This window comes from Denticeps clupeoides, chromosome 2, assembly GCF_900700375.1.
Source record: "Denticeps clupeoides chromosome 2, fDenClu1.1, whole genome shotgun sequence".
NCBI classification, from domain to species: Eukaryota; Metazoa; Chordata; class Actinopteri; order Clupeiformes; family Denticipitidae; genus Denticeps; species Denticeps clupeoides.
This window is the reverse complement of record NC_041708.1, coordinates 15138246-15649069: the sequence shown is the minus strand read 5'-3', so window position 1 is coordinate 15649069 and position 510824 is coordinate 15138246. Positions and strand designations below refer to the sequence as shown.

The window sequence follows — 510824 nt, the reverse complement described above, 5'->3', positions numbered from 1 at the left end:
AAAAATAACAGTCTGTGTTTCTTTAGGCTATGGAATATATGATTGCACGGCTGCTAGCCTACATAATGATGTAAAAGCAGGTACAGACCAAACCATTCTTCCGCCACATCCTTTTTACAGCTGATTTACAATAACCTTCAGCTGTCACTCACAATGACACTCTGAAACTCTCTGTCACAACATTAACACTCTGGAACTACAATAGCAACACATTCTTTTTTTAAATTCATGTGAAATTTTACATCAATGTTTTGTTTGACTTCTTGGTGCAGACATTTGCTCAGAAAGTGGCAACTGTCTGTTGCTTTCAGTCACACCTAAAACCCCCACCTCTCCACAACCTGTTTAATTTACAGACCTTATTCTGTTCACTTATAAAGCATCTTAACCACATAATGATTACATCTAATAGTTATTATTTCGGACAGTAGTTTGTCAAGGTTCTGCAATTAGTTTCCCTACATACTGAAGTGCTGGATCTCTTGGCAGTGATGGTCAAGGGGCTAAGAAAGCAAACCTGTGACCAGACCAATCCACCAACTGTACCACACTACATCCCAGGCACTGTACATAGAGAAATAAAGAGGACCCAATTTGACATCACCTAGTGTGATGACAGTAAAATCAAATATACTCATGTGCTGTGTTTTTTTCTTTTTTCATGTATAAAAAATGAAATATCTTTTAAAACAAATTTTCAAATAAAATGAAAATTATGTGTTGCATTACAGCAGGACTTCAAAAGAATGTTAAGAGGCATTTCTCAGTTTGTTATTGTCAGGATTGCCTGCAGCTGGGCTCCACACCGGAATCCAATCCTGACGCCCCATAAATGCCGGAAGTTTCCGCCCGTTTGGGGTCGCTGGCATTTTCGTGAACTTGATATTGTAACCGCGTAGGTTTTCGTAATTTCAGTTCTGGCAATCGCCACACGCCTACGGGTTTGTTTAAGTTCTTTATTTACGTTAAACTGTTTTCGGCCACCGCGCCCTTGTTTCTTTGAGTTTATTGTTTGTTTATAAATAAAACCCCTTCCCAGTATGTCAGACCTCTGCGCTTCCTTCCCCCGTAAGTCCGTAGTCGTGACAGAATGCCAGCGACCCACCCAAAAGCGCAGAGGTAAAAAGCAGAGGAGAAGAAACGCCGCGAAGGACGCAGCGCGGCGCGGCGAACGCGGACGCCAGGGGAGAGACGCGCCGCCCGTTTTGGTGCAGCGTTTTCTCCCCGAGAAGCCGTGGTACGCGGCGCCGCGTGATGACGTCACGCCCGGGAAACTCCGCGAAACCCGGAAGCGACAACGTCGGCGGGTGAGTGGGCGGAGCGAGGACGTTGGCGTCGGCAGCAGCGAGGAAGTGACGTGGGCAGCGAGCGCAGAAGATGCGACCCCCACGATCTTCGGCATGTCGAGCCAAGAACTCTGCGCTCTGCTGGCAAGGCTCCCCGTGGACTGGGACGACACGGACGACGACGAGAGCACGGAAGACGAGAGTTGGGCTCCGCCCCTCGCGCCAGTCTGCGATCGTCGCAAGGTCCGTGGGGACCCACGTCACTTCCAGGGGGGTGAGAAGCGGCAACAACGGCGGCGTTCCTCCAGCGAGGAGGTGGGCAGCCTCCAGCCCGAATGGCCAGAGTACTGCCCATGGGAGCTTATCGCGCCATGGGTCCAGGATGTCCGCAGGGTGGACGACCCTCGGAGTCACCGGTGGGAGGACACGGATGACGAAAGCGATGATGACGTGGATTTTCGGTGGGCGGTCGTTGCCGGGATGGCTCCGCCCAGCGTGCGCGTCCGAGATCATCGCGGCGTCCGTGATGACCCATGTGACTTCCGGGGGTACGAGGTGGACACGGACGACGACCAGGATGACGCCGTTTGGGCAGTCGGTGCCGGGATGGCTCCGCCCATCGCGCCCATCCAGGATCGTCACGAGGTCCGTGGAAACCCACGTCCCTCCCATCAGTGTGAGGAAAGCTGGTGGAAGAGGGCGACGGGAGGTCGCCAGCCAGCAACTGCGCTGCCGGGACTGCCTCGCAGGGAATCCTCCATTCCTGCTCCAGTCGCCGACCCGCCTTCCCTCTGCCCGGACGTTCCCCAGCGAAATGGCAGCGCAGCACCAGCGTCCACACCTGCTGGAGAAGACGTCCACCCCCCTCCACACCACACACCTACCACCATCTCCAGCGACGTGCCCAGCCCCATGTGGGACAGCCCAATTGTCCCGGGACCCTTCAGTGGGGCAGCAGACACTGATAAGACCACCACCATCCTCTCGTGTCTGCTTGGGTCAGCATGGGGCTGGAGCGCAGCCCTCTGGCAGCAGGGAGAGACAGACAGCAGTTTTCGGGACTTCCAGCAGAGACTGAGGGTGGAGTTTGATCGGCCAGAGCCTGTGCCAGGGATCGAACTCTGCCCCTCCACCACGTCCAGCGCCAGTCAGGATCCGGGGCAAGAAGACCAAGCACTGGCGGGCGACGAGAAGGTCGCGCCTCCCGAGATCCTGGCTGTGCCCCCTGAGGAGGTCCCGGAGAGCTCAGAGAGGGAACCAGACGACCCTCTCTTCTGTCTGTCTCTGTCTGTCTGTGTGTGTGTGCGTGGCATATGTGTCCGTATGTCGCCCCCACTTCCCCTCTTTGTGTCCACCAGATGGCGACCTGGCAGCGGAGCTGAACCCCAGGGAGGGAGTTCCCAACCTGACTGCACCGGTCCAAGGCAAGGTGGACGAGCCCCAAGGTACCCCTAAGTCCAGCCGGGGGGGGTGCTCCCCCAAAGAAATTTTTGGGGGGGTGCAGTTCGGGTTGGGGACTCCTCCTGAGGGGAGGGGAGGTGGGGAAGCGATGGAGCTGGGTCCTCCGGTAGCCACTGAGGAGGGCAGGGCCAGGCATGGGCCTGCGTCTGCCTCCAGAGGGGTGGAGCGCCATAGAGCCCCCGGGTAGGCATGAGGACCCAGCTGGGACAGACAGGAAGAGGGCCTGCTTGTCCCAACGGACGCAGAAGGGGCTAGCCGGATGGTCTGGCAATGCCCCCCCCTCGGCACCAGGGCCGTGCAGCGAGAGGGGCTGCATAGTCCCAGAAGGCACCAGCCTGGGGTGCCTGGAACAGTCGCCGGAGGCTCTGGGACAATCTCCCTGCGCGGTGCAGGGAATGACACAAGAAGTGTCAGAGGGGACGTGTGGAGACAGGGCCCACACATACCCAGATGGATCGGCCCTGATTATTGTGTGCAGGTACGGGGGTCCGGGGCCGCCATGCGGGACCACGCCGGGGAGCCAGGCCGAGGGTCCGGGGCCGCCATGCGGGACCACGCCGGGGAGCCAGGCCGAGGGTCCGGGGCCGCCAAGCGGGACCACGCCGGGGAGCCAGGCCGAGGGTCCGGGGCCGCCAATCGGGACCACGCCGGGGAGCCAGGCCGAGGGTCCGGGGCCGCCAATCGGGACCACGCCGGGGAGCCAGGCCGAGGGTCCGGGGCCGCCACGCCTGACCACGCCGGGGAGCCAGCCCGAGGGACCGGGGCCGCCACGCCTGACCACGCCGGGGAGCCAGCCCGAGGGACCGGGGCCGCCACGCCTGACCACGCCGGGGAGCCAGCCCGAGGGACCGGGGCCGCCACGCCTGACCACGCCGGGGAGCCAGCCCGAGGGACCGGGGCCGCCACGCCTGACCACGCCGGGGAGCCAGCCCGAGGGACCGGGTCCTCCAAGGGGAGGATACAGCAGGGCAGGAGCCCTGTGGTTGCCGCCGTCCGCCCCGCCGCCTCCACTGATGGTACTGTTGGGGCTCCGAGGACGTAGCCCTTGGAGGGGGGGCTCTGTCAGGATTGCCTGCAGCTGGGCTCCACACCGGAATCCAATCCTGACGCCCCATAAATGCCGGAAGTTTCCGCCCGTTCGGGGTCGCTGGCATTTTCGTGAACTTGATATTGTAACCGCGTAGGTTTTCGTAATTTCAGTTCTGGCAATCGCCACACGCCTACGGGTTTGTTTAAGTTCTTTATTTACGTTAAACTGTTTTCGGCCACCGCGCCATTGTTTCTTTGAGTTTATTGTTTGTTTATAAATAAAACCCCTTCCCAGTATGTCAGACCTCTGCGCTTCCTTCCCCCGTAAGTCCGTAGTCGTGACAGTTATCTGTAATCTGATATTGTAATAAATCTCGCTGAAGATTTTGCAAGCATGGATGGAGGGAGAGCAAGAGGAGGAGGAGGAAAAGGAAGAGGAGGACGAGGAGGAGGTGGTGGTGGTCGAAGAGGCCATACACGGACTCATATTTCTGATGATATAAGAGCAACTTTGGTGGACCATGTCATCAACTATGAGGGAAGCTGGGCAGAGTCCACCCACATTTAAGCCGCTTCACAGTGGCATCTGTAATAAGGTATGTCTTCACCTCTCTACCTTCTTTTCAACTCAGATGGTTTTATAGCACTGTTCTACAGTATATCACATTACCATATCAAGTGTACAGGGTATTGCAGGGTGCTAATGCTCCTTTTGCATCCAAAGTGGTAGTTTTTGTGAAACATACCATGATTACTTATATTGAAGTCCAGTGGATGATACAGTATATATCGTAAAGTACTGTAAGAAAAACAAGCAAACGATGACAATATGTGGTTGTATTCAACAACATAAACCATGTGAGCATCACCACCATCAGACGCATCTTGTGAAAACACAGCATCACCATGAAGCAACTTTACAGAGTCCAATTGGAGAGGAACAGTGACAGGGTCAAAGGACTTCAAGCTGAATATGTACAGATAAGTGTAACTGTCCTTTACATTTACAATACAGTATTGGTGAAATCCAGTAGCAGCTGAATATGTACCATGTCAGTTCCACATGGATCCATTCTGAGAGCTATACAGGTACCGGTGTAATGCGGTGATGGTTCTGTATGTGTAGCACTGTAGTACAGTAATGTTCTTTTTTTTTTTTTTCTTACAGAGAATCTTGGTCATGGATGGAGCTGCACAGCCTCATGAATTCATTTTGAATTCATTGTTGAAATGTTGCTGAAACCAATTCTGAACCAGAGCAGAGCGGTGGAAAGACACATTGTCCCAGACAACAATGTATTGCATATGATCGATTTGATTTGCTGCTGTTGAGCAATTGGTCCAAGAATGTAAGTATAAGTGCTGTGTTGTAAGGGCCCATATGGGCATGGCGGTGGAGGACCCCATTCTGTGTAAATGCTGCACAGAGTGTTATATTTCCCCACGTTGCCCTGGGACATTGACTATAGCCCTGTGGCCAATTACGTTTCTTTCCCTCCTTCGTGTTCTTGCCAGGTTGAACCCAGCCTCATCTATGTAAATGAACTCAGGATGGATTTCATCTCCATCCATTTGGAAAACAGTGTAGATGTAGTAAACATATTACACTACAGTAAAAGAGTAATGCAAGAAAGTATGCAAGATCACGCTGCAGGCGTTTCACCCTTTTGGAATTGCGCTCGAAAGGCACTCAATAAATTTGTTTCATTTGAATATTTTTTTTTTTTTGATATTGCGACCTGATGGATATCGTTGATATGGTTTTTGACAATGCTAGCTTGGAGCTGTTTGAGTGTTATAGCATTGTTGGCCAAAACCATGTTTACGATCTCCCTCTCTTGCTGTTCTGTGAACATAGGAGGCCTTCCCCCTTGTCGTTCCTAACCCTCAATCCTATGTAGGAAAATACAATAAAGAATAGTACAGTAATTTCACAGGACAAGGTAACAGAAGAGCTGATACTGCACAGAATACAGTACTGTATGCAGTTACTGAAACCATGCATATGTTTTTGATATGGTGATATTTTTACAATACCTATTTTCCAGCAGAAATGTTCTTATCACACTTGCCACTGTGTATCGCAGTCCAGCCTCCCTCAGCGTCAGGCCGTGGTTGACAATGTGGTCAGCCAGTGTTGCGCGGATCTCATTTGTCAGATTCGGTCCTCTTTGAGCACCTTCTTGTCTTCGTCTTCCTCTTCTTCTACTTCCAGCATAGCCTCCATCTCTTCCTCTGTTGATTCCTCCCCATCCTTGTTGTCCTCCTCAACCTCTTACTCTTTCAATGACTCTTTCCATTTGAAGACCTATGAACTCGCCTGCTGCTTTTTATAGTGCTTTAGTGTTTTGCAAACCACTGTGTGTAGAGTTTTGCAACATGTGTGAGGTTGACAATGTGCTTATAGTTGTGCAAATATGGGCTGATGATTTGCATCTTGAGTGTAAGGTTTTGCTAGTAGTGTACTACCTTTAATTTTAGTGTGTAAGCAATCCAAAAAACTGTAATGCAGTAGTGCTGTCATCAAACATTTCAGACAAAGTAATCACACATGAAGGGTGACATGCATGTGCATGTTGGAACCAGCTAAAAAGGCTTATGATTTATAAATCAGTTCTATTAAATAATTCATAAAAAGTTTGGCCACCTGCTGGCAATCTTCCTGTAAGGAGGGACATGAAGATCCCTTTGTGCAGGACAGCTGAGCAATGATGGCGGCAGCGATGAAGACACAAATTGGTTGCTTTTTGGTATTGGTTGCTTTAAATGATCTGCCTTTTAAATCATATTAAAAAAATACAATAAATACAGTCTAGAAATAGAAATAGTAGTAGTCAACATCTCTAAAATTGCTAATAAAACTCTCAATTCTCTTCTCATCTTTATTCTGAAAGTTTGGGCCAGTCTTTATGGCACAGACACAGACAAAATCACTATGCAACTTTTTTAAAGTTTAATAATAAATTGCACATTCCCATCAATTAAATAATAAATTAGAACCTTTCAAATATATACATAAATCAATCCTTTCACATCTTTACCAACAAAAACATATCTGCCTCAATGCCATTTTGGTAAATTCTTAGGAATCATTTAAACTCCCAACAGTCTTTTCCCATTAAGACTGCACACTGGATAAGGCAAGAACTACAAAACCAATAAAAATAGTTACTAATATAGGGCTAATCAGAATGTTTATTCTTGTAACAGGCCCAATCGCTGTTCTGTACATGTACATACGAAGACGCAGCATTCAAATGCAGAGGTTGAAAAAGTACAGAAAAAATGTGATTATGTATCTTTACTTTGCTTAAATTCTAGTAAAAGTAAAAGTTGAAGTATACACTATGGGGTATTGTTTGTAGAATTCTGAGGATTAAAATGCATTTATTTTGGAATAAGGCTGCAACATGGAAAAATGAATGCACTGTGAATACTTTCCAGATGCACTGTATTCTACTTCAACATGTACCACATGCTTTCAGGCTACAGGCTAGAAAAGTTTACACTCAGCATTAAAACATTTGATACAAGTTGATATTGTTTGTGTCAAACTAATTGTGGATTTGATAGATGACTTACTTGAAGTGCTTGAAGAGAGCATCATTGTTTGGTTGATTTTGTTACAAGATGCAGAATAAGGTAAATTATCGGATACCTTTTCATTGGTTGTTGTGTTATGTTTTTTCCAGATATACTACTGCTATTTTCAGATTGGCTATTGTGTAGGCCTTTTCTCTTTTGTTGATTGCCTTGTAATTGACACAGCAGATCTCATATGAGGCACGTATAGCATATAATGGGGGTTTTCCAATGTAGTGAAAACTTGGGTAAAAATGTGCTTCAGTAGAACAAATCTATAGAATTACAGATTACTCACCAAAAGTACTCAATTACAGTGAGTAAATGTAAATTCTGTCACAGCCGCTGTGCCATCAAACCTGAACTGCCGACGCAGAAGAAGATCAAACCAAGCACGCCAGCCAGTAGAAAAGGGCCACTAACATGCCTAGTGTCTCTAGGCATCTGAGACTTAATTGATTAAGGATAGTGAGTGAGTGACGTAAATATGTTAAATATCAATTATACTGAATAATGCATTAATTTTGACAGCTCTAAAACTAAGCTTGCTTATTTTTAAGTTAATTCAGCATTTTAGCAAAAGTCAAAGCACAGCCAGCCCCCATTATCTTCTCCTCCAGCTTCTTTTATGCCCCAGCTTGCAGACCTGAAAGCCTGTAAGCAAGCTAGTGAGCTCCAGTGGATGGGATGGGAATGTGAAAGTGTTCTGTCTAACTAAGGTGTATACTGTACACCCTAACAGTAATTGACAATATCTTCGTCTTCGTCTTCCTCCGCTTATCTGGGTCCTGGTCGCAGGGGCAGCATCCCAAGTAGGGAATCCCAGCCAACCCTCTCCCCAGCTACCTCCACCAGCTCCTCTGGCAGGACCCCAAGGCGTTCCCAGACCAGACTGGAGATATAATTTCTCCAGTGTGTCCTGGCTCAACCCGGGGGCCTCCTGCCAGCAGGACTTGCCTGAAACACCTCCCCAGGGAGGCATCCAGGAAGCATCCTGACCAGATGCCCATACCACCTTAACTGGCTCCTCTTGATGTGGAGGAGTAGCGTTTCTACTCTGAATCCCTCCCGAATGTCCGAGCTCCTCACCCTATCTCTAAAGCTCTCTAAAGAGGAAACTCATTTTGGCCGTTTGTATCCGCAATCTCAAATTCAAAAATTCGAATTCAAATTTTATTTGTCACATACATAGTCATACACGGTATGATATGCATTTTTACTTTTTTAAGATAAAAAAAGTAAAAAGAGCAGAGATTGTGCAAAGAGAAAAAAGCGCAAAGATTTTGTGCAAAGTGATTTTGTGCAAAGAGTCCAGAGTGATTGAAAGTGAAAGTGCTGGAGTGTTCTGGAGTTCTATGTGCTGTTGCTGATGAGAGCTCGGATAGCCTGTGGGAAGAAGCTCCTCCTCATTCTCTCTGTGTTGGGCTTCAGGGAGCAAAAGCGCTTCCCAGATCGCAGCAGAGAGAAGAGTCCATTGTTGGGGTGGCTGAGGTCCTTCACTATCTTCCTGGCCCTGGTCCGGCACTGCTTGCTGTAGATGGACTGAAGGTCAGGGAGCTTGGTACGGATGATGCGTTCGGCTGATTGAACCACCCTCTGTAGGGCTCGTCTGTCCTGCATGGTGCTGTTCCCGAACCAGGTTGCGATGTTTCCCGTCAGGATGCTCTCTATGGTGCAGGAGTAGAAGTTCCTGAGCACCTTGGAGGGCAGTCTGAAGTCTTTCAGGCATATGAGGTAGTAGAGATGCTGCCGGGCCTTTTTCACCACGGTGTTGATGTGACATGACCATGACAGGTCCTGCGTGATGTTAACACCGAGGTAACGAAAGCTGTCCACTCTCTCCACTGGGCTCCTGTTGATGACAGGGGTCTGGTAGGTCCTCTCCTGCTTAGTACTGAAGTCCACTATTAACTTCTTTGTCTTGCTGACGTTCAGGTGGAGATTGTTCCTCTGGCACCAGTTCACCAGATTTCCAACCACCAGGCCCACAACAGTGTTGTCAACAAACTTGATGATGATGGTGGAGTTTGTAGTGGCTGCACAGTCGTATGTGTACAGGGAGCACAAAAACACAACCTTGGGGGCTCCAGTGCTGAGAGTGATGGAGGCTGAGACATGTACACCCATCCTTACTGCCTGTGGTCACCCGGTTAGGAAGTTGGAGATCCACTGACAGAGAGATGAGCTGAGTCCCAGGTGCTCTGCTTGGTGGTGAGTGTGGAAGGGATTATTGTGTTAAAAGCTGAACTGTAGTCAATTAAAAGCATTTTAACATAATTTCCCTTCTGAGTGCCCAGGTGGGTGAGTGCTGTGTGGAGGAGATATGATCTTGTTCTTTTGGTCATTACCCAAAGCTCATGACCATAGGTGAGGATTGGGACGTAGATCGACCGGTAAACCGAGAGCCTTGCTTTCTGGCTCAGCTCCCTCTTCACCACGACAGAACGGTTCAGCGTCCGCATCACTGCAGACGCTGCACCAATCCGCCTGTCGATCTCCTGTTCCCTTCTTCCCTCACTCATAAACAAGACCCACAAGATACTTAAACTCCTCCACCTGAGGCAGGACCTCTCTCCCAACCCGGAGTTGGCTAGCCACCCTTTTACGGTAGAGAACCATGGTCTCAGATTGGGAGGTGCTATCATCCCAGCCGCTTCACACTCGGCAGCAAACCTACTCAGCACAAACTGAAGGTCAGAGCCAGATGAAGCTAGAATGACCACATTATCCGCAAAAAGCAGACGACCCTCTCCAGGAACCCTCACCAGGAACAGGCTATGCGGACCAAACTCTCCTCTGTTACCGGGACTGAATGGCCCTTAACAAAGGCCATCCACCCCATACTCCTGGAGCACTTGGTCATAAGCCTCCTCAAAGTATTCCTTCCACCACCGGACTATAGCCCCAGTCGACGTCAGCAGCTCCCCATCCCCACTGTAAACAGTGTGAGCGAGGTGTTGCCTTCCTCTCCTGAGGCGTCGGATGGTTTGCCAGAACCTCTTTGGATCCCATCGGTAGTCTTTCTCCATGGCCTCACCGAACTCCTCCCATGCCCTGAGATTTTGCCTCAGCGACTGCCATTGTTGTACCCGCTTGTCTGTCCGGTACCTGTCTGCTGCTTCTGGAGACCCACAGACCAGCAATGCCCTGTAGGCCTCCTTCTTCAGCCGGACGGCTCCCCTATCCTCTGGTGTCCACCAGCGTATATGGGGGTTACCGCCATGACTGGCACCGGCCACCTTGTGACTACAGCTAGCAACAGCCGCCTCAACAACTGCAGAGTGGAACAAGGTCCAGCCGGACTCAATGTCCCCCACTGCTCTCGGGACGCAGTCAAAGCTCTGCTGGAGGTGGGAATTGAAGACCATCTTCACATGTTCTTCTTCCAGGCATTCCCAGCAGACCCTCACTCTACGTGGCATCTTTCCTGGCCATCTGATCCAACTCACCACCAGGTGGTGATCAGTTGACAGCTCCACATCTCTCTTAACCCAAGTGTCCAAAACATATGGCCGCAGGTCAGATGATATGACTACAAAGTCAATCATCGACCTGCGACCTAGGCTAGGCTTTATTGTCAGTACAACAGTATACCGTGTATTGAAATAATGTTTCACACAGACCCGCATAGTGAAATCATAAAAGAAAGAAAAATATATATGTATATACTCACTAAACTAAACTATACTAACTAAAACAAGAATTTAAATACTGTACAGAGCTCTATAAAAGAAAAGTAAAACTTTTTTTTTTACAATGAACAGGACGAACAGGACAAAATCATGTAGGATGCTTGTCAGTCTTGTACTGCCCCCATACAGTTAATAATGCATGCAAGGCCATATGATACCAAAAACAGGTACCAGACAGACAGAAAAGCTTATATTTAAATGGTTTAAACACCTCCTAAACATGTAGAGACCAATATATACCTCAGACCTAAACAATTCCAACACTAAGCATACAAAAAATAAACAGAAAAAAACCTTGCTAGTCTGCATAGTAACAGACCAAAGAAATATATTGGATCAAAGATAACACTCACAACAGCATATCACAACAATGTCACAACAAACCCTCCAATTAAATCTAACTGAACCAGGAGAAGAAAAACAGCATAACTTCATAAACCATAACAAAAACAAATGGCCTACTTTTGTTTTTTTCATCTAGAAATAGTGTTTGAGCAATTATGTTACTTTACTTTATTTTACTTGGCAGATGCTTTTATCCAAAGACACCAGCAATTCCCATTCAGTTTCCATAAATTGTGTGTTACAAAGCTAGCCCTGATAAGGCCTAACTTGTCAAGAAAAAGAACATGCTAGGGAATTGTTAAATGTGAGACAAATTTTTGGTGCATGTGTGTGTGTGTTTTTTAAATGCTTTTTAAACAAGTGAGTTTTCAAATGTTTCTTAATAGTGGTGGTAGTCTTGGTGTAGGGATTGACTGCAGCTGTGCTTATCACCGGTGGCCAATCCTGACGGCGCATAAAGGCCGGACTTTTCTGCCCCTTCAGAAGGGACGACATTTTCGTGGACGTTAGTGCACGGTTGTGTATTTTGAGTTCTGGCAATCGCCACACGCCTACGGGTTTGTTTCTGTTCTTTATTTAAGTTAAACTGTTTTTGGCCACCGCGCCATTGTTTCTTTGTGTTTATTGTTTGTTTATAAATAAAACCCCATTCCCAGCATGTCAGACCTCTGCGCTTCCTTTCCCCGTAAGTCCGTAGTCGTGACAGAATGCCGTCCCTCTACCCAAAAGCGCAGAGGTAGAAAGAAGAGGAGAAGAAGCGCCGTGAAGGATGCAGCATGGCGCAACGAACGTGGACGCCAGGGGAAAGACGCGACACCCGTTCTGGTGGAGCATTTTCTCCCCGATAAACCATGGTACGTGGCGCAGCGGGATGACGTCACCCCCGGAAAACTCCGCGAAACCCGGAAGCGACAACGTCGGCGGGTGAGTGGGCGGAGCGAAGACGGTGGCATCGGCAGCAGCGAAGAAGTGACGTGGGCTATCTTCGCCATGTCGAGCCAGGAACTCTGCGCTCTGCTGGCCAGGCTCCCCGTGGACTGGGACGACACGGACGATGGCGACAACGAGAGCACGGGAGACACGGATTGGGTTCACCCATCGCGCCTGTCCATGATCGTCGCGAGGTCCGTGTGGACCCACGTCACTTCCAGGGGGGTAAGCGACGACCACAGCAGCATTCCTCCAGCGAGGAGATGGGCAGGCTCCAGCCCAAATGGCCAGAGTTCTGTCCATGGGAACTTATCGCGCCATGGGTCCAGGATGTCCGCAGAGTGGACGACCCTTGGAGTCACTGGTGGGAGGACACGGATGACGAAAGCGGCGATGACGTGGATTTTCTTTGGGCGGTCGGTGCTGGGCTAGCTCCGCCCATTGCGTGCGTCCGAGATCGTTGCAACATCTGTGATGACCCACGTGACTTCCAGCAGTGTGGGGACAGCTGGTGGAAGAGGGCAACGGGAGGTCGCCAGCCAGCAACTGCGCTGCCGGGACTGCCTTGAGGGGAGAACGCCTTCCCAGCTCTGGTCGCCGACCCGCCTTCCCTCTGCCCGGATGTTCCCCAGCAGAATGGCAGCGCAGCACCAGCTCCCCCGCCTGCTGGAGAAGACGTCCACCCGCCTCCACGCCACACACCCACCACCATCTCCAGCGACGTGCCTAGCCCTGTGTGGGACAGCCCAATGGCCCTGGGATCCTTCAGTAGGGCAGCAGACACGGATGAGATCACCACCATCCTCGCGTGTCTGTCTGGGTCAGCATGGGGCTGGGGCGCAGCCCTCTGGCAGCAGGGAGAGACAGACGGAAGGAGTTTTCGGGACTTCCTGCCGAGACTGAGGGCGGAGTTGGATCGGCCAGAGCCTGAGCCAGGGATAGAACTCTGCCCCTCCACCACATCCAGCGCCAGTCAGGGTCCGGGGCAAGAAGACCCAGCACTGGCGCCGCCTCCCAAGATCCTGGCTGTGCCCCCTGAGGAGGTCCCGGAGAGCCCAGAGAGGGAGCCAGATGACCCTCTCTTCTGTCTGTCTCTGTCTGTGTGTGTGTGCGTGGCAATGGTGTCCGTCGCCCCCACTTCCCCTCTTTGTGTCCACCAGATGGCGACCCAGCAGCGGAGCCGAACCCCAGGGAGGGAGTTCCTAACCTGACTGCACTGGTCCAAGACGAGGTGGACAAGCCCCAAGGTACCCCTAAGTCCAGCCGGGGGGGGTTCTCCCCCAAATAATTTTTTGGGGGGGGTGCAGTTCAGGTTGGGGGCTCCTCCTGAGGGGAGGGTAGGTGGGGAAGCGATGGAGCTGGGTCCTCCGGTAGCCGGTGAGGAGGGCGGGCCAGGCATGGGCCTGTGTCCGCCTCCAGAGGGGTGGAGCGCCATAGAGCCCCCTGGTAGGCATGAGGACCCAGCTGGGACAGGTAGGAAGAGGGCCTGCTTGTCCCAACGGACGCAGAAGGGGCTAGCCGGATGGTCTGGCAATGCCCCCCCCTTGGCACCAGGGGCGTGCAGTGAGAGGGGCAGCACGTGCTGAGAAGGCATCAGCCTGGGGTGCCTGGAACAGTCGCCGGGGGCTCCGGGACAATCTCCCTGCGCGGTGCAGGGGGTGACACAAGACGTGTCAGAGGGGACGTGTGGAGACAGGGCCCATACGTACCCAGATGGCCCTGATTATTATAGTACGAGGGTCGGAGAGCCAGCCCGAGGGACCGGGGCCGCCTCGCCGGGGAGCCAGCCCGAGGGACCGGGGCCGCCACGCCTGTCCTTGCCGGGGAGCCAGCCCGAGGGACCAGGGCCGCCACGCCTGTCCTTGCCGGGGAGCCAGCCCGAGGGACCGGGGCCGCCATGCCTGACACGCCGGGGAGCCAGCCAGAGGGACCGGGTCCTCCAAAGGGAGGATACAGCAGGGCAGGAGCCCTGTGGTTGCCGCCCTCCACCCCTCCGCCTCCACTGATGGTACTGCTGGGGCTCTGAGGACGTAGCCCTTGGAGGGGGGGCTCTGTCAGGATTGACTGCAGATGTGCTTATCACCGGTGGCCAATCCTGATGGCGCATAAAGGCCGGACTGTTCTTTATTTAAGTTAAACTGTTTTTGGCCACCGCGCCATTGATTCTTTGTGTTTATTGTTTGTTTATAAATAAAACCCCGTTCCCAGCATGTCAGACCTCTGCGCTTCCTTTCCCCGTAAGTCCGTAGTTGTGACACTTGGCTAGTCGAATGGAGCAGGGTAAGTCGTTCCACCAGCCAGGGACAGCAATGGAGAATAGATTCAATTGGGATTGGAAACCCAGTGAAGAGGGAATTTTTAGTCTCATTTCGTTTGCAGATCTGAGAGGGTGTGTGGGAGTGTAGCTTACTAATAGCGTGTTGATATAAGAGGTTGCACTTCCATTTACAGCCCTGTAGGTAAGCATCAAGGAATTAAACTCAATGCAAGCAGCTACTGGGAGCCAGTGAAGAGAGATGAGAAGAGGCGTGACATGGGTGTATTTTGGCTGGTTGAAAATGAGGTGGGCTGCCAAATTGTGGAACATCTGGAGGGGTTTTATGTTGACTGCAGAAGCTCCAGCCAGGACAGACTTAAAATAGTCAAGAGATGACCATTGCCAGGACGAGGAGCCACGTAGCCTGTTGTGAAAGAAAAGGCCTAATCTTGTGAATGTTATAGAGAGTGAACCTGCAGGATCTGGAGATCGCAGATACATGGTGGTTCAGTCACAGATTGTCGTCAATGCACAATTTTTAAAAATACTAACCTTACACCAGTTTGACGATTTACCAACCCTGCACTGCACAAAAGTGGGTGGGATGTCAACTGTAGGGCATGCGAAAGCCCATTGAGATACTGTATGTGTTTTTAGACTATAAAAGAAATAAATGTTGTTGTTGTAGACGACTCACTTGGAGTCCCACAAAAGGTTTCATGCACAACTGGCCATTGTTCAAAATGGGGAGAGGTCAAGAAAGGAGACATGCTTTACTGTGTTTGGCTCCTTGGGATTGTTGAATGATCCACAGCAATACAGACATCACACCACTGAAGAATGCACATGAGAAGCAAAGTGCTCTGCAGAGGGCTCTCTTTATATTGCTAAGGATTAAGGTTGCTGGTTCCAATCCCGATCAGTGGTGCCACTGAGCAAAGCACTGGCCCCACACACTGCTCCCCAGGCACCTTTCATGGCTGCCCACTGCTTACCATGGGTGATGGGTTAAAAGCAGGGGACACATTTCGTTGTGTGCACCGCATGCTGCCACTCCATTTCACAATGACAATCACTTCACTTTTTTCACTTTCACTATATCTGACAACAACATTCAAAAAACTATTTCTTTTACAATGAAAATAACCTTATTTTGACAGAATACAAATTATTATTATGTTCAATAGCCACTTGCTTGCGATTGAGATTTATGGCAACATGCAACTCCCAATGGAGAAATCCAACGCAAGGCAGACAGTTGTAATGCCACCTCAAAACAGATCCTGGAACATATTTGAAGGATAAAGATTCAGAACAAGCATTATTGGAAGAGGCTGCTGTCATCTGCAGGTCCTGTTCAAGCTACCAAGGGTTCGGGTCTACAGACAGTTCAAGCTTAAAATCAGGCAACACAAGCTACTTTGAAGGTTTTAAAAGAAATAGAATGTGAGAAACAAGAACTTGAAAGACTTGAATCTGAGAACAGACAGCAGAAGCAGAAAATGCTGAAAGACAATATATGCTATCAAAAAGCATCAGAGGACACTGTTAAAACTATGAATGCTGCTAAAACACATCTATGAAGACTATGAAAACAATGAAGAAGTGAATGTGTGTGAGGACATAGAAGAAGGTTTCATGTGCACAAGATCTTGCAGCAGAGGTTTGTGATCACTCCACTCCTGACAGTCATCACCATACCATGATGCAAGGGTACTACTAGTCAAAAGAAATGAATCTGCTGTCAGTGCTCATCAGAGGGACACTGTTACAACACTTGCTAAAGTAACAGCAGAATCAATTAATTCAAGTCATCTCCCTATTCCAGAACCTTCTGTTTTTATCGCCTACTCAGATATAAGGACTGGAAGACATCCTTTGAAACATTAATAGACAGAAAGAACATCCCAGTAAATGAGAAAATTTACTACTTGCACAAGTATGTGCATGGACCTGCATTGACGGAGTCTATAATTCAGCATGGAACATCCTTGAAGAGAGATATGGAAGCCCATTTGTGATAGCTAAAGCCTTCCAAGATAAGCTTAATTTGTGGCCAAGGATAGGACCCAAGGAAAGGACTGAACTAAGAGAGTTCTCTGATTTTCTCTAAGGTTGTGAAGCAGCAATGTCTCAAATTAAAAGTCTTGAAATCTTTAATGACTAAAGGGTGTTTCCTAATGGGGTTTCCTAGCTCTAGCCAGTTTGTTGAGTTTGTCACAATTGAGGCCAAAGTAGCCTGTAGTCCCATGAATCCACTACATGCTCTAAAGTCTGGTGATGGACTCAAAGCGTTGGAGTAAAGGTACTGGTAAGCAGCTCTGAAGAGTACAACGATGCTAAAAGTTGTGCATTCTGTGAAAAGTTAACCCATGGCATACGCACATGTTGACACAATTCAAGTTTGAGCAGACAAGGAAAATGTGTTTGGATGTTTGAAAACAGAATATAATTCTAAGAACTGTGAAAAGTGGCATGTCTGTGACATATGCAAATGAAACACCCAACGTCTTTGGTTGTCCACAACAAGTAACCCAGAGAGTGAAGTTATCCTATATGCACTTCTAGACAACTAAAGTGACACCATACTTGTACTGCAAGAAAAGGCTGATATGCTGGAAGCACAGAAAAAAACCTGTGCAATAAAAAATGTATACCCTGTCATCTTGAAGTACAATCATTCCAAGCATTCCAAAGTGAGTGGCCTGCAGATTTGAAGCTTTAATTAATCAAGAAAAATCTCTGTTAAAATCCCTGGACGTATGCTCCTACATGTTCTGTGTGGCTGGCTCTGTTTTTTGTGTCCTGTCTCTTTTAGGTTGACTTCGTGGGATGAGTTGAAGCCTACCAGGTCCACCTACCATCTGCCTATTGGTCCCCTCTACCTATATAAAGGATTGTGTTCTGGAGGTCCCCAAGGTCTACTAGACCCTTACTCTTTTAGGAGGTCCCCAGGGTCCACAGAGGTCTTCAAAGACCTTCATTTGTGTGTCTTGTTGCTTTGTGTGATAGACCCTTTGTTTTAAATAAAAGCACTTTTGGTATGCTTTGGTCCTGTATGTAACAGTGGATGTCCTCCTCTCCATACCCTTGTTGTGTTTCTAAAACCCCTAGACCCCTAGGAATATTACAAATGGGGGTTTCTCGTCCGGGATTTTTTCCCCTGGTTTGGTGTTTGTGATCAGAATTGTATATCCAGTAAGTTTGGGTGTCTCTTGGGGGCTTTGCTTTAACCAAAGCTTTGTAACCAAGACTGTGCAACCAAGTGTAATGTATAACTAAATATAATGTGTAACAAATGTCCTCATAACTTGAAAACCGTGGCTTTTGAAAATGGCTCTAAAATCTCCTCTAAAGATTTGCTCTGATTGGATTTCCCCACAAAATGGTAGTTCTTATTGGATCTCTTCTCCATTCGTCCCGCCCCAACATTTTCTTCTCATTTTTATTCATTGACTAAAGTGTCAGTTAAATTTCGTCATCATATCTGACTTTTTATTTCGTTTTTATTTAGTTTTCGTCCTCGTCAACGAAATTAACACTGTAGGCTAACAAACATGTATTCAAATCAAAGCTGTCTATTGACAATATAAGTAGCTTTAAACAGTCTGAATAACAGTCTGTAACTAATTGCTTATATGTTTAAACAGGCGATAAAATTTTAAGGTGTCAGGATTGGCTGCAGCTGTAGACATCACCTGTGGCCAATCAGGACAGCAGTCAAAAGGCGCCATGCAGCCGTCCATCAGCGGCTGCGACATTCTTTGTGGACCTGGCAACTGTTTGATAGTGTTTTGAGTTCTGGCAATCGGCACATGTCTGTGGGCTAGTTTTCGTTCTCCCCTTTATTTCCCCTGTTTTCGGCCATTGTGCCTGGTTTTGTTTCTATTTAATAAATCCTTGTTCCCATTATGTCCTGCCTCTGTGCTTACTTAAAGCCCTTAATTAAAAGGGCAGAGAGAAAAGGCAAAGAAAGAAGACCACGTAGAAGAACTCCACCAGTCAGAGTTAGTACGGGCGCCAGCGGAAAGTGCTGGATGATTGCCCATGGGGTCGGGCAGTTCCGCGGCGAGACATGCCGGGACCGGGATAGGACCCCTGCATATTGGTAGCAATTTCTGGAAGCAATTTCTTCCCGGCGATACGGGGGTTCAGCAGTGGCGAGCAGCAGCACGATATTACAGCGATCCCTGGAATGTCCACCCGGAAGCATCAACGTCGCCGGGTGAGTGGGCGGAGAGAGGAAGAAGTCGGCGGCAGCGAGGAATTGAAGTGGGCAGCGAGTGCAGAAGATGCGACCCCCATGATCTTCGCCATGTTGGGCCATGTCGCGTTCTGCTGGCAAGGCTCCCCATGGACTGGCAAGACACGGAGGGCGACGAGAGCAATGATGACGTGAGTTGGGTGGTTGGTGCCAGGATGGCTCCGGCCATCGCGCACATCCGCAGCCATCGCGAGGTCCGTGGGGACCCACGTCACTTCTGGTGGTGTGAGGACAGCGAGGAGGAAGATGGCGATGTGAGGGTAAGCTGGTGGAAGAGGGCGATGGGAAGTTGCCAGCCAACAACGGCGCTGCGAAGAATTCGCCTCTCCAGCTCCGGTCATGGACACGCCTTCCCTCAACCCGGACGTTCCCCAGCTGAATGGTAGTGCAGTACCAGCGACCTCGCCTGCTGTAGTGGACGTCCATCACCCTCCACACCACACGCCCACCACAAGAGGGGCTGCATGTTCCCAGAAAGCACCAGCCTGGGGTGTGGTGAAAGGTTGTCGGAGGGTCCAGGATTGCCTTCTTGCATGGTAAAGGGAGAGAAGCTGGTCTCACCGGCAGCAGGGACGTGCAGCAAGAGGGGCTGCATGTTCCCAGAAGGCACCAACCAGAGGTGCGGTGAACAGTCGCCGGAGGGCAGTTTTTGTTCTCCCCTGTTTTCGGCCATGGTGCCTGGTTTTATTTCTATTTAATAAATCCTTGTTCCCATTATGTCCTGCCTCTGCACTTCCTTCCCCTGTCAGCTTGCCGACGTGACGGTCTTTATTTTCACAAATCTACAAAGAAATTAAGTATCGAATCCTAGATCAATCTTGCAGTGGAAATGATGTGTGTGTACGTGGTCTAAATCGGGTATGTGGTTCGTGATTGCAGCAGCCTTAGAGCAGTGTGGCAAGTGGAAACCGCATAATTTTGCACATGCGCAGTCAAAAATCGGGTAGCGACAGCGTGTGGTGAAAGGAACCACATCATATAAAAAGAACAGTGGAGAAATGGGCTGTAAAAACACGAATAACGGCATATTGGCCATTGCAGCGCAGCTTGCCGATATGCCATGTTTTAAATGCTTTGCTCATAGAATGTAATTTCATAGCATGCTCTAAAGTGAAAGTGAACTGATTGTCATTATGAAATTTTGCAGCACACGGTGACACAACAAAATGTGTCCTCTGCTTTTGTCTCCCATCACCCTTAGTAAACAGTGGGCAGCCATGAAAGGTACTTTGGGAGCAGTGTGTGGGGATGGTGCTTTGCTCAGTGGCACCTTGACGGATCGGGATTCAAACCTTCTGATTTTGGGGCTGCTTCCTTAACCACTAGGCCACCACTGTCTCATTAGGCACCTGATAGCTGGAAAGGGTCAGAAAAATAAACAGCTTTTTGAAACGCAGCACCACAGCCAACCGTGTACTGAGTGAAAAACAAAAATTGCTGAACCTGCCTCAACATAAATTTCTCTCATATTGTATCCATGTTTATTTTAGTATGTTTATACCTCGTTCTAACACTTATTAAATAACTGGAGAAGAAAGACACGAAGCAATTGAGTCTGTTTTACTTGCAAGGAGAGCAATCAGAGACGCACATTACAGCATGCCTCCAACAGCTCTGTGGTTTCTGACGTGCCTCCTCCTTTTATTCAATACTGGGTGGTACATTCAGACGTCAGCTGGGTTTGTTCCGAACATAGAAATTCGTAGAACTTCACTGTTGTTTATCTCATGATCGATGGTCTCCTCCTTTCTCCATCTGCAAGTTCTCCATTCGCTGTTTTCCCAGGTCCCGCCAGGTCTCGGTCACCTCGCCCCGGCGAACTTATTTTGCAACCCTTCTCTTGTTCCACGGTTTCTCTTCCAAGCAGCTAATGATGTTATGATGTTATCATTACAAATACAGATGTTGGCTAATATTTAATATAGCTGGTGCCAGAGGTTAACATTCCAAATACAGAAGTAATAGAAAAAGATGATTGCATGATAATTTATATACTTTTTCCAACATTTCCCTCCTGTTTATCATGTAATTAACTCTTTTTGTTACTTTCCCCAATCCTGTAGGATTTTCAACTATTAGTTCATAAACAGAGCAATACATTTTACACACAAAGGGTTAGTTGCTCTCATTCTCATGGAGAGATTCTTGGAACAGCTGGCTCAGCTGCAAATCGCTGAGGTCTATTGAATCTTCCAAAAGCGGGTATTCCTGTGCTTCATCAGTTTCCTTTGTTGATAAGGCCGCGGTAATGAGGCGGTTCACAAGACTGTGTAGACAAGGAACACAACAAAATCCACACAAGGTCAGGATTGCAACAAAAACAGCTACAGATACTAAAACAGATTGGATTAGGGCTTTGTATTTCCCGAAGACACTCATCCAGGAATCCCACATGGAAGTTTCCACTCCCAAATGCTCTTTCATATTCCGGTTGAGGTTGCGCAGCCCGTCAATGGCCAACGTCAGACTGCCTCCTGCAGCTGTGTTGTTTAGGATGAATGAGCAGCAAACTCCTCCCTTTTTAACAAGAAACATTGTCAGGCGATCCTGTTCTGAAATGCCATGAGGGAAGTGGCTGACAATTGCCCATGCACAGCCTCAAAACCGTGTTGTGTCCAATTACCGAATTTTTAAACATTGTAGTGGATGTAGTTGATTCTGTCTACGTTCTTGTTAATCATACACCACCTGCATAAGACTGATTCCAAACCCGCAGCTATTTGATTTGCTATTTTATATTTGTCAGGCACCCCCTGGGAACTCCAATTGCATCTATGTATGTTGGATCAGTTAGCTTCTCCCAGGGCAGGGTTGACCGCTTCATCCTGTGCCAGTCTGCAGGTGCCAGGCTGTTTAATTTGAACAACAGATTAGTTACATTTGTTGGATAAATGGATACTGGTAATAAAAGTGTTACTAAGGCTCACAGTCCGGTAGTATCTGAGGGTAATTGATCGAACAACATTTTTCCTCTACACCACCACCATAAGTCCCTTTGAGACAGCGGGTTAAAATAAGTCCCCACATTTTGTACCGTATAACACCAATATCTCGGTGTCCCTTCTCCTAGTAGGTTCTGTCTTCCCATTATATAGATACATGTGAAATTTCCTTGTGTTATTTTACTGGAGAAGATAGGTTTGACTTGTTCTTTTTAGTGTGGCTCTCACGGTTGTAGGCCTGGTCCCATTCTGCTTTTCTCTACCCCTTTCTTTATCTTCTTGCCACTATACTGCTATTGTTATCATTACACAAATCACTACCACGCACGCTTTTTGATACCGTGTATAATCCTTCATTTCTGCCAACCTTTTTTTCCCCTTCTGCCTCTTCTAGGATTGGTGGCTGTAAAGTGTTCTTATTCAACTGAACATGTGCAAATAATGTTTGAGTTCAGTTTATTAACACCATTCTGACACCACATGCACTTTTTTTTGTTGTTTAAATTTCAACTCAGTCCTCTATAAGCACCACACCAGATAACTGACTGGACACTTATTTTCATTATCCACTATTTCACTGTCCACTACTTCAATGTTTTAAAGTGCAAAGACAATAAAGTTAAGTTATGTTATGTTTTTTCAGTTTAGTTATGTTTTAATGTGATCTACCCATTCTACCTTACATTTCAGTTCTGTTTTTACATTTTCAGTTAACTGAATCTCAACATACAGGGAGTGCAGAATTATTAGGCAAATTAGTATTTTGTCCACATCATCCTCTTCATGCATGTTGTCTTACTCCAAGCTGTATAGGCTCGAAAGCCTACTACCAATTAAGCATATTAGGTGATGTGCATCTCTGTAATGAGAAGGTGTGTGGTCTAATGACATCAACACCCTATATCAGGTGTGCATAATTATTAGGCAACTTCCTTTCCTTTGGCAAAATGGGTCAAAAGAAGGACTTGAAAGGCTCAGAAAAGTCAAAAATAGTGAGATATCTTGCAGAGGGATGCATAACTGCCCATGAACTGAGAAAAGTCAAACGTGCAGCTGCCAAGATGCCACTTGCCACCAGTTTGGCCATATTTCAGAGCTGCAACATCACTGGAGTGCCCAAAAGCACAAGGTGTGCAATACTCAGAGACATGGCCAAGGTAAGAAAGGCTGAAAGATGACCACCACTGAACAAGACACACAAGCTGAAACGTCAAGACTGGGCCAAGAAATATCTCAAGACTGATTTTTCTAAGGTTTTATGGACTGATGAAATGAGAGTGAGTCTTGATGGGCCAGATGGATGGGCCCGTGACTGGATTGGTAAAGGGCAGAGAGCTCCAGTCCGACTCAGACGCCAGCAAGGTGGAGGTGGAGTAATGGTTTGGGCTGGTATCATCAAAGATGAGCTTGTGGGGCCTTTTTGGGTTGAGGATGGAGTCAAGCTCAACTCCCAGTCCTACTGCCAGTTTCTGGAAGACACCTTCTTCAAGCAGTGGTACAGGAAGAAGTCTGCATCCTTCAAGAAAAACACGATTTTCATGCAGGACAATGCTCCATCACACGTGTCCAAGTACTCCACAGCGTGGCTGGCAAGAAAGGGTATAAAAGAAGAAAAACTAATAACATGGCCTCCTTGTTCACCTGATCTGAACCCCATTTAGAACCTGTGGTCCATCATCAAATGTGAGATTTACAAGGAGGGAAAACAGTACACCTCTCTGAACAGTGTCTGGGAGGCTGTGGTTGCTGCTGCATGCAATGTTGATGGTGAACAGATCAAAACACTGACAGAATCCATGGATGGCAGGTTTTTGAGTGTCCTTGCAAAGAAAGGTGGCTATATTGGTCGCTGATTTGTTTGGTTGGTTTTTGAATGTCAGAAATGTATATTTGTGAATGTGAAGATGTTATATTGGTTTCACTGGTAAAAATAAATAATTGAAATGGGAATATATTTGTTTTTTGCCTAATAAAGTTGCCTAATAATTATGCACAGTAATAGTCACCTGCACACACAGATATCCCCCTAAAATAGCTAAAAATAAAAACAAACTAAAAATTACTTCCAAAAACATTCAGCTTTGATATTAATGAGTTTTTTGGGTTCATTGAGAACATGGTTGTTGTTCAATAATAAAATTATTCCTCAAAAATACAACTTGCCTAATAATTCTGCACTCCCTGTATTGCCATGTATGTATCACAGTATCGCAATATTATGATACTGCAATCATATTGTGGTCCATGTATTGGGACAGTATGTTATTGTGTGGTCCTTGCCAATTACCACACCTAAATGGGTCAGTTTCCTGTCCATGGATTAAGCCTAGCTGTCACAGACCCTGCCCAGGCGGGAGAGGGAGACACACACAATGACAATCACTTCACTTTCGCTTCACTTATATGTCTCCAGGGGAACTGTCCCTGTAACTACTGATTGTAGGTCGTCCCTGAATCAGGGTGTCTGATAAATGCTGTAAATGTAAATGATACATAAACAAATAAAACCATAATTATCCTTATTTAAATAATTCAATAACAATACTGAATAAACCAGAAATTTGCTGAATTCCTTCTAATTGCAATTTTGGGCATCATCAATTTGCGAGCTAAGAATCTGGGTGTAATTTGTAATTATGACTGGACAAATATAATATTCAGACAGTATTAATCTATCTGTATGTATTTGTCTTTGGCCATGGTGCCTACAGTTGATTCAAGGTTTAAATAGGACACTTTATCTCACTCATGTGCAGCTTTCCCTGACTTATCAACTTCCCAGAAAATACATTCCCAGAAACAAGCACCATACATAACACAATTCCTTTTAAGTGTCTTGATGCCATGACAAACACAACTTTATTTGTGATGTTGCAATTAAGTTAAGAATGTGGAGGGGTTCTGATACTGTAGGTAGTATGAATGTACTTTTGATGCAGTAGATAGTTCTGAATTAGTTATTAATCTGTCCAATTCTGATGTTGTGGGTGCTTTTACATGTTGGAGTATTTCTGTCAGTGTGTGTAGTTTGGCTGTGTTTGTAGATTGACTGTAGGAGTATATTTGATGCTATGGGTGTAGTTACATTATGGGTGTAGTAGTTTGACATTGTGAGTGTAGTTCTGACACTGTGGGTTGAACTCATTACGTAGTTGATTAATCAGTGTTCCTCTTTTTTTGCCTTGTTAAAACTCAGTTGTGCATCACATCACATGATTATAATTTACTTCAGATTATGTAATGAAGATCTGTATATGAAAAACAGATGCAAAATAATCCTTTGCAAGGATTGTATTCTAACAACTAAACATTCTAGAAACAACATTGCTACATCTCTATTATCATCTCTATTTAAAATTAATTTTAAGATACATTACAGGCTACATTACAGGGGGGTTACAACAAAAATAAATATCAATAAAATAAATCTTCACACCTGTGTGCATTCTGGGATTAGGTTAACACACTTCCTGCTTACTGAGAGAACTGATAAAACCCTGTGCCCAAGACCACAGCCATGAGTTAGAGAACCACACTGCAGCTAAGCTGAAAATATGACCTTGATGATGATGGATAAGCGTGTGAGCAACACACCTGGAGAATTTGGAATCACAGCCGGACTCTATAAAATCCATTGTGACAGTCCACCTTCCACATCACAGAGAGCAAGTGCAGACATGCTGAGATTTGTGGTGCTGACTGTCCTCGCTGCCCTGGGTAAGACTTCTCGCAGTTGTACATTTCATGAAGTCAAGGTGGATAGAGACTGGGCAGTTTGTGGTGGTCTCTGATGTTATTATTTTGTCCTGTTTTGGGTTTATATTAAGTGGTGGCTGAAAGGCCCGAGCCCAGGTATCTGGAGGAGGCTGTAGAGGAAAGGGTGGTTGGAGGTGAGATCGCCAGTCCCAACGCATGGCCATGGCAGGTACTTCACAGTGTCAGAGCAGTTCTTGAAGTTCTCTGTTCTGTTAGTTTTCAAATGTAATGTATCTCTGTTCTTCTCAGTCCTTGAGGTTCAGAGTCCTTAAAATTCTCACAACTTTTTGTTCATGGTCTTTTTGCACCTGACCCTTTGTCAGTGTCTGTCCAGCTCTCACTCTAGGGCTTGTTCCTCAGATCTCTCTGCAGTACCAGTCTGGCAGTATGTACTACCACACCTGTGGAGGCACTCTGATCAAACCAGGCTGGGTAATGACTGCTGCCCACTGTGTGGACAGGTGAGAGGTGTCAGAGTAGGTACCAACTGTACAGTGTGATACCAGAGCACGTTTTAAAAGTAAATATTACAGTAGGATCAATTGTACATACATATGTGAACTCAATGCCTCGCTAACCCACAGCTCCCGTACTTGGCGCGTTGTCTTAGGAGAGCATGACCTCAATGCCAATAGTGGTAGGGAGCAGATTAAGGGTGTGAGTCGCGTCTATATCCACCCCAACTGGAATTCCAACAATGTGGCCAGCGGGTCAGTACTCATGTTTTGCACCTACACAGTCTGACCAGTGACATGTTTTTTGTTCTGTTTGTAGCAGATCATATATATCTAAACATACATGCCCTCCTGTGAAATGATCAAATCTGACTGCCTTTCTTCTTTCAGATATGACATTGCCCTGCTGCGTCTGTCCTCTGACGTTGTACTCAACTCGTATGTGAAGCTGGGTCTGCTGCCCCCATCTGGGCAGGTCCTCCCCAACAACAACCCCTGCTACATCACTGGCTGGGGCCGCACCTCCAGTGCGTTTCTCATTCTCTCTCTCACATGCACAGTCTTTGTATTAAAAATGATGTCTGGCCTCTCCTAGAAGCACTTGTCAACTATTGTTAGGCATGTCACATCTTTTTCTGTCTGGCAGCGGGTGGTAGCCTCTCTGCCCAGCTGAAGCAGGCCTATCTGCCTGTGGTGGACTACAGCACCTGCAGCAGGTCCGACTGGTGGGGCAGCACTGTTAAGAACACCATGGTGTGCGCAGGAGGTGGCAGTTTGTCTGGATGCAATGTAAGCATGGGCTGTTGCTGCTGCTGAATGAGTGCATAGCTACAGCTACATGGAGCCTGGGAGCACTTACAATTATTCACTGAATGTGTCAGATGAAGTTGGATGCTGTTTGAGTGGATCTGTGGACATGTTGTTTAGTTGAAACTAAGCTTTATTATCATGACTGCAGGGAGATTCTGGTGGTCCTCTGAACTGCCAGGTCAACGGTCAGTATGTAGTCCATGGAGTCACCAGCTTTGTGTCCTCTCTTGGCTGCAACACTCAGAAGAAGCCCACTGTCTTCACCCGTGTGTCTGCCTACCTGGGCTGGATGGAGGGTGTAGGAGCTGGTTTATAATCTTTAAAAAACAGATTATAGTCAACAATCATTTAAAGCTTTTTAGTGGCTCGTTCTTTTGTGTGTCTATCTGTCTATTTATCTGTTAATATATCTATTTAACCTCTTCACAGATCATGGGATAGGCTGAAGTAGTGAGTGACCCAAAGAAATCTGAGGATCTGAAAAAGACACCAACTGAATATTCATGATTTTGAATCTAACAATAAAACATAGAAAATAATATTTGTTTTTTTGTACTCATTTTTGGAAATAATACCTCATCCTGTTTAATGGACTAGGCCTTCCTGGTATGCTGTACATTATAGCAAAGTTGCTCATACTGTCAATGAAAGATCAGTCCTTTGATAGTAATCAATTGTCTGTGGATGGTAAATGCCAAGGTGGAGGTTGGCTAAATACTGAGGGGCTATGGCAAGGAGGTAATTGTAGGTTAGAAGGAGGTTTTTTTTATGAGATATGAAACTTGATTAATAGCCAGTGCAGGCAGATACAGGGAGAAGTGCTGTCCTGCTGCCAGGGCTCTGTATGAATGAGCACTGTAGCAGCTGAGTTGTGCTCAAAGTGTTTGTATCTCCTTAACTTTGGTTTAGGAGATACAAGCAAGAGTTCAGTTTTGACATAAAATCTCTTGTGTGGGTGGGACTTCCCATCATTGGACAGCAGCTCTGTGCTCCATAAATTACATAACAATGTGTAAATAGCATATTGTAGCCCAACACATGTCTAGCACAGTAAAATCAACATTTGTATAAATATTTGATAAATACTTATATTAATAATAAACTGGATCGACGAGGACCATGACCTCTTCTTTGTGCCTTCATCATTCATATGATATGTAAGCATGTGATAACCTTGTGTTCTGTTGAATTGTTCCACTTCAGTTACATAACTATTTAACAAGCATCATGGATGGGTCTCCAAAAATTTGCCACTCGTTAATGTGTTAATGATTGGTGTGTGTGCCCTGTGGTGGGATTGTGCCTTGCCCTGGATGAGTCCCTGCCCAGCACCCGTTGTTTTGTGATTGGCTCTGGAACCTGCAACTCTCATAGGGACTATGGATATTGAATGAGACATAGAAGAATAATTGGGTATGGAAAGTGAGATGAAGTGGTCAAATTCTTTACATTTTTCAAGTGACTATCCAAGCATTTTTAAAACATACAGTACAGTACACTACTCACATTTAAAATTATAAGATCTTTCCTTTTGACAACACTGAAGATATGAAGCTTGACACAATGTAAAGTTTGTAAAACTGTAAAATTAGCTATTGCCTCTCTACACTCAGACGTTTAGGTCTAAATAACTGGCAACAAAAGTGATTACACCCCTAAGTCAAAATTGTGTCCAAAGTTTCAATATTTTGTGTGGCCACCATTATTTTCCAACTGCTCCTCTTTTGCACATGGAGTTAACAAGTGCTTCACATGTTTCCACTGGAATCATCGTACACTCTTCCAATAGTTATAATATTTACACAAATATGAGGGTGTGGTAATTTTGTTAGATTCTCTAAGTATACACATGATATGTTTCCTAATTAGCCATTAGGGTATTTCCATAAATGTGTTTAGCTGACAATTTTTTAAAAATTACTCCCCTTGAGTAAAAAAAAAGTTTGATGTTATTTAAAATTTTAATTGTGTTTAAATGTTTGAAACTATCTAAGTGTCCAAATATTTAATGTAGGACCTTGGCATCAAAAGTTTTTGAACCACTGGTCAACACAACTCCAATACATCTTAGGCTTTATTGGGTCAAATGAGAACTAATCCCGTTGCAATGATTTCAATCACATTCATTTACATTCACTTATATCAATATACATATCCTGGAGTCAGATTCTGTATTACTTTTGAAAATTATGTGTACTTGACAAAGTAAACTGACCCCAAACTCAGATACACACAGAACAGATCTGTTAACATAGCATGTTCCTCAGGAACAGGCAGGCTATACACGCCCTCTGTGGAGACACCTTCAAATGTGATACTCTACTTCAGAAGTCAGCTTCTAGGTCACACCTGAACCATCTTCTTTAGAGGGTCAAAGACAAATCTCTTAAAATTGAGGTGGATTGTGATTGGTTGAGAGTTGTCCTTGGTTGAGAGTTGCTCATCTTCTTTGGCTGTTTCACTTCTTGCACTTGCCTTTCCTTTTTTTTTAGTAGAGAAGAACTGCTTGGTTTCATCCTTCAGTCCCTCTGAGAAAGACAGAAGGGAGTTCAAATGTGAAACCACAGCAACATCAACCCAAATGTTTGCTACTAAACATAGTGGATGTCTGATCAGTAAGAACAGAAACATTTTAATTTCTGCTGCTTGTGGCTCATGCTGCTGAGAATCTACCTGGAATTCTGATCTTGATTTTCCCACTCTGACCAAAACCACCTTCGATGACGCCTGTCTCTCCTGAAGAGAGTGTTACCTTTAACCCAACAAAAAGCTGCAGATTGGTCTCCTTCTTGAACAGGTTCCGGCCAATCACACTGTAGTCATCAGTAACCTTACCACAGAGAAAGAAATGCCTGAGTGGATGGTCTGCATGTGTAGAAATATACCTTATTTTGCTTATAAAATATCCTTCACTGTAATACTGTAAATTGTCAAGTTGTGTAATTGAATTAAGACTTATTTATTCCTCTCACCTTATAAAAATGTAACATTCAAATGCTACATGAACTCCATTGTTTCTATGTGTGTGTGTGTGCATTAATGTATGTATGTATGCATATGTGTGTGTGTTACCCTTTCCACAATTCCCTCCTTGTGTTTGTCCTTGCTTATGTGAAGGCGGGGCAGACTATTCTCCATGTAGTTCTTGTCTTCCATGCCATGCAGGAGTTTTCCATGGAAGGCCAATCGGCACAAGTTGGCATGGATATCTGTGTCAAGTCGTGATCCAATCACCAGGGACAGAGGTGGACATGTGACTGGCTTCTCAAACTCCAGGAGAGCCCACTGCTCAGGGTCTGGGGTGCCAGCCTGGCCAACCACATACTCATCCTGATGGCAATACTCTCGATCGAAAGAGAAGGAAAAGGTGGCATCTGAGTCTATCTGACCTCTTGATTGGTCAGTTTGATTACCAGGAGACATGGCTGAACCAAAAAAGCAAACCCGTGCCATTACTGTCTCATGTCCGACACTGATGTGGAATTTGGCTCGGCTGCTCAGTGTTCCTCTGAAATAGCCGATTTTGTGTACAGAGATGACAGCAGCGTACAGTGTGTGCAGTGACCCTGGTAAACACACCACACCTCGCTCAAGCAGCTTAGGGTCAAACTGTGTCACACACACGCCCACGCGGTCACCCTGCACTGCAGTGTTAACTGGCCGCCGGAACATCTGAAGTGACTTGACCTTTCGAGTCACCTACAAGTTCACAAGGACGGAGGGTGAGGTTAATAATGATGTGTCAATGAATGTAAAAGTTTGGAATTTAATTTAAGAGTAAGCATGAAATTAATGAGAGCAGTGTCTGATATAGATCTCATTCACGTCTCATTACAAAAAATGTACAACTTTAGACATTTTACATTTTCCATCCTCAATACACAAGCCTATTATTTAATTTGTTTGAACTTTTTAATAATGTACACAAACATGTTTCTATTCAGCAGGAAACGCCTTCAGAAGTTTCAGAAATCATCTGCATACACAGTAGTCTACTGACACTTTTATGTTTATGTGTTTGTGTCATACCTTCAGGGCTGGAATCTCCACATTGTCATTGATATTAATTGCTCCCTGCAAGATGGTTCCAGTCATTACTGTTCCCTGGCCACGTATGGAAAAGCAGTGGTCTACAGCCATGAGTAAAGATCCAGAAGGGTCTCTGTTGGGGAAGAAGGCCTGGGACTTCAGAGCCTAAACAGACACACATAAGACAAAACAGCAACACACCTTTTAAATTAAATGTCCCACTGGTTCACTGCTGTTTTAGTTCTGTGGTCATACAGAAATTGTCCAAATCAACAACATTATGGTTTTAAAGGGTGGCCCCAGCGAACAGGCCCAGCTTTCCCCACTCTATGAAGAGCTCTGTCTTTATAAGGAAAACTAAAGAATGGAAAGTATTACCTGTATCAGCTCAGGAACTCCCATAGGCTCCACAGAGTCACCAGCATCAGGACCTCCAGGTTTTGCTGCCACTGCAATGACTGGACAGTCCTTAAACCTGCCCATCACGAAACACCATTAGTGTGTCAAAGGTATCTCTCTGTGTGTCTCTCTGTGTGTGTATACATACCTGGTGTTTTCCAGAGTTTTGTGAATCCTTTTTGTCATCTTTTCAATGGCACTCTGTCTCTTGTTGCTGGCCAAGAGGTCAATTTTGTTCAGGATTACAAGCATGCGAGAGCAGGTGAGCTCCCCAATCAAAAGACATTCTGCTGTCTGCGTCTGCATGCCCTTCACTATGTCAACCACTAACATCATCAGGTCAATGATTTGAGATCCTGCACAGTCACAACATTAACCAGACAGAGAACAGTTTAAATTTGAGCTTACACAAAAAGTGTTACACCAGCTCAACACAGAAATACCTTTTCCACTGCAGTGGTGCCAGTACTGTGCCTGTGCCATGTTTGGTCATGGCGGTAAAAAAAAATGCCTGCCACTGGGCTCTGGAGTCAGTGGAAATATCGGTCACTTCTTGCTGGTTCCCAATTTCAGCAGTAGCTGAGCACTGGAACCAGCACTAGTGCAGTGGAAAAGAGGTATGAAAGTTAAAGGAAAAATGAGCATGTATTCTGACATCTTTTTTGTATGCACATGGGCGCATAAATACACACTCATACACACGCATTTTGTTCATCCAACTGACTGATCTTCAATACGCTGAATGGGAAAGGATAAAAAAATGTAATAATAAATAAATACATAAATGTACAAATCTAAACCTTCAGTACTAGCTGGCTATGGTGGTTTTCATATTAACACTTTAGCAGAAACTTTATTAGGTAAACCTGTTCAATTGCTTGTTACCTCACCAGGTGCCACTCCTGTCAGGAACAGGAACCAGAGGTTCCAATTTGCACAGGTTCACCAAAATTGAACAAGAGGAGATTGGGAAAAAGCTGCATCATTCAGATGATAGGGTATTAAATTCTTAAATTCAATCTCCTACATATCTAAGGCTGGAGGTGGTACTATAATGGTGTGGCACACCTTAGAGCCAACTGAGGAATGTTTAAATGCCACAGCCTACTCAAGTATTGTTGCTGACCATGTGAGCATATGTACTCATCTTCTCATGGCTACTTCCAGCAGGATAATGCACCATATCACCAAGCTCAAATCAGCTCATGACAATGAGGTCACTGTACTTCACCAGATCTCTATCCAACAGAGCACCCTTGGGGTGTGGTGGAGCAGATAAATCTACATGGCAATATGGACCAAAATCTCAGAGTAATGTTTCCAACACCTTGTTGAATGTATGCCAAAAAGAATTATTCTGAGGGCAAAAGGTGATCCAACTCGGTACTAACGAGGTGTACATAATGAAGTGGCTGGTGAGTGTATATTTAAGTAGCAATACATAATAAGACAACTGTGTCTGAGCCGGAGGGACACCGTCTATGACATGAGATTTACAGTGAGTGCTATAGTAAAAGGTAGCAGCATATGTGACTTTTGAACTTTTGAAGTTAGCTGATGGCATCTTGAGACAAATTCTCACAGCACAAAATCTGACCTTTAAAGAGTCTCTGACATTACTTTTTACATCTGATAAAAACTCATCCTTGATCCACATTAGAACCTTATTGGTTTCAATGACTTGAAAATGCTTGGAATAGAAAAAAACTGATCTGTCAAGCCATTGCGATGCAATGGTTACAAAACACAGTTGCATTGTTGAAAATGATCACTAAACAGCTTGTGTGGAGGATGAGTAAATGTACTATAACACAAAAAACTGAGGATAAAGTTGTTATACCGAGTAATATTTCTGAGTATACATTATATAACAGCTAGGGCTGCAACAAAGAATCGATTGAATCGATAAAAATTGATTACTAAAAGAGTTGGCAACGAATTTCCTAATCGATTCGTTATGTCGCGATGCGGAGACGTTTGATTATTAAAAAAAAAAAACTTTATTTGAGCGCGGAGCGGAGTGAACACACTCGGTCTCTCTCGCGCACAGATGCTAGCAGAGTTTGGCGCCTAATAGACAGCGCGGAGCAAAAAAACAAAAAAACAAGCGGAGGTAGAGGACAGAAACATGGCGGAGGCAGAGAAATTGCGCGAAAATATGCAAAAGCGACATGGCATGGCACGGGTAGCACCATGGCAATGATCCTGCACCTGAAACGCAAACATGTTGGCGTGTTTGAGGAGGAAGAAGGGGGTTCAGCAGCAGGGTAAGTCGCTACAGAATCATACTTTTGTTCCGTTTTGAAGTGAGGAATGTAATGTCCCTGGTGATGGTTTTTAACTCGCCGCGGAGGAGAACTAGACGGGGACTTACAGCGCCGCCTACAGGTGTGGAGGGGGGGATGAAACAGTGTTCGGACTGTTCTCTGCATCTCCGCGTGGGTGGTAGTAGCATAGTGTCCCTGAGCAAGACACTTAACCCTAAGTTGCTCCAGGGGGACTTTCCCAGTAACTACTGATTGTCGCTCTGGATAAGGGCGTCTGATAAATGCTGTAAATGTAAATGTTAATGTACCCGTCATCCAGCTTGACAGGCATGACAAGTTAGCGTTAGCTCGTTAATAACAGTAGTAAAGCAGGGGTGCTATAGTTACTTTGCATTAAAAGACTAAAGACATGTTTTTATTCACTAGCCTTTTTTGGACCATTCATTTTTCAATCTGTTGTCATGTATAGCTACACTGCAAAAAAAAGCTTTTCTTACCTAGTAATTTTGTCTCGTTTCCAGTCCAAATATCTAAAAAATCTTAAATTAAGACTACTACACAAGAAAAATGGCATGGGAAAATTAAGTGATGCTTAAAACTTCTGTTTGAGATTATATCTCATTAAGATTAGTTTTCTTACCCCATTGGCAGATAATTTTGCTTGTTTTAAACAATCACTTAATTTTGAGATGTTTTATCAAAAAAAAGACAATTTCTTATGCTATTTCATGTCTAGTAAATGTATCTTGATTTAAGATTTTTTAGAGATTTGGACTGAAATCAGGACAAAACTACTAAATTAGAAAAGCATTTTTTGGAGTGTGTGTGTGTCAGTGTGAGAGTTTGTGAGTGTGTGCGTCTGCGAGTGTGTGCATCTGCAGTGTAGTGTAGAGAACACTAGTGTGTGCATCTGCAGTGTAGTGTAGTTCTGACATTCAAACAAATCCTGTTAAATTTTCTGATTTGTATTGTTCTTTATTTTTTTTATGAATTATTTAGCGTTCTGGCAGCTCAGGTGGCACTTTATTTTTTTAAAAATTTTTCTCTCTTTTTTTTGTTCGATTCTACGATTAATCGACATATTAATCGATTGTTAAAATAATCGTTAGTTGCAGCCCTAATAACAGCAATATATTAATCTGAGTGTATTTATTCTTGAAAATTTTAATGCCCTGTATTTACATTTCTCAAACTTCTGTTAACTTAGACACACAATAAAGGCCCTTAAGGAATAGTAGGAAGCTCTGATTCACAGCATGTCTACATTTAAAATGACTTTTCTGTGGGTAAAGTGAGGTAAACTTAATCTGGGAGAAAACATGCAAAACGTGTCTCGTATCAGCAGGACCAACGGAGTTGCGACTTATCCCACTCTGCCACTAACAAGCAATGAGAACTCAAGGAAATATCAAGCTCTTAATGTTCTTAACTTGCACAGAACCATGTGATGTAAAATCATCTGGCAAAGGAGATTCAAATTTGACAGGTCCATTTACACCTTTTTAAAGGATTTTTAGATTTTTGTCACATATCAAAATAGACAAGACTTCTTATCTGCAACAAAAGTCTTTATTCTAACTCAACTATTCTCATCCACCTGAAAGTGACAGAGTGAGACAGAAAAAGAGAGTGACAAAGAGAGAGAGTGTGACAGAGAGAGAGAGTGTGTGTGTGTGAGAGTGACTGAGAGAGAGAGAGTGTGTGTGTGAGAGTGACTGAGAGAGAAGAGAGCGAGGGAGAGAGGCTAACCCCCGATGATGGTGCGGATGAGCGACGCGTGGCCGGGACAGTCCACCAGCGTGAACTGCAGACTGTCGAAGCCACGCTGGTGACAGGGCGCGTACAGCTGCTCCGGCAGCTCCACGGTGAACGCGCTGAAGCCGAGGTCGAGAGTGATGCCGCGCTCCCGTGACTGTGGGTTCTTGTCGAAGGCGGCGGTAGAGGCCGTGCTGCTCAACGCGCGGGCCAGTGACGTCTTCCCGCTGTCGACGTGGCCCAGCACCCCCACGTTGAAGTTGAGAGTTCGGGGGTTCGAGTCCGACATCGCTGTCCAACTGCTACACAAGCGGAAGGGTTACAGATGACCAATTTGCCCGAAAAAACGCTTCCGGTGTTTCAGTAAAATACTTCCCCGCATGCGACGAAACAAGATCTCGTTCGTGCATTCCGGCCTTCCAGAAGTAATCTTTCTTTTACACAGTGTAGCCTGTTTGTCGTATTAATGAGACATATTTGTATTAATATTACCAATAACAAGGTTAGAACAATTTCACATTTTTCATTCCTAAAATTTAACATTTCTAAAACCTTAATTTCCCAGCATACAGATTTATGAAAAAAAAAAGTTTTATTCTGAGCCCTGCAATTTGGTCTCCCAGAGAAAGACTTAATAAAGAAAGGTTAATAAACTACAACATAGAAAAATATGATCAGTAACAAACAGAAAGGTTACGAAAAATGAACAATAAGTGTGCAATAAGATTTCTGAATAGAGCTCTGTGGTCATGAAGATTTAAAGGTCCCCTTTGTGAGATTATTTAACATTATTACGAGTTCCCCTCGCCTGTCTATGCAGGTCCTGCAGTGGCTACAAATGGTGATATGTATAATGAGAGCTTTGGCCATTCTGCTTCACTGTTCAGAGAACGGCAGCTCTGGCAGTCAGATCTGGGATTTGTCCCCTTATGTCATCCTAAGGGGAAAGGTTACCCCCCCTTTCTCATGCTTTGTCGGCCCAGAGAATTTCCTGTCCCTCCCCTAAAAATGTAGCTACATCGACTGTCATGGCTTGCAAACGTGTGAAGCACTGCAGTTGCTTGGTGAGTGGATGTAAAAATGAGCACAAATGTATTTTTTAGTTCTGTCATGTGAGTCTCTGAACATTAAGTTTTTTCTGGAAAGATGCTGACACAACTTCCTGTTTGCATTGAGTTTTGGTGCCATTTCCACGAAGGCCGCTCTCCTGATTAGTATTCAAAGTTTCACACAGCAAACTGGCGAAATCTCATTGTGGGACTGGCTAAAAGTGGCTGCAATTCTGCACTAAATTTCAAGAAGAGACCTTAGATACAATAATAGGGGACTACTAAGGGTGATATAAGAGAAAAAAGCCAATTCCAATGATTCTTCACACCAACCTTAGTGCTCAAAGTAGACAACACATCCCCCAGGTCCCACATGTCTATACAAATGGAAATGTCCCGAATATATTACTGTTAAAATAAGTTGGGGAACAAAAAAAAAACGCCAGATATGGCATATCCTTCCTTAACAAATTCATGTTTCATTTACATTGAAACAATACTATTTAAACAACAGATCATATCTTGTTTCACTGATCGTTCTCCGAAATTATAACTGTTTCCAAACTACCATAGCTGACCAATGGTGAAGCGAAATTATACTCGGAACATAAATATCGGTTTCAGATATCTCTCCTGTTTCCCGAACACCCATTTAACAGACGCAAGAACGGAACAGAGTGGGCGGGGAAGCTGAGGATTTCGCGAGATTGAGAGAAGGATGAACCAATAGCTGACCGTTAAAGATTCCACGGACGAATGTCTTGCTTAGAGAGCGCAGGAGGGGCGGGCCTTCCCTCAAGTTCCTTGGTAACCGGCCGCGTGTGTCTGTTGGAAGAGTCGTGTACCGAATCAATCAATACCGAGCGTCCGTTCCACACAATTTGGCTTCCTTTGCGAATATTGGAGGAAGATGAAGATCGAAGAGGTGAAAAGCACCACTAAGACCCAGCGCATCGCATCGCACAGTCATGTGAAAGGACTCGGGCTGGACGAGTCAGGATACGCGAAGCAGTCAGCTTCCGGCCTGGTCGGACAGGAGACCGCCAGAGAGGTAACCAGTCACGAGTTAGTTGTCCCATCTGCCCTCCTTTAACATTAAAGCTGTTCTGCAATGTATTTAATTCTTCATGTATACACATTTAAGCAGTTCTTACACCTCTCCGTTTTCAAGGCATGCGGGATCATTGTAGAACTCATCCGCTCCAAGAAGATGGCCGGGAGAGCGATTTTACTAGCAGGACCACCTGGTACAGGAAAGGTAGCTTTAAAATGAAATGATTATTGTGATTTGTGCTGTTTTTTTTTATTATTGTTGTCTATTTATTTAGATGTGTGTGTTTATCTCTAGACTGCACTGGCGCTGGCTATGGCACAGGAGCTGGGTAATAAGGTGCCCTTCTGCCCGATGGTGGGTAGTGAGGTTTACTCATCAGAGATCAAAAAGACTGAGGTGCTCATGGAGAACTTCAGGAGGGCAATTGGTGAGTGTTCACAAGAAGTAAACAAGTTTTACATTTTCAGGTATGGCGTATTTCAGACACCCTTATTCAGAGTTACTTGCAATAAGTAGTTACAGAGACAGTCTTCCCTGGAGATGCTCAGGGTCACAATGGTAATAAGTGTGGTTTGAACCTGTGACTTTGTGGTCCTCTGGTTCATAGGCGAGTGTCACCAACTAGTTGAAGTTGAGCTTTATTGTCATTTCAGCTATATGCATGTCACAAAGTATATAGTGACACGGAAACTGGTGCTACATGTAACATTTAAACAAATACTGTTATGTATGTAACATATGATAACATACGATTCCTGGTCAATTTGAGAAATTAGGTCGCCCTGACTCATCTGCAGAATCTGGTAACAATACTGTTTGTATTATCACCAGTTGGTAATGTGTGAGCTCCCTCACTTGGAAAATTGCCTACAGTGTCTGAATCTGACATTACCTGGAGAGCTCATTTTCACATTGTGTGTTTGTTTAGGTCTGCGCATCAAAGAGACTAAGGAGGTATACGAGGGGGAGGTGACTGAGTTGACCCCATGTGAGACAGAGAACCCCATGGGTGGTTATGGGAAAACAATCAGCCATGTCATCATAGGATTAAAAACAGCAAAGGGCACCAAGCAGCTCAAGGTGAGTGTGAGAGTCTTTCTTATCATAGTGGTATATTTTTGTGTGTTAAGCAATAACCATACTTTTGTGTGTGTGTGTGTGTGTTTGGCAGCTGGATCCCAGTATCTATGAGAGCCTTCAGAAGGAGAGAGTTGAGGTGGGGGATGTTATCTACATTGAGGCCAACAGTGGTGCAGTCAAGGTAGCAACACCTTCACATCATCATAGACAAATTGCCCACTCTTGCAGGGTACAGTGGCTGTGGTGTTATCAGACGGCAGGTCACGTGCAGATGCCCACTGAGTAGACAGTCGGTCCGGCAGTGAGAGATCTCCCACTTTCCCAATTTGTGGTTTGTGTGTAAACTTGTGTACTGTGACTTGTTCAGAGGCAGGGACGCTGCGACACGTTTGCAACAGAGTTTGATCTAGAGGCAGAAGAGTATGTCCCACTGCCAAAAGGAGATGTGCACAAGAAGAAGGAGATCATACAGGACGTAACCCTGCATGACCTGGATGTAGCTAATGCCCGTCCACAGGTACACATACATACACACACAGCTTTTTTAATTTGGCTGCCATTAATATCAACAGAACTTGCGCAAACTTGCAAGCACCCTCCTATCAACTGATCAATCTGTTCCAGGGCGGCCAGGATATCATGTCTATGATGGGCCAGTTGATGAAACCTAAGAAGACCGAAATTACAGGTGATACACACACTCACAAAGGCAAATTTTACTTCTGTGCTCTTTTGCCTGTTCATCCTGTTATCGTCTGATTTTGATTTGCAGATAAGCTGCGTGTGGAAATCAATAAGTTGGTGAATAAGTACATTGACAAGGGTGTGGCAGAACTGGTCCCAGGTGTGTTATTTGTGGATGAGGTTCACATGTTCGATATTGAGTGTTTCACCTACCTGCACCGTGCACTGGAGAGCTCTATTGCTCCCATTGTCGTCTTCGCCTCCAATCGTGGGCAATGCCTTGTCAGGTGAGGAACAGAGGGCATAGCTGGCCAGCTGAGTGACATATTAATGCAGGAAACTTACAGGGTTGTGCCCTCTTTCACTGGCTCTTTCAGAGGAACAGAGGATATCACCTCTCCACATGGGATTCCACGGGACCTGCTGGACCGAGTCATGATCATTAGAACTATGCTCTACACTCCACAAGAGCTGAAGCAGGTGTTGTATTTTCCTTTTTTTTTTTTTTTTACAGAAAATAAAGCAGCAGAATAATGCAATAGTTAATTTATTGCAGAACTAGTTAGTTTAGCCAAATGTGGCTCAAATCAGTGAGTAGAAGTTGTGCCAGAGCAAGTTGTAGATTCTGTCTTTTGTTAATGCTACTCCCTGAGACCATTATGAGCAGTCAAATCATTGGTCCTGTATCACTGCTGTCCTGCTACTTTTTTCTATTGCAATCTTTGATCAAAACATTTGTTTTGTGCTCTGCTGAAATGGAAATAAAAACAAATGTAATTATTTGAACAGTTTAATCTTAACAGCTGAGCACAGAAACCATTCCCATGAGTAAAGCAAGCAAATATCTTGTCTGCATCTACAGAGTGTTGTATCCATTATGTTCTATTTGTCTTGCATAAATTATCGACTAGCATTTTGTGCTAAAACTGTGTGGTGTGATTTGTGTGTAGATCATAAAAATCCGTGCACAGACTGAAGGCATCAGTATCACGGAGGAAGCTCTAACACACCTTGGAGACATCGGTACCAAGACTACACTCAGGTAAAACACACTCATGAAGACATACACAAAGCTCATTTTTACTGAATAGCTTGCACATACTAATTGTCAAATAACACACAGTCATATTCCAGTTTAGTTTGGAATGAAATAAAATATTCACATTTCATGCTAGTGGATCATAGCAGGTGGAATCATAAGAGGTACGCAATCCAAAAAGAAGAGGAGGCAATTTTTTAACCTCAAACTGGCTATTCGGTTGCTGATTTAAAGTTTAAGACCATAGCGTTCAAAAGGCATAATTTGTGCAAAAATTAGGCTTCCGTGTAATTGTGTCAAGCATTCACACTCATGAAGGCATCAATTGAAGCTTTCTTAGAAGATCATGACTCTTGTGAGATACCCCATCAAATTCTTCCTGTGCTGAGCTGGAGAATCCAAAGACTTTGACCCAGATTAAGGCCCTTAATGATGCTGTCTGCCTTCCAAAAACCATAAGACAGGTCTTATGGTTAACGTACAAAACATGTCTTCAAAAGCGACATTTCCTCCCAACCCACAAACCTGCCCATTTTGGAATTTGCAAGGGAGCACCAAAAATTCAAATGTGGATGAAACTGACAGGAAAAAAAACAAACCTTTAAAATAACAAATTGAAACCTTTGTACTTGCATGCAGGTATGCAGTGCAGCTCCTGACCCCAGCTAGCTTGCTGGCTCGTGTGCAGGGTAAGGATGGCGTGGAGCGAGAACACGTGGAGGAAATCAATGAGCTCTTCTATGATGCAAAGTCGTCGGCTAAAATCCTACAGGATCAGCACACAAAGTTCTTGAAATAATTAAAATAATTTAGATCCTATCAGCTCTTTATGGTGTTCATATTCTCTGTTTTTTACATTTTTCTGTTCTCTTGTGTGTTGCCACATGATATGAAATAAAAAAAAAAAACTATAATGACTGTTGATTTATTTTAGTGATTCTAATCCACCATCATGTTCCTGTTTAAAATGCTTTACATACACAGTACAGGCCAAAAGTTCGGACACATTCTCATTCAATGTGTTTTCTTTAATTTCATGACCATTTACATTGGTAGATTCTCACTGAAGGCTTCAAACCTATGAACACATGTGGAGTTATGTACTTAACAAAAAAGTGGAGACATGGCCTCCACAGTCACCAGACCTGAGCCCACTCGATATTGCTTGGGGTGAGCTGGACCACAGAGTGAAAGCAAAAGGCCAAGTGCCAAACACCTCTGGGAACTTCTTCAAGACTGTTGGAAAACCATTTCAGGTGATGACCTCTTGAAGCTCATTGAGAAAATGCCTTTGTGCAAAGCAGTAATCAGAGCAAATGGTGGCTATTTTGAAGAAACTAGAATATAAAACATGTTTTCAGTTATTTCACCTTTTTTTTGTTAAGTACATAACTCCACATGTTTTCATTCATAGTTTTGATGCTTTCAGTGAGATTCTACCAATGTAAATGGTTATGACAATAAAGAAAATACATTGAATGAGAAGGTGTGTGAAAACGTTTGGCCTGTACTGTATATGTGTGACAGGAGACACCTTTGAAGCATCAATGAGCATCTTACTTGCACCATCTATTATTTTGATAATCAAACATGGTCTAATGTAGTCATGAGATAAAATAAGTATAACCCATTAGTTCCCAGCAAAAATTGCTTAATAATCTATACTTACAATCTCTGGAATTCTCAAATTAAAGACTTCTGTTGATATACTAATGGTATGACTATACTAATGGTATGAAATGGAAAAGGTTACAAAAAAGGATAATGTGCCAAAACCGGGAAAAAAAATTCCAAAATGTGCTTTTTCAAGGATCAAGAAACACGTTAACAATGTAAAGATGTCTTGAAGCAATGGAGGTTGATCAAGCCTAAAAAGTTGGTGCCAATTAATACAGATGTTCCAACTTTTGTCACAACCTCCTCTGTCTGAATAAAAAGTAGTTTGAAAAGTATTGTAATACAGGAAGTAGTGTGTTGCAATAAAATTGGTGAAAAATTGAATAATACAGAGATACAGACCATAATAACACTTCATGACATCAATGGACTACTGAAGTCGGGAAGAAAGTGTTACAGAGCGTCAAAATAATGACCCAAAACAAGCTATGCCAGAACTAGCTTATGAAAAAAGAAAAATGTGTCTTTAGCCTGGACTCAAGTATCCACATGCCAAGTGTTTATTAATTCTTGGTCTTGTGAGTGTAATTCTCAGTCACGGCAGTAGTCTGTTAGGAGGCCGCACAAGTAGTTAGTGACCAATCAATTTTGAGCTTTGTATGTTAATAGAAAAAAGTAGCTGATTCTTGACATTAAAAATACATTAACCAATTTTTCTGCATCATGCATATTCAGTGTTCATCTTAGTTTTGCAGTATTTTGTTGGTGAAATATTACTTATTCAAGTGTCAACACATCCAGTCATATGAAAAAGTTTTGGAACTCTTTGTCTTTTTTGGATTTTTGTTTACCATTGTCTGAGCTTGCAAAGTAGGAACCTCCTTTTAATTTATATCATGCCTTGTGGAAACAGTAGTATTTCATTAGTGACATTAAGTTTATTTTGTAAACAGAAACTTTTCAGTAGGCATCATAAAATTAATCAGGTGCATACATTTCTATACCTCAGCAGAGAATTAACATAAAGGAATACAGTTTTAGATTTGAGAATGTCTTTATCGACATCAGGGTACAGATACAGTGTCAATTGTTAATAATGCATGCATGCAATGTGATCTATGTGATCTATTTTACTGCTCTAAGTTGTTCGCAGGCAACTGGTTAAGCCAGTCTGCTGCCTTGCCTCAGCTATAGTAGGTCAGGTATTTGTAGAACTAAGCATAAAATCAGCATAAAAATTAATTGCCAGATCCTGGATAGCCAAATAAATGAATTTCAAAATCCAGATAAATTTTATTTTAAATTGTTTGAACAACTGGGCCATGGTTTATACTGTAAGTCATTATGTTGCTAATGAGAGATAGTCACAATTATTTATGAAGCTAATAATTTAAAGGAATGTCAGGACAGAGACTCAATGGTCTAAAATGAAGTGAATTAACCAGAAAGTCATATGCTATAAAATGCTTAGTAAAGCATTTGAACATTTACATTTACATTTACAGCATTTATCAGACACCCTTATCCAGAGCGACTTGCAATCAGTAGTTACACGGACAGTCCCCCTGGAGGGGGGGGTTAAGTGTCTTGCTCAGGGACACAATGGTAGGAAGTGGGATTTGAACCTGGGTCATCTGGTTCATTGGCAAGTGTGTTACCCACTAGGTTACTACCACCCCACCCCATGTTTAATGTTTCTTAGAGGAAGAGTGTAATTCATGATATATGACATTGACATTTGACAATTACTATTAATTGGAAGAAAAAAAATCTCTTGTGTGGTTCCTGCCATTTTCTAACATTACATTACAGGGATATGAACAACAAAATTAGTAGGAATACAAAGACTGCAAAAAACGTAATGTATATATAAGCTTTTCATGTATGTTGTGTGTGTGCAGGCTTTTCATGTATATATGCAAGGAAAAGAATATGTGTAAGATTTTCATGCTACATGATTTAAGGGAGCAACCTCATACTATATATCAAATATATAGATGGAATATATGGTGTATGCGTGAGGTTTGTACATTAATGCTTGAGGAAAAGTAGTGTATTTGTGAGCTTTTCTTGTTATATGGCCTAGAGGGCGCCTCATATCATACATTAGGGCCAATAATCTTCAATAGGAAGATATTGGATGGAGGCTGCTGGCTCTGCAATCTCAGCTGTTCTGCATGTCTCAGGTTGTTCCTTTCTGAAGTAAAAATTGTAGATAGCTGATATAGCAGGCTTTGATGAAACGTTGGCTGGTTGAAGAGTCAAACTGAATTTAGTATTAGTATTTGAGTGAGAAGACAGATTGAAAAGGCCCAGACCAAAGCTGAACCGAATCCAGCAAACTAAATTCCTGCTGCCATGAAACATCCCAGAGATTACGGTGGCTGGTTCAAATCCCAATACAAAGTTAACAGCAAAAAACAGGCCGTGGTTGTGGCAAGTTGGACAGATTCAGGGTAGGTGTAGTATGGAGGGTATGAGCCAGAAGTTGAAGTTCAAGTTCAAGTGAGCTTTATAGTAATTTCAGCCATATATGTGTTAGAGAGTAAATAGTTAAATGAAACGTTTCTCTATTCAGAGCTAATAAAGAGTTTTAGTTTTCTCTGACAATATGTGATGTTTGGAGCAACCAGTCAGACAATTAGTGTTTGTTAAATCAACATGTAGATAAAAATCATGATTATTTTGATCACAGCTAAATACAACATTAATGCAAAATATTAGTGGGTTAGTGTGGAGATGCTGTGACGCTTCAGTCTAACACACATAGCCTGTGTTTTTGTGAGACGCTATTTAGTACATTTACATTTACATTTTACGGCATTTGGCAGACGCCCTTATCCAGAGCGACTTACAACGTGCTTTCAAGTTAACCATCGATGAAGAGATCAATTCCGGTTCACTAGGACCCCAACTATGAATACATCTATTTTATTCACTCTGTTGTAGATTCTGTACACAAAGTTTGACAACAAGAAAATTACAATTTAATCTAAATATTCTTTAAATATTGGGTGACACTGCACTTAGTGCCAGTTTCAAAAGTGTCCTGAGTTTTATGGATATACACTAGTGTGAAAAGGTGTTTGCCCCTCTCTGATTTCTTAATTTTTTCCATGTTAGTAACATTTAAATTTGTCTGATCAAAAAATAATAAATATTACTCAAAGACAACAAAAGTAAACAAATTAGTTTTTTTTAAATGAAGGATTTTATTATTAATGTAGAAAAAACATTTTAACCCTGTGTGAAAAAGTGAGCCAGAAAACATTTTGATGATCCCAAAGACTTTTGGGAAAATACTCTTACTAGACAAAAGTTAAACTTCTTGTAAGGTTTGTGTCCCATTACATCCGCATTTCAGAAAAAGGACATCACACCAACTGTATGGTGGTGGTAGTGTGATGGTCTGGGGCTGTTTTACTGGAAGGCTTGCTGTGATAAATGGAACCATGAATTCTGCTGTCTACCAAAAATCCTAAAGGACAATATTTTTCATTTATATTTCACTTATACAGTACAGGCCAAAAGTTTGGACACACCTTCTCATTCAACGTGTCTTTATTTTCATGAACATTTACAGTAGATTCACACTGAATGCATCAAAACTATGAATGAACACATGTGGAATTATGTACTTAACAAAAAAGGTGAAATAACTGAAAACATGTTTTATATTCTAGTTTCTTCAAAATAGCCCCCATTTGCTCTGATTATGAGTTTGCACACTCTTGGCATTCTCTCGATGAGCTTGCTCGTCCTTGCTCTGTAGGTGATATTTTTCAGATGTGCAATACTACTCACCTGGATGTCTTTCAATGTTTTTTTTACCCCCCTGCATACGCTGCCGCTGCTACCCCCTCTCACTTGTACCCATGGCATAATCATTATGTCACTTAGCATTATCTCGGGCATTTCACCGGATATAGTAATATAATTATTGTGATTGAGCCTTAAGCTATTTTTGATATTTGCTGTATTCTACTATTTTTGTAGATATAATTTATTTCTCTTGTTTCTCCTTCTGCATTGAGCATGTTGTTGACAAAAGAATTTCCCTCGGGATAAATAAAGTTCTTCTTATCTTATCTTAAGAGGTAGTCAAACCATCTCAATTGGGTTCATGTCCGGTGACTGTGGAGGCCAGGTCTCCACTTTTTGTTAAGTACATAATTCCACATGTGTTCATTAATAGCCTTCAGTGAGAATATACCAATGAAAATGGTAATGAAATAAAGAAAACACATTGAATGAGAAGGTATGTCCAAACTTTTGGCCTGTACTGTATATCACACTTATATTTAAGTGTGAGTAACATGGAAATGATTACGAAATCCGAGAGGGGGCAAACATCACTGTATATAAGCATAAAAAGTTAAAAGTTGTTGATTCAGTGTGAGGGACAATGCAAGATACCATGTGGCACATTTTATCGGAAAGAAAATAGATACACCCAGCTTTCTCCCGCCAGTCATTTCATTTCTCACTCCATTAGATAGGGCAGCTCACTCCCATGGTTAAGTACCTCCAGTCCAGATAGCAGAGAAGCTAAGGGACTGTTCTGTTTTTTCAAGAACAATTTTGTGCAACCATCACCCACAGCAATTCTAGCACACCACTGCTAGTCTCTTCTCCAAGGCACCAGCAAAGCCAGCCAGACCTCCTCCTATTTAGAACACACTGGTAGCTTATACTTTACACTTAACCTTTAAATGATTAAATTTCTGTTTTCACAGCAGCACCAGTTATACTGTATAATGTCAATGTTAACCACAGAATATACATTATACAACCATAAGTTCTGCTGTAACTGGGGCACAAGTATGTCAACAACCAAACACCATAAAAGACACGTTCTGCAAACTGCAAAAATACACCCTGTTGGCCAAAGATGGGGAAAGTTTCAGGATCAACCTTTTCTCACAGCCAGTTCTGAACAAACCAGTTCAGAAATTATGAAAAAAAAGCAACTTTTTATTCGGTTAATACAGCAAGAAAAAAATCATTACCAGTGACAATGGACAACTGCTGTAATGTGCAGAATGTTGTTCTTACTATGCACAGAACAGGCCTTAAAATCAATATATGAAAAATAAAAAATAAAATAAATGAATTGTAGGTCAAAAGGATGCAGGATCTCTGAACATTACAGTGAACCCAGAGTCTGTGATGCGTGTATCAGCATGACTCCTAAAGACAGCAGGGATATCAAGCATCTGGTTCCTGTGTTGCTGGAAGGCTGGGTCTTCACAACCCGGCTGTTGAGGGCTTGTACATGCCGGTAGTTGTTGATTATGAGCTGAGAACTGGAGTCATTAATGTGCACAGTTGTGCTGAAAAGATCAATCTGAAAACCAATGATATTAGAATTAGGAGTGCATCAGTAGATGTTTCATTAGTACAATGGGACGTCTCAACCAGTGCAGAACAATAATCAGAATGTGAACAGGTTACAGTTACACCTTCAGCAAACAGCCAGCAGTCAACACTGTGTTGATCACAGAAATATCTATCACTGAATAGTCTGAACACAGGGAAGGTAAGCTTGTACAGCAATGATAAATTCAAAATAAAAATGTGATTGAACTGAAACTTTAAGACCGATGTTGAATGGTCTGTTCGCCATGTGTCCCACCATGCACCTTATGGCCCATTACTTATACAATCAAGAGTGAGTCAGGCATGAAGCCTCTGGTCCTGTTTTTTATACTACTGCTGTCCATACAGCACAAATATTATGCTTACCAAGTTTTGGCTGACTTTGATTGGCTCCTTGAACACAGTCCAGACAACAGCTTCATTGCAGTTGGGCGTGGTCAAAGAGCCAAGGTACCTGTAGTATCTGCTGATGTTCACCGCAGAAATCAGATCATATACGGTGATATTGGGGGAAATATCAGCAAAGTTACCTGTGGTAGTAAACACCACTTCAGTTACAACATTTATTGACATTGAAAGAACAAACATTCAAAACTGTGTTAAATTGGTGTTTTGCTCACTTTTCTCTATGATCTTGGGCAGGTAAGATGTGAGGGTTTTCCAGCTGTCTGGTTTATCTGTTTCACTGGTTGCCTGAAAATGTACTTTCATCATATGCCCATCAAATGCAATGAACATGCACACTTTAATACAATCTGTTGTTTCATTTCAGTAATGTTGGTTCTTACCTCAATGAAGAATCCCAATGCAGCCAAACCCTCACTGTCATTGGCAGCGACAGATAGATTCCCATTGTAGATGCTCTTGGTATTCACTATGTGGAGCTGTTGGTGAGAGACAACAGCAAATAGGTTACCAACACGATAACAGGATCTGAAGGAGAAAATATCAATCACCAATCAATCTTTATTTATATGGCACTTTTTACAATGCACATTGTCACAAAGAACCTAACAAATAGAACAGTGTTAAAAGCCCCAGGTGAGCAAGCCAGAGGCAACTGTGGCAAGGAAGAAAGTAAATAAACTCCTTGAATCTGCCAGAGATTCAGTATTTAAGAAACCTCTCCGGCTCAGGGACTACACCTAATTTCGTTGTACTTTTTACATTGACAATAAAGATATTCTGATTCTGAACATATCCATGGTTATCTGAACTCCAGTATAGTTTTTATACATGTCAGACAATAAGAAGGTTACAAGTTAATCTAAATATTCTCTAAAGAGGAAGGTCTTCAAACAGCAGCTCAAGACCTTCCTCTTTAGAAAATATTTAGATTAACTTGTAACCTTCTTATTGTCTAGAATCTTGTAACCTTCTTATTGTCTATGTATAGAAAGTACAACAGAGTGAATAAAAAGATTTTATTGATAGTTGAACCAGAATTGATCACTTCATTGATGGTAACATGAAAGCACGTTGTAAGTCGCTTTGGATAAGGGCGTCTGATAAATGCCGTAAATGTAAATCTATTTTGGTAAAATTGGCATAGTTTTTCTAAATTCTATGAATTTTAATCACTGTACAATATTAATTGTAATTATTTTCTATTTGAAAGTGAAAAGAAAGTGAAATTGAAGTGATTGTGAAACACTGCAGCACAGCACATGATGCACACAACGAAATGTGTCCTCTGTTTTTAACCCTTGGTGAGCAGTGGGCAGTCATGACAGCCCGGGGAATAGTGTGTGGGGATGGTGCTTTGCTCAGTGGCACCTCAGTGGCAGATTTCCTAATTTAAAAATTCTTATTTAATACTCTTTGTTTGTAATGTGAGGTTACATTGCAATGTTTTTTTCACCCTGCCTTGGTTTTTTTTTGGTAGTTTAAGTTCGAGTAAATAAACTACTTTAATCTCCCTGAGATTAAAAAACTTTTTTGGAGAACATATGACTTTCAATTTACTACATTTAAAAGACAAATATTGTCTTTCAAAGGTAAATTTCTAACAAGGTTCTCATTACTCATTACTCTTAATTCTGAAATTTGATATTTTTTGTGATTGGTTTATTCAGGTTGTCACCTGAAAAATGCAGTAGCACTGCTTTTTTGCCATATTTTGCCACTGCACCTTTTGCCATATTTTGATCAAAAGTTTAAAAGGATTAAAGATTTATTTCATTTTATAGTGCATTCGGTCTCTGCCTAAAACCAACTATATGACGGCCATAAAATCTTGCCCTCCAACCTGGCAGACAGATTGAGGTATGTAAAGTTTTTAGATGGAAATCCCATTAACGTGTCCAGAATGGGCAGTAAAGTGACAAGGCTTGTCTTTGAAATTTAATTTCTAAAGTAAATGAGCTAAATTGGAGCTATGTGGACATGACTATAATGTCATGTCTATATAATATGTAAAAGTAGTTGACGAAGAGAAAATTAGCTGTCATTTTAGGCTACTTTTGGTGCACATGTATTGTAAAGTTTGCCAACTCGCAGCCCATACCTCGTAGACAGTGCTATATGACTGATGCATGTACTTGGTAAATTGTGTCAGAACAGCTATCATGCTATTTCGTGGAGGTGTATAGTGGTACAATAAAACAAAAAAAAAAGATTAATTCTTTTTAAGCCTGGTTGGGTTTTAGTTTGTAACATTTTACCATTTCCTTATTCTGGAAGTTCTACAAACTAGTCAGAGGAATTGGCTGTTGTGCCAGTAATGCAGAATGTAGAAAGAAAATGTACTTTTAATTTTTTATTATTTCAAAGGCAAGTAACAACAACATTTATTTCTTATATAGCCCAAAATCACATACAGTGTGTCTCAATGGGCTTTGACAGGCCCTACAGTTGACACCCCCCACACTTGACCCTTCTTCAGTACTTCAGCTCTTTAACTTAAGGAAAAATGTGAGTGTATGACTTTGACTTGTAGTGGAGTAACATTTCCCCAGTGGTACTCCACTACAATGTACGGTATCTGTACTATCTGTAAGTAATGACTGTGATTTCTTTGTCTGCCTCTGACTGCAGAGTAGTGAATACAGAGTAAAATTACGTCAGAAATAATCGTATGTAAAGCTCACAACACCATTGGAAATTTATGAAACGCAAATCTGTATTCAGATTCAAAAACATGTGCCTGGACCTTTTCACGAGTGCGATCATTGATTTACAAATAAAAAATTAACTTGATTTTTTACGGTTTCCAATTAAGCATTACTGACTGAGCAATTTAAAATAGCAATAATTCTTTTTAACCTAGTGATTTTCGTGTGATTGCTGCTATTATATATGTGTTCTATATTGTTTTATATATTATTGTTATATATATCTTTTGTTATTAGAATTCCTTTGTATACTCTATGCCGATGTACTGCTCCTAGAAACAAAATTTCCCTGACAATCCTTCCTGGGGGATTCATTTAAATTCTACCTACCTACCTATTATGATGAACGGTTTATGCATTTCCAATTCCAGTTCTGCATTTACGAATCATAGATTATGTGGCCGAAGCGGCGTTGCCACAAGATTTCATACGTAATGGACAAGGATCCGGGCGGGGGCGGGTTTGAAACGGAATCAACATTAATCAAAGCTACAAATTAAGAGTTGTATTCTCGTACTTGTACAATGACAATAAAAGCCTTCTGTACGTTTAGAGGGTAATAAATTATGCAGAAGATGCAATTCTGACGTCGTCTGGTTTATGACGACATTGCCAATGCGAGGAAAAAGATAAAACCACAACTTTTATTTTGATAAAACGACAGTTTGAACAGGTTACCTCCATAGGGTATCGCCTGCCGTCAACCGAATGCTCAGAGCCGGGAGAAGACGCTTTGTTGCCCCAGTGCAGGTGGACCTGAACACCGACATACTCGCCTGGAAGCCCCCCGCCGGCAAGCCTCATCCTCCCGGGAGGAGAGCGTCACCCCCCTCGACTGGGAAGGACAGCAGGAGCAGGGTGATTCACTCAGCCTGTCCGATCGAATCTCACCCGCCTTGCTCCTTACCCGTCTTGCCGGTGTTCGTGATCTTGGTCAGGGCGGAGCTGTTAAAGCCGGTCAGGTTGAAGCCTGTCAGGCTGGAGTCGGGCTGAAGGTTCGAGCTCACGATGTCAATGGGAGACTGTCGTGTTCCGTTGCAGAATTGCGTGGCGATCGTCGACCACGTGGTGTCGTCTGTTACGGTAGACGAGATTTGAGATAACTGCCTTGCTCGCTCTCTGTGCATACTTATTTCTAGGACATTCTATCAGAAACGTTTTTCTTAAATCTGAACACTTATGGATGACAGTTTACAATATAAGTAACACGTAATTTAAGGTCAGCACATTTGTATAGTTCAATAAAAAAGAGCTCACCCTTGATCAGTGCCAGTGTCACCATTGTTAAGTCATTAGAGCAAGCCTTAACAGCACTAACTTTCTATCTAATATATTACAAATACATGACTGGAAAAAACACAGGGACAGCTGTAAATTACTAATGAAATTTAACATATTCAAATTAATTCAAAGAAAAAACATAATGTTTCTTAATATAAAAAATATGATTAATATTATTATTATGGATGACATAAACAGAAGGAAGTTACTCACTGCATGAAGGTTCGTAGTAGCACCAAGCTGTGAAATATTTATTCCAGTTTTAGTGTATAAGACTAAAGAATATTGAGGCAGAATGCTATTTGCAAGCAGCCCTACCTGCTGCAGAGTCGGAGCTGCATGAGCAGTGAAACATGACAGCAGCAGAACAGAACAGAAGCAGGTACTTCATCTGTACGGAAAAACAAATGCTGAGCAATGACACGCCTTTGTAACCATACTTTATTAACATATTTGTAAATGAAAGGCATTTCGATTTGTTGTGGCAAAAGTAAAATTGTAATTTAATTTATATGTTGGTGCTCGTGCACCTGCTCACCTTGAATGTAGTCTGCGTCTTGCATCTGTGTCTGTTCTGAATCCTTTTAAATAAGCACACTTTGCACTTGGCCTTGCGTTCCTCCCTTTGGTTACACGTCATCCATGTCAAGAACATCTACAGGTCATCCACCTGTTGTCATACCATCATACCATCACCTGGTGTGTTGCACAGAAGACATTCCAGAGCAGTTGCTGAATGGGAAATCATGGAACACTTGTACAGGAGAGTGGAAAAGAAGACAATATTTTATCGATAGCTCATAGCATCATACACACACACACACACACACACACACACACAGTGGGGCAAAAACGTATATGATTATATGAACCTGACTGATCATGCAAGTTGTCCCACTTGAAAAGATTAATATTGTTTGTAGGAGCTAAATACTTATTTCTGCATCATAGACAAATGAAGTCTTTATAAATCATGGGGTTTCAAATATTTTAATTAATCATGGAATATTTTAATTAAAATAACAGACCTCTCTAATCTTTTTAAGTGGGTATGCGTGTGTGTGTGTGTGTGTGTGTGTGTGTGTGTTGTGTGTGTGTGTGTATGTATGTATGTGTGTATATATATATATATATATATATATATACACACACAGAAATTATTGGTATGGTATTTTATGTGAAGCATTCATTTTTTGATGTGGGATAATTAGACAACTTTAATCTCTAATTATTTTAAATGACAGCTGTTTGGTGAAGTTTTAATTCATTCTGAATTTTCTAAAAATCCACACAGGGTCAAAACTAGTGTAGGGTGTAACTGCCAATGGTATGTCCTATTAACTGACTGGCTGTAACTTCTGAGCTTTTTTCGTTATATCTACTTAATCCTCAGGAAAACTCCACGTGATGTGATCGCTGCGCTGATCAGGTTTAGGGAATGTATGATTTATCACCAGAATACCCACAGCACATGTGACTCTACACATTAGATCAGTATGTGACATCAAACCTCATGTGGACAGATGAGAACAGACATGACAGATAAGTGACAACCAGAAGCAGAGAAGCTTTCCAGGTATAGAGTTTCTAGGTTGAGTATGAGGAAGTAGTCTGAGCAAAAGCTACTTTTGAACATTAAGTAATTTGCAATCTTGAGTCAAATAAAAGTTACAATATGCCACAATATTTAATGATAACTACTCTACTCATACATTTTACACATGCAGTAATCAACAGGTCTGACTGGTTAGACTCACTGTCAGCACACATCTATAAGCCTAAAATAGCCTAAGAGCAGTCCTCAAGGAAATCTAGGATATAATGGAAACTATACATATTAGCCTATATAATTTGTCATTTCATGGTGAAAAAGCAGGATGGAGATGTTTGCTGTCAAAACATTGCTGTCATCTCCTGTTTCTGAGGTTTCAGATACTATACTGTTTGTTTTTATTATCTAAAAGACAAAAAAATAAAAGGAATGCAGAATGCAGCATGATGGTGTCAGACGTGTTTCATTTGTTAAGACCAGGAATAAAGAACTGATACTGAAACTGTGAAAAGTTTTAATAGACCCATAGAACTCCTTTAGCCTGTCCAACCACATCTATGTACATCAGCCCAGAGGAAACGCAGAGTGTATAATCATGAAGTCATTAAAATATATATTTTTAAATCTTATTAAAGATTGGGGCAGGAGAACCAAAGAGGCATGTGGACAGGAGCAGGAATGTCAGGCTGGACTTAAAGGAAGGAAAAAATTGGACAAATCCAGGAGCCAGTCAAAGAGACTGCACATTCAAATATATCATGTTCAGACTCACCATCTTCCACTTTTAAACCACAGGGTCTAAAGAGACAACTCCCGAGATCTTGTTTTTCCTTGTCAACTAACAAACTTAGGGGACTCCAATTAAAAAAATTTGCAGCTTATCTGTTTATCTCTATAGCCCCATAAATAGTCTTCATTGCAAAGAGTCTTCTCAAATTCAATTCAAATTCAATTTTATTTGTCACGTACACAGTCATACACGGTATGATATGCACAGAAATGCTTCGGCATCTGCTGTTGAGCTCAAATTTACAAAAGAGAAGAAATATATATTTAAAAATAAATTAAATGTAATTATATTTAATGATGGTGGTGGAGTTTGTAGTGGCTGCACTCTCGTAGGTGTACAAAGAGTACAGCAGGGGGCTCAAAACACAGCCCTGGTGGCTGAGACATGTGAGTCTAAGTTGTTTGAAAAATGCAGGAGTGTATTAGTATTCTGTCATATGTAGTTTTGTGGTTGAGAGCTTGGATAGCCTGTGGGAAGAAGCTCCTCCTCAGTCTCTGTGCTGGACTTCAGGGAGCAGAAGCGCTTCCCTGATCGCAGCAGAGAGAACAGTCCATTGTTGGGGTGGCTGAGGTCCTTCACTATCTTCCTGGCCCTGGTCCGGCAATGCTTGCTGTAGATGGATTGAAGGTCAGAGAGCTTGGTACAGAGGATGAGTTCAGCTGAACGAACCACCTTCTGTAGGGCTCGCCTGTCCTGCATAGTGCTGTTTCTGAACCAGGTTGAGATGTTTCCTGTCATGATGCTCTCTATGGTTCAGGAGTAGATGTTCCTCAGCACCTTGGAGGGCAGTCTGAAGTGTCTCAGGCGTCTGAGATGGTGGAGACACTGCCGGGCCTTTTTCACCATACAGTTGATGTGAGAGGAGCATGACAGGTCCTGCATGATGTGAACACTGAGGTATCAAAAGCTGTCCACTCTCTCCACTGGGCTCCTGTTGATGACAGGGGTCTGGTAGTTCTTCTCCTGCTTGGTACTAAAGTCCACTATAAACTCCTTTGTCTTGCTAAGGTTCAAGTGGAGATTGTTCCTCTGTTTTGAGCTCTTCTGTGCCGTTTGGAGAATCATCTCAGACTCCGAATAAAAAATAAAAAAACAGCCCCACAATGGCCATTGAAGAGCAGGCAGCATATTCTACATTTTGGATATTCCGGATAGGGTGGTAGTAGCCTATAACACACTTGTCTATAAACCAGAAAACCAAAAGTTGCTGGTTCTAACCCCACTTACTACCATTGAGTCCCTGAGCAAGACACTTAACCTTGAGTTGTTCTATAACCAATGAGGCAATCTGAATAAATGCCATAAATGAAAATGTACAGTTCTTTTCATAATCATCATTCTCTGGCTTTTCCTGGTCTACCATCTAGTTCATTTATAGGAATTGATGTTTTTTACTTTTTGAACTCTCTAACTTAACATCTACCAACATGCCAAATTCATTTTTGATAGTTGGCTGGTAGTTGAAATCTACCAGCCAATTTAGCTGCTGATGAATGAAGCAAATTTGTTCCTTCCTTATTTGTCCTGGCAGTGCTACTCCTGCATTTCCCATGAAATCTCCCTTATGTCATGACAAAAAAAGGTGAATTTTGCTACAAAGAGCCTAATTCAATTAAACAATTTAAAGAAACATATTATTATATGCACTTTTAGTCATTTTCAATGGAAAACAAAATGGCTAGTGGAAATTCTGATTGGCTGGTTACTATAAGTCACATTGGCCCAACCTGGTCCAAGAAGTCATAGATGTTGAAGGGCATGCATTTGTTGAAGGGCATGCATCTGACTTTATTTGCAGAAACTACCCACAAAAATGAGACACATGGGCTAAACAAAGCTTTGTTGGCTTGTCTGTGAACTTCAGTTAAAAATGATAGGCCCTTGTACACCAAATCATGTGCAATGGGTGTACACTTTTCCATTATTACCTTTTCAGTTATTAATATATTATCCATTTCTGTTTGTTGTCTCGACCGCTCAGTAAAAACATGACCCAAGATCAAAGATCTAACCCAGACTTAAAAGAATTTATTATGTGGGCTATTTTGGAAACAAACAAGCTTGAAAGCATACAGCAACGTTGTTCACTGCCATATGATGTGGGATGACTTGAAAGTTGATGTGTTATAGAAAATAGAGTGCGACAGACATTTTAATACACCTAAAACACGGAACATTGGCCTAGTGTCTCCAGGGGGACTGTTCCTGTATCTAATGATTGCAAGGTGCTCTGGATAAGGATGTTTGCTAAATGCAGTCCCTGGGCCAGTGGTGGCCTGGTGGGTAAGGACACGGACTCGTAATCAGAAGGTTGCTGGTTTGAATCCTGAAACGCCACTGAGGTGCCACTGAGCAAAGCACTGCTCACATACTGCTCCCCGGGTGCCTTTCATGGCTGCCCACTGCTCAGGGTGATGGGTTAAATGCAAAGAACATATTTCACAATGACAATCACTTTCAATAAAAATGTCATAACTGTATATAATTGTCGTTATATGTGATAGACATCTGAAAGGCTTTTGATAGGATCATTCTTTCTAGATAACTCATCATGTGCAAGAAAATGAGTTGACTCATGAGGCTGTCTGGCAAGATTACAAATGATAGTACATTTAGTACAAGTTTAATCAAATATTTTGATTATTGATGTTTTGGTGTAGGCTGACAGAGAGCAGTAACATCTTAATAAACTACAACTGTTTATTATTTGTGTACTTGAATCATGAAAAGCATGACTACAATAGTATAAGTATAAGTTACAGGAACCAGGGACATATTTGATAAAACCATATTAAAAAAAAAAACATATTTTATAAAACTCAGGTTTCAGGATCCCTCTTTTGACACTGAATCATCGGCTATGGACTTCACTAGGACCTCTCAAGGTATGCTGTGATAACAAGCCATCAGAAGTCATGACTCCAAAAATTGGACTTGTTTTTTTCTCACATCCCTCGGGTGCTAGATTTCATTAGATCTAGAGAACTCTGATGCAGTGTGGCAATTATTCTAATGAAAGTATCATCTATGCTACTGACCAAAATGGTCATTTATTATCAATCATTGTTTAGCTTTTTGTTCTTGAAAAATTCTGACAAACACACATATACATCCAGAAAACCGGCTTGTGTTGGAGGGCTCCAGTCTGTGAGCATTTAAGTTAAAACATATTGATTATTTTTGGACATCATCGGTCGCAAGTGTGGGTTTCATGTCATGCTTCAAGCATCATTCCTAAATTTAAAAGGCATAATTTCTCACTCGTCATTGCTCATCTACACCGAGAAAGTTGAGAAAGAAAACAATAGATTTCCCACAAATGAATATGGACAAGGTTTGCTACAGTAGCTGGGAAAAACTATTTAGATGACAGGTTTCCAATCTAGTTTGCTCCTTCCTTCCGCGCAGATTCCCACTCCGCCCCGCCTCCAGCTGCACAGCCAATCGCTGTTAGTATGCAAATGAACTGCGGACTCAACTGGGATACGCTGTGCGATGATTCCTCGAGTGCGGCCGAATCGCAGCTGGGGCGTGCGTGGTGCGGTGTACGTTCATCCCCCGTTCTAAAGTGTAGCCACTTCATTTTTTCAAAGTTTCGCATTGTACGGCATCATTACTGATGTGGGTTTTTCTTCTTCTTCTTCCAATGTGTTAACATTGCTCAAACAGTAATGTTAACATTGCTTGTACAGTAAATCTCTGTCTTCAAAATCTTAGTTACAATTAAAAAGACATCTATATTTGTACAGTCAGTGCGGCGGCGGGGGGGGGTCTCGTCCATTGTCCTTCTCACAGTTTCAGTCTCGTAGAGAAGTGCTTCTTTCTCGATCCCACAAGCACCACTGCCAGCCATTCAGCTGGATGGAGGACCCAGACACAAAGAAAGGTTTATTCACTTTCCACCCCAACAGCTCACTTTCAAGTATGCCAACCATTTTTTTTTGTTTTGTTAACATTGCCAATAGTGAGAAATATTATTGCTGGGTTTGATTAAGTATAGGCCATCCAATTAAGATAAATGTTGTGTTTTTAGTTATTGTCTGATGAGGAATATTTAGCTTTAGATTTTAACTAACAAAAACACCCCACCCCATACATGTACCCCCTCATATATGCCCAGTTAAGGTAAGGGTGAGAAACACAACATGAGAAATGAGAAAGAGCAGCGCGAGTAGAGGGTTGAGATGCGAGCTTTAGGAGTAGAACTGTGCAAACGAATGCTGGGTGAATTTGAAACCTGGGACTGTGGTTCTCCGTACACCTGCTCACATTTGAGTGAGTGCACTATGATCCATTCTCATAAATGTCCCTCAATTAAATGCCCCATAACATTTAACCATTTAACTACACTGAATGCTCTTTCAGCAAAACTGTAATTTTGCAGCTGAAATTGTTAAAAAAAATATTATTGAAAAAGCCTTATTGATAACAAAGCAATGTTTTGGTATCTAATTGGCCATGACTTGGTTTACCTCAGCCAAAACACTGCACTGCTTCAACCAGCTTAGCATACCCTGGTGCCATGTCTTCCCCAGGTAAGCGGTACATGACGAAAAATGAGACTTGGGACACCTTCTTTTGCTTCTTGGTCTAGTAGTTGGGTCTACTAGATCTTCTAGATCATGGGTCCATTATATCTGCTTTTAGTAGTCAGTGTGGGAACAATGAGCAACAAACTGAAAGACTCAACCGCAAAAACCTTTTCAACTGCAGTAGCCCATAAATTGGATTATATAACACTGGTCAGACACTATTTGCTTTTATGCATATTTGAAAGACAAGTGTGGGAAAGAGGCTCAAAAGGAAAGTGGAGATGATTTGGTAGTTATTTTTAATTAAAAAAAACATGTTGGGTAACTTCTTATTGCCTACAGGTCAATTCAGATGATGCACCAAAAATGCTGTGAATGGTGTCAAATGGTATTTGTGTATTTCAATACTTCAATCTGGTTGCCAGTGATTACCACTCTCTACGTCATGGGCATCACAAGCGTTACCACAGCCCAAATTAAAATGCTACTAAAACACACTCACACAGACTGAGACATAAGATATACATTTCAGTCAACTTGCTTGAACAATCCTACAACCAATCACAGCAAACATTTCAGTGACTTCAATGACGAGGAATGCTCCTGTGACTTAGTTCAATTTGAGTAGTTTCAGTACGGCAATTCGAGGTGTTTCAAAATGGTAAGTTGGCAACGTGCTGTCCTGTTTGATTTGGAAAGACGTGGACCAACATAAGGTAGAGATAACAGACACAATCACATTAGATTAGTAAAGTCTGTGCTGCCTTTTTTCTCCAAGGGTAATCATGTTAAAATTACATTAGAATCTAAAATGAATCTCAATTAAGATGTTAATGTAATAATAGAACTCCATAAGACAATCTTTATGTCAGTGACATGGAAACCCATCCCCGATTCCCCAAAATGTTATAACTGAAGAATTTTCAGACTTTCAGTTATAGGTGAAATGTACGCATAGTCCATTGACATGTAACCTTTAGGGATGTCTGTAACATTAAACTTCATTTCACTTTTTCCCCCACCGTCATTTATTGGTACAAATATTGATTACCCCACAGGTTGCTCCTACATCACCCAAGATCCCTTGGATCTATGTAAAAATGAAGCCTGGTGGTGGATCAGGTAGCGTGCTTATAAAATGACAAGAGCTCGTCCAGACTCTGAGAAGCAGTGTCTGGAACAGGAGGTGTGTGTTCTTGGCCTGTCTGTGAGTGTATATGTGTTTTTGCTGCCTGTTGGCCCAGAGTACTCTGTGTGTTGGACCAATTAAAGGACCGTTTTTGCTTTTCCTGTCCTTTCTGTTCAGCAGACACATGACTGTTTCTTCCCTGATATGTGAAGTAAGCAGGAGGTGGCGCAAATTCAGAATCCCTTTCCTCGCGACGGCGACTTGACCACTGGTCCCACAAAAAATCTGCAAGAAGTGACACAGGTAAGACATGATGTGCTAAAGCAACATTGTATGTGAGTGTATGCTTTAATATACAAGTGGAGATATTGTGCAAGTGTGTACCTTTTCCTCTGTCCCACTCTCTGATGTGTGTTAACCCATGTTTGGTGTCTTTTCTCTCTTGAATCTCCACCTCCACATTCTGTACCACTGAAGCCTCAGCGGTATCTTCCAGTTGGTCATCCTCTTTGACTTCTTGATGATCATCACCACCCACATGCCCAGCTACTCAAACATTATATTTTATAGTTACAGTGCAATAAACTTACTTTCATAATTAAAATACTTAAATTAAAACACACACACCTGGCTCATCCTCAGTTCCTTCTTGCTTACTGCTCATCTTCTTCTTCATCCGGACTTTGGCCAGTCGTGCCGCCAGCAGGGCCTTTCTCTTGTCCTTCAGAATCACCCTCTTAGTGCGCTGCTCTGTGGTCTACAGGGAGAAGAGAGTTCTCTCATCGGATTTATTATACAAATTAAAACAAATTATATTTTCATACTTAGAGGACACATCACTGCCGCAATGTCTGAACACACCAATTATTACAGACAATGAAGTATATGTGCACCTGGTCTCTCAGCATGTCAAGCGTTTCCCTCTGTTTTTTTCTTTGTTGCTCATCCTGAGCAAATGCAAAGTACCCAACACCCAGATCTCTGGCCTCTGCAATCCGCACACACACAAAATCACAGTTAAAATCATTTTAAACTTCAAGAAGCAAATTTGTGTCAAAGATTCTTGGAAAAAGCAGTGCACTGTTTAACTGAAAACATATCTGTAGCCCAACCTCAACAATGCTGACCGCAACAAGGTCAGAACTAGATGCTTTAATGAAATTCTTAATTCTAAGTTGTTCATTTTACTGTATAAAGCCTCTGATCCAATTGAAAACCATAATGGCCTAAGACCCCAACTTCTCAGGAGGATCAAAAAATTTACATTGACTTGATCTGAATCAGTAAATAATTCTAATTATACACTTCCATCAGCTACACACCTTGCACCTTGTTAATTCTCCTAAATGCCTTGGGTAAGATCACAATGTGTGGTACTAATTATATACATTCTCTCTACAATGTTGAATTGCTGTACTAAGCACCAGGGCCATAGAGAAAGTCATCTTTCTATGTACTGCTGCTGATCTAAACTGATTTAAGAAGGGCTAATAAACATACATCAGGTTAAATATTTAATAGTCTTTTATGAAAACTAGATATTACAGTGAGAGAACATCTTCCTCAGCTAGATGTTATTCAGCACTGATTATTATTTTTTGCACTGTGGTTAAATGTTACTTTTCCTATTCCCTGGATTGCTTTTCATTGCACCTGATATGATGTTATTGCCCATTGGTGGGGTGCACCCCTAAACTTTGGGAACCCTAATTGTATTGTGATGTATGTTCTTGTCCACATAGCAGTCTTCATTTATTGAAGGTGTTATGAGTCCCATATCTGCAGTCAATCACATCTGTAAACACTAAAATATCATATTAACTTCTTATAAGTGTGTCAAATCTCAAATCTCAGAGTAAAGCAATTAAGCATTTTTTTCCTGACACCTGCAATTCTTTGGAATTATTTCTTGATAACTCTTGTGAGTTTTTGACTTAACAGCCTTAAGGCAGTGTTGGAAACAACATTGTTAGAAGAGGAGAATGATGTTTGACAAGTAGCAGGCTAGCTTCTACTGTACTAACTCTGAATTCAGAGAAGTGCCTTCAACTCTGACTCAGTGTATCTGTACTTTTTTTGACCATTTGCTATGTTGATATATTTAGCATACATTCACACAAACGTTGGATAATATATAGTCAAAGAACTAAATGCGAACTTATGTTATGGCAGAAAAACTGACCCTGTTCTCTGATGTCCTCATAATGGATGGGTCCTAATGGTTTCTCTAGCCTCTCCTCTTCCTCTCTCTCCCATTCTTCTCTCTGCATCTCTCTTCTCATGTCTTCGGACAGCAACGTTTTCTCCACAGTGATATGTCTACACACATGAATCCGTGCGTGTACACACAGAGACACATTGAAGGCCACGCAATACAAGAAACATTCCTTATCAAAGCAAAAAAAATAAATCAAGATTATACCTTTTGTTTTGCAAGTTCTGGTCCATCCTCTGGAGTTCAGGAAGGTCATTCTTCAAGCACCTGCGAGATCTTCCAAAAGTATCTACATAATCCACCCTGACAAGAGAGAGGAAAAGAGTAGAATGTTATCCCTTCATTTCTTAAGGTTATCCTTCCAAACACACACACAAACACACACTTACCACTCCTCATCTGGGATCTGCGGGGGAGGAACGTGTGTATAAGCCTCTGTGTTGGAGTGTGAGTAAGAAGTGCTTGTGTTCATCTCTCTCTTCTGATTAATGATTTTCTGTGTGAAGTCAACCAGGAACAGACTCTCTGCCTCTTCATCTAAACACACAGCAGAACATTAATTTCTTCATTATTAACCGTTGTAACTAATAACATGCGTTAGCAATTCATGTCTGTGTTGATGAAAGAAAAGGAGGGCAAAACTTGGCACCAGGAAAATTTCCTTGGATCATTTGGTCATATAGGCGTGCCTTCTCCTCCAACTTCTTCCTGCATGTTGAATAGAGAAACGGATGAATCAGTTACCGCTTAACTTCATGATATGTACACCACTTAATGTACACCAAACACTTAATACATTACTGACTTTGATTTGTCTAAGCTGCACTCTTCCTCAGTTTTTTGCTCCACATCCTTCTGAGCCCTGGCACAAACCCCGTTGTTCTGTTTGCTCCAGATGCTGGGCTTCTACACACAGAACAAATTCAGTACAAGGTGTCAATAATCTTCAGATGCAACACATCTGCATTTAAGTGGGTTAAGAAAAAATTTACTGGTTTGAGATAAAGAGACATATGCACACAGGAGGTATGTCTTAAAAAAACAACACAAATAATTTCAACAGCAAGGCGCAACAAACAGAAATATCAGATGGAACACATTACGCTGCAATAGCCTAGGTCAGTCCTCTTTCTGTAGAGAGAAATTATTTGAATTTGTGAATGTGAATCGAGTGGCTTTGGCTGATGCTGTAAATTTTAAGCAGTACATAAAGCATGTTTATTATTACATGCTGCAGGTTACATAACCAGATTACCAGATTAGAGCTTGTGTTAGTGAAACACCCAAGTAACAATCACACAATCAGATGTAAAATATACACCTTCGCTGTGGTCTGGGCTGCAGGCTTGGAGCTTCCATCCTGGCACAGTTTTTCCTTTCGGAACTCCTGCTGTTTCCTGTAGAGCTCTGCTTTCAAGTCAACCAGCTGGGAAGCAAAACACGATTACTTTGAAGATATCAAAGGGTTGCATTACAGCAATAACATTCCACATAGATTAAATTGCTGTCCAATAAATATATCGTGTACATAGCTAGAAAGCGTACATACGACACTATCCGTGCATAACATATAATCAGTTAGCGTGCCTGCTAACCACTGAGAGACATTTTACAAAGCAGCCTTTCAGCACAAAATGCGCAAAATCAAGTTACCGATACAGAGGTCACATTAAACAGCTTTTTCTTTTTATCCATCTTCTCTGATAGCCGCTTCTGTGCCTGTAATTCGTCGAAAACAACTGAAACAAGGCCTCGCTAAAAGATTTCCATTCGTCCGTATCTACTACTTCCTCTCCAGATATTTTCGACCGCGGCGGCGCATTTGCGCCCCCTAATGTACTGGGGCGTGACGCACTACCAGGACCAGGGTATTCTGCTCCGCTGCTCGGCGATGTCGTTTTTAAAACTGCTCTACCGCTGTTCAGTTTTCATTGGTTTTTAACCAGAACTGTAGTGGACACTGTGGCTCCAATATCAGACGGATCCTCCATTATATCTATCAACACAGGCCACCCAGATACTTGTTCAGTACCAGTCATCTTACAACTGGATTACTGTAACGCCCTTCTGGCAGGTCTACCTCTGAATGCCACCTGGTCCCTACAACTATTACAGAATACAACAGCACAACTGGTTTTCAACTTTACCTCATGCTGCATTTTGCATTCTCCGACCATTCAGTACTCCTGGACTGGTCCCTCCACTGCTGAAAGACTCTTCTGTGTCTTGACCCTTAGATGGTTGAATGAACTTCCCCTCTAATGAAATACAAATCAACGGTGAATAAGTAATGTCAGTTTTTCAGTGTTTGATCAACTCAATCACAACAGAAATTAGACGCATTCTTTTGAAAAAGGTTACAGGCAACAAATAGAACAATACAAACATTCTGATGAAGGCCTCTATTGTCAAGATTAAATTAAATAACAATTTTAATTGTAAACAATTTGATACTATAACTATAGACCTGATTAATAGAACAATCATTTATGTTTAATACTTTTCTATTAACATTGTCTAATCCAGATAAAAACGGGTAAACAGTTGCATGTCAAAACCTTTATTCAAATACAAACAGTGAACAGTAATACTGAGAGTAAAAAATTCAAACACTGACATTATCATGCCATCTTAGTTCAAAACAGTATTAAAAATTCTTGAATTGACCATGATGGGACTATTTAGACTGTGGACAGTTTTCCATCTTTTCATTTGCCACGACAAACAAACTAAAACTGCTGCCAATCGCACGTTTAGCAGAGCGAGAAAGAAGGGGAAAAACTGGCCTCGTCGACGTGACAGTAAAGGAGTAAACAACTGGTGAAGCAGAAGTATAAAATGCCTTTTTTTTCTGTTGTTGGACTTAACAATGAGCGCTGTTATTTATTGTGGGTCCCATGTGCTCAACAGTGAGCTGCCCTTATTGGAGCAGTTTTAGCTTCAAACTTTGGGCTTTTCTCGAGAGTTGAGTCACATCCAACTCCATTATCGCCTTTTGAATGACCTCAAAAGGGTAGGAGAGGTGTGGTGGATAACTCATGTTCAATGAGTAAAACAGTCCAAAAAGCATGGCTGTTGCAATGGCCACATTATCCAGATCTTGAAGCACCACCTCACCCTCAATGATGATGCCAACATCAGAAAAGTCATTGCCTGGAGTCTCTCTGGCGAAATAGTGTTCAGTCTCTCTGGCGAATAGTGTACTGTTGTTTTCTCAATAGTACTCAGTGCAGTGGCCTCAGTCATGTCCTGTTAAAAAGAAATGTAAAATAAAAAAAATTAAAATAAATAAAAATAAATAAATATTGTGCAACCCCAAGCCATCATCTGGGGCCCGTTTTAGAAAGCAGGATTAACAAACTCTAAGTCAAAACCTCAACTCGAAGTTGGCCAACTCTCAGTTGTCAAACGCAGAGTTTTCGGTTTCAGAACTGGTCTTAAGAATTAGTTCAATCAACTCTGAGTCAAAGTTAACCTGAGTTACACTCGTGCATGAGGATATAAAAAGCCCTCATCAATGGAACACAGATAACGATTCACCATGACAACTAGTGGACAAAAAGTTAGTCCCCATTAGAATTGGACGCGTTAATGACTGCATATGTAGAAAATGAGCAGATTTTAAGAAGAAAAAGCAATACTGCAGCAGCAGCAAAAGAGAGAGAAAAAAAAGCTTGGTCTTGAATGTTCCACTCATTCAACAATCATATTCCATATGTTTTTTTGAGCGCACAGGTGCAACCCAACAGGCGCAAAAAGGACATGGCAGCAATTAAAGATGAAATATTAAAATACAGTTCAAACAGGTCAGGTATCACTTCCATCACTGCCAGTATTTAATATTGTCTATATGAAAGCCACATGTAACTGCCTGTTAGATATGCATCTCTCAAAATGTGAGTTTTCTGGATATGTTCAAATCTGACCCCCCATTATAGCCAACAGAAAGAAGGCTGAGGCCCGTAAAACAGGTGGTGGACCACCACCACCCCCACTCACAGAGGCTGAAGAGATGGCCCTCTGTCAAAACAAAACCTATTGCTGAGGGCATCCCAGGAGGGAGCTCATCAGATCCACTCAATTATAGGCTACAGTTCTCTGTAACTGGCTGCTGTTGCTCTCAGACATCAATCTATTCTAAGGAGACTCAGTAAAAAATGTGATGAGACATGCACTGTATTTAAACAAAATAAAAACATTAGATGGTGCACTGTTCTGGGAAATCATCAGCTGACTAATCTTCTTCTACCAGTTAGTGATGGTGTAATCTGTCTTGTGGAGCCCTCTACTATAACAGACCTCCATGCTGTTGTAAGTAGCTACACTTAATATTCCAATGTGTTAATAATGGGTGGAATATAAAGGAGAAATTCTGTTTCACTACAGGGGGATGATGAAGACACCTTATCAGCCGCCACAGAAAGGGAAGATGCAGAGAGGCCTGTTGAGATCTACACTTTTGTAAAATAACTTTGGTTTCAGTTAATAGTGGTGTTCTGCAATCCACCTTACAGCTTCTTTCTCTACAACAGTGCAATGCTGGAAATGATACGGGGTCCATTAATGAGGAAGAGGGTCCATCAACCTCCACAGCACAGCTTACCTCAGTAGGAATATTGTTCAGCATCCACAACTTACTATGACACTATGTTGACATGGCACTAAAATTCAACTTCATTTGTTGTTCCTATAGCTCCATGTGAAACAACTATATAAGGTGTACCTACAAAGCCAAATTGAGAAGTGTAATTTGAAAATGGAACACATCAAGCTGCAAATGAAAAAAACACAAAGAGAAATACAACTGCTGGATCATCAGTTAAAGGTGGTGATGTGCCCACATGTGGGTGATGTTTAATTGTATAAAAAGGATTAACTATACAACAATTGTACTTGCAGGAAATAAGATGACATCATAAAATAAGAGGCATTTGTCTTTCTCTGACTCTGGGGAGGTGACGTTTCAGTCAGAAATGATTGTGGCAGACCATGTCTCTAACAGCTCTCCCGTCTTGTACATCAGCAGGGTGGTTTGGATTAATGTCTGCATCATCAGGAAAAGGGGTAGGACATTGTTCCCCTCTGTGGCGATGTTGTGTAGAACTACACATGCCACAACGATGTCACAAGCCCTTTCTGAGGTGACCCTGAGCATGCAAAGGCACTGGAATCGGGTCTTGAGCATCCCGATGGTCATCTCCACCCGGGCTCGTGTCTTGCAGTGAGCTACGTTGTACCGTTGCTGTGGGCTGGGCTCATGGTCAGGGTAAGAGGTCAGCAGATGGTGCTGGCAGGGGTACCCTCTGTCTCCCAGTAGGTAGCCATCAAACTCTCCTATGATGATACAAGATACAATTTACAGATGTAGAATATTGATCAGGATAAAGCTGTACTATATATAAACTCACCACAGGCAACTCTTTCACTCAGGGTGGACTCACAAAATATTCGAGAGTCATGTTCAGACCCAGGCCACTTTGCTTCCACATTGCTAATCATGTATTCAGTGTCACTTAGGATCTTCAAGGGGAAGACAAATAATTAGCTGCAGCACCTGTATTGTAAAGTATATTTCATTTGGAAAGTTAAAAGCTATTATTTACGCTTACCTGTACATTAATGCTGTGGACAGATCTCCTATTCACATAAACTCCTTCATTTATTGAAGGAGCTATGATGGGAATGTGAGTTCTATCAATGCAGCCAATCACACCTGGAAAACCTAAAATGTCACATTGATGAGTGCTTCCAGTCTTCAAGCTTAAGAACCCACATTAATTATTGCTTACACTGATACCTGCAATTCTGGGGAACGCTTCCCTGAGATGTCTGGTTGTTCTGTGATCTGGGAACACTGCAAAGGTGCACAGAAGTCTTTTCAGTGCAAGGGTCACATTTCTGACAGCCCGACAGACGGTTGCCTTGGACACATGCTCCGCACCACCAATATTGTACAAAAAACTGCCATTCGCAAAAAAAAAACTAGGTGCTATACACAGAATTTCCACGATTGGCCATATTAGAGATGTGTGGACTGAGAATATTGCTTAAATAAATAATTGATGGTTGCGAAAAACGGAAATGCTCATATTACAAGTGTCTTTTCAAATATTAAAGGACTGATGGCACCATTTTCAGTCAGTCATAAAATATGCTACAAGAATGCTCCTTTCAGACATTATGTTGTCTAATTATTAGGGGTGGGAATTGGCAAGGACCACACAATATGATTACTGTCCCTATACATGGGCCACAATATGATTGCAGTATCCTAATATTGCGATACTGTGATACATGGCGATATATTGGGATATTCTTTAGTTCACTGAAAATGTTAAAACAGAGCTGAAATGCAAGATGCTGTGTATGATCTGGGTGGATAACATCACATTAATAATTTAGCCAAAACCTTTATTGAACTTTATTTTCTTTGCACTTTAAAACATTGGACAATTTTAAAATAAAATGCATGAGACTGAAAATAAGAAATTAAAGTGTCAAGTCAGTTATCTAAGGCTGGTGTGGTGCATGTAAAGGACTGAGCTGACATTTAAAAAACAAAGTGCATGTGCAAGCAGACATTGCTTATCAGTGAACACGGTGCAAATGAAAGAAAATAAAACAGACAGAATGCCGTTAATAAACTGAACTCTAACATTATTTGCACGTGTCCGCTATACTAAAATAAACATGGATCCAAAATGAGAGAACTCCCCTTGAAAAGAACTCCCCTTTTCATTGGGCAGTAAGGATTTTGAATCAGTTTAGAGAATTTCAGATCGTATTCTTTTATCCAGGGTTTGTCCAGACACCATGCAGGCGGTCTGTGTTGACATGTGACCAACGAACATTACATGACATGAGCGAGCGGGGAAACTTTCTTTTAAATTAATCAGAAACAAAGTTACTACCACAACAAAACACTGCAGGATTTGCGTTATATTTATGACTTTTTTTATCCCTCGAAACTTGAGTTTTCGGAATTCCTTCTAAGACACCACAACAATGTGCGAAAGTAGCTCAATGTTGTTAACATTAAACCAAATTCTCAAACATCAGTTGATGTAATTGGCTGTAACCTTTGGAGACATTTGATTGGCTACCTTTTGAAAAAAAAAAACAGTGCTATGATGAATGTTTCAAAAATTTACAAATAAATGTATTCACAAATATACATGCATTTTGATATAATATGCATACATTTCAAAACTAAACTAATCTCCATACTTTTCGATTCTAAAAAGAATTAAAACCTTCCTTAGGAATGCAATGTCGCAATATCACCTTGATGCAGTGGTCATGCTCTCTAACAACACTTGTCATCAGAATCGTATTTATCAGAATCAGAATACAAGAATACAATACAAATAGCGCATACAAGGAATTTGATTCCGGTAGATGGTGTCTCTCAAGTACAGAGTAGAAAAAAACAACAACAAACAACGACAATGGGCAAGGATGTGTGTAAGTGTTATTGTACAAGTTGTGGAATTTGTTTGTGCTGTTTATAAATAACTATATCTACTGAAATAAATAGGCAAAAAACTAAATCCTATATACAAAGTGTACATGAAGTGCAGTGTGCAATCTTGAAGGTGATTTGCAGTGTGAGTTTCAGCTTAGTGAGTTTAGGAGGGAGATAAATAATAGATGACTGAAGACACAGACAATGTATTTTGGTTTTAATTTAATCTTAGTGTAGTGTGATACATACGGTGCATTGCGTACCGTAGTGGTGATGTATGGATAGAGCGCTTCTGAAAACAAATTTGTAAAAGTGCACCCCACCCCCAACAGGCTGTAAAAGTTTAAGCTACAGACACTCAGCATTGAAAAACTGATGCTAATTATTTGGGTAACATTCCCTAACAGCAGGCAAGTTGTCACTGTTTGTCGCAGCACTGATATAGAAGGCCCTTTCACACATTATTTTGATTGCTGTGGTCCAAATCAGTCGGTGAGTTTTTGAACGGTGTAACATTTTTCTCTCTTGGTCAAAATAGGCAATTTTGGACTGTATTTGCGAGAAATTGGAGGGACATGATGGAAGTAAATTCATGCATGTTGGCTGTTGCCCTGACGATTGGCCTCATGGAAAATGTACATATCACTATTATTATTACTACTACTACTTAATAGGCTTTTCTAACCAGGTAAATTAATGTTGGACACATTAATACCTACTAGTTTTAAGATATTTAAAAAATCCCCTTATGTTTGTGGGGCCCCTTGGGTGGATGGCAGCCTTAACATTTGCCTATATTGCCTATGCCACAGGTCACCCCCTGCCCATTATGCATTGTAGGCTTTTTAGGACATTTTATATTTTTTTTTAGTTGAAATGGATCTCTTTTATCACATAATGTTTGTTGGCTGCCAAGCATGGACAGTCTGCTTCAAGTCATCCCAAAGATTTTAAATGCCAGGGGACAGTGATGGCCATTTCAGAACATTGTACTTCTGCCTCTGCATGAAAGTGAAATGATTGTGTGAAGTAAAATGTGTCCGCTGCTTTTAACCCATCTCCCTTGGTGAGCAATGGGCAGCCATGAAAGGCGCCTGGGGAGTAGTGTGTGGGGATGGTGCTTTGCTTAGTGGCATCCCATAAGTCCAGCACTAGTGTTGTTTTTGTTAACAAAATTTATGACAAATATCTTTGTCAACAAACATTTTTGACCTGATGAAGACAAGACAATACATAAATGCTGGTCATGTGATGGTCAACTAAAATGAATGTAAGACACGAATATGGGTCCGCTGCAAGATTTGAAAAAATTTAAAATAAAAACGTGGTGTGTCCAGTGTTAGACTGGCCATGGATGAAGATATTTAGTTGGTGGGGGGTAAATCAGGAATTTATGAAGTGATTTTTGGATGCAATTGTCATTATAGTAAAAATTCCATCCGTTTTCGTTGACTAAAACTAGACTAAAATGCTCAGAACTTTAGTTGACTGAAACTTGACTAGACAAAAATGAGTCTGGGTGTGACTAAGACCAACTAAGACTAAAATGACAGCTTGACTAGACTAAAACTAAAATTAAAACAGGCCACCAAAAACTATATCCAGCAAATATAGCCACCACTGCATGGATGCGTTTGTAGTTTTCAACCTGCTTTTTGGTTGTTGTCTTGCTGGAATATCAAAACCCTGCATAACTTCAACTTTGTGACTGATGCCTGAACATTATTGAAGAACTGAAGATTTTGTTGATATTGAATTCATCTGTCCCTTGACTTTAACAAAGATGCGGCCATCTCTAGTTTGCATATTGGGCAGACAGGGGGGTTGGCAATGTGAAAATGTTCATTATGAACAAGGTACACAAGGATCTGGAACTCTGCACGAGCTAAGCTAGACTCGTTTGCAGATTTTTCATCTGCATTCAACACTTTAAAATCACACATCCTGGCAGAGAAGCTCTCAATCAACTTCCACCTGGATGAACAGCTCTGTGGGATATCAACTTCCTAACTAACAGACCACAGAGAGTGCTAGTCAACAACACCTTCTCTGACCTCTCCATCACTTCCACTGGCTCCATCCATAGCTGTGTCCTGTCACCTCTTCTGTTCACCAAAGAGTCCTACCCAGACGGTCATCTAGTGAAGTCTCATATCACCCTAGCTCATTGCTTAGTGAGTTTGTGCAGTGGTGTGACAATTTTTCTCTGGAATTAAATGTGGATAAGAGTAAGGACATGGTGGTGACCTTCTTTTGTAAACAGAGGGTGCTGGTGACAGGATCTGTCAGCATAACCCACAGGCAGATAGTGGAGGATGTAGAAGAATACAAATATTTTTGATTGTACCCTAACACTTGTCTCCAACACAGCATACTCAGTACTTTTTAAACTCCTATTCTGTTGTTTTTCCATCGTCTATTTGAATCACTCCATCAGCCTGCAACACAGTGATATACAGTTGAAGTCTGCTCTAGTATGATCAGACTCCTGGTCAGCGCACTTTTACCCTTGTGTGAGTAGCAAAATACTATTTGTGAATTTTAGTGCCACTGGCAATGAAGACATTTGAGTAGGATTTCCCTACTCATAACTGCCTTAGCTCCATCCTAAAGGATTGGACTAACTTCCCCATTATCATTCAAATTCTATTAAAAATGAAGTTATTAGTGTCATAACTGCATCAAAAAGTGTCAGAATTTAGGATAGAAACTCTTCTATTTTTATTATTATGACAAATCATCACAGTTAGTCTTTAATCACTGTTTTTATTGCTACTCCCTATATTTTTTTTAACCAAATGGCTAATCCTGTGCCACGTTTTTTTCCAAGCTTGCTGAAGTACAACATCTTTAACGCCTAAGTCAGCAAACCTGATGATTCCTTTGGTCCATAATTTCACTCCATAATTGTTGTGTCTTGCTCTGGATGCAAGGTCTTCACATTTGGCTTATAAATGTGTTTCCCTCTATAATTATTGGCGAAGTGGTCCATCTTCTGTATCGCTCACTATCTGTCCAGTTTTTTTTTTTTTTTTTTTACACTACATCTACATGAGTGTAGATGTAGTGTAAATATTTACTGTAAGTCCAGACTGAAGACACATCTATTTACATCCAACTGAACTCCACTGTTGGCATAGACACACCCTCAAAGTATGATAATCTGCAATGATTTCTGTTCAAATTAAACACAAGGACAAATAGTCAGAACAAGGCAATATGTACTTTAACAGGAAGAACAGAAGAAATTCATCATATTTTGTCAGACAGGATGGCTTCCTTTTTGGTCATATATCTATGTGTACGTGGGTCTGTGTGTGTCAGCTGTACAGACACCCACCTTTTAATATATACACAAGCCATAATACAATCTAACTATAGTTACCCTAGTTAGACTCCTATAACAACATATTGTACTAATTTGGCAACCACAGCCCATTGGGGAAAACTTAATTAAACGCTGCACACAGAACAAATCTGGCCTCATACAGTTTTAATACTCTAAAACAAGCACGAGTTCATGAACTAATGTGTGTATGTGTGTCTACCCATGTTTCCATCCATCCCTCAGCTGCCTGTCAATGACAGAAGGAGAAGATGTGTCTAAAGATGAAATATCAAGAGTTAATGGGTTGTAGGATCATGCAGTAGTCAGAGGCAAAGCAGCCTGGAGCCCTCAGCTCCTTCCTCATCCTGGGGGATTGTGGGTAGTAGAGCAGAGCGTGTTAGTCCCCAGAAATTTTGAGGGATGAGGTCCTTCTTCACAGCAGAGAACTTCCAACCCATGTGAGATCCACAGGCACGGCACTGTGCAATGGTCCATGCATATCTACACACACAAATATACCATAGATACAAGGAGCAATATTGGGAATTGTGCATAAATAAAGAGTAACACTATTTTAAGAGTAACTAGCAATCCCCAAACATCTACATGAAAAGGGTGAGCATGCCAGTAAATTCACAAAGAAATTTCTCAAAAAGAGAGATGGAGTTGAGGGTGGTAGTAGCCTAGTGGGTAACACACTCGTCTGTGAACCAGAAGACCCAGGTTCAAATCCCGCTTACTACCATTGTGTCCCTGAGCAAGACACTTAACCCTAAATTGCCCCAGGGGGACTGTCCCCTGTAACTACTGATTGTAAGTCGCTCTGGATAAGGGCGTCTGATAAATGCCATAAATGTAAATGTAAATGTAAATGATTTAATGGACAGAACACAACATAGGACTGATAACTTATTTTTTTCAACAATCAGGTATGGAACTGGCTTACCCAGGGAACCAGCTGTGCAGAGTAGAGGGCCGACCAATAAGAGTGAGGTTGGAGGCTTTATAAACAGTCAGAGTCTCGTGCACGTAGCCATGGGGATTAACGTATGCTGCCATTGGTCCATACAGGGAAAGACTGTTGGGGAGACAGATCAGATATGACTTGCACCAGGACTTCTGGATTTGCATCTAGTTATCCCCTCACCTGAAGATCTCATTCTTGGTGGTAATTTCTGTTTCCTGGCACTGCTTACAGCACAACGATGTGCACTGTTGGTAAAAACAAACTGAATTGAAGCACAACAAGTAAACTGAAACAGTATAGTGATACCTGGTGTATAGTACAGGGGTAGGAAACCCGTGGCTCTTTCATGCTTACACTGTGGCTCCCTGTGGCTTTGGAAAATAGATAATAATTTAAGTGTATTTTATTTTTTTTATCCATCGTTTTTTTGATGTTTGAAATGTGAGTATTATTCTGATCTTGTAACATTAAAATACAATGTTTTTTGTTGCTCAAAATATGCATCGCAAATACCCTATATGTGTGTATGCCTTCCACCCCCACCTGGGCTGTTAATCAGGTTGTTCAATTAGAGTAGTGTTTCAAAATCTGAAGCCTCTATGGGGTCTGTCAACAGTTCTTTGCAATATTTAGTATTTAATGATTTGCATATGTTGGAAAAGCATTTTAGGTTAATTTTTAGACTTTTTACATTTGGTAACATTTGGTCCCCACCAACTCAAACACACCCTGTCCATGATATCCAGTTCACAGCGCAACCTCTGGATGGCACTGCCGATTTTAAGCAACTGCAGTCTCAGGGCATCATCTATGGGCAGACAGGCAGCAACCCGATAGGAGAAATCTGCAGTAAAGTGAAAACAAAAAACTAAAATGTGAAACATGAACTGACTGCACTGTGGGAAGTCAGTGCATGAAGCACACACCTATAGCATTTGTAGGAAGTGATTCGTCTTTGAGATTCTCATCCCACTCATGCAACTGTTGCTTTACTCTACTCATTAATGTGTCCTGAAACATAAAGAAAGACAGTATACATGTGCTTTTACAGAAGTAAGGATTGAAAAAAATATATATATATTTTTTTATTTGTGTGTGCTTATACTTACTGAATCATAAAGAGCATAAATCCAAGGTGGCCATGATGTCATACAAGCGAATCTGAGATTTCTCTGAAAAAGGTTAAATTAAGCGTAAACCAGTGCACTTCTGAAAATGGAGATGATCAGAGTAGATGAATGTTATGCTATTTGTAGAGTGTGTCTGAGACTGCAATTAATTCATGAACATTTAATGTGTTTTAAAAAAGTGTATGCAATTAATGCAGCCCCATCACGGAGCCTAACAAGAATTGAAAAGTGTAGGACTGTGTGTATGTTACCTGTCTATATGCAACACAGCGTTGACTCTGAGTGTGCTGCGTGGATGGAGTTTGTGTGTGCAGACGTGAAAGCAGCTGCAGACCAGACAGGGCACCAGGCAAAATCCGTTCAGGAAGAATCTGTACCTTTATCTGACGAATACTAACACACAAATAAAAGGCCAGACTTTTAATATACACTGACCTGCATACATAATATACATTGTTTCAATTAACTTGTCAAAACATATATTTTTAGCCCTGAGTTGTATTAATATTTTGTGTTGAAGATGGGAAAGTAGAACTGCTTCATTCTCAATGGAGAATTCTCAGTAGGGGCCAATCCAGGGGTCTCTTTCGTCCATAATGGATATTTACAACACATGCTGAATCAGGAAAGCATCCAGCATTAAACACACCTCTCACATGAACTCTTCACCATCCTACCATCCGGAAAAAGGTACCAAAACATTTGGGCCTTTACTGCCAGACTATACAAGAGCATTCACTATTAAACATAGCTGTGAAACCCAGCCACTGTTACAGTGTATTTTTTGTTGCTGATCCCAAGCCTGGGTAAACGGGAAGGATTGTGTCACGTCTGCGCCGGCTTGACCCACCACGTCACTTAGGGCTAAATAGACAGAGGGCTCTCAAGTTTTGAAAACAGCAGTCAAGTGGTCACTGATTGTGTCCAACAAGAATTTGTTGTAACATTAAAAGATTACTTACTCTCTGCTTGAAGTGATGCTTGAAGCTCCTATGAATGGGTCAACAAAATTTTGGGGCAGATTTAGTTACAAGTAGCAGAATAACGTGAAGACTCCAGGATGCCTCTTCATTGGTATTGCACCTAGATACAATATTTTCTGATTGGCTGTTGTATAGGCCCTTTCTTTTTTTGATTGGCTGGTAGTTGACAGGCTCTAGTGGAGATGTGCTTTTTTCATAGTGAGGTGCTGCGGTCTGAGAAATATTTGGCGCTGCAGCATATTAGCCTGTGGCGGGAGTGTTTGACAAATGACAAGAGTGACTGTAACGTTCAATGTATGACACTTGAGAGCCCTGTAGACAAAAGGGGGTGGGGGGTTGGGGGCTCTGTTGCCTACATGGATTTTACTTATTTTAAAACAATGACATCTGTATAATTTTTGACCATTTTTGCATTGTGACAGGGTGTATTTGGTCAGCAATGTTTAAGTAGGTGGTACACGTCAAAATAACTTTGCCAAGGTTTTTAGTCCAAACATTGCCCAAAGATTTACACTGCCTCCACTGGCCATGTGACACACACCTGCTATCCACATGATCTGAAAGGAAACATGATTTATCAGACCATGGCAATTACTTACATTGCTCTGTGGTCCAGTTCTGATTCCTATTATACATGCTTTTGGTGGTGGACATGGGTAAGCATGGGCACCCTGACCAGACTGCAGCTTCCACATACACAACAAAGTTTCCCAAGAGTTCATGTAACAGTTACAATAACAGACAGTTATCAGAGTGAGTATATATTTACCCATCTGCCTGCGTTCTCATCTCCTGCACTTTGAATCTCTGTCTGCCGATGGCCTTCAGCTTCACTGTCTCAATGCCGTGTTCCTGCTCCTCACGGAATGCGTAGATCTCTGCTGTGGTACCAAATTCTGCTTCCAGATCACCACTGTAACTGGGGCTAAACACACAAACATTTCACTTTCATTTCTGACTCCATTTCAGAGAATAATCAGAATGTGCTATTCACCTGTTCGCCAGAACAGCAAAGGTTCGATCATGTGTAACAAGGTTCCGGATCATGCTGACCTCATGTGGCCTAAAGAGCTGCAGAGGCAGCGTCTGACCAGGGATCAGCATGACAGTTACATGTGGCAGCACTGGGAGCCACTGAATACTGCCCTCATCATGCAGCGTACGTCCATGGAATTCCTCCATATCAGAGCCAAGGTACTGCATACACACAAAAAATTTAAGTGCTCAACACAAACATTTCCATTTAAGTAATCAACACAAACATTGACACGAATGGATTAATACTTATGGTTTTTGGAAAAAAAAGTACATAGTCATGAGACATGAAAAGGATGGGCTAAGTTGACATACAGTGGTGTGAAAAAATATTTTTTGATGAAAAATGTAAGAATTCAAAGAGGGGCAAACACTTTTTCACCCCACTGCATTTATCTAAACATTTAGTGGGGCATTAACAGGAACATTATATGATGTTGCACGGTGGATCAAACTATAACGTCATATTTTCAGTATATCAATTTATAGCAATTGTGAACACCATTGGCTGATGTGTCATTGCAACCATCCCTGTTTTTTTATTGTTGTGGTTCACTCAAGACCTCCTTCTTACATACATGACAATCAAAACCACAAATTCACTGCACAAGTCTTTTTGCCGGTAACTTTCCGTCCAGTTCTTGTTCTTTGTCATACGCTAGAATTTTCTCAGACTTTCCTCCAACCTACTTTTAAGTACATAAAATAGGTGGATGACTCATTTTTGAATGTAGTCTCACAGATGTCTGGGCAATGCTGTAGAATGATGGGTGCTTTGTATCTGTCTCTTCTGGAAAGCTAGGAATTTTGTTTAAAGTTTGTTTAGTAAAAGTGAAGTTATTGTCATTGTGAAACACTGCAGAACAGCCCACGGTGCATACAACGAAATATGTCCTCTGCTTTTAACCCATCACTGTGCAGTGTCCTCTGCTTTTAACCCATCACCGTTGGTGAGCAGGTGGCAGCCATGACAGGTGCCCGGGGAGCAGTGTGTGGGGGCGGTGCTTTGCTCAGTGAGACCTTAGCAGCTCAGGATTCAAACCGGCAACCTTCTGATTACGGGGCCGCTTCCTTAACCACTAGGCCATCCACTGCTCCTGTTTACTGTCTGTTTATGAGCTCAGTTGTAGGATTGTGCAGGACTAACAATTGTGTTGTGCATATCATGAAATCTGAGTAACTATCTCTTACAGGCTTTAGAGAACATTTTCACACTGCAGAGGCTCTATTATCAGCAACCTCATCTACCCCATATAGTCATCTATTTCTCAAACAAGAGTGGTAGGTGGGCTCTGGAACTGCCAGCCTGCTGTTAAATATTTGCCCTTACTACTCTCTACTCTCTGGACTGTTTTTGGCATTAAACAAGACTTGGATATCCCCTCAAAATACAGCTACACCTGCTGCTCTCTTTTCTGCCTATAGTTTCTCCCACACACCTAGGAAACCACAGAATTGATCCCTCACACCACTGCTTTTCATGCATCTTAAAATCTCTTCCTTTGAGTTCCATGCAATCTCAGTTTCTTCTCCAGTGAACATCATACTCATTGTAATATATCGCCCTCCGGGATCAGTTGGAGCCTTATTGATGAATAGGACACTCTTATTTCTTTATTTGAGTGCTGTGTCTACAATCAGCTATTTCTTCATCTGTCTTGAAGAAATCTCCTAGATCCTAACCAGTCTGTCTTCAGAACAGGTCATTCTACTGAGGCGGCCCTTCTGGCTGTTTCTGAGAAGCTATATGGAGCCAGATCAGCAAAACTTTCATCTGTTCTTATTCTCCTCAACCCCTCTGCAGCATTTGATTCAGTTAACCACAAGACTCGGGGCAGAGCATGGCAATGCTTCCTACCTTGATGAGCGGCCTTACCAAGTTACTTTGAAAGGATCCACTTCTGCTTCATGCAGACTCTTCACTGTTGTTCCTCAGGGCTCAGTACTCGGCCCTCTCCTTTTCTCCCTCTACACAAGATCACTTGGTGGGGCAATTTCCTCACATGGGATGACACACAACTACCAATGACACACATCTGCCCTTATCTATCAACACAGGCCACCCAGATAGTAGTCTCTAGTAATCTCATGACTGGATTACTGTAACTCCCTTCTAGCAAATCTACCTCTGAATGACATGCCACCTCTACAACCAATACAGAATGCAACATCACAAGTTTTCAACCTTCCCAAATTCTCTCACTCCACCCCACAGCTCCCTCCATTGGCTCCCAGTATATGCCTGCATCATATTGAAAATACTGATGCTGGACTACAAAGCGATGGGGTAGCACCAGCCTACCTCAGAACCCTTATTATACCTCGCACTGCACCTCGCAATCTCTGACCCTCCACTACTGCTTGCCTGGTCCCTCCACCGCTGAAGGTATGAGGAAGACAGTCATCTAGATGCTTCTCTGTCTTGGCCCCTAGGTGGTGGAATGAATTTAAAAACTTCCTCTTTAGAGAACTAACTTTCTTATAGTCTGACATATGTAAGAAAAACTTGTATTCATAGTTTGTGCTCTAGTGAACCAGAATGTATTACTTCACTGATGGTAACATGAAAGCATGCTGTATGTCGCGCCTGCCAAATGCCATAAATGTAAATGAATCCCCCAGATTGTGCTGAAGACTATGACTGTGAATTTTGGGAGTCTGTAGGCCAGTTTGAGTTTAAACCAACTGAGTTATATATGCATATTGTTATTGATGTTGTCCTCCTGTCCACCCCTTTCGGCAGCCATACCCTTCTGTTTACACACAATACCCAACAAGAGTCGGCCCTTCCTCTTATTTATGAAAAAAGAGTGTTGTCACATATAACTTATACTTTAATTGTTGCAACTATGTGAGTGAATACAGTAACTTACATTACATGCCATTTAAGCCCTTAAACCACCACTGTGGTTCTTAAGTGTGCAGAAGAAAAAAACATATTATGAAGGAATAGGGAGACACAAGCTACTCACTGCATGTGATGTTGGCAGGCTGGGGTCAAAGTTGATGATATTTGGTTTTACCGCGCTGTCACTGTTGTGATCCTCCATCTGCATATCCTCATCATCTTCCTCATTTCCTATATTGAAATGTCACAGATATACAATACACAGCATAAAAAAATTTGACGTGACAAAATAGGAATATAACAAAATAACATTTACAATATTCAAGATAACACAGCCCTAAATGTAAAGATATAAATGTAAATACAACAAAAAAACACAAAACTGGAAAATTGACTGTAGAGTATATAGCAAAAATGAGTAATAACTCATGTTTGAGTAGACGGCCATAGGCCATTTTATGTCACATCGTGAACTTTTATTTGCATTGCATGCACTGGTCACTGAAGTAATGCTGGAAGGTATCCAAGAAGCTGGAGCTGTTCTGGACTGAGTTGCAGCACCTTTCGCATCATTGGACCATCACACCCTCCTGTTGCTCCAGAGTGATAATTTCCAGTTTTTGCCCCCTCAGTAATTCCTATTTTCTGATTTATATACTGTGATTTACCTGGAGTCACAACATATGATGTTCCATTCGGTTGTGTATATGCACTGTTGTGGTAGTCCTATATTGTAGTTGTAGCAATGAAGTTGATTTACTTAAAAATAAAAAAAAATCTATTACGCCTCAAAATAATGTAGACCTGGCCTCATTCTTTTAGTACACTGTGGTGGTCATAACAATGGTATGATGTGGTTGTAAGATTGTTTCAAAATAAAAGCCCAAACCTAACCATTACCCTATTATCTACAGAATCATGAGAAAGTGCATGAGGTACATGGATTTCCACATGTAGCTTAACCCCAAGCTGAAAGGCGCTATAATAATGTAACTTAAAGCATTCCATGTCTTTCCATTGCGAGCTTTCATTTTGAAACGTCACAAATTGGACGAGTGTCTGAACTATTTCGAATTGGGACTCGAACCGATTACTAGTCCGTTTGCTGTGCTACAGTGTATCAAAATTACAATCACTTCACTTTTCGCCAACGTGTGTGCAAGTTCAGGGACACACATGAGTTTGCGAAAGTGTAGAGTTCTAGATTTTTGTTTAGACAGTATGAGAAAATCCAGCAAAGATCTGTAAGTGTCTTTCGAATACAGAACTCACTGCTAACTTTACTTTTTTTCCCACTGGACAGTATCAAACCAAGACAGCGGGTTACAAACTGTCCCTACATTTGTCACGAAAGGAACGCGAGAGCGTGTGTCGCAGCAGACGCATTCTGGGTCAGCGCTGGCTGCTCCACGTGATCCGTTCGTGCCAACGCCATCGTTGCGGTGCGGAGCGACGTGCCTTACCCGGCAGGAGCTGCAGCTGGTTGCCCATATTGTTATTGATGTTGTCCTCCTGTCCACCCCTTTCGGCAGCCATACCCTTCTGTTTACACACAATACCCAACAAGAGTCGGATAGGAGCGGCGCCGGCAGTAGGCAGCAGCATTACCAGGCGCCCCTGGCGGTGGGAGGACAAACATACACAGATGACACAAGAACTCATTGTGTTTACATTTACAGTATTTAGCAAACGCCCTTATCCTGAGTGACTTAAAATGAATATTTATAGGGACCCCTCAACCCCTGGAGCAAATCAATGGCAGTAAGTGAATCTGTGACTCTATGGCGTTCTGGTTCATAGGCCGCCTACTAGGCTACTGCCACATCACATCTAAATTTCATGTTTGAAATTGACCATTAATTAGGTGATCTACACTATCAAATATTTATTGTAAGTTTTTTTTATTGTACACTTCTAGTCAAACGTTTTATAACAAAAAATTGTATCCAATTGATAGCTTGAAATGGGAATATAAGATCTAACAGAGTTTAAAAACGTTAACATAAAGGTGAAAAATAATGTACATTTTACAAAAAGGCCTCAATAAATGTGTGCGTGCCAATAGAGGGTTGATGGTGGTATTCACTTGTAGTCCGCTAGGTGGCAGTAGGGTATATAGGTGGGAACTAAAAAGTAGGTAGATGGACCAAGTTTACTGTTTTTGACCTCCACAGTAGATGGAAGCAGAACCAGCTTTTTCTTTCATCACATTGACAACATAATGTATATCTATTTGAGAGGGATCCAAATGCTCGCAGCACCCTATGATTGCTACATGTTGCATTAGAGAACCATGGAGTAGCATCTTTCCCACACACTGCTCCCGGGTGCCTGTCATGGCTGCTCACTGCTCACCAAGGGTGATGGGTTAAAAGCAGAGGACACATTTTGTTCTGTGCACTGTGTGCTGTGTTTCACAATGACAATCACTTCACTTTCACTTTCATTAAAAGAGTGATGAGATAAGAGTGTCTGTGGCTGATTCAGGTGATAGGGAGGAGAAGGATTTGGGATTGGAAAGAAGTGAGAGGGCATGCATGGTTGTTGGTCTTTGGTGGAGATTGCAAGGTAATACACAAGAAGAGGAAGAAGTGGTCAGAGACATGAAGTGGGACAGTAATGAAGTCTAGTTTTTGTGAGACCAGTTGTTTCTAATCAGATTGGCAAGAAAAGGTAAAGTAACTGAAAATAATAACTACACAAGTTTTGAGCTGATAAAAGCACACGTCCATTTTAACAATTTCATAAGTTATATTGCGTTGAGCTGCAGTTGAGCTTGTTTCTTGCCCCAGTTTTGCTTCTTGGACAATATTAAGTCTCAACATTGGTTTCCGGTTTACTAGTTACAGTGTGCAGTGATGCCATTTTAAAATAAATTAAAATTATGTTATGATTAATCCTACTGAAAAAAAACTGTTAACCATAGCGTGGTGAAAGGAGCCTTGACTAGCTTCAAAACTAAGATATTGTCAGAGTATGTGTGACTATTAAAAAAAAGTAGAAAACATTTTTACATAGTTAGTAGGACAAATTATACCTCATAATTCATTTACAACATTAATATGAGCCAGGTTAATTCGTAATTAAACCTAGGCAAACTAAACTACTGACTTGTATTATAGTTTTAATTATTGTCCTATGTGGTTACATGCAGTTGCGAAATGGGTCAAACTCCGAATCCACCCCACCATCGACAGCCATGAGGCTGAGGTGTCAGGGGAATAGGGAGGTAGCCATCCATGGCCCCAGTGGGGACTGACAGATGATTGCCTGATATTGCCCAACAGAACAGGTCCACATCCCCTCTGGCATTGTGAAGCACATGTGACCACCCAAGGACACCAGGAAACTCAGGAGAGTTCTTGGTCCAGAAAAGTGAACCAGTGATGGCCTCAGGCCCGAAGAAGAGCAAGGATGTAGTTACATCCAGTTTGTAGTTCTGTCTGGGAAGCAAGGATGGAAGGAATGGACACAAATGCATGAATCACAAAGGGGATGCAGGAGGATTGGGAGCAGCTGGATGAAAGCAGGCAAGGAGAGAGGGTGAGTGTGGGCACTCTGAGTTGGGGAACAGTTGAGGAGGCCACACGACAGCAGCAGGAAGGGTAAGGTGACCCGGATCTGCCTGACACCTCATAGTCACTGCTGTCCAGTCCAGGGCATGATGCACGAGGGCCCAGGTCTTGTGCAGCTGGTGGAGCTGAAGGTTGACTGTGGGTATGGGTCCTTCTGCCACATTGGTGGGGAACCAGACCAGATGGTGACCAGTGACAGGCCAGTGGCAGCTGATTCCTGGCAAACTCCATGTGGAGGAGATGAGAGGACCAGGTTGAGGGGCAGGATGAACATTAACAGTGGGGTGAGCAGACACTCCCAGTGCAATTAATTACTGAACATGGTCTGAGAGGAGGTCTGTTGGGGATCCATGAGGGTGCATTATGAGATCAGCTGCCTTAGTAAATCTGTCCATCAGGATTGTGGTCTTGCCATTGGAGAGTGCCAGACCGATAACAAAGTAGAGGGAAATGTGGGACCAGAGGTGATGGGGTGGAGCGAGGGAAACAGTAGTCCCTTGCATCTCTGTGTGTCGGCCTTGTGATGCCATGTGAGTGCCACATTCTCAGCAATGTACCCAGAGAGACCAGACCACCAAAAGGTCCTTATTTTATGAGTTTCTGTGGTACCTGGGATGTCGTGCCAGTAAGTTGGTGAGTGAGCTCTTCATCAAGATGAAAGATGAAACAAAGACACAGTCCATCACACTTCCAGTGGGTCACCAACTTTCTAACTGACAGGCCAAAGTAAGATTAGATGGGAAATCGTGTTGTTTTTCTCTGAACTGGAACTCCACAGGGCTGTGGCTTATTTCTCCTGCTAAACTCACTGTACATACATGAATGCATAGCCATCTCAGACGCCACCTCCATTTTAACAACACTGTTGTGGTGAACCTGATCTCTGACAACACAGAGAAGGCTTACGTGGCGAATTTTAGGAACCTGGAGATCTGTTGCCAGGAGAACAACCTAAACATCAGCAAGTCTAAGGAACTGATCTACCAGTCCCTCTACATCGGAAGGACAACAGTGGAGAGAGTGGAGAGTTTCCGGTATCTGGGTGTTAACATCACTAACAACTTGTCATGGACCTGCTATACCAACACTCAGTTGAAGAAGGCCCGTCAGTGCTTTTTCTTTCTGAGACGTCTCAGATACTTCGACCTGCTCCAGAGGGTGCTTAAGAACCTACACCATCGAGAGCATACTGACAGGAAATATCTGCACCTGGTTTGGGAAGGACAAGAAGTAGTGCGCTCAGCTGAACGCATCATTCACTCAGAGCTCTCTGACCTACATTACAGTCCAGCTACACCAAACAGTGCCAAACTAAAGCCAGGAAGATTCTGAAGGATCACTGTCACCCTGTCAATGGACTCTTCTCTCCCATAAAGCCAAAATAGAGAGAACAGAGGAGCAGTTTCATCCCTCAGGCTATGTGTGCCCTGCAGATCTGGTCTCTGTCTCTGTGACTACACTCTGGACATTACCCTTACCATCTGCACTTGACTCTTACTGTCATTCTGTTTCAACTGTTTTGCTTATATGGACTCCTAAATACAGTATAATTAAGCATTACACCTTAATACCTGCAACTGTGACTGTATCCATATTGTACTAATATACATATAACACTCTCCCAATATAGTTCTAATATTTATAATACATTCATATATGTCGTTTTGACAATGCACCTGCACTTTATGTCATGATCCTGTCCGGATCCCAGACCAAAGTAACCCCTACCGGACCGGATCATGACATAAAGTGCAGGTGCATTGTCAAAACGACATACATGAATGTATTATGAATTTTTTCACATTAGTCCTGTGTAATGTTTCCTAATCGTGTTCACCTGTGTCTGATGTATAAAGCTGCCCTGTTCGTGTCAGTCTGGTCATTGTTACATGTTCACCTGTTACTGGATGTCTCCCCTGTCCTATTCATTACATATTAAACCCCTGTTTCTGACGTGGAGCGAATGCATCCTTCTTCATCGCCAAGTCTTATCATTATTTCAGATCACCTGCCTCGCCATGCCAAACGGCCATGACACTTTATCCTTACTTGCGTACTGTTTCTACTTTCTTTGTATATGCTGGGGCAGTGGTGGCCTAGCGGTTAAGGAAGTGGCCCCGTAATCAGAAGGTTGCCGGTTCAAATCCCGATCTGCCAAGGTGCCACTGAGTAAGCACCGTCCCCACACACTGCTCCCCATGGCTGCCCACTGTTCACTCAGGGTGATGGGTTAAATGCAGAGGACAAATTTCACTGTGTGCTGTGCTGCTGTTTATCACATGTGACAATCACTTCACTTCGACTGACTGTATATCTGAATTTCTTTGGAGGCAGGAAATACATTTTACTGACTTTTTAGAGAGTGTCATATCATTCCCCATCATCTGCTGGTTCCATTAGACCAGCATGCATCACAGAAACTGCTACAGAGCACCATTAGTGTGTGCTCTAAAAATTTGGTCTGCCTGTGAGATCCTTCAAGATGACCAGCAGACAGGCTAGTAATCAAGGTCATTAAAGTCCCCTCAGACCCACTGAATTCTGCCTTTGAGTGGGTCCCTCCAGTCTGATGCCATGGCTAAAGGATTCAAAGCTGTTGTTCAAAGTTGTTCATCATTGTTCTTAGCGCAATATACAAAAAATTGTTACTGTGTCATCTGTTGTGTCACTGTACATTTTATATCGAGCCTCAGGGACAAATAAAGTTATATCTAAACTATACCTAAATTAATATATGATTGCTAGAGATGTGTGAATACAAACTGTGAATACAAATGTGTGAATAGAATAGAATAGTACAATAGAATATATAATAAAATGCATACAACTATGATAGAGTCGTCAGGCTGTCATCAGTCTTTTACTTCAGATATGCAGATATGATTTTATGCAGAGGTCATCAGCGATTTACATGTATGATTATTAACTGATATCTGATTCTGAACATTTAATCATACTGAAACTATTACACACAAATCCAGGTACTCCAAGGTCAATGGCCAAATATTTTTTGCCAAATGGGTGTATATCTGTGTGTTTGATTCAGAGGAGTGAATGTGTGGAAATAATGGGGTTGTGTGTTTATCTAGGACAAAAGTGAGAGAGGAAAGAAAGTCAAGAAGTAAGGTGAGGAAGGGAAAACTGGCTCTGCCCCTCTAAATTCACATGAGTTTCTCTGACCCAGAATAGAGAGGGAGGGACCAAAGTGTTTTTATGGACTACCTAAAATATCATATTCAGTAGGTAGGTTATTGCTTGAAGATGTTCCCAATGTTATTAGATTCAGAAATGGGCAAACATCTAAGTTTGATTATGAATGGTTCAGCAGAATGATCAGAAATGTAAAAAATAAAAAGTTGCTAGACTGAGATGGCCTTTTTGTTTTTAAAAAGTCTTAAGAATTAATCAGGACTACTAAAAATAACTCTAACTCTACCCCTCATATTGAATAAATGATTTGTGTTTCTTATTCAGAATTTTTTTTGTTAAGAATTCCTTTTTCTTATGGAAAAATAGCTGACCTTTATTGGTATTTAATGTGTTCTTCACTTTGTGAGAATATTTTAGTCCACACTAGAATATAAATACAAAGGACACAAATTATCTCATTCACTACTAGTGCTGAAAAGAAAGGACAGTTGATGCAGAAAAAAAAAATACAAAAAAAGAAGGGAGGGGTGGAGAATGTGTGTCCCTGTGACTTTGTCCTGACATTTTTGGGTCTGTACTTGTTTTATGTTTCACTGCAATGCAGAGAGAGGGGAGAGTATGGGTGTTCTTGATACACACTCATTGTAAGGGAGTAAGCAGAAACACACTTAAATATTACAGCCTAAATTTACACAGCTGAGTTTGGTTTTCTTCCTGTGTAGGGTTTGACTCATGACAAAGATGTGAGAGTCAATCCCTACATAAAGATGGTATGGACAGATGGATAAGAGTGGGATTTGAACCTGAGTCTTCTGGTTCATAGGTGAGTGTGTTACCCACTAGGCTAATAACACCCCTTTGCACTCGAAGTGTGAAATGTCTGGAACACATGTAGTGTATTCTTGAGTCTATAGGATAAAAATAATATAATAATAAGATAACCTTGTTTATTATTTTTAAGAAAATGTTGTTTTTGATTGTTCTACTGTTCTGACTGTTCTACTGCACTACAGTGGGTAAACTTATATTGCAGCCATTTGCGAAAATCATTTTAGCAAGTTCATTTTTTCCTCATCAATGTACACACAGTACCCCATATTAACAGAAAAACACAGAATTTCTGCAGATTTATTAACAAAGAAAAACTGAAATATCACATGGTCCTAAGTAATCAGACCCTTTGTTGTGACACTCATATATTTAACTCAGGTGCTGTCCATTTCTTCTTGAGTCCAGCTGTGTTTGATAATATAGGACTTTTGATACATATTGGACTTGATTAGGAAAGCCACACAACTGTCTAAGACCTTACAGCTCGCAATGCATGTAAAAAAAATTCTGCTGCACTTAAGGTTCCTAAGAGAACAATGGCCTTCATAATCCATAATGGAAGACATCTGGGATGTCCTAGAGATGGCTGTCCAGCCAAAGTGAGCTATCAAACAGAAGAGCCTTGGTGAGAGAGGTAAAGAAAAAACTGTGAAGATCAATGTGGCTGAGATGGGAGAAAGCTGTAGTAAGTCATCCATCACTGCTGCCCTCCACCAGTCGGTGCTTTAATTGGCCAGACGGAAGCATCTCTTCAGAGCAAGACACATGAAAGCCTGCATAGAGTTTGTAAAAATGAAAAATATGATTCACTGGTCTGATGTGACCAAAATTTAACTTTTAGGCCTTAATTCTAAGCGGTATGCGTGTGTGGAGTAAACCAGGCACTGCCTGTCATCAGTCCAATACATTCCCAACAGTGAAGCATGGTGGTGGCAGCATCATGCTGTGGGGGTGTTTTGCTGCTGCAAAACACCCAGTGCAGTGACTTGTTGCAATCGAGGGAATGATAAATGTGGCCAAGTACAGGAATATCCTGGACAAAAACGTTCTCCAGAGTGCTCAGAACCTCAGACTGGGCCAATGGTTTACCTTCTAACAAGACAAATACTCTAAGCACACAGCTAAAATAACAGCTAAAGTTAAGTAACATGTGGCTTCCCAAACATTATGTTACTGTTTTTGAATGGCTTACTGACAAACCCAATTGAGCATCTCTGGAGAGACTTAAAATTGGCTGTCCACCAACGCTTACCATCCAACCTGCCAGAACTGTAGAGGATCTGCAAGGCAGAGAATCAAAAAAGACTTGCTGTATTAGTCCAAAATACTGACCAAAGGATCTGAATACTTAGGACCATGTGATATTTCATTTTTTCTTTGTTAATAAATCTGCAAAAATGTTGTGTTTTTCAGTCAATATAAGGTGTTAACTTAATCTTTTGCAAGGGCTCGGACGGTTCAGCCTTGTGGTATGGCACTCTATCCCTGGGTGATCCAGGACTGCTAACTGCGGCAGAAGGGACGTGCAGTAACAGTTTAACCATGCCTCGCTCCTGCGCTTTCTTCACCAATCAGCCCTCAGACGTGACAGCTTGACAGCAAAGGTAACATTATATATGGTATATTGTAGTAAAATGTTTGTCTTATTATACATAATGTAATGTATGATTGTTTAAATAGCCCTTTCAGAAATTGTTTATCATTACTGAATGTCATTACTGCACCTGTTTGAACCTGATTGCCTTTGACCCCCGCTCCATCCATGAAGCTGCTTCAGCATTCTCCTCTGATGATTCAAGTCCTCCTGGTACTGCCCATTTCCATTTGACTACTCTTCAGCTTAAGCCCCCCCACACCTGCTGCTTCACGGTATCTATCAGTAACTATCTTATTCTCCATCCGAACTCCCACAACTCACACCTGTGCCTTCAGTTTCCACAAATGTACCCCAGGTTCTGCCGGCTGATACTGAAATATATTTTTATATTTAGGTATAATGGCTTTGATTCTGGGGGTGTGCTGGCTCTTTGTGTCAGTACAAAGTTTTATGGTGTCTGTGTCCTTGTCCTAATTTCTGTTGTGTACATGTGATGTTTTGTGTATAAATATACCCTCATTGTGTCTAGACAGTGTTGGCTCATTGTTTCTATGTCCTTTTACCATGGCCTGTATTATGTGAATTGTTCTAAGTAAATCCCCTGTCCAGTGTAAGTCATGCGAATGCATCCATTCTTCCTGAACTATTCCTCTGCCATGACAGAATTACCCTATAAAGGAATAACTTTATAAAGTGTAATCATATTACACTAACAGTGAGAATAAACCTCAGTGTTAAATATTTTTACACATTTCATTGTTAAGTTTGACACTAAATTGAATAGAATGAACATTTTAATGTAATTGAAAAACAAATTAAAGCATGAAAAGTACACAAAAAAATTACCAGAAATAAGCCAAAGGAGAGGAATAGTTAGCAGTAGCACTATAGAATATATATAGAATCTATAGAATCTCTTTAAGATGTTTCATGTATTAAGTAAAGATGAATGCAGTACTAAATCATGTTTAATGAGTCAGGAGGGGGAGAACAACAAACAATATTTTGTCCATTATGTTTATTTATTTTACGAAGCTGAATCCTGTAAGCTTACACAGCAAACAGGGAACGTTCACCCCAGACCTTTATGTGACTTTTGCAATGCTAACTGTCCCAATTAACATACCTTTCATTCACACCAAGAGCTAAATAGCTGTAAAGTTCCTAAATGCCATATGTTCCCAGACACTGGTCTGCACTGGCACTGTTCCCAGATTACATGATCTCCAATTTAGTGTTTAGCATTAGCCCTCATATGAAAAATATAGTAATAACCAAAACAACTTTGGTTTGTATTAATATTAATATTTTGTGGCCTTCAATAGATTACCATGGCAAATCTATTGAAGGCCACAAAAATGTGAGATATACTGTGACGTGCATGTGCACAGCAGCAACACATATGGAATTAGATTTGTTCAAACGATTAAATGCACAATTAATCAAATATATGTATTGGTAAATATGTTGATTATTCTGTGATCCATATGTGAACGATAATGAATGTTGTTGCTGTGTATGTTTTTGAAACCTATGCATCTCACAATGATAGAGGTTAGGGGACTGGAGCTGTCACTCTGCTGGCAAATGAGCAGAGTCGGACAGTAACGGAGTACATTTACTTGAGTACAGTACTTAAGTACAATTTTGAGGGATCTGTACTTTACTCGAGTATCATTTTTGGGGAGTACTCATGACTTTACTCAAGTACATTTGAGAGGCAAATATTGTACTTTTACTCTGCTACATTTACATCCATAAGCGTGAGTACCCATTACTTCTTTTTTTAAAAAAAAGGAAAAAAGAAATTTGTTGTTTCCCTCTCAAACGCGATTGGATTGTGCAGGCGCCACTGATTGGGACAGCCTATCAGCAATCACCTTCAGCTCTCCGCCAAAGTCAACTCCATGGTCAGATAATGATTTAGATAAGAGACGAAACCATGGACGAAACAATGGATGAAGACGCAATTTTCTGAACAAGTTCATGATAGTTTTCGCTTCAAGTGTTTGCTGTTTTTACCAAAACAGAACTTCATCACCGCCTACAAAAATTTATCCTCCAACTTGCGGAAGCATGTCAAGGTATGTACATTGAAATAAACTTCCTTACATTTCTAAGCTAAATTCAAGCTACAGAAAAGTGCACTAAATGATTTGCTAGCTGTGATAATGCAGCTTTTTACATTCTTGGTTACGTTTGGGTAGTCAAAGCCACATACACCCGCCAATTTGCCAGCTGTAGCTAGCCATTCAGATGGCTAAGTTTGGTCTAACAATAATTAACATAAGCCAAGGCAAGCTAATCGTGTAACATGCTATGCTAGTTGCAAGCAGGGCATTTCAGCTCACTTATTTCACCAGCGCGAATAACTACATAGAGCTAGCCCTACAGGGGCTATTTACACAATAGTGTTTGTTGAACTGTAAGGCTTGAATGCCTGTTCAAGTGGGGGAACGCTATTGAGTGTACTTATACCTGTCTTGTTAAACCATAAAAAAATTGCTGTAGCCTACAATTGTATTTAAATACAGGGAGTGCAGAATTATTAGGCAAGTTGTATTTTTGAGGAATCATTTTATTATTGAACAACAACCATGTTCTCAATGAACCCAAAAAACTCATTAATATCAAAGCTGAATGTTTTTGGAAGTAGTTTTTAGTAGCTATTTTAGGGGGATATCTGTGTGTGCAGGTGACTATTACTGTGCATAATTATTAGGCAACTTAACAAAAAACAAATATATACCCATTTCAATTATTTATTTTTACCAGTGAAACCAATATAACATCTCCACATTCACAAATATACATTTCTGACATTCAAAAACAAAACAAAAAAAAATCAGCAACCAATATAGCCACCTTTCCTTGCAAGGACACTCAAAAGCCTGCCATCCATGGATTCTGTCAGTGTTTTGATCTGTTTACCATCAACATTGCGTGCAGCAGCAACCACAGCCTCCCAGACACTGTTCAGAGAGGTGTACTGTTTTCCCTCCTTGTAAATCTCACATTTGATGATGGACCACAGGTTCTAAATGGGGTTCAGATCAGGTGAACAAGGAGGCCATGTCATTAGTTTTTCTTCTTTTATACCCTTTCTTGCCAGCCACGCTGTGGAGTACTTGGACGCATGTGATGGAGCATTGTCCTGCATGAAAATCATGTTTTTCTTGAAGGATGGAGACTTCTTCCTGTACCACTGCTTGAAGAAGGTGTCTTCCAGAAACTGGCAGTAGGACTGGGAGTTGAGCTTGACTCCATCCTCAACCCAAAAAGGCCCCACAAGCTCATCTTTGATGATACCAGCCCAAACCAGTACTCCACCTCCACCTTGCTGGCGTCTGAGTCAGACTGGAGCTCTCTGCCCTTTATCAATCCAGCCACGGGCCCATCCATCTAGCCCATCAAGACTCACTCTCATTTCATCAGTCCATAAAACCTTAGAAAAATCCGTCCTGAGATATTTCTTGGCCCAGTCTTGACATTTCAGCTCGTGTGTCTTGTTCAGTGGTGGTTGTCTTTCAGACTTTCTTACCTTGGCCATGTCTCTGAGTATTGCACACCTTGTGCTTTTGGGCACTCCAGTGATGTTGCAGCTATGAAATATGGCCAAACTGGTGGCAAGTGGCATCTTGGCAGCTGCACGCTTGACTTTTCTCAGTTCATGGGCAGTTATTTTGCGCCTTGGTTTTTCCACACGCTTCTTGCGACCCTGTTGACTATTTTGAATGAAACGCTTGATTGTTCGATGATCACGCTTCAGAAGCTTTGCAATTTTAAGAGTGCTGCATCCCTCTGCAAGATATCTCACTATTTTTTACTTTTCTGAGCTTGTCAAGTCCTTCTTTTGACCCATTTTGCCAAAGGAAAGGAAGTTGCCTAATAATTATGCACACCTGATATAGGGTGTTGATGTCATTAGACCCCACCCCTTCTCATTACAGAGATGCACATCACCTAATATGCTTAATTGGTAGTAGGCTTTCAAGCCTATACAGCTTGGAGTAAGACAACATGCATGAAGAGGATGATGTGGACAAAATACTCATTTGCCTAATAATTCTGCGCTGTACATGAGAGATATGCTACCCAAAGTCTTGTATTTGTCAAGGCGAAGCAACTGTAGCTGCTGGAGGCCAAGCAGGTGTCTCAGAAGACGGTTGATCGGGCTATCCTCCGCTTCATCGTTCAAGGTCTCCAGTCCTTCTTCCTGGTTTAGACACCATCATTCCAAGACCTTATTGCAGAATTACAACCGAGTAGTGCTGTCATGTCCCGCACAACTGTGCGCCATAAGATTGATTCAGCTACATCTAAAAATGAAAGAACGTCTCAAGAACGAAATGAAAAAGGTACCATACATTGCCACCACTACTGATTGTTGGACGGCCAGGAGAAGGAGCTTTATAGGTGTAGCAACCCACTGGCTCGATCCTTGCAGATTTGAACGTCAATCAGCTGCCCTTGCTTGTCGTCAACTAAGGGGCTCCCACACATTTGATGCCTTGGCAGCTGTTTTGACCGACATTCATGCAGAGTATGAAATAAGTCTAAAGGTTGTTAGAACTACAACAGACAACGGTTGAATTTTGTCAAAGCGTTCCGTGGCTTTGGTCAGCGGGACGAAAATAATAATGAAGAGTTAGTTAGGGGAATATGTCACCACCATGAGTCCAGTTGCGAAGTCCTTGAACATACTACAAGGAGAAGTCAACATTCAAATGGGCCGGCTGCTCCCGACAATCACCACCCTCACAACCAAGCTTGAAAAGTCCAGACCGTCACTCAGATTTTGCAAGCCACTTGTTGATGCTCTTCTTGAAGGTTTGAGGAAGCGGTTTGTGAGCATGATGTCAGAGCCAGAGCTAATTGCAGCAGCGATTCTTGTTCCAAGGTTCAAAACTTCTTGGACCAGCAATGACACAGTCCTACAGCTTGGTAACGAAAATGATTGTTTTTTTGTTTTGTTTGCTTGCTTTTTCAAAAAACTTTACATCCAACAACGATTCTATGCAGCTGTTTACTTACAGAGTAATAATAACAAAAATATGTGTTTGTTGGTGTGATTCTGTGTTTCTAATCAAGGCCTTAGTTACATCAAGGAACATCTGCCAGAACACGATGAAGGTCTTCGGTCTCCTGATACCACATCAATCTCTTCTGATGAAGATGACTTCTTCTCCAATGTCAAGCAGACGCATTCCCATGAGATAAGTAAGCAACTTGATGGATACCTAGCTGCTACAGCTGAAGGAGTGAATACACTGGCCCCATATTCAGCTGTGCGTCACCTCTCACTAAAGCTCAACACAGCCCTGCCAGCTTCAGCAGCATGTGAAAGGCTTTTTAGCATAGCAGGTTTGCTTTTCACCAAATCAATTAACCAAATTCTCCTCAAGTTGAACAAGGACTTCATGACATTTGATTGAATTGAAGTACAGTACACACACACACACACACACACACACACACACACACACACACACATATACACAAGAGTTGTCAAACATAGATTGTGTAGAATGGTGTTATTCAGCTGAAAGTATTTTCTCCTGCCTTTGGCTGTATGTCAATGTCAGAGGAAGGGGCTTAATATTGTCACTCAAATGAGCTGAATTTTATTTTTCCTTATTTGTACATGGACCTAAACACAGCTGATTACCTGATTTTCTTTAATCACTTAATCACGGTCAGGTTCAGAGGTGTGTCAGAACATTGCTATATTGCCTTTGCTGGTTTAGGTTTATAGACTTGATTGATGAAAAAACAGAGAAACGCACATGTACACACAATTGTTAGCTGAATTTTCTTTTCTGATATTACACATTAATGTAAGCTGAGCATTTGCTTTTATGTTCTTGAGTATGCGGTGTGTTTAACACAGTCAGGTTCAAATGTGGGTGCAAAAAATCCATTAACACTCTAGCAGAGGTTTGTCAGAACTTTGCCATTGTTGTGCTATTGCCTTGTGGGCAAGTGAGAAATGTTAAATAAAGCAACATGGTAAAAAGATGAAAATGACTTTTTACTTTCAATTCCTTTTACATTCTCCAAGGTATTAACATTAACATTTTTCATAACTCCATGTAGGATGTTTCTGTATGCCACATTTAGAAAATTTACTCTTGTACTCTTGATACTCAAGTACTTTTAAAAACAAGTTCTTCAGTACTTTTACTTAAGTAGACATCTGACTGTAGTACTTTTACTTGTACTTGAGTAAAATTTAGCAAGGGGTATCTCTACTTTTACTCAAGTAATGAACCTGTGTACTCTGTCCACCTCTGCAAATGAGGCAGAGGTGGACAGAGTACACAGGTTGAAAATGCAACTGAATCCTCAGGCAGAGTAAATGTAAAATTCCAGCCTCTCATTTTAAAGTTCAACGTCTTGATTTTTTTTTTTATATTAGGAAACTTTTGTTTCATTTTTCACAAATCTAATTCTCTACAACCCCGCACTCCATTCACTTTGATAAACATCAACAAATTAACACCCTGTAGTTTTCCTCACTTTCTAGTGTCCATTCCCAATTTGAGGAGATGCAGGACTGAACCATGCTGTGAACACAATGCAAGACACATAGGGATCATGACCCAGACGTAAGTGTGACTTAGGGGTGCCAAAGTAACAAGGGGCAGTGGTGTCCTAGCGTTTAAGGAAGCAGTTCGAATCTCGATTCGCCAGTGAGGTGCCACTGAGCAAAGCACTGTCCACACACACTGCTCCCCGGGAACCTGTCATGGCTGCCCACTGCTCACCAAGGGTAATGGGTTAAAAGCAGAGGACACAATTTATTTTGTGCACTGTGTGCTGTGGTGCAGTGTACTACAATGAGACAAATTGGGGTCCCCGATCAGAGACAATGTCCTGGGGGAACCCATGAAAGCAGACAACGTGCTGGAGCACAAGGTCAGCAGTTGTGGCAGGGGGACCAAGTGGAACGCTTGAAGAAGCGATTCACTATTTTCAGGATGGTGGACATTCCGTTGGTTCAGGGAGACCGGTGATGAAGTCCAAGGCGAGGTGGGTCCAGGGATGGTGAGGAATTGGAAGAGGGTGCAGGGGACCAACAGTAGGAGTGTTGGGAGTCTTGGCCTGGGCTCAGATGTCACAGGCATCCACGTAGGCCTGTACATCCCTTTGTAACGACGGCCACCAGAACGCCCGGCGAATGAACAAGATGGTCCGTTGGCGTCCTGGATGGCCAGAGAGGACAGGGGAGTGACCCCAGTGAAGGACATCAGACCAGCAGGTGTTGGGGTACAGGCACCCTGTTGGGGGGTTGGCTGGGCCAGGGTCTGATGTCTGGGCAGCCCAGACCTTAGTCTCCAGGGACCACTGGAGAGGGTCTAGGACCCAGTAGGATGGAAGGATTGGTTCGGGATCAGAGGAAGAGAAGTCTGGAGTGTTCTGTCAGGACAGGGTGTCTGCTTTCTGATTCCAGGAACCAGGATGGTAGGACAGGTGGAAATTCAACTATTTGAAAAAGATGGGCCACCTCGCCTTGAGTTGTTTAGTTGACTTGATGGTGATGAGATTTTGATGGTGGGTCCAGACCAGAAAGGTGGTGTCACAGCTTTGCAGTCAGTGTCGCCACTTGACCGCTAGCAGCTCACGGTCCCCCACCCGGTATCACTACTCCCGTATGGCATCTCCCGGCTGACCATCTTGCCTCGGAGATAAATCATCTGGAGGGTAGGGGCATCTAGTGGAGTCTCGGCTGACCTCCTGTGACAAACATTCAATGAGGGTGGCCTGATCACATAATGTGGCGAATTTCGCCAGGTTAACAGAAGGCTCAGTCATTGTGTCATGGTACCAGTGTGGGACCAGAACGTGAGTATGTGAAATCCTGCTGCGATTAAATGCAAAGGTTGGAGGTAAGTTTCCTCCGATTTAATATGTGAACGAGAGCCGGCGTGAGCCACAACACCACACAGATGTTGTCATTCGCGTTCTAGGTTGAATTGGGGACAGGATGAGAGTGAAGAGTTGAGAGGTGAGTGGATGAACAGGATAAATCTTAATGAGTTGAGGTGAAGAAGGAGCCGAGTTGAGTTGACGAATGACTGAGCAGGCAGTGGCCACCTTGCCAATTTATGGGAGTCACGTTATCTCATCTCCGTACATTATGGTTGTACATAGACAACCATAATGTAATAGTTTGATAATTGCTGTGTATGTAGATGTGCTTTTCAGAACTACACGTCCTTGGAAAACTGGTCAATCGGCTAATTGCCTATAATTTACATCTGTTGTCTAATCTATTTGCACAACAGCATGTGAAGTTGATTGTCATTCAGTACTGCTAAATAAGCAGTTTGATTTCACAAAAGTTTGATTGACTTGGAGTTACATTATGTTGTTTAAGTTTCCCTTTGTTTGAGCAGTGTACTTAACTGAATGTTAGCATGACAACTCTTTCAAAAAATAAATGTACTAAATGTGTGGATTTGTTGAAGACCTTTGATACTATACATTCTGGTAATCTGTAAAATACTATTTTTATATCTTTCACTCAATTTGAATTACAATAATTTAATTTTACAAATTATTTACTGCAATTTTATGGGGTTTTTTTGCAGCCGCTGCTGCCAGTCATTTTTCCATTTTTTTTATATATATTTGTAAAAAAAAAAAAAAAAAAAAACTAAAAGAAATTTCTCTGCTTATCTCCTGGTCTGTTCATTTTATTAAAGATATTTGATCATTATAATAATATGCAAAACGGTAAATTAGCAGTGTTTTTCTACTGTATTCACTTTACTTACTGTATTCACATAATTACGGTATTTGAAGAACAATTCTTGTAAATGTAATGTTTTTGCACATAATTTGAAATAAAGTCGTTTACTGTAATTTTACGTATTCTCTCCGGTAGCCGGTAAGTTTACAGTTTTTTATCTGCACTGTTCTGCTGCTCTCAATCTTGCTCCAGCACTGCATAAATACTTGCAGTCCAACGTGTCATCATTTCCTCTTGATGAAATGTGTGTGATAAAGAAATTTGGCTGAGGATCACACTGAGAGCCAGTAATGGCAGCTCAATTGCTGCAGACACACACCAAGGCAATAAACGCTTAGTCTTTCACTCTATGACATGTTTAGTTTTGCACCCACACAAATCTAGGCCACACACCCGCACTGCGGACAGAGCAAAAAATCAGGTTACACACACCCACACACTCACCAAACACAGCATTAACGTGCAGTAGCGGGTCTATTACACTCATTTACACGTTATAAGCAGCACATGAACGTGTGCGTGTGTGAATCACTTGAATACCATGGGCTGAGCGTCGTGCACACTGCCTCTGACTGCGTGCGCGCGTGCATGTGAAACCGATGCGGACAATTTGAAGAGGGGATTAAGCGTGTGTGCGCGCGACTGCACCTGGTCGACGTCACACCTCCCATGCCCGTGCAAGAGTCCCCTAGCTTTCTGTACTTCCTCAAACGGAATCTGAGCAGCGGAACTGGTGTGAAAAAAACACCGCCAGAGGAGGAGAAACACGGAAAGTGCAGAAGAGAGCAAAAAGGGGAAGCTGAGGCGCATCTCGGAAGGAGGAGGTGAGCAACTTGGTGAAAGGGGAGAAATGTTAAGTAGTTTAATGTCAGTGTAAGGCCCGTTTGTTTGTTTGTGTGTGTGTGAGAGAGTGTATTTCATGGACAGTTAAGTTAGGTGATGTGTACATCCTTCACTTGCTCAGTCACTCGTTTTAGTTTCTGACTGTGTGTGTCTGTGTGTTGGCATGTAGTGGATTTCTATTAATGTTTGTGTGTGTGCGATGTATAGTTAGGACAAGACTGTCTAACCTTAACTCTCCCTCTCTCTACCTCCGGCTTTCTCTGTTTCTTTCTTGAAAATGTATAAATTGATACTAACTAACAATTGTGATTTGACTAATATTAGCACATATCAAGTACCGATAGCACTGAATGCATTTTCCTGGCATTCCAGGACTGGGTGCAGTGAGGTGCTCTGTGTGTGTGTGTGTGTGTGTGTGTGTTTGCAACAGGCGTTCTGTTTTGACATGTCTGGAATGAATTTTTGCTGCCTCTCTGTCTGGCACATATCTATGATTGTGCTTTTGTTTTCTGACACATATCCTGGGTTGTCTGTGTGTTTTATCTGTATTTTTAAAGTATGTGATATGTGTGTGTAGGCAAATACACTCCACTGCTTACTTGTGTGTCTAATGTCTAATGACACATGACTGTGTTTCCTTCCGCAGGCCAGAAGTTAGTCTACATGCTAGTGTGTAACATTTAGCCATGGCACCATTCCTGCGGATAGCACTGAATGCATATGAACTGGGGGCACTGCCTCAGCCTGCTGAGTCTCCATTTTGCACAGTGAAGATGAAGGAGGCCATCTCTACAGGTGACACCCCCCATGATCCTAGTGCACCCTCCCCCGTATTCACTCCACTTTACAGCATCAGAATTCTGGTTGAGGGATAAGGGACAAGCCATGCTGGTGCTCATGTTTCTGTATTTGGACTTAGAAGGGGAAAAAGTTGAAAACCACCCTAAATCTGAAGGTTTCTCAGTATGTGGTATCCTGGTTGTTTAAAAATGGCTCGTTATCCAGTCCTCAATTAAACCTCTTTAGTAAATTTGTGGTTTATCTGTTATATTCCATAATTTGCAATTTAACACAGCTACACTGGAATATTACCAATAATGTATACACTGAGATACTCTGCAGTATATTAATCTCCCTAACTGATTTATTAGTCATTAAAGTCTGATATGACAACAATTTTATACAATAAAGGCTATTTATAGTAGCAATTTTTGCATCCATGATATCTGGAAGTATAATTTGTATTTTTGGGGATTACAACTTTGTGACTGACACAAGAAAACTTATCAAACAACCTTAGAGTGAGGTGTGGCTGATACGGAATTTCTTGTTCTCTCACTGCCTGTTTCTCTCTCTTTCTCTCTCCAAGAGCGGGGCAAGACTCTAGTTCAGAAGAAACCCACGATGTTCCCTGCCTGGAGGTCCAGTTTTGATGCTCACGTGTATGAAGGACGTGTCTTGCAGGTGCTACTGATGCAAACTGCTGAGCTGCCATTGGCTGAGATGACAGTGGGAGTGTCAGTTCTTGCTGAACGCTGTAAAAAGGCAAATGGTCGTGCTGAATTTTGGGTATGAAAAAGTGTGGATGATTGGGTTAGCGATTGATTGGGTTGTTTATATAAAATCTAAAATTCTGTGTGTATGTGTGTGTGTATGTTTACATATGTGGACAGGTGGACCTACAGCCATCGGGAAAAATCATGATGTCTGTGCAGTACCTCGTGGAGGATGCAGATACAGGTACAAATAGAAAGATTTTGAGTGAATGTTTTCCCACAGCCCTTTATAGTTTCCCACAGTGCTTTATAGTTAAGTGGCCACCATAACTACTTTCCCATGGAAGATCAAAATTTCGCTCATATCTGTCATGGTCCACGGAACCAGAATGTGAGCACGTGTAGGAGGAGACGAGGAACCCCGGTGCGGTGGGACGCAAGGAAGCAGGTAAGTTCCCTCCGACTTCCTATGCAAACGTGTTACAGTACGCTTCCGGTACTCAGTCACCAAGGAAGGGTCCAGGATGAAACGACTCAGGATCCAGGACTGCTCCTCTGGTCCGTAGCCAGTCCAGTGCACAAAATACGGGACCCCCCGACCCCTGCGCCGAAAGTGAATGATGCATGGTGGCGGTGGATCCGGAGCTGGTGGATGAACAGACGATCGGATGAATGGCTTCAGCTTGTTGACACGGGAGGGAGCTGGAGACGGTAGGCGAGGGGATTGATCAGGCTGTGGATCTGAAATGGCCTGATGGACTCGATTTTGAGACGAAGATCCTGGGTGGACAGTCACACTCTGTCCCACTCGGAAGCGCAGTCGGCGTGGGTGCCAGTGGTCGTGCTGGGCTGACGTCCTTTTGACAGCCATGGTTCATCTGACGGCCAAAGGGACCCCACCTGCGGGCACCTGGTGGGCAAAGATGGCGTATTGAAAGCCATAACAGACTTCAAATGGGCTATGTCTGGTGGTGGAGGAAACCTGCAGGTTATGGGCCAGCTCCGCCCAAATGAGAAACCCGGGCCAGGTGCGTTGATGGTCTGACACAAAGCACCGCAGGTATCATCCCAGCTGTTGTTTGTTTCTCTACACCTGGCTGTTGGTCTGAGGGTGGTAACCAGAGGAGAGACTGCAGGTGGAACCAATGAGGCGGCAGAAGGCCTTCCACACAGCTGAGACAAACTGCGGAGACAATCCCATGGAGGCGGACGACGTGTTGAAGCACAAGGTCAGAAGTTGTGGCAGAGGATGGTAGGCCGGGCAGGGTGACTATGTGGACAACCTTGGAGAAGCGATCCACTATGGTCAGGATGGTGGTCATTCCGTTGGCTTCAGGGAGACCGGTGATTAAATCCAAGGCCAGGTGGGCTCAGGGACGATGAGGAAGAGGATGCAGGGGACCAACAGCAGGAGTGTTTGGAGTCTTGGCCTGGGCACAGACGTCACAGGCGTCCAGGTAGGCCTGTACATCCCGCCGTAACGAAGGCCACCAGAACCCCCGGCGAAAGAAGGAAAGGATCCTTTGACATCCTGGATGGCCCGAGAGTACAGAGGAGTGGCCCCAATGCAGCACATTGGACTGGCAGGTGTTGGGGACGTACAGGCACCCTGGTGGGATGTTGGCCGGGCCAGGGTCGGACGTCTGGGCAGCCCATACCACTGGAGAGGACCCAGGATGGGATATGGTGGGAGAATGGGCTCGAGGTCAGAGGATATGAAATCTGGAGCATGCTGTCGGGACAGTGCGTTATCTTTTTGGTTCCTGGAACTGGGATGGTAAGATAGGTGGAAGTTGAATTGTTCAAAGAAAAGGAACCACGTCGTCTAACGGGGATTGAGTTGTTTGGATGCTTTGATAATAATGAGGTTTTGATGATCGGTCCAGACCAGTGTCACCACTTCTCGAGTGCCCACTTGACTGCTAGCAGCTCATGGTCCCCCACCCTGTAATGCCGCTGAATCAGAGTGGAATTCTGTGAGAAGAAGCAACACAGGTGCAATTCCCGGTCCGGACCGCGTTGAGAGAGGACAGTGCCAGCACCCACCTCTGATGTGTACACTACCACAACAAACGGAAGTGAAGGATCTGGATATTGAAGGACACATGTTGGATGTGGGATTCCAAGGTGTGTGAGTAGATGAGGACATCATCCAGGTCAGCATACACCCACCATCCCAGTATGTCCTGGAGAGCGTCATTAATGAACTGCTGAAAGACGGCGGGTGCATTGCACAGTCCAAAGGGGATAACTAATGACTCGAAGTGACCAGTGGGGGTGATGAATGCTGTCTTCCACTCGTCACCCTCTCGATTGTGGATGAGGTTGTAGGCCGAGCGTAGATCCAGCTTTGTGAAATACTTTGCCACCGAGCGGCCGGTGAGGTCGATGGGCGGATGGTGTCGTTCTGAAGCGCCTCTGCCACAAACTGCTCCATGACCAATTGCTCTGCTTTAGAGAGAGTAGAGAGGGAGGAACATTATCTAAAACAGGACGGGTTGATTCTGAATTTGAGGTGGAAGACGGAGAGGGCTGTGGCAGAAGGCAGCGGCGATGGCAATGCGCTTCCCACTCCCAACACCATGCCTGATGACCAGGAGAGATGAAATTCGTGGAGAGACAGCCAGGGGAACCCAAGGAGGAGTGGTGAGGTGATGATGGTGGTAATAAAAAATGGATTTATCGACGTGGTAGTCGATCCGGAGCTGGAGAGCAACTGTGCAGTGAGGGCGTGGGGATGTGATGTGCTCTAACAAATGAGTTGTCTATGAAGTTTCCAGCTGCCCCGGAATTCACAAAGGCAGTGGTGGAGACGACATGCTGATTCCATTCCAGGATGGCTGGGAGAGTGAGTCGTGAAGTCGGCATGAGGAAGAGTATAGAGTATGAACGAATAGGGCAGGTTAAGCGGTTGTGTGAGGGTGAAGTGCAGTATGCACACTAGCCAAAAACGCCGCTGTTTCTCTTCATTGCTGAGGTCTGCCCGACCAAGCGGCATGGGTTCCCCCCGATTGTCTGGAGGAGTAATGGTGGTCCGTGGGGATGAAAACGGGGGTTGAAGGGTCCGATGCATGATTGGAGTGGTAGCTGCAGTTTTTTCAGGTGCACCAGCAGGTGGTGATCGATCCGAAGCACCAGTTGGATAAGTGCTTCATAAGTTGCTGGCATCTCCCGGCTGACCATCTCGCCGCGGATTTGTGGGGCCAGTCCTTCATAGTAGATCATCCGGAGGGCGTGGACGTCCAGAGTTTTTGCAGCCAGGGTCCGGAATCGTGCGGTGAGCCCTGCCGCAGATGATACAACTTCCACGCCGTCCAGATGGCAGAATGTGTTTTTTTAACTCCTCCACGAATGCGGGATAGGTCGGCGATGCAGAAGGCGGGGCCTTCCGCCGTGCAGCCGGACTGGTCAACAGGGAGAGGAGTAAAGCAATCTGCGATTGGGAACCGGGGTAACGGCTGCAACTCGAAAATCAATGACAGAGTGTTTTGGAGTGCCTCGCCACTCCCCTCTGTCCCGTTCCAGCGCTCCGGGAGTGCCAGACTGGGTTCAGGAGCCGTGGGGGGGAGAAGACCCTGCGCCGCGTTCGCCGCTTCATGCTCACGACACCTGATGAGGTTCTCCTGGTGCGCTACCCGATCATATAAAGCAGCAAAATCTGAGGGATTCACAGTGGGCCCAGTCATTCTGTCACAGTCCACGGAACCAGAACGTCAGTGCATGTAGGAGGAGACGAGGAACCCTGATGCGGTGGGACACAAGGAGGCAGGTAAGTTCCCTCCGGCGTAAACCGCAACACCACACGGATGTTGTCGTTCGCGTTACAGTACAATTTAGTATGGGACAGGACAAGAGGAAGGAGTTCAGGAGAGAGGATATGAGAAGGTCAGGAACAGTCTTACTTTTAGGTGAAGGAATGAAGCCGAGTCTCGTTGAAGTGTGTCAATCAATGACTGAGCAGCTGGCAGTGGCCATCTTCCCAATTTATAGGAGTCACGTTACCTCGTTTCCATGTTGCTCCCAGTCACATGGATGGAATCATGTGACAATATCACAGTGAGACTGAGTTTATCTATTGGTTGAATATGGTATTACTCCTATCACTTGTAACTAAACCAAATACTAGGACTACGTTCTATCTAGAAGTTGGATAGTATGTGCAGGACATGTGAAGGTAAGTTAGGTTCATATATATTTGGACTCGGATACAATACACAAAAGCTACTTAATTGAACTGAAATTAATTGACAGGTGTGGGCAATTTCTTTGTTAAGTTGATAAAAGATCTATAATTAACTCTTAAGTTAAGTCTGCATGTCAACTGCATTGAAATTGTTTCATTTTAAATTAATTGTCTTGATGTACCGAGGACAAAATTCTGAAAACTTGACAAGGTCCAGAACTAAACAAATTAATTGAATATCATATCAATTGTTTGCTCATATATACTATTCTACTAATAGTCTAATATTCTTATACTATTCTGATGGCAGGGGGGAGTACCCTAGTAGGTCACATACACATACACTACTTTTTGTAGTCACATGTTCAAAACCCATTTAATACCATTGCATCCCTGAGCAAGACACTTAACCCTGAGTGTCTCCAGAGGGATTGTAACTAAAGTCGCTCTGGATAAGGACATCTGCTAAATACCATAAATGTAAATGTTTCATGATTGCACAGCCAAATGGATGGAAAATTGGATCTGCAAGTAAAATTGCTTTTTAAAACGAAACAATCAAAAATAAGAAAAATAAATACAAAAAAATATAAACAAATTTTTTTTAGCAAAATTAAGAACATACAAACCTGGGCAGTGTTGGCCTAGTGGACAAAGAAACAAACTGTAAGGTTGCCGGCTAGAATGCCAAACCACCAAGGTGCTACTGAGGTGCCACAGAGCAAAGCACCGTCCCCACTCACTGCTCCCCAAGTGCCTTTCATGGCTGCCCACTGCTCACCAGAGTGATGGGTTAAAAGCAAAGGACACATTTTGTTGTGTGCATCATGTGCTGTGCTTTCACTTCACTTCCTGTAGACATATTTCAGTGCACTCTTTCATAACCTTTTCAATTGGCTTTGATCTCTGCAATGTGAAATCCACATCTCTATTTGCAGTTCAAGGTTTGTATTTCAGCACAAACCTATAGTCCGCTAGATCTGTTATCCTACAATGGCAACTTGTGACGCACATCAGGGGATTAATGTCGCTGTATAGCACAAAATGTGGTGTGTGAAACAAATAATCAGGAAACCATTCTTTGACTGCCCATTTCAGGGATTCTAATTTACCAGTGTGTAAGTTGTAATTCTGTTCTGACTGTGTCAATGTCTCGAATTAATATTCTATGATTCTGAAAATGCCTTTTTGGTGCTGATACAGAACTGCACCCAGGCCATCCTCAGAGGCATTCACAAGTAAGCCATCTTAATATATCATCAGAGGTGGGTGTGTCAGTTGGTAGATTATTTTCTCTCACTGGGGTTGATATTTCATGCTTCAGTGCATGGACTGCTACCATCACTTTAGGGTTCCTTTTGTATCCCTCTACAGAGATTTTTTGACCCAACTTAAAAAAAAGTCACATTTCTGTCATGGGGGAGGCCAGGTGGCACACAGGAGGTGACTCCTGGTGATGCAGGAGGACTGGGGAATGAGGGGCATGGGCGCTTAGTCTGGCGTGAGTGGGCAGGAGGCTGGGGAGTGCTTGGGTGTGGGAGCACATTAGCAGGCATTGGGCCAGTGGACCACTGTGGTAGAAGCACATGGTGGAATTAACTCTTTGTGCACTGGGCCAATTATCACTATTTCCACCTGTTTTCCTCTTGTCAATTCAAATGCAAGGTACTCACGTGAGAATTTTTTTTACATTAATGGGAACAATAGTACAAACTATAGTAGTATGTATGCAGGGTTTTAAAGTACTTTTTTTCATAGTCACAGTTTTTCTGGATTTTTTGTTTGAACCCTTTATGGTTTTTTGATGGCTAAAAAAGGATAAATTGTAAACATGTTTAAATGACATGTTTAAATTGCTGACAAGCTGTAAGAGGTGTAGAAAAGTGCATTCAGAAGACAGGATTAATTAAAAAGATTTCTCTTTGAAAAATTTTGTGCAGTTTTGTAAAGTTTGGTATTTGTGTTCTGTAAAATGGTAGTTTTTTGGTATATTTCGTGATTAGAACAATTGACTACTGTTTAGGAGCTGGCACATACACCTGGAGTATTTACCTTGGCTTGAGTGTTGGAGCAGGGAACAGACAAAAGAGAATTATTCAGGCAGGGGTATGCTAGGTCAAAAGAGCAAGGGGATTGAGCAGAGATGGTGCTGGTAGGCAGCAAGAGTTCAGCAACATTGATATCCAAAACAGCAGACAAACAAGGGCAATACCAAAAAGAGCAGTCAGGCATAAAATGTCAGCATGAGGCGCTTGTCAAAAAGCAGGAAGAAGCAGAAACAAAGGGGAAAACCACAACGATGAGCAGACAAGGATCCAAGATGACCACCAAGAGGAAGCAGACCTCTTCCTTGTCTGATTGAGGACGGTTGGCCTTTGCGGGTGTTTGCGTGCTTCTTGCTGGCAGAGAGGTGGAACAGGGGTCCGTGACAGAGTTCCCCCTCTGTGCCCAGCACAGGATGGGCCAGAACCAGAAGGATGGGTATTGTGGAACTCCTGGATGAGGGCTCAGGAGTGCACAGGTTAACTCTGGGCATTGGTCATACCATGTGGGGCAATGTCCTGTCATAAATATTTCTTCAGCTCCTGATTGAGCTGCTTTGCCTGGCTGCTTGAGAAGTGAGGCTCACCTTCACGCCTGGCTCCAGAATTACCCTATCATCTGGTAAAACCCCCCAAGAGACATCATGGATTACTCTTGAGGTCAGGCCACATACACTTCAGGACAGCACACCTACAACTCAAAGCAGGAACATGTTATGAAGCAGCAATAGTCTTTTTCATTACTTCAACCCTCCCATGAATCACTGGTGCTGGAACACCAGTGGCTGGCACTTCAGGAAACCCAAATACAATGGAGCACTGGCTGGAGGGAGGGCTGTCAGAAACACCAATCTGGCCCCCCAGCCTACCAGGTTACCTCAGCCCAAGTAACCACTTTGACCAGAATCCACCACAAGGCCTATGCCTTATTCCCAGTCATGCCCTTTGCTGAGTCTGCTCATCTGCATCACCTCGCCCAACTATCAACTATGGAGCTGAGTTGAAGAGCCCAACTGTAAATTCTAGTGTTGTGTATTGGTGAAAATGTGTTTTGAAATATTGAAAAAATTGTTGGTTGTTACCATAGAGTAGAATATCACATGTAAATGAACACATCTCTCTTTCTCTCCCTGCCAGAGTCCAGGCTGTCAATGATGATGGATCAGGAAGGTCCAACCTTGAACCGCCGCAGAGGAGCCATTAAACAGGCTAAGGTCCATTTCATCAAAAACCACGAATTTATTGCTACCTTCTTCAGACAGCCTACCTTCTGCTCGGTCTGCCGTGATTTTGTCTGGTGAGCTCTATTTGTGCATATGTGTATGTGTGCGCTTGCGCAGTGTGTACTGAATGTGTGTATTGATTGCATGTTTGTTTTATATAGGGGCCTCAACAAGCAAGGTTACAAGTGCAGACGTAAGTGTCACATTCGCACACTGTCACAAATATTCCTGAACAAAATATCCTTTACAAATATAACATTTACTTGTATGAGTCATTTTAGCTTAATCATGAGGCATCAGTCATGTGTTTTTGTTTTTAACCGATGCAATAAAAATCTTATGATATAAGTTTTCTTGTGAAATCTGCTGTGCTGCACCATCACGTTTCCTGCAATTTCAGAAATCCTGCTTAATATTCGGATAATATTGCATGTGATCAGAACTACCAAAACTACCATGATATTATTTTTCCCCTTCCTTCGGCTTCTCTTATTAGGGATTGCTACAGGGGATGGTTGCCTGCACAATTTATTTCAAAAGAGTTTTTACCCAAACTTGAGACTGGCACCACGTGTGTCCCCAGTGGCTAAAACTTCCAGGACATTCATGTTTGTAATTTTCTAATCTGAACCTTCTATCACCCACATTAATATTCCCTTAGCAAATTGAAAGTCAGACATTGTGCACAGAGCAAAATCTGTCCTCTGCATTTAACCCATCAACTTGGCCAGCAGTGGTTAGCTGTGGGCAGCCATGAAAGGCTTGTGGAGCACTATGTGGGGACAATACCTTGCTCAGTGGCATCTCAGTGGCACCTTGGCAGTTCAGGAATTGAACTGGAAACTTTAGGATTACAGGTCCACATACCTATTAGGCTACCACTGCCCCAGTTGGATCTTGTATTTTGTGACCAGACCAGTACTCATATCCAAACATTCACTGCAATTTAGAAATGGGATTTGGGCATGTCTCAAACTCATGTTGTGAATGGAATTGAGGTGAAATTGGAGCAAAACCGAGTGACCACTCCAACTCGAAAGCCTAAAATTACCATGACTTTCATGTCACTTAATAAGTGAATAGAGACATCTGACTACAACTAAAACTTGTTTGTATAGAAATTGCAGTTATAAACATTCAGACTTTGTAAATTGTGTGTTTGTTTGTAACCCAGAATGCAATGCAGCCATCCATAAGAAATGTATTGATAAAATAATCGGCCGGTGCACTGGGACTGCTGCTAACAGTCGAGACACTGTGGTACGTACAATGAAGATGATGAGTAGACATGCCAGCCACAGGAAATGAACACAATGAATTCTGTGTGTTATTCAGATTATCATTGCTCATTTCTTTAAAATAAACAATGTGTGTGTGTGTGTGTGTATGTACTTGTGCAGTTTCAGAAGGAGCGCTTTAAGATTGATATGCCTCATCGCTTTAAGACTCATAACTACATGAGCCCAACGTTTTGTGATCACTGTGGCAGTCTGCTGTGGGGCCTGGTCAAACAAGGACTCAAGTGTGAGGGTAAGTGCCAAGATAGAGATTAGGCCATAAAATACAGGTGCACGTCTGTGCATATGCCTGTGGCACGGCTCGACCCCCATATCACCGGGAAGAAACCGCTCTACCAGTACGTGGGGGTCGTATTCCAGTCCTGGCGCGTCTCGCCACGGAGCTGCCCAACCCCACGGGCAATCCTCCAGCGCTTCTTGCTGGCGCCTGTACTCACCATGACTGGGTGCCCGTACTCACCATGCGTTCTTCCTCATGTTTCTTCTCTACCTTTTCCCTCTGCGCTTTCGGTTGGGGCTGCGACATTCTATCACATCCGTGAGCTGACAGGGGAAGGAAGCGCAGAGGCTGGGAAACGTTTATTCACAATAAAGGGAAACAAATCCAGGCACAAGGGCCGAAAACAACATAAACAGACCCGCAGGTGTGTGGAGATTGCCATACGTAAATCGGTCCACAAAGAATGTTGCAGCCGCTGATGGGCGGCTCAATAGCGCCTTATAACGGCAGTCCTGATTGGGCCCAGGTGCCTCCAATTGTGACACATCCCACTAATCTGGAAATATAAAATATTCAGGAGTTAACGTTCCACCTAGGCTGGCAGACATAATTAAACTAAACCACATAAGGTAGAAGAAGATCTGGCCAGATGGAAATGTCTACCCATATCACTCAATGGAAGGGTCACCTCAATAAAAATGATTGTTTAACCAAGAATTAACTATTTATTTGCAATGATCCCAAGCAAACCATCATCTGACTGGTTTAAGCCAAAAAATGCTGCAAAAAGCAAGGACAAAATAGGATTTCTTAACAAACAGGCTACAACACGTGGCTGAACATAGAAAAGGCACTGTGCAGTAACATAGAGATTTCAGACCCACCATTCATTAGCTCAATTATCAAATGACACTTATTTTTTAAAAGCATCAGGTTTTAAAAATGTGCACCCATCTGGAATAACCCAGAGATACTGAAAAATAATAATATGATAAACTTCACATATTGGAGCTGTAAGGGCATTGAATACATGGAACACATATTAGAAGGGAAAACAATTAATTCCTCAAATCAAATAAAATCACAGTACCACCACGTGTGGTAGAATTCCTTAATCTAAAAACTCCCAAATTACTGTCTAAAATATAGAAGACTTTTTCCAAAACAGATAAATCAGTCTCCCTTCCTATTGCTAAATTGGAGCTAAGACTACAATTTCTGGTCTCAGATTTGTTTAAAAACATTTAAATTAACTAGAAATACCAATCTACAATCAATGCAATATAAAATACTTTAGGGAGTGCACTATATAGGCCAAAGGATGTGCAGAATGGGTTTTATGTCTACTAAAAACTGCTCACACTGTCAAGGTGACATACCTGACAATGACACCCACATTCTTTGGTTCTGTCCACCTGTTCAAAGGTTTTGGTGCAGGGTTTGTGAAGATTTATTAAAGTGTCTAAAATGTACCATTTCAGCCTCTCCTTCAGTCTGCTTGTTGGGCGACCTAGATGTTTCAGCATGTGTAAAGAATTTCCACCACGGAAATTAATACAATCCACATAGCTTTTACTACCGCATGTGAAAACTGTCCTCATGTACTGGAAAAATAAAAACAATTTTTTTTTAATTAGGGTTGCAACCAACAATTATTTTAATTTGTCGATTATTTTTTGATTAATCAGAGAATTGGATAAAAAAAAAACAAGAAACGTGAAAGTGAAGTGATTGTCACACGTGATACACATCAGCACAGCACACAGTGCACACAGTGAAATTTGTCCTCTGCATTTAACCCATCACCCTGAGTGAGCAGTGGGCAGCCATGACAAGCGCCTGGGGAGCAGTGTGTGGGGACGGTGCTTTGCTCAGTGGCACCTCAGTGGTACCTTGGCAGATCGGGATTCGAACCAGCAACCTTCTGACTACGGGTCCGCTTCCTTAACCACTAGGCCACCACTAGGCCACCACTGCCCCTAGTGCCCCAAAATGAATGCTGAAAAGAATTCATTTTGAACCCTTTATTCAAAAACAGAACAAAAATCTTAGTAGTACGTATTAGTAATAAACATGTACAAACACAAAAAATACACACATGTATGCTTTACATCTGCCAAATATATAGACTTAATATATATTAATAAAGTGCAACCTGAGCTGCCAGAACAATAAATAATTTATAAAAAAATACAAATCAGAAAATTTTACAGGATTTCTTTGAATGTCAGAGCTTGTTCTCTGCACTACACTGCAGATGCACACACTGCCACACAAAATTGCGCTTTATTTATTTATTTATTTATGCTCCGCCCTGTCTATGTGGTGCCGAACTCTGCTAGCATCAGTGCACGAGAGAGACCGAGTGTGTTGACTATGCTCCGCGCTCAACTAAAGTTTTTTTTTTAATAATTAAATGTCGCCGCATCGTGGGACGCAACGAATTGATTATGAAATTTGTTGCCAACTAGTTTATAAATCAGTTTTTAACAATTATATCGATTTGTTGTTGCAACCCTAATCGTAATATCAACCAGTAGAGAGTTCATTAGCTGGACTAATTTAGTCTTGATACAGCCTCTGCTGCCACACCAGGTCAATTGCTCTGGGGCAGTAGTCAGCGCTGGGGCAGTGGTCCTGGCTGGGATGGGGCTGTGGTGGCATTTGGAGGGTGAGTTGTAATGGCGGTTGCATTATGCACTGCTTGGGGTAGCCTGTTCCCGTGGATGTAGGCTACTGGCCTGGTGGCTGTGCCATTCATTCAGAATATCTCAATATTAATTGCACTTAGATATTAAGGGTTCTTGGGAGGGCCCAAGCTGACACCAACTGCGGTATGGCAGAGGGTTGTCAGCTCCATACCCCTTCCAACAGCACATTTGCAGAGGTGAGGGGAGGCAGGGGGTCTTTTCACACCCTCACTCTCCATGTGCTGGCTGGGACTGGGGGGTGAAAGGATGAGCTGGCTGCCCAGTCAGGGTCTGGGCTGGTGGGATTCCTTGCTGTTGCAGCGACCAAGTGGTCTTCTTGCCTCCAACACAGGATGAATGTAGACCATCTCCTGGGTCTAAAGCAAACCACCCCTCTGGGGGTGGTAGTCCCTGGATCTGGGAGATTAGGGTAAGTATGGAGAGTGTGAATGTGTATACAGTGTTTATTTTTGTGTCTCCATGTTGGGTGAATATGTGAATATTTGCATATGTGTGTATGAAGATGGGAACTAGTGTTTATGAATTTATGACTAAATATTTCCGCCAATGAACTTTTTGGACGTGAATTAGACAAGATGAGATGTAAATGCTGGTCATGTGACAATACTTATAATGAAAAATATGTAATATTGTTGACGAATAATAACAAGACTAAATATAGTGTCCAAAATAAAATCTAGACTAAAAGATTTCTCTTGATGAGATGAGATGCTATTTCCTCTCTATATCACAGTATCTCCCATCCTGAAAAAAGGAAAAACTTGAGAGCTCTCCATCTAATTAGCCTTTAGAGTTTATAAGACAAAGCTACTCAGTTTCTTGTGAGCATATGTTGTAATGGTTTTTCCCAGCTTCACCCTTTAAAGGTGCATTTACAATAGTGTGTAAGCGATTGCTTTATTTGTTTACAAATTCATAAAAATTCAGAAGGGCACGTTGCAAAATGCAATTTACTGGCACACTCCCCGGATGTCTGAATTCATCACATCATAAAATAAAAACACTGTCCACAATCATAAATCCCAGCACAGCAGTCAAACAATTCAAAACATATGGAAAATAAAACACCACAATTACAAACCTGCAAAACCACACGCATTATAACCAGACCCCCATGGCGCATCCGAGTTTGGTACAGCCGCACAGATCTACACCGCCACCCCTGGTACCACACACACACATATACTGAGATTTGAATAAAACATGACTTCTCCGTCTGTAGTTTGCGAGACCCCGCCGCCTTGCCGAAAAGAAACCTCCCTCCCCAGATTCAGCACCAAATACTCACACCTCGCGACAGTACCCCGCTGGTGGTCACCTTCTCTTTCCTGGCTTCAAAAATTCTGACAAGCCATAAAAAAAAGGAAGAAGAAGCTTTTTATTTTAAAATTAAAAATTAAAATTATTTTTTATTTATGCAACAGTCTAATGCAGCACCTTTTAAATGTTTAGAAATTATCATTGTCGGTTTAATGACTTATGGCTTTTGTCTCTCAAAAACAGTGTCAGACGTTTTTTTTGTAACATAATTTAGCTACTACAAACATACGTTAAACTGAAATGCTTTTTCAGTTCACGAGCCATTGACAAATACTTTAAAACTAATTGTATACTACATAGAGGTCCTTAATTCAGTGGTCTAAAGGACATTTTTAACGGCAAATTTTCTCTGTCTGCCAAGTTCCTGGTGACACATTTTCTTGTCATGCATCTACATTTGTGTCCACAGTAGCAAAATGGTCCTTGAAATGCCCATGAATGTTCCATATTAATGTTTAAAATGCTGTTTCTATTTCTCTCAGACTGCACTATGAATGTCCATCACAAGTGTCAGACAAAAGTTGCAAACCTGTGTGGAATCAACCAGAAGCTGCTGGCTGAAGCATTGACCCAAGTCAGTCAGGTGTGTGGTGTGTTTGTGTGTCTGTTTGTGTGTGATTTGTGTGAATGCTCATTAGATTTATTCTCTCTCTGCAGAAATCTACTCGGCGTTCTGAACCCAACCAACAGGATGTCCCTGTATATCAGGACTTTGGCAAAAGCTCTGGACTGGACCTCGGTGGTGAGTGTGTGTGTGTATGTGTCTAAGAGAGAGTATTCACTTAACAATAAACAGTATGGAAGTTGTTGATAATGATGAATGATGATGAGTTTGTGTTACAGACGGGATTCCATATGGGTGCTTGTGGGAGTCATCAGGCCCTCGGTCTCCATCACAACTCACTCACCAAACACACATCAGCATTGACAGCTTTATTCTACACAAAGTGCTGGGCAAAGGCAGCTTTGGAAAGGTAACACAGACACAGGCACCTTCACATTAGAATTTTGTTTTAATTTTTGCCTATTCAAATTGGATTCATACATTTAAAAATATATTTAGTAGTTTTAACAATTTTCACAGTTTACTTGTTTCCTTGAACATGTCCAAGTTTCAGTAGTGGATAGTAACAAAGTAAATGTATTTTGTTGTTGTTCTTAAGTAGTTTTTGTGCATGTGTACTTTATTAAAGTATTTACATTTCTGGAGACTTTTTACTTTAACTCCAGTACATTTCAATGACAAATATCATATTTTTCACTCCACTACTTTTTCCAAAGGCAGTCGTTCCTTATTTTACGTTTAAACCTTTGAGATGTCAGATCAAAACTAAGAGTCACGCTGTACACCAATCAAATTACAGCACACGGCTATTGACCTGTTATACTACTTGTTGTTTGAACTTGCTTATGCTGCCATTTAAGATGGAGAACACACTGGAGGACAGTTTGCCAGAACATCCATGGCTTTATTTGTGAGATTAAATTCAATTAAATTATAGATAAATAAATAATTCTTTGACTCAGCCTCATATGACAATTTTACAAGAATTCACCGTTTAATCTAAGGAAACACCTAGAGTGGCTAGTTTCTCAACAAAGTTAGCTAGGCAGGCTGGGAATATGCCGCTACCCATACCCATAAAGCTATTTTATCCATATCAAATCGATGTCTGTGTTAGGCATTTCAGTGTATTTTATAATATGGTTCATAATAAGTTTTTCAGTGATAAACATGATAAAAGTGATGACAATAGTGAAGTGATAAAAGTGATCAACGTGATTTTAACTTCTCATGCTGGAAAATCAAATCTATTTTGACGCACAGTATGATGCTAAAAAATAGCAGTTAGAGTGGAGTTTGTAACCAGATACTGATTCCCATACTTGACCATCACACCACAATATTTTGAGTCATCTTGAGTCCAAAAACAGTGGGAGAAAATCAGCAGAACTGAACTCGGGGACACAATGGTATTAAGTTTGGTTTGAACCTGTGAATTTGTGGTTGTCTGGTTCTTAGGCGAATGTGTTAACCTCTAGGCTAGGATTGCGAGGCACTTTTACCATGTCACTCTTTGGCACTTCAGGCGCTCAGTGGTCTGCACTGTTGCAGTAGTGAATGAACTCTGTGTGTGTGTATTTTGGAGAGTTACTCAAGGTCTGTTCTCATTCGCTGAAAGGACACACAATACTTTACACATGCTGAAACAGATTTTCACCATCTTTAGGTCAGCCCCCACCCCCAGACACAAAGAGTTTGGGATTTTAACCCTGCATCTGCTCTCTGCCCACGTAAGGCATTACCTCTTGACTGGGAAGCTTTTAATATTTTATTGTATCCTTTCCTCGATCTTTATCCCTGCTGCAGTGTACCTCCAGATGCATAATTGTTTCAACCCACATTGTACCAAAATGGACCAAAATCTGTATTCAAACTGTGCCAATTATTTAATCTACCATAATAAAATGAAAAATTAGTTCCACATATTCACAACAAGGATTTCTTCCTAAAATATCAAGTTCAAAACAGTCCAACCTGGCAACACTGAGTCTAGAGATAGCAGTGCAGCCTAAACATGCATTTGTGTCAGTAATGTTTATAGCTGTTTTGCATGTTTGTGTTCAAGGTGCTGCTAGCTGAACTGCGGGGCACTGGGGAGTTCTTTGCTGTGAAGGCATTGAAGAAGGACGTGGTGTTAATGGATGATGATGTGGAGTGTACTATGGTTGAGAAGCGTGTGCTAGCTCTTGCATGGGACAACCCCTTCCTTACACACCTTTTCAGTACCTTTCAAACCAAGGTAACACACAGCTTTGTGTACACACACATACACCAACAACACAACAGCAAATTCTTAAAGGTCCCCTATTATGAAAATTTCACTTTATGAGATTATTTAACATTATTATATATACTAGCTTTGACCATGTGATATGTCAGTTTTTCTGTGTTTAATAAATTTGCAAAAATGTCTGTGTTTTCTGTTAATATGCGGTGCCATGTGAGGAATGAGGAAATGACGTTAATGAGGAAAAACATTACTTAATTTTAGCAAATGGCTGGGATATAACAAAAAGTGAAAAATTTAAGAAGCTCTGAATACTTTCCATTACCACTGTATATAAAATAAAAAATAATTGTCAGGGGACCTTTGAAGTAATATAAAATAAAAGGAAAATTAATTTTAAAAAATTAATTAGAACCCCATTTTCCACTGAGACTATGAATCTCCACTATCCTTATACATAATTAATTTCAGTGATCTCCTTAATTGTTTAACTTTGTGTAAAGAAGTCTAATATTTTGACCCTTCTGACATGCAGAGACATTTTTTCCATGATCGTGGGTTGTGTCTTCCAACATGTTTTTCACTAAAATTTATTTTACAGGAGCACCTGTTTTTTGTGATGGAGTACCTTAATGGAGGCGATCTCATGTTCCACATTCAGGATAAAGGTCGTTTTGAACTGTATAGAGCTACGTAAGTAAACACATTTATAACACACGTTTATCATATCTCTAGACTTTGCTAGTCCTAAATCTAACTCAACACCTAAAGAATATCTTGAATTGTTTTTCATCTTAATGCACACCTACACAGACAAGAATATATTAAATGAATCTGTGTGTTTCGCCCTCCAGCTTTTATGCCTCAGAAATTGTGTGTGGTCTGCAGTTTCTCCACTCCAAAGGAATCATATACAGGTAAAACACCAGAGCCCAGATAGGAACTAAACAAAAATGTAGTTGTGTTAATTATGTTACCAAAAAATAAATAAATATATATTTATTCATTAATTTAATGGATTAACATGTTCAGATTGCCAACAATAGTTTTTGCTGGTAATCCTGGCATCAATTTTGGTACAGGGACCTAAAACTGGACAATGTGATGCTGGATGGAGATGGACATATAAAAATTGCTGACTTTGGGATGTGTAAGGAAAATGTTTTTGGAGAGGATCGGGCCACTACCTTCTGTGGAACTCCAGACTACATTGCCCCAGAGGTACACATGCTACAACTACATGCACAGTTACAATCAGTCATTGTAATTTTGAGCTTTCAGTGATTTTCCTTTCCTTTGGAGAACCATCTGGGACAAAATAAACAACGAGTCACAGATTTCCAAAATCAAAATGATTTTATTGAGCCAAACAATGCAAACATTAATTGTAAACATAACAGAAACAAACACATAGGCATGTATTCATGCAGATCAGTATACACAGAAGAAAATAGAAAAATGTTAAACTATTATATATGTGTGTATGTGTGTGTGTGTGTGTATAAAATACATGTTATTATATTTTCCCATAGTTAAATGTAATTATAATGGTATACTACTAATATACAGTTAAAGTCAGTTAAACCCTGATTAGGACCCTGTTGCCAGGCTGATTACTGCTGCGCCCAGCTGTGACAGTCAGAATGGAATGCGTGTGTAAAATAATTTTTCTCAAAATAATTTTAATCTGCTGGTACGATATTTCAACGTTTAGGATCTGACAACACTGATTTGATCTAACATTGGATAGTACATTCTCCAGATGGGCATACACCCATTACTTTTGTGAAAAATAAGGTTATGAAGAACATTGTAGTCAAATATACTTTGTGTGCTAAATCGAAAGAACTGTCCACTTCCTGAAATAGAACAAGTGCAGCTCATCCAGGATGTCATGTCAATGTGCAATGTGCAAAGGTTTGCTGTGTCTGTCAGGAACAGGAGGAGCACTGCCAGAGCCCTCCAAAATGTCCTCCAGCGGGTCACAAATGTGCATGTGTCTGCTCAAACTGTTAGAAACAGTCCCCATGAAGGTGGTATGAGGTATGAGGGCCCAACATCCAGAGGTTGAGGTTGAGCTTACAGCCTAACATCATGCAGCATGTTTGGCATTTGCTAAAGAACAACAAGATTGTCAAATTCCTCCCTGGCACCATGTGCTCTTCACAAATGAAAGCAGGTTCAAACTGAGCATGTGACAAGCATGACAGAGGCAGGAGATGTTGTGGAGAATTTTTTGCTGCCTGCAACATCCTCCTGCATGGCCGGTTTGGCAGTGGGTGAATTATGGTGTTGGGGGCTGCACAGCTCTCCATGTGCTCGCAAGAGGTAGCCTGACTGCCATTATGTACTGAGATGAGGTCCTCAGACACCTTCTGAGACCATAGCATTTTCCTAATGCAAGACAATGCTAGATCTCATGTGGCTGGAGTGTGTGAGCAGTTCCTGCAAGACGAAGACATTGATGCTATGAACTCTCCCGCACATTGCACCACAGACTGTCCAGGAAGTGGCTGATGCTTTATTTCAGGTCTGGGAGGAGATCCCTCAGGAGACCATCTTCCACCTCATCAGGAGCATGCCCAGGCCTTGTAAGAAGGTCATACAGGCATGTGAAGGCCACACACTCTACTGAGCCTCATTTTGACTTGTTTTAAGGACATTACATCAAAGATGGATCAGCCTGTAGTCTTTTTTTCCACTTTAATTTTGAGTGTGACTCCAAATCCAGACCTCCATGGGTTGATAAATTTGATTTCCATAGAATGTTTTTTTCTGTGATTTTGTCTGCAAATTCAACTAGGTAAAAAACATTAATTCAGATCTAGGATGTCTTAATTTTGTGTTCTCTTTATTTTTTTGAACAGTGAACGATTCAAACACTTCAGTTGACTCACAGCTGTTGATTTTGCAATACTGACTCACAGGTTACTGAGTGACTCAGACAGAGTGTATTACAGCTCTAATGCGACGTCATCTATGCAAGCAGATGGGAGATACAGAAATACTGCATAAAAATAATAACACAATCATCCTGTTTTCTTCAACAAAAATGTGTTTTTATTTTGTAAACCATATTTAGTTTTGTTTTTATTTGTCAACAATATCACATAATATATTTCATTATAGTTGACCAGCAGTGTCTCATATCACCTTTACCACGTATGGCCACTCTTCCATACAGGCCTGATTGGTGGAATGCTGCAGAGATGGTTGTCCACAGAGGATTTCTGGAGCTCTGATAGAGTGACTATTGGGTTTTTGGTCACCTCCTTGACTAAGACCCTTCTCCCCAGATTTCTCAGTTTCGGTGGTCAGCCAGCTCTAGTCCTGGTGGTTTTGCTTCCACTTATGGATGATGCAGGCCATTGTGCTCACTGAGACCTTCAAAGCAGCAGACATTTTTCTGTAACCTTCCCCTGATTTGTGCCTCAAGACAATCCTGTCTCAGAGGGCTCCAGCCAATTCATTTGACTTCATGCTTGGTTTGTGCTCTGACATGAACTGTCTACTGGGACCTTATATAGATAGGTGTGTTCCTTTCCAAATAATGTCCAATCAACTGTTTTTTTTTCCACACATGGACTCCAATTAAGGATGATCAGGGTAAACAGGATTAACCTGAGCTCAATTTTGAGCTTCATGGCAAAGGCTTTCTCAGTTTTTTAATGTTTAATAACTTCAAATAAACGTTTTCACATTGACATTATGACAAATGCACAATTCCATTTTGAATAAGGCTGAAACACAACAAAATGTGGAAAAAGTGATGCAATGTGAATACTTTCCGGATGCACTCTATGTGTGTGTGTGTGTGTGTGTGTGTGTGTGTGTTTGTATGTGTTGGTAAATAATGAGTTGACCCTGTATGGGTTTTTAGAAAATCCTAAATAAAACTTACTATATAAATCTTATTTTTTAATGCATGCAAGCATGTATTCCTCTTCCTCACTGTTAACAGTTTTGTTCAGTTTTTTTATATATATTTTCTGGCTGGTGTCAATGTCTATTCTAATCCATATGAAAAATGTGAACATTTGTCAATATGAAAAATGTGAGTTTTCTTGTTAGACTTGGTGTTAGGTGTTGTATAGGGACTATGGTGATATTTTTTGTTAAAGCTGACCACATCATGTTTATAAATGCTAGAAGAAACTAATTTAGTTTTTTTCACAAATATGTAAAACAAACAACGTATATCTTTGTAATAAGTGCAATGTAATTTTGTTTCTTGCTGCTGATTATAAGTGGTGATTCCGTCATTTGACAGCTGTTCAAAAATGTGTAGGTTATTAGTGGTTTTAGATCTGAGGAGTTGGTATCATTTGAGAAAATACTTTGTGAAATACTTATCCTACTTGGTGAGATAATTTATGACCAGGGCTCTTAATGCACAAAAGGAACACAATTTGTTGGAAATGGTGAACAAAATGGTGAATTCATGTACACTGGAGACTGTACCTTACTGCAATGCCATTTGTGCTTGTGTCTCACAGATTATTCTTGGCCTGTCATACACATTCTCTGTGGACTGGTGGTCATTTGGTGTGCTGGTGTATGAGATGCTCATTGGCCAATCACCATTCCACGGTGATGATGAGGATGAACTGTTTGAGTCGATCCGCGTAGACACACCACACTTCCCTCGCTGGGTTACAAAGGAAACCAGAGACCTCTTGGAGAGGGTAAACATGCTTTTAACAACAATGTTAATCTCTCTGTATCTCAGATTTACCTTGAATTGTCTCTTAGCTCTGCATGATTTACATTAAAATTGTTTCTGATATGGTGTGAGATTTCTCATTAGATTTTTTTCTCTCAAGTTGTTTGAACGTGATCCATGCCATCGACTGGGGGTTGTAGGTAATATTCGGGCACACCTCTTCTTCAAGACCATTAGCTGGTCTGCACTGGAGAGGAGAGAAGTGGAACCTCCGTTCAAGCCAAGAGTGGTATGTAGCATTTCCACTTTTCTACTATCACTACTAAAACCTGTAGAACTTTCAGCGAGGTGCAACTGTAAATTTTGTGAACTAACTATACCACATTCAGGAAACTGAATGAAGCTAAACTTTGATAATCTCAAGGATTTTATTAGACACTTTCAGCAAACTGATGTGCAATTGTCATCTTTGTTTCTGTCAATGCTACTTTTCTTAAGAAACGAGGATGGGTCTTGAGAACATGTTAGTTAGCACACATTAACAACATTACATGGGACATTATTATCTTAGTTACTTGTCTTATTTAGGTTCTTGTTGACTTTTTTTTGCCCTCTCCAACAAAATATGTTGCTTGTTCAGAAATGTACTGAAATGTACTGAATGTCCAGAAATACTGGAGTCAATATTCTTTAGTTCATTTTGAAGGCTTCAGGATGACAGACTTTAATGTGTACTGCTTCTTAGGCATGAGAAATAGTTTGACTGATTAATAACAATTTGCTTAAAAACAGTAAACTGTATTGGGGAAGTGGATTGGCAGCAGCAGGAAACACATCTAACAAAGTGCCCATAGGAATAGTCACAAATGGAGCAGTAGCTTTTGGGAGGTACTTCGCCACTGAAATTAAGTTATGGAAAGCTAGCACACTAGTAGCACTTCTGCAGCAATACTAGCTCATGGAAACCATTAAACTACTTCTCCAACAATACATTTAGAATCAGACTTATCAGAAAACATTTTCTCAAACAAAAACTGCAAGACTTGTACTATGCTTTGCACCATGACCTAAAATAACTTGCATGTATTTGTGTGCCTTGAAGAGATAATTTATTTTTGCTCCCAGGATTACCAGACAGAATGCTCGGTCAGAATTTACTATGCAATACTTACTACTGTAATTTGGTCTTTGTTGTATAATTCATAATTGCTTCACTGGCTGGTCTTCTCTAATCACAGAAAGCACCCAGTGACTGCAGTAATTTTGACCATGAGTTTCTCAATGAGAAGCCCCGTCTCTCGCACACTGATAAGAGCCTGATTGACTCCATGGATCAGACTGCTTTTGCTGGCTTTTCATTTGTCAACCCGAAGATGGATCGGCTACTGAAAAACTGACAAACAAGCTCTTTCTGCACTAGATAATCAAATATGCATCAATTAATAACAATGTATGAACTAGATCAAGGTGTTTCTAAGTCTGTACAGCTGTAACATGTATTTTTAGAGTTGGTGCAGTCCATTGGTTTGTAGTTCATCTTCACACGTTTCAATATTCCATTTGTTTTGATAGTGAGGTAAGAATTCTTGTTGCATTACAATTGTTTTCATTTAATACCAAAATTAGTCCACAGATTTAAAAATGTTTTTCTTATTATATCAAATGCTATGATGTAAATTTTGTATATGGTAGTATGATTATCACAAGTGTAAAGAGTATCATACAGCATTCTGCAGATAGTTAAGTATATTTACTTTCATTTACACTTTGAATAGAGTGGCTAAACCTTTAAAATCCACTACAGATAGCGAGCTGCGTGAAAATGGGAGCTATCCATATGTCCCCATGTGTACCAGAACTGGCCTCTCCCTATCCCTGCATGCACAATTCAGTGTTATTACCATATTAATAAAATGTGTATTTTTCTGAGATAATTATATTGCATGAAATTTATGTATGTTTTATTCATTTAACCCCATACAACTTAATATGTTTAGTGTGTCAGTCATTGGCAATGCATTGCAAATATAAGTTAAGGGCAGTTAGCAGTGAAATTGTGTATGATTATCCATCACAAATGTTAAATTATTTAATCACTGTTAATATATACATTTTGTGTCCTACTGTCTATGTAATATAACTGCAGATAAATCTACTCTGATCCTCAGTGTATCCACGGATACAGTCTTATTCTATTCCTACTCAGCCGAAAAGAAAAAAGCAGGGAAATGAAAATGTGAAATGATTTGTATAGAAAACATTACTAAGAATTTGCCATTGACTAAGTTAGCAATAATGTTGTAGTTGAACCTGCATTTTCTGTTGAGCCAAATACTCAACTAGTGTGAATTTGAATAGTTTTAATGCTTTTTTAATCAGTGCAGCGGCTTTCAGCTATACTAAGATCATTGCAAAAGATCAATGAGGCTTTTAAAATGATAGACTTGCATTAGTGAACACAGCATTATATTGGATATCAAGACTGTTTCTGGTTTTTAATGGACCAAACAACTACTTTTATAGTATACTAGTATTACAGTATAGAAGTATACATTTACAGCAGTACTAGTAGTACTGTGGCATGAGTGCAGCATCTTTTTGCTCTACCTTTTGGTGTTTTAGTGTGAATGTTTGCTCTTTGTCACACAAAGTATGTGTACAGCCAGCAGAAATATATATATCCAGTATTGTTGAAAAAGTGGAAAATCAGTGGACTCACGACATCCCCATTGACATCACAGACAGTGAAGTGATAGTTATTGTGAAACAACACACAGCACACAGTGCACACAATGAAATATGTCCTCTGCTTTTAACCCATCACCCTTGGTGAGCAGTAGGCAGCCATGAAAGGTGCCCGGGGAGCAGTGTGTGGGGACGGTGCTTTGTTCAGTGGGACCTCAGTGGCACCTTGGCGGTTTAGGATTCAAACCGGCAACTTTCTGATTACAAGGCTGTTCCCTTACACATTAGGACAACTACTGGAATAACATATGACTACTGCCAACAAATCAATATTTGATTTCAATGTTAATATTATATTATGCTATGCTAATATGTAGACATGGCAACAAGCAGAGCTGCCTCACAGCTACATTGCCAGGACTGCAACAATGACTCTGGTAAGCTCATAGCTGGTTTTATTTTCACAATAACTTGTGCTTACAGAGCTGTATTATACACAGTTACCCTCACAGCATCCACATCATTTCTGTTGACTAATTAGGATTGTTGGAGGACTGTACTTCCCAAATTTACACAGCATGTGAAACATCCAACATACTTATCCACTATACTTGATCATGTATATTCTAAAATCAAGCACTACCATCAATGCACAGCAGCACTTCAGCACTTCAGTCCTAAACACAGTTATAAACTACAGAAGTACTTTAACCAATTAGGTGCAATTAATGGCTCGGATTGTTTCACCAAGAAGCAGAATATTCTTGTTTGTATCTGTTTATTTCAGTAACTCCTGAACACATCAGCGAAACTCTCCCCATGTTTTTTATTTTGTGACACCTGAACATTATGTCTTCAAAGTCTACATGTTAAAAACTGCATTTATATATATTTAACATGTTGAAATAAATTACACAACAAACCCAGTTGTGTATTGTTTACTTCTTGTGTTGGGTCTGGCTTTTGACAAAATGAATCCAGAGACAATCCCTACGGAGGATAAATACGGAGATCAACAGTGAATGAGTTGATGGGCCTGCAATGCGCCTGCTTCTGGACGAGTCTTCTTGTTGGGTGAATAGAGGAAATCAGGCATGACCACCATTTTATTAAAAATATTTTTTTGATGATAATCAAATTCAAGCCCTTGAAACACTTGCATTTTTTAGCATTATGTTGCTTTTTATATTTTATTTTGTTTTGTGAAGCACTTTAAGCACAAACACATTTTCAGTAAGTTACCTTTCTTGTAGAATTGTGCCTCAAATAAAGAAAATGTGTGCCTTGTCTTCCTGTTCCTGATTGTGTGCATCTGTTGTTACATGTATAAATGTATTGTTGTTAAACATTTGTTTTTTTCATTACCAATTGATAATCAAAACATTTTAAAGTGACAGGTTTTTGTTATGTGTTTGTGGGAAAAAAAAGTCTTGTTTTTCATGTTTTTAATTTTAGTCTCAGATTATAACTATGGATAAAAATGCACTGCGGAAAAAAAAAAGAATGGAATTTGATTTTAATGCTCGGGTCTATATGACCCGGAACTTTCTTTATTCTTTCTAGTTACAGTTTCGCATTTTTACCGTCAGCAGTAGTTGTCAGCAAAATGCTAATGCTAACCCTCACCCAAAGAACATTCTCTCACCATCATGTCTGTGAATGTGCCCCTGGCCTCCCCAATGATACAGGGTCATCCAGTTAGCCTATGTATTTTCCTTAAAAAGCCTAGCCGAGAAGTTATGTCTTTGTAAATTATGAATGAATAGTTTTAACTGTTTATCATTTTGTTTACCTTATATAGCAGTAATAAACATTGACTTGTTACAAACTACATTCAATAGATTAATTATTATAATTCAATTTAACCAATTTAATAAAGATAATAATAGTCACCACAAGGTCAGACTTCAGGTCTCATTTTACTGTAAGATCATACAGTTATAAACCACTGCTAAATCAAATATTTAATATTCAAGAGCATTGAATAATGTGAGAAACTTTATGATTGGTTGGGGGTTCTCCATCCATCTCACCCCTGTCCTGTAAACCAGCACCCATTCACTGTCAAAACACACCTGGCCACCCGACAATTCGCAGTGTTGTGGTAAGATGATACGGTTGAATTACATTTCTATAATCAACTTATAATCACTGCTATAATAAACCTCTCCTCCATCTTGGTTTCAGTGCCACTTCAATGCATTTATATTTACACTTGAGGAATTTAGCCGACGCCTTTATCCAGAGCAACTTAAAATGTGCTTTCAGGTAGCCATCAATGAAGTAATTTTTCTTGATTACTTTATTAAAGTGTCTATATTTTACTTTTTATGATGGCAGAGGCTCATCTGTTATGGTAGATGTGCGGTTTGACTTGCAGTCAAGTTCATGGCACACCTTCTGAGGTTGAGATACCAGCTTTGGGATACCAGTTGCGCATTCTGCAACTCCTATAAATAGCCAAGATGTCTGTCATTCATTGCTCAGTCATTATTGTGATTCAGCTTTAAGACTCTGATTATCATCTTCTTCATCTAAGTAAGACTGTCCCAGTTATTTTCTCACCTGTTTTTGTTGTTTTTCTTGTAGTCTTATCGTCTTCTACGTACGAATGTCAATATCCATGGATATTATGGCTTTTGCCATATATCCGTTATGCAAGGACGGACATTTACCAACCCCTGCACACAGGGTTAGTGTACTCTGTAACAGTGTTGCTCTAAAGATATTACAGAAAAATAGAATTGTTAAGTACTGATCAATACATCAACATATTCAGCATTAACTGTTGATAGCATTGGGCACTTTTAGAGTTCGGACCAATTTAAAAATATCATCATGTTAACATTTCACGTTTATGTTGAGGGGAAAAAAAAATCTTATTTTGGGTTTTGGAACCTGCTTAAAGTCTACCAAGAGAGAGAATGTGTCAAAAGAGCGAAGTGAGTGCACAACAGTTTGCCTAGTAGCCTAGTTGGTAACACACTCGCCTATGAATGTCAGGATATGCTCCAGGTAATCGCTACAGCTGAAGCCAATTCTGACCGTCTTTAAATGCCGGTAACTCCGCCCCTTCTGAAGCGTCGACATTTTAGTGGACTCTGATGTGAACTTGACCTTGCAATGGTGTACTTGTGTTTTGAGTTCTGGCAATCGCCACACACCTGCGGCTTGTGTTGATCCCTTTTAATTGCCTTTTTGGCCACCGTGCTAGTGTTTATTTGTGTTTATTTATTATTATTAATAAATCCTTGTTTCCCGAATGTCCCGCCTCTGCGCTTCCTTCCCCCATCAGCCTGCTGTTGTGACAGAATGTTGCTGCTCCCCACAAAAGCGCAGAGGGAAAAGGCAGAGAAGAAGCGTTGCGAAGGACGCAGCCCGGCGCGGTGAAAGCGGCCGCCGGCTGGAGAGACGGCCGTGGAACGAGGATCTATGGCGAGACGCGCCACCCCTTCTGGTTGAGCAGTTTCTTCCCGGTGAGCCATGGTGAGGCGCCGCGTGATGACGTCACCCCCAGAAGAAACCGCAAAACCAGGAAGCGACAACGGCGACGTTCCTCCAGCGAGGAGGTGGGCAGGCTACAGCCCAAATGGCCCGACTACTGCCCGTGGGAGCTTATCGCGGCATGGGTTCGGGATGTCCGCAGGGTGGACGACCCTCGGAGTCACCGGTGGGAGGACACGGATGACGAAAGCGATGATAACGTGGATTATCGTTGGGCGGTCAGGGCCAGGATGGCTCCAGCCATCGCGTGCGTCCAAGATCATCACAACGTCCGTGATGACCCACATGATTTCCTGGGTACGAGGAAGACGAAGGAGACACAGACAATGACGAGAGTGACGCGCCTCCCGAGATCCTGGCTGTGCCCCCTGAGGAAGTGCCCAGAGAGGGAGCCAGATGACCTTCTCTTCTGTCTGTCTCTGTCTTTGTGTGTGTGGCATTTCTGTCCGTATGTCGCCAGTGGGGACATGCAGTGAGAGGGGAGCCAGGCCGAGGGTCTGGAGCCGCCATGCGGGACCACGCCGGGGAGCCAGGCCGAGGGTCCGGGGCCGCCATGCGGGACCACGCCGGGCCACACCGTCATGCCAGACCACACCGGGAAGCCAGTCCGAGGTTCTGGGGCCACCTTGCTGGACCCCGCCGGGGAGCCAGCCTATGGGACCGGGGCCGACTTGCCAGAGAACGCCGGGGAGCCAGCCCAAGGGACCGGGGCCGCCATGGGGGACCAGGGCGGGGAGCCAGTCCGAGGGTCCGGGTCCACCAGTGGGAGGACCCAGCAGGGCAGGAGCCCTGTTCTTGCCGCCGTCCGCTCCGCCGCCTCCACTGATGGTACTGCTGGGGCTCCCGAGAACGTAGCCCTTGGAGGGGGGGGCTCTGTCAGGATTGGCTCCAGGTGATCGCTACAGTTGAAGCCAATTCTGACCGTCTTTAAATGTCGTCATGCCTGCATGGTTGTGACACTTACTACCATTGTGTTCCTGAGCAAGACACTTAACCCAAAGTTGCTCCAGGGGGACTGTCCCTGTAATTACTGATTGTAAGTTTCTCTGGATAAGGGCTTCTGATAAATGCTGTAAATGTAAATGTGTATTCTTTTAATTATAAAATGGGCAGCAGCTCTTCTTTGCCACTCGTATCTCCAAAAAACATTCTAATAAACACACAAACTCATCAAAACTGGAGAGAAACACTCACATGTGTCAGTGTTTTCTGCCATTCACTCACACTGGTGCATATCTGTGCTTTGAGATAACTGCATATCCAATTATGATCTATTTTAGCAAAGAGTTCACCTGCAGACTCTTTAACAACTTCACTATCCTTTAAAAATGTCTTGTTTTTAGCACGAATGTGAATGTCGTATCGCCTCAGTACAAAAATTACTGCTGTGTGGAATGAAATGATTGCTGGGCTGAATGACTGCTGTGCTTCCCACTCTGAATGAAAAAGATTTGGGTGCTAAATGTTTACAGAATTAGTTGCATGCTGAAAAACAGTGGTGGCTTTAGTGGGGGCAGGATACATTGTGCAGACAGTCCAACATCTGAATATATAACAGCAACCTAGCAACCTAGCAACCTACTACCTAGGGTGGTAGTAGCCTAGTGGGTAACACACTCGCCTATGAACCAGAAGACCCGGGTTCAAATCCCACTTACTACCATTGTGTCCCTGAGCAAGACACTTAACCCTAAGTTGCTCCAGGGAGACTGTCTCTGTAAATACTGATTGTAAGTCGCTCTGGATAAGGGCGTCTGATAAATGCCATAAATGTAAATGTAAACCTCTTGACAGCAGGCACCAGTGGGGCAAACACTCATTCGCAGCAGTGGTAGCCATGAACCTCCCCACCCTAGGGAAGGCAAAAAGATGCGCACAACCTGATCAGGGGGACCGCTTCAGTGTTCACCCCCCTCCCCAGTGCCAAGGAGCAAACAATGTTCACCAGTTGTGTGTCTGAGCAAGACACTTAACCCTAAGTTGCTCCAGGGGACTGTCCCTGTAACTACTGATTGTAAGTCACTCTGGATAAGGGCGTCTAATAAATGCTGTAAATGTAAAAATGTAAATGGTTTGAGTCCTAATGAACCAGAACTGATTACTTCATTGATGGGAACAAGAAAGCATGTTGTAAGCCAGTCTGGATAAGGGTGTCTACTCTGGATAAGGGACCCCAACAACAGACTCTTCCAGCACCTAAAATTGGGCAAAAGTCTCCGAAGCATCATGGCCAGGAGTTTCTATCCTCAGGCCATAAGGATGCTGAACAAGAACATGCTACCACACCTCACACCCGACTGTTTTAATGTCCATGGTTGTTTACTGCAATCTGTTACTGTTTCACCGGTTCACTGCTCATTGTTGTTACTGCAATCTGTTACAGTTACACTCGTTATTACACAATCTAAGCACAATGCTTTTACTTTAATAGAATACATATCCACTATCTGTGATGTCTGTGTCTCATGTTCACATTGAACATAATATTTTGCTTGAGTTGTAGATTGTCTAATATGTTTTTAGCTACTTTTTTTTCTTGGCCTTACTCTTCTTTTATTTCAATTTATTTTTGCCACTGAGGAAAGCACAGTCCCACACATTGCTACCTGGGTGCCAAGGGTGAGCAGAGGACACATTTCACATCGTTGTGTGCACCGGTGCGCTGTGCTATATATCACTTCACTATGCATGGCACAAGTAAAAGTATGTGAGGAAAAAGTAGTGTATGTGCAAACCTTTCTTAAAATATGGCCTAGTGTTGAATTCAGCTTTACTTGTTCTGCAGCTATTTATCTTATTGCGCTCCAATACTAAAGGTGGCGCTACCGCATCTGCAACCACTGTGTTTTACCACATACCCCGAAGAAGTGTACGTGTCCATGGAAGCGACGTGGTTCTTTTGCGTGAACGATTGCTGTTGATTATGATGGGTCCACATTAGTCTCGGCTTGGCAGCAATGTGCCTGGGAAGGTAATTATAGGGTTTTGAAGTCCGTGATGGCTTCAGAGGACGTGCTCCGGAGTGCGTCAGCGTTGGCGTCTTATAATGTCCTGCTGCAGGTGCGTCCTGCTGCCTGTTGTTTATCGTTGTGAATGGTACTGCCGATTTGTTCATGTGTCTCTGATTTCATTTAGGGCCTTTTTCGCGTGCTGACGTTCTTCCTGAACGCGTTCACGCTGCGTTTCGTGTCCAAGGACCTTATTGGTGTGGTGAATGTCAGGTGAGCGCTACAGGCGTGTCTTAAACATTGTAACAGAAGTAGATTAAATAGCATTGAAACCGTGAACCCTGAAGTAACAATGCAAGAGAGTAGAGTCATGAGTAAACCTGCCATGTAAGTTGTGTTTCGGTGTGTGAAAGCACATTCCTTGTAACCTGATTGTGTAATGTATGTGTAACCTTCACGCAGGCTTATGCTGCTCTACACCACACTGGTGTTCTTATCCAGAGAGGCCTTCAGAAGGGCATGTCTTAGTGCTGGAGGGACGGAACAAGTCTGGAGACAGAACATCAACCTGCTGTGGCTCACGTGAGAGGATGCAGGACTGACTTTGATGCTCACTGAAGCCTAATCTGAGACTAAACTTTTTTTTTTATTATTCAATATTTTTTTCTGTCTTAGCTAAATGAAGGAAAAAAGACCCAAATCTTTAACTCGTTATCTTGTTCTGAAATTTAATTGAGCATACCTAAAATCAGTTTGAGGCAGCTTGTCTTTTCTATTTGTGTGTAATGTTTTCTCTTTCTCTCAGGTTTCCGTTGGGATGTGCATGGGGGTTGGTGTTGGTGTGGGTGTGGGTGAGTGTGCTCACATCTCCAGATCCCCATGTAGTCCCAGGCTACCTGCCAGCGGTTGGGCTGTTCTGCTGGGCAGCACTTCAGGAGTTACTGGCTGAGCCATTCTGGGTCCTTGCACATGCACACCTTCTCATACAATTCAAGGTGGAAATCATATGTATCTTTAGAATTGCTGTTGTTTTATTATGTTAATGTAATTAGGATTAAATGAATTATTCTGCTTTCAGGTTGTGGCAGAGAGTTTGGCAATGGTTGCAAAGTGCTTGGTTACCATGGTGTTGGTCATATCTTTCCCTGAATTTGGTCTCTACATTTTTGGCATTGCTCAGGTATGTATACATAAGAATTCTTATAATGATTATAGGGTTAATGTTGAATTAACACTATGTTAAAACTGTTGGGACATTGTCAAGTTTACCTCTTTTTAAGTACACTTAGTCATTTGGGACTAGCTTTTGCACTCCTTTCTTTTGGTTGCCATTGTCTGAGTCTCCTTTTCATGATTTGACAGATCTGGGATTTAATTTATTAAACTCTGTGTAGAACTCATACTGAAAGTGTTCGTGTGATCAAAAGACAAAAATGGCATAAGCAAAGAAAATGTCAGATTTATGAAAACATTATGTGCTTTATAAATCGCACTCTACCTGGGATTCCTCATACATGGATTTGCTGCATATTCTGCCCTCTAAATGCCCCCTTCATCCAAACATGGTAAATGCAAATCACCTCACGAATTTTTAAGCCTCTGCTGCAGACCTGAAAAAAAGGGAAAAGTAAGAAATTTTTTTTTTTATGAAACTGAAATTGATGTGCTTTTGGGTGAAGTGGAAAGCCGACAAACAAAAAGAAAGGGTGTGAGTGGCAACAAGTAACGAATGCTGTGAATGAAGTGGGTGCAGCAAACATGATGGTGCCTGAAATGGGGAAAAAAAAAAAAACAGGTCAGATTTGAGGTTGATCATACAAAAAGAATTGCAGAGCATCAAAAGAGCGTGTCTGCTACCGGAGGTGGAGAGGGCACATCAATTTTGCTTCGATACTGGGAAACCAGTGTGTGTAGGGTGGTGACTGAGAAAGAGGGAGACGGAAAAATCGCTATAATGATACTCTGAAAGTTGAGTCATGGCAACTGGACTTTCTTTCTTTAAGGTAGAGACGTTTCATTCTGCATCCACAGAACTTTGTCATTCTGAGGGAAGTTAGCTTGTGCCCACAAATGTATTTATTTATTTATCCTCCAGGTTGGTTTAATCTCAATCCCGCCTTGAATAGGCTCATTAAGTGGAACAAAGGCAGGGAGAGGGGGTGGGTAGATGTGACAGCCCCTTCCTGGCAGCTCTTCCTACCCACATTAAGCGGGTTGTTAAATGTGGCCAACCTGGTGAGTGTGTGAATTGGGCCTGATTTTTCTGGGGATGGAAGAAAGGGCAGCAAAAAGTTTGTTGATTGAGATTTTTTCATAAATTTCTTTGACAAAAACTCTACCCAGAACTTTCTGGAGATGTCAAAGACATTCAAAGGTTGTGGGTTCGAGTCCCACCAGAGTCACTTTAATGACTGCAGTGGTGGCCTAGCGGTTAAGGAAGCAGCCCCGTAATCAGAAGATTGCCGAATCCAAACCGGCAATCTTTTGCCACTGAGCAAAGCACCATCCTCACACACTGCTCCCCGGGCACCTGTCATGGCTGCCCACTGCTCACTCAGGGTGATGGGATAAACGCAGAGGACACATTTCATTGTGTGTGCTGTGCAGCGCTGCAGTGTTTCAGTTACTTCACTTTCACTTAAAATTTTACTTCAGTAAAAGCCTTCCATTTAAATTTCTACTCGAGTAAAGTACAAAAGTATTTGCCTTCAAATGTACTTTAGTATCAAAAGTAAAATAGTGTTTTTGTTGTGTCTAATGTCTAGCTTTAATTTAAATACATTCACTTTAGGTCAACGCAATTAGTCATTTCTGATATTTTTTTTTAATGGTCCTGATTCTAATTGAATGACATCAAATTATTATATATTATTATATATATATTAAACTCTTGACTATTTTTATGTGGACTGCAAAGAGGGAATTTCATCGTAATTTCTTTGAATCCTTGAATTTAATTACTCTGCCACTGATAACTATTCATATCATATATGTACATTTAGGACATTTATCACATGCCCTTTTCCCAGAAAAATTTCAATTGGTTGTGACATGGACAGTCACCATATAGACACAGTGTCTTGCTCAGGGACTGTGACCTCAGACTACCTTTATATTTTTGGCACAAAATAAGAAAATTGTAAGACTAAATACTAGTACCGAGTGTGAGTTACAGAGTTCTCGTTGATATTGAGAACTGATCCAGGTCTGCAACAATGAATCCATTAAATCGATAAAAATCAATAACTAAAAGAGTTGGCAATGAATTTCATAATCAATTTGTTGTTGCACGACGTGCAGACATTTGATCATTAAAAAAAAAAAATGTGCACTTTAGTTGAGTGCGGAGCGCAGGGAACACACACTGTCGATCTCATGCCCTGATGCTAGCAGATTTTGGCTTCACAGACATAGGCCATAATTTGCCTGCATTTTAACCCGTGGGTTTATGCTAAAAACATGCGTTTTTATGAATGTGCATGTGTATGTTTTTTTGTTTGTTTGTTTTAGTCCATTTTAACTTGATTTTATTATTCTTCTAAAAGCTCAAGGAGCAAGATGTTTGTGCACTTAGTTCTGTTTTTGAATAAAGGGTTGGAAATTAATGCTTTTCTTGTTTTCTTTGAAAAAAATAAATCGACAGATTAGTTTATTATTAAAATAATTGCCAGTAGCAGACAATGGACATATTGTGTATACAGTAGATGAAAAATAAAATATCACCTAAATCTATTTGACCTGTTAAAGCGGCACACACAAAATATGTGCTTCGTGTCGCAAAATGAAAAAGGATGCCTTTTTCCATGAGAGCGTACCAGAAAATAATTGAGAAGGACTCCTGTAACGTAAAAATGTTGAAAAAGTGAAGAGCTGTGTAAGCATGGCTTGGGCAATTTTCCTCCCTGGAAGCAAAACGCTAATATAGCTCACATAAAGAGGCACTTTTTATGCTTCCAGAAACGTAAAAATAATAATGATGATAATTGCAACTGTAAGTATTTGTGACTGCGATATTTTATTTCTTTTAAGAAAATCTTCTGTGTGCTCCAATATTCTGCTGTCTTGATTCCTTTGTCATTGTGTGTGTGTATGTTTGTAGTGTGTTTATTCAGGCTTCCTGCTGCTCGCTTATATTTTTTACTTCCTGTGGTTTCTGGGGTCAGAGGAGGCAGAAAAGAAGTCTTTTCCTCTGCAGACCTTAAGCGAACTACTACCAGGCCGAGTGCATGGAAAGGTACCAATCACAGTCCCCACTTCTTTACTACGTCACTACCAGTCACTCTCTTGCAGTGCAGTGATTTCATTACTGGTGACTAAATGTGTGGGTGTTTTTCCTGATCCATACACAGCCAATGATATACTGGAAGCAAGCAAAGTTGACCTGGAGTTTTTTTAAGCAGTCATTCCTCAAGCAAATCCTCACTGAAGGTATGACTCATTTGAACCATAAATAAAATATAAATACTTTTTACACACACATGTGTATTTGGGGTGGTGCAGCGGTGAAGGAAGTGGCCCCGTAATCAGAAGGTTGCTGTTTCGAATCCTGAACCACCAAGGTGCCACAGGTACCACTGAGCAAAGCACCGTCTCCACATACTGTCATGACTGCCCACTGCTCACACAGGGTGATGGGTTAAATGCAGAGGACAAATTTCACTGTGTGCACCGTGTGCTGGGCTGCTGTGTATCACAAGTGACAATCACTTCACTTTATCACACCATACACAGCTACACTTTGCATACATATTAACTCATGCAATATAATACTTAGACACCCAAAGACAAACTGTGTGCAAACATACACACACAAACATACAAGTTTAGACTCTGGAATTCAGGCCCTGTCCACACGTATGCTTTTCTCTAAAATGGGTTTTTGGTCTCTAAAAATCTTGTCCACAAAGGAGCATTATCTGAAATGTGGTCATCCACATGGAGACGCAGAGAAAGTCCCAAATGCTGTTTGGGCCCGGAACCTGTTTTAGAAAATGCTTCCCCTGAAACACTGTTTTTCTCTACACTAAAGTCCACAGGGAAATATTCTTGTGGATGGGGCCGCATACTGTTTTTAGTGATACTGGCCAGGAGTCTCAGATTATTGTTAATATGCAAGACTGCTGTTTGATTAATACATACAGTGTATTATTTTTAAATGTAGTTCTGAATGTTGTACATTTTAGTATCCTTACAATATTACAACTGCATGTTTGACTGCAACATTGGCAATGGATTAGTACATACATTTCTTTTTAGCAACTTTCAGTCACAAAACATAACATTAAAATGTGTAGTATAAACAGAATACAGAATGTAAAAGCAAATTTCTAAAATACAAAAGGAAAACATTGTGTTCTAAATAAACGCTGTACCTATATATACAGTACACCTACATATACAATGTTATTGCACATTTGTAAAGATGTCACTGTATGAATTTTAAAAACATACTGAATAAAAACAGGCCTGAATTTTTAAAGTGTAATTTCAGCATTTAACGTGCAATATTCAGCCATTTAAATTCACCAAAAAGACATAAATACAATTATTACATAATACAAACTTAATTATTCAGTCTATAAAATGTCGGTAATTCAAGCTGCATTTATTCGGTGTGTAAATCAACCTGACACCTGGGGACCTACAGGAAGAGAAGTCGAGTGCAGAGCTGATCCCCACTGGTGGAAATTCACACAATTTTTCTATTGTACTGACCCAATACTTTTTTTTTTTTTTTTAGGAGAACGTTATGTGATGACTTTTTTAAATGTTCTCAACTTTGCAGACCAGGGTGAGTGTGAATTCCATGGATAGGATCCATGTATGGACATACATTTTATTTTGGTTTGTTCATCTTTGTTGATCTGATATTATTGAACATTTGTTGATCTGTTGCTGCAGGTGTGTACGATATTGTTAATAATCTGGGTTCCATGGTGGCTCGTTTTCTGTTCCACCCCATTGAAGAAAGTTTCTATGTTTTCTTTGCAAAAATACTGAACAGGGAGCAGGACATCCGCAAGCAGAAACATGTGAGCATTTATTCAGTTTTGGGGACCTTAAGGGAATCAGTTGAGGCATAGCTGAAATTGTTTCATGGTTTGCCTGCAGGCAAAGGTTGCTTTGGCAGCAGAGGTATTGAAATACCTGCTGAAACTGGTTCTTGTGATTGGTCTCATCATCACAGTGTTTGGATACTCCTTCTCCCATCTTGCACTCCATATATACGGAGGAGAGTCACTGACCACTGGAACAGGTGTGTCTGAGTGTGTGTGTGTGTGTGTGTGTGTGTGTGTGTGCGCGTGTGCGCATGCTGATTCTTGAGGACTACCTAATTTATGTGTGCTTGTGCATAGGTCCCTCACTTTTGCGCTGCTACAGTGGATATGTTCTTCTCTTGGCTGTGAATGGTGTTACAGAGTGTTTTACCTTTGCTGCTATGAGCAAGGAGGAAGTGGATCAGTAAGAGACACTCAAAACTGTTCCCCACAACACATTGCAAATCTGTGTTACTTTGTGCACATTGTGTTTTATATCTGTAAAATGGATCCTTTGTTTTGGCAGGTACAACTTTGTGATGCTGGGCTTGTCTGCCTCCTTCTTGCTGCTCTCTTACTGGCTAACAGGGCTGTTTGGAGGCATTGGCTTTATTCTGGCAAACTGCTGTAACATGGCCCTGCGAATTTTGCACAGTCTCATTTACATTCGACGATACTTCCTTCCCACTGACCACTTCCCACTGGAAGGATTCCGCCTCCATCCTGCCTTTCTAATCAGCTTGGTTATAAGCTCAGCCTTGACTGTACTTTCAGAGGTAAAAACCAGATCCAGCTGAACAGATACATTTCTATGATACAGAAATAAAAAAAGGAATTTTTCCAGGAGGTAGTGATTGGTGTGTTTACGATAGCCTATCAACACACTCTTGAAAAAAAAAATTCAATTGTAATACTGTTTACATGAGCAGAATGGTATAAATTAGTATGAAATTAATATTCAGTTATCAGGGAGCAATTAGAACTCCATGTGTATAAAACAGTAATCACCCACTAATTTTAAATGGAGGGAATTTGGTTGGAAGAACTTAATTTCATTTTTTCATTACACCTCACATAAAAGTAAACTGTTGGGATTACTGCAATAGTGCTGGAGACAATGTGCTCTTATGAGACCTTGCACAAGATCACTTTTTTATATTCTTTGATGACAAAAAGAATTTTGAGCTGCTTCACAACCCATTTGTCATTTAAAGATAGTCTTTGGCACGGTGACCAAAGCACTGCATTATGGGATTTGTAGTTTGTGTGCTATCAGCGCTTCATGTCACTAGGCCATAATAATAGATCAAGTATAAAGTTATCTCATGGGATGTGGCACCGGCAAGTTTGACACCCCTACTCTAGACTCCTTGCACTATTTGATAAACGCTGCACTACAGCCTTATTTCAAAATTGATTAAATGCAAGTATTCTACACACAACACTGCATAATGACAACCTGAAAAAAGTTTACTTTTGGCAAATTTTGCTCTCGATCTTAGTTTTTTCAAACTACAGGCCCACGTGTATTTAGATTTAACAGCTGCATTTGATAGAATGGATATTGCCATTTTATTCTCTCATTTGGAGCAGTGGGTGCATTTCAGGGGCATAGCACTGGGGTCGGTCGTTCTGCCAAATAGGACCTGAACTTTTTGTTTTTGGTCCGCCTCAAGAAAACAGGCACAGTCTCTTTTCAGCTATTACTTAAATGTCTTGATCTAAAAGCCTGGCTCTTAACTTCTTAAAATTATAATGTAACCAGTATTTTTGGGGGTCAAACTAGACGCTGAACTCAAGCTTCATAGTCAAATAAAAGCAGTCGTTAAATCAAGTTTCCTCCAACTGAGGCAGCTGACTGAAATAAAACCTATTCTCTCCAGGCAGCATTTTGAGACTCTAATACACGACGTAGTACCACTCAGCTGGATTACTTAAATTCACTTTATTTTTTGGGTCAGTGCTTCTTCAAGGCCTCCATGGCTTTCCTTAGTCCTATCTCTCTGAGCTGCTCCATCCTTATACACCCTCTCGACCCCTAATATCAGCCAATCAGCTGCTCCTGAGTGTACCCAGGACTAAGCGCAAATTTAGAGGATATCATGCTTTTTCTGTAGTAGCTCCCAAACTTTGGAACAATCTGCCTCTAGAGATTTTACAGGCCTCTTCTTAGTCCCGTTTGAAAACTCATCTTTTCACCCTGGCTTTTGTCACCTTATGAGATGTTTCGATTTTAGCTTTTTACATTTATTTTAGTCACTTTAGTCACTTTATACTGTTTTATGTTTTTATTTATTTCAATTATCATGTAATTAATTTTGTTTTATGTTGTACTAGTTCTTTTTATTTATTGTCCTAACCTATTCACTGTACAGCACTTTGGTCCTGTGTTGGTTGCTTTATAAATAAAGTTTGATTGGATTGGTGGTAGCGCTGTTCAGGGTGTTAGCTGGGTGTTTTTTTTTTTTTTTTTCCTTCTTTTGTCTTCCAGAACTGTTCAATTAATAGTGATTTTTTTAAAAAATCATTCAGAGAATGATAGAGACAAAATGGAAATATGATTTACTCACACATTTCTTTCAGGATGCATGTGCTCTGTGCTGCTCATTTGTTTTTTTTCTCTTCCTGTTGCAGAGGACATTCTGTTGTGATGGAGGTTGGCAGCTAAGACTGGTTCATGCTGGTGTGGGTGGGATCTGTTTTCTTGCTGTGGTTGCTACAGTATTCACCAAAGAAACTCAACTTGTTGCATTCATCAAGTCTCAGCTGCTTCCTCAATATAGCAGAAAAAAAAATTGAGTCCCCGTCACCATGAAAGAACACAGCAATAGGCTGACATCTGCAGGGGCTTGTTGACTGAAGAAGGCCTTTTATGTTGTAAAGACTGCTGGTTACAGAATGACCAAAACAGAGCTCAGCAGATTGCATTGGATGATGTTTTATATGCTTCATGTGTCTTTATTTGCATTTAATTTAATTTGATTAAAACCCCAGTCTCTCATTTGTAAGCCATGATGGTCGGTGGATCTTATTTTTTGTGGCTAATAATGTGGCCCCTTATGATGTCCTTTCCTCCCATTTCACATGAAACACTGCAGCACAGCACACGGTGCACACAATGAAATTTGTCAGATGACACAAACAATACTATGAAAGAATATTGTATCAAACTCACGGCACATGGGCCACATCCAGTCAGATCATTTTAAATAGATTTTTAAACACAAAGTCATCAAATTGCCATGCGAACTCACGTATGTGAAGCACGAAGAGGACGATCTCCAACAGCTGTAATGTAGGTAGACCTTATACAGTACTTAGCATGTTGATTCTGCATTTCTGTAATATTTAAAAGTTTGCGGTGTGCATGTCACAAAGATTTGTGACAGATTAAATTTGTACTATGTAACGACCACATAGGACCGATAATGAGCTTATAGAAACGTAACGAGTCCCATACAATATGAAGTCTATTTACCTTAATCAGCACAGGGTTTAGCTGTTGGCTAGTTACATTTGCACAGATCTTTAAATATTATGAGCACTAAATGTCATGGCTCCTGCATTCCACTGCACTCAGAAGGGGGGAGCATGTTCGGACCCACAGCCGCCGACCCGGAAGTAGATGGAACAGCGGAGGGCGATTTCAAGATGGTGCCCAGTATTTGAGTGAAGTTTTGAGTGAAAATTTAGGTTTTCGTCTCAATTTAAAATGCAGATTTCATTATGCTACCTCTTCCTTTCATGTTGTATACTATTTTTTGAGACTTTATTCATCCCGAAGATTGAGAATATTTATTGTGCTGGTCCTGTTTCTTGGAAAATGGCTTCTTCAGCAGACTAAAAATAAGATAAGTCTGCTGGGAAATCTAAAGAGAAGAGCATAATTACTCCCAGCAACGCGAAATATCGTCAGACCCTAACAGTTACAACAGAAGTTTGATCTTCCAAATCAACATCACTTTGGATATCTGTAAATTTGGCACTATGATATTTCAAAGCAAAAGCAGGTACCGGATTAAATAGCACCTAGGAGGCTGGAGAGTTTATTTCTCAATACAACCAATGCTGCTCATTTCATTTCTAGATTTTATTCCTTTTATATGCTAATGTCTCTGGAATGTTGAGCACAGTGGTTCGGGAGGAATTGGAGGAAGATCTGGGTAATGTTTATATAGAGGATGACTGGCAGGAGGCTATGAAAAGTGTCAGGTACACTTTTGTTTGTAACCGGCTTAGAGAGACTCAATATAAGATTTTACACAGGTTATATATAACGCCAATATTAATAAATAAGATTGATCCCTCTGTCCCAGCTCTCTGTGTTAAATGTCATGCAGAGTTGGGGACATACTTTCACTGTTTCTGGAGGTGTAAGCTCATTTCAAGATTCTGGTATTTTGTTGCTTATGAAATCAGTACCATTCTTAAAATAAAATTGAAAGTGGATCCTGGTCTTTTTCTTTTGGAGCTCCCATCTAAAAGACAAGCAACGTCACTGAAACTTGGTGCAAAAAAGTTATAGATTGTTAGACAAACTGCTACTTGTGGCCCCAGATCACTTATGGCCAGATGTGAGAGAAATGGTTTTGTGTGTCAATTAGGGTTTTGAGGTGGTTATATTTGTAAAAAAAAATCATAATAAATGGTCTTGGTTTTGTTGGGTTTTTTTTGTGTATGTGTGTGTTTGTTCTAAATGACATGTCTTTATTATAGTATTATGGTATTCTTTAAATTTTTGTTTGTTTATTCTTTTATTTATGTATTTGTTTTTAATGCTTAAGTTGTTTTTGTGATTAAAGTGATTGTACATCTATCCTGCAAATACTGAATAAACATGTCTAAAGCAGATATCATCCCTGATACCTGCCACAAAGCCATCAGCGATTTTGTGCAGGTGACATTACTGAGACCTGTACCTGAAGTCAGATGTATAGAGGGGGAATAGGAAGGATACTACTCAGTGCTACTCAGAATCTTATCCAGAATCACACAAGCTGTTGTCTATTGATAGGCTAAAGCTACCAGTGGGACAACCACTTGCATTTATATGAGCTTATTCCCCAGAAGTATTGATCTAATTGTGTTGAAAAGTTGTAAAAAAAACATGACCCTCACAGTGTTACAAGTAGTGTCCAAAAGGGACCCTGGATTAGCAGATAAATTATTGCTTCCTCCATGTCAATACAGTCAACATGTAGGGAGTTGCTGCTGACCTGGAATGTGGACTGTAAACTGATGGAGAATCTCCACAGCAACTGTTTTGAGTTACTGTAAACCACTGCTGTGTGTAGGAGGAGGTGGAGCTTGATTGGAGAAATCAGAAACAGACGAGGACTGGGAAGCAGATACAACCACAGAGCATAATGTTGGAGGTGTGCAAGGATAAAAGCAGAATGGACATAAAGGTCCCTGAAATATATTGTATCTGTCTGACTCTCTTTTTGTCTGTCATCTCAACAAGCCAGAGAAAGTCCAGCGGCCAGAGGTCCAGGACAAGGACCTACTAAAGGCCAGGGATCAGCTGATCCAGGAGAAGGAGCTGAAGAGTAAGACATTTGAGGTCATGGAGGGATGTGGTGAGTTAAAACAAAAGAGTACATTTCTGAGTGGATGAAAGGTTGCGTGTGAGTGTGCATGCATGTGTGTGTTTGTGTGAGACACCATTTCCACTCCTTGTACAGTAATGCTGAGTGAGCGGTGTTGAGTGTTTATTTAGTATAGTAGAGTATGTGTCTGTTGGTTTTCTCTTGTAAAGAACTAAAGACGAAACTGAAAATAGACAATGTTCTATTATTTTCAGAATTTTGTGTGTGTGAACATGTGTGTGTTTTTAAGGATATGGTTAGGTTTAGATGAGAAAAAACTTGTTAGACTGAAATACTTGCATTTACATGTTACACATGTAAAAACTAAAAAGTGTCTTTGTCTGTTTTCTCAGAGCGTGTTGGGAAAGTTGCTCCATCTGTATTCAGCAAAGTCCGATCTGGGTCAGAGACTGTATTCAATAAACCCAAAAAACAGCAGTGACTGCAGAAGTACACACATATACAAACACTTATGCACAGAAACAACTCAGCAAGTATGTGTGTTATTGTGTTATGACAAGATCAGGAGGTAACGTCAATAAAGCCTTTTGCAATTTGTTTTACTAAACTTGAGGTATTTGAGCTCCAGTGATCTATATATGATTTTTAGACATGAAATATGTTATCTGTTAAGTATGAGTGCTCACATTCAACAGTATGTTTAAACCTGAATTGTTGAAGCAGGTGTGTGAGGTGGACCAAACATAAATTATACAGTTATGCTTTGTTACATATTTTAAATAATTTGGTCCAAACATCATTGTGGTATACAGAGTTTCTATTAAGAAATGGATGAACACTGATATGTAAGTCATTTATAGTTATATGGAGACTTAGAACAGAGACCCTCCATCAGTGTGTGCAGGATAACTTAATTCCACACATTGCACACGATAAAGGTTCCTACCTGGCCACATTGCCTTTTACTACATCTTCATTTCTGAACAAGGATCCATCATGGTAATGTACTGCAACAATTAATGAAAACAATACTGTGTGTATTATGAACACATAGCTTTACCCTTTGGCATCTTAGACATATATGCAGGTGTGTTATTTTCTAAATGAAATAAAAGGCAGTATAAGCCATAAAAACACTTATGGCTTATACTGCCTATTGTCAAAATACTAAGGGACAGTAAACAATAAAACACTTCAGAACACAAGGTAGATGTCAGCACATCAAAAATCGGAATGACAGCAAATCTTATGGAAAACTAAATTGTCTATTCATTGTCCTCTCTCTCTCTCCAGGGTTTCCACAGATCCTTAAAAAATATAAAATTGGATTTTCCAAAATTAACAACAACATTTATTTCTTATATAGCCCAAAATCACATACAGTATGTCTAAATGGGCTTTGACAAGGCCTACAGTTGACACCCCCCACACTTGTCCCTTCTGCACACAAGGAAAAACTCCACAAAAAAAAAAACTCTAGGAGAGAGAATAAAGAAAGGAAGAAACCTTGGGAAGGAGTGATACAGAGAGGGACCCCCTTCCAGGGTAGAGTGAGCCTGCAAATGTAGTGCAGGGTTTGTGATGATTTTTCCAATAAGAAAAAAAATCCTACAGTTGTAGGGTTGGAGAAGTCCAGAGTGTAGTCCAATGTCATGGTCTAGATTACATGTCCATTATGATGTTACTGGTCCATTTGAAGATCCCTGAAGCTGTAGTTGTAATGGTGGTGGTGGCTGTGGTGACCCTCTGGTTTGTTTCATGGTATGTCCTTGTTTAGCAGTTGTCAGGAACCAGAATTTATCTGCTGGTCTCTTCACTGGAGTCTGCCGGTGGTCTGTGTGCTTGATTCCGTGTCTCGGAGAAAACAAACAGAAGCAGCGTCAGACGGTGGCATTCCATCCTTCACTAGCATCTGCAAAATGATGCAGCTGATTGAATATTGCTTCGCCAAATCCTTTAGGCTTGAAACATCAAGTCACCTGAAAATCTTCTAAATGTTTAAGTTCTTTCATCCAGTTACTCCACCTTTCCGCAATGTCATCTGGAATCGAATCATCCCAACCATCTTCATCCTACAAAAATCTTGAAGGATTCTCTTCTCCAATAAAACTACAGGTGCTAACATTTCCAATGGATCATTGTGTAACAATCTTAAACCTGAAGCTGTCTGACTGTATACACCACTGTATGTCCAAAGCTCACTCCACTGGAAGCATGTCCAAATCGAAATCCAAGTCCTTGACCTCATTCACTCTTTCTTTTGTTTGGACAGCAGATAACACACTGTTGCTTACCCACTTTGTTAGCTGAAATCCTCAAACTTTGAGAATTGATATTTTAGCCTCCTGGTCCAGTAACATGTCTACAGCAGGTGCATTGTTGGCTATTGCACTACAGGATCCACCTCTGTTAACGATTCAACATTGAGAGGGGTTGCCTCAACTTGACTTTGATGCACAACTGGCTTCGCTGCGGCAAGATATGAAATCATGCAGTCTAAACAAGGGGCTTTATGTGACACTTGAAGCTTTTCAAATTCCTCCAGCACTCTGAATTTAGCGCCAGAGGATGCTAAAGCATGGTTAAAATTCTTCTCTCTTCAGCTTCAGCTTGGCTAAGGTGGCTTCGGCTACCTATTTGACTCTTGCTTCCTGTTCATCAAACATCTGTCTTTGTTTTAAACCAGATACTTTAACTAGCAGCACAGCTTTCTCCATTTCAGCTTCCAAGCGTGTAGCTGATGAGGATGAACATGCCCTTGATGGTACTGATGAAGCAGTCTTAGACTCTGTCTTATGCATTGTAGCAAACACGGCTGAAACAACATCAGAAGGTCTCACTTCTTCTTTGCTCTTTTGACTGCAATGCGTTGAGCTTGCAGAACTCACCAAAAAGCTTATTAAACTGAGGCATTAACCATTTCACAGTTCTGGCTTCCATCATGACTGATTGCATATCCTTCATGTCATATTACACATAAGCCAAAGTTTAAACTCTGCTTTGCGTGTGCAGTGACGTGCAGTACTCATGTCCTCACCCTCTGCTGCAGCGAACTTGTACCTTTGCGCTGCAGCATGTCCTCAAATCCATCCGTTTGGAGTAGTTTTCTTTCAAAATGTGGAGGATATATACCGCTTTAGACAGCGTGGTAAGAAAACTGTATAACTCCCCCGGTATCCTCCTACGTACTCTACAAACTACAGTTTTACCATCCGCATGTGGTGTGCCTCTATTAAAGCGGCTGCGCTCTAATACAACTTAATAGAATCATAGCACCACATAACAATTTTGGCTCCTACACCCACTGTGTGTTTGTGTGTGTTTGTGTGTTTGACAGTGGGTCAAAGGAAAAACAGAACATAAAACAGTCCTCAGAATATACAGAACAATGAGTGTATGACCATTTCTACACCCATTTTTGTTTAATAGTGTTTCACATAAAATTTTTATTTCTGGTGGTAAAACAGCCCTTTCTAGGTTTTGTTTTTGCAAATATCTATAAATCTATACCATATCAAAACCTAAATACAATATTTATAGACACATTTCTATGTCTGGTGTGATGACTGACAATCATCTATCATCAATGGAGTCTATCATCAATGTATTAATGCACTGCACTGCATTATTGATGTACATTTACAGAATTTATCAATACAATATAGTTAATAAGGAAAACTACATGTAAATCACAGGTGGGAGGTGGGTGGAAATGGTATTTATGAAGGAATTTATATGCTGAGCTGTTGAGGATTGAGAATGATACTACAATCTGCACTAGTGAGTGGAAAATATCTTGAGAGTTTAGTATTCTAAGCAATACCAACTATAATGGCCAATATCACTAACAAAAAGAGAGGCATTGTATTTTTGACAAAAGTACTTGTAGTTTGTACATATCAAGATTATTACACCTGAGCATGTGCTAATCATTTGTTCTATTATTTTTTCTGAGTCTTGTCTTTACATGTGTCAAAATAACTTCTGCATGTGTCTTTTCTTATTTATTGTTACGAAGCATGAGCCACCAGAGGGCATTAGCGGGCCACAAATTGTTGAGGATGGAACCTGCTACAAATTCAAGATCGATAGATAGACACTTTATTGACAAAAAATTGTTAAGACAAACAAAAACAGTGCACACACAACAGCTGAACATTTACATAAAAGTTGCCACTGTGCAAAAATTAAATACATAATGGTGTAGGTACCACAAAATGTAAATAAAAGGTAAAAACAGAAACGCCTGGTTCAATATTTTAATATATACGGATGGACATTTATGGAACATGGTCATCATTTTATTGAGTAGTGGGATTCCCTGCGATTGCACTTAAATCTACAAAGAGGCCCGAATGCATCAGACCTCATGACAGGGTTGACAGGGCAACAAGATTACAGCTTCTTCGGACGTGACAAAAACAGACAAGAAAGACAGAACAAAAGTCCAGCACGTCCAGGCATGCATGCACAGGAGCACGTGCTGAAACCAAAATGTCATTATAGCAAGCCTTCAGCGTCATAAATTGACACTTTCACAACACATTTCTAGAAATACTGCAATTAAATGCTGTTTTGAACAAAGAAACAGGGCATTACAACCGCCAGCACTGTTTATTGGTAAAATGCCTATATAATTTAGTCTGTGCGCAAGAGGAGCAAAAACTGTGCTGAACACACCCTCAATGCCACTCAAAAGACATTTTATTGAAATATAAAGGTCTTTGCACTGTTTTTCACAACCAGTAAAGTTGAACTGTCAGCATCTGTCCACACCTTCAAAGAGGCTCCAACCTCCATTTAGGGCAAGAGACCCTTCTAAGGATACCAGGGACAAGACTGTAAAACTGCACAAGACTGGGATGAGCCAATCTACAATTGGCAAGCAGCTTGGTGAAAAAAGGGGAAATAAATAGATATTCCTTACCAGAAGGCCCCAGACAGTCCAGATTGGCAATCACACTTAGCACAGGAGACCCACAGGGGCGGTCCACTCTTCTTCATGCTTACTTACTTAATAGCAAGGTTTGTAATAAAATAGTCCAAAACTGTGAATTGAAAAAGGATCTATGTTTCAGGTTGCTGCATGATGGAGAGTAGGTTTCAACTAATCATTCTATTGCAATGTGTATGAAGTACAGTTGGATGTTTACCCAGTGTATGATAGAAAGATGGATAAGCAAATAGATAGGAGTGTATAATATGCAATAGAAATCAGAAATTCACATGTTGTATTGAAAGTCCAGAGATAAAAAAAAAAATTGTCTGCTCAAAATAGAATGTATCATGTACAACGTGTGTACACAAAATATTTAATTGTGCAAAATACAATGTGGCTGCTAGTTCAGGTCCATTGTAGTTTATTGGCAGGTTCAGCTCATGCCCTCAGCACCCCTTTGTGCACTGAGCCAGTTGTTAAATTTCCACACGTGGGCCCTGTCAAATCTGAGTGAAGGCGCAAGCCACAATTGCCTGACATTATGAATTGATTGAAGAAACAAACAAAACACAAACATGAACTGGAAACTTGAATGCGAACTGAAAGCGCAGAACAGAAAAGTATGTGATCTTAAATAATGATAGTAAGATTAGTAACACATGGGTTAGTAATTACACGCCAATTGGCGAAATGGAGACACGGCAAAGGTCTGGTCACCGAATGCCTTAATGGTGTCTTCAATGTTGAAAATACAGGCATATGCTTATCAGAAATCATATACCATCAAGTCGGCATATGATTGAACTAAAATTTATTCTGCAGGAAACAGACAGCCAATGTCATTAAAAAAACATTAGTTGAACATTAGTTCTGCACAATGTTTGCGACACACACAGATAGCTGATAGACAATCACTGATAGACAATCAATTTCACATGCTGTTGTGCAGTAGACAACAGGAGGAAATTATAGGCAATTTGCAAGACATCACAAATAAAGGATTGGTTCTGCAGGTGGTGACTACAGACCACTTCTCAGTTCCTATGCATTCTGGGTGATGTTTTGGTCACATTTGAATGCTTTCACTGTAGTGGTAGCATAAAACGGAGTCTACAACCCACACAAGTGGCTCAGGTAGTGCAGCACATCCAGGATGTTACATCAATGCAAGCTGTGGCAAGAAGGTATGCTGTGTCCATCAGCATAGTGTCCAGAGCATGGAGGCACTACCAGGATACAGGCCAGTACATTGGGAGACATGGAGGAGGCCGTAAGAGGACAACAAACTGGCAACAGGAATACTACCTCTGCCTTTGTGCAAGGAGGAGCAGGAGGAAAGCACTGACCTCCACCAGACCACAAATGTGCATGTGTCTACTCAAATGATCATTGGGTTCCTCCTAATGCAGGAAAATGCTCGACCTCATGTGTCAGCAGTTCATGCAAGATGAAGGCATTGGTGCTATGGACTGGCCAGCCTGTTCCCCAGACCTGAATCCAATTGAGCACATCTGGATGCTTTAGTCCAGGTCTGGGAGGAGGTCCCTCAGGAAACGGAGCATGCACAGGTGTTTTAGGGAGGTCATACAGATACGTGGAGGCCACACACTCACTACTGAGCCTCATTTTGACTTGTTTTAAGGACATTACATCAAAGTTGGATCAGCATGTAGTGTGTTTTTCCACTTTAAATTTGAGTGTAACTCCAAATCCAGACCTCCATGGGTTGATAAATTTGATTTCCATTGACACTTTTGTATGATTTTTTAGTCAATACATTCAACTATGTAAAGAACATTTCTATCAAAGAATATTTCAATCATTCTGATCTAGGATGTCTTATATTTGTGTTAACTTTTATTTTTCTGAGCAATGTATATACGTGTCTATTCATGATATCACTAAATACACTAAACACACATTATTTTCACTGGAAGACTGTTTCTCAGCACATTATGTGTGTGTTTCTGTATTATCTCTTGCTGTTCAGTTCGGAACACCAACATCTCAGATAAGAGCTGATAACTGTTTTGTGTGTGTGTGTGCTCACTTGCAAAATGTACCATTATGAAGGGTGACTAAGGTTGCCAGTGCTGCTTCTTTAAAAGTCACATGAAAAGGTTCATCCTGTCAATGTAGAGCCGGGTTGGGAGGTTGAGCCCCAAGTCTGCTGTCCAATGAGAATCATGGAATTATGGCCTACGTCACTAGCACTGTTTCAGAATGGATTGCATCATTTGTGCAGTGGGTCAAAGTTTAGAACCTGATCAGCGGCTGTCCCAAAGGGAAGAATGATTAACAGCACAAGCTGTATATTTTTCTTAGGTTAATGATTTGCACACTATGCAACTATGCTAATGAACAGCTCAAGCCCCATGTGCAAGCCTTCGAGACGTATAAAAGAACTCCTTCAGGCTCGTGTCAATCAAGAAAAACCTAGTAGCCACCAAACAGTTAACCTAGCTGATGAGGTGCACTGATCTCTGTACAAGGTGAGTCCTCTTTTTCCATTTGTACTATTTATTTCTCTTCTAAATCCTACATCTGTCAGCTGATTCTATTTTCTCCCATTTTCTATTTCTTGCTTTCAGGACCATTCTGTGAGGACCACCTCCCGTCTTTTCCAATCTGCAATTAATATTTTTAGAGCTGCCCTATGGCGCCTCAGCTCCCCACCCAGAACAGATCAGGCCCACATGTGGTGCAGGGCGATCTGGGGGCCCTGCCTCCCGCTGTCAGGGAGTTTATTGAAAGCAGCATAATGCTATGCCAGCCAGATGCCCTGCACATCTGCAATGGTTCAGATGAGGAGAACTTGGCTATCCTCACTCAGCTGCAGGAGCAGGGCATGATTAAAAAACTGCCCAAATACGAGAACTGGTGAGTGGAAGTTACCGCTATATACATGCAATGTGATTCTATGATTAGGACCTGTTATTGTGCAGTTGTTTTATTTGTATGTCATGTTGCTGTCTCTGCTTGTTGCAGCTGGCTAGTGAGGACAGATCCCCGAGATGTAGCTCGTGTGGAGAGTAAAACTGTTATAGTAACAAAAGAGCAGCGCGACACAGTACCCTGTCCCCATGGTGATAGACCCTCGCAGCTTGGCCACTGGATGAGCCCAGATGACTTTGACAAGGCTGTTGCTGAGAGGTTCCCTGGATGCATGAAAGGTAGGACCCACCAAATAGAGAACAGCATCATTATACCTTTGCCTCAGTTTATTTTTATCCTATACATATTTCAGATTTTTGTCTGTTGTCAGTCTTAGACAGGCTAAATTATATTTGTTAGAATATAATTTTTCCCTTTTTAATAAATTATTTTTTTAACAGAAAATTGCTGGTGTTTGGATCCCTATATACTACTCCTTTACTATTTTCCATTGCAGGTCGAACCATGTTTGTGATCCCTTACAGTATGGGTCCTATGGGCTCACCCCTCTCCAAGGTGGGGGTAGAGCTGACAGACTCACCCTATGTGGTGGCCAGTATGCGGGTAATGACACGCATGGGCAAAGATGTCCTGAGTGCTATTGGCAGTGGAGAGTTTGTGCGTTGCTTGCACTCGGTGGGCTGTCCTCTTCCACTTAAGGGTGAGTGTCATCAGTGCGACAAAGCACAGCGTGTGACTGAATGAAGGTGCCCTAAATGGGTTGTGTTTTCTGCCTCAGAACCTCTGGTAAATAGCTGGCCATGTAACCCAGAGTACACTCTGATTGCCCACCTGCCTGAGTGCAGGAAGATTGTGTCATACGGAAGTGGATATGGAGGAAATTCTCTCCTTGGGAAGAAATGCTTTGCTCTACGCATCGCCTCACGCATTGCCAAGGAGGAGGGCTGGCTAGCTGAACACATGCTGGTGCGAACACACACACAGATTAACTAAGAATGCCAAATAATTCAGTTAATTAGCATTTTTCAGACTTAGAACTGCTGCACTGAATGCATCTGTTGTCTCTCCATCACCTGGCAGATCCTAGGTATCACCAGCCCCACTGGACAGAAGAAGTACATGGCAGCAGCATTTCCCAGTGCCTGTGGGAAAACCAATTTGGCCATGCTATGTCCCACACTGCCAGGGTGGAAAGTGGAGTGTGTGGGTGACGATATTGCTTGGATGAAATTTGATGCTGAAGGTGAGCGGAGGTCAAAAATCCACTGGATTAATTCTTGAATAAAGTGGGTTGTTTTTTGGAGGATGGTAATACTCTGTCTCTTCAGGAAAGCTACGAGCAATAAACCCAGAGAATGGGTTTTTTGGGGTTGCGCCAGGAACCTCAGCAAAAACCAACCCCAATGCCATGGCAACCATCTGTAAGAACACAATTTTCACTAATGTTGCCGAGACCAGTGATGGGGGTGTGTTCTGGGATGGAATGGACCAGACCCTGCCAAAGGGAGTTACTGTCACCTCCTGGAAGAACAAACCCTGGATGACAGAAGATGGTGAGTGTCTCACAAATCATATTCCCTGTTTCACATCCATCTTCCTGTCTTGCTCTCTAACTCCCATTGTTTTTCGAACCATTACCTCCTAGCTGAGCCCTGCGCGCATCCCAACTCTCGTTTCTGCACACCAGCTGCCCAATGCCCCATCATTGATCCACAGTGGGAGTCACCCGAGGGTGTGCACATTGAGGCCATCATCTTTGGTGGTAGGAGACCTGAGGGTGAGGACACAAACATTCCACACAATCCTATGCACTTTATTAGTTTTTCATTTGCAAGATATTTTTAACTTAATTCTAAAATTAATATTTAACTATAATCTAACATAAAAACATTCTCACACACTCATACTGATGTTTATGAGCCTGCAGGTGTTCCCCTGGTATACGAGGCATTTAACTGGCAGCATGGTGTCTTCATTGGAGCAGCTATGAGATCTGAGGCTACAGCGGCGGCTGAACACAAGGGTGAGTTTTCCATTCCTTTAATTTTATATTCAATTACAAGTCATCAAGATTCAGGGCTAATGAACAGACACTGTCTAGTAATATATGATATGCTATCTTCAGTGTGCTTCACTGTTTTTCAATTATTCTGTTTCCTCATTAGGAAAGGTTATAATGCATGACCCCTTCGCCATGCGCCCCTTCTTTGGTTACAACTTTGGCCACTATCTGTCCCACTGGCTGAGCATGGAGGCCCATCCTAACGTCACACTGCCTAAGATCTTCCATGTCAATTGGTTCCGCAAGAGTGCAGAGGGCAGGTTTCTGTGGCCTGGTTTTGGAGATAATGTACGGGTTTTAGATTGGATCTTCCGTCGGCTGAATGGAGAAGCAGGAGCCATGCCCTCAGCCATTGGGTACATGCCTGCGCCCGGTTCGCTTAACCTATCTGGCATGAAGGAGCCTGTCGACCTGCACCAGCTCTTCCATTTGTCCAGAGATTTCTGGGAGAAGGAAGTACAGGATATCAGGATGTACCTTCACCAAGAGGTAAATAGTGATCTGCCCAATGAGTTGAATGCGCAATTGGAGCAGCTGACTTTGAGAATTCAACACCTCTGAAACAGAAAAAAGGCCAAGGGTAATGGGGGCTAACAGACTACATTGCTGTGTGCTCCATAAGAGAATGTATGATTGGGGATGGCATTACCACATAAGTCATGCTCTCTCTTCATTATTTAACTTGATTTCTCATTTGTTTCTGTAATGTTATTTTAAAATGTAAGTTATTTGTGCTCAGTTTAGTTAACAATATGATTATTTATGTGATTATTTATCTTTTTCTGTCTGATTTTTGTGATCTTTACTTCACTGTATATTTTGTCCAATTAAAGGAAAGGTTTTGTTTAAACTTCTGAAGCATCTTTATCATCATAGGGGTTGCAACATCACTAAAACATTTTACTCGAACATCCCAAACTGCACAAGAGGATTAGGAAGATTATTTATTTATTTATACTACAGAATGCCGAATGCAGCAGCATTACTAATGTTTCTTTGTAAAACACTTTGAGTTGAATGCACTAAAATAAAAAATACCACACAATTAGCAACAATCCACACCAAAGGAGCAAAACATTACACACAACCTATGCTTCACACTTTCTGCAAAACATTACACGCAGTGTAATTTGGCCACACATTAGACACAGATTGTGAGGTGATTTCCTTCCCTGGTTTGCCAATGATAAAACTCATGAACGAATGTAATAATCACATCAACCAGGTGTAGAAACACACATGTGCTGAAAGAGTGCCATAGAAGGCAGCAGGTGACTTCACATTTACATTTACGGCATTTATCAGATGCCCTTATCCAGAGCGACTTACAATCAGTATTTACAGGGACAGTCCCCCCTGGAGCAACTTAGGGTTAAGTGTCTTGCTCAGGGACACAATGGTAGTAAGCAGGATTTGAACCTGGGTCTTTTGGTTCATAGGCGAGTGTGCTACCCACTAGGCTACTACCACCTTCACCTGTCTTCAACAAAAATTGAAAGAAGAACAAAAGTGAGAATGAGAGGATGGGGATAACACAACATCACAGCATTACTGTAAACCAATTGTCTCCAATTTGTAATTGAGTACTGTATTGTACTGTACTGTACTTTTTTTCAATCTGCAGCATCAGTCTGGGTAAGTTTACAGTATTTGTGTACTTGACAGTCTAATTGACTGTGTTTTGAATTTGTTACGGTAGAGTGTATCAGATTGAAATAGTGTGAAGAAAACCTGAAATACTGTGTTACAGATATAAGTCTGTCAAATATTCTGCCAGTAGTTCTGTGTCTTGATGCAAATCTGCTGATGACACTTTGAAACAGACCAAGTGCGAAGGCGTGCCATGGCCAGGTGATGTTGTGTTCATGGCTTGAATTATGAACTTGGAATGACTTACTGACAATACCACCTTTCTATACCCACAGAAAGTTGAAATTGATGCCACATTGAGAAAGGTTGTCTCTTGGTATTGGTCCAAATATACACAATGAGGCCATTTCATGAAAAACACCAAATGGCCTCCCTTGTTTCAAAATGTCTGAAGTGAAACAAACACTCTATGTCTGACATCCACTAAGTCTCTCACAATATCCCTAACTTATTGTGAGTAGTATATATTAGAAAAATAGTCAGATTTTTGTGTCTTCTGCAGAGAATCATGTTCAGTGCATTTATAAAGTGCCATTTGAAATGTTTGTAAAGTGACATGAGAACAATCAATATCTTAAAAGTTGTGGCTGAAACGTTTCATTTTGCCAAAAAAAAAAAGGGTTGTTCTGCAAATTGGGTGTAATGTTTATAAAAAAGGAGTGAGAGTATGGTGGTAGAAAAACAGTAAAATGCTGGTTATTGTAAACGTTTTTTTTTTATCTGTGGAAAGACATAATGTCCAAATGATAATTTTCTCCATCTGGTCCAGTAATGCTGTGATGATGTTATCACTCTGTTTTTTCTTTCCATTTTGTTGAAGACAGGTGAACTCACATACAACCATTTTTAGTGCTGTACATGCATGCTCTTCTCGCTGTACACCAATTACTGCACTTCCAGGAATTGGAGAACTCCAGAAACTCCTGAACCTTACAGATGACACCACCATAGGATGGTAACGAATCTGCATACCAACAGGAAGTTGAGCGGCTCGTACTGTGGTGCAGTCAGCACAGCCTGGAGCTGTTCTCTAGACTGTCGAAATGACAGTAGGCTTTAGGAGATGACCCTCAACACTGCTCGTCCTCACCATATCAGGCACAGTGTCTTCTGTGGAGATCTTAAAGTTCCTGGGTACCACCATCTCCACCATCCTCAAGGACATCTAGCAGAGAATGCACTTGCTTAGGAAACCAAAGAACTACAGTGTTCCAGAGGAGGTGCTGACCCAGTTCTACGCTGCAGTTATATAGTCTGTCCTGTGCTCCTCCATCACAGTCTGGTATGGAGCAGCCACTCAGAAGCACAGGAACAGACTGCAATGGACTGTACAGACGGAAGAAAAGATCATTGGTGCTTAATGTACTTGTTTATTATTTTAGTAATGTGTAATCTTTTGTATTTCTTGTATATATAAGATTTTATATTATATTGTATATTGTCATTGTACAGTGCTTCAGAGACACCATCGACCGGAATCAAAGTCCTTGTATGTATTCCCTCGCATACTTGGCCAATAAATTTGATTCTGATTCCAGAGCTGGTGGATGTAATTATCCTATTCATTCATGAGTGTTATGACTGGCAATCAAGGGCCTTTTTTTTAAACACTGAAGCAACCTCTGTTCTGCTTTCTCATAAACCGATAAAGATTTTTGGAGATAAAAGTCGGAGGAACAGCGGCTCTCTACAGAGCTTGGCGTAGGCGTGCACGATGTGAAACTACGTCAGTGGGGATTCCGCACTGCGCTCCCGTCCATTCACCTGGCGAACACTTCAAATAAAGTGGACGGGTTGCTGCTTCACAACCAGACCAACAAGGACTTTGCACGTTCTGTTGCCCTTTGCTTCACTGAAACTAGGCTCAGTGAATGCACCCTTGATGGCGCGTTCAACCTGCCGGGTTTACAGCTGTCACAAAAATAGCTTGAGACAGTACAGTGAGCACCTGTACATGCTAATGAAAACCCCAGTGTGGAGGAAGCGCAAGGAGGCTGGTGACTTATCACGACATAAATATCTGAGTGTAACCTCAGCCTGCAACATCCATGACACTCGCGTAAAAACACCAAGCTGAATATGACATGAAAACAGGCAGGGAAAAAGGGAACAATCTTACTGCTAGAGTTGAGGTGAGTTGAGTTGGGTTAAGTATTCCAAACAATCAAAACGGAATCACATGAGAGTAGCTCCATCACACAGACTGTGTGACAGGGATTTCTGGGAAATAAAAGGGCAGCGGAGTGTGCTTTTATATTAATAAAGGTTAGTGTACTAATGTCAAGTGTACAAGTGAAATGTACAAGTGATTTTTCTTCCTTCATCCTGGTTGGAGTCTACATTCCTCCTCAGGCCAACGTGAGCAAAGTGCTGTGCACACTGGCCAACCAGATCACCACCCTGGTAAGAAAATTTCCCAATTCCCTTTTTATTGTTCTTGGGGATTTTAACAGAGTAAAACTAAACATTGACTGTCCCACCAGGGACAACACCACTCTAGACTACTCACTCTGGGACATTCTGATCATTGCCTGGTCCATCTTATTCCAGTTTATAGGCAACAGCTTAAACATGCCAAGCCACTTGTAAAGAAGTGGACCAATGCAGCAAAGCAGGAACTGCCAGATTGTATTGACTGAACGGATTGGACTGTCTTCGAAGCTGCATCTGATAATTTTAATTAGCTGACAGACACTGTTACATCATACATCAGCTCTTGTGAAGATGTGTGTGTGCCAACCAACCAAGACCTTCTGCATTTACAATGACAATAAACCATGGTTAACTCCAAAACTGCAACATCTTCACCAGGTCAAGGAGGAAGCCTATAGAAGTGGTGACCGGGATCTGTAAAAGCAGACTAGGAGCACACTGGCTGTAGCTCTCCACACTGATGCAGGGTTGAAAAGCGTTCTTTCAGTTTCTCAGAGTAGCTTCTTTTAGCCACTTTGATCAAAGTGGCTAAAAGAAGCTACTCTGAGAAACTGAAAGAACGCTTTTCAACCCTGCATCAGTGTGGAGAGCTACAGACGACCCAAGTCTGGCAGATGAGCAAACAGCTTCTAGTGCAGGTTTGAGATGGACAGATTTACACCCCTCACCCACACAACCCCAGAGTCAATGAGCCCATGAGATGGTGTATACCTCTCCTCCCTCAGAACCTGTGCTGATCAGCTGCCTCTCATCTTCACCCACATCTTCAATAGATCCCTGGAGCTATGAGAAGTTACCTCCTGCTTTAAACGCTCCACCATCATCCCAGTTCCCAAGAAATCCACTATCACAGCATTGAATGACTACAGACTAGTCGCCTTGACATCTGTGGTCATGAAATCCTTTGAACGCCTGGTTTTAACCCATCATCAGTAATCAGAAGGTTGCCAGTACGAAGGTGCCAAGGTGCCACTGAGCAAAGTGCCGTTTCCACACACTGTGGATCAAGTTCAGCTGCTTTAATTTTCACCATCATTGATTTTCATCCCCAATCAAATTACGTAAAAACTTGCGTTCTTACAGATCCAGTTTGCTTATCACAAAGAGAGTAAACAGTGCTCAGATACAGACAAAAAGTCAGCTCTGACGTCAAAACATACGTATCAAAATTGAGCTGTTATCAGCAGGGTAACATGGTCATCAAGGTCAGCAGATCAGCACTTGCAGCACACATGGCAACCCAGTCTCACAGGCCTGATACACCAATTTCAGAACTGGAAATCTCATCTTTGTCCCTTCTTTCATTTATTTATTCATTGTTGAATTCTTTTGTTCATAGTTTTTGTGTTGTTATTTTTATATTGATAATTTTTTTTTAATTTGAGGCACTTCCTGGGTCTCCACTTCTGTGTTCCCCAGAGTTTTGTTCTTGTCATTCCCTAATGACCTTGATTGTAATTTCCTTGTTAATTACCTGTCAAATTAACTCTAGATTTACCTACTGGCATCCTGCTGATCTATCTCGGGACATTGTCTCTTTGATTACTGGCACCAGAAAGTTTTCTGACCAGCAATCCACTATGGCACCAACGGGACACATGATTGCTCTTACAAATAGAATTGAAATGCATGCCATCAGTTCATGAATTGCAGTCCGGCTCTGTTCTGCAGGCTTGATGGACTGTATACTCCCTGATGGTCTGCAGCACTCCCACGTCTAACAGGCAAAGGAAGCTTTGGAGCACACTTGTAATTTTATGCTGCTGGACGATAAACAAATAGAGAATGGTACATTTACATTTACATTATTTATCAGACGCCCTTATCCAGAGCGACTTACAATCAGTAGTTACAGGGACAGTCCCCCTGGAGCAACTTAAGGTTAAGTGTCTTGCTCAGGGACACAATGATAGTAAGTGGGATTTGAACCTGGGTCTCCTGGTTCACAGGCGAGTGTCTTACCCACTAGGCTACTACCACCCTTATTTACATGAACCTCACTCTAAATTTATATAAATATGTACTATGACAATGAAAATCCTTAGCAGCCTTTGTGGGTCAGAAATGTCCAGAAGCACAATTACTGTGCTATCATTGCACTACTTGATCATGATCCTGTAATCTCTGGTCTGGTTCTGAACTAAGCGCACGTTGTTTCTGTCTTCATGCAGTTGTTTGTCTTTATGCAGTTGGACAAGCTGTCCCAGCATGCGTCATAAGTCTTGTGTTATGGAGTCCATCTGCTGTTTGATCCTGAACTTGTTCCAATTGCTTCCATTCAATATTGTTCTGTTCTTGCTGTGGTGTGGGAAGTGTTTGTGGACAGAAGACCTGCCTCATTTATCTGTTAACAAGTTCATAACTATCCCCCAGTTTTCTAGACCATGTTGTGTTAGCATTTCAAGCATCAGTTTAGCATTCTCATGGTACTGACATTGGCATGTCTTATGATCTGACAGTCCTGGTGCTGTCAGATCTTTTTCAGTTATTCCTGTTTGTCAGCTGTCATTTGCGCTGCATTATGGTTGAAATTCTGAAGTAATTGTTTGAATGCATGCAGGTTTGATCATTAAGCTTCCTCTTCCATGTTGTGTTTTATGTAATGCAAAATTGCCTTGTCTGGTGAATTAGCCGCTATTTTTACAGAACCTAGCAGAGCCTAGCAAAATCACGTTCTTGTTGGCAGACATTTTTTGTTTAAATTTATCAATGAGTGCATTGTGGAACAGCAAAGTTTTCTTGATTAAGGGGTTTTTGAGTTGCCGACTCCACAGGAACTTCTCTGTTTTTTATCTTGGTTATTCCTGAAGTTTTTTTCTAGGTTGTTTTCATAACCAATGCATTTTCATTTTGTTCCTATCCTTTGTTACCTCTTGAAGTTTATTTCTCATAGCTTTCATCTGTCTAGAGTGTCTCTTTCTTGTTTTCTTTCTGTTCCTTTCTCCTGCTATGGCCTACTTTGAGCTGGCTTGTGTATGGCCTTATCACGACCTGAGGGAGTTTCTGGGTGATCTGAGCCCTTTGTCTTAAATTCTCTTGAATTGTTTCCAAGAATTTCTCTGACTTCTCTTTTCCCTTTCATTCAAGTAATTCAGATTTTTTATCTTCCAGAATGGGGAGAAAATGACTGAGCACAACACCTGCACCACCTATTTCCTTGTTCCTGTGAGGGTCAGCTTATCCGGGACCATGATATGACCCCTCCCTCCTAGGAGAGCCACAGATGGTCGCCAGCTCCCTACGATAGTCTGTGATGAGAGATGTGCAGGACAAGAGGTTAGTCTTCCCAGTGTAATAACAATTAAGTACAGGTAAAATGTAGTCATCCAAAAAAAAATTTTATTAGTAGTAACTTATTAAAGTACGAGTTAATGGATTAAATCTGATTGTACAAGCTACCTTATACAGTGGGCACAAAAAGTATTCAGATCCCCTTAAATTTTTCACTCTTTCTTATATTGCAGCCATTTAAGTAATTTTTTTCCTCATTAATGTACACACCCATACTGACAAACAACCCCACAAATTTGTTGATGTTTTTGCAGATTGTATTGAGACCTTTTGCTGTGACACTCATAAATTTAACTCAGGTTCTGTCCATTTCTTCTGATCATCCTTGAGATGGTTTCAAAACTCAATTTGAGTGGAGCTGTGTTTGATTAAAAAAAAAAAAAAAGTTAAGTGATGATACACAGCAGCACAGCACATGGTGCACACAGTGAAATTTGTCCTCTGCATTTAACCCATCACCCTGAGTGAGCAGTGGGCAGCCATGACAAGCAACCTTCTGAGTACGGGGCCACTTCCTTAACCGCTAGACCACCACTGCCCATACTGATTGGACTTGGTTAGGAAAGCCACACACCTGTCTATATATGACCTTACAGCTCACAATGCATGTCAGAGCAAATGAGAATCATGAGGTCAAAGGAACTGCCTGAAAAGCTCAGAGACAGAATTGTGGGAAGGCACAGATCTGGCCAAAAGCCTTGGTGAGAAAAGAACCCAAAGGTCACTGTGGCTGAGCTCCAGAAATGCAGTCGGGAGATGTAGAACCAGTGAGTGGCCTGACGGAAACCTCTCCTTAGTGCAAGACACATGAAAGCCCCCATGGAGTTTGTTTAAAAAACATACACCTGAAGGAATGGTGAGAAATAAGGTTTCTGGTCTGATGAGACCAAGATAAAATATTTTTGCCTGAACCAGATACTGCTCATGATCTAGACAAAAAAACTTCTCCAGAGTGCTCAGGACCTCAGACTGGGCTGAAGGTTTATCTTCTAACTGTCACATGACTCCAATAAATTGGCAAGATGGCCAGTCAGTCGCTCAGTCATTGATTGCCATTCATCAAACTCGACTCGGCTCCTTCTTCACCTCAACCAAGTCAGATTGATCCTGTTCATCTCCTCACCTCTCAACTCTTCCCCATCATCCTGTCCCTTCCTCAATTCAACCTAAAACGTGAACAACAACATCCATGTGGTGTTGAGGCTCACGCCAGCTCTCGTTTGCATGTTGAACTAGAGGAAACTTACCTGCCTCCTTGCCTCCCATCGCATCGTCAATATGAGGTGTTGTGTGTACATTAATGAGGAAAAAAATACTTAAATTATTTTATCAAATTGCTGCAATATAACAATTAGTGAAAATTTTAAGGCGGTCTAAATACTTTCCGTACCCACTGTATATGCTAATTATATGCGTTAGCATTTATATATTAAATAAAACAGCTAAACAAAAATGCTAATTCTACAGAATTTTCTACAGAAAAATTACAAACGCTCGAAGGGTATCATTACCAGCATCTTAACATTATTGTATTTTGAGAAAAATGTAGCCACCAATTAAAACTGGTTATTGGCAATGTTGTAGTCTTCCTTAACTGCACCTACGCCATGCAAATCCGCACTACTCATCACTGTATACTTTGTCCGGCACCATGTGTTACATTGATTGGCCACATGTTACATTGTAAAGGCACATGAGACGACTGCGCATCAACAAGCCAAGTATGTCTGCACTGCCAGATGAAAACAGAGATCAATACCTGGTCATGCTAATCAAATAATGTGAACTGCAGGGTCAAAGCCCAAAATCACATATAATGTATTTGAACCTATGAACCTATACAACTATGAATGTCTAATCAATGCAGATGAGATATGAAACAAACAGTATTCAATGTGCTTGCTGACAACTGTATGGTGAAAAACATGGTTTTGGTTCATCTATTTGTAAATTTGAAGCAGTTGGTGTCTCACAAGCCACGAACCTCACACCATGTCACTGGTGTATAGGGCTTAATTGGCTTAGCATTATTGGTTTTGTTTTGTGGTCAACAAGCATGTCTTCGTTTGGGTGGTGGAGAACAGAGGACCAGGGAGACAAACCACCATCACATGTCCACCACATCGCCTTGTCACCCAAAAAAACAAGTCTGGCATTAACAGAACTGTCCAAGCTGCTGTAAACAGGCAACTCATAATTTAACAGAACAATAACAGGTACTTTGAACCTTAGCACACACTTGGCCACAGGGCTATCCTCATTCAGTCAGTGCTAAATGGACAGCCCTGATTTGTTCTGGCTGCGGTGTTGTGCAATTGCTAGAATCTGCCTGTTCCAGATAAAGCTTATCACAATTACACTTTAACTGTGATGTTGAAAGACATATCCAGCTAACATTGAGTTGCAGCATTCCAACCATACATTCCAGAGAGCTTCAAGCCATGTTCCAGGAGCTTAACATTGGATGATGAGGCAAAGGAACATATATTTGCCATTTTTATGAGTTTGTCTCAAATATGTAAAGAACAATGTGTTCATTGTAAACTCATCCCAACTCATCAAACTCAAACTCATCCAATTACCAATATTTAAAAGAGTACATGTAAAAAGTAACTTATTACTCATCCTGAAAGACTTGTCAGGACACGCTTTTACTAAATGTTTTTTTTCTTTACAATTTTTAATCTTGATGAAGAATTCTAAGAGCTTGTTTCAATTCAAGGGGCAGGTCGTGCATTTACATTTTGCACATATATCAAAAGCATTTGATAATCAAATGCGCAGACAGAACTAATGTGCAGGACATATAAGATGTGAAGTCAATCATTATAAATTTTCAAATAAAAATATAATGTTAATGTTAAGACAGTGTTGACGTATGTCTGTTCCACATCAAACTTAGCAAAGTTCTTGGGCACCCTCTGCTGGATCTGACTGATGCATTATGAAGCAGGTGGAATATCTTCCTTTAGTCTTTGCTAATAAATCCACTTCTTGACTGATCCAAAATGAAATGATAGTCTTCATACACTTTCTGATTCATTAAAGCAACACTTTTTTTAAAACTTATAAATGAAACAGAGAGAACAGAATGAAATAAACATGGGATTTATTTGTTGCTTTCTGTTAATTGGCAAACTAAAATGTTTTTCAGCATAGTCTCATCTGATACTAGTATTAAACTTTTAAATTGACAGGATTTAAAATACAAAACAAAGAGCCCTGAACTCAGAATTTACTTCATCATTTGCTTCTCTTTTCATATGAATAAGTTTAACTATTGCAAAAAGGCAATAGCAACAGTGCTTTTAAAATAGAAAAGTCATTTAGACAGACTGAACATGGCAAGTGATGCTTCTGGTGGGCCTTTACAGCCACTGATTTGCCTCAGTCTCATTTGTTTCGCTACTTCCAAATCCGTAGTATTGTTTCACAAACATTCCAGGGTTTTCCTCTCCTTCCCCCCAAACAACACTGGGAAGACATGTTCTCCCTTAATCCTAATAGTAAAGGAGTATTCTCAAAACTCTACAACTTGAATTTATCCTTCAACACCCTCCCACATACTAAAGGTAAATTACCATGAAGTTGAAGGTGAAGTTGACTTTATTGTCATTTCAGCTATAAACATGTTAGACAGCACATAGTGATATGAAATGATGTCAATTCAGAACCTGGTGCTACTTTGAAATGTTACATTGTAGCATTGTAGAAATGTAACATTTGAAAGATTAGACAAAGAACAATTACTGACATAAAGTGCACGTGTGTGACAGACAAACTGGGCTTACATAAGGAGACACAGGCAGTGCAAGAATAACATTTAACAATAAAACATGTACACAACAATGAGTCAGACAGTGCTAAACAGGTGAAATGAAAAATAAATAAATGTTCAAAGTAAAATAGTGCAAATATTGCTGTGCAAAATAGATCGATGCATGAATAGATGATATTACAGATAGATAATCATACAATATAACAGAGGTAGAGTGTGTGAGTGTGCGTGTGTGTCAGTCCAGAGGGGTGAGTGGGTCGAGGCTGTTGCAGAGTCTGGCAGTGAGGGCCAGAATGCTTCGGTACCTTTTTCTGGATGGTAGAATGGTGAAGAGTGCATGTGAAGGATGTGTAGATTCCATGGGAACATGAATTAGGTCTTCAATTTATTGAGAAAATATTGGATGCAGCAGTTGATTACATTAGATTGACCACTTCATGTGCGCATCTTGGACTGATCCAAATCAAAGTTGTATATCAGTCTCACCTATCAAAATCACAACTCTCATCTATATATCCGGATGTGGATAATGAGTGTGGTAAGGGTTGCAGATCTCCCTGCAACTTGTCTCACATGCTTTTTCTCTGCCAAAATTTGTTTTCTTTTTGGCTAAGTTTATTTGACATCATGTCCAAGATTTATAGGTTGACCATACATCCCTCTCCACTGACAACCATTTTCGGAGTCCCTGATGTTTCTCTCCCACTCTCCCCTGTGCCACAAGATGTTCTAGCTTCTGCATACTGCAACACTTTTGTCCACTAATGCTCACACTACTTCATAGTGGCTTAAAGAAACTTGGCTCAACCAAAAGGTTTTATCATAAATGACAACCTTTCATTTAACATGTTATTGATCTGTTGAACTTAACTGTTTCAACTTTTGCCTATAGACGGACAGGAGCAAAATGGAACGGTGATCTGATTTGCTGAAGAGATTACGGCAAATTCTCATCCCATAAAACGATTTAACATTGGTCCAGAACCCATTCTTATTAAGTGTTGTGTTAAATGCATTGAATTTTTCCTTGAGTTGCCATTGATTTAAGTTCCCAACCTTTATAAGCACTGCCTCTGTGTGCAAGGTTAACAGTTCCCTAAATGCCCAGTCAGTATACGCATGTGTGGGAATACAAATAGCTATAATAGTCATTTATTCCGACCAATTTGTACCAAGCAGGGTCATCATCCCAGAACATTGAAGGTAGGTTGTGTGACTCCCAACAATCTTCCAGGACACACAGAATAATGAAAAATAATTGATCCTAATTATTTATCATAACTATATAAAAGTATAGCATTTTATGTGCAAATAGGTTACATTTCGCATTATTTTACTTTATCAACACTCCTAGACATATGTTAACTCATAATCTTTCAATACTTAAAATGTATGGGAATATCTTATAAAATAGGCATAGGTGAAGGTTGTCATGGGTAATTCACATAGGCGGTTGATCTGTCATTCTCAGTGTTGTCAGGCAGCATTCGGGGAGAAACAAGCAGATGAGGGTTTTTTCTTTTTTCATTTTAATTCTTCTGAATTCCATGTTTTCCATTATAAATATATTTATTCACCGGAAAACAGCATGATTATGGAGTGGATGTGAACAAGGAACAAATGCAGTAAGACAAATCACATTCAACCACTGTTCAAAAAAAGTGCTATTACACATTTCGTAAAATAAAAGTGCTTCACATTTGAAATCAACATAAAAACCTATCCTAACATTGTGACACTTGCATTATGAACTGTAATCGTGTTAATAAAATCATGGTTTTAATCAGCTGGTTTGTTTGCATGACCTAGAGTTTGCTGAACTGTGCGGAGGTTGTGGGCAAGTTGTGGGCAGCATGTTCGCCATATCTGACTGCAAGTTTACATTGCATTAGTAAACCAGAAACACGTGTAGTTGGCTGCAGTGGTAAAAAACATGAATTATACCCAATTACACCTTTTACAAAGAATTGCATTTCATTTGTCGGATTTCGTGATTCTGTCCGCTTTTTCCATGTCACTGAATAGATAGATATGCATTCATTGATAAAATAGCACAAGTGATGGTATTCGTTTTGACTCTTTATTTTAGGGGGGGTGCCATCCCTCCTCGTCTCCCCTCAACTTGAGTACTGATTAGAAAGGACTGTATTCACTCCAAACACAACTACTGCTCTGGTTTAATCTGCTCTAATGATGGTAATACACTCACTAAGTCACTATTCTAGTTGTATAAAAAGATTATCCAACCCAATCTACAATCTTATCTGTACTCATCTGCATTCTGTAACTCCTTAAACTGCTCAAAAAATCTTACTTCTTAGGAACTAAATCAACATCCAAAACTGACAGTATTTCAATTGAAAATGATAACTGTTTCATCTCCACACCCAGGCTCTGGAACTCACCCTTTAAATCCCCACTTACAAACCATCTGTACTCAGTGTACTGAGTCACTTGCATAGTCTAATTGATTTATAGTATATATGACTTTTAATCTTGCTTTATTATGCCTTTAAATCATGTCTTTTATTGTTGTTTTGCTGTATGTTCATTGTACAGTGTCCTTGTGTGTCAAGAAGGTGCCTATAAATAAAATTATAATAAAAATCAAATATAAATTAAATGTATTACTCTGCAAATTGGGCTCAGTGAGTAATCCGTTCACTGAACATATGCCACACAGTACATTGAGTGAAGGATTCACACTGAATATGCACCATTCACTTGCAAATTGTCACAACGAGTCACACATTTTCAGGTTTTATACACTACTTATTACCTGCTGTGTGCTACTGAATGTGAGTTGCTGCAGTGCCAGTTTGTTTTCTCCGAGCTACACTTGAACACAACACCAGGACATGCCACCACATCTCACACCCGACCATCTGAATGTTCACTGTTGTTGACTGCTCTTTAATCACTACTCTGCAATCTCATTGAACAGAACTATTTGCTTAGCCTTATTACTTTATTATATTTTATTTATTTTTGTAACTATTACTTTTAATATGCTTAGTCAAAACAGGGCTACAAGATACATTTCACTGCGTGTTGTACTGCTATAACTACGCACGTGACAAATATACATATACAACAATATACATCTTGAATTTATTGCCTGCTACAGCTAGTTAGCCTCACTATCGTCTCATTGCTTCAAGTCTAACGTTTTAAGTTTGTTTTATCTGGAAACTAAATCTGTTGAAAAAAAACTGAGAACGGTCGCCTTCAGAGGAAGGTGTACGTGTAGTCGGTTGGCTCCACCTGCTGGCGTTTGTACAAATAAAAGCGATCTGGTTTTGACAAAGATGTGTAAATCGTCTCTTCTATGTACGTCGCGACGACGGCTCGCCACAATATCTTTCAAGGTATTATTGACTGAAAAGTTATTTCATTTGAGCATTTTTGTGTAAAATGCGTCACACCAAACGTGAACTGAAGCAGGAGAGCCGGACACATTTTTTTTTTACATAACTCACCTTGTAGATATCTCACCTTCTAACTTTCAGTGTCTTTCAGGGTTGCAGTTCTGCTTCCTGTAAAGAGAAACCCTCACTACCCAAAGGTCTCCAAACAATTGCCCTTTAAAAAAATAATATGGCGTCACACCATATGATACCCATTTTGGGACAAAATGTTTTAGTTAAGGGTGGCTTCAAAATATTATGCATGAACTCACAAGTAGACGTCTGGGTTATCAATATATGATTAAACAGAAAATTAATTAATTTTAATGTTTTTTATTCAAACTTTTTGAAATGTACTTGAGCTTTTCCTAGGTTGACACCAAATTGTGAACCAATGGAAGATTAATCCCACCTTGATTTAATCTTGCTATACACTATTGAGATGTTTGTTCAGTAGGATGAACAGTCCTGTTACGTTTCTGCAATTTCGAACGCCCACCGCTACACGTGTATCATTGGTTGTGGAACACATAAGCACTGGAGGTTGATTCATCACCGACCAATCAGAAACAAGCATCAGTAACTTATGAATATGTAGATATGTGACGTTGGTTCCTTTTTAAAAGTCAACCTCACGTTAGCGTTCCTTCCACGTTCTTTTACTCGGCCTGACCAGTGTGGTTCACACCAACTTGACTGCACAGACGTCGACAGCCATGTCAGAGAAACTTCCATTCAAAGTCGGTCTGTACGCAGTTCTGCTGTTTTGTGATGATGTTGTGCGCAGTTTGGAGCAGTTAGATAACCTAAGTAGGCTGCAACCCCCTGGCGTGTTGCACATATAACCGCTAAATAGGATTTAGTCATTTGATTGGGTTTATTGTGCTGACTCGAAAGCTGAGCAAGACCGTGATGCATTGGTCCTGCCTCATGATGTGTTTTTTTGCGTGTGCTTCATGAGAACCTTTGTTGTAACAATATTAAAATTGAGTATTGGGATCGGAACGTTCACGTACGCGAGCGCATTTCGTAGTTTGTGTAACACTGGTCCGTTTTGGGAGCGTGGCTTCTTCGGCCACAAGGCTGGGTGGTAGTTGTAGTTTTATGTGGATGTCATGTAGCACTAAACTCTGCCCAGAAGACTACAAGAACCATTGTGCTCCGCCGAAACCAATGAGCGCCCAGCTCCAACCTTTTCCCACTAGCACGTGGTGCGGCGAATTATCGTTTGACCAACTTCATTTTAGATTATGTACTGTCTAGTGGGTAAATGATCCTCCAACATTTCGCCGCTTAGTTTCGGCCAATGTAAAGATTAACGTGGCTGCCCAGCGAATGCGGATTGGTGTGAACCTTGCGTTATCGACCGAGTCCAAAGTACATGAAACGAACAGACACGCCTACGTGCAATTCATCTGTTTATTGGTTTTAATTAGTTTTCAAAAGATGAATGGCTCTTTCAATTAAATTATCCAGTCAACAAGCAGCACTCTAGTTTGACAGACCACCACAACACCCAAATGTGGTCTCCCTTTTTATCTCAATCCCCCCAGCTTTGCAGCTGCTGGCTTCACACAGACGCTGATATGCACAAGGCCAGTGATGCTCCCGTGCAGATGTTTTCTTGCTGAATTTGATTTAAAACTTTTAAACATGTCTCTCTGCTATAGCTGACATCACTCTGGCCGAGTGGGGCAGGAAGGCCATTGACATCGCAGAGAACGAGATGCCGGGGCTGATGAATATGAGGACTATGTACAGCACATCCAAACCTCTGAAGGGGGCACGTATTGCTGGCTGCCTGCATATGACTGTGCAGACAGCTGTACTTATTGAGACCTTGACTGCTCTGGGTGCTGAGGTGAGTGGACAAATTACCGGACCCTCACCATACTCTGTAGTGTATGTGTGTTTGCACATATATTATATATGAAGACGGGGCATTGGTGGCCTAGAGATTAAGTGGCCCCATATTCAAAAGGTTACAGGTTCGAATCCTGATCTGCGAAGGTGCCACTGAGCAAAGCATCATCCCCCCACACTGCTCCCTGAGCACCTGTCATGGCTGCCCACTGCTCACTAAGGGTGATGGGTTAAAAGAAGACACATTTCGTTGTGTGCACTGTGTGCACTGTGTGCTGTGCTGCGGTGTTTCACAATGACATTCACTTCACTTTCGACAAATGTGTAGAAACAAGTGACTTTCTCCCAATCTGGGCATTAGAACATCAGACTCATACCCCCCCCCCCCCTACCCCCCCATTTATTTATTTATTTGTTTGTTGTCTTTACCTCAGGTCCAGTGGTCCAGCTGTAACATTTTCTCCACCCAGGACCATGCAGCAGCTGCCATTGCTAAAGCTGGAGTCCCAGGTGAGACATTGGCTTAGCTCTTCTGAGAGGTGATCAGTTAATTTCCCCTGATGATTAGAGCTTGACTGCCTTTGAATTGGTTTACTGTCCCAGTATACATGTATGGGAGGGAAGTTGAATTATTGACTGATGTCTGCCTGTGCTATATGGGTGGTGATTTAGCTGGTTAGTATTGCACTTTTTCAGTTGAGTTACTTTGTAACAGATCCACAACAAAAACAATTTAGCTGTCAGTGCATTGGATGGCTCTGTAAATTTTGTGCTTATTTTGCATAAGGCATCCATTTTCTCTCATTATTGTGGTTTTATCTGAATACATTCTGCTTCTTTGTGAAAATCCAATCCAATTAGGATTCAGTAGAATGATGGGGGAGTGAAATGAGCACATAGCTGATTGCTATAACATTCATGTCAGCAGTGATTGTCATATTGTAAACATTTTTGCAGTTGTAACTGCAAAAATGAGAATAAAATTAGAATAGTCTTGCCAAATCTATTGTGTGTCTTTGATCTATTAATTATTCTGATAAAGGGTGGTAGTAGCCTAGTGCATAATACCGCCTTTGAACCAGAAGACCCAGGTAAAAATCCTACTTACTACCATTGTGTCCCTGAGCAAGAGACTTAACCCTAAGTTGCTTCAGGGGGGGACTGACCCTGTCACTACTGATTGTAAGTCACTCTGGATAAGGGCATCTGATAAATGCTGTAAATGTAAATAAAGCCAAAATCTATCAAAGCTTTTATTTGGATTTTTAATGATTGGTAACCTTCTAGTCTGGAAGGTCTAATGGTTCAATTTTTAAACTGTAAAATCAGCAATTCATCCAATTATATGCAATTATATATAGGGAGGCGTTGCCACTCGACTATGGTCTGGAAAAAGATCCAAATTATTTTGCCTTGGACCTGAGAGGGTACTATCTGAGAGAGATGCCTCTGCGGCAATAAATATTCAGCCAGAATTATGTGTGTTGATTGTTGCTGAATATTCTTCTGGAGGAGAGTTTCAACAACTAAAATTGTTGTGATTTGATTATTAGATGCTGTCATTGGTTAATTGTGTTTGTGTGTCTATCAGTGTATGCTTGGAAGGGTGAAACGGATGAAGAGTATGTGTGGTGTATTGAGCAGACTATCTACTTCAGAGACAATCAGCCCCTCAACATGATCCTGGATGATGGAGGAGATCTGACTAACCTGGTGCACAAGAAGTACTCCAAACTTCTGTCTGGTGAGGCTCCCTCCATCTACCTGCTAGTTTTTGTATGTTGTCCAGGACATGTTTAATCAAATCTTGCCATGACTTTTTAAAAACCTGGAACTAAAAGGGCCTGGAAACAGGACTTAAATGAGTCCTTATCTGAGGATAATTCAACATTCCTTTTGTGCTCACAACAGTCTTCTACAATTTAAGGTTGTGCATATTTCCTCATGTCCAAACATAAATGATCCCATATTTATCAGAATTATTGACACCCGCTCTGTGATAAATGTGTGATGAGGCTTCTCTTACTCATATGTACTTGTCATGTTCCTAAAAAGATATTGGGAAGTGACTTTGGAATCGGAAGGTTGCCTGTTTGAATCCTGAACCGCCATGGTGCCACTGAGCAAAGTACTGTTCCCACTCACTGCTCCCCAGGCACCTTTCATAGCTGATCACAGCTCACCAAGGGTGATTGGTTAAAAGCAGAGAACACATTTCATTGTGCACTGTTGTGCTGCAGTGTTTCACAATGACAATCACTTCACTATCCAATACCATATCTGCAACCTCCTGCTCTTTCATAATCACATTGCGGCTCCCTGTGGCTTTGGAAAATTTATTTTAAATGCACTGTGCAACTTTTTGTTGCTCAAAATATGCATCACATGCCACTTTCATAACCTCCACAAGATTGTCGACTCACTACTTGCCTGCTGCAAATTAATGAACAACTGTTTCTATGTCAACTGGTTTGAAAATCAGTCACCAAATATGAAAACCATAGTTTGATAACTCAATATAACTTACCTTAGGTTGGGACTAAGGTACTGTTGCAACTGTATGGCAAATGTCCCACCCATCAAATGGTGACAGTTATGAGGTTAAAGGAAAACATGTTTAAGGTTTCAAAATGTAAGTAGACTTTGCATTCGATATAACTAGGGCTGCACGATTTGGGGAAAAACACATATTGCAATTATTGAGATCAATATTGCGATATGATAAAGGGCACTTTCTTGTATATCAATGAAAAGTCGCATACAAATTACTAATAGTGAAATGTTTAATTTCAAAGTGAAACATACAAACTACTTATAACAACTTGAAATGCCCAGTGCTTTCAAAATACAATATTCTACTAAATTAAATAATCACAAAAAACTCTTTACATTACTGTCGAACGACAAACCCTGGTAAGGCTAAACAACTGTTTTGATTATATTTGGCCATTATAAAATCCCGTATTATAGTTCTTACGTTTATACAAAACATTGTTTGGAGGCTGACTTGAACACAGGGATGCATAGCTTAGCTAAGGTTAATATTTGTAAACTGAGGTGAATTTCTTTAAGGAACCTTCAAAGTTTGAGAAGTTAACTAAACAGCTAAGAACAGTCTAAATAGTTAATGCCTACGTTTAGCCAAAACGTTGTTTGGAGGCTGACTTGAACACAGGAATGCATAGCTTCGCTAGCTTAGCCTAGCTTAGCTAAGGTTAAGATTATAAAACGGGATTTTATAATGGCCAAATATATGCAAAACAGCCTTACCTATGAAATGTCATCCCCCGGGATCTGGTTTGGAGCGTACAGCGGTTTGTACAGCCCCAAGCAATACAAGAGTGAGGCATTTTTATGCACGTCTCTCCATAGACATGTATATGCTTCACTGCACAGCACAGCCTGTCGCAATATGGCGGCGACGTTGACGTACGTGTACCCATATATCTGTGAGTCATGAATCTGAGGTCTCCATTGAACCGAATCGAAAGTCATGTGACCAAACAAGTCACATTTAAATCGCAGCTTTTTGCGTTCATGTAATCGCACAGACGGACATTGCGATTAGATTAATCGTGCAGCACTAGATATAACCTATATATAAATGACAAATAATCAGCAGACAGATAAATACAATTTCAATAAACACTAATTGTGTAAAATAGAAGCGAAATGAGGAGCTATCCCAAACACAGTGAGGTATGCCACTTTATTCTCCCCACATTTAAACTGCTTTGCTATGTTACTGGGAAACATGATTTGGAAAAGATCCCCTACATGCGCACATGATTTGTAAGAATAGTGGCTTGTTTCTTTTGCCCAGCATATTTCTGCTTTAAGTGTTTGATTAGAGCTAACAAATGTTTTTATGGTGCCTTGGGAGTTGCTGGTTGACTGCTGTGGATTAGATGAATCTGTGGGTGGCGGAGGCAGAATTTCCTTTGCTACTCCACTGGCAGATTCCGCTGCACTGCTGCTTAATGGTTTAGATGTAGCTGTGCTGCTTGACACATTGGGGGATCTTTTTCAGCAGACAAGCAATCCAGGACCTGGATATGAGTCTCTCATTTGATCTTGATTCTTTTTCCCTAAACTACAATAACAAAAGAAGACTTAATATGATGAAACATAATATAAATAAGTTGTATAGTAATGTATATAAGTGGGGGGGGAATGAGAATTAATTAGAGAGCAGGGCTGCAGTATTATGAGTTTTTTTTTTTTTTTTTTTTTTTTTTTTTTTTTTTATTATTGCTCTTGATATAGTAAAGAAAGTCTGGTGCGGGCTTACTTATGCACTTGTGAAACTGTTAAACACTGAATCTGGCAGTAGAAATGGAAAAATAAATATTGTTTACATTGTATTAGCACTGTTTGAAAGAATTCACGTGACTGCAGAATTCAATCAGTAAGCACGCAAACTGAAATATAAACAATGTACAGTGACGTGAAAATCAATTAGATAATTGGCCTAATCAAACATTGCTAAACTTACCTATCATATGGCTTGAAAGCGCAGCCTCTCCCATGGTGAAGAGCTGCACGTCCTTTTTGCATATTTTGCAAGTGGCTAATCAAGGTTTTAGCCATAATTAGTATTTTTCGTCCTCCAGCCAACGAGCATTGAAACAGCAACCTCTTGGCATGTTTTAACCTCCCACTCTGCTCCAACAGAGGGCGCGCATCCACTGGAAGATTACACCACTACAGCCACAAGCGTGGACTCAAGCGGAGTTATTTTCATTATGTGCAAAATGCATTTTTAGCTAAAAGGAAAACTACTCCGTAACATTAATTATTATGAAAGCAAAGCAATTCCTCAAAGATATCTTTCTCTTCAAAAATATAACAAGAAAGAAAAAGAAGAAAATACAATGCACACAATATAAAAAAAGTAAAAAATTCTGTAAGAGTTACAAAGATCAGGTAACATTGCAGTAGAGTATTATAGGAAAAATGCAATTTAGTCATTCGAAGAACAAATAATGATGTGCAATTCTAAACCCAACAACCTTTACACATAATAATAATAACCCTATCCTCATGCCAAATTGATTTAATTAAAAAGAACAAGACTACAATATTGTTTCTGGAACTTTACTGGCTAATACAAATAGTCGGATTTTGAGACTAAAGGCTTGTAAAATACTTCAGGAAGGGCCACACCTTATGAAATTCTTTGTTGGTATCACTAATTGAATGGCGTATCTTTTTGAGGCCTAGACAGGACATAAGGTCCCTCATCCATTTGAGCATAGATGGGAAGAGCAGCACCTTTCCATCTGAGTAAGACTGCACATCTGGCTAAAAGGGAAGCACAAGATAATGTCCGGTATTTTACCGGAGTCAGACATGAATCATTGATGCCAAAAAGCGCAATCAAAGGATTAGGTTGTATACGCTGTTTGAGGACAGAAGAAAGGGTTTGAAATATCGCCCTCCAATATTTTTCAAGGCTAGGACATGACCAATACATATGGATAAGCGAAGCATCCTCACTTCTACATTTATCAAAGCAGGTATCCACATTTGGGGAAATATGTGATAGTTTGACTTTGGACATATGAACTCTATGCACAACTTTTAAACTGTAAAAGACAATGACGTGACCATAAAGATGTTGAATTAACCAGTTTAAATATTGAGTCCCATGTGTCCTCACATAATGACATGTTAAAATCCAGTTCCCAAGTAGTTTTGATTCTATTAATAGAGGGGCATTTCAGTTTGTCATAAATAAAGGATATTAACCTTTACGTGTTTGGTTGCAAGGTAAGAAATATATTAGCTCTATTTATAACTGATGTCTCAGGGAAATTATGAATTTGAGAAGAAAGTGTCTAATATGCAGATATCTAAAAAAAAATGTATGTGGGAGATTAAATTGATCAGAAAGTTAAATAAAAGATGCAAAGCTATTGTTGGTCATTAAAACACACAATTCCCTTCCTATACCAGTCATAAAATACAAGGTCTGATAAAGAGGGTGGAAAGAGATGATTTCTCTTTTGAGCTCATGCACAGTATGCCAAACAACCAGATTATCAATTGACTTGTTTCGGGCTACAAGAAGTGGAGATCCAAAAGGTACCAAAACAGAAAATTCAATTCCAATGATGCCCAGGATGGACTACTATCTTTGTTTTGGGAATAGAACCAAAATGCAATACAGCGTACAGTAATAATGTAAATTAGGCAAAGCCAGGCCTCCATAATTCCTAGATTTCTGGAGATGAGCTTTATTCAAACGATGGTGTTTTTCCTCTCTATATAAGATGATGTATCTGAATTCAAAGAATCAAATAAGATTTGGGGATAAAGGTATGTATTGACTGGAACAAATACAAATATTAAGGTAGGACGTTCATTTTAACTGAATTAATTCTTCCAACTAAAGATGTAGAAAGAGGGGACCTGTTAAAGACTGTTTTGTATGATTTAATAGTGTAAGAATTTTCTTTAAAAGGCCATTTGGGCTTCCTTATAACTGTTATACCTAGGTAAGTCAATTGATCCTGTGCTATTTTAAATGGGAAATAAGAATATTCAGAAGCTGGTGCTCCATCAACAGGGAACAACTCACGTTTGTGCAAGTTTAATTTATATCCTGAAAAATGACCAAATTGAGTAAATATTGAAATCATGGAGGGAATGGGTATTTTTTGGGTTTGACCCAAAAATCAGCAGGTAGTCTGCGTACAGGGACACTTTATGATCAACTCCTCTCCTCCAGATACCTTAAACATCCTCACAACTTCAGAGTTGTGAGGATCAAAAAGTAATGGACTTAAGGGACCCTTGACGTGTTCCCCGTTGAAGATTAAAGTTGTGATTGTTGTGAATTAAATAGACACATAAGGGCACAGATATAATATTTTATCCATTAAATAAATTTGGATCCAAAATTGAATTTTTCTAAAGTTGCAAATAAATATTTCCATTCCATGCGATCAAATGCCTTTTCTGCATCTAGACAGAGGATTCATTCAGGAGTCTGACTGTAAGGGGAGTATATCAAATAATAAACGATGGATATTAAAATATGAATTTTTTTTTTTTTTTTTTTTTTTTTTTTAATAAAGCCGGTTTGATCTTCAGATATAATTGAGGGTATAATATTTTCCAGCCTATGGGATAAAACTTTTTTTGGGACAAGGGTGATTCATGCTTCATTAAAAGATAAAGGCCGTTTACCATACTTAAAGAAATCTGTCTAAACATAATTGAGGTGATTGTAATGAAAATGCTTTAAGTCAGTCAGATCCTGGGGATTTACCAGACTGCAGAGAGGAAATTGCTGCCTCTATTTCCTCCTGTGATATAGGTTCATCTAATCTCCTTTTATTGTCAGAGGAAAGCATAGGAATATTCAGAGAATTAAAAAAATTCTCCAACAGAGTACTATCTTGTGGAAATTCAGAAGTATAGAGCTGGGAGTGGAAAGTATCATTGATTTTAGAATAGTCAGTGGTGATGTTACCACTATCTAATTGAATTTTTGTGATATACAGTTTTGCCTGGACACCTCAGCTGGTTGGCTAGCATCTTATCAGATTTATCATTATGAATATAAAATGAGCTCTTACGTTCAATTAAATGTGTCGAGAGGAGGTCAAATATAGTTTATTATACAACTCTGGATTTTTGATCTTAGCATAGAGTTGATCTATTTCTTTAATTTGATTGGCCATCTCAAGCCTCTCTGTATGTACCTTTTTCTTCAGGTTAACGGTATAAGAAATATTTAAAAGCCTACCTTAGGGGACAATGTATCCCATATTATCAGGCTCAAGATCCCAGGTGAAGTGATCGTTTGATAAAAGAATGTTATTTGGTCTTTCATGAATTAAAAAAAAAAAAAAAATCTTGTCCCGCCAGGAGGGTTGAATTAAAACGCCAATGTCTCTTGTATTGGGGGACATTGGGAAAGGTCATGGATTGCACAACAGGGGCATCCACGAATTTAGCCACGGTCGAACGTAGCCACTTCTTGTCACCGCTGGGAAGAGTGATGCGGAGTCATGTAGGAAACCGCAGGGCCGGGCTGAGTCCGCATTTATACAACTTTGCCATCACTTCTGTATTCTGCGCGTTGGCCCAAAACCTCCAGGCAATAGTAGTCCACAATGCAGATCTGCTGACCATGATACTCTAGCTTCCCCCTCCCTCCTTTTCCTTACTCCTTCCACATCCCCCTATCGACCGGAAGTCCCAGCAATGCAATTTCAAATTCAAGCAGGTTCAAGCACTTTGTCCAAAATCCAAGCACTTTTCAAACCTTGAAAACACTAGGATTTCCAGCACCCGTATGAACCCTGAATGGTGTCTGCTATGAATGCATTTATTTATTTCTAGCCTTACTCCATTATACATTTTTATTTTTTTGTACTGATTTAACCAGAGCCTTGTCTTGTGTTTCTGTATGTGCTGTACTGTTTATAGGAGAGATTATGATAAAGCTTACTTTGAATGTGAGAACAAGGTACATGTGAGCCACACTAAAGTAGTACAATGTTGTGGCAAACTGTTATAACCCTCTTCCAACTGCACTCAGCCCAAACCCAGCTCTTTAAGGATGTCTGTGAATGCGCACAGCTCCTTGAAGCAACATATGCGTCTACGTGTACATGGTTTCCAAACCGCCGTGCATTTATTTTTAAGTGACACACTATCATAGGCATATTTATTTATAATAAATAAATTATACATAAAGTTATGTATAATTTTAGATGTCAAAAAGGATTTACTGCTCACTGTGCTTTCGCTTTTGTAAACCGGGTCCAAATTGCTCTTTGAGTGTTAAAGGTTGCTGACCCCTGATATCGAGCTTAATCCACTAGTTGTAGTTTCACTGTTAATTTACAAAGATTTGGGGAAGTGATTCTATGGTATTTTCTCGTTGTATAATACTTTCGCGTGTATTTTGCTTTTTCTGGTTCTAATATAAAAAATTCCCCCTACCAAACTAAATTTGGTAGTTAAAACATTTTGCTAGTTCTGAAAATATTGCTTGCTTCCATATCCCACAGCTGAGATTCTAAACATGTTTTTGAGATTCTCCATCCTGTGTTTTTTTTTTTTTTGTTGGTGGCGGTTTAGGTATCAAAGGGATCTCAGAGGAGACAACAACTGGAGTACACAACCTGTACAAAATGCTTAAGAAGGGGGAGCTGAAGGTTCCCTCTATCAATGTCAATGACTCAGTCACCAAGGTACCTGCGCGTGCGCACACACACACACACACACACATTTATAATCGACTTTAAACTCTCACGACAACTTTTCTATATGCAGTTTTTTGTTGTTGACTTGATATCTAACTTCACTGTGCTCTGAATTTGTCTTTCCAGAGTAAGTTTGATAACTTGTATGGATGCAGGGAGTCTCTCATTGATGGGATCAAGCGGGCAACTGACGTTATGATTGCTGGAAAGGTGGCAGTGGTGGCTGGGTATGGTGACGTGGGAAAAGGATGTGTTCAGGCTCTCCGAGGTTTTGGTGCCAGGGTCATTGTGACTGAAGTAGACCCCATTAATGCCTTACAAGCCTCAATGGAAGGTAATTTAAATAAAAGAAAATATAAGTGTGAAGTTATTAGTTTTGTGTTCAGGGCTCGGTGCAGAAATGTTTTGATACCAACTCAAATCATTTGATTCCAAATTTCTGTACCCAAACAAAAATGTGAAGCTCTCTGATTTAATGGGACTCAAACATATGGTGCCACGTCATACAGGCCCTAAAAAATTAATTTCCAGAAAAATGTTTTTTTCATTGTGATTTCATAATTATTGTTAATAATCTTGATCTGTGTAACGGGCAACACAGTTGCATATGCAGCAGAAGACCACAAAGTTACTGGTTGTGTCCCTGAGCAAGACACTTAACCCTGAGTTTCTTCAGGCAGACTGTCCCTATAACTGATTGTATGTTGTTAACACGGGTTTAACAAAAGTTATGCTTCTAGGAAGCCCATTATGTCTAATAGTCATTGCTGACACATTCTTCTTTTTTTTTTTTCTTTTTTTTTTTTTTTAATGTAGGTTATGAGGTGACAACCATGGAAGATGCATGTAAGGAGGGAAACATCTTTGTGACCACCACTGGTTGTGAAGACATTATCGTAGGCAGGTGGGTAAACACTCATTTAATGTAAATGAATATTTTCTGTAATTCTGTATGTTTAGTCATTAAATATGCAGTGTGTGTTCACATGGGCAACCTGCTCAGACACTTTGAGCAGATGAAGGATGATTCCATCGTCTGCAACATTGGCCATTTTGACTGCGAGATTGACGTTAGCTGGCTGAATAAGAATGCAGAAGAGAAAGTGAACATCAAACCACAGGTCTCTAATTCTTCACTACAATTACCTACCACCATATACATTAGATAATCCCTCTTTTGGCCCTCTGAGTATCCTTTACTTGAGCATGGGTGATGTCTGCCACTGCAGGTTGACCGATATCTGATGAAGAACGGACGGCACATTATCGTTCTGGCAGAGGGACGTCTTGTCAACCTTGGTTGTGCAATGGGTCACCCAAGTTTTGTCATGAGCAACTCCTTCACCAATCAAGTTTTGGCACAGATTGAGCTGTGGACCAACAACAGCAAATATCCCCTGGGGGTCTACTTTCTCCCCAAGAAGGTCAGCAGTCTTGGATTCCTTAATCTTGATATTCTGATATTTGCCAATTTATTAATTTAGTGCTTTATTAAAAAATGAATGGCCTCCTTGCTTATAACTTTACATTCTTTGATCACATAAATCACATATAGCAACTTTAAATAGTCAAGGATTGAGTTTGTCATCTTCCCTCATTGTTTCCAAATATGTTATGTTAAGAAGCACCCTGCTCATATTTGGCTCAATCTTTCTCCAGCTGGATGAGGAAGTGGCAGCATCCCATTTGGACAAGCTGGGAGTGAAGTTGACCAAGCTGACTGAGCAGCAGGCCAAATACCTGGGCCTCCCCCGCAACGGCCCCTTCAAGCCTGACCACTACCGCTATTAAGTGAACAGCAGGTGAATGTTGATAGGAGTGGGTGTCTTTGCCAATCAATATCCACTTGACCTTGGCCAAAGCTTCTTTCTTACCATTTTACATTTTTATATCCTTTACCGCATATACTTGAGTCTTCATGTAAAGAGCATTTCTTCTAATTGTGTTCATTTGGCAAATGCCTCACACCCTTAGCCCCAATGTGCATTGTTACTGGTGCTGCTCATTTAAGCTCTGAACCATCCAAAGCTTCTGCCAGTAAACCCATAATAAAAATGTCAGATGGTGACAATTTTCAGGGGAAAACCCAAACATTGGCCTGGGGTGACTTAACCCAGTGTGTCATGTTCACTTGATTTAATTGGTTAATAAAATGTACTGTTTTCATGCCTGCTGTACGACTCTTATCAGTGTGTCTGTATATCAATCATTTTCAGTTGTACAGCGCTTTTTACAATGTACGATTTATGTGCGATTGGTGGTGTGGTTTTTTTTCTGTTTATTTAATTTTTTATTATTATTTATTTATTTATTCCCCTCCCCATTTGCGACGAGTAAAGACACCCTCATTTTTCTAGGTGAACCCCATAGAGCATGTCTGGGACCAGTTGAAGCTGAGACTGAATGATCGTACCCTACCACCACGTGACCTGGCAGAACTGTAGCACTTGTTTGGGGCGGGGGGAGTGGAACACATTGCCTCAGAACATCTTGAGGCTAGTGAAGAGCATGAGACATCACTGTCATTGCGGCGAATGGTGGAAACCCCCACTACTGATGTAAATTTTTGTGATTTGGGACTATCCCTGTTTTTGTAAATTTTGGGGGTAATAAATATTAAACTAATGAAAAATGGGTTTTTCTTCTCATACATTATTAGTAATATCAAAGGGAACTTTTATTTCATTAAAATTCAGAGCAAATAGGAAAAGCATTCATGTAAATAACAATATCCCTAACTTATTGTGAAGGGACTATAAAGCACACATGTAAAAAAGACATGTATGGGTCTATATTTCAATCAGCACTAACAGTAACAATCAAATAACCTTTCAGCATCAAAGGTCAGTTCCAAATTTTTTACTGATTCACTAGGAACCTCTGAGAAACCAGCACAATCTGAGAAGTAGCATCTGAACCAAAAGAAGACAATCATGTCATAAGATGCACTAAGGTATAAGAACATAAGTACATAGATATAATCCTTGTCAGGAGATGGGAGGAAGTTGTTTAGCCCTTTGAGTTTCTGTACTGTGGTTTTGTTTAAAGCTTGACTGACCTTGCTTAAGGCACAGATGGTCTAATGGCCCTTCCGTTTCTATGAGAGAGATCTGATGTTTAAGAGACAGAGACCATATTGAGACTGATAATAAGGGGTCCCGGGGGGTTACTAGGTGACCAGCAGGCAGTATGATAAGCCGCTCGGCTTGCTGCCTGCACTGTGTGCTTGTGCATCAATTTGAACTGAAAAAATGTATAAATCAAATTATTTGAGATATACTATGCATTTCATTGCCATGTCTGCTTTGGATGGGATCAGAGCAAATCACTGATATCTATTTTGCAATTATTTCTTATACACTTTGATCCTTTCTGAACACCCACAACATCTGAGATGAAGTTTCCCTCCATACACTCCTTTGGTGGCATTCTTTCAAGATCCTTTGGCACAACATTTGATGCAAATAGACCTTGCTACTTCTGGCCTATATGAGGTTGATGACAGGCCAGAAAACGTCCAAGGTTGGTGGTCCTCATTCATCTGTGCTGTGGAATAAAGTAACCTCCCTGTTCAAGACTTAGATCACCTCACTAAATGGCTGGAAAGAGAGTCTGGTGAGCAAGCCAAATGCATAAGCTCAGTGTACATACATGATCCAGCTTCAGCCCTACAAAAAATGTGGGATAGACTGCATGACTGTTATGCAGCACCAGAAATAACATGAGCAGTCACTGTTGCAAAGGCTCGACAATTTCCCAAGAATCTTGGTTAAAGAGTACATTAATTTATGTGAACTTGGAGATTTTCTTATGGCAATTTGTGGTGCTAACATACATGTCTTCTTCTCGTGGCATTGGTTTCATTGCGCTTCAAGAGAAGTGGTGACTTCTGGGTTACGGTACAAAGGTCACAATGTTTGTCCTTTCAAGTACTTCTGAGACTTAAGTCTGCCCTAAAGCAAAACGATCCAAGCTTCATGTTCCAAAGTGAGAAATTACCACAAATATGTCCATACTGTTGCATAAAACGGATGTCTCTGCAAGTAGCAATGACAATTTGTCTACTTCACAATAAACCACATTAACTGAGAAAATGCAGGATTTTCGCAAACAAATCCTCTGATGATACAAAAAGCATTTCTTAAACACCTGTGAAATGTGTGGAGTGTCAAAGTACCACTCACAACACACCTATGCATGACCATCTGAAACAGAGGCAACAAGTCTTCTCCGTCAAACTCAGGTTTCTATTGCTGAGCTGAGTGTCTGCACAAATTTGTGTCCAACTGTGCGGCAGTTACTAAAGCCTTCTCACCCAAAGATTGTGTGCCTGCTTTTCGGGAAATAGACTTGGGTGGAGAAAAGAACCCCACTCAGAAGTTTGCTGTTGGTCTGCTGTTGGAAATTCGATCACTCACTCACTTAAAATGCATCTGCAATGCATCCTGTCCACAGTCTTTGATCCTTTGGGGATACTAACACCTGTCACCATACAAAGAAGACCCCTCCTCAGGGAGCTTGCAACTGACTCATGCGACTGGGATGATCCTCTCGCCACAGAAAAACAAAGGAAATGAGAAACCTGAAAAAAGTGTATCCAATTCTTGCGCCAGCTTCCCATACCAATCATGTATACGTCAAGTCCACTCAACAATTCAGTGTCCAAAGAACTGTGTGTTCCCAGATGCCTCAACCAAGGCTATCAGAGCAGTGGCTTACCTGAGAGCAATACAGGAAGAAGTCAAAGCTGAGGTAGGACCCCTATACAAGCTCACAATCTTGAGGCTTGAGCTCTGTGCAGCTGTCCTTGCAGTGAAGGTGGCAGACCTTATCCAGCAAGAACTGGATCTAGAGCTGGACTATTAAGTTGTAAACAAATAGTAAAGTAATCCTGTGGTACATCTGCAACGAGACAAGATGTTTCTACACTTGTACACAACAGGGTCCAACAAATTTGTCAGTCATCTAAGCCAGAACAATGGCATTATGTGCACACAGAGGCAAATCCAGCAGACCATACATTGAGGTTTTTGTTTGCAAGTTACCTAGTTCAGAACTCTTGGTTCACTGGACCATATTTTCATAATCTGTAGAGATAAGAAGTTTGATCTTGTTAAAACAGAAGACAACTCTGACATCCATCCAGAGGTACCCACTTAAGTGACTTAATTAAAGGAGCCAGAGCTCACTTCACACTGTTTTTGTACATTTACATTTACGGCATTTATCAGACGCCCTTATCCAGAGCGACTCACAATCAGTAGTTACAGGGACAGTCTCCCTGGAGCAACTTAGGGTTAAGTGTCTTGCTCAGGGACACAATGGTAGTAAGTGGGATTTGAACCTGGGTCTCCTGGTTCACAGGTGAGTGTCTTACCCACTAGGCTACTACACCCTTTTGTAATTTTTCCACCTTCATCTCTCTTGTGCGAGCTGTGGCATTTCTCATTCACATTCTGTTCTGGTTAGAACACTTCTGGTTAGAGTGTTCATGAGATCTTTCTCATGAACACTCTAACCAGAAGTGTTCTAACCAGAACAGAATTGTGTGGCACAGATGTTGTGTATCACGCACCACTGATGAAATGGCCCAAGCAAAGGATGTCATCCTGAAAGCAGTAGAAAGGTCAGCATTTTTGAAGGACCTGACATTACTTCAAGCAAACAAAGTGGTGTCTAGAGCCAGTCCTTTATGGAAGCTCAGCCCTAACCTGGACGGTCTCTGTTGGTGGTCGACTGACACATTCTCATCTTTAACCTGTCTTAAAGAATCCAGCAATTCTGACATTCACGTCTCCTTGCTGCTTGTTCGAAACCTTCATGAGCAGGTAGAACATCATGGGCGAGTTATAATAAAAGGAGCTGTGAGTGCAGTCAGATTCTGGATCTTAGGTGGAAAAGAGACTGATCAACAATGTCATCCACAAATGCATAAAGTGTTGCACAGTGAATTCACTGTATTAAATTTCTTTGTATGAAAAAATGAAATGATCTAATATCCTTTTGTGCAGAGCTAATGAATGTGTGAAATATGTTTGTCTTGAATCGATGCACATTAAATGTGAAGCCACAAGGGGCACTGTCAAGCCCCTTGACCACACCCAAATCCAATCTTTATGCTCACTGGATGTAAGTTTAACCTGCTTCTATAATTATAGATATAGATATTTGAATGTGATCATTGAAAAAACAGCGTGTCAATTACAATGGTTTGCAGTATCCGGCATTTCCCCTAATACTGTTAAATTGTAGTCCAGGAAGCCCCCCACCATTCAGATGTTCCATTCAATACATCCAACACAAACATAACAGACTTTCATACACATTTCACAGCTTTGCAGTTTATAATTGTCTTTTTAATGCCTGGCTTAGTTAGCAAAAGATGAAGCTAAAACAAAAAAAATGAATGGAAATAAACTAAATAACCAATCCAAGGGAAGGTTTGTACATATGGAGGCTCTGGAGACCAGCATTTTTTCTAGGTGATGTGAGAGGTCAGGTGATGCAAGTATTCGCCTTTGGTGGTGGTGTGACCAGGGAAGACGGCTTGACAGAACTCGCACACCTGAGACTGCAGTGTCACGCTGGACATAAAACGACCACCTGTTGCACTCATCCATTCACTGTCCAGAAATGAACTCGATGACCATGGCTTCTGATGAGAGGAAAAAAAGTGGTGTAACAGATAATGTCATACAGCACATAACCAATCACAAACAACTGGTGAGAAGACATTTTTGTAATCACCCTCTCCCGCAATGCGCTATGTGCCACGCCCTGTTGCTCCACTACTCTCAGCTCTTCCAGGATGTTAGAAGCTGTGCTTGTTCCATTATGATCTGCAGGGTTAAGGGGGGTTGGGGGCTCCGATTTTTCTGCTTGGGAGGATATTGGTTGATTCAGTTGAATTTGGTCCATTCCTCTAGTCAAGAGGTCAGAGGTCACAAAGTCACCTGTAACAGTCAGGTTACGTTAATTTGTTCCTTTTATGATTTGCATAGTAAAAGCAGAACAAATCTTTTACAACTAAGTATTTGTACTGTACAGACAGGGAATGTCAGAACAGATTCAATGGGTGGCTGTTTAGGGTGGAAATTGGCAAGTACCTCATGATTTGATACGCATCATGATACATGGGTCACAATAAGATTATATCATGATATCGTGACAATAAAAAGTCACTGAAAATGACACTGAAAACAACATAACATAATTTAATTAGAACTTGATTGTCATTTTAAAACACTGGAGTAGTGGATACCAAAAACATGAAGATAAAATGCCTCAGATTGAAAACAAGAAATTAAAGTGCCCAGTCAGTTTATCTAAGCGTGACATTGAAAAATATCCTAACCATCCCGCAATAATATCCTTTGGAAAACTAGAAAACCCCAATGTTCCCTGAATATGTCCTGAATACTTTTCTACTCAAGTTGTGTAATGTATTTAGAATTTTTTTATATAGGAAATCCATACAAAATATGCTATAAAATAGCTTAAATTGGTTTATATTCTATAGGTTTTTACAGTATGTCCTCACTGCTAATTTGGACACTAAGTTCTAGTAGGAGCAGTAGGCCCATTGCAATTATTACAGAATTACAAAAATATTACATATTTTTCTCTATTTCATTTTTTTTTTCAACGGTACAATGTTTGACCGGTACAAAATACATGACTTTATTTGCCTTCTTTATGTGATAGCCCTAACTTAAAGTAAGCAGCAAGCTGAACAGGACTCAAGCTGGACTTACCCTGCTGTATCCTGAGGGTCTCTGCAAGGTGCTGAAGCATGGTGGCCTGCTTCAGGCAGAGGGAGCGCAGCCGAAGGAACTCTTGGTACAGGGCTGTGTACGCCTCCTCCATCTCATATGCCTGCTGAAGACAAAATGCATGAAACTGGATGGAATTAAACAAAAACACTAAATTAAACCAGAACCTCAAAGGGAAAATGGACTCAAAATGTGTGGGCAGTCCAGTCGTACAGTTGAACTGAGGTCAAAGCAGAACCTAAAACTGAGGAAGGGGGGAAACTGGAACAGAAATTTAAGATGCAGTTGACTCAGTGTGAGGCATATAGTTAAGACAGAAAAGAAGACAGAATTAAATAACAAACAAATAAAAAAGCAGTTAAACATAATATATATAAATTGCAATGGATTTTTACAGTCTATTGCACATTACAGAACATAGTGAGCTGGTATTGCACATTTTTGGAGATGTAGCACATATATGAATAACAGTTTAGAGTCTGGATTGTTTTTGGATAAAAGTTGTTTTTAAGGCGATTTGTCCTGTTTTTTTGGTGATCTCCTGAATAAATAATTTTCTCATCATAGTCAAATGGATCAGTGGGGCAGTGAATGGCCCATAATTCGAAGGTTGTCAGTTCAAGTCCTGCTGAGCCAAGCACCGTCCCCACACACTGATCTCAGAGCGCCTTTCATGGCTGCCCACTGCTCACCAAGGGTGATTGGTTAAAAGACTTGGACTTCTACTTTATGACTAGGGCCTAATTCATGCTGTGATAGCACTTTTTTAGCAGCTTCCTTGTGCAAAAGCATTATTCTGATTGCCAGAGCTTTTGTCAACATCTTTGGTGTCTTCTCCTGGCTTTATAAACATATATTTCGGTATGGATTCAGCCGTACATCCTAAAAAACACCAATGTTCTGTTGACTTTATAACCAAGGTGGGTAGACTCCAGGTTGGAGCCTGACTCTGAAGCGGGACTGCTATAGTTGAGTGGTCCTATGGCACCAAATATTTCAATGTATAATAGGTGTCTTCAATGAAATAATATGCCAGTGCAATAGACCAGTGCAACTAGAATGACCAAAACCATTTTGGTTTCACTTTCCAGAGATTCACCTTATGGATAGTGGCAATCATATCGGCCTCAACTTTCAAACAAATCAGCCCATTCAACTGATGGAAAAACAAATGACACCAAATCCAACACTGGTGTAATTGTTTTCATCAAACTCTAAATCAAACATGCTTTTTTTTCCAGACACAGTAAGAAGGAGTAATTCTAAAGTGAAAGTAAAGTGATTGTCATTGTGATACACAGCACACTACACACAATAGAATGTGTCCTCTGCTTTTAACCCATCACCCTTGGTGTGCAGTGGGCAGCCATGATAGGCGCACAGGGACCTTCTGATTACGGGGCCGCTTCCTTAACCGCTAGGCCACCACTGCCATTCTATGATGGTTATGAGATGTTAAACTGCTAAAAAAAATGAACCTTCCACACAAAATGTGGTAAATTGAGTTTTTTTACAATAGAAAACTCAAAAGACATTTATAAGTTAGCTTGGTGATTCACTGAATAAAAAAATATCTATAAATTTTGTGGGCAGCATTAAACATTTTTCTTAAAACAGCATTAAACTTTTATATCACCCCAGGGGCTGCAACTCCTGTCCTAGACCATGAATAGACCTGAATCCTCCACCCCCTCCCCCCTCCACTTCTCTCTCATCTGAAGACTTCGCCACCTTCTTCACAGAAAAGGTGGCTGACATTAGCAAACAATTCTCACCACCTAACCCCAGACCCCGTCCTGCTGTTACCTCTGAAACCAGGAATCTGTCTTCCTTTACTCCCCTCTTTGAATCAGACGTGTCTACACTTCTCCAGTCTAGTCACCCCACCACCTGCTCCCTGGATCCAATCCCCTCACACCTCCTTCAGTCCATACAGCCCACCATATTATCTGCTCTGACACATGTCCTAAACTCCTCACTCACAACAGGAACATTCCCCACTGCTTTCAAACAGGCTGTCATTACTCCCCTGCTCAAAAAACCCACATTAAACCCATCTCTACTGGATAGCTACCGCCCAGTCTCCAACCTTCCTTTTCTTTCAAAAATTCTTGAAAGAGCAGTCCTGGCTCAACTTTCCTCATTTCTCCACAAGCATGATCTTCTTGACCCTTTTCAGTCTGGTTTCAGGAAAGGGCATTCTACTGAAACCTCCCTCCTGGCAATGATGGATGACCTTCGTGCTGCAAGAGCTGCCCGCAGATCATCCGTCCTTGTTCTACTTGATCTATCTGCTGCCTTCGATACAGTTAACCACGAAATTCTTCTCACCACACTCTCTGATTTAGGAGTCACAGGAACCGCACTAGATTGGTTCACCTCTTATCTCTACGACAGGTCCTTCAAGGTATCATGGGGAGGTGAGACATCTGTCCTCTCTAGGGTAACCACAGGGGTTCCACAAGGCTCTGTCCTTGGCCCCCTTCTATTCTCAATATACACTCGCTCACTTGGTCACATCATCCAATCACATGGCTTCTCCTATCACTCCTATGCTGATGACACCCAGCTCTATCTGTCATTCCCACCAGAAGATGCTACTATAGCAACAAAAATTTCGGCCTGCCTCTCAGACATATCGGCATGGATGTCTGAGCGACACCTCCAACTCAACCTATCCAAAACCGAGATTCTGATCTTTCCGGGCAACAATTCTCCTCAGCAAAACCTTTCAATTCAAATTGGATCGCTATTGTTAACACCCACGGCATCTGCAAAAAGCCTTGGGGTTTGGATAGATAACAAACTGAGTTTGAACCATCATGTTGCTGCGATCTCCAGATCCTGCAGGTTCACTCTCTACAACATTCGCAAGATTCGGCCTTTTCTCTCACAACAGGCTACGCAGCTCCTCGTCCAGGCAATGGTCATCTCCAAACTCGACTACTGTAACTCTCTCCTGGCTGGAGCCTCTGCAGTCACCATAAAACCACTCCAGATGGTCCAAAATATGGCAGCCCGCCTCATCTTCAATCAGCCAAAATACACCCATGTTACACCTCTCCTTACCTCCCTCCACTGGCTCCCGGTAGCTGCTCGCATTGAGTTCAAATCCTTGATGCTTGCCTACAGGGCTGTAAATGGAACTGCGCCCTCCTACATCAACACACTACTACCTAGATACACTCCTACACGCTCTCTCAGATCGGCAAACGAAAGGAGACTAAAAATTCCTTCTTCACGGGGTCTCCGATTCCAATCATGTCTGTTCTCCGTTGTTGTCCCTGGCTGGTGGAACAACCTACCCTCCTCCACACGACTAGCCGAGACTATCACCACTTTTAAGAAGAAGGTGAAAACCCTCTTATTCCAAAAATATTACAGACAAATTTAACACATACACATGCATACACATTTAACAAACAAATACAAAATGTATAAATACATTATAATTTTTCTTAGTCTAGCACCCAACACTCTCCGAGCATGTTCTTCAATGACAAGTCTAAGCCTTATCAGGGCTCTTAGTTTGTATACTTGATATTCTATAGAAATCGAACGAGAATTGCTGGTGTCTTCCCATTGTAAGTCGCTTTGGATAAAAGCGTCTGCCAAATAAAGTAAAGTAAAATAAAGTAAAGAATAGTTTGTATAACACAACTGTCCCAGGACCCCTTGCAGTTACAGTTTTTCTCAAATGCTAAAACACATTTCACAAACGTTTCCTCCATGTTCCCCAATGTCTAAACACAACACCCTTTTCTAAAACTACATAAACACAACCACACCTTCTCACTTCAAAACTCAAACTTTCACACCAAAAGAGCAGCTTGAAGCTTTCAAAAATGTAAACACTATACACATCATTACACACTACCGCAGAACAATTGAAAACACAATGCTCAATTTATGAGAAGGTTCTTTGTTTCATACCTGCCAATTTGCCCATTTTTAGAAACTTTACAGTTACGGATCTTCTTAGATCTCTGCAGAGGATTAGGCATTTAGATTTGTGAGTTTCATATGAAGAGTATAAATCTCTAGAAAATTCTGCATGTACACTACTGTAACACAACTCAGTGCAAAAACAGAATATATTGCACACAACAGTACCCTTGAAAACATGATCAGGGTGTGACATTTTTTTATTTACTTTATTCACAACACACACACACACACAGTCACTGTGCGGCATCATGTCACTGAGCTGCATCGGGCCACATCACCTCATCCACATCGCAGGCTATATTGTCTCTTGCCAGACACCGCGGGAAAAACGCCCTGGAATGGCAAATCCATCCTTGGAAGGCCTCCACTGGGATGTCACCACAGGCCAGCTCCATTGCCCTTAGGAGGTTCTCTCTAGTGTATGGTTGTCTGTCATAAACCTTCCATCTCCACGATGAGAGGAACTCCTATATAGGGTTCAGGAAAGGGGAGTAGGGTGGCAGACAGACGTTTAAAAAGTGGTTAATGTTGGTGGTGAACCACTCTCTGATTTGGTTTGTCCTGTGAAAGTGGACATTGTCCCAAATGATCACAAATGTGACTTTTCATAATCAAATGATCACATATGTGATGTGCGGGCCCAGGATGGTGTTGTTGGTGGTCCAGGAGGATGTCTTTTAGAAAGGTGAGGAGATGCTGGGTGTTGTAAGACCCAAGGACAAGACGCTCCAAACCTATGGCTGCAAAAGAATAATATTACCCCCCTGTTGGCCAGGAACCTCAGTGAAGGCTCTTTGGCCAATGATGTTACGGCCTCTTTTCCTTCGTTTCTGCAGGTTGAAGCTACCCACATCCAGTTAGAGGTACTCATGAGGTCTGGCCACCGCATCCAACTGTAATATCCTCTGTGAAATGTTAAAGTGCACACGTGTTCAGAACAACAGTCCATCAGGTAGCACACAGTATTGTCCAGAAGTAATATAGACCACTGAGCAACACAGTATGTTCACTAACTGTACTGTGAACATGGATGTGTAGTTACACTGAAAGGGACCCTATAAACCTGTTTCATCCGCATCTTTTGGCGCCAGAGAACTCAATCTATTTTGGCCAAGCTGACATCATCAATGCTCTCAAAGTTGACACCATTAGCAATGACTGTCTCTGATCTCCTGGAGTCTGATGAGGTTGTTCTCACGAACCATATCCACAATGAGGGTTTCCTGGGCTGCTGTAAATATGGCAACCCTCCCACCGCTATGTGGTATTCTTTCAACTCTTTGTCATGCCATAGACAATGACATGGTCAATGACTGTTGCTCGCATCTCGTCCGTAATGATGGTGCGAGGTTGTCTTGCTCTCCCTCCTGGACCTTCTCCTCACCCTTGTTGGCTCCTCTTATTCCATGGCCAGCTCTTCTCCCTCCTCTGACTCGATTCCTCTTCCCCTGACTCTGCCTTCATCCATGGTGTTTGTTTGGAATCTTCAGCTAACTGTGCACTCTGAACTTGCTTTTATACATGTGGTCACAGCATTAGCAACAAGTGTCTTCAATTTTGAGTCGCTGTGTGTAATGAATGATGACAGGTGGGTTCATTGTGTTCAAATATTGCTGACTGTGGCAAGCATTTTGCATCACATGAGCTTTCATTTGAGAATATGAGCAGAGTTCTTTTGCAACTTGTGTTTTAGCAAGGAAAAATGGGTTTAGATTTATGAGAATGGAGGATTGTGTTTTGTGAATTGTGTCTTCGTGTGAAATGTGTTTATGATATTGGAAAATTATGCCTAGATTTAGTAAATGTGTTTAGACAACTGGTCATTTGGTTTAGAGGATTGGCTTTTGTGTTTTAGCATTTGAGAAAAACTGTAAGTAAGTGATCAATAATCAAAAATAAAAAAGTTACTTTTTTTGTTATCTATTTGTGAATCAGGTACAAAAAAAAAAAAAGATAAATGTTTTTTTGTGACTCGGATCAAAACTAGGAAATGGGAAAACGGACCACAGAACAGGATTTGAATAGTCAATTGCTCAGGGTTATGTGCACCGGAAGTTTTTTTTTGCTAGTTACAGATTCAGCAACTTTACCGCTGGGCATACACCGTGCGATACCCTGCCCGGCATTGTACAGTGTACATGATGTACGATCCCAGATTCACCCCTCCCAACAAGGCCACGACCCACAATCGGCTGGTCGTAAGAATATTAAACTTGATAAATGCTGTAAATGTAAATGTTTGAAACCTGACGCCGGTCGTGAGGTTTGTCCTCACTGCGCATGTGCGAACGCAAAACAGGCGTTTCAAGTCGCAGCACTTGGAATCTCGGCTCGTGACACACAAGCAAACCTTTGTGAAGGTCTGGAATGGAACAACTGTCTTTATATCACTGGAAGGAGATATAAAGGTACACTTGATGAATCCTCCATGTTACTACTATCTCCATGCACTTCGTAATGCCCCCTTACTACGAGGTCCTAAGTGCTGAAGTGTCCTTTATTTCCGGTAAATATGCAAACATTGATGTCACCAGTAATATAAAGACTGAAGTCATGGACCGTTCATCTTTTTTTGTGCTGCACGGAGAGGGATCATGACGACGACGATTACCGCAAACCGTCAAGAAAAGAAAACGAGGAATAAAAATCGGGTCATATTAACTCGAGCAATTAAAAGTTTAAATCAAAAATTTGGCTGCGGTCCGTTTTTTCCCTTTCGCAGTTTTGTTTTTTTGTATCCAATTCACAAACAAACGACAGAAAATAGTCGTTTTTTTTATTATCAATTGAACAACGAATGAGACACGGATTCTTGTAACTCAATCTATAGAAACCGAATGTGAATTGCTGGTGTCTTCCTCTTGTAAGTCGCTTTGGATAAAAGTAAATAAAGTGCCTGCATAGAGTTTAAGATAGAAATGGTGATGCGACCTCAGATACACACACACGCTTTCACCGTTGGTCATTTGTTTTTTTACTTGTAGGTAATACACATGGCACGCTTGCCTTATTTGTCTGCCGCTAACGTAGCCACGTGTGTGCAATAATGTCATAAATAAAAAAAAAAGATGCCTCCCCTTGCTACGCCACTGACCTGAACTGGCCTGGTGTCCGTCGCCACGCTAGACAAGCAGCGGTCACTTCCTGCAGGTCAAACTTTTTTGAGTCGAAGGACAATCTGAATGCAAGGTTCAGTGAAAAGCAGGAACAGGAACTGAGGAGGATTCCGAGCGCGTCAGCAGCAAAGCATCCCGACAAAACAGTGAAAAAACAAACGGTTTTTTTCGAATCGATTGTGTACGTTTTACCAAACTGCCGATTTAATACATTTTTGGAGTTTAAACGGACCAGTCAACTGGATAGTTTAACCAGTTAAATAAAAATAATAATTTTCAAAAGGATGGATTTGTGCGAGAATCAAAAACTGTTACAAAAATCATCTCACTTTCCTTATAATATATAGTCATTTTTACCGGATCAGTCATACGTAAAAAGGTGTTTTTATTGAACAGTGCATGCAATGGCTTGTGTATGAAAGGGACAGATTTAACACAACACTTCACACATCACAGCAAAATATATTGATCCACACATCACTCGAACACACACAAGGGAAATCAGAAAACATCACTATTAATAAAAATCAAAGTGATAATTGTAGCCAAATGAATCACAGTAGTTTAAACAATATATATTTAAGACTGTAAACATAGTGATAAAGGCTGTAACTGAGAATGCACATGGACTGAGCAAAGATCCAAGTTTGTGAACTCATTTTGTTTTTTTTTGGCTGTAAATCTCAAGATATTAACAGGTGGCCTCCACACTGTGAGAGTTAGGAAGAGATCATATGATGGTGAAGTGCCCACCAGGAGTCAAACTTCAACAGTGCATATATAAGCTCAATAATTATATTGAGAAATGGAAACAGAGTGGTCCATTCAAAGTGTATGTCTGAGGAACAGGCTTCAGTAAATCCAGAAACCTGAATATCATTATGTAAATTGTTGGTGAGCTGCATGTTGTGCACCTCCTGTTTACCATTAAACTAAAGCACAGAAAGAGCTGAGAAACTGACTGTTGGCACAATGAATCTCCAGCTCACATAAGGTTTCTGACTTCTGTTCTTCACCCTTTGTATGGAACATGAGAAGATCTGCCTATAATCCTAGGTTCCTCCTCAGTACATCAGGGGTTTGGGTAGTTCACGGAGAGGAGTGCCATGCAATGCAACAGCAGAGACGTTTCAGACTCTGAACAGCACATGAAAAAAAAAAAGAAAAAGTTGTTAAGTCGTTTGTACATTGCCCATGACCTCACATACACGGAGACCAGGATGCAGGGTTAGGATCTGCACTAAACCCTGCTTAACACCATATATACAGTATCCATCTATATATAGGGTAGGAGCTATATTTAAATGTATTAAATCAACTATAAATATAATGTATTCTTACAGGTAGAAGAGCATTACAATGAAATTACCATAGGAAACCAGTTCTTAAGGAAGCGGCCCTGTAATCAGAAGGTTGCTGGTTCAAATCCCGATCTCCAAAGGTGCCACTGAGCAAAACACAGTCCCCACACACTGCTCCCCGGGCACCTTTCATGGCTGCCCACTGCTCACCAAGGGCGATGGGTTAAAAGCAGAGGACACATTTCGTTGTGTGCACCGTGTGCTGTGCTGCAGTGTATCACAATGACAAATCACTTCACTGTCTTGCAATCCTACTGACCTTTGACCTTGGAGGAGAGCTGCAGCCACTGGTGGAGCCAGTCTTTGCACTGACTGGAACTGAGACTGCTTGGATTGATCCCTCGAAAGTAGCAGGCCTGTGGGATGGAAGAGATGATTGAAATAACAGGTAAGTTCAATGCAGCCTTACCCTGTTGTGATGGTCATGTGTTCAAATCCACTGTCCTCCTTCTGACATTAATGCCTAAACACCCACAAGTTATTGTATACAGTTTACTGTTCTTTGTAATGTGTGCTTGGGTCCTTCTTATATAAATGTTAAATGCATAATAAAGATGTAATTTAGCATTTTAGTTCCTGACCTGCTGTATCTCTGCATTGCTGAGCTGAAAAAGACCCAGGTTCTGCAAAGCTCTGTCCAGATACAGCAACTCCTCTGCTTTCCATCTCAACCTCAGCCGTAATAGAACAGCAGGAAGCCATGGAGTCAGAAAGATCTGTGAGCATAGGGATCTCTAAAAGGGACAGGAGTGTAAGATACTCAATCATTTTCTTGATTTTTGACATTTTTGTTTATAACATATATTGTACAAAGCCTAATATGAGATAATAGAAATATTGCACAAAATGCTAACCCCAATCAGGTTGTGTGTTTGTGACCTCTTATTGTAGTGTTTAGTGAAACATTCCAAGCTTAAACATCTATTACGTTTTCTGTTTACATTTCCACATACATCCTGGCCCACAAACTGACCATATGTCTGGCTTCCATGGCTGAGATGGCTAGAGGTGGGCCACTGAAGTGGTCAAGCAATGCATGGAGATCCGAAACACTGGGGTGAACACCATTCTGTACCTGAGAAGAGTGGTAAAATTATTTAATAAGCAGTACTAAAAGTTTTACAATGTCTTAATATATACTTGCCAAGAGTGATTAACATTTCATTAGTTTGACAGCATTGTGATCTCCTGGAACATCTCTGTCACTACCTATATTAATGCAAGTTTTTGTGTTGAACTTCCTGAAATCCAATTCAATATTCCCAATTCTTCATGCTCTCTATGTTTACAAATGCATTATCAAATCTCAGCAGATAATCATAAAGGAATAGCAGTGCAGCTTGCTTGTCCATGACATGAAATATGGGGAACCTGATATGAAGCCAAAGTAAAAGGAGGAAAAGTTTGTACTGTTGCATTTAATAATGATACTGCTGTACCCTGTTACAAAGGGCAAGAAGACGACAGCGTGCAGTCCATTCTTGGATGTGTGGTACAGTCCTGGCAATGCCCCTGATGATCTCCTGGTGTTTCTGTGTGCGATGCTGGTGGTACAGCTTCTTGAATTCCGTCTGTTGCTGTGTAGTCCAGAAGTGGTGGAACAGTAGCTGCCGTGGGAACAGATACCTGTGAGGCAGAGTTAAACAGTAAAGGAAGTGCAATACGTTCCAGTATAACTACTTTTTGAACAAAACAGTTTACTGCTGTAACACAATGTATGAAACTAAAGAGAACAAGGCAGATGCAGCCCCACTACATGAATTGTTGTAAAAGGCCTACACATTTAAAACAAATTACTTTGTAGTCCAGGCCAGCCGTTCTGTCCACAGTGGTGAAACATAGTACATTTCTATCCTCTTTTCCCAGGAAAAACTCTACACTGTCAGTCTGAAGCCGTAGTGGTGGTATATTTGTAGAACAAGTATGTCATTTGTCTGATGATCACAAGTTAAAGGAACACAAAGCTTCCATATCAAATGGACAAGTGGTCAAGTCATTACCAAATAGTCACAAACAGAAGTGTAATACTACAGGTTGTATAATATGCCAGAATGTCAACCAACTCACATGAGGGTGAATACCAAACAGATGGCAAAGGGGGGCAGAGAGATAAGCAGGAGCAAAACAGCCTTAGCCATGTCCTTGTGAAACTGCAAACAAAAAGAATGAAACCAATTAAGCCATTACACAAAATGTATTTTGTATGTATTTTAGTAGTTATGGTATTTTGAAAATTTAGCCTAATAGCTGATATTTCTGACTTGGCGAAGTATGCAAAAATGTCAGAACATCCTGAACCTTAATGTTAATTTTTTTAAGAAATGACAATGTATTGTACCAATTATAGTCATACTGGATGTTTACAAACAGACAGAAACACAGTCGGTTAATAAAGGGTATTTGCAGGATTCACAACTACCATCAGAACTTTCTCCATCTCCCGGTATGGAAGGTCTCTGAACTGGAGGTTTTGCACAGACATCCTCCTCTTAATTCTCCTGGTTTCTCTAAAGTCCTCCAACAACTGCCTCAAGCCTAAAACAAAGACAAAAGTGTCATCTGCAAGAACACATTAATCAGCAGAATGTCTAGAAAATATCTGCCTCTCACTGTTATAAGCTCTTAGAAGCTCTCATGACTCTCACCCTTGGTGAAAGTGTTGTAATAGATGTAGAAATGGGGGAAACGGTGCTGGAGGAATCGCTCATATTTGTCTTTGACATTCTGCAGTGGACTCAGTTGGGGAGGAGATGTGGAGTAGTAGTATGGACCAAGCGGACTGGAAATAAAAACATTCCATACAATTAGACTTATTCACAAAGTGTTTAACAAAGTTCTGACTTCCACCCACGGTGGTGACAAAGAGTGACAATGGTAAGGGATACGGCAGTGGCAATGGTAAAATAAATCCACTCAATATTCACACTAGATGAAACTGCATGAATGAGTTGAGAGGTTATACACGTCACATCCATTGTGCAATTTTCAGAAAAATTTATGCTAAACAAATGTCAGCATTCTGTTCAAAACCATGTGGCTAATTGACCTGTTCTGACCTACACCAGTGAACGAGGTCAATAGAAGGAAATAGATATAAACACTAGATGTCACATTTAGCCTCTCAGCATGAGTCAATACCGCTGCCATATTTATATTTGGACAGGCTTCCATGCTCATTCAACCACACTCTGACAGTGCAAGCGAAGATGCCAGTCTTTTGCCTTGAACAAAAGATCAAGGCATAACATTTAAAAAATACGATTTTATTTTATCATCTTGTATGTTACGAAATCTTATGTTTGACAAATAACACTATTCAGAGCATCTGTCTTCCCACCCCACCCCAGGCAGTGGTGGCCTGGCAGTTATGGCAGCGGTCCCCGTAAATCAGAAGTTTGAATCCCGATCTGCCAAGGTGCCACTGAGGTGCCACCAAGCAAAGCACCGTACCCACACACTGCTCCCCAGGTGACTATCATGGCTGTACACTGCTCACTAAGGGTGATTGGTTAAAAGCGAGGACACATTTTGTTGTATCACAATGACAATCAATTCAATTTCATAGAACAGGCACAGCCTCTGTTCTGACACCTGTTTATATTGTATAGTTAGTTCATTGTCTAAGTTGAAAGTGAAGTGATTGTCACGTGTGATACACAGCAGCACAGCACACGGTGCACACAGTGAAATTTGTCCTCTGCATTTAACCCATCACCCTGAGTGAGCAGTGAGCAGCCATGACAGGCGCCCGGGGAGCAGTGTGTGGGGACGGTGCTTTGCTCAGTGGCACCTCAGTGGCACCTTGGCGGATCGGGATTCGAAACGGCAACCTTCTGATTATACCTTCTATAATAAGTCTGATCAATTTTACATTTACATTTAAGGCATTTGGCACATGGCCTTATCCAGAGCGACTTACAACATGCTTTAAAGTTACCATCGATGAAGTGGTCAGTTCTGGTTCACGATGAATACAATCTTTTTATTCACTCTGTTGTAGATTCTGTACATAAGCCGTTTGAAAATACTCAGTGACTGAGCTGTTCTGACCTCAAGGGGAAGTTCATTCCACCACTGAGGGGCCAAGATGGAGAAGAGTCTAGATGAATGTCTTCCTTTTACCTTTAGCGATGAGGGGACCAGGCGAGCAGTACTGGAGGCTCAGAGAATACGAGGTGCAGTGCGAGGTGTAATAAGGGCTGTGAGGTAGGATGGGGCTCCATGTTTGGCTTTGTTTGAATCTGATGCGTGCAGCTACTTGTGAGCCAGTGGAGGGAACATAGCAGAGGGGTGGTGTGGGAGAACTTGGGCAGGTTGCTGCTGCTGCCTTTTGTATGAGTTGTAGAGGTCGGATGGTGCATAGTGGTAGACCAGGTAGAAGGGAATTACAGTAATCCAGTCATGAGAATACTAAGGACTGAACCAGTAGCTGGGTGGCCTGTGTTGATAGATAAGGGCAGATTTGTCTGATATTGTAGAGAAGGAATCTACATGAGCGGGAAAGATTGCTGATGTGAGTCGAGAAGGAGAGTTGGTTGTCTATTGTTACTCCAAGGTTGCTGGCTGTTGTAGAAGGTGAGAGCAGTGAGTTGTCTAGGTAAATAGCAAGATCCTGATGTGGTGAAGAATCTGCTTGAATGAATATTAGTTCAGTTTTGGTGGGATTGAGTTTGAGGTGATGGGCTGCCATCCAAGATGAGTTGTCAGTTAGAAAAAAAATCAGTGATTATTCACTATACTTTGTGTATTTAAAAACTGTTGCATAACCATATATAGAGCCCTATGATATCCGCAATACAAAAAAACACGGACTGAATGGCAGAATCCAACAAATAAAACTGAATCCGCTATAATATGCGGAATTGTGTATAATTCGCATTTCTGGCTGATGCGGGACTTTCGGACACCAATGCAATGTAAACACGCGGTCAGCTGTAGCAGTGTCTGTCAGTACCACGCGCGTGCGCATATGCAACATTTAAGTTTGGCTCACTGAAACACTGATGTTTTTTAGGAACTGGAAGAACAACTCTTTTGTGAGAACATAAATGACGATCCCTTAGAGTCAATAACAATGAGAAACAGAGAAAAGAAACAAACAATCTAGCACAAGCCAGTCACACCAGCAAACTATTGGTCATGCGAACACATCAGCTAACTCAAATGTCATTTTATTATTATGGTCCCAGTTCATTATGTAAGTGGGCACAACTATTCCAGGTCTCCCAACCAGTGGGCTACAGCCATTTCAGTCCGAGCACAATATGCGCTGCGGTTTGTTCTGAAACCCATTATTTTCTATGGCTTGGATGGCGCAAGAGTGGTTGTCAGTGGTGATTGGTTTATTTTGCCCTGTTAATTTCCATGCATATAAGTGCATGCGCAACGGTTAGGGTTTCGCGTGGCGCTGCGCCGAGCACAGCGCAAATGTGTTGCATCTCTTGACGGCCGTGCGGGGTTGAAATAGGTGGGTAGTTACGTAGTAATGATGACGCGCGATTTCTAACAGAGGCCAGGAAGTAAACATGGAGAATATGTCTTTGGAGAAGAGCATAGCAGAGAGTCTGTATTGTACGGCTTTAGACCCAGTGTCTAGATAGTGATACAGGCAATTCATTAATAAGTTTTTAACTGCTGTTTGATGTGACCTGTATCTCATGAAGATGAGTGAGTTTGTTGACCTTTGACCAATGCACACCGTGACGCTTTTTCGTGAAACCAATAGAATCAAAGTGGGCAGTGTTTGGCCCACCCCTTTGAAACACACACACAAAGCAGGAAGGGGGAAGCTGATCTTATAAGTGTCTGAGTGTCCAGTGATCTACAACACCACATTATTGTCCAACCAGGAGTTTAGAACAGCACCGCAATTATTTGCATTGAGCCTTGCCAAAAGGATGGCGCGTTGAACACTACTTGCTGATTTTTGAAAGTAAGAGTAAAACGCGCTGCGAGCACAGCGAACTTTGAACTTTGCACACTCATCGTTTGCCCATGCTCTGCCCATTCAGCTGCTTCCCCAGGGGGTCACCAGCATTCCAGTCTCTCGCTCACTGACTGTCTCCAGCCAACCCTGATATTAACCATCGAAGCAGAGTCTGGCGTTGAAAAATTGTGAGGTTGAGATATACAGTACAGGCCAAAAGTTTGGAAACACCTTCTCATTCAATGTGTTTTATTTATTTTCATCACCATTTACAGCATTTATCAGACGCCCTTATCCAGACCGACTTACAATCAGTAGTTACAGCAAACAAGTGCAAAACACCTCTGGGAACTCAAACCATTTCAGGTGACTACCTCTTGAAGCTCATCGAGAGAATGCCAAGAGTGTGCAAAGCAGTAATCAGAGCAAAAGGTGGCTTTTTTGAAGAAACTAGAATATAAAACAGGTTTTATGACTATAAAGAAAACACATTGAATGAGAAGTTGTCCAAACTTCTGGCCTGTACTGTATAAAATCACGTTCAGTTCTATTTCAATATGTCATTCAGACCTGGTCTATAGATCTTTTTCCAAAGTTATAGGGGCAGTGGTGGCCTAGTGGTTAAGGAAGCGGCCCTGTAATCAGAAGGTTGCCGGTTCGAATCCCGATCCGCCAAGGTGCCACTGAGCAAAGCACCGTCCCCACACACTGCTCCCCGGGCGCCTGTCATGGCTGCCCACTGCTCACTCAGGGTGATGGGTTAAATGGAGAGGACAAATTTCACTGTGTGCACCGTGTGCTGTGCTGCTGTGTATCACACGTGACAATCACTTCACTTCACAACCAGGCTGTTGGTGAGTTACTGCTATCCTCAGACACAGGAAAGATATTGCAGTTCATAGTTCTTGACCAATCTATACGAAATGGCTCTGCCCTGGGCCTGCCTTTTCAAACAAGCATGTAAATGAACTGAAATGAAGTAATTGTCTATAGTTCTCTACAAATCCATATAAATGTATGTTGCTTTGGATAAAAGCATAAATATAAATTTATGAGTGGTAACACTAATGGGATTATCCTGGAGATTAAAAGGGTCTTTCAGCTAATGCCCCTTTAACTGCCATAAATGTAAATTATGTCAAGTTGTTTAATTGATTGTGTTTACTTATTTTCTTCATTTTTGTTTAATTGATTGTGTTTACTTATTTTCTTCATTTTATAAACATTGTTTCGTTTATGGGTAGGAACCAAGTTACATTCCGTGTTGCACACAATCACCTTTAAGTGACGCAAAAAAGGATTAAGAAGCTAGAAGATGCCGTAAATTAAAGAAGGCATAAATAAGCTGTTTAAAGGTGAAAGTAAGCTGTAAGAAGAGAAAGAAGAAGTTGGAAGTGTTTCTTGTTAAGTTTTTGTTTCTAAAGCGAATTTATTCCCTCACGGTTACGTGCAGCCAGCGAGGTACGTTTCTGTGAAAACTGTGTTTCTGTTTTATTGTGCATTTGTCAATTTTAGTTTAAATGTTTATTTGTTATATTTACATTGATCATTCTGAACATTTATGTAATGACAGTTTGACGGTGGATTTTATGGTGGATTTTATGTTGGATTTGCGGAGAAGTGTAACGAATGAATAAATCCATCTGTGACTGATGAACCGCGGTGTCGTGTATTACCTCGATGGAATAAAAGCCCCTCACCTTGTTAGCACCTTGTTGTGTTTGTTTTTGCATTGTTCTGTATGTAGGAGTGTAGATTATGTTTATTTCGATTAAAAATAATATGCAGATTACATTTAAAAAAAATGCTTCTCTAACAATTTATTAATTGCTCTGTCGTAAATAAACATATGACATTTGACTGACTATTAAAAGTTGCTTCTCAAATTTGCCGGTTTATGGTTCTTTAATTCTGTATTCCACACTGGCCCTGAAAGACATGCATTCATTATGCACGTCGCTACCCCGTCCCAAGATGGCGGCACTGTTGACACATTCTCTCCCATTCAACGCGACATCTAGAGTATATATCTATGAATTAAAGGTCACCACTCAAAAATAGACCAGATCTACTGTTTTCTGATATCAGATAAACATCCTGCTTTTATTTCTTATTGTTGTGTGTTTACACGCCTGAATGGACGAGTCTCTCTTTTCCAGTGACTGCCAACGATAAATAAAAAGTCTAGTACCTTGGTCTTGTAACTTCCACAGGAACACAGCACCTGGAGCTGCTGAGCACGCTGCTGACCCGGGCACAGTACACCAGCACTGTGGTTCGACACAGAACCGCCATTGCCTGCTACGCTGCCTACGCTGTGTGGATGCAACAGACCGGTGTTGGTGCGCTGCCAAACCAGCACTCCTATCAGAATGGCACATGCGCTTGCGTAGAAAAGAAACATACTGTATCGCGCGTGCGCTGAACATATTTTTGAGGTCACTGCACAAATCTGTTTTATTCTGACAGGATCAATGTACTTGTCATATTATACGTAGCTATGGTATTTTGATAATGTAGCCCAATAACCAGTAGTTCTGAATTTGCAAAGTATTCCAAGGTATGTCAGAACACCCTGAACATTTGCCTAGCTGAAAATAGGGAACAGACAATATATCTAGTAGCTGTTTAGTGCAATTGTTTAATTTGTAAATTCTGAGACCTATGTTTTTTCAGGCATATCCCCGGTCACCTCTCAGTAACTGACACACACGTCACCAGATAACAGCGGAGAAAGCGTCGTCTACGTCACCAGGGAACAGCGTGCAGCAAACTGGTTGCGCTTCTTCGCTGGTCAGTTATTTTAACGAACTCTAACATTTTCTGTCGATACTGTAATACTAAACGTATTTCTGTCTAGTAAAGCATGTTGGAATTGAGGAACGCTTGCCACGTTGTTCATATTTCGGCCAGTGTCGTGCTACTAGTTGACTATTCCACCTAAACTTGGTTTGTTTCTTCTCTTCTCTCTGCCAGGTTAAGATGAAGCGTTCTTTACGCGCGCGATCAGTTTGTCTTTTACTGTTTCTCCTAAACCTAGGTGAAGCTGCCAGGCAAGGACAGGATATCAAATGCGGGGGTATGATCTTTAATGTTTAAAACAGCAGTATTAGCCCACGGACTGCCAAGCAAACATTTTGAGTGCGGATGAGTTCCCCTAATGTGTCATCAAAATGTAGCAGAAGCAGAAAGGATTGTTAAATTCGCGGACCGCGGGCCCCATCCCGCGAGATCATTTTATATAGCTCTATTATTATGACCCGGCGATATGAAGCGCTGATGACACACAAACTACAGATCCCAAAATGCAATGCTTCAGTTGCCTTGCCGAACGCGATCTTTACACTGCAGCTCTATCATACAGGAGCAGTTTCCACGTCGACGGCAAATAAGTTGTGAGGCAGTTCGAAATTCTTTTTTCGTGCTTCAAAGTCACCAAAGCGCGTGATGTGTTCAGTTTGTCGGCAATTACGCATTGCATTATTGTATCCGTTGTTTGTGTGTGCTTCATATCGCTGTAGTAATAGATCAATATAAAATGATCCGGCATACCGCGACTTTGGCTCTTCCATTGTCGCTCCTGCTTTTAAAAGCTGTTCTACAACGACATGCCATTCGAAATATGGCCCATGCAATGTTTTTCAGTATTCTGAGCATGGTCTGACATTTGGAAAAACAGAAAACTTGAGTTGAGTTAAAACAAGCATTGTTATGGTGTTGTTCATTCAGCTTAATGTAATAAAATATAATAACACTCTTTTGACCAATGTCACATTCCTCTACCAGTTAATCTACTTACTTAAACATTCATATTGCTTAAAACCTAATTACAGGTTTGTTACACACAATTCTAATGGACCAATTAATGGATAATTGTGACTAAATATAATTTCAGAAAATATCATGTTGAAGCTCATTGCTCTTAGTTGATTAGTATGAGAATATTGCAATCCCTAGATGTAGCCCACGCTGCACTATCTCTGTGACCTGACATGAACAACCTCAGAGTAATTCAGTGCTATCCCGAGGAGGATTGATTCCCCTTGGTTAAGTCTTGGTTCCTTTCAAGGGTTCTTCCTTTTTTGGGAGTTTTGTGCCTGACTTTCTCACTTGGGGCCTTGAGCACTGTTCCAATGTGTGACACTTTGTGCCAATAAACATTGTAAAAAAAAAAAAAAGATTCCCCTCATGTCAAGTTAGTCCATGCTAGCTTGTTATGTTGTATTGGAACATTGTATGTAATATCAATTATATTTGTATTCATATACTAGTGAAAATATGAATCTTACATGAAATTGCTTTAAAATCCTTCAAAAGTTGCTGTTTGAGTACCTCAAGAGAATGTTTAAAAAACCTTTGTTAAATGTTACAGAAAATATCCTTAGTAGAACCTTCAAGGAACAGCTTGTCATAATGTTCCACAAAATGTTTCAATTGTGTAGCCCACAACACCTTGTTAGAGTATTTTCTAGAGGTATAGGAAATTTTTCAAAGAAAAATATTTCCTGAGGAATTTCATGTAAGTCTTCAGCTTTCACATAACCATATTTCATATGTTCATATGAAATTCAACTTGGCAAAATTCTGATTTGTTGTCAGTTTGTCAATTCATTACATTGCAGTATGCATTAAATGTTTTTGCACAGTGTTTATTTGGAAACGTTTGTGGTTGACCAAACAGTGTGAGCAGTGGTGCTAATGAAGTGGACTGAAGTAACTGAAAGGTTGCAGGTTCAAATCCCAAATTGCTCTGAAAATGAACTTTTTTTGCTTTTGTATACAGTGCTCAGCATAAATGAGTACACCCCCTTTAAAACATACAAATTTAATCAGAAGCTCAATGAACAAAAGAACAATTTACAGAAATTTCACAAGGTTGGGTTTTATTGAACACTTGTTTTGAACATATCAGTTTTGAAAACATTATTTCCAAAAACAGTGATCTTCGTCTCATCACTCCAGAGTATAGTCCCAGTAGTCTTCATCTCTTTCAGCATGGGCTCTAGGCATGCTTTTTTGTCCATGGGCTTTAGGAGAGGCTGCTTTTCTGGATGATACCCATGCATACCATTCCTCTGCAGTGTGCACCGTATGGTGTCACAGAAAACGATCAATTAACTTCTGTGGACGGCCTGGGCGTCTCTGTAAGGTGGTTGCTTTTCTATATTTCTTAAAAAAAATTTATCACTTTTGATACAGTATTTTGACTATGTAAAGATTTGCTCATCTTGTAGCCCTCACCTTTTTGTTTAAAGAAATGATTTCCTTTCTCAGATTTTGTGACTTTTCTCTTCCATGTGGAGCCATTGCTGACAGCATGAAATGGGAAGGGCTCTTCTTTGTTAAGTAATGCCCTTTTATAGTCACCTGTCTGCTGGATACCTCTTAAATGAATCATTAGAATCACCTGTGATTGAATGCCTGTTAATTCAAATGTTGTAGTCTTAAGTGTGACGTTTCTTCTAAGATTAATTGGCGTGTACTCATTTTTGCAACATGGACTTGTTAGGAAAATCACTGTGCAATTAACAAATCTTGATTGCAATCAATGGCCCACAATGTGGGAGTATTTTGTAGTATGGTATCTCATAGAAAATGCTGAAAGGAAACTAAAGGTTTTCTGATAAATGTAGTGTACTCATTTATGCTGAGCACTGTAGGTCTTAGTGGTCTCCTAATACTGTATCTGATATCTCTTTCTGAAATTCAGCCTTGGTGCAGAATTACAGCCACCTTAATCCAGTCCCACAATGAGATTTACACAGGACGCGCTGTTTCGTTGTGTGTAGCTTTAAATGCCAATGAGGAGGAGAGGGGTGCGATGTGGCCTATAGAAATGTGCAGGCATTTACAGAAATGTCATCAACCCCTCCTGTTTGCCACTGGTTATTCATAGGCATGTTCGGAAGCTATGATGGTCGGCGGAGTTACTTTTTTAGGGGTGGGTGGGAAATCCTCTTGTCGTACAAAGGGGAGGTAAACTTTCCCTTTATGATGACATTAGGTGAGACATTCAATGTCTGCTGCTCTCTGAATGGTGAAGCAGAATGCATAAAGCATGTTTTATACATACCGCCATTTCTAGCTACTGCAGGACCATAGACAGGCTAAAGGAACTCGTATTAATGTTAAATAATCTGACAAAGTTCAATTTTAATTATAGGGGACCTTTAAGCAAGGGACTGTTTCACTGCTCACCAGGCGCCTTTCATGGCTGTTTTATGGCTGGGGTTAAATATAGAGGACACATTTTGTTGTTTGCACTGTGTATCATTTTAATTTATTTATTGTTACTTTCATTCCTTCACAGCATGCCGGGCTCTGGTGGATGAGCTTGAGTGGGCTATAGCTCAAGTAGATCCTAAGAAAATGATCCAGACAGGATCCTTTAGGATCAACCCTGATGGAAGCCAGTCAGTACGAGAGGTAAGGACATGCAACAAGTGCAGATGCTGTAATTCCTCATACACTGTTTTGAGCTTGAGCCTGCTCACGTATTATAATTACTCAAAATGCACGTTCCTGTTATTCAGAATAATTTGAATTAGCTTACACTGCTTTAACACCCAAACTGTGGCACAATGAATTTTTGCATATACACATGTGGACAAAATTGTTGGTACTCTTCAGTCAATGAAAGAAAAACTCACAATGGTCACAGAAATGACTTTAATCTGACAAAAGTAATAATAAATAAAAATTCTATGAAATTTAACCAATGAAAGTCAGACATTGATTTTCAACCATGCTTCAACAGAATTATAAAAAAAATTAACTCATGAAACAGGCCTGGACAAAAATGATGGTACCCCTAACTTAATATTTTGTTGCACAACCTTTTGAGGCAATCACTGCAATCAAACGATTCCTGTAACGGTCAGTGAGACTTCTGCACTTCTCAGCAGGTATTTTGGCCCACTCCTCATGAGCAAACTGCTCCAGTTGTCTCAGGTTTGAAGGGTGCCTTTTCCAGACTGCATGTTTCAGCTCTTTCCAAAGATGCTCGATAGGATTGAGGTCAGGGCTCATAGAAGGCCACTTTAGAATAGTCCAATGTTTTCCTCTTAGCCATTCTTGGGTGTTTTTAGCTGTGTGTTTTTGGTTATTGTCCTGTTGCATGACCCATAACCTGTGACTGAGACCAAGCTTTCTAACACTGGCCAGCACATTTCTCTCTAGAATCCCTTGATAGTCTTGAGATTTCATTGTACCCTGCACAGATTCAAGACATTCTGTGCCAGATGCAGCAAAGCAGCCCCAGAACATAACAGAGCATCCTCCATGTTTCACAGAAGGGACGGTGTTCTTTTCTTGATATGCTTAATTTTTCCGTCTGTGAACATAGAGCTGATGTGCCTTGGCAAAAAGTTCAATTTTTGTTTCATCTGTCCATAGGACATTCTCCCATAATCTTTGTGGCTTGTCATATGTAGTTTGGCAAATTCCAGTCTGGCTTTTTTATGATTTGTTTTCAACAATGGTGTCCTCCTTGGTTGTCTCCCATGAAGTCCACTTTGGCTCAAACAACGACGGATGGTGCGATCTGACACTGATGTTCCTTGAGCTTGAAGTTCACCTTGGATCTCTTTAGAAGTTTTTCTGGGCTCTTTTGTTACCATTCGTATTATCCGTCTCTTTGATTTGTCAGCAATTTTCCTCCTGCGGCCACATCCAGGGAGGTTGGCTACAGTCCCATGTATCTTAAATTTCTGAATAATATGTGCAACTGTAGTCACAGGAACATCAAGCTGCCTCGAGATGGTCTTATAGCCTTTTGACATGCTTGTCTAAAATGTTCTTTCTAATCTCCTGAGACAACTCTTTCCTTCGCTTCCTCCGGTCCATGTTGAGTGAGGTACACACCATGTCACCAAACAGCACAGTGACTACCTGGAGCCCTATATATAGGTCCACTGACTGATTACAAGATTGTAGACACCTGTGATGCTAATTATTGGACACACCTTGGATTACCACGTCCCTTTGGTCACATTATTTTCAGTCTTTTCTAGGGGTACCATCATTTTTGTCCAGGCATGTTTCATGAGTTTATTTTTTTAAATAATTCTGTTGAAGCATGGTTGAAAAGCAATGTCTGACTTTTATTAGTTACATTTCATAGAATTTTTATTTATTTTTGTCAGATTCAAGTTATTTTTGTGACCATTTTGAGTTTTTCTTTCATTGACTGAAGGGTACCAACAATTTTGTCCACGTGTATACTCATCCATTGTGGTACGTACACTGATCTGTCAATTATTTTGTTGTTACAACTTAAAAGTGTACATTGTTGTTTGCCTGTATAATGTGGAGCCCATGTTGTGTATTTCCTCAGTCAGTATGCATTTTACATGTCATGTAGTGAATAAAAGGAGCATTCCAGATGAGGCTGGAGCATATTGATACAGATCATTCTGGATTTCTTTGTATTAAACTGCCTATGTGATTTCAGAGAATGTCCTATATGGACATTTAGCTGGGACTCTGTACTAAAAAGGTTTTCATGGGGGTTTTGGCTCAGGTTCCTCTGGCACGCTCCGAGAGCCACCTGCTTGAGTTGTTAGAGAGCATTTGTGAAAAGATGAGCGACTACGGGGAGCGCACAGATCCCAACAGCAGTCGTAATATCTACACACGGATCACTTCCAGAGACGGAAAGGCCATGGACTTGTCAGACAGGGTCCTGGATTCCAGAGTCACATCCAGTTTAAAGTTTGCTGTGAGTAGCATTGACCCAAAATGCTAATTGAAAAAGTGGCATTAAGTTAAATTAAATCACAGTACTACAGTAACACTCAGTATGCAGCGTTTTCTTCAATATCATGATATCTGTTTAAATGAAAGGAAAATAAATAAATGTATCATAAAAAGTTGTTGTAATAGAACGAAATATTACATGTGTTTTGCAAGTGCTGCATGGAAGTGCTGCTTTTGATTTTCTGCTAGAAACAGCCTGAATGCCAGTGTGTCAATAATACAAAATAATCAATGATGTTTACTGATTTAAGTGTATTCTGTCTCTTCTCTCCAGTGTGAAACAATTGTAGAGCAGTTTGAAGATGAGCTCATTGAATTCTTTGCCCATGAGACTGACTACGTGAAAGACAAATTATGCAGTAAGCGAACAGGTACAGACTACAATCACTGCCACACACAAAATTCTTTACTCAAAAATATGAAGAAATAAGTAATTTGGTCATTTTCAACTCAACAATTGGTCAGTGGTTGACCATAACAGGATTGAAGTTATGTGTTCGTGGTTCAGTCGTTATCAGATGCCTGAACCTTTGCAATGGTATCACCTAGAAACCCCAAATAATGGAAACACAATTCGGATATACTTTCATAATTTCAAATATTATTAATTTTAACATGCACCCAATTTAAGACTAAGATCTGAACATCTTTGCATATTCAGTTTTGTTGCAGTATTTCAAAGGTTACATATCTTACAATATAATGTATGGTCAACAAACATTTTGCCATCGTTAATCAGTACCCCTTCTAGATCTGTATTGTCTTATGCCTTTATGAGGAGCAATCATGATACCAGGGCCATGGTTTGGTATGCAAAGTCTTATGATTAATATTCAGCAAATGTGCAAATACTGTTTTGTTGCATGGAAAGCCACTGGCTAAACAGCAGGAATAGAGAAAATTTTAATGAGATTCCTACAGATATGGTACTGTAATACACTGTCATGCTGGTGTAATGATGCAATTTGATGTTAGTAGTGGCTGGTGCATAAAACACAATCCAGGACCAAATTTAGAAAAATGTTAAACAAACATTTAACAAAGATAGATAAGATAAAGATGAATTTGGTGTTGACTCGTAGAACATGTGAGCTAATATTTCTATAAGCGATCGGAGTGGGTGTGGCCATTTACTCTCAAACAGGGTCAAATTCACAGAGGAATCCCTTGAATGTTAATTTTAGCATTGGTAGCATTTTAAAAATAACTCCTACACACAGATGCTTTGACTGAAATGCACAAAAATTTGGATGTTGCCTTCAGGAGACACCCTTGAACGAGTCAAGGGTGTCCATTTCAGATTCCAAAATATTCAATTCAATTTCAGTTTTTACTGGCACAAATCTCTGCCCATAGATCTCCTCCTACAGTTATCATCGCACATCCACAAAAACTTAACATGTTTGTCCAGCCAATAGCTCAGAAGTGTGCTATCACTTTTTTTAAGCAATCCGTGCCAATTCTCGCGTTTTTTTTTTTTCTTTCAAATCTGTCCTCTGCTTTTAACCCACTGCTTTTAGTGAGCAGTGGGCAGCCATGAAAGGCGCCTGGGGAGCAGTGTGTGGGGACTGTGCTTTTCTCAGTGGCACCTTTGTGTCTCGGGATTTGAACCGGCAATGATTGAGCCGCTTCCTTACCTGCTAGGCCACCACTGGTGCGTATGACTCTGTTGAATCTTTTAGATCCAATTAGAATTGGATCATGATGTCGCATCGCTGGTGGGTGCAGACTGTTCAGTCCTGCACTTGTCACCTAAGGCTGCTGCCACATTCTAATGATCGTATTCTCAGGGGCCTTCACAATCACGCTCTTATATGGAAAAATGTATTAGGGGTCATGTCGCTGACAGTTCTGTTTATATCATATCGCCCTTATCATATCGCCCTTATCCAGAGCAACTTACAATCAGTAGTTACAGGGACAGTCCCCCTGGAGCAACTTAGTGTTAAGTGTCTTGCTCAGGGACACCAATGGTTGTAGGTGGGATTTGAACCTGGGTCTTCTGGCTCATAGGTGAGTGTGTTACCCACTAGGCTACTACCACCCTACCCTACTAGGCTAGAATAATTATCTGGAAATCAATATCATTTCTGGCCTTTTGTTTTACACTCTGTTTCTCACAACTGAGGTGTACTTATTTTCCCCACTGTATCTCTGCTGCCCTGTGCTGAGGTGTTAAACTCCCCTGTTACTGAGTGAAAGTGAAGTCATTGTCATTGTGATACACTGCAGCACAGCACACGGTGCACACAATGAAATACGTCCTCTGCTTTTAACCCATCACCCTTGGTGAGCAGTGGGCAGCCATGACAGGCGCCCGGGGAGCAGTGTGTGGGGAGGGTGCTTTGCTCAGTGGCACCTCAGTGGCACTTTGGTGGCTCGTGATTTAAACAGTCAACTTTGTGATTAAGTTCCTTAACCGCAAGGCCACCACTGCCCCAAAGTCAGAGTCAGGCTGCTATAGCAGTGACAGGATCTATGCACAATCAAGAGGCCACTATGCACACTCCTTGCACACTATGCCTGGTTTCGGTAAGTCTTATACATTTCACTAGTCACACAATGTTGAAACATTACAAAAAAATTAAATAATCTTACACAGTTTAATGTTCTTACCCACTAAACTGTACATCGGCCAAATACAACAACAACATTATATAGGCCATAATCACATACAGTATGTATCAATGGTCTTTGACAGGCCCTACAGTTGACACCCCCACACTTGACCCTTCTGCACATATGGAAAAACTCTAGGAGAGGAAAAAAAAAGAAAAGAAAGGAAGACCCCTTGGGAAGGAGTGATACAGAGAGGGAAGGTTGGTAATGATTTGTCCAAGAAAAGAAAGTCTAACAGGTATAGTAGTGGAAAAGTCCAAAGTGTAGTATAGAGCATCTGTCCATGTTTGGAGATACTCTTCACTGGAGTCTGCCAGTGGTCTGCGCGCTTGCTTCAGTGCCTCAGAGAGAACAAACAGAAGGAGCGGCAGACGGTGGCGTTGTACGACTGATAATGAAATATGTGGTTATAGTAAAGACTGAGACTCTGAGTCCCGAACACTGACCGGAAGGATCTTCTCTAGTTAGAACTCTGACTGCAGCATTCTGAACTAGCTGGAGTTTATTCATGCATCAACTAGAACATCCAGACAGTAATGCGTTGCAGTAATCTAACCATGATTTAATAAAGACATGGACCAACTTTTCTGCATCTTGCATTGAGATCATATTTCTTTGCAATATTTCTAAGGTGAAAGATTGCTATCCTAGTGATATTATTTACATGCGAATGTAGGTTGTGAGAAATACTCACAAACACACATAGCATGTTAGAAAATTCAGCTTCTTATTCACCCTTTATTCTTCACCTCTCTTTCACACTTCTCATTGCTATGAACAGTTCAAAAGCAAATTATGTTGTGTTATTATTTAAACCTGAGGTTCCCTTTGGCCAATTTTCTGTGAAAACCATAAAAAAATATTTTATAAATGTAAGGCTTCAATTTATTCAACCACATGTGCTGTATAAGTAAATTCTCAATTTTCTTCGGTCCTGAAAAACTAATGTATGAAGTTTCCGTATAGTTGCAGAGCCACCTAGTGGAAACATTTAAATACTTTTATGACATTAATCGACCTGCATCAAACTTTATACAGTTAATGAGTGTCACAGCCTTAACAAGATAATGAAAGAAGTTTCCAGAATAGTCACAGTGCCACCTAACACATGTCAGGGCTTCACTGTGTGCACCATGTGCTGTGCTGCTGTGTATCACAAGTGACAATCACTTCACTTTAAAATTAAAATGCATGTGTGGATGGAATGATGAAAAGCAGGAGTGGAGGATAGGGGAGAATGGAGGTAAAATGTGTTTCAGTTGGTTTAATTCATGATTTTGGAGCGCAGATTTTTGTATCCTATGGGAATACAATTTAACCTACATATCCCAATACAATCTGAACAAATTTCCATTCTGATTCTCACATCCCAAACTTTCATGGTCCACTCATTAACACATCCAGTTCACACCAAAATTGCTGAGCATCCAGACATTTCAACATTTCACATGTGGAAAGCCTTATTTCTATACTTGACTGTGTTGCTGTGTGATAGTGTTAAATTTACCTGTTACTAAGTCAGGCTGCTCTGCCACTGAGTAAGATGCAGGCTGCAGGGGTCTGTGTGTAAGTGAGATCCAGGCTTAAAGGGGCAGGGCTTAGCTTGCTCTGAGTGTGGTGGATAGAGGAAGAGGAGCTTTCACAGGAGCAGAGGAATCAAATGGCTGACTGTTTCAATGAACAATGCATTTGGTAAAATAATTCTGCACACATCAAATAACATTAACATTTTACAATAACATTAAAGGGTGAGGGCTTGTTAATCACTGCTTGTTATTTGCTCATTTCAAATTAATTTGTCACATACATAGTCATATACAGTATGATTTGCAGTGAAATGCTTTTAGTGACTGCTACAGACAACAGTATTGCAAATGTTGCAAGTATACAATGAAAACTAATATGCAAATATTGCAAACATAACCAAATATTACAGTTTTATGTCTTTAACATAAAATATGTGTAACAGGTAGGGTGAAGGTTTGCAAATGAGTGAAAGTCAATGTATAAAGAGTCCAGATTGATTCAAAGTGAAAGATGTGTATTGGAAAGTGTATTGGAGTTCTATGTAGTGTTGTTGAGAGCTCGGACAGCCTGTGGGAAGAAGCTCCTCCTCATTCTCTCTGTGTTGGACTTCAGGGAGCGAAAGCGCTTCCCTGATCGCAGCAGAGAGAATAGTCCGTTGTTCCATTGTCTAGGTTTAGACCAATGAATTAATTTTAGTATGTTTTTTTGACTATTAATGCATGTGACCAAAATTCTCCTTTATCCTTTATGTATTTTGTTTATTTAAAATGTTACTTCTGTTAAATGTATGCATTCTCTCCACAGATCTCTGTGACCATGCTTTGAATTTGTCACATGATGAGTTATAATGTTGGGCCAATTCCAAGAACCCAGGGACGGTGTTCTACAGTACTCCTCACTGAAAACTAACTTGTACTACCTAGAATGAGGTATAACTTATTGGAAACAGGTGTGAACAGTGACTCTTCTGGAGCTTGTGTTCTGTACAAAATTAATGTTGTACATAATACAATTGCTGTTGTACATGTAACATTTTTATACATTCATGTAATTCTTAAATAAACTATATTTTCTCTGTTCTTCATATTTATTTAACTAGGCCTGATCTATGTTTATCATGTATATCTGTACTCACAGTATGTGGAATTGTGACTAGCTGTGAATGTGGTACACCATTTGGATTACGGAAGGTGGTCATATCCTAAATATCCTATCATATATCCTATACATTGTTAATATTCATCTTTGTATGAAATCCCTTTGGGGCAAAAAAACATTACCCATGTGGCATTTCTCTCGTATCTATAGTACAAATTACTGAATTTATGTGCCACAAAAACAGATCTTTTATAATGTATAGATTTTTTTTATGTTTCCGGATAGAGGAACTGCCAGATACACTGAGGAGCATTAACCCGTCTGTCAGATTCAGATGGTGCAAAGAAATTAGGTTTTGCAACTTTTATTGTAATAATTGATGTTTCAATGATTATAAGGTGTATTTATGTGACCTTTTACAATTTAGACATTGTGTAAGTAGGACTCAAAGGATTCGGTTCAATTGAGACCTTAGAGTTGTGTTTTATTTAATGAATCCAGTTGATTAACCCGAGTGAGTCACACAGCGCTAATTTAATTACAGTCTGGAGACCATAGGGAAAAAAATACATGGCTATTTTGCATTTGACTATTTATATTCTGTAGGCCTCATCACAAATGGGTACAGAAAACTGACCAGGTACTTTATGGACTGGTGCCAGCAGAACTACCTCCAGATCAACACTGGAAAGACCAAGGAGTTTGTGGTAGACTTCCGCAGGCACAAACATCTTCCACTACAACCACTGAACATCCAGGGTATGGACATTGAGGCTGTGAAGAGGTACAGGTGCCTTGTGTTCATCTGAACAACAAAATGCACTGGACTTACAACTGATGCTCTACAGGAAAGGACAGAGCAGGCTGTATCTGCTGCAGAGGCTCATGTCTTTTGGGGTAAAGGGTCCACTCTTGAAGACATTTTATGACTGTGGTGGCCTCAGCCATCTTTTATGGTGTGGTCTGCTGGGACAGGAAGAGACTGAACAGGATGATCTAGAGGGCCAGCTCTATTCTAGGATGCCCTCTGGACCCAGTGGAGGTAGTGAGTGACAGGAGAATGGTGGCTAGGCTATCATCCCTGTTGGACAACATCTTCCACCCCATCCAGGAGACCCTGACAGCACTGAGCAGCTCCTTCAGTGGCAGGCTGAAGCACCCACGACGTGGGAAGGAGAGACTCAGAAGGTCTTTCCTGCAAACAGCTGTCAGGCTCTACAACAGCTGACCACACAAACACACATCCAGTACACAATCTACACTTCTCTTAAGTTTAGAATGTCTGTATCTACCCACTCGCTACATATGTAAACTCTCACAGACATAGATTTTTACAACTCACATTCACTATTTTATTTTGCTATTCTAGGACTGTTTATTTGTACAGTGAACTTTAATATTATACAGTCGACATAGTGTCTGTGGTATTGGTTTTTTCTGCTCTTATCTTCCCGCCGTGACAATGTAAATTTCCCACTTGTGGGACTAATCGTCTAATCTTATCATTAACTGGCGTTACATATTTTGAGAAGGCCGTCATTAATCATACGCCGTTTATTGGCATTCAAATGATTAATAAGAAATTAATAATATCAAAATGTTTTAAAATAGCGAACGCTGCCACCATGTTAAATAAACAGGAAAAGGCTGCTGACATCACAGCAAACGTCAGGCATCTCAGTGGACTTCCGGTGTTCCGAACGAAGCAGTCAAACAGACCAAACTCGGTCTGCACGGGATGTGATTTGTTCCACCAATCAAGGGAAAGTGAAATACACGGTAAACAAACGTAAAAGGGAAAACGTGTGTAACCGAGCTGAGGGCACGGGCGGTGTCATTAAAGAGTCGGAGACATTGGCCTCAACTCACTTCCACTTTACTTTTTTCCCTTCAACGTCAAAAACTCAGAACAGAACAAGGGAACATCCCACTCTGAATACACATTGCCGGCTACGGCAAGCCCCGAGGGGACAAAAGTACACTCCCACGGCTACCCCTGTCAGTCATTCCAACTATAGAAAACTCTGTTACACGCGTATGAATGAGATTAGAAATGCCTGGCGTTGAGAAAACCCTCTCCACCCACACTCGAAAGCCGCCTGTCTTCTCGGGAGAGGAAAGCTTTTTTTCGGCCAGATGGTGTGCCGCAGTCCGCCTACTGCTTTCTTTCACCCACACAGGCAGCAAAACAAGAGTCGTTAGCAGCTCGCTCGTTCGACGTGGGAAGAGGGGAGGACTTCGGCAAACGGAGCGCAAGCAACTGCAGCCACCCCCGAACTTCGTATCATCTGTGCACTCGGATTCGACTGATAGAACCGCGCTGCTTGCATTTTTTACTTTACAAATTTGTCGTTGGGAGAAACCTGGATTCTCCGCTTAGCTGCTGCTCATCCCCAACATCGCCATTTGCCTGAGGTGGAAGTGGTAAGTAGGATTTGAAACTACACAGTATATACGATTTCACCAGCACAATACGACTCACGTGTTACCTTGTTGACACGAGTCCAGTAATGAATAGGTGCATTAAGACAGGATTCAATAAGATCCAGGAATTTTGTATAAGGGCAGATAAAAAAAAGCAGATTTAGCAATTGATTCAAGTTTGCTCTTGTGTATGTGTTTACTTGACCGTGTCCGTTAATGTCAAACTTTTTAACATACATTTCATTATTATTGCATGTGCCAATGTCCAATTCTTATTGAAATTCTCCTGCAGACAGGGTGCATCATGTCGTTGCCACGGACACTGGGTGAGCTCCAGCTGTACAGTGTACTCCAACAAGCTAACCTTCTGGCATACTATGCCACATTTATCCAGCAGGGAGGTGATGATGTTCAACAGCTTTGTGAAGCTGGTGAAGAGGAGTTTCTTGAGATCATGGCGCTGGTCGGCATGGCGACCAAGCCACTGCATGTGCGTCGCCTCCAGAAGGCCCTTCGTGACTGGGCAGCAAATCCAACACACTTTAACCAGCCTCTGACAAATGGGAGTGGGATCCCACACTTCAATACTGACATTTTAGCAGCAGGAGGAACGTCTGCATTTGGAAAGAGGAAGGCACTCAGCAATGGGCAGCCAGGGTTGCTGTGTGACGGAGATGAGTTGGAGGCATGTCTCACTCCACTGCGAGACACAGGCAGCCCCTGCAGCCCTGGCTCACAGGTCTCCCATCTGTCTCCTGACTCTCTTTTCAAAGGCAAACTGTCTCCTGTGGATCCTCAATGGCTTAGTCCTGATGCAAATGAAGAGCAGTCCAGCCCCCCTCTCACTACCTTGGCTGTGCAGGCTCATCCTTCAAGGGCTTCCTCCATACCACCTATGCAGTCATCTTCCACTTCGTCCTCATCTCCATGGCTGGGGAGACAGCTAGACCTAGAAACGATGCAGGCGGTGGGAGAGAGTGTGGAGCATCTTCTCAGGACCATACCACATGCAGACCCAGGTGAGGTGAAAACGCTGCTGCAGCTCAACAAAAAGATGGCAAAGACAATGGGACACATTTTCAGCCTGAAGCCACATGACTGCAACAAGGAGGAGGAGATACGCAAGTACAGCCTCATCTACGGTCGCTTTGACTCCAAGAGAAGAGAAGAAAAACAGCTCACAAACCATGAGGTGAGCAGATTCTGGCATGTGTGTTATGACTGAGTTAGTGTGAGTTAAGAGACTGATTTTATTTGTTTGGTTCTGCTATGTGATTGGCTGTTTTGTTGTTCAAACACATCTAATGTTTGATCTAGATGATCATTAATGAAGCTGCTGCCCAGTTCTGTATCCGTGACAATGCCTTGTTATTGCGCCGGGTTGAGCTCTTTTCATTGGCCAGGCAGGTTGCACGGGAGTGTGCCTGTACCTCTTCACTCATCACCAGGTACAACACACTTCTCTTCACATTTGACCTTGCCCCTGTACTGATCTCACTGTATAGCTGGATGTCTCTCACACTGAAAACAGATCCATGTTATGGCTGTGATAGAGCTGTGCTGAAGTTGTAGTGTGGCTGTTATGAAGCTATAATAAGACTTTGATGGAATAGGCTGTGATTGGATTTGGTGTTGTGATTTTAATGTTACTATAATTTTTTCAGTTTTGTGAATACTCACACATCAAACAAAATGCTGTGGGCCTCATTTATCAATACAAGTGTATATTTGGGTGAAGAATTCAAGGTGTGGCAAGTTTTATGAGTGATTCATGAAACAGGTGTATCTGTGCCAATACATGTGTACATCCGTCTTTATCTCAGCATGCGTCAATACCGCTGCCATATTTGGATGGGGATCCAAACTCAACCACACTTCTCTGACTGTACACGCGACATGCTGGGCTTTTGCGACACATAGGGCTGTAATATCGAGCGAGCAAAGAATCGATGCGTAACATTTCATAAATAAGATTTTATTTATCATCTTGTATGTTATGAAATGACAAATAATGCTATCAATTTATTTCTGGCTCAGTCGTAAATACATGTCTGACATTTGGGGGAAAAAAACAAGACTATAAAAATCACTTCACAACATTGCCAGTTTTTTAATTCTGTATGCCACTTTAGCCATGATAGACGTTAGTTCCTTTAAAAGCAGCTCTTCCCCCATTCCAAGATGTTTTATGTACATAACAGTACATAAAACATAACATAAAAGTAATCATGGTGCTTCCACAACAATCATTCCAAAATTACCTGGATACTCAGGTGTCATAAAATGTTTCCTTCAAGTAAATAATACTTTTTGATCATAGGTTATGAACCTTCTCCTTGCATGAAATTTTAATATGATAAATGTGCAGTAGTGGACATGTTTTAAAGCTATAATTCGTTAATATAATGCAATGTGATGAGAAGCACAAATGTTTCCTATAATCATGTTAGGAAAAATAGGAAAATCCAACCTTTAATTAAAGTGCATTTATTCAGTGAGAAGAAAATCCCACATTAAGAAATAATATACATCAAATCATGTAAGTCACAATTATTAGCACCCCCTGATTTTAATATTTTTTACAACCCCCTTTTGCAAACAAAACACCATCTTCTTTCTATAATGTTTCACAAGATGGGAGAATACAGAAAGAGGGATCTTCGACCATTCCTCTCTAATTCTCTAATCTAATTCATCCAGTGACTTGGGTCCTCTCCTCTGCTCTACCCTCTTCAGCTCAGTCCACAGGTTTTCAATGGGATGGAGGTCTGGGTACTGAGATGGCCATGGGAGGAGCTTGATTCTGTGTCTGGTGAACCATTTCTGTGTAGATATAGCCACATGTTTAGGGTCATTATCCTACCCAGCAACGACTGATCTCTTTCGGGTAGAGGCCACCCGATTTTGCTTTCACCAGACCCAGTTAGAGAGTTTGTTGATGAAAATGTCCATCTTGGTCTCATCTGACCAAAGCACACGGTCCAGTACTGTTTAGCAAATTCCAGATGTTTGCATTTGTGATTGTAAGTGAGAAGAGGCTTTTGTGACCCCAAGATGTTACCATTTGTTGCAATTCTTTAACAGTGAGCTTTGGAGAACTTCTCACTGTGTGTGGGGGCAAAAAAAACTTGCTTCCTCACCCAGGCTTGTTTACCACTGTAAACTTCTCAATGATTCCTCTGACCTTAGATATGGGCAGCTGCAGTGTACATTCATTCAGCTGGTAAGATGTGTGAGAGAAGAGAATGGCTGTTCCACTAACAACAAGCCACACAAAACAATCTAGAAGTTCACCTCAGCAACTCTTTTCTCAGATTATCACACAGAGCAGATGTGTCTGTAAATGTGTCTAAATTATTGTAGCCAATTACTTAATTATCACTAATTAAGTGAAAAGTAACTTTTGTTCTTGTTGTCTTGTTAGGACAAGTTTGGATGACAGAGCTGTTCTAACACAGAAGAGAAGCAGACAGGAGGTTGGGGTCGTAGTCAAATCTGCATGATGAATACATAATACTATTGTGCTGCAGTTCGCAGATGGAAGTTTGGATTAAGCCTTTGGCTCTGCTTGTTAATAAACTTGAAAAGCAAATGTGTGTAACACAGGTGTTATTCTGTGTTCCCATAGATGGAGTTGGAAACTTCGCTAAGTGGTGTAGATGGCTTAGAAGCCATGTCCCTCATTGCCATACAATCAGCAACTTATGAGGATAGCCTGACCCAAGGTATGTGTGTGTGTGTGTGTGTGTGTGTGAGAGAGAGAGAGTATTTACAGCAATTTTGAGAGAATCATTCAGACAAGTTCGCATGAGACATTTTCTGTTGTTTTAACTGTGATAATATTCCAAATTCCTTCCATTTTATTATTGTTGTTATGGTTTATCTAAATGGATTAACAGCAATGCAACACAACTGTAAAGTCATCACCCCTGTGTTGAACTCAGACCTGTCACACCAGCTTGTGTTTTTACTGTGTCCTGAAGCTTGTCTGTATAATTCTGTGTCCCATTAGACATAGTCCCTCGGCCCCAACTGTCCTCATTCCCCTGTCACCCCACCAGCACACCTTCACCTGCCACCCCTTCACCTGCTAACTGGAGCCGCCAGCTCATGCAGCAAACGCTCATGGATGAGGGCCTGCGATTGGCTAGGATGGTGTCATATGACCTCTCTGGCCAGGGCAGTCTAGGTTCAGAGAGTCCAGGTGAATACAAAAACATGACGGACACATTACACAAAAACACACATTACAGGCTCTGTTTCGTGGTTTAGTTCTTTCATTTGAGTTCTTTAAAAAGGACTATAAACAACACAGAGGGAGTGAGGGGATGCTGCAGGGGTGGATGGGGACACAGGAAGTAGTGTGGGGGTGGTAAATTAGAACCTTTTTCCATTCTGAACTGACGTAATACAGCAGTGTGGGTGGAAAATGGAGAATAAGGGCATATGAGTAGGATTAAGCAAGAAGGGCGTTCATTCATATAACAACAGAATTGAAAAAAGTCAGAGGGTAGGTGGCACAATGTCTCCCATTGAAGAATCTGATAAAAATTATGTCATCGCTTTTTATTGAACCCACTATTTTCTATGAAAAAACATGTCACTGAAGAGGCAATGTATTTAAGAGGGCAATGTATTTAATTACATTGCCCTGCCCTGGCTCACTCTAATATTTTGTCAACTGACTTATGGCATTGTTTCAGTAAACTTATGCAATGTCACAACAGGATTTATCTGTCCAGAGTTGTATTAAATTTTTGTTGAAGATGGGTGAATCGAACCACAAGTCTTCTCTTGCATGTCTCAGTGGAGATCAAATCAGGACTCTGTGGAGGCCAAGGTATGTCACAATAGTTTCTCATGCTCCCATTCTGTTGCTATCCGGTTGCACTCATTCTCTACAACTAAAATGGTCACAGTGATGTCCAGTATGCTTGTGTTCTGGGCCAATTGAAGCAACCCCTGATCAAAAAAGTGCTTTCCCTTCTGACCCTAAAACATGTTACATATGGACCACATTTTGTGATTTCCAGCAACCCAAAGCAAAATTTATGATTAGCCTCACTAACCTGACCTTCATTAGGTGATACAGCTAGGGATGTATACCAATACCTGGAGTTTGGACATTGGCTGATCCAGAGTACCATCCAATAAGCAAAATGTTCTCTTATTGTGGGGAGGAGGCTGATACTCTTTTATGTTTAAGAAAACAGGAGAACTCCATAGTCACTTAAGACTTTTGTGTACTTGAAAGACAATACAACAATGACATAAACCTATGCATACACTTATACAATATTATACACCATATTAAAATAACGAATATTTGTAATATTAATTAAATCACAAACTAGAGCAAACAGACATAAGTCAAAATGTAATCTGATTATATAAACAAAGCATTCAAATTAATTAGCGAGGTGCCAGCAACATGTTTTCCATGTCCTTAACATGTGTCTTCTGACATGAGGGTTTTAGAAATGAGGCATTCGCTGCATAAGTTACGATGTTTCTAGCAGAGCATTAGGTTATAATGAAATAAAATAGTCTATTTCTTTTCAGTGACACATTTGGTCCTCAACTTTACCTCCTTTTTGTTTGGAATTCACTGTGCTGCCGTTTCTATTGTCTTGTCTTTTTATCTGTTTCTCACATGCACACCTTTGCCAGGGTGTGTAAAATCTGGGCAAGATTTATTATGGAGATCCGAGGGGTGAGGTTGCCGTCAGATCCTTGTTTTTTCACCTTTTTGCACACTTGGCAGCATTGAAAGGCATGTTCAGTATGCCGCTCTTTATGGTGCTTGCACATGATAACCAATCGTGGAGGTTTGAACAGCATTTTTACACAAATTTCTTGTATCAAAAATATGTTGTGAACCTTTTAAAATTGCATTGTGAACCTGGAGTTTATTGGTCCGGTAGGCTTGATGTAGAGAATGGGGGCTGGTGTGCCACAGTGTCTTCATAGGAAAGTTACATGTCAGTATTATTATTATTATTATTTTTACCACTTAATAGGCTTCGCTAAGCAGGTAAATTCACATAGGCTTGTTCTTTTCATATTAAGGCACACCAATACCAACTAGTTTTAAGAAACCTTTTTTTTTTTTTTTTTTCCTATTTGTGGCACCCCCTAGATGGATGGCACCCATAGCATTTGCCTACACCGTCTATGCCATAGCCTGGCCCTGTCCTTCGCACACAGATCCTGAGCAGATCCTACATTGGTTAGGATGTATTGCCAAGTGTTGATGGGTGATGTTTGAGTTGATCAGTGGCTAACAAAAGGGCAGATACCCACTGACCATGAGTATATATGAACAAGTTTCCTCTCTCAGTTTACAGTTGTGGCCAAGATTTTTGAATATTACACAAATACTGCTTTTCACAAAGTTTGCTGCTTCTGTTTTTATTAAGTCCATTTGCATATACTCCAGAATGTTATGAAGAGTGGTCAGATTAATTGCAAAATCACTAAGATTGCACCTAAACCTACCATTTATCGGATCATCAAAAACTTCAAGGAGAGGTTCAGGTGAAGAAGGCTTTGTGGCATCTGGAAAATTGATTTCTGCAGGTCTACATCCTGAGATCTTGTGTGGGACTTTCAACATTTTGGCTAAAACAGACATGAATAAAGAATGGTACAAAAACATCCCCTGACAGCAAATTCTCTGAAGCATCTAATAACAGTTTGGTGAAGAACAGCATGATTGAGTACCATGTCATAAGGCCAAAGCGATAACTAAGTGACTTCGGGAACAAAACATTGAAATTATTTTTTGTTGAATCCAAACTCCCTGAACCTCAATCCAATTGAGAACTTGTAGTCAATCCTCAAATGGCAGGTGGACAAACAAAAACCCACAAATTCTGATACTCCAAGAACTGATTATGAATTAATTGGTTCCAATCAGTCAGGATTTGGCCTAGAAGTTGATTGACATGCCATGGCGAATCACAGAGGTCTTGAAAAAAACGGCAACACTGTAAATATTGACTCTTTGGGCAAACGTGATATAATTGTCAATAAAATGCTTGTAATTATTCTTCAATACACCACTGAAACTGACAAAAAGATCTAAAAACTGTGAAGCAGCAAACTTTGTGAACATTCACAAAACTTTTGAGATTGGCTGTATATGTTCTATGTTGAATCTGTCCATAAGCCTCCAGTCTAATGAGGTGTTCTCTTTGTCAGAACCGGAGCGTAAAGGGTCTGACAACAGAGTCTCTGCCGTCGGCTTCAACATGAGGGACAGTCCCACCTGCAAGGAGGACTTGGAAAATTGCATCAAATGAAAGACATACAAGTTTAACAACGTTCAATACTCTCGCTACCCATTATCATATGAAAACTGTGATAATGATACTAATTTAATACAGTAAAATGTAACTAATTTTAAATTATTTAAAATGTTCAGTTTATTTTAGACTTTAATGCACAGGCATTAAATGTGTTTAACAGTATGTATTATTAATTTTCCAAACTATACACAAGAATGATTTGAGTTTATATAAACATTAATATAGTGAATATACATTTACTGCGGTGTCCTGGAGCCTTTTTCCTGCTAGAATGTTTTATTACTAGCACAAATATGCATGTATGAAGGGAACAGTCAGAACAATGTGGCTTCTCCTTGTAAGTCGCTTTGGATAAAAGCGTCTGCCAAGTAAAGTTAAAGTAAAGTAACAATGCTTTTTACGCCGTTTTGTTACTAGCAGCAATATAATGCATCCAGTGCATCACTTTTTTTTCACATTTTATGTTACAGCCTTAATCCAAAATAAATGCCCATAATGACAACATGAAAACTTGAGGCTTTGGCAAGTTTATTAAAAATAAATCAAATGAGAAAGCACATGTACATATGCTTTCACAGCCTTGGCAATAATGTTTCTCAGCTGCAGGAACTGGGAGACTAGTCAACATAGAGGGAAAGATGACTGCAGCAATGAACATAGACATCCTGAATGAAAACCTTCTCCAGAGCGCTATGCCCAGAACCTAGGGCGACGGTTCATCTTCCAGCAGGACAACAACCCTAAGCACACAGCCAAGATATCAAAGGCGTGGCTTCAGGACAATTCTGTGAGAGTCCTTGAGTGACCCAGCCAGAGCCCAGACTTGAATCTGATTGAACATCTCTGGAGAGATCTTAAAAGGGCTGTGCACCAACACATCCCATCCAATCTGGTGGAGTTTGAGAGGTGTTGCAAAGAGGAATGGTAGAAAATGGCCAAGGATAGGTGTAGCAAGCTTGTGGCATCATATTCAAAAAGGCTTGAGGCTGTAATTGCTGCTAAAGGTGCATTGACAAAGTATTGAGCAAAGTCTGTAAATGTTTGTTTTTTTATTTTTAACAAATTTATGTTAATGGCGTGTTGTGTATAGATTTCTTAGAAAAAATGCATTTATTCTGTTTTGAAAATAAGGCTGCAACATAACAAAATGTGAGAAAAAACAATGTGCTGTGATTTCTTTCTGGATGCAACTCTTTTGGAAAGAGGGTGGTCCACCAATGAAATAAAGTAATAGAACAAGAAATTGTGTCAAAAAAATTGTTGTGTCTGTAACTTTTAAAAAAATTTTTTATTCATATTATGTATGTTGTATTTCCTTTTTCCTTGTCTTTTTACTGGTCGTTTACACATTTTAATTACAATTATGAATTTACCATTCTATTAGGGAAAATAAAAGTAAAGGATCAGTTAGTCTTGGCACTCTTGACATAAAAAAAAAAAAACGTTGGAAAAGTTGCAGATAGTCTTTATTTTGGTCTTGTAATACATAGTCGTTTTTTTAATTAACGGAAAAATGCAATGATAAGCAATAGTTTCCTTAAAGTATTAATAGTTTAATAGTGCTCTCTGAATCAATTCTTGAATATGAAAATAAATTAAGCTGCCTGCTATTCACCACCACTGTTTTACTGGATCTTTTTTGGAAATGTTTTCATTTTGCGGACATTAGTTCCTGCTTAAGACATATGTCTAAAGGCTTCATGGTGAATGAACAAATCCAGTTTATGTAATTTTTTTTTCTTTTAGATATATTTGGCTGCTTGACTTTCTCTACAGCACGATTTCAGGTTAATTAACCTCATCCTTGAAATTGTGCCATGTAATACTGTGTTCTTCAACAGCTGTCAAGAAATCTTACAATTATGATGAGACCTTTCTGAGAAAAAAAGTGAAGCCTCTATTGACAGCAAATTCCAGTAGTGATAAACAAAAAATCCTAATTTAAAAAAGAAACCGTAAAACTCCACAGAAATATATATTCTGGAAGTTTGTTTTAGTCAGTATTAGCTCATGTTGTCAGATTTTCTAGACATCTTGAAATGTACAATCTGGAACGTAATAAGAGTAGGAAACAAGCCTTCCTTCTCTGTTAGGGCATATGACAGGGTCCATAATAAAAAAAAAATACCACAGTAATATTCTGCAATAATCTGTATTCTGGTAGTCTATATACAGTGGGTACAGAAAGTATTCAGACCCCCTTAAATTTTTCACTCTTTGTTTTATTACAGCTATTTGCTAAAATAATTTGTTCATTTTCCCTCATTAATGTACACACAGCAGTAGTAGCAGAAGCACCCTTTTGATGCATCAATTTCTTTTACAACTGGATCTGAAGATCCTCTGCAGTTCTGGCAGGTTGGATGGTAAACATTGATGGACAGCCATTTTTAGGTATCGCCAGAGATGCTTAATTGGGTTTAAGTCAGGGCTCTGGCTTGTGATGCCACTTCTTCATTATTTTAGCTGTCTTTTAGTCAGGGATACCCCTGTACTTGGCCACATTCATCTTTCCCTCGATTGCAGCCAGTCATCCTATCCTTGCAGCTGCAAAACACCCCTACAGCATGATGCTGCAATCACCATGTTTCACTATTGGGACTGTATTAGATAGGTGATGAGCAATGCCTGGTTTAATATATTTCTATTGATATAATAATAATAACTACCACCTTATTATAATAATAATGTTATAAAAACATTGCATGAACAATCATAATACATAATACACATACATTTGTAACAAAAATGCAGTGCATCCTCAATCCTTTTTTCTTTCAGCTCCTCCATCAGTCCTCCACAGCCTTTCACAGTGCGGCACACCTGCAATGAAAGTTTGACCAGTGTCCATCCTTTTTGGTTGTCAATACTTGCTGCAGGTGTACAATAATGGTTTCCAGCTTTCCCAGGCAACAGGTCCTGTCCTGCTCCAGCAGCAGCTTTACCTGCATTCCTCTTCCTGTATGTTGTGGTCCTGGGAGTGTGCTGTAGTGCAGGAAGAGGAGGCAGCTGGGCAGCAAGGGCCTGCAGCCTTGTAGTGCTGCTGAGGTAGTGCTTTCTATGGGTGAAGAGAACGCTGAGAATGAGGCAGAGGAAGAAGCAATTGCTCCTCCTGGGTGAACTTTGTTACAGATGATGCGTTCAGCTGATCGAACCACCCTCTGTCGAACAAATCTGTACCAAGCTCCCTGACCTTCAATAGGTTCATAGGTGTGTTACCCACTAGGATACTACCACCCATTAAAAAATACAATTAACCCACTTGTTCTTCATAGTTTCTAGGCAGAAAAAGCATGAGAAACGTGAGGTAACCTTTCCTCTTATGGTGATCAGAGGACAAATTCCTGCTCATCACTCTCGAGGAGCTGCTGCAGTTCACCCAGGAGGAGCAATTGCTTCTTCCTCTGCCTCATTCTCAGCGTTCTCTTCACCCATAGAAACCTACCACCACCTCAGCAGCACTACAAGGCTGCAGGCCCTTGCTGCTCAATTCTTCTACAGTGATGGGCCAGGAAGTTAGTGAACTCAGCCACCCCAACAATGGACTGTTCTCTCTGCTGCAATCAGGGAAGCGCTTTCGCTACCTGAAGTCCAACACAGAGAGAATGAGGAGGAGCTTCTTCCCACAGGCTATCCAAGCTCTCAACAACAACACTACATAGAACTCCAATACACTCCAGCACTTTCACTTTCAATCACTCTGGACTCTTTGCACAAAATCTCTGCTCTTTTTACTTTTTTTTTTGCTTTGTTAATCGTTATACGTTGACTTTCACTCATTTGCACACCTTCACCCTACCTGTTACACACATTTTATGTTAAAAACATAAAAGTGTAATATTTGGTTATGTTTGCAATATTTGCATATTGGTTTTCATTGTATACTTGCAATATTTGCAATACTGTGATCTGTAGCAGTCGCTAAAAGCATTTCACTGCATATCATACCGTGTATGACTATGTATGTGACAAATAAATTAGAATTTTGAATTTGAACCAGAAGACCCAGGTTCAAATCCCACTTACTACCATGGTGTCCCTGAGCAAGACACTTAACCCTAAATTGATCCAGGGGGACTGTCCCTGTAACTACTGACAATAAGGGTGTCTGTGTCTGCATTTTTCCAATTTACATCATTAATCAGTCTGCAGAGTTGTGCAAACTCTGCAGGGTCTCAAATTTGAAGTCCAAAAAGCAAACAGTCTTAACAGACTCTTTGAGAACAACTGCAGTCATAGTAGTAAACACTGATGCAGACATGGATCTGAGTATGACTATCTATACTGTAAATCACACTTACTGAATGCTGCACAGATACTGACCTCAACTGTACATTTATTTTAAGTGTTGCATTAAGCCCATAACATATCTGCATTTAATTTTAAAGAGCTTGCATATAGCCCATTAAATAAAGTCTATTTATTTAAACATACATGTCTACAGTACATGTTTGTTTGCCAACACGTTATTTATAATAATAAACATCTTATAATGCATTTATTTCTGACATTCGCACCGTAATGTATCGTTTGCACACATGCTAACATCTGTCATAGATATGAGCTTCCGACATTTTTTCCATTAATGAATGAAAAAAGTTTTACTCACGAAATCCAAGGGATAGTTGTGCTTCGCACCGTCTTCAGTCCGTGACGTTGTCGGGTGGAGAGGAGAACCTCGCAGTGCCTGCAGCCAGATGGTCTTGGGAGAGGGCTGCCCGCTGCAATGCCTGTTTGCAAAGCAAACTGGATTTAAGTATCAATACTAATGCTAATTGACATCGAAATCTATGCTAAATTCAATTTTGCAAGGTCCTCAGAAGTTTGTTATACAAATGTCAAAATAAAAGTAAACTAACAAACATTGAAAGGCTTTTATTGTGAAGTTCAAATGATCGAAGGACAACCGAAGTGACATTTCCGTTTTTATTGTTTACGTCACAGGGGCAGCAAGAAAAAGCAAGATGTTGTCTCGTTTACTGAAGGAGCACCAGGCAAAGCAGAATGAAAGGAAGGAGATGCAAGGTGAGCTGCGACTGACGTAATTTTTTGTGTGTGGTAGTGTGTACATTCCTCATCTGAACCACTTTCAGCAACCGAGGTCATAACACAGCAAACCAGACTTATACAGTTGGGACTATGAATGATGGGAGCTTGCTTAGAGTTCCACTAGAGTTCTCCAGGTTTCATAATATGCTGAACAGCTTTTAAGCGGCTTGATGGAGCCCAATAATTAGACATTTTTTCCACCAATATAGGATTTCTTTTTCTTCTGGCATGTTTAAAAAATGTATTGACCATCAGTTAATAATAAATAATATGGTGCTAGATGTGACATTAATTATTTTAACCCAGGTTTTTTTTTTTGTCATGGCAGTTTCATGCACATTTTAAAATGTACGACATTTTAAAAGTCAGTGCAGTGGCGCTTTTTTTTTTTAACTGATGTCCTTCTCTTGAACTTCAGAGAGACGAAGGCGTGAGGCGATAGCTGCAGCCACCTGTCTGACTGAGGCACTAGTTGACCATCTGAATGTTGGGTAGGTGTGAGACAAGAATCTCAGACATATTTCAATTTTTTGCCTAATTAAAATGGTCAAATTCAAAGTGAGAATGGTAAGTACTCGAGTTGAGGGGGAATGCCATCCTCCCCTGGGATAAAAACAGTCATAATCACCCCCCTCTAACATCCCTCCATTCCATCTCTTGTGCTATTTTATCAATTAATGCATAGGTCTACTGAGCAAATACTGTGAGCAACATTAAAAAATAAAAATTACCCCAGTAAGCAGCACAGCAGGTAAAGCCAGGGCCGGCCTGTGGAAAAGGCCCCCATAATCAGCAGGTTCACAAGACATTTTTAGCGCACACACTGGTATTTGATTGAAAATTTGTAACCTGACTGCTTTAGAAGTAAATCTGAATATCTGACACGTAACATCCACGCCATGCATTTTTCTTTAGGATCATAGAATATATTAATTATTTATAAATAATGAATCAACTATATTAATTATTTTCTTAAACTGCAAAAAAGATGGTACACAGTTGGTATTAGATCATGTACACTGTCATCAAAAAAATATGTCTGATAAACAATAAAATTCACCATTGCCCCTGATTTGTTTGTACAACATGACTACTGAGTATGGTGTGTTTAAACTTGGCAACATACTGACCTGATGGATTTAAGAAGAAGAAGACAGTCATAAGATTTAAAGTATATAAATATATATACTATTATATAGTTTAATAAAGTGATCTCTCTTACAGCACCATGCTGGGTCAGTAAAGTCAGTGCTGTCTGGCATTGTGCTATGTTGATGTCATATAGGAGTCGATTTTAGATACAAAACCTCAGCAGTTTAAATAGTTTTGAACATTTAATCCAAAGGGTAATTTCATTTCAAATGTCCAAATGCTCCCACTCAAACATCTCAACTGCCACTGCCCCATAGGCTTCATAAATTATAATAATCAGTTCTACTAGACTGTTAATAACTTATTGTCATGGATAATTACTACATGAAACATACATGTAGTTACTTTTTCTTCTAAATTATGATACAACAGAAACTTTTTGTACACGTTTCAGATTTCACCTATATTGGAGATCCAATATTTAAATATCTAAAGATTGAATATAAGATATAATTCAGGTATAGTTTACCATTAATCAAATGAAGCATTTAGTTGAGTTTAAGCTGTGTTAAGTGTCGTCTGCCCGCCTCTTTTTCATGTCTGTCTCCACAGTTCAGCTGGCAAGCAGGTTTTTTGGCGATACCAAGTATTCTGCGAAGGAGGGGAAGGTTATATCACCATATTATTAAACATGCAACTGTTTTGCTGGCAATAATTGACATGATTAAAGGAAACCAACAAGCTATTTATGCAAGATAATCCATAATTTTATCAAATGGATTAATTTATGGGGGGTTATATTGGATGGATCTGATTATTAGAAGCGGAGCACAGTGCAGAATCCCCACTGACATAGTATCACCAATACTCCCGTTTGCATCTCTTATCTGTGTCTTCGCCAGTCCTGGCTCTCCTAGGATCTCCAAAAACTATCTAGGTTCACGAAAAAGGGGAATAGTAGTGTGATTTGAGTGACCAAATGTGGAGGAAAATAAACAAAAAATAAAAATAAAGTGTGAGAGAGTGCAGTATTGAGACTGCCATCTGCAGGGCCATCTTGAATATACAAAGGATTTCATCAATTGAGGAAAAATGTGAAAAAGAATATAGTCTGATTTTATAGCAGAATGTCAACCAGGAAGTCCACCAGCATATGTCTTTACATGAAAGTGAGTGCTAAAAGGAGGTTAGTATTTTGGCATTTTTTTAAATTTTTATTATTATAGGCCTATTATAAGATGACCTAGCGTTTAAGGAAGCAGCCTTGTAATCAGAAGGTTGCTGGTTCGAATCCTGATCCGCCAAGGTGCCATTGAGGTGCCTGTTAGTGTTAGCATAAACATGTTAACATGCAAATATTTTAATATGTCCCAAGCATTACCAAATTTTACTCCATGCATTGTGGCCTTGCCCCTTTTTATGTTAACGTTTGTATACTAACAAGATCATTTTTAGATACACTAAATGTCACCAAATCACACTCACTAAATCATTGTTGTCTGCCCTATTAGCATTATTGGTGTTAGCACATTCATATAACTTTTTTTTTTTGCTTTTCAGCCCAAAATGAAATTTGTTCACAAAGATGAGATCACAGTATTTATTTGTGGGTGACATCTGAATGGTCAAAAGCCAGTCTACATCTTACTGCTTCGATTTATGAAAATTTCTTCCTACTCTACTGCGATTCTCATACTATCAAACTGCTGGTGAAATTAGCCTGTCACTAATGAGAAAGAGATACTTAAGTATCTGTGTAATTTGTCTCAACTTATTGGGCTCTCTCTCTCTCTCTCTCTCTCTGTGTGTGTGTGTGTGTGTGTGTTATTTCAGGGTAGCCCAGGCCTATGTGAATCAACGTAAACTGGACCATGAGGTGAAGACACTGCAGCTCCAGGCAGGGCAGTTTGCCAAACAAACAGCACAGTGGATAAACATGGTGGAGTGTTTCAACCAGGCGCTGAAGGTACACACACTCTCACAGCTTCATCACTAATACACTAATCATGTATTTCTGACATTGCTGTATCTATTTCACATACATATTGAGATACATATTCACCTGTAATAGAATAGCACTATTACTTGGAGTGTGAGGATAAAATTTGGCAATCATTCTGGCTGTGTTAGAGCTAGGCATGAATTTTTCTGGGAAAATTTATTTTTAGGCACATTTTTTTAATCCAGTGTTACTACATACCCATAATGACAATGTGAAACAAGTTTACTTGAGGTTTTGGCAAATTTATAAAAAATGTAAAGAAAGCACATGTACATAAGTATTCACAGTCTTTGCCATGAAACAGTAAATTGAGCTCAAGTGTTTCCCCTGATCATCCTTGACATGTTTCTGTAGCTTAATTGGAGTCCCACCTGTGGAGAAAAAAGTTAATTGGACATGATTTGGAAAGGCACTGTGGTGGGAATTTTCCCATCTGGGGAGCTGCAATAAAGAAAGTCAACTGAGTTGATTACCAAGTTTAATTTACCATGCTCCCACCCATTAGTAAGTTCACAAGCATATTTATACCACTCTGGGTGATGCAGGGTAGGAAAGCAGACTCACGCCAGCTTCGTCATAGTCGCCTGGACAAGGACACCAGAATCTGTCTTGTGTCCAGCATAACACACTATGTTTGGAAAACATTTTAGCCTTGTGCGTCTGCTGTCTTCTGACTGTTGCATGGCTAAAGGTAACAACACATGAAAAGTCCAGGCCCATACATTTTTCCGTCACAGCACACACCTGTCTAATATAAGGTCCCACAAACCATACATGAAGTTGATACGCATTATCTGTAGACCTCAGAGATAAGACTGTCTTGAGGCACAAATCTGGGGAAGGTTACAAAAAAAAATCTGCTGCTTTGAAGATTCCAATCACAGTGGCCTCCAACTTCTGTTAGTGGAAGAAGTTAAAAACCTCCAGGACTCTTCCTAGAACAATTGGGGGAGAAGGGCCTTAGTCAGGGAGGAACAAGAAGATCCTGGGACCTGTTGGTCACTCTGTCAGAGCTTCAGAGGTCCTCTATGGACAGAGGAGAACCTTCTAGAAGGGCAACCGTCTCTGCAATCAGGTCTGTGTAGTAGAGTGGCCAGATGGAAGCCACTCCTTAGCAAAAGGAGTTCGTTTTAGTGTGTGTCTGCTCTTGATCAGTGTTTACAGGCATTCTAAAACATATCTTTGTGTTTTTGTGCAGGAGATTGGTGATGTGGAGAATTGGGCTCGCAGCATTGAGATGGACATGAGGACAATCGCCACAGCTATGGAATATGTCCATAAGGAGCAGCTGTAGGCTGCATCCTCCCAAAGCCCCGGATGGGATGCCATAGCTATCATATCACACTGTGAGTCCAGACTGGAATTCAGCTGGGCTGAGATGAGTAGGGAATGCAACTATAACATCTTATGCATTCTCCTGAGAACTCAGCAGCAGTTTTGTTATGAGCATCATTGATGATAATGAATCTTCTGGACTTTCACGTCTGAATTGATTAGATTTTTGTATTATCTCTTATAAACACATATATAAACACATCTTATAATCTTGACCCTGTACAGTTTCTCTCTCTCTCTTGCTCTCTCTCTCTCTTTTTTTTTATTTATTTTTTTATAATATTTTCAAGTGAGGACCTTACGACTGACTTCATGGATGCGAGCTTGGGCTCCGACATTGTGGGTGGAGTTTACATGTGTTAGTGCAGGTTTCCTTCAAATACCCAAATACATGTACAGGTATATTGACAATTAGCCACAGTGGTGAGCATGTGCATGAATAATGAATAATGTGCATGAATACTCTGAGTGAGATCCAGATCTCTTTTCTGCAGATGGAAGATCCATACAGAAAGACAAACACAACTCCACCAACCACCAATCATGGTAGTGTGCCATGGCTGAAACCCTTTCACACTAGTGGTGTTGAAATTAATCCTAAAATCAATGCATCGCGATGCAGACACAGACTATATTGCATCAATGCTGTGCAGAACATAATTGATTACATCATAATGACGTTGCTTGGTGATTCTCATTAGTAGAGCGGGAATGACTGTGGCGGCCTGATGTACAGAGTACAGCGCTGCTCCGAGTAGGAGTTTCATTCTGCGTGGCGTGGCACCCATTACATATTTTTGCGTGACCAAGAGAGTCCAAGCTGGGAAGTTCTGCCACTTTGAAACACACACTCAACGCGGACTGAACACAGGCTGTTTTTCTGCTGATTGTAGCAAATCAAAGCATCCACTTAGTGTACAGTTCTCATTCTGTACATGGTCTAAATAGTCCCATCAGGGTGAAATGTTTAGTTTAATTCAGTTGACTTTAAAAATGTTGAATTCTGTAAAGAATACTGTTTTGAACTAAGATGTCACATTAATTTTTTTTTTACTCTCAGTATTGCTGGTCACTGTTTATATTTGAATAAAGGTGTTGACTGATTACTGTTTACCAATTTTTACTTGAATTAATAAAAGTAATGTTACAATAGAAAGGCAAATAAATGATTGTTCTATAAATCAGGTCAATAGTTACATACATTTTTTTACAATTACAAATATTATTTAATCTTGACAATAGAGGCTCCACTTGCTCCCTGGATCCAATCCCCTCACACCTCCTTCAGTCCATACAGCCCACCATAGTATCTGCTCTGACACACACCTTAAATTCCTCACTCACAACAGGAACATTTCCCACTGCTTTCAAACAGGCTGTCATTGCTCCCCTGCTCAAAACATTTATTGGATAGCTACCGCCCAGTCTCCAACCTTACTTTTCTTTCAAAAATTCTTGAAAGAGCAGTCCTGGCTCAACTTTCTTCATTTCTCCACGAGCATGATCTTCTCAACCCTTTTCAGTCTGGTTTCAGGAAAGGACATTCAACTGAAACCTCCCTCCTGGCAATGATGGATGACCGTTGTGCTGCAAGAGCTGCCTGCAGATCATCTGTCTTTATCCTACTTGATCTATCTGCTGCCTTCGACACAGTTAATCATGAAATTCTTCTCACCACACTCTCAGATTTAGGAGTTACAGGAACCGTACTAAACTGGTTCACCTCTTATCTTCACGACAGGTCTTTCAAGGTATCATGGGGAGGTGAGACATCTGTCCTCTCTAGGGTAACCACAGGGGTTCCACAAGGCTCTGTCCTTGGCCCCCTTCTATTCTCAATATACACTCGCTCACTTGGTCACATCATCCAATCACATGCCTTCTCACTCTTACGCTGATGACACCCAGCTATATTTGTCTTTCCCACCAGAAGATGCCACTATAGCAACAAATATTTTGGCCTGTCTCTCAGACATATCGGCATGGATGTCTGAGCAACACCTCCAACTCAACCTATCCAAAACCGAGATTCTGATCTTTCCGGGAAACAACTCCCCTCAGCAAAACCTCTCAATTCAAATTGGCTCACTACTGTTAACACCCACGGTGTTGGACTGACGACAAACTGAGTCTGAACCATCACGTTGCTGCGATCTCCAGATCCGGCAGGTTCATTCTCTACAACATTCGCAAGATTAGGCCTTTTCTCTCATTGTATGGCAGCCTGTCTCATCTTCAATCAACCAAAATACACCCATGTTACGCCTCTTCTGACCTCTCTCCACTGGCTCCCAGTAGCTGCTCGCATTGAGTTCAAATCCTTGATGTTTGCCTACAGGGCTGTAAATGGAACTGCACCCACCTATATCAATACAATACTAGCTAGCTACACTCCTGCACGCCCTCTCAGATCTGTAAATGAAATGAGACTGAAAATTCCCTCTTCACGGGGTCTCCGATTCCAATCAACTCTGTTCTCCGTTATTGTCCCTGGCTGGTGGAACAACTTGCCCTCCTCCATTCGACTAGCTGAGACTACCACCACCTTTAAGAAGCAGTTGAAAACCCACTTATTCAAAAAGTATTTCAGACAAATCTAACACTTACACACGCACATGCGTACACACTGCATATATATATATAATTATTTTTTTCTTCGTCTAGAACTTAACAATCTCTGAGCATGCTCTTTGCTGACAAGTTAGGCCTTATCAGGGCTCAAAATCTATAGAAATCGAGTGATAATTGCTGGTGTCTTCCTGTAAGTCGTTTTGGATAAAACCGTCTGCAAAATAAAGTAAAGTAAAGAGGCCTTGAATGGAATAATTGTATTGTTCTCTTTCAAAGCGATTGCCTGTAACCTTTATCAAAAGTAAACGTCTAATTTCTATGCTGTGACTAAGTTGACGCTGGGCGGAATATCATAAGCAAAATCCTTGGATGATTACATTGGGCAGCTGTAAACAGTTTACGTTTTAAACAAAGCATATGACTAAGAAAACAAAAATAGAGCCTTTCTGAACAAAGGAAAAAAAAAACTGAAAAAATTGACGAAACCTGGGAAGAATTGAATCAGATAGGAACCTTCTTCAAGGATAGGATGAGTGTGCAATAAGTATCAGAGCAAGGCTGGTATTAAAAGTCAATCATGGTACATGGAAAGAAGACACTGGACTCGGTCCATGTCTGAAGCAGTCTCAGCAGCAGTTTAGTGTCATGATCCAGAGTAGCTGGATCAGATTAAATTAGGTTTGCTGTTGTTGTTGAATAAGGTTATAAAATAACAAAATGTGAAAAAAATGATGGGATGTGAATACTTTCCAGAAGCACAGTTTTTTTGTGTTATCCAAAATTATAAAAGGGGGGATTGTAAGTGAAAAAAATATAGTTAAACTGCTCAGAGTCCCTTGCCTTTATTAGTCTAGGAAGAAATTCCACAGCACTGCATTAATCAGCCCCTTTGAGGGATTACACTGAATTGTAGATTAGATTAGTGTTGTCCCTATGGTGCAGGGTAAGTAAAACAAAGAAGTCTTACACAGGACTTTATTGGTGCTGCTGTCACATTGTCGGGTCAGCTGTCTATGTTGCAAGGCCATGGGGCTCACTGTGGTTGTGTCATCATATGTAATTCGGTTAAAGGTGGATAGATATAGAGCCTGTTACATCATGATGCACATGTTCTTTGAGCGGCTAAACAAGCTCACATTTTCTAATAATCAGTGCTCTCTTCTCATGTTGGCTGCTGCACATTGGTCATGTATTAATATTCAGTCCATAGCATCAGTGTCAGGAAACAATCTCATAGTATCTCAATTTGTATCTGAGGAAGAATATGTGCACAAATTAAGCAGATGCAGTGGGTTGTAGCTGGTTGTAAGAGACTGTGTCAAGGTTTACAGATTCCAGATTCTTGAATGGATTTCACATTCAGACAAAATCTCACACAGCTCAGGGTAAACACACCAACACACTCACACACAGAAGATTAAGAAATGCAGACCTGTCTTACAGCGTAAAGTGGAAACACAAAGACTTTTGTGCATGCACTCAGTCACTAGCTGCAGTCAACAGCGGACCAGCAGCACTTCACCATTTTCTTCGTCCTCACCCAGGACAGCAGGTATCTATGTCTGTTCATATGGATTGGTTTAGATAAAGCTTGCAGTGAAATTGACATAGCTGAGTTCCAATTATAGGGCTTTATCACACTTTGTGCTTATGATGATGTGTGTGAATCAACTAAACAGACATCTGTCATCTGGTGTTCAGAGATCTTACATGATTTTTGGATAGACAATAGGATTTAGGGAGGCAGTGGGAGAAAGTACCATGCAAAATGCAAATTTGACATTGGGTGAATTTTGCTCAGATGGTATTCCAACAGTTATGAAGGCTTATGCTTATGATTATTACTTTATCATTCACTGAATGAAGCAGCATGTGATGATAATAGAGGTACAAAAATCCGGCAATTCACATCAAACAATTTAGGTGGACAATAGATTTAGGAAAATTTGTTATTAGCATGTGGTGCACGCAATATGCTACAAGTTATGCTCATTCCGATAGAATGCAGCTGGAGCTGGATTGGGAGTGAGTCTGACCAAACAGACACAACCCTCTTCTGGTCAAAGCAGCTATTTTTTTTCTTAAGAGCATTAAGCAAGAAATATAATATATTAAGTCTAGATTGTGTAACACACTCACAGACACACACATAAAAATACATAGGATTATAAGCTCTTTATTAAGATTGTTTAGTATATATTTGATTTTAAAAAGTAATTGCTGAGTGCTATTTGGCCATTTTTATTCAAGTTAGTGTCATTCCTTCATGTCACTTCTTTACAGAAGTATGGATAAAAATATATAGGAATGACTTGAATGTGACCTAATTAATGTCAAATGAATTGAGCTTTTCTTCTTTTATTTGTACAGGGCTATACAGTTTTAACGCTGCAGTCTCAAAAACACCACTGAATAATTCAGTATGGATACAGAGTCCATCTATGGGCAAATAAGGTATGTGATATGCACAAAGCCCATCAGATCTTGAACTAACAAATGTACCCTTTTAGAGCCTTCTCCTGATCTTTGGTCTCTAGCTCTCTGCAGAAGTCAGGCTACCTCTGTAGCTATGCTGCAGGAGCTCTGCTGCTACTCTGGTTCCTCATCTGGTTGTACCGTGACAGCCTGGAGGTCGGCAGCATCCAAGAGAAGTATGTCTTTGTCACTGGCTGTGACTCAGGGTTTGGGAATCTGCTTTGTCGGCGTCTGGACCGGCGCGGGTTCCGTGTGCTCGCAGGCTGTCTCACAGAGAAAGGTACAGATGACCTGAAGAGGGTAACAGGGCCATACCTGAAGACAATCTTGCTGGATGTCACAAGCACTGAGAGTATCCAGAAGGCTGTAGAGTGGACAAAGAAAGAGGTTGGAGACAGAGGTGAGAGCTCCTGTAATGTGTGTAAATATGTCTAAACATTGTCATACCCATTTTCAGCAAAGTCACAAGTCACACTTTTAAACCAACTACAAACACCCAACAGTTAAATGAACTGATACCTTTCCCACACTGTCCATCCTCTATATCAGGGGTGGGCAAACTACATACTGTAGGGCACATCCAACACAATTTCTCAAATCACAATAATGACTGCAAGATCTTTTACATGGGCTTGCACGGTAAATTAGCAGTCAGATGTTTCGATTAGCACAATGAAGATTCTAAAATGATGAGAAGATACTATGGAGTTGAAACAGAAGACCAGTACCTGGTTTTGATTGCACTAGCACACTCTGTAGTGTGAAACATTTTTTATCATGATTTATAAAAGACCCAACAATAAGAAACGCTCAGCAATCATTCTGGCTGGAATAAGAGCTTTTTATTTGTACAAGCGGGCAGGCAGAGTCAGCAGGTCAACACACCCACTTTGCTCATCCACTTTGCTCACTGACTAACGAGAATGCGACTGCTCTTATTCTCTGGCACCATGCAATGGAGATGATGCCTAACTAAAGAGTTTGCCCACCCCTGCTCTAAATTTTGTAATTTTTTAATTCCTTAATTTTCATATTACTGTATAATAAAAGATTGCAATGGGCTGGTGTATTACTATTCACTTTTGGCCACACAAAGATTGGAGGTCTTGGAAGAACTCTGTGCACTGTGCACCTCCTTTGTGGCTTAGTTGTTGTTGTCCCTAATTTCTTCCACTTTGTTAAAATGCCACAGTTGTCTGTGGAATATTTGGTTGAAATAGACTTCCTATCACAGTACCACAATGAAATTCACACTGATCTGAGAGTCACCCATTTTTTTTTAACAAATGTTTGTAGAAACAGGGAACATGCCTAGGTGCTTGTTTTTATATTCCTGTGGTTATAAAATTATTGGAACCTGATATCGGTGATTTGGATATGTCCCAGTACTTTTGAATACATTGTACAGTCTTTGGTACACTAACTTGTCTCAATCCCCCTATCCCTCCAAGGCCTGTGGGGGCTGGTGAATAATGCAGGCCGCTCTTTACCCATGGGGCCATCTGAGTGGATGCGGATTGAGGACTTCCACAGCACACTCCGAGTCAACATGTTTGGAGTTATAGAGGTTACCATGAACTTTCTGCCCCTGGTGAAGAAGGCTCAGGGACGTGTGGTCAATGTAGCATCTGTGCTGGGCAGAGTAGCAGCTAATGGTGGTGGTTACTGCATATCCAAATTTGGGGTGGAATCATTCTCGGACTGTCTCAGGTAGGATATGGTAGAGGACACAGACATGCACACATCTTTAGAAATTGAATACAGCACATAATGCAATCATTTCATTTCAAGACTGAATGAATGATTTACAAATCATTTTTCATTGGCAGGAGGGACATCCACTACTTTGGCATTAAGGTATGTATCATAGAACCTGGGTTCTTTAAGACCCATGTGACAAGTTTGGATCCCATTGAACGTGAACTGCACCGACTGTGGAACCAGCTCTCTCCTGAGGTTCAGGCGAGCTACGGTGAGAAGTATCTGGACAAGTGTGAGTGTGGGTTACATAGATGGGCTTTTTATTTCTGGTGACTGATGCTGATATTTCTGATATCTTCTCACTCATCTAGACACCCATTGTTTTTAGTAGTTACCAATAACCCTGTATGCATTGGGCCAATAATACATTTATTTAAAAAAAATAATTATGCACATTATCTAAACGAATATCATTATTTATACAGGTAACGAAATACAACAAATGGGCCCACAATTTAAAAAGAAATATGAATTTAAAAAAAAATGTAAGAAATTCTGTTAAGAGGCGAACCTAACCAAGATCTAAACACTTTTCTCTAGATTTAATGATTTATCAAGATAAAAAAAATAAACCATGCTTACTACTCTCAGCACAAAATAATTTTCTGACACCGTTTACAATTTACTCTTCTAAATAAATAAAATACTGTTCACTGAGGCGTGGTATCACCATGTCCATTGATGTACTGTATCATTGATGCCATGCTTCATGAAAAGGCTGTCAGTGGGTCAGTTTGTGAACACAATGATCACCCCAATGATCTCATAAAACAAAGCAAAATTACATAAAGTTGTCACCCAGCACAAAGACCTGGAATTTGCCTGCACGTTGTGATTGCTCAGTAAAAACATTTGGTAGGCCCAAATATCCTTAAATTTTACAATGTTGAAAATCCTGACAAGCTGTGAGAATCGGGATGAAATACCTGATTGGAAAATGAGATTAGCATGCTGATTTATCCCCAGTCACTGCATGTATTTGTTTCTGCTGGTAGCAAGAATAGTTCTATAAATTTTGCAGTTCATGTTTTGTCAAAAGTGCTTTTTGTTAACGTATATACATATATTGGATCTCCATATTTTTTGTATATGTCAAGGAAATGACAATTGAGCAAGGGCATAATTATTTAAGTACAAAGGGTTTAATTATTTTGGTACTTTGTTCAGTGGCATCTTGGTGGCTTGGGATTTGAAACTTCCGGTAAGGGGGGCGTTTCCTTACCCGCTAGGCCACCGCTGCCCCATAATATAAAAGTCTGTGTACTAAAATGTTTACAATTCTATTGTTTAGCAGGTCTATGGGACCTAATATTTTGTTGGATTCTCTAGATTTCTGGATAAAAAGCCAGTCAGACCGAGCAAAGCACTGTCCCCACATGCTGCTCCCCGGGCACCTTTCATTGCTGCCCACTTCTCACCAAGAGTGATGGGTTAAATGCAGAGAACACATTTCGTTGTGCATTGTGTGCGGTAGCGTTTCACATTGAAATTCTCTTCACTTTCACTTTTTCATTGATAAGTTCTACTGTTGATTATATCTCTGTTGTGTGCAGATATTAAAATCCAGAGGCTGATCATGAACGCTTTATGTGACTCTGACCTGAGTAAAGTAACCAACTGCATGGAGCATGCGCTGTCTGCCACCTACCCACGCACCCGCTACAGTGCCGGCTGGGATGCCAAGCTCGCCTGGATCCCACTGTCCTATATGCCAACTTGTGTGTTGGATATTGCCCTGAAGCTGGTGCTACCACGACCTGCCAAGAGTGTGTAGCATGAAGATCATAGGAGTGCATGAAGTCTGGAAGACTGCCAGCTTTATTTTTAACTGTAGATGAAGATTTTAAACACTTAACACTGTAGAACTCTATTCTTCATCATACCAGAAGATTCTATATGGTGCCAAGTATATTAAAATATTCAGTTATGCAATGCAGAACCCTTTAGATCTTGAATCAATTTGCAGTAAAGAAATAGTCAGACTAGTCAGTCTGTTAGTTATTGTGTATTTTAATATTAAGAGCTACATTAACTTTTATGAAAATTTCCTGCCTTAAATTTATCCAGTGAAAACAGCAGACTTTTTTACTGTGAATGCCTTGAAGCTGTGAACCTCAAGAGGTTACCACAATTTAATATACATTGCGTGAAATAAAAAAGAATATCGGTTTGAATTAAAAAAATGACTTGATTTATGGATCTTATATTGTTGAGTGAAATGTGAAGATGATCGGATACCCACTCTATATTTAAGAAAATGTGAAACCGACAGAGGCTCTACCCCTAGAATTCAAACCGTTAAAGAGGCAGCGAAAACATACATCAAAGTAACAGTTCTAGCAGTGATTTTTGACTGTGAGGTACCCTGCCCATGATTTATAGAAAAGAACACCTTTAGATGTTGCAGTAGTACTTGTTAAATAAAGTTAAATAAATAAATAGGAAATAATGAAATAAGAACCGTAAGAAAATGATATTTAATAGCAACATAAAATTGTGAAATAATTGAACACATTTTATACACAGCTAATTATTGTAAAATATGTTGCATTCTGGTAAATAAATGTGAATTAAATGTCATTATTTTACCCAACAATACAGATTATTGCAGAGGACCTTTGTTTCATTTCAGCAGTTTTTATTCCAAAACGTCATTTTTTCCAGAGTTAGCCTTTTATTTTAAAAGATTTATTTCATAATGTGACTTTTGCGACTTCATTTGTCAGTGCCAGTGGGTTGGATGCCTTTATCATCTAGTAATTTTCCTGGATATCTGCTGGCCAGACAGCTTGTATAGCTAGCAAAAACATACTAGTTCAAAAGTTATAGAGGATTACAGACTGGCATTAACTTCAGTTCTGCTCATTTTAGCAGATCAAAACGAGAGGAATAATTTACAGATAGATGCTGTTTTGAGTCGTTCCCAACCATTTTAATCATTCCCAAGTGGTTCCCAACCTTTTCCCCTGAGTCCCCCTCTGTTACGTCCTGGTCTAGGTCAGGAATGTGAACAATTAGAAAGAGGGAGGGAAACGCCACAACCGTTTGAACGAGGTGATTTTTAATAAAACAAATCGAGCCTTGAAACACAGTCAGGCCACGAAAAAGCACTGGGTAGACTAATGGGAACAGGCCATTGGTCTGGTGTATTTTCCCATTCTCCCTTTCCTCCTTCTCTCCCCTCCATCTTTAATGGCCTCACTCCGACAGGAGCGCAAATCAGCGTCAGGTCTGGTAGGAGTTCCGTAATTACAGGCTCCTCCTACAAAAAGAAAAAACACAAACAAGACAGAACATACAGACCACACATCACATGATCACGGGATGTAACACCCCCACAACCAAGAATCAACATACCATGTTGATTAACACCACTTTCAAACTCAAAAAGCCTGTGACATGGTGTCCGCTAAAACATTGTCCCCTCCCCGCTTGTACTTAATCTCTTGGTTAAAACCCTGTAGTACCAAAGCGCATAATATGCTGGTTTTAGTTCTTCATACGGGCTTGTGATCAGTAAAATCAAGGACAGGAAGTGTTGAGGATCCAATATATACCTCAAAATGCTGTAGTGCCAAAATCAGAGCTAAAGCTTCTTTCTCTATAGTACTATAGCTCAATTGGTGCTTTAAGAACTTTTTAGAGAAAATGAGACTGGATGATCAACCCCATACTAATCCTCCTGTAGAAGCACTGCTCCTGCTCCAACAGCACTAGCATCCACATCTAATTTAAAGGGGCGCTGGAAATCTGTGGCAGCAAGGACTGGAGAACTGCAAAGAAGAGACTTCACAGCCTTAAAACTCACTTTGGCAGTCCGCAGACCAAACAAAGGATGAGCTTTCGGTTAACGGGCAGACCACATCAGAGAAGTTCTTACAAAACCCCCGATAAAATCCAGCCATCCCTAAAAACCGCCGTAATTCCTGTTTCGAAGTGGGACAGGAAAATTCATGACCGCTTGAACTTTGGCCTCCACAGGCCGTAATTGAGTAGGTCACAATCGCTTTCCCAAATTCACATTTGGCCAGGTTGAGGGTTAGTGACGCTTGTTGAAGGCATTTAAATACAGACTCTAGTGTCTCAAGGTACTGGGTCCAGGTGGCTGTGTAGATTATAGATAAGTTTCACAGCAAGGGACTCCAGCAAGCACCTTAGATGGTATCACAGAGTACTGCAGAAAGTTATCAGGTGTAACAAAGGCAGAGATCTCAGCAGCACAAGGAGTCAATGGTACAGGCCAAAAACCCTGACACAGGTCTAATTTTGTGACAACTCTGGCTGCACCAACCTTGTTTGTATAGTCCTAGTTTATATAGTAATGGAAACGAATCCGGTTTAGTGACCACATTAACCTTTCTGTAGTCAATACAGAATCGAAAGGTCCCATCTGGCTAAGGAACCAGTAGGCATGGACTACTCCATGCACTGCAACTCTGAAGGGTGGTAGCACCCTAGTGGGTAACACACTCGCCTATGAACCAGAAGACCCGGGTTCGAATCCCACTTACCATTGTGTCCCTGAGCAAGACACTTAACCCTAAATTGCTCCAGGGAGACTGTCCCTGTAATACTGATTGTAAGTCGCTCTGGATAAAGGCGTCTGAAAAATGCTGTAAATGAAGCTACAGGGACATCACGCAAATATAGTCCATCCTCAGCCGGAGAATAAATAACAGGTACAGAAACTTTACCTCTGGGCTGAAGACAATGAAGCTAGTGCAGCTGAACAAGCCTTATGAAGGCGTTCCCGAAACACACTGATGTAATCTAAAACATTAGTGCTGGGAGCAGGCTGCTCTGACACCCATGTCTCCTGTAATAGTCTAAGAGGACCACGCACAGTGTGACCAAACACTAAGTCCACAGGACTAAATCCCAGGGACTCTTGGACAGTGTCACGAACAGCAAATAAAAGCAAAGGGAGTCCCTCATCCCATTCTTTAGCTGCGTCCAAGCAGAAAGCAAGAAACATGGTTGCTAGAAACAGCATGCTTAATTCTAAGATGGGACAACACCTGCTTAAAAAGACGTCCGTCTGCACCACCTTTGGAAGCCCGAATAGTGAAAAGAACTGGGTCAGTGCTTTCACCACGGCCTGAGTTTTTAATGAGTGCAAGGGACCAACACAATCTAAAATTATTTTCTCAATGGTTCTGTTAAAACCAGTACGGGGTACAGGGGTGCAGGTGGTATTGTCTGGTTCGGCTTCTTAGCCAACTGACAGACATGGCATGAACGACAGTGCTTTGCAACATCTGCTTTTAAACCAGGCCAAAAGAAGTACCGCAGAATACGATTATAGGTCTTCGTTACTCCCAGGTGACCCGCAAAGACATTATCGTGCCCCAATGTTAAAATCTGCAACCTGAATTTAAGTGGAACAGAAAACAGAATTCCATCTTCCCAGAAATACACCACCTTATGAACAACCACAGAACAACACTTTACCAGAGTCGAATCTTTCTGCCGCTGGGCTTTGAGGCGGCTGCGCTGTGGACAAAAATGCTAAACCTCTCGAAGAAATAAAAGTGTCGGCCAAATCAATATCACTTCTCATACGCAAGCGGGGAAAACTGTCGCAAACTCAGCATCCACCTCGACCGGACTGGGTGACTTGGTGGGAGTGTCGATCAATTCTGGAAAAGGAAGAACCTACTCACCCGCTAAATCATTACCAAGGATAAAATCAACTCCTTTAATAGGCAGCTTAGGAGGAACCGCTACTTTACACAGGCTGGTAAACAAGTCACACCGCATTTTTACTAAGTGCAGGGGCGCCTTCACGATGCCCAACTCGATCCCCTGTACAAAAATATTAGACCCACAGAATGAATACCCAGAGAACGGTAAAAGACCATCTAAAATGAAACACTGGGCTGCTCCGGTATCACGTAAAATGTGGACCGGGACCTCATCTCCGCCCTCCGGCGAGAGAGAGAGAGAGAGACGGTACCTCGTAACACGAATGGTTCAAAAGATGCATCTTTTGAGTTCACAGCACGAATAAAACCAACCCCTTTTGGTGCAGGTCCTCTTTGTGTGTTTTTCTTTTTTAGTGTTGGACAATCTGCGATGAGATGGCCAGTCCATTGGCAGTAAAAACATGCCCGAGATCCCTGCAGCGAAGTTGGTGGAGATCTGGAGAATATTCTGCCGCCCCGCACACATTTCTCCACAGTCCTTATTCTATGATTGTGAGGACACAATTTTCTGTGTAAGAGAGTACTCGTCTGCACTCACAGCAGCCTGTGCTAACATGGAAGCCTTCTGGTCGTTTAAATGGGTTGCCACTGGTTCAGGAATGCAATTCTTAAATTCCTCCAGTAGCATGTGCTTTTCCCACCAGCACACACTGCTGCAAAAAAAAGGTCCACACCTGCTCAGGCCAGTTCAACATGGTCGCAATGCACTCAAAATGGTTAAAATATTTCTCCGCTTCCTTCTCAGAAAATGGAGGTACCATTCTAATGTGTCGACTGACATCGAAAGCAGGCAGTGAGGGATCAGACGAGGGTGAAGAATGGGCATATTTGGAAGCCAACGTGTTTTAATTCTAACTCATGTCGACGCTCGTGTTCCTGTTCTTCCCCTTCCCACATTTTAAGCTGGAGATCATGTTCCAAATTCATCTGGAGCTGATGTTCCAGCTCCCATTCACGAAGCACCCAAACTTCCCGTTCGGCACGCATCAAGCTGCATTTGTTTCTCCTGCAGCGACATTTCCTTTAACCGCATATCAGTCTCTACACTGCCAGCAGAATGTAAAGATTCCTCCACTGAAGGCGAGCTGCTAGGCTTAGAACCGGAACCAATAACACCCTGCTCTACCAGCTTTTAACACTGTATCTTTTATCCGCACCAGTTAATGGATTTTGGTAAAATTCTGCCACCCCCACTAACAGGTCTTTGGTAAAACTGTCCAATAATTCCTCTGATGAACTCTCAGAAAACCCCACGAATTCTGAAGCCATGTTAAACAATTTAACATTGTAACATCTACCTGATTACCGAAATGGCACTGATAAAATGAAACCAACTACACACTACGATAATACAAAAAAAAAAGAAAGAAACGAAATGCATTCAAAATGCACCACAACCTGCGGGCACCTCACATAACCCCAGAACTCCAGCCCCTAAACCTGCCTTCACAAGCATTGCCTTGCTAGTTTTCAAGGACGTACGAGTTTTAGGCAACTTTAAACATGGAACTCGCGGCTTCTCCGAACAGAGACGCCCGACGCATACCTCTCCCCGGGGTTTTCCCCCCAAAAAAGAAAGGCAAAATAACAAAAGAAAACAAGAAACAGTGACCGAAGGAAGGATCGGCACTCGGCACGACCCAGCAGGACGCATAATCCTAACTGGAGTTTACGCAAGAACGCAGAGCGCCATATACTTAACCCGCAGCATATATCACTGAACCACGTGAACAGTGAACAGCGAACCCGGACGAGCCCCCATTTGTTACGTCCTGGTCTAGGTCAGGAATGTGAACAATTAGAAAGAGGGAGGGAAATGCCACAACCATTAGAACGAGGTGATTTTTAATAAAACTAAACAATACAAATCAAGCCTTGAAACACAGTCAGGCCACGAAAAAGTACCAGGTAGACTAATGGGAACAGGGCATCGGTCAGGCGTATTTTCCCATTCTCCCTTTCCTCCCCTCTCTTATTCTCCTTGTTTTACGTTGCAGGATATATAGTGTCTATATTGGACAAAGTCAGGGAGACTTTCAAGTTTCCTGACTCCAACTTAAAACTTTATGGTGCCATTTCCATACAGCAATGAATACATAAGCCCTTTGAAATGGTTTGGGTCTGTGTGTAGTGGGGGAAATGGGTGAAGCACGAAGTTGATAAGAAAGAGAATCTCACACCTAAGTTTTATTTTGCCACTTACTGCATAGGAGAACACATTGCAGCAGAAGACCAAAAATGACACTTCATGTACTATTGCTTATGTCTGAGAAATGAGCAATCACACACAACTGGTGCTGCCCGGTCTCTCTTGATTGACCAAGTCATTCTGCTGAAAAGTGAAAGTGAAGTCCCGAAAATACCCATCTTGTCCATCTCTCCAATGTGTATGCAGATTTTGTGCATGCACATTTTTTCTCACAAAGTGAAAATTAAGTCATTGTGAAATACTTCAGCGCAGCACATGGTGCACACAACAACATATGTCCTCTTTAACCCATCACCTTTGGTGAGCAGTGGGCAGCCATGACAGCTGCCTGGGGAGCAGTGTGTGGGGACTGAGGTTGCAAAAAGATGAAATGTGGCACAACATAAGAAATTCTAATGCAATCAAATCCATTTTTTGTTGATCTTTGACATGACCAAACTCAAATTAAAACCATTGCATCATAACCCTACTTTTTATTGTATTGAAAATATTTATTTATCCAGTCAGCGATCAGCTCATTCATTTTAGTTTGCATGCGCATCTGACTTGCACTTCCAAATGTGTTTTGTAAGTATTTTGAAGTATTTTGTAAGAAGAACAATCCCTTGTGTTATCCAATTCACTTCGACAAGTAATCATTCATTTTACAGATAAAATTGGACATTTGCACATTTCTGCATATTTCCAATTATAAATTTTACAAAGCAACAGTTAACCATCCGAGCTGCCCCTTTGCAGATGGGTTAAGTAACTCTGTGCTCACTTCACTTTCAACCACGAAAACGTGGTGTGTGTATGTTGAGCATGCATGCTCAACTGGTCTGGGCACTTAATTCAGTACCTCAGAGAAAACAGAAACAGTGGCAGACGATGGCATTGTATAACTGGTACAGAAATATGTGGTACATGGACCAACTTTTCTAAGGTGAAAGAATGCAATCCTAGTGAAATTATCTAAATGCGAATCAAATGAGAGACCTGCATCAATGAAAACACCTTTACTTGGTGAGATAGAAAGGCTTTCCAGAGTTATGATATAGTCAGCCATCTTATGTCTGGCTGCTTGAGACCCAAGTACGAGAGCTTCTGTCTTATCAGAGTTTAACAGAAGAAAGTTGGTGAGCATCCACTGTCTAATGTCCTTCAGACAATTCTCTATTCTGTTCAGCTGCTACCTCTCATCTGGCATTGCTGATAGATACAACGTTGTGTCATCAGCATAGCAATGAAAGCTAATACCGTGTCTACAAATGACGTCACCTAAGAGTAAGATGTATAAGGAAAATAGCAACGGACCTGGGACATAACCACCAAACTCTACTATATGAAGACGAATCACCATTGATGTCCACAAATACCGATTGGTCAGATATTATCTGAACCATACAAAGGCTATTCCCTTAATCCCAACAACATTCTTTAACCTGTCAAGAAGAATAGCATGACCAATAGTGTCAAATGCAGCACTCAGGTCAAGCATGACAAGCAGCAAGATGCGTCCCTGATCAAAGGCCAACAACAGGTCTTTCACCACTTTAACCAGCGCTGTCTCAGTAATGTCACGTCGGCAAGCTAATGAGGTAAGTAAGCGCAGAGACGGGGCATAATATTAACAAGGATTTATTTATTAACAAAAACAAAACAAGGCTTGAAGGCCGAAAACAGTGAAACCAAAAAGGGGAACACCATAAACTAACCCGCAGGTGTGTGCCGATTAGTTGGCTTGATTGGCCCCAGGTGATGTCTCCATCTAACGGCAATCCTGACAGATGAGGTCAAAATCCTGATTTATATACTTTATGGATATTGTTGCTGTCTAGGTACGCGCACAGCTGCTGGGCTATGACTTTTTCCAAATATTTGGATATAAATGGAAGGTTGGATATCGGTCTATAATTCAAAAGCTGACTGCGATCAAGATCAGGCTTTTTAATCAGGGGTCCTATTATATTTAAGCGAGGTACAAAGCTGTATCCAGGAGGGCTAGACTCATTTAATGCTACAAATTCATTTTGTTTTAACCACGTTTCGGTCATGCACAGTACATCAAACTTGATCTATAATAATTACATTAACAATGAGCGTTTATGTGTGAGAGATTTACCATTTAATTATCTTATTCTTATATCGAAGGTGCTGTTGGTATGCTCAGTTGACGCTCGGTTTAGACAGTGTGTCTGCGCCTGGTCTCGGCTCTCGTGAGTTCTGAACACAAACTAGTGAGTGGCGGCCAGGTGTTAGGGGAGCTTGGCGGGTCGCCCCAGTAGTTTGCTTGTGTGATTTATGCCGAACAGTAACCCAACTGCCCTGCTGTCCGGAGGGTGCTACTGGTACTGGCGCTGGGGTAGAGACACTTACCGGCTAACTGGGCTGGTGCGTGTCCGGGATTAAAACTTCTGACTCCATAATTAGATATACATTTCAGATGCGCTCTTCTATCTTGGCTATTTTCTCTGTCATTTTGGCTGGTCTCCTACACTTTCCACAGGTTCAACAAACTGTACATTTAACAAACTGCACAGGGGATTAGTGAAGGAGCCATAAATTACATTTTGTTGAGTTTAGGTGATTCTTAATTCAGAGGTAATTCAGGAAGTCCTTGGAAGTAACACCAGCATACACCAAACACACCAAACAGTGCAGCCATTCCTTGTATTCACAGCCTTTACACAATACTTTGTCAGTTTACATTTGGCAGTATTTGGGAGGTTGACATATTTAGCTAAAAAAAATTATTTTTTCATCCCAAATGTAAATCAGTTGGTGATATTTTACCAACTCCTATATCTCAAAATATATTTTAATATTGTAGAGTTTGTGTTTATATTCATATTTATTCACTAGTTTTTTGCCACTGTGAAAAAAGTCATACGGTGTGACATGAATGTTATTGTGTATTTAATAAACAAAAAACGTCTATATAAAAATAGCATTTTTTTGGTGAAAAGATGTTACATTTTGCATTATTTTACTTCAAAAACCTTCTGGACAGTCGTGTGCCTGCTTGTGCAAGTATATATTTATATATAGTGCTTTCTCGTGAGCCAAGTTTTTCCAAGTATAATGTGCTATTTGACTTAATATAACTACATTGATTAATATAACTGCAAATATAATAAGCCAGCATCACTATAAATAACTTAAATGTTTCCATTTTAGTTATTTGTTTACAGGATCTCCATAAAATAAATAAATACGGGGAAACATTTGAATGACAGATGCAACTGTTTATAATGGAATCTTGAAAATGGGAAAGTATGGAAGTAGGAAAAGTTGATATAAAGATATTTAATGTGTGAATAGTATGCTATCAAAATGTGTAAAAAGGGCAAATATTCAGTAAACATATTATAACAATGAAATATGTATTTAAGAACATTATTTGTGTATTTAAATGCAGTTGATATCATATAGTGTGACAAGAAAACCCTGTTACCCTTTATGACGGGTTTCCTGTACTTAGCAATGAGTGTGTTTTTTATGATAACATCCTAAAACCTAAAAAATATGACAATATAGCTTTCAAGGTAATAGTGACTAAAAAATATTTCATTTGGGTATTTGTGTAAAACATGTCATATCAAAAGGCAAAAGGGAACTGAAGTAGGAGTGCTGGATAAACAAGATTTTTTTACATCATGAAAAGAGATAACTCACCTTGTAACTTTCGGTGTCAGTTCTGAGGTTCTGTTCTTCTTCCTGATAGAAAAAGAACCCCCCACAACCCAAATTGCCCTTTTAAAAAAAAGGAGTGTTGGGTCACACCATAGGATAACAACATTTTTTTTGGATAAAGTGTTTTATTTAGGAGTGGCTTCAAAATATTATTCCTGAACTTTTTGCCAAGCAGACTCACAAGTAGATATTTGGTTTATTAATATATGATTGAATAAACAGAAAATGAATTAATTGTCATGTTTTTTTTATATTAACCTTTGTAAAATGTGCTTGGGACAGTCATGCCATATGAACTTTTTTTAGTTTGGCCCTAATTTGTGAACCAATGGAGGATTAATCCATTGACTAATCTATATATTCACATAAAACAGCACTTGCTGAACAATATTACCACAGTTTTGTGATATACCACCAAGAAAAACATGTCATGTCAATTACACCAGATGGATGGGCCCGTGGCTGGATTGGTAAAGGGCAGAGAGCTCCAGTCCGTCTCAGACGCCAGCAAGGTGGAGGTAGAGTACTGGTTTGGGCTGGTATCATCAAAGATGAGCTTGTGGGGCCTTATCGGGTTGAGGATGGAGTCAAGATCAACTCCCAGTCCTACTGCCAGTTTCTGGAAGACACCTTCTTCAGGCAGTGGTACAGGAAGAAGTCTGCATCCTTCAATAAAAACATGATTTTCATGCAGGACAATGCTCCATCACACGCATCACACATGGTGAACAGATCAAAACACTGACCGAATCCATGGATGGCAGGCTTTTGAGTGTCCTTGCAAAGAAAGGTGGCTATATTGGTCGCTGATTTGTTTTTGTTTTGTTTTTGAATGTCAGAAATGTATATTTGTGAATGTGGAGATGTTATATTGGTTTCACTGGTAAAAATAAATAATTGAAATGGGTATATATTTGTTTTTTGTTAAGTTGCCTTATAATTATGCACAGTAATAGTCACCTGCACACACAGATATCCCCCTAAAATAGCTAAAAATAAAAACAAACTAAAAACTACTTCCAAAAACATTCAGCTTTGATATTGTGAAGAGTGAAGAAGAGTGAAGAGACCAGCAAATAAATCCTGGTTCCTGACAACTGCTAAACAAGGACATACCATGAAACAAACCAGAGGGTCACCACAGCCACCACCACCGTTACAACTACAGCTTCAGGGATCTTCAAATGGACCAGTAACATCATTGTGGACACATAATCTAGACCATGACACTGACTACATCCTGGACTCCTCCAACCCTACAACTGTAGGACTTATTATTATATCATCCCCAACCTTGCACTGACACCATTTGCAGGCTCACTCTACCCTGGAAGGGGGCCCCTCTCTGTATCACTCCTTCCTAAGGTTTCTTCCTTTCTTTTTTTCTCTCTCCTAGAGTTTTTTTGTGTGGAGTTTTTCCTTGTGTGCAGAAGGGTCAAGTGTGGGGGGTGTCAACTGTAGGGCCTGTCAAAGCCCATTGAGACATACTGTATGTGATTTTGGGCTATATAAGAAATAAATGTTGTTGTTGATATTAATGAGTTTTTTGGGTTCATTCAATATTGGACAGAAATTCAAATATTCGACAGAAAAGATGGGTGGTTTGAGAGAGGAGTGAGGGAAGCTTTGCATGTGCAAATACAAACAAATACAACAAATACAGCAGATACAACAATCCCTCACTCAACAGAGGTGGAGGCCTCAGACACAACTTATCTCCAACCTATTTTACTGCCTTTTCATCCATCCCCAGGAAAACCAGGCCCAATTCACACGTCCACCAGGTTGGCCACATTGAATGACCCACTTAATGGGGGCAGGAAGGGCCGGGCTGTCACCCCACCGACTTGTTTAACTTAACAAGCCTATCCAAGACAGGAGTGAGGTGAAACCAACCTGGAGGACAAAGTTGTGGGGGGCAAGCCAACTTCCCTCAGATTGACAAAGTTCTATGGATTTAGAATTAAACGTCTCTACCTCAAAAAAGAAAGGTCCAGTTGCCATGACTCACCGTTCAGACAAATTCACCTGGATGACTGAGAATCTTCACAGACATAAGGTCCAACAGTTGACAGTTCAGACCAGAGCACAAACCAAGCATGAAGGAATATCTGGGGAAGGTTACAGAAACATTTCTGCTGCTTTGAAGGTCCCAATGAGCACAGTAACCTCCATCATCCATAAATGGAAGAAGTTCAAAACCACCAGGACTCTTCCTTGAGCTGGCCGGCCACCTGAAGCAATTGTGGGAGGACCGTAGACAGGTGACCAGGAATAAATGCTGTAAATGATAGAGGGAAAGATGATTGCAACAATATACAGAGACATCCTGGAAATCTGCTCCAGAGCATTCAGACTGGGGTGAAGGTTCATCTTTCAGCAGAACAGTGACCCAAAGTATGCAGCCAAGATTTCAAAGGAGTGGCTTCAGGACAACTTTGTTAATGTCCTTGAGTGGCCCAGCCATAGCCCAGACTTGAAACCAATTGAACATCTCTGGAAAGATATTTAAATTGCTGTTGCACCGATGCTACTCATCCAACCTGATGTGGTTTGAGAGGTTCTACAAAGAGGAAAGTGGCAAAACTGGGCCAGGATTGTTGTGCCGAGCATGTGGAATCATATTTTAACAGACTGGAGCCTTTAATTGCTACCAAAGGCTGTGAATATTGTCTATTTTAATACATGTCAAAACCTCAAGTAAACATTTTTTCACATTGTCATTATGGGGCTTGTTGAATTCTGAGGAAAAATGCATTCAATACATTTTGGAATACGACTGTAACATAATTAATTGTTAGAAACATGATGTGCGGTGAATGCTTTCTGGATATACTGTATTTGCTAAAAAATTTACGTGCAGATTTTGTCTTTGTGAAATACACGTATAGTTTTTGTTCAGTGAGGTGGTGTTAGTGTACCTTTGTTTTCAATTTCTGGTGTCTTATAGTTCTTACATTTACACTCAAAGTGTGGTCAGCGGTGGCTGAATTAATTTTTTTTCTTTTAAGATTCAGTTTAGGTTTTCTAATGCTTTATTAATTTTTTATTTTTGAATTAAAAAAAATCTGAGAAAACAAAGGACTGGTGTTGATAACACAGTCCAAGCAAATCTTGGTGCTGACAGGGAAAATAAGAAATCATTTCTGTTCTGTTCTGACATTTAATATAAAAAAAACTGATAAAAAGTTCAACAATTGGCTGCTAATAAAAGAAAATTATCTGACAATTATAAACAGCCTCAGGTTGGTGAATTTAAATAAAATACTGTTTTAAACATGATTAGTTGTATACAGTTTTTACTGTTATTGTAAGCATGGCTTTTAGAAGCTTGTGGCTGAAATTCAATTTGTCAGAGAGCTTATGTGTAAAAAATTACTCAAAGCAAATGTTATTATAAACTCATCCTCTTGGAAGGGGTCAAATAAACACTGTATGGACAGGTATTGAGACACAACTGTTAGTTATTGTATTCATGAGTTTTAATCAGACCCATTATCACAATTAAGCACCTAACCATTTGCAAACATTTGTGAAACAAAATGGGTTACTTCAAGGCCCTGTCCAAACAATAAAGTTTTTCTTTAAAACGGTAGTATGTCTGTCCAATCTGGCCTTGCGTTAACAGGCAGGGGCCATTTTAGGGGCTCCAGAATGGTTATTTTCTGAAATGGGTTCCAGAGTGAATTTCTCTTGTGTCTGTGTGGACGGCAAAGTGGCTTTTTTTGGTGAAAACAGAGGGCTGCCCTGCACAGAGGGCTGACCTGGGAAGGAGGAAGCAGGTAATTCCCAAAACAGAAAACCAGTACCCAAGATTCGGTGCTCAGTCATTGAGTTCACATCAACACTGTCTCAACTTGACCCAGCTCAGCTATATAAAGTAAAGCTGCTTTCACATTTTCTACTGTGGCATGCACTTTGTTTGCCACAAAGTTTGTGATTTCTATAATGTATTGTGTTCTGAAAAAATACATTCAAAAACTTTGAAGGCATGCATCGGTCAAATTTCACAAAATTAAAACTTTGACCGGACCAAGCCACCAAGTAGCGCACTACACAAAATCACTCTGCCCAAGCCATAGAAAACAATGAGTTGGAGAGCAAATCAAAGAGCATTACACATTTGATCTGAAAGCTCCTGCATTGCACGTCGGCTCTGCAGCACGTCCGTGACATATTAACCCCAACCTGACCTACAACACTGAACTCATCATACCTACAACAATCGCAGATAACACATTCATGGTTGACCTGCAGAACCTCATAAATTTGCTCTACGGTGTACATTTCTAATGAAAAGACAAGGATGGAGAACAATGACATGTTTTCACATTTTAACAAACTGAAAAGGAGAACTAGATGCAAAATAAGATGTGAGACCAGGGAGTTACAGCAATACTTACAGGCGTGGAGGGGGGTTAAAACAGCATTTGTGCTGTTCTCCGAGTCTCTGTCTGGACAACGACATTTCAGATAATGCTCCCATTTGGACGCAAGTTTTTTAGAATCCTGTTTTAAAGAAAAGCGATCTCATATGGACGGCGCCCAAGTGTGGTACTACAATAGCAGGCCACCTTTTGCAATAAGACAGTTCATAAAATTTCCCTCCTTCTATATATTCCAGAGTGGAATATCCACAGATATTCTAAATGCTTCCACTTCATTGAGGAGTGATCATTAAAATCATTTAGAAAGAACAGCTAAAGGAAGACTATGCTCTGGTAAATTGAATGGACCTGAACTAATGATTGTTGATTCATTCCTTACTTGTGCTTGTAGTTTAGTTTAGAAACAGTGTGAGACAGTTTGGAGGCTTTCAAATGAAATCTCTTCAGGTAAAAGTGTAGAAGGCTCTTTTCTATTTCAGCATGCCTATGCAAAGCAAGGTCCATAAAGACATGTTTGGAGTTTGGTGTAAAATAACTTGACTAGCCTGAGAGCCCTGACCTCAACCCCTTCAAACATGTTTGGATTGAACTGGAACAGAGAACCAACATCAGTGTCTGACCTCATAAATGCTCTACAGAATGAATGGACACAAATTCCCACAGAAATATTACAGAGATTCACAGTCTTGTGGAAAGCTTTTAAGGAACAGTGGAAGCTGTAGATGCAAATGGTGGACCAAAAAGTAACCATTGGTGTAACAGTTAGGTGTCTTGCTTTTGTCTATATAGGGTAATTCCTGTCTCTGGAAATGTGCTCTTGCACTTACCAGTTCCTTCACCAGAGCAATGTCAGCCATTGTAAAACTATACAGGGAGTGCAGAATTATTAGGCAAATGAGTATTTTGTCCACATCATCCTCTTCATGCATGTTGTCTTACTCCAAGCTGTATAGGCTCGAAAGCCTACTACCAATTAAGCATATTAGGTGATGTGCATCTCTGTAATGAGAAGGGGTGTGGTCTAATGACATCAACACCCTATATCAGGTGTGCATAATTATTAGGCAACTTCCTTTCCTTTGGCAAAATGGGTCAAAAGAAGGACTTGACAGGCTCAGAAATGTCAAAAATAGTGAGATATCTTGCAGAGGGATGCAGAACTCTTAAAATTGCAAAGCTTCTGAAGCGTGATCATCGAACAATCAAGCGTTTCATTCAAATTGGTAAAGGGCAGAGAGCTCCAGTCCGACTCAGACGCCAGCAAGGTGGAGGTGGAATACTGGTTTGGGTTGGTATCATCAAAAATGAGCTTGTGGGGCCTTTTCGGGTTGAGGATGGAGTCAAGCTCAACTCCCAGTCCTACTGCCAGTTTCTGGTACAGGAAGAAGTCTGCATCCTTCAAGAAAAACATGATTTTCATGCAGGACAATGCTCCATCACACGCGTCCAAGTACTCCACAGCGTGGCTGGCAAGAAAGGGTATAAAAGAAGAAAAGCTAATGACATGGCCTCCTTGTTCACCTGATCTGAACCCCATTGAGAACCTGTGGTTCATCATCAAATGTGAGATTTACAAGGAGGGAAAACAGTACACCTCTCTGAACAGTGTCTGGGAGGCTGTGGTTGCTGCTGCACGCAATGTTGATGGTGAACAGATCAAAACACTGACAGAATCCATGGATGGCAGGCTTTTGAGTGTCCTTGCAAAGAAAGGTGGCTATATTGGTCGCTGATTTGTTTTTGTTTTGTTTTCGAATGTCAGAAATGTATATTTGTGAATGTGGAGATGTTATATTGGATTCACTGGTAAAAATAAATAATTGAAATGGGTATATATTTGTTTTTTGTTAAGTTACCTAATAATTATGCACAGTAATAGTCACCTGCACACACAGATATCCCCCTAAAATAGCTAAAAATAAAAACAAACTAAAAACTACTTCCAAAAACATTCAGCTTTGATATTAATGAGTTTTTTGGGTTCATTGAGAACATGGTTGTTGTTCAATAATAAAATTATTCCTCAAAAATACAACTTGCCTAATAATTCTGCACTCCCTGTATGGCTCTCTTTACAGTATTACAGTAGTACAGTACAGAAGTTACAGTTGCCATTTGAAATATCATCATTGATGTACATACAAGGCTAAATAATAGATTTTTGGAATAAGCACAATTGTGTACTTTCTAATTCACTTTTATTGAATGGGAATAATTTGTTGTACTTTGTTGAAATTCTTGTAGATGGTAGACTACTGTAAATTGCTACATACAGTAAATAAACTTTAGTATTTTTTTTTAATAAAATAAATAAAACCTTATATAAAGTTATTAAACTTTATCTATTCTGGTTATGTGCAAACCCTTCATACTAAATCTTGTTTCAAAGTATTGTGTGAATAAGCCCATAGTTCTTTTTCCTTGTAGTATTCTGACATTTTTTGATATTCTCTCTCTTTCTTCACATGAGGTGTATAGAGGAGAACCTCATTAGTGACCCTTTGGGGGTTCAGGGTAGGTACAGGCAGGGCATTAATGACAACCCAAAGAATTGACTTTGGTTGAGGGGGCATTTGGCTGAGTCGGAATAGCCTTGAGCTCCAAGGCCATGGCCAGTTCAGGGTTACGACCAAACAGAGCATTCATTTTCCTAGCCAGGAGTCCTTCAGTCTCTGGTGGTTGATCACCATTTGCTGGGCTCATCTGGCTCTTGCAGCGGCGCAGGTAGCAAGCATGGCGTACACATCGCTTAAATAAATGGGTACGGTATGCCCTCTGTAACACTACCACTGCCTTCTCTTCCTCTATTCTTCGTACTGTGGTGATGATGGGTTCAAAAGAGGCTGAAAAAGGGTTGTTCATGATAAACTTCTCTTCAATGCTGACTCGCATTGCAGCCATCTCAATGGTGTTGCCCAGGACCTGCTGAGTCACCGCCAGCAAAACATCAAAACAGTGGATCTTGTCTCCATTGACAACAGGCAGGTCCATTGAGATGAGCTTGAGGCGATTGGGCTTAGCAATTCGAAATGGGTCTTGGAGTGCATCACAAAAATCAAACAGGCGATCAATGTCAATGAACTGAGTGGCATCAGCATCAAACTTCTTCCATACTTCATCAAACATCTCAAAGTCATCCTCACATAAGGGGTCACCACTTTCCTCTTGTGCTGCATTGAAGTTTTCTAGGATTATTGCAATGTACATATTCACTACCACCAAGAAAGACATTATAATGTAGCTGCAGAAAAACATGATTCCTATGCCAGGGATTCCACAATTGCCCTTAATGTCTGATCCTGGGTTTTCAATATCAGGGTCACAGTCTGGAGGGCCACCATTTAACATTGGGAGAAGAAGGCCATCCCATCCAGCAGAAGTGGAAATCTCAAAGAGGCAGATAATGCTGCCACCAAATGTTTCAAAGTTGAATAAGTCATCAATCCCTGCCTGATGTTTCACATAAGCAAAATTGGACATAGCAAAAATAGAGAATATGAACATAAGTAGGAAGAGCAAAAGACCAATGTTAAAGAGAGCAGGAAGTGACATCATAAGTGCAAATAGGAGTGTCCTAATTCCTTTTGCTCCTCGAATGAGACGCAAGACACGGCCTATTCTAGCCAGTCGGATAACACGGAATAAGGTAGGTGAGACAAAGTATTTCTCGATGATATCTGACAACATTAATCCTGTATGGAGACAAAAACAGAAATAAGAGATTAATAAAAACTTAAGATCTACAGTCAATATAGCATGGTTTTAAGGATGCATAGCACTTACCTGAAATGGACAGTATGACAACAACAAAATCAAAAACATTCCAGCCAACAGTGAAAAAATAATGTCTAAGAGCAATCAGCTTCATCAGACATTCCCCAGTGAAGACCACAATGAAAATAAAGTTGATCTGGTATAAGATTTCTTTCTTCTCTTCACTCTGATCATCAGTCTCAACCATCATTGTCACCATGTTCAGACAAATAAGAACCATGATGAATATGTCAAAGAACTGCTGACTGATGAAGTCATATACAACTCCCAAGATCATATTCTGCAAAGCCACAAAAAATACTGAATGAAAGGAGAGAACAATGAGAGCAAATGCTTGCTGTGCAAATGTTTTAAATGTTTTAAAGCACTGATAGCTATTGACTAATTCTGATGGTTCATAGTTAGTAGTTTTAGTCCTATATGTATATAAAAGGGATTCATACTGAGGGTCTCGGAATGGGTTTAACTGGCTTCTTAGATCCCAGTTTCTTCATAGCATTGTAGTATTTCTTCTGTTCGTCGGTCATGAAGAGGTCTTTACCTCCAAAGTGAAAAGTGACAACACAATTGATTTTCTCATTTACAAACAATAGTGATATAACAGTGAAATGGGTAAAATGAAATAGCAGTGATATAGCTATACGATAATAAATGGAAAGAAATACATAGGGTTTTCTGAAATAAAGATTTTAGTCATAGTAGTACAAATAAAACACAGCGCTCTAGAGCACAACTATTTTGGTCGCTGCCTTTAAGCAACAGGTCGCAGGAAACAGATCATCAGGCCGGGATGATAAGTTTAACGTTGCCTACAATATTGCAAAATAAGACATTCACATTGTTCTGTCTTTAAAACACTAAAACACACTTCTAACTTAGATTTTCTTTTGTTTTCATTTAACTTGTAGTTTTAATTTCAGCTCTGTGGAGCACTTTAAGCATCAACACAAGTTACCTTTCTTGTAGAAATGTGCAACAAAAAAAGAACTTTGTGGTAACCAGATTGTTATTTAATATCTTATTATAAATGACAATTTTGCCAATATGTACAGCAATAAAAAAAAAAAACCTGTAACATTGCAGCGTTAAATGCAATGCAGTTAAAAATTTGGTGCACCTAAGAAAAATGAGCCACAAAGCATTACCAGTAATTAATAGTAACCATAATCTAGTAAAGACTAATAATCAGATGGTGCTTATCTTTTTCTTTTGTTGATTGAAGTTGTCAATGATGACACCAATGAAAAGGTTGAGAGTGAAGAAGGAGCCAAATATTATGAAAATTACAAAATACAAATACATGTAGATGTTGCTCTCATATGATGGTTGTTCCTCCACCTTCAAATGGAAAACAAAAACTCCATAAACAACATTGCAGCCATAAATCAGTTAAGGATGAAAAACAAACAATTCAGTACCTCTCTAGAATCTACTGCTGCATACATGATGTCCATCCAGCCTTTGAAAGTAGACTAAGAATGCAAGCACAAAAACACATCAAACAGGTTAAGTGGTAATATACATTTAAAGCCATACATTATTAGCCCCCCTTTTAAAATAAGATAACACTAGATTTCTCCACAAAAAAATGTTAACAAGTGTTATAATGTCCCCTAAGTTTAACTAGGATATTTTATTGATACACTGAGCTGAGATAAGAAAGGGCAAAAATGAGACATCCAAGATTATTAGCCCCCGTGCCATTAATAGTCAATAGTGTACCTTTCTGAGACACAACTCACACCAATCTCTTAGTAATTCTTCACTAGGTTTGCACAGGTCTCCTGGTAGATTTTGGGACATTCTTCAATTGCAAATTGTTCTAGCTGGTCCAAATTTAATTGGTTCTGAGCATGGATATTTACTTTGAGCACCCACCACAAATTCTCAATAGGAATGAGGTCTGGGCTCTGTTTGGGCCAATCCAGGATTTGGTAACCTTGAGGAACTGTTTGAGTAATTTCAGTGCTTTGTTAGAAGACTCAGCAATGCCCTGAGCCTAGATAAAATTAAATTTTTTCATGGTGTCATGCACCCAAACCATGCACCATGTTTAACTGTGGGAATTGTGTTTAATGCCTTTCCCCATAAGAAACATCCATGTGCCCAAATAGTTCCAATTTAGTCTCATCAGACCAAAGCACAGACTTCCAAAAGTCAAATTTTCACAGGCAAAACTCAGTCAGGCTCTGATGTGAGTAAAAGTGTTCTTCTTGGTCTATGGCCCTGAAGCCCTCACAACTATGTTCCTTGAAGATGTCCAGGGCTCTTTGCTCTCTAGAGTTCTTGAAACCTTGCGCTTATGGCCACTGCTCCTTATATCTCCTTGTACTTGGCAATTATGCAACATACAGCAGTTCTTGATGCTGTGAATTGCATGGATACTGCATAGAATCCCCTTAGCATAAGCTTCTATGAACTTTTTTCTGAGGTTCAGACTAATTTCCTTTGGCTTTGGCATGGTGAGTAACAGTAGTACTGCTCACGTGTCCATGATTAATTGATTAATTCATTTTATACTGATTGACTATTGTTAGGAAGCCAAATTATATCAAGTGTGGGGGGTGGTAGCAGCCTAGTGGGTAACACACTCGCCTATGAACCAGAAGACCCAGGTTCAAGTCCCGCTTACTAAGTTGCTCCAGGGGGACTGTCCCTGTCACTACTGATTGTAAGTCACTCTGGATAAGGGCATCTGATAAATGCTGTAAATGTAAAAGATGCCCATGGGCCAGTCAGGCCAATGGGCTCACACAGTATGTGATGATGTCAAGCTTCTGCACCTCCTTCCCTTGTGTTACCTTCCGTAGTCGTGTTTCATTAAACAAACATTGGGAAGAAGTTTAGGAAAATGTTCCATAATTTCTGGGGGGCTAATAGTTTTGGCATACGTGCTATGAGTGTTAATTTGCACAGTCTCAAACATACACACACACACACACACACAATCAAGAGAATAATATGGAATAAAAGGGGTGCTCAGATTAAGAATAAAACATTGATGAAATGATATTAGAATGGAACAAATTATCACAATCTTATACAATGTACATATCTTACATATCTTTTACATATTTTACAATATCTTTTCTGTTGTACCAAATCGGGCCAAATTGAATATTACAGGTTGTACTGTAATTTGAATTTTAATGTGGTAAGGCATTTATTATTTGTGATGTTCTCTGTTTGTAAAGATTAGGTACTGCAGAGCCCCCTTGTCATTTAAGACATAAGTTCGATAAGTTCGATTCTAGACTCAGGCTGGAGTTTGCATACTCTCTCCAGGTTCTGGGCTCTAAATGTCAGTTTATATTTCTTTTGCATACTTAGGCCCATCCACACAACGTTTTTCTCTAAAACGAGAGAATATCTATCCGATCTGGTCTTGCGTCTACATGGAAACAGCGTTTTAGGTGATTCAGAAATGCTGTTTTTTTAGAACTGGTTGCAACGGGTTTCAGATGATGCTCCCGTGTGGACATAGGTTTTTATAGAAACTAAAAACCTGTTTTAGAGAAAAGCGTTTTCATGTGGACAGGGCTTTATTGTATGGTCACTCACCACTTGCAGCAGGGAAAGGTAGCCCAGCCCAACATTGTCATAGTTTACTTTCATGTTGACCCAGCGCGTCTGATTTTTCGGCATGAGGGCCATGCAGTCACTCTTGTTGTTAACCACCTCAATGGGGAACCGCTGCTCAGTGGTTGTATTAATGCAGTGGTAGAACTTTCCAGCAAATAGATTGACTCCCATGATGCTAAAGATTAGCCAGAAGATGAGGCAGACGAGAAGTACATTAAAGATGGAGGGGATGGCCCCTACCAACGCATTCACCACCACCTGTCAACATAGAAATAATAATAAAATTAAAATAACTGAATATCCTGTGACTGATTTTGCTTTCTAGTATTCAGTATCCTGTTGTGTAATCTGATGTGTAGTGGAAGGTAAACCCATTGGCCCTCATTTATCAATATGAATGTAGAGTTAGGTGTAAAAATTGATAAGTTGCATGAATGATTCATGAAACAGGTGTACCTGTGCCAATCCATGCTTATGCACATTTTTTGTGTTGATAACATAAGTGTTAAAAGCAGAATATTCAGGATCCCATGAGCCTGTGACCAGGACAAATTAAGGTAAATATTTGAGAGCCAAGAATTGTACTTTTTGTAAAATGTATTTTAATGTGGTCCCTTTATGAAACATAGGCAAAGAGATCCATTTAGATTTTACAGAGCGGCAAGCACCAGTGGCCTCCAAGTGTCAGTCACACAAAGTCTAGAGCCATGCAGTCTAGAGCCATGTAGTCTAGTGCCCGCAGAGCTCCAAAAACTGTCAGCATCTATCATCAGTCTCCCATCTGGGACAACCACTACGACCATGGGTCCGGACTTAAGAAGTCCTGCAGAGACATTTGAGGATGTGTGGTCTATTCTAGTGATGAAACATTAAAAGACATAAGTAAACCATGAAAAACAAGGAAAGTGTCTACAAGCCTTCTGTCTTATTTTAATAGTGTACATGCCAAGGCTAAGTATTTATCACTGCAGAATGACATCCTGTCTTGTTCAGAAAAAACATTCAATTATTGTTAACTAGCTGGTAATAAAGTGTCTTAATAGGAAAAGAACCAGCCAACATGAATTTTCCTACTTGGCAAAGCCTATTAAGTGGAATTAGTTATAATTAGAAAACTAGAAAAGGGGAAATTTGTGAAAAAAATTTGGCATGGAAAGCAGTTAAAGGTAAAAAGAGTATGAAAGGAAAAAGAGCAAAATGGGAATAATTGTTAAATTAGTTAATTTTGTGGAATGACTGAAAAAAATAGAGATGATAGGATGAAGGGGAAGGGTGGACTCATTATTAAATTAGTTAACTTAATGGAATATGAAATTAGTGTGGTAGTAGCTTAGTAATGTAACACTAGGTTCAAATCCCGCTTACTAACATTGTGTCCCTGAGCAAGACACTTTTTGCTCCAGAGGGACTGTCTCTGTAACTACTCATTGTAAGTAAATGGAAATGGAATAGGTGACATTTTTAAAAAGTAAAAGATGAGGAGAAAAAAGTATGAAGGGGAAGAGTTCATTCATAAATTTTGAGAAAAGTTAAACATTGTAGATAAATGCAAACAGGGCATGGTCATGATGCATCACATGAAATTCAATGATTTTGGAGCATGTTCAAAAATTAGCATGCTAATTCTAATATGCTAAAAAAAAAAAATGCAAACAGGGCATGGCCACAATGCATCATGTGAAATTTGGAGATGTTTTATAAACGAGGATGTTAACATGCTAATACTAGCATGCTAACATCAAAAATGCTAACAGGGCATGGCCCTGGTGTGGCCAATTAAATTTGGTTACATTTTACATGATAAAATATTACCTAAAATATTACAATGAGGGATGCCAGTTGAGAGTCTGCATGAAGTAGATGTGGATCTTGTCCAAGTCACTTGGTAATACCATTCATCAGGGTAGGAAGGAAACCATTGCCATGCTGAAACCCGAATTCCAAGATAGAATAGTCTTGTGATAAACTGTATAAAATAACGCAGAGAGGACAAGAATGAAAATTTTGCTTATCTGGCCACATGTAGGATCGTCTCAGTAGAATGACCTGCTCTGAAGCCACACTGGTTGGGATCTTGGAGGTTGTTCTGAGACAGATGAAGTGATATTTTATTGTAGACACAGCGCTCAAGGACTTTAGAAAGAAATGAGAGAAGAGACACTGTTCATGTGTTTTTCTGTGAACAAAGTAGCAGCTTAGTTGAAAGACTACAGTGTGTGAATATAAGTGAAATTATCTGCAAATCAATAATCTGTAACTTCTGCTAAGATGCTTGATCTTGGAGATCTCCAGAAGGTGAGTAGCACTTTGTGTAAGAGGAAGTGGTTTTATGAAGCAACATAATGGTTACAACATTTACATTTATGCCATTATGTGCTGTTCTGACCTTGATGGGAAGTGCTACCATCTTGGGGCCAAGCCAGAAAAGAGTCTAGATTGGTGTCTTCCTCGTACTTTCAGTGGTGGAGGGAATGCGAGATGCAGTGCGATGTATAATAGGGGCCTCTGAGGTAGGATGCTGAAACCCCATGTCTGGCTTTGTAGGTCAGAATTAGTATTTTGAATCTGACACGGGCAGCTACAATATATTACAGAAGGAATCTATATGAGCGGGAAAAATTGATGGGTAATGACTTGGTTGAGAGTAGGTTGTTGGTTGTCTATAGTTACTCCAAGGTTGCGTGCAGATGCATAAGGAGAGATCATTGAATTGTTCAGATTACAAGAATAAAGAATAATGCTATGAAGTTCCATAAACATAAATTTAGAGCATGAACACTATGCAGCATTGTAAACAGGAGTGAAATTCTAACATTCTATTATACATGCTCTAAATGGACTGAAATTAATGAAATGCTGCATGGGTAAATTGTAAATGTAAATGTAATATGCAAATTAAAGCGATTAATTGTCACGTCACACACTGCAGCATAGCGCACAGTGCACACACAATTGTGGTTTCAGTATTTAGGTCTGAAGCACCTTCGACTGAATCGGACTATAAAAAATGTCATAACACGTGGCGTTACACAGTGTAAAATTATAAAATAAGTACATTGTGCGCTGAACCATAATATAGTGGGGAAAAAAAGTGCAAACCCAGGTCTCACACACCAAACATGCCGGCCGTAACCGCTTGGCAATTTGGGTAGATACCTGGCAGCAGAGTAGAACTCTGGTCATGGGAATTTGTAGCAGTAGAGTAGCAGCTGTTCCTGCACCAAATTGAGCATGTAAATAGAGTCTTCATACTGCTTGGAGACGGCAGCAGTATGAGGTTTGTGTGTGTGTGTTTTAAAGACATGTGCTTTAATTCACTGTGTAAAGGATGAGCAGTTTAGAGGAGTGGGAGTAGAAAATAAATCCTTATCCTCTATTCCCACCCAGCGGCCATATTTGGAAATGCAAGTCAGATGCACATTCATACTAAAATGAGCTGAACAAGATTTTGGCTTCCCAAGCCAAAATAATAACGATATGTAACTTTCCTATCAGACCACGGTGCCACGGTTCTGTCTACAGTGCTCTCAAGTGTCACGCATTGAGGGTGACAGTCATTCTTTTTAGTCATTTGTAACGCACACAGGCAGAAAAAATATTTTGTGGTCTAATATGCCCACAAAATTTCTCAGACTGTGGCACAGTAGCGGCTCACTATGAAACAAGCATGTCTCTGCGAAGGTCCTAGAGCCTGTCACTTACCAGCCAATTGAAATGAAAAGTAACATGCAACACATCCACCAATGAAAAGGCAGCATGGAATTCTTTGCATTATACTGCTACTTGTAACAAAATATTCCGAATATTTTGTTGACCCCATTCATGGAAGTGCCAAGCATTACTTTCAGAAGTAATCTTCTGTGTTAATGTTATAATACATTCACAACTTGTTTGAAACAAACAATGACATCTTGACTGCTTTAAGGGGGTCAAAGGGGGCACGGGTGGCAATGCAAGGGTGTGCCCCTGCAATGCAAAGTTGCGCCACTTAAAATCTTGCTTAGGGCTCCAAATTTGTTAGGGTCTGCCCTGTGATTACCTCTATTTGCAGACCTGCTTTCTGATTTCTGACCCCACCTGCTGCACGACAGTTAGGAAGGATACATTACCTGGTAACAGAACTCAGCCTGTACCTCTACTTCCACTCATACTTTGTATTTTTGTACATCAGCCCCTGACTGAATCCTGTTTATTCTACGGTGCCCCTACAGGTCTGGATCAGTTCACAGTACAAACAGCTACTGTAGCTATCAGAGTTGCTGCATGAGGGTTGCCGCAATTGCAGACACACTGGATTGAAGGGGCAAAGTCAATAGCTCCTGGAGGAAACTCTGTGGGGGGCAGAGAAGAGGCAGCTGTAGAACAAGCTCAGAGGGGAGAGCAAAGACACCTGGAGGTACGTGCATGCAGTCGTAAAGGAAGGAATATATGTTTAGGAAGCAATATATGAACTATGCAACCTCTATGATATACCCATTTTTCTATTGTGTGCATGTTTGATAAATGAGAGCCATGGAGATGTCATTACAGTCTTTTTAAATAACAATTAGCAGAATTTTTTAATAACTTTATCTGTGTAAGATTAAGATTACATTAGACCTACAACACCATAATAGGTATTCCCTGCCCTTCCACCTAATATGCTTTTCCTGCTTACCATCATTTCTGTACAATTCTACAAATTGCTGTGTGTATGTACAGTAAAGAAAAGTTTAGCAAATGTTCAGACAAGTGAGTACACCTCTCACATTTTTGTAAATATTTTATAATATATAAGATATAAGAGTTAAATTAAGTGACAAATTCTCACCCTCATCCCTTCAAAACGTGACAGAGCCCGTAAAGGTCTAAGGGCCCTAAGAGTTCTCAAAGATTTGATTGGACCCAGGTCAGAGTAGCCCATGAAGTTAGCCACCAGAGAGATAACAGACACCTGAAAAAAAACATAGTGCTCTTCATAGGATCATAGGTTTTGATTATGAATTCAGTAAATAAAGAATAAATATATCAGTGAACAATTCTTTTGAACCTTAATTGAAGCAAAGATAATACAAGGAACCCTACTGTTTCAATCTACTGTTTCACAATGAATTGAGATTTAGCATTTTGCCATGGGATTTTTTTCCTGCCTGCATTGTCTGGCCCCTGCTTCAATCCATTTGTTAACGTTAAAGCTTTTGGATGAACAGTACCTAATGTCACGATCCGGTCCGAAATGGGGTTACTCCGGTCCGGGATCTGGACCGGAGTTTCATTGTTGTCATGTGAAATGTTCCCTAATCATTTTCACCTGTGTTAATTGTATAAAGCTGCCCTGTTCGTTTCTGTTCGCGGTCAGGTCTTTAACGTTATGTTACGTGTTCAATTAAACGTGTCTCGGATGTCTCCCCTGTCTTGTGTTTCACCATTAAACCCCTGTTTCGTGATGTCAGGTGATAGCATCCTTCATTCCTCGTCACTCTTCGTCCTGCTCTCCGTTCACCTGCCTCGTCATGCCCGCATGGACGTGACAGAAAGACCTGAACTACATTTGGACGCCACCTGATGCAGCCCCGCTGAGATCGGAGGAGCCGCGACTCGCCGTGAGGACGCCGCCAGCTTCCTTGTCCCTGGCCTTCCATGGCTTCATGTTCAGCAGGGTCCCGACCCCTGCCTCTCAGTCCCGTGTCTGGCGGCGTTGAAGGTGAGGAGCGGCCATTCAGCGGGGCGAGCCGGAGACTGACAGGGAGCGGCGGACGAGGTGCCGGTACCAAACTGGCCCGAAGCCGTCTGCGCTGGACATCCGCCGCTCGTCCATCGTGAATACCGGACCACTCATTCAGTCATTTATCATTCCTCTCTGTTCATTTCATCTTTTCTATCCTGGTTCACTCGAATCGATTCCATTCGATTCCTCCTGTCCACTCGAACCATTCAGACTCTGTGTTTGGACTTTCCTCCCTCCTTCATGGACTGCTTCGTCTGGCTCGCCAGGGGTCGTGCCAAAGGATTCTGTCACGATCCGGTCCGAAATGGGGTTACTCCGGTCCGGGATCTGGATCGGAGTGTTAAAGCTGCCCTGTTCGTTTCTGTTCACCGTCAGGTCTTTAACGTTATGTTCCGTTTTCACTAATGTCAACGTCTCGGATGTATCCCCTGTCCTGTGATTCACAATTAAACCCCTGTTTCATGATGTCAGGTGAAAGCGTCCTTCATTCTTCATTCCTCGTCACTCTTTGTCCTGCTCTCCGTTCACCTGCCTCGTCATGCCCGCATGGACATGACACCTAAACCTGTAACCTGTACCTAAACCTAAATCTGGATCGTGCCACCTCAAAATCTTTGTTGAAGGCAAAACTAATTATGTTCAGTCTCTTCCTGTAAGTAATCAATTTGAGCCCCTTGTAGAACCCTTTTGAATTATATAACCTAAAACAATCTACACACCCAGACCCTATTGGCCTTCTTGACTGCTAAAATACCTTTTTAATACTACCTTACAGTTACAACACATTTTATCTGCTTGTTATCAGCTCAGTGTTTAATCAGGATTACAGGAATACAGTGATGGCAACTCAGTAACAGCTTTGTGTTGTCAGTAGATGTAAACACTTAGGTTGGTATCAATAACATTCATGTAAATAAAGAATAATAATGGTCTGAGAACTGAACCCTGGAGTACCACATAAATGACTGTTAACCAGTGTTTGCTCCAGTCTGCAAGGATCTATATTTTTTCTCTTAAGCATGAGTCATTTTCCTTCTGTAAATTTAAGTCAAGTCATAAGCCTGTTTTTTTTTTTTTTTTTTACCACTTTCCCTTGTGTCCTCCCCCAAGACTCAAATAAATTAGTCAAACAGTATCTACATCTCCTTAGTCCAATATCTCCCGTTTTGAATATGGATGTCAGGTTTCAATATTTCCAATCTAGTGTTACCTCTGCTAATTTCTGAGACAGACATGAAATCCCTCATCTCGATTTAAACAAACTGAAAATCTCATGGTCATGACACAATTGAAAAACAGTTGAAAAAATGGTGGCAATATACTCACACCCACGATGAAAAAGTCTAGCCAGCACCAGGCATTGGTGAAGTAAGTCTTAAATCCATATGCCACCCACTTAAGGAGCATCTCTACGATGAAGATGTACGTGAAGACTTTATCTGCATACTCCAAGATGACTTTAATAACTCTGCGACGTTCGATGTAAATATCTTCAAACGCCTTTGAAAAATTACATCAAGATTATTAAGGACTAATGCTTTATTTCTGCTTTTGTAAATTGGTTCACTAACTACTACTATCTACTCAAAGCAGGAGACACAAATACTTGTGTCTCCTTACATGTAAATGTCATTCACAAAATAAAAAACATAAAATAGAACAATGGCCTTAACTAAACTAAAAGCTCAAACAACACATTAACACAGTGAGTGTCAGTGACCATGAACACTAAAAAAGTGGTAAAGCCCATATGGTGCTTTCCACAACATAATCAAAAAGGAACTAGTGAGATGAGAACTAGTTATAATGCAGCAAATCAGAAGTCGATGGGGATTGGGAATGACTGCCATGATTATCACTGGCTGAAGTACTGGCTGCCACAATACAGGAAATCCTGGCAGTGCTTTTAAAGAGATAGCCCTGTCATAAAATGCACCATTTTAGTGCTCCCACCACCTCTGCCTTCTACATTGCATCTAGTGCCAGTGCATAGGTTTCTCACCTTGCCGCCAATGTCATCGTCAGATGATCATCAGATTTATGCCAACACACATAAGCTTCATGGTGTGCTCTTTTTTGGCTCCTGAAGCATGGCATGCACATGCAATAAGACCTCCTGCCCTATGTTTCCCTATCAGTGACTATCCTAATCTGTACATTTTTGCCTTGGTATTGGCCTATGAACTGTTATTTAAGTTGTAGTTTGTAATAGAATAATCACAGTGAAGTTGAGCAATTGTGCCGGATTTCCTGCAAATATGACAGTATGCACTTAGCCCTTGTGTGGTCTTCATAATTTTTTGGGTCCAGTTAAAGGGTGGTGTACATTGTGAAGTCAGTGGTCCCTGTTCTAGTTATGCAATGCACATGTGCAAAACGCACTAACACAAGGCAGAACATGTAATGGACATACCGATGTTAACTCTTTGTATATTTTGGGTGCATTTGCTACTTTAAGCAAAAAGGTTAATTAAATGAAATTTATATATGAATTACATAATTTAAGATAGTTTATCAGCAGTAATTAGTAACTTGTCACGGATCCCAATCACCCACCATGCCCGCAGACCCAGGCATGATCCACCACCACCACTTCATTGTTTGTGCTTCATGACTCTGCTACTTGCGGACATGGGTAAGGAAGATGACCTCCACCATAAACATCCAGTCACCATCTTACATGACCACATTGCCATTTCATCACCCTTGCCCGGTCTCAACGCAATTGTCCAACACAACGGACCTTCAGTGCACCTCCGTTCGGACCAGGGGCCCAGTTCATTGACCAATTCCTGGCTACATTCCTGAAGACTGTCTTGGATTACTCCTGCATGTTCTAGTTAGCCCTTGACCTTGCCCTTGGCAAAATCATACCTGTGCGCTGAAGCAGTCTCTGCCTACCCCTTGTCTGACTGCTGTTGAAATTGGAACAAAGATTATTCTACAGCTTAGGTCCTGTTTACTGCATCCACAATAAAGACTTTGCCTTTTCTCCCACCATACTGCCATCTGTCTCTCCTCCTCTGGTCCCCGTCTCTTCATATATCCTCAAGTTCCTTACCCTCTCCCAGCAGCACCGGCACCAAGAGATATGCACCCCTGGCTGTCCCCTTGACAATGTGAAATAGCCAATCACTCGTTCGTACTTGTCACTTGGCATGAGTCCCTGAGTCCCACCCCCAAAGTGGAGTCCACTGTATTAGCTGAATTCATTGAAGGTTTTGGTGGTTTGGAGCAGGTAACATATTACTGTTGTATACAAAATCTAATTTACTCAGAGCTACATACATAACATTTGTAATGTTTATTTATTTGGCACTTGATCTGAAAATGTATTGGCAGCTGAATTCTCAGATTCAGAGCCTTGCACATCCGAAAAAGGAGAGGTGGAGGGTGAGAACCAGCAACATCTGGTACAACAGCTGAGGAGAGGAAGTGCTGCGTACCAAAGCCAGCAAAGGGTGAGATCTACTTTAATTGAGATCCAGCAGACTGCCATGCCACCATCAGGGCAGTGTTGATTATCACTGATTATCAACTATCTCCACTGGACTAACATTTGCCATCTCCTGCTGTACACCTCCATAGTTTGGAGCTGTTACTGTAATATATGGAGTGACAAGAATAGTCGATAGCCTTTATCTCCTGGATAATATGAAAATCTGGCAGATTACATAACAAAAAGCATGTCAGCATTGTCCTAGAGGGTCTCCTGCAGAGCCATCAAGTTGAAAAAGAGCACTTTTCATGTGACAAAGACTTCCTTCCTGTGCTTCAGCCTCAGCCCCTGGGATATCCCATAGAGAGAAGCTGTCTTAATGTACTGTAACATGCACAAGAACAAACTATTTGCCATTATTTTCTTTTACGTTTAGACACAGGAGCCAATAGAGTAATACAGACAGAATAAATTTATTTATACCTATGCACTAACAGGACATTATTTCCCCCCTCTATGCTCCTATGGGTAAGTGACACCTATAGTTAACTGGGCGCTGACTTTAAAATACCTTTCAATTACTAAACATGAATTACTCCTCTTATCTCAATGACCTTAGAAGGACATTTAATTTATCGGTGCAATTATTTACACAAATCGGTAGTTTAGATATGTGTGATATTATTATTTTCACTGTAGTTAAAAGTCCTCTTTATTTTTGACTAAATGAAGCATGGGATGGCGCAAAAGTGAATAGATTTGTCATAAACTTATGGGACCAAAATTACTGATTTGATTATGGATTCACTCCCCCCTAGCAAACTCATTTACATGGAGATTTATATTATAATATCTTGCAAAATATCCATTTGGTAAACACTAAAATGGTCCCAAAGACCCAAACACCACACAAGGGTTAAAGATGGGGATTATTAATCTAGCATGATCAGATGTCATATTCATAGCAGTAATCCCATACAATGACTGAAGCAGTCCTACATCTTTGATTTAAAAAAAAATTAAACACTGTTTAAACCTACCAGTGCTCCACTGCTTAGGAGAATCAATAAAATGATGAAGGTTTCAAAGTAGTCATTTTCTACTATAGAGAAGCATGTTCTTCTGAAGTTCCACCAGCTCCTCCATCTGCCCTGTGTGATGTCCACATCCAGACATGGACACCACCTCAAACATTCTGAATGAGAGATTGAAATGTTTCACATATTTTTTCACATAAATCCCCCTTTAAAACACAATTTACTTTCATTTGTCTATGGAGCAGTTAAGGATGTCAAGGGTACAGACTATCTGTGAAACAGGCCTTTGGGTCTTCAGGTTCAGGTTCTTCCTCTTCCATCATCTCAGGCTCTGGTTCTGGAGGCTGGTAGTCCAAAGTGCTGCACTCTGAGGAGTCATCATCTCCACATCTTGCTATCTGAAATGAACAATTAACAATCCTGTTATAAAAACCAAATCTGTTATCAATTTCAGATAACCAGTAAATTTGATAATTCCAGTCAGCCTTAGATGAAATTTTATTGCCAATGTATTTTATTGTCTGAGGCAGTGGTGGCGTAGAGCTTAAGGAAACGGTTCCATAATCAGAAGGTTGCCGGTTCGAATCCCGATCCGCCAAGGTGCCACTGAGGTGCCACTGAACAAAGCACCATCCCCACACACTGCTCCCCGGGCACCTATCATGGCTGCCTACCAAGGGTGATGGGTTAAGAGCAGAGGACACATTTCATTGTGTGCACGTGTGCTGTGTTGCAGTGTATCAAATTAACAATCACTTCACTTTCAATTATTGACAAATTTACAAAAACAATTCATTCATTGTCCACCCATGGAGTATAGGGAGCTACAGAGGAGTGACTGTGAGGCTAAATGGCTACAGATCGGGTTTACATGCATGAGCTTCATATGTAAACATTATTTCTGTTGTTTTGCCTGTGGATAAATGCTGCAGATTAGTCATTATCTTTACAGTATTCCTGCAGAGATGGAAGACTAACAATGGTGGTCAAATGGTGCAACGCAATGGATTAAACGCTTTTAGTAAAGAATAATTTCAGCCATCAAATGTCAAAATCTTAATAATCCCCCACAAACATTTAGCTATTTACCAATACTACCAATAATTACCCAAGATTACCTTTTTGGCAGCTTTGTTATCATCATCTGATGAGTCGGATTCAGATTCCTCTTCTTCATCTTCATACTCCTCTTCTTCATCATTGTCTATATCAGACTCGACTCTAGCAATGGGCACCTTCATCCTGCTCATACTGTCCACCCATTTGGAGTCAATATGATTCAATGCAAGAGACTGCATTGAGACTGTATCTTCCTCTTTGCCAGGCATTTTTTCCCCAAGCATTTGTCTGATCAGACCTACAATAAAAACCTTGATCCAGCTGATTCCTCTGGTGATACGCCCAATAGCAATTTGCAAGTTATTCATCTCACTGTCCTCATCACCTCCAGAAAGATTGTCGCCACTGAAGGAACTGAGTAATAAAGCAAGGAAGAGATTCAACACCTGCAAAATGGATGAAATAAAGAGAGCAAAAATAAAAAAGTGAGGCATGTTCAAGCTATATGTTTAAACCCCAAATTTCTAAATGTTTCACTATGAAATAAATACTATCATTGCATAACTATAGACATGGCCAGTAGTGGTTCTAGGGACTTGGCCACAGGTACATTGGCCCCAGCTGAAATCTGATTTTTCCCATGTAGTGGTTATGTTCTGTCACTCAATTAGATGGATGCAATTCCAAGCCCAAACACTAATGCAGCCAAATTGGAAAGATAGTGAGGATAGTGAAGGACCTCAGCCACAATGGACTGTTCTCTCTGCTGCGATCAGGGAAGCGATTCAGCTCCCTGATGTCCAACACAGAGAGAATGAGGAGGAGCTTCTTCTCGCAGGCTATAAGAGCTCTCAACAACCACAACACTTCATAGGACAGAACACTAATAATACTAATACACTCCAGCACTTTCACTTTCAATCACTTCTGGACTCAATCCCCCCAGAATTCTTGCACAAATTTTTTTACTCTTGCACAAATGTTTTACTTTTTACTTTCACTTTACTCATTTGCACACCTTCACCCTACCTGTTACACATATTTTATGTGTAATATTTGGTTATGTTTGCAATATTCGCAATACTGTGGTCTATAGCAGTCGCTAAAGCATTTCACTTCAAATCATAACGTGTATGACTGTGTATGTGAAAAATAAAATTTTAATTTGAGCAGTCACAACTGACGGCTGATGGAGGAAGGAAGCGCAGAGATGGCTTGGCAAATGGGATTTACTAATCAACACAAACAATAACAGAACTAGGGCCAAAACAAAGGAAACAAACCCGCAGGTGTGTGGCACAAGGCCAGGAACATAAACCAACACACAGGTCCAATGTCCACATTAATGCAGCAGTTCAAAACTGTCCATGACACTTGTCCATGATTAGAACCCTGTTGTCAGGTTGATTGGCACAGAATGCGAACCCGGCTTCTCCCAGCCATGACAACAGCCATCAACACCCTAATGGCTACAGTTTCAGGAATCTTCAAATGGACCAGTTATAACACAATGGACATATTTCTTTCTTGGACAAATCATTACCAACCCTGCACTGACACCAATTACAGGCCCACTCTACCCTGGAAGGGTGTCCCTCTCTTTTTCACTCCTTCCCAAGGTTTCTTCCTTTTTTTTTCTCTTGCCTAGAGTTCTGCATAAGGGTCAAGTGTGGGAGGTGTCAACTGTAGGGCCTGTCAAAGCCCATTGAGACATACTGTATGTTTTTTGGGCTATATAAGAAATAAATGTTGTTGTTTTTGTTATAGTCCTAATTCAAAGAGGTGTTTCATTAAGTGTTTAGCCTGTTACATTTTTGTGAATGGTTAAATGACCAAAATCAAGCATTCTGTACAAGAATGTTGGACAATTTCTTGGCCCCTTTATGAATATTGTAGACCCTTGATGGCCCCTTAATCCACCACTGGACAGGGCAGTTATCATATCTATTTTTATTAGAAATTGTATATGTCCATATTTCAGATTATTCTGCAAATGTTCTGTTGCAATGACTTTACAAAAATTAAGGGGATTCCTTGCATCTTTCTAAAACAGAATGGCTTAACCAAAGGAATGTTCCTGGGCAACAAGGAAATAAGCTCAAATAGCATCAAAATGCACATATCACCCATAATACACCCAATAAGCTTAAAACAGGGAGGAAAAGGCTTTTTGGCATCTTGGATCCAGTGGATTATGGGACAAAAAAGTTGAGATGGAAGGTCTGACAGGCTGTCTGTAGGCTGAAGCCCAATAACCAAAGGACAGCATCTACAAAAGAAGGACTTAAAGAAAAAAAAATTGTCTCCCGTGAGACAGGACGTTCAGAGGTGTATTGAACCTGTTACTGGCATGACAAGGAGAACCCAAAGAGGCATAGGTATAAATTTATCACATACAACATTTCTATACTAATTTGTTTCATGGACTGTGATTCCAATGCTATGATAGGAGTCAAAATCCTTTGTACATACCATTGTACAGTCAATATACGTTTAGTAGATCCATGTAATAGTGTGATTTGTAATAAACTTATCAGATTGCTTAAATTGCAATTTGCAATGCACACCAAACCCAAGTTATGCCTATCCTGCTAGTCACAAGGACCTTCTTTAATTTTACATATCTGACCAGTAGAACTGTAAATGTCACATTCACAACTTGAAAATTAAATGAACTTACCACCAGGTTACCGATAACCATGACCATCATGAAGACCACAAGGCACATACCGGTCCCAGCCACCTCCATGCAGTCCCACATAGTCTCAATCCACTCTCCACACAGGATTCGGAACACAATGAGAAATGAATGAAAGAAATCATTCATATGCCACCGCGGCAGCTCACAGTCCTGGGAGATCTTACACACGCAGTCCTTATAGCTCTTGCCGAACAATTGCATGCCCACCACAGCGAAGATGAAGACAATGATGGCCAGGACAAGAGTCAGGTTGCCCAATGCGCCCACCGAATTGCCGATGATCTTAATCAGCATATTCAGGGTTGGCCAGGATTTGGCTAGTTTAAACACACGCAGCTGTCTCCAAAACACAAAGTTATGCAGAACAGACAAACACACAAATGATAAAATCCTCTTAAAATGAATCACACAAGATCTTTTTTCATCTCATAATTAGATTATCACATTATTAGGATAAAGGAAGATCAACTCATTTACATAATGTACATCAAATGTGAGTTGGCATGTTAAATAAAATAAGATTCATCTTACCAAACGGAAAGACCGGAGAACAGATAATCCTTGGACATTGGCCAAGCCTAACTCAACCAGACTCAGAGTCACAATGATGCTGTCAAAGATGTTCCAGCCAACTTGGAAGTAATAGTAAGGATCCATGGCAATGAGCTTAAAAACCATCTCAGATGTGAAGATCCCTGTGAAGACCTAGATGAAAGCACAGGATTTATAGTGTTATTTACTGCTGGACAGCAATGCATTGCTCATACTGTAATTAATATATTCGTTAGTAATCTAAAGTGTTATTTAAAGTTGTATTTTTGTATTGCTCTTTTGTCACTGTATCTTGTGTCTGTTTGTGGAAGTCATTACAATTTCCTATACGATTAATAAAGCTTTCTGATTCTGATTCTAAAGAGAATCTTCATTACAGACTGACTAGATATAATGAGATCCTGATAAATGGTGTTTGGGCTAGCAGAGTTACAGAGTTACATATTTTCTCTGTCCACTTTTATTGTTGTACAAAAACAGATGCAATCACAATGGTTTTATGAAATGCAGTGCTCATTTCAGCTGTCAGAAGCCGTCTGATCCCACAGCTTGTACCCTGCATTTGAAATGTTATGGGCAAGAAACTTTACAACATATAAAAAATTCCTTATAAACACTTCATAAGTGAAAGTGAAGTGATACACTGCAGCACAGCACACAAAATGTGTCCTCAGCTTTTAACCCATCACCCTTTGTGAGTAGTGGGCAGCCATGACAGGCTCCCGGGGAGCAGTGTTTGGGGATGCTGCTTTGCTCAGTGTCACCTTAGTGGCACCTTGGCAGTTTGGGATTCGAACCAGCAATCTTCTGATCACAGGGCTTAACTGCTAGGCCACCACTGCCCTTATAAGGAACATGTCCATCATACATACTGATCAAATTTCATGTTACTCTGATAAACGGTGTGTGAGTATAACAGTAGAAAGTGCAAAGTGGTACTTTTTTTCTTGTCAACTGGTGGCACTATATCAAGCTGTCAATTTTCGCATATGGATATGATTATGCTGTGAGACTGAATAGTTTCAAACTGAAGTTTCATCTCGATTAATGTTTAGTGTAATGTATGATTTTTTTATTTCCCAAAAAACATGCCATTTCAAGATCTATCAAAAAAGCTTCACAATTTAGCATGGTAAACTTGTTCATATATTTATGTGTTCTCCATATAAGTCAAATTTGGAGTTACTCAGACTAGTCTAGGATCCTTGTTTTTTATTTCCTTTGTATTAGAAACTTAAACAATCCAGACGATCTCACTTCCTGTTGGGCGGAGCTATTGGGTGTGAGTGTCTCATAAGTTTGTCTTAACGAGATGCAAAGCATATTAAATTAAATGATTATCAATCCATGAAAGCACGTGTGCAAAATAAGGGTTAACGCATTAGGTGGTGCTGTTGTGCCCCCCTACTTTTTCTACATGAAAAAGTAGAAAACGCTATTCTTTTTTTTTTTTCACAAACCATTATTAGCATTCCTACCACGGCATAGTTTTCTCTTGGGAGCAGTTTTTGGCTCAGGTACAGAGCCAGGTGTTCCTCACCATGGTTGAACTGGGACAGCATGGTGCCAAGTCCTGCTTCAGAAGCATTGGCCCAGACAAGAAACTCTTTGCCAAATTCTAAAGCAGAAAGTGTTTGTTTTGAACACAAGGCCCCATTTAGGTTCTCAAATGCTTCCTCCTCAGATGTGGTCCATCTCACTAGTTGAAGTGTTTCTTGGTAGTCAGTTCATAGCAAAGTTACGGATCTGTTACAATTTACAAGGCCCAGGAAGAATCGAATTGTCTTCTTTGTAAAAGCGTCATCTTCCTCTACCCACTAGGCTAACACTTGTTGTGGTCAAAATACCTGATCACTAAAGCACTGAAAAGTTGCAGGAGCTCCAAACATCACTTAGTAGTGATAAAGGCCTCCAGGGGTGGCAAAGGCAGTCTTCTCCTTTGATCCTGCAAACAAGGGAACCTGCCAATACCCCTTCCTGAGATCAAGGGCGGTTATAAACTGGACTTTCCTTAAACTGGAAGTACCAAGGCTTGGGAGTCATGGAATAGGCATCAATCTCAAACTCTTCATTTACTTTTCTCAAATCATTTTGGTAATAGACAGTGTCATCCAGGTCAGGACAATGGGGCTTGACAGGCACTTTCAAGCATTTTCCGGCATGTCTTTTGCACATGATATGGCTCTTGGGTCACTTTTTTACCTGGATGAGTGCGGATCTCATGTTCAAAAAAAATTAGATGACATCCTGATTACCATCCACAAGCTACTTAGCTTGCTGCAACTGGTGAAGAGGAAGATCAGGGCCAAACTGCACCTCCTCCGAATTATATATTTTACTCTGTAAGGTGACTTTGGGTTTTAGAAAGTTAAATCTCTCCACCAGCCCATCTGTCAGGGGTCGGTACACCACCTGTTTCTCTTGAAAAAGGGCACACAATTTCCTGAGAAGTCAGGACATAAAAGGGGTGCCCTTAGTGGTCAGAACTTATTAAGAGGATATTTGCTATTTTTTTTAGCATAGGCCTTTCTTAAGGGGACTGCTTCAAAATATTGGGTGGTGTAGTTTACAACTACAACCATCCATCTTGAGTCTTTCAAATGGGATACCAATAATGGCTAAACTACCTGCCGTAGTTTTCTGTGAACTCTGTGCCCAATCTGTAACACTCTCCTCTTTTGATCTTTCTACCCCCAAATAGGCTCCCAATACATGTGTAAAAAGTCTCAATATCTCATTGTCCACCATCTGTAATAGGGTGTTGAGAGGGGAGCTTGACCAAAAACAACACACAGAAGTGTAGTGTGTGAGAGTTTAAGCATTCTAACAGCATTCTGGGTGAGCTGAAGAGAATGTATTGCCTTCAGTGGTGGTGCAATCAGTAGATTTGGTAAAACAAAAAAAATATTTTGGTTAAAATAGTTTAGCAGCCATGTTTAGGTCCAGCTTGGGGATAGTGAACCCATAGCGGCAATACCATTTCAAAAAGTCCTCTAACAAGACTGCCAATACAGACTGCCACTGGGGCCCGTACATAACACATTTTTAATATGTCCCTGAACCAGTAAGAGGCAGAACAAGCACAGGAATGATGCAAACTCCTCAGATCCGACCACCATTACACCATGTGTGTAATTACTGACCACTTCTGTACCGAGAGACCTCCCCAACCATAGCGGACAGAACACCCCACTGGAGAAAGGCAAAGGACTGGCAAAAGAATTGGTTAAAGCATTAAACAGTATTGCTACCCCTCCACAAAGTCTTTAAAGAGAATTGACGTCATGTCAGGCTTCAGGGTTAGGAAAAGATATTTCAACTGTGGTATCAGTAGAAAGGTGTGTGTACATGTTAGAGAACGTGTAAGTTTGTGTGTGTGTTTGAGAGTGAATGAGTGGGAGAGAGGCATATAGGCATGATATATGTATATTTCATAACTTTAACACACATTTGCATACATGCACACCGATTGGCTTCTACTGAATTGCTTCTAAACCTACCTGGTTGTGAATCTAGACAACACAGTATTCAGCTATTTAAACTTATAAATAGTTAACACTGGACAAAGTGTACATACAGTGCATCCAGAAAGTATTCAGTGACTCACTTTTTCCACATTTTGTTATGTTACATTCTTATTCCAAAATGCATAATTTCCCTCAGAATTCTACACACAACACCCCATACTGACAACGTAAAAAAGTAAATTAAAAAAAGGTAAATAAAAAAACTGAGAAGGAACATTACATAATTATTGACAGCCTTTGCCATGAAGCTAAAAACTGAGCATTGAGCTCATGTGCATCCTGTTTTCCCTGATCATCCTTGAGATGTTTCTGCAGCTTAATTATAGTCTGATTGATTGGACATAATTTGGAAAGACACACTCCTGTCTATATGTGTCACAGTTGACAGTTAATGTCAGAGCACAAACCAAGCATGAAGTCAAAGTCTGTGGAAGGTTACATTTAAATCCATACATCCATACATGGAAGAAGTTCAAAACCACTAGTGCTGGATGGCCACCTAAACTGAGCAATTGAGGAGAAGGTCCTTAGTCAGGGAGCTGACCAAGAACCTGACAGGTCACTCTATCAGAGGTCCTCTGTGGACAAAGGATAACCTCCTATAAGGACAACCATCTTTGTAGCAATCCACCAGTCAGGTCTGTATGGTAGAGTGGCCAGACGTAAGCCACTCCTTAGTAAAGGCACATAGCAGCCTGCCAGGAGTTTGCCAAAACGCATCTGAAGGACCCTCAGACCATGAGAATCAAAATTCATTGGTCTGGTAAGATAAAGATTGATTTCTTTGGTGTGAATGCAATCAATACAACATTGAGCAAATACTGTAAACTTTTTTCATGTTGTCATTAGGGGGTTTTGGTGTGTAGAATTCTGAGGAAAAAATATTTAATTCATTTTGGAACGAATTAGATAAGGTTGTAACATAAAATGTGGAAAAAGTGAAGTACTGTGTACTTCAAAATTGATTTACTTCCCAATCACTGTAGTGCACACATTGTGGACAAAGCAGACATAATACACACCATATAAACAAGTAAACAATGGGAATTTAAGAGGTGTTGCTCCGAGCATGCTCTTTGCTGACCAGTTAGGCCTTATCAGGGCTCTTAGTTTTTGTAAACTCAAAATCTATAGAAATCAAACGAAAATTGCTGGGGTCTTCCTCCTGTAAGTTGCTTTGGATAAAAGCGTCTGCAAAATAAAGTAAAGTAAAAGTAAAGTAATGTGATCTAGGACAAGCCAATATTGCTTGTGTAATTATGTGCAATATATGTGCAATTTAGATTCTGAGTGTGGTGCAGACCTATGACGCAAAAGTGCAAGTGTGGTTGGTAATATAAGCTCTTCTCCTCCTTGGTAAAATTAATCCCTTTCTGTGCTGGGCCAATAATCACTATTTTAATCTGTTTTTAACTACTTAGAAATAAATTCTCTTCATTTTTGTTCATCATCTAACAGTTCTTTGTGCACATGGTGAAAGACAACACTTGGGCCCACGTATAGATTTGAACTTATTATTTATCCTAATTCAAGGCGGTTAATGCAAGCAATAGCATTCACAAAGCACCAAAAGAAAATACAATCTTATTCCAAAAAAAATATTTAATTTGGTTCAATACACTGTTACACAAACTACATTAGAAATTTGAAGCCTTGTATTTTTAGGTCACTAATTGCATTTTTTTTCAAGGCATTAGAATAGGCATACCCAAATGTAATTTAACCCTTTCAAGCTATCCAAACAGGAAAAAAGCCTTTTTGACAATGCTAGATAGTTTTCCACCTATATTGGCTGCTTTGTACAACAATATTACTCTTGTACAAAGCAGACATTCCTTGGCTATTTTCTGACTTTTCAGCAAACTGCTAATCCTCTCCTGATGCCTCATACCACCAGTCCATGCCACATTCATAGTGTTCCTCCCTGAAATAAGTAGACAGAATCAAACAATGCAAATGTTCTTCTAAAATTACTATTGAATATTACATACAGAAAAATTTAAATTTTTTACTTCTACATTTGTAATGGCCAAGTGAGGAAAAAGCAAAGTGGGTCCTGCAATTAGGCCACAGAAGTTTACTTACACTTTAGTTACACTAAAAAACAAGATTGTATATTCAATATGAAAACTTGTGGCCATCATGGCCAGAATGTGGCCATGATGGTGAGGTGCAGCTGAGATTATCCATGCTAACAAATTTTTCAGAATAAAAGCTAAATTTCTAGCCTTACTACCATTGACTACCATTAAACAGTAGCTCACAGCAGCCTCTCCAGTTACACAATTATTTAGAAAATGATGTCCATGTATACATTTACATTTACATGTATATAATTGGAAAAAACTCTTCCAGTTTGGGCATCCTGCTGACATACAGGATGATTTACGAGAACAACTGTGCGCGCACTGACTGCTGCAGAAAGCAGGCCTCCATTGTTGCCTGTAACCGGTGCCCGAGGGAAATGCACAATTGGTGTGCGAGAAACCGGAAGAAACTGGCGAGAAATTGGACTACATCAAACTTCAATGGACAACCCAGTGGGAATATAGAGACTGTTTTTGCTGAGACGTGGCTCAGGAACAGAATTCCAGATGGTGCCATTCAGTTTACAGTGTTTCATGCAGCGCTGTGCGGTAAGACCTGCGACGTTGGCTTTACATCAACACGGAATGGTGCCTGTACTAGTCTCTAGCTACTGTTCATCGCTGGTAGAGTTTGTAACTGTGGGATGCAGTTTATTTACCTCGGAAATTCACCTCAGTTTTCATTATTGGAGTGTACATTCCACCCAACGCTAATGCAAAGGATGTGCTCTGTGTGCTCGACAGAGCTGTTAGCTATCTGACAGTTCATTGTCGCTGGAAATTTCAACCATGCAAAGTCAGTTCTCCCTAAATTCCATGAACATGTGGACTTTGCAATGAGAGGGAATAACACACTGGATTTTGTATACGCCAACATCGGCAGTGCGTACCGGGCAGAGCCCCGGCCCCATCTCGGCCCATCACTCTTATGCTAATTCCAGTATACTGACCGCTCGTCAGACGCACAAAACCAATTTTGAAGCAGGTGAGAACCTGGCTCTTCAAGACTGTTTTGAGTGCACTAACTGGCAAATGTTTAGGGAGGCTGCAACCAATGGCGACACTGATGACATTACAGCCTTCAACACAAGACCGAACAAGATGTGCATGACTGCAGAGGTACGTGAACTGCTCAAAGCTTGAGACGTCACCCTTCAGGAAGGGTGACAAGGTGGCCCTAAGGTCAGCGAGGGCCAATCTGTCTCGAGCCATTAAGTTCAGCATTCAACTGCTGAGCCACGACTGTGTAGCGATGCACAGCCCTTACCACATCATCATGACACGTTGTGGGTCTTGTCCTCAAGAATGATGAATCAGCATACAGAGAGGAAGTGCAATGACTGATGGACTGGTGTAAGGTCAACAATCTATTTCTGAACATTGACAAAACAAAGGAGATGTTTGTTCACTTCAGAAGACAACGGAGGGATCACTCTCCATGGAACATCAATGGATTTTGTGTGGAGATCATCAAGAACACAAAGTTCCTCTGTGTTCATCTACAGGAGAACCTCTCCTGGAATCTGAACACCAGCTCAACAGCCAAGAAAGCCCAGCAGTGTCTCAACTTCCTTTGGAGGCTGAGGAAAGCCCATCTTCCACCACCCATCCTCACCTTCTTCTATATATGGACCATTGAGAGCATTCTAACCAGCTGCATCACTGTCTGGTTTTTAGAACTGCACCATATCGGACCACAAGACCATACAGCGGATAGTGAGGACAGCTGAGAAAATCATCGGAGTCTCTCTTGCCTTCATAACTGTCACGTCGGAGAGCTGACGGGGGAAGGAAGCGCAGAGGAGGGCCATAATATGAACAAGGATTTATTAATAATTACAAAGGAAAACAGCGCGATGGCTGAAAACGGGAAATAAGGGGGATCAACAGAAACTAGCCTGCAAGTTTCTGTTTGCCAGAACTCAAAACTGAACAGGTGCAAGATCCACAAAAAGACCACAAGAGTTCACGAAAAAGTCAGAGCCGCCGAAGGGTGGAAACACAGCAACTTATCAAACGCAGTCCTGTTTGGGCACAGGTGCCATCAATTCTGACAATAACAAACATTTACAGCACATGCTGCATCAGGAAAGCCACCAGCATTGTGAAGGACACATACACTCCTCAGCCTCCTACTATCCGGAAAAAGGTACTGACGCATTCGGTCAGTACCGAATACTGACTGCCAGTCTGTGCAATAGCTTTTTTCCACAGGTCATCAGACACCTGAACACCCGGGAATTTTCCACTCTGTACTGACACACACACATACTTCTGTTACTTACATTTACATTTACGGCATTTATCAGAGCAACTTACAATCAGTAGTTACAGGGACAGTCCCCCTGGAACCAAGTATTGCTGGAGCACAGCAATATTTGCACAATTTTACCTTGCACATTTATTATTTGTTTCACTGTTAAATGTTTTTTGTTAAATGTTTACATTTACATTTACAGCATTTATCAGACACCCTTATCCAGAGCGACTTACAATCAGTAGTTACAGGGACAGTCCCCCTGGAGCAAGTTAGGGTTAAGCGTCTTGCTCAGGGACACAATGGTAGTAAGCGGGATTTGAACCTGGGTCGTCTGGTTTATAGGCGAGTGTGTTACCCACTAGGCTACTACCACCCATGTTATTCTTGCACTGCCTGTGCCCCGTTTGCACTTTGTGTAGCCCAGTTTGTCTTTGTCGCACACTTTGTCATTATGTAAATTTGTTTAATTGTTTAAATGTTACATTAAGCATCAGGTTTCACTATTTACTGTCTAACATGTATATAGATTAAATGACAATAAAGCTGACTTCAACTTCATTTGCAATGGGCACTTACAAATAAACAATGTTCACAAAAGCACTTACTTAGTGTCATGGGCAAAATTGCATAGCATGAATGCAGCATGTTTCTCATAATCCATACAGCAAACATCTGAGCCAGCATCACTGTCCCCATCAGAGCCAGAACCTCTGCCAAAGATATTGCCTGCTGTATGTTCCATGAAATGCACCACGTTGCCTATATTTGTGACCCGAGCACAGGACTGGAAGATAAAGCTGTCAATCATGTGGGTCTCAGACGCATGCAGAAAAAAATATAAACACTGATAAATACATGTATGAACACATTAAATCATCTTGACAATATTACAATGCAAAAATAACCTACATAAAATTGTCCAAAAACAGGGCCATGTTAGGGACTGACCAAGACACATGCAGGTCCCGGCTTCTTCCTGGCTTTTCATTTGCCATGTCATATATAATTTAATGGCCCCCTTTATTTTTGCCTTAACTATATAATGGTCAGATTTGTATTTTTTGTTTGGGTTTAGTTGTATGCAGTGATAGGTCTTTTTCCTTTCCCAACTTCCTTTACTCCATCTTAGTGATAGTTTAGCCTTATTTCCCCTGTTAGAGGAAATAGAAGATTTGCGCTGGTTGAGCTGGTGCTCTTGCGTTATGCCACAGATGTTTTATAGTTTATAGTGCATTTCACCAATGTGTTTTTATTTTGTGTATATTTTGTCTAAATGATCAAAAAGATATAATCCTGATATAGGATTATAGATATATAATCCTAGAAGCATCAAACAGTGCTGTTTAGAAATTTTAGTTCACACTACAGCTTGTTTTTAATTAGACAACATAAATGCAGGCTCGAAAAAATGAGTGAGGTGTAATCAACCCTGTGAGAAAATGTTCAGCTCTATTGTAGAGTAGTCATCCTGTTATAATCCTAAATGTCAAAATACATTTTGAAAACATGAAATACACAGTTCAATGACAGTCATATTGTAAATCAGCACATTATAATTAATAAGGCTTATCAAAGTAGGTAAATTGTTACTGACCATATCAATAATAACTTACCAAGTTTCCCACTGAGAGCATGTGGTCAAATTCTGGGCTCATTGGATAGTGTTCCATTGCCATAAAGAGGGTGTTGAGCACAATGCATATGGTAATACCCAAGTCTACAAATGGGTCCATCACCACAACGTGTACTGCCTTCTTAATGAGGACCCAGGTTGAGCAGCAGTCCCATTTCAAAAACATATCAGCAAATTTATAACAGCCTGGAGGGCAGGGCTTCTGGCCATCTTCGAGGTCTAAATAAGGGCAGAAGAGGCAGAAAGACAAAGCTCAGAATTCATCAGCAATGTATTACAGAACAACCTGTGTTAGTTGGATGTGGTAATATGGATTCTTTTATCTTCAGTTTCATTTATTTTATTATACAGCAAGGCAAAAAATATTCGGTAGCAACTAATTGTGCAAGTTGTCCCATTCAAAAAGAAGAGACAGGGCTGAAATTTTAATCAAAGTTTTGACTTCTGTCTTTCAACTATGTATGTTCAACCACATTGTATGGACTATTGTACACTAATACTGGAACCTTAATGGGAAACATATACTCCACAGCCACATAACAATGACCTTTGGTGTCTTGGGCACCTATACATGTGCAACACAATTGTAACCAGAAAGAAGGTAAATGTGAGGACATTTATCTATTGCCCTTTAACTGTAATACTAAAAAACAGTGTAACAATCAAACGTCCTTCAACTTGAGTGCCTGAAAATATTTACACTTAATCCTAGGGGTTCTCATTACAAAGCTGTAATACTGTTAATAATTGATTACACACTGCCTCTCTTGCTGGACAGACTGTGTTCCATATGTGTCCCCATATCTTTTGCACTGTGTCTGTTTCTTCTATGGTTTCGTTTTGGCCGCCTGTCTGTGTTGCAACTTAACTGTTTAGAACGCCAAACTCCACGCTGCTGTGCTTGCACACTTTCCAAGCCAGATGCAATACAAAATCTTTCAAAGCACTTTATCCACTTTGACCAGTCGTCAGCCTTAAAAGTGAACTTTTCTGGTGGGGGGACTTGAAACTGAGCCATGTCTACAACTGTGTTTTTCTTTTTTTCATCCGCGGTAATTCAGACTCATTAGTTAACTTCTGACACTATATCATATGCCTTACTGTGAACGTGCGAGTTCGGGGACGCACTTGCAGACATGCATGGACAAGGTGGACAAGTCTTCGCAGGGGAAGTGGACACTGGAAGAGCTGGGTAGGATGACCAGAGGCACTTGGCCTGTGGGAGGGGCAACACATTGGATAGTATAACTGCGTTGGCCACATCCATAGACCGACGTCCCACCGAGCACGGCCAAGAACAGCGTAAAAAAAACACCTCTCCACCATACCCCGCAGCAGGCCTGACAGCGATAGAGCTCCGCCCCCACCTCTTAACCGATGAACCCATGCAGATGGGCCGAACCTGACCCCCATGTAATGCTGTTACTGTGGTGGACAGAACCACTTCAGTGACGACTGTCCTAAAAGACTGTCTGATTGACATCAATCTGGCCACCATACTCCATCTCCCGGTCACCCGGTGTGATCCACCACGCGCAGTCAAGGGACTGGACGGCAGACCGTTGGGCTCGGGTCAGGTACTGTTCCAGACTGAACCCCTACTCATCTGCCTCGAGCCTAACCATGTCGAAACCATAATCTTTTACCTCACCGAGACTCCACATGACCCAATTGTATTAGGTTACTCATGGCTGACTGTCCACAGGCCCCAAATCGACTGGACCAATCGTCCACCACCAACCCAGACAAACCACACCCGCAAGCCACTCGTGCCCCAACCACGTAGCAGCAGTGAGACTCGGCCATGCCCCCAAACCCAACCACACCCATATCCAAGCTAAACACCATGTTGACTATGCCCCCAAGCCAAACCACACCCCTGAAACAAACCATGCCCATAACCAATTTAAATACAAGACTGACCACGCCCATGTGTAGAGCCATGCCCATGTCCAACCCAGCAACCATGACCGAGCCATGCCTATTGACCAAAGCCACCCTCCTTGAACATGACTTAACCCATGTTGCCTCATCTGTCATGCCTCGTTCTCCAAACAGCGCCTCCCCCTTCTTACTGGGGACTGCTACCATGACCTCGCTGCTGTCTTCAATTAAGAAAAGGCCCCCATAGATCCTACGACTTGGCAATTGAGCTGCTCCCCGGTGCCTTGCCACTGCTCCTGCTTTCCTCTCACGGGCCAAGCGCCTCCGGTCATCCTCTCCAGCTCTTCCAGTGTCCACTCCCAGTACGACGACTTGTCCCCCCTCACCAAGCATGTTTGCATGTGTGTCTCCAAACTCGCATGCTGACATATATGTTTATTATGTCTTGTGTCTCTTTGTGTCTGTGTGATGTGGCAGTCACCACATAAACAATTTCCTTATAAATAAACTTTTTCTGATTCTGAGTGGACCCAACCTCAAGTCTTTTAGAAAAAATCTTTAGTCAGACAAAACAAAGATTGAGTGCTACAATCATTTCACCCTGTAAAATTAATGGACAGTCAGTATTACACAAATGCAGAGACTGTGGAAAAGGGGAAATGTCATTTTCAAAATCCTGGACAAAAGTTGTGTCAGTACACAAAGTTGTCACTGAGGGCAGAATGTAATCAAAACCAGGAATAGGCAGTTACACAGGCCGTTGTTATACAGGCATTCAGTAAAAAGCAAACCAGTATGCAAGTTCATAATATGAGCAAATGCAGAGTTTGAAGCAGTCAGGGCGAAACAGTTATGGTAAAACTCTGCATATTACAATGGTAGCAGTATTACACTCTTCAATCAAAACTGCATTAACCAGCAGCAGCAGAACAGCAGAACTTCATAATCTATAAAGTGTTGTTGTCATGGCTGCCACCCCACCATCAGGTCCCCAAGGGGGTATGTGACAGCAACAGACAACGGCGACCTGGAAGTGAAGGAGGATGGGGTCAACACACTGAATAAAAGCGCTAGCCTTATCTACTATTGATCTGATATCTTGATTTACGACCCTGGCCGGTTGTTTTTTTTATCCATAAAATGCATTTAAGTGATTCTGTTTACTGGTTGTATGTGTGACGCAGAAATGTTTATTTGTGCAACTGGCCATTGGTTAAAATGGGGAAAGGTGGACTAAATTTACAACCTTTTTCTTTCCCACCCTGTGTGTGACTCCTTGTGATTGGTGAATGATGTAGTTGATGTCAATTCTGTGGACTGCCTCTAACTTATGCTGTCTCTTAAGACTCAAACAAACTGACATTCATCCACTCTGACCAATGAGAATGCCTGGTAATTGCAGCACGTAACTGAAATGTGACTGCTGAAGAGAAAATGAGAAGCAAAGTGCATTCTTCTTGCATTCTGCTTTTTAATTTAAAATATAAAATAATGAAAGTAATTATATTAGCATTATATCAGTATAATTACATGCATATGATGCATTGTGTTTTAAATGACACAAACAATACACAAACAAGCAAAGCAAAGGGGTGTTGAAATTAATTGTATAATCGATGCATGGATGATTCTGCATTGATGCAGTGCAGAACATAATCGATTATATCATACTGATGCTGCTTGGTCATTTTCTGGTGGTGGCATTAAAAATGCTGCTGGTAGTGACTTTGGATGCCTGAGTGCCACTCCAGGTAGGAGTTTCATGTGGCGGCCAATTTTTTCGGTGGCCTTGATCTTGTTCTTGCACTGTGGTCAACATGAAACTTTGGAACTTTGGAACTTTGACCATTGAGCTCCATAACATATTTTTGCGCAACCCATAAAATGTAGTACTTCGAATTTTCTCCAATGAGCAAAAAATTGGTGTTCAGTCAGGGTTGGGGCAGTGGTGGCCTACCGGTTAAGGAAGCGACTCTGTAATCAGAAGGTTGACGGTTCAAATCCCAATCCACCAAGGTGCCACTGAGAAAAGCACCCCCCCCCTTTCCCCGGCCACCTGTCATGTCTGCCCCCTGATCACCAAGGGTGATGGGTTAAAAGCAGAGGACACATTTTGTTGTGTGCATGTGTGCTGTGCTGCAGTGTATCACAGTGACAATCACTTCACTTCACAGGTTGTAACAGGTTTTATTCGTATGTAGTTCAATTAAAGGAGTACTACCATTATATACAACTGTTTCAAGGTGAGCTTGAACTAAACAGACAATTTTTCTGCTCATTGGAGCAAATCAAAGCATCCACGCAGGGTTACAAGACTTTAACTTTTCAATTAGAACAATTTTGGTTTGTGTAGGAGAAGTGTGAAGAACAGTGCATCACTTTTTACATATGTTGTTACACCATGTTACAGACTTATTCCAAAATGGATTAAATTAATTTCTTCCCTCTGAATTCTACACACAGAACAAAATAAAAAAAAAAAAGTTTTCATCCAGGATGTCTCTGTAATAATAATCTTTCTCCTTATCCTGACAAGTTTCCCTGTTCCAGCTGAAAAACATCCCCACAGCATGATGCTGCCACCACCATGCTTCACTGCAGGGATGGTATTAGCCTAATGATGTTCAGTGACTGGTTTCCAGCCTAGCATTCACAAAGATGCCAAAGAATTCAATCTTTGAACCTCTTCCACTTACAGATGATGGAGGCCACTGTCCTATATTGTCTCGGAGATCTAGAGACAATTCCCTTGACTTCATGCTTGTTTTGGGCTCTGACATGAGCTCTCATCTATGGGACCTTATATAGACAGGTGTGTGCCTTTCAAAATCATGTCCAATACACTGTTTTAATTAAGCAGCAGAAACATCTCGAGGGTGATCAGGGGTAACTGTCTTTCAACTCCCTTTTCAGCTCCTCCTTGTCTCCAGATTTTAAGTTCCCCTCTTTTGCCTTGAGGACAGATTTTATATCTGGGGTAATTCAAGTTTTGTTGTTGGAGAAGCACTGCATAATCCTGGTGGGTACAGTCCATTGTCTATAGTTCTCTACAAATCTATACAAATAGATGTAAATGAATGAGTGGTAATGCTACAGTTCTTTTCATGAAGGTTGCCAGAGTCTTCAGCTAACATTTTTGTGGTGTTTGTATTTGCATATGGATATGCATATTTTATTTTGAATTATAGTAGGTTAACAAAAAATGCTTCTTTATCAATTTATTCGCAGCTCGGTCATAAATACGTCTCACATTTGTAACAAAATAAGATGATAAAAATTGCTTCTAAAATTTGCCAGTTTTTGCTTCTCAAATTTCTCAGTTTTGCCAGTTCTGTATGCCACCTTGGCCCTGATAGACATTCATTCATTTTAAAGGAGCTCTACCCGGTGCCAAGCTGGCAGCTCTGTTGGCTGCCATTGGCGACCCTATTCAAAGAGACATATTGTCTTTGTTTATATGTGTACACGCCACTAGAATCAGAAATGAAGAGGACAATAGTGACTAAGGTATTGTTAGACAGAATGGCTGAAATAATATTGTCATTCTAATAATAATGCAGAGGTAATGCTGTCCATTTTAGGTTCAGAGTAACAGTACCTTCCATAGTCATGGCAAAGACACTGTTGTCACTGGCAGTTCGTCGGTTCAATTCAGGTAGCTCAAGATGCATCATGCTATGACTGGATCCTATGGACTTCTCATCTTTACTCTTCTTATTTTCTGAATGGAACTGAAATAAAGAAGCAAATAAACAAATTATTATTGGTCATTTATTTCATTATACAGAGCAGTGTTTTGTAAAAGCAGAATGTAAAATAAAAAGCATTAGTGCAGTTTTCCAGGAAAGAATAGAGACATCATAGGTGTCCAGACATCTTGATGATATGTCCTCCTTTTGAGACCTGGAAATTTAATCCAGTAGGAGTTGAAGAATTGTTCGGGTTTTTGAGTTGCTTAAACATTCACCTGCTAGTTGCACTTACTTAACTATGGAAAAATGGATCATGGCTGCATTAACAAAACATATGTTTTTATGGTTCCAATTACAATAGTGCAAATGCAAAGATAAAAAAAAAAAAAGTATCAATTGCCTGCTTGCATTTTTTTTTTTGCTGATAAAGCGATGTAGATTTCAGCGAGAGAAAAGGTAGCTGACCAGTTAACATATGTGAGGAACTTCTCTTCAAATTCAGTTTCAGCAGAACCTGTGTACCTTATTTTTATTTTTCATTGGATTAAAATAAAAAAATTTACAATGCTAAGCTTTTGTTAAATTCATTATATTTGTATAATGTATGTAATAAATACAGAGATATTTATTGTGTATCGCGATGTAGATTAAGAATATTGTGATATTATTTTTAGGCCATATTACCCAACACTGGTTGTACCCAATATACCATAGGAAATGTACTTCATAAAAAAGTATAAATATATTTACACACAAATGAATGAATGTATAAATTTACACATTTGCACACCTTCACCCTACCTGTTACACATATTTTATATTTAAAACATAAAATTGTAATATTTAGTTATGTTTGCAATATTTGCATATTGGTTTTCATTGTATACTTGCATTATTTGTATGTGACAAATAAAAATTGAATTTGAAATATGATCTAATGAATGGTTAAAACTTTTGTTCATGGTGATCCTGAGTGATTCTGAATGCTGACTGGTTTGTTATAATTGGATGAATGAGAAAATAAAAAGAAATTGGCACTGATCAATGGATCAATTGATCAATGGATCAATGACATCATGGCACATGCTTCTATGGAGCCATATCCTATGGTGCGAAATTATTAATAAAGGTACCATGCTGTTCTGAATTATATGTCAGTCTGTTTGGCTCATTTTCTGTGAAAAACTATTTGTAACTGTAAACAAAAGTTTCTTTAACAAAAATTAAGTTCTATTTCTCTATTCTATAAATTATTGCTTTATTGCTTTAATACAGAATTATTTAAAATAATAAAATTTCTGACTTTTATACATTCTGTTTCTCCTTAATGAAAATGACAGATCTCTACATTCTTTTTCAGTAGGAAAATTTTGGCAGCGTTTCAATATTGACAGAGTATCAACTACTTATTTTCCCCACTGTATCTCTGCTGCCCTGAGCTGAGGTGTTAAACTCACCTGTTACTTAGTCAGGCTGCTATAGCAGTGACAGCAGAGCAATGGAGGATCTAGGGGCCATCAAAAATACCATAGCATTTTACTTTTACAGTTGACCTTTTTACTTTTTCACAAATACCATTTGTTCAGAGCATTTCTCTCATGTAGTAAGCCTCTGGGTTGTAGTAACTTAGTGGGTAACACACCTACATATGAACCCTAAGCCATCGTCTCCAACCCATTTAACAATGTTAATATTAGCTATTATTAAGATTATTATTAGGGCACCCAGAGGGTCCATATTGTTTTCGTAATTAGGGCCAAAGCACTATTGTTATTAGAAGGATTAGGGACCAAGCAGGAGGGCGAAGTAGCCAAAAGGATTAAGGATTATTTTTTTATTTTTTTTGAGGAATTAGGACCACTAGGGCCTCCAAGAAATGGGTTGTGCATCAATTCACCAGCAGTAGCACAAAAATATGGTAATATGCTCTGGCACCACACTTCAAATGTGCATTCCATGCATCAGGCTTCAGTGGCACCAGTGAAGCAGGGGATGCTTCCGTGCTGGAGTCTGTGAGGCAGGGTCACTCAAACTGGCCCTATCATGATCGTGCTCAATCAGCCACTTTATTAAGACTGCCTGCTCTGCTTGGAGCTGCAGCCACTTTATGAGAACAGCCTGCTCCTGAGGCAAAAGCGCGGGCAGGCCCATCAAGATTTCTCCTGGAACTATGGTTTCTAGTTATTATTATTCTCCATCTCACAGAATTTGTCATTTTTTTTCAGATACTTCCTATGCATGAAAACAAACTTTTTTTTGCCCCACACATCACAATTCAGACAAAGCTTGTACTGAGACATGTTTTGACCTGGGCGTGGCAGGGAGGACTCAACAGTGCCACCAAACGCATTACCATTTCTTGTGCATACACACTTTCAGATATAGCTATCAAAATTAATATGCATGTGTATCACATTAAGACAAGGATCCTAGACCCTTGGGGTTAGGGTCCAAATCACTCCAAATTTGGCTTGAATGTATAACAAAGGTTCATCATGTCTAAATTGCAAACTTTTTTGATAACTTGAATGGTCTTGAAATGGCAAGCAAACAAATTTAAGTAATTTTTTGGGAAAAGAAAATATTCAGTCTTACACCATTATCATGCTTATATATGAATTTTGACACCTTGGTATAGCACCACCAATTGGCCATGTAAATGTGTGTGTTCTTGACGGAAAAGTAAGTGCTGAGGAGTGTTGTTCACGCTCGTGTGTTTGACTCGTTTATCCTCTCATACTGGTTCATATGCTGAGAGAGAGTTTGTAATGTTTGTGAATAATTTAATTCTTATGCTAATTTCCACCTGCTATTAGTGCTAAGCTAACGAGGTTCAATAATTTTCCTGTGTTTTAACTGCCTATATTTATATTCTAGGCAGTATTTTCTAGTGCTGGTTAGCTGCTTATGTATGACTATATTGTCTGTTTCATGTTAAGTTACTGTAAGCAGTGTTATTAATCAGTGTTGTGTATCATGTCAGTTGCATGTTTGCTTATGTATGCTTTTCTCTATTTCCTGCAGACCACACATGCAAACATACACTTAAATTAGTTAATTAATAACATAACGGATAAGCTGGTCTCCAGGCACTTGATTCTCTGATCGGAATCAGAATCATATTGCCACTTCACCAGTGTAACCCGTCGTGGGAGACGTACATTCTACACGACATTTGATGGTCCTTCGAGCTGGATGAAGCAAAAAAAAACAATATGGATCACGCAGCGACAGATGCACCAACCAGACCCACCAGAGTGATTCGTCTCCCCCTCCGCAGAATATGAGGTTTTAGTTACTGTCCCTCAGATGCTCGCCCTCCAATGCTTTCTACCTGTTCTAAGGACATACATGGAAGCAACACGAGGAGAACATCTCACAGTACACGCACCTCTGGTTTACGATCCACAAGGAAGGCATCTTGCTCTACTGGGTTCTACCCAGCTCAATCATTGTCTGCTGTACAAGCTGAATTCCTGGAGGAAAATATTAAACATATTAAAGCATCAACTCCAGAACCTCCGTCAAGAGATGGAAGATGACCTACTGGCCGAATTACAACACCAGCAGCTGCCGGCCCAAGTGAAAGCAGTGCAGCAGGCTCAGGAGGAGACACTGCAGGCCAGATAGGACTTAACTAAACGACTGGAGAGAAACCTACATCACAGAGTCCGGTGAGGACACACCACAATACACCGGCTGCAGTGCCACTGCCACTCAGTTACCACAGCTATGACTTCAACCACAGTGAATACAATGGCGCTATCTTCAGCTGCACCTGCGCAACTTTCACATGCAGATTTCAGCACAATGAATCAGACACCATCATCATCATCATCTCAGATCCATGTACAGCAACACCAGCAGTAATTCCTTCCAGGGCCAAGGTGAGGTCACAGCCCAGTCACAGCTTAGCAGTGCAGCACCCTGTAACCATCAGCACATAGCCATGTGAGGTACTTTCCCCCTTTAATCCAGCATTACATGCTGCCACCTGGCAGCCATCACCTAATCATCTAGTGCTACCCATATCAGGCCCTCAGCAAAGGCACACAGCACTAAATGACATCACTCACCATATACCGATGTCCCAAACACTAGCGGTTCCCCAATCTGTCTTACCACCACAACCCGGAACAGAGCTACTAATTGCCTCAGCATATGGCATCCCAAGGCCCACACTGCCAGTGTTTGAGAGCGGCCGTGAAAGTGAGTTTACCCTTCTGAAAATGGCATTAGACAATCTGCTAAATGGCCATAGTCACCTCAATGAGCAATACAAATATCAGGTGTTACTGATAGTAGTGCTGTTCAACTGGCAAAGGCTTACATGTAGGATTCAAGCCCATATACTGCTGCACTCCAAGCACTGCAAGACAAATATGGCCAACTACGACAGCTTGTCCTATCAGAGCTAGGTGCCATCCTGAACACTCCAGCTCTTAAAATGGGTGACATGAATGCATTTGACTCCTTCGCTTTGTCAGTTCAGTTGCTAGTGGGCATGCTGCAGACTCTTGAAGGTCAAAATGGTTATGAGCTCATGTGCGGCTCCCACGTTGACAAGCTGCTCTGCAATCTGCCACCTTCATACAGAGACAGTTTTGTTTACTGTATCAAATTGAGGCATCCTGCAGTCTGGTACAAACAGAACTTACACACTTCCTGACCTGGCTGACTGGCTACAAATTAAGTCACAGGTCAAGCATATAGCCAGTTGTGTCACAGCACTCTTCCCAGGTGACCCTCCTAAATTCGCCAAGAATGAGCAGAAGGGCCCATACCATAAAGAGCGCTCAATACCTGTCTTGTTCACAGTTAAGGAGTCTACTCCAGCTGAGCCTGCTTGTAGCCGGAGCACCCCCAAACCCAAGCCTTACTGTCCCTACTGTGATAGCAGAGGTCACTACCTCAACTCCTTTAAGATATCAAGAAACTTGACACAAGACAAGTCATTGCATGGATTAATGACAGTAAACGGTGCCAGAGGTGTGGACGTAGCCATTCGATTGAAAGCTGCAACCTCAACCTCAAAAGGTGGTGAAGGTTCTCATCCACAGTGGCAACCAGTCTATGGAGGCTTATGCTATCTTAGATGATGGCTCAGAAAGAACTATTGTTCTCTCACCTGTCGTACAGGACCTCAGGATTGCTGGAACTCCCGAGACTCTCCCTCTTCAGACAGTCCACCAGAAGGTGAAGCAGCTGGATGGTCTCATTTGATGTCTCACCTATATCCAGGCCTACTGAGAAGCAAAAAGTTTCAAATGCTTTCACAGCCCAAGAGTTAAGCCAAGCCAAGCATGATTATCCTGTTGCAACACTCCAGAGGACCTATCATCATCATCATCTAAGAGGTCTTCCACTGCTTCTGGTAGAGCATGTGCAACTGTTGCACCTCATCGGATCGGACATGCCACATCTCAATTAGGCTGGTCACTCCAAGGTCCAATGATCCCCATTCAGAGCCCATGTAGTGGATATCAGCAGTGCCTGCACATTACCATGGCCTCAGCTGATGTCGAGCTACTCCAGCACATACAACGCCTACGGCAGATGGACACACTACCTTTCTGTGCGAAAGAAGTAACCCGATCAAAACTAGACCAGCAAGCGTACAACTTGTTGCAAAACACCACTACTCAAGTCAGTGTGAATGGCAGGCAGCGCTATGCAACCCCGCTGCTTCGTCACACTCCTGTCAGCATCCTTCATGCACCAGAAGAAGCTGTGTTACCGAGTCTCTGTCGAATGGAATAATAATCAGTGTTGTGTATCATGTCAGTTGCATGTTTGCTTATGTATGCTTTTCTCTGTTTCCTGCAGACCACACATGCACACATACACTTAAATTAGTTAATAAATAACATAACGGATAAGCTGGCCTCCAGGCTCTTGATTCTCTGATCGGAATCAGATTCATAATGTCGCTTCACCAGTGTAACCCGTCGTGGGATATGTACTATCTACACAACAGTAAGAGCATTGCACAGTATTAAACATAGAGGACTGATGCACATCATTAGCAAATAATGCACAGTCTTTCACAAAGTTTTAACCCATAATAAATATAACCAGATAGCTATTGTAACTTTAAATTATGAATGCTTTTCATAAAATCAATGTAAGTGCATCTGTTTTTACTTAGCCAGGTTGTTTGACAGAAAGATGGGCAAAGTCCATCCATCAACACCATTCCCACACAAACACTGCATCTGTAGGGTTATTTCCTAGTATGAAAACATTCTGTTGCTCACTAATCATAACCTCGTTCCCATGTTTCATGCTGTGGCGGTTCCCACATACACTGCAAATTATTATTTATAGCTGTGGCAGTCAATGATTGTGCTTAGAGAGAAGCAGTAGGGCCAGTCTCTTATAGGAGCAAAGCAATCACTCATAGTGATAGCAGAGGAGGGGGTTGTGCCTGTCTGTGCTGGTGTCTGTGAGGGGGGAGGATGTCATAAATTCCAGCACACTAAAAAGGGCTCAGAGGCAGATCTTTCAAACTGGTGCTATTATGATCATGCTTGATGGTCATGTGGTTGCGGTATCATCGTCTCGTGGTGCATGACTGTGTGTGGTAATCCATTCCCTATATAACAGGGAAAGAACCACATTGTATGTTTGCTGCCTATGTATGACCCTTCACACAGTTACAGTATGAACTGTAGGAAACTTTATTAAGACTTGCAGGACACTCTGTAGAGGTTGAAGGCCAACCAAGGTTTGGGAGGTATGGAAAGAACCAAAATAAGACTAGCAGGGCCCAGCAAGGCCAAACAAATTATGGGGAGGTTTTGAAGGCCAAACTGTCACAACTGGATGCACAATGCTTAATTGTAGATTGTCCATAACCATTGCCAACTCAACAAGATTCTGGCTGGGCATTTGACAGATGTGCGATAACATTTCGCTCATCTCACACACTTAGGATTTACTATGGGTCTAACTTTGTGTATGCATGAAAGAGCAAAGATAAATATACATAAATTTATATTTTATATTTATAAATTTAAACTTTATATACATAAAGAGCATTATACTACATATTATACATCCCATGGGTATGTGCTATCTGTGTTCTCTGTCTTTTTTGTGTTTTCCTTTTTGTAGGAGGAGCCTGTAATTACGGACTCCGCCCATACCTGACGGTGATTTGCATTCCTGTCAGAGTGAGGCTGTTAAAGATGACGGTAGTCTGTTGAGAAGGAAAGGGAGAAGGGGGAAATATGCCAGACAGATGCCTTGTTTACAGTAGTCATCTACCCTGTGCTTCTTCATGGCCTGACTGCTTTGCTGTCTTTGTGTTGGCTTGAATTGTATTTCTATTGATTTATTAAATGAAATGTTAAAACATTTGTGCCATTTCCCTCCCTCTTTCCTGATTGACCTAGACCAGGGCGTAACCGTTGAAGTTATTGAAATGTTGTATGCCTAGCGCACACATACACATGGAAGAGACACGGCCTGTCCTTGAGGCACTCAGAGTGGTGCCACCCTTAGCTGAGCTCACATGGATCCTGAGAGTGAACAAAAAAATCTTAAAAAGAAGAATCAAACACATTTTAAGTTTCAAGCCACACCAAGTCAAGCCATACCTTGACCTTGCCTCAATCTTTGAGAAGGACAGGGCAGCTGCGCTTCCTACTCAAGGGCCATACAACCTGGCACCTCCTTCCTGGCCCCGTACATACCCGGGCCCTGTACTCCCTGTTTCTGCCTGAGCGGAAGGACTACATCTCCTCATCTCTGACCAGTGGCATCATCCCCTACTTTTTCATGGTGAAGAGTGATGACTGGTTACGACCCTGCTCAATGCAGTCACCCGGAAAAAAACGTTACCCAATTCCTCTCATAAACACAGGGCCAGTATCTACACTACATGTGTCAAATGTGGCCGCGGCTCGCAAGATCACTTTGTATATGTGACACACTGGTGGCACATGGGTTGCAAATCGTGTAATGCATTGTGGAATTTACAGACAAACTGAGAACCCTACATACTTTTACCTTTTTTTTCATCAAGGGCTACAGCCAGGGGGCTCAATCACTCACCTCTCTACTCCGGGGCAAACCGATATGCCTAACCTGGAACAACCAAGCCCAACAAGCCTTTGGTGCAATGGCCCCCATCCTTGTCCACCCCAATCCACAACTGCCTTTCATCGTTAATGCCTCTGATTTAAGTGACAGGGCTGTCCTCTCTCAGTAGTGTGCCATGGACCAGAAGTTGCACCCATGTGCCTTTTATTCAGGCCATCTTAGTCCTGCGTAGTGCACTTATGATGTGGGGAACTGTTTTTGCATGGTCGTAGAACACCCAGATGCCCCAGTCCAGTGGGACCTACTGTAGAACACAGGGTAGGCTCACAATCCACCAACAACAACAACATTTATGTCTTATATACCCCAAAACTCACATACAGTATGTCTCAATGACAGGCTCTACATTTGACACCCCCCACACTTGACCCTTCTGCGCACAAGGAAAAACTGTAGGAGAGTCCAAAATGTAGTCCAGTGTCATGGTGTACAATATGTGTCCATTATGATGCTACTGGTCCATTTGACAATTGATGAATGGTGGTGGTGGCTGTGGTGACTCTCTGTTTCTTTTCATGCCAAGTCCTCGTTTAGCAGTTGCCTGGAACCAGGATTTATCTGCGGGTCTCTTCACTGGAGTCTGCCAGTAGTCTGTGTGCTTAATTCAGTATCTCAGAGAAAACAAACAGAAGCAGCGGAAGACTGTGGCATTGTACGACTGATACTGAAATATGTGGTTATAGTGGTATATTGGTGCTTCAGTGACCCGTTACCCTAACTAGGACAGCCTAACTAAAATTAATTTAACACTGACTGTACTTAACAGGGGGACTGTGTGAAAAAGTGGACTTTAGAATTGACACTGTGTCTGAGACTTTAACAGAAGGTCAGTGAAAACAGATGTGTTTTCAGTTCAGATTTAAACACTGAGTCCCGAACAATGACCGGCAAGCCGTTCCACAACTGTGGACCTCAATAGGAGAAGGATCTGGTCCCAGCTGTGACCTTCTGTACTTTGGGCACCAGTAGTGACCCCACACCTGTTGATCACAGGGGGCGTGGCTGATCGTAAATACCACTGCCCAACCTGCCGCGAATTGGTCCAAAGTACCACAATGGGGACACAATGACAATGACTTTGGTGGCTGGGACTCCCCGGAGTACGTATTGGTCTGTCGCACCTGTAACGCACACAAGACAGACACCCAGTGCACTCAGGCCCTCCTCTAGTCACTACCTCAGCCGCATTGACCATGGTCCCATGTGACACTTGACACCAGTTTGCCACCAGTCATCCCAGGGGAACACCACAGTCCTGGTATTTGTTAATTGTTTCACCAAGGTGTCTCTTTGCCCGGTCTGCCCACTTGCTCCCAAACTGCCCTGCAGTCATCCGAAAAGTCGTCCGGCAACATTAACCTCCACTGACCTCTCAGATCATGGTCCCTGGTTCATCACCTGGTTCTGGTACCTTATCTGGAGGCAACTAGGGGTGTTCGTCAGTCTCACTTCAGGCTACCATCCAGAGGCGAATGGGAGACCTAGCACATCAACCAAGAACTAAAGAATCATCTCCACTTTTAATGTTCCGCCCACCCGACGACCTGGTCCAAACATCTCCTTCTGGCCCAGCTAGCACAATCCAAGACGTGTCGTCAGCAACCGGCCACACCCCAAATAAAACCTAGAAGCTGCCCGGCCACTGTCTACCTGACACTGCTATGCTGCTCCATTCCACGGTCCACCACCTTCGCCTCCTACAGTGTCCCCGATACAGCCACAGTTGCACCTCAAGCATTCCTGACACTTCCACATATACACATATTCTAAAACATTCTCAGCATTTAATATGAGACTAAATGATACTAAACATGGCCTAGTGTTTTGTACACAGCATAAAATAAAGTTTATACTGATGCACTTAAATAAAAACACGATAATTAAATGGATGAGAGTAGATGGTTCAGTCCTGATAATATTTCCGTGTTCATGAGTTTGTCCGAAAGTCCTGAGTTTTGGAATCCCATCAAATGAATCCCATGTAAAGATATGTTGGAACCAGCTACTCTGCTTTTTCTTATCAGTGGAGATGGTTTACAATCCAATTTCCTTTAGGGAAAGGTCACCCTGGCCATAATGTCATTGAGGTGATGTCATTGAGGTGAGGTCCTTAATAAGAGGGGAGTTTTTCAAGATGCAATGTTTTATGAACAAATAATGCATTGAGCCCTGCTGGATGACCTATGCAAACTTATGATCAGATTCAACCAGCCTGCGTGTTCTGTACAGTGCACACAACAAAATTAGTTCTCTGCTTTTAACTAATCACCCTTGGTGAGCAGAGGGCAACCATGAAAGGGGCCTGTGGACAACCAGAATTGCAGACTGTTATTATCATGGTGTGTTTATTTGAAAAATCACATTAGTTTTCCAGGTTTAAAAGTTTAAAAGTAATTAACTTGCTCAGGTTGTAAACCTTAGTATATACTATGATTTATACTATCTTTCACAATATACAAATTAATTGTAAGATCAAAGTAATTACCTCATGATCTTGGTTTTTGACCTCTTCTAACATTCTCTGGAACTCTTCTTCTTTTTTTTTTGCCTCAGCCAGTGTTGCCTCAATCTGTTCATCATATGCCATGGCAATAACAGCCAAGATGAGGTTGATGAGGTAGAAGGAGCCCAGGAAGATGACTACCACGAAGAACACCATGTATGTTTTACCTGCAGCTCTAAGGGTCTAAAGATTGAATTTGTGATCAAATGTATTATAATTAAAAAATTATTTTAACTTTTGTAAAATGCATCACTAACACTAAGTGTTTCTCTGAAGTCTCAACGTAAATATGAACTGAATTCATGGTGGCAATTGTACAAGTTGCAAAAATACTATTCAGTAAATATGTTCACTGATGCAGAAAAACTGAAGCATAAAGTACCAGCTGAAAGAGATTTTCCCAGTAGTCTTGCGTCATGACGCGAAATAGGGCAAGGAAGGCCCAACCAAAGGTGTCATAGCTGGTGTAGCCAAAATTTGGATTCCTTCCAGCCTTCATGCAAGTGTAGCCTTCTGGGCACTTCCTGTAAGAAATTGCACATGTGAAACTCCCACCTCAGCTGGATTTCATTCCTACAGAACATGCTTTTAAGCTCCTATGTTCACCAAATAATGCACAAAAAGTGGAGAAAACCATATATGCGCAAATGAAGATATGATTCATCTACTATAATTCCCAATTATATAATTGTGAATAGGAGTGAGGATGAGGGTGGGGTGGTTGTGGCCTAGTGGATAACACACTCGCCTATGAACCAGAAGACTACAGAGTCACAGGTTCAAACCCCACTTACTACCATTGTGTCCCTGAGCAGGACACTTAACCCTAAGTTGCTCCAGGGGGACTGTCCCTGTAACTACTGATTGTAAGTCGCTCTGGATAAGGGCGTCTGATAAATGACATAAATTGTACCTAAGGATGAATCATTCATTTGTCCCCATCATTTACTTCTGTTTTTAGACGGTCTTGTCAGGGGACTTGGTGCATGCACAGACATGACTGTGGTCACCGAGGATGGATTAAAGTCTTTATGAGCTTCAGGCTTCTATTGGGAGCACTGAAGAGAAGCGTGAGCGCCGGTGGGGAGAATGGAAAAGAATGGAGTGTCAGCAGCACCCTGTTTAGGGGTGCAGAGAGCACACAGAGGCAATGGAGAAGGAACCTTTACCATGGCGGATTGCAAGAGGAACATGACCAGCTTTAGCAGGTGTGTTATGCCATTTCTGCAAACATTCAAGCAGAAAGGGTAGCCTTGAGTCGGCAGGAGTAGTCAGAATCCAAGACAGTACAAGAGGAGTGCTCAGGTGGGTAACAGATGAAAGTTGGCAATGAGGCAAAAGTACAGCTTGCTGGTGCGATTTGACCATAGGGCAACAAAGACTTTGTCATTTAGGCTTCAGGTGATTTAGAAGAGCTAGCAGCTGCTCCGGGAATTAAAGCACAAATGTTGAGAACCAAGATGGCAGCCATGATTTATAATCCATGCTAACCCGCACACATCTGCTTCCAGGTGGCCATCTAGGGTGGTAGTAGCCTAGTGGGTAACACACTCGCCTATGAACCAGAAGACCCAGGTTCAAATCCCACTTACTTCCATTGTGTCCCTGAGCAAGACACGTAATCCTACGTTGCTACAGGGGGACTGTCCCTGTAACTACTGATTGTAAGGCACTCTGGATAAGATGCTCTGGATAAATGCTGTAAATCTGTAGGGACATCCATGCAACCCCTGGAGGTAGGGAGGTGTGCTATGGTGAACTTTTTGTAAACACACAGCTACATGACCAAAACACACATACCCAGAATCAGAACTGTTTCCACAAAGAAGGGCATCGCGACTGCCATCTAAAAAGTACTGGTTTTCTGTAGAGGAAAGAGAAACACAAGTTTAATTTTTCCAACAGTAAGCATTCAGTTGACTGAAAATAAGATAGCTCTATCAGGTCATGTCTGTGGGCACCTTCATTCTCAATGTAGGCCTCAAAGTCAAACATGCTGGTGTTATTGATCGTTGCATTAAAAGACATAGTGTCACTGAAGTACATGGTGGAGTTGAATAGGGTCTCATTTGTGGGCATTGGCCAGTGAATGCATTTATGACGGAGGTTTCCCATGAACAGCTGCAAGCCAATGAGTCCAAAGACTGCCAAAGCAAATACAGTGAGAATCATCACATCTACCATCTTCTTTACAGACTGAATAAGTGCTCCAACAATGGTTTTCAGACCTAAGAAAAAAGAAATGATAATATTGACAAATATGTGGCATGACATTCAAGTTCTCTTATATTGTTGCAAACCTATTATTTCATTAACTATCTTAATAAATACAGCCTACTTAGGTGTCCAAACAAAGGAACAACAAAGTTAGATTTACCAGGAATCACAGTGATTGTTTTTAGAGCTCGAAGAACACGGAAAGTCCTTAACGCTGACACGTTGCCAAGGTCAACAAACTCTGTAATATACCTGGTAAGAGAGAGATAAAAATACAACCATAAACACAATTGTCATGTATATAAAATGTATTGTTCTCATAGCACAGAATGGATTATATGATCTGTTTCGACACTTCTGAAACATGACAGAATTTTTAAGGCCTAGATCAGAATATAAGATTTGAAACCAGATTTTGCGTTTTTTAAGGGTCACGGAACACAATCTAAGGCAATAAATCAGTGATTGAAAATCCCCAGTCATTTGGCATACGCCCTTATCCAGAGCAACTTACAACGTGCTTTCATGTTACCATCAATGAAGTGATCAATTCTGGTTCACTAGGATCCCCAACTATGAATAAGCCACGCCCCCTGTGATCATAAGTCAGACAATAAGAAGGTTACAAGTTAATCTAAATATTCTCTAAAGAGGAAAGTCTTGAGCTGCTGTTTGAAAATACTGTGACTGTGCTGTTCTGACCTCAAGGGGAAGTTTATTCCACCACCGAGGGCCAAGACAGAGGAAGGTCTAGATGAGTGTCTTCCTTTTACCTTCAGAGATGAAGCAATTCTGGAGGCTTGGAGAATACAAAGTGCAGTGCGAGGTGTAATAAGGGCTGTGAGGTAGGATGGGGCTGCTCCATGTTTGGCTTTGTAGGCCAACATCAGTATTTTGAATCTGATTCATGGAACTACTGGGAGCCAGTGGTGGGAACGTAGCAGTGAGGTGGTGTGGGAGAATTTGGGAAGGCTGAAGATCAGTCGTCCTGCTGCATTCTGTAATAGTTGTAGAGGTCAGATAGTACATAGAGGTAGACCAGCTAGAAGGAAGTTACAGTAATCCAGTCAAGAGATTACTAAGGACTGAACCAGTATGTGGGTGGCCTGTGTTGACAGATAAGGATGAATTTGTCTGATATTGTATAAAAGGAATCTACACAAGCAGGAAAGATTGCTGATGTGATTCGAGAGGGAGAGTTGGTTGTCTATTGTTACTCCAAGGTTGTTGTAGAAGGAGAGAGCTGTGAGTTGTCCAGGTAAATAACAAGATCCTGATGTGGTGAAGAATCTGCTGGAATGAATATTAGTTCAGTTTTTGTGGGACTGAGTTTGAGATAATGCGCTGCCATCCAAGAAGAGATGTCAGTTAGACATGCAGAGATTTTGGAAGCAGCATGTAGATCTAAGGGAGGTAAAGAGAAGATGAGTTGTGTGTTGTCGGCATAGTAGTTTGAGAAAATGACCTTACCAAGTGATTTCGTGTAGAGGGAGAAAAGAAGCGGGCCGAGTACTGAGCCTTGAGGCACGCCAATGAAGAGTCTATGTGAGGCAGAGGTGGCTCCTTTCTGAGTCACTTGGTAAGAGCGCTCATCAAGGTAGGAAGCAAACCACTGCCATTCTGAGCCCTGAGTTCCAAGTCTCTTCAGGATAGACAAGTGAGTGTTGTGGTTAACTGTGTCAAATGCTGCAGAGAGGTCAAGGAGAGTAAGAACCAATGACAGTTTTGCTGATCTGGCCGCACGTAGTTTCTCATAAACATCAAGAAGGGTCATCTCAGTAGAGTGAGCTGTTCTGAAGCCAGACTGGTTAGGATCCAGGAGGTTGTTCTGTGACAGATGAAGTGATAGCTGATTGTAGACACAGCACTCAAGGATTTTAGAAAGAAATAAGTGGAGAGAAACTGGTCTGAAATTGTTGATATCTGTAGGATCAGCAGTGGATTTCTTTAGGATTGGAACCCTGGCTGTTTTAAAGGCAGATGGTACATGGCCAGATGTAATTGAGTTGTTTATGATATGACTGTCCCTGTCACTACTGATTGTAAGTAATTCTGGAAAAGTGCATCTGATAAATGCCGTAAATGAGAAGAAATGTATGAATGAAAAACATTTAACCCTAGGTTGCTCCAGGGGGACTGTACCTGTAACTGCTGATTGTTAGTCAATCTGGATAAGGGCGTATGATAAATGCCGTAATTGTAAATGTACTTAACAAAAAGTGAAGACCTGGCCTCCACAGTCACCGGACCTGAACCCTATCGAGATGGTTTGGGGTGAGCTGGACTGCAGAGTGAAGGCAAAGGGGCCAACAAGTGCTAAACACCTCAGGGAACTTCAAGACTGTTGGAAAACCATTTCAGGTGACTACCTCTTTAAGCTCGAGAGAATGCCATCGAGAAAATGCCAAGAGTGTGTAAAGCAGTAATCAGAGCAAAGGGTGGCTATTTTGAAGAAACTAGAATATAAAACATTTTCAGTTCCTGGAGCCCAGAAGATAGCAGATACACATTCAGGTTTTGTTTTTAATTATTTATTGGTTATGTGTGTTCATCCTCAGAGCCAACACACGTCATCAGCAGAAGAGGTAGGAAATGTAATTGAGCTAAGCTCAGGTGCATCCTGTTTCCCCTGATCATCGTATGTGGAAGAAGTTCAAATCACAGAAACCAACTGAGCAATCTGGGGAGAAGGGCCTTGTGACCGAGGGAGGTAACCAAGAACCTGATGGTCACTCTGTCAGAGCTCCAGATGTTCTAAGCAGACAGAAGAGAACCTTCTAGAAAGACATCTCTTCAGCAATCCACCAATCAAGCCTGGAGTTTGTCAAAAGGTACCTTCTCCAGTCAAGTCACCCCACTACCTGCTCCCTGGATCCCATCCCCTTCACACCTCCTTCAGTCCATACATCCCACCATAACATCTGCTCTGACACACGTCTTACATTCTTCCCTTACAACAGGAACATTTCCTACTGCTTTCAAACAGGCTGTCATTACTCCTCTGCTCAAAAAACCCACACTAAACCAATCTGTACTGGATAACTACCGCCCAGTCTCCAACCTTCCTTTTCTTTCAAAAGTTCTCGAAAGAGCAGTCCTTGCTCAACTTTATACATTTTTCCATGAGCATGATCTTCTTGACCCTTTTCAGTCTGGTTTCAGGAAATGGTGGACGACCTTCGTGCTTAAAGAGCCGCCCGCATCTTACTTGATCTATCTGCTGCCTTTGACACAGTTAATCATGAAATTCTTCTGACCACACTCCCAGATTTAGGAATTACTGGAACTGTACTCTTCACCTCTTATCTTCAAGACAGGTCCTTCAATGTATCATAGGGAGCTGAGACATCTGTCCTCTCTAGCGTAACCACAGGGGTTCCACAAGGCTCTGTCCTTGGCCCCCTTCTATTCTCAATATACACTCGCTCACTTGGTCACATCATCCAATCATATGGCTTTTCCTATCACTCTTACGCTGATGACACCCAGCTCTACTTATCTTTCCCACCAGAAGATACCATTACTGCAACAAAAATCTCGGCCTGTATCTCCAACATATCGGCATGGATATCTGAGCGACACCTCCAATTGAACTTTTTCAAAACTGAGATCTTTCCTGACAACAACTTCCCTCAGCAAAACCTCTCAATTCAACTTGGGTCACTACTGTTAACACCTACGGCGTCTGCAAAAAGCCTTGGAGTTTGGATTAACGACAAACTGAGTCTGAACCAACATGTTGCTGTGATCTCCAGATCCTGCAGGTTCACTCTCTACAAAATTCACAATATTAGGCCTTTTCTATCACAAAAGGCTATGCAGCTCCTCGTCCAGGCAATGGTCATCTCGAAACTCGACTATTGTAACTCTCTCCTGGCTGGAGCTTCTGCAGTCACCATAAAACCACTCCAGATGGTCCAAAATGTGGCAGCCAGCCTCATCTTCAATCAGCCAAAACACACCCATGTCACGCCTCTTCTCACCTCTCTCCACTGGCTCCTGGTAGCTGCTCGCATTGAGTTTAATTCCTTGATGCTTGCCTATGGGTCTATAAATGGAAGGGCACAGAACGAGGAAGCAAGGTAACGTGACTCCTATAAATTGGCAAGATGGCCACTGCCAGCCACTCAGTCATTGAATGACATGCGTCATCTAGACTTGGCTCCTCTCTACTTGCAACTCAGTAAGACTGTTACATGAGGTGTCTGCCATGCACCGGGAGCATGAAGCGAAAGCAGCACAGGGTCTTCTCCCCCTGCGGCTCCTGAACCCAGTCTGCCGCTCCCAGAGCGCTGGAATGGGACTGAGGGGAGCGGCACTTCTAACCACTCTGTCATTGATTTTCGAGTTGCAGCCTCACCGTTACCCCAGCTCGATTCTCTCAGCTCCTGAGAGAATCCGCGTTCGTGGAGGAGTTAAGGAACACATTTTGCCATCCGGACGGTGTGGAAAAAGTCGCGTCGCAGTTATCATCTGCGCCAGGGTTCCTCGTCCGTCAGCCAATTTTTTTTGCAAAAAATCCACTGGATGTCCATGCCCTCCGGATGATTTACTATAAAGGACTGGCCCCACGAAGCCGGGAGATGCCAGTAACCTATGAAGCACTAATACAACTGCCGCTGCGGATTGATCGCCATCTGCTGGAACTCCCGAAAACTGCAGACCCCACTCCAACCATGCACCGGACTCCCCGACCTCCATTCTCACCACCACAAATGACCGTCACTCCTCCAGACAATCGGGAGGAACCCATGCAGCTTGGACGGACAGCCCTCACCCAGGAAGAGAAACAGCGACGTTTCCGGGAGGGTTTGTGTGCACACACCTGCTTAAACTGCCCTATTCGTCCGGGACACGGGGCGCCCAGCTGATCGGAACGGGCCACTGGGCCACTTCTTCCTCATGTTCTGACGCCGACCTCATGACTCACTCTCCCAGCCGTGCTGGAATGGAATCAGCTTGTTGTCTCCAACACCGCCTTTGTGGATTCCGGGGCAGCTGGAAACATTATAGATCACTCCTTCGTGAGAGCACAACACATCTCCATGGAACCCCTCACATCTCCACTCACTATCACCTCCGTGGACGGTCGACCCATCTCCTCAGGACCCATCACTCACTGCACGGTTACTCTCCAGCTCTGGATCGACTGCCACATCGAAAAAATCCAGTTTTTTATTACCACCACCATCATCACCTCACCACTCCTCCTTGGTCTCTTCTGGCTGTCTCTCCATGAACCACATCTCTCCTGGTCATCAGCCGTGTTGTCGGAGTGGGGAGAGCATTGCCATCACCACTGTCTTCTGCCACAGCCCTACCTGACTGCCACCTCGAATCCAGAACCAACCCATCCTGTTTTAGATAACGTCCCTTCCTTTTACCATGACCTAGCCGCCATCTTCAGTCTGTCCAAAGCTGCCCCGCTGCCACCCCATCGGCAAGGCGACATGGCCATTGACCTGCTACCGGGAACCACTCCACCTAGAGGACATCTCTACTCTCTCTCGAAAGCAGAGCAATTGGCCATGGAGCAGTTTGTGGCTAAGGCGCTTCAGAACGGCACTTTCCGCCCATTGACCTCCCCGGCCGCGGCAGGGTTCTTCTTTGTTACCAAGAAGGATGGTGGTCTGAGACCCTGCATGGACTATCGTGGCCTCAACAAAATCACCATCAAAAATCGACCATTGCCCCTGAATAACACCTCCCTCGACATCCTCTCAGGGGCAAAGTATCTTACAAAGCTGGATCTATGCTCGGCCTATAACCTCATCCGCATCCGAGAGGGTGATGAGTGGAAGACAGCATTTATCACTGACCACTGGCCACTTCGAGTCCTTGGTCATCCCCTTTAGACTGTGCAATGCACCCGCCGTCTTTCAGCAGTTCATTAACGATGCTCTCCAGGACATGCTGGGACAGTAGGTGTATTCCTACCTGGATGATGTTCTCATATACTCGCCCACCTTGGAATCCCACATCCAACATGTGAGAGCAATCCTGAAGAGATTGCTCTCACCGCATCCTAGGTCCTCTCTGGTGGTCCCTGGAGACTAAGGTCCGGGCTGCCCAGACATCCGACCCTGGCCCGGCTAACACCCCACCAGGGTGCCTGTATGTCCCCAACATCTGCCGGTCCGATGTGCTGCACTGGGGCCATTCCTCTGTACTCTTAGCTCATCCAGGATGTCAACGGACCCTCACCTTCATTCGCCGGGCGTTCTGGTGTCCTTCTTTATGGCGGGATGTACAGACCTACGTTGACGCCTGCGACGTCTGTGCATGGGCCAAGACTCCCAACACTCCGGCTGTTGGTCCCCTGCGTCCTCTTCCCATTCCTCGTCATCCCTGGACCCACCTCGCCTTGGACATCATCACCGTTCTCCCAGAAGCCAATGGAATGACCACCATCCTGACCATAGTGGATCGCTTCTCCAAGGCGGTCCACTTGGTCGCCCTGCCCGGCCTAGCGTCCTCTGCCACAACTGCTGACCTCGGACATTGTCTCCGATCAGGGACCCCAGTTTGTCTCAGTATGTACAGAGACATACTGGATGAAATCCTGCTCCAGAGCTCTCTTGAATTGGTGCGACATGTAGCCTGTATTATTTACGTTCCAAATGATTAGTAGAAGAAGTTCACTTTAATTAGATTCAGGCAGGTAAGGGGTTAACTTCATTCGGGCAGAACTAGCCAATTGAGAGGCACCTTGTTCACAGGCTCCACCTTCTTGAACGTCGGAAAAGAGAGACAATCCTTTTGCTTTTCTGGTCCTTTACTTAAAAAGAGTAAAAAACCCATCCGCTCAGTGGCAACATCTGTTGAGAAGCCTGAAGTTATGCAAGTACAGCAAGTATTGTTGTACTGGGGTTGAGAAGGAAATAAAGCATGCAGAGTAGGAGCTTGGTGAGTTTTCCTCCAAATTAGGGATGACGCTTACATTTTGTGTGCAAGCTAACAAGGCTGTGTACTACTAAGGAAGTTTCTGTTTTATTTTCTCTGTAAACTGAGGTGAGTTGTATTCTAAGATGAATGTTTTCTTTGAATTGTAGTGCCTTTTCTAACCTTCCTGGAGGTTTTTGACATGTCTTTGTTTTTGCTAAATTTTGCAAGATCTATGATCAACATCAAACGTAACTCTGTACATGTAACTGTCTGGCCTGCTTCATTTCCTGCTTCCACTAGCTGAAGTATGAAGTTTCATTTCGAAATCTCAAAAAATAATCTTCTAGGGTTTAAAGCTCTCAATATCAAATTTGAGGTATATATAATCAATTAATGTTTAACAATTTATCCAATGTAATATAAGTCATTTTCTGTTTCTGTCCAGTAGGCAGCACTTTGCGTATTTCAGGAAACTTTTCATATACACCAGAAAGCTTATCAATGATGGGTAGTTTGGTGCAACTCCATGGCAAATCATCAAAATCACCACCAATCCATGGTCCAGCCATATAATGAAAAAACACAGTTTTCACACATAATCATCCATAAGGCCCTAAGGCTCTACAGATTAAATTTGATGTTGTATGTGCAAATGACAACTTCCTGTTACATGGCAAATCATCGAAATTCACAGCGATGCCACTGTCAAGCCATGCAACAAAGTCCTTCACAATTTAACATAACCACAGCCTTAAGATGAGCCAAAATGATGTTGATCTGAAATATTCAGAAGTTTCTTGAATACATTTATTGCACTTTTAATTTAAAACACTGACTTCCTGTTGGGTTTAGGACAAACCACCAAGAGACTTTTTTGTACGATTTGGTCTGTTACATAAGCCTGCTGAATTTCACTTACAATATGGTGCTGGGGTATTTTCACTAAAATCTTGAAGGTGGTGCTGTAGAGCCATTTGGTAATGTAAATGTGTGTAAAGTTTCATGCACAGGAAATCCATTCAAAATCTGCCTTCTTTTTGCGTAAGAATAAAAAATAAATAATAATAATCTTAACGGTTTCAGGAGGGTCCTATGATGCTTGAAAGGGTGGTAGTAGCCTAGTGGGTAACATACTCGCCTATGAACCAGATGACCCGGGTTCGAATCCCAGTTACTACCATTGTGTCTCTGAGCAAGACACTTAACCCTAAGTTGCTCTAGGGGGACTGTAACTACTGATTGTAAGTCGCTCTGGATAAGGGCGTCTGATAAATGCTGTAAATGTAATGTAAATGAAAGGCACCCAAGGAGCAGTGTGTGGGGACAAGACCTTGCTCAAAGGAACCTCAGTGCCACTTTAGTGGTTCAGGATTTAAACCTTTAACCTCTCTGTGATGCGTCCACTTCCTTAGCTGCATCCCTGGTGATCTAGTGGTTAGGACAGGGAATAGTTGTTAAACAATTTCCAGCTGGGAAATGTAATGCAGTGGTAGAGCGTATGCTGAGCAAAGCACCATCCCCACACACTGCTCCTTGGGCATCAGCAGCCTGGGCTCCTGTGCTGCCACTGCCTCCTCCTCCATTGATTGGTCACCTTAGAGTGGGGCGCATGTAAGGGGGTTACTGTGACATCCAGGGGCCGCTGGGCTCACACAGCCGGTGTGGCTGCACCTGATTGGGGGCTCTAATCAATCCAAGCTGGAGCCAAGCACAATTGATAAGGGCTTTCTAAAAAGCAGTAGGCACCAACAGGACATGGCTTCCACATGAATGTGGAACCAAAACTTATGGTAGTTGACCCAAAGTCATGACATCTTAATTTGGCTCCACTGACTTTATTCAATCTGCTGTTTTGCTTAGATATATATTTTTCTTGCTTTTTAAAAATCAAATTAATTAATACATAAAATAAGAAGACCGGTGACAGACATTACAAGAAGTTTATCCAGAAAGACAGTTGCAAAGACATGATGATACTTACGCCATACTGATCACCATGAAATCCAGCCAGTTCCATGGGTCTCTAAGGAATGTAAAAGTTCCAATGCAGAACCCCCGTGACAACACCTTAATTGTCGCCTCAAAGGTGTAAATACCAGTAAAAACATATCTGCAAGCATGATAAGGATAATTACTTAACTCACTTAACAACTATAACACTCTATAACTTAATGTTTTGTGATTTTTGATAGACATTTTCAACTGCATACATTATATAATAAACCATAACATAACAAAATAACAATATAATTGTAATAATATAATAACATAAAAAATGTAAATTATAAACTTGTGCTATCTAATGCTTAGGTTTCTAATGTTTTATGCATATACTTACTCAACAGTTTTACTCCATGATGGTGGATTGCTCAAAGTCATGAAAGCACAGTTGGTTAGAATAGTAATCATGATGAACATGCTAAATAATTTAATATAAGGTTAAGGATAACAATACAATTTTTAAATTGTTGTTACATGTTAGCTCACTTGTATTATTATATTAAAGGGGTATTATACAGTAAGTATAGCCATGGAAAAATTTATGTGAAATCAACAAAGGATATGAATGTATGAGAATTCTAATGGCTCCTCTTCTTACAATGCTGAAGGCACTGAGAATGTACAGTGAAGACTCAGCACTGAACCTGTAGATGGTGTGATCTTTACTGAGGACAATAAAGGTCTAGAAAAAACAAAGGATAGTTTTTGTCATTTCATCACTACACTTCATTCCAACCTTCACATATTCAGTAAAATGTATGACAGAATAAACAACACTAAACTTTATTTGTGTCAAAGTGGTCTTAAAATATTTAAAATATTCTAAACTAGGCTCACAATCACCACTGCCAGGTTTAGGCAAAATATTTTGAAGATATACTAATGGTTGACCATTGCCATAAATTTAGTAATGCATTCTGTTACAAAACTTGAAATGTATTAAGAATATTTCAAAATATGAAATGCATGTCTTTAATGCTTGTGTAAAACAGATTAGTGTGATTTTCTTTTTCAATACTTTCAGACTGTGAATTTGTCATTTACTTTTTCATGTCAGTGACAGTATGAATAAAAATTAATATTATTTTTTATTTATCCACATACACACTTTCTACTTCCTTTTGGCCCTTGTGCCATTTTATGTTGTGTTTAATGAATCTCTGTGAGCCCGAGGTTATGACTGAATGTAGCCTCCTCCCCAAGACAAAACCACATAGAGGAGAAGAACACGGGTGTTCCTCTGATGGTAATATGGGTGGGCTCCGTATTACCATCGGAATGTAGAAAGACCACCGGGATGCAGTGCCATCTGATTGTCTGAGGGCCACAACTCCCACGCACCCGGCCACATCTTCGGAGGAGATTCACAAACTAACTTCTCCAACTGATGACTCTTGGCTGCAGCGCAACCCTTGGCCACAAAGTAAGACCAACATAAAATCTTGACAAGCTGTGACACCTGCTGGTTAATTTTTTGTGTCCCACTGTCATGGCTGGGTGCAGCTAGGGCCACAGTCTACTCCACAAAGCCTGACAGCAGGACTCTAATCATGGACAGGTACTGCTGATTGGGCATCCATGGTTAGAGCCCTGTTATAAAGAACTGTTTGGCAGCAGACAGCTACTGCTGCATTAACCTTGAACCTTACCTTGTGTGTTTAGTTTCAGTTCCTGGCAATCGCCACAAGCCTGTGGGTTTGTTTTGGCCCTTGTCCCGTTTTCTTTTGTATTATTTAATAAATCCAAATGTCCCGTCTCTGCACTTCCTTTCCCCGCAGCTGCTTGACCTAAGATTCACGTACAACCTTTACGTCCTGACTAACGCCTTTTGGATTATCCTTCTACAGATTCAACTTCACTTACCTGCCTCCGTGCGTACCGCCGCACCGAGGTCTCTCGTCTCCTCCTACACGCCTCTCTCATTGTGGTTCCGGTTCGCGTGTCAGAATGACCGAGCCCGTAAACGCTTCAGATTTCGCTGCTTTATGTGATCGAGTAGCGCGGCAGGAAAATCTGATTGAATGTCTGTCGCAGGAGGTTCGCTTCCTGCGGCAGCGTTTACATGAGATGACTGTCGCACACCGAGAGCATGAAGCGGCGAACGCTGCGCAGAGCCCTCGCCCCCCCGCGGTTCCCAAACCTAGTTTGGCGCTCCCAGAGCGCTGGAACGGAACCGAGGGGAGCAGCGAGGCACTCCTCACTACACTCTCGTTAATTTTCGAGCTGCAACCTAGCCGCTACCCCAGCTCCCGGTCCCGAATCGCCCTCCTACTCACCTTGCTCGTTGGTCCCGCGGCGGAGTGGGCGGCCGCCCGAATCAGCTCACCCAGTTCTGCATCCCTGTTGTATTCCGAATTCGTGGAGGAATTGAAGAACACCTTTTGTCACCCGGACGGCGTGGAAGACGTTGCGTCGCAGCTTTACCATCTGCGCCAGGGTTCCTCATCGGTCAGCCAGTTCACCGCCAGATTCCGGACCCTGGCTGCAAAGACTGCTGGATGCCCACGCCCTCCGGATGAGGGATGCCAGCAACATACGAGGCCCTCATTCAACTCGCGCTGAGGATTGATCGGCATCTGCTGGCACTCCCGAAAACTGCGGCCCCCACTCCAACCCTGCACCGGACTCCCCGACCGCCTCTATCTCCACCTCAGCCCACCGTCACTCCTCCAGACCATAGGGGGGAACCCATGCAGCTGGGACGGACAACCCTCACGCCTGAAGAAAAACAGCGACGCTTTTGGGAGGGTTTGTGTGCGTACTGCGCTTCCCCTTCACACCTCCACCTGTCCTGCCCTATTCGGCCGGGAAACGGGAGTCCCAGCTGATCGGTACGGTTGGGTCAATTCCTCCACATCCGATGACGCCGACTTCCTGACTCACTCTTCCGGCCGTCCTGGAGTGGAACCAGCAAGCCATTTCCACCACTGCCTTTGTTGATTCCGGGGCAGCTGGAAACTTCATAGACCATTCGTTCGTCCGACTTCATCGCATTCCCCTGGAACTACTATCCATCCCCTCACAATCACCTCCGTGGATGGTCATCTGGTCTCCTCAGGTCCCATCATTCACCGTACGGTCCCTCTGCAACTCCGGCTGGACTCCCATGTGGAGAAAATCCAATTTCTGGTGACCAAGATTATCACCTCACCACTCCTCCTTGGGTTCCCCTGGCTGTCCCTACATGAACCCCATCTCTCCTGGTCGTCGGGCATGGTGTTGGAGTGGGGAGCGCACTGCCATCGCCATTGCCTTCTGCCACAACCCTCCTCGTCTGTCTCCATGAACCCAGAACCGACTCGTCCGGTGTTAGACAACATCCCCTCCTGTTACCATGACCTAGCCACCGTCTTCAGTTCAGCCAAAGCTGCCCAGCTGCCTCCCCATCGACCAGGCGACATGGCCATTGACCTGCTGCCAGGAACCACTCCCCCGAAAGGACATCTCTACTCCCTCTCGAAGGCAGAGCAATTGGCCATGGAGCGGTTTGTGGCAGAGGCGCTTCAAAACGGCACCATCCGCCCATCGACCTCCCCGGCCGCGGCAGGGATCTTCTTTGTGACCAAGAAGGATGGTGGCCTGCGACCGTGCGTGGACTATCGTGGATCACAGTCTAATCACAGTCAAAATTCGAACACCTTTACCCCTCACCAACACCGCCCTTGACGCGCTCTCGGGAGCCAAATACTTTACGAAGCTGGATCTCTGGTCGGCCTACAACCTGATTCGTATCCGGGAGGGCGATGAGTGGAAAACCGCCTTCATCACCCCCACTGGTAATTTTGAATCCCTAGTCATTCCATTCGGTCTATGCAATGCACCCGCCGTCTTCCAGCAGTTCATCAATGATACTCTCCAGGACATGCTGGGACGGTGGGTGTATGCCTACCTGGACAACGTACTCATTTACTCACCCACTCTGGAATCCCATATTGAACACGTGAGAGCAGTAATGAAGAGATTAGTCGCCCACCGACTGTACTGTAAGCTGGAGAAATGCGCCTTCCACCAGCGCTCCACCACGTTTCTGGGTTTTACCATCTTGTCCCAGGGTGTGGCCATGGAGCCCAAGAAGCTGGAAGCAGTGGCGTCGTGGCCCCTACCCACGACGCTGAAGCAACTGCAACGGTTTCTTGGGTTTGCAAAATTCTATCGTCGCTTCATCCGTGGCTACAGTACGGTCGCAGCACCCCTAACTGCTCTCACCAAACCTTCGTCACGTCCGTTCCACCTACCCCCGGAGGCCGTTCAAGCTTTCAAATCCCTGTGTCTGCAGTTCACCACCGCCCCCATTCTTCAACACCCAGATCCTGCCCTCCCGTTTGTTGTAGAAGTGGACGCGTCAGAGGTGGGTGCTGGCGCCGTCCTCTCTCAACGCGGTCCGGACCGGAATTTGTACCCGTGTTGCTTCTTCTCGCGGAAGTTCACCCCTGCACAGCGGCGGTGCAGCAGCATGACTGATCTTCAACCTCCCCAAATTCTCCCATACCACCCCTCTGCTACGTTCCCTTCACTGGCTCCCAGTAGCTGCACGCATCAGGTTCAAAATACTGATGCTGGCCTACAAAGCCAAACATGGAGCAGCACCATCCTACCTCACAGCTCTTATTACACCCCGCACTGCACCTCGTTTACTCCGAGCCTCCAGTACTGCTCGCCTGGTCCCTCCATCTCTGAAGAAAAAAGGAAAACATTCATCCAGACTTTTCTCCATCTTGGCCCCTCGGTGGTGGAATGAACTTCCCCTCGAGGTCAGAACAGCTCGGTCACTGAGCACCTTCAAACGACAGCTCAAGACCTTCCTCTTTAAAGAATACTTAGATTAAATTGTAATTTTCTTGTTGTCGAACTTTGTGTACAGAATCTACAACAGAGTGAACTAAATAGATGTATTCATAGTTGGGGTCCTAGTGAACCGGAATTGATCTCTTCATCGATGGTAACTTGAAAGCACGTTGTAAGTCGCTCTGGATAAGGGCGTCTGCCAAATGCCGTAAATGTAAATGAAATGTAAATGTGGGGGACCGGGAGCTGCTGGCAGTCAGGTGGGCCCTCGAGGAGTGGCGACACTGGCTGCAAAGCTGTGACACCCCGTTTCTGGTCTGGACCGACCATCAGAATCTAATATCAATCAAAACAACCAAACAGCTCAATCCCCACCAGGCGAGGTGGGCACTATTCTTCGAACAGTTCAACTTTCAACTCTCCTACCGTCCCGGCTCCAAAAACCAGAAAGCTGATGCCCTGTCACGTCAACACGCCCCAGACTCCCAACCACCCATCCTCACCGCATCCTGGGCCCTCTCCGGTGGTCACTGGAGACCAAGGTCCGGGCTGCCCAGGTGTCCGACCCGGGCCCGACCAACACCCCACCCGGTTGCCTGTATGTCCCAAAGACCTGCCGGCCCGATGTACTGCAGTGGGGCCATTCTTCCGTGCTCTCCGGCCATCCAGGATGCCAAAGAACCCTCTCTTTTATTCACCGGGCGTTCTGGTGGCCCTCAGTACGGCGGGACGTACAGGCCTACGTGGATGCCTGTGACGTCTGTGCCCGGGCCAAGACTCCCAACACTCCGACTGCTGGGCCCCTACGTCCTCTTCCCATTCCTCATCACCCCTGGACCCACCTCGCCTTGGACTTCGTCACCGGTCTTCCAGAAGCCAATGGTATGACCACCATCCTGACCATAGTGGATCGCTTCTCCAAGGCGGTCCACTTGGTCACCCTGCCCGGCCTACCATCCTCTGCCACAACCGCTGACCTCGTGCTCCAACATGTGGTCCTTCATGGGTTCCCCCAAGACATTGTCTCCGATCGGGGACCCCAATTCGTCTCAGCTGTGGAAGTCGTTCTGTCGCCTTATTGGATCGACCTGCAGCCTCTCCTCTGGCTACCATCCCCAGACCAACGGCCAGGTGGAGAGGGCCAACCAACAGCTGGGACGATACCTGCGGTGTTTTGCGTCGGAACATCAACGCACCTGGCCCGACTTTCTCCTTTGGGCAGAGCTGGCAAGTCTCCTACGCCACCGGTCATAGCCCCTTTGAAATCTGTCATGGATATTAACCCACCATCTTCTCTCACCAGGTGCCCGCAGGCGGGGTCCCCTCGGTCCGTCAGCTAATTCGGGGTTGCCGAAGGGCCTGGAGATCTGCGCGGTCGGCCCTCCTGGATGCCTCCCGAAGGATGTCCACCCAGCACAATCGCCGGCACCCTTGTCGACTGCACTTCCGAGTGGGACAGAGGGTGTGGCTGTCCACCAAAGACCTACGTCTCAGGACTGAGTCACACAAACTGTCCCCTCGATACATCGGACCATTCCGGATCCTCAGTCGGATCAACCCCCTCACATACCGTCTCCAACTCCCTCCTGCCATCCGTGTCCATCCGGTCTTCCATGTCAGTAAACTTAAGCCCTTTGTCTGATCCTCCCTTCATCCTCCGGCTCTGGATCCGCCACCGCCACGCATCGTCGATGGGGGACCGGCATACTCAGGGGAACGCATTGTTGCCTCTCGGCGCAGGGGTCGGGGGGTCCAGTATCTGGTACCTTGGACCGGCAGCGTAACGCCTCCACTTCGGGGCCGTCGGGGGTCGGCCCTGGAGGGGGGGGGTACTGTCACATGATTCCATCATGTGACTAGGAGCAACACGGAAATGAGGTAACGTGTGCCCTATAAATTGATGAGAGAGCAGCTGCCGGCTGCTGGGTCATTGATTGACACCCGTCGTCAGACCCGGCTCCGCACCCCTCAAGCAGAGTAAGCTCGTTCTAGTTTGTCTGTAATCCCGAAACCTGATCTCCGTCCTGTCGCCCTGTTCTGTCCTGTCCTGCCCCGTCGTCATCCCGGCTCCGCACCCCTCAAGCCAAGTAAGCTCGTTCCAGTTTGTCTGTAATCCCGAGACCTGATCTCCGTCCTGTCGCCCTGTTTTGTCCTGTCTTTGTGCCTTAAACGCGAACGACAACATCAGCGTGGTGTTGCGGCTCACGCCGCCTGCGTTCGCAGGGTAACACGGAGGAGCTTACCTGCCTCTGTGCGTCCCGCCGCACCAAGGTCTCTCGTCTCCTCCTACACGCCTCTCTCATTCTGGTCCCGGTTCGCGTCTCAGAGACTGATAGAAGAGAGGGTCGTCTGGCTCCCTCTCTGGGCTCTTCGGGACCTCCTCAGGGGGCACAGCCAGGATCTCGGGAGGTGTTACCTTCTCTCCCCCCGCCAGTGCTGGGTCTTCTTGCCCCGGATCCTGACTGGCGCTGGATGTGGTGGAGGGGCAGAGTTTGATCCTTGGCTCAGGGCCTGGCCGATCAAACTCTGCCTTCAGTCTCTCCAGGAAGTCCTGAAAACTCATTCTGTCTGTCTCTCTCTGGTGCCAGAGGGCTGCACCCCAGCCCAGTGCTGACCCAGTCAGACATGCGAGGATGGTGGTGATCTTATCCGCATCTGAAAGGGAGTTAAGAGCAGCAAAGTACATGCCACAGGATGTTATAAAAGACTGGCATGTACCTGCTGCCCCACTGAAGAGTCCCGGGACCATGGGTATGTCCCACACAGGGCTGGGCGTGTAGCTGGAGATGGTGGTGGGTGTGTGGCATGGGGGGTAATGGACATCTTCTCCAGCAGGTGGGGGTGCTGGTGCTGCGCTGCCGTTCAGCTGGGGAATGCCCGGGCAGAGGGAAGACGGGTCGGCGACCGGAGCTGGGAATGCATATTCCCTGCGAGGCAGTCCTGGTAGCGCAGTTGACCTCCCGTCGCCCTGTTCCACCAGCTTACCCCTACATCGCCATCTTCCTCCTCGCTGTTGTCGCACCTCTTGGAGTGACGTGGGTCTCCACGGACCTCGCGACAAAGGACAGGCACGATGGGCAGAGCCATCCCGGCACCGACCGACCAACCGGCGTCATCCTTGTCGTAGTCCATGTCGACCATGTACCCCCGGATCCCACGTGGATCTTCACGGACTTCGCGACAATCTCGGACGCGCGTGATTGGTAGAGTCAACCTGGTCGCTTTTGTAGTCCGTGTCCTCCCACCCCGTGGTCCCGAGGGTCGTCCACCCTGCTGGCATCCTGGACCCAGGGCGCGATCAACTCCCATGGGCAGTACTTTGGCCATTCGGGCTGGAGCCTGCCCACGTCCTTGCTGGAGGAACGCCGCCGTTATCGCTTCTCACACCCCTGGAAGTGACGTGGGTCCCCACGGACCTTGCGACGGGCAGAGCCCAACTCGCGCCAGTAGAAGAGATCCTGGCTCAACATGCCGAATATCGTGGGGGTCACATCCTCTGTGCTTGCTGCCCACATCACTTCCTTGCTGCTGCCGACGCCATCGTCTTTGCTCCGCCCACTCACCCGCCGACGTTGCTGCTTCCGGGTTTCACGGATTCTCCCGGGGGTGACGTCATCACGTGACGCCGTGTGCCATGGCTCATCGGGGAGAAAGCGCTCCACCAGAATGGGTGGTGCGTCTCTCCACAGGACGTCCGCTTTCATCGCACCGGGCTGCGTCCTTCACGGTGCTTCTCCTCTGCCTTTTTCCTCTGCGCTACTGTGGGGAGCGGCGACATTCTGTCACGCTGGCGAGCTGACGGGAAGGAAGCGCAGAGGCGGGACATGCTGGGAAAGGAGTTTTATTATAAAATAAACAATAAACACAAATAAACATCAGCACGATGGCTGTAAACAGGGGAATAGAGGGTAGAACAAAAACAAGCCCGCAGGCGTGTGCCGGTTGCCAGAAGTCAATAGGTTGCCAGGTGGCAAACGATGGTCTAGTTCACTCAACTGAGTCCACTAAAATGTCGCTGCTCCAGCAGGGGCAGAGTTTCTGTCTTTTATAGGCGGTCAGAATTGGCTTCAACCGTTGCGATCACCTGGAGCCAATCCTGACAGATTTAAAACTCCCCACAGTCCTTTACTATCACTAAACAATGTATAGTAGTATAAATGATTAGCTAGAACATTATAGTATATAGGAGCTTCTGGATATAAATGCACTGCTGTGCTGTGCCTCAGTTCAGTGTCAGTTCACTTGTATATTAACCTGATATTTATTAGGGCCCCAAGCACCTATGGTGCATAAAACCTATTGAATCTGTTAGGATTATCATTATTATTTATTTTTTTTTATTATGCTTTCCCGTGCATGAAAATTCAGGAAACGCATATGTCAGACCTGGCGGAAAACTTGGGTGTGGCAACATATCTCCACAGCGCCACCATAAAATTTTCAGCACAATTTGCTATGTAACAGAAACCTGCTGTCATTCGCACATGAAATATCCAATCTAGACCAAACAATAGACCAAAATGCAACATCAACTGATCTGCACCAAACTTGGTACTATCGATAACATCATTGGTTTATGCAATCACTGAAAGCAGGATCCATTACCTTGGGCTTCGGGCCCAATCAACACTGCTTGCAGTTTTAATTTATTTTACAGCCATGTTGGTATTGAACAACACTTGCTGGCTTTTGAGATCACGTTCTGCTCATGTTCTGCCCATTCAGCTGCATTCGCCATTCGCCTGGTCCTGTTCTCCCCAGCTGTCGCTGCAACTGCCTCTCTTCTGCCTGCATCCCCAATTCCCCAAAGTGTCACCAACACTCCAGTCTTTCACTCATTACAGTCTCCAGTCAGCCCAGCATGTTTGCGAATGCTTATTCCTGCAGCAACCCTGACAAAATTGTGTTAATTAAAATTGCAATTTTGGATCAATGTTAGTACTTACTTACTTTAGGTAATACTGAAACAACATTTGACTGATAGGGAATAATAACATACAGTGGGTATGGAAAGTATTTTTTCCTCATTAATGTACACACAGCACCCCATATTGACAGAAAAATAAAGAATTGTTGACATTTGTTTGTAGATTTATTAACAAAGAAAAACTGAAATAATCACATAGCCCTAAGTATTCAGAACCTTTGTTGTGACATTCATATATTTAAGTCAGGTGCGGTCCATTTCTTCTGATCATGCTTTAGACCTTCAATTGAGTCCAACTGTGTTGATTGTACTTGATTAGGAAAGTCACACACCTATCTATATAAGACCTTACAGCTCACAATGCATGTCAGAGCAAATGAGAATCATGAGATCAAAGGAACTGCCTGAAGAGCTCAGAGACAGAATTGTGGCAAGGCACAGATCTGGCCAAGGTTACAAAAAAGGTTCCTAAAAGCACATTTGGGAAGACCAGGACCGTTCCTAGAGCTGACCATCCACTGTGGCTGAGCTCCAGAGATACAGTCATATGCAGAAGGTTGTAGAAAGTCAAACATCACATTTACATTTACAGCATTTATCAGACGCCCTTATCCAGAGCAGCTTACAATTAGTAGTTACAGGGACAGTCCCCCCCTGGAGCAATTTAGGGTTAAGTGTCTTGCTCAGGGACACAATGGTAGTAAGTGGGATTTGAACCTGGGTCTTCTTGTTCATAGGCAAGTGTGTTACCCACTAGGCTACTACCATCCTGCAGCCCTCCACCAATTGGGGTTTTATGGCAGAGTGGCCTGACTAAAGCCTCTACTCAGTGAAAGACTCATGAAAACTCACATGGAGTTTGAAAAAAAAAAAAAAAGGGCTCCAAGGACTCCAAGATGGTGAGAAATAAGCTGTGACTATTCTTGAATGGCCCAGTCAGAGCCCTGACATAAACACAATTGAGCATCTCTGGCGAGACCTAAAACTGACCGTCCAATATAACAAAGAGTGAAAAAATTTAAAGGGGTCTGAATACTTTCCATACCCACTGTAAATTGTATCCCCGATATATATGGGCCAGGGTGGGACAGACTAACTTTGTGTGCTTTGAAGAAGGGGTCTATATCCTCCAGAGGTGTGTTGAGCATGTCCTCTGGTGGGTCTCCATAGATCATGGGCAGGCTCTTCCCTGCCTCCAGGTCCCTGTTGGGACCTTTAGGTTCATTCTCATCTTCTAATTCCTTCCCATCCTTGACTTCCTGTATACTGATCTCAGCCAATGACTCTGGAGTAAAGTGGCGGAACACTTCATTGCCTCTGGGAAGGAGCAGGTTCACCATCTTCACATCGCGAAGACCTCTACACTGACCTGCAGATGGGATATACAGAGAGAAGTATAAACATGTAACCCCCTTATGTAAAATTTAGGTGTCATGGAATGAGCAGTGTGACACTAATGTTCTGGGCAGGCAGCCATTTGCCAGCATATTTACCAGCTTGGCTGAATTATGCTAGTATGTTCGTCATTATTTCATGGCTCTCCATTTTCAATACTGTTTTTGGGTTAGTTGTAAAACAGTGGTTATAACATTCCACACACAGAGAATGGCACAGATGTTGTTTTAACTGGAGAAGATGATGCTGGAGAGGCAGCCACAAATACAGCTGGGCTGGTAACCAATTTGGAGCGATAGGCTCCAAAGATTATTTTTGCATTGCAGTAAATTGCACTGCTAGTTTAGATATATTCACAATAAACTTAATAGCTTAAAATCATGTAATAAATGCCATGTAATAAAGACATTATGTGAATGCTTTCTTGCCAATTCCAGTCATTGTGACAGAATGACCCAACCATATTGAGATGCAGCAAATGCCACCCTGCTGAGATCCAAGGAGCCATGGTTCGCCAGAAGGATGCCGCCAGCCCCCTTGTCCCTGGCCAGAATCCCGAGCTGCCAAGGTGCCACTGAGGAGCCACTGAGCAAAGCACCGTCCCCACACAGTGCTCCCCAGTGCCTGTCATGGCTGCCCACTGCTCACGAAGGGTAATGGGTTAAACATAGAGGACGTGTGGGGTCCTGTCACGTGACTAAATAGATCAATTTATAATTTATGGGGTTAGTTTAGAGACAATTCTCACATGGGAGCATACCCATGAACCCCGCTTGACTATAATGATGATCAGGGTTATTATATATCAGGTTGTTTTAAATATCTGGGCCCATGGACCAACAAATTATGTGTTGCAACACAAAATGTGTGTTGCTGCTCACCTCCTTTTTTTTTTTTTTCACTATCAGCCCTGCATATGAAGTAATGAATATAATTACATGTAGTTCCTTTAAGTGCCTTAAAGTGTGTGTGAAATTAGAAGCATCATGTATCCACATATCACATAAGTGTTGAGGTGTCTGTGCACTTTTATAAGAATCAGAATCAAATTAAAGCATTAGTCTTCATAAGCAAAATTAGCTTCTGCACCTCAATACTGCAGCAGTACCAGACACCAACCTCAGATTACTTACTATTTTAATAGATGAGAAAAGCTCAGATTCCATTGATATTTTTGTTACAACTACCATGTTGTTGCTAAATCAAATATTGGCCTCCTACTGAGCATAAGGACAAATGCAGGGAATTTCTAGGATTGCAGTGTGCACCTCACATATACATACACACACACACACACACAGCGATATTGTGGCTGCCCAGCTGCCGGGGGCCATCATGTCTTGGCGTTGGATTACAGAAGTGCGATGACTCTGCTCATTCCTGTCTCCCTGCATTACTGCCCCCCCCAACCTACCTCTCTCAATGAGCAGCCCAGACATCAACCTTTAATCCCTGAAACCATCTAAAGTCAGTAATCATTTTATCAGTCAACAGCAGACAATAATAAGCAATAATAATTTGACAAAATTATTGGTCCACACACCATCAAACTCAACTTTTTCTCTCAGGCCGTTAACTCTTTATTGACAGGACTGAGCAGTGATGTCTCTTTGTTTGCCACAACTTTTACAGGGGGAACAGGTGGAAAAAGCTCAGACGATACTTATACTGTATACAATTTTATTGTATATCACTGCAGAACAGCACACGGTGCACACGACAAAACGTGTCCTCTGAATTTATCCCATTACCCTTAGTGAGCAATAGGCAGCCTTGAAAGGCACCCAGAGGCCAGCGTGAGCAGTGTGCGGTACCTTGGCACTTTGATATATCATTGCCAAAGTGTAGGCCTGTTCATTTTGATAGGGAGGGGTCAGAACACAGGGTGGGTCCTGTGAATGAGACTCGTACTGCCAAACTAAACATTGTTGCTGACCAAGCACACGTGTACTTGAAAACAGTACTCCATGATGGCAGTGCTATTCAGAATCCGCTATAAAACATGGAATTGTGTATAATTCACGTTTCTGACCTCTGAAGATCACTATATGTGTTTCTGGTTGAAGCAGGACTTTCGCACACACTAACGCAATGTAAACACATGGTCAGTTATGGAAAAGAGACTGTGAGTGCCGAATCCATACCACTTGACCAATCAGTTCTGCGCATGCATGCACATATGCAACATTTATGCTTGGGTCACTGGAACACTGATGTCTTCAGAAAATGACAGAATTCAATACTTAGTGCTAAGTTTAGTGCGGAACGATACCCAAGCTATTTTTTATGAATTGGAGAACATCTCTTCTGTAAGAACATATGTGATGACCACTTGAGTCAACAACTCATATCAGAAACAGAGAAAAGAAGAAAACTAGCGTGAGCCAGACACACCAGCAAACTCTTGTTTATGCAAACAAACCAGCTGATTCAAAATGTGTCATGATCCGGTCCGGCAGGGGTTACTCCAGGTCCAGAGTTCAGAGCGGAGTTTCATGTTCATCCTGTGTAATGTTCCCTGATTGTTATCACCTTTGTATCATGTATAAAACTACCCTGTTTGTGTCTGTTCGCCATCAGGTCATTGTGTGGTGATGTTCCCTTGTCGTGGGTATTATGTATTAAACCCCTGTCCTGTGACATTGTGCGTATGCGTCCTCCTTCCTCGCCATGTCCAGCCAACATGACAGAATGACCTGACCCTATTTGGATGCAGCCGACGGCGCCCCGTTGAGATCCAAGGAGCCGTGGTTCGTCGGGATGACACCGCCAGCCCCATAGTCCCCTGTCTGGTGGTGTTCCAAGATTCCGGGTATGAACTTCCCCCCGACACCACCGTCTCGTCTGGATTCCAGTGACGCACCTCCGGTAATCGCCAGTTCCCTGGAGTTTCATGTTCGTAGTGTGTAATGTTCCCTGATTATCACCTGTGTATCATTGTATAAAACTATCCTGTTCATGTAATTGTATAAAACTAGGGCTGCAACAACGAATCGGTTAAATCGATAAAAATCGATTACTAAAAGAGTTGGCAATGAATTTCCTAATCGATTCGTTATGTCGCGCGAAGCGGAGACATTTGATTATTTGAGCGCGGAGCGGAGTGAACACATTCGGTCTCTCTCGCGCACAGATGCTAGCAGAGTTTGGCGCCTCAAAAAATGAGGACCGATACATGGCGGAGGCAGAGAAATCTGCGCGAAAATATGCAAAAGCGAAATACCACGCCACGGAGGAGAACTAGACAGGGACCACGTACATGTGTGGAGGGGGATGAAACAGCGTTCGGACTGTTCTCTGCGTCTCCACGTGGACGACGGAGGGTGGTAGTAGCCTAGCGGGTAACACACTCGCCTATTGTGTCCCTGAGCAAGACACTTAACCCTAAGTTGCTCCAGGGGGGACTGTCCCTGTAACTACTGATTGTCGCTCTGGATAAGGGCGTCTGATAAATGCTGTAAATGTTAATGTACCCGTCATCCAGCTTGACAAGCATGACAACTTAGAGTTTGCTCGTTAATAACAGTAGTAAAGCAGGGTTGCTATAGTTACTTTGCATTAAAAGACTAAAGACATGTTTTTATTCACTAGCCTTTTTTGGACCATTCATTTTTCTATCTGTTGTCATGTATAGCTACACTGCAAAAAAAGCTTTTCTTACCTAGTAATTTTGTCTCGTTTCCAGTCCAAATATCTAAAAAATCTTAAATCAAGATTACTAGACAAGAAAAATGTCATGAGAAAATTAAGTGGCTCCCGGTAGCTGCTCGCATTGAGTTCAAATCCTTGATGCTTGCCTACAGGGCTGTAAATGGAACTGCGCCCTCCTACATCAACACACTACTACCTAGATACACTCCTACACGCTCTCTCTCAGATCGGCAAACGAAAGGAGACTAAAAATTCCTTCTTCACGGGGTCTCCGATTCCAATCATGTCTGTTCTCCGTTGTTGTCCCTGGCTGGTGGAACAACCTGCCCTCCTCCACACGACTAGCCGAGACTATCACCACTTTTAAGAAGAAGGTGAAAACCCTCTTATTCCAAAAATATTACAGACAAATTTAACACATACACATGCATACACATTTAACAAACAAATACAAAATGTATAAATACATTATAATTTTTCTTAGTCTAGCACCCAACACTCTCCGAGCATGTTCTTCAATGACAAGTCTAAGCCTTATCAGGGCTCTTAGTTTGTATACTTGATATTCTATAGAAATCGAATGAGAATTGCTGGTGTCTTCCCATTGTAAGTCGCTTTGGATAAAAGCGTCTGCCAAATAAAGTAAAGTAAAGTAAAGTAAAGTAAAGTAAAGTAAGTGATGCTTAAAACTTCTGTTGAGATTGTATATAATGAGATTATATCTCATTAAGATTAGTTTTCTTACCCCATTGGCAGATCATTTTGCTTGTTTTAAGCAAACAATCACTTAATTTTGAGATGTTTTTTTAGAAAACAAGACAATTTCTTATGCTATTTCATGTGTCTAGTAAATGTATCTTGATTTAAGATTTTTTTAGAGATTTGAACTGAAATCAGGACAAAACTACAAAGTTAGAAAAGCATTTTTTGCCGTGTGTTTGTGTGTCAGTGTGAGTTTGTGAGTGTGTGCGTCTGCAAGTGTGTGCATCTGCAGTGTAGTGTAGAGAACAAGTTCTGACATTCAAACAAATCCTGTTAAATTTTCTGATTTGTATTGTTTATTTTTTCATAAATTATTTATCATTCTGGCAGCTCAGGTGGCACTTTATTTAAAAAAATATTTGGCAGATGTAAAGCATACATGTTTTTTTGTGTTAGTCCATTTTTATTTTATTTTATTATTATTATAACAGCTCAAGGAGCAACATGTTTGTGCACTTTCTAAAGATTTTGGTTCTGTTTTTGAATAAAGGGTTGGAAATTAATGCTTTTCTTGTTTTTGTTTTGCTTTTTTTTACGATTCTACGATTAATCAAAAAATAATCAGACAGATTAATCGATTATTAAAAATAATCGTTAGTTGCAGCCCTATATAAAACTATCCTGTTCGTCGTCAGGTCATTGTGTGGTGATGTTCCCTTGTCATGTGTATTATGTATTAAACCCCTATCCTGTGACGTTGTGCGTATGCGTCCTCCTTCCTCGCCATGGCCAGCCAATGTGACAAAATGTAATTTTATTATCATGTTTTCAGTTCATTATGCAAGTGGAAACACTTATTTTACAAAAAGAAGAATTGCGTAATATTGTGAAAAAAGTATTTGCATGAAATGCACATATTATTTACATGTAAATGGTTGACAAAAGCAAAGAGTAAATGTCCAAGCACTTTGTTGAACAGTGATTAAATGTGATTTTTCATGTTACAGGTTATTTTTCCTACCCACTCTATACGCACATAGTTTTAGGTAAATAAATATGGTTATAATGAAAGACATGCAATCCAGAAAAAAAAAATGTAAAAAAATTATTTCATAGGGCCCTAAAATTTGGAGGTGTTGACTTGGCCCTCACATCCTCAAGTCCCAATGCAATTGAGCATCTGTGGGATATCCATTCAGGCACCATAACAGGACTCACAAGACTTAAACAATCTCATTCTAATATATATTTACAAGTCCTCGAGTTTAGGTTTTTTTTTGGCAGTTGTAATATGTGTCTCATAATGTTATGACTGATCAGTGTGTGTAAATGTATTGCCTAGTCAGTCTTAATTTATGTCCAAGACAGATTACTTAATTTCACAGAACTGAAAACTAGTTACTTCATAGATACTGCACAAAAGGCTAGAGCAAGGAAAAAGCGATTATACTCAGGCAGTCTAGTGTCATGTTCCACCATAATCTATAATTGAAATATTGAATCTGTAAATCTGAAAGTGACATGCTTAAATTTAGAGGTCTCATGCGACATATAATTAATGATTTACGCATGTAGGTCTGAACAGTAAAACACAAACTTGGAAGATGAAGCAGAAGCCTTGCAATCTTTAACAAACCAAAATACCCAGACCAACCACGCAGTGCACTAGAAAGGCTAGATTATTTGGCATCACATTAGTTTCCTCATTAAGAGGCATCTTTTTCCACACCCATAAAAATTCAGGCTTCTATTTAGAGCATATTTAGAATGGTACTTTACACTGAATATTTTTAGTAATGACACCAAGTTGTGAGCATATCTCCTCTTACAGGTCAAGTCAGCAGAGCTATAAAGATGGATGCAGGCATGAATTGGTCCAGTTATCTCCTTTTGTGGCACTTTTAAATACAATTAATTTAAGTAATTATGCTTAAAATCATACAGCAACTTGTCTAGAATGTCTGATCATTAGATCATCATTTTAAACATAAACAGACCTATATCAAATAAACACTGAAGGATCTCAGAGCTTTGCCATCATTATTTTAAATGTCTGGATGTGTCACTGCAAGCTCCATGTTAAACATAGAATCACTATTAACAAAGCCACCAGTTGAAAGTGGTCTGAAAATGTCTTTAATGGGATGGAAAGTCAAGAAGGCAAAGCAAAAATTAGGGAAACCATTTATATTATGTGCAACAATTTGGATTCATGTCTCTTCAACCTTAATTCACCTTTTGCCCACATTTAGGACAGGGAGGTGGGATGGCACCCAAGTGATCACATGGCATGTCCACTGAATGAAATCCAAAACCATCACCTTCTCCCTACAAGATTATGTGATAGCCTATGTTCTACACACTAATATTTTTTCTCTTGCACTATAAGTGTTTCGCTAACTTTTGAAAGGGCCGAACTATGGATGGAAGTTTTTTGATTGGAATGAGATAATAGGACTGTGGATGTGAACAATCAGTCCAAACTGAGAATGTGCAATCCTGACAGATATGCACAAATCATTTTATAAATCACCCTAGTGATTTTAGACAGAAAAAGTGATAATGCTAGTAATTCATAATAATAATAATATGAATAACTTATTAAAGTTTGATTTGTAGTAATTCATGGACTAAATCTGAGCATACAAACTGTCATATATGCCAATTATACATCTTAGCGTTAAATAAAATAGCTTAACAATAATGCTAACTGCTTCTACTATTTCTCATTCTCACACCATTCACTCACATCTAAGGACAATTTAGAGTCTCCAATTCACCTTGGGTGCATTATTAACTGTGCACATGCTATCCACTTTAATATCCACTATAAAAGCTCCAGCAATAAGCACAACTGAACCATGGATAAAAGTGGCCTATTTCAATCATATGGATGGCCAGTAGACAGGCCCATTGAAACTGTCCAAGGTGTTAAATTATTCTGAACACTCAGCAGTATGTTGAATATTTGGCCTTTTAAATGCATTTAATTTCTTTAAAGACTCCATTCAGTGGAACAGCTTTAATTTGCATGAATTGTAAATGGTTACGTTTGAAATGTGTATATTACAACTGTAGTACTGTCATGACAGGGAAGGAAGTCGCAAAAGCAAGGCATATTAAGGATGAAGGGCTTTTAAGAAGGACAAAATAAACAAAGTACAAGGGGCAGACAAGGAAACAGAAAAAGGCACAACTAAAAACAACCCGACAGTGTGTGCCGATTGCCAGAAACTAAAACCAAACCAAAGGGTAAGTTGAAGGACACATTAATGCAGCAGCATTTGTCTGCTGCCATTCTGTTCCTTTTAACAGGGCCATAATAACACAATGCCTCAAGTAATGTAAATGATTGACATTTTTTGACTCATATAGAAATTCATACATTACAATTTACATATCTGAATGAAAATAAACATTGATTTCTCTACATTTCAATACATGTTTATTGCTCTGAAACTCAAGTAATAGTAAAATATGTATACAATAATGTCAGCGATAATATTCAATATGAAATAAAAAGGTCACCCAGCTGTTTACCAATAAACAGCAGAAACTGGGCAGCAAATTTTAGATCTCTTACAAACTGGAGGTGTGGAGATGTTCATGCTGTTGAGAGCCCCTTGTGGCTACAATTGGAGGCTGCTGTTAAAAAATCTTCACTTCCTGCTCCTCTGTTTTCTAACTGCAGCCCGAGTGAATACGGGATAACTTAATTGTAAAAAAACTCCTTGAGGATACTGAATGAGATAAAAGTGGCTTGCCGGGTTCCCAGTTTCTCCTTACATGCTCCTATATGTCATAATCACTCTGCAGTCTAGAGACAGAAGGCTATCAGAACGTTTTTGAATTTGTACATTAATGACCAATTTGAATCTTTTGAACCTGATGGGGGCCATTTTAGCAGTTGGGTGATTCATTTTGAATAGCAAGAAACATTTGAAAATGTATGCTAAGGAGGTGAAACGGACCCTAGCCTGTGGCAGCTATATTTTGGTTGCACCAACAAAAGTTTGAGGTGTGGAATCATCTTGACAATGAGAAAATTATGCTAAAATGACATTCTTGACATAAGGCAAAATAATATTTTCTCTCTTGCAGAGGCAGACATGCCCCCTCATTTCCCTGTACATTTCCTTTCCCTCTTAGTCTGGCACTCTTAGCGCACAAAAGCCATTTTCCATGACTGCTGGTACAGTCAGGTTGGCCAGCCTCCACTGTCAAAATAAGTCGGGCTGTGAACGTGAAAAATGGCAAAAGCTAATATCACTAATGGTAATGATCACTTAAAAAGTAAAAAGTTTATTCATTGTTGCTTCCCTGTCATTTAAGTTAAGCTTTTCATGGTGTCATGTGGGAAGAAGGCACAGAAACAGGAAAACAAGGGAGTAACAGAAACTGTGGTAATAAGGCCAGACGCTGAAACAAACTCAGATTAGGTTCAGGGTCCACACCAATGTCACAGCACCTACTGGGTACTGCAGACTTGCTTAATTAAGGAATGCTTAATTGGATCCAGCTGAGATTACTCAGAACTCTGTGATTAGATGCCTTGGCACCAGCTGTGACATCACACATGGTTCAGGGTTGTCATAATTTTAGTTTAACAATTTATTTTTAAAAAATGTATGTGTTGTTTTTTTTATTTGCAAAGAAATATCACTGAAAAGTCATGAATATTCATACCCATTTTTACAAAATAATGTACATAAATTCGGTCAAACATATACACTGCTCAAAGGGAACACAAATATAAGACATTAATTCAGATATACAAATATTCTTATTAAATAATTTGTTCTTTACATAGTTGACTGTGTTGACGACAAATAATCGAAATCAAATTTATCAACCCATGGAGGTCTGGATTTGGAGTCACACTCATAAGTGGGGAAAAAAAAAAAAAAACACACACACAATACAGGTTGATCCAACTTTGATGTTACATCCTTAAAACTAGTCAAAATGATGCTCAGTAGTGTGCATGGTCTCCAATTATCTGTATAACCTCCCTACAATGCCTGGGCATGCTCCTGATGAGTTAGCGGATAGTGTCCTGAGGAATCTCCTCCCTGACCTGGACTAAAGCTTCCACCAACTTGATAGTCTGTGGTGCAGGGTGGCGTTGATGGATGGAGCAAGACATGTCCCAGATGTGCTCAATTGGATTCAGGTCTGTGGAACAGGCGGGCCAGTCCATTGCATCAATGCATTTGTCTTGTAGGAACTGCTGACACACTACAGCCACATGAGGTCTAGCATAGTCTTGCATTAAAAGGAACCCAGGGCCAACTGCACCAGCATATGGTCTTACAAGGGGTCTGAGGATCTCATCTCGGTACCTAATGGCAGTTAGGCTATCTCTGGCATGAATATGGAGGGCTGTGCCCCCCCAAAGGAATCCCACACCATTACTGACCTACCGCCAAACCAGTCATGCTGGAGGATGTTTCAGGCAGCAGAACGTTCTCCACAGCATGTCTGTCACATGTTTTCAGTGTAAACCTGCTTTCATCTGTTAAGAGCACAAACCACCAGTAGCAAATTTACCAATTTTTGTGTTCTCCGGCAAATACCAAACGTGCTGTATGGTGTTGGGCTGTAAGCACAACCCCCGGCTGTGGACGTTTGGTCCTCATGCCACCCTCATGGAGTCTGGAGGGGATTTTGCAGGGCTCTGGCAGTGCTCCTCTTGTTCCTCCTTGCAGGCAAAGGTAACCTCCTCCACATCTCCTGATGTGCTGGCCTGTCTCCTGCTATCGGCACCATGCTCTGGACACTTCACTGACAGACACAGCAAACCTTCTTCCTACAGCTCACATCGATGTACCATCATGGAAGAGCTGCACGACCTGCGCCACTTGGGTTGTAGACGTCATCTCATGCTACCACTAGAGGGAAAGCACGGCCAGCATTCAAAAGTGACCAAAACAACAGCCAGAAAACATAAGAACTGAGACGTGGTCTCTGGTCACCACCTGCAGAACCATACCTTTAGTGGGGATGTCTTATTAATTGCCTATCATTTCCACCTGTTGTCTATTCCATTTGCACAACCACATGTGAAATTGTTTGTAAATCAGAGTTACTTCCTAAGTGGACAGTTTGTTTTCACAGACGCGTCACTGACTTAGAGTTACAATGCGTTGTTTATGTGTTCCCTTTATTTTTTAGCAGTGTATGTGGGGAATATACATATGATGAGACATTTTCAAAACTGTTCCAAAACAGCTGTAATCAGCTCTAATGAATGAACTTTTTATAGTGGCACATTTGATGTCCAAAATGTCACTGTCAATGTGCCCAAATGGATAGGTTGGAAATCTCTCTTCTAATGATCCCTGTTCGCTTTCAAAGCAATATGTTTGATGCAGGTTTAGTATTAGGGTTTAGTATGATGGGTTACTTGAGGAATATTGCTTCTTCAGCCTCTCTCAGATGGTCAAATCACTGTAAAAATGCACTTTTTTTCCATTTTTTTCAGTGTTCCATCTTAATTTTCTCTGACCCAGTTGACATGCTGATTCCTACACTCTGGAGTAATTTCACGAGTGTTGGGATTTAGAATTTAAAAAATACTAATCGATCATGCAGTTGCAGAGATATTCTCTGTTTAATTTTGGGTAAGTACATTCAAAGGGTTGAACTATTAGGGGGCCCCAATCTCAGCCAGTGAACAGCTTGAAATCCTAGTAAAAAGTGGCTAGAAAAAGACTCTGCCAAACATGTTAACAATTATGAGATGTGAATTACCCAAAACTTGGTTTCTCCTCAATATTTGACTCTAGTTTCTTCTCAATGAGTATTAAGGCACTAATTGGGCACTAATGGCACTAATTGACACCTGGCACTAATTGGGCTTAATGGATCAGGACTCCCATAAAACCGGAATGCAGCCGACCAATTAGAGCTGCAACATTCCAGTGGACACTGTTCTTTACTTTATTTATGATTTCAGTTTCTGGCAATCGCCATACACCTGCAGGTTTGTTTTTGTTCTCATGATGTTTTTCCTTGTTCTTTATAAAAACCAGTTGCCCGATGTCCTGTCTCTGCGCTTAATTCCCCCATCAGTCCGTGGAGGTGACAATGGCACACCAGAAGTCATCGAAAGTTTCTTGTTCCAGTCTCAAAAACATTCCCAAGATCCAAAACAGTGATGGACTTAAACTAAGAGAGCAGGGAGACTAACTGATGCAAATTCAGGCAGCTAAAAGAGACAAGGACCTACTTGGTCTTGGCTTCGTGGGCACTTCTCACTGTTCTAAAAACTGTCCACAGGCACACTGTTCAAGTCATCTGACATTCAATATGTAACTAAAGTTACCAGCAAGGAGGACCCATCGAAACACAACAAACCCCATGCCTTATATGATTGGAGTGGATTTAGAGGCAAACATATAAAGGAAAGGAAAGCACTTTTGAAAAAACATGGATTTTGCTAGTACTGCAAAGTGTCATGCTGTTTTGACATGGCGAGGCAGTAGATCTGGAATGATGGCTGGACATGGGTGAAGGACTTACGACACCACAAGACAGGGGATTAATACATGGTCACTCGACAGAGGAAACATCACCAAACAATGACCCGACAGCCAAAAGACACAAACAGGGCAGCTTTATACAATCAGACACAGGTGAACATGATGAGGAAACATAATAACACAGGACAAACATGAAACTCCAGTCCGAATCCCAGACCCGGAGTAGCCCCTGCCAGACCATATCATGACACAAAGCTATTAACCTGACAAAAACTGTGCTGAAGAGGTAAGCTGCACAGAGCCTGGAAACTACATATCGCAGCACTACACCACGGCCCAACCCAGCTTAGAAGACACGGTGACAACGGTGAGGAGACTGCTGTATCAACAACATGCACCAAGGTGTATGGAAAGGACATTGTGGGACATTGTAGGACATTCCTGTTTGAAGATATGTCTAGTAAAGGTGTATCCATTTAACAGCCCCGATGCTGCAGTTTCTATATATGCTATATTAGATAGATGTAATAGATCACTTGTATGGTCAGAGTTTTTCTATGTCTTCAACCAAACTAAAGCCTCAAGCTTCTATTTTGCTCTTTTTAGGCCACAAAGTCTTGGCCCAAAAACTGCATATGGGCCAGGTGATTGTGAGTAGTGTGCACATAGGGCACTTGAACAAACCAGCTGTGGTTCATTCTGACCACACCAACATATTGATAAATGGACGTCCCTCACTTTTCCTGTCATGTCGTAACAACTGCACCAGTAAAAGAAAGATCGTGCTCATTGATCTTCTCAATCAGAGAAAGCTCAGGTACAGAACAGAGTAATACACAATGGGTTGCAGGCAACCAAGGATGAGAAGACCTGAAGTTCCTGGATATCATGGGCCACAAAGTTTACAAACAGTTCATGGTCAGCTACTTCTAGATGGACGATGGATCTCTTCCAACTGCAAAAGATGTGATCAGTCTTTTTAGAAGGACACAGGATATGCTGGCATGCTCTAATCTTAAATTACATAAGAACAGTTTGTATGATTCTCTTGCCATCATCTCTCTTATGACAATGCAAGCAAATCACTGCAGTCCCTGCAGTTGCATACTTAAAGACTGTAGATGCCGATGGAAAGTGCGTACGGGACTTATCAAAAACAAAATCAGACTCGCACCTTACCTCATCTGGACCTGTGTGGAGCAATCATGGCAATCGATATGATATCTTATTTGATGCAGTTAAATTCTACATGGACAGCAAAGTAGTACTTTGGGTAGATTTTTGATTAGAAGATTCTACATATTTGTGAGCAAAGACAAAAGGATCAGACAGAGCACTCCGCCACAACAGTGGAAGTACAGTATGTACACCCACATCACAATCCTGCAGACATAGTGACTCCGTCAATCCTGTCTGGCCATCTAAAATATGATTAACTTGACCAGTGATCCTGTCTCAGAATGCACACAGGACCTAACAAAAAGAGACCACTGATCTTGCCAGGATGCAATCATGTGGCTTTACTCATAGTACGACACTTCCATGAATGGACACAACATCAAGGACGACATGTCATGGAAGGAGCCATATGATCTGCTAGCCATTGGATCATGGGAGGCCAGAAATGTTTGGAGTTAGAAACCTGCCAAAACTTCACAAATACACTGAGCGCGTTCCACCAATGACTTATGATTTGCAAATAAAATTAATCAGTTCATATTATTTCCAAACTTGAGTATGCAGACAAATACAAAACATAGCTTTTACACCAGTGCAATGAGTTCCTGCAAATACAAAAGACCACTATTTTGCATGTGTACATCACTGGTTTTATAATTACAACACAGCAACACCTCGATTTGTGGACTGCACTGTTATTCCATCTTTAATCCATACACAAATGTACGGAGTTCCACACAATAGGCTGAGCTGCAACATGGCAGGAGGCACCAGAGGGAACCAGCATTCTGACATCATGTGACTTTTGGCACTGTTATTCCATCTCTGATTTGTACAAAAATGAATGGAGTTCCACACCAATAAGCCACAGTGTCATGACTGCCATGTATCTCAAGGGACTGCAGTGAGCCATCATCCTGCAGGGCATGCCACAGTGTCATGACTGTCATGCATCATTAGGGACTGCAGCGAGCCACTGTCTCATTCCACAGCAGGACAGTCACGTAACATCGACTTTACATGCATGACACTGTCAGGAAAAAATTTAACAGTACTGCACGCTTAAGGCTGTAAACCCTGCTGAAAATTTGGGTCCTGCATTCATGTGACACCTACCAAAACATTATTGCTGTCCATAGACATTTAGTTGTGAAGTGAAGTGATTGTCACATGTGATACACAGCAGCACAGCACACGGTGCACACAGTTAAATTTGTCCTCTGCATTTATCCCATCACCCTGAGTGAGCAGTGAGCAGCCACCCCGAACCGCCAAGGTACAACACCGGCGCCCGGGGAGCAGTGTGTGGGGACGGTGCTTTGCTCAGTTGCACCTCAGTGGTACCTTGGCGGGTCGGGATTCCAACCGGCAACCTTCAGATTACGGGGCCGCTTCCTTAACCGCTAGGCCACCACTGCCCCGCTAGGCCACCACTGCCCCAACGTTGACGTAAATTGTTCCATGATGTCAGTTCCCTCAAATCGGCAAGATGCACCCAGTCTCGATTCAAAAAGTTTAAGGTACATGACAAAGAGTTGAATTTTCCTCCATCTGCTGATAATTATAATAGGTTTATATACAAATCAATGGACCTTTTAAAGTGACAGACACAGCAATCCACTGGAACACAACAAATGTTGCCAAGACCTCTCTGTATTTATGTAGATATTTATCATGAACAGTGAAGCAAGGATACACTGTGAATTGACTAAAAATCAACATAAATGTGTGAGGATTCAGATAATAATTAATTTTTATATTTTCAGACTGAATACAAAGCATAATCTATATTCACGGCACCTTGGTGCACCAGGAGGCCTACTAAGTCACACATTTGTGCTGATTTTTAGCCAATTCACAGTACATCCTTGGGGCAGAGGTGGCCAAGTGGGTAATAAAATACCCATAATTTTATTACCCATAATAAAATACATAGAAACATTATAGTGTATATTGATGTTGACTGAAATATTATGATTATGCTTTGATAAACTTGTGCAACATCACATATTTTTCAGTAATATTCTATTAATACATTGATTCATTGTGATGTGCTGTGCTGCATGAGCTTATTTCACTTCATTTGTTTGATGCAGGCCAGTAATTTAAACATTTCAGTGTGGTTATTTAAGCGTTGGAAATTCCAAATCATATGGAATTCATAACATTTATTCTCATGAGAATAAATCTTTCACGTGGAACACAGGAACCTTAAACCGTTGATACCGACGTAAAATGCCGCCATAACTCAACAAAAAAGCCATGTTGACGTAAATTCGAAGCCAAGTAAACCTGCAGCACTCAGCCCAGAACGGCAGGACAGAAGAGAAGGTGTGTGGGAAGACACGGAACGGGCTTACCTGACTAACAGACGCTCCGTCTCCGTATATTGCGAGGTGAGCTCGGCGGCCGTGCTGGAGCTGCGAACAGCTGACGCGGGCCGTGCGGCTGAAACCTGAGCGCCACAGTAGGAGCATCGAGACAGGGACACTTCAACATTATTATTATACATTATTACGCTCACTACCGGCACTTACCGGCGCTGCTGCTAATAATAATAATATTGCTAGATGTGAGTATAAAGACCATTATTGCTTATTTGCATTATTAAACAAGCTGGCATCGGGAGGAGGTAATTAAATTGCCTGTTGGCGTAGCTCACCAGTGGTGGAGCTAAACGTTTGGGTGAAAAATTCAGAAAGCTGTAGAAAGCCCTTTTAGCGCCGATTTAATAGCTTAAATATCAGATATTAGAGTCATCCACCAGTTCACTCTCTGCCAGCAAGCTTGGTTGGTAGCGCTCATCTACGCGATCGTCTAAACAGTCATTAATTTACTCTTTGAGTACAAGAATCATGATGCAAGTTTCGTCCGCTCCCGTCCACGTCGACTAGAGGGCAGTGCAGGTCTGACACAGATCAAAGTGACAAAAAATACCAGTGTTGGGGAAGTTACTGAAACAACTTTTTTATTATTTGTTACTTTCATTTCAAAGTAATTCATTACAATACAATATGAATGTATTTAATGTATTTAAATAATGTATTTTATTTTCACCAAATAACTGGAAATATGGATTTGGCAATCTAAATTAAGCTCATGACATAAATTTAGCTCATTACACAGCCCGTGGAAGGTGATATCTGGTGGTGGTATCTGACTGAGCTAGGCTTATGATTAAAAACACTAGGATAACCACAGTGATGGCTCATGGCGTAATACATGGAACAATCATTGCAAAAACAGACAAAAGGTCAAATTCTGGCAAAATTGTGATAGAAATACTGTAACTTTATTGAACTGCATTGTATTGTAATGTCTAAAGATATGACAGGATACAAAATTAGCATTTCTGTGCCTTTATTGTTTTCAAGTTTACAGCATTAAGTATAGTTTATGCTTCATAAAAAATTAGGCAATGAACATTTTATGGCAATAAAAGCCTGCAACAAAACTGGCCTGAGAAAATGGCTGACTATGACTATTAGCTATAAGAAGCTACCCAGTAGCTATTTTGAAAAATGAAATTAGAAAAAAAATTATTAATGCACTTTTTAATGATATTGAATTGCTTAGGCCTATTGGCAAATACTGCTCAACCTCTTTAGTCTGACTCAACAGACAAAAAAACTCAGCTATACAGGACAAAAATGTAAACAGATTATACAAACAGAGCAGCATACAGTCAAATCAGGCCCACACACTGCTCCATCCCCACACACTGCTCCCCAGGTGCCTTTGATGGCTGCCCACTGCTGTATCAGGGGATGGGTTAAATGCAGACACCACATTTCACCGTGTGCACTGGGTGCTCTGCTGTGGTGTGTTACATGTGACAACTAATCACTTTCATTTGAACCTATTTCACCACCTACTTGCCTGAAATATCTGTTAAAGGGCATTTGAAGAAGGCACTGAAAGTGCCCATCACTAAGATGGTTGCGTCTTGGGGTGAGTGCAAGATTGCCAATACTAAAAAGTCTTTTAACTTGTTCGCTGGATGGTGTTTTTTATTCTTGGAAGACTTTCATCACAGGGGCAGAATTCAAGATGTTCCACTGACATGGGTGTATCAGCCGAGACATTGACATCTTCATCAAAGGAGAAAAAGTAATCCTCACTTGGGGCGAGCACAGCAGGTTGAGGGGGATCAGACATCAGGATTGCAAGTTCCTCTGTTGTTAGGGTGCGGTACTCCATTGTAAGAAGGAGAGTGATGTGGTTTCCTCTTTTTCCCAGCGCAGCTTAAACTTATGCAGTAAGACGAAGCCAGTAGTGCAGCCTTGGAATCAATTATTGCCCACATTAACCTCAGGCAGCCCATTGATCATAGGTCATAGACCATTTCTCATTGCCAAGGTTTTAGTCATAAGAACCTTTAGTCTCCTAGAGGTTCTCCTCTCCCTGAAGGATGTCCAGTGCAACTGTGAAAGGCTTTATAATGTCACAATCTTTCTTAAAGTTCCAATGATGTGAACATTTTGTGAGATTTTTTAACATTAAATTCACCTAAATTCCCATAGGCTGTCTATGGTCCTGCAGTGGCTACAAATGGCCATATGTGTAAAGTTGGGGGGCATGGGAGTGTGGCTGTGTGTGGTGTTGGGGCACTTAAAGTGCTGCCTATTAAAAAAACGTAATTAATTAGCTTTTTTTATAATCACCCATACTTTGGTTCAAAGTTATTTACATTATTTACATAAGCAATACAAAACATCTAAATGTTTAAGTCATCCGTTAGTCATTTTGCATAAATAAAAACACAATGTAACAAACTTTTACTCACATTTATTATGTTAACTTCAAATACATTTACAGTGCCACTCACAAATTATCGAAGAAGGCGTTGATGGTTTTAATGACATCCTTTTTGTAATGTAATGGCCTAGCAGTTAAGGAAGTAGACTTCCTTATCAGAAGGTTGCTGGTTCAAATGCCTAGCCACCAAGGTGCCACTGACATGTCACTGATCAAAGCACTGTCCCCAGACACTTTTGCCCTTTCATGGCTGCCCACTGCTCACCAAGGGTGATGGATTAAAAGCAGAGGACACATTTTGTTGTGTGCACTGTGTGCTGTGCTGTGTTTCACAATAACAATCACTTCACTTTCAAAATGGAGAATTATAGCTCTATGAAGCTGGAGTTTCTTGCGCTGAAGTGGGAAATATCTGAGATGTTTAGAGAGTCTTTGCTTGGCAGTAAGTGCACGGTTTATGCAGATAATAACCCCTTAAGTTTGGGCATTACTGATGGGCTGCTCAATTAGTGGCTTTTGATTTTACTGTGCACTATAGGCCCGGCTGAAATTATGCCAGTGCAGACTCTCTTTCTCATCAATACAGTGATATGTGTTCGAACATGTGTTCAAACGGCTCAAGGAAGTGTTTTTATATCAAATTGGAGTTCATTTCAGTCAATCTACTACCGAATTGGCAACTCTTCAGAGGGCGGCTCCTGTTCTGAGAGATTTTCTATTTTATTGGTGACAAGGAAGGCCAGCTTCTAGAAGTGCTAGCTATAGATTTTACACTCCTTGGGACCTGCAACAGACAGTAGGGAGTATGTCCTGGTTAGGGCTGACATTTTTTCCCATTATACATTCCAACTAAAGATCAAAGTGCTGTCACAGTGGCAAAGGTTTTAGTTGACTGGTTCCATCGGTTTGGAGTGCCTAAGCAAATTCAGAAATTTTGAGAGTGTACTTATTGTATTTTTGCCACATAATAACACATTTTCATTACACGTTTTTTTTAAATCTTTTTCACTTGCAATGGCATAGTTTAAGTCCTGAGCAAAGAAAATACACAAAGGCTAGATTTGGTGGCATGTTTCGTGTGTGAGTTTTCACGAACCTGTTCAGTGTTACAGGTTAAGTGCATCCCAGATCATAGTCTCTTGATCTAGTGTTCAGTTCATTCACATGCCTGCTTTTAAACTACATAGCGTGATGTATGTTTTTCTCAGCTTCACACGAGAGGCCACCAAGTGGCAGCCTAGTGGGTAAGGAAGCGAATCTGTAACCAAAGGAACCATTGTAAGTACAACTTATTTCACAAATTGTTTCACTTCTTTCCATGTTTATACTTGTACTACAAGGGGTTAAAGTAAAGAGTACAGTGTAAATCTAGCAATTGTTTAAGTTTACACTGGCTATGACAGGATTCACACTGAGAATATGGAAACACACTTTAAACTTGAAAACTTGACAACCCTTGAAATGAACTAATATAGCCTTTTCATCCTCACAGATACTGTAATGCATTATAAACATCACAGAAAAAGTAGAGACTTAATGTTTTCATCCACGTTACTGCAGAAGTTAGTAACACTATCTGATATTAATGGACTTTTGTGAAATAATTTAACCCTATAGATTCAATTGCACATTTTAAAAGATAAATTAGTAATATGTATATTTATTAAACCATTAATTCCTATATTGCTGTACAAAACAAAAACCACCCTTGTCATGCGACATAACTGCGTTTAAAATATTTCCACATACTGTGTAGCTCCACACCCCCCAGTGGCTGCAGCCAGGCCCTTTTCAGCTGGATTTGTTCCATCCCACCCAACAACGTCACGGACTGAAACACAACTTTTAACTCATGCATCAATGGAAAACATGTAACTGCAGCTTGTCCAGATTTACGTGGCCGCGGATTTACATGTTTTAAAATACTTTTTTCCTTAAAATTCATGGTGCAGAGTGTTTGTCATCGCGCCCCAGATGGCGACCCAGCAGCAGAGCCGAACACCAGGGAGGGAGTTCCAGTCGGGGGGGGTGCTCCCCAAATAATTTTTGGGGGGGGTGCAGTTCGGGTTGGGGGCTCCTTCTGAGGGGAGGGTAGGTGGGGAAGTGATGGAGCTGGGTCCTCTGGTAGCCGGTGAGGAGGGCGGGCCAGGCATGGGCCTGGGTCCATCTCCAGAGGGGCAGTGTGCCATAGAGTGCCCTGGTAGGCATGAGGACTCAGCTGGGGCAGGCAGGAAGAGGGCCTGCTTGTCCCAACAGATGCAGAAGGGGCTAGCCGGATATTCTGGCAATGCCCCCACCTTGGCACCAGGGACGTGCAGTGAGAGGGGCTGCATGGTCCCAGAAGGCATTAGCTTGGAGTGCCAAGAACGGTCACCGGAGGTGCCGGGACTGCCTCCCGGCGGTCCCGGTGCCAGCCCGAGGGACCGGGGCCGCCACCCTTTTTGGCCACCATGCTGTTGTTTATTTGTATTTATTAATAAATAATTGTTTCCCGATTGTCCCGCCTCTGCGCTTCCCTCCCCCGTCAGCTCGCTGGCGTGACAGCCATGCTGTACAGAAGCTCACGTAACAGGCGTGCAGCATGTGTGCAAACAATACATTACACTGTTAATGTCAGAAATAAATGCATAATAAGATGTGTGTTTATTATTATACATAAAGTGTTTTTAAAAATTAAACAAATTAATATACTGAAGACATTCATCTTTAAACAGCTACTTTATGTAATGGGATACAAGATCTTTTAAATTCAATGCAGATATGTTGTGGGCTTAATGCTACCATGTTCAAAATAAATGTACAGTTACATTATTTGCATCTATAAAAGTTAAAGGTGAAGTTGAAGTCAGTGTCTGTGCAGCATTCAGTAATACTGAATGTTATACAGAACCATGTCTGCATCAGTGTTTACTACTATGACTGCAGTTGTTCTCAAACAGTCTGTTAAGTTTTAAACTTCTGTGTGCGCTCAGGCAGCCTTCATCCATTTATCAGTTTACCCTGAATTGGCTAAAATCCTTCCAGCCAGGACAGGAGAGACAGGCCCTTGTTTGCTTCTTGGACTTAAAATTTGAGACCCTGTCTCACACACATTAAAGGAATTTAATGTTGGTCAATGGTGTCTCTCACAAAATAACAACAATATAGTCTAGTATCTATTATACAGAAAATACAAAGATTGCAGAAATAATGCCACAAGTGTACTTCAAGTTCATCTGTTTAGGAGGGTGGTCCTAGGGGGGCAGTGGTGGCCTAGCGGTTAAGGAAGCGGCCCCGTAATCAGAAGGTTGCCGGTTCGAATCCCGATCTGCCAAGGTGCCACTGAGGTGCCACTGAGCAAAGCACCGTCCCCACATACTGCTCCCCAGGCGCCTGTCATGGCTGCCCACTGCTCACTCAGGGTGATGGGTTAAATGCAGAGGACAAATTTCACTGTGTGCACCGTGTGCTGTGCTGCTGTGTATCACATGTGACAATCACTTCACTTTCACTAGTCTGCAAGCTTCTATATGATCTGCCAGCAGGTCAAAAAGTCTGTGTCTAGGGTGTGAAGGACCTGTGAGGATTTTCCCAGATCAGACCACGAGCTGGTCAGGGCAATAGTTGACTCTGAGGGCTAAATTAATTAATAATACAAATGCTTAAACCTTCACTCTCATTTTATAATTTACCTTCCTTCATTCAGAAGAATGGAAAGGCACAATGTGGCTTCTCTTTAAAGGTCTCCTCACATAGTGGTCCCCTAATTCTATATCTAAAGTCTTTCACTGTCGCACAATGAGATTTACCCAAGATGCGCATTTCAGTTTGTGTAGCTTTAAATACTAACGGGGGAGTGCGGCCTACAGAGTTGAGAGGGCATTTACGGAAATAATTGGTCAACACCATTCACCAATCACAATGTTTAGCACAGACAGGAAGTCATGCTGCAATTTTTCTGAATTTTTTTTTTTAACCCACTAGTTTTTCAGAGTCTCTTGTGATGGAACTAAAAAAACACATTTGTTCTCACTTTTACATCCAAGCACCAAGCAACTGCAATGCTTTGCATGTTTGGAAGCCATGACTTTAATCCATAGATGTACAGGCCCCTCTCCTGCGTCCACCACATGAGCTGGACCGCAGGAAGAGACTGGTGAGGACGTCACTGACGCCAAGCTGCTTGGGGCAAGCAACTCTATTGCCTATATTTTCCTCCTGTTATCTGTTCCCTTTGCACAACAGCATGTGATTGTCAGTCAGTGTTGCTTCCTAAGTGGACAGTTTGATTTTATAAGTATGATTCACTTGTTTAAATGTTCCCTTTATTTTTTGAGTAGTGTATATTAATTTTCAGTTAAATAAATTTATATTATTTAATAATAACATTATTAATATTTAATAATAAATAAATCAATATTGGTGTGGAAATATTAATTTATGACTATCTATTTTGCCTAATGTGGTCCCCTGTTTACCGATAGAGGCACTGTAGAGGCTGTTTTTTTTCCTTGCTGGAAAGGGCTGCTTCCCCCTCCTCCTTCCACAGAGAAGAATGGCCTGTTACAACTTCACTTGAACCATAAAACCATTCAAAAGCATGTCTTGGAAATTAAATAGTTTGGTTGGATTGTCAGGGAGGGTGAGTAAATCAGGATATGTAAGCTATAAAGATCATACAAGATATAACAAACATCTTAAGCATATGCTTGTAAAGAAGTACTAACCAGCTGAATCAATGTATATGGTATAAGTATGAATATTAGGGCTGCAACTAGCAATTATTTTAATAATCGATTAATCTGTCGATTCTTTTCTGATTAATCGCAGAATCGGATAAAAAACAGAAAAGCATCCATTTCCAACCCTTTATTCAAAAACAGAACCAAAATCTTTAGAAAGTGCACAAACATGTTGCTCCTATATAAAATAACTTTAAAATTAAATTAAAAAGTACAACACACACAAATATATTTGTCAATAATAACCTATATGGGACAAAGCACAGAATATACACTGCAAAAAATGCTTTTCTAAACTTTTCCTGTTTTCAGTCCAAATATCTAAAAAATCTTAAATCAAGATACTAGACACTAGATACTAGACACATGAAATAGCATAATAAATTGTCTCATTTTCTGTAAAAACATCTAAAAATTAAGTGATTGCTTAAAACAAGCAAAATTATCTGTCAATGGGGTAAGAAAACTAAACTTAATGAGATATAATCTCAAACAGAAGTTTTAAACACCACTTAATTTTCTCATGGAATTTTTCTTGTCTAGTAATCTTGATTTACATATTTGGACTGGAAACGAGAAAAGCTTTTTTTGCAGTGTATCTATACATGACAACAGATTGAAAAATGAACGGTCCCAAAACAGCTAGTGAATAAAAACACGTCTTTAGTCTTTAAATGCAAAGTAACTATAGCACCCCTGCTTTACTACTGTTGTTAACGAGCTAACGCTCACTTGTCATGCTTGTCAAGCTGGATAACAAGTAAACACCAGCACCAGAGACATTACGTTCCTCACGGAACTAAAGTAGGATTCTGTAGTGACTTCCCCTGCTGCTGAACTCCCTTCTTCCTCTTTCAGGTGCTGGATCATTGCCGTTGTGCTCCTGTGCCGTGCCATGTCGCTTTTGCATTTTTTCACGCAGATTTCTCTGTCTCCGCCATGTATCTGTACTCTACCTCCACTTTTTTTAATAATCAAATGTCTCCGCGTCGTGCGACACAACGAATCGATAAGGAAATTCGTTGCCAACTCTTTTAGTAATCGATTTTTATCGATTCAATCGATTCGTTGTTGCAGCCCTAATGAATATAATTAAAATAATCATTCATTAGAAACAAATTGCTATCTCTGCTAACATTATTCTTTTTTGTCATCTTTACTAACAAAATCATACACATTCTTCACTTGTGTACTTTTATTATAAAAGGATCCGGCATCCCTGCCGGGAGCAGACGCGGGCGGGGTCAGTGTGAGTTAAAAAGATCCAGCCTCCATCTGGAACTCTGTCGACCAGGACGAAACGTCAAAATTGCCTGTTGAAACCGGCCACCACCTGTTACACCACAGCCACGGTAAAGGTACCTTCTCCCACACCTCCATAAACAGGGTGCAGCTGGCTCTGTGCTAAACCCCAGTCTCCCCTCTGGTACTCACGCTGTTCATCCATCATCCCTTCCATGCAAACACCTTCAGACTTGTTTAGAGGTTGAATGGTTTAGTATTAATTATTAAGTATTTCAGTACCCAAGTAGTTAAAACAATGAGTAATCTTTTAGTAAAACATGAATGAATCTAGAGAGAATAAACTAATTAAAACTAAAAATACACAATGGCTTTTACACGTGGTAGTTCATCATACTGACACTTTTTATTTGACATCCTCCACTTATTCTTTACATTTGTCATCTCGCTAATCGAAGGGAATCAAGTTAAGATCCTCACACCTGCTCACCAGATTTTTTCACTGCCTGTTCGCCTGATGGAACCTTCTGGAATGTCTGAACTCAAGCGCCACCTAGCGGTGCAGCACGCAGTGAATTTTGTAGAAGATATTACAGGAGAAAATGTGTCGAGGTAAAAGGCACTCGCTCTTCAAATATGAATATTATATCAAAAAAATAATTTGACATTAGATAAATTGTACTAGAACTTGGGGGAATAGAGCAGAGAATATCGAATGAGAATTAGTGGTCGGTTTCAGAGGAATGAATCAGTTGCTCACTTGCGCCCACTGTAGGCCGATTAGGTCAGAACGTCAGACTCCGTGTGGCACAGCGTGCGACGACAGTTAAGAGACAATAACAGGCGCTTGATCGGTAGGTACGACAAGATCATTGGATTTGCTACCAGCATCGTAATTGTCACCCTGTCCGTGTGTATTTTGAGTGGCGTTGTCGCTGAGGTCAGTGCTATTTTGCGTGCGTGGATAGGCTGGGCGCATGAATTATAGCGTGAATTTAATAACACCCCCATTTGCAATAAGCTGGTCTGAACGTCGCGAACATGTAATACATATTCATAATACATGTGCTTGTTTGGAAGAACATGCTGATTACGCGCAGATTTAATTACAATGTAAATTTAATTATGCAGCTGCAGCATCAATCGTGGTGCTGACACGGGTCGATAACAGGTCCGAACAGGCGGGATTTGAGCATGAAAACATGCGATCTGCTTTTCTGTCCCTACTGGAATGGCTGTGTTGTGCCTGAATAATGTAGTTTTGATGTTAGCATTGGAGGAAGGCTGGATGAGGGAGGCTTACATAAATCATTACGTATAATATGTCTTCCTCATACATTTACGTTCTAAGAGTACATATACACACTATGGCCTTATGTCAGAACAAACTGACAAAGCACTAATTAAGGAATAGAGAGAGATGGGGGAGGCTTTTGCACTGAAATGATGCTGAGCTAAAATAGGTCAAGCATGAGGGAAGCATCATAGGTGCACACACACATCAGTACTGCATCATGTAGAAAATCCACTACTCCTTGTTGCATCTGAATCGGTTGCAGATTGCACAAAATCACAGTACAGACATGGAGAGGTCCGTGCATGTCTATTGGTCTTTTTGGCTGCTCTAACACTGCTGGATTGAACTGAGCCTGAGCCGTAAGCACAACAACAGAAGGCCAAGCAGAATCTGGATCTGGCATAAAAGCACAATATAACCCAAGGATAGGGGGGTTAATGCATTCAGTGAATTCAGTCTTTTTACTTTAATGCATACACGTCAAATTCTGTATTTGCAATAAAAAACAAAAAACAGCCATGTGCCACAGAGCTTTGTAAATATATATTATTTGCAAGCTGTGTCCCCTGGAAGATAAAGAGCCGATCTGACGTTTTGTACCATTGTGCAGAATCTCCCAGTTCCTTTTTGTACATTTGGACATTTCATAAAACTGCATTGAGCAGCAGGACACTGCTTCCTTATTCAGCATAGACAGCTGTATCCAGTTTGAGGGTACCAGAGCACAGTGTCTAGGGCTGGGGCGATGGGTCCAGTATGTCTGTACCTCATTTACAGGATTTATCAGACACCCTTATCCAGAGCGACTTACAATCAGTAGTTACAGTAGAAAAGTAGTTACAGTCCCAACGTCATTTAAAAAATATGCTGAAAGAAATTATGCATGCCAATGCATTGAATCCAAAACAAAGAGTAACACTGGCGAGTAACAGCAATCCGAGTTTCAATATTGCAATATACACGATTGTTCATCACAATTTTGACAAATGTTTAAGTAGCTCCAAAACCTGAGCAACTGTAAAAGCTGCTCTGCTTCCTGACAGGCTGTTGGTTTTACTGTGTAATATAGTACTCTATACCTTGGTGAGCAGTGGGTTGTGTGTGGGGATGGTACATTGCTCAGTGGCACCTTGGCGGTTCTGGATTTGAACTGGCAACCTTCTGATTCCTTACCTGCTATTCCCTCACTGCCCCAACAGAAAGAGCAGCAAAGAGGGTAATGAAATAAAATGTAAAAAAAATATATAAACAGCTGGTATTGTGTTGCACATGTTTTGAAAAGCACATTAACCCCATTATGGTTACTTAAATGTTTTATTGATTGAGGATGTGGGAATACATTAAATTCAGCATTATTACAGGGCAGCTGCTGTAAAAATGAGACCCTACAGAAAAGATGATGGACTGTAAGTCTACAGAGACAATACACAAAAAGAACTAAGAAGAATTAAATAGAACTCAAAAAAGATGATTTTCCCAGAGCTGCAGCCTTCTTGAATCCTTCAGAAGAGCAGAGTGTTTTTAGTGATTAGACTACAGTCTTCGTTAGGTTAGGGAGGAAGAACTCCAAAGACCATTACCATTATTGTATGTTAAATAAACTGAATATTGTAATGTAATCCTAGGTGCACACCTACTTTGTTGTTCATTATTCATTACCAGCATTATAGGTTTCTACAGCTCCTCTGTAGGATCAGACCAGTCCAGTTGTGGACAGGTCTCCCAGACGGAAGGTAATGGTTGCACAGAAACCCCTTGCCAGGATGCACTATATTTGTCAGAGTGCTTGTAACTTTAGATGGCTTGAATATAAATAACCAGGTCCTCACCCATCCAGTGTCCTATTTACACGAGTTGTACAGCAGGCCAAAGAGGAACATCACTTCTTCATTTGAATGATTAGGTAATTAGAGAAGCTATGCATGTGAAGGCTGGAGGATGATGTCTGTACATTCTAGACTGCTACAGTTTGTTCTTTTTATTTGTTCGTAATTTTACTTTGGGACCATGTAAACACTTGAAGCTTTTCAATGTTATTGTGTTTTTTTGGGGTTTTTTTTTCGTCAATCTGTGGACAGTTATTTGTACATTTAAGAAAATTTTTTGTCTCTTCTAGCTTATATTGGACATTTGGAACCATGGACAAGGAATACAATTACATGAACTCTTCATCTCACAGTCACTACAACAATACCATTGCAACTTCCCTTAGCAACATAAATGACCATCATCACAGCAACCAGTTCCACAAGGAGAATGGTGTTGCATTGGGGCGCATGGGACCGGGAGATGGCCCAATGAAAGGTCAGTTAATGCTTTATGATAGAACTCTTGATTAAAGGAAGTTGACGTGCACCATTCTAACAGCTGGGGCGACTGGACATAATTAACTTGCAATCAACATTGCGCAAACTTTAAACCTTCCTGTTTAGAAAATATTTAGACTAAAAGAGTGCTTGCATACACTTTATATATAGAGGACACACACACTACTGAGCCTTGTTTTGACTTCTTTTAAGGATATCACATCAAAGTTGGATCAGCCTGTAGTGTTTTCCCACTTTAATTTTGAGTGTGACTCCAAATTAAAAAAAAAAAAAAGTGAAGTGATTGTCATTGTGATACACAGTAGCACAGCACACGGTGCACACAGTGAAATGTGTCCTCTGCATTTAGTGAGCAGTGGGCAACCATGACAGGCGCCCGGGAAGCAGTGTGTGGGGGACGGTGCTTTGCTCAGTGGCATCTTGACGGATCGAGATTTGAACCTTCTGCTTCCTTAACCACTAGGCCACCACTATTCAGACCTCCATGGGTTGATTTGATTTGATTTCCATTGATAGTTGAATGTGCTGACAACAAAATCACACAAAAATTATGTCAAGAACAAAGTATTCAATAAGAATATTCTTTCAGCTCTAGAATGTCTTATTTTTGTGTTTCCTTTTTTTTTTATATTTTATTTATTCTTGTGAAAATCACATACATAAATTGTGTCCCATCTTGGACATCAGGTTAATGTGATAATTGCTTTAGAATCAAAGCCACTATTTCATTTAAAAATAAATGAAACCGTGCACACTGGAGAAGGCACTTTGCTTAAAATATTATTATTGTTTTTTATTGTCTAGAAATAGTAATATATAAAACAAGAGCCCCATCCTATCTTTGGCCTTTGAACATTCTGTTCTCATTCTGTGCTTTAGTCTCATGACTTAAATTAAAATATTTACTAATATTAAATTAAATACTATTTACTAATAGTGCTCATACATGTCCATGTTCATTCATTCAATGAGTCATGCATTTTTGGAATACATCAGAAATGAGTCTTTAAGTAATTTATCACAAATTCAGCATTCAATTGACAATGTTCATGCTTCTGCATATAATGTGATGAATGTCTACTGTCTTGGTAGTTATTAGACATTCCAGGCTGTGGTTGCCAGGGTTTGGCAAACCTATCTGTCAGTTATATTTGTTTTAATTTTAGGTTTAGTCTAGTCTTTGCGTCAAGCTATCATCTTAATTAGTCCAGACTCATTATAGTCTAGTCAAGTTTCAGTCAACTAAAATTCTGTGCACTTTGGTCTTATTTATTATCTATGACTATTCAAGTCTAGTTTTAGTCAACAAAAACTGATTAAATTCAAAAAAGGAACCTTTTTTTTTTAGTCAAACCCATTTCATAATCAAATCAAGGTTATCTTATTATTATATTGTTCACAGCTGGCTGTAACAATTTTAGGCAAGATTTTAGGTGGCACTTACTTGCATTGCAATAAATTCCACTGTTAGTGTAGATTAACTCCCAAGAAATAATTTTTATTTAAATAAACCAATTGCAAATGTAAAATACTTTGAAAGGAACAAAAAATACAAACTTAAAAATATGAGCTTGTTGACACATCAAAAAATTACCATCCCCATGAGTAGCAGGTAAGGGCTACTTAGTCGGAGGGCTCTCAAGTTTTGAAGACAGTTAAGAGTGACATTCTACTAAATCCCACCACAACCGCCTCAGGAATGGGGGTGTTTCATTAATAGTTTTATTATTAGAGTTGTTGTTATTAATTGCTCAGACTTTTGGAAGAAAAGACTTGAAACATGGCATAGACAATTCAATAATATTTTTTAGCCTATTTGGAAAGAGATGATTATAATGTGAGACTATGTCAGTCATCGTGATAAGAAAATATGACCTAGACTACTTGACCTGAACAGGTCAGTGAACAGGCGGTAAAGATTATCTGACATCCTCTACTTGATATCCACTAACCTCACCCAAAGGCCTGCAACTAGGTTTCTTTGTCAGTCAACTAATATGATATATAAATACATACATACACGAACATATTCAAATTATATTATATATTAATCTACAGTGCATCTGGAAAGTATTTTCAGTGCAGCAGTTCCACATTGTGTTATGTTACAACCTTATTCCAAAGTGGATTAAATGCATTTTCCCATCAACATTTTCCCATGGCAAATGTATTAAAAACATAAGTATTCACTGCTTTTTTCAATACTTTGTTGAAGCACGTTTGGCAGAAATTACAGCCTCAAATCTTTTTGGATATGAATATTTGGAATATTAAAACATGGAAAAGCAAACAGAAGGGATCGAGGTCCCAAAACACAGATATTTGGTACATCTATTGAATGGCTGAGACAATAAACACAACACAGTCCTTTTATGCACTGGGGATAAACGGAATTGCAGGGGCTGATAGGTGCAGGTGATCATGACGGAACAAGACTAGGGTGTAAACAGGCAGAAGAGAACTGGGGTGGGACAGTGTGTTTAGAGACCAGTTGGTATTTATAATGTCATCTCTCATTCTCGCTTTGTGTGTGTGAGACGAATGCTGATAATATGCCAAGACCACACAATGAGTGCTGTTGTGTCTTGAGATGAAGTGGAAAAAGATGATGCAACCCCCTCTTTTCTTTTCTGTATGACCACCTCATGGCCCTGACCCCCACCCATGCCTGGTAGTGCCTAGCCTTCTCTTCTACCACTGCATAATGTGCTGGATTGCGTTTTTCATCTTTTCATACAAGTTAAAACGTTAGACGGTTGTGATCATGAAAACTGGAGAGGATTACCCCAACTGTGATATTGAAACTGGAGAGGATTACCCCAAATCAGATAACATTTCGGAATTCTGTAATATCTAGTGTCAACAAAATATCTTCATCAAAGAACCGAGATGATACAAAATATATCTTGCAATACTGTTGATGAATAAAAAGGAGGTCCTGTCACTCTTGTTCAGGCACCCAGCCCCAATAGCAGAATCTCGTCTCTGTCCGCTCCCCTGTGTTGAGGAACATCCACAAGAGACAGCAATGGAAAAACCACATAGGAGGAAGTGAAGGGAAAAACAAAAATAGAATCAGTCATACAACCTTTTACATTACATTGCAAACATACAAAGTATGCAAATTATACAAACAGCGGAACATACATGTATTGTCAAAAGGAATGGGCTATCTGAATCTGAGGCTCCGAAGCGCATATAGAGTATAAAGGGGCATGTTAGACGAAGCCCCCCTCTTCGAGACATTTATGATTTGGCAGAAAACAACGCTACCGATGACAAACGAAGTGTCGCTTCATGTATAAATGGAAGTGAATCCTGCTGGTGATTTGTGGATTGATTTGTTGGAGATTGTATGAGCAAGTATCTGACTTTTATTTTGTTTATTTCCAAATGGAACAAACATGCAAGAAAAAAAAAATTCACTTATGTTCATTTATTCCTTTTTGAGGGTGTAAATTTATTTTGACTCAAAATAACAGAGAGAGAATGAAAAGATACCAAATAAATGCACATATAAAAACCTCAATACATAATTACATTCACTGCTCAAAAAAAAGAGGAATACAAAAATAAGTCATCCTAGATCTGAATGAATAATTTTTCTTAGTAAATACATTCTTTACATAGTTACCAAAATTAGCAATGGCGCTGGAAATCAAATTTATCAACCCATGGCGATCTGGATCTTTATGACCTCCCTAGAACACCTGGGCATCCTGATAAGGTGGTGGATGGTCTCCTGAGGACTAAAGCATTCCCAGACCCCTGGACAGTGTGTGGCGCAATGTGCCGTTGGTGGATTTACATTTTCAGCATTTTACATTTACGCCCTTATCCAGAGCGACTTACAATCAGTAGTTACAGGGACAGTCCCCCTGGAGCAACTTGGGGTTAGGTGTCTTGCTCAGGGACACAATGGTAGCAAGTCTGGGTCTTCTCAATTGAATTCAGGTCTGGGGAACATGCAGGCCAGTCCAAAGAACCAATGACTTCATCTTGCAAGAACTGTTGATCATCTGAATCCACATGAGGTCTAGTAGTTTCTTGCATTAGGAGGAACCCAGGGCAAACCGCACAAGCATATGGTCTCACAAGGGGTCTTAGGAGCTCATCTCGGTACCTAATGGAAGTTAGGCTACCTCTGACGAGCACAACCCTCCAAATAAATGCCACCCCACAACATTACTGACCCACAGAGGTAACGGTCCAGCTGCTGGGTTGTTGTTTTACTGGCAACTGTTGCTTGGTACCGCCTACATGCTCTGAACACTACGCTGACAGAAACAGCAAATCTTCTTGCCACAGCTCACACTGATGTGACATCCTGGATGAGCTGCACGACCTAAGCCACTTGTGTAGGTTGTACACTCTGTCTCATGCTACCACTAGAGTGAACACACATCAGCCAGAATCCAAAGTAACTGAGAAGTGGTCTGTGGTCACCACCTGCAGAACCACACCTTTATTGGGAATGTCTTGCTAATTTCTTATAATTTTCACCTGTTATATATTCCATTTTTATGTGAAATTTTGATTTTGATTTCACAGAAGTTAAATTTAGTGGTTTAAGTCTTCACTTTATTTTGAGTAGTGTATTATAATGGGAAACTGTGCAAACTACTACTTAATTATACAAATTGCAAATGTGGAATGAAATATACATGCATTAAAAAATAAACAAAAGAAAAATTTACTGTCCTACAGAACAACCCATGGAGTGCCGACAGAGAAATGAACAAGTGGTGTCTATGTGGGACGCTGCGGTTTTAATTTGGCTTCTTTGCGGCTTCTTTGCAAAACCTGCATGGCGCCTTTAACTGTACGGCTGATATTAGGCTGAAAAAATGTATATGGCCAGGTGACTCCCTCGTGGTGGAGGTGGGACCTTCTCTGACTCCAGTCAGCAAACACAGATATAGTCAGGAGTGTCTTCCAAGCATACAAGTAGAGACGGTATTCTTTGTCCTCATGTGCTGCTCTGCGCAGTGATCCTGGCTAGGTGCTGCGGTGTATTTCATTGTATTGAACAATTACATAATGATGAGGCTAATAAAATATAACATGTTTTTTTTGTGTAATGTAAACCAATATAAATTTTACACACAGGTAAGAAAAGTGTTACGTAATGAAACAATAAAATATGAATAACAGTGAATGTTCACTATTATTATTATTATATTGTCCATCTTATTTTATAGTTATATTTAAAAGAAAGGTTTGTTTGTGTTGAAAAGCCATTATAATAGGTCTTTTTATCTTTCATTTTATAGCTCAAACCAATCCTGAAAAGAATGTTGACAAACAGGTAAGAAAAATCGAATTTCCTTTATATCTAGGGATGGGTGCAGAAACCTGATAGCATCAGGTCCCATTTAATATCATGTTTCTGACAATCAAAAAAGAATGGTAACATCAGCCTTCAGTACTAGAAAAATGATTAAAATATTCCCTTCTAACCAGCAAAACCAACATCTCGAGAGCAGCGATTTTCTTGGTAAAGTGTATGCTTGTTGTGGAATCGTTGATAAATAAAATAGGAGATCTGGTGGTTTTGAGCAGACTGGCCTGTTTTAGCTAAGGTGTTGGCATGACTTGATTGTGTATCACGCATATAACCCTATATTAAATAGATTATTATTTTTTCTTTGTTACATCCCCCTTTGATTTATTTTGTAACTTCCAAACATTCATAATTTATCTGTAAACCATAATGGGAACTCCTAAACATCAACAAATTCATCAGGATGTGATGATATGGAAACGATATGGCCAACTCCCGTATTGCATGCTTTCCGAAGTACCTCGGTCCGGACGAACGCGGAGCCAGAAAATACACTAATCAGATATGACGTCAAGTCTGTAAAATCTAATAAATGTGTGCGGAGTAGCCCAGCTAGCAGCAGCACAAATAACATGGACAGAAACACCCCTGAATAAAGCCCAAGAGGTAGCCGTGGCCCTAGAGGAATGAGCCCTAAGGCCCTGTGGGGGCAGGAAGCCCTGTGTGTGTTAGGCCAGGCTGATTCCTTCCACCAGCCAGCACAATAAACACTGAGATGAGATAGGCTTACATCTGTATGGAGGAGCCCAGGACACAAACAGCTGGTCCCTTCTCCTGAAAACTCTGGTTCTGACCGCAAAGCATGTACCGGACACAAACAATGTAGCCTCCGATCTTCTCCTGAAGCAAATTGAGGGGGGTGAAAAGCATTCAGCTCCACAGTGCTACAATTATAAGCAAAGTTAACATCCTTGGGAACAAATGCAGGGTTAGGTAACAGCACGACCCTAGCATCTCCCAGGCCAAAGTTCATGCAAGAAGGGTGAAAAGAGAACGCATGAATCTCACTCACCCGCTTCGCTGAGGACAGCGCAAGAAGCAAGGCTGTCTTAAGGGTCAGGAGATTCACACTCACCCAGTGGCTCGAAGGGAGGTTCTGAGAACATCTGCAGGACCAGGGGCAAATCCCATGATGGGACTAATAGCTGACATGCTGGCCGGAGCCAGCGGATGCTTTTCATAAAGCGGCACACGAGAGGATGCTTACCAACAGACCCGCTGTCAAAGGGTCCTTGCCTGAGATTATGAACCCACAGGCCACCAGGCAATGGTGGGGCACGACGTCCTTTGCCCCGGAGGACCCAGCTGGAGAGGGATTGGCCATTAAGAACTTGGTAAGTGCTCCAAATGGCTGGGGACATTTGCCACAACACGTTAGCGTCGTAATATGCCTTTTCACTTGACGCGTTAGGTGGTATTCAGAGGACAGCGGGGTTGAGACCAGTGTTCCTCTATAGAAAAATAACCAAAAGGAAGACCTCAGGAAGGCGACTGCAGACCTGCGTTCTGTGGTGAGGTCCTTGATGGCTCGCCTGTGATTTGTAAGCAGGGAGCAGCCACAGTCCAGGTGCTGAGGAAAGTCCGCAGATCTTCACGGGGGAAGAGTGCAAGAAGGCCGTTCTGGTGGACTGCAGCAGCTGATATAGTGGAGGCAGGGCTCCCGGGGTGCAGCTGCCATTGGTCCGTCTGCAACGGATGTAGTGTCATTGGTGCTTCCGCGACCGGTTATGCTGAGGGTGTTCCCATAGTGAGATACCGAGTGAATGTTTGAAAGAGAACCATATATAGGGACAAAAGAATACCCAATCATACCCATCTACACAGACTTCACCTACAACTCCACCAATTGCTTCCTACAGAAGTTTGCTGATGACTCTACAACCTCTAAACATCCAGAGTATGGACATTGAGGCTGTGGAAAGCTACAGGTACTTTGATGTTTATCTGAACAATAAACTGGACTGGACTAACAACTCTGATGCCCTCTACAGGAAAGGGCAGAGCAGGCTGTACCTGCTGTGGAGGCTCAGGTCTTTTGGGGTGAAGGGTCCACTCTTGAAGACCTTATATGACTCTGTGGTGGCCTCAGCCATCTTTTATGGTGCGGTTTGCTGGGGAGGTAGCATCTCTGCTGGGGACAGAAATAGACAAAACAGACTGAGGGCCAGCTCTGTTTTAGGATGTCCTCTGGAGCCAGTGGAGGTGGTGATTGACAGGAGAATGGTGGCTAAGCTATCATCCCTGTTGGAGAACCCCATGCAGTAGACCCTGACAGTACTGAGCAGCTCCTTCAGCGGCAGGCTGCAGCACCCACGATGTGGGACGGAGAGATTCAGAAGGTCTTTACTGCAAACAGCTGTCAGGCTCTACAACAGCTGACCACACAAACACACATCCAGTACACCATCTCCATTTCTGTGCAATATGTCTATATCTATCCACTATGTACATATGTAAAATCTTACAAATACATCTTTTATGTTTTATTTTTACAACTCACATTCACATTTATTTTGCTATTCTAGGACCATTTATTTGCTTATTTGTACAGTGAACTTTAATATTTTATAGTTGACATCGTGTCTGTGCTATTTTCTTTTGCTGCTCTTATCTTGTACTTTCAACTTCCTGTTGTGACAATGTAAATTTCCCACTTGTGGGACTAATGAATCTTATCTCTTATCATCTTTTACTGAAAATTGATCTCCTACTTGAATTTAACTATAGTTTCGTCTTGATGATCTGTTGCTCGAAGGCAGTGGAAAGCGGGGACACTTGGCCAGTGCATTTATCGATGCATGTAATGTGTTTTATAGATGCACTGTACTTTTTCTGTGTTTAATTTCTATCATTTTATTTGGGCTTGGGCTTATGTGGTAAATCAGAAGTCACATTAGCACAAAATGGATGGTGAATCGGATGCTAGCTTCTGACAATTACGTTCTGGTTGCACTGGCAATGAGAGTAAAGTCTTGACCAGTAAAAATCATGCAAAAAAAATTATAAAAGACTCATAGGAAGCATGTTGGTACAGTCATGTTGGCCGACATCCGCCGAAACCACAATAATGTCACTAAGGGCAAACCAGATGGGCTTGCATGTCACTGCAGAATTATGTGGTAGCCATTCTGGTTAAGCGTACACCTCTCACAGCTTGTCAGCAATAGAAGTCATTTAAACATGTTTGCATTTTCAGTTCTTTGCCATGAAAATATCATAAAGGTTCCAAGGAACAATTATAATACATTGAAAGGTTGAGAATATGAATGCCTTTGTATTATCATTTGTCAAACTTAGAGACATCTGTCTCAGCTGATTTTACGCACCATAAGTAAAATTATATCTGGGTGGGCAAATGAAAAGCTTTTTCCAAGCCAGAAACTAACTGCCCATTGATCAGTGTGTTTTTCTCATTGTGGTCCACAGCAAGCAGAGTGCACACAATGAAATGTGTCCGCTGCATTCAACCCATCACCATTAGTGATCAGGGGGCAGCTATGAAAGGTGCCTGGGGAGCAGTGGTGGTTTGGGATTTGAACACTCAACCCTTTGTTTACGAGTCTGTCAGGAAACTCTATGAGTTAAACACTTTTTCATATTTGGGAACACTTTTGGACATCTATCCACACACCTACAGTGGCCTGAATACCCAGCATATGCTTGTAAAGTGTATTGAACCAGGAAATAAAACACATTTTTAAAAATAGAATTGTAATTTCCAGTGGTTCTTTGTGAAACAAAAAGCATTTTCATTAATTTTGCTTCCATTTACTGCCATGAAATGACAATGAGGAAATATTTAAATTTGTGGGACCAGTGCAACTTTTCAGAAATGTAACAAAAAAAATATCTAATTTTAAAATCTTTTGTTGAATTACAACACAGTTGCCACAAATATTGCAGGAGAACTACTAGAACCTGCTTGGATCTGAGATTCACCCAGAAAACAGTGAAGTTTGGTGGTGGAAAAATCATGGTCTGGGGTTACATCCAGTATGGGGGCGTGGAAGGCAACATCAATAGTCTGAAATACAAGAAAATCTACATTTTATATTCCCAACCATCTCCACAACAAAGTTGCTCAAGGCGAAAAAGATCAAGATGCTCCAGGATTGGCCATCCCAGTCACCAGACATGAATATCATTGAGATTCAAAGAGGAAGCATGGAAGATGAAACCAAAGAATATTGATATTGGGAGGCATTGAAGGGAAAAACAGCACCACAGCACAGAAGACCACACCCCCTCCTGGTGACCAGGTGTTGACTCTGTCCCCGGACAGTGTGAGGAGATCCCTCAGCAGGATCAACGCTCGCAAAGCTCCAGGCCCTGACAACATTCCTGGTCGTGTACTGAGGGACTGTGCAGTGGAACTCACTGATGTCTTCACAGACATCTTTAACATCTCACTCTCCCAGGCTGTCGTCCCCACCTGCTTCAAAGACACAACAATCATTCCGGTGCCAAAAAAGTCATCTCCTTCCTGCTTTAATGACTACCGTCCAATTGCACTTACCCCCATCCTCATGAAGTGCTTTGAACGGCTAGTCATGAAGCACATCAAGTCTGCCCTCCCCCCCTCACTGGACCCCTTCCAGTTTGCATATCGGCCCAACCGCTCAACCGATGATGCCATTTCCACTGCACTCCACTCAGCACTCACACATCTGGACAAAAAAGACTCATATGTTCGAATGCTGTTCATAGACTTCAGTTCAGCATTTAACACAATAATCCCACAACAGCTCACACAAAAACTGATCCAGCTGGGGCTCAACACCTCACTGTGTAACTGGCTGTTGGACTTCCTCACAGGAAGACCACAAGCAGTACGGGTTGGCAGTAGCACATCCAGCACCATCGTCCTTAACACGGGGGCTCCTCAGGGATGTGTGCTGAGCCCCCTTCTCTTCACTCTGCTGACCCACGACTGCACTCCGTCACACTGCTCCAACCTCTTCATCAAGTTTGCGGATGACACGACTGTGGTGGTACTCATCAATAACAGGGATGAGTCTAACTACAGAAGCGAGGTGAGCCGCCTGGCCAAGTGGTGCGGAGACAACAATCTCTCCCTGAATGTGGAGAAGACGAAAGAGATTGTTGTTGACTTCAGGAGAGGAAACACTCAGCATGCTCCTCTGACCATCAACGGTGCATCTGTGGAGAGAGTGAGCAGCACCAAGTTCCTGGGTGTGCACATTACCACCACTGCATTGGCCAAGAAAGCACAGCAGCGTCTTTACTTCCTCCGCAAACTTAGAAGAGCAAGAGCACCAGCCCCCATCATGCACACATTCTACCGAGGAACCATCGAGAGCATCCTGTCCAGCTGCATCACTGTGTGGTTTGGAGCCTGCAATGCGTCCTGCCAAAAAACTCTCCAACGCACAGTAAGAGCAGCTGAGAGAATCATCGGTGTCCCTCTCCCCTCCCTCCAAGACATCTACAGTACACGCCTCACCAAGAAAGCCCTCGGCATAGCAGCTGATCCCACCCACCCAATGCAAACCTTCTTCAGCCTGCTGCCATCAGGGAGGAGACTGCGGAGTCTCCAGGCCAGGACCAGCAGACTGAAGGACAGCTTCACCCATCAGGCTGTCAGGAAACTCAACTCCCTCCCGGCTCTGCCCCCACTCCCCTCACTCCCCTCTTCTGCTCCACAAACTTTCTGAACTCTAAATCACACAAACTGACCATGCACCAGTCACTCTGTGCAGCTCTGGTCTGCCATCTACCTCACTTTCACTTCGTCACTTTAAACTTAAAACTCTGTTGCACTATTGGTTTTTGCACTCTCCTGATGTTGCACTCTCCACCATGTGCCCTTATTTGTATATGGTGTTTTTAAAATTGTATATTGTGCCTTTCTTTTTAAATTGTATTTATACTCTGTATTTGTTACTGTTACTGTTTTTGTATTTAATGTTACTTTTATGGGTCAGAGAGTAACGTAATTTCAATTCTCTGCATGTCCTGTACATGTGGCAGAATTGACAATAAAGTTGACTTGACTTGACTTGACTTGACTTGACTTGACATGCAAGACTGCTTTCTTTGCTATTCCTGATGACTTCATCAATAAATTGTATGAATCCTTGCCAAACTGCATGGATTCAGTCCTTCAAGCTCATGGAAGTCATACAAGATATTAAATTTGGATCTCACAGCAGCACAACTTAATTTGCTGACATATTTTTGTATTTGCATTAAGTTTGTTCAATTTCTGTATAGGCGACAAAACTTTAGTCTTGCCAAAATTTGACCTTTCTTTCTTGATTAATTGAACTAATTCATTTCCATGCATTAAACAATTTTTAGCTTTTCATATGAGCTATTTCTAACACCAATTGATTAATTAAAAGTCAGGTTTAAAAAGTCAGTTTCTACAAAATTGATATGGGATAAGACTTTTGTCAGGGGCTGTATGTACACCTTAGCTGATAAATTTAACCAACATACCTTTATATTTTTGTGTTATATAGTAGGCATGCCTTGTACTGTGATTTATTTTTCTGATTCTTTACTGCTACATGTTTAATTCACAGGCTCCAGGTGGTGCCAGACCTCCAGTCACAGGAAGTAAAATTCGATCCATGCCCCCCCCTCAGTCAGGCAAGTATCAGTCTAGACCAGAGATCTAATCCCATTGTGAATAGTGAATATTTTGTTTAAAGGTGAAAGTAATTCTTTTTCATGATGCAGTGTTCACTGCATATCACCATCCTACATAGGCTCAGTGGTCAGCTATGAATTCAAATCAGGGTTGAAATGATCTGCAAATGTGCAGATTTTGCTCAAATCATTGGTTTGTTGGTCTGGGACCAGATGCTGACACTACCATCTGATTGCATTTCATCAGAAAAAAACATATCTGCATTGGATGTCATGTTGTAAGTAATAACAACTTTTCACTTGTTCATGATGCTACAGCTTCAAAGACTCCAGAGGCAAGTGGCCAAAGCAGCCCTGGAACTCCAAAATCTCCGTCTAGCAAGGCACTGGGAGGAAAGTCCCCTGCCTCTGGCACTAAAGATATGAAGAAAATTGCTGTGATCCGATCCACACCCAAATCACCAGGTTCTAACAAGAATCCTGCCCCCCTGGCTACAGCTGCTCCACTACCTGACCTGAAAAACATCAAGTCCAAAATTGGCTCCACTGACAACATGAAATACCAGCCAGGAGGAGGACAGGTAAAACTATGGGAATTCATTTTGTTGGATTATGACTTCAAACTGTTCAGCCTTTTTTGGGGCTTTTAGCCAAAATTAAACAGGATATCGCCACAACTGCATGATCTATTAGTGTATATATACTTTTTCTAAATCAGAACGCTCCTGAAATTAACATTTAAAGAGAATTTTCCAATCTATCAATTTATAAATTTTACTTGTGATTATAGTTAATCGTTCTAACTAATTACAGCTGTATTGGGATCACATCATATGTATATTCTCCATATATATTAAAATACATGTTCTACATTCAAAAGAACAACATGCGAAATGATGTTGTATATAAACACATACACAAAGCTGAAGAGACGCCATCTGGGGGTCACATCTGAGTCTGAGTCCGGCCAGCAAAGCAGCTCCTGGATTTTGAACCTGGGTTTACATTACATTTTACATTTATGGCATTTACCAGACACCCTTATCCAGAGCAACTTACAACCAGTAGTTACAAGGACAGTGCCCCCTGGAGCAACTTAGGGTTAAGTGTCTTGCTCAGGGACACAATGGTAGTAAGTGGGATTTGAACCTAGGTCTTCTGGTTCATAGGCGAGTGTGTTACCCACTAGGCTACTACCACTGCTTACCGGGCAACAATCATACATACACACACATCATATTATGCTGGTAGACAGTGGCATTAATGTTCAAGACTGAAGGAAAGAGAAGTGTGTGTGTGTGCTATTGTCTGTTGTACCTGCTGAACTGCGCAGAGTTTGCCGAGTTGCCTGTGTTTTATATATATGTGTGTGTGCGCGTGTGTGTGTGTGTGTATGAGTCTGAGTTTTAAGTTTAAATTATGAGGAGCCAGTGGTGATGAGTGACATCCTCTTTTAAGTGCAGTGTCTATCTTTGCCATTCCTCTTGCGATTTTTCTCTGTTTTCTTTCAACATAAAATGATTTTGAGTTGGTGTAATGATCCAGACATTACTCCGGACTGGAATTTCGGGATGCCTTGTCTCTGATTACCCTGTTTTTTGTCAGCAATCCTGGTTATGTTATGTCCTTGTGTCGTCATTGCCTTGTTCCTATATGTAATGTGTATTACATGTATTGTGTGTTTTTTTACTTGAAATTGATGGTGACCATACCATTACAAGAACTGAACCATTCTTGTGCAATCTTGTTCATGGTACAAGACTGTCTTTGGTCATTAACAAATATTAATGGATTTTCTTATACATCCATGTAAAATCCATTATTTGAAAGTAGTGCTGCACGATTAATCTAATCGCAATCATAATCGCGATGTCAGTCTGTGCGATTACATGAACGCAAAAAGCTGCGATTTAAATGATTAGTACATGGATTGAATCGGCAACATTTCACTCATTCTCTCAAAGTTTGTGAGCTTACTGAAGTCTCACTTCAGTCGAATGTGACGTGTTTTTGTCACATGACTTTCGATTCAGTTCAATGGAGACCTCAGATTTGTGACTCGCATAGACATATGGGTAAACGGCGCCTGACGAGCTGCATCGTACGTCAACGTCGTGCCGCCATATTGCGATAGGCTCTGCTGTGGAGTGAAGCATATACAGGGAGTGCAGAATTATTAGGCAAGTTGTATTTTTGAGGAATTATTTTATTATTGAACAACAACCATGTTCTCAATGAACCCAAAAAACTCATTAATATCAAAGCTGAATGTTTTTGGAAGTAGTTTTTAGTTTGTTTTTATTTTTAGCTATTTTAGGGGGATATCTGTGTGTGCAGGTGACTATTACTGTGCATAATTATTAGGCAACTTAACAAAAAACAAATATATACCCATTTTACCAGTGAAACCAATATAACATCTCCACATTCACAAATATAAATTTCTGACCAATATAGCCACCTTTCTTTGCAATGACACTCAAAAGCCTGCCATCCATGGATTCTGTCAGTGTTTTGATCTGTTCACCATCAACATTGCGTGCAGCAGCAACCACAGCCTCCCAGACACTGTTCAGAGAGGTGTACTGTTTTCCCTCCTTGTAAAATCTCACATTTGATGATGGACCACAGGTTCTCAATGGGGTTCAGATCAGGTGAACAAGGAGGCCATGTCATTAGTTTTTCTTCTTTTATACACTTTCCTGCCAGCCACGCTGTGGAGTATTCTTCCTGTAGCACTGCTTGAAGAAGGTGTCTTCCAGAAACTGGCAGTAGGACTGAGAGTTGAGCTTGACTCCATCCTCAACCCGAAAAGGCCCCACAAGCTCATCTTTGATGATACCAGCCCAAACCAGTACTCCACCTCCACCTTGCTGGCGTCTGAGTCGGACTGGAGCTCTCTGCCCTTTACCAATCCAGCCACGGGCCCATCCATCTGGCCCATCAATACTCACTCTCATTTCATCAGTCCATAAAACCTTAGAAAAATCAGTCTTGAGATATTTCTTGGCCCAGTCTTGACGTTTCAGCTTGTGTGTCTTGTTCAGTGGTGGTCGTCTTTCAGCCTTTCTTACCTTGGCCATGTCTCTGAGTATTGCACACCTTGTGCTTTTGGGCACTCCAGTGATGTTGCAGCTCTGAAATATGGCCAAACTGGTGGCAAGTGGCATCTTGGCAGCTGCACGCTTGACTATTCTCAGTTCATGGGCAGTTATTTTGCGCCTTGGTTTTTCCACACGCTTCTTGCGACCCTGTTGACTATTTTGAATGAAACGCTTGATTGTTTGATGATCATGCTTCAGAAGCTTTGCAATTTTAAGAGTGCTGCATCCCTCTGCAAGATATCTCACTATTTTTTAATTTTCTGAGCCTGTCAAGTCCTTCTTTTGACCCATTTTGCCAAAGGAAAGGAAGTTGCCTAATAATTATGCACACCTGATATAGGGTGTTGATGTCATTAGACCACACCCCTTCTCATTACAGAGATGCACATCACCTAATATGCTTAATTGGTAGTAGGCTTTCGAGCCTATACAGCTTGGAGTAAGACAACCTGCATGAAGAGGATGATGTGGACAAAATACTAATTTGCCTAATAATTCTGCACTCCCTGTACATATCTATGGAGAGAAGTGCAAAAAAATGCCTCACTCTTGTGCTGCTCGGGGCTGTACTAACCACTGTACACTCCAAACCAGATCCCGGGGGATTACATTTCATAGGTAAGGCTGGACAATTGTTTTGAATATATTTGGCCATTATAAAATCCCGTTTTATTAGTCTTAACCTTAGCTGAGCAAGGCTAAGCTAGCGAAGTTATGCATTCCTGTGTTCAAGTCAGCCTCAAAACAACGTTTTGGCTAAACGTAAGCATTAACTATTTAGACTGTTCTTAGCTGTTTAGTTAACTTTTCTCAAACTTTGAAGGTTTCCTAAAGAAAATCACCTCAGTTTACAAATCTTAACCTTAGCTAAGCTAGCAAAGCTTTGCATCCCTGTGTTCAAGTCAGCCTCCAAACAATGTTTTGGTTAAATGTAAGAACTATAATACGGGATTTTAAAATGGCCAAATATAATCAAAACAGTTATTTAGCCTTACCAGGGTTTGTCGTTCGACAGTAATGTAAAGAGTTTTTTGTGATTATTTAATTTTGTAGAATATTGTATTTTGAAAGCACTGGGCATTTCAAGTTGTTATAAGTAGTTTGTATGTTTCACTTTGAAATTAAACATTTCACTATTAGTAATTTGTATGCGACTTTTCATTGATATACAAGCAAGTGCCCTTTATCATATCACATATCGCAATATTGATCTCAATAATTGCAATATGTCTTTTTTCCCCAAATCGTGCAGCCCTATTTGAAAGGTATCAATGTTCTGTGAAGTAGACATTCACTGACCAATTTTCAACAAGATGTTTTTTCTTTGGTTTTTCATTTGACAGTTTAAATTATTAAAGACGATAAACAGATCCACTTAGACAAACATGTGAAGCAGGGTACACACAAGCCATATAAATCACAAGCCTTATATATCATGTTATTTTAGTCATATTTATTTTTGGGTGAAAGTGTGTTTCATAAGTGTGTCAGTGTTTTTTATTTAACCATATGTGTTTTTCCTTCAGAAAATTACTTAATAAAGTTCTGTGTTGCAGGTCCAAATCCTTGATAAAAAGGTGGATTTCAGTAATGTCCAGGCAAGGTGTGGCTCTAAAGACAACATCAAACATACCCCTGGAGGAGGCAAGGTAAAAAGGGTCATCATGTGACCCTTGATTTCAGCAGTGTTGTATTGTTTGACGGATGACTGTTATACATCATACATGTTATATCCTTTTCTTGAACACAAGAATAATTTTTGCCTAACCTTGTAGGGTAGAATGAATGTACCATAAGTTTCAGAGCAGGTTTGGTATTAAATCATGGATCACAAAATAAAATACTTTTAAATAAGTTTTAAATAACAGTTTAAATAAGTTACTGCTCCAGGTTCACTAGTGACCTGGGATTGAGTCTTTGGGGCAGATTCACCCACACTTCTCAAATGGCTCAGTGTCACGGTCACCATCGGGCCAACAGGCTACCAGGGGCCAACCGGCTACCAGGGGCCAACCCTGAAGGGACCCACATCGAAAGCAACAGATGACAAAAAATGCCCGCTCGCAGACGTAGTAGCTGCAAACTCATTCATTGATCTTATCACGTCTGTTGAAAGCATTTTCCCAGATTTCCGACACCAATTTCCGCACCTTCTCTGACAACACATGCACCCACAAGACAACCCACGCTTGAAGACCACTATTATAGACAGCATCCTTCCAGTATCAGTGCTTAGAGGTTGGTGCTGCGTCTCTCCTTACATGCACCTCATGCATGGCCGAACGAAGCTGCAGCCCTCTTCTCACTCTCAGCCGCCCTCTCGCCTCTCACCTCAGGATTACCGCCTTCCTCCCTTAATCTGGTTTGAGCAAGGTTACAAGGTTCAGATGCAGCACTGAGGCCTGATGTTTGCATTTCTATTCTAGTTAAGATTGTTGTGAAAAGATCTAACTATATCCTGGATGAGATGCGCTACCTGAGCCACTTGTATGGGTTGTAGACTCCGACTCATGCTACCACTAGAGTAAACACTTCCAGTATTCTAAAGTGACCTAAACATCAGCCAGAAAGAATAGGAACTGAGAAGTGGACTGTGGTCACCACAAAGGTCAGAGCAGCCATCATCTCAGCCACCCACCATTCGCCAGCCCAGCATTACTCCAGACCATTTTTCCATGTAAGCAATGGGGTGTGGTTATCCACCAGGAATCTCTGCCTCTGTTCAGCATCTGAAACACTGTCCCTTCCAATTCATTGGCCCTTTCCAAATTTTCAACTGAGAAATGAGCTTGTGGGGTTAAGGCAAAGACCTTGAACTCTACTAAGGGCAATCTTGATGTTACAGTAACTTGCTGTAACCCCTTAAGGTACACAGTGGTGTTACACTGAAAACATGGTGGGGCCACTGACATCTGCTAGTATGCTTAACATACATAGAAATGCAAAAGTGAAATATTTGGAAAAATGTGAAAAACAAGGCCTTTAAAGGAGGAAATATGTGTTATTATGTATTCTGGATTCTGAAATAAATTAATCCTCATGTACTCTTTCAGGTTAAGATTCTTAATGAGAAGGTGGATGTTAGTAATGTCCAGTCTAGGTGTGGCTCTAAAGACAATATCAAACATGTTCCAGGAGGTGGCAATGTAAGTAACTAAAGGATGAACTTTCAGCCTCGGTTCTTCCTTGAGTTATGATTACTAAAACGTGTGGTCCTTTTTTCCCCAAAACTAAACTAATAAATACACTAACTGCCTTTCCACTCCTCATAAATACACTCTCAGCCTAAGGTTAGAGTACAAACTCTCATACATCACTTCATTATTCATTATGTGTGTGTGAAAGTTTTAACACAAAATAAATAAAATTCTTTAAACAATTCTCTTATTCTGTTTCAGATTCAAATTCTTGATCAGAAGTTGGACTTGAGCAGTGTCAAGTCTAAGTGTGGCTCCAAAGACAACATGAAGTACATGCCAGGAGGAGGTCGAGTGAGTATCATGAGTACATTTACAGTAACATTTTGAGGCATTAGCGAAACTAATTGAAGGTTTCTCATCTTCCTAACTGTACATTTAAAATGGTTTAGAACAGGTATAGTATAAAACACACTTAATTAGTTAAAAGTCAAAGTGTCAATAATTTAATTTGTAAAAACTAGGGCTGCATGACAAAGCTAATCACAAACTCGATGTGAAATCATGATGTGATTTATCTTATGAAAAATGCAAATACATTTTGCAGACGGAATCGCGGAATCCAACAAATTAAATGGATTCCATTGTAAAACACAGAATTGCGTATAATTGGAGAGTTTCTGGCTGCTGCAGCCCCCTACACGTGTTTCCAATTGAGGTGGGGCACACCAACACAATGTAAACTCACCGTCTGCTATAGCGCAGTCAGTGTTGAATTAGTACCATTTGTCTGATCGGTTCCACTCAAACTCGGCAAACTCTGCGCAGTTCAGCAAAATCAGCTGATTCAAAATGTGATTTTAGAACATGGTTCAAGTTCAGAATACAATTGTGCACAACTTTATTCCAGGTCTTCCTTACTAATGTTTATTTATTTGCTACGTTTTAATGTTTATGTTATGCTGGTTTTACATATGTAATATTGTGAAATAGATCTTTGCATGGCATTGCACATAAATTATCATGTTTATACTTCTACAAAGGCAAACAGTAAATGCCTAAGCACTTTATTGAACAATGATTAAATGTGATTTGTCTTTTTTTTCACATCCACTCCATAATCACACAGTTTTTAGGTGAATAAGTATGTCTATAATGGAAAGTGTTTCTTAAAACTATTTTGTATTAGTAGTAATAATAATAATGATACATAACTTTCCTATGTGGCCACGGTCAGCCTCCCCTTCCCCCTCCATTACGGCAAGCCAACAGGCCAATAATCAGCAGGTTCGCAAAGCATTGACAACAGGGCTCTTATGCATGGACAGCTGCCACTGATTAGGCGTCCATGATTAAAGCCCTGTAAAAGGAAGAGGAGAGCATCGAGATGATGCAACGTTAATGTGGCCCTTTGCTTGCCTCTTCTTTCTTTCTGTTCCTGCGTTTCCTGACACACACCTTTGGGTTCGTTTATGTTTGTTAATCTCTTTCTGTTTTTTTTTTTTTTTTTTTTTGTTCTTGTGTCTGTGTTTATTTCTGTTCTAATAAATCCCTGTTTTCATTATGACGCCCCGTTTCTGTGCTTCCTTCCCTCACTGGCCTTGAGACGTGACATATTTTATTTATGTCTAGTATAAAAATAACCAGATAGAATGTTAGGGGGATGCTAAAGTTAACTAATTCCAAATAAAAAAATAGCGACTCCAATCCCCCAAAAAATTCTACAGGAGATACATTTGCAAACTGTGGAAATTGATAGACTACAAAAAAAATGTCTTGGTCAGAATTTTGGTGCACTTCAATAGATACAATAGGTACAATCGTTTTGGCTGGGAAGTATTTATACTCATACACAGATCCGAGCTGTTTCAAATTTGTAATGTTACAGGTGACCAATACGGTATATTGTTCAGGGTATCTTATCTACATGTAGGCTGAATCTGGTTAGTATTTATGGTTTGCAATTTTTCAGAATCTTTTTCTCACTCTGCCAGCCTTACAGAGTTTGCATGTCAGTGGTGGTGATTTAATTTGCACTTTAATGCCCACAGTGGATCGTTGCAGGGGGGAAATTATGAGGTTTACAAAATCTAACGCCCAACAACAACATGGTTAAAATGAACACTATTCATAATCAAATTAGATTACTAGAACAAGTTATGTATGGCTAATTATAGCCAACTGAAGGACAAGGATTTGCAAATTGTGAGAGTGAAATATAACAGGCTATCAATGGATAAGGTGGCGCAGAGTTTACTGTGGCTAAAGCAGGCTTATTATGGGAGAGAAATGTCAATTACTGGCCTGACGAATTAGGAAACAACAAGCGCACAGAACAATTAACAGTATTGTAAGTGTTTAGAGGACCTAGAAAGTCAACATTCCTTTTTGAAATTTTACAATAGAATTAACAATAAAAGAATTGGCAGAAACAAAGTGCCTGATGGTTTTCCTATGGAGTTTGGGTAGAAGCTCCTTGCCACATTATTAGCTATGTATGACTAATCTTACAAGAAAGGGATACTTCCTTTGCTGTAATAAATTTAATATTGAAATTAAATTTGAAATTCCGATCTGAGTCCCTTCCCTGATTTTCCCAGGGAAGGGAGGGGTGATGAACAGTATGCTTCTTTTGTGTTGGCATACAGTAAGTCCAATGTTTTATTGTCTCTGGTGGATGCAGCTCAATATCTGCAGCAGAGTTGTTCTTTCACAGTGATGTGCCCAGGGTTACACCAACTGTTGTTCACAAACCTTTTCTCTTACTGCTGTCCCTCATCCTGTCTACTCGTAGCAGCTGGAATCCAGACAGAAAATACCAGATGAAAATGAACAGGACTAGCATGAGACGTTGAGAGGATGAACAGGACTAGCATGAGAGGATGTTGTAATTAAATTTCTAAAACTTTACTAAACTGTAAAAAGTTACAAGAAAAAAAGAGGAAAATCTCAGAAATTAGTAGAGCTGCCATAACAGGCTGCGACACACAGGGCCAACTGAACTTTTGTACTGTTGTTTCATCATCTAATGCTGTTCCTGTAAGCTGTGCTGAAAGTCACCTGTCCTTGTCATTTATCCCTGGCCTGCAATCTCCACCCAAAGTTAACCATGGCCTATATATATTTATAGATATATCTGCATTTAACCCATCACCCTTCTTGAGCAGTGGGCAGCCATGAAATGCACCTGGGGAGCAATGTGTGGGCATGGTTCTTTGCTCTGGGACTTCAGTGGCACATTGTTGGTTCGGGGATTCGAACCGGCAACCTTCTGCTTATGAGACACTTCCTTACCCTGTGATTCAGGGCAGTTGTTAATGGCATCCGAGAAAAAATCAGGACACAACAACAAAACCACTTGTGAGAATCTGCAGCCATTTTGCACTCAGTCATCACTGCTTGATGCTTTAATAGATTTTTTTTCTGGATCTCTGGACAACTGTTTCTCTCACTCTGCTTAGGGTCATGGAAGATTTCCATTTTCTAATTTAATGTAATCTAATAAACAAAATTATGCTGGTTGAGACTTTCATTGCCATCAAGGAGAAGAATGGACCACATTAATTCCAATGTCCACCAGTTAATATTCACCACCTTATCGCAGGAAGAACCAATTATTAAATTTGGGACTACTGTCTGTAGATTTGTGAATGTAGGACACTCTGGAATGTAAGACTGACATTTCATTTGTATACACAGGTTCAAATTGTTCACAAGAAGATAGATTTGAGCAATGTGCAATCAAAGTGTGGCTCTAAGGACAACATTACCCATAAGGCAGGTTAGTATACAGGGCTGGTAAGTTAAATCCACATATTTGAGAAGATCCTAATGTTTCACTAATTGACCACTGTCTTATTGAAGGTGGCGGAAATATTATGATCAGGTCAGAGAAGTTGGAATTCAAGGCCCAATCGAAGATTGGCTCCATGGACAACATTGGACACACACCAGGTGGTGGTCAGAGGAGGGTGAGTATATGCACAACTAGTCACAGGCTGGTTACATTATTCTGAAGAGTTTAACATAATATTGTGGTATGAAATTATCATTAAAATACAGACTGACATGACAGTCAGCTGTGTATGATGGATATGGAGGTGAACTCCCAGCCATGTGTTGGGTCTTGCTAAGGTATTTTACAAAGCCAACCTACAATCAGATTATCAAAAACAGAACTGGTGTTAACATTAACATTAACAGAACTGGCGTTAACGCCTCTTTCTGGTCACTTTAAGTTTAGCTTCGGGGATGGGAATCAGCTTCAGTCAGTATAAGTTGGTGAAAGTGTAAAATAATCTCTACTCCTCCCCTCTACCGTAGCATGGAGCCACAACACATGCCATTATTTAGAGTGTGAAACCATTGCTTTGTGTTCCATTTGTCTGACAGATGTTTTTGACTTATTTACACAGATTTTGATTCGGCTCAAGTTTGGGCTTTCAAATTGTTATATTTGGGCTGGGTCCCCATATGATGCTCGATTGACCTAACCTCCGACAAGAAACAGTTGCTGGCAATCACACCTGACACCAGTTAAAACTGAGAAAAATTGATTCAACCTTTCTGTTGTGTGTCTGAGTGTACCACACAGTTGAAACATGGAGAACAGAAAGAAGAGCAGAGAATTGTCTGAGAACAAAAATTCAGAAAAAAAATTAACAGTCTCAAGGCGACAAGTCCACTGTGCGTAATAGGGGTGTTAGAATATATCGAATCAGCAATATATCGTAATATTTTACGTGGTGATATTGTATCGATACAAATTTAGTCCAAAATTCCAATGAGACCAAGGTAGAGCTTTTTGGTAAAGCAAAACATTCTACTGTTTACAGAAAACTGAACACAGTACCTACAGTCAAACATTGTGGAAGTTCTAAGATGTTTTGATTATTTTGCTGCCTCTTGCACTGGATGCCTTGACTGTGCAAGGCATCATGAAATCTGAAGACTTATCAAAAGAAATTAGGGACAATGTAGGGCCCAGATGCACTCAGAAACTCAGCACTCTGGAGAGTTCTAAAGTGGCCCGTAATGAGTTCGGGTCTAAATCCGATTGAATACTTATGGAGAAACCTCAAAATTGCTGTTGAGTGATGGTGGCCTTCAAATCTGAGAGATCTTGAGCAGTTTGCAAAAGAAGAGTGGTCGGACAGTTGAGAGGTGTAACAAGCTTGTTGATGGTTATAGGAAGCGCTTGAGTTCAGTTATTTTTTCCAAAGGGCATGCAATCAAATATGATTTTTTTGTGTTGTTCCAATGCACATAAATTTTTTTGCCTTCATGACTGCTTTGTTCGCTAAAGTCATCATTGAACGGATGCAATGCTTCATTAACATAATTTAATGATAAGGAAGTGTTCAGCATTAACCTTTAGAACTGCTGGAAACCATCAACGTTGTGTAACGTTGTCTAACTAGGTGGTGGAGAGAAGTCACAGATAAAGCTCCCTGCTTTGGCGAGACGCAAATCAACTTTTTGTTTATTACATAATGCAATGTGTGAGTAAAGCATTTAAAATGTGTGAGCAAAGCGTTTAAAAAGCATTTTCACTCTGCCTGAAATGCTAAGTGGTTATTCCCTGCCATACAGTGCCATCTGCCATATGGTGTCACACTGCATATACAGTATCTCACTCCTCATGTTTTTGTAGATATTGTATTAAATATTTCCTTGGGACAACAGAAAAGTTATGACACTTGATACCATTTGATATCAAAGTAGTCAGTGTACAGCTTGTATAAATTTGTGTAAACACACATCGATTTCTAAACAGTTGGCTACAAAAGTGAGTACACCCCTAAGTGAAAATGTCCAAATTGTGCCCAAAGCTTCTTCTTTCTTGTGGGACAACAGCCATACAGACCAATTTGATGCAGCGTATGGTCTGAGCTAGGGCTGCACGATTTGGGGAAAAAGACACATTGCGATTATTGAGATCAATATTATATAATATAAGGACACTTGCTTGTATATCAATGAAAAGTTGCATACTAATAGTGAAATGTTTAATTTCAGAGTGAAACATACAAACTACTTATAACAACCTGAAATGCCCAGTGCTTTCAAAATGCAATATTCTACACAATTAAATAAATCACAAAAACGGGTAAGGCTAAACAACTGTTTTGATTATATTTGGCCATTATAAAATCCCGTATTATAGTTCTTACGTTTAACCAAAACGTTGTTTGGAGGCTGACTTGAACACAGGGATGAAAAGCTTTGCTAGCTTAGCTAAGGTTAAGATTTGTAAACTGAGGTGAATTTCTTTAGGAAACCTTCAAAGTTTGAGAAAAGTTAACTAAACAGCTAAGAACAATCTAAATAGTTAATGCCTACGTTTAGCCAAAACGTTGTTTGGAGGCTGACTTGAACACATGAATGCATAGCTTTGCTAGCTTAGCTAAGGTTAAGACTTATAAAACGGGATTTTATAATGGCCAAATATATTCAAAACAATTGTCCAGCCTTACCTATGAAATGTAATCCCCCGGGATCTGGTTTGGACCGAACAGCGGTTCGTACAGCCCCAAGCAGCACAAGAGTAAGGCATTTTATGCACTTCTCTCCATAGACATGTATATGCTTCACGCCACAACAGAGCCTATCTCAATATGGCGGCGACGTTGACGTACAATGCAGCGCGTCATGCGCCGTCTAACCATATGTCTCCGAATCGAAAGTCATGTGACTTCAGTCAGCTCGCAAACTTTGAGGATGAGAGAATGGATCGGATATGTTGCGGATCCAATCCATGTACTAATCATTTAAATCGCAGCTTTTTGCGTTCATGTAATCGCACAGACTGACATCGCGATTACGATTAGATTAATCGTGCAGCACTAGTCTGAGCTTTGACAGGCTGACCTCCAACCCCTTCTTGTTGCCTTGGCCATGTTTATGTAGAGCAATAATTCTTGTTTTCAGATCCTCAGAGAGTTCTTTCTGACTCCAAGATGGCACAGTGTGTATGGCATGCCATCAGATGTCAGCTCTGTTTGTGTTTGGCCTTATTGTTACACTCCTCCTGAATTATGTTGGCTGTGTACTAATTTACAACCACCAAACCATTCTTTCTATTGGACTTATGCCATGTACTGCTGGACATAACAGCAGTATTTGATATGGTTTTACCTTAGTATATTAATTTCCCAACTGGGGCATGTGTGGGTATTAAAGGGACTGCACTACTTGGTCCTCTATACTTGGCCCTTTGCTGTTTTCTTTATACACACTCCCACTAGGAACCATTTTAAGAAAATATGACATTTCATTTTAATGCCCATGATATACAATTCTACCTGCCCCTAAAACAGACACATATCAGCTTTTAAAAACCATTACTCCACTGCCTGAATGACATCAAAGAATGGATGGCTTTGAATTTTTTACATTTGAATGAAAGCAAAAGAGAGGTTTTAATTCTTAAGCCCAAGGCCATATTGGACATTGGTTCCCTAGAATCCTACGTTAAGTCCTTGGTACGGAACCTGGGTGAAAACATGGATGGTGATTTTAAAATAATGTTGTACCACAGTGACCAGAATGAGAGAGTGTGAGAGTGACAACACAATGTTTAACACACCTGCTTCCCTTTCACACCTGAGACCAAGTCATCCAGGTTAGGACAATGGCTACTTAACATTGTGTCAAAGAGTAATATATTCAGTGTTTTCCGAATGAAAGATATAATACAATATTTACAAAAATCTTTGGGGTGTATTAACTTTTGTGAGATACTGTACACGCATGCTGACAGGAAGTTGGTGGTCACTGGACTGTCTGCTGTCCTTCCCTTTCTCTCTCATCCTCTACCTGATTTCACTGTCATCAGTTCTTCATCCAACCTCTCCACTATTTCCAGGATAGCTGTAGTCTAATGATCCCTCACTTGTCTAACATTGCATTTCCACTGGAGTAAAGCAGAAGGAGAGCAGACAAGGTTTGACAGCTGTGTTATAATATGTCACATAAGTAAGGAAAGATTTACCAGGAAACCATTTCTAAAGAAAAATGTAAAAATTATTAATAAGAATAAGTGAATACTTACATAATAATATGTTAACTATGTTTGTAGAATACATCTTATTTATGGGGGAAAACAATGTGTTTTACCTTAAAAACTAATTTTCTTCTTTATTTATTACACATTTAGTTGTATTATGTATTTAATTGTAGATGTATTAGATGTATTAGTATAGATGTATAAAAAGTGTATTTGACAGACTTCCAGAATAAGCAAGCTGTGGTGGAAATGTGACATTATTACCTCACTGAAATCAGGGTTGAATCATTCCAAACATGCTCCTCTTTTTTTCATTTTCATTTCTTTCTTTTGTAAAATGATTTATATACTCTATTTTGGTTCTTTTTTGTTTTCACTTATTTTTATTTATAATATTGTATCCCCAGATCTTTTTTTTTGCCATCTTCTTGATTTTTTTATTTTTTTTTTTTGGTGCATTGTGCTGTGCCACCTTGCCCTTCTACTATAGAGAGAGAAAGGTAAGGCAACAGCAGGGGTCACTGAAGCAGGCAGCTCAGACAGCGGTGACTCCACCAACTCCCCCTTCCTTTCATCTGCCAGCCTGTCCCCTGAACCCATCCACCTCAGCAACCCACAGGTTAAAATTGAGGACTCCAGTAAGTATGCAGCTGGCAGGAGTGGAGCATTGAGGGGAGGTGTGGGCTTAATCTGATCAGCATGTTTTCATCTCTGCCCAGATTGAGACACATAAACTGATGTTCCGCGAGCAGGCAAAGGCGCGCACGGACCATGGGGCCGAGATCGTCTCGCTGGAGACCTCTCCACAGGAGCTCAGCACTGTATCCTCCTCCGGCAGCATCAACATGGCCGACCCGCCACAGCTTTCCACTCTGGCCGATCAGGTCTCAGCATCCCTGGCCAAGCAGGGCTTGTGATCACCCATCCATTTCAGGGTCTCAGCAGCCAGTAGATTAGCTTGTTGTCTTCTTGAAGAAATTACACTGTTGTCAAATTTTTTGCCAAGTAGCCCCAGGCTATCACTGTTGTTTTGGTACTTGTGTGATTTTATATTGACCAATATTGACCTCCTGCTTGCATCTTAAGGATCCACTACCTGCTGCATAAGACCCATCTTAACACAATTCTGACAGAACCCTTTCTAGACAATTTATTACTTTTATAGTCCAATGGGTCATTTCAGACATTTACAGTATTGCTGTCACTGTGGATTTTAAAAATATAATAATAACTTGTTATTGTGGTAATAAAGCATTGACTGATTCTTCCATACAGTTATGATGATAATGGTGTTTTGGATCCCAGATGTTCATAATATTGTCTGTGGTGTTAACTCACACGTTGTATTAAATTACCAGCACTAACTGAAGAATTGTGATTAATGAAATTAAAAATTTTGTGGTCTGTTTTCCATTTTTAAAGCAAGCTGCGCTGGATAAATTTTGTCAAACATTTGTTTTATTTTATGACATCTATGTGATTTGTTGTTTTGCCTGCTGCGAGTTTGTGTACAGAGAAAATTATTCTAAATGTAAGTGGTTTCTCATATTCACAGAAAAAATGTGAACAGGAAAGGATAAAAGTGTTCATACATTTATTTATATATAATAAAAGCTACAGCCCATTAAAGCATGGGAGCAAGACCAATAAAAATAACCATTTGGGGTTAGCATTTCAGTATTTTGGTGTGCTACACACAAAGAACTAACTAATGGGAATTGTAATGATTTTTTTTTCAGCAGGGTTGTTGACATGGGAATGAGCAACTCTACACAGGTGAATAAAACCATATGAGCATCACTGTACTTTTACACCAGCATTGTATACATTCATATTTGCATCTTCATAACTTATGTCGATAAACCTGAGATCAGCAGAGTTATAGCGATATTTCAGACTTGCACCATAATAATCTGCATGTAAATTTTAATTTTCTTTAGGCATTACTTGGGTTGGTGTGGTCATTGTGTGGGGCCTGGAATATCTCACTGTATTTTGAAGGGATCCTTGTTTTACCTTGCACGGTTGTAAAATGTAACATGGTTGTGTGTGTTGTACTTTTGTGTGTTGTGCATTTTGTTATTCTTGTCACAGTAAACATGAACCTGGAAAGAAAAAAACACATTAAATCACTTGTCTGTGGAACTGTGGTGTCATCTGGGTGTCCTTTCTACTGTGAAACACTAGCAGTGCATTACCAATTAACAATTCACTTGGTTCTAAAAATACAATGATTTTTGTATTTTAATCTTCTACAATTCCCATGAAGTTGGGACCTTGTGTAAAACTTAAACAGAATACAGGTGGTTTGCAAATCCTTTGTAAACCTATTTTCAATTAAATACACCACACAGAGACGATATTTAATGTTCAAACTGATTCAATTTGAATTTGATTCCTGCAACACATTCCAAAAAACCTGGGACAGGGTCAGCAAAAGACTGGGAAAGTGGAGGAATGCTTAAAAAACATGTGTTTTGAACATTCCCGAGGTGAACAGATTCATTTGAATCAGTTGAGAGTCATGATTGACTATAAAAGGAACATCTCAAAAAGGCTCAGTCACTCACAGGCAAGGATGGGATTAGGTTTACTACTTTGTGAAAAACTGCATGTTCAAATAGTAAAGCAGTTTAAGAACAAAGTTTCTCATCATACAATTGGATTAAGATTTTATGTGCACACAACGAAAGGTGCTACAGCTATTATTACATTAAATAAGTTAGGCTCACCTATGAAACAAGGTTAATTTCATATTCAACTTTTGCATAAAAATCTTAATAAATATTACAGTGTATTTATATAGCTTTTATCTGCACATACCATTGACCATATACTTCCATAATTTCATAAACGTATTATTGTATATAACTGTACCTCACTGTTTGCATTGCTTCTTTCATGCATTGCCACTGTATGCAATGCTTCTTGCTTTTCTTTATTTTACCAGTATCATGTGTATGTTGTGAAATTCCATTGACATGAAGATCCAGGTTTGGGAATGTAGGAATGGACTGCCAATGTTATATATATTGATTATAGTGCACTGTTCTTGACTGCTTGTCCCAAGTTTGTTGCTATGTTCTTGGAACTGTCTGTTTCTTTGCCTGGTGATGATTAGTCATTGGAGAGAAAAAAGGCCTCACATAAATATGTGTAGTAGCTGCTCCAAAGCTACTACAGGTCAGGGTGTCCCAGGTCAGGGTGCTCCTGCTTCACACACACAAAACTGTGAGTGTGGATGTGGAAAACTTCATCTGAAGGCCACGGTCAGAGGACACATCCAAAGGTTTTTCCTGATAAGTGACCAGTAACTTGCTTTTCTTTGATTCAGACAAGAGAATAGGTTTCTCATCCAATCCAGCAGCGCGGATTTCTCTGTCATGTCAGGAAAGTACTTTTTTTTTAACATTTGCCAAACATCACATGATGCATTTTGAGCCCACTCCACTTGCTTTTTTTACTGTTAACATGCTATCATTCTAATGTATTTGCATTCACTTTTTTCGCTATCAAAGGTTAGTCTAGAGCGTGAATGGGGCAAAATGGGGCACTCTTTATTTTAAAACTCTTTAAAACTCTTTATTTTTTTACATGCTGAGATGAAAATAAAGTTCACCTTGATATTGAAGATCCCTATTGATCCCTATTACTATTGTCAGTTACTATTATTTGCACTTCCATTTACCTCCACTCATTTTTTATTTTAATCCATGAATCAGGAATATTCACCCACTTTTTAATATTCTTCTATGAAAGACCTATTATATCCATTACATGCATATTAATGTACAGTGAGGCTGCACTGTTGTAAACACTAAAGCAGTTCGTCTGATTGTATATGTGTGTCTGCTTCGTATACACTACCATGCCTTAGCAAAAACAAATAAAAAAAAACGAGCCCAGACACACATACAAGCAGCCACTGCAAAAATCGTTGCCGAATGTTATTCCATTTTATATTCAGAATTTGTTTAATGCATGAGTCATACAAACAGATATTTTTTAAAATGGCAGCTCAGGAGGAGACTGCCCTTTCAGAAGACAATAGGGTACATTCATCTTTTATTGTAATATAGCAAGGAGACTAGCTTCACCCCCTGCCTGCATGGATCCTGTTTAATCATTATATCTGTGCAAAGCAAAAATAGATTTGGCATTTTGCATACTAATGCTGTCCTGTGCAGGGTATACATCAAGTACTTGTGTTTCAAATGTTTCTGTGCACAGAACTCTTCCACTCTGATGAGGCAAAAATGGAAGGGGCTTTTTAAAACTGGAAACAGATTTCGGGAATTTCTAATGCTTTTTTAAGGCACAGAATAAACCAAGAATGTCACATTATTGCACTTCACAATGTTATAAAAATATGTGGATTTGTCCTATGACGTTTTTAAAGGGCATTTGTTCAGCAGAGTGACCAGTGATCAGTAGCCTGATAATGAGCAATGACAAACATTTTGCCAATTTTACCCTGCACAAATATTATTTGTTTGAATCATTTTAATAACAATATACTGCCCACTTATTATCATGACGAATGGAATCTTGAGTAAATGAAAAACAAGCATGATCATTTGAACTAATAAGACATTTTAAAATGTACACATAACAATTACAGCTGAGCTCATTTTGGGGCATTAGTGGCCGGTAAGCAAGTAAGGAAGTAGGTAAGACAACAGGTGGAGACAGTTTGCAATTAGCAAAACATCCCCAAATAAAGGAGTGGTTCTGAGGTGGTTCTTTTGGTTAATCTAATTAGATTTAAAAAAATTAACTATTAATGTAAACCAGATTTCAGTTCTATTTTTATTTGCAAAATTTATGTAATTAATAAACTGATCTGCAATGATAAAGACAAAAAGTCAGAGTTTTGTGGCAAAATTATTATATTGAGGCTTAATAAGATTTTGCAACACCCTGATGATGTCAATGACAACGCCCATGTCATCTGGTTCATCACCCGAAGCTTGTTTAAGAACATAAATTCCAATGGTGGTGTCTTCAATGGCCATTTGAATGCCATCTTCATCCATTCCCTGCACAAAAGAAAAAAAAAAACAAAAACTAAAGTTTCTACATTAGAATATGAAAATGTTTTTATCTGATGTTTAATATCACATCATATTGGGACATTTAATGTAATTTATAATTCCCCAACATTATGAATGTGTCACTAGGAATGGTAGGTATAATAGGTAAACAGAGGCCCAAAAGTACAATAAAACACCAGGACTAATTATGCCACAAATGATCACCGTCTCTATGTCTAATCAATGTTTAATGTAAGTGTTTAATGAATGGTGAATTGGAATTATAGTAGGGTAAAAATGGGGGAGTGGAAGATAAGGTAAAAAAAAGAACAGATTCCCACAGAAGGTTTTCTGGTTCTTTACCCATGTAGATATATTTCACCTCCACCATCGACACCACACTGAAATGAAATTTGTTTCCTTTCATAGGACAAGCCTTGACGTGAGCTCCAGTTCAAGAAGAAAGGATATTGGGGAGGGGGAAGAAAATTAATTAAATAAATAAAAGTCCATAGACAAGTCGTAAAGTCATAGACACATATATGAAGATAACCGAAAAATAGTGAAAAGTAAAAATAAGATGCACAAATCTAAGGATGAGATAGATGAAAAATATATATTTATATATAAATATATATATATAAAAATACATGACTGCTACCCCTCTATCACTTAAATCAGCCACTTCTCTAATGATTGTTCCCTCCCTATCGGTCCTCCTCTCTTTTTGAACAACCACATCAGGTTGTCAGAATGGAGATCCAGCTGAGACAGGAACTTGGATTGAAGTGGGAGTGTGGTAATTCCCTTGAATTAAGCCTTGAATAAGCCTTCCCTCACTAACTTCAAATAGAGCAGGCCACCTTGCCATGAATTCTTCCATCATTGGTGCAACACAAACAAATCTCTGCAAAAGTCTTTTCCATCTAGTGTTTTACAATTTCTCGGTTGTTCCTCTTCTTTACATCTAAGGGTAGGGTTTTCTGTATGGCCTTCAGACTGTTTCTGCTGATGGGTACATCAGGGAAAAATTCACTTCCGCTCTCTTTCCATTTTGACACCAAAGGCTACACTGCACTTTGCTGCAGGCTTGTTTTAAAAGAGTTTACCCTCATATTTGCGCAGCCAAGTTTTCTGAGGTGTGTGTGTTTAGTTAGAGAGTTTTTAAAACTAGTTAGAGTTTTTAAAACTATTTTAAACTGGTTTTCCATCCACAAGATCCCTTTTCTGTTAAAAAGGATACTATTCCTGATTTGCGTGATTAATAACTTGCTTTAAAAAGTTGTGCTTAGCCTCAAAAAATATTGTCCACTGCCCAACAACTTACCTCAAAACTACTTACCACTATAATGCCTTTGAGGGTGTATGTTGTGCAAAGAGGACCTATAAAAGAAATTATTTAGTGCCTCAATAAATTAAAAGAAGAGAAAATAATTAAATATGGTGCAATGTTAGATAACGGCAAAGATAATTGCAAAGATAACGTCAGATAACGTCTTATAAAAATGTGAATTTTTAATAGCTTTAGGTCATGGTCAAAAGGCAGGATCAAAAGTGCTACAATGAAGGCTAGCATCCCTGAGAATATAATTTGGCAAAGAGCGACCTGGCCACCTGGCTTTTATATTGGACTCTGACCCCTCACTTCTGTTTCTGGGTTACTGTCTCCCTGACTGATCTTGCTCCCTCTGGTGGGCTGGAGGTGGTACGTTGGCCGTGACACTATACATGTGACAACTAATCACTTTCACTTTCATTGGATTTTCAACCTCCATCATCAAGAAGTCACCTTGTTATAGTTATTAAATATATGTTCATAAAGATTTTTAATGGTTTTGTCATAATATACTATGCATTTTTGTGTGTCTGATGGAGTTGACAAAAACTCTCAGCTGGACATAATTCTATAAAAAAGCAGTTTGCGGTTTGTTTCGTGTCAAACCTAATCATTTGTGAGGAATGCTGTTTGTTGTGAACAGTTTAAAGTTTCACATGGCCGCGACGTGCATGTGTTGAACTAAACAGCGCGCGCGCGCGCGCGCGTGTGTGTGAGTGTGTGAAAGAGAGAGAGAGAGAGAGAGAGAGAGAGAGAGAGAGGGTATGGGTGTGCGGGTGCGGGGGAGAGGGAGAAACAGCCGCCTTCAAACATGGCGTCTTCAAGGGAAAATGACTAATATTATGACAAAACGAAGCAGCGTTCTCGAAGTATATATGGATTAAATCGCCTGTGCGCAGTCAGATCAGCGTATTTGTGCTCGGAACGGCGCGAGAGGAGGAGGAAAATGTGAAAATAGAAGAGAGACATTTTTATTAGGACGCATCGAAAGCGCTAGCTCACTGCTAGTTCGCGCAAAATACATTTCGGTGGAAAGGATTTGTCCTCGTTTCTATCCGTATGTCCCATTACATCGCGTTTGGCTCGATCCCCAAGTGGCGTGTTTTTTATTTAGGTAGGGATTGTTCCGCTTGTTAGACTAAATAGAAGTTAGAGGGTCGGGGCTACTGGAAAGGACGTCACAGCGGCCGAATTAAACGCATGTATTGCCCCGGAGCTCAGTGGTTTCATATTTACAGCAATGGCCGCTGCATAAATGCGCGGGAGACGAAGCATCGTGACTTTGAAACCCCCTCCTCGTCCTTTTTTGCCACCATCAGCATGACCCGTTTGCCCGTCGTGTGGACTCGTATTACGGACGGGGGGACGCTGACAGTCTGACGGCCGCGCACATCTACTTGCACAGTTTGGTCGCGTCTGCAGTTCGCGTCGCCCCGATGGACAGGAACTACCCGGGAGCGGGGTTCGGCGACCCGGGATGGAGCTATGAGAGATCCGCCAAGGCGAGGTACAGCTGACATCTAGCACCATTCCGCTGCACTTCTACTAGGGTCTTCTCATTTTTACAAAAACAGATTCATACATGTATTGTCTGCTAAATTCTGTAAGTGTAACATGTCCCAGATAATTTTACTTTGTAGGTTTTTTGGTATCTTATTTAAAGTCTGATCTGTCAGAAGGTGCGAGGTGGACACAGGCACTGTTTTTCTTACAGTGCTTTGTCAGCTACATATGTGTGTATATATTGCTTAAATTACTTCTTAGTTATTTTTCTTTTTCTTGTTTTATTCAGAATAATATATTTGTATAGTGATAAATCATAATTATTTAAACATTTTTAAATATTGCAATAAATCAGTTGTCTTCAGGTGTTAAACCTCTGCACTTGTAACTTTGTGAATTGTGGATATTATGAATGCGGAGGCTGTTTTTTATATTGCCACCATTTCTGGCACATTCTTGTATAAACCCTGACATTTCTCACCTGTGCAACTTTTGTACATTGCTGAAAGTTTTGAAAAAATCATGATTTATTAGACCATGTAAATGGTACAACTCCCTAGGAAATTTGGATCCTATGTGAAGTTCTATCTTGTCCCAGTCTTGTCTATGGCAGCTCCAGATCATCACACCCAGAATCTGAACTTCTCCATCGCCAAGCCTATACCACGCCACACACATTGCAGGGCTATGCAACCAATCACCACCCTGGGAGCTCTGGACAAAGTGGAACTTGGGGTGCACCTGGGAGGAGTTTGGGTGAGCAATTGATGTGTTTATTGTTGGTCGGGTGATTCATTGCAGTAGGATGGATCTGTTACTCCCTGCTTTGCCCACAGGTCTGTCAGGCTTGTTTGACACCGGCCTTCACCATGCCACTCCCTCTGGTGCAGATGCCTCCGTCATGAACCTGATTTCTGCCTTGGAGTCCCGTGGTCCTCAGCCACCCCACTCTGCATCCTCTCTCCTCTCTCAGTTCCGCACACCATCCTGGCAGACGGGTAAGACTGGACTGCTGTAGAGAGCTGCTTGTAAAGGGGGTGTCAGTATCGAAGTTAAAAAGATTCCTGACATGACTTCTACACTCCCCTGCCAAAATGAAGTCACATATTCAACTATTTGGTTGGAGCACCTTTATTGTCAAGCCACTTCATAAAGTTTTCTTTGCCACTTCCCAAAGATTTTCAGGGAGGTTGAGCATAATGTGTGTTTTATGCCCCCTGAATAATTATTTAACAAATAGTACCAGAGAATCCTCAGAATATGCTTTTGCCATCAGGGGAAAAAATTCTTATGGAAGCGTTGTTAAGCATTGTTCAGAGACAGTGTGTGTAAAAAGTCTACACATTCCTGTTAAAATGCCACGGTTTTATGTGATTTAAAAAGATGTGACCTGTTACGGGAATAAGGCAAGACAGGAGAAAGAGTGTGTGTAGGTAGAAACGAAAAACCCAGTTGTGTCGCAGCGCAAGGAGGCAGGTGAATCTCCACCGGTTTAATCTGTGAATGTGGGACAGCATTAGCTGCAACATCCACGGATGTTGACGTTCACGTGAAACAAGACATCAGGTAAGCAGGTAATCATGAGAGGAGACAAAAGGATCAGTCTTACTTTACGTAATCGGACGCGATGTGGGGCTACGTTATTGATAGCAATGGCAAACAATGAATGAGCAAACATCAGCGGCCAACATCGGTTATATTGGAGGTGCAAATTATTTTCGTTTTGCACTTTTCGGCGAACTTTTTTGCAATTTTGGCTTATTGCAGAACATCCTGCATTTATGCGTGTTCTGCATGAAAGTGGGTATAAACATTTGTACCGTATGCAACATTGTGGTGGAACACAAACAAAACTATTCAATTGAAAAAAAAAAAAAAAAAAAAAAAAAATTCTATCGCAAAGTACTTACTCATGTAGACATGAGCGACCAGCCAAGGCAGCCTGACTGAGTCTGTTTTCTCACAAGAACTGTTTTTGTTCTTGTATTAAGTTAATGTTCTTTTTCATTTATGTAGACCACATGTGTCAACCTCTGCCACATCCCTCTTTATATACATGTATTATTATGGCCCGGCGATATGACATGCTTATAACACACAAATTACTGATCCCAAGTAAACAATATTAAATGGCATAATTTGAAATGTATTAATTTAAGAATAAAATAAGAAATAAAAGAATATTTGCAGTCTTTACTTATTTCAGCAGTTTGACAGCAACCCTACACAGAAAAACACTGCAACTTTTGTCATTTTTTTTATTAAAGTTGCCACAAAAGTTTATAGCGAAATCCTGGAGTGACTGCAAAACATTTCCCACTTCTACTTTGACCATTAACCTGTACAATTCATTTGAAATACAAGCATTCGAATGTGGTGTGTGTGTGTGTGTGTGTGTATGTGTGTGTGTGTGAACACCATTGATCATTTGTTTTTATTTATTTGGCTTAATTGTACAAGTTATTGGTCACATTAAACGAGAGAAAATTTTGGAAATTACTTACTGTGTTCTCATTTTTTAACATTACAAAAACCTGGCATTTTTTCTTTCCACTGTACCTAGAACCCCAGATCAGTACTCCTATTCTGTAAATAAGGCACATGAATGGTGGGCTTCTTGATTTGTTTTTATTTTTGAGCAGTTTATTCAAAATTGTATCTGGATTTGAGCCTTTTCCCGTTGTTTGTGGCAGACAGTACGTCTCAGTGTCCCCTCAGTGTCAGCTTTGATTTGTTACATTTTCCATTAGTCAACTCAGTAGGTAAAATCTTTGTTTATAAAATTATTTAATAGTTTTATAATTACTTAATAAGATGTGTAATCATGTACAACAATAATCTTAAATGTATTGTAAATAAGCAAAACCATATACATCCAAGAAATAGTGCAGGTGATGACAACACTGATACATTGATCAGCCATAACAATGACACCTGACAGGTAAAGACAATTGATCTTGTGCCCATGGCTGTAAAATATTAGGTAGCATTTATAATTTTGTTGGCAGCAGAAAAAATATGCAAGGGTAAGGACTTAGATTTTTTCCAAAGTAAAATTGTGATCGGCTCCTGTACAGCTTCTCCGAAAATGGACTTCTTTAGGGATATTGGCTGTCTACAATGATCTGGACTGAGTCTGGGTGGTATGGCAGAGAAATTGAGCACATTATATTTCACCATTGAATTTTTTTTTGTGACAATGGCAGACTGAAACCTGAACCAGAGATAAGCTAATGAAGAATATAGAATAAAACAACACATTCGCATATTCACATCGTTCAATAGTTTACTGACACATATAACAAACAACATGCCTAATATGATAATGGCCATAACCAATACAATCCATGCAAAACCTGACATGTAACCTTCCCATCAGCATAGGAGGATATACCCCAACTCACTTTCGCTGCCCTTTGGTTCACCCTTGGTCACTTTCCGTAAATCCTTGCCTGTCAACTAAAAAAATATTTGCGTTTTACATTGTAAAAACCCTCCATTACTCAGTAAAAGATTTGGATGAACTGGCACAAAGGAAATATTGCATTTGTTCGGGGCACGGCATGTTTCTCAGATCACGCTATGGCGCCTGGTCCTAAAGCCGATCAATTACCAGGAAATTAAAAAAAAGAAATAAAATTCCAACACAATAGCCAATTAGGAAAATACCAGTATTGTATCTGGGCAAAACACAACACAACAACTAATGAAAAAGTATCCTGGAATTATTCACGTTTTTATGCTACTTGTGATGAAAACAATGATGCTCTGAGCATCACTTCACAGATTGTCTTCTTTTGTTTTAATGTTATAACAAATCCCCAATTTGTTTGACCGAAACGACAACTGCTGTTAGAAAATGTTATTAGCATTAGTTTTACAGTTTCTGTAGCCTAAACATTTACAGCCTGCAGCCTGAATGCACGTGGGAGTAAGTAGAATAGCTTATACAGTGCATCTGGAAAGCATTCATAGTGCATCAGTTTTTGTTACATGTTAAAGCCTTATTTCAAAATGTATTAAATGCATTTTATCCCCAGAATTCTACTCGAGGAAGTTTACTCTACAGTTTACTTGAGGTTTTGGCAAATTTATTAAAAATAAAGAAACTAAAGTACATGTACACAACACTTTGTCAATGCACCTTTGGCAGCAATTACAGATCCAAATTTTTTTGAATATGATGCCACAAGCTTGGCACGCCTATTGTTGGCCAGTTTGGCCCATTCCTCTTTGCAGCATCTTTGAAGCTAAGTCAGATTGGATGGGAAGCGTCGGTGAACAGCCATTTTAAGATCTCTTTATAGACATTCAATCGGATTCAAGTCTGGGATCTGGCTGGGACACTCAAGGACATTCACAGAGTTCTCACAGAGATCATGTGAGATACTGAAGAACCAGTGGAGTTCAATCTCGTCCATGTCCCGCCTTTCGCCTCCTTGTTTGCATTTTACTCACAGTCACATAGACACACACACACACACACACACACACACACACACCATAATGACGCATCCTGGGAAAGGTGATTGTATGACTGTCTAAAAGTGGCTGTAATTCTGCACCATTGCTGAATTTCAGAAAAAGACTTCAGATACAGTACCAATGAAGACCAATGAATGGGTGGTAGTAGTGGGTAACACACTCGCCTATGAACCAGAAGACCCAGGTTCAAATCCCGCTTACTACCATTGTGTCCCTGAGCAAGACACTTAACCCTAAGTTGCTCCAGGGGGACTGTCCCCTGTAACTACTGATTGTAAGTCACTCTGGATAAGGGTATCTGATAAATGTCGTAAATGTAAAAGCAAAAACATTTTCATAATACGGGACCTTTAAGGTGTTGTTTCAATCTGGCCACTCTACCATACAGGCCTGATTGATGGATTGCTGCAGAGATGGTTCTAGAAGGTTCTCCTCTGACCATTGGGTTCTTGTTCACCTCACTGAAGTCCTTCTCCCCAGATTGATCAGTTTAGGTTGCCTAAACTCTAGGTAGAGTCCGGGTTTTGAACTTCTTCCACTAACGGATGATTGAGGCCACTGTGCTCATTGGGACCTACAAAGCATCCTATCTTTGTCTGTAGCCTTTCCCAGATTTGTGCCTGGAGACAATCCTGTCTTGGAGGTCTACAGAAAATTCCTTTGAGTTCATGCTTGGTTTGTGCTCTGACATGAACTGTCAACTGTGGGTCCTTATATTGTGTGTGTGCCTTTGCAAATCATATCCAGTCAACTGGTTTTTCCACAGGTCGACTCCAATTAAGCTGCAGAAACATCTCAAGGATGATTTAGCACCTGAGCTAAACTTTTTTTTTACATTGTCATTATGGGTTGTTGTGTGTAGAATTCTGAGGGAAAAATGAATTTAATCCATTTAGGAATAAGGCTGTAACATAACATAATGTGGAAAAAGTGATGTGCTGAGAATACTTTTTTAGATGCACCATATGTGCTTTTTGCCTGTGTATTCCATACAATACATTGCTCAAACTGAACAAAGTTTTTACACTGTAGGATTCTACAGCACTTTATTTATTTTCTTATATCAGCAGTCAGTGTGCTTATTTGTCAGTAAAGTCAAATAATAGATTTGTGTTTGCTATAGAAAAAACAAAAACAGCTTAGGGAACATTTTTCACAGTTTAGGATACTTTGATTTTGACTTTGTTTCATCATTTTTATTGCAATGTTTGACCATACAATTCAGAATTTGGCACATATGTGGCCAACTGTGCTTAAAATGTTTGAATAAAAGTTTAATAAAAACAATTAGTGCTGTATTGGATTTATGACTAGTACTTTTTTACATCAAGTAATGGAAAGGAACAGAGTAACTTTTACTCAAATTCTAAATAATTTTACTTTTTATTTTAGTAAAGATTTTTACTTAATTACATTTTTTAGTACTTTTTCTACCTCTGAGGGCTCTACACTAACTTTGTACTGGTTGCATATTTTTGCACCAGCGCAAAAGTTAGGTGCACCACATTTTGTGATGGCAGTGCATCAACAACACAGTTTTAGAGATTCTTAAATTGCTGTCCATTTAGGCAATATTGACTTCTAAATTATTAACTAAAAAGTTGGTTAACATAACATTCTTTATTTGCACAATTCTATAAGAAAAGTAACATACTGAAAATGTGTTGGTGCTTAAAGTCCTGATTATTCCTTGGACAGGATTCTCACATGGAGCACCTGATCATGGCCAGATTATGGTGAACTGATGCTCTTTTTGCATAATTGCCCCCACAGTGCTCATAGGAACATTCAGCATTTTGGAAATGCATCCATAACCATTCCTATCATAATGCTTTTCAACAATAAGAAGAAAGTAAAATGAAAGTGAACTGATTGTCATTGTGATTCTTCATTACTTCATTACTTCATTCTTTGCGTCTATAACCATCAGAATGCTGTTCAACGATAAGATGAAAGTGATTAGATGAAACAGTCATTGTGATACACAGCACATGGTGCACACAACGAAATGTGTCCCCTGCTTTTAACCCATCACCCTTAGTGAGCAGTGGCAGCCATGACAGGGGAACACTGTGTGGGGACAGTGCTTTGCTCAGTTGCGGCTCGGGATTCAAACCAGCAACATTCTGATTACAGAGCCATTTCCTTAACCGCTAGGCCACCACTGCCCCTAAGATTACGGAGATCTTGGGAGAGTTCTTTTTCCTTTACCCATCATGAAGTCTTTCCTCGGTATTGAGAAGCCTTTATAGGCCATCAATTAGGACTAAAACAGCTGATATCAGTTAGTACTGATAGGTTTCTCTCAATACTGACAGATTTCATGCGATCGCCTGGACACTTTGTTATCTTCATGTGTTCAATACTTATTGCCTGTCTAATTTCTCTTATTTATTATGACTATTTTGTACTTAAATGTTCTGATTTCTTTGTATAAATTCTATATTTGGCTTGTTTGCTACATCTGGTGTAAATTTAGTGTCAATAGCCCACTTAGGACTGAATCACAGAATCAGTTTGCTGGATCATGCTCTTCTACAAGGACTCCTCACACCCCGCCCTCTGCAGAATTGCGTATAATTTGCATATCTGGTCGCTGCCACCCACTACACATGTTACGAGTGCGTCTTACCACTTGCCTAGTTCTGCGCAAACTCTGCAAAATTCACACAGTTCAGCAAACTCTTAATCATGCAAACAAATGATTCAAAATGTGATTTTATTAATATTGTTCCTGTTCATAATACAAGCGGGCACAACATTTGTGAATTCCAGGTCTTTTCGATGTTTATTTACTTGATATGTTGGTTTCAAATGTGAAGCACTTTAATTTTACAAATGAAAAAATGTTTAATGTTGTGAAATGGTTCTTTGCATGAAATGCACATATTATTTACATGTAAGTGTTTTATAAAAGCAAACAGTAAAGTGCACAAGCACTTTGCTGAATATCAGTTAAGTGATTTAGTCATATTGAATTTGCCCCCCCCCCCCCCCATACACTCCATAATCACAGTTTTATATAACATTATAAATGTATCTATTATTGTATGCATTGTTATTTTCAGATTTTGCTGGCAACAACGTGTCAGTGCGTGCATGTAACTGGTAACTAAAGGGCATATATAGTGGTTACTTAGATGTTATACATGGTATTGTTGTCCTTCACTCTATTCTCCTGTTTTTTCTGTTTAGCGATGCACACTCCTGCTCCGGCTGAGTTGTTCATCTCCAGTGCCCTCCCTGGGTCAGGATCTTTCCCGTCATCATCTGCTCTGTCTGCTTATCAGCACCCTGCCTCTTTTTCTGGACGCTCGTTTCCTGGGGTGACATCTTCACTGTCTCTCCAGGAGACTCCAACCTTCAGCCCCACTTCCAATGGCCTCCTCTCACCACACGACCCCTTGCTTCACATCAAGACCTCGTCCCAGTCAAGTTTGGGTTTTGACCGTCTCCTATCAACCCAAAGCACAGCAAGCGTTGCATACCGGGGAGGTCATGACCCCACAGGAGGCAGGGTCATCTCTGCTGAAGCCTCTTCAGCAGCCTCTGCCCGCCATCTGCAGAGCCACCAGTTTAACCTGCTGTCCTCTCAACTCCCAGACCAGTCCTCCCAGCTCTACAGTGCCTCTGTTTTCACTTCAACCACTCCCCACCCCACGCCCCAGGAGCGCACTGTTCCTCGGCAGGACAGTGTGATCAAGCACTTCCAGCGCCCATCGTCTTCCCAGACTATCTCCTCCACCCCGCATCCCCTTCGGCACTACCTCAGCTGTGGGGTGTCGGCCTACCAGCAGACCCCACATTCCCGCCATTCTGGGCTCTCGTGCAGCCCTCTTGGAGAAAACAGTCCCTCCTCTGACCACAAATCTTCCCCCCAGGTGGAACAGTACAGGCCCATCATCCATCCCTCGTACAACTCCTCTTCATCCTCAGGTGGGGTGGCTAAGGGAGTGAAAAGCAACTCTAGCAGTGGCTATTCCTCCTCAGGATCATGCTCTTCTACACGGACTCCTCACACCCCACCCTCTGCATCCTCATCTTCCTCATCCTCGTCTTCTTCGTCCTCTTCCGCCACTGGAGCGCTTGCCTCAGATTCCATAACAACCTCCAGTTCTGCTTCTACTTCCTCACGGCAGCAGCCACCCACCCAGTCAGCTCCACCTCCAACTCAAACTCACCCCATGCCAGCACTCAACTCTGCAAACCCCTCTCAGCAGTCCCTTCCAAAACCGTGCCTGTCTGCCTACAGCTCTCCTGTGGCTTCAGTCAAGCCGTCCAGCAGCCTGACTGCCCACACCCCTCCACAGCAGTCATCACAGCCTCAGTCCTACTCCCCCAGTCAGCCTCCACCTTCTCACCACTCGCAGTCATACAGGAACTTCAGCTCCCCACAACCTCATGACCTACACTTAACCAGGGCTGCTGCAGTGAGTAAAGGTTACAGTGGGATGGGAAACCAGTCCTTCTCAGCAGAAGTGGTGTACGGGGCAGAGTCTGCCTATGGGCCTCTGCCACCCTCATTAGGCGGAGCAGGCAGCCCATCTATGGGCTATGGGACTGCCGGTCACTCCCCAGCACTTGTGAGATCAGGAGTGGGTGGAGGAAATACTGGGAGTGGAGAAACAGGAGGGGGAAGCAGTGCTGGCGTGTCGTACCACAGTACAGTGTCGAGTCCCTCGTCTTCAAATAGATCTGGAATTGTCCGCCCTGGCATGCATTCTCCAGCACCAACCAGACCTGTGCAGTCGCCGGTGGGTACTGGATCCAGCAAGTACCTCTCTTCTGTCCTGTCTCCATCCTTCCTTCCCTCCCCACAAGGATACCCAGACTCCCGTGGGCCTCGGTCCCAGCCATACCACCATGCACCTCCACCCAAAACAAAGACTGATTCTAATATTGGAGTTTCTGAGAGGCCCCAGCAGCAAGAGGAGGATGAGGAGGATTTCCTCATCCAGCACCTGCTGCAGGCCGAGAATCCCACACCCCAAGTCCAGCAGCATTCAGCGGCTCCACCCCAAAATGGTGGAAAGGGGCTCTCCTATGAGATGAACAAGAGCTCTGAGGAAAGGTACCACCTTCAAAGTGTAATCCGCACCCACAGTGCCACCTCTAATGCCACCTCTAGTTCTGGAGACAAAGTGGGATTAGACAGCCACCTGGACGTGTCACTAAAGAAACATCAGCAACTCCAAGAACAGGAGCGGCAGCAGAAGAAAAGTAGGCCTGCTGAAGATGGAGGACCCAGAAGAGGGGGTGCTGAGCAGGCACACCCGCATGCTCATCCCCATGACTCTCTGGGATCAGTGGTGCATTATGGTCAGGTTGATCCTTACTCCCAGCACACTGTTCTTCCTCAGCACGGTCTGTCTCATCACCAACACACCCCAACGGACCGACATATGCATTCACGGCCACACATGGATCTTCAGAAGAAGCTCCAAGATCCTGGAGATTTGTCTTATGTATGCAAGACCCCAGATGTGCCACCCCAGCATCATCACTCTCATGCTCACACACAGCAGCAGCATCATCATCATCATCAACATTCTCAACACCATCAGCAGCAGCCCCAACCGTGCCAATCTCACTCAATGCTCGACTCTCCCACTGAGTCCCCACACCTAATGCAGTCAGTTTTATCCCACACCCAACAGGCCCAGCAGCAGGCCATGATGGAACCGGAGTCCCAGCCCCACCAGCATGTTTCCCAGTTGCAGCTTCAGCTCCAGTCGCAAGCTTTGGAGGCTGCTACTCATTATGGCTGCACACCTCAACCCCAACCTGACCAGACCCGGTCCAAACCAAGCACAGTCTCATCTTTAGACATGCTAGAGCGCTCACTCTCTCAAACCTCCAGTACAGATGGAGCGATGATTGAAGAACGGGCAGGACAAGCCGGAGGAAGAAGGGGGAACATGGCTGGAGGGAACACAGGAAACTTGGAACGACACAGAGTACTGGACCAAGCAAGGCTTCCAGCACACCACACTCAACAACACCATGTCTCTGAGCTGCAGTCATACTTGTCCGAACAAGATCTGGCAGCAACACACAGTCGCCATCTCACACTGCACCACCAGCAGTCAAATCTTCACCATCAGCAGCAGCAGCACCGCCACACCCAAGGCCACACCCATCATCTGCCTCCTCAGACCTCCTCTACAGCCCCACAACAGGAGGAAGCTCCTCACTCCAGCCACTCTACGCAGCTCTCACAGTCTGCATTGGAAACACAGCAGCAGCCAGAGCATCGGTTCGACACAAGGAGCTCTGCAATGAAATCAGTTTCTGTAACACAGAGCCAGAACCAGAGGTTTGTTCCCTTGCCCTCCATTTGTTTTCCAGACTCACTTCTTCCAGATGAGGACCGATCCTTCTTTCCTGGGATGGAGGACATGTTTTGTCAAGAGGATTACAAATCTAGCTGTCATGGAGGAGATAACCAAGGGCAGGAGACAATAGCACAAGGTCACACAGGGCAAGAGGGTCTGATTGGACTGAAGGTGTCAGGAGGTGACCGAGGAGATGCTCCAGAAGCTGGGTATGACCTACTGGGACACCACAGCGATCAAGGTTATGGCCAGTACTGTCATGACATTTCAGAATCTGACAGTGGGCCAATGCATCTGGACCTGGATTCTCTCAAGAGTCATGAGCTTCCATCTACAGTCAACACAGAGCAGCTGGGACTGATTCAGTCCCATCAGTCTGGCCTCAGAATTGGCAGTGGAGAATCTGTTGGGAATGGATCTGGAAATAATCTAAGTGGATCTGGAAGTTCTATGACAAATTCTGGAGGGCTCTCATCACCAATCTTCTGCTCTTCTCGGCCTAAGAAGCTCCTGAAGTCTAGTTCTTTTCAACTTCTGAAGGAGAGACCTGATCCTAATTCCTTACCCAAGAAGAGTTTTGCACAGGAGTATGAGTTTGAGGATGATGAAGATAAAGCCGATGTTCCTGCTGACATACGACTCAACAGCCGCCGACTCCCAGATCTGATTCCAGACCTAGTCTCCAGCTGCCGAAAACCCTCGGGAGAGGGGGCTGGGGGGGGTGCACTGAGCCCACTTTTAGGGGACCTAGATTTTGACTACTCCTCTCTGGGGCCACCTCCACAGCTTCTGCCCTCAGAAGGCCCAAAAAAGCGAGGGAGAAAACCCACCAGACCCAAGCGCACAGAACCTCCACGTCCTCGAGGACGTCCACGGATTCGTCCGTTACCTCAGCCCTCGCAGCCCAGGAGCCTCGTGGGAGAGGTGCGAACAGGATATCCTGTTGAGAGGGGAAGAGGGCGTGGTCGGGGCAGAGGCAGAGGGAGGCAGGAAGACTCATTGATAGGCACAAACATTACAAGTAAGGATCAAAATGAGCTGTATCAGCAGCACCTGCAGCAGCAAATGCATCAACAGCACCAGGAGCAAATAAAACCAATTAAGGTTGGTATTTAACATTTTCAGCCCTGGGCCCCTTTTTTGAATGGACATACCCAAAATTTTACAAAAAATGTTTTTTTCTTATTCTAAATTATAACACTCTTTAAATTACTCTTAGAGTGTAGGAATAAGCATGTATGTCAACTGGGTCACAGAAAAGAGAGAGAGCCTGAGAGAGCCATCTGAGAGAGGCTCCTACTAAATCCTAATAATTAAACTGCATCAAACATATTGCTATAAAGGTGAACGGGGATCATTAGTAGAGAGATTTCCAACCTATCAATTTGGGCATGTTTGTGTGTAATGTTTTGGACACAAAGTACATGTGCACGTTTATGGCAATGATTTTGCCCTTTTTGGGGGGCTCTTGGTGGTCGGCAGGGGTGCAGTTGTATAAGGTTGCTGGTTTATTTTTTATTTATTTACTGTTGGACATGGTCCTGCAGAGTCTTTTGATAATGTGCAAGGCGTTGGAATTTTGTTTTCTTTTGTGCTTGATTTTTTTGAGATACTTCATGGTTAGACGACATGCGATGTAAATGAATTGGTACATGTTAATGGGTGTTAATAGGCAGGGGACTTAGCTTTGAATAGGTTAAATCAAAGCAATGTTTTAGTTAAGTATAATAACGTTACACATCTGTTATTATAATGAAATGCTGTTCGCTTTTGTCCTAGATCAAGCTTCCTGTTTCTTCCATGTTATCCTCGGATGCTCTGCTGTGTACAGACTCCATGTCAGGCATCAACCACGCTCTCTCAGAGGGTTCTGTGGCTTCTGCTCCCTCTCTGGGTCTCAGCCCTGAGACCCCTGGCCCACCAGATATGGCCCAAATGCAGGAGGAGAATAAGAAAAGCCAGGAGGTGAGAGTACCAGTTCAAACACTTTTTTTCTGTCAAGTGCTCACTATGGCACACCTTTCAACCATCTCTCATTTTTAATTTCCCAGGAGAAAGATAAAGAACCAGAAATGAAGTCTGGATTCATGGCCTCTTTCCTAGATTTTCTGAAGTTAGGAAAAAAGACATCTGGAGTGGCAATGGATCCAACATCTGGAGCTGGGAATGGGGACGTTTCTCCGGGAAAATCTGGGGCGACCCATCCACTTTGTCCATGTCCACCTGCTCCTCCTCCTTCGGCCCAAACAGTTTTTGTGGAAGGTGAAAGGGGATCCGGGCTCTCGTTGGGCAGCTGTCCCAGTCCGTGTAAGCGCCTTGATGAGGAGCTGAAGAGAAACTTGGAAACACTTCCCTCGTTTTCCTCTGATGAAGAGGACTCTGTTGGGAAAAACCAGGACTTGCAAAAGAGCATCTCTTCTGCCATTTCAGCTTTGTATGACACCCCTCAGCTCAGTGTCTCCACCTCCTTCCCGACCCCATCCCTTCCACCTCCTTCATCATCGTCTCAGTCACCCCCTGAAATACTCAGTCCTGCACAGCAGCCTCCAGCACTCAGTCCACAGCCCCTCCAATCTTCTGCAGACACAGTAACTCTTCAGAACAAAGCAGTCCATCTAGCCCATGGGTACAATTCAGAGGCAGAAAAGACAGAGGAGGAAGAGGAAGAACAAAAAGAACAAGACAAGGAAGAGAGGGAGAACAGAATGGATGAAGAAAAGAACATAGAAGATGGGTACGAGAAAGAGAAGATTCAAGATCTGGAAATGCTGATTGCTCCTAAAGGTGAGTTTCTTGGGCTCATGTGCATCGTTTATCTGTCTTTCTCATCGTAATGTTCTACCTTTATTCTGTCTTCTGTTAGACTCCCAGAAGGAACCTCCCATGCCTGCTGCTGTGTCCTCTCTTGCTGCACCTATTTCATCACCTTCTCCATCGTTGTCTCCCTCACCACCTCCTCTTCCACCCCCTCTTTCCTCCCCCCTTTCAGATGAGAATACCCAACTAGTTGATAAGGAACCTTCTCTCACTCAGAGTCCCCTGGCTCCCTCCATCCCTGTCTTATCTCCACCTCCACCTCCACCTCTGTTACCTCCTCTATCACCAGCCCTAGAGTCCAGCACGCTTCCCCCATCTTCGCCTCCTGTCCTGCCCTCTCCGCAGCAAGCAGTTGTACCTCCGGCCTCTCCAGAGGAGCCCGTTGTACCCCAGATTCTGCCCCTACACCTGGCCCAGAAGCAGAGTGGTGCAGCTATTGTTGGCAAAAGTGAGGATGAAAGTGAGAGTGGGGGAGAGGGCATCTTCAGAGAGAGGGATGAGTTTGTCGTGCGGATTGAAGACATCAAAACACTGAAGGTCTGTACCTGTGTGTATAAGGGATGACTCTACTACTACTTATTTACTCCTCCTGTCCACTCACATTGCTCCCAGGCTTCTTTCATGGCTTCTTCCTAAGGGTAATGGATTAAATGCAGAGGACATACTGTTGTTGTGTGTCATCGTGTGCTGTGCTTGCTGTGTATCATAATGACAAAAACGATCACTTTCACTTTTTACAAAATAGAAATAAGTTCAAACATTCTGTGGCACATAGAACTTGCCTCTTAGTATTCATAAACCTCACACACAGAGCTTATTTGATGAATATTTATTACTGTTAAAGACTAAGTACTAAGTTTTGGTATAAAGTTGCTGGTTTTGGCTATCTAACATAGCTGGGACTTGTGTGATTGGAGATGGTCTTTACAAAGTGATACTAGTAAAATGTAGTTGAAATGACCAAACTCATTTTCCACATTGTAACTGAAAAGCTTCCATAGCAGTTTATCAGATCAGTACACAGACCAGCTTGTATTATCTTATGCCAAATCACCATAAATCCTACATTAAACTACACTAAATTTGCATTTAGATTTTATTATTGTGGTGCGAAAGGCTATGTAACAGCCAACACACAACACACATCGAATACACATGTACACATGAAATGTATTCTGAGTGTTAAATTATCGCTTAAGCAGTGGGCAGCCATGAACAGCGTGAAGCAGCATGTGGGGATGGAACCTTGCTCAAACCTCCTTAGCCGCAACTGTGTGGTTTTGATGCACCTATGGTGACTGGATGGAGCAGTTTTGAAAAATCCATTCAAGAAATATATTTAGTATTTTCATAGCAGAAGTATGTAAAAACTAAGAAAGCGAAATATGTTTGATGTTTTTCAATCATCTTATTGTGATCATCAAAACCTGCTTCATGAGATGCTCATTAACATGATTAAAATGTTGAATGATTAAAAAAAACATAATTAAAGTGGTAGAGAGAAGTGTGAAAGAGTGAGAAATGCTTTGGACACAAAAGTTATTATTATTATTTTTTTGTTTATTGCATAACCTCACGTGTTATTTCATTATCTTGAGTCTTTAGTTTTGAAAGTGAAAGTGAAGTGATTGTCATTGTGTCTATTGCATTTAACCCATCACCCTTAGTGAGCAGTGGGCAGCCATGAAAGGCGCCTGGGGAGCAGTGTGTGGGGACGGTACTTTGCTCAGTGGTGCAAACCACTCTTTGGTGGCTCAGGAATTGAACCGGCAACCTTCTGATTACGGGTCCATTTACTTACCCACTAGGCTCCCACTGAGCACACATTTTGTTCTGTAGTGTAAAAAATGGAAGAGTCATAAATAAGTAGAAGCATCCAAACTTTGACTGGTAGTCAAAAAAAAAGCTAGCGCAGATTTAAATAAATTATTTGTACTTGTCTCGAACTTGAACTTGTTGATATCATTACTAATGTTGATTTCTCCAATGAAATTTTTGACAAAATATCTTTGTCAATGAACCTTTATGACGTGACGAAAATATAGAGATGAAATATACCATGTAATATTGTTTATGAATAGAAAAATACAAACTATACTGAGATGTCTCTGTTTGTTGAGACTAGATGTTATTTATTTTTGTTGAATTGCATTATTATTATGCAGTATTTATGTTTCCTATGTCTCCTATTTGGTTGCACGTATGATGTAACTTCCTCAATTCCCATTTGCACATTATTTAGATTTCAGAATGCTTGTGGTGGGTAATAGATATACAGTGTATCCGGAAAGTGTTCATAGCGCATCACTTTTTACACGTTTGCCTTATTCCAAATTGTATTAAATCCACACACAACACCCCATAATGACAACATGAAAAACACTTACTTGAGGTTTTGGCTAATTTATTATGTACAAGAGAATTTGCAGACTTTGCCATGAAACTCAAAATTGAGCTCAGGTGCATCCTGTTTCCCCTGATCATCCTTGAAAATTTTCTGCATCTTAATTGGAGTCTACATGTGGAAAAAAATGGTGTATTGGACATGATTTAGAAAGGCACACATCTGTCTATATAAGGTCCCACAGTTGACAGTTTGTGTCAGAGCACAAAAAAAATGAAGTCAAAGGAATTGTCTGTAGACATACGAGATATGATTGTCTCAAGGCACAAATCTGGGGAAGAAATTTTCTGTGACCCAGATTTTTTTCCTGCTTTGAAAATCCAATTGAGCACAGTGGCCTTAGTCAGCAACGTCTTCTGTGCTCAGTGGAGAACCTTCTAGAAGGACAACCATCGGTACAGCAATACACCAATTAGGCCGTATGGTAGAGTGGCCAGACAGTGTACAGAATTCTAATGTACATGTGATTTATCTTTTTTTTTTGTATTTTTAAAAAATTCTCCAAAACTTATTATGTGTTGTTGTGTTTAGAATCCAGAGGCGAAAAGTGCATTTAGTCCATTTGGAATAAGGCTGCAACAAAACAAAATGTGGAAAAAGTGATTAGCTGTGAATACTTTTCTGGATATGGTGGTGGGATATCAGAAGACTGGCAGAAAAAGACAAAGGGACCTTTGGGAAAAATTTCTATACATTGAAGTGGAAAAGTAAACAGAAATGTGTGGTTGAAAAACACAGAGAGAAATGCAGTCACTGGAATGTATATAGAGTATTCTTGAGTCTGCACAGACTTTTAGATGACTGAAACCTGACTAGACTAAAATGAGTATGGATGGAACTAAGGCTGCTAATAAATTAAAATGACCACGCAAAGACTAGACTAAAACTAAAATTAAAATGGGCTGCCAAAAAAGCTATAGTCAATAATTGTATTTCAGTTTTAATGTAAATTGTTCTACAGAGCTCTCAAGATTGTTTGCAGTGATGTAAATGCTGCTTTAACATTTTATAAATTGCAGCTTGCATTGCACACTGGCCGAGAACCGCCTCCTATTTGGAGAGTTCAAAAAGCTCTGCTGCAGAAGTTCACCCCTGAGATCAAAGATGGCCAGCGGCAATTCTGTGCTACCAGCAATGTAAGTGATTTTCTAAATAGGGCCTGTTGAAGCCTATTTTATCACAATCTAGTCAATGAATTTTCATGTCTTATCTTTTCTCAGTATCTGGGATACTTTGGAGATGCAAAAAAGCGTTATCAGCAGCTCTATGTGAAGTTTCTAGAGAATGTGAATAAGAAGGACTATGTGCGGGTTTGTTCCCGCAAACCATGGCACCGACCCTCTGTTACACTCCGGTACGTATCCATATAATAAAGCTGGCTGTGGAGAATAATGGAAGCAGACCTTTTTAATGTTACTGCTTTTGAAATATTCCAATTTTGAACAATCCGGAAAGTTTTCACAGCACGTAACTTTTTCCAGATTTTGTTATGTTACAGCCTTATTCAACGATTGATTAAATAATTTTTTTCCCTCAGAATTCTACATACAACACCCCATAATGAAAACGTGAAAAAACTTTAGCAAACCAAAAAAGGTTTTAGCAAATTTATTAAAAGTATTCACAGCCTTTGCCAGTTCATATCAGAGCACAAACCAACCATGAAGTCAAAGGAATTGTCTGTAGAACCCTGAGACAGGATTGTCTAAAAAAATTGCTGCTTTGAAGGTCCCAATTAGCACAGTGGCCTCAATCATCCGTAAGTGAAACAAGTTCGGAACCACCCAGACTCTTTCTATAGTCATGGCCAAAAGAGAATGACAAATACTGGTTTTCACAATGTTAGCTGCTTTTTGTATTTTATTTCTGTGGTGTGTTAAAGTATAATTACAAGCACTTTATAAATTTCAAAGGCTTTTTCAAAGTCATTTCAATATTTTTCCCCAAGACCTCTGTAATTTGCCCTGGCATGATGTCAATCAACTTCTGGGCCAAATCCAAACCCATTCCTTCATAATCAGTGCTTGGAGTTTGTCCGAATTTGTGGGTTTTTGTTTGTCCACTGACCTCTTGAGGATCGACCACAAGTTCTTAATTGGATTAAGGTCCACAGAGTTTCCTGGCCATGGACCCAAAATTTCAAAATTTTGTTTCCTGAGCCACTTACCCTACTCACGATAAGTTAGGGATATTGTTATTTACATGAGTGCTTTTCCTATTTGCTCTGAATTTTAATGAAATAACTAAAAGTTCCCTCTGATATTACTAATAATGTATGAGAAGAAACACCATTTTCATTAGTTTAATATTTATTACCCCAAAAATTTTCATAGTAACAGGGATAAATTGACAACGTCAGTAGCGGATGTTTCCACCATTCATACCAAAGACAGCTTGATAGCGACGTCTCATGCTCCTCACTAGCCTCATGTTGTTGTGAGCAATTTGAACAGAAAGTTGGGGGTGTCCTGGCGGAATGTGGGGATGATGATGACCAAATCTGTTTTGTGCTGACTGGTGATGCCTGCCCAGACTGTTGCACCTCCTGCACCAAAGCAAACCCTGGGGACCATGTTGACCTCAGTGTATTGCTCATCTTGCCTTCTCCAGAAACTCTGTGCAAGGTGACCCAATACTCATCAGTGAACAGGATGGTAGACCATCGCTGCATTGTCCAGGTTACAAGGTCTTGTGCCCACATCAAACGTTCATGGCGGTGTCTTGGTGTCAGTGGAGTCACCTGCAACGGTCATTGGCATTCAAGCCAAAACGTTGGAGTCGGTTGCGAATGGTTTGTCTGGAAACCCTAGTACCCCTCGCATCTTGTAAAAGGACCTGTAGCATTGTGGCAGTTGCATAACGATGTCTGAGTGCATAGGTACTGGTGATCATTGTGGTCTGTTACTCGTGGGGCTCCACTCCTGGGTTTGTCATGAACTCTGCCTGCGAGTTCTGTGTCTTGATTCAAGTCTGCTGATGTTTTGGTACTATTGTTTATTCATGGCTGTGTTCTTAGGAAAAATCCACTTCCTTGGATGAGAAGCAGCCCCACACATGAATGGTCTCAGGATGCTTTACTGTTAGCACGAGACAGGACTGATGGTAGCACTCACCTTTTCTTCTTTGAACAATAATTTTTGTAAATACCCCAACCAATCAGAGAAAATTACTTTACCCCAGTCCTCAGCAGTCCAGTCAGTGTACTTTTTGCAGAATATCAGTCTGTCCTTTATATATTTTTTGGAGAGAAACCCTTTTTATGCAATGCAATGATGACTGCACATGTTTTATTGCATGGTCAACACTAGATTTACTAAGGCTGCGCAAATTCCCTGGACCTCACACCACCTGGCATCCTGTTGAGCTTCATTTGTTCTTTTGCTTTTGTTCTGAAAACACACCCATTACTTGTGATGCCTGACACATTTGCATTTGTTATCTTAAAACCAAGGCAGGCCGAAGTAAAGGACACACTGCCACTTCTAAGCACTGAAGTGCAGAATACCTCTCGCTGTTCAGTGTCTTTTGCAAGTTGAGGAAGTTCACGCCAGACTTTATTCACCATGCCCAATAGCGTTGCTTTGCGCTGCAGCAGCTTGTGTGACAGTGACAGTGAAGTAAAGAAATTGTCCATCGTGACATTTCTCCCATCATTCAAAAATGGCTCCATCAGATTCATGACCACATTCACTGCCACTCTCTCTCCCTTCTGACGACTGGGGTCCTGTCCCAAGTAAGGAGATGCATTGCAGACATACTTGGTCTTCAAAATGGCCACCCAGAACTTAATACCAAATTTGTCTGGCTTGGTTGCGATATACTGTATGAATGGACAACGAACCTTGGTAGAGAACAGCTGTTCATCTATAGTCATGTGTTCTCCTGGAGTGAAACTCTCAGCATAGTTTTTCTTGAAGCATGTCCAGATGTTGGAGATTGCAGCAAATTTGTCTGTTTTCACCTGTTTTGCCTGTGTGTCCTTGTCATCAAATCGAAAGTGTTGCATAATTGAAATGAATATATCTCGGGGCATTGTCTCTTTGATTACTGGCATCAGAAATTTTTCTGACCAGCAATCCACAATGGTACCAACGGGACACATGATTGCTCTTACAAACAGAATTGAAATGAATACCATAAGTTAATGAAATTCTGCCAAATTCCAGTCCGGCTCTGTTCTGAGATTTACATGAACCTTACTTTAAATGGGTTTATATAAATATCATATGTACTATGACGATGACAAACCTTAGCAGACTTTGTTGGCTCAGCTTGCACAGTGAAGCACGAGTGATTTGCTACTGCACTGGGCACACCAATGGTCTCCTCTACTCACAAAGTGCTGTCCTTTGCCGTCTGGCTCAGAGAGGGCTTCCCAGTACCACGGTGCATCTTCCGTGGAGGCATGTTGGGTTCTTGTTCCGTCTCCTCTTCAGATACTTCTGAGGAGGTATCAGTGACCTGCTGGACAAATTAAATCTCTCCTCCATCAGAATCTGCTTCGTCCATTTCCTGAAGCAAGACCAAAGTACAATGAAGTACAACGATTTCAAGCATCACCCCCTTTTAAAGCATCCAGTCTGCTATTCAGACTCAATCAGCATGACTGAATGATCTCTAGTCTTGTGCTTGTCAACAACAACAACAACATTTATTTCTTATATAGCCCAAAATCACATACAGTATGTCTCAATGGGCTTTGACAGGCCCTACAGTTGACACCCCCCACACTTGACCCTTCTGCACACAAGGAAAAACTCCAAACAAAAAAAACTCTAGGAGAGAGAAAAAAAGAAAGGAAGAAACCTTGGGAAAGAGTGATACAGAGAGGGACCCCCTTCCAGGGTAGAGTGAGCCTGCAAATGGTGTCAGTGCAGGGTTGGATATGATATAATGATAAGTCCTACGGTTGTAGGGTTGGAGAAGTCCAGGATGTATTCAGTGTCATGGTCTAGATTACGTGTCCGTAATGATGTTACTGGTCCATTTGAAGATCCCTGAAGCTGTAGTTGTAATGGTGGTGGTGGCTGTGGTGACCCTCTGGTTTGTTTCATGTTTTGTCCTTGTAAAGCAGTTGTCAGGAACCAGGATTTATTTGCTGGTCTGATCACTGGGGTCTGCCAGTAGTCTGGGTGCTTGATTCCGTGTCTCGGAGAAAAACAAACAGAAGCAGCGGCAGACGGTTGCACTGTACGACCGATACTGAAATATGTGGTTATAGTGGTATATTGGTACTACAGTGGCCCGGTACCCTAACTAGGACAGCCTAACTGGTGAATTTAACTTTGTCTGTGATAAACTGGACTTTATAATTGACACTGCGTCAAAATCAAGTGAAATGAGGGTCTAGGACTTTAGCAAAAAGCCAGAGAAAACATTATCTCAGCAGGTCCTTTTGTGGCAGGGCTGAAATGCAGTCAAATGTTTTTTTTTGGGGATTGAGTTAATTTTCATGGCAAAGAGGGACTTTGCAATTCACTTGATCACTCTTCATAACATTCTGGAGTATATATAAATTGCCATAATATAAACGGAACCAGCAAACTTTGTGAGAACCAGTATTTGTTTCATTCTGAAAACTTTTGCCAATGACTGAAGATCTGGCTGGCCACCTGAGTAATCAAGGAAAAAGGCCTTAGTCAGGGAGGTGACTAAGAACCAGATGGTCACTCTGCCAGAGCTCCTGAGGTCCTCTGTGGACAGAGGAGAAGCTTCTAGAAGGACAACCATTGCTGCAGCAATCCACCAATCAGACCTGTATGGTAGAGTGGCCAGACGGAAGTAAAAGGTACATGGTGTTTTCCAAAAGACACCTGAAGCACTCCTGAAATGAGAAACAATATTCTCTTGTCTGAGAAGACAAAGATTGAACTATTTGGTGTGATTGCCCTGCCTCTCATTTGGAGAAAACCAGTCACCTCAAAACACCAGGACACAGTGAAGCATGGTGGTGGCAGCCTCATGCTATGGGGAAGTTTTTCAGCTGAAGGAACTGGGAGACTAGTCAGGACAGATGAAAAGGGAAAGGGATAAGGAAAGATGACTGCATGCAATGTACAGAGACATTCTAGATGAAAACCTGCTCCAGAGCACTCTTGAACTCAGACTGTGGTGACAATTCATCAGATAAGCATTTACATTACATTTACGGCATTTATCAGACACCCTTATCCAGAGCGACTTACAATCAGTAGTTACAGGGACAGTCCCCCTGGAGCAACTTAGGGTTAAGTGTCTTGCTCAGGGACACAATGGTAGTAAGTGGGATTTGAACCTGTGACTCTGTAGTCTTCTGGTTCATAGGCAAGTGTGTTACCCACTAGGCTACTACCCTATAAGCACACAGCAAAGATACCAGAAGAGTGGCTTCAGGACAACACTTGTGAATGTCCTTGAGTAGTTGAGAGGCCTAGTCGGAGACCAATGGAACTCAAAATTAAATAATTAAACACAACATAATTAAATAAAAAAACAATTGTTTTTCCCCAACAACATAGAGTATTTTATTTGATTTCAGCTGTTTTTATTCCAAATTTGTTTATTCACAGTTTTAATTTATTTCATAATGCTTCTTGCCAGCAGAAAGACTTTGTCCATCTTCCATTGGGGTTCATTTTGCATTCCACATTCATCACCCATCCAACCTGCCACAATGTAAACTGGGATTATGCACGAACCAGGAATGATTTATTGTTACGTTATGAGCTTGGACTGACAATATTGTGAATGAATTGAGCTTTATTCGGAAGCACCCTCTCATTTCGACAAGTTGTGTGTGAAGCAGACACACTCTCTTCCCGCATATATGGGTGTTATTTAGAAAACACATTGGTGCAAATTCTATATCAAGTCTATATAATGTTTTTATGTTTGTTTTTATTTTGTTTTATTTTGCTTTATTTTGCAAGCTGGTTATTGGATGCCGCTACAGCCAGTCAGAGAATCACTCAATAATCTGGCAACACTTCTCCACGGGAATAGAAAAGTGATCGGTGCCCATGCAATCCCAACAATGCACTTGCATGATGTCGGGGTAGCCTGGGTGTGCAAAAAATTATAATAATAATGTCTGATGCCATTGATGCCACTTCCACCACAATGTCGCTCATATAAAAAAATTCTATGGTCTGGTTAAGTCCAGCTCGTGTGAACAGTGATTGGTCAGCAAACATGAACTTCCAGTCTACAGTAGCAATCCTAGCACGTTGTTGCTAGGCCATTGGGAAAAATGCCATTTTGACAAGGCTGACTCTGATAAAAATGACTTTTTGGAATAAAAATAACTAAAATGAAATAAAAGGCCTCATCAATAATCTATGTTGGAGAAAAATAATGACCATGAAATAATATTTCACAATAATAAGTTTATATAGCAGAATCCATATGTTTATTTATTCCATTATATTATATTTATTTATTTAGTTTTTAACTCTTTGGAGTTCCATAGAGACCAGACTTCCGATTAAATCCGATTAAATATCTCTAGAGAGATCTTAAAATGGGTGTGCACCGACGCTCCCCATCTAACCTGATGGAGTTTGAGAAGTGCCGCAAAGAGGAATGGGTGAAACTGGCCAAGGATAGGTGTGTCAAGATTGTGGAATTATATTCCAAAATACTTGAGGCTGTAATTGCTGCCAAAGGTGCATCAACAAAGTGTTGAGCAAAGGCTGTAAGTACTTATGTATATGTGTTTTTTCAGTGTTTTTATTTTTGTTACATTTGCCAAAACCTCAAGAAATCTTTTTCACATTTTCATTATGGGGTGTTATGTGTAGAATTTTATCCATTTTGGAATAAGGCTGTAACATAACAAAATGTGGACAAAACTGTGAATACTTTCCAGATGTTTTTATTGCAATACTGGCAAACCGTTTATCAGCATTATAGCAGTCATTGTTAATTCCTCCAGAGTTAACAATAGGTATGTCATCTACCAGAAACAGTAGGTATGTCATAATACCAGAAATGTGTTAGTCTATACCAATACCAGTACAATTACGTGATTATTGATACTGTATGTAATACTATACCAAATTTAGTTAATTGACTAAGAAAACAGAAGCTTACTGTGAACGTAGATACATCCTCCCACTGTCCTCTAGCTTCTTCCCTCTGTCTAATAACATGCATGGTAAGTGGATTTAGGATTAAATTGCTCATAGCGTTTGTGCATGAATGGAAGCCTGGCCTCACTTTGGCCAGTGATTCAAGAGATTCTGTTCTAATGGCCTCCTCTTGCTGGTACCTTTACAATGTTTTTATGTTCTGAACAGTTTGGGTCTTGCTTTGGACCGTGGCAAAGTGGTTTAGAAGAGTGAACTGATGATCTGCAGTTGTTTATAAATGGCTCCAAGAAGACCCATTGTTTGCTTTAGAACTCCTACATTAAGAGCCTATTGTTCTGAGTTTTGGTTTTAATTAATGCTTTCAAACTAAACCTTTTAATGCTGACAGAGAAGCTACCAGCTAGAGTCCATGATGATGATTATGGACTAGAGTCTTCAGCACTACATATATAAAAATAAGTATGTTAGTATATCTTTGCATCTATATTTTGGCTCAAATGTATTCAAACCAAATTTTTCAAATTGTGTATGTTGTGCAAAATGAGTTTGAATTTAGCCAGACTTGTTCTGGCCTTTTCAATGGCCAGTTTGTGTTCTTTTATCTTTCTTAATATTGAAAATTATACATATTCTTTGTTTAATCATGATATTCAAAGAGTATTGAAATAAAGGGCATAGTTATAGTTTAATCAGTTTTTTTGTAACTTTTGCTATGCTTAGGCGCCAGTCTCTACAAAGAGTTTCTGCCCTTCAGAGCAAACAGCCCACAGCACAGGTAGAGCAAGATGAGAAGGAGACACAGAAGCAGAAAGACAAGAACAGCATGAAGGAGGAGGAGCAACAAGAGCGTGAGAGAGTGGCCAAAATGTGTGAGAAGGAGAAAAGAACCCAGCCACCTCAGCAGAAGATGGAGAAGTGGAGTACTTTTGAACAAGTGAAGTCAAAAGAAGAGAAGAGAAAATCACATTTCTGTCAAGTAAACGCAGAACCTCCACCTAAAAAAAGAAGGAAGTGGCTGAAAGAGGTCCTCTCATCATCTGAAAGCAAGTCCTCTGCTAGCGAGGATGAGAGTGAGTGTGATGCTGATGTTTATGCGTTAGTTTCCCTTTAATGAATTAAGACTAATCCTGGAACAAAAGCATCTTTAAATGATTGATTTTGCAAAAGTTATATTGTAGTCTTAGGCTTAAGCTGACACTTTGTGTTTTAGAGACAGACGACAGACAGCGAATGTTCCTCTTTCTCCACAGTGTCTGTAAGGAAGGGGCTGAACACTCGTGCAATGAGAGAGATGTTCCGCAGTTATGTGGAGATGCTGGTCAGCACTGCACTGGACCCTGATATGATCCAGGCACTGGAGGACACAGAGGGTGAGTCTTTAACTCATGGTGTTATATTTATCCTGTGACACAGTAAAATAATAATAATGGTCTCTACTGATATGGTAGTCTTTTAGGGATAAATCATTATTCATTACCCTTCCAGGGTCGCAAGAGCGTTGAGCGTGGTCACTGTGTCTGGGATTTTAACAGAAGGCCAGAGTGAACAGATGTGTTTTAAGTAAACAGACCCATGATCAGCCACTGAGGTGCCACTGAGCAATGCACCGTCCCCACACACTGCTCCCCAGGTGCCAGTAGCTGCCCACAGCACACCAAGGTGGATGGGTAAAAAGCAGAGGACCCATTTTGTTGTGTGTTCACTTTCAAATAAAGTCAGTCAAAATCTTGACTCCTCAGTTAGCAGCATAGCAGGTAGTGTTGTAGTCAAGACCACCTAAACTAAGACCACGACATTGCAGAGACCGGAGGGTACTAAGACCAAGACACTGCGAAGACTTGAGGGTACCAAGGCTATGCCGAGACCTGAGGGCACCAAGGTACTGCCAAGGCTTGAGGGTACCAAGACAGAGACACTATAGCAAGATCAACACCAAGGCTAGTTGAGACCAAGACCAAAAACAGACTAGGACTACAAAATATGCATTGGCATTTACATTTACAGCATTTATCAGACGCCCTTATCCAGAGCGACTTACAATCAGTAGTTACAGGGACAGTCCCCCTGGAGCAACTTAGGGTTAAGTGTCTTGTGTCAGGGACACAATGGTAGTAAGTGGGATTTGAACCTGGGTCTTCTGGTTCATAGGCGAGTGTGTTACCCACTAGGTAGGGTAAAACATTATCCCACTGGTTCTTTAGATTCTAGCATGACTGAACTAAAAAAAATACATTTGTGTTCATTTTTACATCCAATCAAATGGCACGCTTCATACATATCGACATTTCTAGCCACTGCGGGACTACAAACGGTTAGGGGAACTAGTATTAATGAGAATAATCTCACAAAGGAACTTTAATGTTATGAATGAAATAAAAATACAATTTTCATTAGAATCTCTTGAACATGATCGTAAGAACAACACAAGATAAAAATAAAGAGAATCAGTTTGGTGTAGTGAATTGAAAACTAAATAAAAAAATTTATTTACACTATGGCTCCATTAAAAAAAATACTCTCACAGAGTTCTCAATTAGCATTAACGTCGGTGCCTTGCACAGGATAATACAATTTTATCATCTAGCTATGTTTTAGAATCGTAAGCTTCAGCATTGTAAATTCACTGTAAAACTTTATAATTCTCCACTGCTCTACAGAACACACAGTGAATCATGTATTACCCCCTTTCCACTGCTCTGAATCACATGCCGGTTCCTGATTTGAGAACCTGTGACGTAGCAAGCGGTGATTGGCGGCAGAGTGATTGGCAGCTTTACAAGAGAAAATAGCAAAGAGCCGGTAACGTGGAGTGAAGAAATTAAAGCTCTTCTAGCTATATGGACGTCCACAAAAATTCTACAAAAAATTAAAAGTGCTCTACAAGAACATGTATGAACAAATAAGAGGGACAAAAAGAAGGGGCTGTGTAAACGTGGCAGCGGTGGAGATCCAAAAGAGTTCTATTACAATGTAATGGATTTGGTGCTGGGATTATTGTTTAGTGGGTGTTACCTGTGATGTATCATAATGTGCCTCATGCTCCTGTCTAGTGTAAATGTGGTTCCCAGATCAGCACTGGCCAAGAACCAGGACCTGGCACTAGCACCATTGTAGTGGAAATGAGGTATTTGTGGATACAATACTACCTAGATACAGTTAGTCTTTCAACAGGACATTGCAACTTGCCACACTGCAAAAATGGTTCAAGACTGGTCTGAGTTTGAGGCTTCCAAATTCTTCATATCTCACCACCTCAAAACTTGTTTACTTTGTTTTATGATGTACAGATGAGCTATATCTACCCCCCATGCGGAGGATTGACAGCATTCTTAGTGAACAGAAGAGAAGGATCCTGAGAAGAGTTAACATGAGTTCCCTGCACCAGGTACAGTCTAACCATCCAAAATACTGATTCAGTGTCATCCACTTTTCATTATTTATCTATAAAATGCAGTGTTTAATTTACATTCAGTGGTTTCATTTTATACCATTTTAGGTGTAAGAAAACTGACAAGACCGAAATTATTAAACATTTCAGCACTTTAATAGAATATCTTAATAAGGTTTTAAATAATTGCTAACCGTAACTTCTCATGTATGCTTTGCAATAATTAAATTTTAAGAATGTCATTACACCCTGATTATTGCCACTCCCAGCTTTTGCCCTTTTTGCTTTAAAAACAGCATTTATCCAAGAGCAGTTCAGATTCTAAACTCAAAATAAACCATTATCCATATTCATCTTACCATGGGCAGTAATGTGCAATATCTTATCTTTAAGATAAGATATTGTTATCTATATAAATAAAATGGCAACACCTCTGGCTTTGCATGAAAAGGGAACTTGCAAAACCTGTGAAATCTTGTTCAATCGTTTTCTTGAAAGAAAGTAATTTCAGTGACTTAAGACCCTGTGGTGCAAGGTGGGAACATGTAAAGTACATACCGGCACCAAGCACTAGTGCATTTTAGGTGTTTTAGAAACACAGAGACTGACTGATATTGACTTATATTGTATTCAGTAGAATTCATTTGAGAACTACAGACAGATAAAGTAAATAGATAAAATGTTTATATTCACGTTATTGCACAGTGCGCTAAGGTGGCAGGAAGTCAGAGATGGGAAAAGGGGTGCAGTAGATCAGTCTTACTTTATATAGCTGAGCTGAGTCGAGTTGATTCTGTGTTGATGTGAACTCAGTTCCATTCTGTGGCCCCTAAAATGCCATCTTTGTGTGGAAGCAAGGCAAGATTAAAATTTTACCATTTTAGAGAAAAATGTTCTTGTATGGACAGGGCCTAAAAGTAAAAAAAAAAAAAAAAAAACTATATACATTAATATTCATTTAATTTGCAACAACAATCATAAAATTAATATTTATAGATTTAAAAATAATAAATTACAGCAGTTTGGGAAATGACTCCTTTACCTTGAGTAATTAGTTGTTACTAGGGGCTGCAAAAACATTGCAGTCAATATTTTTAAAGAAAGGAAATGCTGATGTTTGATGATTTAATTATTTAAACCTCGGGGTTGTTTTAATGCTGGGAATAAGATTAATGTTTTTTGCATTTTTGAGACGTATCAGTACTTCTCACTGACAAGTGAACTGCATTAGTTCTTTATTGCTTGAATCCTTAGATTTCTGTGTAGTTCATTGATACTACATTATAAAAATAAGACTAGACTCTGTTTTGTTTATGTTGTTAATTTCTGTTTTATTTGTTTAGGAAGCCCTGCACATCTATCCCCAGATGTCAGCAGATCCTGGAGATTCTTCCACTGTGAGAGTCCGACTGGGGGGTGAGGGGTACAATCGCAAAACCTTGAATCGTGTTAAAAAGAGTCTTCCCAAACCACAGGTACGGACTGATGCTTTGTGTGAGCGGTGAGCAGCCATGAATCTGGCCCAGGGATCAGTGTGTGGGAATTAGGCATTACCATCCACCATTTGTATTTATCATTGATTCATATAATGGTGTCATATGGACAATTCATATAATTCATATACATTTCAAACTGCTAAATTCAGGAAATTTTAACATAGAAAAGCTTGTACAGTTGTATCAGTTGAACTCCTAGTTACTAATGTAAATGTAAAATGGCAATTCATGCCTCCATAAAGCATATCAAGCTAACAGTAAGGCAACTTAGCAAATGATTTTCAAAAAATTTTATGCACTCTGCCTGGCTTAAACATTGCTGGACCTCGGCCCCTGTCTGGCTCCACCTTCCAGACACTCCCTGTGGATGTGGCCTATGCAAATTTACTATTAAGTCTGGGAAACACTATGCACGAGGCTGCCTGATTCGTCTAACTTTCCCTATTGGCCCATTGTGGAAAAAACAGTTGGACCAGGGCCTGCAGTACTACTTTTACTTGTACCAGGGACCACCCTTGTAGGTAATGGGATGATGGAGGGCCACTATGGCTGGTGATAAAGGGATGGACTCCCGGGTAGGAGGAACGTCTGAAGAGGCACCCAGCCAGGGCAGCACGTGACTAGAAAACTCCCCACTTGACCTCTCTGGGCCTGTGAGGTGCCCAGCCATGGCTGCCTGCCATTCCTCGCTCCTGGACCAGGGGAGAAAGGTCAGGCATGTGAGGACAAAGTCTTGGACCGAGAGTTTACTTTCAATGGATCGCAGCGATCAAGCTGCTTTGCCACATACGAAACTCTGACCCAGAATCAGGTTGTCTAAAAATGAATTAGCACCATGTTCTTCACAAGCATGCATTGGGTTATTTGCTGTTTGACATTGTTTGATGCTGTCCCTGTTTAGTTTACAGAGATTTTAATGAATAACAAAGGTGCCAAGTATATGTGTAAGACATAGTGTGTGTTTGTCAGGGGAGCAACTTTGGGTTAAGTGTCTTGCTCAGGGACACAATGGTAGTAAGTGGGATTTGAACCTGGGTCTTCTGGTTCATAGGTGAGAGTGTTACCCACTAGGCTACTACCACCCTGTTAAAAAATTGCATGTACACCGTCCAACAAGCTTTGCCGAAACCAGGGATTGAACCAGGGACCTTTAGATCTTCAGTCTAACGCTCTCTTAACTGAGCTATTTCAGCTCAGCCTCACTATCCATGGTCTGGCTGTCCGATGCAGTGCAGTTCCCAAAGCAGACAGTGATGCAGCTGGTCAGAATACTCTCAATAGTTCCTCTATAGAAGGTGGTCAGGTTGGGTGGTGGGAAACAGATGCTGCTGCAACTTCTTGGCTAACAAGCTGTTGAGATCCCAGGGGAGGTTCTCCTCTAGATGAACACAAGATCCGTCGATGTTCAGTGGAGAGTGGTCACTGTTCTCTTCTGTAGTCAACAATCATCTCTTTACTTTTGTCCATGTTTAGAAACAGATTGTTGACTTTAATATTAAAATATAAAAATATTAAAAATTAAAACAGCAGCAACCAAAAACATTAAAATTAAAAAAATGAAATTAAATAGTAGCATTCACACAGAGATGTTGAATAATTGTGTTTAGAATTTAAACTTTGCACCAGCTGAATCTGAACCCAGCTCCTAACCCAAGTACGTGCATCCGGTGGTTCCTCTGGACGGAAACATAAAGGAATCAGAATCAGAAACCTAACAGAATTTAGTTCATCCACAGTTGAAAACATGCAGCCGAATCTGAATTGCTCAAACCAGCAGGTTTAATTTGAAAGTGATTAATTTTCATAGAAATGCATTTTACTTTCTTTTAATACACAATTCAAACACTTCAGTTTACTCACAAGTGTTGATTTGCCAATACTGACTCAAGTAATTCAGAGGTAGTGATTCAGAGGTAGCCAGATCCTAAAATATTCAGAGTACTGTAGCCCTATTCTTGAGTGACAGCACAGAGGGTGTCATAGAGAGTTGAGGGGTTCTGTCTGTGCAGGAGTGTGTGAGGAGAGGGGGAATAAACACCACACTGGAAAGGCCTTAGAGGCAGGTAGTCTATGGTTAGCATTATTTTGTGGTGCTGTTTGCAGTTTTGATAACTGTTGTTGTATCGTTACTCTGCAATAGTTCTCAATGTTGGTGAGAACACTTACCATTTTCCCAGGTTCACCTTCCAAAGACTTAGTCTGTGCAAAATTGATTGATTTAATATCAATACTTTTGCAATTTTACTCAAGTGGAAATTTAAATGGAGTACTTACTGGAGTAAAATTTTACCTTGGCTAACTGTACATTAACTCAAGAACTCACAAACATTGTTTGTGCACTTTGTCCACCACTGGTCAGGGTATTCGGTGACTCCACTGGTTGGTGGATTCCACTTCCTGCCCAATACAAAGACTACTGCAAAGGACAAAGGGTTAATAAAATATGTAATTCTTTCTTTCTTTCTTTGTCTCTCTTCCTCTCTTTCAGGACCTTAAGCTTTCAACAGAAACCTGTCGAATCTACAGCTTATACCACTCTCTTCATCACTACAAATATCACACGTTTTTACACTGCAAAAAAGAGGTAAGCAATTAACACACAAAATACAATGTTAATCTTAAACAGGGTGTATTACTTAAAAGAATTACTTGTTGCTATAAGGGTTGTCAAGAAATTGATTAATCGATGTTAAAATTGTGAACAGATTGGTGTTTAACAGTTTCTTGCCTGTGACATTTCAAATATTTTATGTCAAAAACATTTTTTTTGTATCTTTGACATTAGTTGCAGTGTACTGGTGTTAAGTTCACACTGCTCTCCCTCTGAGTGACAGAGTGAAATGGTGTCGTGTGTTTCTCTGTGTGTATTAGGCAATGTAAAGCTCCTCCAGGCTAAAAGGGGCAGGGTTAACATGCTGAAAGGGGATTTCACAGGAGCATAGGAATCAGATGGCTAACAGTTTCAATAAATACTGGATTTGCTAAAATCATTCTGCATGCATCCATTGGTGTACAGCATTGTTCAAATAGCAGTGCAATGTGACTAACCAGAATAATACAGGTTTTTAGTATATTTTTTATTGCTATATGGCAAACAGTTACCAGTAGGTGCAGTAGATTCTCAGAGAACAAAAAGACCCAGCATTCATGATATGCACGCTCTTAAGGCTGTGCAATTGGGTAAATAGTTGAAAGGGGTGTATTAAAAAAACAGCAGTGTTTATACTTCGTGATCTGTTTATTAAAATGAACACCAAATATATTTTTCTAATGGCCATTTCCAGGTAAAATTATGTTTGATTTGTTGATTGGATATATAATTTTTTATAATCTATCCCAGACTGACAGTATTGAACAAGCCTCGGAGGACCCTGGCCAGGAGGAGGTGGTACAGCAGTGCATGGCTAATCAGAGTTTCTTGGAAACTCTCTTCAACTCATTCATCGAGCTCATGGCCCTCAGCTCCAAAGCCTGAGCAGGAGCTCTTGTTTTGGAACAACGCCAGAATTCAAACTCTTTGGTGTGAACAAGTGATGATCTAATTTTGCAGGTTTTGTGGTTCTGAAAGACAACGAGGGAGTGGAGCGGTTTCTTTACACTGTGACTACTGATGTGTGTGGAGAAGCTGACCATGTAGAGGTTCTTTTAAAAAATGAATCTCTTTTACCTAAGTGAAGTCACTGTGAGAAAGAGTGAGCTGTTTTTATTCATGCAAAGGATGCAGTAAGTAAACTAGAATACATTCAGTGTATGATGTATAGGTGTACTGTACAAGCATTTTTATTATTTATACAAAGATGTTTTTATGAGGAGCCTGAAATTAACAAGTGTTTGTTAGGCTTATAATTTTTTATTTAAAGATTACATGTTTTTTTTTTTTTCATCTTTAAAAAACGGTCTTCCTTTTCGCTCAAAATAAAGGGTTGGTGTAGAATGTGGACATTTCTATGGCTTCAGCTGATGAGGGAAAAATATTCTGTGTATTCACATAAATGAGCTAATATAGCTTTCAGTTTTTCTTAAGAAAGGGTTACATATACAAATGAGTTAAGGCTGTCATTTATATTCTCCTATATTTGCGTTTCCTGTATCATGAGATTTATTTTATGACAGTCAATTCCAAATACAGTTTGGTGTAAATATTGTATATCTTCTTCTGCCATGACCCTTTTTCTCCTCCTCTATTTGGCAAATAAACTTTAAAGTACAGACATTGTCATGTTATTTTTTGTCTTTCAGCAGGTATGTTATAAATCATTCTGAGGTAAAGGAATGATGGTGTGTGACCTTTCCACTAGTGGGTTATTGTCCCAGTCATGGCCTAGTTCACTTTTAGTTTAGGACTAATCCTAAAAACTGTCAAATTGTGCTTTACGCAAATTAATGGATAATTTAATTTCTTCTTGAACCATGAATAATCAGAATAATAATCTGTGAAGAGCGCCAGTGGCAAATTTGCCAATCTGTTCTCTGGCAAAAAACAAACATGCTGCATGGGGTTGAGCAGTAAGCACAACCCCCACCTTGGAACGGTCTTTGTTGGCATCTGATAGGACAGCACAGTTCCCTCTTGCACCTGTCCGAGTCAACCAAAGGTACATCACTGGAAACAGTCATTGTGATCATGGGAGCTTCATCAGCAGGAAGGTCATGGTTCACATTTTGGACTTAAAGCATAAATATTTCCAGCAGAGATGAGCTAACACCTTTATAGAAGTTACTTCTTTGAAAAAGATAAACATTTCAAGTAATTGAAATGACAAGGTTTGTGAGTTACCACTGAGGTGCTCTTGAGTAATGTACTTTACTCACTCACACTCAAACACTCAAATTTTGCTGTGCACTCAGTTACAAAATTAGTCACTGTTAGTTTTGTTTTTTTATTGATAACAATAAAGACCTGATCCCTTCCACCAGTCTTCTTTCTCTTGGCCTTGCCGACAGGATAACCACTTTGCTTGCCAGACCAGGTTTAATAGCCCTCTATACAAACAAGACATTTTTTTACAAACATTGAAAATATAAAATGAAAGCATCAGATTAGTTACCATAGTCTTTGGTATATGCCATCTTTGTTGGATTTTTTTTATTTTCTTGGACAAATCATCACCAACATTGCACTGACACCAATTGCAGATTCACTCTACCCTGGAAGTGGATCCCTCTCTGTATCACTCCTTGCCAAAGTTTCTTCTTTTTTTCTCACTCCTAGTGTTTCCTAGTGTGCAGAAGGGTCAAGTGTGGGAAGTGTCATACATACTGTATGTGGGTTTTGGCTATATAAGAAATAAATGTTGTTGTTATCAACATGCTAAAGACCTACTTATACAGTCTAGCCTTTAACAACACTCCCCTCACCATTAATAACACTGCAGTACTTAGAGCCATTGGAAATGTCTAGTTCTCTGGTTAGTTACTGTTATTAGTTGCTAACTCATCACTAATTCACTCTTCTCTTTTCTTTATCTTTCACCATCCACTCCAACGTGGATGTATATTCACATTCGATAGTCACCTCCTGGGTCTGTAACACACTACCTGGATGCTACTTCATTATGCACAAGTGGACTGCAATAACCTTCATATGCCATAATTTTTTGGATGTATTTCAAGATTCAAGATTGGTTTATACAGTGTACTGAAATAACGTTTCACATAGACCCCCATAGTGCAATCCTAAAAGAAAGAAAAATATGTGTATATATATATATGTATATACACACTAAACTAATCTATACTAACTATAACTAAATTCTGTACAGATCTCTATAAGAGAAAAGTAATACTTTTCTGTACAATGAACAGGACATAAATCGACAACATCATGTAGGATGCTTGTAACTGGATATGTTGGATATTTCAAACAGGACACACAAGACAAGACCTACATGTAACACATTTGTTACAAATTTAACACGTAAAACCACTGGATGGGTTGCAGAATGGGTTCCCCTTGCTGAGCCTTGGTTCATCTCAAGGTTTTCTTCCTATTAGAGGGAGTTTTTTCCTTGCCACTGCTGTCTCTGGCTTCCTCACCTGGATCCTTGAGCACTGTTCTATTTGTTAGGCACTTAATGACAATGTCCATCTTAAAAAGCACTTATAATAGATTGATTGATTGATATCAATGTACTTTTGACTAGTGAAAAGTCTAATTGTAGATATCCACAATTGAATTTTGACTAGTAATAACTTACTTTGAAACATCCAAAACGATAATGACGATAAATAAGATATCTTTAACTGTAAGTCCATTATAGATATCTACAATTAAACTTTTGATCGTCACAATGTAGTTAAAGATAAAGATGTAGAAAGATATCTGGAATTTCGATTAGTCAAAACTAAATTGTAGATAGTTTTCACATTGTCAATAAGACTAGACAAAATGTAATAGTAGATATCTTTAATTCTACTTTTGATTAGGCAAATTGTAGTTGCAGATATCTAAAATGAAACTTTTGACTAGCCGAATGTTCATCTTTTATCCTGTCTACTTCTTAAATGTTAAATCTGCTTGCCATAGAGCAAGCTCCATTTTTCTTGACTCTTGAGCGCCGTGTGGCGGAATCCCGCAGCGCTGCAATAATCTGACGCTTTGACGTCACCACACACGTGTGACGTTGAAATGCTAAAACGAAACTGATGATAGGACTTTGGAGACATTGCCAGAGAAAACAACTTCCTTCTTTCACCAAAGGGGACCAAAGATTATTGAAATTTTTGTTACCACTGAATAAGAATAAGAATAATTTTAAAGCACAGAAGCTTCTCTTGTCATAAAGGTTCGCGTTGGATCTGATTCAAGGTAGGACGTTAATGTTAAACTGCACCATGGATGTAGCTGAAATCGCGTTTTCTATTGTTATAGGTTTTTACTGTTTGCTGTGTTGTTTCATTTCGTGCTTTTATTTCAATGATGAGGAGGTCGTCAGCACAAGTCTGCCACTTTCAGACGATCACCACATTGTTCAATAGCTTGGAGAACAGAGTCAGACCTGGATGATGCTGTACCAGTGAAAGTGAAGTTGTGTCATATCGTGTCATTGTGAACCATTGTGAAACACACAGCACAAGGTTCACACAACGAAATGCGTCCTCTGCTTTTAACCATCACACTTGGTGAGCAGTGGGCAGTCATGAAAGGTGCCCAGGGAGCAGTGTGTGGGAACAGTGCTTTGCTAAGTGACTCTGTACAGATCTGTACAGAATTCGCTTCCTTAACCGCTAGGCCACCGATCTACAATGTTCATATCAAAAAGAACTAAAATCACAAAAGATCTCATGAACTCAACTGTTCTAGATCCAGATTTTGGATGACAATGTAATCAAAATCTTGCATGAAAATCCAAACAACATTGCGCAAAAAAAGAAAAGAGAAGCACTCCTTGGAAGTGTAAGCAGGGAAATGTAGGTTTCCTCACTTTTTGGAGATCAATCAGGGTCCAAAAGCACTTGTTTAGAAGGGCCAGATATCAAATGCTTGTTGTTTTTCAGTGTTTTATAGTTCATATTGAACATATATGAATAAATATTTGTTCATTTTGAGTGCCTTATTTAATAAAAACCTTTTCAATTTCACAATTTAGGGTGGTAGTAGCCTAGTTCAAACCCCACTTACTGTGTCCCTGAGCAAGACACTTAACCCTAAGTTGCTCCAGGGGGACTGTCCCTGTAACTGCTGATTGTAAGTCGCTCTGGATTTAAAGAGATAAAGATTAATGTAGTGCCAGGGTCAAACTAAATGGGTAAACCGATGTACATCATGCACATTCACAATCGAAAAAATAATGTGTGTGTGTGTAACATACATGATATACATGACTTTGTGAAATATTTCTAGGTTTTTGCTTAATGTCTGTCAAATACAGGATAACTTTATGATAACTGATAACTTTACTTGAGTTATGGTCAAAAATGGGGTTTGAATCTGGGACTTTGTGGCCTTCTAGTTTATAGATATGTGGTTCTGATTTTAAGAGTGTTACCTAATAGGCTTCTACTACCCCACCCTGTATAAAGAACCAGCAAAGCACTTCTTGTTTACTGACTAGTAAACACAAGAACCATGATTTCCTGGTGAATATTGTGGTTATTCTCCTAAACAGGCTATGGCCCATTCCAAGCCCCTCCTCGTCCCCTGGCTGCGCCAGCAGATAAACAGTGGTCAGTACCCAGGGGTGGCCTGGACCAATCAGGAGCAGACACAGTTCTGTATCCCATGGAAGCATGCGCTAAGACAGGACTCTTGTGGTGATGATGTTCTCATTTTCAAGGTGACATGTTCTTTATTTTCGTTCTTTTCATTTCGTTCTTTATTTCCGGGTTTAAGCAGGTAATAGAGGAGAGCAGAATGGAAAACAGGAAAAGGTAGAGGATCGGCTTACTTGGATTTTCGGTTGGTAGAAGGTAGCAGGGTCAATGACCAAGTGAGGCAATGTCATTTCCGTCGGCTTATATACGAGACTCGGCACCTGCTTCCGCATTCTCTGGTACGCGTAAATAATTTCACTTGACAGAATTTAAAACTGTTTTAGTCACTCATACCAGTTACATTAAATTAAAATTCCTGGCATTTACCAGATGCCCTTGTCCAGAGTACCTTACAATCAGTTACAGCAATAGTCTAGCAGGAGACACTCAGGGTTAAGTGGCTTGCTCAGGGACACAGTGGTAGTAAGTGGGATTTGAGTGGCAAGTGTGTTCCGCACTAGAATACTACATCGATACCACTACTACACCGGTGGGGGATACACCATCTGGTCTCGGGGCTTTCCTGGTCTTTTGTTTTTGAAACAGCCGACTCATATCCTCTATGTGTATTTTTACGTGTCATTACGGGGTGTTGTTTGTAGAATTCTGATGCAAAAAAATAATTTAATCCATTTTGTAATAAGGCTGTAACATATCAAAAGTGATGCGCTATTAATACTTTCTTCATTAAGTAACAAGCTTTGCTACTTCTGTTTCTTTGTTTAAAGAATGCCCTAATGTCAAATCAGCTTAACTTGTTTGTATGTCATCAACAATTAGAAATTTATGTTCATCAGTGCAGCCACTTGGGCTGAATCACCATTATGTAATTGTGTGTGGTTAATCAGGAGTCATCATGCTCCACAGGCCTGGGCAGAGACCAGCATTGGGAGGCAGGCTGATGGCAGGACCCCTGGAGACCCCTCAGTGTGGAAAAGAAACTTCCGTAGTGCTTTGAGAGCCAAAGGTTTCAAACTGTTATCTGACAACAAGAACGATGCAGCCAATCCACATAAAGTATTTAAATGGCCACATGAGGAGACAACACCCATTGGTAAGTATGGATGAGGGGAGAGAATACATTGCACCTGTTATTTGCATATAAATGTGAAATAATTTATAATATACATGTTCCGCTAGATCTGTGCTGTTTGATGTTTAATTTCATTTGTTCACAACAATATGATAACATACAATGCCCAATTCTCAATAACTGTCAATAACAACAACACTTATTTGTTATTTAGCCCAAAATCACATATAATTTGTTTCAATGGCTTTGACGGGCCGTACAGTTGACACCTCACACTTATTTCTGCGCACAAGGAAAAACTCAGGGAAAAAAAATGGAGGAACCTTGTGACGGTGTGAGTGAGAGAGGGACCCCTTTCCAGAGTAGAGTGAGGGTGCAGTAGATGTCAGAGCAGGGTTGATATTAAACAGTCCAATTGTCCAGTATATGCAAATAGCAGGGATAATTTTTTACTGATTATTAGATGAGCTGTCTGTGGTGCTGAATCATATGATAAATTTATAATGAATGAAGCTGAAAAAATGTGAGTAGGAAGAAAATGTTTTTGTCGGGGAGCAATATGATAATCTATTTGAACAGTGATTATTTGTGTTTTTTATGAAGGAATGTAGCAGATTTATCTCTGTCATTTCCGTTAAATGTGTGTATTTTAGTACTGCACGTTATAAACGGTATGCAATATAAATTTGGCTGATGAGAGATTTTGATTATAATTTTCACATGCAGCAGATATTTCTGTTGTAGACCAGTATAAACCACGCCTACTTGCAGCATGAGGCACTAGTTTTGGGTAAGAACACAGAGCACATGGCAGGGTTTCCACAGATACTAAATTTGTCCTAAATTCGAGTTTCCAAAAAATATGGCTTTAAATATCATTAAAAAGGACTAGGAATACTTACATTTAAATGAGTTTAAAAGGTCTTAAATATGCTGATGAAACAAAAAATTGTTGGGGCATCTGGAAAAATGATTGTCCCAAGAGGAAAAGGTGAGCACTACCATCAGTCCTGTCTCGTACCAACAGTAAGCATCCTGAGACCATTCATGTGTGGGGTTTCTTCTCATTGAAGGGAGTGGGCTCACTCACAGCCATGATCACAGCCAAGATCACAGCCATGTATAAAGTGATGTACCAAAAAATCCTCCAACAACACCTTCTCCCAACCATCCAAGAACAGTTTGGCAAAGAACAATGCCTTTTCCAGCATGATGGAGCACTGTGCCATAAGGCCAAAGTGATAACTAAGTGGCTCGGGGAACAGAACACTGAAATTTTGGGTCCGTGGCCAGGAAACTCCCTGGCCCTTAATCCAGTTGAGAACTTCAATCCTCAAGAGGTGGGTGGACAAACAAAAACCCAGAAATTCTGATAAACTCCAAGCACTGGTTATGAAGGAATGGATTCCCATCAGTCAGGATTTTTCCCAAGAAGTTGATTGACAGCATGCCAGGGCAAATTGCAGAGGTCTTGGAAAAAAAGGCCAACACTGCAAATATTGGCTCTTTGCATAAACTTGATGTCAATTAACAGTGTATAAAACTATTACATTTATGTGTTGTGCTCTAGGAGAACTGATTGAGTCTTTTTTTTTCCAGGCCCCCCTGACACTCCTGAACATATCTATTTAGCAGATGGAGAAGAAGGCCTCTTTCTAGGTGATTAAGGCTGTCAGTAACTATATAGATCCATTCAGTACTTGAACCTTTTTTACTGTTTATATTTGTTTATTTTCATTCATGTGTAGATTCATCTGATGTGATTCAGAGATGTATGGATAACATGAAGCTATCTGAGACCCAGCCAGGTACTGCAGAAGCACCATCCTTTTCTTATCCTTCAGCACTGGACATTAATATACTGAGGTGTAGTGTGTTTATATATCATGCAGGGAAGCAAAATTAGTTCTAAATCCACACACAACTGAATGTAACTTAACAACAATTTCAGGGCTTTGGTTAGGTGCACAGATATTAAATGGAAATATCAAGTAGACAGTGATCATCAACTCCAGAGGAATCATTAGAGACACAGGCCAGCAAAGGGTTACCCGTGAACAAGCATCTGTCTATAGCAGAGATCATGTTTGAGAAAATAAGGAAGTCCTTTGTGTGAGATCTGTCAATCAGGAGATTTCAATCAGGAGATCAGTGGTTCCTGCTGTAAATGTTTGAGTTCAGTTGAATAGGTGAAAAAGCTCAAACAAGGAACTTGTGCTGGTTGAAACTGGACATGAAAATATTCATAAATGAATGGCACTTCCAGCTGGTGGGTTTTTCCCTCATTAATGTACACACAGCACCACATATTGATACCCCATATTTCTTCTGATCATCCTTGAAATTGGTCTATACCTTCATTTGTCCACCTATGTTTGATAATACTGATTGGACTTGATTAGGAAAGCCACACCCCTGTCTATATAAGACCTTACAGCTCACAATGCATGTCAGAGCAAATGAGAATTGTGAGGTCAAAGGAACTGCCTGAATTGTGACAAGGCACAGAACTTACAGGTTACAAAAAAAATTCTGCTGCACTTAAAGTTCCTAAGAGCACAGTAGCCTCCATAATTCTTAAACAGAAGACATTTGTGATGACCTGAACCCTTCTTAGAGATGGCCGTCCAGCCAAACTGAGCTATTGGGGGAGAAGAGCCTTGGTGAGAGAGGTAAAGAAGAGCCAAAAGATCACTGTCAACCCTCACTGCAGCCCTGTGCTTTATGGTAGTGGCCTGACAGATGCCTCTCCTTACATTTACATTTACATTTACAGCATTTGGCAGACGCCCTTATCCAGAGCGACTTACAACGCATGGAGTTTGCTAAAAACACCTGAATCACTCCAAGAAGTGAGAAATAAAGATCTGACATAAAGATCTGAAATAAAAATCTGGTCTGACGAGACCAAGATAGAACTTTTTGGCCTTAATTATAAGCAGTACTTGTGGCGAAAACCTGGCAAACCTGTCCAATACATTCCCAAAGTGAAGCATCATGCTGTTGGGGTGTTTTGCAGCTGCAGGGACAGGATGACTGGTTGCAATCAAGGGAAAGACGAATGCGGTCAAGTACAGGGATATATTGAAGGAAAACCTTCTCCAGAGTGCTCAGGACCTCAGGCTTGAATGAAGGTTTACCTTCCAACAAGACAATGACCCTAAGCAAACAAAGGAGTGGCTTCACAACAACTCCATGACTGTTCTTGAATTACCCAGCCAGAGCCCAGACTTAAACCCAGTAGAGCATCTCTGGAGAGACCTTAAAATGGCTGTCCACCAACGTTTACCATCCAACCTGCCTACCTGGAGAGGATCTGAAGGGAGGAATAGCAGAGGATCCCCAAATCCAGGTGTGAATAATTTATTGCATCTTTATAAATCTGTGTACATTAATGAGGAAAAAAATAACTTAAATAATTTTAGCAAATGGCAGCAATATAACAAAGACTGAAGAAAGTGTTAAAACCTTATTCCAAAATTGATTAAATATTTTTTTTTCCTCAGAAATTTACAAACAACATCCCATAATAAGAATGTGAACAAAGTGTTACTTTATTAAAAATGAAAATATTTGAAATCACATGTACATAGGTGGGCAGTGGTGGCCTAGCGGTTAAGGAAGCGGCCCTGTAATCAGAAGGTTGCTGGTTCAAATCCCAATCCACCAAGGTGCCACTGAGCAAAACACTGTCCCCACACACTGCTCCCCGGGCGCCTTTCATGGCTGCCCACTGCTCACTCAGGGTGATGGGTTAAATGCAGAGGACAAATTTCACTGTGTGCACTGTGTACTGTGTATCACATGTGACAATCACTTCACTTAAAGTGAAAGACTGCGGCACATTCACAGCCTTTGCTCAAGTCTTTTTGAATATGGTGCCATAAGCTCCTTCATTTTTAAGCTCCATCATTTTGGATGGGATGCGTTTGTGCACAGCCATTTTAAGATCTCCCCAGAGATGTTCAATCTCAAGGACATTCACTGAGTTGTCCTGAAGCCACTTCTTTGATATCTTGGTTTTGTGTGCTTAGTGTCATTGTCCTGCTGAAAGATTAAGCCATCGCCCCAGTCTGAGTTCAAGTGTGCACTAAATAGGTTTTCATCCAGGGTGTCGCTGTACTACAGTAATTGCTACAGTAATTTTTCCTGCTATCCTGACTAGCCTCCCAGTTCTTGCAGCTGAAAAACATCCCCACAGCATGATGCTGCCACGACTATGCATCGTTGTAGGGGTGTTATTGGCTTGGTGATGAGCAGTGCCTGGATTATGCCAAACATGACGTCTGGCATTCATACCAAAGAGTTCAATCTTTGTCTCATCGGACCATTGAGACCTTCAAAGCAGCAGACATTTTTCAGTAACCTTCCCCAGATTTGTGCCTCGAGACAATGCTGCCTCAGAAGTCTACATACAATTAATTGACTTCATGCTTGACTTTGACTTTGTGCTCTGAGATGAACTGTCAACTGTGGGACTGTCACATGCGCACAAGCAGCAGAAGAATTGGGCGCGTGTTGGCGGAAATGAAAAACCTTGATGCAGAGCAACGCGTCTTATGTGAGTGAATCCCCACCTGTTTGATCTGTCAGAATTTGCAGGAAAAAGACAAAACACAAAAAAGGTGGGGAGAACAGACAAGGAGACAGAGAGGTAAGGATTGGTTTTACTTTAGGTGAAAAGGAGCCATGCTGAAGTGAAGGAAATCCAAACAACGACAGAGCATTGATTCCAGGAGTATGTGGGATTAAATGCGATTACGTCACTCATCTCAAGGATGATCAGGGGAAACAAGGGAAGTGAGCTCAATTTTGAGCTTCATGGAAAAAGGCTGTGAATACTTAGAGTGGAACAAAAAAGTATTTAGTTAGTCACCAATTGTGCAAGTTCTACCCATTAAAAAGATGAGAGAGACCTGTCATTTTCATCATAGGTATACCTCAACTATGAGAGACAAATGAGAAAAAAAAAATCAGAGAAATCACATTCTCTGATTTTTAAAGAATTTATTTGCAAATTATGGTGGAAAGCCATTTGGTCACTATTTGGTCACTAACAAACAAGCAAGGTTTCTGACTCTCACAGACCTATAACTTCTTCTGTAAAAGGCTCCTCTGTCCTGCACTCATTACCTGTATTAATGGCACCTGTTTGAACTCATTATCAGTATAAAAGACACCTGTCCACAAACTCAAACAGTCACACTCCAAACTCCACTATGGCCAAGACCAAAGAGCTGTGTAAGGACACCAGAAACAAAATTGTAGACCTGTACAAGGCTGGGAAGACTGAATCTGCAATAGGTAAGCAGCTTGGTGTGAAGGAATTAACTGTGGGAGCAATTATTAGAAAATGGAAGACATACAAAGCCACTGTTAATCTCCCTCGATCTGGAGCTCCACGCAAGATCTCACCCCGTGGGGTCAAAATGATTACAAGAATGGTGATCAAAAATTCCAGAACCACACAGGGGGACCTAGTGAATGACCTGCAGAGGGCTGGGACCAAAGTAACAAAGGCTACCATCAGTAACACACTACGCCGCCAGGGACTCAAATCCTGCAGTGCCAGACGTGTTCCCCTGCTTAAGCCAGTACATGTCCGGGCCCATCTGAAGTTTGCTAGAGAGCACCTAGATGATCCAGAAAAGGATTGGGAGAATGTCATATGGTCCGATGAAACCAAAATAGAACTTTTTGGTAAAAACTCTACTTGTCGTGTTTGAATGAAAAAGAATGCCGAGTTGCATCCAAAGAACACCATACTTACTGTGAATTATGTGAAACATCATGATTTGGGGTGTTTTTCTGCAAAGGGACCCAGATGACGGATCCGTGTAAAGGGAAAAAATGAATGGGGCCATGTATCGTGAGATTTTGAGTGAAAACCTCCTTCCATCAGCAAGGGCATTGAAGATGAAATGTGGCTGGGTCTTAGAGCATTACAATGATCCCAAACACACCGCCCGGGCAACGAAGGAGTGGCTTCGTAAGAAGCATTTCAAGGTTCTGGAGTGGCCTAGCCAGTCTGCAGATCTCAACCCCATAGAAAATCTTTGGAGGGAGTTGAAAGTCCGTGTTACCCAGCGACAGCCCCAAAACATCACTTCTCTATTGTTACGAACCAGTCTAGGGGCTCCGGCCCGTAACAAAAGAAAGGACACAAACGTAAACCTACTAAGACGAAACGGATAGTTTTAACAAGTATTTTATTAACTACTAAATATATAAATAACGAAGAAATACATACAAAACGAATTACAACGAATAACAGCAAACAAAACAGGAAAACAGAGAAAAACAGACAAACACCGAAGCAGGCCGACACAACAAGTTGCGTCGCCTCCTAGGGGAAGCGCAGGGGAAACCGGAAGTGATGTCAAAGGGAAAGGGTAGGAAGGCAGGTGGGTGGATGGCACGGCAAGCGCAGCCCCGAAAAAGGAGACTGAGGCTCCTTTTATTCTGTCTGTCCCACAGCAGGTACAGGTGGGCTCAATTTACAAAATCACCAGGCACCTGCAAACAACACAAAACACAGAACAGAAACACACCCAAAATAACAGGACGTAACACCCCCACCACTAAAAATCAACATTTACTGTTGATCAAACATTTATTGGTAGGAGCGTGACAAGGTGTCCGCCAAAACATTATCAGAGCCCCTTTTGTACCTGATCTCCAAATTAAACCCTTGTAGATATAAGGACCAGCGCATAAGACGCTGATTGGCGTTTTTCATCCTGGTGAGGAAGACAAGAGGGTTATGATCAGTAAACACTTTAACTGGAATGGAAGTTGATCCCACATAAACTTCGAAATGTTGCAGTGACAGCAACAACGCCAAGGCTTCCTTCTCGATGGTACTGTAGTTCAGTTGATGTTTCAAGAATTTCTTAGAAAAATAACAAACGGGGTGATCAAATCCATTTGCATCTTCTTGTAAAAGTACAGCACCTGCTCCAGTAGCACTTGCATCCACCTCTAGTATGAATGGAACATTAAAGTTTGGAGCAGCAAGAACTGGAGAACTACAAAGCAATGCTTTGGCATGTTCAAATGCCTTCTGGCAATCTGCAGACCAAACAAAGACAGTGTTTTTACGGAGCAGATTAGTCAGTGGCAACACTACATCAGAGAAGTTTTTACAAAAACTACGGTAGTACCCAATCATCCCAAGGAACCTACGCAGCTCTCGCTGAGTGGTTGGTACGGGAAAGTCAAAGATGGCTACTACTTTAGCTGCAAGGGGACGAACTTGTCCCTGACCAACTTGTTTACCCAAATAACTCACAGTTGCTTTCGCAAACTCACACTTCGCCAAGTTTAGGGTGAGCGAAGCTTTACACAAGCGGTCAAACACAGTGTGGAGTGACTGCACATGGTCAGACCAGGTAGACGAATGAATGACTACATCATCGAGGTACGCCTCACAATTTGGCACTCCTGCCAACACTGTAGTCATAAGACGCTGAAAGGTTGCTGGTGCATTCCGCAACCCGAATGCCATTACAGAATACTGCATAAACCTATCTGGCGTCACGAATGCTGAGACCTCAGCAGCTCTAGGTGTCAGTGGCACCTGCCAATAGCCTTTCAACAAGTCCAGCTTACTGACAAAGCTAGCTGAGCCCACACGGTTGACGCAATCCTCCATACGTGGCAGAGGAAACGAGTCGGGTCATGTGACTGCATTCACTTTACGATAGTCAGTGCAGAACCGATGAGTTCCATCTGGTTTAGGAACCAGAATGCACGGAGAACTCCAGGCACTAGAACTGGGCACTGCTAATCCATGATCAGCAAGATAGGCCACCTCAGCTGCCATCGCAGCCCTCCTTGTGGGATTGAGGCGGTATGCATGCTGCTTTATGGGAGCATGGTCACCCACGTCAATGTCATGGCACAGGACATTACAACAAGATGGCACATCTGAAAACAAAGAAGGAAAGAGGCCTATTAAATTTTTAATCTCACAAGCATGCTGATCAGAGAGATGTGACAGAAACGAGTCCAGATCAGACATGATCTCAGAATTCTGGAGACGGGCACAAGTCACAGGAACGTCTCGCAGAGTAAGGCCATCCTCCTCAGGACTGTAACAGGGAATCACCGCAGTGGATATGGCTGCGACTGGAACGGCTGCAGCAGCTACTTTCTCCACATCCCTGGTAACATAAGACTTGAGCATATTAATGTGACACACTCTAGTTTTACGCCGTCTATCAGGCGTACGAATGACATAATCTGTTTCACTCAGTTTAGACACAACTTCATAAGGGCCAGAAAACCTTGCTTGTAACGCAGATCCTACAACAGGCAAGAGCACAAGCACTTTTTCACCAGGCTGGAACTCCCGACTCACAGCCTTACGGTCATAACGCCCCTTCATCTTTAACTGAGATTTTTCTAAAGCGTTGCGTGCACACTCACATGCTCGATGCAAACGCTCACGAAATGAACTCACAAAATCAAGAATGTTCCGTGAAGTCTCTTTGCCCTGAGATCCCCACTTCTCACGCAAAAGTTTCAATGGGCCCCGGATGGTGTGGCCAAAGATCAAATCCGCAGGACTAAAACCAAGTGACTCTTGGGGTGTTTCACGAACAGCGAACAATAAGAGTGGCAACCCATCATCCCACTCGTTAGTGTCATCACTGTACGTACGAAACATGGTCTTCAGCGTCTGATGAAATCTTTCCAAGGCTCCTTGAGACTCTGGATGATAAGCACTAGACACCACATGCTTAATGGACAACTCACTCAACACTTCCTTAAACAGGCGTGATAGAAAGTTAGAGCCCTGATCTGTCTGTACTACCTTTGGCAGTCCAAACGTAGAAAAGAACCGGATCAGTGCGCGTAAAACAGGTTTAGCTTTGAGTGAACGTAATGGGACTGCTTCAGGATAGCGTGTTGCAGCACACATAATAGTTAACAAATATCGATGCCCAGACTTTGTCGTAGGCAATGGGCCTACACAATCTAAAATAATTCTCTCAAATGGCTCAGAAATTACTGGGATGGGACGGAGCGGAGCAGGGGGAATCACCTGATTTGGTTTTCCTGCTATTTGACAGCGATGGCATGACCGGCAGTATTTAACCACATCAGATTTTAAACCTGGCCAAAAGAAGTGACGTAAAATACGGTGGTATGTCTTATTTACCCCCAAATGACCAGCAAAGTCATGGTCGTGCCCGACGGCCAGTACCTGACCTCTAAATTTAGCAGGAACCACAAGCTGAATAACCGCATTCCACCCCAAATCTTCACTGTGTGGTGGAATCCACTTCCGCATTAAAAATCCATCTTCCCAGTAAAATGACGCTGATGAGTTAACTACACCTCCTTCTCTGGCAGCAGTACGGCACCGGGCCAGAGAAGGATCAGTCTTCTGTTCACCAGCAATCAACACTTTATCTACGCTCAGCCACACGTCATCAGCAGCTGCAGCATCCCCGCATGTGGACATCTCCTCAGATACATGCGCAGAAATCACAGGCGAAGGGTCGAACGACATAAAAGTATCAGATAACCCAACTTCATCTTGATACCTACGAGCTTGTGCTCGCGTAACAACACACGCAGGGTAGACTGAAGCCAGACTTGAGTCCACATCCATAACCAACATCGGTACGTCTACAACCTCCGGAACTGGAAGGACTTTTCCTCCAGCGACATCATTTCCCAAAAGAAAGGAAACCCCTTTCACTGGAAGCTGAGAACAAACCGCAATCCTAAAAACACCCGAGACCAATTCACTTTTTAAGTGCAGAGTGTGCAATGGGACTCTCGCGAACCCCATTTCAATTCCCTGCACCAGCACATCGGAATCACAACAACTCTCCATTGAGAATGGGAGAACCGAATCTAAAACGAACGATTGTGCAGCACCAGTATCACGCAGAATTTTAATAGCAACATCATCTTCCACACGACCAGTAAGAGACACCGTTCCATTTAATATAAATGGCTCATAGCCAGGATCAACCTCATCGATAATGTTCTCCGAAGTGAACGTGTGCACCAGCCCAACTTTCTTTGGGAGTGATTTGGACGATGCTAGATTCTTTTTCTGCAACCGAGGACATGAAGCAATTAAATGACCCAGCTCATGACAGTAAAAACACCCACGAGGGTCTTTGGGGGGTGAAGATTTTCTGGAATTCCTCCAGCTCTGTTTCGGGCTGGAAGGTGACGAGCGAATGCAGTGTGAGGGAGACGAAGAGAACGGGACGAAGACATTTTTATGTGTCAGAGCATACTGATCAGCACAAACAGCAGCTTGAGCCAAGGTGGTAACCTGTCTATCATGCAGATAGGTAGCGACAGCATCAGGAACACAGTTTTTAAACTCCTCCAACAGTACTAACTCTCTCAACTGTTCGCGGGATGTAACGTGCTCTGATGTACACCAGCGGTCGAACAGGTTCTCCTTCTCACGTGCAAATTCAACATATGTAATTCGGTCAGTTTTACTCAGTCGACGGAATTTTTGTCTGTATGCTTCAGGTACTAGTTCATATGTGTTTAAAATCGCAGTTTTAACAGTACTGTAGTCTGAACTCTGCTCAACTGTGAGGGCAGAGTAAACTTCCTGAGCTTTACCAGACAACACACACTGTAATAAAAGACTCCAGACAGAAGTTGGCCATTTTAATGTAATGGCAACTCTCTCAAAATGACTAAAATACTTCTCGACCTCTCGTTCGTTGAACGGAGGGACGAGACGAATATTACGGGACACATCAAACCCATAATCACCTGGATCAGAAGAAGTCTGGTCCACAGGAGGGACGTGAGGAGGAGACACAGAGCCAGGAGGTAACAGCGACACGGGAGGAACAGAGGCCACCGCCGGAACTACAGCGTCTTTTCTAGCGGACAATTCTAATTCTAATTTCTTTAAAACAAAGTCCCGCTCTTCCCTTTCGCGCTGACTTTCATATTCCCGGTTCCGCTCTCTCTCGCGTTCCTCACACTCGAGTCGTTTTACTTCTAATTCGATTTCCATTTTACGAATCTGCAACTCCTTCTCAATTTCCTTCTCCCGCACAGCACGGCTGTCACGTTCAGATCTCCACTTCGCTGCTTCGTATTGCATCTGCCTCTCCCGAAAAGAATATTCGCGCATCTTTAATTCCATTTCAGAGACGCTACTGGCTGCAGATTGCGGGGACGCCGGACCCTCGGTCCGCGCCGCAAGTACATTACTGCCCAATAAAGCGCGTTCTACGGCTTTAAAAAGAGATTCCTTCAACTTTTTATCTTCGCTTGTTAATTCGATCGCGTAGTTTTCTGCAATGTACAACAAATTGTCTTTAGTGCAACGCGACAGGAGTTCGTACGAAGGGCTCTGAATAAACTCGTCTGCCAACGACATGTTGCCAAGAGACACGAGATGCAGCACCACAAAAAATCCGACTGCGAACGGAGCGAAACGTGCGATTTCTCCACCGCAACAACGTATTCGTGAGGGAACTCTGATCCCTAAACCTGCCTAACTCTCCCACTAAATAAACCTTCGCTTCTTCAAAGAGCGTTACCAATTGAAGTTTCGTGGTCAGTCAGGAGACAAACCGCGAAGCTCCTCCCGGGGTTGCTCTTCAAAACACCACCCAAATAAAATCCCCAAACACAAACCAACAAAACAACAAATGCGCTCCGATGGAGGGATTACGAAAATCCGGCTGGAGACGCCTAACTTACCAGAGTTCCATACGAACGTCGAACGCGAGTCTTCCCCAAAAATACAGATGTCCAGAAGATAAATAAATTTTGTCCTGAGAGAAAAAAACAGAACAAATCCCGGACGAGCCCCCAATTTTGTTACGAACCAGTCTAGGGGCTCCGGCCCGTAACAAAAGAAAGGACACAAACGTAAACCTACTAAGACGAAACGGATAGTTTTAACAAGTATTTTATTAACTACTAAATATATAAATAACGAAGAAATACATACAAAGCGAATTACAACGAATAACAGCAAACAAAACAGGAAAACAGAGAAAAACAGACAAACACCGAAGCAGGCCGACACAACAAGTTGCGTCGCCTCCTAGGGGAAGCGCAGGGGAAACCGGAAGTGATGTCAAAGGGAAAGGGTAGGAAGGCAGGTGGGTGGATGGCACGGCAAGCGCAGCCCCGAAAAAGGAGACTGAGGCTCCTTTTATTCTGTCTGTCCCACAGCAGGTACAGGTGGGCTCAATTTACAAAATCACCAGGCACCTGCAAACAACACAAAACACAGAACAGAAACACACCCAAAATAACAGGATGTAACACTATGAAAGAATGGGCCAAAAAAATGGGCTTTTGACCTCCGTCATGGCAAAGGGTATATAAGAACGTATTGAGATGAACTTTTGTTAGTGACCAAATACTAATTGTCCACCATAATTTGCAAGCAAATAATTAAAAAATCTGAGAATGTGATTTTCTGGATTTTTTTTTCTCATTTTGTTGAAAAAATTTATGAAAATTACAGGCCTCTCTCTCATCTTTTTAAGTGGGAGAACTTGCACAATTGGTGGCTGACTAAATACTTTTTTGCCCCACTGCATGTACATGTGCTTCCTTATTTTATTTTATTTTTAATACATTTGGCTCATACGCAAATACTCATTATGGGGTGTTGTGTTTCGAATCTGAGGAAATCCATTTTGGAATAAGGCTGTAACATAACAAAATGTGGGAAAAATGATGCACTCTGAATACTTTCCACATGCACTGTAAACTCCACAATAACATGATTGCAAAGTGTTAAAAATTGTTCGATTTCAATATGAATTTAATGTATCTTAACTTCAGTCATAATTTTCTTAAAAATGATAGCTCAGTGCTTTATGGCTCGCAGCACAAATCGGCTAACATTTAGACTGATTCAGGCCTCGTCCCGAAACTGTTGGCAACAGCAGCAGGTATGAGGTTCACAATCTCAGCTTCCATTAAAGATCAATAAAAGTCAGTTAAATTGTTGTGAAATTTATGGCCTTCCTCTAGAAGTTTCAGTAAAATCCGGTATTTAATGTGGCCAAATACATTTTCATGTAGACCATGACTGCTAGAAAGCAAGTAAAGTGGAGGTGTACATGTTCATGACCCATGCTGGGGTTAAACTGTACATTTGTCAGTCTTAACAAGCCTTTATATTGCCATAGACCTGACATTGACATAGAATCTACCAAGGTTTTCTCTACAAAATAGATCATTTTAATTGCATTCTCTTTTACTCCAGACACTATGGCTCTTGGTTGTGGTGCTGGGCTGACTGAACAACACACCCATGAAGGGGACTTTACAGTGGGACAGCAGTGCTTCAATCAACAGCCTTCTGAGGCTGTCCCCTGCCAGTCTAAGGACAATACAGACAATACAGGAGAATGGCTACAAGACACTTTCAGTAAGTATCATCTTATATACATTTAATGCATTTAGCAGACGCCCATATCCAGAGTGACTCACAATTTTTAGTTACAGGGAGTGGAGCTACTTAAATGTCTTGTTCAGGGACACAATGGTGGTAAATGGGGTTTGAACCTGGGGTTTAAACCACTACCATTCATAGATATTTGCTTAAATAGGCATGTGCTTTTTGTTATAGACAGATCTTGGAAAATAAGTATATACAGTGCAGGCCACATATTCATGGAGCAATCCATTTTCCACCAAGATCCCCATCCAGGAAGGGGGCAGGAGGTTTTCGTGTCTGCCTCCCATTGAACCACTTGTGGCATCTCACCTCCACCTTACACACACACTGTTCTTAAAGATGGTAGCTCAGTGCTTTATGGATTGCAGCACAACTCCGATGACATTTAGACAGGTTCAGTCCTCGTCCCGAAACTGTTGGCAACAGTAGCAGGTATGGGGTTCACTATCAGTTTCTATTAAATATCAATAAAATTCAGGTTTTAGTAGGGCTCTATCAGCCGATCTGGAGTGTCAACATGTATAGAATCAGTCAAGAATCAATTATTGATCAGTGCAAAAGGATCAAGAAATATTGATGTGATGCCCCTATCAGAGAGACCCCACCTCAATGCTTTGGTTTTATTGGTAGCACGTCAATGCATCGCAGCACACACCAACGCTCCTGAGGTGCACAAAATAAAGAATTTCAGATAACTGTGGTATGCAATTCAGTCTGCAGCTTGGTTTCTTGGATCTACACACTGTTACGATTCCCAATCAAATGATTTGAATCATTATTTGATCGATATCTGATACACATATTGGATTGGTGCATCCCTAGTTTCTAGCTTTCACCATGGTGCTTCAGCAGTTAACTGTGGTTTATGGTTGTTGGTCCCCAAAACAGATGTTCAGGATGTGCACTCTGTTGTTGTCAGTTGTTGTCAGTGGCGGGTCATCTGAAGTTCGGCCTTAAGTTGATATTACCCAAGCACATTCTGTTGCCAGTGGTTCTTTTACTGGTTGTTCCATGCTGTCATTTACTATGGCATTATGCTCACTCATTTTCAGGGGTGATGGTCTACTACCGAGGACAGAAGGTGCTTGAGAAGCTGGTGGAGAATGAAGCAGGCTTCAGACTGCTGTACAGGTATCATGTTTAAGTTTTGGTGAATATTGAATACGTAAGAGAAGAGCTATTTTATGAACTTCTAATAACTTATAATAATGTCTAGTATATTTGTAAATGTAAATATTTAGAGAGATACATATTTTACTTTTTTGGTTTCCAAACCCAGTCAAAACAAACAAAATCTTTTTAGAACATCTCTTCCAGAAATATTCTTGAACTAGTACTGTCCAATAACAATACATTATATGGAAATAATTGGTTAAAATCATCTTGTCCTAGTTTAATGAATGGACAGAGTGGACTCAAGCCAAAGCATAATGAACCACTCATGTGGTTGACCACAACCACATGAGATCCATGAGTACAAAACTGGGTTAAACATCTCATGTTCAGACAATCTCAAGTATTTTCATGTATTTTATGTATTGACATTAAAAACTAAGTTGCAGCAGTGATGCTTAAAATAATAACAATTCTATGAATAAGACAGAGTGGGGGTACTGCACTTCATAAAGCACCTGATACCTCGGCTCTCTTACTTAAGCACAAAACTTGACAGTAAAATAAAATTAAGCTATCGTTACACTCTGCTGTTGCACTTAATATTTTTATTTACATCACATGTGGTTTGTGTGCCTTTTATAGCCCTGATGCTGGCCATTTCTTTGATGTAGCTCTCCCATTGGTCTGCCTGCCCCCTCCAAGCCAAATCCTAGACCAAACCCAGGCAAATCTGACAGCATGCATCCTGGAGAATATGGGTGGCGGTCTGGAGGTCACTCTGAAGAACAATGTGGTGCATGGCCGTCGTCATGGAGACTGCAAGGTTTTCTGGAGCAACTGCAAGCATGATCAAAGCAAAATCCATAGGGAATTATCTAAGCATCACCTTGAACCTCTATTGGCACTAAAGAACTTTGTTTCTGGTGAGCAATGCAAAATCACAACCTTTTCTTTTAGAATAACAGAAAAGTAGAAATACTGAAAGTGATTGTTTTTGTCATTGTGATACACGGTGACACACAACAAAATGTGGCCTCTGCATTTAACCCATCACCCTTTGTGAGCTGCGGGCAGCCATGAAAGGCGTCCAGGGAGCATTGTGTGGGGATGGTCCCTTGCACAAGGGTCAGAGGCACCTTGGCAATTCAAGATTTGAACTCACAACCCTTCAATTAAGAGTCCGCTTCCTTACCCTCTAGGCCTTACCACTGCCCTTTTGGACAGTTTAAACAGTACAAAAGCTACAGATTTAGATGAAACAGATTTCCCTTGGTGTACACAATCTTAAAATAGTCTTGGAGACCAGGTAGAATAGTCAAATTAAAATGCTACACTGTTAAAATAGACAATGCTTCAATTGTTTAACTATGTACAGATAAGATAAGCAAGTCCCAGCAGCCACATTTCAGTGCTGCACTGCTTTGTGTGTTGGCTCTTCTGTCGCAGTTGTTTCTTTTCTTCGTCCCTCCGGAGGTTTTCTGAACTCCAGACGCTGATGTACTGTCCCCCACAAATTGGATTTAAAAAATTTGGTGTTTGTCTAACCCCAAAAATAATCTCAAACTACCCAACCATTATCTTTTTTTATTAGAAATGGTCATAAGCTACCTCAAGCTGTGTTATTTACAAAGCTACAGTTGTGACAAAGTTACAGCAGTCAAGGGCATCCCAAGCCATCCCCATGATCTTATCTCTGGTTCTTCCCCAATAATTCAGCCTTGCTGTGCCCTGGTTTTACCTCTACAGGCTCATTTGAGTTCACTGGACACCTGCATGTATGCTGCACCCTCACAGTGCTGGATGAGCATCACCAAGTTCACAGGGGGGTTCACTGTATAACTCTGTGAGAGTTGACAACATGTGAAGGCTCACAAATATACACAATACACAAGGCTCATTTTCACTATATTTATGATTTTCAAAAATGTCGGCCACAATAGTACAAAATTGCAGGGAAACTGGCTTTCACAACATCTGTTGAATCAGGACATGCAGCGGCAGGCAAGAGACATGGGGTTACAAGGCTCTGTCCTCGGCTGTGTATGTTGGGATTGCATGTGGGCATGGTGCGGCTACCCCCAAAAAATACAATTCCCATCCACAGCAGCACTGACTGGTTAAAGATGGTACTACGCCATTCTGTCTGAGTGTTGTTTTTTTAACAACCTGGTATGGGTTCTCTGTATAGGCCGGAAAACAAATAAAATACTTGTATTGGTTTGCAAAAAATCGGTATCGTGCATCTCTACTGTGTAACCTTTTACAGATGGATGGAGGTCAAATTTGCTTCACATCTGTTCCTGAACTTCTTTGGACAGAATTATGTCTTTTGGCCTACTTCACTTCTGTTCTGTTCAAATTATCTTTTGATCCATTTCAATAGGTCTGTCAGTAATGTCAGTCTAGTTCCACTTTACTAAAAAGTGATTAACTACAATTCCCACAATCATCATTAAAAAAACTATTTTTTGTTTACATAAGTTGTTTGTCTTATATTTAAATTAGATTGATATAAAAAATGTAATGTGACAAGCATGCAAACAATAGAAGAATCTGGAATTAGGGGACAATTCAGATTCAGAAGGAAGGAAGATTCATCCAGGAGGAAGAATCATCTTCACAGTAGCTGCTATCTGACGTCACATCATTTGCAAGTGTCTTTTGTGGTTATATGGATGAATCATTCAAGTTATGTTTAACAACAAAATCTTCTGCATGTTATTTGACAGAGCTATTGGAGTTTGTGAATTCTGGAGGAACATCTCCTCCCATGTCACTGTTCTTCTGTCTGGGAGAGAAATGGCCTGATCCTAAACTCAAGCCTTGGGAGAAGAAACTCATAACTGTAGAGGTGCATCCACTGTAATCCCTCCAATACCCCTGTAGAAACTCTTGCTTATCTGTGTAACCCCTATTACTATGTGCAGGTGGCCTTTGGAGTGCTAGAGAAACTGAAGGAGATTGGGGTGACCGGTGGGGCATCCTCTCTTCGTTCCGTGGAACTACAGTTGTCTCTGGATAAGATGGATGTGTGCTGAGGTCATAGACAACAGCAAGCCTTTTAAAACCAGGACTCATCTCACTTCATGTTTACTTGGTAGCCCAGCACTGGAACACAACAATGTGCACTTGACATACTCATTATAAATTCCCATACAGATAAATCTGAAATTAGAATCCTATTCCATAACACGCTAAACATTTTAGATCAATAATGGTCAAAAATTGAGAGTGTACTGTACGACGAGCAATAATCAGAATCATCAGAATGATACAAATGCCCTTTATGATAATATCACAAAAAGGCTGATTCAGCAGTACATATATATTATGTGCCTATGATTAAAAAACAACTTGCAGAAAAAGGTATACAAAATTTCAGTTACTTATTGGAAGATTCATTATTACAATTTTAGTTACATCTTAACGCTTGTCAAGATATAAGATGAGCATAACTGAAATTGTAATTATGAATCTTTCAATAAATAACTGAAATCTATTACTGACTTGCAATTTTTTTATTGAAAAATCCTCATTTGCTATTTCCCTCCACAGCTGAAAGTTTTAAACTATTTTGATGCTTCTGATTGGTTATCCTATTGTGTCCATTATCACATAAAATAAAATTAAAGTTTGTGGTTGAAGCGTGACAAAATGTGGACAAATCATTTTTCAATGCATGTGCATGTGTCCTATGTGCGTTGCTATGTTCCTGTAGATGAGAAATTTATTTTCCTCAGTTTGGAATGGTCTCTTCAGCCTGAAGCACAAGTCAGTTTAACTTCTGTCTCATTTAATTTACACTCTCTCTCTTTCAAGCAGGTCTCCATGTCTATAAGGTGTTTGAGTTCTGTTCAATATTCAACATTGTTACATGCACAGATACAGCAGTACAACACGCAGATTAAAGAAAAATTTCAGCTGCTTTGAAGGTTGGAGCAGAGTGGCCTCCAAAATCTGTGAGTGGAAGAAGTTCAAAACCACCAGGAGAGGAGCTGGCCGACCACCTAAACTGAGCAATTGGAGAGAGAAGGGCCATAGTCAGGGAGGTGACCAAGAACCCGAAGCTCATTCTGTCAGAGCTCCAGAGGTTCTCTGTGGTAGAGTGTCCAGATAGAAGTAAAAGGCACAGGGCTTCCCTCCTGGTGTTTGCCCCAAAACACCTGAAGCAATCTCAGACCATGAGAAAAAAAACTCTCTGGTCTTTGGTCAGTGCTTTGCTCAGTGGCACCTTGGCTGTTCAGGATTCATATACGGGTCCACTTCCCCAGCCGCTAGGCCACCACTGCCCTGAACTGGCTAAGGATAGGTGTTAGGATGTGGAGTATATACAGTGCACTGAAAAAAAGAACATGTTGTACTTAATTCAATAGTGGATAGAGGTTGCACACAGATGATTTTATCACTTTTTCCCAACACAATTCAATAACTTTTCAGCTCTGTTGATATTACTATAATGATATAAAATAATCTTCAAATATCAGACTGCCGATTAGAACGCTCCAACCTTCTAAAAGACCATGAATTAATTAAACTATTCTCATCATCAAATCAATGTCAATCATCGTCAATCAATCAACCTACAAGTTTCCTTAAACAAGTAGAACCCGATATTATAAATCCTAGCCTTAAAATTATTAACTTGTCACTTACATTTACATTTACATTTACAGCATCTATCAGATGCCCTTATCCAGAGCGACTTACAATCAGTAGTTACTGGGACAGTTCCCCCCTGGAGCATCTTAGGGTCTTGCTCAGGGACACAATGGTAGTAAGTGGGATTCGAACCCGGGTCTTCTGGTTCATAGGCGAGTGTGTTACCCACTAGACTGCTACCACCCACTTAGCACCGGCCACGTACCAAGTTCGTTCAAGGTAGCAGTCATTAGACCCCTGATTAAAAAACCTGATATTGATTGCAGTCAGCTTTCAAATTATAGACTGATATCCAACCTTCCGTTTATATATAAAATTTTTGTAAAAGTCGTAGCCCAGCAGCTGTGCGCGTACCTAGACAGCAACAACATTTATGAAGTATATCAATCGGGATTTAGACATCATCATAAAATTGACAGCACTGGTTAAAGTGGTTAATGACCTGCTGTTGGCATCAGGGCCGCATTTCGCTGATCTTCCTGCTTGATCTGAGTGCAGCGTTTGACTATTGATCACGCTATTCTCCTTGACGGGTTAGAGAATGTTGTTGGGATTAAGGGAATAGCCCTCGTATGGTTCAGATCATAACGCAATGATCGGTATCAGTTTGTGGACATCAATGGTGATTCGTCTTTACATAGTAAAGTAGAGTTCGGTGTTCAGCAAGGTTCTGTCCTAGGTCCTTTGCTATTCATTCACAAATGCCAGATGAGAGGCAGCACCTGAACAGAATAGAGAATTGTCCGAAAGACATTAGATAGTGGATGCTCACCAACTTTCTTCTGTTAAACCCTGATAAGACAGAAGCTCTTGTACTTGCTCCTCAAGCAACCAGATGTATGACTACATCATAACTATGGATAGCCTTTCTATCTCACCAAGTACAGAAGTATAGGATCTAGGTGTTCTCATTGATGCAGGCCTCTCATTCAATTTGCATGTAGATAATATCACTATTATAGCATATACCTTAGAAATATTGCAAAGATAAGAAACATCATCTCAATGCACGATGTAGAAAAGTTTGTCCATGACTTTATCACATCAAGGTTAGATTACTGCAACACATTACTGTCTGGATGCTCTAGTAGGTGCATGAATAAACTCCATCTAGTTCAGAATGCTAGAAAATTTGACCACATCACCCCATTCTTACAATCACTGCACTGGCTACCCATCACATTTAGGATTGACTACAAAAAGCTTTAAATGATCTTGCTCCACCTTACCTGAGTGAACTCTTAGTTATTTATGACCTCACCACTGGTAACCAAAGAACAGAAGGTCACAGATTGGTGCAGATCCTTCTCATATAGAGCTCCGCAGTTGTGGAATGGCTTGCCAGTCAGTGTTTGGGACTCAGACACAGTCTCAGTGTTTAAATCTGAACTGAAAACACATCTGCTTTCTCTGGCCTTCTGTTAAAAGTCCACTTAATTACACAGTCGCCTAGTCAAACACAGACATTGTTAAATTAATTTTAGTTAGGCTGTCCTAGTTATGGTACCACTGTAGCACAAATATACCACTATAACCACATATTTCAATATGGGTGGTAGTAGCCTAGCGGGTAACATACTTGCCTATGAACCAGAAGACCCAGGTTTGAATCCCACTTACTACCATTGTGTCCCTGAGCAAGACACTTAACCCTAAGTTTCTCCAGGGGGGACTGTCCCTGTCACTACTGATTGTAAGTCGCTCTGGATAAGGGCGTCTGATAAATGCTGTAAATGTAAATGTAAATATCAGTCGTACAATACCACCGTCTGCCACTGCTTCTGTTTGTTCTCTCCGAGACACGGAGAGAGTGCACAGACCACCGGCAGACTCCACCAGATAAACCCTGGTTCCTGGCTACTGCTAAAGGACGGCTTAGCCTGAAAGAACAAGAGGGTCACCACAGCCACTACCACCTAAACAACTAAAGCTTCAGGGATCTTCAAATGGACCAGTAGCATCATAATGGACATGTAATGGACACCATTACACTGGACTAAAACCTACTCTGCACTGTACAGTAACTCCAAACATGGACAAACATGCTCTATACTACACTCTATACTATACTATACTATACTATACTATACTGACTTCTCCACCACCAAAACTGTAGGACTATTTCTCTTCTTGGACAAATCATCACAAACCCTGCACTGACACCAATCTCCCAATCTACCCTGAAAGGGGGTCCCGCTCTATATCACTCCCTCCTAAAGTTTCCTTTTTTTCTCTCGCCTAGAGTTTTTTGTGTGGAGCCCATTGAGCTATGTGATTTTGGGCAATATAAGAAATACATTTTGTTGTTGTTGTTGTTGTTGTATCACTTTTAGTATGAGGATAAAGGTGAACAATTTCCCAGTTTGAACAGTTGTTGTGTTTCTGTGTTTTCTTGTGAATAAAACAACACTTGTGTGTTTTGAATAGTGTTTATTTTATTAATGACATTCATTAATTCATTGGATAAAAACACCAAAGGTCAGTTTTGATCATCAGTATCAGTGATACAGGTACTGATGAAACCTGCAGGACGTTAGATGATAAACTTGTTAGTATTTATGCTTCTGACTTTTTTCTAAGACATAGACATAATTTTATTTTTAGTTAGATTTAGTGCTATGTTTGCCACAATCTTATCAAAATACTAAGCATCCCCTCCTCTGTGTTCCTTCCTGTTAACTTCTATATTTATTCCATCTCAGCAGTGCGGAAACTGTATCAGATTGTGTATGATCTAAGTGTACAGGCAAAATTACATTAAAATAATTAAAGGTATGCAACATGGCTATGTAATATGTAAGTGCTGACATGGCCTTTAGCTGGTACATTGATAGAAAAAACTGTTTAAAAATACTGTGCAGGGATAGGATGTGTTCAATTCTGCTCTGATATGATGCTAAGTTATCAATAAGGTATTAACTTTTTCTAAAGCTTTGCACTTGAATTTCATTCCTGATATGAATATTTTTATTTGTTCTGAAGAACAGATGAGCAAGAGTAAAGCAGCAAAACAGAATCCAACTTGTCTTGCTGATAGCAGCACAGATCATGTGACCTCAGGCTCTTATAGAAATGCAACCACAAGCACTCTATCACACTAAATAAAACTACGTAGGTGTGTGTGTGTGCGTGTGTGTGTGTGTGTGTGTGTGTGTGTGTGTGTGCAAAAGAGAGATAGATGTCTCATTTAGAAAGGTGGCTGTTCTCACAGACCTAAAGCTTTGTACATGACATTGAGTTGATGAACAAATACATGGTAACATTTTTATTTTATTTTATTACATGTATGTATGATTGAATGCTTTAATTGTTTAATACTTGTTTATGCATGATTGTCGACATTTTTATCTGACTATTACCTGTACTGCTATATTATGTTTTTCAGAAAAGTTTGGAAACATGAAGCTTTTTCTTTTTTTTCTCATACTTTCTCATGCCAATCTTGTACTGGAGACTGAAACTATTAATGGTAAGACGATTTTTCTGGGTGGTTCTTATTTGAATATCTAACAAAGCTGAAACAAATCCTGGAATTAATCAGTATTAATCAAAACTGCTGTCAGTCAGTTTGTAATACAATGACTTTTAACTTCTGTGGGAAAAAAACCTTTGACTTTTTGTAGCAAATCACACATCGATTTCTGAATGTTAAATTTGAGTCCCCTGAACCTAAACTAGATAAAACAGCACCCACATCAATGTCTGAATGTTAAATTGGAGTAACCTATACCAAAAAAAAGATAAAACAGCACCCTGAATGTTAAATTTGACCAAAACAAGTGTCATGTTCCCACGTGGATACCTGGGACTAAAGTCAGTGTGTTTATTTACAGTTGTTAGGTGATCCCAAAACCCCAAATAGTGCTATATACAACAACACTAACAGGAGGAACAGTAAAGACACAAGAGGGAGAATGTATACCCAGGAAAGTACACCAAGAAGGATCTACTACCACAACATAAGACCAGGACAAAATATCTACAGTAAATAATTAAAGCTAAATTCTCCAACAGTGCTACTCTCACAACATTAATTCTCCAAACTCCTCCATGCACGGTCGCTCTAACAAATTTGGAGCCCTAGGCCAAATTTTAGGTGGCGCCCCCTTGCATTGCATTAAATTCCACTGCTGGTGTAGACTTATGCACAAGACACTGAATAGCTTTGTCTTTTATTTAAATAAACCAATTGCAAATTTAAAATACACCACCACAATGCACCCACACCACTTAGTCCAAGGGGGCTGCAGGAATGGAGTTGTTGTTTTTGTTATTAATTGTTCAGACTTGTGGAAGAAAAGATTTGATACATGGCACAGACAATTCAATAAAATGATTTAGCCTATGATTATGACAGGCTCTAGGACCCCAGCGGAGATGTGCTTCTTGCATAGTGAGTCGCTACAGTGTACTATCATAATTGTTAGTACTACTTCTACATAATAGTCTTTGCTAAGTAGGTAAATTCATGCTGGTTTGTTCTTTTCACATTAATATCAACTAGTTTTGTGGCACACACTGGATGGATGGCACCATTTGCCTATATTGCCTATGCCACTGGCTACCCCTGCATACATGGGTTTTCACACCCATTCTGGAGGTGTCTTTATTTTATTTTTACTTTACTTTACTTAGCAGACGCTTTTATCCAATGCAACTTACAAGAGGAAGACACCAGCAATTCTGCTGTCAGTCAGTTTGTAATACAATGACTTTTAACGTCTGTGGGAAAAAAACCTTTGACTTTTTGTAGCAAATCACACATCGATTTCTGAATGTTAAATTTGAGTCCCCTGAACCTAAACTAGATAAAACAGCACCCACATCAATGTCTGAATGTTAAATTGGAGTAACCTTTACCAAAAAAAAGATAAAACAGCACCCTGAATGTTAAATTTGACCAAAACAAGTGTCATGTTCCCACGTGGATACCTGGGACTAAAGTCAGTGTGTTTATTTACAGTTGTTAGGTGATCCCAAAACCCCAAATAGTGCTATATACAACAACACTAACAGGAGGAACAGTAAAGTACACCAAGAAGGATCTACTACCACAACATAAGACGTTCGATTTCTATAGATTTTGAGTTTACAAAACTAAGAGCCCTGATAAGGCCTAACTTGTCAGTAAAAATAACATGCTCGGAAATTGTTAAATGCTAGCCGTGTCCTTAGGTGTGTAGTAGTAATTATTATATATTGGCCAAACGAGACCAAACAACACCCATATCAATGCCTGAATGTTAAATTCTAATCGTCTGGACCAAACTGAGATAAAACAACACCCATAATCAATGCCTGAATGTAAATTTTTTGTCAGAAGAGATGAACCAACATTGACTAATTTAATGAATTAAAATGGCTGTAACCCTGTTTCAGGGATGGACTATGATCTTCAGTGTCTGAATGATTTCTTCTACACAATATCCTGCTCCATAAACATACAAGCAGACCTCAACCACAGCACCGAGGTTTCCTATTGGCTGCAGGCTCAGGGCTTAGAGTGAGTTTAGAATGGATGATACGATGGTGTTTATGACTGAATCTCTCACTGCCTCTCTGTCCTGACTTATTTCAGTGAGCTGTTTGAATGCGTGGTGAATGTCTCCAAGTGTGAGCTGCACAAGCCTGCCACTGATCCATTCACCTTCACAGACGTACACCAATATCAAATCTCTCTCTTCACAAGTCTCCATGGCAACAACCAATCTATCATCCTAATTCCAGACTATAGACCAAGATTGCATAGTGAGCATGAGTGTGTGCTTTCTGTCTCTCTGTCTCTCCCTCTCAGACAAACACACACACACAGCCTTACAGTTTTTTTCTCTGCAGTTCAACCCATTCCTCCTGTGAGCCTCTCAGTTGTGCAGCTGGAGCAGCAGATTGTGTTCAGTTGGCTCAGTGGTTATGAGCAACAAAGCAGCGAGTTTGAGGAGCACACACAGCTGCTGGTTCACCTGGAATACCAGCTACAACTGTGGACAGCTCATGGGGTTAAAGTATAAACACTGACTCAAGGCCCTATTTTCAAAATGCTGCTTTTGTGTATGGACAAAATCATGCTCAGTCTTGTCTTTTGTGCAAACACAATCAAACCTTGTGCAAACACAATCAAACCTTGATAACATTTCTGCTGCTTTGTCTTTTACATACTCTCACCTTGACAAAAAATGTGCCCTGATAATCTCACTCTCACTAACACACTAACACATCCACTTTTACACCCGACCTTTCACATGCAGGCAAGATTCACACTTTCACACACAAAGCACATACATTTGTGATTGATCAAATGCAAACATGCAAATAAACTAGCTTGCTCTGAACATTTCAAACAGTGTTTCCTGTATCTCAGGTTTATTGCTACCATTTCTGTCTCAGAACATCAGGATAGCTGAGAGAAACCTCTCAGTGAGCAAGTCTAACTTTGACCCAGAGTCTGAATATGCTGCAGTGGTGCGTTCACAACCCAATCAGAAATACTACACAGGAGTATGGAGCCAGTGGGCACCTACAGTACACTGGAGAACAGTGCCAAATCACAGTAAGCATGACACACAACAAAATAATATATATTTCATGTTTGTTAGACTTTATCTGACTATTATGATTATTTTATTTTAGATTATTTAAAGATTATATCTATACATAATGACTACCTGTGTGTATCTGCACTTGTGTATGTGGATTGTGCTGGATCATATGCTGTAGGTTATACTGTAAACAACAAGCAACTTGAACAATATTTCCTGTGTTCCTGTTAAGACTCCTCTCATCTGATTGGCTCAGTCATTATCTGCTGCATGCTCCTGCCCTTCGTGGCTGCTGTCTGCATTCTGAGTAGGTAAGTTTGTATGTTTGTATGGATGTGAACGGAATAGAACATAAAATACTGTGTTATGTCCCTAGTAGAATGTGACCATTAAGCATGTTGGGTATTTTGTTTATATTATTAATCGCAACAACACATTAAAATTAATGAATTAGTCTAAAAAATATTAATAGTATTTGTGTCTTTCAGGTGGATGAATAAATGTAGACTTCCGGTGCCTGCTCCCCATATCACAGAGTGGGGGGAAGATATAAGGGTGAGAATTCAGCTACATTATAAAATTGTGTCTTTTAGGCAGGCTGTCATGTGACCTGACATTTTGGTTCTACAGCATGGAATACCTGCAGTATTGCAGGGGGAGGAATTGATGAAGGTTGACACCCTGACTGCAGTCCCACAAGCTGATATTTCTGAAAATGTAGTTTCTAATATTGGAAAAGGACTCAAAATGAATCACTCTTCCCTGAGTTCAGAGTGTGACTCAGGCTGCTGGCCAAGCGATATCAAAACAGTAGAAATGGAAAGTGTTTACTGCAGTGATGAATACTGCACTTTGTCTCTTGGACCAGTGTAAAGAGTGATTAATTATCTTTTTTTTTGCATAAGGAGCATCCAAAAAATATTGCGAACATTGTATCAGATTAGTATAATCTGCCTGTGTGTGTTAAAACTTGTGACAAGGGCCCTCATTTATTAAGCATGCATACAAGAAAAAAATGGGTTTTATACATTCGCCAATAGATGCTTAATGATCTGTGTGTTGAAATAAAAGAAAGAAGAAGAATGTAATAATATGATTGAAATGTGTAAATGTTCTAGGCAAATTCGCAGGTGACCCAGAAGTGATAGCCTGGTTTACAATGTAAGCCAGAGTACAAAAGCACTTTATGTTGGAATACTTACAAAGCCAATATAACAAAGCCAAGTGAAAAAGTAGAACACAAATGCTTTAAATAGCATTTAAAGGGTTAACGTGCATCTATGACTGTACAGTATAAACAGTATATGAAATTAATTCTGCCCTATTGCAGGAATTTCCGCTCCTCACCCATGAAAATGATACAATAGTTTTTACTAGATCAAGCAGATGTCTTTTTTCCCCAGACATTACTCTATTTGAGTTTTTTGAGGTGCTTAAGCATTCATCGTGTCATTAGCATCCTACATGCCTATTTGTGCTAATGGTTGGTATGGAATTCGTGCCAGAAATTTGAAACAAAACTCTCCTTATATACAAAAAAAACATTGAAATGTAAAATAGGTTTGAATTTTGACAACATACAGTATGTCTTGGCTTAGCTCTCCTTATTTTTCATTTGTGCTTGTGAGACTTTCAATTTTGTTGCTGACTTTTAAGGCACCCCACCCCTTTTACATTTACGCTGTTTAAAGTTCTATTATTAATCACAAACTTTTGGTTTGGGTTATCATATTAAACTATGAAAATTAATAACTGTTTAATGTTCAGTGCTTACAACATGTTTAAGGAAGATACATCTATATTGTAACTCTACTCAATGTTTTGTTTCATTGATCAATAAAAATATTTCTTATGTTTTTGAGTGAAGTACCTAAATAGCAGCCGTTTTATAACTATGTAATTCATAATCTGACCAGGAAGAAAACCCAGAGCCCCACAGACATCACAGCATTAGTTGCAGCCTTACTTTATATTTCAGATCTGGGAGATTTCTGGAGAGACACAGACCTGCACAGTTCACTTCTGTTCCTACACCAAATTCCCCTCTTATCACTGTCTGGCAGGCCCACCAGATCTAGTTCGACTTTAATGTTTTTTTATGTTTTCTTTAAACTGACAAATCTTTCTGGAATCTCCTGAAGGGGGTGCTGGGGACTGGTACTGAGACTGAGAATTCGAGTTTTTGCACTATTTTACTTTGCACATTTATTATTAATTTCACCTGTTTAGCGCAGTCTGTCTCATTGTTGTTTACATGTTTTAGTTAAATGCTACTCTTGCACTGCCCCCTGCTTGCACTTCATGTAGCACACTTTGTCAGTAAGTAACTTTGTTTAATTGTTCAAATGTTACATGTAGCACGAGGTTCCAGAGAAACTTTATTTCTTTTCACTGTGTACTGTTTAACCTGTATATAGTGGAAATGACAATAAAGTCAACTTCAACTGTTAATCTTTAGTGAGGCATTTGGGATTATATAGGCAGCAAAATAAAATCATGCACAATAATTCTGCTGCAAAGCATCCTGCTTGTCCTGATGGGTTAAAATCCCACGTACTACCATTGTGTCCCTGAGCAAGAAACTTAACCCTAAATTGCTCCAGGGGGCACTGTCCCTGTAACTACTGATTCTAAATCGCCCTGGATAAGGGCATCTGATATATGCTGTAAATGTGAAAAATGTAAATGACACAGTATAAAAATTACTTTCTGCTTTGCAGTGAAATGGACACAGAGTTTTTTATTTTATAGACTTTCTGCACTTTATTTCCTGAAAATGAGAAGTATTTGGAATAGATTTCTTGGGATTGACTCTCAATTCCAAAGGATATGCACTTATAAATACACATTTACATTTGGCAGACGCCCTTATCCAGAGCCACTTACAATGTGCTTTCAAGTTACCATCGATGAAGAGATCAATTCCGGTTCACTAGGACCCCAACTATGAATACAATCTTTTTATTCACTATTTATTCACTTTTTATTCACTTTATACACGTAATTCCTCTTCCTTTTTTTCCTATCAGGTTCTTCCATCCCACTGTAAACAGAGCATCTGAACAGTAGAAATAAACTATATATTTTCTATTTAGTTTGAAAAAGTGGATGGTTTTTAAAAGAATCAAATCTAAATTACTTTGATATTTATAAAAGGTATTGGTGGAAATAATATGTTATTTACTTTTTTTTTGTACAATCATTGATGCAAAAATGGCCATTCTGTCATAAAACTGCATCTTCTGATGCACATGACTATCAGGGTGAAAAATACAGAATGATAAATTTTTTTAAAAGAACTATTTATCACCTCAAGCGGTAAAGATGAGAATTTATACATGACAATTTCCAGTCTCACCCAGCAGAGTGTCATTTACATTTACATTTACATTTACATTTATGGCATTTATCAGACGCCCTTATCCAGAGCGACTTACAATCAGTATTTACAGGGACAGTCCCCTCCTGGAGCAACTCAGGGTTAAGTGTCTTGCTCAGGGACACAATGGTAGTAAGCGGGATTTGAACCTGGGTCTTCTGGTTCGTAGGTGAGTGTGTTACCCCTAGGCTACTACCACCCCTCGTGTCCTTCCACTGTTACATAATGACTGGTTATTGTGTATAAATGTGGCTCTGTCTCTCGACTCACATCAGCAATCTTTCCCGCTCATGTAGATTCCTTCTCTACAATATCAGACGAATCCACCCTTATCTGTCAACACAGGCCACCCAGCTACTGGTTCAGTCCATAGTATTCTGGTCTACCACTATGCACCATCTGACCTCTACAACTCATACAAAATGCAGCAGCACAACTGATCTTCAACCTTCCCAAATTCTCTCACACCACCCCTCTGCTACGTTCCCTCCACTGGCTCCCAGTAGCTGCACAAATCAGATTCAAAATACTGATGCTGGCCTACAAAGCCAAACATGGAGTAGCACCATCCTACCTCACAGCCCTTATTACACCTCGCACTGCACCTCGTATTCTCCGAGCCTCTAGTACTGCTTGCCTGGTCCCTCCATCTCTGTAGGTAAAAGGAAGACATACTCTTCTCCGTCTTGGCCCCTCGGTGGTGGAATGAACTTCCCCTTGAGGTCAGAACAGCTCACTCACTGAGCACTTTCAAACGGTTGCTCAAGATCAAACGGCAGCTCAAGCTCACTTTCCTGCCATCAGGCAAGAGACTCAGGACAATTCAAACACGCACAACATGATTCAGGAACAGTTTCTTCCAGTTTCTTCCAGTGCCATTAGGCTATTCAACACATAGTAACCGTGGCTCTCTATGAGCAATAAATTGATTTACGCTTCACTGAATGTAACTTGCGTAACGTTATGCACTGTCACTTAAATTATGCACACTTACTTTATGCAACTTAGCCTTCTGTGATTTATTTATTGCTGCTGCACTTGTCTTCTATGTATCATGTTCTGTCTACGTGGGAGGGGTTTTCAAGTAAGAATTTCATTGTGCTCTGTACGCTGTACTTTGTACATATGACAATAAACTTAAACCTCAAGACCTTCCTCTTTAGAGAATATTTCGATTAACTTGTAACCTTCTGACTTATGTATAGAAACTACAATAGAGTGAATAAAAAGATTGTATTCATAGTTGGGGGTCCTAGTGAACAAGAATTGATCACTTAATTGATGGTAATATGAAAGCACGTTGTGCCTTAAATGTAAAAGTAAACCACAATTCACCACAGCATATGCAAAGACAATATAATTATTATTCATGACGAAGAGAGTAAAATTAACTTTGGAACAATATACTCATTCGCTCACTATTTTATAAGACCCTGAAGAAACAGGAGAAGAATGTGTTCTACGGTCTGACATATGGGATGAGTCGGTGCCACCAACGGTGGTTTGGAAAATCCGGAAAAACACGGAAAACTGAGAAAATGGCAAAAAAAAGGACATAACTTACGTTCAATGACATATTGTTTATTTTGGTAGGTCATTCGGCCCGCCCACAAATTGGGTTCAAAGTGTCAAAAGTACGGTTTACTATTGTGCAGAGGAAGATGTTTTCAGCTCCCTGTGACCAGCCGTAAAAGCTAGAGACACGGGAGTCAAGGCGAGGCCTCGTAGATCTCGCCAAGACGATGTTTTGACATATGGTTTGTCTCTGTCTGTCTTACGGATTATGCACAAATTTGAAAAAACAAAAAAAGTGTCAATGGGCAAAAAAAAAAATGTTATTATTATTTCAGCATTTTTTCAGCACTTAATGCGGGTCGTACCGAAGCACGCACACTGACGTGCTATATATCAAAAATTAGTACTTTATTGTGTGAGGTGTGCTATTACTTTTATAAGCGGTCGGACTGGGCGTGGCCGAGCTAGTAACGCTCAAACAGGGTAATTTCCCATTGAAATGTATTGAATGCTAATTTTAGCACTGGTAGCATTTGTAAAATGGGGCCCCTTTTAAGTGGTACTGCTACTGTCATTGCCAGCAAAGGGGGTCCTAGAAGGGGTACTGATACAGCAGCAGCGCCAGCACTGTAATTCAATGGAATCTTAAACCAGCAGCTTCATTAGGATGCCAAACAGACACATTATTAAGACCGCCTGTTCCGCTTTATTAGGGACGAGCTGTCCTTCGGCCATTTCATAAGGGACGCCCTGTCCTTCAGCCACTTTATTAGGGACAACCTGTCCTTTAACCACTTTAGTAGGGACGCCCTGTCCTTCAGTAACTGTATTAGGGACGCCCTGTCCTTCAGCCACTTTATTAGGGATGCCCTGTCGTACAGCCACTTTATTAGAGATGCCCGGTCCTTCGAACACTTTAATAGGGACGCCCGGTCCTTAGGCCACTTTATTAGGGACGTCCTGTCCTTCGGCTACTAACATGCAAGCCTTGAGCTAACATGCAAATTTTTTAGACATTGTCCAAACATCACCAAATTTAACATGACGCCACGCCCTGTTAGCATTTTTGATGTTAGCATGCTAGCATTAACATGCTAACATGCTAATTTTTAAACATGCTCCAAACGTCACCAAATTTTACATGATGCATCTTGGACAAGCCCTGTCTGCGTTTTTGAGGTTAGCATTAGCATGCTAAACATGCTCCAAACGTCACCAAATTTAACATGACGAATCTTGGCCACGCCCTGTTCACGAATGCCCCCTCAATTCAATAGACTCAGCTGATTCTGATGAGCCAAGAACCATTCAAATCGATCAATGCAATCGTGAGATATTCCAGTGCATATATTCCATAATTACAGGCAAAACGCACAACAGTCCAGAACATACCACAGACATCGATGTTTCTGTAGATTCTGAAAGGAGACTGAATTAAGATGGTGTGGCAAAAACTGAGGAGGTCTGGATATTTTAGTGCAGGACAGCAGTTTGTCCTTTTGAATCTTTGCCTGATGAAATGCATCTCCTGTTCACAGAAGAAGTTGAGGCAGACAATAATGTTGGCATCCACAGGGTGGAAACAGCCATACACTGCAGAAAGTGGCTGGTGCCACTCTGCCTCACTTCTAAAAAGAACTGATTCAAGCAATGGTACGATACACAATAATGTAGATTAAGTTCATTTATTGTATAAATGAGTAACAAGTAAGTAAAATATTGTTTAGCTTTTTGGTTCCTGAGAAATCTCAAATGACACATAGAGTCACCAATGTGCCCAAATGTGCGATGCAGGTTTATTATTAGGGTTTGGTACTATGGGTTACTTTAGGTGTATAATCTTAATTAGTAAACCAGATTTAATAATCTAGAAATTTCTGTATTTGAATAACAGTGATCAAATCTAGTGTTGCTTTGAAAATTTTTTTTGCATAAAAGTAAACTGAATTACCAAATCCTGGATAGAAAAGCATCCAGATCATCCAGATTAAATTAGTTTGAAGACTGGGTCCTGAGAATATGTTTCCTGAGGAAACATACATTACTTTTTGCCAGCACTCATTATTATTTAAATTCCAGTTCTGCAAGCATATTTGACAGATGTACCAGCAGAACTTACACGAAATTCAGATTCTTACATAAACAAAGCATTTGTTGGTGAAACCTGCAAAACATGGCGGGCACAGGTAAATGAACCCGCCCCATTGGCTGCGGCACGCTACATTATTTGTAAACTTCCCCATCACAGATGATGCTAAAAATAACCACCATTACAAGCCCACGTGACCCAATAAGCGTAACTATGAAAACACAACCCCAGACTCCACCCATTCCTGGCCTCTACAGGGTCCAAAAAACTATTTGAATCCATGGAAAAGAATAAGAAAACAAAAACTTTAAAAGCCTGCTCACTTACTACTTACATTTAAAAATGCCCTTATCACACCAATACAAATTAAAAAAAAAAATCCAGACTATTTTCTTAAACCCACCAGTGTCCTCTGATTCTCTGATTAGTTTTCTTCAGCGGTGAATAGATCACAACGTAAACTGTGCTTCCAGTCATGTGCTCCACTTAACACGATTTAGAATGAATTATCGCTCTCAGCAAACAGAGTGACAGCTCCCTCAGCCAATTCTACACACTTTTAGCTTGAAACTGGCATATGACATGGTGAAATAAAAGATGGTTAGGAGCAAGGAAGTGCATCACTGCACGTTTATGTAGTTTATCTCTGTTTCATGAGATTGTTGCGGTGATTAGTGCACATTATAATTTATGTTGTTTGTGGAGCACATCCAACACCCTGCTGGTGGACAAGCAGCACACTGATCAGAACATTTGTCTGTGAATATTATTTTATTAATTAAGTGAACATAAGGCTATTTCAATCACAGTTTATGTTATAACTTGTTACAGAATTTTTTGCTTATGTGCCTGTTCTTGGATTTCAGAACAAAAAGTTATCTGCAGCAAACTTAAGTAGCACATTAAAATATGTTTTTGAATCTTCTCTTTCATATTAAGAATTTGTTGCACTTCTGGCACAGTTGTCTCTGTGGGTGGGGCTTCGCCTCATTGGCCAGCAGGTATTTGAATGACAACTCTGCCAGAAGTGCAAATGAATCCTCAGGCGTTATAGATGTGAAAGGGGATGTGAAAAGCCAGTCCTGAAACTTCTCACAAGTCTCACAAGCAAATAAGAAAAAGAGTGAGATGTAAGGTAGTAGCCTAGTGGGTAACACACTCGCCTATGAACCAGAAGACCCATGTTCAAATCCCACTTATTGCCATTGTGTACCTAAGCAAGATATTTAACCATAAGATGCTCCAGGGGGAATATCCCTGTAACTACTGATTGTAAGTTGCTCTGGATAAAAGCGTCTGATAAATGGCATAAATGTAAGCAAAAACATATGTTGTCAAAATTCCAACCTGTTATTTTACATTCTAATTTCTCATTTTTGTTTGATACTGGAAAAGTTTTGTTTCAAATTTTTGGCACAAATCTGATTCCATAGATTGTTTTACCGAAAGCTCACCCTCAGACAGGGCTCCAGAGAATGGCCAATTTGACTGCATGCACAATCAATTTTTTTTATTCTTGGTACCAACGGGAACCAATAGAAGAAAATATAAGGGGAAGAAAATAATGTTTTAACTTATCAAATTGAAGAAATAATAGGAATTGTATGGTAGCTCAGATGATTCACCCAAATGCAAAAGCCACAATGCCGATGCAAAACATTTATTTTTTTGGCAGGAGTTTAATATATATATACGCAACAGACATCACCCTGTTCAATGTGCTGTGTTTTTTTTTTGTTGCATGTTTAATAAAATAACAGGAGTGGGTTTGCCAACACTGTGCAGCTAGCAGCTAGCTAGTGGTTAAAGAAGCAGCCCCATAATCAGAAGGTTGCCGGTTCGAATCCCAAGCCACTGAGGTGCCACTGAACAAAGCACCGTCCCCGCACACTGCTCCCTGGGGGCCTGTGATGGCTGCCCAATGCTCACCAAGGGTGATGGGTTAAATGCAGAGAACACATTACATTGTGTACGCCATGTGCTGTGCTGCAGTGTTTCACAATCACTTCACTTTCAGCTACCATTACACATGCACAGATACACAAAAAGTGTAGGTTTCCACAAAATACATTCATCTAAAACATATTGGTGACATTAAACAGTTTGAGGTACAGGAACAGGGCTGAATAATTCCTCAACTTAATTTCACCTGTTCTTACCATTAAATCTTTTACATAGTAGATTCTTCACTAAACATTGAACTAGATATCATTAAATCTGGGAACAGTGCCATGGAAAGATAGGGCCTTTAGGAACTTTACAGCTTTTGTAGATCTTGGTGTGAATGTGAGCTGGTGTTGAGCTGGACGTTATCATCTCAAAGGTCAACTAAAGGTATGGGGAGAAATTCCCTCTTTGCTGTGTAATGGACACACTTCAGCTTTACAAAGAAATGTAAATATAACAGACAAAATATTGTTCAGGGTTCTCCCCAGCCTTACTCATTAAAATTTATTCAGCGAGACATTCCTCTTTATTTAACACTGGAATAATATTCTAGCACTATGTCCATCTGCTGACTGATTGAATCAGAGATTGATGAGTATGAGGAACTTTCAGAATTTTTCTTTAATCTGAAATGTATTAACCCTTGAATTTAAAGGGAAGGCTATAAGACACAAGATGGACTTCAGTTCGGTGTAGGTGTGCTCAGCTGAGAGGTCTTTGTTGTAGTGCCTGACAGCTGTTAGAAGGAAAGACCCTCTGAATCTCTGTTTCCCACGTCATGCAGGAGCCGGACACTGAAAGAGCAGTTCAGTGCCATTACAGTCTCCTGCATGGAGTGGGAGATGTTGTCCAACAAGGATGACAGCTTAGTCACCACCTCCACTGGGTCCAGAGGGCATCTTAGAACAGAGCTGGCCCTCCAGATCAGCCTGTTCAGTCTCTTCTAGTCCCCAGCAGAGATGCTGCTGTTCCAGCAGACCACATTGTAAAAGATAGTCATAGAAGGTCCTTAGGAGCAGCCCCTGCACTCCAAAAGACCGGAGTCTCTTCAGCAAGTCTGCTCTGCCCTTTTTTGTAGAGAGCATTTGTGTTTACTATGGTTGTAGTTGACACTACAAGGTTGTAGTGTTTGTTGTGGAAGTCAGTTCTCTCTACTCCTTGATGTCCCCATCAGTTATGAGGCTGACTATTGCAGGGTCATCATTTGGTGGAGTTGTAGGTCAGCATTGAATATGGTAAAGAGGAAAAAAGCCAGAACCATCCCCTGCAGGACCACCGTAGGGGTGGGTGTCTGCATCAGGGAGGACAGGATGGGTGGAAAGGCAGATGAATAAAACCTGTTGAAGTAGTTTATTTGCCCATTTTACATCCCCCACCGGCACAGAGGTCTGCTCTTTGTAACCTGAAATGGTTCTAAGGCCTCTCCATACTGACATTGTTCTGCTGAATCTGTTTTTCATTCTCTGCTCTTTCCCATCCCTGATCAGTCTTTTCAGCACCTCCTTGTTTCCTGATTTAAATATTCTTTTCTTCTTGAGGACTGCCTTGATATACCAAGCAGAAGGTAGCATATTTTCAGTATTACTGCACTCTGCATGAACTATAGAAACAAGATTAATCTTCCTTGATAATCTGACCCTTCATGTGCCTCCTGCCGGTAGTGGGTCTACAGTTGGATGATCCCCGGCCAGGCCCCATGGGTGAAGGCCCGACCACCAGGTGCTTGCTCACAGGCCCCAACCCCAGGCCTGGGGTGGGACCCGGGTAGCCCTCCAGGCCGGGTACTCGGACTCTTTGTTTTTGCTAATCTTTCTCCGCCAATAGACAGCATTGCATCTGTGTCATTTTCCCCCCTCAAATTTCACACCACTGCTGTAAAAATTGCATTTTTCATGATTGAAAGTATTTTTCTGCTTGGAAGAACAATGTTTATTATTCACATAAAAATCACATTGTGCTAGCACAGTGTTACTTGCATTAGTTACAAGTTATTAAAGACCATATATTAACAGCCATCACAAGGTCACACTTCAGGCCTTATTTTACTGTACAGTTACACAGCAGTGCTTAATCAAATATTTGATGTAAAGACCTTTATGGGTGGTCAGGGATTCCTCTGCCCTGTTCACATTCAAAACACACTTCAGACATTATTCTTCAGACCTCTTTCCATGCTATGTTGAATTAAATCGCTATAATCAACTTATAAATCAACCTCTCCTCCATGTTGGTTTCATAGCTTCTGCAATACTCAATACAATCACAGTGACAGAGGTCAAAGTTCAACTAATTTTAACTTAGACCGTAGTGTGCACAGCTCTAACTGTCAATTTATTTGGAGTGCATTTCTTTCTTTTTCTGACATTGACTTCAACTCTGCTCTCTGTGGCAGGATACAGCGTGTTGACAGTCGAGCTTCAACATCCGAACAGGCAGGTTCCACATCAGAACCGGCGAGTTGTCCCATTCAGCTAACAATGCCCATGTCACAATTGTTTTTATAATCAGTGGGCACTGAGCGATGACACATATACCAATCCTATGATTCCCACTACACCACTATTATTAAATATATGGACATGGTATTGTATACAATATTAAGATTTAACTAAAATTGTAATCATAAAATAATTAATCACACCTTTTCCTGATATCCTACAGATATCAGGTTGCAGTCAGTGAATGTCAATGAACAAGATCACACTTGCAATTGCAATAGATGACCACCACCTCAAAACCAGTCTGTTGAAATGTTGTGCCTCTGTTGATGGGTCTTGACTTTCCAGCACATCCCAAGGTTATTTAGGTAAGTGGTAGTCTTCACAGTAACATCCACATGAATTTCATATTTAAATCAAAGCATAATTCATTACATTTAATTGATTGACAGTCCTAATAAAAAATACATGTATTTATACACTTCACAACAAATGTTTATTTGAACATTTGTACAGAAATAAATCCTGAGTCCCAGGGATAGATCAGAATAAGCCCAAAGTTATCCCAATCATAGTTACTTAATCAATTTTAAGTTTAAGAAATGGGGCAAAATGTGATCAAATATCAGAATCAGTTTAGTTTTTGAATCAATTTTCAAAATTTGATTCAAGCCATTACCCAGAAAACAAATAAATGGCTTCAAATGAACCTTTCATAACTAATTAAAAACCCCAAACAAGTACAGCAGCAGCCTATAACATGTTATTTAGTAGAAAGAGCTTTATTTAGACTAAGCACATTACATGAAAAGAATGCATGGCCCAATGTTCCAATCATAAAAAAAGTAAACATGAGCAAAACCAGGAACACACATACGGGAAGTGGTTGGGTAGGATCTGTGAACAGGACAGCATGTTTACAGAGTAGTCAAAAACAACTCTGTGGCTCTCTCTCGCAAACACACAAACACACACCCACACACACAAAGATAAAACTTAAGTCCTTTTCAGACTGGCTGAGCTGGGTCATTGCAAGAAGCGCTGGGTTGGGCCAGTCCTGCTGGGGATTGTGGGAGTTTAATACTCACATCATGCAGACAAAAACAGAAGGTAAGGATGAAAAACCAAAGACAGATTAAGAGATGAAAAGGAAGAGAAGCATGTCGCTCTATGCAAGGGATGGGTGGATGGCACAAACAGCGTGTTCAGTTTTAAGTCCAAATGTGGATAACACGCGTGTTGGGGTGGGGGGTTCTCATACATTCCCTCCTTTTGACTTCACGCCCTCCTGTAACACCTATGATGGAGAGAACTTCTTGGCCTGTGCTCGAACTCTCTTTTCATATTCCACTCTGTTCTGGCTGTGGACAGTGACAAAACAGAAAAACACCACGGGTGTGTTAAACTACAATTCACTGCGACATCAGAAATACAAATTGAGTTTTGACCCAGGCTGAACCAGTAGGTTGTGTGTATAATACGTAGTAACAATCAGTAGTTACAGGGACAGTCCCCCTGGAGCCACTGAGGGTTAAGTGTCTTGAAGTTGGAACCTTCTGACTGGTCTTCTGGTTCATAGGCGAGAATTACCCACTAGGATTCGTGCCCCCCCCTCTCAGTCTACTACAATCCCACAGTTACAATTCCAATAGCCAATATACTACATTTTAAAAAGAAATAAATACACAATACAACACAATAAAAATCATAAAGCGCACTCTCTGCAATAAAGGTTGAATATAGCCTGTAGAATCATCTACCAAACTCAGCTAGGGCTACCCAGCATTAATAATTTAGATTTAAAATCAGCAATGAAATCGGAGTTAACACTTCCGGCCTTGTTTCCCATATGTGTTCTTCAGCTTTACTGGCCATTCCCATTGGTGGATAAATGACAGCTTGTTAGTCTAGTCAGACACTGTAGAATCGAGAGGCAGCCCCAGAATGATGGGAATAACATCACAAGGAGACTAAAACACCAGATGGGGAGGGGAAAAGCCTCTTGGCCTGTGCTCCATTCTGACCCATGGCCAGGTGATTAATGATGCGACATTTTGGTGTTAGGAGTATTTTTTTATTTTATTTCTTTTTAAAAGACAGATTTTGTTTGTTTTATTTTTGTAGAGATTCTGCCCATTACAGTTATGTGACATGCATAGATTTGTACGTGTGTAGTGGCTTTAAACTAGTTTTGGTTTTACATGACACATATTGTGGGTCACTTCTCTCATCAAAAAAAAGCATTAATTGTTTTTTGTTATTATTTCAAGTTAAAGAAAATCCCTGGTGATACTGCCTCAACGTTTCCTACTGGTCCTCCCGAGAGGAATGTGGCTGACTGTCCCTGCATGAAATTATTTGAAAAACAGCTGCATAAACCACATCATCCCTTTATAACAATAAAACAGATCCCCCATGATATCTATTTGATATCTGCAGCAAGCTATTTGATTACAATCTTGTGTATTCATTAATAATATTTTAATAAATGCTCAGTAGTCAGGCATTAGTGTTCCAACATTGTGGCTGTATGTTGCCGGTTTGGTTTGTGAGTCAGTAAAGTCATCTGGTTTAAAAAGGTCAGCACAGGACAGTGGAAAAGGGTTTCAACTCTACTTCAATTGACATTTTTTTACTAATATCATGAACTGAGGTGCTACCTGAAAATGCTTTACTCTTAAAACACTTCCGGCTTTGTAAACATGAATCCCCATGATGTGATCCCACATGAATCAGAATACCAGAATGTTTCAGATTCATGCTGTGGAAATAAAATAAATCATTTACTCCTCAGGAAAGCCTCAGATTCATTTAAAACATTTCCATTTCATTTCATTATTACCAGTAGATGGTGTAGGCTTCAGCTTGGGCTGGGTCTTGGATATTGGGTTCATTTAGAAGCTCCTGAATTCCCAAAAGAATCTTGAAGAAACAAAAACACAAACATTGACTCAAAAATGTGGGTTGCAACCAAGCAGCTTGTGAAACTACATTCAAAACCAGGAGATCTGTTGGAATCAATAGTTGAATGTATTTAATTTCTTTCAATTTCTATTGTAATTTCTTTAGCTACTTTCTCCTAGGAATAAAAACACAGGCCACGTCTCTTCTTCTCATTCATTAATTTGACTGTAAATACATGTTCATAAGGCTGATTAGTTCTAAATCAACATTATCAACCTAAAATTACAAAAGTGCATATAAATCCATCCTTCATTAGCATTTCATTTCAGATTTTTCCATTGCCTCATCTTTTATCCATTGCACCACAGCTTAAAAGTAGTCCTGAAATGACAATGTGACAGCAATGTGACCTGTGAAAGGTTGATAAAGGTTGAATATAGCCTGTAGAATCATCTACCCCTTAAGAGATACATTTACTTGTGACTTGCATGTGGGGTAGTAAAATCTAAATGGTGAGGAGCAAACAGAGGTTTAAAGAAAGAGCAGTTAGGAAGACTGTTCTCCCCTCCCATACCTTCCTCAGGCAGAGGGGCAGTGGTTTGCAGAGAGATTTTTTCTAATGCCAATTAGAGTTATCTTTCATTAAAGATCAAAGTTAAGAAGCATTATAAAGTTTGTCGTCATGTTAACTTAGAATAGGCTCTGAATTCACATAGATACTGACAAGCATGCTGAAACTAAACTAAACACATCACAGTCAAGGCCATCACTCAGGAAGATTTTCTGGTTGGGTTCATTAAGTACTTTAAGTGAGTTAATGTGCTGTTGAAGAGAAACTAGGCAGGGGGTGGTAGTAGCCCAGTGGATAAGACTCACGCCTATGAAGGAGAAAAACACTAAGCCTTAGGTTCAAACCCCACTTACTACAATTGTGTCCCTGAGAAAGTCACTTAACCCTGAGTGTCTCCAAGAGGACAATCCCTGTAACTACTGATTGTTAGGAACAATGCACTAGAAGATGGGGTCTGAAATGTAAAAGAAGCGACATTGCTCAAACTCCTTCACATGATTTAGGTATTTTTCCATTGTGTGTTCAGCACTCTTTGGCTCTCAGTGATTATCAGATTTGACACAATAAGAAATGGTTCCCAGACAAGCCTACAATACCTGTTTGATTGTGATAGCTGGTCTCCAGTCTTTGTCCTCTTCTAGGATAGATAAACACACTGTTCCAGAAGGATACACATTTGGATGAAACAACGGTGGTTCAAACTTACCTGCGAAAGATTAAGGCAAATGTGAACTTACAGATTTAGAGTGTCTTGAATTCCCTATAATTTTGATTAAGGAACAGAAAAAAGGGAATGAATTGCTCGCCTCGTTAAAAAAAAAATAAAAATAAAAATAAGTAAATAAAAATTCACAAAGGGTGGCAGCTGGAATGTTGCTTTTAAATATGGGTGTCCATATATACAGTGCCTCTGGAAAGTATTCAAAGTAAATCATTTTTTATTACAACCTAGGATTAAATGGATTACATTCAGAATTTAAATGTGGGCAATGTACACAACACCCCATAATAACAATGTGAAAAAAAGATGTTTACTTGAGCTTTTGGCAAATTTATTACAAAAAATAAACAATCAAATTAATAAGAAAGCGCATGTACTTAAGAATTTGTAGCATTTGCCATGAAGCTCAAAATTGAGCTAAGATGCATCCTGTTTCTCCTGATCATACTTGAGATTATCCTTTGCACCCTGTTTCTGCATCTTGAACGGACATTATTTGGAAAAGCACACACCTGTCTATATAAGGTCCCACAGTTGACAGTCCATGTCAGAGCACAAACAAAGAACCTGATGGTCACTCTGTCAGAGCTCCAGTAGTCCTCTTTGGACAGAGGAGAACCTTCTAGATCTGGGGTCTACAACCTTTCATCAAACATGAGCTAATTTACCAAATGAAAGTGTTAAAGAGCTACTTATGCTCAAAAAAAAAAAATTTGATGAGGTGTGAATGTCACATCACAGAAACCAGACACCTCTCATCCCCAGGCCAATACAATCCTTACAGCAAAGCATGGTGGTGGCAGAATCATGCTGTGGGGATGTTTATTAGCTTCAGGAACTGGGAGACTAGTCAGAATTGCAGGAAAAAAAAAAATGACCGGATGAAACTGGAGACATCCTATATGAAAAAACGCTCCAGAGAGCTCAAACTCAGACTGGGGTGACATCTTTCAGCAGGACAATGATCTTAAGTACACAAGATATCAAAGTGTCCTTCAGTGGCCCAGCCAGAGCCCAAACTTGTATCCAATTGCTGCCAAAAGGTGCATCGATAAAAGTATTGAGCAAAGACTGAATACTTACGTACATGTCTTTAAAAATATAAATATAAAATATGAAATCCATTTTGGAATAAGGCTGTAAAATAAAATGTGGAAAAAGTGACATACTGTGAATACTTTCTGAAAACACTGTAGATCATATACAAAAGTATTGGACAACCAATCACATGTAAAAGACGCCAAATTCTCAAAATGTTTCAGGAGCTCATGGTCAAACTGTGAATGTGGTTTGTTGCTGCTCTTCCCAATAATACCAAATCACCTTGTGGTGTCAATACTTGTATATTTAAATCATACTAGAAGTTAGATTTTGTAACAGTATCAACACCAACAGAGGAGTATTAGCCTTCTCTACCCCCAGTTAATTATCTTTGTGTGCTACGGTGTGTCATTGGACAGCAATAAATTATCCTTATAATGTCTATGGCTACAAAGAATAACAACATTGATGTTAGAGCTAGGCAGTAAATGCCTGAGAAGTGTGATGAAATCCCAGATGGCATCTGTGAAAATAAAAGGAAAATATGGTCCAGTCAACAGAAGCACAGAAACAAAATATGATTGTAGCTGAAGAAAAAAAAAAAAGGTGTCAGAAGTTTTATATCTTGCATTTACATTATATCATTTATTTAATAGCCAATTGTTTTGAATAAACTTTAGGTGTTGTAGTGACCTTTAGTCTATGGCTATTAATCAATTTCTGCTTACTTTTGAGAATCATAATTGCCAACTCCTTTCTTGGTATAGCTGTAGAATCTCAATAAACGGGCATGTAAGTGACTACATAAAAGCATGGATTAATTACCGAACAGGCTTACCAGGCCCAGGGTCTCAAGAGCTCTGGTGTTCTGCACAAAAATGCTACTATACATATAGGCTTATATATGGGTTTGTTAATCTAAATGTTTCCACAAAATACATCAGAAATTATCAGGAGCATACCCACAGATCCTGCTTGACAATTATGATCAGAGTAATACATAGGTTCTTTATACTTTACGTTATAAGAGGAAGACATCAGCAATTCACGTTTCTATAGAATTCGAGTTTATAAAACTAAGAGACCTGATAAGGCCTAACTTGTCAGAAAAACAACTCGCTTGGAAATTAAGGGCTAGGCGAAGAATTTTTTTTTAATTATTTTGTGCAGTGTGTGTACATGTGCGTGTGTAAGTGTTAGATTCATCTGAAATACTTTTTGAACATGTGTTCAACTGCTTCTTAAAGGTGGTAGTAGTCTTGGCTAGTCGAATGGAGGAGGGCAAGTTGTTCCACCAGCCAGGGACAACAAAGGAAAACAGAGTTGATTGGGATCGGAGACACCGTGAAGAGGGAATTTTAAGTCTCATTTCATTTGCAGATCTGAGAGGGCAGGAGTGTGGCTAGCTAGTAGTGTGATGATATAAGTGTATTGATTTATAAAGCTGTCCCCACAGGAAAAAGTTCAGGCCCAGAGTTAAGCTTTTCAGGGTTGTCAGAAATTTAAAAATAATTAAAAATAATTTGGAAAAAAAAAAAAAAAAAAAAAAAAACTCAAATTGCACAAATTTCATGACATATGATCATGAATATTTGGATTAGAGTAATGGAAAAAAAAAGTCTATTCTTTTGTAAAAATGTTTACCCTGCACAGTGTAACCCCTAGATGCAGTGTGTAACAAGATGTGCTGCCTCGAGACTGACAGATGTGAAAGAGTGGGTTTATCTTTCGCCAATTTCTTTCATAAAGTGAAGTGTGGATGAGAAATAATAAATGACCGGTCATGCTCAGCAACGAAGGATGAATTTTTAAATTATACACGCAATTGGTCAAATTAAGATTTCGTTGAAAAGACCCAACATTTAATAAATCTAATTTACAACTTGTGAAACAGTGTTTGCTGACCGGTCATTTACAGTGCGAGCTCGACCAGACCCTGACTACAATGATGGAAATTGAGTCTGAACCCAAGATTTACAGCTCTAACTGCTGCTTTATGACTAATTCAGGATTCAACTTTTTCCTGCTAGTTCTATATAGCAGCTTCTATAGCTTTTCTTTGCTTCATGCTTAAGTGCAGAAGCATGATCCTGGTTACCAGGTCCGGAGTGGTTCGGACAATAGCAAATTGCATTGTGTCCAGGGTGGAGAGCAGCAGGGTCTTCATATGTTTCATCATGGGTGTAAGTGCAACAAAACTGTAGTTATTGAGACAAGATACAAAGATTTCTTAGGCCCAGGCATGATGGTGGTGCCCTTGAGACACTTTGGAACAACGGCAGTGCTCAGTGAGGTGTTGATGTTGGCAAGACGCTGATCTGCCAGCAGGTCTGCACATTCTCTGAGCAGTCCTTCCAGGGATGTTTGGTGCAGCAGACAAGACTTTCTCACATCCGGCATGGTTTGACACAGAACCTGATCACTGGAAGGACTATCACATTGTTCTGTGTGTTGAATCGTGCATAGAAGATATTCAGTGGATGCGCTGGGAGTATGGAGGGGTGGCAGTCAGAGTCAGAGGTCCTGTAGTTTGTGACTGCCTAGATGCCCTGCCACATGCGCAGTGGGTCACCTACAGCCACTCCCAGAACAGAGAGACAGTTTGGCCCTCGCCGATCTTAGGGTCACCTTGTCACCCTTCTTAAAAGTGCCGTCTCAATCGTTGAGCAGTACTTCTGCAGTCATCCACAGTTTCTTGTTGGATCTTGTGGTGATTGATTACGTTATAGTCTTAAACTCTGTGTATTTGCAGATATAGCTGTAGAAGTTGATTGTGTTGACGCCATTGGTTACAGCCTCCCTGTACATTTGCCAGTCAGTGAATCAAAACAGCGTTGAAGAGCACCTGCTTCAGAACCAGTTTTGTGCGTTTTTCCCTCTCGTTGCAAAGTCCACATTGATGGAATTTAGGAAGAACTCAAAATTGATGTAAACACATAAGCCGCCACTGTAGGTCTTAACGCACAGCACTGCAATCCTGTCGGCACAAAATGCAGTTTGTCTGGAATTCTGACGGGGACCATGTCTACATAAAAACAAAGACGCAGCAGTCACTATATTCCCGCTGAAGGTTGATGTAGTCTAGTTTATTGTACAGGGAACACACTACTTGGTTCAGCTGTGATTTACATAACTTTTAAAAGGAGACAGATGGCTGTGGAGGTGCAGGAATATGTAATCATGCAGTATCACGTGACATGGTTCACCACGTAAAGCTAGCAAAGATTCTATAGACATGTTCTAGCTTTAAACTTTGAATTTGTAAAATGTAGAAAAGAGTTTCTCGCACAGGAATGTACTTTGTTATATATTCAGGTGTCAGTTTTCCAACTCTCTTTTTTTAATGACTATTTTATTTATTTAAGTTGCTTAACATGTGTATATCAGACAAAAAAAAAAAAAACCCTAGAGTCTTGCGCATTTTTAAAACATCCCGTCATTCATTTGATTAACTTGTTTGTAAATTTGAATAAAGTTTAATTACATTTATCATTAGCAATTTCATTCATTTTTTTACACTGAGGTACCCAGGAGCAAAATACCAAACAAGCTAGTCCCTGGGTTATAGTTTTTATTGCTTTTATGTATTTAGTATAAGAACTTTATTCTTTGTGTAAAACTGAACTGGTGCCTTTACTTATGGTTAAGCCAGTAATGTTAAAATAAAGCACAACTGATTTGTTTGATGTGTAAAGAAAACTGGTTTTACAGGTGCTAGACAGATGTAAATTTGGCTTTGCCGAGTTCTGCAGTTCGACTGTGGTCTACAAGCAATCAGGAGGGTCAAGTCTGTGGTTTGCAAGAGGCACTAGACTGATTGGAGATTAGTTTCAGGATAGGATTCTGAATTATGTTGATCTCTAAAATCTGCATAATTTACAAAAGGGAAAGATTTTGGGTTATTTATAAAAGGAGCCATTAAAGGAACAGAGACTAATCCTATCAAATACTTTCGAACATTTTCTATTTTTCTTCCTTCTGCTAATTCAGGATTCAAACTGGCAACGTTCTGATAACTGGTCAATTTCCTTACACGCTACGCAAACTACTATGCTACTTAGGAAGAATGAGGACATGACTACCACCTGTTTTGGGAATACAGATACAGCTCAAACCACTGCCCATGCATTGCAATAGAGATGATCAGAAGATTCAGGACTTTTTTTTTTTTTTTTGGGCTTGGCCTTGCCTGTTCCATAAAATAAGATGCTTGACAAATTTCTCCTTTTGCATTACATAACCCATTAATGTCATTACTCATGAAAACATATGTTTGGTTGTTAAAGGAGATGAGTCTTTTCACATCTTCAAATACAATAAGTATATTGAGGTAATGACAAATATACCAGAATAAGGTTATTTTTGGCCATAAACAAGTGGGTAGGTCATGGGCAGGGCTGCAACGATGTATGATTAAGAAATAATGATTAAGTTTGGTATAACGCATACAATGGCCTCTCTCTCAGAATACGAACACATACAAGACAAAGGTGTCAAAGGTGGCATTTACTTCCAAAAAATCTTTCACACATAATGACTCACACTTTGGAGGTGATGAGGGGTAGTCATCTTTAAAAAGCATCCTAAGTTTAAACAGGCCTCCCTCCCATGGTGTCTGCCGGGAAAAAACAATTAGTTGTGTATATAAGAGGACATGAAACTTTCACGTTAAGGACAGAGAGAGTCACTGGGTTTATGATGCACTCACCCCCTTCTTCCCTGGAATGGCACATTCCCAATTCATTAAGTTCATTGTCCCGTCTGGGTTTTTTGTCGGCACGGCAACAAATCCCTGAAAAGCAGGTGAAAACGGGTCATATTTTCTGTGTTTAAAATATATTTACCATGTGTTGTAATTTAAGGGTCTTCACTTACAAATGGGTGGTCCTTCCTCCAGGCTTTACGCTCCTGTGCTAAGCGACTCAGAGCAATCCCAGACATGGTCGCTGAAGCGGGAAAAGAAATGTCAATTGCACTGTTGGAGCTCCAGCTACAAATATTCGGAACGGTTCATCGTATTTTCCATTCAGCCCAGAATCTCGCAGTCACTCCAAATATCAGTACTGATTAACAGTTAGAGAGCGAGCTGGATTCACCCCGAACATCGTGGCTAATTAAAAACTCCGGGTGACTGGTGTTTATCCATGACGGCTAGTACAAAGAACGACAAAGGCTTCCCTGCCCGAAGCAGAGCCCGGGAGTCTGACTCCAGCCAAGACTGACAACAAGCCCCAGACCGTGTCGCGCCCACGAACACTCACCGTCTCGTGCTTTTGACACCTTTACAATACAAGCGATACTCGGCTGAGAACAAACCAATGAAGTTTCCCTCTCGAAGAGAACAGTCTAAGTAGGACCTTATAGTAGTGCCTTACAAGCGCCTGACATAAACGCTACGCGTTTAATATTTTGGTTATGCTTGATTCAGTTTTACTTAAGAAAGCTCTTTTATATACACGTTTGCCCTGACTACACGCATGAAATGATCGATCATGGTAAATAACGAGAAACGTTAAATGATTCGCATTTTTACCAGCAGGCATTGTGCTGGACGACTGTAGTGCTGAAGGGGCCAGAATCTCAAGGCTTGTGTGCATTAGAGCTGTAATACTCGAACGGTTATTAGGATCCGGCTTCCCCCGAGTCACTCAGTAAACTGATGCGTGAGTCACTTGAGTCAGTATTGTCAAATCGACAACTGTGTATAATCTTTTAAAAGAAAGTAAAATGCCTTGTGATGAGAATTAATCACTTTCAAATGAAACCCGCTCGTCTGAGCGATTCAGATTCGGCTGCATGTTTTCGTCTATGCAGGAATTGTGAGCGATTTAGATTCAGATGGTGCAAAGATACTGTAAATTACGCAACTTTTAATTGATGTTCTAATGATCATAAGATGCATTTATGTGATGGAATGTAGACAAGGTATAGCTAGGACTCAAAGGATTCGGTTCAATGGAGACCTCAGATTCGTGACTCATAAGTTATTTAATTGATCCGGATCTGCACTAGTGTGCATGTGTGAATCCACGGATGTAAAATATGAACTGTTCTACCCATAACCCGTCGATTAAATAAAATAACGTGATGAGAGATAATTAGATCATTTTTACCGATGTAATAACTATGCTAATGAAGCATTGACATTCACCACAGCGTATGGCCATACACGCTACCCGATTTGGACAGGTTACGGGAAATTCAGTTTCCCCATGTTCCCCCTGGCGCGCGCTGATTTCAAATCACGACGTCACACGCTACTGCAACGTTGGGCGGGTTCTTTTTATTTAGACATTTACATTTACAGCATTTATCAGACACCCTTATCCAGAACGACCTACAATCAGTAGTTACAGGGACAGTCACCACTTGGAGCAACTTAGGGTTTAGTGTCTTGCTCAGGGACACAATGGTAGTAAGTGGGATTTGAACCTGGGTCTTCTGGTTCATAGGCGAGTGTGTTACCCCTAGGCTACTACCACCCTGTTTGATATGGGGAAGCTGAATTTCCCGTAACACCTGAAACCCGATTCGAGCAGAAAGAGAATCAAAAAGAAGCCCTTCTCAAATGTCTCAAATTAAATGCGGTTCTGGATGATGATGATTTTCCTTTGGTATTGTTGAGGATATGCATTATTTTTGAGAGAATATTAGGGACAAAATGATCCTATTGGCATTTTGTCAAGTAAGATAGTAGAAACAAAGATTAATGTTGTCTTTGTGTTTAGAGTTTATTTCTATTCACTAAAAAGATCTATTTGACCTATTTAATTTTAGATTCCAAATACCAGTGCAGAGATTTTTTTGACTGTTTATGTTGATTTATGCTTTTGTTGTTTAAAGTTATTAAATATAAATAAAGATATATTCAGTGGATTGTTGTGGGTGTCTGTGGTGAACAACTTTAAAGGAATAAAACCGTTGACGAGCAGGCTGAAATCCAAATTTTATTATAGTTCAGTCTGTTGGATGTGTAAGTACACAGTTTTGAATATTGAATATTTACAACATATATATATATATATACTGTATATATGATATATATACAGTATGTGTGTGTGTGTATATAATAAAACAGTAATGAGTAATCTTAATGAGTTTTCATAATGCATTCACAGAATGAAAGCACCTCAGCACCCGTATATGCTTGATGACATCATCGCCTTGTCTTAAATTCAGAGATGCATATTTTTCATTGTACCAGGAATAACAGTTTTATTGCTTGTATATACACAATATAAATCCCCTGGTTACATATATGATGTTTATTCACAAATAATATTCTAATTAATAATAACAATGTTGATATTTGTCATAAATGAAAAAATAAATATATATATAATTTGTTTTACATAGAAAAGATGTTCACAACCACCTCATTTTGACTAGAATTACAATATTCATTAATAATGTCAATTTCTTGCACCTGTATTAGACATCACCATGACGTCCAAAAAAGTTACAAGGTCCGAGTTTGACTGCATATTGACATCCAAGTGGGGTCATAGTTAGATTTTCAAAATAGCAGACATAGTTTGCACGTCGTATAAAAGTCCAGAATTGGTCTTGGATAGAGGGATGCAATATAGACATGATCTTCATGTCCAAAAGATGTCTAATGTTTAGTGGGATGAAACTGTTTTCAGCCTCACTGAAAACAAATATAGCTTCAAGATAAAAATGCAAACATATATAGCTGGTTATTAGCATCCAAGGAGCATTGCAGCAGTCAAAAGCAAATACATCAGAAGAGATTCAGCAGTTTTTATTTTTTAGCTATAAATGTTCTTAACATATCACCGCTAGCATCCCGAATGTTCATATTTGGGAATGGTGCTGTCACTCAAATACCTGCTGGCCAATGTGGCGAAGCCCCGCCCTCACAGGTGAATTGTGCCAAAAGACCAACCGTATTCTCAGGCAACGTAAAGGTAAAATGGGGCGGAATGACTGAAAACCTAGCAGTGAAACTGTAAAAATGAGCAGCGTAACTGCGCATTTTGTCCAAATTCCAGTCTCTTATTTTACGCTTAATCATTGTATTTTTGTTTGATATTGGGAAAGTTTTGTTTCAAAATTTTGGCACAAATCTGATTCCATAGCCTGTCAGCCCATGTGACAGCACTACAGTGACACAGAGAGGACAGATGACGTGCATTGCGGTTCGCATTTCCTGGCTGGCATTGACTTCAGGCATTCTTAAGCACCAGATTTTTTCAGTGTGTGGTGTTTGAATGAGTGCAGGCAACAGGCATCAGAACCCAAACCGGCCCGGCCCAAGACCCGACCCGACAAGTATAGTTTTTTTAAAAGTAGTTTCTTACAAAGAATTGTTTGTTACAAAAATAGCAGAAATATTCAAAAGTAATGGTATGCTATAACAACAACTGTTGGGACAAGAGATGGACACTTCTCATGCATGGGCGTACATTTAATTTAACAGTAGGGACAGATATTAAATATCTCTTGAGCAATTTTTGAAGGGGACACAAATAATACAGTCAAATTGTACATATAAAGACATCTCCGCACAGTGAAAAAACATTGTTTCTATCATTATTATTGTTGCATGGAGATCATTATGGAGTCATTATGTTTATATAAATCGTTTTTTCAGGTTCAATGACAAAGCAGATTTTTCTTCAAAACTATTTATTGCATTGTTTGTTATGTTGTTTGCACTCAATCCATTAACATACAATGAAAAATGGACACTAAACAAAAGTACCAAATGTGTTTTTCCTGGTATCACTGGCCCCAACAAATTCTTGGCATATGTGTATGATTAGGTTGTCGAGCTTCTCTTTGTGCACATTACAGACTAACAGACTGTTAAGTCTGACTTGGCCCATAGTAGCCCTTAGACACGTCTTTAATCTCTGCAATGCACTGAAGCTCCACAAGGACACTGGAACCACCAACAAGGTGCTACTGAGGTTCCACTGAGCAAAGCACTTTCCCCAGACACTGCATCTACTGCTGACCAAAGGTGATGGGTTAAAAGCAGAGAACACATTTCGTTGTGTACACTGTGTGCTGTGCAGCAGTGTATACAATCACTTCACTTTCAACTTGGTCAAACAACGCACCTTAGGACCTCTGGTGAAAGAGAGTACCCCTGTCCAACTCAGGGTACTTATCTACTGAATCAGTTAAGAATCCAATCTTTTGCAGTGAAATGTTTAGTTGTTTGAGTTTAAGTTGAATATTTTCAGAACAAAAGCAGAAGCAAGTGTAAGACCCTGCAATCTTACCTTTACTGAAGTGCTCAAAAAACACTGGCAGTTGAAGTAGACTGACAAGGACATGCTTATAATGCCCTAGCACATCTATTATAGCACAGTCCACCTGGTTGGACATAGACGTTTGAGTGCAGTGATGAGTAACTAGGTTTTCAAACACACTCTTAAAATTCCTGGACTGGTTGAAAATGATGGACCCAAGAAAAGTAGTAACAGATCATTGAGGAGACTGAGCAGCCAGCCTGTGTGATTAAATTGACACAATGTGCCCCATAATGCACATAGAGAGTTAATGGCTGCTGCTCCCTCACTACTACTTGTGCATCACTGTACTTTCCTGCCATGTGGGAGGCACCATCATAACTTTGCACATGTAAAGCAAACATTGGCAGATTAAGCCTCGGCAACACATCAGTAACCATTTTGGCAATGCCTCTGCCTGTTGTCCCTGATAAACTGTACAACCCAATAAACTTGTGTGGCATTAGGTCATGGTCCACATAGCGTAGACAGACACTTTCCTTCTCAATATCAGAAACTATTACAGAAAACTGAACAAGGTTTGGAGACCTAATCTCACTTACAATTGCTTAGAATATTGTATTGTCCACTATTCTGCGATTTAGGGCTTACATATGCAGTGGCACGATCTGTTAACAATTTCATTAAAACTTAATCATTCTGGATCATGCCATATGTTTTATAAGATGTCACAGATTCCCACTTTCTTCAGTATGGCAATTTCCTCAAGCAATGTCTTGCCATCTTCTGCTGTATACGCCATGCACTAGATAACAGGGCTCTGGGTTTGTCTGATGTGCAGTGACAGTCACATAATGTTGGTGGGCTTGAGAGTTCTGGTGGTCTGTTAAATTTTCAATGGCTTTATTCCAATTTGTAAAGCCTGTACCAACGAAAGCAGCATCATGTCTATGACCTAAAGAGGACTGGTTTGAAACACCTTTGCTGCAGTAAAAACATAAGACTCTTTTGACTGATGTAAAGTCTTGATACCATTTCTCTTGAAATGTCAATGACTTATTTGAAAGCATTTGTTTTTCGATACACTGGGGGGTTGATATGGCATAGTGTATCTTCCCCTACTCTCATTGTCTGAATCAGAAAAATTCTGGAGAAAATGTTTTCCATACTCATAATAATGAACTTGTTTACATTACACTTGTTAAATTTATAGGTCATGCTGTAAATTGGTGAGCCTGTGATGTTCATCTGCGGAACAGCCACAACTCGAAAACATTAAAGAAAAATTCCATCTTTATTTCTTCAATAAAAGCACAACACACTTGCCTGACACTGTACATCTGATTAACCCTGCTTTACCTACCTCTCAATAATTTCTGTCTCTTTTGCCCTTGATTGATATTGTGATATCAGTATTTTCATAAACACCCATTCTTAAAGCCAAATTGCCTTAATATGTGAACTTTTTGTACTTACCTAATGTTTAGGCGCACTGAAAATAATCTTATGTCCATTTTCCTTTTCTCTGTCATTTTATCTATTCTATGACACTGCAAGGCATGGCAATACAAGTTTATTTATACTGTAGCATTCATACATGGTAATTCAAAATGTTTCACATAAAAAAGTAAAACTATTAACACAACAATATAAAACTTAAAAACAGAATAGAAATTGATTACAAAACAATTACAGTACAGTACAATAAGACAATGCATGGGAAATGGCTTTGGCCTGATAGTTGGGAGTGTACCATGCAACAAGCTATTGTAAACAAGCTAACCTTAACTAGTAATATTTTAATCGCTAATATAGCATATTCATGGAAAATTACATTGCAAATTAATCAGCATTTTTGCTGCAACTAATTTATGAATGAGTCAGCACCAACTACATTAAAGAGAATCGCTGTATTTAAAGTGAATAAAATACCCCCCTTACTGGAGTTCATCACTAATTGAGCCGCAGCCATCACTAATTGAGCCGCAGCCACACACCTGACTCGTGTGTGTAGAGTCGGTGAGCCGAACCACTGAGAGGAAGAGGAGGGGGAACTCAGCTGTTTATTAGAGCATTTTTTGTGTTTTTTTCTACTTACACGATTATTTTAGGTATATATTGATGTATATATTAATATTGTTTCATGGAAATAAAGTTTAAGAGATTTCCCTCAAAAACAGTTACTGTTATCTTGTCAAATCTACATTTCAGACAGATATTGATGTTACAATCTTTTTAAATCATCTTATTTGCTACGTTTAATACACACAAATTGAATCATACATTGAATCCATATCCTTAGATTTAAACAATATAAATATATATAAAAAACTGAAATTTAATGGTTTTGTGAGCCAAGGTATTTGTGAGCCAAAAAAATTCTTACTTGAAAACTTACTTGAAATTCTTACTTAAAGACATAGAAGACAAAGTGCAGCAGCAATAAATAAATCACAGAAGGCTAAGTTGCATAAGGTGAGTGTGCATAATTTAAGTGACACGAAGTGATTTAAGTGATACATGTAAGTTTGACTTAAACGTTTAAAGCTGTTTATAACCCCTGCTGTGTTGTTAACACTGTATTCAATACTGATATTCAATTATTTTAAAAATGAACACACTTTTATGCCATTTTCTTGTAAGTCCCCAACAAAACAACTTCAACTTTTCTTTGCGGTCTGTGAAACACCCTTTGTGTAAAACCCACTTGGCTATAACCCATTACTCATTAATTCATGCATTATCATGTTCTATTCAAGCTTATTTCAGAATCCACATACAAATCCACATATTCTAAGGTAAGATCACATTCTGTTCATTCTTCCTTTCGATTGTGGCGTCTGTAGTATTCTCTACTGACCATGTCAAATTAGTAGGAACTCCACGTCCGGACTTGTTTTTGGACGGGTTTTTTTAATGGTTGCACTACCAGGATATCCGTGTAAACACTGTCGCCGTTTTTTTCTCCCTTAAATTCATCATGTCGTTCTCACGAGCGATTTATTTCTAGTTATTTTCGAAGCCGCTGGTGGGGGAACGCTCCTGACCACCTTGTGTGTTTTACTCTGCATTTTTGAAGGTGAAACTACTTATGAATATTGTATGCTGTCTGTAAGTGTTTGTTAGCCTGAAGATGGATTTTTCGAAGTTTTTGGCGGATGATTTTGATGTGAAGGACTGGGTCAATTGCGCTTTCAAAGTTGCCCAGAAAGATGCGCCAGGAAAGGCGGATGCGCACGCGGCCACGTTGGTTATGAAGCTGCAGCTTTTCATCCAGGAAGTGAACAACGCCATCGAGGGTGAGCTCATCCTCATCACTTGCTCTTTTATTAACATTTACTGATCAGCTCATCAGCCTGCGCGCTTTTCACAACGACGCAGCAGCACTCAAAAACGACTTCTAGTCCACATCAAGCACAATGTGTTACTCCACAGACGTCACGTCAGCTTCACATTCTAAGTTCCTCAGACCTGCCAGAAGTGTTCACATGATGTAAATGTCTTGTGAAAATGTGTGGATTTACACAGAAAGCAGTGATCAGGCCCTGCAGAACATGCCCCGTGTTCTGCGTGATGTGGACGCTCTCAAGCAGGAGGCTTCATTCCTAAAGGAGCAGATGGTTCTTGTCAAGGAGGACATCAGGAAGTTTGAACAGGACACTGTACAGTCTATGCAGGTAAATCCAGCACTGTGCCTTTACTACACAGACATGATAATACACATCCCCCCATTCATCCTCATATGGTTGTTAAAGATGTATCTGAGGTGTAAACATCTAACCATTTTGTTGTTTCGCCTGTGTGTGTTAGTTGTTGGTGGAGATTGATCAGGTCAAGTCTCACATGCAGCTGGCATCAGAAGCCTTGCAAGAAGCAGACAAGTGGAGCACACTGAGTGCTGATATTGAAGAGACCTTCAAATCTCAGGTGGCTATATGTTTGTGTTCTAAGTGTGTACTAGCACATTAACACACAGAGAGTGTGTTAAATGTGCTAGTATTTATATGTGTGTCATATAAACCTTCACTCCCGCAAGGTTTTGCAGAGTTATTTTTCAAGATTCAAGGCATGTTTATTGTCAATACAACATTACACACATCTTCAAATGCTGAAATGAAGATAACACTGCATGTATTGTTTTTACTTTTATACTATATATAAATGAACTAGGCAATTGTGTTGCTTGTGAAAAGTGCTCGGCAATTTGCCAGGCATATACAGGTACATGTGTATGTGGTTTTCAGGTACTGTGCTGGGGTGCACATTTGCAGACATGCCTTAGGAGCTGGGTTTGGGCACATTTGGAAGGGGGTTATAACTGTTTACCACAATGTTGTAGTACTTGAGCATTAAGAGCGCGCTCGTTGGCGCATGAGAGCATGCGTTCTAGTTAACACGTAGTCTGTTCGTAATCCGCAAGGCAAAATTCAAGGGTAAATAGGGTTAAAACTAGTGTAACAGTCCAAAAATGCAAGTAGCACATCACCATAAGGAGGACGTCACTGTTTTTGTCTTTATTAAATTAATTTTTCTGCGGTCTCCTGCATGCTTTTTTATGAGATATCACGGGATCATGCCAGTGGAATTTGGGACAAATATTTTTGGGACAAAATATTTTAATGTTAAATGATTACAGTAGTCTTCACATTTATTTAAGATGTTTAAATTATAATTTATAAAAAGTTTTCTGGCAGAATTCAACCCCAGCTGTTTTTTTTTTCTTCCATAAACAAAAAATTTCACAAGAAACACTAGCCAAGATCTTTTGTTCATAGGATACAATTAAGCATATTATATTCAGTGTTATCTTCGTTTTACATGCTCGCTACTGTTAACACCCATTGCGTCTGCAAAAAGCCTTGTAGTTTGGATTGACGACAAACTGAGTCTGAACCATGACGTTGCTGCGATCTCCAGATCCTGCAGGTTCACTCTCTCCAACATTTGCAAGATTAGGCTTTTTCTTTCACAACAGGCTACGCAGCTCCTCGTCCTGGCAATGGTCATCTCTTAACTCAACTATTGTAACTTTCTCCTGGCTGGAGCCTCTGCAGTCACTATAAAACCACTCCAGATGGTCCAAAATGTGTCAGACCGCCTCATCTTCAATCAGCCAAAATACACCCATGTCACGCCTCTTTTCACCTCTCTTCACTGGCTCCCGTTAGCTGCTCTCATCGAGTTCAAATCCTTGATGCTTGCCTATAGGGCTGTAAATGGAAGTGCACCCTCTTATATCAACACACTTTACTTTACTTTATTTTGCTGACGCTTTTATCCAATGTCTTACAGGAGGAAGACACCATATTGAACACACTACTAGCTAGCTACACTCCTGCATGCCCTCTCAGATCTGCAAATGAAATGAGACTGAAAATTCCGTCTTAACAGGGTTTCCAATCCCAATTGACTCTATTCTCCTTTGTTGTCCCTGGCTGGTGGAACAACTTGCCCTGCTCCATTCGACTAGACTACTACCACCTTTAAGAAGCAGTTAAAATCCCACTTGTTTAAAAAGTATTTCAGTGTCTAACACTAACACACGCACATGCACACACACTGGGAAAAAAAAAATATATATATATATTTTGTTTAGCACTTCACAATTCCCTAGCATGTTCTTTTCCTTATCAGGGCTCTTAGTTGTAACTCAAAATCTATAGAAACTGAATGAGAATTGCTGGTGTCTTCCTCTTGTAAGTCGCTTTGGATAAAAGCGTCTGCTAAGTAAAGTAAAAAGAATTTTGTGGAAACCGGGTCTCTTAAGTGTTAAAGTGTTAAGTGTTGCCGACCCCTGCTCTACACACATCATGTCACTGTTTAATGGTAAATTCTGCTTGTCTGCCTTTGTAGGATGTTTCTCTGATATCCAGTAAACTGGCAGCAATGCAGGGCAGTCTAGTGATGCTGGTGGACACTCCTGACTACAGTGAAAAGTGTCTGCAGCTGGAGGCTTTAAAAAACCGACTGGAGGCACTTGCCAGCCCACAGATAGTATCTGCATTCAGCTCACTTTCTATAGGTCAGTAAACCGATTTTTTGGACTTGTTTGTACTTTCCTGCCAGTTGAGCTGTGATTTGATTTGCCTTTTAAATCTGACAAGAATCTGTGTGTTTATGCCAGATCAAGCTAAAATTTTTGTCCAAGTCTTCAGTGATATGGACAGGATGCCTCAGCTCTTGGCCTATTACTACAAGTGTCATAAGGTGAGGAGAGCACACACTGCATAACATATATTTTAAATGTAAACCTCTACCCCTGAATGTAACTTCAGAAATCTCAAATTCATATGCACTTTAAGTGTATATGTAGAATACAGAATAAACATGTATGTACACACCAATCAGCCATGATCATCCAGTTTGTTTTCAGTAAGTCCCACCGCCTCACCTGCCATGCCATTAACTCCACGGGACTTCTGAAAGTAGGCTGTAGTATCTTGTGCGAGGCTGTCAGAGGCAGATCCTTCAAGTTGTGAGGTGGTGTCTTTTTCCAGATTATCCCCCAGCGATGTTTAATCAGATTGAGATCTTGAGAATGTGGAGTTCATCAAACTGTTCAACCGTTTTTGCTGTTTGAGAGGATACATTACAGATGGATTATTTGAAATAAGTGCAATTTCTGTAAATAAATACATAGAATAAGACTTGAACAATACAGGGAGTGCAGAATTATTAGGCAAATGAGTATTTTGTCCACATTATCCTCTTCATGCATTTTGTCTTACTCCAAGCTGTATAGGCTCGAAAGCCTACTACCAATTAAGCATATTAGGTGATGTGCATCTCTGTAATGAGAAGGGGTGTGGTCTAATGACATCAACACCCTATATCAGGTGTGCATAATTATTAGGCAACTTCCTTTCCTTTGGCAAAATGGGTCAAAAGAAGGACTTGACAGGCTCAGAAAAGTAAAAAATAGTGAGATATCTTGCAGAGGGATGCAGCAAATTGCAAAGCTTCTGAAGCGTGATCATCGAACAATCCAGCGTTTCATTCAAAATAGTCAACAGGGTCGCAAGAAGCGTGTGGAAAAACCAAGACGCAAAATAACTGCCCATGAACTGAGAAAAGTCAAGCGTGCAGCTGCCAAGATGCCACTTGCCACCAATTTGGCCATATTTCAGAGCTGCAACATCACTGGAGTGCCCAAAAGCACAAGGTGTGCAATACTCAGAGACATGGCCAAGGTAAGAAAGGCTGAAAGACGACCACCACTGAACAAGACACACAAGCTGAAACGTCAAGACTGGGCCAAGAAATATCTCAAGACTGATTTTTCTAAGGTTTTATGGACTGATGAAATGAGAGTGAGTCTTGATGGGCCAGATGGATGGGCCCGTGGCTGGATTGGTAAAGGGCAGAGAGCTCCAGTCCGACTCAGACGCCAGCAAGGTGGAGGTGGAGTACTGGTTTGGGCTGGCATCATCAAAGATGAGCTTGTGGGGCCTTTTCGGGTTGAGAATGGAGTCAAGCTCAACTCCCAGTCCTACTGCCAGTTTCTGGAAGACACCTTCTTCAAGCAGTGGTACAGGAAGAAGTCTGCAACCTTGATTTTCATGCAGGACAATGCTCCATCACACGCGTCCAAGTACTCCACAGCGTGGCTGGCAAGAAAGTGTATAAAACAAGAAAAACTAATGACATGGCCTCCTTGTTAACCTGATCTGAACCCCATTGAGAACCCCATTAGTTTTTTGGGTTCATTGAGAACATGGTTGTTTTTCAATAATAAAATTATTCCTCAAAAATACAACTTGCCTAATAATTCTGCACTCCCTGTACATAAATATCCACTACATGTACATAAAGGAACAAAACCCCACAGTTGCACAACAATATCAACACAACGCAAAGGAAAAACCTTGGTGGTTTTTCATCCAGGGTGGTTGTAACCTAGTGGGCTAGACATTTGCCTCTGAAGCAGAAGACCACAAAGGTTCAAACACCACTTACAACCATTTTGTCATTGTAAATGCGTCAAAGTTATCAGACCCCAAATCTGTTGTTCCATTGTACTGATAGGACAATGAGATATTTTACCGTAATCTCAGGTATTTATAGGAAGACATCTGAGTGATTTGTGGTGACCCATAAACTATTTCTGCTTATTTAGTTTTTAAATGAACTTTAAATATAAATTCATCAGCCACTGACTGGTGGCTGTTCCGTCATACCTCCAAAGCTGGATACTCTTGACCATTTACAATTTTCAAATTCTTACACAGGAGCTCCACCTTACCTCCATAGCTGGATATACTTTCTTTAAACCTGCTTCCTAAGACAGACCCTGCCTGTATATTTACTGCACATAGTGTTTTGGTGCCTGTTGCTGTTCATGCCTGTTTGTGTTGTGTGAATTGTTTTCTAGTTGTATCCATTACTTTATATCCTGAATATAGTGGATAATTTGCAGGGTTGATTGCTTCCTTCGGTTCCAGTTTTTTTTTTTTTTTTTTATTTTCTTGATGGCCTTTTGTCATGCATGTAGCTGATGTGTTTTTTGCAGGTGCGACTGCTGAGTGTGTGGGAGAGTTTGTCCCAGAGTGAAGCCCCACTGAAACAGCAACTATCAGAGTTCTACGATACTCTGCTGTCATCATGGCACTCACAGCTACAGTGGAGCAGCCAGGTTTACACACACACACACACACACACACAAACACATACACAGGGAAAAAAAAAATTTGACACATCTGAGTTTTTATCTGTAAGTGGATTTCTAATTTCCACCAGATGTAGCTATCAAGCCAAATATTGAATTCATGCAAAGAAATCAGAACATTAAGTATGCAAATTTAGTCATAATAAATAAAGTGAAATGACACAGGCAATATGTATTGAACACACTTTATTTAATACTTTGTAGGAAAGCCTTTGTCTGTGATTTCTAGCTGCCTCTTGTATGGAGAGACCAGTCATCTGCATTTCTCAAGATTGATTCTGGACCATTCTTTCACAAAAACGTTTTTTATCCAGAATGTACTGGTACATTTCTCTGTTCATCCTGCCTTCAATAATATGAAGTCTGCCAGTACCCCTTGCTGAAAAGAAGACCCAAACCATGATGCTTCCACCCACAAACATGGTGTGTAGAATGATTGCCAGAAAGTTAAATTTTGCTTTCATCTGACAATGCTATTGTCTCCCAATAATGTAAAGTCTTCTCAAATTTTTTTCAATGGTGTCTTGCGTGGTAAGCGTGCATGGATGCCATGGCGGTTCAGTGCAGTGCTTATAGTTTTCTTTGAAACAACAGTGCTGAAGTTCCTAATGTTCGGCCTGAGTGGTTCTCTGCTTTTGGAGAACTCTCCTGATTATTCTTTGGACTCCTTGGACCGGGATGCATGTAGCACCTGATCATGGCCAGTTTATGGTGAACTGATTCTCTTTCCATTTCTGGATAATTGCCCCCACAGTGCTCACAGGAACATTCAGCATTTTGGAAATGCATCTATAACCAGTCCCATCAGAATGCTTTTCAACAATAAGATTACGGAGATCTTGGAGATTTCTTTGCTTTTATCCATCATGAAGTGTTTAGTGTGTGCCTCCTCGGTAATGAGAAGCCTTTATAGGCCATCAATTGGGACTAAAGTAGGGTAAATCAATTTGTACTGATAGGGGGAAGGGTTTCTCTCTCAGTACTGACAGATTTCAGGATATCTCCTGGACATTTTGCACCTTATTATCAATGTGTTCAATAATTATTCACTTTATTTATTATGACTCAATTTGTATAATTAAATGTTCTGATTTCTTTGTATGAATTCAATATTTGGCTTGATTGCTACATCTGGAAGAAATTTTGTGTCAAAAACCTCTTACTATGTGATGTGTCAAATTGTTATTTTACCTGCTGTACATACATACAGTTACACAAACCTGGTTGTTGTGTGTAATTAATGTTTTCCATTTGGGTGAAGGTTTTTAAAAACCCTTATGAGGTGGTTACAGTTTTGATGATCCAGACTCTTACTGTGATGGTGCCGTCCATCCCAGAATGCATTACACTTGAGCTGCAGCGTTGCTTGGGTGACTGTCGTCTGAATACGCTGCTGGACCTTCACCAGACAGCTGTTAACTTCAGCCGTAGTTTGGAGAACGCCATGGTCTCAAACATTGGTGGGTCAGTAGGTGTTTGTGTGTCTTATAGGTCATCAGATTGTGTGTGTGTGTGTGTGTGTGTCTGCACTATGGTATGTGGTTGTGTGTTTGTTTGATGATATTAGTACACGTTTGTTTGTGTATGTAAGTGAATGTGAATTCTGGTATGATTTGTGAACTTATAGCTTTTTTTTTAATCATTTTTCCTTTCTTTGTGTTTAGGGGAGTGTAACTTTCAAAAGGTGTGTGAGCTGGTCTCATGTGTGTTTGCACCATATAAGGATTATCAGCTGCAGTATGGAAAGCTGGAGGAGACCAACCTACTTATTCAACTTAGTGTTGTGCCCCTGGTGAGAGAGACACACACACACGCACATTTTTCCAGTGTGATGAAATAATTGAATGCATTATAAATGTGTAATGGGGTGTGTGAGAAGAATTAAACGAAACATTTCCCACCCACTTTAAATAAATGCAGAACTATGAATGAATATTGTGTTCTTGTTGTGGGTTAGGAGCAAGGAGAGCTGTTGGACTGCGTCATGGAACTGGCCCACTCTGTGCAGAAGGTTTTTGGTCTGGCTGCCGCCGCTGTTGACCGCTGTGTTAAATTTACAGATGGCCTTGCCGTGTGTGGCCTTATAAGGGCCCTTCGATCCCTTTTCACCAAGTGAGATTAGATTTTCTTTATTTCATCATGCTACAGTCTCATGTTGTTTTATTTTTCATGAAAATCTTCTGAATCTTTTTTTCTCTACAGGTATGTGTCTGATTTTTCCGTTACCATGCGGTCAATCAGGCAGAAGTATAAACTTGAGGACAATACTAACTCTGATACGTTTACAGAGGACTGGACCACCTTCCAGAACTCAGTCAGGTGTTTTGTACATATGTATTAAACATACATCCACCTCAAAATTATTTAAAATTATTATACATGCAGACAATTGTATCAGACCTGAATCAATTTAAAATCTATAAAATGCTTCTAAATTGTGATTCTTGTGCAGAATCATTGCCACGTGTGGGGACCTGCTAAGACAGTGTGGGGCTTTTGAACAGCAGCTTTCAAACAAGTAAGAAATACATTTCCAACTCACCACACCCAACCTAACCTACATTGTCAAGGAGACAGGGTTCTTATGGTCATTAAAAACTTAGTCATGGAATTAGGAAGAAAGGAATTTGCCAGGTCTTGGAAAACTTTGAAATACAAAATGAACAAATTAGGGAAAAAGTAATTGAAATCTGATTGACACATGAATGTATAACATTCCCATAAGACTGCACAAAAAATGCTTTTCTCATTCTCATGTCTATAGTAGTAACTATATATAGTAGTGAACCATTTCATGTGGTACTGCATGTGTTGCTTCCGTATTCCACTACCTCTGCAGCTGCGTGTTTCCATTTAAAGGTCCCCTGACATTAAATTTTGTATAGGTCTTAGTGGTCCCCTAATACTAAATCGGAAATCTCTTTCCAAAATTCAGCCATGGTGCAGAATAACAGCCCCTTTGAGCCAGTCCCACAATGAGATGACAGAAACAATCTAGTACATATTCAATATTTTGATAATTCTTCCTGCAGAAAATCACATTTCTTCATAAACTGTATAGTTCATGAAATATGATTTCATGCAGGACTATTTATATAGTTTATGAAGGATTCAGCATCAATTTCAGCCTTTGAGCATCTGGATCAGTGACCAAAGTGTGTTCCAGTTCCTGCTCATATGGACCAGCATTCTGCAATCAATCAATGGGTTCCCACAATCACACCTGTGAGGAAGTGCTCACTAACAGATATAGACTAATTTGGGAACCATATTTGAGAGTAATGGGTGTTTAGTGCATGTAGAAAATATTTCATGAACAATGGGAGCAAAAAATAATAAGTGTTGTTTTATATTTTGGTTCAGTGTATGAACATCTTTCTGGTACATCCCATCTTTTTCCCTTGATTAGGTCTGATAAAATGGTTATAGGAGAGGATTGCTGAGAATATTATTTTCCATCAGGCCTTTACTTTGCAGACGCCTTTATCCAAAGCGGGAAGAGGAAGACACCAGCAATTCGATTTCTATAGATTTTGATTTTACAAAACTAAGAGCCCAAACTTGTCAGAAAAAGAACATGCTCAGAAATTGTTAAGTGCTAGACAAATTATTTATTTATTTATTTAATGTTGTTTTGTGCAGTGTGTATACATGTGCTTGTTTAATGTGTTAGATTAATCTGAAATACTTTTTGAACAAGTGGGTTTTCAACTGTCTCTTAATGGTGGTAGTAGTCTCGGCTAGTCGAATGGAGCAGGGCAAGTTTTTCCACCAGCAAGGGACAACAAAAGAGAATAGAGTTGATTGGGATCGGAGACCCCGTGAAGAGAGACTTTTCAGTCTCATTTAATTTGCAGATCTGAAAGGGCGTGCAGGAGCGTAGCCAGCTAGTAACAACAACAACAACATTTATTTCTTATATAGCCCAAAATCACATACAGTATGTCTCAATGGGCTTTGACAAGTAGTAGTATAAGAAGGTGCACTTCCAGCCCTGTAGGCAAGCATCAAGGATTTGAACTCAATGCGAGCAGCTACCGGGAGCCAGTGGAGAGAGGTGAAAAGAGGCGTGACATGGGTGTATTTTGGCTGATTGAAGATGAGGCGAGCTGCCATATTTTGGACCATCTGGAGTGATTTTATGGTGACTGCAGAGGCTCTAGCCAGGATAGAGTTACAATAGTCGAGTTTCGAGATGACCATTTGCCAGGACGAGGAGCTGCGTAGCCTGTTGTGAAAGAAAAAGCCTAATCTTGCGAATGTTGTAGAGAGTGAACCTTTTTTCTTTCAAGAGCGACATGAGGAAAAAAGGAAAATCCTTGTATTGTGAACCATACATCTCCACAAGAAGTTTGAAGTAATTATCAAATGTTGGAGAGAAAAATGTAAATATGTTTGAATCCCAGAGATGAACTTTTATCCCCTTGTGTCCTTCTTGAAGTCACGTGACCACCCCAGAAAAAAAAGTCCAAATCAATTCTACAGTGGTTAACTGACTACAAAATCCAGGATTTGCCATGGCTGATGTGAATCTTTTTGAAACCCAGTGAAAGGACCCGAAGGTGAGGGTCTAGGAGAGAGTTTCTATAAAGAAGGATTGTCTCCGATGCCTTGATCTGTATACTCCAACCTTATAAAAGAATGTGCTATTGCATTGGGAAGGGAGGTTGTATAAAATAGGAAATGCTGGTGTGCCAACAAATATTTTTGTTTAAAACATTTTAAAGAAATGATGTAGATTACAATTTTCCTTGCATAGTCAGCAGAATAAGAAAAAGTCATAAAATACTGCATGGTGAATCTAATAACTTTGTTAAATCCTCATGATTATGTTTTGGTCTTTTAAAATGTATTTATTATGCATTAAGCTACGTCACACTTTTTTTTAAAAATGTCTTTTCTAGGATCCTTGGCAGAGCAGGTCGTTTCCTGTGGGAAGGTTACACCCCACGGAGCCTGACTGGACTGCAGGAGAATGTGGTTGATAGGCGGAGCCAAAAGAACCCTTGGCAGGAATATAACTACCTACAACATAGTAACAGCACAGAATACAATAATCTGCTGGAGACACTTTATTCACTGAAGGTACTGAACTACAGACCAGGACAATGTTCATTTGATTTCAATAATTATATAAAGGAACAATTAATAATGTTACTAAGTTTATTAATGATTTTCTCTACAGTGTAGTCTGGGCCTTAAAAAAGGGGTAGTGGGAATAAAACATAACAGAAAACTGTGTGTGACAGTAGCTTTGAAATAGCCTACATTAACATACCTTTGGTAGCATGTTCTATTAATTTATTTAATTAAAATTTAGCAACTGGTCTCCCACATGTTTACAGGGAGGCTGCCATCATATTAAGCATAACCGTGTTCTTTTCTTACAGTGGTACACTGTTGGAGTTCAAACATTTGTGACCATGTTTTAACCATCTAAGGCAGGAACATGTGACATACCAGTGCAAAACACTAGCACAGTTTAAGATGTAGCACCATGCATAGGGTGGCCACAGTAGGCCTAGTAGGTCACAAAGTCACAAATTCAAACCAATTACTACCATTGGGGCAGTGGTGGCCTAACAGGTAAAGAAGCAGTGTTTTTTTTTTTTTTTTTGCAATGTTTTTATAGCATGTTTTGTGGCAGCATTCTTTGTAAATTCTGATTAATGGACGTACATTTACATTTCTGGCATTTAGCTGGATGTTCTTTTCCAGCATTACAGGACAGTCTTTCTGGAGCATCTTGCTCAGGGACACAATGTTAGTAAGAGGGGTTTGAGCCTGTGAGTCTGTGGTACTCTGGGCCCAGAGGCGAGTGTCTTATCCACCAGACTACTTCCACACTTCTTACAAATTAACAAATTATTTTATGTGTTTGTACATGCCCAGGAGAAAGGTACAGGGAACTCCAGCCTCTTATCTGAAACTCGTCAGTCTCTGATACGTTTGAACCAGCAGGCCAGTCAGCTGGCCTTTGACTCTGTTTTCCTACAAATCAAACAGCAGCTGTGTCTCCTCAACACACGAGAGGTTTGTGTATTTTGCACCTTTGTAGACACCAACTGTTAAAAATTGACATGAGAGTAAATAAAAACATTTGTAAGATATCTCACCTTTGTCTACCAATATAAAAATGGGCTTTTATTTAAAGAATTTAATAGACAGACGTAAATAGAAAACCTATACAAACAGTACAGTATAAATAGTACACTATACAAACAATCTGAAAAATATAAATTAGTTTGAGTGTATTAAAAATATATATAAATATATATGTGTATCGTGTATACAGTGCATCCGGTATGTATTCACAGCGAATCACTTTTTCCACATTTTGTTATGCTATATCCTTATTTCACAATATTCCAAAATATTTATTATTCCCTCAAAATACTACAGAACACCCCATAATGACAATTTACCTGAGGTTTTGGCATATTTATAAAAAAAATTAAAACTGGGAAATCACACGTATATAAGTATTCACAGACTTTGCTCCATACTTTGTTGATGCACCTTTGGCAGCAATTAAAGCCTCAAGTCTTTTTGAATATGATGCTACAAGCTTGACACAACTATCCTTGGCCAGTTTTGCTCATTCTTTGCAGCACCTCTCAAGCTCAGTCAGGTTGGATGGGAAGCATTGGTACACAGCCATTTTATCTTTCCAGAGATGTTCAATCAGATTCAAGTCTGGACTCTGGCTGGGCCACTCAAGGACATTCACAGAGTTGTCCTGAAGCCACTCCTGTGATATTTTGGTTTTGGTTTTGTGCTTAGGTTCACTGTCCTGCTGAAAGATGAACTGATGCCCTAGTTCAAGAGCATTCTGGAGTAGGGTTTCATCCAGGATGTCTCTGTACATTGCTGCAGTCATCTTTCCCTCTATCTTGACTAGTTTCCAGTTCCTGCAGCTGAAAACACCCCCAGAGCATAATGCTGCCACCACCATGCATCATTGTAGGGATTGTATTGGTCTGGTGATAAGCCTGAGAGCCTGGTTTCCTCAAAATATGACACCTGGCATTCACACCAAAATTCACACCAATCTTTGTCTCATCAGACCAGAGAATTTAGTATCTCATGGTATGAGAGACCTTCTGGTGCCTTTTGGCAAACTCCAGGCAGACTGTCATGTGACTTTCTGGCCACTCTACCATACAAGCCTGATTGGTGGATTGCTGCAGAGATGGTTGTCCAATGTCCACAGAGGACCTCTTGAGCTCAGACAGAGTGACCAGTGGATTCTTGGTCTCCTCCCTTCTCTCCCAATTGCTCAGTTTAGGTGGCCTGCCAGTTTTAAGAGTCCTGGCGCCATTGTCATTATGTGATGTGTGTAAAAAATTAATTTAATACATTTTGGAACTAGGCTGTAACATAACAAAATGTGCAAAGAGTGATGTGCTGTGAATACTTTTCGGATGCACTATATATAGTCACCGTTGCTTATCTGGGTCCGGGTCGCCGGGGCAGCATCCCAAGTGGGGAATCCCAGAGAGCCCTCTCCACCAGCTCCTCCAGCAGGATCCCAAGGCGTTCCCTGACTGGAGGTATAATTTCTCCAGCGTGTCCTTGGGTCAACCCGGGGGCCTCCAGGGAGGCATCTAGGATGCATCCTGACCAGTTGCCCAAACCACCTCAACTGGCTCCTCTCAATGTGGAGGAGCAGCGGTTCTACTCTGAGTCCCTCCTGGATGTCCAAGCTCCTCACCCTATCTCTAAGGCTGTGCCTGGCCACCTTACGGAGGACACTCATTTTGGCCACTTGTATCCACAATTTCGTTCTTTCAGTCATTACCCTTTCTTCTGACCTGGAGTTTGCAAGCCACCCTTTTCTGGTTGAGAACCATGAGCTCAGATTGATCCTCATCCCAGCCACTTCACACTTGGCTGCGAACCTACCCAGCAAGAGCTGAAGGTCAGAGCCTGATGAAGCTAGGAGGACACCATCATCTGCAAAAAGCAGAGGCTAGATTCTCGGCTGCACCTAGAAATTCTGTCCATATAGGTTATGAACAGAACTGGTGACAACGGGCAGTCCTGGCGAAGTCCAAACCATAAACTGCCGGTTATGCGGACCAAACTAACACTTCTCTGGTACAGGGACTGATTGGCCCTTAACAAAAGGCCATCCACCCCATACTCCTGGAGTGCCCCCCATAGGGTGCCCCTGGGGACATGGTCATAAGCCTTCTCCAAATCCACAAAACATGTGGATTCTTTGGGCAAACTCCCATGCCCCCTCAATCACCCTAGCAAGGGTAAAGAGCTGGTCCACAGTTCCACGGCCAGGACGAAAACCGCATTGCTCCTCCTCAATCTCAGATTCAACTATCGACCAGACCTTCCTCTCCAGTACCTTGGATTAGACATTTCCAGGGAGGCTGAGGAGTGTGATCCCCCTATATTTGGAACACACCTTCTGATCTCCACTCTTAAAAACAGGGACCACCACCACAGTCTGCCACTCCACCGGAACTGTCCCCGATGTCCACCATGACAACATCCATAGCCATGAGCTACCCAGGACTGATCTCATCCACCCCTGGGGCTCCGCCGCTGTGTGGCTGTTTGACAACCTCAGCAACTTCTGCACCTGAGATTGGACAGCCCATACCCAGGTGTCCCAACTCTGGTTCCTCCTTGGAATGTGCATTGGTGGGATTGAGGATTGAGTATTCCTTCCACTGCCCGACTATAGCACAGTGTGAGCGAGTTGCTGCCTTCTTCTCCTGAGGCGTCGGATGGTTTGTCAGAACCTCTTCGGAGCCGATTAATAGTCTTTCTCCATGGCCTCACCGAACCCCTCCCATGCCCGAGATTTTGCCTCGCCGCCTGCCACTGCTGCACCCTGCTTGGCCGTCTGGTACCTGTCTGCTGCTTCTGGAGACCCACAGACCAGCCATGCCCTGTAGGCCTCCTTCTTGAGCCTGACTGGTCCCCTAACCTCTGGTGTCCACCAAGAGGTACGGTGGTTACCGCCACGACTGGCACTGGCCACCTTGCGACCACAGCTAGCAACAGCCGCCTCAAAAATTGCAGAGCGGAACAAGGTCCATTCGGACTCAATGTCCCCCACTGCTCTCGGAATGCTGTCAAAGCTCTGCCAGAGGTGGGAATTGAAGACCATTTTGACAGGTTCTTCTGCCAGGCAAGTTTGCGTCTGCCAGGTCTATGTGGCATCTTCCCCTGCCGTCTGATCCATCTCACCACCAGGTGGTGATCAGTTGACAGCTCCGCTCCTCTCTTTACCAGAATGTCCAAAACATATGGTCGCCGGTCAGATGATACGGATAGAAAGTCAATCATCGACCTGCAACCTAGGCTGCCCTGGTACCAAGTGTACCGATGGGCATCCTTATTGTCGAACATGGTGTTCGTTATGGTCAAACTGCTTGCACAGATGTCCAATAATGAAACACCACTCAAGTTAAGATCTGGTGGGTCGTTCCTCCCAATCACGCCCCTGCAGGTCATGCTGTCATTGCCCACATGAGCGTCCACCAGCAGGTCAATGGAGTTCCCAGTCAGAGCACTATCTAACAGTCATCCAAGGGACTCCAAAAGGGTGGATACTCTGAGCTGTGATTTGGCGAATAAGCCAATTACCTTCGGGTAAACCCCAACAAACAGGCTGAGTGTCTTGGGGTTAACAAAAAGCCAACCTCAGCCCTCCCTTTGTCACCCGGAGCTAGAGGTGACATTCCATGTCCCAATAGCCAGTTTCCCTGTCCGGGGATTGGACCGCCAAAGCTCCCACCTCGGTCTGCCACCTGATCCACATTGCATCCTAGATGTTCCTCCTGCAGGTGGTGGGTCTACAGTTGTATGAGCCCATCGGGCAAAAGCCCGGCCACCAGTCGCTCGCTCAAGGGCCCCAAACACAGGCATGGGGTACACTGGCTCTTTGTTGTTCCTTCCATGAAAGGTCTTCTGAATTGTTTTTTGTCTCACCCTTTACCTAAGACCAGCTTGTCATGGCAGACCCTTCCATGGGCACCAAGTGCCCCAGACAACGTAGCTCCTAGGAACATTAGGGCTCTCAAACTCCTCCACCACGATAATGTGACTGTTCAAGGAGGAGTGCACTGTATATGTAAATGTAAACTTGTGTGTTTCAGCTCCAAGGTTCCAGTGAATTCTGCAAATCCCTTTCTGAGGATCTCCCCACATTCAGCCTGTCTCCACAGGAGTATATTACAAATGTAATATATACAATACTAAACTTAATACATAACTAAACTTAAATATGAACCATTTATCTAATTGTGTGTGTGTTTTTAAGATTGGCCAGTACATCATGTCTTTGCCACTGCACTTGGAGCCTTTTGTGACACAAGATGATCCTGCTCTGGAGCTCGCACTGCACACTGGAAAACTGCCATACCCACCAGAGCAAGGTAATACTGCTGTAGATATGGGAAACTTGTGCTGAAACAATACACTATAAACATACGGAATACTTTACATTTATAGCATTTATCAAACGCCACATGTGGCTCTTTTATCCCTACACTGCAGCTGCTTGTGGCTTTGGAAAATAAATAAGTGTATTTTATTTTTATCCGTTTTTTTACATTTTTTTTTATTGTAGTTTAAAAATTTAAGGTTATTGTGAGATTGTTGTAACATTATATGTGATAATTTTTGTTGCTCAAAATATGCATAACAAATGCTCTATACAGCCTGGGTACCCCCACCAGAGCTGTTAATCAGTTTATTAAGTTAGGTTGGTTCAAAAATCTGAAACTACTTGGTGTATGTAAACAGTTGTTTGCTGTATGAATTGTTTAATGCTTGGCATGCGTTGACTTCAAGGTAGAGGTGTGAACCTTCACTTGTCTCACAATTTGCCGTAAATGTCTACATGGTCACATGATGTTTTCAAATACAAGCGCTACGGTCTTGTACACTGTGTGGACTCCACAAATGGCAGAAAACACCTGGTTCAGATGTCCATGGCGTCTGGTTCACAGACTGTAAAGCTTCTTTCAGACCGAGCGTGAAAAATATACATGTTTTCTAAACTCCCGGTAAGACTAATCATGTCGTGTTGTGGATCTGTGGACACTCAGGAAAAGATCAGCTTTTCCTCCATTCCAGCTTCGTGTGCGTGTTTTGGAGTGAAAATATGTCAAGGCTGCCGGGTGCCGCACAGCGTAAAACTCCTATCCGGAGTGGCGCTGTATTCTGTAAATCAGGCCGACAGTCACTACTGGCATTACTTTTTAAACGAGAATTTTTATACCGCCATCAGAAAACAATTTAGCATAATTATTGATTATGTTCTGCACTGCATCGATGCAATATTGTCCACGTCTGCATTGCGATGCATAATAAAATGATCTAAATTCATAAAAAAAAAATATTGTCATAACAATGTTATAAGTGGCTCTTTTTACTTTATCAAATCAGTAAATATGCATACAAAGCTATATTCAATTTGTTTTACACAAATAAAATGCAAACATTTAACAAATAAAAAAAAAAAGAGCTGGCTAGTGGTTGCCCAAAATATAGGTTAGTTTGCTGTAAAGCTTAATTAATGTTCAACATTTGTTACATTTCTTTTTGAATCCTCTTCCAGAATTCAACTATTTGTGGAAAATCCTAGAATATGCTTCCCCTTCAGCATAAGCTTGATGTGTGTCTCAAATATAATTCACAAATTCGCATATCAAGGTGCTGATTAGACAGCAATGACAGGTGTACATTAAACCACCCACATTAAACAGCCACTTTTAAATGTCTTGTTTTGTCACACAGCACAGTGCCACAGATGTTGAATCTTTCAAGGGAGCATGCAGTCAGCGCTTTTGCCCATGAAATGAATGTCCATAATCCATCTCCAAATTTAACCTACATCTAACCCTAACTGTTACGCATGCATGCGTACTCGCGGAACCGATCAGGCAAGTGGTAAGAATTGGGCGAAGGGCTCTAAACCCGGAAGTGCGCAACATGCTGTGATTGATGGAACTGACTTGATTGGGCAAATGCTCACATTTAATTGTGTCTGGCACGTTGGAGTGGCATTCTGTTCAAAGATGAGTCCCTGTTTTCTCTGTTCAGGGCAGATGGCAGACATTGTGTGTGGGTGAGTGGTTTGCTGACATCAACATTGTGGATTAAGTGGCCCATGGTGGCGTTGGGTTTATGGTATGAGTAAATGTATGTCATTTTATTGATTGCATTTTGAATGCACAGAGATAACATGACGGGATCCCGAGGCCCATTGTTGTGCCATTCATCCTCGACCATCACCTCATGTTGCAGCATGGCCCCATATTGCAAGGATCTGTACACAGTTCCTGTAATCTGAAAGCATTCCAGTTCCTGCAGGCCAGCATACTTACTGGGTTGCTTACATATTTGGGATGCAGGAATGATTGGTGTACATCATGGCTGCCCACTGATCACAAAAGGTGATTGGTTAAAAGCAGAGGAAACATTTTGTTGTGTGCACTGTGTTGTACTGCAGTGTTTCACAATGACAATCACTTTCACTTCACTTCAAGTTGCATTATACAATATAATATGCATAGTCAATGATGTGTTGTTGAAGCAGATTTTTTAGCAACTTCAGAATGAAAATTGAGTGTGTACAATAATTTGATAAATTTAATCCAAAAATATGATCATTTTAAGATGCTAGTTTAGCATTTGGGATCTGGCAACACTGATGTGTATTCATGTGCTCTCGCTAGAGTGGGGGTTGTCGCTCTGAATATTCATGTATTCCACTCATATGTTTCAAACATACAGGAATATCTATATACCCTCACCACCCACTTTATTACATATGCCTTGCTTTCAGAATTGACTTAATTGTTCATGGCAGTCTACATCTGGTTGCTCTTCACTGCAGCATCTGGTTTGAATGACCTGTAGAGGTCAGGGCAGGTCTGGTATAGCACTCACCTACTGACAGTCAGGATGCTCTCAGCAGCAGCTTCCATTAGTTACACCTCAATACACTTTGCCCTCATTATCATTGATATAAGTTATGTAATATGAGACCAGGCTCGGAGCAGAATGTTGGTGCTGGTGCCAGGAGTCAGGCAGGAAAGGGCTGCCTGCTGCTGCTACTGCTAACAAAAATAATGCTGCTGATGATAATAGAAGCAGCAACAACATGAAAGACTCTCCTTCTTTTCTATCATTCCCATGTTCAGAGGTAATCCCGTGTATTGTTCAGTAACTGAACATTTGTAAGTAAAATGCTGGGAATCAGTGTGGTTGTTCCCAGCAAAAAATGCAAAAATTAGATCAACCCACAGTCTGTACATTGACTCGGAGCTCGGTTGTGCCATCTTGACACCTGCTCAGGTTAAACCTAGAATCACTTGTTACCTGCTTTATCAGACTTTATCAGAACTGGCAGAATAATCAATGAAAATTTATTTATACATAGCTGTTTTGTGACAATAGACATCGTAAAAAGCAAACCACAGAACAGCCCCAAGTGAGCAAACCAATGGCAACATTAACAAGGAAAAACTCCCTGAAAAAGGAAGAAACCTTGAGAGGAACCAGGCTCAGGAAGGGGAACAATCGTCCTCTGGTCAGTTGTAGATTACTCTGAAATGTTTAATGAGATTTATCCAGGAAATATGATATGTAGAGGTTATTGCAGTCCTCTTGTGTATTATGATGTGAGGTAGCATTTTACAGTTCCGCCCTGTAAGGTTAGCATTTCAGGACTCAGGAAAAAAAAGAGCAATGTTCTTCTGTCTTTTCTGACTCACCCCTTTGTATGTTTTCTTCACTTCTTTTACTCAATCACTCTCAACTTGTGCACTTGTCTTTGGGGGCGACCTCAAGTTGGACTAAATAAAGAAATAGACAGGCTAATTACAGCTGGAACTCAGCATAATTGGGAATCTATCAGTCTACTTAAACAGTGTATGAATGACTATGGACTTTGTGATGCATTCTCTTCACACTTACTGCAGGAAATATACTTTTTTCCTCACATGTTTATCCCTCCTATTCTCGTCTTGATTATTTCCTAGTCAGCAACTCACTGATGAGTGACTTATCAGACAGCTGTCAACGACCATACAGCTGTGTCTTTAACTCCAATATATAAGAATATCATTCAACCTATTAAAAACTGGAGAATTTTCTCATCATTGCTTGATGTTGATTTTAGCAAATATTAAAAAAAAGAGAGTGAACCTTATATTTATACTGTAATTACAGGAACATCATCATCTGTTCTCTGGGAATTAGGCAAAGCTGTGATGAGAGATAAAATAATTTCCTTCTCATTGCATTAAAAGAAGAGAGAAGTAACCATTGATCTTTAGAAGAAAGTTACATAAAATCCCTGAAACTTGAAAAACTTGAACACTATAAGAAATTGGGTCAATTTCTAGCTAACCAGTTAAAAATAAAGGATTTAAAAAAAAAACAACACTTTCAGGGACTTTTACAAATCTTTATACTGATCACAGATAAACCAATCTAAAGATTAGTGTGTTACCCACTAGGCTACTAGAACCCATGAAAATCTTAAATGTTACTAATAATTATTTCTGTACTCAGTGGTAATGCAACAATTCGCCTGAACAGGGACTTGAACCCTGGACCCTCAGATTAAAAGTGATGCTCTACCGACTGAGCTATCCAGGCTCTTACTTTAAGAAGCCCTGAATAGTTTGCCCAATAAAAAAGCCCCAGGTCAAAATGGATTTCCAGCTGAATTCTTTGAAGAATTCCAGACAATTCTGGCACCAACTTTTATAGATTGATGCAGGAAAAGAAAGGAAAATGGTAGACTACCAGCTCATACGAACTCTACTAATATTACTCTATTGCTAAAACCAAGCAAGGACCCTACATTTTTTTCTTTCCAGCTATCGCCCAATATCCCTTATTAACACTGACCTTAAAACAATCTGCAAAGGTCTCTCAAAAAGAATAGAGAAGATAACTTATAATTCATCCTGACCAAACTGATTTCATAAAAGTCAGGCTCTTAACAAATACACATAGATTACTAAATACGATAGACTATTCATGCAACAAAAACATTGAAATGACATTGCCTCTAGATGCAGAAAAAGCATTTGACACAGTTCACCGGACATCCCTGTTCTATTTGCTGTTTTACATAAATTTGGTTTTGGACACTCTTTCATTAACTGGTTAGAAATATTATATAGTTCTCCAATTCCATTTGTCACGACAAACGACCAAACATCCTCTAGCTTCAGTCTCAAGATTGGCACCAGGCAGGGATGTCCACTCTCCCCCTCACTGTTTGCATTTTTTATTGAACTGCTAGCAGCAGAAAGGAGGATTAGACCAACCTAACCTTTTTACAATTTTTAGCCAGCAGGCTACATATTGAAGGGTGATTAAAACCTACCCACCTAGATGAGCCTTGGCTGGACATAGAAAAAGGCTTTATGCAATAATATAGATATTTCAGACCTACTGGTCAATAGCTCATCGATCAAACGACACATATGTTTTAAAAGAATCACTATCAGCTAATCTCCGACAGCATGGTCACAGTTCTCATGCAAACGTACACCCATCTGGAACAACCTATAATACTATAAAACAATCGCAAACAGGAAGTCATTTCTGCGTTTTTCCAGAAAAAAAATTACGTTTAATTACATTAAATGAGCAACTTTGAACGGCGAAGCAGAATATCCATATTTTTAATTGAACTTAGGCACTGTGGGTTCATGGGAAGGACTGAGCGGACACAGAGGGTTGGCAGAGGGTTGTTGGCTCCATACCCGTTCCTTGTTCTTAAAAGCATTTTAGAACAACACGCAGCAACACCACATTTGAACGGGTGATGGGAGCCAGAGGGTCTATTCACACCCTTCTTCTCTATTTGACGGACTGGGGCTGAGAGGACAAGCTAACCTGGTCCCTGCAGCAGCAAGGAATCCCACCAGCCCGTACTCCAACCACGCAGCTAGCTTGTCCTCTCAGTCTCCAGCTGCAGTCGGTGAACATAGAACAAGACCCCCTGCTCACATTTGGTGCTGTGGTGTTCTAAAATGCTTTTAAAACAAGAGATGGGTATGGAGCTGACAACGCATCTTCTTACCTCCACCCCAGGGTTAAGGGACTAGTTCTGGGCCTGGGGTAGACTACCCATAGGGGGGTGATTGTGCCCGAACTGCTCCATAGATCAAAAACTTTTGCCAGAATGCTGCTTGAGCTCAGCACAGCATTCAACACAATCATTCCCCAGAAACTGGTGAGGAAGTTGGACATTCTGGGAATAAGTGCTCCAATCTTGGACTTCCTAACAGACAGGCCTCAGTCTGTGTCTATAGTCTGAGTTGAGTCATGGCAACTGGACTTTCTTTCTTTAAGGTAGAGACGTTTCATTCTGCATCCACAGAACTTTGTCAATCTGAGGGAAGTTGGCTTGTGCCCACAAATTTATCCTCCAGTTTAGGATAAATAGACAGATACTGTGTCTACAGGAAACACATTCAATGTCAGACTGAGCACAGGTTCCCTACAGATTTGTGTGCTCAACCCATTGCAGTTCTAATTTATATTCTTCCAGTTCTGATAAATATATAAAGTCCCTGACAAAAGTTTTGTCGCTTGTGCACAAATTGACCACAAGTGCCACTGAAATATATTTCTAATCAAACATTTTTTACAAGAAATGGCTCATTTTATTCCCAACAGCCTTTGTAATAATGTTTCAGTGCAAAACGAAACTGTCAAAAAGTGCTCTTAATATTCAACGCTTGGTAAAGTCCATTGAGTCCATTTTTGCAAAGACATAAATGTTGCTGCCTTGTCATATGAGCTTCACCTGTGACTAATAATGGATCCATTAGGTCTCAGGTGTGTATAAAAAGAACCCCAGTACACTAGATCTTCACATCAAGTGCAACTAGACCTCTGCAAACATGCCTAAGATTCACCCTGAGACTAAAGTGTTGATTATCAAGAGGCTGAAGACCAGATCCACTGCTGATGTGGCAGACACCTTCATTGTATCCCAGCATCAAGTACAGAGGATAAAGAAAATATATATTTAAAGAGACTGGAGACATTTTTGACAAGCCCAGGTCAGGCAGACCCTGCAAGACAACTGCTGAAGAGGACCGTTTGTTGGCTCAAAAATCCAAGTCCAGCTCATTTTCCACTGCAGCAGAGCTCCAAGAGACCTGGTCACCTGAAGTCCCTGTGTCAACCAGAACAGTGGATTCTGTCTCAAAATGGCCTCCATGATCAAATCAGTGCCCAGAAGCCAGCCACTAAACAAAAGACAATTGAAAAAACGTGTGGCATTTGCCAAGGCCCACAGCCTGCTCCGAGATTCACTCAGAAAAAAAGTTTGGTGGCAGAAAAATCATGGTCTGGGGTTATATCCAGTATGGGGGTGTGCAAGAGATCTGCAGGGGAAGGCAACATCAATAGTCTGAAATATCAAAAAATCTGCCAAATTCTGCAGTAGGATGGCGCTCCATCACATACTTCCATCTCCACATCAAAGTTCCTCAAGGCAAAGAAGATCAATATGCTCCAGGATTGGCCAGCCCAGTCAACAAACATGAACATCATTGAGCATGTGTGGGGTAGGATGAAAGAGGAAGCATGGAAGAGGAAACCAAAGAATATTGTAAGATTGGGCATCGCAGGACCATGCTTTTGTTTTGCATAGCGACCGTCTACAAGGAGAAATGTGACATTCCTGTGCAAATTGTTGTGCATGAAGATTCAACACCTCTGTTTCAAATGCCTTTTTGTCGGACGGCCTTTTGCCGAGCCAAATGTGTGAAGTGTTGGCTGTCGGGACCGCCTACCCTCTTTGTCTTGCGCAGACGGGAGGCCCCCGAGCCGAACGTGTGAAGTGTCAGCCGTCAGGACCGCCCACTCTCTTTGTCTTCCCCAGATGGGAGGCACCGGGGGGGGGGGCGTGACATCAGAAACAACAGGTTCTGATTGGTCTGTGACAACTTCCTATAGGCCAGTGACAACTTCCTGTAGGCCAGGGGTATAAAGGTCTGCTCACATGTGGGGAAGGGACTTTTTCTTTTCTTTCCCAGCTGGTTCCCAAACCGGATCTTCTGGTTTTCGAGCCTGCTCTATCATCTCATTATTTCCCATGGCTCTGCCTCTTTCTCTCTCTCTCTCTCTCTCTCCCCCTTTACTCTTTCTTCTCATTTTTGTTTTCTCTGTAACCTTGGTACCTTTTTACATTCAATATTCACATGTAACTACAATAATTATTTACCGGTGTTAATAAATTAGAAACTGTTCATTTTTAACCTCTATTGTGCCATGCCTCTTTCTGCCAGGTAACATCAAATTGGAGTGGTTGAATACAATGCTTTTGTGTGGAGGGAGAAAGAGTTTTTCTACACTCTGTTCTCTCATCACCACACGGTTCATTTTTTCCATTTAGATTAACTCCTGGAGGCATGCAAGACTGCTTTCTTTGCTATTCCTGATGACTTCATCAATAAATTGTATGAATCCTTGCCAAACCGCATGGATGCAGTCCTTCAAGCTCATGGAAGTCATAAAAGATATTAAATTTGGATGTCACAGCACCACTACTTAATCTGCTGACATATTTTTGTATTTGCATTAAATTTGTTACATTTCTGTATAGGCGACAAAACTTTTGCCTTGCCAAATTTTGACCTTTCTGTCTTGATTAAATGAGAATTTTTTTTCAGTGAAACTAATTCATTTCAATGCATTAAACATCATTTGGTAGGGTTTTAGCTTTTCATATGAGCTATTTCTAACACCAATTGCTTAATTTAAAGTCTACAAAGTAGATTAGCGACAAGACTTTTGTCAGGAACTGTACAGTCTAGGTGACTAGCAGTTGATACTGTGGTTGTAAGTTGGAGTTTTTTTTTTTTACTTTTTCAAATTGTTCAAATGTTCAAAAAATAAATGACTTTCAGTCATGAAAGAATATATTTCAATAAAGTTGTATTTTTTTGTATAATCTAAGGAGAAACCCATCAGGAACTAATGCCAGAAAATTTCCCAAAAGAAACATTGCATTCAATCAAATCCATAAAGTGAGGCATGCATTTACCTATTCTTGCCCTGATGTGTCCAAAACTAATTTTTTTCATTTTCATTTTCCAGGTTTTAATCATTTGTATTTATCTTCTTAATTTCATTTGCTTGATTCTGTACAGTAATCAGACTTTTCTGGTTTCTAATAATCTCCCTGGAAGGTTACCACCTTAACCTCAATGCCAGTCTGTGGATGTGCTGGGAAAGAGCTTAATCTCTTCTTGTTCTGACATTGAAAGTCTGTGAAACGATGACATAAGAATTTTACTGCTTGTTTATAAATGTTGGTTTATCCGCTCTGCAGGTGATGATGTGCCTGAGCTGGAGAACATGGCTGACTACTGGTTAGGCTCCATCGCCCGGGCAACCATGCAGACATACTCTGATGTGATTTTGCAGATTCCAGAGCTCAGTCCTCATGCCACAAAGCAGCTAGCCACTGACATTGGTACAGTAACCCTGACTACCTGATATTGCTTAGGGTTAATTTCCTTCTATATTGTTAATGGCTAGAAATGTCAAGTTTGATACAGATTCATAAGATTTTAATGTGTTTGCGTGCAGTATTTTAATTTTGTTTACTTTCATTTTCAGTTATTCTGTAATCTTTATGTATCCCTTTTCAATTCAGTCAATTATATTACCATATCTATTTTGTATGTGTGTAAACAGATTACCTTAGCAATGTGATGGACGCTCTGGGACTCCAGACATCTAGAACTCTCCAGAACATCCAGTCTCTCCTGTGTGCCCAACCTGACAAGTTCTGGCAGGTGGCTAAAGCTCTTCCCCAGAGGCTGAGCTCCACCATCGCAGCCATGAGGGGTTTGGAGTGAGACCCTAACTCTACGCCCTCTGCCTCCTAATGTCTAATGTAAAAATTGTTTGAATCTGGGTAAAATAAACTTCACTACAGTTCAGTAATATTTCTGTTTCAAGTTCTGTTTTCACACATTTCAAGTCAGATTAAATAAGTCAGTTTTTGTTAGTCGCTTTCATGCAATCTCCTTATCAGTGTTTTTCATCTGACTTGGACTGTTTGAACATTTGTTGCTGACAGTTACAGGTCAATCAGATCAATTAAAACTTCAAAACAAGCACATGGCCAGAAAAAGCCAGGACAGCAGTGACACACGGGGAACGTGTGAAGGCATCCAGGAAGTCACAAACTACAGGACAACAATCTCTGCCTGTGACATTGACCCTACTGGTTCACAGTGACTGTGTGGAAATACACTGGAAGAAACCAGATGCAATCTTATGATCAATCCTTCTTTGACACCTAAATAACATACAGATACTAGATGAGATTGCACTGAAAAACTTACAGGAAAAAAAAAAGTTACAGGAATATTATTCCTCCTTAAACAACTGATATACTTAAGAATGTTGTTGTGGAACGAATATTAGTGTATTGCAGTGCTACATACATGTTTTGTCCTCACCAAACTCTGTGTAAAGGTTTGTCCATGTAGCCAAGTTTATACATTTTCATCCACTATACTACTGATTCCATACACACCTTTAAAAAAAAAAAAGAAACTTGCCTAATCTTGCATCTCTAGAATAATGAAATATTTCACCAAAACAAACATTTTTAGAAAGTAATTTACCTAACATTGTTAAACGTATAGTGTCAGCCACCAATTGTGGAAGTTGTCCCACTTAAAAAGATGAAAGATCTGTAGATCTTTTCATCATCGGCACACTTTTGTGAGACAGAGTGTAAAAAAAAAAACTTATATGCAGGAAAAAAGTATGTTGCACATACAAACAAGCAAAAATTCTGGCCTTCTGTTACTTCCATTTTAAGAAGCTCTCTAGCCTTCATTCATTGCCTATATGACAACTGTTTGAACTCATTATTTGTGTAAAAGACACCTGTTCACATTTTCAAACAGTCAGTCTCCAACCTCCACCATGGCAAAGACCAGAGAGCTGCCTAATGGCACCAGGGACAAGATTGGTCCCAGACCTGTGCAGGTGTATGATAGGATTAAAATCCCTCTGCTTAAGACAAATTTTTGCGGGAAAAAAAAAAAGGTTTTTCCAGCATGACAATGATCCCGAGCACACTGCACAGGCAACAAATGAGAGGCTACATAAAAAGCATTACAATGTACTGGAGTGACACATTCTTAAAAAAAATAAATAAATAAATAATTGAGCTCAGGTGCCTCCTGTTTCCCCTGATCCTTGAGATGTTTCTGCAGCTTAATTGGTCGATCTGTGGAGAAAACAGTTGATTGGACATGATTTGGAAAGGCACATATCTGTCTATATAAGGTCCCACAATTGACATTTCATGTCAGAGCACAAAACAAGCATGAAGTCAAAGGAACAGAGGAGATCCTTCTCAAAGGACAACAGCAATCCACCAATGAGAAACAATATTCTCTGGTCTGATGAGACGAAAATTGAACTCTTTGATGTGAATGCCAGCCGTGACGTTTGAAGGAAACCGGCACTGTTCATTGCCAGACCAATACCATCAGCAGTTCATTGCCAGACCAATACAGCATCATGCTGTGCAGATGTTTTTCCACCTTCAAGAACCGGGAGACTAGTCAGGACAGAGGGAAAGATGACTGCAGCGTTATACATATACATCCTAGATGCTCCAAAGCAGTCCTGCTACTGCTATGGGCAAAGTTTCATCTTTCACAATAAAGCCAAAATATCAAAAGGAGTGGCTCCAGGACAACTCTGTGAATGTCCTTGAGTGGCCCAGCCAGAGAACAGACATCATATGCCTTGGAAGTGCCTGTATGGCACAAACACTACCACCCTCCAGACCAATGGGGACACAGGATATGGGGGCTGTATGTTGGAGAACCAAGCTTCTCATCCATGGCCCAGCCTGGTTATATTTGTCCCCAATAACTCAGATGTTATTAGTCAGCTGGGTGCAATCAGGACTTGCTCCTCAGATGCAGCTGCACCCCAGGTGACACCTAGGGGAATTTGAATGACACACCTTCATTTAATTATGAAGTGCGTTTGACTAAAACAAAATGTTATTTTTGTCTGTTCTACTAGGTGGATGGGGATGGGGCAGTGGTGGCCGCGCATTTAAGTGCCACTGAGCAAAGCACCATCCACACAGACTGCTCCCTGGGTGCCTTCCATGGCTGGCCACTGCTAAATACGGGTAATGGGTTAAAAGCAGAGGACACATTTTGTTGTGTCATGTGTTGTGTACAATGAGAGATGCCAGTGGAGAGTGCATGAAGCAGACATGGATCTTTTCCAAGCTCATTTAATTAGGAAGGAAACCATTGCCCTGCTATCACCAGAATTCTCCTTGGAATAGACAGGAGTGAGGTCTTGTGGTTAACTGTATCAAATACTGCAGAGAGGTCAAGGAGAATAAAACCTGATGAGAGTTTTGCTGATCTGTCCACATGTAGGTTGTCAGAAACAACCAGAAGGGCTGTTTCAGTAGAATGACCTGCTCTGAAGCCACACTTGTTGGGATCTAAGAGGTTGTTCTGAGACAGATGAAGTGATAGCTGATTGTAGACACAGCGCTCAAGGACTAAAGAAAGAAATGAGAGAAGAGACACTGTTGTTCTATGAACAAAAGTAGCAGCTAGTTGAAGGACTATTATGTGTGAATAGAAGTGAAATTATCTGACTGAATAATCTGCTAAGATAAGATCTTGGAGACAAGCCACCGCAGGTGATCAGAGGGTGTGTACAACACACATTTACATTTACAGGGAGTGCAGAATTATTAGGCAAATGAGTATTTTGTCAACATCATCCTCTTCATGCATGTTGTCTTACTCCAAGCTGTATAGGCTCGAAAGCCCACTACCAATTAAGCATATTAGGTGATGTGCATCTCTGTAATGAGAAGGGGTGTGGTCTAATGACATCAACACCCTATATCAGGTGTGCATAATTATTAGGCAACTTCCTTTCCTTTGGCAAAATGGGTCAAAAGAAGGACTTGACAGGCTCAGAAAAGTAAAAAATAGTGAGATATCTTGCAGAGGGATGCAGCACTCTTAAAATTGCAAAGCTTCTGAAGCGTGATCATCGGACAATCAAGCGTTTCATTAAAAATAGTCAACAGGGTCGCAAGAAGCGTGTGGAAAAACCAAGGCGCAAAATAACTGCCCATGAACTGAGAGACATGGCCAAGGTAAGAAAGGCTGAAAGACGACCACCACTGAACAAGACACACAAGCTGAAACGTCAAAACTGGGCCAAGAAATATCTTAAGACTGATTTTTCTAAGGTTTTATGGACTGATGAAATGAGAGTGAGTCTTGATGGGCCAGATGGATGGGCCCGTGGCTGGATTGGTAAAGGGCAGAGAGCTCCAGTCCGACTCAGACGCCAGCAAGGTGGAGGTGGAGTACTGGTTTGGGCTGGTATCATCAAAGATGAGCTTGTGGGGCCTTTTTGGGTTGAGGATGGAGTCAAGCTCAACTCCCAGTCCTACTGCCAGTTTCTGGAAGACACCTTCTTCAAGCAGTGGTACAGGAAGAAGTCTGCAAGAAAAACATGATTTTCATGCAGGACAATGCTCCATCACATGCGTCCAAGTACTCCACAGTGTGGCTGGCAAGAAAGTGTATAAAAGAAGAAAAACTAATGACATGGCCTTGTTCACCTGATCTGAACCCCATTGAGAACCTGTGGTCCATCATCAAATGTGAGATTTACAAGGAGGGAAAACAGTACACCTCTCTGAACAGTGTCTGGGAGGCTGTGGTTGCTGCTGCACGTAATGTTGATGGTGATCAGATCAAAACACTGACAGAATCCATGGATGGCAGGCTTTTGAGTGTCCTTGCAAAGAAAGGTGGCTATATTGGTCGCTGGTTTGTTTTTGTTTTGTTTTTGAATGTCAGAAATGTATATTTGTGAATGTGGAGATGTTATATTGGTTTCACTGGTAAAAATAAATCATTGAAATGGGTGTATATATATATTTTTTTTGTTAAGTTGCCTAATAATTATGCACAGTAATAGTCACCTGCACACACAGATATCCCCCTAAAATAGCTAAAACAAACTAAAAACTACTTCCAAAAACATTCAGCTTTGATATTAATGAGTTTTTTTTGGGTTCATTGAGAACATGGTTGTTGTTCAATAATAAAATTATTCCTCAAAAATACAACTTGCCTAATTATTCTGCACTCCATGTATGGCATTTACATTTATGGCATTATGTGCTGTTCTGACCTTGAGGGGACGTTCATGCCACCATCTTGGGGACAAGACAGAGATTAGTCTAGATGAGTGTCTTTCTTGTACAGTGGAAGAACCAGGTGAGCAATACAGGGGTTGGAGAATGCAAGGTGCAGTGTGAAGTATAATAAGGGTTCTGAGGTGAAAGCCCATGTCTGGCTTTGTAGGTCAGAATTTGCATTTTGAATATAATGCAGGCAGCTACTGAGAGCCAGTGGAGGGAGTGTAGCAGTGGGGTGGTGTGAGAGAATTTGGTTGAAAACAATTATTAGCTGTAGAGGAAGGATGGCATTCAGTGGTAGACCTGCTAGAAGGGAGTGTAAGATGGGGCATTCTGCAAGACCACAATACTTCTGCAACTTTGCCTTGTGGAGAGGCAAACACCTCTTTGTTCTCGTGCCATTTGGTGGTGATGGTGGGGGTCGGTCTCCTGTTCTTGCGACCATTTGGTAAATAATAGGTGTGAAGCGCCAGCCATGTTTTTTGAGATCACCTGCCCCAGACGGGAGACTCCGAGGGCGTGACGACAGAAACAACAAATTCTGATTGGTCTGTAGCAACTTCCTGTGAGCCAAATGTATAAAGAATGTTCACTTGTGGTTTTTGGGGATTTCCATTTTCTTTTTCCATCGGGAACTGGGCCTGCCAGCTCCTGAGTCTTTGCCTTCTTAGCGTCTTCCTAGCTTTTCCTCTCTCTTTGTCTATCTTTCCTCCTTTCTCTTAATTTTGCAACTGCAATAAAAATTTAGAAAATAAATTAGAAACTGATTTAACCTCTATTGTGCTATGCCTCTTTCTGCCAGGTAACATCAGGTTGGAGTGGTTTTTGATACAGTGCTTTTGTGTGTAGAGAGAGAGAATGTGTGTTGTGTGAAGTGAGATTCAAACCCAGGTCTCACACACACCAAACACGCCGGCCAGAATCACTTGGCCATTTGGGTAGATGCCTAGCAGCAGAGTAGAACTCTAGTTGTAGAACTCATAGCGGTGGAGCAGAAGCTGTTCCTGAACTGGATTTTGCATGTAAACAGTGTCTATATAATTTGCCAGAGTGTAAAGTGTGTGTTTTGAAAAATCAAAAAATGTCTTACTACAAAGTGAAGCATAATATTCTGGGTTGCCACGTCTTTTCTGTTCCGCTCGAACCTTCGCCCTTTCTTCCTCCTATCCTTCATCAGGGTTGACGTGATATTGGGCCTTAGTGTGACCATGTTTTGTGGAATTGTGAGGGTGGTACACAGTGACTGCATTAACCACTCCTACTTTATTAGTTGAACCCTGTGGCGTTTTTACTGGTCTGAAAGCAAATGCGCAAGCGCATGCTGCATTGAGTCTGAAACTGGATAATACATTTATACATCAATTATATCCATCAATCAAATTCGTCTGCAAAAATTTTTATTATTGATTTTTGTCTTCAATATTGACAAATCGTTTCACCTCTAGTCTGTAAAGGTCTTGGTTCTCATGCAACTTTTCTTTACTTTATTTAACATGCTTCTTTTCATTTTTACTCGTGTCATAGCACAAGAATTTATTAAGTGCAGCTATGATGAGAAGGTTTTTTGCTTTCAAACTGCTTTTGACAGAGTACAAGCACAGCTTGTTAATTAATTAAAAAGACCCCTCACCATTTTGTGGCTTTCAAAAGATTTGCATTTTATGGTACTGTGTGTAGATCTTAGAGGTACAACTATTCTTAAATCTATTAGAATCTATTAAATCTGTAACATAACAAAATGTGGATGTGAATACTATCTCTTGGCACAGTGTTTTAAATGTCTCATTTATTTTAAAATAACTAGGACAGGGCAGTGGTGGCCTAGTGTATATGGAAGCCAGCCCATAATCAAGGTTGCTGGATTGAATCGCGATCCGCCAAGGTGTTGGTATATTTTTTTAATTACATTGTATGTTTTTGGGCCTTTACAGCAGACCAAGAGCATGACCCTCCACCCCGAGTTCAGTCTAAACTTTATATGCCCTTTCAATGAGATCATACGCTCACACAAGGTTTGGGAGGTCTGGGAAGAAATGAGACAATGTAATTTTAAGCTACTATTTTAATTTTAAGTGTAATTGTGGGTGGGAACAAAAAATTTGGTTATGCATTGCTTGTGTGGTCAGGGTTGTATTGATGGCGCATCCTATAGCTTTACTCGCGGGTTTTTCCATATTATCTTGTATATAGGTGTTATACATGGTTGTAATTATTGTTATTATACGCGTTAATATACGCGGTTCTGA

General features: G+C 41.1%; 22 protein-coding genes, 2 long non-coding RNA genes and 1 other non-coding gene across 55 annotated transcripts; 16 read left to right on the top strand and 9 right to left on the bottom strand.

The window, feature by feature from the left end:
* The first annotated feature begins 25462 nt into the window (after positions 1-25462).
* cela1.6 (chymotrypsin like elastase family member 1, tandem duplicate 6) lies at positions 25463-27125 on the top strand. The gene is made up of 7 exons (XM_028960948.1): positions 25463-25505; positions 25616-25713; positions 25905-26005; positions 26129-26254; positions 26390-26526; positions 26646-26788; positions 26958-27125. Exons 1-7 carry the CDS (start codon positions 25466-25468, stop codon positions 27123-27125), a joined length of 813 nt encoding a protein of 270 aa, XP_028816781.1. The 5' UTR covers positions 25463-25465.
* A 1740-nt stretch (positions 27126-28865) lies between these two features.
* Positions 28866-35630, bottom strand: eefsec (eukaryotic elongation factor, selenocysteine-tRNA-specific). 2 transcript variants are annotated; one of them, XM_028969867.1, is made up of 7 exons: positions 35254-35630; positions 31386-31593; positions 31217-31313; positions 30839-31003; positions 29882-30508; positions 29483-29639; positions 28866-29337 (listed from the first exon to the last, which is right to left on the bottom strand). In XM_028969867.1, the coding sequence occupies exons 1-7, from the start codon at positions 35546-35548 to the stop codon at positions 29153-29155; spliced, it is 1734 nt and encodes a 577-aa protein (XP_028825700.1). In that variant the 5' UTR covers positions 35549-35630; the 3' UTR covers positions 28866-29152. The 2 variants fall into 2 exon arrangements, with proteins under 2 accessions (XP_028825700.1, XP_028825701.1); XM_028969868.1 differs by lacking the exon at positions 35254-35630 and adding an exon at positions 31681-33202.
* A 377-nt stretch (positions 35631-36007) lies between these two features.
* ruvbl1 (RuvB-like AAA ATPase 1) lies at positions 36008-41079 on the top strand. The gene is made up of 11 exons (XM_028969869.1): positions 36008-37359; positions 37480-37566; positions 37657-37789; positions 38291-38442; positions 38534-38623; positions 38810-38959; positions 39067-39130; positions 39215-39413; positions 39504-39606; positions 40077-40168; positions 40805-41079. The coding sequence occupies exons 1-11, from the start codon at positions 37219-37221 to the stop codon at positions 40962-40964; spliced, it is 1371 nt and encodes a 456-aa protein (XP_028825702.1). The 5' UTR covers positions 36008-37218; the 3' UTR covers positions 40965-41079.
* A 5656-nt stretch (positions 41080-46735) lies between these two features.
* Positions 46736-52194, bottom strand: LOC114781694 (carbonic anhydrase 12-like). The gene is made up of 9 exons (XM_028968051.1): positions 52094-52194; positions 51874-51946; positions 51769-51795; positions 51166-51349; positions 50953-51079; positions 47950-48045; positions 47782-47854; positions 47528-47691; positions 46736-47129 (listed from the first exon to the last, which is right to left on the bottom strand). Exons 2-9 carry the CDS (start codon positions 51944-51946, stop codon positions 46929-46931), a joined length of 945 nt encoding a protein of 314 aa, XP_028823884.1. The 5' UTR covers positions 52094-52194; the 3' UTR covers positions 46736-46928.
* A 6515-nt stretch (positions 52195-58709) lies between these two features.
* ccdc174 (coiled-coil domain containing 174) lies at positions 58710-63568 on the bottom strand. The gene is made up of 11 exons (XM_028969277.1): positions 63427-63568; positions 63095-63199; positions 62579-62679; positions 62423-62481; positions 62163-62310; positions 61981-62076; positions 61741-61877; positions 60452-60546; positions 60186-60315; positions 59943-60104; positions 58710-59843 (listed from the first exon to the last, which is right to left on the bottom strand). The coding sequence occupies exons 1-11, from the start codon at positions 63466-63468 to the stop codon at positions 59548-59550; spliced, it is 1371 nt and encodes a 456-aa protein (XP_028825110.1). The 5' UTR covers positions 63469-63568; the 3' UTR covers positions 58710-59547.
* Positions 63569-72442: 8874 nt separating this feature from the next.
* On the bottom strand, positions 72443-81145 carry crbn (cereblon). Its single transcript, XM_028970647.1, has 11 exons — positions 80993-81145; positions 79654-79760; positions 76641-76843; positions 76416-76571; positions 74915-75056; positions 74643-74705; positions 74460-74544; positions 74262-74377; positions 73714-73778; positions 73513-73644; positions 72443-73067 (listed from the first exon to the last, which is right to left on the bottom strand). The coding sequence occupies exons 1-11, from the start codon at positions 81132-81134 to the stop codon at positions 72890-72892; spliced, it is 1389 nt and encodes a 462-aa protein (XP_028826480.1). The 5' UTR covers positions 81135-81145; the 3' UTR covers positions 72443-72889.
* Positions 81146-98040: 16895 nt separating this feature from the next.
* prkcda (protein kinase C, delta a) lies at positions 98041-123836 on the top strand. 2 transcript variants are annotated; one of them, XM_028964467.1, is made up of 18 exons: positions 98041-98261; positions 98927-99075; positions 99650-99849; positions 99954-100020; positions 107139-107298; positions 107386-107417; positions 108399-108484; positions 108625-108754; positions 113256-113347; positions 113431-113515; positions 113617-113747; positions 115404-115577; positions 116167-116258; positions 116420-116482; positions 116648-116786; positions 120062-120250; positions 120389-120517; positions 121467-123836. In XM_028964467.1, the coding sequence occupies exons 2-18, from the start codon at positions 98967-98969 to the stop codon at positions 121623-121625; spliced, it is 2037 nt and encodes a 678-aa protein (XP_028820300.1). In that variant the 5' UTR covers positions 98041-98261; positions 98927-98966; the 3' UTR covers positions 121626-123836. The 2 variants fall into 2 exon arrangements, with proteins under 2 accessions (XP_028820300.1, XP_028820291.1); XM_028964458.1 differs by having other exon boundaries at positions 98042-98261; positions 113256-113356.
* Positions 123837-129274: 5438 nt separating this feature from the next.
* rft1 (RFT1 homolog) lies at positions 129275-138416 on the top strand. 2 transcript variants are annotated; one of them, XM_028969699.1, is made up of 13 exons: positions 129275-129477; positions 129553-129638; positions 129828-129947; positions 130171-130360; positions 130444-130545; positions 133465-133599; positions 133715-133793; positions 135106-135156; positions 135267-135397; positions 135477-135621; positions 135722-135827; positions 135930-136179; positions 138038-138416. In XM_028969699.1, exons 1-13 carry the CDS (start codon positions 129415-129417, stop codon positions 138200-138202), a joined length of 1623 nt encoding a protein of 540 aa, XP_028825532.1. In that variant the 5' UTR covers positions 129275-129414; the 3' UTR covers positions 138203-138416. The 2 variants fall into 2 exon arrangements, with proteins under 2 accessions (XP_028825532.1, XP_028825533.1); XM_028969700.1 differs by having other exon boundaries at positions 129284-129388.
* A 9847-nt stretch (positions 138417-148263) lies between these two features.
* pck1 (phosphoenolpyruvate carboxykinase 1 (soluble)) lies at positions 148264-151698 on the top strand. The gene is made up of 10 exons (XM_028967787.1): positions 148264-148383; positions 148483-148771; positions 148880-149064; positions 149283-149486; positions 149565-149752; positions 149867-150029; positions 150115-150339; positions 150432-150563; positions 150714-150809; positions 150952-151698. Exons 2-10 carry the CDS (start codon positions 148548-148550, stop codon positions 151407-151409), a joined length of 1875 nt encoding a protein of 624 aa, XP_028823620.1. The 5' UTR covers positions 148264-148383; positions 148483-148547; the 3' UTR covers positions 151410-151698.
* A 14332-nt stretch (positions 151699-166030) lies between these two features.
* ahcy (adenosylhomocysteinase) lies at positions 166031-179126 on the top strand. 3 transcript variants are annotated; one of them, XM_028970216.1, is made up of 11 exons: positions 166031-166151; positions 167078-167268; positions 167705-167780; positions 168862-169014; positions 176370-176482; positions 176621-176828; positions 177311-177398; positions 177498-177615; positions 177724-177918; positions 178154-178296; positions 178852-179126. In XM_028970216.1, exons 1-10 carry the CDS (start codon positions 166124-166126, stop codon positions 178283-178285), a joined length of 1302 nt encoding a protein of 433 aa, XP_028826049.1. In that variant the 5' UTR covers positions 166031-166123; the 3' UTR covers positions 178286-178296; positions 178852-179126. The 3 variants fall into 3 exon arrangements, with proteins under 3 accessions (XP_028826049.1, XP_028826050.1, XP_028826048.1); XM_028970217.1 differs by having other exon boundaries at positions 178834-179126; XM_028970215.1 differs by lacking the exon at positions 178852-179126 and having other exon boundaries at positions 178154-178662.
* A 12646-nt stretch (positions 179127-191772) lies between these two features.
* Positions 191773-200977, bottom strand: LOC114783948 (LETM1 domain-containing protein 1-like). The gene is made up of 9 exons (XM_028969315.1): positions 200809-200977; positions 195337-195470; positions 195111-195226; positions 194759-194841; positions 194131-194317; positions 193665-193766; positions 193273-193425; positions 192951-193047; positions 191773-192467 (listed from the first exon to the last, which is right to left on the bottom strand). Exons 1-9 carry the CDS (start codon positions 200910-200912, stop codon positions 192403-192405), a joined length of 1041 nt encoding a protein of 346 aa, XP_028825148.1. The 5' UTR covers positions 200913-200977; the 3' UTR covers positions 191773-192402.
* Positions 200978-201096: 119 nt separating this feature from the next.
* cnpy2 (canopy FGF signaling regulator 2) lies at positions 201097-212610 on the top strand. Of its 5 annotated transcripts, XM_028969321.1 has the most exons (9): positions 201103-201177; positions 201294-201410; positions 201594-201696; positions 203651-203766; positions 203892-203958; positions 204928-205043; positions 207139-207336; positions 207649-207745; positions 212325-212610. In XM_028969321.1, the coding sequence occupies exons 5-9, from the start codon at positions 203940-203942 to the stop codon at positions 212366-212368; spliced, it is 474 nt and encodes a 157-aa protein (XP_028825154.1). In that variant the 5' UTR covers positions 201103-201177; positions 201294-201410; positions 201594-201696; positions 203651-203766; positions 203892-203939; the 3' UTR covers positions 212369-212610. The 5 variants fall into 5 exon arrangements, with proteins under 5 accessions (XP_028825152.1, XP_028825151.1, XP_028825154.1 ...); XM_028969320.1 differs by having other exon boundaries at positions 201104-201177; positions 203651-203958; XM_028969318.1 differs by lacking the exons at positions 203651-203766; positions 203892-203958 and having other exon boundaries at positions 201102-201177.
* A 1795-nt stretch (positions 212611-214405) lies between these two features.
* On the top strand, positions 214406-223647 carry nab2 (NGFI-A binding protein 2 (EGR1 binding protein 2)). Of its 11 annotated transcripts, none has more exons than XR_003747858.1 (8): positions 214411-215042; positions 215335-216234; positions 216360-216490; positions 218467-218518; positions 218671-218767; positions 219055-219246; positions 219770-219882; positions 222246-222371. XR_003747858.1 is itself a non-coding variant. In XM_028968237.1 (7 exons), exons 2-6 carry the CDS (start codon positions 215347-215349, stop codon positions 219229-219231), a joined length of 1296 nt encoding a protein of 431 aa, XP_028824070.1. In that variant the 5' UTR covers positions 214406-215042; positions 215335-215346; the 3' UTR covers positions 219232-219246; positions 219809-223647. The 11 variants fall into 11 exon arrangements, 9 of the variants coding, with proteins under 9 accessions (XP_028824070.1, XP_028824069.1, XP_028824071.1 ...); XR_003747859.1 differs by having other exon boundaries at positions 214412-215042; positions 219809-219882; XM_028968237.1 differs by having other exon boundaries at positions 214406-215042; positions 219104-219246; positions 219809-223647.
* LOC114782170 (uncharacterized) lies at positions 222859-227184 on the bottom strand. 2 transcript variants are annotated; one of them, XR_003747861.1, is made up of 2 exons: positions 226962-227184; positions 222859-225545 (listed from the first exon to the last, which is right to left on the bottom strand). It is a non-coding gene; the product is annotated as an uncharacterized LOC114782170 (long non-coding RNA). The 2 variants fall into 2 exon arrangements; XR_003747860.1 differs by having other exon boundaries at positions 222859-225410.
* Positions 227185-227239: 55 nt separating this feature from the next.
* Positions 227240-232986, top strand: bloc1s1 (biogenesis of lysosomal organelles complex-1, subunit 1). The gene is made up of 4 exons (XM_028969398.1): positions 227240-227377; positions 227820-227892; positions 230327-230459; positions 231694-232986. Exons 1-4 carry the CDS (start codon positions 227317-227319, stop codon positions 231787-231789), a joined length of 363 nt encoding a protein of 120 aa, XP_028825231.1. The 5' UTR covers positions 227240-227316; the 3' UTR covers positions 231790-232986.
* Positions 232987-235809: 2823 nt separating this feature from the next.
* Positions 235810-241233, top strand: rdh5 (retinol dehydrogenase 5 (11-cis/9-cis)). Its single transcript, XM_028967295.1, has 6 exons — positions 235810-235953; positions 236772-236855; positions 236939-237276; positions 238328-238586; positions 238706-238869; positions 240191-241233. Exons 2-6 carry the CDS (start codon positions 236824-236826, stop codon positions 240409-240411), a joined length of 1014 nt encoding a protein of 337 aa, XP_028823128.1. The 5' UTR covers positions 235810-235953; positions 236772-236823; the 3' UTR covers positions 240412-241233.
* Positions 241234-256795: 15562 nt separating this feature from the next.
* LOC114784266 (sodium channel protein type 4 subunit alpha A-like) lies at positions 256796-339837 on the bottom strand. The gene is given in 27 exon segments (XM_028969531.1): positions 256796-257194; positions 257196-258306; positions 258398-258668; positions 258832-258936; positions 259589-259726; positions 259807-259860; positions 261950-262228; positions 266781-266903; positions 269004-269177; positions 272157-272311; positions 272422-272551; positions 273272-273510; positions 273598-273658; positions 275893-276249; positions 276445-276618; positions 285953-286191; positions 291455-291587; positions 302140-302340; positions 302540-302681; positions 303958-304021; positions 304119-304385; positions 304535-304626; positions 313241-313369; positions 313598-313687; positions 313824-313942; positions 324070-324341; positions 339744-339837. Coding segments are annotated over 26 exon segments (5304 nt in total). The 5' UTR covers positions 324313-324341; positions 339744-339837; the 3' UTR covers positions 256796-256980.
* On the top strand, positions 339717-348088 carry LOC114784267 (uncharacterized). The gene is made up of 3 exons (XR_003748839.1): positions 339717-339779; positions 343350-343419; positions 348070-348088. It is a non-coding gene; the product is annotated as an uncharacterized LOC114784267 (long non-coding RNA).
* Positions 348089-348842: 754 nt separating this feature from the next.
* Positions 348843-380081, top strand: mapta (microtubule-associated protein tau a). 5 transcript variants are annotated; one of them, XM_028969425.1, is made up of 12 exons: positions 348843-348958; positions 351518-351705; positions 357002-357036; positions 363621-363687; positions 364006-364268; positions 368348-368440; positions 369845-369937; positions 370190-370282; positions 373628-373709; positions 373793-373899; positions 378427-378574; positions 378656-378796. In XM_028969425.1, the coding sequence occupies exons 2-12, from the start codon at positions 351540-351542 to the stop codon at positions 378658-378660; spliced, it is 1152 nt and encodes a 383-aa protein (XP_028825258.1). In that variant the 5' UTR covers positions 348843-348958; positions 351518-351539; the 3' UTR covers positions 378661-378796. The 5 variants fall into 5 exon arrangements, with proteins under 5 accessions (XP_028825258.1, XP_028825234.1, XP_028825266.1 ...); XM_028969401.1 differs by lacking the exon at positions 378427-378574 and having other exon boundaries at positions 378656-380081; XM_028969419.1 differs by lacking the exon at positions 378427-378574 and having other exon boundaries at positions 348875-348962; positions 378656-380081.
* A 5011-nt stretch (positions 380082-385092) lies between these two features.
* prr12a (proline rich 12a) lies at positions 385093-419015 on the top strand. Of its 3 annotated transcripts, none has more exons than XM_028965513.1 (15): positions 385093-385812; positions 386407-386564; positions 386645-386806; positions 393489-397732; positions 398408-398593; positions 398680-399412; positions 399492-399982; positions 402869-402985; positions 403070-403203; positions 410639-410988; positions 411169-411288; positions 413206-413303; positions 414650-414703; positions 417291-417386; positions 418143-419015. In XM_028965513.1, the coding sequence occupies exons 1-15, from the start codon at positions 385742-385744 to the stop codon at positions 418275-418277; spliced, it is 7149 nt and encodes a 2382-aa protein (XP_028821346.1). In that variant the 5' UTR covers positions 385093-385741; the 3' UTR covers positions 418278-419015. The 3 variants fall into 3 exon arrangements, with proteins under 3 accessions (XP_028821346.1, XP_028821345.1, XP_028821347.1); XM_028965512.1 differs by having other exon boundaries at positions 414650-414781; XM_028965514.1 differs by lacking the exons at positions 413206-413303; positions 414650-414703; positions 417291-417386; positions 418143-419015 and adding an exon at positions 411404-413161.
* A 2431-nt stretch (positions 419016-421446) lies between these two features.
* irf3 (interferon regulatory factor 3) lies at positions 421447-442011 on the top strand. Its single transcript, XM_028968701.1, has 10 exons — positions 421447-421610; positions 422911-423078; positions 423923-424109; positions 425688-425747; positions 425837-425896; positions 437326-437490; positions 438573-438651; positions 439279-439559; positions 441366-441487; positions 441564-442011. The coding sequence occupies exons 2-10, from the start codon at positions 422914-422916 to the stop codon at positions 441672-441674; spliced, it is 1230 nt and encodes a 409-aa protein (XP_028824534.1). The 5' UTR covers positions 421447-421610; positions 422911-422913; the 3' UTR covers positions 441675-442011.
* Positions 442012-446468: 4457 nt separating this feature from the next.
* On the top strand, positions 446469-451508 carry LOC114784584 (interleukin-4 receptor subunit alpha). 3 transcript variants are annotated; one of them, XR_003748883.1, is made up of 10 exons: positions 446504-446551; positions 446681-446764; positions 447129-447279; positions 448675-448798; positions 448874-449055; positions 449131-449297; positions 449680-449842; positions 450064-450138; positions 450320-450386; positions 450462-450515. XR_003748883.1 is itself a non-coding variant. In XM_028970074.1 (10 exons), the coding sequence occupies exons 2-10, from the start codon at positions 446729-446731 to the stop codon at positions 450702-450704; spliced, it is 1212 nt and encodes a 403-aa protein (XP_028825907.1). In that variant the 5' UTR covers positions 446504-446551; positions 446681-446728; the 3' UTR covers positions 450705-451508. The 3 variants fall into 3 exon arrangements, 2 of the variants coding, with proteins under 2 accessions (XP_028825908.1, XP_028825907.1); XM_028970074.1 differs by having other exon boundaries at positions 450064-450142; positions 450462-451508; XM_028970075.1 differs by lacking the exon at positions 447129-447279 and having other exon boundaries at positions 446469-446551; positions 450064-450142; positions 450462-451508.
* Positions 451509-461672: 10164 nt separating this feature from the next.
* On the bottom strand, positions 461673-471805 carry LOC114782898 (SUMO-conjugating enzyme UBC9-B-like). Of its 2 annotated transcripts, XM_028968564.1 has the most exons (8): positions 471698-471805; positions 471312-471382; positions 471145-471228; positions 470979-471051; positions 465271-465380; positions 464042-464121; positions 463860-463960; positions 461673-462560 (listed from the first exon to the last, which is right to left on the bottom strand). In XM_028968564.1, exons 2-8 carry the CDS (start codon positions 471375-471377, stop codon positions 462478-462480), a joined length of 597 nt encoding a protein of 198 aa, XP_028824397.1. In that variant the 5' UTR covers positions 471378-471382; positions 471698-471805; the 3' UTR covers positions 461673-462477. The 2 variants fall into 2 exon arrangements, with proteins under 2 accessions (XP_028824397.1, XP_028824398.1); XM_028968565.1 differs by lacking the exon at positions 463860-463960.
* Positions 471806-478559: 6754 nt separating this feature from the next.
* On the top strand, positions 478560-504295 carry cog7 (component of oligomeric golgi complex 7). Of its 2 annotated transcripts, none has more exons than XM_028970006.1 (17): positions 478560-478959; positions 479189-479337; positions 479471-479587; positions 481514-481682; positions 481785-481867; positions 484170-484292; positions 485587-485785; positions 485990-486117; positions 486283-486437; positions 486528-486644; positions 486778-486843; positions 489230-489410; positions 490218-490358; positions 494450-494533; positions 494614-494728; positions 503674-503817; positions 504042-504295. In XM_028970006.1, the coding sequence occupies exons 1-17, from the start codon at positions 478794-478796 to the stop codon at positions 504203-504205; spliced, it is 2301 nt and encodes a 766-aa protein (XP_028825839.1). In that variant the 5' UTR covers positions 478560-478793; the 3' UTR covers positions 504206-504295. The 2 variants fall into 2 exon arrangements, with proteins under 2 accessions (XP_028825839.1, XP_028825838.1); XM_028970005.1 differs by having other exon boundaries at positions 490212-490358.
* On the bottom strand, positions 498895-498965 carry trnak-uuu (transfer RNA lysine (anticodon UUU)). Its single transcript has one exon. It is a non-coding gene; the product is annotated as a tRNA-Lys (tRNA).
* Positions 504296-510824: the final 6529 nt, after the last annotated feature.

Bases quoted from the DNA above. Each gene is read 5' to 3' on its own strand.
- prr12a (XM_028965512.1), top strand. From the start codon at position 385,742: ATGGACAGGAACTACCCGGGAGCGGGGTTCGGCGACCCGGGATGGAGC. The intron at 402,986-403,069 runs GTAAGTGATTTT...ATCTTTTCTCAG, and splicing joins AATTCTGTGCTACCAGCAAT to TATCTGGGATACTTTGGAGA. The intron at 411,289-413,205 runs GTGAGTCTTTAA...TATGATGTACAG, and splicing joins GGCACTGGAGGACACAGAGG to ATGAGCTATATCTACCCCCC.
- cnpy2 (XM_028969318.1), top strand. From the start codon at position 201,600: ATGAAGCGTTCTTTACGCGCGCGATCAGTTTGTCTTTTACTGTTTCTC. The intron at 201,697-204,927 runs GTATGATCTTTA...ATTCCTTCACAG, and splicing joins ACAGGATATCAAATGCGGGG to CATGCCGGGCTCTGGTGGAT. The intron at 205,044-207,138 runs GTAAGGACATGC...GTTTTGGCTCAG, and splicing joins GAAGCCAGTCAGTACGAGAG to GTTCCTCTGGCACGCTCCGA.
- bloc1s1 (XM_028969398.1), top strand. From the start codon at position 227,317: ATGTTGTCTCGTTTACTGAAGGAGCACCAGGCAAAGCAGAATGAAAGG. The intron at 227,893-230,326 runs GTAGGTGTGAGA...GTGTTATTTCAG, and splicing joins GTTGACCATCTGAATGTTGG to GGTAGCCCAGGCCTATGTGA. The intron at 230,460-231,693 runs GTACACACACTC...GTTTTTGTGCAG, and splicing joins GTTTCAACCAGGCGCTGAAG to GAGATTGGTGATGTGGAGAA.
- nab2 (XM_028968200.1), top strand. From the start codon at position 215,347: ATGTCGTTGCCACGGACACTGGGTGAGCTCCAGCTGTACAGTGTACTC. The intron at 216,491-218,466 runs GTACAACACACT...TTGTCTTGTTAG, and splicing joins ACCTCTTCACTCATCACCAG to GACAAGTTTGGATGACAGAG. The intron at 218,519-218,670 runs GTTGGGGTCGTA...GTGTTCCCATAG, and splicing joins AGAAGAGAAGCAGACAGGAG to ATGGAGTTGGAAACTTCGCT.
- crbn (XM_028970647.1), bottom strand. From the start codon at position 81,134: ATGCTGCTGCCTACTGCCGGCGCCGCTCCTATCCGACTCTTGTTGGGT. The intron at 79,761-80,992 runs GTAAGGCACGTC...ATTTCAATATAG, and splicing joins CCAGCTGCAGCTCCTGCCGG to GAAATGAGGAAGATGATGAG. The intron at 75,057-76,415 runs GTAAATATATAC...TTTGTGTGTTAG, and splicing joins ATGAGAACGCAGGCAGATGG to TATTCGTCAGATAAAGGTAC.
- ahcy (XM_028970216.1), top strand. From the start codon at position 166,124: ATGTCAGAGAAACTTCCATTCAAAGTCG. The intron at 167,269-167,704 runs GTGAGTGGACAA...TCTTTACCTCAG, and splicing joins TGACTGCTCTGGGTGCTGAG to GTCCAGTGGTCCAGCTGTAA. The intron at 176,483-176,620 runs GTACCTGCGCGT...TTGTCTTTCCAG, and splicing joins TCAATGACTCAGTCACCAAG to AGTAAGTTTGATAACTTGTA.
- eefsec (XM_028969867.1), bottom strand. From the start codon at position 35,548: ATGTCGGACTCGAACCCCCGAACTCTCAACTTCAACGTGGGGGTGCTG. The intron at 31,314-31,385 runs GTATGTATACAC...CGTGATGGGCAG, and splicing joins AAAACTCTGGAAAACACCAG to GTTTAAGGACTGTCCAGTCA. The intron at 29,640-29,881 runs GTAACACACACA...CTCTGTGGTAAG, and splicing joins AGGAGGGAATTGTGGAAAGG to GTTACTGATGACTACAGTGT.
- ruvbl1 (XM_028969869.1), top strand. From the start codon at position 37,219: ATGAAGATCGAAGAGGTGAAAAGCACCACTAAGACCCAGCGCATCGCA. The intron at 38,624-38,809 runs GTAGCAACACCT...TGACTTGTTCAG, and splicing joins CCAACAGTGGTGCAGTCAAG to AGGCAGGGACGCTGCGACAC. The intron at 39,607-40,076 runs GTGTTGTATTTT...ATTTGTGTGTAG, and splicing joins CTCCACAAGAGCTGAAGCAG to ATCATAAAAATCCGTGCACA.
- rdh5 (XM_028967295.1), top strand. From the start codon at position 236,824: ATGGATACAGAGTCCATCTATGGGCAAATAAG. The intron at 236,856-236,938 runs GTATGTGATATG...TTTGGTCTCTAG, and splicing joins TCCATCTATGGGCAAATAAG to CTCTCTGCAGAAGTCAGGCT. The intron at 238,870-240,190 runs GTGAGTGTGGGT...TGTTGTGTGCAG, and splicing joins TGAGAAGTATCTGGACAAGT to ATATTAAAATCCAGAGGCTG.
- cela1.6 (XM_028960948.1), top strand. From the start codon at position 25,466: ATGCTGAGATTTGTGGTGCTGACTGTCCTCGCTGCCCTGG. The intron at 25,714-25,904 runs GTACTTCACAGT...CTTGTTCCTCAG, and splicing joins CCAACGCATGGCCATGGCAG to ATCTCTCTGCAGTACCAGTC. The intron at 26,527-26,645 runs GTGCGTTTCTCA...TCTGTCTGGCAG, and splicing joins TGGCTGGGGCCGCACCTCCA to CGGGTGGTAGCCTCTCTGCC.
- LOC114781694 (XM_028968051.1), bottom strand. From the start codon at position 51,946: ATGAAGTACCTGCTTCTGTTCTGTTCTGCTGCTGTCATGTTTCACTGC. The intron at 47,692-47,781 runs GTGAGCAAAACA...TTACTACCACAG, and splicing joins GCCCAAGATCATAGAGAAAA to GTAACTTTGCTGATATTTCC. The intron at 47,130-47,527 runs GTAAGCATAATA...ATTGGTTTTCAG, and splicing joins TCAAAGTCAGCCAAAACTTG to ATTGATCTTTTCAGCACAAC.
- cog7 (XM_028970005.1), top strand. From the start codon at position 478,794: ATGGATTTTTCGAAGTTTTTGGCGGATGATTTTGATGTGAAGGACTGG. The intron at 486,844-489,229 runs GTAAGAAATACA...TGTCTTTTCTAG, and splicing joins GAACAGCAGCTTTCAAACAA to GATCCTTGGCAGAGCAGGTC. The intron at 503,818-504,041 runs GTACAGTAACCC...GTGTGTAAACAG, and splicing joins GCAGCTAGCCACTGACATTG to ATTACCTTAGCAATGTGATG.
- LOC114784584 (XM_028970074.1), top strand. From the start codon at position 446,729: ATGCCAATCTTGTACTGGAGACTGAAACTATTAATG. The intron at 446,765-447,128 runs GTAAGACGATTT...GTTTATTTACAG, and splicing joins GGAGACTGAAACTATTAATG to TTGTTAGGTGATCCCAAAAC. The intron at 449,298-449,679 runs GTATAAACACTG...TTTCTGTCTCAG, and splicing joins GGACAGCTCATGGGGTTAAA to AACATCAGGATAGCTGAGAG.
- rft1 (XM_028969699.1), top strand. From the start codon at position 129,415: ATGGCTTCAGAGGACGTGCTCCGGAGTGCGTCAGCGTTGGCGTCTTAT. The intron at 135,157-135,266 runs GTGAGTGTGAAT...CTGTTGCTGCAG, and splicing joins TCTCAACTTTGCAGACCAGG to GTGTGTACGATATTGTTAAT. The intron at 135,622-135,721 runs GTGTGTCTGAGT...GCTTGTGCATAG, and splicing joins GTCACTGACCACTGGAACAG to GTCCCTCACTTTTGCGCTGC.
- ccdc174 (XM_028969277.1), bottom strand. From the start codon at position 63,468: ATGGATAAAAAGAAAAAGCTGTTTAATGTGACCTCTGTATCG. The intron at 62,680-63,094 runs GTGTATATTTTA...TTCTGTGTGTAG, and splicing joins CAGCCCAGACCACAGCGAAG to AAGCCCAGCATCTGGAGCAA. The intron at 60,316-60,451 runs GTGCACATATAC...TTCTCCCTGTAG, and splicing joins TTGACATGCTGAGAGACCAG to ACCACAGAGCAGCGCACTAA.
- mapta (XM_028969401.1), top strand. From the start codon at position 351,540: ATGGACAAGGAATACAATTACATGAACTCTTCATCTCACAGTCACTAC. The intron at 368,441-369,844 runs GTAAAAAGGGTC...GTACTCTTTCAG, and splicing joins ATACCCCTGGAGGAGGCAAG to GTTAAGATTCTTAATGAGAA. The intron at 369,938-370,189 runs GTAAGTAACTAA...ATTCTGTTTCAG, and splicing joins ATGTTCCAGGAGGTGGCAAT to ATTCAAATTCTTGATCAGAA.
- pck1 (XM_028967787.1), top strand. From the start codon at position 148,548: ATGGCGCCTCAGCTCCCCACCCAGAACAGATCAGGCCCACATGTGGTG. The intron at 150,030-150,114 runs GTGAGCGGAGGT...CTGTCTCTTCAG, and splicing joins GATGAAATTTGATGCTGAAG to GAAAGCTACGAGCAATAAAC. The intron at 150,340-150,431 runs GTGAGTGTCTCA...ATTACCTCCTAG, and splicing joins ACCCTGGATGACAGAAGATG to CTGAGCCCTGCGCGCATCCC.
- LOC114783948 (XM_028969315.1), bottom strand. From the start codon at position 200,912: ATGGCGGTTCTGTGTCGAACCACAGTGCTGGTGTACTGTGCCCGGGTC. The intron at 195,227-195,336 runs GTGAGAGTCATG...TCTTTGTTTTAG, and splicing joins TTACAACACTTTCACCAAGG to GCTTGAGGCAGTTGTTGGAG. The intron at 192,468-192,950 runs GTCAGTAGGATT...TGTGCTGTTCAG, and splicing joins GCTCTCCTCCAAGGTCAAAG to AGTCTGAAACGTCTCTGCTG.
- irf3 (XM_028968701.1), top strand. From the start codon at position 422,914: ATGGCCCATTCCAAGCCCCTCCTCGTCCCCTGGCTGCGCCAGCAGATA. The intron at 423,079-423,922 runs GTGACATGTTCT...CATGCTCCACAG, and splicing joins ATGATGTTCTCATTTTCAAG to GCCTGGGCAGAGACCAGCAT. The intron at 425,897-437,325 runs GTACTGCAGAAG...CTTTTACTCCAG, and splicing joins GCTATCTGAGACCCAGCCAG to ACACTATGGCTCTTGGTTGT.
- LOC114782898 (XM_028968564.1), bottom strand. From the start codon at position 471,377: ATGTCTGGGATTGCTCTGAGTCGCTTAGCACAGGAGCGTAAAGCCTGG. The intron at 464,122-465,270 runs GTATTGTAGGCT...TGTTTCTTCAAG, and splicing joins CAGCTATCACAATCAAACAG to ATTCTTTTGGGAATTCAGGA. The intron at 462,561-463,859 runs GTAGCACCTCAG...CACTGTCCACAG, and splicing joins TAAGAGTAAAGCATTTTCAG to CCAGAACAGAGTGGAATATG.
- prkcda (XM_028964458.1), top strand. From the start codon at position 98,967: ATGGCACCATTCCTGCGGATAGCACTGAATGCATATGAACTGGGGGCA. The intron at 100,021-107,138 runs GTACAAATAGAA...TCTCCCTGCCAG, and splicing joins CGTGGAGGATGCAGATACAG to AGTCCAGGCTGTCAATGATG. The intron at 113,357-113,430 runs GTGTGTGGTGTG...CTCTCTCTGCAG, and splicing joins CATTGACCCAAGTCAGTCAG to AAATCTACTCGGCGTTCTGA.